Genomic DNA, 411522 nt, shown 5'->3' with positions numbered 1-411522 from the left:
TTAGTTCTACTTTATGTAGATGACGGACCTTTAACAGGGCCTCTGGAGTGCAAAATGTTCGAGACATATAAGACCCTTGAGTTACCTTTCAAGGGGATTTCTGATAAGAAGTCTACATAAAGAGGCCTCTTGAGAAAAATTTTAAAGAGAGAAATCCAGTATCTTGTTGCAAATAGCAGATTTTTATTAGACCTGTAATGTGGAGCCCTCATCGGCTGGTGGGTAGGCTCAGTAGTAACCTGGTGGAAAGGATTATAATCTACTCGGGTTTAAGTGTTATAATATGGATTTAATAGGTATATTGGCGAATTGACATCAGAAATACTCGGACATTTAATTGCTGTTCAGATGCAATTGATGATCGAGAATTCGATGTTTACTACGTTCAGGAATTCTATGAATGGATGTCGTGTGTTATGATGATGATCTTTGAGTTGTAAATGATTTGAAGATAATTGCCAACTTTGATGTGTAGACGTTGGGGATTCTGGTATTGCAATGAAGCTATTCACGTTGTAGACGATTGGAAGATAATCGGAAACTCTTGTGAATGGATATCGAGTGTCTTGGGAATTTCGACTATGATTTTCGGGTTATAGACGATTTGAATATAATTGGCAAATATGGTGAATGATCGTAGCAGATTACGCGTTGATCATGTTCGGCTTGCAGATGATTTCACTGATCGGGTTGTAGGCAATACCACTGTTCGGGTTATAAACTGGAACTCGGGGTAATAGTCGTATAGCAATACGATGTTCGGGTTAAAGATGAGGATAATAGGAAAAGCTGGTGAACGGGCTACGATGACGAGGTTGTGGACGATGCCGCTGGTCGGTCTATAATCGGGAACTCTAGTGAATGGATGTCGGGTATTGCGTTTTTCGAGTTACATATGATCTGAGGATAATCTGGAATACTGATGAGGGAACCGCGATGATGACGTTCAAGTTGTAAATGATTTCCCTATTCGAGTTGTAGATGAACAGGAACTCTGGTGAACAGCATTCGGCTCTCGATGATAATACCCAGATTGTAGTATATTTTGATGTTCAGGTTACAGATCATCTGTAACATTTCCTCAAAAATGCAAGTTTTCAATTCATTGAACGATGGACCCACATCCAATTTTTCTGTCCAAAACTATTTCAAGGTCCACATATTTAAATTCAAGAAACCAAAAGTGACGTCAAAAGCAAATTTCAGAATTTCAGCTCGATCCCAGTAACAATTTTTGTAATATTTAGTACGAATATCCAAAACAAGCCCCCCTGCCATCCTAGACAACAAAAACGACCAAAATTAGTATCAATTATATTACACAGTTCCAAAACACATATGCCAAAACCAAATACCATGAGAGATCTCAATATCAAATTTCGAGATTCCAGGTTTATACATTCACTCAATACCAAATGTAGTACTATTTAGTACCATTTAGTTCAGTTACAGTACGAACATTCAAAACCAGCTCATACTCTCCACCACCAACAGTGACATCCATATCAAATTTCAGATTTTCAGCTATATTCCTTTATCCACTACCAACATTTATTACTATTTAGTACTTTTCGTATAATTTTATCTTCATTCCCATCCAAATCCATTTTCAAAACCACCTCCATATTTTTAATCCTAGATTCCAACAGAGGCCGCAATATCAAATTTCAGGATTCCAGCCCAAATATCTTTACTCAATACCAAATTTAGTACCTTTCGTACAAATATAGAACACATTTCAAAACCAACGCCAAATTTCAAATTTAAGTATCAAATTTCAGAATTTTTTCTCTATCCCTTCACCTAAGGCGAATATAGTAGCATTCAGTACTTTTTGAACAATTATAGTACACATTGCCGAAACCACCTCCATATGTCCAGGCTACACTTAAACAGCGACCATAATACCAAATTTCAGATTTCAAACACTATTTTTTCACCCAATATCAAAGTGTACCAAATTTAGTACAATAAAATACTTTTTGTGCACTTAAAGTACACATTTTCAAAACCACCTCTTTATCAGAAATCGACCACCAACAGGAACCTCAATATACAATTTCAAAATTCCATCTTCAACCGTTCACTATTAACCAAACTGTTCCAAATTTAGTACCGTTTAGTACAGTTCCCACACTTAGTACGCATTTTCAAACCCACCTTTGTATATCAAATTAGATTTCCTCTATTAACTTTATTCTCATACCAAATTTTAAGTTTTTAGCTCTATCCGTTCAAATAATTCCGAATGGTACCATTTTAGAAGTTTAGTGCAATTTTATAACTTTTTCTTAACCTAAGGTTCTAATTTTCAAAAACCCTTCGGTACAGGGTTGCCCATATTCAACGGACCCATGTTTTTTTGGGCCCATTCCAATCGACGAGGCTTGTCCGCAGGCAACATTCTTTGCGTCAATTGAATTTTGTACGGGAACAAATGCAAATCAATGCGAATAATCCGTTGTGAAGTGGACCGAGCCATGCCCAACTGCTGAGAACGGCGTTTTTGGGATGTTCTTGGGGACCTCTCAACACTGGCTCGTACGGCAGCGATATTCTCGGCCAATCGCCTTGGTCGACTTTTATATGGCCTCTTCGGATTAGAAAGAGCCTTACCAGTCGAAAATTTTTCGTATATACGCTTAATGATGCTCTTAGAAGGCGCACTTCTCACATTTTTTAATGTTTTAAAAGCACGTTGAGTTTTCACAATTGACTTCTTCTGTTGAATGTACATTTCAACTATTTCAGAGCGCTCGCGTGGCGTGTATTGGTTCATGGTAAAAATATGCTTGGACTGACACTTCAAACGCGGTATGTCATTAAGCGATGTGACATCTCTGTCAAAAGTTATAGCGTAGCCAGATGGGTCCGTCGAACATGGGCAACCCTGTACATCTATCCTGCACTCCATTACGGACTCTCATTCCAAATTTTTGACTCATTCCGTTTGTGAAATGCAAAGTTTTCAATTTTTAGTACATTTTAGTTACATTCGTGCCGTTAGTACAAACTTCCAAAAACCAAGAATTTATCACACTCCTACGCACCAAGACAGATTCTCGAACAAATTTTCAAGATTCTAACTTCAGCCACTTTATCTGGGAGTTGATTTTCGATCAGCCAGTCAGTCAATTATTTCATATGTTGTAAATACCTTATGATGATCTCCTTAAAATTTTTTCTTAACATTATATTGTAAAAATTCTCAATGGGGAAATGATAAACTCCTGATTTGGTTACCCCCTCAAAATAATCTTAATTAAATTCAAGTTTATTGCTCTAGTAGTTTTCAAAAACGTAAGAACATAATTTTTTAAAAATCCATTAAAATTGTTAAGAAATTCCCGATTATACCCATGTGGGTCCTTGAAAAATATTCTTTAAAAAAAATCCATGACAAAACATTAACCGAAATTACCACCGAAAATCCAAATTTCTGTTCCAATATTTTTTTTTTTAATAAATTATTTTTCCAATTTAAAAATCCACGATTTTTACTCTATTAGTCCTCGAATAAAATCATACATAAAGTCCGATCATCCTTCAGAAAGGTTTATTAAGACTTCACGCTCATAGCACTTTTGGTCTTTGAGAAAATATTCATTGTTATGCCCAACTTTAGCTCTATTGATCTGTTTGAAAAATAAAAATTAAAATGAACATTCGATACACTGCTGGTATTTGAAAAAAATATCCCTTGAAAATCCAAGCTATTGGCTCTCTGGCCATGGAGAATATATTTTTTTAAAATCCACACTTAAAGCCCCACTCTGATAGTCTTTCAAAAACATTTTTTTTTTTTCATTTTTTATTGTTTCCAGTTGCATTTACATGTTTATTAAAATCTTAATTATTACAAGCGTTCATTAGTCTGCATGGGCGTCGTATCCTACCCCTCTGCTTACGCTTCATTACATTCTCTTCTGGTTATCTTTGTGTGTCTCAATATATGGTGATGATGGCCTCATGCACATCATCTTTCTTTGTTTTACATTTCACTGGATTGTTGTTGATTTGTTGTTGTTGTTTTTTTGTTTTCAATATATATTTTTTAATTATACCATAAAATGTTCATTCGGAGGCTCTTCTTAAAAACACTGATTGCACTTCATCGTAAGACTCTCAGTGATTTATTCATTCCCTTTTTATTCTGCTGCTGTTTTTTTTTTTTTTTTTTCTTTTTTGGAATCATCATCAAAGACTTGTTCAGAATTGTTGGTTGCCAGTGCATAAAGTTCAAAACGTTAGCGATGGACTGTCTCTATCTACCCATTGGACTTCTGGTTAGCGCTGACTTTGTCGGTTTTATCAGCTGATCACGATTTGATCTTTTAATTGTTGTTGACGTCCAACACTCTCCGCCCTGCCTGGCATATCACCACTGACACAAAAGTTAAGAACTTTTCATTGGATTTCTTCATTGTAAGTGTGGCTCAAGTGGTTCCCACTCATTCCCTGGAAGAAGAACAAGATAACAATTTCAACTTCGACTACGACCATGTTTATGTTTGAGAAGTCTGATTGCTGTTTTTGTTTTGGGGGTTTGGTCGTCTTCTTTATTTGCTTTACTTTTGATTCGGCTGTTATTTTCATTGATGAGTTTAAGTATTTTTTGTAGTTTTTTTTGTAGAACTTTTTTATTTTTATTAACTGAAACATTATTCCCATCTCTGATTGATGATAACTTTAACCGCAAAGAACTTTGCTGTCAAAAAAGGGGTCACAGATTTTTGATGAATTCCCCCTCCAAAAAAAAGAGGAGTAATAAAATTTCCACTTCAACTTTTACGGGGTTTCAAACAGTTAAACGGGGGGAAGGGACTGAAACGAAGAAATTTACTTTTATTTGTGCGTGGAGTTAATGAAGTCTTCTGTTTTTCAAATTTGTTCTTTCCCCCTTCCCCTCTTTTCACTTGGATTCTTGGTTTACTCGAATAACAATTGAACAATTAATGATTGTGTGAACTTTATGTGTTTTTGTTGTTTTACTGAAATTTGTTTTGAAGAAGTACACACAGTTGGATTTGAGAAATTTGAAAAAAAAAACAAGATTCCTGGAGGGGTTTGTTCTACGCCTGTCTGCCTTGATTTGGGTTACATGATAAGACAATAATTTCATTAAATTTTAATTGAATTAATTAAAACAATTGTGTGATTTGTAAGAAAGCCTAAGAGGAGAGGTAGTGCTAGAATCATGTGTGGAATTCTAGGAGGAGGAGGACGAGGAGGAGGAGAAGACAGTGGTTGGTGGAGTTCTTTGGAGATGTTCTTGTCTTAAAAACAAACAAATACAACAACTACGATTGGGCAAGGCGTATAAACCTCTCAGCACCAATAAATGGACGAAACGTTGCTTTCTGACCATATTTTAAAGAACTTTCAGCTCAATTTTGGTGAATTTTCATAACCATTACCGTGAACTTTTTATACCAATTTTTATGGCTCTGAAAGTAAAATCCGTCAAGGTCTAATTTTTAAGTATTTTCGTGAATTGTTCTTCAATTCAGGTTTTTCACTTTTATTATCCTCCACCATTCTTTGGAGGGTGTATTAGCTTTGTCATTCCGTTTGTAACTCCTCGAAATATTCATAAAATACCCTACATCACCGTAAAATTCTAAGACGATCTAGCGATGTCTGACTGTCTGTCTGTTGTAATCATGCTATTTTTCGGACGAATTAAGATAGAAGGCTAAAATTTTGTATATATGCATAGTCTACCAGTAGGCAGATTGAGTTCGTAAATCATGTCATGTCCGTTTATGTTTTCGTATATCCCCCATATACCGGTATCTCCACATACTCCGCATTTTCATGATTTTAGCGACATTATTTACCGGAATTATTTAAAATTTCGTATGGGAAAATCTTAATGGATACTACAGCCTAAGACAGAAAATTATCTGTACAGGTTCACGTCTTCGTAAAGTCCCCATATAACGGTACCTCCCTATATTCGGCATTTTGATGATTTTAGCGACATTATTAACCGGAATGGTTTAAAATTTGGTATTTGAAGTTCGTAATGGATACTACAGCCTATGACAGAAAATTGTCTGTGCAGGTCCACGTCTTCGTATAGCCCCTATACCTCCCAATATTCGGTATTTTGATGATTTTAGCGTCATTATTCGCCGGAATTGTTTCAAATTACGTATTTAGAGTTCGTAATGGGAACTACAGTCTGTGACGGAAAATTGTCTATACAGATCCAAGTCTTGCACCTCCCTATATTCGGTATTTTGAAGAGTTTAGGTACAATACCCAGCGAAATTGTTTTAGATGTCGTATTTGAAGTTCGTAATGGATGCTACAGCCTATGACAGAATATTGTCTATGACAGTCTAGCTCCGATATAACGGTACCTCCCCATATACAATATTTTGATGATTTTTAGCTTCATTATTCACCGTTTATTTCAAGTTTCGAATTTAAATATGGTAATGACTTACGACAAACAATGCCTATGTAGGTCCACGTCATTTAGACCCCAAAATAACGGCTATATTGGTTTTTTTAATTTTAACAGAATTTTTTAAGGATTTTATTTTTATTTATTTATTTATTTTATTTATTTATTTATTTTTTTTTTTTTTTTTTGAAAATTGCTAAATTCATTCTAAATGGTATTCAAAGATCGGCCCGGCCGAACTTACTGCTTTTTCTCTTGTTATTGAAATGTAAAAGACCCTCGAAGCCATTGGCATGGATTTTTACACCCTCGCCATATGACTGGTATGTATCATTTGATACGGCCAAAACGTTCCTCATCGATATAACCTAGGTCTCATTGCATCAAATCCGTTTCAGGACATTTGAAGTCGATTTGGCGATATCCGTCCGTCCGTCTGTCTGTCTGGCTGGTGCGCATGATAACTCTCGAAGGTAGTATCCGATTTGGTTCAAACTTGGTATATCGTAATATTATTGTCAAACCTAGATCGAGTTCGGGGATGTGCAATATCGGTCCAGTTCTTCGGCACCTCCCCCACAAAATGTCAGTATTTTCAAAGAAAAAATTTACTGAGAAAGGATAATCCAATTTTGATTCAACTTTGCAAATCCTAATATTTGCATCAGTGCTAGGTCAGGTGCGAAAATGGACAATATCGGTTTAATCCATCAAGCACCTCCCCCACAAAGGGTCAAATTTTTGAATAATTATAGCTCTTATAAAATGTTATGTAAAGGTCCCTTTATCTCCAAATTACACAGATCATAATATTTTTATTAACCCATGATCTGGTGTGAAAATGGAATATATCGGTCTACTCCTTGGTACCTCCCCCCACAAAGGTTCCAAATTTCAAATATCATTAAACTTATAAAACGCGAAATTAACATCCGATTCCATTCGGACATCAACGGACATTTCATTATTTCTATCAACATAATATCTTTTATAAAGATGCTAGAGATCGGATCATTCCTTCCGGTGCCTCCCCCACAAGGGGTCAACGTTTTAAATAACCAAAATGACCATAAAATCCGAAATAAACATCCGATTCTCTTTATACAGGGTGAAATAAAAAAATTGCAACAAAGTCAAACGCCATAATTTTTAATTTTTTTTTAAATTTTTTTGAATGAAAGCAAAAATATCGGAAATAGCATCAAATTTTTAAATAAGTTTAAAGTTGTTCGAATTGGGCACCTTTGGCAGATTTATGGCCTTCAAATGGCCAACAAAACCGTCATATCCTGCCCGAATGTTGCTCTGTGGTATTTTGGGCCATTCCCGGCGAAGCGCTTGCTTGAAGTGATCGACACTTCGGCATTTATTCTGATGTCACGGTCGATTAATACGAGTGGAGAGCGACCATTTGCTGTTATTGCGGCCCACACCATCTCCATGGCCTTCTGGCTTGAGTTCTGGTGGCCAACCGAATGTGAACATTTTCAGCTGACCTCTTTGGCAAGTAAACACTATAAGCAACTCTTTAGCTCTTTTGAGTATATTTTTTTCTGTTGCTGTATACGTTCGTGCACTTTTTGCAATTTCAATGGCTTCACCCCGAGCTCATTTTTCAATATTTGCCGAATGGAATATTGCAATATGTCAGCTCACGAGCCATTTTTCGGCCACTGCGGGACGCGGATTTCGATCAAGTCGCTTCTTTACTTTTCGAACCATTTCTGCTGATGTTGCTGTTTTGTTCCATCCACTTCCTTGACGTCGGGCTACGCTATCACGTATCACGGTAACGAGCGATGGTACAGGACAATAAAGATTTATTCACATTTAAATGCTGGAGTGCTCTAACGATAGCCACTTGTGGTTTTCCAGCCAAATATAAAGAAATCACACTATCACCCTTGAATTCCATCACGAACAACTTTTTTTCGAGAAAATTCTCACCAAAATGCTTTTGTACGCTTGTAAACAATATAATGAGCTATCACTGGAATAATTTTAACAGCTGTCGGACGAGTGGCTTGGAAATGACAGCAGTCTGAAGTTGGTTGCAGTTTTTTTATCATACCCTGTATTTTTGGAATATCAACAGAGCTATAATTGTAGATTTTTTTGGGATATTTTCTCCAGAAACAATAGAACTGCAATAGAATAGAGAGTAGAATAGAGCTTTCTTCCTACAAATATATTTTTTAAAAGTGTATTTTTAAGGGCTATCATTTCTCTTCTTTACCTCACTCTCAACACCCTTTTTTTTGAATAAAGTTGCCGACCACGATATTTTATTTTAAATTCTTCCAGAAAAATCTGTTGCTTTCAACATTAAATTATCGTTATTAATATTTTGTCTGCAGACTAACCTTCATCAATCTGATGTCTATGGGTAGGGATACATTATTATTTCTTCGTTTTTCAACAGAAAATAGACAGAAGGAGAGCCTTTGCTCAACTTAATTACGTGCATGTGAAAAGGGTTACAGTTCGGGTATCCCTTCAATTCTTTATTCGTTTCAATTTGAATCGGCATTCTTACCCTTCTACCTATTCAAAAATTCACACAATGTCGTATCCTTCTTTTTCACCAGAAAACTAAAAGAGAATCGTCAATGGCGTGGGTGGTAAAATTTTTGGAACTGCTTCCAAATTTCCCCTTTAATGACTTTAATGTTGCTTGGTATGGCTATGTGCCAGACATCCCCTCAATATCGGCATTGTTACAATTTTTGTGTTAGGTTCTCCACCATTTTTTGGATCGAGTTCCGTGATGTTCAATATCGGTCCACAATTTCTGATACCTCCCCCAAAAATGTCATAATTTTTAAAGAAAATAATTCACTACCCATAAAGAGCTGCCCAAGAGGTTCTCCACCAATTTTTTGCCTTAGCCACGCCAATGTCCATTACAATGTGTGTATGTATTTGTATTTGTCACAAAAAAATATATATTATGATGTTTTTCCAATTTTCCAAACAAAATCACATTATATGACTGAATGACTGCCTGCCAGCCTGCCTGGTTGACTGACTGACTGCCGGCATAGGGTTGCTGGCACTGGGAAAGTGTATTTGTGGTTAGTTAGGTTTGCATGCGGAGTAGAGTTGAGTAGTTTTGTTGATGCTGTGTTTCGTAACAAATTGACAATGTCATTGTCCCGTCTAAACCAAGTACCGGGTCATACCTACAAAGGATGATGATAATATCGACGTTAGTGATGATGATAGTAATGATGTTGGTGACAGCATCATCAATATTTGTTTGTGACAGACACAATACTGAAGGTTTCTGGTGGAAAAATGGCAGATAAAGTTTTCGAAATGACAGCAACTACTGGCTGTCAGTCAGCAGCACTATTTTCATCATCACTCGATTGGCATCGGCATCGCAATGCCATAATCATCATCGTAATAACCACCATGACCGTTGCTACCCCACTCTCTCTCTCTTCCACTCTCTTCTCCCTAGCTGACAGTCATAATCATAGTTCTCTTACATGTTGCCATTGACTGGAGGAGCGGTAGTTATTTCACCACTTTGCTGTGATGTTCATTTGGTGTCTATCTGACAATGGATTGGCTTGTTTTTTTGCAGAGTTCAAAAGGTGTGTATTTTTGTTAGTTGGTATTTATTGAAGGTAACATTTTTCGAAAAGTGTGAATGATGATATTTTTTGTTTGTTTCTTTGGAAAATGTCAATTGTTGCGGAATGTGTTTTCCTATGATTTTTTTCGGTTTGTGATGGAAGTTTGGGTTGGGGTTTTCTTGATTTGCAATTTGTGTTCCTTCAAGCAATATCAGAGAGGTTAACCTGTGAAAAAGTCTAATTAAAAACGATGACAAATTTGCTTTGAAGTGTGATATTGCAGACGAAGGAGAATTTAAATTTGAAAAGAAATATTTGGAAATTTTTTTCTAAAGACTTTTAATAATGATTTTTTAAAGAATATATTTTTAAGGCCCATCTGAGGTTTAATCGTAGATTTAAAAACACATTTTTTCAAGGACTTACATGGTCACGGATTTTGTAAAAAATATTTTTCAAGGAGGTCAATAAGCGCGATTTAAGCAAAATGAGGATTAAAAAGTGGATCTTCCAAAACCAACAGAGTTAAAATCGTACAAAAAATTGTCGTATGGACGACCAACAGGAATTTTCAAAAATATTTTTTAATAGACCAAAATGCCAAAATAGTTTTTCCTGTAGAAGACTAACAGGATTTTTAATGGATCAAACTGCCAATTTAAAAAAAAAAAACAGTAAAGAAAGTCTTAAAGTCGGGCGGGCCGACTTTATGATACCCTACACCACTTTGCTAATTAAGTAGAGCTCCACATAACAATTAAAGTTTTTATGGGAGAAATCAATCATACACGCTATGATTATAATTATAATTTAAAGTTCAAAGGACTAAATATGCCGAAGCATTTGTATCTTTTAAATTCGGAATTGTATTGTCCATTTGGTGCACAACTAATTTGAAATCGGATAAAGATATATATGGGAGCTATATCCAAATCTGAAACGATCTCGATAAAATTTGGCAAAGATATTTCTGAGCTATATTTGATATATTTCCCTGAATAACGTTGTTACGGAGTTGTGGGTAACAAATATAACAAATCGGATGAATAATATATATGGAAGCTATAGCTATATCTGAACCTATCTTCACCAAATTTGACATACTAGCTTCTAGACTCAATTCGGTGGTAAGCGCCAAATTCCATCCCATTTGGACAAATATTAGACGTTTGGTGCACAATAAAAAGTAAATCGGACGAAGTTATATATGGGAGCTATATCCAAATCTGAACCGATCTCGATAAAATTTAGCAAAGGTATTTCTGAGCTGTATTTGATATATTTCCCCAAATATTGTTGTTGCATAGTGAATATTACGGCGGCGGTGGACAAAAATAACAAATCGGATGAACAATATATATGGGAGTTATAGCTATATCTGAACCGATTTCGATCAAATTTGGCATACATATTTTGGGCCTAATTTGGGTGCATATGCAAAATTCCATACAAATCGGGCTGATATTACACGTTTGGTGCACAATAAAAGGCAAATCGGACGAAGATATATATGGGAGCTATTTCTAAATTTTGACCGATTATCTCCAATTTCAATAGGGTTCGTCCTTGGACCCAACAAAAAATCTTTGCAAAATTTCATCTGGATCGGGCAATAAATGCGATCTGTACTTTGTTTACAAAAATACATTGACAGACGGACATACGGACGGACAGACGGACGGACGGACATGCATAAATCGACTCGGAATGTGATTCTATGCAGACCATCAAAAGGAACTATGGGTCTATCTCGTTTCCTTCTGCCTGTTACAAACAAATGCACAAAGACAAAATACCCTGACCACCTGGTGTAGGGTATAAAAATACAAAAATTTCTCTAAGCACCAACATAGCTTAAAACTTGGAGTTAGACAAAAAAATATTTTTTAAGGACCAATATTTAATATTTTGGCTTAACTCTAGTTTAGTAAAAACTCTTCGATTTTTCGAATATATTTCCGGAAGTAGGTATTTTTACCCTTATTCCGGGAAACTATTTTTTTCTTAGGGGACGGTCCCGGGACCCCAGCTTTTTAACCCGAATGTTCAAGACCCGGATCCACATTCCCGATATAGACAATATTGGTATCGTTTGAAATACTTATCCAACAAGTTGTCGCATGATTGTGTTATTTATAAGCGATTCGAAGTTATAGTCAAATTATCGAATTTTTGGACCCCAATTTGTTATACAACCCCCAAGCAGCCCATTATGATGGCCAATGAAAGTGATGCCAAACTATAGCTGACACTCTTACCTTTCTAAAATGCTACACTTAGTGCTAATACCTTTTTCGGGTCCAGAGATATTCTCATCTGGGTGCTACGCGAACCCGGACTTTCGAGTCAAAAATCTGGGGCCCGTCTCCTAAGAAAAGAGTAGTTTCCCGGTGCCTTTGTAAAAACCCTACCTCTGGAAAAACATTTCGAAAAAAATCTAAGAGTTTTTACTTAACTACCAACAGACCAAAAACCGGAATTAATTGAACCAATCGTTGATTTTTAAAGAAAATGTATGAATCGCCTATTCTCCTCAGGTGGACTTCAGCGTGTTCACATGCCCACTTTTCTACTCTCTCATAGACTCGCTATTAGAGATTGATTGTTGTCCTTATCCATAGATTCCCTGTCCCCTCCTCAGCACATTTATGGCTTCACTCCCTCTCCAGCTCGTATACAAATAGACTGTCTCTACAACTTGTCTTTGAACATACTTCCTCTTCAAAATTATCTGTAGACCTGTTGTTCCCTTTCAGTGTGTGTATAGACTCACTCCCATCCGCTCGTCTGTAGAGTCTATCTAGAGCAGGGGTGCTCAAAACCGTGTTCTAGAACATGAAGAGAAAAAAGATATAATTTAAGAAAAAATTAAAATTCTGTTTTTCATTATATTTTACTGTTCTATTTAATTGTTTTTAAACACGAATGTTTGCCAAAATAGTTTATAAAGCAAATGGATAAAAAATATTTGTATAAATAATGACTTAACACTGTTTTTTTCTTGATTTAAATAAGCAAAGAGAAATTTGACTGAAAACAGATATCTCTTCTTGAGCACCCCTGATCTAGAGTATAGATATACTCGCTCTCTTTCGCTCTTCTATATATAGATTCGCTCTCTTTTGCTCTTCTATATATAGATTCGCTCTCTTTTGCCCTTCAATATATAGATTCGCTCTCTTTCGCTCTTCTATAGATAGACTCGCTCTCTTTCGCTCTTCTATAGATAGAATCGCTCTCTTTCGCTCTTCTATAGATAGACTCGCTTTCTTTCGCTCATCTATAGATAGACTCGCTTTCTTTATCTATTCTATAGATAGACTCCATCCCTTTAGCCCTCCCCCTTGAGATAATCTATAGATAAACTTCCTCCATTAAGATTGCATATAGATAGAATTCATCCCTTTCAGCTCGTCTATAGATAGACTCACTCCTTTCAGCTCGTCTATAGTTAGACTCCCTTGCTTTAGCTCGTCTATAGTTAGACTCCCTCCCTTTAGCTCGTCTATAGGTAGACTCCCTCTCTTTAGCTCGTCTATAGGTAGACTCCTTCCCTTCAGCTTGTATATATAGAGCGACTCGCTCCCTTCACCACGTCTATAGATAGACCCACTCCCTTCGGCTCGTCTTCAGATAGACTTACTCAGCTCGTCTCCTTCCCCACCGTCTCCCCCTACCTTATCTGCAGTTAGTTTCTCCTTTTACCTCACTTTCATATAGACTTCGTCTTCAGCTCTTCTATAAACAGACTCTATTTTCACCTTGTCTGCATACATGACTTTTATCATGTCCAAAACTAACCCTATCTTGGTTTAAGATCGAGTCCCACTTCAGGTATAGAGAAAGACTTTATATATACTTCATCTTTAGACTTGTATTTTAGTTCTCCTAGATATTGATTTTTATTCTGTTTGTCTGTATGTGAGCCCTTTTTCACTTCGTCTTTATGAAGTCGACCCCCTGATTTTTTTCAATTTGTCTGATAATAGATAATAGATGAACAGGTGCATCTACAATAAACTCCCTAAAATCCGTTTTTGGCTCCCCTATATACTTTTTCTTCAACTTATCTCCACTCTTGTCTGGCCCATTAAAGACCTTTGTACTCACCCTCAGGCTCCCTTTTGATGATTCTCGCATAAGCTCGCCAATACGTTACTTCTAGATTTATCCTGTATACTGTCTCTCATCACTTATATGTCTTTGATTCCCCATCATCCAACAATGGACCCGAAAACAAGTGTGGGTGCTGGTATTGTAATAATATTTTCTTGTTATGTTCCATGTACCCTTCGCCATACAAAAATCAAGTTAACTCTTCTTGCTCTGCGAGAATTACAACAGCTTCAGAAAGATGTCAATAAACACATGTTTGGCGATCGCCATCATTATTTTACACATTTTTAATGGGCTCCTTTCTACGCTGCAGCCAAATATGTATGCAGAGTAAGCCAGAAACAGAAAAAACCATAACAAAACAAAGAATACGGTATAGAGGCATCCATGTGTGAGTATGGGTTCAGGTGCACCTTACCAGCCAGTCACCTACTCCGCCGTGGATACATGACCATATTTGACTTTTGCTATGGTATTCTTCAGCTACATGCACCTACATACATACATTGCATATGGATATTGACTTTTGGGCCTATTCACTCGTATTCACTCGGCATAACGAAAAAACACTAACAACGAAGAAACATTAAAAAAATAAAAACAGTTAAAATATCCAACGACCAAACCTTCATTATGACCATAGTGTGTTTGTTGGTAGTGGTAGTATTTGCTTTTCAGAAGCTTCCACCATCTGAGCTAAAGGCGGCTTTACCATCCAAAGCAAGCTGCTGCTGCTGTTGCTGCATCCCTTGACGAGGCCATTTTCTCGTAAAGTTCAAGGTTTCTTTGGTCGCTTGTTCTGTTTGTTTTTGTTGTTGTTGCTTTTCGTCTTGTTTATATAGCTTAGCTGCAGCAACAACAACAACTCAGCATTGATGTCTTAATGGAACAGTGGAATTGAGGGGGGGGAAATCGTGGAAAACGGCAGTAAGGATGTAGTATTGATATTGGAACAGACGGGAAAGATTTCACCAGTTCTTTGAAAACGGACGATCTTTTTGAAGCCTTTTATAAACAGAAGATCTTTTGAAGGCCGACCGGGCTATAACCATTTATAAAAAAAATAATGTTCAAGGACCAGTAAATCTACAATCGTGGATGTTTAAAACATTTTTTTTTTTCAAGGACCATCAGACCTTTGGTTTTTTTAAATAATTGTTTTTGTTAAATGCCGAAATGGATAAAAAAAATAATTTGCAAGGACCAGTAGAGCTATAATCGTGGATTTTTAAAACATATATTTTAAGGACCCTCAGACCTTTCTGTTTTTTTTTTTTTTTTGTTAAATGCCAAAAAGACAATTTTTTCAAGGACAAAGAGATGTAAAATCCTGTTTATTAAAAATATTTTTTTAAGGACCAACAAGGCTATAAATTTGATTTTTTAAAATATGTTTTATGGGAGTACCAGGGCGTGCATTTTTCATAATATTTTTAGCAATAACGCAGCTATATAGTAGTGAATTTTTAGACATATTTTTTAAAGGACCAATTGTGGGTTAAAAAAAAATATATATTTTCAAGGACTATCACACCAATAATATTTTTACCAAGGAAAAAAAAAAACAAAGCTAAAATTGTGGATTTTCCAAAAAAATGCGGATTTAAAAAAAATATTTTTTTCTGAGGACCAATAATCGTGCTATATTTTATAGACAGATATTCTATAAAAATAAAAGTTTTTAGAGATCTTGTATAGAAATAAAACTTTTCGCAGGTATTTCATAACCTGATGACTATCAATAGGTTTTCTATTGACCAAAGATTATTTCGGGGTCTTGTATTTAGAATTGTTCCACAAATGAAAGCACCTTTAAGATATCTTAGAGAACGTCTAAAAAGTGGACAACTCTCGGAGATTTTCTACATATGAAAAAGATTTAGAGGTTCTTCGCCAAGGACGGATTTTTTACATTTACCTCAAAAAGGGCTTCTGTCTACAGAATGCCTTACAGTCTGTTTATAGAAAAAATACGTTTACGTGGACTTCATTAAAGATAATAGCTTTACATAAGGCCTTTGAGACATTTTCTATAGACAGAAGCATCTGTAGACTGGAAGCTACTTATGGATTTTTTAAAGACAGAGAGCATTTTAGAGCACTTTTACAGGTAACAGGCTTTTAAGAGGACTTATATGAACCTATAGGTTTCATATACTTAAAAGGGCTAATAGAGATTTTCTATACAGCGAAGGCCTGGTAGAGGACTTCTATATAGGAAAGGCCTTGTAAAAAATGTCCATATGGAAAATACCTGATTAGCCTTATAGAGGCCTTCTTCAAAGAAAATATCTTTTAGAGATCTTCTATAAAGAGAATGCCTCTTAGAAGTCTTCTATAGAGGAGAGGTTTCTTGTAGAAGACGTTTTCTATAGACAGAAGCCTCTGTAGACTAAAAGCTATAGACAGCAGATATTTATAGGCCTTTTATAGGTAACAGGCTTTTAAGAGGGCTTCTATGGACCTATAATTGATTTAATGCGAAAATAAGTTCTCTTAAAGACAGTAAGCCTCGTGGAAGTTTTCTGTTGACAGCGTTTTTCTTAGAGGTTTTCTATAGACCGAAGTTTTCATACAGATCTCTCTGGCTCTAATAGTTTTTCTAAAGACTAAATATACACAAGGCCTCGGAGAGGTTTAATGTAAAAAAGAGGCCTCATTGAGGCCTTCTTTAGGCAGAAGGTCTTGTAGAGGTCTGCTACACTTAAAATGGCTTATAAAGGTTTTTTTATACAGTGAATGCCTGGTCGACGTCTTCTATACAGAAAAGGCCCTGTAGAAATCTTCCACAGAGAAAACCTATTGACCCTTATAGAGGTCTTCTACAAAAAAAAAAATACATTTTAGAGATCTTCAACATAGGGAGGGCCTCGTAGAAGACTTCTATAGAAGAAAGGTGTATTATAGAAGCAGGACTCGTAGAGGTCTATAAATAAGAGACCTCTTGGAGGTATTTTATAGTCAGAAGTACTCGTAGATATCTTGTAGATCTCTTCTTTATATTTTCATCTTTTAGAGGTCTTCCATAGACAGAAGGTCTTATGGAAGTCTTCTATAGTTAGAAGTTCTCCTAGAGATGTCTTATACAGAGAAAGACTTGGAGAGGTTTCCCATATATAAAAGACTTCAAGCAGATATTCTATATAGAAAAGGCGTTGTAGAGATCTTCCATATAAAACAGGTCCTGTAGAGGTCTTACATAAATAAAAACCCCTGTAGTGTAAGTAGTCTTCGTTTTAGGAAATACCTATATACAGAAGGCCTTACACCTCTTCTGTAGACTAAAAGCCTTGGTGAAATCTTCAACAAAAGGAAGATCTCTTGGAGGTCTTCTGTGGGCATAAGACGTTGAGGTTTTCAATAGAAAGAAGAGCTTGGAGGTCTTTTACAGACTGAGGGCCTCGTAGAGATCTTCTTGTTTGGGCCTCCTACATACAGAAGACTTCGACTTCTTCTATAGACAAAAAGTGAGTGGGATCTTCGATGAAAGAAAGACTTCTGGAGGTCTTCTATGGCCATAGAAAGTTGATGTTTTCGATAGAAAGAAGATCTTGGAGGTCTCCTCAAGAGGGATGAAGTCTTTTTTGGCAGAGGCCAAGTTGAGGTCTTCTATAAAAAAAGTATCTTAGAGACCCTTTTTAGATGCAAGACCTCTTGGAGGCCTTATATAGACATGAGAGATTTTCTATGGACAGAAAGCCTTGTAAATGAGGATTTAGGGGGTTTCTGTGGACAGAAAACTTTTAAGAGCTCATTTATATACGGTCTATCGTTTATGTGTCTTTCATAGCAGAAAGTTTTAAAGAGTTCTTTCGTGGAGTTTTTGTGGGTTCTCTATTGACTGAAGACCTTTCATATGTTTTATGTGAAAAATTCTTTGGAGGACCTCTCTGAACAAAATATTTGTTAAACAAAAGATCCTTTACTGATCCTCTTCTACATCAAAAACACCCATCAAAGGTATTTTATAAATGGAAGGTATATGTAGGGTCAACAGTAGACAAAAGACTCCTAAGAGGTTTTCTATGAAGAGAAGAATCTGGAAGCGGTTTATTGTCTCAAGAGAGACAACCATTCTGTGGGACTTCTGCAAGTCTTCTACTGAATGAAGGCCTTGCATATGTCTTCTGTAAAAGAAACAGTGTGGAAGTCCTCCTTGGAAAAGTATCTGTTAGACAGAGCTTTTAATGGGTCTTTAGTTGACTTTTTGAAACCCTTCTGCTGAAAATACCTTTCAGATACCCTTTACTGATCCTCTATAAGATGTCTTCTACAACAAAAACACCTTCTTCCATAAAGAGAATAAGATCTTTTACAGGTTTTCTGCACACGGAATACCGTTTAAAAGTCTTTCACAAATAGAAGACCTTTTGAAGGCATACTAAAGACACGAAGCCCTCTATTTTTTTTTGTTTTTTGTTTTTTTTTTTTTTTTTTTTTTGTTTAAGGAAATATTTTTTCAGATCTTTTGTAAATAACGATGAGACCAAAAAACCTTAGAGGTATTTGTGTTGAAGACCTTTCCCCATGAAGTACTAATTGCACCTATGAGTACCACTGTACCCCGTCCAGCCTCTCGTTCTCAGCTTCATAAAAACTGCAGTTGAGTTGTTGCTCAAATTGGCAAACGTGGAACCCAGCCGATGTATGAGTGAAATTGTTGTAGATGGCCGTAGTGTAAATAACATCACACAACACATGTTGGATTGTGAACGGCAATGTTGTTTCTCCTCTAACATGACATTTACCCCCAGGAGAAGGGGAGAGGAAGGGCGATATACAAAATGTACTGGAAGTTTGGTTGGTGGCTATGTTTGTTTTCTTATTTGAATTTCACCTGCATTTTGAATTTTTATAAAGCTTTTTATTATCCCACCTTTGGGTTAGTTAAATGTTTTATGGGGTGATGGGGTCGGGGTTATGTGTGAGTGTGTGTGTGTTTTATTTTGCAAATATTAATGCAGCAACATTGTCACAAAAACCCAAATGTCTGATTGACTGACTGCCTGACTTCTGTTGCCTCATGGTAACAAATTGTTTTAGGTATTTGAACGGATGTTTGACCATGGTACAGTTTTGTAATTTGAAACTAGAGACAGCTCCAGAGAGAGAGAGAGAAAAGCAAAGAGAGTACCTCAACTAAAAAAATGATTGTTTGTAGGACCAAACGAGAAAAAAATGTGTAACATTTTAGTTTGTTTCCCCCGAAGCTCTTTTTTCAAATATGCCATTTTCACACACACACACCTTCATAAAGATGCATATGAAAAAAATCTTCATAAAATTTTCTTTTGCTTTCATCACAACAAACATGACTTAGCCCACTTTATTACTTGAGGGATTAGAAATGTATTTCCCAATAGAAGGTATTTGGCAAAAAGAAAATAGCTTTGAAAAAGAAAAATCCATTTCTTTGGAAGATTTGGAATTTATTAACATAGAAACTGTGTTGACAATTTCAAAGGACCATCTGTATGCCCTGGAGATACGAGAAATCAAAGGCATAAATAAAATAAGACTCATTTGAAAATCAAAATCACAAAAATATGAAATTTTTGTTTTTAATTAGTAAAATTGAGTATTACCAATGGGGGAAAGAGCCGAAGACAGGTTTTCATTTCTTCGAATGCAGGTCTACCTAAAGATCTTCTTTTCATAAAAGAAAATTAAATGCATTTTCTCTAATGAATACCTCTAGTATTTCTCTAACCATCAGCAATATGTATAAGGTTATAAATAAGTGAAAGACATCTAAATATATTTAATGTATGGAGGAAGTCAAAAAAATACACATGTACATATGTTCTGGAAATGCGTATTTTTAACAGAATTTAGGTAGGTCTATTAAACGTAAAATGCCATATATATTATTTTTCTCTAGATAGCAGCCCCTTGTAGGTTCTCGATAGATGCATTTAAAAGATTTGAAAAACTCCTTTAGATACTGAGTTTTTAAAGGTATTTCTTATATAACAGATTTCAGCTAGTCTGTAGATGGTCTTCTACCCATAAAATTTTAGAATACATTGACCTCTTTAGGGTTGCGTTAATCTAGAGGACTTTTAGAAGGTTTCTTCGTATAGAAGACTTATAAAACATCTTGAATCCATGGAAGACTTCTAGGCGGTCTGCTATTCATAGAATACCTATAAATTTATGTCTGTCCAGAGAAGACCTACAAAGGAGTTTTGTTGAAAAAATTCCACCATTACAAGACCTAGAACCGAATATATAATAGTAAAATATTTCTAAAATATCTTAAGTTCGTAGCAAACTAACAGAGGTCCTGCAATCCATAGAGGACTTGTAAGGAGATTTCTGCCCGAGGAAACCCTGAAGTTATCTGTTCAAAATACTTCTATAGATCCATTTATCCACAGAAGGCTTTTAAAAGATAATTTACTTTCCGCCTTGTAAAGAGGTTCGATCTAGAGAACACAATTAAAAATTCTCCCCTTAAAGAGCTTTTTAGGGGTATTATATTTACGGGAGATTTGTAAAGAGTCCAACTCCGTAGGGGACTTTTTATGTACTATCCCAAGAAGACCTAAAATAAGCCTTCCGAACGTAAAATTTTTGTAAATGTACAAAAATATTTCTAAAAAGTTTAATGAAGATTTGCAAACCCCATGAAAGCATACTTCTAGAGACTGTTTTATAAACAGAATTTCTTTAAAAAGTAATTTGGAGGACCTTTAAGCCAACTTATGTCCAGAGAAGACAAATTCGTCTGTATTTCTAAATAGTTAATTTTATGATTTTTTCCTTTTTGTATGGAAAATTTAATTTTTTTCCAGATGGGTCTACCTCTCGAAATGGTATCGGAAGGCATTTCTGCGAACGTTCCTGATATTCAAAAACTTCTACTTATTGGAAATCTTTAAACGGACTTCTATCCTTTTGAGGACTTGTAAAGGTGACAAAATATCTTTATAGGCCATTCTATCCAAGAAAGACCTGTACTTTCCCAAGAAGACCTATAAATGGCCTTCAAAACGTAGAAAGTCTGTAAATGACCAAAAAAAGAGCTGTTGACCTAATTGTTTTATATAGGTCCTCTTAGAGGACTTCTAATCAGCCTGTAGTAAGGCTTGTAATGAGAATTTTGGTCGTTTTTTTTTTTTCTAGAAATTGATGTGGTCGTTGAGGTTTGTAAAGGCCAACTAAAACTCAACTATTCATACAAAAACCAAAAAGGGCCTTCAATAATTTCAAGAACTGAATAGAACATCTCATTGAGGAACTGAAACGAAGACCTCGTTTAAGACCTAAAACTGATTCCATCCCATCCGATAGATTGAGGAACTGAATTTGGTACCTCGTTTAGGAACTGAAACGGATATCTCACGAAAGAAATTAAAACTAGCTCCATCCATAGAAAAATTTTATAAGTTTTACAGGTCGTGACCGGCCATTAACCTGAAGATTAATGTCCTAACCGGCCATTATTTTTATAATATTTCTTATATTTTAGATAATATTTCTGGCCGGTTATTATCTTCTAGATCGACAGATGACTTATGAAGACTGTAAAGGATCTTCAATTCATAGATGACTTTTAAAAGGTAAACTTTCCATAAAAGACCTGTAAAAGATGTTCTGACCATTAAAGTCCTGCTACAAAGGATATACTACCTATTGAAGAATTGCGTATGACCTCCTGTCTATTAAAGCCCAATAAAATGTCTTCTTCTCATAGAAGCCCAATAAATGTCCTTCAGGTCACTAAAGACCAACAAAGTGTCATATTTTTATACAAACCCCGAAATGGAACAAAGGCTTGAGGAACTGAAATAAAAATCTCATGGAACCCCGAAACTGGTTCCAAACCTTCAAGAGAAGATTTTTAAAGGCAATACTATCCGTCAAAGGCTTCTAGGATGTTTTAACTACAGAATACTTGTAAATGGTCTTCTGATCCCCTATTACCTTAAAGGATCTTCTATTCATAGAAGACTTCTAAAAGATCAACTTTCCGTAGAAGACCTGTAAAAGCTCTTTTTACCACAAAAGTCTTGCTATAAAGGACCTACAACCCATTGAAGATCAGTAAATGACTTCTTATACTTATACTCATTGAAGTGCTCAAAAATGGCATGTATTCATGAAAAACCCATACAGGTGCTAATATAAATTGAGGAACTGAATGGAAGACCTCATTGAGGAACTTAAATGAAAATCTCTTGGAAGATCTAAAACGGATACTATCCTATATATAGAAGATTTTGAAAGATTTTACTATCCATAGAAGTCTTTTAAATCATATTCTGATTATAGAAGGCCTGGCCGTCCGAACCCATATGACCTATAAAGGGTCATCTATTCTTTTTGTAGAAGACCTTTAAGATATCTTCTGGCTATTGAAGTCTTCCCATAAAAGATCCTGTATTCATGGAAGCTCGGTAAATGACCTTATACCCATTAAATCCAATGAGGGGTCTTCTATTCACACAAAAACCATAAAGGAATTTTTAATAATTAGCCTTCCATTAAAGACCTGTGACTGGTCCTCTATACAAAGGTTTCTTCCCCAAGAAGTGCAACCTTTTATAAATAAAGACCAATAAACGGTATTCTAATCATACAAAATACGTAAAGGGCATTCTATTAGTTTGCCTTCTGCTAAGGACCTCTATAAAAGCTCTTTTATTCATAGAAAACTTTTAGAGTTTTCTCTAAAAAAGGGATGTTCTGCTCATCCAAAACTCGTAAAGAACCCTCTTTGAAAGACCTGTAACTGCTCCTGTATCCGCGGATCTGTAAAGGTCTTCTATTCCAAAAAAAGGTATTTTGTACATAGAAGGGCTCTAATGCCTCTTCTGACCTGCAATTGTTTTACTGTTTATTGAAGACCTGCAAAGACTCTTCTGTAGGTTGTTCTGGTTGGCCAAATTTGAACCTCAAGAACCTCTTTTGGTTCCATAGTTTTAACCCATTTTCTTTGAAAAAGATCCCTTTGATGACTTGCTTCAGAATTTACCTTCCGATTGAAAGATTGCTATACCATATGACACTATGTACTTTGTAAAATGCTATCTATATTTATACTGAAGACTTTTAACCTTATTTTTATTCATAGAAGTCCCATGAAATATTTCAGGTACGTTGAAACCAATAGAAATTTCAAAGGCGTTCTGTATATATATGCTCGACAGGTAATCGTCAAACTGTGTCTTATCCGAAAAAGGGGGAGGGTTCTATTTTCTTAAGTCATCTGAAAGGCTTTCCCTCAGTCTATGCATTTTTCCTGCAAATGAACATCTATCATTATTTTATCTCTAAAAGTGCTTTTAAAATTTCAATCCATTTTTCCTCCTCTCGAAGAGTCTAAAACGTTCTGCTACAACGAATTTAAACGTGGATTAACTTTCGTTGATAATATTTGCGTTTTTATCTAGTTTTCACTTTCCTAAAATTCCCGGTAACCGGAGAGAAAACTTTCAATTTCACTTCAAATAGTGTATTAAAAATCTATCTATAAAGTTTATCTTGCACTCAAGCAGAAATATGGAAAATCATAAAAAAACTTTAAGTATAGAAGAAGAAGAAAATTAGAATGAAAACAAAGTTCAAAATGCAGATCAACATTCAGACATACACACATAAGCATGTATGAGCAAAGGTGAGTTGGAAGCATACATTTCATCATTACTCAGCGTCTAGAGGCCTGTTAAAATTTCTTTATTTTTTCGTCTTCTTCTTCTTCGTCGTCCTCTTGTTATTGTGGCCGTCAGGCCAAGTTAGCGGTCCACACCATTCATGGCCGCCAAATGTTAGACTCGGTTCATAACAACATAATTAAAACATTAATGAGTTTAGACCTCATAATTTCTAGTTAATTTATACAGACGGCTGGCTGGCTGGCATGTCACACTCACACACACACACCCATATGTGTTAGAGTCCGTGTGTGTGTGTGATATTTCCACACATCCATATAATAATTTTTGCCTTACTTAAGCGATTACAACACTTAAGCCAACTGTAAGTACAATTTAGTACCTGACGTGGGCAAACCAAGTAGGTAGGTTCGGTACCCGGACAGGTTAGCAGACTTTCAGCAGAGCTTCAGAGTCAGAAGACCACGGATAGTCTTGATATGAATTTGTGTTTTTCTTTTCAAACAAATGTGTAATAAATGTTGGCTATTCATGTGGCTCAATGGACGGAGGGCGGACGGACGGACGGAGGCGCGCAATGTGTCTGTTAACCTTAGTTAGCAAAAACTAAACCAAAAAAAAATCAGAAACAAAAACAAACGGGAAATTTCACTTTTATTAACTTTGTAATATTAGGGCAATTTTGGACTGTTTGTTGTTTTCTTCGTCTTCTGTTGCTTCTTCTGCCTTTTTTTGTAATTACAGACACGAAAATAGTGTATTTCAAAGTAAACACCAATAAACCTTGTTTAACAAAATTACAATAACAACATATCGTTTTGTTGCTGTTGTTGTTGTACCTGAAGTGTTGCTGTATTGTTTTGCTGATGTTGACAGCAGCTGGTGGTTTTGGGAAATTGATGACTTGACTTGTTGTGTATTTTATTTGCAACTAAATTAACATTAATTAGGTATATTTGCTTTTAAATAATTGTTATTAATAAATATTACATAAATTGTGGAAAATTGTATATACCAAAAATTGCAAAAAAAAAAATAAATAAATAAATAAATAAAATCCGTTAAAAATTCTGTAAAAAATCTTAAAAATAAAACCAGAAAGATGGACTTAAAGTCGGGCGGGGCCGACTTTATGATACCCTTCACCACTTTGTTTTTATGGGAGAATTCAATCATACACGCTATGATTATAATTAAACTGAGCTGTATTTGACATATTTCCTTGAATATCGCTGTTATGGAGTGTATATTACGGTTGTGGGTAACAAATATAACAAATCGGATGAACAATATATATGGAAGCTAAAGCTATATCTGAACCGATCTTCACCAAATTTGACACACTAGCTTCTAGACTCAATTCGGTCGTAAGTGCCAAATTTCATCCCATTTAGACAAATTTTAGAGGTTTGGTACACAATAAAAGGTAAATCGGACGAAGTTATATATGGGAGCTATATTAAAATCTGAACCGATCTCGATAAAATTTAGCAAAGGTGTTTCTGAACTGTAGTTGATATATTTCCCCAAATATTGTTGTTACAGAGTTCATATTACGGCTGCGGAGGACAAAAATATCAAATCGGATGAACAATATATATGGGAGCTATGGCTATATCTGAACCGATTTCGATCAAATTTGGCATACATATTTTCAGGCCTAATTTGGGTGTATATGCAAAATTCCATACAATTCGGGCTGATATTACACGTTTGGTGCACAATAAAATGCAAATCGGACGAAGATATATATGGGAGCTATATCTAATGTGGATGGACCTGCACAAACAATTTTCTGCCACAGGCTGTAGTATCCATTACGAACTTCAAATAGCAAATCTGAAACAACTCCGGTGAAAAATGTCTCTAAAATCATCAAAATACCGAATATCGAGAGGTACCGTTATATGGGGGCTATACGAAGACGTGGACCCGCACAGACTATTTTCTGTATTAGACTGTAGCATCCATTACGAACTTTAAATACCAAATTTGAAACAATTCCGGTGAATAATATCGCTAAAATCATCAAAATACCGAATATCGGGAGGTACCCTAATATGGGGGCTCTACGAAGACGTGGACAATTCTCTGTCTTAGGCTGTAGTATCTATTATGAACTTCAAATACCAAATTTGAAGCAATTCCGGTGAATAATGTCACTAAAATCATCAAAATACCGAATATCGGGGGGTACCGTTATATGGGGGCTATACCAAAACGTGGACCATTTTCAATACCAAAAATCCTGCAGACATAGCATACATTTGAGCAAAATTTTATCAATCTACTTCAATTCGTTCTGAAGCTAGGGTGATTTCCACAGACGGACGGACATCGCTAAATCGACATAGAATTTTATGCCGATCAAGAATATATATACTTTGTGGGGTCTAAAATGCATATTTCGAGGTTTTACAAATGGAATGACAAACTTAATATACCCTCCATACTATGGTGGTGGGTATTACAAGTAAGAAAGTAATTGTCAGATTCGATAGAGAAAAACCCATTGACAGGTTAAAGCCCTTAAAGAAAATGCAATAAAATTTAAAAAGAATTTATTTAAAAAGAATATCTCTAGGCATTTACAAGGGAGTCCTCGATCGGTTCGGAAGCTCATGAAAGCCTATTCACAAAAATTCCTCGATATTTGGCATTAATTAATATATAAATTATACTATCTGCTAAGTAATCTTTGAACAATTGTTCTTAAAAAATCAACAAACCCTATTCAAGAGATCCTTGAAAAAATCCTTAGAAACCGGCAATTCGGGAAGTAGCTGAAGAAATCATCTAAAATATCTAAAATTGTAGGAGGGAAAAATCTTAAAAATCCACGATCATTGATCAACGATTTTTCAAAAATATATTTTAAGGATTCCAAGATTTTTTGCCAGATGGTCCTTAAATGTATCTTGTCATAATGTCGTTCTCGAATAAAAAATTCTTGCAAAAGCTCTGAAATTGTTTGCCAGGAAGTCCACACTTATCTCCAATAACCCAAAAATTATTTGTCCTGTTTCCAGGAAGTCCTCGAAGAAATTGAAGTTTGCCTTTTCTTTCTAGAGAAAATCTAAAAAATAGCGCCTTTATATTATTCCCACGGATATTATCCGTACAGACTCCCATGGGGAGTATGAACGTTTGTTCTGGGGACTACTTACAAAAATGTTTAAGTGTAGAAAACTCAGGTTCGCGTTAGCCGGTGTGGGACATACCTAGAGGAGAAAGTCGAGCCAAAGACCCGCTACTTACTACAAGTTTAAAATTTAGATAACTTTGAATCGCGTTAGCTGGTGCCGGACATAACCAGAGCAGAAAATCTCAAAAAAGATTTAAATTTAGAAAACGTTGGTTCGCGATAGGCGGTAACATACCCAGAGGAGAAAATCTCCTTTTTTTCGCACATCCGTTTATGTTCGCATTCCTTTAAACCTAATTATTGTGGGGATTATGACCGATTTGCGCTGCAGGAAAACGTGGACGTAAATATTCAATGTTCTGCCACCGGAACGGGAATCCATTATGAACTACAAATTCCAATTTTTAGAAAAATGTGTCAGAATTCATGAAATACCGAATATTGGGAGGTACCGTTATATGAGGACTATACCAAACCGTGGACCTATACATACAATGTTTCGCCACCGGAACTGAAACCCTTTATTACCTACAAATGCCAATATTTAGACAAATCATTGGAAAACGTGAGAAAACCCATCTAAATACCGAATATCGGGAGGTACCGTTATATTGGGGGGCTATACAAAGACGTGGACCGATGTATCTCATTTTCAATACCAACCATCCTAGACACAATACAAATTGTTCTGCCAAATTGTGAAGGTCTACGTCAAATAATGCGGGCTGTATCGTGATTTCAATAGACAGACAGGCATACGGACATCGTTAAATCGATTTAGAATTTTATGCTGATTAGGTATATATATATATACTTTATGTGATCTATGACGAATATTTAGCGATGTTTAAAACTGAATGACAAAGTTTGTAAATCCTCCTTTTTCAAGGTGTAGAGTATAAAAAACCCTTAAAAATACTAAAGCCAGTAGTCGGGAGGTCCCGGAAGCAACTTTCTCAAAAAATTCACCAGTGTTGGCCAGGAAGTCCTTGAAAACGTTTTCATAAAAAAATCACAATTGTTGGTCAAATTCCTATATATCCTGCCAGTTTTTATTTTCAGGAATAATATATCAGATATTTTGTCAGATAGTCCATTTAATGGATTTTTATGATTTTTTTTTTTTTTTTTTGATGTCATCCTAGGTTTTTGTTGTCCTTTTTATGTCAAGGATGTACTGATTAATAGCCGTGAAGTATTTTAGATATTTTATTGATTTCCTGAAAATATTCGTCTTTAATGGACTTAAAGAAGTTAATCAAAAAAAAATTTGGAAAAAAAAAATTTTAGGAAGTCCAGATTAATTATTTTGGCTTTTTACAATTTTTCCAGGTCTAATAATATTCCTCTTTTCACTTTTATAAAAAATAAAGAAATTACATTTAGGCAGAAATTTTGTCATGCAAAGTTTAATTTAAGTTATGGATACACATTCCATTCCATTTCGTTTCCTTTCTCTTAATTTTTTAAACTTAATTTTTCAGGAATTAAAAATTTTGATAATGGTCATATAAAGCTTCACAGGAATAAATAAAGTTGGGTTGTTTGAACTTTGTTTGTTGATAGTATTCGCATTTATTTCTACCATTTGTATGGAATACCATATTGCAACAAAAAGGGGAAACAAATGGTAGAACTAGAATATGTTTACAAAGCGAGTGTTTATAAAATCGCTTCACTGAAACAACACAACAGATATTCGACTCTGCCTGCGTGTCTGCCCGTCTGCCAGTCTATTCAAACATAAATATTTATACATTTTTCGAAACAACAACAATAATTTCTGCAAAAGAACATAGAAATCGTTTTCAGCAAAAAACCAAAGTCCAAGCAATGCACACACACCTTGTACAAAACTATTGCCAATACAAACAAACAAACAATCAAACATCATTTGGGAATACTCAATGAGTTTATTAAAATCAAATGCAATTTATTGACCATCCATTTCGTAGAATTGTATTTTTCAATGAGTTTTTTTCATTTCTTTGTGAAATCTTCAATTAAATAAACTTATGGGGAAAAATTATGAACTCCGGGGAAATTTCAAAAAAAGTCTTCAATTGAATTTCCATGGAATGGCAATGATTAGAAATCGAGGAAATTTCAAAAAGAAGAAACCCCAATGTGCAATTTATTTGGGATTGACCAAGTAATGAAATTAAAGATGTTTAGAAATAATTTGCTTATGCTTGAAATGGTAGGTGTTTAATTCAGAAATGTATGAGTCAATTGCGGGAGGTCTACGAGACTTGCTGTGTGTGTATTTTCTGATTAAGGAATTGTATCAACCAATGCGAAAACAGAACAGAAATCATATGTAGGGAGAGATCTACAGACATAGGTATAGGGTCCGCCAAATATATATATATATATTTTTTTTTTGAAGACGACCATGGCCTCAAAATAAATGCCGAATATTATCCCGAAAATATTAAAGCCTAGGGCACGCAAACATTTAAGCCGCAAACCTTGTGCATTCCAATAGGACACAGCACCATCGCACTCAGCACGCGCCACTCTAGAAGGGTTTCAAAATGAGGTTCCTCGCTTCATTTCTCCGGATACCAATCCGTTGGATTATTGTGTCTGGAGTATTTTGGAAAGCAAGGTTGGCACTAAAAAATACCAAAGTGTCGATCACCTCATCAAACGCTTCGCTGGGAATTGGGCAACGTACCGCTGAGCAATATTCGGACAGTGTCTGACGATTTCATTGGCCGTTTGAAGGCCATAATTCGTGCCAAAGGTGAGCAATTCGAACAAATCTAAACTTATTCTAAAATTTGATGCTATTTCCGACGTTTTTATACCCTCCACCATACTCGGAATACTCATATCAGACCCAACAAAGTATATATATTCTTGATCAGCGTAAAATTCTAAGTCGATTTAGCGATGTCCGTCCGTCTGTCTGTCTGTCTGTCTGTCTGTTGTAATCACGCTATCTTTCGAATGAATTGAGATATATGGCTAAAATTTTGCACACATGTTTATTTTTCCAGTAGGCAGGTTAAATTCGTAAATGGGCCATATAGGTCCACGTTTTTATATAGCCCCCATATAACGGTACCTCCCGATATTCGGTATATTGATGATTTTAGCGACATTATTCACGGGAATTGTTTCAAATTTTGTATTTGAAGTTCAAAATGGATACTACACCCTAAGACAGAAAATTGTCTGTGCTGGTCCACGTCTTCATATAGCCCCCATATAACGGTACCTCCCTATATTCGGTATTTTGATGATTTTAGCGACATTATTCACCGAAATTGTTTCAAAATTGGTATTTGAAGTTCATTATGGGAACTACAGTCTATGACAGAAAATTGTCTGTGCGGGTCCAGGTCTTCGTATAGGCCCCATATATCAGTACCTCCCTATATTCGGTATTTTGACGATTTTAGGTACAATACCCACCGAAATTGTTTGAGATGTGATATTTGAACTTCGTAATGGATGCTACAGCCTGTGACAGAAAATTGTCTATGCTGGTCCAGGTCTTCGCACAGCTCCAATTTAACGGCACCTCCTTATATACGATATTTTGATGATTTTAGCTACATTATTCACCGTTTATTTCAAGTTTCCCATTTGAATATGGAAATGGCTTATGACAAACAATGCCTATGTATGTCCATTTTATTTTTTAAAAATTTCCAAATTCGTTGCAAATGGTGGAGGGTATTAAAAGTTCGGCCCGGCCGAACTTACTGCTTTTTAACTTGTTTCCTTTCATTCTATAAAATTTAAAAAAAAAATTAAAAATTATGGCGTTTGACTTTGTTGCAGTTTTTTATCTCACCCTGTACCCTTTCTAGTCATATGGCTGAGGGAACAAGGACCTTGATTATTTCTGCAAATGTTCTCATGATTTCACTGTACAATAGTCAAAAATTCGAAAATTACATTGAAATAAAAGCCAAAAATCCATTTCTGGGCAGTTTGTGTCGATCTAGAATCGTCACAGAGTTTTTCCATGGAATATGCGAAAAGTTGTTCCGATTCAGACCAAGTTGTAAAAATTTTGATATATCCAAGCGGAGGGTAAACCAATTGACTTAATTTTTCTCTGATTAACTTTTCCTTAATGTTAGCATTTTGTCCAAATCGAGGTCCGTTTTAAAAATTTTTTTTATTGGATGACTATTTCCTATTTCCAAAGACAAATTCACAATTCTTCTGATCATTATTTTTCTTTGACTCCTTTAATTTCTAAGAATTTTAATTAAAATTATTTTTGGTGTTCGGAATATCGTGAGAATGCATGACTATGGCTATAAAAGCTGCAGACACAAAGACAATATGTCCAGCTTGTCATACAAAAATGGCAAAACAAAGAAAGAATTTAATTTTAATAAAAGAAAATCGATGGAATGAAGATGGTAGGGCGAGGGAGGAGATCTGCGAGGAGGCAATGCATGCATATTCATATTCATGTGTGCCCAGATTCTGAGGAAAACAACAATTTTTACAACTTTTAATTGTGAAAGCAAATTGTTTGAAAACGTCGAGGGCAATGTTATGTCGATGAAATTCAGATGCAGGAAGACAGATGTAATTATCGTTTCTCGATTGCAGTTCTAGCCATTTTTGGTGATATTCATGTGACTCAGCTGTGGAGGTGAGCGAAATTAACAAAGAAATTGGAAATTACGACGTCTGACTAATAATTTGCGTGAAGAAGGAGGAGGAGGAGGAAAACATGGTCAGTGCTGATGATAATTATCAGGATTATATGCCGTTGTTGTCACACACCTTATTTGGGAAATGCACCCAAAATAAACCTGACCTTTCTTTGTTAGCGGCTTGTTATGTTGCGCCATGGAATAAATTACCGTTACGTGTGGAAAATATATATGTGTGAAGGATAATAAGGAAGTTCGCACAAATTTGCTGCTGATAAATTTACACGCAACAAGTTATTTACATCCCACAGACATGCAATTCACCAAAGCTTCTAAGATTTTTTGCCTTTTAAGAGCTGAGGAGATGATTAACGAAAAATTTAATTTTTTTTTTATAGGATTCACACTTTAATATTTTTTAATATGTTAAGTCTTGACTTAAAAGAGGACTTCAAAATAAATATTTCATAAAGGCCTATGAAGTGGCATTCTATCAATAGAGGGTCCTTTGAAAATGTCTTTTTATAGAAGACCATGTGAAAGGGTTTCGTTGAAAAATTCTCATACTCATACGAACATATTTTGAAATCCCTTTTATATGCAGAATAATTTTTGAAATTTCTTCTAACTCTAATATAGTTTTATCCAGCTTCTCTCGGAACGGAGAAACATTGTATATGAACTATGATGCCTCAAAATGATATTCTCCGATATTTTTATGACAGCCAAGGGACCATTTGTTTACATAGAAAATTGTTAACGGTTGCTTCTATCCTCCTAAGGCAATATTTATAAAATATGAAAACAGATTCTGTTGTTCTTATAAACAAACATAGGAAATTCTCCAAATCTGTTGGTATAGCTTGAGTCACAACAGCACGAGGGACACATATGCTATTTAAGGGATCACCGTCTTGCTGATGAAACAATGTATGATTGAAGGAAAATTCCAGATGATTTTCAGTTATGAAGAAGCAAATCAAAAGCCATAGAGGATGGCTATATTCATAAACAAGCAATGAATATTTAGAGCATATCTTGGACGTAAATTAAACAGGGAAAAGTGCAGTAAAAACAAGTTTGCCTGCAGGGTGCGGTGAGGGTGATTTTGTAACTATTATCTTTTTTAGCAGCACTGGTTTTAACCCACCTCAGGCGTTTCGTGTTTTGTTTCACTGTCAAACATCTTCAGTCTAGTCTCTAACTAAACCATGATTTAATTTCATTATCAAAATGCGTACTCTTTTAAGAGAGTACATCGAGTACTTCTTCCATTCAACGTCGAAGCTTATTTAAAACACGTAAGAAAGGTGTAAGTTGAATACCCTCCAATTTGGTACAAATTTGGCAATTTTCAAAAAAAAAAAAAATAAAATCCGTTAAAAATTCTGTTAAAATCATGGGGGTTATAAAACATATAACAGCACCTCCCGATATTCGGTATTTTAATGATTTTAGCGACATTATTCACCAGATTTTTTTCAAATTTGGTACTTGAAGTTCGTAATGGATATTACAGCCTAAGACAGAAAATTGTCTATGCAGGTCCACGTCTTCGCATAGCCCTCATATAAGGGTACCTCCCGATATTCGGTATTTTGATGACTTTCGCTCCGTTATTCACCGAAACTTAGAAACGCATTTGACTATTGTAATGGCTTATGACAAAAGTTACCTATGCAGGTCCATGTCGTTGTATTGACCCTAATACAAAACCTACTTTCGGTATTTCTAAGATTTTAACAGAATTTTTAACGGATTTTATGGTTTTTGAGAATTAGAACAGTGTTGGCTTGTTTGTTCGGGATACCATAGTATTTTGTTGTTGCAAAATAGTCAGGCTTAATCCCTTTATTGTTGTTTTTATAAAAATTCATTCCAAATAGTGGAGGGTATTCAAAGTTTGGCCCTGCCGAAATTTTTAATTGTTTTTTTTTTTTAATTTTTTGGATTAAAGCAAAAAATGTCGGAAAAAGTACCACATTTAAAAATAAGTTTAGATTTGTTCGAATTGGTCACCTTTGACAGGAATTATGGTCTTCAAACGGCCAAGCTGCCCGAATTTTGCTCTGAGGTATTTCGGCCAGACGAAACGCTTGCTTGACACAATAGTCCAAGGGATTGGTATCCGGAGATTTTGGTGGCCATTGTGCGCTGGAAATGAAGCGAGGAACCTCATTTTGTAACCATTCTCGGGTGGCGCGTGCTGAGTCCTGTTGGAATGTCCAAGGTCTGCGCCCAATATGTTTGCGTGTCCAAGACTTTAATACACCCTCCACAATATTTTCGCGATAATATTCAGCATTTCTTCTGATGCCATGGTCGACTAATACGAGCGGAGATCGACCATCGGCTGTTACCATAGCCGGCGCTTGACTTCTGGTGACCAACCGAAGGTGCACATTTTCAGCTGACCTCTTTGTTTGTTTACAAACTGCGGGACAACGAATCTTTTCTCATCGGAGAAAACCAAATTCGACAGTTCACCACTTTCGGCCAAACCAAGCAACTCTTTAGCTCTTTTGAGACTATTTTCTTTCTGTCGCGGTGTAAGTTCTTGCACTTTTTGAAATTGTAATGGCCTTACCCCGAGCTCAATTTTCAATATTTGCCGAATGTTATATTGCGATATGTTCAGCTCACGACACATTTTTCGGCCACTGCGACGCGTGTTTCGATCAAGTCGCTTCTTTACTTTTCGAATCATTTCTGCTGATGTTGCTGTTTTCTTCCCTCCACTTTCTTGGGGTTCCTCGCTTCATTTCCAGCGCACAATGGCCACCAAAATCTCTGGATGCCAATCGGTTGGACTATTGTGTCTGGAGTATTTTGAAAAGCAAGGTAGACACTAAAAAACTTCAAAGTGTCGATCACCTCAAGCAAGCGTTTCGCCGGGAATGGGCCAAAATTCCACAGAGCAACATTCGGTCAGCGTGTGACGGTTTTATTGGCCATTTGAAGGCCATAATTCGTGCCAAAGGGGACCAATTCGAACAAATCTAAACTTATTCCTAAATTTAATGCTATTTCCGATATTTTTTGGTTTCACTTAATAAAATTAAAAAAAAAAATGAAAAAATTATGGCGTTTGACTTTGTTGCAGTTTTTTTCTTTATCTCACCCTGTATGTTCCACCACAAAGACCCTTGATCGTTTATTTAGTTATTGCATGTGATAGGTTGCCTTCTATACTCATTGCATTACTGTGCGATTTTCTAACGAATCATCAAGAGTGAGGTAATTTTAAGAGATTTTCTATGGGTACATACCTTTAGAGATACCGACCATATGTCGTCTAGTCAGTCCTCCACAATGTTCTTCTAATGGTAAAAATCCCTAAAATCTATATTCACTATTAAAATCTATTAATACGTACATTTACTCACAAATCTTCTTCCATTTTTTGCAAATTAATTTTACATCTTTTACATTTCCGTTTTTTGATTTCCACCTTCACAAACCTCCCCCACAATGCAGCCCACACATGAACATATTTTCTCTTCGCGCTCATTGCAACAATTAATAAAATTTATGTAAATTCTTTTCTAGTTCGTTTTCATTGGCGTTGATTTCTTCCATTTTTTTTATTTTTATCAGCAACAATTGGCCAAAGCATGCAACTGTTTTTAATGTTCAAATCAAAAATTTCCTTGTTTTGTTAAATGGCGAGTTTAGTGTAGCGCGAAAAATTCAAAAAATAAAAAAAACCAAAACAAAAAAAAGAAACATGAAAAGTTAGAAACTCACGTGAAACTGAACATAAAGTGAGGTTTGCTGACGAGAGAGAGGCCGTAATAAAAAAACGGAATGGACAAAATAATAATGAAATAAAAAATCAACTTATTACACGCATATGGAACGGCTATGGAACAGCTATGAGGCGGTAACGTTGGGGGTTTCATTTTGAGTTGTTGTTTCTTTTTTGTTTTGGCGCGAAATCGTTCGGCGAAGCGTAACGGTCAATGACTTGGAAGGCAAAAAATGGAACTAAAGAGACGATATTTGATTCATCAGTGCGATTATAATATCAATTTAAATTGCCTGGACTTTTGAAGAGGAAAGACAAGCGTCTAAAATTAAGACGTCAACCACTTAATGGTCATTTTGTTCCTCTCCACACCTTTCCCCGCCTCTTTGTCTCTTGCTCTGGCTTGTCATCTAATTTAGTTGCACGTGAAATATTTTAATTTATTTAAAAAAAATGGTCATGTCACTTTGTCATGCCAAAACTGGGCTGTGCCAAATGTGTTGGCGTTCACGTGAAACAAAGGATAATCTATCCCCGGAGGTCAATGAGGAATTAAGTTAATAATTTTTAAAACGTTTATTTAATGTCTGTAGAATATTAACTTTGCATTGCAAATGAGTCATAGAATAGAGTAGGTGGAATTAATTACTAGATTCAACAGGTAAGGAGAAGTTTTTTTTCAGCGGAAACGACCTGAGGACGACATTAAGTGAATTAAGTGTGTTGTAGAATTTTTGATAGGAAGTGAGCACCGTGAGACTAAATTTATTTTTTTAATATTTACCGGAAAATGACCGCAGGTAGGAAAGTAGAACTAACAAGTAAAAAAGCAGTAAGTTCAGGCGGACTGAACTTTGAATACCCTTCACGAATTTGGAAATTTAAAAAACAAAATCGTTTAAAAATACTGAATTTAGCCATTATATTGGGGTCGATACGAAGACGTGATCATTACAATATTCAACTACGAAACTTGAAATAAAAATCCGGTGAATAATGTAGTTAACATCATGAAAATACTGAATATAGGGAGGTACCGTTATATCGGGGCTAACGAAGAACTGGACCTGCAAAGACTATTTTCCAGTACCTATAAGGGACTTCAAATACAAAATTTCAAACAATTTCGGTGAATAATGTCGCTAAAATCATTAAAAAATCGAATATTGGACGGTACCGTTATATGGTGGCTATACCAAGACCTGGACCTGCATACACAATTTTCTGTCACAGGCTGTAGTACCTATTAGGAACTTAAAAAAGGAAATTTCAAACAACTCCGGTGAATAATGTCGCTTAAATCATCAAAATACCGAATATAGAGAGGTACTGATATATGGGACTAATACGAAGAACTAGACTTTCACAGAACATTTTCTGTCATAGACTGTAGTTCCCATTACGAACTCTAAATACGAAATTTGAAACCACTTCGGTGAATGAATAATGTCGCTAAAACCATGAAAATACCGTATATTGGAAGGTAACGTTATATGAAGGTCATACGAAGACGTGGGCCTGCATACGCATTTTTTTGTCATAGGCTGTAGTTCCCATTACGAACTCTAATAACGAAATTTAAAACAACCCCGCTGAATAATGTCGCTAAAATCATCAAAATACCGAATATTGGAAGGTAGCGTTATATTAAGGCTATACAAAGACGTGGGGCTGCATACGCAATTTTTTGTCATAGGCTGTAGTACCCATTACGAATCCTAAATACGAAATTCGAAACAACTCCGGTGAATAATGTCGCTTAAATCATCAAAATACCGAATATTTGGAAGTAGATTTATATGAAGACTATATGAAGACGTGGGCCTGCATACCCAATTTTTGTCATAGGCTGTAGTACCCATTACGATTTCTAAATACTAAATGTGAAACAACTCCGGTGGATAATGTCCCTTAAATCGTCAAAATTTCGAATATCGGTGGGTACCGTTGTATGCGAGCTATGCGATATCGTGGACCCATATAGACATTTTTCTTCCAGGGGGTAAAGTGCTTAGAAAGAACTTATAGTATAGATTTTTATACAATTCATTGGAAAATGAGACTACAATCATCAAAATAGCGAATATCGGGACGTACCGAAATATGTGGGCTATACGATATCGTGGACCCATATAGCCCATCTTCGAAATTAACATGCCGGCAGACAGAATACTGATCTGTGCAAAATTGTAGCTTCCAATCATTCGTTTTGGCTCTAGCTTGATTACAATAGACGGACGGAAGGGCAGGGCTAAATCGTCTTAGAATTTTACGCTGATCAAGAATATATATATTTTTTAGGGTTTAAAATTATTATTTCGATGAGTAACAAACGGAATGACGAACTTAATATACCCTCCTTACTGTGTATGGTGGAGGGTATAAAGAGAGATTTTAAAATAGAGGACAAAAGTTCATTGATCTTCATCATTTTTTGAAATTTTCGAATATTCTATAAAATCGGTGCATATATTCATATTCGGAAATATTACTCATAACCACGAAAGGACTAATTTGGTGGGAAATTTTAATCTTTAATTTAATTCTCAAGCGTGTCACCAGAGGGGTCTTTTTGGAACGTTTGTCCTAACATTGCCTTATCCTCCCTTTAAACGGGGTTGTATAAATTCAAAGTATTCTACAAAATTATTTGTCATACCAAAAGTCTTAATTTTACCTAAACAACAAGATTTCATAAAAAACTGAAAGCAAATAAAATGCATAACTTATGTAACTCATACAGGACTTAAATACATAGGAGACTTATAGATTAGGTCTTGCAATACATATTCTATTGTCTAAATGATGTTTGCGTTCGTCAATAAAATTAGAGGTCTAATTTATGATTTAAAAAAAAAAAGGATTTTCCTTAAACCCTTTTTATGATATTTTATTTTACTTAGGTTATTTTTATCACAATTTTGTTTCTATAACATGGGCTACATTCCTTACAATAAACATTTTTTACATGCATATTAAATATTTGCACCCCTTTCATTTCTTTAATTTACACAATTTTAAAGCCCTTCACAAAACCCTTCAATTACCATAATGTTATACAAAAATCGTCAAACGCATTCCAAAAAACGCTACATTGGGCAACACTATTGTTCCCACTATCCACACTCATTCCCATTCACCTCATCGATCTGTCAAATAATTAGTTCATTCATTTCTTCATCCCGTTCGGTTGTGCATTTCAGTCATTCTACAAGAAAAATGTAAAATCATCACATAAAACTAAAGTTCTTTCAAAATATGCAGCTGCAAAGTGTTAAATAATGTGTGCTTAATTAAATTTATAAATAATAATTATAAGTTTTGCCGGAAAAAAACAACTAATTAATCAATTTTCTTATGCAAATTGCGTTGCATTGCAAAATAACGGAGTGTTGTGCATTGTTGTTGTCGTTTCATTTGTTTCGGTGCTTTGTTTTTGTGTCGCGACGACTTAACGTGTGTGTTCGTACGTGTGTGCAAAAGTGGCGTGTTGTTTGAACATGAGAGATGCACTCTCAGAGAAGCTGAGTGTGAGTTAAATAAATGCAGTATGAGAGTACGGGAGTGTGTAATTTTGTTGTTGGAGATATGAAGTGTTGAATAACGAGGCAATTTAGGCAAATTATTTACGCATTTGCAGTGGATTAAAGGTAAGAATGTTTCTTAAAAGAAAAACATTACAAAAAAACATTAAATTATTGAAACAAATGCAGGAATGTTAATTATCTGCAAAGAATTATTAATTTTACAACAACGCTAAATTATTATGAGTTTTAGTCACAATAACTTGTTGTTGTTTTCGTCGCAGTCTTATAATAACAACTTCCATTAGGGACATCTGGCAATTTAAGTAGAGGAAACAATTTATTCAAGAATTTGTATCTTCCATTTTCGTGCTCTTTGAAACAAATTGGGGGTTTATAAACTATAAATAAAAAATTACTTCTTGTTTGTAAGTCTCGGAAAATATTTAGGGTTAAAAATTGTGTTAAAAGTTTTTAATAGAATTGTGGAAACATTTTTCTTTAAAGGAAAAAAATTAAAAGTAGGCAATTTCACCAGTGTAAAATTGTAACATTAAGAGTTTTCCTGTCCCTTTCTATATTTTTATGCCTTACCGTTTGTAACTCATCGAAATAATAATTTTAGGCATAACAACGTAGAATTCGAAGACAATTTAGCTTTCTCCGTTGGTTCATCTGTTGTAGCCACACAGTCAAAAACGAAAAAAGATAAGAAACTGAAATTTTGCACAGATAAGTCTTTTGTCTGTAGGCAAGTTAAGTTCGAAGATGGGCTATATAGGTCCACGATATCGTATAGCCCCCATACATTATTCGGTATTTTGATGACTACAGCCAAATTTTCGAATGAAATTATCTGAAAATCCACACAAGGAGTTCTTTTTGAGTACATTACCCTTTGGAAGAGAATACTTTATATAGGTCCACGATATCGTATAGCCCCCATACAACGGTACCCCCCGATATTAGGTATTTTGATGATTTTAGCCACATTTTCAAATGAAATTGTCTGAAAATTAGCACAAGGAGTTCCTTCTGAGTACTTTACCCCCTGGAAGAGTATTGTCTATAGTATTTGTCAGGATATCGTATATCCCCCATACAACGATACCTCCCTATATTCGGTATTTTGATGATTTTTGCTAATTATACCCTACACCACAAGGTGGTCAGGGTATTATGTCTTTGTGCATTTGTTTGTAACAGGCAAAAGGAAACGAGATAGACCCATAGTTCCTTTTGATGATATGTATAGAATCACATTCTGAGTCGATTTATGCATGTCCGTCCGTCCGTCTGTCCATATATTTTTGTAAACAAAATACAGTTCGTATTTATTGCCCTATCCAGATGAAATTTTGCACAAATCATTTGTTTGGCCCAAGGACGAACCCTATTGAAATTGGAGATAATCGGTCGAAATGTAGATATAGCTCCCATATATATCTTCGTCCAATTTGCCTTTTATTGTGCACCAAACGTGTAATATCAGTCCGAATAGTATGGAATCAGATTGGCCTGAAAATAAGTATGCCAAATTTGATCGAAATCGGTTCAGATATAGCTATAGCTCCCATATATATTGTTCATCCGATTTGTTATTTTTGTCCTCCGCAATTTATTTGGGGAAATATATCAAATACAGCTCAGAAATTTTATCGAGATCGGTTCAGATTTGGATATAGGTCCCATATGTAACCTCAAATTTGGTGAAGACCGGTTCAGATATAGCTATAGCTCCCATATATACTGTTCATCCGATTTGTCATATTTTTTACCCACATCCGTAATATGCACTCCGTAACAACGATATTCAGGGAAATATATCAAATGCAGCTCAGAAATGTCTTTGCCAAATTTTATCGAGATCGGTTCGGATTCGGATATAGCTCCCATATATATTATTATCCGATTTCAAATTAATTGTGCACAAAATGGACAATACAAGTCCGAATTTAAAAGATACAAATGCTTCGGCATATTTAGTCTTTTAAACTTTAAATTATAATTATAATCATAGAGTGTATGATTAAATTCTTCCATAAAATCTTTTAATTGTTATGTGGAGCTCTACAAAATTAGCAAAGTGGTGTAGGGTATCATAAAGTCGGCCCCGCCCGACTTTAAGACTTTACTGGTTTTACTTGTTTTTTTCATATTTTGTTCATTGGGAGAAGAACCTCATTTCAGATTACATAAAATAAATAATCTTTGATCGAATTTGACACGTCCCCGGATAAACGGTGATGATCCTCCCATTTAGTTATATTTGCCTTTTTTGACGACCAGTAGGGACCATTTATAAGCCAATCAAACCTATTATCGTGGGATGTCAGGATCACCAATAGCCAGTCGGGACAATTTTCTCGGTTCAAGGAGGCAACGGCCATTCAGGCTTATTATCTCAAAGACAATGGACCTACAGATCTATCTTGAAGATAAATCTCAATCAGAAATATTATCAGGGTGATAAGGGGCCTTAAAATTTAATCATTGTTTTATGGGAAATAAAAATCAGTCAGTAACATGAACCAGTAGGGACTATTATTTCGAAGGTTGGAATCAATCAGACCTATTATCTTAGAAATAGGGGCCAGTCGCCAATTAAATTCCGATTTGTCGGGCCTTTTCCTAGAAGATAATGTCAGGACCAGTGGGGATCATTACTTTGATGTTAAGATCAGTGAAGCCTATTTTGATAGACATAAGGGCGAATTTTTATTCACACTTTTAAATTACTGAAATTGAAATGCTCGAGTCACCTTCAGGAGTGCTCCTGCTGGAATTCGATTAAAGTGAAAATCACTCTGGTTAGGTCTATATGTCAGAAATTGTAATATTTTCTTGCCTTGGTGGAATATTGGGCGGCGTTGGTAAGAAGATAATTTTAATTTATTGAAGGAAACCTCGGGGCTTCTAAAGACTATGGGTTTACAGAGAATATTTTTTTAAAGAAATTCTGTAGAATAATCATATTTTGAAGCACATTTGTCACCAACTAGATTTTTGACACAGATTTATTCCCCCTATAAAACGAGTGATTTTACTTCCAGTAGTGCTCCCGCTCGATTCGGAGTATATAGTAATACCTAGGTCTATTATATCGGAAATAGTAATATTTTCTTGCCTTGGTGAAATATTGGAATCAAAGTGGCGTCATTGTAAAGCGACGAATGGTGTTGTTCAGAGGTTGTTTAAAAAAAAAAATTCTGTAGAATAATCGTATTTTGAAGCCCATTTGTCACCAATTATAGTCCAATTCGATTTTTGACATAGATGTGACAAATCTATAAAAATCGGAAAATCTGAGGGTGTATATATTTTCCCTCAATTTTCGAAATTTTCCCTAAAAATCTATCAGCATTGATAATAATGGAGTATAACATCAGGAGCCATATGCAATTTTTCATAGCGATATTAATATCCAAATATTTTTATTATATATTTAAATCCAAAATTTTAAAATGACATTATTGCCAAACTTTTTACAGGACTAGCCTTTATGGGATTTCGTTGTCATTATCTTTCCAGAAACGATAACAAATCGTTTTGTCACAAAACTACACTCAACCAATTTTTCATAAAAAAATACATAACTCTATAGTTTTATGATATTTTGTAATAAAAGACCCCGTTCCTTAACAGTCATTGACTTGACAATGGCAGAAGTGCGGAAGCGCCAGTTTTTAACACCCAAATGTCCCTCAACTTGCAACGCAGGAGGAAGCGAAATAAACCGATAATTTTTTTCTTTACTTTTATGGAATGCGATTCATTTCACACCTCTAAATAATGTGGCGTTAACCGACCCACCCATCTGATGACAGATAAATAAAAATATAAGTAAATAAATATTTGTATGTTTACATTGCTATTTGTTTTGTTTCAACAATTGTTCCAAGTAATCTGAGACAAAATATAAAATGAACATAATGTCGTCTATGCTATGTTAGGCTTGTCTGTCTAGCAACGTTCCAATGTCAAAATAGTCACAGAATTTAATTAATTAAAATTTCACAACTAAAAAACAAATGGCAAACAACAGCAAAAACTAACCCCCCATAAACTTAACAATTAAACGGTCAGTGGTGGCAGTAGATGAGGAAAAGCAAATGTTTTTTTTTTCTTTGTTAGATTTTTGCTGTTATAACGGAAGTTTAAAAGTTTTATTTTTTTAATTTTGCAATAAAACAAATCATAGATGGATTGAAAAACGAATTTTTAAAATTTCTACAAAAAAGTATGATGTGTCCAATCATTTAGTTTCGAACAAAAATTCGCGTGCAAAATCTCATCGCAAATTGAAAAAAAAAAAAAAAACAAAAATTGTAACAGCCAACAAACCGTGTCAGCAATTGCTTTGTTCGTATGAAAAGCAATTAAATGTTCATATCTCCGAAAAGGAAAAATCAATAGATAAACTGAAACAGACTGGGAGAAAGAAATATGAAACTATTTCGATGTGGAATACATAGATCCATACATACCTCAAAAACAAAAAAATGAAATACTCAGCATGTGGTCTGCAATGAAGTGCACGGATGCAGTTAGCATAGCAACACGCTCGGTTCCCAAAACATGGAATTTCAATTAATTTAGGTGAATACGGTTGAACCCTTCAAAAATTTATGTGTTTTATTGAAATAACTGATTGCATAGAATGATATCGATGGCCACTAGTACGTGCCGGGATATATTTCACCTTTTAACCTCAACACACCTAAAATAGTCTGCTTAAAAAGAAACAAATAAATTTGTAATTTACTGAACAGTTTTAATTTAATTATTTAAAATTTTTTTAAGTCAAATAATAAAAGATAAGATCTTTCATCATCTTTTAAATAAAGGCAGGACCATTAAATCGCTACAGGATTGGATCACAGTTTAGGATATATAGTTCAGATTAGGGATACGTAGTCGACTTCCGATTTATAGATTTATCAACGTTTGGGTGTTTGAAAGTCTGAAAGTAGAAGTCAAGATTTGGTGAAATAGTATTCAATTTGGAGATCATTGGTTTTAGGATGGCATTCCATTCTCATACGTGCCTCCACCATAGTATGTAGGTTAAATTAAGTTTGTTATTCCGTTTGTAACATTTCGAAATACACATTTTAGACTCCAGATAGTATATATATATTCTTGATCGGCATAAAATTCTATGTCGATTTAGCGATGTCCGTCTGTCTGACCTTCTGTTCGTCTGTGGAAATCACTCTAACGAAACGAAATTAAGTAGGCTGATAACATTTTACTTAATTGTATATTATGTCTACCGGACTTTTGGTATTGAAAATGGGAAATTGTTTCAAATTTGGTATTTGAAGTTCGTAATGGATAGTACATCCTATGACAAAAAATTGCGTATGCAGATCCACGTCTTCGTATAGCCCCCCATATAATGGTACCTCCCGATATTCGGTACTTTGGTGATTTAAGCGACATAATACACCGGAAATGTTTCAAATTTGGTATTTGAAGTTCGTAATGGATACTACAGCCTAAGACTGAAAAATGTCTGTGCAGGTCCACGTCTTCTTATAGCCCCATATAACAGAACCTCCCCATATTCGGTACTTTGATGATTTTAGCAACATTATTCCCCGGAATTGATTCAAATTCGGTATTTGATGTTCGTAATGGATACTATAGCCTATGACCGAAAATTGTCTGTGCAAGTCCACGTCTTCGTATAGCCCCCATATTGCGTACCTCCCGATATTCCGTATTTCGATGTTTTTAGCGCATTATTCACCGAAATTGTTTCAAATTTAGCATTTGAAGTTCGTAATGGATACTACAGACCTATGACAGAAGATTGTCTGTGCAGGTCCACGTCTTCGTGTAGCTCCCATAGAACGGTACCTCTCGATATTCCGTATTTCGATGATTTTAGCGACATTATTCACCGGAATTGCTTCAAATTTGGTATTTGAAGTTCGTGATTGATACTACAGCCTATCAAAGAAGATTGTCTGTGTAGGTCCTCGTCTTCGTATAGCCCCCATACAACGTTACCTCCCGATATTCGGTATTTTGATGATTTTAGCGACATTATTCACCGGAATTGTTTCAAATTTGGTGTTTGATGTTCCTAATGGATTCTATTTTTTTTTTTTTTTTTTTAATTTGCCAAATTCGTTCCAAATGGTGGAGGGTATACAAAGTTCGACCCGGCCGAACCTACAAGTTTTTTACTTGTTTTTTTTTCTATGTCGAGCAATTGCCTTTATCATCTGTTTGTCTGAACTACACCTCAAAATACCCAAAATCGAGATGGATTTTTGTGGACTTTGTTGTCAATTAATTGCAAAACAAAAAGTAAAAATTAATTGCAAAAAAAAAAATCGAAATGTTTAAGAGTCGATTTTTTTTGTTTGACTACGCATTCCTTTTCCACACATGGTCGTCGTTTCGGATATAAAGTCCAGTAGGGACCACTTAGTCCGGTAATAAGGTTTGGTCATGCTTACTATTTCGGTATAAGGGTAATTCGGTTCCATTAACTGGGAAAATAGTTAAAACATAAACTCGCAGTCGTGGACCTATCAGGGCCATTATATCAACAGGGCTATTATCATGTAGACAAGGATCAGCACCCTTATCGTGGAGATGAGAGTCGGTCCGATAATTATATCTGAAATGAGGGAAAGTTAGGACCATAAGTCCATGAACCATTTTCTTTAATATAAAAGTCTTTTTTATGGATATAGAGATGAGAGAACAATAATCTTGTAGTCAGGACCATTCCTTCGGATATAAAAGCCGATTAGAGCCATTATTTCCAAATAAGAAGCCGTACATAATGGTCACAGAGGACTTCATCACGGATATACCAGAAATTCACAACCATATGGGCCAGTAAGGACCATTGGGACCAAAGCCACCCTCAAGGACAGAGGCCAGATAGTACCAATATCTCTGGAAGATAAGATTGAGTAAAGAAGGTCGTTCAGAACTATAATATCAGAAATTATATCAAGTTCGGTTCATTCCCTTGCTATGACGATGAAGATGACACTCTGTCAGGTCATTATCTCTGAAGTGAGGGAAAGTTAGGGCCAGATAAGTCAGTTAGGACCTCGAGGGACTTTTAGTACCATTATATCTGAAATAAAAGGCTTGTTGATGGAGAAAGACCGGAGAGAACCATTACATTACAAAAGGCCATTAGGACAATTGGATAGATTATTAACCCGTTCATAAGAGTCAGTCAGGACATTTGCACGGATATACTGGAAATTCGTGACCAGAAGGGTCAGCAAGGACCACTTAAAACCATAAGGACCATTATCCACGAAATTAAATCCACCATCGAGGATAAAAGACCATATAGTACTGTTATCTCTCGAAGATAAGGGAGAACAAAGAAGGTTGTTCAGGACTATGGGTCAGGTATGACCCCGCCAGGACCAAAATTTCAAAAAAAGTGGCAATCAGTGACATAATCTGGGAGATAAGGATCAAGGGAAGCCATTGTCTGGCTGTTATCTTTTAGGACCATTAGGACCATTATCTTGGAGAGAAAATCTAGTGAGAACCACATTTAAGGTAAGGGCGATTCAGATTCATTGTCTTTGAGATAAGGGTCAGTCAGGACTAAAATTTAAAAAAGGGGTGGGGGGCAATCAGTGACCTAAGAGTCAGTGCAAGCTGTTATCAGGTAGGACCGATATTACAGAAAGAAAATGTAGTGAAAACAAAATTTGAAGTAAGGGCGATCCAGATCTATTATTTTTGGGATAATGGTCAGTCATTCCCATTATCATTGAGGTGAGGAACAGTCAGCATAATTATCATGAAGAGAATGGTCAATCAATTCCATAATCTCAAAGATAAGGTTAGAAAGATCTGTAAGAATCATAAATTTCGGCCAGAGCCATTTTTCAGAAATAACAAGATATTTGGGCAAAATATTAAAAATTATATTATCTTGGAAAGGCCTGTCAAAATTAAAATTAGTCAGGGACATTATATTGGAGATAACGGACAGTAAGAGCCCTGGGTCAGCCCCTTAAACGGAGATACGTGTTCAAAAAATATATCGGATTAAGTTAAAAATGATTATTTTATTGGAATATAAGATAAGGTATTATATTCAAGAAAAGGTTCAACAGGAACCATTGTTTCAAACATTAGTTTGAAAGTACGTGCCAGCATAAGGTCTAGAAAAAGTCAAAAATTTGCCTCAAAGGTTAGTATGAATATATACTTCAAATAAGCGACAATCAAGATTATTATTCCGATGTTAAAGGCCAGCCATAATCGTGAAGCTTCATTAGAACCACTTAGTAATGAAACCATTCAAAAGCATTCTAAGGGCTAATGTAGTTCAGTATGCCAGATATTTCGTATATAATGATATGTCAGAGCCATAATCATGGAGATAAGGGCCGGTCAGAACCATAGAGGACCATTAAGGTTCGTTTGGACCACTACCTTGGTAATTTTATTATGTTGGACTTTTTCGATAAAGACCAGTCAGGATCTTGAAGCTTAATTCGGACCACTTAGTAATGAAAGCCATTCAAAGACATTGTAAGGGTTAATGAGGTGACCTGTCTCGGGCATTATCTTGGATATAAGTACCGGTCAGAACCATAGAGTTTATTCAGGACCATGAAGGTTCGGAAAAACCATTTCATTGGTAAAGAGCTATTATAAGGGTCCATATTGCTCATTATATTGGATATTTTGGGGATAACGAGCAATCAAAACTATTATCCCGGATATAGAGGTCAGACAGGATAATTCATTTCGAGATAAGGGCCAACTAGGACCATGAAGATTTGTTGGGAAAAATGTCATTCATGGTCATTATTCTGAGAAGCTGGCCCTCTTCTGTGGCCCATTATGCCAGGTTATCTTGTACGGTACAGATTCGTCTAGATTACTATCCCAGATTTTAAAGCCTATTCCGGGTCATTATCTTAAAGATATGACCTAACACTTATTTCAATTTCTTGCGAGGTAAAATATAGGGAAATATAATTTTTAACAAAAATGGGGGTCCTTAAAGCTGGACAATTCATTTAAGTTTTTTTATAATCTTGCCCAAGAGTTCAAATCCAAAAAAAGTGACAAAGTTATTGCAAATGGCCATAAATTTCCTTGATTTCCTTGTCTTAATGTGCCCACAAATTTTCATTATTTTACATTCCATTAAAAGTCAACAAACGGATGTCCTTGTAGGATTATCATTTCCATCTAGGATTTAGTAGCAAATGTGCCCTCTTTCCGTCATCTAGATTTGTTGGAAGATTGTCAAGTTATCTATTTTGGCTGACCAATGCCAAGTTGACAACGCAAAACATGATCCCACAACAGAAAAACAAAAATCTCCATTGCCCACCATCTCACCCACTTTCTCGGCCGCATTTAATTTGTGTAAGTGTGGTCCAACGACAATTTAGATTTAGAAACCAACATCTGTTCTCTATGAAAGATACTAATGTGACCACAAATACCTTGGAGGCATGTAGGGGGTGCAAAATAATAATGATGATGGAGGAGATGCTGAATCAAAGACACACACACAAACGGCTTTCGAATTACCCAAAAAATGTTACCTTAAGCACGTTTTCTTCACGTCGTTCTCATATATATTCTCATTCGCATGGACAGCCTTAAAATAATGAAATGAAAAGCGTCGCTGCAGATTGTCTGCAATAATTCGCCCCAGCAAACAAATCGATAAACAATTGTTGCTTGTTGTTGTAGTTGTTATTGTAGTTTTGTGAGTTGGCGAAGACTCTGTGAGAGCAAGAGAGATAGAATATGGTACCATCACCTTGGCGAAGATGTTGTGGCGACGCATCAGATGCCAAAGGCACGCACGTACGTACATGACGACCGGCCCCAATACCCAACTTCATGGATGTTATCCACGCCATGGATGGATGACTGAGTGCGATGGCTCTACAACCATAAACAACATTATTTCACTTGTCTAATTAGACCAACAAATTGTGACTGACACCAGGAACAATAACAGCAACAACAAAAATTTAAATAAGTACAGTGGCTCGAAAAAAAGATTCAAAAACAAATGTCTATAAAAGATTGAAAGGAGGTATATTGCCAGAGAAGACGGCTAGGAGATATTCTATTCGTAATAGAATGAAGGAAAATTGTTTATCCAGCGATGGGCCAGGACTATTGTTTTGGAGACAAGTATCAGGCCGAGCCTTTATCTCAGAAATAAATTTCAATCAGGGTTGTTATCTGAGCAATAAGGGTAGTCCATGCCATTATTTCGAGTGAAGGGCAATTCTTAACCGTTATTATAGCGGGAGATGGATGGAAATGAAGTAAGGATGATTATCTCGGAGATGAAAGCCAAGAAGGACCATGATCTTTGAGATGAGGGAATATCAGTATCATTAAGTTATGTCTGGAATATTTTCGGGCAGTTTAATATCAGTCCAGGTCATTATCTTTAAGCTGGCCGTTATCTTCAAAACAATGATATTGACTGAACAGGACCATTGAGTGAAAGTTAATTATCTGTCTGGAACGTTAAATCGGAGAAAAGGTCCTGCCCAAACTTTTTGTTGTAATGTCAAATCAGCACCGAAGAGGTAATACAGGACCATGTCAGGCGCTTAAGACTTTTATCCGAGATATGAAAGTTAATTATGACCATTAGCTTAGAGAGAAGACCGCTCAAGGTCATTATTTTAGAGAGAAGAGACAGAATTGTTATCTCGAGGACAAAGTCCAGTCAGCAGCGTTATTTCCGAGTAAAGGAAACCCTGTTTTTTTCTTTTCTTTAAATTAAGAGCCTGTCGGAAACATTGCCTTGGAGATAAGTGTCAGTCTGGAACGTTATCTCGTAAATCATGGCCAGTCTGGACTATTCTCGGATATAGTCAGTCGACTGAACCGTAATATTAGGTCTAAGGCATAGTCAAGCCGTGAGAGGTTGTTGGGATAGTGAAGGTCAGACAGGAACTTTGTCTCAGAAATTATGGTGGAGAGAGGGTCAGTGAAGTACTGTAAGTCTGTCAGTGTCATTAGCTCCAAGACAGAGGCCGGTAATGGTGCCGTCTTGCCCCTATATCCAAAATAATGACCTTGACTATCAATAATCTCCCACTACCTTTAACCTCCCACGGTCCAGTCTGACCCTTAAATCCGAAATAACCGTTATCTGAGAGAAAGAAGGTATTCAAAGGTATTCAGTAAGGTCCTTGAAAAAATAATCAAAATCAATTGCAATGTCTGTAAAATAAGTTCCGGCTCAAGCTGAAAAGAAACGCTAGCCAGATCCCTTCTAAGAGTCTTCCGGGTGTAAAAAGCATATATGGAGATCAGGACCTGTTGAATATATCTTTAAAATTATATTTTCCGTCCATATTTTTTAAACAGAACACCACAAAAGACTTAGAGGGAGTATTCTGTCAAGAGAAGACCTCCAGTCGGCTTCTGTCCATGAAATATAGACCAAAAGTCTTTTATCAAGAGCAGCCCAACGAAGACGGTTCATTTATTGAAGACTGTCTGTCAGAGAGGCGTTTCTGCCGAGATTAGATCGACATTTCTGTCCACAGAAGTCCAACAGGGGGTTTTCTATCTATGGAAGAAGGACTATAGTCCGGAAGTCTGTTATCAAGACCTGCCCATCAAAGACTGTTAATTTATTGAAGGTAGTCTGCCGGAGAGGGGTTTCTGGCGAGATTAGACCGACATTAGGCCTTGTAGTGAGGATCTTCTGTGCACAGAAGATTTTCTATGCATAGAAGAAGCACTGGAGGCCTTCTATCTACAGAACAGCAGGAAGAATTCTATTGTCAATAGAACAGCGACAAAATGTCATCTGTCAATGGAACAACAAAAAAGTGTCATATTTCAATAGAACATCAACAAGAAGTCTTATGTCAAAAGAATAGCGACAAGAGATCTTCTGTCAATAGAACAGCAATAGGAGGTTTTTAGTCCTTTGTAAAATCGGTTGAAGGTTCCCCTGCACAAAAATAGGGGGGGGGGGGGGGTATAGAATACTGTTTAGAGGCATTCTCTATATAGAAAACCTTGCCTGTGTAGAAAGCCACTGGAAGGGTAGTTCTGTATGGAGCAAAGTTTAGAGATATTATCTGTATAGAAAACCATTTATCAGCCTTCTCTACAGAACGCGATTTTGAGGTTTTCTCTGTTTAGAAGTCTTTTTCTTTGTGGAAACCCTTGTGGCGGTATGTAGAGGACCTCCAAAAGGGCAAAAGGGGAAGGAAGTTTAAAGAAATGTTTTTCTATGTAGGAGACAATTTGGCGGTTTTCAGTATAAAGAAGACTCTTTGAGGTTTTTTTCTACAACGAATATCGTTTGGAGATTTTATATGTGAGCAGTTTAAAGGTCTTCTTAATTTTGGGGTCTTCGCTTTATTTAACATGGTTTGGAAGTATTTATTACTTCAATTTTTACACGAATTTTGGCCACCGTGCAATGGAGGTTTTATCTGTTTATTTTCGCTTCTATCTGCCTACATAAGGAAAAAATATCTTCTCCAGTTTTTCGGTATTTTTTTTTAATAGTATAACACTGGCACAAAGGCATAGCCGAAAAGCATACAAACTCACACACACAGCCACACACATGGAGCAAGGAAAACATCGGCATGAAACTTAGTAAGCATATTTAGAGAGACACAACAACGAAAAAAAAGAAGTGCGACGGGAGCCTTTCGACATTTAACGAAAGCGGAAGAATTCCAAACACGCACACACACACACAAAGCGAGAGCAAAAAGGCCATTTGAGAAGTGCAAACATTCATGTATGGATGGCTGGCTGGCTGGGATAAAGGCCTGACTGACTGCTTGCCGACTGCTATTGAATTCACTTGCGAATGACTTTGGCCAAGTATTCCCCGACTGATGTTTATGTCGATATTTGGAACATGGTGTGTGTGCGTGCGGAGTCTGACAATACAAAAGAAAGACGAAACGTATAATGACAACATTCACTTTACATTGTAGCTTGATTTTGGAATACAAAGCGCTGCGAATGACTCATCATCTCCAGCCAAGCAGCCAGCATCCATTGGCATTGATGCGTTTGTTTATTGTTGCTTCCGTGGTGGGGTGCGAGACAAAAGTCTATGGTCTCATTGGAGGGGGGAAGAGGAGGGATTGCTTTGGGAAGTAGACACTTTTTTGGAAGGGGAAAGGGGAAGGATTGCTTAGGGAAGTAGACACATTTTTGAAGTTATTTTGTCTGCTTTACTTTTGTGTCTTCTCAGTTTTTTTTTGGCTTCTTCTATTCAAATATTTACCGAGTGTAAAGGGAGAGGTATGCCCCACCAGGAAAAATGCAGACATTTTTCTCCAAAAAAAAGCAAGAATATGATGGTACGTGACACTTAACAAGATGGGGTTTTTGAGGGGTGTGGGTTAGTTCAGTCAAGGGGCACAGGCCAAACGGAATTTAATATACATTTTATAAACTGATTTGCATGAGAAACCAGTTGCGGGCATATGGAAAATTGAGACATTTTTTTTGAAATGTACAAACATTAATATGGATATTGAAAAAAAAAAATGGATCAAAATCTATTTGACCAAAACGTGGAAAAGTGGTCTATAGTAGGACTCCCAAAGTTGATATATATATATATTGAATTCCCTATAAATAGAGAACTCTCCTTAGTTATCTTTAAGTCGAATACTGCACGTTATTCGTAAGAAAATTCGTCTAAAGAGAGGTCTTCTGAATTGTAGGACTTTTAATTAATTCTCAGTAGTCAGAAAACAATCGTCGGAAATCTCCTGTTGAAACAACATTTAACATTTGTCCCACATATTTCTTAATTGAAAAATATTTGAGCGGATCTATTAGCGTGGATTTTTAAGAATATTTATTCAGGGTCCGTTCTTTGTACAATCGGGATTTTTGAGAATAATTTGTAGGTCTCAGGATATCCTAAACAAGAATTTTTAAAGAATATTTTTTCAAATCATAGACAATCTCTAAACATGGATTTTTAAAGAATATCTCTTCAAATCATAGACAATCTCTAAACGTGGATTTTTAAAGAACATCTCTTCAAATCCGTGGATGTTTAAAGAACATCTCTTCAAATCGGATTATCTTCAAATTTTACACTTGTGTGAAGCTGATATATATCGACCAACCCCTTCTGGTACCTCTCTCCCATACACAATTTTCAATACTCTTTGAAATTGCGAAACAAGCAAGTAATTTTTTTAAAGACCGCTATATGAAAATATTTCTCTTTTTCGTACATCCCTATATTTTATCAGTATTATATAAAGCAGTCCCTTAATAAACGCAGATTGTTTAAAAATATTTTTTTCAAGCGTTGGCAGACTTATAATCTAGTATTTTGAAAGACTATTTTTCCAGGCATAAGGCCATCTACAGATGAGATTTTGTTAAATACTTTCGATTTTTTCAAAGCCTTTCCCATTTATAACCTCGGTTATTATGTACTTTTTTTTTTTTTTTTTTTGGGAATATTAATGAATAATTTTATATCAGAATTTTTTTTATCAATTTCTGAATCGTGAAGTTTTCAAAATATTTTTCAACGTCTGACGGAAATATAATAGTAAATTTTAATTAATACTTTAACTCGGGAGAGATTTTTTATTATTAAGAATTTTCAAATGATATTTTTGTATAACTTAATCGATTAATAACTGGGAATTATATTAAATTAAAACGCATATAATTTCGTCAATTTTTAGTTCTAGCCATTCTAAAACTTTGTGTTCATGTGGGTAAAATACTTCATGTATACTATCTGCGGATAGAAAACCTCCCCATCGCCCTTCAATCGCTTTAAACTCTCTCATCATTCCGGGATATATATTGGATGTAAAGGTATGCGTATAATTGTTTCAAGTATGTACATCAGTCATACGACCTCACGTACACATATTAAAAATAAGTATACGCACATGTGTTCACTTATAGGTTCTAATATAATTTTTGCGCTCCCTCTTCTGTGGAAGACCTCAATAAATCAAGAAAATATACTGTAAAATTATTATCTAAAATCGCACTTGGTATGGGAAAGCAATTTATTTTAAAGTCGTATTAGAGATATATATCATATCTCCATGATTTCACATTTAAAGTTTATCTCTCACGAGGTAGAGAGGTCAAGTAAAGTAAAAACCGAGAAATCCGAAATGTCTGTCCCCAAATGCCATTGCCATTTTGTGGTGGTCAATTTGTTTTTTTTATTACTTCCTTCCAATAAACAAAAAAAATTGCAGCAAACTGCACAAGAACTGCATTTTTGCTTCGAATTAATACTGTCTCAGGGTTAGAGTTCAAGGTAATAAATATTTGTGTTTGAATGTGTGTGTGTGCGTGAGTGTGCGAGAGTTTATTGGAGTAGGATATAGATGGATGTTTGAAAGAAAAAAATTTACAGCCTATATTGAGATGAAACTTCAAAAGAGTAGATAATCAAACAACAGCAAAAAAATGATTGCGGAACATTTTTCTTCTGGCCAAGTTAGAGCGGGAAAATACAATGGTCAGTATAGTACACAAAATTGGAGGCACTGCGCAGCATCTCTCTTTCGGCATACAAAATATGTCTCCGTATTTTATGTCATATTTCTCTCTATTTTTTTTTGAGAAAAGGATACATCTCACCATGTTTTCTCATTTGACAAAAATATAATCTCTATCCGTGTTTCTTCTCTTTCTCTCTGTCTCTCCTTCCCTCTCAGATTACAGCATCCTTTGCATGTTTCACTATTGTGCAATCGATTATATTACATTTATGTATATTTATTATAACATTTATCTACACCAACCACCATTGCGTATTTTATCTCTCATCTGTATGCGGCATATCCTTCGTATTTACCACACTATACAACGACGTCATGAAATTTACTTCATTAGTATATTCACGTTTAGAGAACGTGATGTCTTCACATCAATTTCTTCAGTTATTTTTTTAATTCCACCATAGTGACGTCAACTCCAGCAATCTGTTTTTAATCTGCAAATGATGTATGTCCATTGGCGGAATACTAGATGTGATTTAATACACTAAGAAATGGAACAAGAATATTATGATTATATAAATGAAGGTGAAGTGAATTCTTGTAGGAATAAGTGAAGTTCTATTTTAAATTAATTAATAAATGTTAAAAACTCTTCTGTTTTCGGACAATAACATTTCGGACTATATGGCGTATGATAATTGTCAATGATTATACGTCCCATATAAGCAAATGGTAATTCATTGATGACAATCGCTGCAAAAAAAAAACTCTATGTATTTATGAGTGTATCTCTTTAGGAATTTAGAAATTCAAAATTGAAAATTATTTTGGCCAAAAATAAATAAAAAAGGCTTATCTTCCGTATGTCTATGAAACATATATCTTCGTTCAGGCTTTGTTGGTTGGGCGATCTGAGGTATTATCCTAAAAATTTGAGAATGTATTTTCCACGGACCAACGAAAAACAATTTTATTTTTAAGTTTTTTTTTTTAAGATCCGCAACCATATATTTTAAATTATATTTGTAAATGTATAGTATCGAAGCTTTATAATACTAAAATATTACTATTTTTATTTCTTTGGTCCTTGAAAAAACTATTCTCAAATTTGGAAAATAATATTCATTACAAAATATTCTTACAAAAAATCGAGACTGCAGCTTCTTTGAACATATTCTTAAAAATTCAGTGTTTTAGTGCTGTTGGTCATTTAAATATATTCTTATCCATTCAAAATTTTTAGAGTTGTAAATTTTTAAAAAATAATAACAAAATCCATAATTACAGCCCAGTGCGACACATTATTTTTGAAAAAATGTTTGGGTCATTAGAATGTTAGAATACTACATTTGGAGGCGTCTTGGCCCTTAAATCTATTCTTAAAATGTCCAAGTTCAAAGATACATTTTTCCTTTAAAATTATCATTAAAATGTCCACATTTTAACATTCATTTCACTTAAAATTTATTCTCAAAAGAAATCAGCGCGAACGCTAATTTTTGGCTTAATGAGTGCTTAAAAAAGCTGGATCAGCCAGAAGCATTACAAAAGCTATCAATACATTCAAAGAAGTCAATGTTTTGTGGGGTTTATGAGCTGGTGAGATCATTGGACCGTAATTCTTCAAAATTGCAGCATGGGAAGAAAATTTTAAAGCATTTATTCCTGAGGTGCCGTCCGAAATGTTGGAAAGAAAATGCCAAAAGTGGACTAAGCAGATAAACCATTTAAGTGTTTTTTAAATTTTGCATGAAATAATCTTCAAATATTAAATTATGCGTTGTTTTTATACTCCCTGCCATATTTCTGGAGAGGATATACAGGGTGAGATAAAAAAAACTGCAAAAAAGTCAAAAGCCATAATTTTAATTTTTTTTTTAAATTTTATTGAATGAAAGCAAAAAATGTCGGAAATAGCATAATATTTTAGAATAAGTTTAGATTTGTTCGAATTGGTCACCTTTGGCACGAATTATGGCCTTCAAACGGCCAATGAAATGTAGTATCCATTACGAACTTCAAATAGCAAATTCGAAACAATTCTAAAATCATCAAAATACCGAATATCGGTAGGTACCGTTATATGGGGGCTATATGATAACGTGGACCTACTTGGCCCATTTACGAACTTAACCTGCCTACGGGCAAAATATACATGTGTGCAAAATTCGTTCGAAAGATAGCGTGATTACAACAGACAGACGGACTTGGCTAAATCGTCTTCGAATTTTACGCTGATCAAGAATATATATACTTTGTTGGGTCTGACATGAGTATTTCGGGGAGTTACAAACGGAATGACAAATGTAATATACCCTCCATAGTATGGTGGGGGGTATAAAATATAAGATCCTCTCTTTGAAATAAAGTCTTTAAAAATCTACAATCTACCATTGACTTTTGAGGAACTATTCTTAAAAATCCCAATGTAGTTCATAAAAACACATGCCTAAAAACCAAATATCTTGACATCAAAATAAACTGAGAAATCGAATACAGCTCTATTAGGCCTTTTAAAGTTCTTTAAGTTCCATTGGACCTATCAAAAATTCTTTAAAAGTCCACAATGGTAGCTTAGACAAAAACATTCTGGACCAAAAAAAAAAAAAAAATTAAAAAATAAAATTAAAAAAATTTGATTTTTTTGAGAAAATGTTCTTAAAAATTGTTTTTAAAAATTATCTTTAATTTCGAAATTATTAGAGTTGTAGCTTCGTTGGTGTTTGGAAAAATATTCTTAAAATTTCATTTGTCCTTGAAAATTGTTCTCCAAATGAAAAATTCTGCCTTCATATCCCAAAAGATTTTTAAGTGAGTATAAAGCTCCCATTTGCCACATCATACAAGCATGTGCCTCCCATCAGCCGCTGACTTCCATTGTATTATTAATCAGCCATTTACTATTTCTAAACTTGTGAACACATGTGCAGACAGACATCTTCCCAAGATGGAATGTGGGAAGTGCATATTTGCGCTACAAAAATGTTGTTCAAAAATCTAAATTGTTTTCCATGACAGAGAGAGAAAAAAATGACGTTGCACTGGCTGACAATAGAACTAATTTTTCATATGACAATGGTGATGAAGACAATGATTATCGCCGAGGAGATGAGATGAGATGCATGTGAATAAAAACGCTTTTGGATGGATGAGGGTGATGATGAGGGGCCTTCCAAGAATTGTTACATATTACAAATCAAATGGAAACGACGACTACGACGAAGAAGAAGATGATAAAGGCGAAGAAAAACGCTACATTTTTTATTAATGCTTGCTTAAGAGTCGAGCACTGCTAAGACAATTGTATGTTTGGGTTCTGGCTGACTCGCTGCCTGTTTGGCAGTCAGTCAGTCGTCACACTTAAACGCCGTAGACAGTTGAGACTCATGACACTTGGCACTCGCCACAGTAATAATAAAAGCGACAATGGCAAAAAAAAAGAAACATCAACCAACCAAAAAACATGCGGCAATGACAATCTCAAGCTCAGGCGTTATGGCAGCGGCGGCTGGCGGTGGCTGTGCTGATGGCTTGGTGTTGATATCGTTCAGCTCTCAGCTCTCTATGAATATTTTATACTTTAAATTGTATTTTTATGGTCTAGTATTTTGTTCGTGCTGTGCTGCAATGTTTTTTCTCTGTTTTGATATATCTGCTGGTTGCGGTTGAGCATCATTTTTCTTCTTGTGGTTGCTGGGCTTGTTTTTTGCGATGATTTTGTTTTTCTGTCATGAAGTAGCAGTTGATGATGCTGTTGATACTTCCAGTGATGCTGCTGCTGATGATGAGTGATTACAAAGTGTCAAATCAATTAAAATGAACGATCACACACACACGTCATGTCTGTACGTTAGGTCGATTCTAATGGAATGAAGATATGTTATGACGATATAGTTCAAGATATCAGACCATGACAGCTACCCCTTTCAGTAGCAAGAAAAGAGAGTTCACAAAAAAAAAAAAAAAAACACACACAAAACGAAAAAAATGAAAACAATTTTTATTTAAAAATAAATTTGTTGTGAATTACTTCCTACTTTGTTGCATTTGTGTATTTCTCGCTCTCAAATAGTTTTGATAATTATTTTAGTTGTTTTGTTTTTGCAGTTACTAACAACGCATGTTATTGTTTTGGATTTCCTCATAAAATTGCTTTGAAAACTAAAATACAAACAAATTAATATTGATTTCCTGATATGTCATATTTGGAAAAATGCAGGTAATCTTTGAGTATATACTGTTTCGAGTATTTTGTGGTTGAATGCTCACTTTGAATGGGGATATTCAAGGGATGTCTCATAGAAGTTCTATAGACAGAACATTTTGAATCGATCTTCTACTAGAAAAGAAAATATGTAGAAGTTTTCTTGGAGGACTTTGACTTCCGAAATCCTTGCAAAGGTAACAAATTAAGATTAAAATTAATCTATTGCATTAAAATTAAAAAAAAAATAGAAATATGCCTTTAGATCTGGACCAGAGGAGCCAACCCTTATAAAATTCTCGCTTTGCAAAACATGCCATTTTGGAATTATACATTTTTTATATCCTCCACCTTGGAAAGCAGGGTATATTAACTTGGTCATTCCCTTTGAACATCCCTAAATATTCGTCGTAGATCCCATAAAGTATATATATTCGTAATTAGCATAAAATTCTTAGTCGATTTAACGATATCCGCCTGACTGTCTGCCTCCTCAAAATCACGATATAGCCCACATTATTTGACGTAGAGCGTCAAAATTTCGCAGAACAATTCGTATTGTGTCTAGGATTGAAAATGAGATGCATCGTTCCACGTTTTGGTATAGCGCCCCATATAACGGTACCTCCCAACATTCGGTATTTTGATGATTTTTGCCACATTTTTTCGCGGATTTGTCTAAAAGTTGGTATATGTGGCTCATAATGGGTTCAAGCTCATATGGCGAAACATTGTATGTAGAGGTCCACGTTTTGGTATAGCCCCCATATAACGGTACCTCCCAATATTCGGTATTTTGATGATTTTTGCCACATTTTTCCATGGATTTCTCTAAAAATTGGTATTTATTTGTCATAATGGATTCTAGCTCCGGTGGCAAAACATTGTATGTAGAGGTCCGCGTTTTGGTATAGCCCCCATATAACGGTACATCCCAATATTCGGTATTTGGATGATTTTTGCCACATTTTTTAACGGATTTGTCCAAAAATTGTTATTTGTAGTTCGTATCGGTCCACGTTTTGGTATAACCCCCATATGACAGTACCTCCCGATATTCGGTATTTGGATGATTTTTGCCACATTTGATTACGGATTTGTCTGAAAATTGGTATTTGTAGGTCATATTGGGTTCTAGCTCCGGTGGCGAAACATTGCATATATAAGTCCACGTTTTGGTATAGCCCCCATATAACGGTACCTCCCGATATTCGGTATTTTGATGATTTTTACCACATTTTGTTATGGATTTGTCTAAAAATTGGTATTTGTTGGTCATAATGGGTTCTAGCTCCGGTGGCGAAACATTGTATCTATAAGTCCACGTTTTGGTATAGCCCCCTCCCAATGTTCGGTATTTTGACGATTTTTGCCATATTTTTTCGCGGATTTGTCTAAAAATTGGTATATGTGGCTCATAATGGGTTCTAGCTCATATGGCGAAACATTGTATGCAACGGAACCTCCCAACATTCCGTATTTTGATGATTTTTGAAATATAGTTTCACGTATTTGTCCAGAAATTGGTATTTATAGTTCGTAATAGGATCTAGCTCGTTTGGCGAAACATTGTATGTATCAGTCCACGTTTTGGTATAGCCCCCATATAACGGTACTTTCCGATATTTGATATTTTGATAAAAATTGGTATTTATAGTTCATAATGGGTTCAAGTCCGTAGGCAGAACATTTAATATTTAGTTCCACGTTTTCCTACAGTTCTCATAAGAAGATATACAACGATATTCGGTATTTCGATAATCCTAGTCACATTTACCCACATAATTGTTTCATATTCGGTATTTTAGAAGATTTGACAAATAACAATCCTTGAAGTATAAAATTGTCTTGTTTGTTTAATCGTCTGAATGAATTTTCTTTCCTCAGCCATATGGCTTAAGAGGGTATATATCATTTAATACGGCCAAAACCTGCCTCATCGAAATAACGGTTTTAGACCCTAGATCTCTTTGGACCACATGACATTTGGAATCGATCTAGCGCTGTCCGTCCATTCGAATTGGTCCAAACTTGGTACATCGTAATGATATTATCAAACTTAGATCGAGTTCGGAGATGGGTTCGGTTCACTCGTTCCAATATCTGTCCCCAAAAAAATGTGGAAATTTTCAAAAAAAAAAAAAAATGTTTACAACACAGAAAAAGAAAGGATAATCCAAATTTGCTCCAACTTGGCAAATCCTAATATTTGCATCATCGGTCCACATCATGAAGTACCTCCCACACAAAGGGTCAAAATTTTGGAATAAATATCTATATCTGTAAAAGAGGAAAATGTTTGTATGTTTGTTCGTTTATTAGTAATTTATGGACTCGAAAACCGCTGCACAGATTTTTCTGAGGTACCTTCCAAAAATTTAGATTTTATATGCATTTATCTATTGATCGATTACAGATAAAGTCTCTAAATTTGGAATACGTAACGGAATTTGAAACAAAAATAAATTTGTCAAATTATATTCAAATCGGTTCAGATTTAGATATAGCTTCCACATATGTTTTCGGTCGATTTTACATATTTAATGCGATATGTATGAACAATGAAATTCGGATATAGAGACGAAATTTGGTACAACAAAATTGTTAAATTATATTTAAATCGGTTGAGGTTTGGACGTAGCACCCATATATATTCTCAGCCGATTTCACATATTTGATGCACCAAACACGATATATATGTCCGATTCCACTGAAATTCGGAATGTGTGGCGGTATTTGATCATAAATAAATCGGTTCAGATTTGGATATAGCTCCCACAATTATTTTCGGCCGATTTCATATATTTGATGCACCAAACTCGGTACGTATTTTCGATTCCAATGAAATTCGACATGAGTGACTAAATTTGGTACAAAAATAAATTTGTCGGATTATATTCAAACCGGTTCAGATTTGGATGTAGTTCCCATATATATATTCCCGACCGATTTCACATATTTGATGCACCAAACACGGTGCAAAGAAATATGGAAGGTGTGATGTAATTTGGTGTAAAAAGCCCCAACATGCTTTTGATATCAATATTGATTCATAATATCAAAAATTTTTCAGAAAGTTAAAAAAAAAACTTAGGGGCTTTTCTAATGTTCCGAAAATTTACGACCTTAGAGAAATTACAGGTAAATGTAAAACTGAAGCGGTTTAAGACCGAAATCAGATTTTTAGGAATATTAACTTTTGTACTCAAAGTGAACACTTAAAAATGTCAGACTTAACACAGCATAATATTTGTATTGACTTAGGTGCGAAAGTAGAGAACTTTGGTCCACTTCTTGTAACTTCCCCACAAACGGTAAAAAACTTTAGAATTATCATAACTATTAAAAATGCGGAAAAAACCTCTGAACATTGCGCATATCTACCAACATTAGATCTCTAGTGAAGATGGAATATATCGGTGCTTCCTTACACCGCAACAGAAAGAAAATAGACTCACTGAACTGCCGAATTTGGTTATCTCAGTCCCCGATGAGAAAACATTCGTTGTCCAGCAGTTTGTATACAAACAAAATGATCGTGTTTACTTGCCAAAGGTCAGCTGAAAATGTGCACTTACGGTTGGCCACCAGAACTCAAGCGCCGTCCATGGTGATGGTGTGGACCGCCATAACAGTCGATGGTCGCTCTCCGCTCGTATTAATCGAGCGTGGTATCAGAATAAATGCCGAATAGAATGGTTACAAAATGAGGTTCCTCGCTTCATTTCCAGCGCACAATGGTCAACAAAATCTCCGGATACCAATCCAATAGTACAACTATTGTGTCTGGAGTATTTTGGAAAGCAAGGTTGGCACTAAAAAATACCATAGTGTCGATCACCTCATACAAGCGGTTCGCTGGGAATGGGTCAAATTACCGCAAAGCAATATTCGGGCAGCGTGTGACGGTTTCAAGGCCTTTTGAAGGCCATAATTCGTGTCAAGGGTGACCAACTCGAATAAATCTAAACTTATTCTAAAATTTGATGCTATTTGCGACATTCAATAAAATTAAAAAAAAGAAAAATTATGGCGTTTGACTATGTTGCAGTTTTTTATCTCTACTTTGCAGAAAAATAAATCGTAGTTTAGGCCTCAAATTATTTAAATTAAGGGCCTTGAGGAGTATTTTCGGTATATATGGTACAAAAATAATTCCATAGTGATTGATGTTTCGATTTTGTAAATTTATCGTTCGACCTTATGGATATTACGGGTAAAAGAGCCCAATGTAAACAAACTTAACATCACATCAATATCAATACATCTATCAATATCGGTCTATTCAATATATCGGTGCTTTCTTTGGAAGCAAAGTGACTATCCTATGCAGCTTGAACTAGATGTGGAAATGGTAAATATTGACCCACTCTTTATTTCTACCTTCCCCAAAAGTGGCCATAAATTTGTATCGTAATTCTCATAAAATGAGAAATTTTTTTTCAGTTTTTTTTTTTCAAACTTTTCACTGACGTATATTTTTTGGCCGCGTAGGTCCACTCTATTTTGTACCTTCCTCATAAAGCATTCACCTTGTTAATCTGAATTTTGAATAGCTTGAATTTTTATATCAAATTTTAGCTTTGGATAAGTCGCACACATTTCTTTGGCGATAGATAGTTTTAATATAAAATTGTCAAAAGAACCGCAATTAATTTTAAAAATAGTTTTACTGACAACCTGGTCAACAACTACAACTCTTTTCAAAAATGGTTAAGGAAATCCTGGACAAGGTTAGCAGATTTCTTAAATACGTTTATTTATTACCTACAAAATTTATTTTTAAAGGATTTTCTTGTAGAGAATTTTTTAACATTTATTTAAGGGTTCTTGAAAAATCGTATGGTTCCAATAATATATGTTTTAAGGAAATTTATAGCAAACATTTTTAAAAAAATTTAAGATTTCCTTACAAAAATTATTTGTATGATGATAGGAGGATTTTCTGGGCTTGTGGGCTTTTTTAGGAATAATCTTTCAAAAACATTCTGTGCATCCATTAACAGGAATCGAATGAAAGGATTGTGTTCACTGAGAGTAATAGGGATGATGGTTTTTCCACCCACCTGGTCTAGAACTCATTTACTATGCCTTTGTATATTCCTCACAGATTTTGGCCTCCAGAATATCGAAGAAAATGCATTCACCTACTTAAAAAAAAATATAGAGGTCTTTTCTACACATGCTACCTTTGCAAGTTCTTGTATAGATAGAATACCAAGGCTTTAAAGCCTTTTTTATTTTGTTAGAGAAATTCCAACTAATTTATGTGTCACGCATTTGCATCGATATTGCCAATGTGCCACCTGGTGTATGCAACAGTTCGTTTCTTTCCCCCAAAAGACTCCCGCTATCTCTCCATAAAATCTACTCAACTGAATTACTACAAACCATAAAGAGTCAATACAGAAGCACTTGTTTTTTCCTCAAACAACAAATTCATATTCATATCACGTATTCGTTGCTTCGTTGTTCAGGATACATCAATCCACCACAACGGCAGATGTATTGCCATGGAGAACACCGACCCACCCAAAGAACCATGCTGGCATTTGTGTCCTTGATGGAATAAATCATTTTAAAGACCTCAATGTAAAAAAAAAACGCATTCAACCTCTCCAACACTCACACTCGCTTCGCATCAACTGGCGAGCAATAACAATTTAATTCAAGGGACATTTTCATCACTCGCAATGTGTGGACGATATTTTCATCGTATGCCAATGCACTTTTTTTCTGCAAGAGCGTGGAGACAAAAAACACAACACAAACTTAAAAGCAAATGCCTCAAGGAAACCCAAACCACCCCCGGTGATATTACCAAGGGTGTTCGACACTGTCATTGGCAAAAGCCATACGACTTTGATGAAATATACATTTCAATTTAAGAGAAATGAAAGATGAAAAAAAAAACAGCAAATGAAAAATATCTTTTTGCCAAGATTATTGTAAATATTTAAAATAAAAGCTTATTTTATTTATGACCAAATGTAGCAGCAGCAACAACATCAGCACTTTAACAATGTACACAAAAATTGTTTTAAAAATACAAAACAAATAAATGTCAATAAATGATATATCTGCAGCGTATGCTTAAGTATTTCTGGGGCAAATTAAATCATTTTTATGTCAAGGGGATATAAATCAAAGTGTTTCTCGGTTTTTTCACAAAGAAGGATGCGGAGGTAATGAAGATGTAGTTTCCAGTCATAATCTGATGACGTATATACATTATCCACATCGCTTAAGTGTAGTAGTTAGGTTATTAAGGTGACGTAAATCCCTTAAACTCGTTATATAGGTGACGTAGATACAATATCCAGGTGTTTTAGATTGCAAGCACTTTATTTGCGGGGTGTATGTATTATTTATGTTATTCAGATGCGTAGATATTTTTTGTTCCTGGATGACATAAATTGGACGAATAATCCATGGTACTAACATTGTATAGATTTTTAATTGAAGGCATGTACAGGGTGAGATAAAAAAAAACTGCAACAAAGTCAAACGCCATAATTTTTAAATTTTTTATACCCTACACCACAAGGTGGTCAGGGTATCATGTCTTTGTGCATTTGTTTGTAACAGGCAAACGGAAACGAAATATACCCATAGTTCCTTTTGATGATCTGTATAGAATCACAATCTGAGTCGATTTATGCATGTCCGTTCGTCTGTCAATGTAAACAAAGCACAGTTCGCATTTATTGCCCGATCCAGATGAAATTTTGTACAAATCATTTGTTTGGCCCAAAGACGAACCCTATTGAAATTGGAGATAATTGGTAAGAATTAAGATATAGCTCCCATATATATCTTCGTCCTATTTGCCTTTTATTATGCACCAAACGTGTAATATCAGCCCGGATAGTATGGCATTTTGCATATACAACCAAATTAGGCCTGAAAATAAGAATGCCAGATTTGATCGAAATCGGTTCAGATATAGCTATAGCTCCCATATATATTGTTCATCCGATTTGTTATTTTTGTCCTCCGCAGCCGTAATATGCACTCTGTAACAGCAATATTTGGGGAAATATATCAAATACAAATCAGAAACCCCTTTGCTAAATTTTATCGAGATCGGTTCAGATTTGGATATAGCTCCCATATACCAAACATCTAATATTTATCCCAAATGGGATGGAATTTGACACATACGACCGAATTGAGTCTAGAAGCTAGTATGCCAAATTTGGTGAAGATCGGATCAGATATAGCTATAGCTCCCACATATATTGTTCATCCGATTTTTTATATTTGTTACCCACAGCCGTAATATGCACTCCGTAACAACGATATTCAGGGAAATGTATCAAATACAGCTCAGAAATATCTTTGCCAAATCTTATGGGTCGGTTCAGATTTGGATATACCTCCCATATATATCTTTATCTGATTTCAAATTAATTTTGTACCGAATGGGCAATATAGGTCAGAATTTAAAAGACACAAATGCTTCGGCATATTTAGTCCTTTGAACTTTAAATAATAATTAAAATCATAGCGTGTATGATTGAATTTTCCCATAAAAACTTTTAATTGTTATTTGGAGCTCTACCAAATTAGCAAAGTGCTGTAGGGTATCAAAAGTCGGCCCGCGCTGTTTTTTTTAATTTTATTGAATGAAAGCAAAAAATGTCGAAAATAGCATCAAATTTTAGAATAAGTTTAGATGTGTGCGAATTAGTCACCTTTGGCACGAATTATGGCGTTCAAACGGCCAATGAAACCGTCACACGCTGACCGAATGTTGCTCTACGGTATTTTGGCCCATTCCCGACGAAGTGCTTGCTTGAGGTGATCGACTTTGGTATTTTTTAGTGCCAAACTTTCCTTTCCAAAATACTCCAGACACAATAGCCCAACGGTTTGGTATCCGGAGCTTTTGTCAGAAATAGCATCAAATTTTAGAATAAGTTTAGATTTCTTAGAATTGGTCACCTTTGGCACGAATTATGGCGTTCAAACGGCCAATGAAACCGTCACACGCTGCCCGAATGTTGCTCTGCGGTATTTTGGCCCATTCCCGGCGAAGCGCTTGCTTGAGGTGCTCGACACTTTGGTATTTTTTAGTTCCAACCTCGCTTTCCAAAATACTCCCGACACAATAGTCCAACGGATTGGTATCAGAAGATTTTGGTGCCCATTGTGCGCTGGAAATGAAGCGAGGAACCTCATTTTGTAATAATTCTTGGGTGGCGCGTGCTCAATGCGATTGTGCTGAGCCCTTTTGGAATGTCCAAAGTCTGTGGCCAAAATGTTTGCTTGCCCAAGGCTTCGCTACACCCTCCCGAATATTTTCGCTGTAATATTCGGCATTTTTACTTATGCCACTGTCGATTAATACGAGCGAAGATCGGCCACACCATCACCATGACCGACGCTTCAGTTCTGGTGGCCAACCGAATGTGCACATTTTCAGCTGACCTCTTTGGCAAGTAAACACGGTCATTTTGTTTGTTTACAAACTGCTGGACAACGAATGTTCTAAATTCGGCAGTTCACCACTTTCGGCCAAGCGAAGCAGCTCTTTAGCTCTTTTGAGTCTATTTTCCTTCTGTTGCGGTGTAAGTTCTTGCACTTTTTGAAATTTCAATGGCTTTACCCCGAGCTCATTTTTCAATATTTGTCGAATGGAAAATATCGATATGTTCAGCTCACGAACCATTTTTCGGCCACTGCGATACGGGTTTCGATCAAGTCGCTTCTTTACCATTTTCGAACCATTTCTGCTGATGTTGCTGTTTTATTACGTCCACTACCTTGAAATCGGGCTACGCTACCAGTATCACGTTAACTAGAGATGGTCGAGACACAAAAAATTTATTAACATTTAAATGCTGGAGTGCTCTAACGATAACGATTGTGGGTTTCCAACCAAATATAAAGAAATCACACTACCATGAATTCCATGACGAACAACTTTTTTCTGGAAAATTCTCACCAAAATGCTATTGTACGCTTGTAAACAATATAATGAGCTATCACTGGAATAATTTTAACAGCTGTGGCAGAAATGGCATCAGTCTAAAATTGGTTGCAGTTTTTTCATCTCACCATGTAGATGCTCTGGATGATTTATCGATGCCTTTTAAGACGAAGATTCTTTATCCACGTAATTTAGATTTCGGAAATACGTTAACTACGTTATGTAGATGATATTGATACAATGTAAATGTTATTGTCACCTTATTTTGGCACAGTAGATACAGGAACATATATTCAAACATATTGTCCTCGTCATTAAGACGTTGTAGATACGTTTTCCACTTCATTCGAACATTATCCACCTTATGTAGTTGATGTAGATACATTATTCCCATCATTAAGATGACGTTGATACATTATCCACGTTATTTAGATGACGTAAATACATTGCACTCGTATTTAGATGACGTATATATATTTTTCACTTCATTTAGGTGACTTAGATACATTTTGCACGTTATTTAGATAACGTAGATACATTATTTACATCATTTAGATGACATAGATACATTATTTACGTCATTTAGATGACATAGATACATTATGCTCTTTCTTTAGATATCCAAGATACATTATCCATAAAGTAGATACATTATCCACATTATTAGGATGACATAGATACATTATCCAAGATATTTAGATAGCGAAGATACATATCCACATCTTACGATGACGTATTATCCACGATAATTAGACGTAGATACTTTATTCATATTATTTAGACCACGTAGATACATTATCCACATTACTTAGATGACGAAGATACAGTACCCATAAAGTAGATACATTATCCATATCATTGAGACAGCGTAGATACATTATCCACGCTATTTAGATACATTATTCACGTTATGTATGTGACGTAGATATGTTATCCACGTTATTTAGACGACGAAGATACATTATCTATAAAGTAGATACATTATTCACGTTATTTAGATGACGAAGATACAGTACCCGTAAAATAGATACATTACCCACATCATTGAGATGACAAAGATACATTATCCCTGCTATTTAGATGATTCAGATACATTAATAACGTTATTTAAATAACGTAAATACATTATCCACGTTATTTAGATTACGAAAATACTCTACCCATAAAGTAGATACATTATTCACGTTATTTAGATGACGTAGATATGTTATCCACATTATTTAGACGACGAAGATACATTATCTATTAAGTAGATACATTATCCATATCATTGAGCTGGCGTAGATAGATTATACCCGCTATTTAATTGATTTAGATACATTATTCACGTTATTTAGACGATGAAGATTCATTATCTATAAAGTAGATACATAAATAACGTTATTTAGATAACGTAGACACATCATTTACGTTACTTAGATGACGAAGATACAGTACGCATAAAGTAGATACATTACCCACATCATGGCGATGGCATAGATACATTATCTCCGCTATTTGAATGCTTTAGATACATTAATAACGTTATTTACATAACGTAGATACATTATCCACGTTATTTAGATTACGAAGATACACTACACATAAATTAGATACATTATCCATATCATTGAGATGTCGTAGATACATTGTACCGGCAATTTAGATGATTTAAATACATTATTCACGTTATTTAGACGACGTAGATACATTATCCACGTTATTTAGATGACGAAGATACATTATCCATAAAGTAGATACATTATCCACATCAGTGAGATGACAAAGATACATTATCCACGTTATTTAGATGACGAAGATACATTATCCATAAAGTAAATACATCATCCACATCATTGAGATGACAAAGATACATTATCCACGCCAGTAAGATAATTTAGATACATTAATAACATTATTTACATTTCGTAGATACATTATCCACGTTATTTAGATTACGTAGATATACTACACATAAAGTAGTTACACTATCCATATCATTGAGATGTCGTAGATACATTATACCGGCTATTTAGATGATTTAGATACATTATTCACGTTATTTAGATGACATAGATATATTATCCGCGTTATTTAGACGACGAAGATACATTATCTATAAAGTAGATGCATTATTCACGTTTTGTAGATGACGTAGATACATCATCCACGTTACTTAGATGACGAAGTTACAGTACCCATAAAATGGATACATTATCCATATCATTGAAATTGCGTAGATACTAATGTATCCCGCTATTTAGATGATTTAGATACACTGTTCACGTTATTTAGATGACGTAGATACATTATCCACGTTATTTAGACGACGAAGATACATTATCTATAAAGTAGATACATTATTCACGTTATTTAGATGACGTAGATACATTGTCCACGTTATTTAGACGAAGATACAGTACCCATAAAGAAGATACATTATCCACATCATTGAGATGACAAAGATACATTATCTCTGCTATTTAGATGATTCAGATACATTAATAACGTTATTTAAATAACGTAGATACGTTATCCACGTTATTTAGATTACGAAGATACACTACCCATAAAGTAGATACATTATCCATATCATTGAAATGGCGTAGATACATTATACCCGCTATTTAGATGATTTAGATACATTAGTAACGTTATTTAGATAACGTAGATACATTATCCACGTTATTTAGACGACGAAGATACAATACCAATAAAGTAGATACATTATCCATGTCATTATACCGGCTATTTAGATGATTTAGATACATTATTTAGATTACATAGATATGTTATCCATGTTATTTAGATGACGAAGATACATTATTCATAAAGTAGATGCATTATCCTAGTTATTTAGAATACTTAGATACAGTTTCCACGTTATTTAGATGATGTAGATACATTTTCCACACCATTGAGATGACGTAGATACATTATCCACGTTATTTAGATAACGTAGATACAATATTCATTCATTTCGATAGCGTAGATATATTATCTGCATGATTTCCACGATACAGATACATTTTCCACATTACTTAAATGTGGCCACCTTGTCGTCCAACCAACCTGACAATCCGGCTTACTACCTACCCAGCTAATGCCACCGGTCTGGATAATGTTCCAACAATTTCCATTGAACTTGATGTCGACAGAAGTGATCATGAATTGTCATCGTTTAAACCTCCCCAAATCACGAGCACACACACATACTCTCAGCCATTATAAATGACCATTACTGTTTATTGAATTTTTTTGGCTACGAAACAAACAAAGCCAACAGAGATGATCGTTCCCACATGATCGCCACCGGCCTGCGGATGCAATTTTAGCCAAAGTTTGTTCACAACAAACATAAACGCAATTGCATTTGTCATTGGCCAGAGTATCGGTGACTTGCTTGTTTACAATGATTTTAATGACGTAAATATTTACCCAGATCATTGCATCAGGAACACCAAGCACCACTCCCACATGGCAGTGGCCATTTATACATTTAATGGTCAAATGCTTACCGCCAACCAAAATGGTGCGATCATAAATTTAATAACCCTGCCGCCAAAAAAGTGGCTGATTACACATCACTTTTTTGTGGTGAGTGTATCATCTTTTGTTTTTGGCAGACACATTGTCGTCGTGGCCGTTGTGGTTGCCATATTTGGGTGAGCGTGTGTGATCGGGTGAGACGACTTCACTTCACTAAATTGTAACAATTAAACGGGAATATTTTGTGATTTTGAAGTTTTTATTGTTGTCGATGTATTTTTAATTAAATATTCAGTCAGTGCTCTCGAGTTCCCTGTTCGGGGGCCTTAATGTACAACACATGTGGCGGAAAGTTTTCAACTGAAGTGGGTGGCTTTTTTTCTCGGCCTCAAATGGCCAGGCAATGGAGATTTATGATCAAGCTGTCGGACATATATTTCCCAAGTGGGCACATCAATCAGCAGGAGACTGTATATTTTTTTTCGGAAATCACAATGAAATGAAATATGCATTTGTCATCATTTGTGGGTTTCCTCAGAATGGCCAGAATCAAGGAACTGATGGAGGAAATTTTTGCATTTAAAAGAAGAGCCGACAATGTAAATATGCTTTTTTCCCTTCTTGTCATAATAAATTATTTCAATATGCGTAAGCTAGAAAGAATATTAATTTTTGATGAGAATACAATATCCTGCTTGAAAGAGAGGCAAAATGGCATAGGGAATATGAAAAGTTTAGATCTGAGTCTCAAGATTAAACTCAAGGTCCAAACATGTCAGACGTATAAATACGATTTCGTCCGAATATCAGAATAAACGCCACATTTCGGATATGGACACGGTCTGACTTATGACGGAAAGAAATATGAAGTGGTAGTCTTTTTTCCGGCCGAAATATCAGATAAACAAGTTAAAAAGTATCAGTCGGTTTTGCCGACAGATATACACCCTCAGCCAGTGTTCGATTATTTAAATATATTTTGACTTTATGATTTTTCAAATTATTGAACCTCTATGGAATGGGTTCCGATGAAATGGGCCAATATTGCCAATAAATATTATGTAAATATTGCGACGTACCGGTTTGGAACCATATCGCCTACTTCCTTCACATTATATGAGATATCTGATAATATGTAGAAAATATAAAAATGAGCGTGAGGTACCAGATATAGTCGACCGAAGTATTCCAGTTTTATGCCTCATCTGATAGAGATTAAAATATTGGCATGGACAAACACACAAGAAAAGCGAACATTTATGTCCGATTTTATGCGAAACTATAATTTCCATATTCATCTCTCAATCAGAAAATATTTAAATATATTAATTTGTAAAGAATCGCTGACGTGTTTCGCAAGTTATGACAGATTAAAGTATCGAAAATTGTGACCCTTTTTTGATGAGGTACCAGAAGGGGCTTGCAGATACATATCATTTTAACAAAAGATATTTTGTTAGCAAAAATGTTTGTTTGTGTGAAATTTTAAGAGAGCGGGATGCTTATTTCGCCTTCTTTGAGGGTTGTGTTTTCCAAAATCTTGAACCCTATGTGGGTTTCGAGTTCTATGAGCTTCGTGTATATTCAAAATTTTGACCCTTTCTGGGGGCGGTAACAGAAGAAATGTCCCGGTCTCTACCATATTTATAACAGATCTTGCGTTGATGGAAATGTTGATGAGTCTGAATGGAATCGGATGTTTATTTTGCGTTTTATGAGCTTCATAGATATTCAAAATTTTGACCCTATGTAGGAGGTATCAGAAGGAGTCGACCGATATATCACATCTTCAAAGCATATCTTGTATTAAGTAGAAATAATGGAATGTGTGAAATACTAAGGGAATCTGCTGACTATTTCGGATTTTATAAACGTTTTGGTTATTCAAAATTTTGACCCTTTGTGGAGGAGGTACCAGAAAAATGGTTCGATCTCTACCATTTTATAATACATCTTGTGTTGATCGAAATATCTAGATGTGTCAAGTCTTAATTAAGTCGGATATACATTTGGCGTTTTATTGCCTTCATAGATATTCAAAATATTGACCCTTGTTGGGGGAGGTATCAGAAGAAGTTCTCTGATCTCTACCATCTTTATAACAGACCTTGTGTTGATCAAAATATTAAAATGTGCCTGAATGGAATAGGATGTTAATTTCGCGTTTTATGCGCTTCATGGGTATTCAAAAATTTGACCCTTTGATGTGGAGCTACCGTACGGAGTGCGCCGATATATACCATCTTCACATCAGACCTTGGGTTAATAAAAATATTGTGATGTGTAATTTGTAGATAGTCGGACATAACATTTTATAAGGGTTATATTATTTCAAAATGTTGACCCTTATTAGACCCAATAGGATTTGAGGCGGCTGCACCATCCTCATCTTAACTGAGCCAAAACTACTCGGGTTTGTCGGGCCAACTAACGCTCTGCATCTGCGATGGAAGGGGGATGGTCTCCTAGTACAGTATTCACTCTATATCCTTCCATGACTTCTGAGGCCGCTTTAGAGTGAATACTGTTCAGTCCTTTCTGATAGGCCTGTTGATCTAGGGGCTCTCTCTTATAACTCTGTACATATATCTCTTTCGATCATGAATGTTTTTCCTTACTTGCCTAGGCGAAGGTTGCCCATCACCCAAATGGTGATTCAAATGGCTCTGTCTGTAACACCCAAGTAGGTCTCCTAGTACAGTATTTATTCTATATCTTTCCATGACTTCTGAGACCGCTTAAAAGTGAATACTATTCAGTCGTTTTTGATAGGCCTTTTGATCTAGAGGCTCTCTCTTATACCTCTGTATCTCTCTCTCTCTCTAGATTATAAAGGTCTTTCCTTACTTGCCTAGGCGGAGGTTACCCATCCACCAAATGGTGATTCGAATGGCTCTGTCTGTAACACCGTCGTAACGGTAAGACCTTCGCCTCCTCATGTAGGTGGTCGATAGATGTCATGAGGAGGCACCCTGTTGCGCTAAAGGTGAGATTCTGGCAGAACTGATTTTTTCCCCTGCGTAGTTCTAACGTTGGCTGACCACTCCGGAGCCGCATAGTACCACAGACCGGCCTATCACGTTGTAAGAGAGGTCCACAAGGTTTCCTTTTCTGCTAACCAAGTGTTGCCCGCAAGAGGCTTGATAGTCGTCCTTGGAATAGTCGAGCAATTGTGTTTTCAAACTTTCTTTTGGATAGTCTCATTTATCTGCGACTTTCAGATGAATTTTGCAACTTGTCCTCAAACCCCCAATTCCCCTATTAATATTTACATTTTTAACTCCATAAGCCATTTAAAATATTTGTTTATTTTTTACTCACCCCATGTTTTATTTTTTCTGTTTCTGGTGTGAAATCATAATCTTTCGTAAACCATTTTTTCTTAAAACAAAAAAAATGAGTAACGAAAAAAATAAATAAACGGATATTAAGAAAACAAAAGAGGTTCATTGTTGTTGCTGTTGTTTTGTTGTTGTTTAAATTACCGAACGAAAAATTCATGCTAAAAGTCCGTACGGAACTTGAGATGCATTCGTGAGTATTCACGCGTAACACAAAAACAAAAAAAAAATCGCTAGAAATACACACCTCCCATACCCACCTCCCCCGGTACTGTACCTACGGCATTGTATTAAATATCTTTTAATTGTAAACATCTTCAAGCAATGCAATTATTATAAATAAATAATAAAAGAAAATATGAAACGAAAAAATAAAACAAAAACGTAATGCAATGTTACGCTAGATGAGTAACGTTTCGCCGACAGACACACTCGCACACACACACACACAGACAGAAAATCCAAAAATCATGGCTAAGTGAAAGTGTTAAAAAAAGATTGCCGACAACGACGACGAAGACGTTGTCTTTCATATTAACGGACAGTCTATTTATTATTAAACCGTGTAAAGCGTTGAATTTTCGTTGTTGTTGTTGCGTTGTCTTACAACAACACATCAGCAATTTCCTTTTAGCCATATTGACGATTAATTTTTTTCGAATGAATAGCTTAAGTTTCCCTTTTCAATGCAACAGCAATGAACGTTCGAACAAACGAACGTTAATGACCTGGACGACCAGGCCATCTGTTTACAAGCGATTTTTCCCTTTCCAGCAATCAGCGTCAATATCATCATCAACGTCGTCACCTAGACAATGTCAATATCCTTTGGCAATTTTCATGTTTTTCCTCACCCCATTCAAAATCAATGTCATTATCAATGCATAGCAGCCAGCAGAAGATGTGAAATGCACACATTTGTGAACTGTGAAATCTGGAAAAAGAATAATTTTATTTTTAAATGAAGAAGTTCAAGTTGGAACGTTGCGATTCGCATTTGAAGCTAAACAGAACGGATGGTGAAATTATGTGATTGGAACATTTTCTGGCGTATTCTCTGTCGACCAATTTTATATATTTAGAATAAAAGTTTGATTTGAAGAAACCCTAAAATTGACCGATGAATAGGCAGACGGATGCGCTGACAGGATGGCTATTTTATGCTAAGTCTTCTATTTATTTCCGGATAAATGTCTGAAAAAGCTGCAAAAAATTATGGCCAAAATCCTGAACCTGCCCAATTTTGAAAGTATGATGATGTTTTGAATTTCTAATGGAATTTCTGAATATAAAAGGAAGTCTGTTAGTTAAAAACTAGCGTTTTTGAAGCCATTAATGTTAATTTTTAGCAACTTTTATATGGTCCCAGAAGTTGACTGCCAACGTATATTTTTAAATTCATTTAATTGTTTATGATTCAAGGGGAATATTATATGCGTTCTTGGGACGAAATAGGGATAACTCTAAACATGGAGCCTCGAAGCGGTTTTTTTAGGGGAATTGTTTAAGAAGCGATTCAAGGTGGGCAATATATGTGCATTTTTACGTATTCCAATGACGGCTTCTAGAAGAATAATATCAGATATAGCAGATTTTTAACTAGGATTTTTAAGGGCTTAGGAGGACCCAAAACATGAATAGAACGACTTTTACTGTGATTCCCGGATAAGTATAAATATAGGATTCTAATTTTTAAGAGTTGACCGAAAATGTGTACTTGTGAAGGTTTTGAGATGAATCCTACCGTATAATACTAAAGGATCCAAGGATAACCATTAACACAGTTTTAGTGATGACCAAAGACAAATAGAAATTTTCAACGATAATAGAATTTTAAAGTGTTAGAGTTATTAGATTTTCCAAGAGATCTCAGGATGACAATTGAAGTGAATCTTGAGAAGGATCAAATGCAAATTTTTACATTTAAAGATTTCTAGTGGGATCTATGGATTATCTTAATAGTGGATTTTTCCAAAGCTAATCATTTTTAAAGTTTTTACGAAGATCAATTTTAAGGCGTTTTAAAAGAATGTAAGATTGAACATTAACGTGGATTTTTACAGGGCAGTCTTTGAATAGCTTGAGGTCCTCTATTTAGAAGACGTTCAGGTCCTCTATTTAGAAGACTTTCAGGTCCTCTTTTCAGAAGACCACTAGGTCTTCTATCGACAAGTATTTTACGTCTCCTAGATCTTAAGATTTTATATGGAGAAGATCTTTAGGTATTTTATGGAGTAGACTCTTAGGTCTTCTATAGAGATTTTTATGGAGATGAACTCAAGGTCTTATTTGGATTCAACGTCTTCTACGGAGAGTAGAAGACCTCAGATTTTTACAATTTTTCGATCTCACTTTTTTAATATTTTAGGATTCAAGGAGGAATATACATAATTGGTAAATTACCAACGTCGATTTTTAGGGGGATTTTTTAAGACCATAGTATTTCAAAGTTTTATATACCTTTTTAAATATTTATAAACCAACGAAGGTTTTAAGAAGGATCCATTTTATATGTGATGTTTAACTTGGATGTACTTGTAAAGATTTTGACATGGATCGTATATAACTATATCCGTGAAGGATTCAAGAATGATTTTAATACTGAAGGGCCTAAGGATGATGATGATAACGTAGTTTTGGGGAGGGCTCAAGGATGACCAAGGACGACTGGAAAGTTCCAAGTACTGTGGAATTTTTAAAAAGTACTTCAAAAATCTGAGAATGCTTAATGAGTTTTTGGAGGAACGAAAGATTAGCATGGATTTTTACAAAGATTTCCAAGGAATACCTGGACGACAATAAATGCGGATTTTTATGAGTACCAAATTCCAGTATAAATGTGATTTTTTATGAAGAATTTACAAATCTAGAGATGAACTCTAAGGTGGATTTCTCCCAAGATAATATTTTTTAGAGTTTTTACGAGGATCAAAGGATGGCCATAATCACGGATTTAAGGTGTTTTTGTAGAATCCAAGACTGAACATTAACATAGATTTTAACATGGATCTTTCCAAACTTCATTTTTAATTTTTGTGGGTTCCAAGGATGGGTATAAACGTGGACTTTGTAAAGAATTTTGGATGGCCATGGAGCTGGATTTTTAAAAAGCTTTAGGAGGATTTAGAAATATGGCCAAATCCACGGATTTTTGGAGAGTTTTAAAAGAATTTGTGTTTGTGTATCAAAATAGACGAGAAAGAGGTTTAAAGGATTATAGTAGGACCTAAACATGGATTTTTAACGGATTTGAAGTAGGATTTAAATTTGACTTTTTAAAGGATTTGAAGTTGAATCTAAACGTGGATTGTTAAATGATTTGAAGTAGTATCTAAGGACGACTATAAACGTGGATTTTCAAGGGATATAAAATATGATCTAAGGGCGACTATAAATGTTGATTTTTAAAATATTTAAAATAGCTTCTAAGGACGGCAAAAACATGGATTTTTAAAGAATCTAAGGACGTCAATATGCGTGGATTTTTAAAGGATATAAAGGAGAATCTAAGGACGATTATGGACGTGAATTTTTAAAGGAATTGAAATGGCTTCTGAGGTTTGTGGGCTCTTTAAGAATTGTATTCATTTTGAAGGATATAAAAGAGATTCGAAGGACGAAATAAAATGGGATATTTAAAGGGCTTAAAGTGGGACCTAAGAACTACTATAACTTGGATTTTTAAAAGACTTAAAGTAGGGTCTAAGGTTGACTATAACAATGGATTTTTTAACATTTAATGGAGGGACTATGAACGACGGCAAATGTTGAGATTTAAAGGATGTAAAGAAGGATTTGATGATGAAGATAAACGTGAGTTTTAAAAAAGTTTTAAAAGAATCCAAGAGTAACTATATATTTAATTTTTAGAAGAATCCTAATATTATAATAAGCCTTGGTTTTGTTAAAAGTTTTGAGAGAATCGGATTATAAATATGGCCTTATTTTGTAGAAGGATTCCAGAGTGGCTAAACCCGTGGTTTTTTCAAGAGAGAAAGATCCAAAGATATGTAAAAAATGGGATTTTTAGGAGTTTGAGAATTACTCAGTTTGTATGGCCCTAAACTTGAATTTCTGAAAAATATTAGGAGAATTGGTTTGGCCATAGACAACGATTTTTATAGAGGAAGGTCCAAGGATGAGTATTAACATCGAATATTTAAGTGTTAGTTTAGTATGATCCAAGATGTAGACATAGATGTGGATTTTATAGTGTTTAAGGAGGATCCAAGGACGTAGGACGTATAAACGTAGATGATTTTTAATGTTTTTAATACAAGGGTTAATATAAACGTGTATCTTCGAAAAATTCGAGGAGGATGCAATAATAAATATTAGCTTGGATTTTGTATACTGTAAGGACTATATAATTGTGGAATTTAATATATATTCTCAAATATACAAGGGGGTCCAAAACTATGCAAGAGCTATAAACAGGAGAATTTAAATGGATTGGATTACTCGATTTAGTGGCTTGGATTGGATTAGAAGGATCCGAAGATTACTAGAAATTATTAAAATTATTTTGTAGAATGCAAAGTCGACAAAGGTAGGGATGAGGAAGATGGAGATCAGTTTGTAAAACAGTTTGAGGTGGATCCAAGGGTGTCCAGTCACGTGCATTTTAGGTGGACCCAAAAGTGACTGTTAACGTTCATTTTTAGAGATTATTAGTAGGATAATTCAAAAAATGAACATTAACGGTGAACATAGCCTACATTTTTTTTGTGGATCCACTTGAATACTTATTCCACATAAGATTCGAAATTTATTTATATACCTCCATTTTTAATGTTTCAGCCACAATTTGGAAAGGAACAAAACATACAATAAATTTGGAATTCTCATTAGGTAAGACTTCTCTCTGCAAGAATTTTCACCCATTCTGATAGAAAAAATCGCCTGAGACCCATTAAAGGATATATCCTTGATTCGCATAGAAATCATTTCGAATTATAGAACCTCGTCTGTCTCTTGAAATCAAAATAGAGTGTACATTATTTTATGTAAAGCCTTGAACGTTGGCACACTAATTGATTTTGTGTTGTTAAATATTTGAAATGGACTTTACCGGTTCAGTATTAGATATAGACACCTAAATAACTGTACCCCTGAATATCGGTAATTCGAACAGAATCAACTGTAATTTTAAATATTTATAGGCTCAGTATATTCTACCACCCATATAACGAACGATACCCTTTGATTTTCGGAATTTCGAAGATTTCTGATCCAATATCACACAGAATAAGCAGCAATATGAAATTTTGGGTTCACAAACATCTTTTACAAACATGTTAAGACAGGTTTAAGTCTCCTTGTGATATAAAGTGTTGTAGAGATTTCTTTTAGTTTTTCATTTTTTTCGTTTTTATCTCCTATCTCTCTCTTAGACACAAGCATTAATAATAGTTTTAAGAATAAAGCTCATAAAATGCATTTTCTGCATTTTAGAAAAAATAATGCCTACCAACAATTTATAAATCTTTTTGTTTTTTTACTTATTTTATTTAATATATGTTTTTCTTTTCGTTTCAGATATGTTTTGTGTCGAACTTTAAAAGTAAGTGTTATAATTAAATTCTAGTGGCGTATTTTGAATTATATTTCAGAGGTGATATTCTAATCAATAAGGTTTCCTCGTTATAAGTTTTAATTTCTCGAACATTGAACTCAATTTGCTTTACAATAGCTTTGTTCCTTTTATGCGGAAATATCCACAACTTTTACATTTTTTTCAACCTTTAATTAGAAAATAGCTCCAGTAATATATTACGTTTTTAAACTTCCTTTTAGATTCTCCTTCCTTCCTTCTTTCCTTATTTAAGACATATTAGGACGAATAAGGACTAATAGCTCTGTTGTTGATTCTGAATCATTACCATCTAATTTAGCTTTGTAACATATTTTTGCTTTCTATAATATTTCGGTTAAGTAGTTCTCTCAGAGCGAATTTCACATTTCTCTCTTTTACTAGTTTTACTATAAAAAAGTAAAGGAACAAGGCTACTATTTTCAGTTTTTCCTTTCATTTGTGGAAGTCCGATATCCATGTGACCAGTTCCATGCTATTATGTCTTTCCATTTTTTGTTGACCAACAAATCACTTTTGGATTATTTCCTCACATCGTTAACAAAAAAAAAAAAAACATTCCAAACATTAAATTTATTGCAGAGCGATTGTTACTCAACTCGCTCGCAACGTCATCATCATCGTCAACAGCAGCAGCAGCAATGAATGCATTTTGAATTTTCAATTTGCATGTCTGCAGCGAATTTGCTGCTATTTGTTTTCCTAGTTTAGTTGTTGGGCCGACACTTTCATTGCATTTTGCAATTTATATTTTCAACGCGTTCGCGAAACTAGCTCAGAAGGAAATCGCAAGTGTGACCTTATAAACACGCTGGGGCTAATTTATGTGTGGACTTTGGGTAGTGCAAAAAGAAATGTTTAATAAATAAAAGCTATCAATAATATTTCCAGTTGGAAGGTTTAATATTAAATAAAAAAAATCGAAATTTGAAATTTCACCTTCAAAGGATGGTCATTCCGTTTGTAACATCCCTAAATATTCGCCATGGACCCCATCAAGTATATTTATTCATGATCAGCATAAAATTCTAAGTCGATTAAACGATGTCCGTCTATCTGTTGAATTCACGATGCAGCCCACATTATTTGGCGTAGAGCTTTAAAATTTGGCACATTAATTTTTATTGTGTATACGATGGTTGGTATTGAAAATGGGATATATCCACGTTTTGAGATAGCCTCCATATAATGTCATATAATGGTAGCTCCCGATATTCGGTATTTTAATGGTTTTAGCCACATTTTTGACACCAATTTGTGTTAAAAATGGTATTTGTAGTTCGTTGTGAGTTCTAGCTACTGTGGCGGAAAATTGTACATATAGGTCCAAGTTTTGGTGTAGCACCCATATAATATTCGGTATTTTGATGATTTTTGCCACATTTTCCCCCCGATATTCAGTATTTTTATGGTTTTAGCTAATTTTTTCACGGAGTTCTCCAAAAATTTTCAGCTGACCTCGTTTGTTTACAAACTGCAGGACAACAAATGTTTTCTCATCGGAGAAACCCAAATTCGCCAGTTCACCACTTTCAGCCAAGCGAATCAACTCTTTAGCTCTTTTGAGTCTATTTTCTTTCTGTTGCGGTGTAAGTTCTTCCACTTTTTGGAATTTCTATGGCTCATTTTTCAATATCTGGAGAATGGAATATTGCGATATTTTTAGCTCACGAGCCATTTTTCGGCCATTGCGGCGCGGGTTTCGATCAACTATTTCTGCTGATGTTGCTATTTTCTTCCGTCAACTTCCTTGACATCGGGCTACGCTTCCAGTACCACGGTAACGAGCGATGGTACGGGACACCAAAGATTTATTCACATTTAAATGTTGGAGTGCTCTAACGATAGCCACTTGTGGTTTTCAAGCCCTTTCCGTCTGTTGTAATCACGCTAGAGTCAAAACGAGTTAAGATAGGAAGCAAAATGTTTGCACAGATCTGTTTTTTGTCTGCATGCAGGTCAAGTTCGAAAATGGATCGGTCCACGATATCGTATAGCCCTAATATAACTATACCTCCCAATATTCGGTATTTTGATGATTTTAACCACATTTTTTTTAAAAAATTGTCTGAAATTCTTCACAAGGACTTCTCTGTGAATACTTTACCCCCTGAAAAGAATTTATTATATATGTCCACGATATCGCATAGCCCCTGTACAATGGTGCCCCGCGGTTTTCGGTATTTTGATGATTTTAGACACATTTTTCAATGGAATAGTCTGAAAATCCCCACAAGGAATTCTCGCTTTGTACTTTACTGCCTGAAAGAGAATTTTCTAGGTTTTCGTTTTAGTATAGCACCCATATAACGCTATCCCGAGAGATTCGGTATTTCCAGGATTTTCCGACATTATTCTCCATAATTGCGTCAAATTTCGTATTTCAAGTTCTTAATTTTTACAGCCTATGACAAAAAATTGTCTATGCATGTCCACGTCTTAGTATAGCTCCCATACAACTGTGCCCCCCTTTATTCCATATTTTAATTATATTAGCGACCTTATTCACCGGAATTGGCTCAAGTTTCGTATTTGAAGTTCGGAATCGTTACTACAGCCTATGACAAAAAATTACTCATCCAGCCTCACCTCTTCGTATAGCCCCCATATATGCAATATTTCAAGTTCCTTCCGAATGTTGAAGGATATAAAAAGTTCGGCCCGGCCGAACTTAGCTTCTTTTATTCGTGTTTATTTTTGAAGAAGAGGTTAAGGTTTTGTCCTGTCGGAAACAATAATTGCTATATCCAAGAATATTTCAGATGTAAAAGTTCCAGTAAAAGTTCCTGCATTTTCCAATCGCAAGCTGTGTACAATTTTCGCTTATTTATCCATTTTAGCATACCGCAACAATTTATTTGTTTTCTTTTTTCAAACACAATTTCAGATCTTGAAAATCTATTTTTTCCATTTTCTCTATTTGTTGCAAAACACTAGAAAATGTCATTGTCATTAACGGTCAATGCGGCCTATGCCGCGAAAACTGGTGTTGGCATTTAGCCGCTAGTCTAAACTAATCACAATTGAAATCTTTTCATATCCAAAGCGCCGAGCGGCGCTCCTTTTCACAATTTTGCCAACGCCACTATCTGTTATTTCCATTCATTTGCAATTCGCGTGCATCGGAGAGTGAGTGGATGGATGGATGTGGGTGGGTGAGGTTGTGTATGTGTCATTTTTATACAACTCTGGGGCATGGAAACTAGTTTGAGGAATTATTTCTGCGTCTGTGACCATTTCAAAAAAGCAAAAAAAAAAAAAAACCAAAAAAATTATCCAAATAATTAATCAAATCGAGTGTGACATACAAATGACTCTATAAATAATGCGAAATGCGAACTAAACAAAGAGCAGACTTATGCATTTCCTTAGTCTAAAGCATAAAGCTTTGCCAGCGTGATGGAGAAAAACCACTGCTGAACAAAAAAAGAAAAAGACAATAATCATGCGATGAAGAATTGCGTAGATAGCAATCATTTGCTGTCGTTTTATACTGAGTGGGTTTATAGACAGTTACGACGACTATGGAATAATTATAATCAATTACAATATAGCCGGTTGCCAGTCGTTGTCTCGTTGGACAAAGGGAAGTGTGTGTGTGTAACAGATGGGGTCATATTGTACGCACACATATGTATATGCATGGGTATTCGGGATAATGTAATTAATGCTTGTCCTTCCGCTTTTTAATGAGTAAGAGCGAATAATTTTTTTTCAGGCTGCATAGCATTTATGGGAGACAAAGAACCGATATAGTTAATTTTCAATAGTAATCATATGTTTTGAAGGCATATAACGAGGTCCAATATTCGGACCAAAATTGAATTTAATATTAGACAGGTAATGGAGAGGAATACGAAAAATTATTATATTTCTATACTCTACACCGTTATAAAGGCTGATGTTTTAGCAATTTTCTTTTTCGCAACACTGATGTAAACAGCTCAGGCACATTTCAGGTTTTGCTTCACTGTTAAGCATATTCAGTTCGGACTATAATTTAACCTTGAATCGTCTTACAAACGAATAACGCTTGGAAATCATTGAATTTTATTATCAATACCCATTCTCTGTAAGGAAAGTTCATAGCTCGCCACCTGTGTTCAGCGACAAATCTCATTTTTGACTCAATGGATAAATGAATAAGCAGAATTGTCCATTTTGGTGAAATTTTATGCAATTTAAATGCCTTAACTCGAAATAAAGCCGAGAAAAATTGATGATCTAAACACTGCAGCTTACCCAAGGAAATAAGAAAATAGACAAAATTTCACTTAAAATTTATTTAAGGCCGAACGTAGCTCTATGTATTGGTCTAGACCCCATATAACTGTACCACCACACATTCGGCATTCTGGTGATGTGTGTTACACTTTTATCGGAATTGTTGAAAATAGGGACTACAGGGAAAAATAAAAAAATTGCAACAAAGTCAAAGGACATAAATTTTAAATTTATTTGTAAATTTTATTGAATGAAAGCAAAAAAAGTCGGAAATAGCATCACATTTTAGAATAAGTTTACATTTGTTCAAATTCGTCACCTTTGGCACGAATTATCAGCTTCAAACAGCCAATAAAAACCGTCACACGCTGCCCGAATGTTGCTCTGCGGTATTTTGGCCCAAATCCCGGCGAAGCGCTTGTTTGAGGTGATCGACACTTTGGAATTTTTTAGTGCCAACCTTGCTTTCCAAACCACTCCAGACACAATAGTCCAACGGATTGGTATCCGGAGATTTTGGTGGCCATTGTGCGCTGGAAATGAAGCGGGGAACCTCATTTTTTAACCATTCTTTGGTGGCGCGTCCTGTTGGAATGTCCGAAGTCTGCGGCCAAAATGTTTGCGTGCCCGAGGCTGCTGGACAACGAATGTTTTCTCATCGGAGAAAAGCAAATTCGGCATTTCACCACTTTCGGTCAAGCGAAGCAACTCTTTAGCTCTTTTGATTTCGCAATAATTAACGCTTCTCTGGCATATAACTAGTTATGCATGTGTCATTTTTAGACCCTCAGCCATATGGCTAGAGTATTTATTATTATTATGAGTATTTGATACGGCCAAAATGTACCTCATCAAACAACGGTTTTTAGACCCTAGCTCCCTTTGGACCAAATCCGTTTCAGGACATTTGGAGTCAATCTAGCCATGTCCATCCGTACGTCCGTCTGTCTGGCTGGTGCATTCGATAACTCTCGAAGGGAGCATGTGATTTGATCCAATCTTGGTACATCGTAATTTTATTGTCAAACTTAGATCGAGTTCGGAGATGGACAATGTCGGTCAACCACTTCTGGTACCTCCCCCACAAAATGTCAACATTTTCAAAGAAAATATTTTACTGCACAAAATAAAGAAAGGATAATCTAATTTTGCTTAAACTTTTCAAATCCTAAGATTTGCATCAGTGCTAGGTCAGGTGCAAAAATGTACAATATTTGTCCATTCCATCAAGTACCTCCCCCACAAAGGGTCAACATTTTGAATAATTATAACTGTTATAAGGTGTTAAGTAAGAGTCCGATTGTTTTCAAATTTCACACATCCCAATATTTATATTAACCCAAAGTCTGGTGTTAAGATGGAACATATCGGTCCACTCCTTCTGGTACCTCCCCCAGAAATAGTAAAAATTTTCAGAAATATATAATTTTTGCACAGAAAGAGAAAGGATAATACGATTTTGCTCCAAGTTTGTAAATCCTAATATTTGCATCAGTGTTAGGTCTGGTGCGACAATGGACAATATTGGTCCACTCCATCAAGTACCTCCCACTCAAATGGTCAAAATTTTGAATAATAATAACTCTTATGAAATGTGATCTAAAAGTCCGATTGTCTTCTAATTACACACATCACAATATTTTTATTAATCCAAGGTCTGGCGTGAAGATGGAATATGTCGGCCCACTCCTTCTGGTACCTCCCCCACAAAGTGTCAACACTTTAAATATCAAAAACGATTATAAAATCCGTACTAAGCATCCGGTTCTCTTTATATTTCACACATTCCATTATTTTTTCTAACACAAGATCTGCTATAAAGATGGGATATATCAGACCAATCCTTCCGGTACCTCCCCAACAAGGGGTCAGAATTTAGAATAGTCAGGAAGTTCGTAAAATGAGAAATAATCATCTAATTCTTCAACTAACAAAAGATCTGCTGTAAAAACGGTATATATCGGTCCACTCATTCTGGTACCTCCACCACTAAGGGTCAAAATTTTAAATATCCATGAAACGCATAAGACGCCAAATTAACATTCGATTTCATTAAGACTTGGTACATCTCAATATTTCCATCAACACAAGATCTGTTATAAAGATGGTAGAGATCGGACCATTCCTTCTGGTACCTCCCTCACAAAAGGTTAAAGTTTGGAATTACCAAAATCATTATAAAATTCGAAATAAGCATTCGGTTCTCTTAATTTTTACACATCCCATTATTTCTACAAACACTAGATCTGCTGTGAAGATGAATATTTCCTCTGGTACTCCCACCACAAAGTGTCAAAACTTTGAATATCCCTGAAGCTCATAAAACGCGAAATTAACATCCGATTCCATTAAGACTTGTCACATCTCAATATTTCCATTAACACAGTATATGTTATAAAGATGGTATAAACCAGATGATTCCCTCTGGTACCTCCTTCACAAAGGGTCAAAATTTTGAATAATCAAAACGAAAATTTAAATGTATATATTAATTTTTTTATATTTTTTTATTTTATTTATTTATTTATTTTATTTATTTATTTATTTTATTTATTTATTTATTATTATTTTTTTTTTTTTTGAAAAATTTGGCCTTTTGTGGGCAGTTACCACAAGGAGTGGTCCGATACTGCCTATCTCTGAACTCGATCTAAGTTTGACAAAAATATTACGATGTACCAAGCTTGGACCAAATCGGATACGCCCTTCGAGAGTTATCGTGCACACAAGCCAGCCAGAAAGACGGAGGGAGGGGCGAACGGACGGACATCGCTAGATCGACTCCAAATGTCCAGAAAGGGATTTGGTCCAAAGAGACCAAGGTTAAATCGTTATTTCGATGAGACACGTTTTGACCGTACCAAATGATATATACCCTCTATAGCCATATGGCTGAGGGTATAAAAAGAATCTAAAGTTGTTAAATTGCACAATACCTGTATTGATTCTGGTCTCCGAAACGGAAATTGAATGATGCAGCAATTGCATTGTTTCTCTGGCTGTATGACATGTGGGGGCATGTTGTTGAAACCACATGTCCTTCGCACTCATTTCTTAAGTTCTAGGCAAGAAAAAACAGGTTATAATTTCACAGAACCGATTTCAGCATAGCGTTCTAGTTGGACACCCTTTGATTAGCTATATATACCCCCTTTGTAGCCTCCATATAACTGTACCACTCGATATTCGGCATTAAAATCCGCATTTTCTCAACGCAATTATTTAAAATTTAACATGTCGCTATCAAATGGTGAGCCCCCTAAAAATTCAGCCCGGCCGAACATACTTAATTCCTTATTTGTTAATTCTATTTTTATAATCTAGACTTCTTCTGGATTCTAAAATAAAATAAATGACCTTTAAATTTCAAAACAAAAAATGCTTGACTTTTTTCAAATTTGATGTTAATAACTCGAAATTTCAACAATTTATACTGCTTACACCAAATCAGTAATACCCCCTATTTAAGACCTCTATATCAATATCGTTTCAGCGTGACTCAAATTGATTTCCCAACCTATGACAATATTCAAAATTTCGAACTCAAGTCACCACTATCACTTTCATTCACAAGACTTTAACAAACAATAAAAGCAGTGTAAAGCCCAAAAATTGTTTATTTTGTTCTTTATCGCTTAAGTCCATAAGCAATGTAGCATTTCTTTCAATATTATCTACCGGGTAGCACCCCCAACCCCTCAAACAGCCAGCGGCATTGCCCATTGATCTGTGAGCTGTTAAGATTGCGATCGAAGACCTCCTTGACATGATTTTTCTGTGTCTTTCTCTTTCACAACAGACCTGCGGTGTTAATGACTGGCACATGAGTCATAAAGTTTTCCTCCCAGCAGACAATATTGAATGATTCTTCGAGCTATTTGTCAAATATTGACAATTTTGACAGCTATTTGTTTAATATACTCTTTCCGTCTCTGTCACTCTTGCACTATTGTTTACTTATTTTGGTTCTAATCTAAACAAAAATTTTCCAAGGTGTTTAGAAATACACAATTTGTTTATTTTTAAAAAATTTTGAAAATTAGTTTTTTTTTTCTTAATTTTTGTTAATGAACTCATAAACATAACGGAGTTTTTTTTTTTTTTTTGTTTTGTTCTTATCGTCAATTGATGGACTTTTGGTTCAATGAGTTTTGCATTTTTTGCCAAAAATTTTGTGTTTTTTTGGGTTAAGGCCATTGCTGAGCAAAGTTGAAAGAACCGCAATGAAGGCTGAATTGTGGAGGTGTGTGGAACAGCTATGTTATTGTCGCATGTTTTTCTTTTTTTGTTTCGAGAAGAATGAAAACACAGGTGGAAGAGCTGTGAGACATCTTTGGATTACTAGGAAAGACAACAGATGTAGATTTTGTTTTGTAGATATATGAGACATTCTAAAATCAGAATTCCATTATCCAGTGAATAAAAGTGTTATTGCAACCTATATAAGTAGTTTAAGAAACTCATTATTTGGTAATGGAAGTTTTTCCTGAGAAAGTAACTTTGTTTACAAAAAAGGGTAAGAACGGATGATTTTCTTAAAAGCTATAAGAAAGATTTTTTTGTGACTTATAGGGAAATTTTATGAAGAATATTTTTATATCCTCCAACATTCTATAGAGGGATTTTATTCGGTCTGTAACTCCTCGAAATACTCATATCAGACCCTACAAAGAATACATATTCTGGATCAGAGTAAAATTCTAAGACGATCTAGCGATGTCCCTCTGTCTGTGTACTGTAATCACACTATGTTAATTTTGCCAGTAAGCATGGTGGGTTCGTAAATGGGCCATATCGGTCTAAGTTTTCCTATAGCCCCTATATAACGATGTCTCCTAATATTCAGTATTTTTTATGATTTTAGTGACTATATAGACCGGAATTGTTTCAAATTTCGTATTGGAAGATAATAATGGGTACTACAATCTATGACAAAAAATTACTTTGAAGGTCCACGCCTTCGTATAGCCCATATATAACGGTTCCTCCCAATATTTTGATTATTTTAGAGTCATTATAGACCGTAATTGTTTCAAATTTCGTGATGGGTACTAAAGTCTATGCCAGAAAATTGTCTATACAGGTCAAGGCCTTCGTATAGGCCCCATATATCAGTACATCCCTATGTTCGGTATTTTGACGATTTTATGTACAATATTCACAGAAATTGTTTGAAATTTCGTATTTGAAGTTCTTAATAGGTACTACAGCCTGTGATAGAAAATTGTCCACACAGGCCCAGGTCTTCGTATAGCCCCGGTATAATGGTACCTCCCTATACCTTATATATTAAAGCTTCATTATTCACCGAATTGTTTTGGAGTTTCGTATTTGAATATTGTAATTGCCTATGACAAAAGTTGCCTATGCAGGTCCGCGTCTTCGTATAGACCCCAAAATAACCGCTATATTCGGTCTTTTTAAGAATTTATCAGAATTTTTAACATATTTTATTTTTTTTAAATTTCCAAATTCGTTGCAAATGGTGGAGGGTGTTTAATGTTGGGTCACGCCGAATCTCCTTCGTTTTTAATAATTATGGTATTAGAAACATTATAGATCGGAATTGTTTCAAATTTCGTAATGGGTACCACAACCTATGACAAAAAATTGTGTATAGCCACCATATAACCATACCCCCCAATATTCGGTATTCTGATGATATCAGCAACGTTATTCACAAGAATAGTTTAAATATTCGTATTTTAATTTCGTAATGGATATTTCAACCTATGACAGAAAAAAATTGCGTATGCAGGCCAACGTCTTCATATAGCCACCAAATAACGATACCTCGCGATATTCGGTATTCTGATGAATTAGTGACGTTATTCACCGGAATTTTTTAAAATTTCGTATTCGAATTTCATAATGGATACTTAAACATATAACGGAAAATTGTCTATGCTGGACCACGTCTTCATATACCCCATCTATAACCGTACCTCCCTTTTTCGTATTTCGATGGCGATATTATCGCCATTATTCAACGGAATTGCTAAATTTCGTATTTCAATGTACTATGACAAAAAATGGTGGAGAGTATAAAAAGTTCGGCCCGACCAAACTTATGTGCTTTTTTAGTTGTTTTTTTATACCACCAGTAATTTGGCTAGAGAGAGTATATATCATTTGATACTGCCAAAACGTGCCTCATCGAAATAACGGTTTCAGGACATTTGGAGTCGATCTAGCGATGTTAGTCCGTCTGTCTGTTTGCGCATGATAACTTTTGAAGAGAGTATCCGATTTAATCCAAACTTCTTACATCGTAATATTTTTGTCAAACTTAGACCTTCTGGTACCTCCCCACAAAAGATCGAAATTTTCAAAAAAAAAAATATTTTCTGCCCAGAAAATGGAGCGAAAATGGAAAATATCGGTCCTCTCCATCAAGTACCTCCCCCAAAAAGGGTTATCATTTTAAATAATTATAACTCTTATAAAATGTTATATAAGAGTCCGATTGTCTTCAAATTACACACAACCCAATATTTTTATCAACTAAAGATCTGGAGCCAAGATGGAATATATCGGTTCCCTCCTTTTGGTACCTCCCCCATAAAAGGTCGAAATTTTCAAAAAATATATTTTCTGTCCAGAAAAAGGAACAATAATCCGATTTTGCTCCAATTTGCAAATTTTTATATTTGCCTCAGTGCTAGGTCAGGTGCAAAAATTGACAATATCGGTCCACTCCATCAAGTACCTCCCACATAATTATAACACTTATAACATGTGATGTAAGAATCCGATTGTCTTCAAATTACACACATCACAATATTTTTATCAACTAAAGGTCTGGTATGAAGATGGAATATATTGATCCACTCCTTGTGGTACCTCCCCCAGCTTATAAAACGCGAAATCAACATCCGATTCCATTCAGCCACATCTCAATAGTGCCATCAACACAAGATCTGTTATAAAGGGTCAAACATATCCAAAACTATCATGAAATCCGAAATAAGCATACATTTCTCTTCATATCTCACACATCCTATGCTGTGGAGATGGGATGTATCGGGCCACACCTTTTTGTACCTCCTCCACAAGGGGTCCAGATTTTGAATATCCAAGAAACTTATAAAACGCGAAATTAATTTCCGATTCCATTCAGATTTGATACATCTCAATATTTCCCTCAACACAAGATCTGTTGTTTATGTAAGATTTAGAGTTCTGATATGTTTGAGGATCTTTCGTATAATCTTGTGACAAATATTTTTGTAGAATATTTGGACTTGTTACGATCCCGTTTGAGGGGAGTTTTTGGCCGATGCATAACGTCAGCAAATGTCATTTATCAAAAAAAAATGTTGACTTGCGTTATGATTATTTTAATGTTGACCCCGGATGAGCTTCGTATGAGAGTGCGATGAGTCACTGACTCGGCAGTCTGTACATTTTGCACCATTAAATATCTTTTTGAGCCAAAAAATATACAAATACAAAACCTGCTTTTTTCCGGATAAAAAATCCCCATATATAAGATCATTTCGAACATTACGAAATAAAATATAAACCCACCGCACATATCTGCCAACAAAATTGGCTGAAAATGTCTTAATTTGTATAAATTCATTTTGGGTGGAAGTATTTCCTTTGTTCATCATCAAAATACGTCTTTAATTGCAGACATGTAATCACCCAAATCAAATTGAGTTCCCATTTCTTGTTTGGCTTTTTTTTTTCTTCTTACACTCAATTTCAAAATTTCCGCTTGTCTTGATCTAACAAGACGAAGAAACCAAAAAAAAATCTAAGGAAATTGACAAACCCAAAAGTAAATACTGCCAACGCACATCATCCATCCATCCCAGCCGTGTGATCAGCCATTCAAGCATTCATCCATCCAAGCATGCTGGCATTCGTCTTAGACTAGGCGACACCTGCTGCACAAATTTGCGCGAAGTGCGATCGTTAAACGTTTGAAAAGTAACACCACCAGCTAGTCAGTCAGCCAGCCAGCCAACGAACAACTTAGCAGACATTTGCTTGCTAGCTGTTACAATTGGCAATTGGATCGACATTTGAGTTGTGAACACACCCCCCTTACGGATGTTTTTTTGCGAACATGTGGAGACTTTTTTAATGTGTTTTTCGTTGCTGTTGTATTTTTTGGTTTTTTGTTCGTTTTTTTTTTAATTTCTATAAAATCTCTATTAAAATGTCCACTTGGATTTGATTTGTTTTGATTCGAATCGTCGATGCGAATGCCAATGGTGTCAGTATTGTTTTCGGGGCAGTTGTCGATTGCCGTGGATGTTTTGCTGTTATTCAACTATTGTTGGAAGCGTTTGGGGAACCATTTGTTGTTGTTGTTTTGTTGCATTTCCTGTTGGCGTTGTATGCTGTTTTTGGCTTTTGTTTTTCGTTGCAATTTTACTGGCTGCTACAATGCGTTCACAGTGTTTGGCAGTTTATTTTTATATCCTCCACACATGGAGTGGAATACTGGGTATACTAGGCATCATATTTCGTTTGTAACATCAGTTACAAATATAGACGATCTTAGAAGACTTATATAAGACAGAAAAACTTAGAGATATCCTATATGCAGAGAAAAGCTTAGACATCTTCGTAGAAATATAAGCCCTTTGACGTTGTCTGGGCTTTTAGATAGCATTGAGTTATTATACAAAATATTTTTCCTATACCATTAGAAGACTTAATTGACCTTATGTATCTGTAGAGACTTTCTGCACTTCTATGTAACTTTGATGGGTATTGGATAGGTGGCCGAGCTTGTAGTACTATAAAAGGAACTTCTGTACATAGGAGACCCATAATATCGCCTGTAAATGGGCATATTTTGGAGTCCTTCTATAAGAAGAACTTTTAAGACCACGTAAAGTACAAAAGTGTACTATACGTTACGTTGGAACTTTCTATATGGTCTTATCTGAATTAAAGAAAATGGGTTTCAATAGTCGGTATAGGGTTTCCATGCCATAAGAATACGAAAATTACAAAAAAAAAAAAATATTGTGGACGCAGTGTTATGAATAGTACATAATTTAGTAATTTGTGGTGTCCTGTTGCTACTTTTTGCGTAAGAAGAATGAAGTTTAAATACTTAATTAAATAAAGACATAAGATTAAAATTAATTTTAAAATTTGTTCGGACTTCTTTGCCAAGAAGTCATTCAAATATATTTAAAAATCTACGTATTTACTGGCCGAAATTTGAAAAATTTATGAGAAATCTATTATTATTCGCCGGAAAAATAGAAAAAAAATCTTACGAAAAATTCGCTAAATAAATATAAAAAAACCAACAATTCTTGACCAGAAGGTTCTTAAAATTATTTTGGTCAGGAAGTCGTTGAATGCCATTTTCAAAAAAAAAAAATCACCATCTTTGTAAACTATTTTTAAAATCCATTGAATTTTTTTGAATTTCTAAAAAAATCCAATATTCTTGCTCAAAAATTCCTTGAAAATTATTTAAAAAAAAATCACGATACTTGGGGAGAAGTTTGTGATTGTCGCAGGGTTTTTTGTTGTTTCGAGAAGAATTAAAACGCAGGTGGAGGAGCTCTGAGAGATCTTTTGGATTACAAAGAAAGAAAACAGATGTAGATTTTGTAGATATATGAGACATTTAAAAATCAGATTTCCATTAACAACTTAAAGAAAATGTTATTGCACTCATTATTTGGTAATGAGAGTTTTCCTGAGAAAGAAACTTTGTATTAAAAAAAGAAAAAAAAATGGTAAAAACGCCAAGAATGGATAACTTTTTTAAAAGCTATAGGAAAGATTTCTTTTTTTTGTGACTTAAAGGGAGATTTTAGAAAGAATATTTTTATACCCTCGAACATTCTATACGCAGTGTTATGAATAGTACATAATTTGGTAATTTGTGGTTAGAATTTAATAAAATGGTGTCCTGTTGCTAATATTTGCGTAAGAAGAATGAAGATTCAATACTTAATTAAATATAGAAATAAAATGAAAATTAATTTAAAAATTTGTTCGAACTTCTTTGCCCAGAATTCCTTCAAATATATTTAAAAATCTACGGATTTACTGGCTGAAATTTGACAGATTTATAAAAAAATCTATTATTATTTGCCGGAAAAATAGAAAAAAATCTTACGAAAAATTCGCTATATAGATATTTAAAAAAACCAACAATTCTTGGCCAGAATGTTTTTAAATTTATTTTGGTCGGGAAGTCGTTGAATGCCAATTTCAAAACAAAATATAAGCATCTTTGAAAATTATTTTTAAAATCCATTGATTTTTTTTGAATTTCTAAAAAAAAATCCAATATTCTTGCCGAAAAATTCCTTAAAAATTATTTAAAAAAAAAAATCTACGATACTTGGGGAGAAGTTCTTAAAAGTTATTTTCCATCGACGATTCTTGGCCGGGAACTCTTTGAAAATTACTTTTAATCGACGATTTTGGCCGGGAACTCCTTGAAAATTATTTTTAAAAAATCCCCGATTCTTGGCCGGGAACTCCTTGAAAATTATTTTTAAAAAATCTACGATTCTTGGCTAGAAACCCCTTTGAAAATGTTTGTAAAAAACCACATCGAGAAAACAGATTTAATAAATTTACTGAAGTCCTTGGAAATTAATTTTAAAACAACCCAAGATTCTTAGCCGGGATGTCCTTGGAAATTATTTAAAAAAATACACGATTCTTGGACGAAAATTCCTTGAAAATTATTTTTAAAAAAAACCATCCTTTAAACTTATTTTTTTTAAATTCACTATTCCTGACCGGAAGTCCTTATTTTTTTTTTTTTTTTTTTTTTTTTTTTGAAAAACCCATGATTATACGAAGACGTGAACCTACATAGACAATTGTATGTCACAGGCTGTAGTACCTATTAGGAACTTCAAATACAAAATTTGAAACATTTCCGGTGAATAATGTCGCCAAAATCATCAAAATATCGAAAATAGGGAGGTACCGATATAGGAGGGCTATACGAAGATGTGGACCTGCATAGGCAATTTTCTGTTACAGGCTGCAGTACCTATTAGGAACTTCAAATACAAAATTTGAAACATTTCCGGTGAATAATGTCGCCAAAATCATTAAAATATCGAATATATGGAAGTATAGTTATATCGGGGCTATAACAAACGTGGACCTGCAAAGACAATTTTCTGTCATAGGCTGTAGTATCCCTACGAACTTCAAATTTCAAATCTGAAATACATTTCCGGTGAAAAGTGTGGAACAAATCTAAAAATACGGAATATCAGTCGGTACTATTATATGGGGGCTATACCAAAACGTGGACCCCCATCACCCTTTTTCAATACCAAAAGTCCTGCAACCAAAAACAGACACCTGAGCAGAGTGATTTCCACAGACAGACGTACGGATGTTTATATCTAAATCAGCATAGAATTTTAGAATATTTATACTTTTTGAGGTTTTACAAATCGAGTGACAAATTTAATATAGTCACTATACTATGGTGGAGGGTATAAAAATACATAATGTCCTGAAAAATATGTTATGAAACGATTTTTGCTCAATAAGTTCTTAAAACATATTTTTAAATAATTTACGATTATCAGAAAGTTCTTCCAAAATATTTATAAAAAGTTCCAGAAAGTCTTTTTCATTCCACTATTCTTAAAAATGTGTAACTGTTTTTGCCCTAAGATTCCTGAAAAAATCAACAACTCTAAGCCATGAAATCCTTAAATTTATTTTTTATACATCGATTCTTAGCTAGAAATCCTTGAAAATATATTAAAAAATTAATCATTCTTGGACGAATAGACGATGAACACCAAAAAGAATAAAATTTGATTTAATTGGTATTGCAAGCAGCTGATAGCATTAGTTATACGTCTAAATCTGGAATTTTAAAAAACAATTTATGGAAATTCTTAAAGGCATTCCATAAGGAGTTCCAAACAAGTCATATATTTTTGCAACTTCTAGGAGCATTTTAGAGAGATATTTTATAAGTAAAGAGGGACTGATAAAGGAGAGATTTTCGGTTAGTGATATATAGAACATAGAAAAACCAGAAGGCCTACCTCTCCCTTAGCTCTCCCTCTTTATATACAAAATATCTCTCTAAAACGATCCTTCTGTAGAAGACTTCTTTGAAGGGTTTTCTAATTACATATTGGGATATTTGTTGATAAAAATAATCATAGGGTGTAGGTAGAAAGTATTTAGTGTGACCTTCTATTATTTATTAACGGTTTTATAGATAGAATATATTGTGGGGTAGTTTTCTGGATTTGGGGAAAACAAGTCTATATATAGATTACCCCTTATTTTGGGAATACTTCCAAAGAAAGAAGGTAAATAGTGGGTCTTTTGTTGAATGCATATTTTTAGAAAAATCTATGAAAAATAACTGATATGAGATTTTTAAGGGGGTCCTTTTGGGATAAGTATATATACATTTGACAGATTTTTAATAGTTGGATAATATTTTGAGTGGTCTCCTCTAAATTGATTCAATATGACGATTATTCGTTATATTGTGTATTAAAGTCTGTTATTCATATTAAAGTCTGTTAGTGGAATTTCAAATCGACTAAGTCTAGTCGCATTTCTCCCGCTCATGTGTGTTTTTAGTATATTTCTGTTTATTGTTATTGTTGTTATCTATTGTCTTTGTTGCACAAATGTGCATTTAAAACTTATGTTTTCCGTTGTTGTTCATTTTTATATTTCGTAGCTTGTTTTTTGTTTTTGTTTTGAATTCCGCTTATTTTTTATTTTATTTTATTTTTTGCAAAATTTTCGCTTAACAATCTGCTATCTGATGATAGTCAGTCAGTTCGCCAGTCTGTCAGTCAATGCTATTATTGTTCATTATATCTATGGTGTTCTTCTAATTCGCTATGTTTTCTTGTCTGTCTTCCTCTTCTGTAAATCGTGATTTTGTGGACTTTTTGTTCTACAGATTTGTTGGCTGGCTGACTGACTGGCCGTTGGAGGTATTGTTTTTTCTCAACTGTTGTTGTTGTGACAATTTGTTGTTTGACGTATTGTTGACGCGTGCTTTTGTTGCAAATATCATCAGCGTCTTCCGTAAATACGCACGTTTTCAGGTAGTGTGTTCGAGCGTCGGGTGTCACATGTTATCGCATTGTTGTTCTGAATGTTGTTTTAATGGATTTTGGGTTTTTAGCGAATTTTTTGCGAGGCGGTGATAAGAAGCAACCGAAACGAAAATAAATAAATAAATACATTTTAACGGTAACTTTTCTGAGAAAATACGGAAATAGATATTGGATTCTAAAAATAATGTTTAACAATTTTTTAAGTCCCATAGCTAAAAAATATTTTTTTATAAAAGATTCTTTGGTAAGAATACTAAGAAAAAAAATCCTTAGCTACTGAGGATCGATTTTTTTCAATGGAAAAAATCCTGAACCACTGATCGATTTTTTTCCATAGAAAAAATCCTCAGCTATTAAGGATCGAATTTTTTCCATTGTAAAAAAATCCTCAGCTACTAAAAATCAATTTTTTTCTATAGAAAAAAATCCTCAGCTACTGAGGATCGATTTTTTTCTATAGAAAAAAATCCTCAGCTACTGAGGATCGATTTTTTTCTATAGAAAAAAATCCTCAGCTACTGAGGATCGATTTTTTTCTATAGAAAAAAATCCTCAGCTACTGAGGATCGATTTTTTTCTATAGAAAAAAATCCTCAGCTACTGAGGATCGTTTTTTTTCTATAGAAAAAAATCCTTAGCTTCTGAGGATCATTTTTTTATAGAAAAAAATCCGCAGCTACTGAGGATCGATACTTTTTTATTGAAAAAAATCCGCAGCTACTGAGGATCGATACTTTTTTATTGAAAAAAAATCCTCAGCGACTGAGGATCGATTTTTTTCTATAGAAAAAAATCCTCAGCTACTGAGGATCGATTTATTTCTATAGAAAAAAATCCTTAGCTTCTGAGGATCATTTTTTTATAGAACAAAATCCTCAGCTTCTGAGGATCGATTTTTTTCTATAGAAAAAATCCTTAGCTTCTGAGGATCATTTTTTATAGAAAAAAATCCGCAGCTACTGAGGATCGATACTTTTTTATTGAAAAAAATCCGCAGCTACTGAGGATCGATACTTTTTTATTGAAAAAAAATCCTCAGCGACTGTGGATTGATTTTTTTCTATAGTAAAAAGTCCTCCGATACTGTGGATTGATTTTTTTCTATTGAAAAAAATCCTCAACTACTGAGAACCGATTTTTTTCTATGGAAAAAATCCTCAGCTACTGAGGACCGATTTTTTTCTATGGAAAAAAAATCATCTGCTGAGGACCGATTTTTTTATGGAAAAAAAAAAATGGAAAATAAAATCCTCTGCTGCTGGGGACCGATTTTTTTTCTATGGAAAAAATCCTCAGCTACTGAGGACCGATTTGTTTCTTTAAAAACAGTCCTTAGCTATTGTGTACCGATTTTTTCCATAGAAAAAAGTCCACAGATACTGACGACCGTCGTTCTGAAATTCTACACAACTAGTTCTTTGAGGGTACTTTACTCTCCAGAAGAGAATTGTCTATATAGATCCACGATATCGTATAGCCCCCATATAACGGTACCTCCCGATTTTCGGTATTTTGATGATTTTAACCACATTTTCAATGGAATTGTCTGTAATTCTACACAAGGAGTTCTTCGTACCTACTTTAACCCCCAAAAAAGAATTGTCTATATCGGTCTACGATCTTGAATATATTCCACATAACTGTACCTCCTGATATTCGGTATTTTGATGATTTAGCCACATTTCTAAACTGAATTGTCTGAAAGGAGTTCTCTGGGAGTACTTTATTCTTTGAAAGAGAATTGCCTATATAGGGCCACCATATCATGTAGGCCCCATGCAATGGTACCCACCGATATTCGATGTTTTGATGATTTCAGCCACATTTTTCAATGACATTGTCAGAAAATCCACACAAGGAGTTCTCTCTGAGCACTTTAACCCCTGGAAAATAATTGTCTGTATAGGTCTATGTTTTGGTATAGCAATCATATAACGCTACCACGAGATATTCGGTATTTTTAGGATTTTTGCAACATTATTCACCGAAATCGAGTCTAATTTCGTATTTGAAATTCGTAATGGGTACTACAACCTTTGGCGGAAAATTGTCTATGCAAATCTACGTCTCAGTATTGACCCCATACAACAGTACCTCCCTTTATTCGGTATTTTGATGAATAATGATGATGATAACATTATTCACAAGATTTTTTCAAATTTCGTACTTGAAGTTCGAAATCGGTACTACAGCCTATGACAGAAAATTACTTTTCCAGCACCACGTCTTCGTATAGCCCCTGTATAAAGGTTTTTTAAGCGGTATTTTTCGACGGATTATTATTTTTTATTTATTTATTTATTTATTTATTTTTTTTTTTTTTTTTGAAATTTGTAAAGTTCCTTCCGAATAGTGGAGGGTTTAAAAAGTTCGGCCCGGTCAAAGTCAGCTGTTTTTTACTTGTTTCCTTTAGAATGCTGAGGATCGATTTTTTTTCTATAGAAAAAATCATCAGCTTTAAGAATGATCCGTCTGAAAACTCCCCTTAAATATTTCCTTCAATATTTCAATATGCATCTGGCATTTTCAACCCAAAGCTGACTGCATTCATTTCGGCTCTTTGTTCATCTGACCATTCATGGCCTTAAAAATGGCTGTGCATTTTTAATATTTTTTTAATGGTGAAAGTTGAAATTATTAAAGATATGTACAATGTGATTTGCATTACATATTGCTGCCATTGTCTTGGATTTCGAACAGCTATCACTGGCTGGCAAGCAGTAATAAAAAATGAAAAACAATTTCACTTAAGAATTATTCAATGCACTTGCATAACTTAAATACGGACCTTAGGAGAAAAGAAATTTCATTTTATTAAATTCTTATACTAACCCCAAACCCATACCACTCCCCAAGCCTCCCCCCAACCATTCAAGAATTTACAATGCAAATAATTACGCTTTTACTTGGTTCTGTTTTCAATAGTGGCAGCTAATCAACAATTCAGCTTTACAACAATATGTGGTCATTTATTTTTTTAGTGAGTATTTTATTTTATTTCTTTCATTTTTTCGTTTGGAGTTCTTCGACTTCTTTCAAAAAAAAAAAAAAAACACAAAATCCACTGTTGCACTTTATGACACGTAGCGTGGAGATACGTTGCTTTTTACATAACAATTCCAAAACCCATACAGCCAGTAGATGGAAAATATTCTATACTGCAGAACTATGAAAATATACATACCAACAACATGCCTACTCACGAACAGATAGACATGGCAGAAAACCATATGGGTTCAAGCATTACTAGCCACAAAATAGTGGATACCACTACCACTACCACCACCATCATCAACGGGCACCAGCAGCGTGTTTAAGTGACCAAACTGGTAGTAGCTGTCGCTGTGTATCCGCATATATGGCCATGGAATGTTTATTTTTAAATGGTCACATGCTTATTTTTGCTGTAATTCCAGAATGTAAAAATAGTTTTAGGGGGCAAGTCGTTGATTTTTTGGAACGAGGGTGGTATGGGAAACTAATTATCATAATTGATTTTAAAAATTAAAGTTATAAGAAAATTAAGTATTTTGGAGAAAATTGATTGCATCTGCTATTAAAGGGCGATTTTTTAAGAACTACAGGAAAACCATATACAATTTTGAGAAATGCATGAAATTTTTATATGAATTAATAGTCCTGTCCATATACAGGTTGTGATGAAAAAACTTCAACTAAGTTCAGACTGCTGTCATTTCTAAGCCACTCGTCCGACAGCCATTAAAATTATTCCAGTGACAGCTCATTCCATTGTTTACCTGCGTACAAAAGCATTTTGGTGAGAATTTTCCAGAAAAAAGTTCGTGATGGAATTCAAGCGTGATAGTGCACTTTCTTTACATTTGGCTGGAAAACCACAAGTGGTTTCGTTAGAGTACTTCAGCATTTAAATGTGAATAAATCTTTTGTGTCGCGTACCATCGCTCGTTACCGTGATACTGGTAGCGTAACCCGACGTCAAGGAAGTGGATGGAAGAAAACAGCAACATCAGCAGAAATGGTTCGAAAAGTAAAGAAGCGACTTGATCGAAACCTACGTCACAGTGGCCGAAAAATGGCTCGTGAGCTGAACATATCGCAATATTCCATTCGGCAAATATTGAAAAATGAGCTCGGTGTAAAGCCATGAAATTCCAAAAAGTGGAAGAATTTATACTGCTACAGAAAGAAAATAGAGTCAAAACAGCTAAAGAGTTGCTTCGCTTGGCCGAAAGTGGTGAACTGCCGAATTTGGTTTGAGAAAACATTCGTTGTCCAGCAGTTTGTAAAGAAACAAAATGATCGTGTTTACTTGCCAAAGAGGTCAGCTGAAAATGTGTACCTTCGGTTGGCCACCAGAACTCAAGCGCCGGCCATGGTGATGGTGTGGGCCGCCATAACAGCCGATGGTCGCTCACCGCTCCTATTAATCGATCGTGGCATCAGAATAAATGCTGAATATTATCGCGAAAATATTCTGATGGGTGTATTAAAGCCTTGGGCAAGCAAACATTTTGGCCGCAGACCTTGGACATTCCAACAGGGCTCAGCACCATCGCACTCAGCAAGCGCTTCGCCTGGAATGGGCCAAAATACCGCACAGCAACATTCGGGCAGGGTGTGACGGTTTCATTTGTCATTTGAAGGCCATATTTCGTGCCGAAGGTGACCAATTCGAACAAATCTAAATTTATTCAAAAATTTGATGCTATTTCCGACATTTTTTGCTTTCATTCAATACAATTTAAGAAAAAATGTACAGATTATGGCGTTTGATTTTGTTGCAGTTTTTTATCCAACCTGTATATACTTTGTGGGGTCTAAAATGTATTTTTCGAGGTGGTACAAATGGAATGACAAACTGAGTATATAGAGGGTATATGGTGGAGGGTATAATAACGTGGTATTTAAATTTTAAAAAAAAATGAGGGGTAGCTGGGTGGACAAGGACCATATTCAAATATAGCGAACCAAGCGACTTCTTTTCGAGTTCAGGAAGGACAAATAAAAAGAGAAAGAAAAAGGGGGGTAAACGGGAGGATAAATAAAGACATAATAAAAAAAATTAATTAATATTTTTGGAAAAAGGTGGAGCCATTGAACTATTCATTTAAAGGCCAATATGCAAATGAAATGTCTCGGAGACTGCTTTCCGAATACATGGTCCTTGTTTGCAAAATAAATTTCGGACTTTGGGATTTTTTTTTTTTTGAAAATGTATGGCTCAACTTATGTAAAATTACAGATAAAAGTTCTGTTGTACAAATTCAGTAAAATGGAGCACAAGTCTCCAACACGTCGAAAATCAGGAGATACTATAATTGGGAGGCTACATAATTTCATACCACTGGTGATGATAGCGATTACGAACTTTAAATACCAATTTTGAAACCATTTCATTGACAAAATTTGGCTAAAAGTATGAAAATACCTAAGTTTGGGAGGTTCCGTTAGAGAGGGGTGCTATTCGAAAATGTGAACCTGTATGGGCAACTATTGGCCAGAAACCTAATGACATCAACATTAAAAATAATTCTTTGAAAAACCTAACTAAAATCATCCAATCTCCGAAAATCGAGAGGTATTATGGCGTGGGGTCTATAGCTAAATTTTTCAGCCCCCTGAAAACATAAACTGCAAAAATATGTCCTTAAATCGGGCGGAATGGTTATACGGGGTCTATATCAAATCGGGGACCCAAATTGTCTATTTGCAATACCAAAAATTCTACTGACCTGAAATACATTTGAAAAAATTTTGTGAGCCTATTTCATCGCGTTCCAAAGATAGAGTGATTTCCACAGATGGGTAGGCAGATCAACGGACATGACAACGATAATTTAGGGCTGATTAAGAACTTACTTTGTGGTGTCTAAAATATTAATGTGTTTTGAGTAACTACAAACGAAATAACTAACTAAATATACCGTCGATGGTGTAGTGGAGGGTATAACAATAATACTGACCTTAACTCAAGGCTCATTTTTATAGATTCTAAATTCACAGCCTATTCTAAATTAACAGTGAAGGAAATATAGGGGTTATACAGGGTGAGATAAAAAAACTGCAACAAAGTCAAACGCTTTCATTTCTACATTTTTTATTGACTGAAAGCAAAAAATGTCGGAAATAGCATCAAATTTTAGAATAAATTTAGATTTGTTCATTGGTCAACTTTGGCACGAATTATGGCCTTCAAACGGCCAATGAAACCGTCACACGCTGCCCGAATGTTGCTCTGCGATATTTTGGCCCTTTCACGGCGAAGGGCTTTCTCAAAATCATTTCGATCGAAATTATATTAAGAGAAAAAATTTTGTCCCAGTTTTTTTACCATCCCTCCTTAACCAGGCCTCGTCGAAACTTAGCTCTTTGAGATCACGAGCCAATCGACTTAAGGTGTTGCTGCTAATGTTGGGCGACTACGACGACAACGACAATGGTTGAATTTTAGCACGTTTTTCGGTTAACATACAAAGCAGGTTTTAACCTTTCGGTCAGCAAAACAGCACATGGAAAGCCTCGTTTCTGGAGAATCGAAACGTTAAAAGGAAAATTGGAAAGAAATCAATACTTGCACTGACGACACTCGGCCATACTTGTTATTCGTTTTCCAATCGGAGGCCATCCGTTGGTAGGTAAATGACGATTTCATTACTCACATGACGATTATTATGAGGATGATGATGATGATGGGTCCTCTCTTAAACATTTTATTGGCATTGGGGAATACTTCGCACTATCACAACTTGGGGCTAATGGTAAATATCGTTAAGTGGTTTTAGTTTTTTTTCTGATTTTTCTTTTGTCGTCTACTGCTAAATCGGCTTAGGATTAAGCTCAGTCCAACCTAGGAACAAGGCAACAACCTGGCCGATAAGAAAGAACAAAGAACCCAATCGACATGTTTGGAAACAAAGTAGTAAACGAAACGAACCCAGAGAACACACCTATTTTGAGGTGATTGTAAAAATGCCGCCGCCAAAATGACACTGAACTCAACGTAGCCAGTTGACCGAACAATTGTTCCCCTGCCTGCCAGAAAAGGCAATAATCAACAATGGTCGTTGTTCGATAGTGAAATTCAACACGTGTTTGTTACATGCCACATGCTTGAGGTTTAAGCAAATGGAAATGCAACGAATCTAGGTGTGAAATTCTGGAATGCTTGCACTTCGACTAGGTATTTTAATTTTTTGAAGAAGTTGAGGTATCCGAATTTGATACTTTAGAAAAAATGGAAGAAGTGTTAGAAATGTTAAACAAAATTTGTTGTGAAAGATATTTTAAATATTTATTTTTTAACAAAATTAAGCAATTCTCTCATTTCTATTTACAAATTTATTTGATTTATTCAAACTTTTCTTTCTCGTTGTTTTCTTTTTTGACACCCACTCACAGGACCTCAAGTAGGAGTATTTCTTTTTTTCCTTTTCTGCGAACGACACGCACATTTGTCATTTCAATGAAGTGTTTAGGCGGGCGGTTGTGGTGGTGTGAGATTGTTTGTTAAACTTTGTCAATAATTAAATAATTGTAAGATCATAGCATATTTTTAGGCTGTTTTCGTAACTCATTAATTATAACAAAATTATGGTAATACTTACAGCATGGTTTAAGGAGGAAGTCATCGCATAAACGCAAATGTCAACAGTTGCCGTACCAGGGTCATTGCAATTTTGTTTAATAATTAATGTGAAATTAATATAATTTTGTTATTTGGAAATTTGTGTCAGGCTATCAGCGATTTTTGTTATCAACATTTACTCATATCCGAAAATAATTCTTAGCTAATTCAGCAGTAATTAAATTTTTTCATTGCTTTGTAAATATTAAAATGGATGTAATGATGTTGGTATGAATTCTCCTGTGGCTCTGCTTTATAATAATATGAAGTAATTCTTGGCTAGAAGTTTTGTCCGGGAGCCAAGTCCTCTTGCCCTATTAGAAAAGTGACATCAGACCACTTACACCCTGCAACGACTAAAAGGAGATGTGAGAAAATCTGATGGAGGTCTCAGTATCCGGGTTGCAGATTGAACCATTGACGTTTTGTGACCTCAGGCTAAACATTAATAGAGGCCTCTAACCATTTACAAAGGGTCTCCAAGATAAGCATCACAAACGGTCTCCAAGCAGATACCATTGGATTCGAATAATTAGAATAATAGTGTAGGATATTTTCTATAAAAAATAGGTCATATCTTTGATTTTTTTTTTTTTTTTGGTATAACATCTGCTTAAGCATAAATCTCGCGTTTTAACGTTTTAGTCATGATTTTGATTTGGATTCTCAGTAAGTAGAAAACCCTTCTTTTGCATGCAGGTCCATGTTACGGTGTAGTTTTTACATGGCGATATCCACTTATTATATATACTTTGGGAATCTTGGCCTCAATTTCAAGCCGATTTCGCTTCAAATTTGTATTTTGGTTGCTTAGAGGATAGAAAACCTTCCTAAGGAAGAATAAATGACCGTTTTTTTGCCATTTGAGCCCTTTTTATGGCATTTTCCATCACTTTGGCCAAAACTTCGAGCGATAGGTTCTCACATTCTTAAACGATATTGTCTTTAAGTGCTGAAAGAGACTGTGGCTTGTTGACATAAACCCGCGCCGTTGTACCGTCCTGTTAGAACCGCATGATTTCCAATCCCAACTCATCAATTTGCAGCAAAAAGAAGTCGTTGATCATTGCTTTGTAGCGGTCACCATTCACAGGCCCGCGACGTCTTCGAAGAAAAATGGTCCGATGGCTCTCCTAGGGAAAACAGCACACCATACAGTGACTTTGAGAAGGAGTGATAGCTCTTCGTGGGTTACACGCGGATTTTCAGTGCCCCAGAAGCGTAAATTTTATTTTACGTACCCGCTAAGATAGAAATTGGCCTCATCACAAATGATTATTTTTGATGTAAACTCATCTTCTTCTTGGTGGTGATTAAGGATAACTTAGCGTATGTTAGACGCGATTGGGGGTCAGCAGCTGATGCGCCATCTGGACTTTGTACGGAAACATCTTCAAATCTTGTATCAAACCTCGCTGTAAAGACCAACGTCGTCTGGTCGATGTCGACGGCGCTTCTATCACATTCTCGGCTACAGCAGCAATATTCTCTGCTGAACGCCTGGCAGCATCTTTTGTTGTGCCAGTCTTTTCACATTGGTTTACCGATAGGCGTTAGACGGCCAGGAATTCTGCGTCGAATTTCACGTTGTACCAAAGTCACCGACCGATAATTGGTCAAATAAATAGTCACCAATATTCCGCGTTCTGGATCAGTGTAGCATAACATTGTTTATTAACGTGTATTTCACGTGTGCTTATTACATAAATCTCAAAACGCATCTGATATTAGGGGTCAATCATAAAATTTATAGCATTTTGTCATAGGAGGATTACTTATGCGTCTCCTGTTTTATTTTTTGTTTAAACTCCATTCTAAACAGTGGTTATCCAAAGGCCCCTTTAAAATTCAATAGTCTTTCTATATTCCATCCAAGCGTAGAGCAAACTTTGGAAACTTTTTGAATATGCTTTCGTCTACTTAAAGTACCATAAACAATCGTGGCTTGAGAAAATAAATCTATTTTGCTACTTGATATACTAATGAAATTCCCCACATCTCATATAATGGACCGAAAATCGATGACTATTAATCGTCAAAGTATTTCCACGTAAAACCGAATACTAGGATTGTAGATTAAAATTCTAAGAGAGTTTCGGGTTATCAGGCAAAACTTTTTATATAGAGCTTTGAAAGTTTTATGAGCTTTGGATTGCTCTTAAAATCAATTGGGTAAAAAAATGGGTCATGTTAGTCCATTTTTTGGATAGTCCCTCTATAAGAGTAAGGCCCGATTTATTTTATATATTTTTTTAAGTTTTAGTCATATTTTCCATTTTATTTTGCCAAGTTTTATAATTTTTATAAAGGCCAAACATAAATAAAGATTTTTAAAAAAAACATTAACGTGGATTTTTTAAAAACCAAACATAAACTTGGATTTTTTAAAAATTTTTTTTAACCAAACATAAACGTGGATTTTTTAAAAATACATTTTTTAAAAATCAAACATAAACGTGGATTTTTTAATTTTTTTTTTTAAATCAAACATAAACGTGGATTTTTTTAAAAATATTTTTTTTTAAATCAAACATAAACGTGGATTTTTTTAAAAATATTTTTTTTAAATCAAACATAAACGTGGACTTTTAATTTTTTTTAAATCAAACATAAACGTGGACTTTTAATTTTTTTTAAATCAAACATAAACGTGGATTTTTTTAAAATTATTTTTTAAAAATCAAACATAAACGGGGATTTTCTTAAAAAATATTTTTTTTAAAATTTTTATTTTTTTTTTTTTTTAAATATTTTTTTAAAACCAAACATAAACGTGGATTTTTTAATTTTTTTTTTAAACCAAACATAAACGTGGATTTTTTAAAAATATTATTTTAAAACCAAACATAAACGTGGATTTTTTAAAAATATTTTTTTTAAATCAAATACAAAAGTGGATTTTTTAAAAATATATTTAATTAAATCCAAATATAAAAGTGAAGTTTTAAAAAATATTTTTTTTAAACCAATCATAAACGTGGATTTTTAAAAATATTTTTTTAAATCAATTACAAAAGTAGATTTTTTAAAAATACATTTAATTAAATCCAAATATAAAGGTGAATTTTTAAAAAATATTTTTTTAAACCAATCATAAACGTGGATTTTTAAAAATATTTTTTTTTAAATCAAATACAAAAGTGGATTTTTTAAAAATATATTTAATTAAATCCAAATATAAAAGTGAATTTTTAAAAAATATTTTTTAAACCAATCATAAAATTATTTTTATAAAAACCAAACATAAACGTGGATTTTTTAAAAATATTTTTTTAAAACCAAATAAAAAAGTGTATTTTTTAAAATTATTTTTATAAAAACCAAACATAAACATGGATTTTTTAAAAACCAAACATAAAAGTAGATTTTTGAAAATATTATTTTCCTGCACTAAATTTTATTTGCAACTAAAGCCTTTACTTTCAATTCATTTTTCACGCATAGTGGACAATGGTTCTTTACACAGAGTTGTCTTTCTTTTTTATTTATAAAATTTGTCAACATATGTCCATGTTTTGTTCCTTCCTTTATGTATCAATACCCCTTGATTTCATGTTCCCGAGTGTTTTTATCATATTTTCCAATATTGTTTGCTAAAAGTCGTGTATTTTGGTTACTTTGAGGATAGAAACCCTTCCAACAGAAGATATTTTTATAAGCTACTTTGCGATGCTAACTTTCAAAATGCCGATACATATGTCTTCCATTTTTAGCTTTACATTCATAATCTGATGTGTTATTAATTATCGCACAGTTTAATTTCACCTCCTACTTTTCAATATTTTTTATTGAGCCATAATATCCAAATTAATTTTTCGTTCTCTTCCTGCAAAAATTTTTCGTTGTGGGTCCAGTATTTTCTATAGTTCACATGTAACGATGTAAAAAAATTGTCAACCAAAACAATTTTAAATGTTCGCAAAGGCCATAATCATTTCGGAAGAATATTTGCAATATGGGTACACTCTCCTGATAACTCCTGATAACTCCTGATTTTCGGTATTTTTAAGTTTTGAAGATATCTTGCTACATAAAAATTGGTATTAATTTTGGGCGTTTTAAGGACTTAAAATATATTTTCAAGCCGAGGTACCTATCATCTTAACAGGCAATATTCAATGTTTCTTAAGAAGAGAAAATTCTTTTGGAAATGGTTTTCCTAATGAAGAGTTCTACACAATTCCATTAAGCTCTCACAGAAGTCCAATAAAGCCCTTTAAAACTCTCAATGCTTCAAATTTCGTTTTCTAGCAATAAATGTCAAAATATTTTACAATAAAGTCAGGTAACTCAAGGTAACAAGGTCCTCACAAAATAGTCTATTAACGCAATGTCCCAGTGATCGGTATTATAAAGATGCTAGCCAAATTTTGCAAATAAATTAGTCGCCATTTGGCATTTCATTGAAATTAGAGGACTACCCCCAAAAGTTTACAGAAATGCATTTCAAACCCATTTTGGGAAGAGGGGGGTTGACAACTATGAACAAATTAAATTTTCCTTGTAAAAAGCGCAAAATATCCAGAAAAGTTGCTATTTTGTACATTACTGTATTTAGCATTTTTACAGGTTCTGAGCCAAACCGATTCAGACATAATTTAATTTACCCATGAGCTATGACATTTATTAAATTTTTATTATTTTAGAATTTATTTCATCAATAGCAGATTCCATAGAGAATGTATATTATGATTTATAGGTATTTTGTAGAAAATGCCCTTTATATTTCTTCTTTTATAAGCCTTCCTTTATTCACTTTCATTTTGGAAAACATTATTTCAAGTTCTTTCAAATGCATTTTTTATCTGTTCAACATAACTGTAAATATGACTATGTTCATATTTTATTTATTTATTTTTTTTTTTAATTTTATATAATAATTTCTTATTTTGCTAATAAAAACGCATTTTTGGATAGTTTTCTTGTTATTTTCAAATGCAACGACTCTTTGGAGTTGAAATTAGTTTAAGCTGGCAATGCTTTTCTATAACAGCCAACATTTCAGCCTCTGTATTTATGTTCCACACTCTAACATGTTCATAACATTTTGTTTACACTACAGCACACATGAAATCAGGGGGTGTCGTCATCATGTGGTTGGTTTTTAGACCAGCAGATAGTCGAAGTGGATGTGTGTGTTTGAAGGTTTTTCATTTCTTTGACGTCCGTGTGAAACAATTTAATATGCAATTTATATTGTTTCTCACTTCTACTTTAAATACTACCAAACTATTGAATATTTAAAAATATTAAAAGAAATTTATTGTATAAGGAAATCGACAGTGTAAATGTTAAATGATATTTTATATCATTTCTTCTCTCAACTGGGCATAACATTTTAGTTATTTCGTTGGCAGAATATAAAAAAAGGATCAATCGATATTCAACATTTTTTTTTGTGACCTAAACTAAGGATGAATTTTCAAAATAATTTTGCATCAAACTAAGTTATATGAGCATATACGCTGTATTTTCAAAACGACTCTTATTGTATATTTACATTATACTTTAACTTCTCCTTTTTATACTCTTCACCATTCTACGGAGGATATATTAACTTTATCATATATTAGCTTGTTCACTTCTCGAAGTATTTATAATAGACCCTGCAAAGTATATATATATATTCTGGATCAGCGTAAAATTCTAAGACGTTCTAGTGATGTCCGTCTGCCTGTCTGTCTATCCGTCTGTCAGTCTGTCTGTCCGTCTATCTGTTATAACCACGCTATCTTTCGAACGAATTGAGATATAAGGCACATATGCATAGTTTACCTCTAGGCAGGTTTAAGTTCGTAAATGGGCCATGTCGGTCCACGTTTTCGTATAACCCACATAAAACGGTACCTCCCAATATTCGGTATTTTCATGATGTTAGCGACAGTATTCACCGGAAATGTTTCAAATTTCATATTTAAAGTTCGTAATGGGTATTGCAGCCTATGACAAACATTTTTGTATGCAGGTCCACGTCTTCGTATATCCCCCATAAAACGGTTGCTCCCGATATTCGATTTTTGATGATTTCAGTAAAATTATTCACTGGAATCGTTTCAAATTTCGTATTGGGAGAACTTAATGGTTACTACAACCTATAAAGAAGCAGGTCCACGCCTTCGTACAGCCTCTATACAACGGTACCTCCTGATATTCGGGATTTTTATGATTTTAGCGACATTATTCGCCGGACTTGTTTCAAATGTGATATTTGAAGTTCGTAATGCGCACTACAGCCGATGACAAAATATATCCATTAAACAGTTTTCATTTAAGTGGTAGTTTCTGGAGGTTTCTTGAAAATTTTCAAATTCCTTCCAAATGGTGGAGGATACTAGCTGTTTTTTTTTTTTTTTTTTTTTTTGGACTTATTTGAAGTATATGCCAATGAATCTGCAATATTAATTCACTAGGTTTGCTAAATTCCGTACTTTTCAAACGAATCGAATTCATTCCCACCCTCATACCCCTTTAATACAATATTTTCAATTATTTTATCTCATTTTCCACCTTGTCAAAATTATGTGATATTAACAAGAGACACCTAAACACGTCCACAACACCAGCTCACAAGACGACTTCAATGACATGGCTAATTCACTTTTACTTGGGCAATTTTGTGATGTGGTAGTAAACAAGTTTCAAAATCCCGCCAATTAGTTAATAGTGGAAAATCACACACACACACACTCACATATGTCTACACATCTTTCATTGATATTTTCAACATTTCGAATGGAAAATGTCACTTTGTTCCCAAACAATTTGTTATAGACCACAACAGCCAAATATTTGCACTCCATGTGTGCAGCTCTCGATCATGGGATTTTCAAGAAATTGTTTACCAACAAAACATAAATTGTCATTAAGCGATCAGCGATGAAAATCGATGACACTTTGGATTGAGTGTATGTGTCTTTTCGGACTAGAGCAGAGAGAGAGAGAGAGACACTTAACGTATTTTGAGAAAAATGTAAATAGTGTTGCCATTCTAAAAAGAAATTATGGTGATTTTTTCATAGTATCTTCTCCGTTAGTCCTCCGAGACTGAAAAATATAAAAATCTTTCCTCGTATCATCATTGAGTGCCGAAAATTCGTGGACTAATCGAATGAGACTAATACAAATTACAAAATTTGGTCGCAGATCCCCAAAAATTAGCAGCCTATAAAAGCTCAAACAGATGATAAATCCATAACCAGATTTTTTTTAATTATTTCGATTTGAAAAATAAGAATTGCAAGTTTTTAAAAAACAAGGTGGGAAATGTAGGCAATTTTTCTCGTATTGAAATGAGCTTAAAATAAAAAAGTATATATTTTTCTGATTTGTTAAAAAATATTTTTTTTTTTTCGACGCAAAGCAGGAGATTTAGAATAAACTTACATAAATCATGACTCTAAACTTTAACTGTATTTTTAATATTTATAAATTCCTGTCACTTACATAGGATTTAGAGTTTTGATGTGTAAGAAAGAACCCAAGAACAAGAATCGATTTTTAATTTTTTTTAGGACCCAAAGAACATAACTCTTTTATTGTTTTCAACTCTAAAAACAAGAATGGTCTAAGGATTTTTTTTTTGAAGAATTTTGAATTGTTAAGGACCTCATGAACAAGAAGCTTTATTATGTAGAGTTTGTTTTGAAGGGCCCTAAGAACAAAAACATCAAGTCCCTTGAAAAGCTTAAAGTCTCTTGATAGTTCTTGGGGTTCTTCTTTAAAAAACCCATGTTTCTTGTTCTTGGGGTCCTTGAAAAAAATTAAAAATCCACGTTTCTTGTTCCTGGAGTCCTTGAAAATAATTCACTATTCTTGTACTTGAGGTCCTTGAATTTTTTTTAAACTCTTTCAAAATTCCACGTTTCTTGTTGTTGAAAAAAATTCTTCAAGAAAATCCACGTTTCTTGTTTTTGGGGTCCTTGAAAAATTTCTTTAAAAAATTCCACGTTTCTTGTTCTAGGTGTCCTCGAAAACAATTCTTTAAAAAATCCACGTTTCTTGTTCTTGGGGTCCTTGCAAAAAAATCGTTAAAAAAATCCACGTTTCTTGTTTTTGAGGTCCTTGCAAAAATTCTTAAAAAAATCCACGTTTCTTGTTCTTGGGGTCATTGAAAATATTCTTTAAAAAAATCCACGTTTCTTGTTTTTGAGGTCCTTGCAAAAATTCTTTACAAATTCCACGTTTTTTGTTCTTGGAGTCCTTGACAAAAAATCTTTAAAAATTCACGTTTCTTATTTTTGGGGTCCTTGAAAGAATTCTTTAAAAAATCAACGATTTTTGTTCTTGGGATCCTTTAAAAAAATCTTTAAAAAATCCACGTTTCATATTCTTGGAGTCCTTGAAAACAATTTTTTTTTTTAAAAAAATCCACATTTCTTATTTTTATGGGGATCCTTGAAAAACAATTTTAAAAAAGTCCACTTTTCTTGTTCTTTGGGTCCTTGAAGAATTTCTTTAAACAATTCCACGTTTCATGTTCTTGGGGTCCTTGAAAAAATTCTTTTAAAAAAAATCCAAGTTTCTTGTTCTTGGGGTCCTTAAAAAAATTCTTTGAAAATCCACGATTCTTGTACTTGGGGTCTTGATTCGAATTGTCCAATTTGGACTAAAAATTGGTCATAAACATCAGAAATATCATCACTTGTGGTATCCACAGTGTTTTGGTGCCCCCTTGACCAAATGGAAACTGTCGTCTCTTTCATTTCTTAACAATTTTATCGGCCGTAACACGACAACATCTCACAAGTCATAGCTTCGGAGATGGCCAATGATTTTCAAACTGTTGTTGTAAATTGTAAATGACAGTGTCATCGATTAGAAATCAAGTAATTATCACAATATGGCACTTGTTACATTCAGTTCACTTCAGCATGGAGTTGGTTTCACATGCTCAACAAGTGGAGTGGAGCTAAGATGGTGGGCCATGTTGGCTAAGCTTGACTTGATGATAGCCAACTGACTGACCGGCCGGCCGGCTGGTTGGTTGGTTGGTCATCGAGACAAAAACAAAGGTGCCAATGCCGTCATCACTTTTTCCAATGGTCATGCTGAAGCTGGCGATGATGATGACCATGGCGTTACAATGCACACCAGGTATTAATACCTTTACTTTCCACATTCTGCTGTCCTGGGTCTCAATGCTCGCCATGTGTTTGCTGGCTTGGAAGTTGGTCAATTGCTTTTCGATTCTTTCTTCTTTCATTTCATGTCTATCGAATTTTTTGTTTTTGCTCCTCCGTTTGCTGCTTCATTGTTAGTAATTTATGGCCTTTTAAGAATCATTTTATATGAGCAAATGCGTTTAAGAATAATTGTCTGTCAGTGCTCTGGGCAACTCGTTTGACCACAAAACCACCAAATGTGGCAGCCGTGTTATTTTTTGAGCTTTTTTTTTCTTTTCTTCTCTTCTCTTTTTTCGACTTTGGATTTTATTTCCCCCCTAACCAAGCATTTGTGTTGTGGTGCTGGTGATTCATATGCTTTTGCGCATTCCTTCTAAGCTTGCTCCAAAAACTATTTCAAGTGTTAAATTGTCTTTGTGCAAAAAAAAAAAAAAAAAAAAAAAAAACATTGGTAGGTATATTCGTTGGTTGGGCCATTGTTAAGGCTTAGTCCCACTCATTTGTTGGAGCTTAGTTTTTTGTGTTTTGTAACCACTTTTCATGGTAATTTATGACACTTAAAAAAGGGGGAAATGGAATTGAAACGAAAAATTATTGGGTTAATCTCGGAGAGTGGTTCACATTTCACTATGAAATAATGTTATGTTCGAATAAATTCGAAAAAAAATTATTTCATAAAATAATTAAATTCCATAAAATAATTCATAAAATAATTAATTCCATAATTCTGGAATTCTGATGGTACTGGAATTTCTTATGAAAAAAAAAATTAAATATATTGGGTTAATTTTGCAGAGTGGCTCAGAGTGTTATGTTCGAATAAATTTGAAATAATCATGTTGAAAAATCCATAATCCTTTTTATCCTTGAAAATCTTTAAAAAAAATATTTTTGAGAATATGAAAATTTGAAAAAATTTAATCAACCTTTTCGTTTCGAGATTTAATTTTTATTTTTGTTTTGGAAAAAAATCCCTTTGTTTTGGGTAAGTATCAAAGGGAGGGGGTATTTTTGGGTGTGTTGGAATGAATTCGAAAAAAAAATTATTTCATAAAATCTACAATTCTGATGGTACTGGTAAAAAAAATTAAAATGTATTGGGTTAATTTTGCAGAGTTGCTCACATTTCGCCATGGTGTAATGATTTGTTCGAATAAATTTGAAATAATCATAATGGTGATCTGGTGATCCTTGAAAATCTTTTTTTAAAAAAATATTTTTGGAAATATGAAAATTTGAAAAAATAAATTAACCCTTTCGTTCCGAGATTTAATTTTTTTTTTTTTGAAAAAAATACCTTTTTTGTTTAAATATCAAAAAATATGGGTTTCACAAAATGGATCCCTACCATCGGAGGGAGTATTTTTAAAGGGGTATTTTTGGGTGGGATTGTTTTTAATCACAGATGGCTCTTACTACCTACAGAAACATTTGTTTAAAATATTACCCTATGTTTTTACTCTTCGAAAAATCGAACAGAGAAGCGGAATGGGTTAAATAATAATCTGAAAAAATCCAAGATTCTTGTCCTTAAAAAAATCATAGACTTTAGTCCTTGAAAAAAGTACTTAAAAATTTAAATTGAAAATGTACAGGGTTGCCCATATTCGACGGACCTTTGGGCCCATTCCAATCGACGAGGCTTGTCCGCAGGCAACATTCTTTGCGTTAATTGAATTTTGTACGGGAACAAATGCAAATCAATGCGAATAATCCGTTTTAAAGTGGACCGAGCCATGCCCAACTGCTGAGAACGGCGTTTTTGGGATGTTCTTGGGGACCTCTCAACACTGGCTCGTACGGCAGCGATATTCTCGGCCGATCGCCTTGGTCGACTTTTATATGGCCTCCTCGGATTAGAAAGAGCCTTACCAGTCGAAAATTTTTCATATAAACGCTTAATGGTGTTCTTTGAAGGCGCACTTCTCACATTTTTTAATGTTTTAAAAGCACGTTGAGTTTTCACAATAGACTTCTTCTGTTGAATGTAAATTTCAGAGCGCTCGCATGGCGTGTATTGGTTCATGGTAAAAACTGCTTGGACTGACGCTTCAAACGCGGTATATCATTAAGCGATGTGACATCTCTGTCAAAAGTTATGGCGTTACCAGATGGTTCCGTCGAATATGGTCAACCCTGTATTAGTCCTTACAAATATATTCTTAAAAATCAATGTTTTTGGACTAAAAAGCGTTTTTATTAAAAAATCATGGCACTGCCCTCAAAAAAAAAAAATCTTAACATCTGCTCTTGGAAAATCTAGTCCTTAAAAAATTTTATCCTTAAATACAGGGTGAGATAATAGAAACTGCAAAAAAAGTCAAACGCCATGATTTTTAATTTTTTTTTTAATTTTATTGAAAAAAAGCAAAAAGTGTCGGAAATAGTAACAAATTTTAGAATAAGTTTAGATTTGTTCAAATTGGTCACCTTTGGCACGAATTATGGCCTTCAAACGGCCAATGAAATCGTCATACGCTGTCCGAATGTTGTTCTGCGGTATTTTGGCCCATTCCCGGCGAAGCCCTTGCTTGAGGTGGTCGAAACTTTGGTATATTTTAGTGCCAACCTTACTTTCCAAAATACTCCAGACATAATAGTCCAACGGATTCGTATCCGGAAATTTTGGTGGAAATGTAACCATTCTTGGATGGCGCGTGCTAAGTGCGATGGTGCTGAGTCCTGTTGGAATGTCGAGGGTCTGCGACCAAAATGTTTTGCGTGCCCAAGGCTTTAATACACCCTCCAGAATATTTTGGCGATAATATTAGGCATTTATTCTGGTGCCACGGTCGATTAATACGGAGCGAAGAGCGACCATCGACTGTTATGGCGGCCCACACCATCACCATGGCCGGCGCTTAAGTTCTCATGGCCAACCGAAGGTGGACATTTTCATCTGCACCTGTCCGAGGCTTTAGTACACCCTCCAGAATATTTTCGCGATAATATTCGGCATTTATCTGATGCCACGGTCGATTAATACGAGCGGAGAGCGACCATCGGCTGTTATGGCGGTTCACACCTTCACCATGGCCGGCGCCTGAGTTCTGGTGGCCAAACGAAGGTGCACATTTTCAGCTTACCTCTTTGGCAAGTAAAAATGATCATTTTCTTTGTTTACAAACTGCTGGACAACGAATGTTGTCTCATCGGAGAAACCAAATTCGGCAGTTCACCACTTTCGTCCAAGCGAAGCAACTCTTTAGCTCTTTTGAGTCTATTTTCTCTCTTTTGCGGTGTAAGTTCTTGCACTTTTTGGAATTTCAATGGCATACTCAGAGCTTATTTTTCATTATTTTCCGAATGGTATATTGCGATTTCTTCAGCTCACAAGCCATTTTTCGGCCACTGCGACGCGGGTTTCGATCAAGACACTTTTTTGCTTTAGAACCATTTCTGTTGATGTTGCTGTCTTCTTCCGTCCATTTACTTGATGTCGGGCTACGCTACCAGTATCACGGTAAAGAGGGATGGTACGAGACACAAAAATGTATTCACATTTAAATGCTTGAGTGCTCTAACAATAGCCACTTGTGGGTTTCAAGCCAAAATATAAGTAAATCACATCATCACGCTTGAGTTCCATCACGAATAATTTTTTTTCTGGAAAATTCTCACCAAAATGCTTTTGTACGCTTGTAAAAAATATAATGAGCTGTTACTGGAATAATTTTAACAGCTGTCGGACAAGTGGCTTAGAAATGACAGCAGTCTCATGTTGGTTGCAGATTTTTTTCATCTCACCCTGTATATACCTTGTAGGGTCTATCATGGATATTTCGAGGAATTACAATCGGAATGACAAAGCTCATATACCCTCCATAGAATGGTGGAGGGTATAAAAAATAACATGATGTCACTGATGTTACTTCAAAAAATACTTTTTTTTATTGGATCCACAATCAAATCTCTGATTCATTTCCTATTTCTCCCATTTCGAATAACGCTAATCCTCAACTGTCTTCCAGCGAACAATCACTTCGTTAGGCTGTCAGTCAACAAAAATCTGAAGGTGGAGATAGTTATCTTCCAAAAATGTATATTAATAAACAGTCGATAATTAAGATTTCTATCATGAATAGGTACTTAAGGCTGCAATGAAGACTTGGCTGGCAATCATTTCAAATATTTTTATTTGTTCAACAACAACAACAGCAGCAGCAACAACAACAAACTACCGCCACAGACAAAAGTTACAGTAACTTGTTAATGTCACGATTCCATACAACAAATGCCGCATATTCGTCTAGTTGCTGTTGCATATTTGGCTGTTGTTTTGTCTCAACAAAAGAATATTGTCTCCCAGCCAAGTGGTGGTGGTGATGGTGGAGGTGAAGAACCCATCGCCGTTTGGGGCGCAGGCGCAACAACATACGAAGTGCATATTTGCAGTATTTTACGGTTGATTGATTGTAAACGTGTGTTGCCACAACAGTGGTGCAACCAACCAACCAACCGTCGAACCAAGACACTCCACGGAAAACAAGCAAATAATTCACCCAGTTGCCCATTGGGGAGGGATTGTTTTGGCTTTTCTTTTGACAGTTGAACGGTGCGGCAATGCGGGAGTTATGCTAATGTTAAGCCTCCCAATATTTGCATCCCAAACAGAAAAACTGAACCTTTTGTCACGTTTTCTTTGGGTGAGAAGTTGTCGGTGGCAGGCGTTGTTGCAGCTCAACAAGAAGAAGAAGAAGGTGGGTAACCACTGCCGCCACAAGTCCCGCACTCAATGTGTAACTAATGTAACAAATAAGCTGCAACGACCTGAACTCAAGTTCCATTCCAATAAACCAGCAAAAAACCAACTTCAGCGGTACCGCTCACCCGGTCGAACTATAATTTGAAAGATTGTCTGCAAATGGCACTGAAACGGTTGTCTATTTGAGCGTTCTCGTTGCCCACAAAAAATACCTGCTAATATTTCTTGTGTTTTTCTTGCTTTTTTTCTGCCGTTTGTCTACTTCAAGCTCGTTATTCATATTTTTGTTGATTTTTTGACTTGCAGCGATATTTACAACAGTTGTAATGTTTGTGGCAAGTAGAAGAGAAAAAATAGCAATAACAACACACTGCCACATTATTTGGATGTTTTTTGCAGCATCAGCTGCGCCAGGTAACTTGGTAGAAGAAAAAGTCTGAAACATCGAATGCGAAAGATAGTCAATGAGCGTCATATAAACATTATCATGACGACGAGAAGAGCGGAGACAATGTAGCGTAAATTACATGTTACTAGAGTGGCACAGTGATAGGAAGTAACAAGAAATTTTATTTAATTTTTTTTCTTTAATTTCGCAAAAAAAAAAAACTCCAGAAACGCCTATTGATTAATTGGATTTTTGAAAAAATATTTTTAAATATCCACGATTGGATATTTTTGAAAAATTATGTTACAAATCCAAGATTGGATTTTTTTGAAAAAATATTTTTATAATTTCACAATAGGATTTTTTTTTTTGAAAAAATCCACAATTGGATACTTTTGAATTTTTTTTTTTTAAATCCACGATTGGATATTTTTGAAATAAGGTATTTTAAAATCCACGATTGGATACTTTAGATAAAATGTATTTCAAAATCCACGATTGGATCTTTTTGAAGAAATATATTTCAAAATCCACGATTGGATATTTGTAAACAATATTTTTAAAAATCCACAATTGATTTTTTTTTGAAAGAATATTTTTAAAAATCCATCATTTGATATTTTTGAAAAAATATTTTTACAAATGATCGATTGGATATTTTTGAAAAAAAAATATTTAAAAAAAACCGCGATTGGATATTTTTAAAAATTACGATTGGACATTTTTGAAAGAATATTTTTAAAAATCCAACATTGGATATTTTTGAAATAATATTTTTAAAACTCCACGATTGGATATTTTTAAAACTCCACGATTGGATATTTTTAAAAATCCACGATTGGTTATTTTTAAGAATCCACGATTGGATATTTTTAAAACTCCACGATTGGATATTTTTAAAAATCCACGATTGGTTATTTTTAAGAATCCACGATTGGATATTTTTAAAAATCCACTATTGGATATTTTTAAAAATCCACGCTTGGATATTTTTAAGAATCCACGATTGGATATTTTTAAAAATCCACGATTGGGTATTTTTAAAAATACACGATTGGATATTTTTAAAAATTCACGATTGGATATTTTTAAAAATCCACGATTGGATATTTTTAAAAATCCACGATTGGATATTTTTAAAAATACTCTATTGGATATTTTTAAAAATCCACGATTGGAAAGAATATATTTTTAAAAATCCACGATTGGATATTTTTAAAAATTCACGAATGGATATTTTTAAAAATCCACGATTGGATATTTTTGAAAGGATATTTTTAAAAATCCACGATTGGATATTTTTGAAAGAATATTTGTAAAAATTCACTATTGGTTATCTTTGAAAGAATATTTTTAAAAACCCACGATTGGATATTTTTAAAAATTCACGATTGGATATTTTTGAAAGAATATTTTTAAAAATTCACGATTGGATATTTTTAAAAATCCACGATTGGATATTTTTGAAAGAATATTTTTAAATATCCACGATTGGATATTTTTATTATATTTTTTAAATATCCACGATTGGATATTTTTGAAAGAATATTTTTAAATATCCACGATTGGATTTTTTTGAAAGAATATTATTAAAAATCCGCGATTGGATATTTTTACAAAATTCACGATTGGATTTTTTAAAAAATCAACGATTGGATATTTTTAAAAATCCACGATTGGATATTTTTGGAAAGAATATTTTTAAAAATCCACGATTGGATTTTTTGAAAGAATACATTTTTAAAAATCCGCGATTTGAGTTTTTGAAAGAATATTCTGTAAAATCCATGATTTTTTGAAAAAAAAAAATTTAAAGTGGACGATAGAATTTTTTTGAAAAATATTTTTAAAAATCCACTATTGACATTTTTGAAAAAATATTTTTAAAAATCAACGATTGGATTTTTTTTTTTTTTGAAAAAGAATTAAACATCTACATTTGGATTTAAAAAAAAATTATTTGAAAATTTATGATTGGATTAAAAAAAAATTAAAAATTAGTGTTGGATTTTTTTGAAAAAAAAAAATCCACAATTGGAATTATTAGGAAAAACATATTTAAAAATTCATCATTGGCTTTTTTTGGGAAAAATATATTTTTTAAAAATCCACGATTTGTGGTCTTTGAAAAATATTTTTAAAAATTAGGCATTGGTGGTCCTTGAAAAAAAAATTAAGAATTGGTGATCCTTGAAAAAATGTTTTCTTTTAAATTGTGGATTTAAACTTTTTTCTTTTCCCATAAAAGAATATCGGAATATAGTTGGTATATTAAAATTAAATATTTTACTTTATGTGAATATCCATAGTTTGTCAAGAAGAGATCCATTGATCTTCTCTCAGAAGACACATTAGTCTTCTATTTGAAATCACATTCGTCTTTTTGAAAGGTGATCCATTAGACTTCTAAAATAACTTCTGGTAAACCCTAAGACTTTCCGTTGCATGACTCAGATGTCTTTTATGATAAAACACATTCTTCAACGAAGAACGCTGGCGTTCTATGGAAAACTCCTGGTCTTTTATGTACACTTTTTTAAGGCAGGGAATGTTTTGCGAACCTCCAGTTGTCGTGCATTCGTCCATTCCTACAAAACTTGCATTCATTTTCCCTGAGAAGACCTTTTTGTTATACTCTCCTTCAAAATATGGAGGCTATATTAAGTTTGTCATTCCATTCACCGGAATTATTTCAAATTTCGTATTTTCAGTTCTTCGGTATTATTATTTAAAGTTCTTAACAATCTATGACATAAAAATTGTCTATGCAGGTTCTTTGTATAGCCCCTAAATATCAGTACCTCCCTATATTCCGTAATTTGATGACTTTAGCTACATTATTCGTCGAAAAAGTTTAAATTTTCATATTTGAATATTGTATTGGCCTATGACAATAATTTTCTATGCTGGTTCAAGTCGTCGTACAGAACCCAATATAACGTTCACTTCTTACATTCGGTATTTTAAGATTTTAACTAATTTTATTTTTTTTTTTTAATTTCCAAATTGGTCTCAAATGGTGGAGGATATTAAAAGTTTCTCCCGGTCGAACTTATTGCATTTTACCTGTTTTTTATTATAATACCACGCAATCTTCTATTTGAAGATCCAATGATCTTATACGGCAACTCCCCTTCTATGTGAGGATCGGGTGGTCTTCCAAAAGAAACCTTTGGTCTTCTACGAAGAGATCATTTGGTCTGCTATTTTATTAGAAAACCTCCTCATCTTCTTCTCTTCGTTTCCATTACACTGTTCGAATAAATAACTCTTCGTGTAAGTACGGCCAGAGATGCAACGGCATTCCGTTTTGACTGCACCTTAATGATCTTGTTACTTAGCAGAGACTATTTTTTGCTGGCTTCTTTTATTGTCTCTTCCACTACCTTTCCGCACAGACAAAGCCAACAATCTCTTCTTTACACAAACTATGCTAACGAGCAGTAAAGTTTAACTACTGTACATGCCGACCAAAAAACAACAAAACCTCTTGTATTCACAGCGCAAAAAAAAAGAACTTAAGGAAAAAATAACAGACCTATTCTACAACAACGTGAGTATCTGTTATTAGCACTTCGGCCAAGATAGTTAATTCCAGCAGACAAACGATGAACCTTCCCCATTCAAATTTTGCACAGCTTCCATGTTGTAGCCCGCCAAAGACCGTTAAAAAATAAGTTTTCCTGCTGGATGGGGTTCCATGAGATTTTTCTTCGTCTGGGCTTCTAAGCCAAGAAATGTTGGCAGCGGATTTTTATTGGCCGCAAAAACAACAAATTGAACTAGGGCAATATTTTGTGTTGGTGTGAAGTTGTTTGTTTTTTTCTAGTTTTCGTGGTTTGTGGGCGTCTTTTTATTTGTCTGCCTTTCGGTTGACCTTTTCCATTGATCAATGGTTTTCTGTTTAGTTTTATGGGTAAATTTTCCTGATTTTTTTCCTTAGAAAAAAAAAAAAGAAAAACACTAAAAAAGCGACAACATTTTCCATTTAAGTTTTTCGTTTCTGTTGTTTTGTAGCTAGCTGCCTCTATTGATTGTTGGTTTGCGTGTCAAGTCATTATAGATTAAAATTAATTTCACAAAATCGCTTTCAAGCCCGAACCAATAACCATCGACCAGAAGAGATATCTTTTGAATTTTAGGAGGGAAATTGATTTTTCCACTCCAACGTTTTGGCAATAAAATTTAACGGTAAATTGAAATTTTGATTTTCTCGATTTTACAGGTCATAAATAATGTCGGGTGTTTGCCGAAATGTCGGGTAAGTGAATTAAAACATGATTTTTTTTGTTGGTGGCGGCAACATTTTTTAAAAATAGCATGAAAGTGTTAATTGATATAGCAAATAAATCCTGACAAGGTTTATAAAATTTCAATAATTTTGTGAATTATAATTTCGTCTTTAATAACACTTGATGGAGAATATTTCGAGATGATTGGATTTTGTTGATCTCTCTGTAAATGAAGTTTGATAAATAGTCGTCACGTCTTATAAGTGATCGATAATCAGAGTTGACGATGTAGATGGTCGGAATGATGTCCAGGTCTTCTAAGACGTGATGTAATCGGGGACTTGTGGATGGCCGTCTGACATTGCCTAGCAACGGAGATCAGAAACTACAATGTTTGGGTTTGGATTGATGTCGTCGTCCGGGATGTTGACGATTTGAAAGTAATCGGGAACTTTGTTGAGTGGTCGTCGGGGCTAACAAGTAGTAGATAATTAGAATGTTGGTGGCCGGGGTGCGATGGTGGTGGTCAGGGTGTTGATGTCTTAGGATGGATCGGGAACTCATGGTATAATCGTTCTGTTACATCAGTTCACTGTAGACATATTCAGGAGTAGATGTCTAGGTCATCTTGGATTGTTCGAGCTCGACATGGAAAATATTTCAGGTTTGATAACTCTATGTGATTAGGATTTACGATGTAGTTGGTGTTGATGTGCAAGTCTTCTGAGACGGATAGGGGACTCGTGGTATGATTGTTCGTGTACGACAGTTCACTGTAGAGATATTCGGGAGTAGATATTTTGGTCATCTTAGATTGTTCGGAATCAACAGCCCACGGAGAACTTGATGGAGAATATTTCGAGATGATTGGATTTTGTTGATCTCTCTGTAAATGAAGTTTGATAAATAGTCGTCACGTCTTATAAGTGATCGATAATCAGAGTTGACGATGTAGATGGTCGGAATGATGTCCAGGTCTTCTAAGACGTGATGTAATCGGGGACTTGTGGATGGCCGTCTGACATTGCCTAGCAACGGAGATCAGAAACTACAATGTTTGGGTTTGGATTGATGTCGTCGTCCGGGATGTTGACGATTTGAAAGTAATCGGGAACTTTGTTGAGTGGTCGTCGGGGCTAACAAGTAGTAGATAATTAGAATGTTGGTGGCCGGGGTGCGATGGTGGTGGTCAGGGTGTTGATGTCTTAGGATGGATCGGGAACTCATGGTATAATCGTTCTGTTACATCAGTTCACTGTAGACATATTCAGGAGTAGATGTCTAGGTCATCTTGGATTGTTCGAGCTCGACATGGAAAATATTTCAGGTTTGATAACTCTATGTGATTAGGATTTACGATGTAGTTGGTGTTGATGTGCAAGTCTTCTGAGACGGATAGGGGACTCGTGGTATGATTGTTCGTGTACGACAGTTCACTGTAGAGATATTCGGGAGTAGATATTTTGGTCATCTTAGATTGTTCGGAATCAACAGCCCACGGTAGATATGCTTGGGAGCAGATTTTCAGGCCTACTCAGATGAATCGAAATTTTTCACGTTCGACTGCTCACTGTGGGTTCGATTTACGATGTCGGTAGACGACCATTCGTCGGGGCTTTGAAGTGGTAGATAATGGGGTTTACGAAGTTGACAGGTGGTCGGGATGTTGATGTCCAGGTCTTCTAAGAGGATTAGGGGACCCGTGGTACAATTTTTCGGGTACGGCAGTTTACTGTAAAGACATTCGGGAGTAGACGTTGTGGTCGTCTTAAATTTTTTGGCATAGCAAGCTCACGGTATGTTCGATAGCAAATGTCCAGGCCTTCTTAGATGGATTGAAACTCTTTCAGGTTCGACAGTTCACCTTGAGAATACGATGTATGTGGTCAGGATGTTGATGTCCAGGTCTTTTCAGAGGGATCGGGGACTCGTAATTTAAACGTTCTGGTATGATGATGTCGAGGTAGTCTTAGTTTTTTCGGGATCGGCGGCTTTGTTCGGGAGCAGATGTCAAAATCTTCTTAGATGGATCGAGACTCTTTCAGGTTCCACAGCTCACTGTTAGTTAAATTTAGGTGGTAATTTTTAGGTGGTCGGGATGTTGATGTACAGGTCTTCTGAGACGGACCAGGGACTCGTGGTATAATTGTTCGTGTACGGCAGTTTACTGTAGAGATATTCGGGAGTAGATGTCTTAGTCATCTTAGATTGTTCGAAATCGGCATCTCACGGTAGATATGCACGAGAGCAGATAATCAGGCCTTCTTAGATGGATCGAAATATTTTTAGGTTCGACAGTTCACTGTGGCTAGGATTTACGATGGCGGTAGATGACCATTCATCGGGGCTGACAAGTGATTGATGATAATCATTAACGATGTACGTGTCCGGAAGTTGATGCCCAGGTCTTCTGAGGGACGGGCACAATCGTTCTGGTAAGTTTGATAAGCCGGTTTACTGTAGAGCTATTCTGTAGGTCGAATTGGATTTTTCGGGATCGGCAGCTCATGGTAAAAAACATAGGAGGTAGGTGGTCGGGATGTTGATGTCCAAGTTCTCTGAGAGGAGTCGGAGACTCGTGGCATAATCGTTCGGCTACGGCAATTCACTGTTGACATATTCGGGCTTAGATGTCCAGGTCGTCTTAGATTATTCGAATCGGGGACTCGTGGTATAATCGTTCGGGTACGACAAAATCACAGTAGAGATATTCGGAAGATGATGGGATCGAAAGTTCACGGTACATATGTATGTTAGGGACCAGATGTCCCGGCCTTCTTAGGTGGATCGAAACTCTTTCAGGTTCGAAAGCTAACTGTGGGTAAAATTTACGATGTAGGTGGTCGGGATATTGATGTACAAGTCTTCTGAGAGGAATCGGAGACTCGTGGTATAACCGTTCGTGTAGCGGCAGTAGAGATATTTAGGAGTAGAAGGTTGTCTAAGTGGATTTAGATAATTCGGAATCGACAACTCATGGTAGGCATGTTCGGAAGCAGATGTCCAGGCCTTCTAAGATAAATCGAAAATTGTTCGGGTTGGTTAGCTTACGAAAGGTATCTTAAGAAACAGATGTCTGGGCCTTCTTGGATAAACGCTATTCCCTTGGGTTCCACAGCTCACTATAGATTTGTTCGGGTTTAGCTGTTTAGGCGACTACAACGGCTAGTAATTGCTAAAGCTAAAGCTTTTGACTACCTCTAATTCACTACCAATGGTGGAGCTATGATATGGTACATCAATTCGAAGCTTCTGTGGAATAACGAGCCGTAGCTCTTGTCGGACAACGAGCTGAAACTCCTTCGGAACGACGAGTCGAAGCTCTCTCTGGGAAGCAAGCCAAAGACTACTGTGTAAATGAGTTGCCGGCCACTCAACTCAATCAGAGCCAGTTTAAAAGTGATCGGTGATTACGCTGCTGTTAGTCGGTGAAAAGAAATTGATTCAGAAATTCTCTAACTTCCCTTTGGCAAGCCTCCTGGGACGGTGTATCCCAAACTGAACACTATATGTGACAGGCATCACCAAGTCAACGAGAATTATTTGCCTTATGCGGTTAACGAAATATTGCCGAAAGCTAAGCTTTCAGTTCATTGCCAACATATTCTGAGGTGGTATGTTTATGCTTTGCTATCGACGTAATTTTTAGATGTTTTTGCTCGCCAGTTTGATGAGCTAGTTTAGTATTGGCGACTTATTAATTTCTAGGGTCTTCACAGCATAGCTTACACACAGCTTACAAGGTTCCAAACAAAATGTTAATATCTGCAACTGACATTTTCTCATTTATTTTGGTCGCATTGCATAGGGACTAACTTAAACCTGTCAATTAGAATTGTATTTTCTGGCGATAGTTTTTCGGGTATAGAAACAATTTTCAAAAAAAAAAAAAAAATTGCAAAAAAGTAGTGTATTCATGCGAGTTCTGGAAAGGAGCTATTGTCTACATGTTGAACTACTGATTAGCAACATGTTTCACATAACAGCTTTGCAACATATTGCTCAACATGTTTGTCCACCCAATCAAATTTTATGTTTTAATAATGTTGTAAATTACAAAAAAAAAGTTCTCCGCCTAGTGTAAAGCTTAATTAAACATTCTTTTACAGTTGTAATATATGTTTTTTTTTTCTCATGAAAACGAAACGAACTGCAAATTGTGGTCATAGGCACCAAGCAGTCTCATGTGTGAGTTGGTTAGTTGGCTGGCTGGCTGGCCATTCGTTGGGGAGAAGTTGTGGTTCAATTTGGTACCATTTCATATTTCTTGGTTTTGTATTCATCCATCGTTGACGACATTGTGTTGGTGTGGCCATTTGATTGTTGGACTCTCCAACCGTCTGTCCTCTGGTCATACTCTAACGAATTTTTATAGAAAAAAGAAAAATATCTCATGTATTATAAAGATTATGCAACGAAACCACTTTATGTTTATTAATGACAATTTGTTGGTGGTGTTGGAGTTTGGTTTTGTCTCGATTTTTGCTTTGGTGATACTTTTGCCTATATCTGTATCTGCATCTGCTTTGCGAAGGCAAAACTATAAGTGACCATAAGTCTATCTACAGCACTTCCATCTACTGTGTACAGCAGCGCCAATGCAATGCAATTCCAATGCGAATGTAAACCCAAGTGTGCCAAACAACGAGTGTTTTAATTAAATAAAATTAATATGGGTTGGATAATTTTTATTTGCCAGTTTCTTTATTATTATTTTTTTTTTTTTTTTTTTGTAATGCCATACCACTAATGAAGAAATATTCCTAACAATCACACTATGGCTAAGATCAACAAATTACATTCGAAATGAGGTTAAAATGTTTGCTTTGTATGCCATAGGTATAAGAACTTTGTTTTTTTTTTGTCTCATTTTAAATTCTAGAATCGATGCGGTTGACATTTGACAATTGTCAGTTTAATGGTGTTTGGATTTTGATTGTTGTTTATTATTATTATTACAGCCGAATGGACAAATATCAATGACAATTTTTAATGAAATGCATTAAATTAAAAATAATTATAATGACAAGTTGGAAAAAAATTAATGGATCATAACTTTTGTGTATAGCTTTGCTTATTTAGTTTTTTAATTGTTAAAATAGAAAAAGGAAAAAAATGTGGAATTCGCTTTGTAAGAACAACTTTAATGATAAATTACGGGGAGGGAGAACTAGCACAAATGTCAAAATTAGAAAATTTTTTGACTCCTAAAATATACAGGGTGAGATAAAAACAAGTTAAGAAGCAGCAGGCCGAACTTTGAATACCCTCCAATATTTGGAACGAATTTGGAAATTTTCAAAAAATAAAATCCTCAAAAAATTCTGTTAAAATTTTAAAAATACCGAATACAGCCGTTATAATGGGGTCTATACGACGTGGGCCTACATAGGCATTGTTTGTCATAAGCCATTACCATATTCAAATTCAAAACTTGAAATAAACGGTGAATAATGTAGCTAAAATCATAAAAATATCGTATATAGGGAGATACCCATATATCGGAGCTGTGCGAAGACCTGGACCAGCATAGACAATTTTCTGTCACAGGCTATAGCATCCATTACGAACGTCAAATACGACATCTCAAACTATTTCGGTGGGTATTGTACCTAAACTCGTCAAAATACCGAATATAGGGAGGTACTGATATTTGGGGCCTATACGAAGACCTGGACCAGCATAGACAATTTTCTGTCACAGACTGTAGTTCCCATTACGATCTCTAAATAGGTAATTTGAAACAATTCCGGTGAATAATGACGCTAAAATCATCAAAACACCGAATTTGGGGAGGTACCGTTATATGGGGGCTATACGAAGACGCGGACCTGCACAAAACAATTTTCTGTCATAGGCTGTAGTATCCATTACGAGTCTCAAATACCAAATTTGAAACAATTCCGATTGATAATGTCGCTAAAATCATCAAAATACCGAATATCGGGAGGTACCGTTATATGGGGGCTATATGAAAACGTGGACCTACATGGCCTATATACGAACTTAACCTGCATACTGAAAAAATAAACATGCATGCAAAATTTTAGCCTTCTATCTCAATTCGCTCGTGATTACAACAGACAGACAGACATCGCTAAATCCACTTAGAATTTTACGCTGATCAAGAATATATAGAATTTATTGGCTCTGACACGAGTATTTCGAGGAGTTACAAACGGAATGACAGAGTTAATATACCCTCCATAGTATGGTGGAGGGTATAAAAACTGCAACAAAATCAAACGACATAAGTTTTCCAATTGTTTTTTTTTAAATGTTATTGAATGAAATCAAAAATTGTCGGAAATAGCATCAACTTTTAGAACAAGTTTAGATTTGTTCGAATTTGTCACCTTCGGCACGAATTATGGTCTTCAAACGGCCAATGAAACCGTCACATCTGTCCGAATGTTGTTCTGCGGTATTTCTGGCCCATTCCCGGCGAAGCGCTTGCTTGAGGTGATCGACACTTTGGTATTTTTAGTGCCAACCTTGCTTTCCAAATACTCCAGACACATTAGTCCAACGGTTTTGTATCCGGAGATTTTGGTGGCCATTGTGCGCTGCAATTTAACCATTCTTGGGTGGCGCGTGCTAAGTGCGATGGTGCTGATTACTGTTGGAATGCCCTAGGTCTGCGGCCAATATGTTTGCGTGCCCAAGGCTTTAATACACCCTCCAGAATATTTTCGCGATAATATTCGGCGTTTATTATGATGCCACGGTTGAGAGCGGAGAGCGACCGTCGGCTTTTATGGCGGCCCACACCATCACCATGGCCGGCGCTTGAGTTATGGTGGCCAACCGAAAGGTGTCTATTTTCAGCTGACCTCTTTGGCCAGTTCACCACTTTCGGCCAAGCGAAGCAACTCTTTAGCTCTTTTGAGTCTGTTTTCTTTCTATTGCGGTGTAATTTCTTGCACTTTTTGGAATTTCAATGGCTTTACCCGAGCTCATTTTTCAATATTTTCCGAATGGAATATTTCAACTCACGAGCCATTTTCGGCCACTGCGACGCGGGCTTTGGTCAAGTCGCTTCTTTACTTTTTGAACCATTTCTGCTGATGTTGCTGTTTTCTTCCGTTTCTGGAAAATTCTCACCAAAATGCTTTTGTTCGCTTGTAAACAATATAATGAGCTGTCACCGGAATAGTTTTAACATTTGTCGGACGAGTGGCTTAGAAATTAAAGCAGTCTGTAGTTGGTAGCAGTTTTTTCATCTCACCCTTATACCGGACACTTGCATAAAATGCCAACTTTCAGTTATATTTTGTACGAATCTTTTGCAAAGTATCGAGTACAAATGGGATATTATACAGACGCTTCAAAGATCAACATTGTTGTACGGATACATGTTAAGTGACAATGTTGGTAAAAGTTGTAAACATGTGTATATAACATTGGATTTAGCAACAAGTTGACAAACATATATTCAAAACATGTATCTACAATTCCATTTGTTATTTTTTTATTTTCTGCATTTTTATTTACCCGCCTAAATTACTTCGTAAACATTTTGAATCAACACTTTTAGTAGAAACGGATTAATATAAAATTCGAATCCATTTCGAAAAAAATATTGTAACGTCCTACAAACATTAGATTTGCCATTGTTTCTCTGTACTAAAATTAGGTCCATAAGTTTTTTTTAAGGGTAATATATTTTTCTCCTGCAATGTGCAGTAAACACTAGTCAAATCAAAAAGCCATTCGAAACAAGCAAATATCGAACATGCAAATCTTAATTATTACAAAATATCGATTTGATTTCAACTTCACTATTTTTTTTTTTTTTTTTTGGATACGTGTTTAGCAACAATGTTTATGTATTGACACAGCGACATATGTTCCAAATTGTTTGCAAACATTGTTGCTAAACATGTGTTCAAGCATTACTGAATTTTATTTGTTGTCTTCGTTGGCAAAAAATAATCATTCAAAACAAATAATTATTTTCTGCTAATCAAAATGAATAATTGTTTGGCAAATAGTTTTTGAAATTTGAAATTACCCCTCTAAGTTACATTCTACAACAATCTACAAAATCTCTTTGGAGCCTAGAAAATTAAAAGCATCAGCATGTTTTGTTTACTGGATATCTAATTTTGACACTTGCCAAGTTAAACTTCGCGGTTAGTTGGTTGGCTGGCTGGATGGTGCCTTGATGAGCTTTGCCACAGCCGCTGAGCTAGCCAGCAAGCTGCTGATTGATTTCATTTTCAAATGGTAGTATGATGTTATTGTTGTTATGTTTTGCTGTTGCCTTTTCGTGTATGTCTTCCTACCTTTTAACAAATGATGTTCGAGGTTAGAAGTCATTATTTTGACCCCAATTGCTGTTTAATGTTTATGACTGCTTCTTCTGCTTCTTTGTCATACTGGACACATTAAGTCATAAACAGCAAACGGCAAGTACTAAGCGCCACCACAACACTCAGCCGGCAACAGCTGATGAACCTCTCTCTCTTTAGGCTGTGGGCCCGGTGTGGAAAATTTCTGCACATAATTAACATTTGAAATTAATGTATGCAAATGAAATTTAATGATTATTAAATTATTGTGCCTAAAACGACAATGAACATTACACCGGCATAAATGGAAATGTTAAGAGATGATGAGAACAAAAAAAAATAAAAATAAAAGACGGGGAAATTGCATTTGAGAAATAACTAATATTTAGCATAAAATATGAGATAAAAAACTGCAACAATGTCAAGCGTCATAATTTTTACATTTTTTTTTTTTAATTTATTGAATGAAAGCAAAAAATGTCGGAAATAGCATCAAATTTTAGAATATGTTTAGATTTGGTCGAATTGGTCACCTTTGGCACGAATTATGGCCTTCAAACGGCCAATGAAACCGTCACAAGCTGACCGAATGTTGCTCTGCGGCATTTTGGCCCATTCCCGGCGAAGCGCTTGATTGAGGTGATCGACACTTCGGTATTTTTTAGTGCCAACCTTGCTTTCCAAAATACTCCAGACACAATAGTCTAATGGATTGGTATGCGGAGATTTTGGTGGCCATTGTGCGCTGGAAATTAAGCGAGGAACCTCATTTTGTAACCATTCTTGGGTGGCGCGTGCTGAGTTCTGTTGGAGTGATCAAGGTCTGCGTCCAAAATGTTTGCGTGCCCAAGGCTTTAATACACCCTCCAGAATATTTTTGCGATAATATTCGGCATTTATCCTGATGCCACGGTCGATTAATACGGCGGTCCACACCATGGCCGGCGTTTGAGTTCTTGTGGCCAACCAAAGGTGCACATTTTCAGCTGACCTCTTTGGCAGATAAACACGATCATTTTGTTTGTTTACAAACTGCTGGACAAAGAATGTTTTCTCATCAGAGAAAACCAAATTCGGCAGTTCATCACTTTCGGCCAAGCGAAGCAACTCTTTAGCTCTTTTGAGTCTATTTACTTTCTGTTGCGGTGTAACTTCTTGGACTTTTTGAAATTTCAATGGCTTTATACCGAGCTTATTTTTCAATATTTGCCGAATGGAATATTGCGATATGACGAGCCATTTTTCGGCCACTGCAAAGCGGGTTTCGGTCAAGTCGCTTCTTTACTTTTCGAACCATTTCTGCTGATGTTGCTGTTTTCTTCCGTCCACTTCCTTGACGTCGGGCTACGCTATCAGTATCACGGTAACGAGCGATGGTACGAGACACAAAAGATTTATTCACATTTAAATGCTGGAGTGCTCTAAGGATAGCCACTTGAGGTTTTCCAGCCAAATATAAAGAAATCACACTATCACGCTTGAATTCCATCACGAATAACTTTCTTTGTGGAAAATTCTCACCAAAATGCTTTCGTACGCTTGTAACCAATGTAATGAGCTGTTACTGGAATAATTTTAACAGCTGTCGGACGAGTGGCTTAGAAATGACAGCAATTTGAAGTTTGTTGCAGTTTTTTTCATCTCACCATGTATATTTAATTGCTTGGGAGGGAAATGTATTTTTGGGCCCATGGAAAACTTCCCTCAGAATATAAGCAACGAATGTACTACAGGCCAAACTCTTACGACACGGCCATTATATGTCGAAATATATTTTTCGATTTTTTTTTAATGTTAGATATTATGATTTCGAATTAAGGGAACCCATATTTAAATTTCCTGCATGATTAGAGAGATTGAAGAAGTTTCGTATCCCCTATTCCCCCAACATTCTCAATACGAGATAAGATGTCCATCTTAATTTCTAATTAATTTTTATTTCATTTTGATTTTATTTTTTTTTTTCTGTTTGAGAATCTCAAAATCCATATTGCCTTCCAGTCATCAATTTCGCTGTTGTCTGTAAAATAAACGGAAAACTAATTTGACCTCATTTAAAATTGTTGGTTTTTTGTTACTTTTTTGGATGTGCAATTCTGGATTGGCAACATCATCAATGGAGTGAAGCAACCCAAAAAAACAACAACAAAAACACGCACACACACACACATTGGCAAAACAAAAACAAATTGGAATTGTCAATAAATTTTGGAATCTGAACAATAGACTTTTATAGCGTTTTCATTTTACTTGGAAAGACAACAATTTTCTTTTCGATTTTTTCCAATTCTTTTCTTTGGCCATAAAAGTCAAAGATCATTTTCATGGAGGCAGAGGGATAAGATGTAGTGAATATGAGGATGAAAAATTTTATTTCCTCAGCCATATGGCTAGAGAGGGTATATATCATTTGATACTGCCAAAACGTGCCTTATCGAAATTAGGTTTTAGACCCTAGGTTTATTTGCATCAAATCCATTTCAAGACATTTGGATTCGACCTAGCGATGTCCGTCTGTCTGGCTGGGGTGCACGATAATTCTCGAATGGAGTATCCGATTTGGTTCAATCGTAATTTTATTATCAAACCTTGATCGCATTCGGAGATGGGCCATATCGGTTCACTCCATCTGGCACCTCCCCACAAAAGGTCGAAAATTAAAAAAAAAAAATCAAAAAAAAAAATGTTTTCGTACACGGAGAGAGAAGAGATAACCCAATTTTGCTGCAACTTTAAAAATCCTAACATTGCCCTCAGTGCTAGGTCAGGTGCGAAAATGGACAATATCGGTCCACTCTCTCAAGAACCTCTCCCAAAAGGGTCAACATTTTTAATGAGTATAACTCTTATAAAGTTGTACACACTTCACAATATTTTTATTAATCCGAGGTCTGATGTGAAGATGGAATATATTGGTCCACTCATTTTGGTACCTTCCCCACAAAGGATCAAAATTTTGAATATCCATGGAGCTAACAAAAGACGAAATTAACATCCGATTTCCATTTTCATCAACACAAAATCTGTTATAAAGAGGGTATATATCGGGCCATTCCTTCTGGTACCTCCTCCACAAATCAATAACCAAAACCATTATAAAATCTGAAACAAGCATCCAGTTCTCTTAATATTTCACCCATCCCATTATTTCTACTAACACAAGATCTGCTGTGAAAATTGTATATATATCTGCGAACCCCTTCTGGTACCTGCCCCAAAAAGGATAAAAATTGTGAATATCCATGAAGCTAACAAAAGCCAGTACATCTCAATATTTCTATCTAAACAAGATCTGTTATAAATATAGTAGATATCGGACCATTCATTCTGGTACCTCCCCCACAAAAGGTCAAAGTTTTCAATAACCGAAACCATTACAAAATTCGAAATAAGCACCCGCTTCACTTCATATTTCACACATCGCATTATTTTTAGTAACACAAGATCTGCTGTGAAGATGGGATATATCTGCGAACCCCTTCTAGTACCTCCCTCACAAAGGATCAAAATTTTGAATATACTTGAAGCTCATAAAACGATAAATTAACCTCCGATTCCATTCAGGCCTGGTACATCTCAATATTTCTATCAACATAAGATCTGGCCAAGCATTTGAATAATCATTAACGAAGTAAAAATATATTTAAAAATCGAACATTGGATGGAGTTATAGATCTATCAAAAAAACCGACTAATTTTTTCTTAACTTGTTTAGCTTAATCTTCCTCAGGTAATTTTTAGATGGAAGTCCTTAAAATCGTCAATGGACTGAAAGACTCTAAGTATTCTCTGAAGAGAATCTCCCCAAAAAGACATCATTATACCCTCTATGGATAGAAGACCTTTTTCCGGTCTCGTATAGTAGAAAGACCTCTTCGGTATTCAAAACCTCCTTTAGGTCTTTATAGATCTGATTTTCTACAGGTCTTCTATGTATGAGAAACTTCTGCTTCTCCGAATAGACATTCATGTATGGAGAGAGCATGCCTGCTGCAGCCCTACTGAAGAAAGGATCCCTGCTGATACTATCCTAAAGATAGGAGGCCTAATGTAGTATTCTCAAAAAAATTATACCTTCTGCAGCTCTTTTTAAGATTAGAGATCTTCTGCAATACCTAAAAACAGGAAACCTTCTGCAGTCCTCCTAAAACAACAGGTATCCTAGCAACTCTACTGCAGCTCTCCTAAATATAGAAGACCGTCTAAAGCTCTCTAAGGATATGACGAATATTGGTATTTCCGAGCAGTAGTGAGCTCTCCTGGAGTTCTCCTAAAGATAGGACCCCTTCCACAGTCCCCATAAAACAGCTGGTATCCTAGCAACTCTACTGCAGCTCTCTTAAATATAGAAGGCCCTCTGAAGCTCTCTAAAGATATGACACCTATTGGTATTTCCGAAAGATATACGGCCTGCAGCAGTTCTCCTACAATATGAGGTCTAATTAGAGATCTTCTGGAGTTCTCCTAAAGATAGGAGACCTTCCACAGTCCTCCTAAAACAGCTGGTATCTTAGCAACTCTACTGCAGCTCTCCTAAATATAGAAGGCCTTCTGAAGCTCTCTAAAGGTATGACGCCAATTGATCTCTCCGAAAGATATACGGTCTGCAGCAGTTCTCCTTGAATGTGAGGCCTGATTAGAGATCTTCTGGAGTTCTCCTAAAGATAGGAGACCTTGTACAGTCCTCCTAAAACAGCAGGTATCCTAGCAACTCTACTACAGTTCTCCTAAATATAGAAGGCCTTTTGGAGCTCTCTAAAGATGTGACGCCTATTGGTCTCTCCGAAAGATATACGGCCTGCAGCAGTTCTCCTAGACATATGAGGCCTTCTGCAGCTTTTCTAAAAATTTGAGATCTCCTGCAGTTCTCATGAAGATAGGAGGCCTGCCAATTAACACCTTTAAGGAATCAAAAAAAAAAAAATATATATATATATATATAATAATAATAAAATAAACTTTAATAAAATACCTTCTGAACCCCTTCAGCACCTATTTTGGCATTTAACATTCATTTTCCTCTTACTAATGACCCTGATTAACTTGCCAACAATTGTCAATCATGATTGGGCGCCATTAGTTAACCAGTAGTTAAATACATGACGATACAAAAGGCTTCATATGTTAATCTTCTTTGGTTTGACAGACAGATTGATGGGTGTGCCGGTGTGTGTTTGTGTGTAATGGACACCAAAATCTCCAGATTGAAGAGCATAAGTAGCTGTTACAGCTTTACTTTACTGCCTTTGCTAACGAGACGGAAACATGCAAATTTTATAATTTCTGACATGAGAAACAAATTAAGATCGTCGTCGGGCAAAATATCGGCATACCACTTTGGCAGAGACGATCAGAAATCAATGGAATCGATCAAGTCGATACGACAAGTCGTTGTTGTACTAAATTTTCTGCTTACGCTCCATGTCGTAGCCAAGCAAAATGTTGGCTGCTGATGTTTGTCTAAGACAAACATTGATGGATATCTTATCTTCGAGATGCCTGGTTGCCTAGACAACCAGACACTCTCGACATTGGGATGAGTTCTACTGGGGCATAACAAATTGATCATGGGGTATCGCTAAGGCCCAGGCGGGATGTTGATTACCAATCAGTTGTTTCCCCCTTTTTTTTGAAGCAACCAAACATCAATCTATAATTTGTTGATGTTGAGTGTTTTTTTTTTTTTTTTTTTTTTTCGCTACACAGCCAAAACCAACAACACCAGGCCAAATCTAAATAGCCCAACGCCAAGTAAATAAATAAACATTTACTTTGCCGGTTTGGCGGTTTTTTTTTGCGCTTGATTCGAACATTTTCTGCCTGGGATGTTAAAATAATTTGCCATGCTCTTTGACTGTGTTTATTTGAGTATTGGTTTCTATTTCCTTTTGGGCTCAATCCAGACATGATTGGAGCACACTCACTCGCCTATTGCCTATCAACGGTCGAAAGAGGGCAATGAGATGGGGTCTTGTGGCGGCTGCCAAGAAGAGTCTAACAAAAAAACGATTGTTGGTTATTTTAATGATGATTATTGGCTATTGCAGCTGTTTGCCAATAGCCTTTCTGGACATGGGCAGGGACTTGGTTTTTCAAAGAAGAAAAACAGAAATCGGACCACCAGGAATGCCTTCAGGGTCCTAAATGACTATGTTTTTCCCAGACCACAACTACAAATCAGCAGCCAACAATTTCTGGCCATGATTGCAAGAAACGGAAAGGAGAGGAGAGAAAAACAAACTCTTTAATGAGACATGACTATTTATTGCTGTCTATGCTTTCAGCCCTGCTGATCATGAACTTAGCTTTGGTCCTTTTCAGCAGCGAAAATTATTTATTGGGTTTTGGCTGCATAAAAAGTTTATTTCACCATAATTATGTTATTGAACTTCACACAAAAAGCTTAAGGATATTTTATTTATCGTGAAAACAAGTTCTCCGCTATTCCACATTTTTTTTCTTAAAAAATATTGCACCTTTATATATAGCTTATCTTGAGATTAATACTGAAATTTGGTGTAGAATATTTCTTATTTTGATATTTTCCGCCTAAAACAAAATTTTATGCTAGTTTCGGGCGCCAACTCGAAAAAAGTCTGGGGAAATTTATCAAAAAATATAAAAATATTTTGTTTTTTTGGAAATTTGAGGTACGGAAATAGAGATTACATTTCTTTGGTGACTTATAGTAAAATTTGATGAAGAATATTTTTGTCTTTGACGCTAAAGCATCTTTCTTAAATGATGCTTTGTTCGTGATTTTTGAGCAAAGTCACACAAAGTACAAAGTACCCTTAAAATGGAAATACTTTTAATATATATGCATTGCTGGCGTTTTTCTTGACACGATGACTTGTAAAGGAAGTTCTTAGCCACGAAGGGTCAAAATTTAGAATAATCGCCTCTCTTATAAAACGTGTCGCATGGTCTTCAAATTTCACACATTCCAATTCTACACAAGATTTGGTATCAAGAACGGACCATTCCTTCTGAGTTACCAGCCAACCAACGGGTACTAATTTTTGAATAACTATGACGCTGATAAAATGAGCATCCGATCCTTTTCTACAAAAACAAGATCTTTAAAAAAGAGAACCACAAAAACCCCTTCTTTGACTCACCTGAAGATTAAATTTTTCAGCCAATATATTCCTAGCACTATTCCTAGCACGATATTGTATAGCCAAAATATTACGGTACCTATATTCGTTATTTTGATGATTTTTTTCCCAATTTTTTCAATAGATTTGTCTGAAAATCCATACCAGGAGTGTATATAAGTCTACGATATTGTGTAGCCCTCATATAACAGTATTCACCAGATTTTCGGTATTTTGATGATTTTAGTGTCATTTTAGAGCAGAACTGTTTCAAATTTCGTATTTATAGTTCGAAATTGGTATTACAGCCTATGACAAAAAATAATTTATGTAGGACCACGTCTTCGCATAGACCTCAAACAACAATTTTCCTTTGAGCGGTATTTTTCGTCGATTTTCTTTTAAAATGGTAGAGGGTGTTAAAATTTGGCCTTGAAAAATTTGAATTTTGTCGCACGGAGTTAAAGCGTTCTTATAAATATACAGGGTGATATTAAAAAAACTGCAACAAAGCCAAACGCCATAATTTTTACATTATTTTTTTAATTTTATTGAATGAAAGCAAAAAATGTCGGAAATATCCGGAGATTTTGATGGCCATTGTACGCTGGAAAGGAAGCGAGGAACCTAATTTTGTAATCATTCTTGGGTGGCGTGCGCTGAGTGCGATGGTGCTGAGTCCTGTTGGAATGTCAAAGGTCTGCGGGCGAAATGTTTGCGTATCCAAGGCTTTAATACACCCTTCAGAAAATTTTCGCGATAATATTCGGCATTTATTCTGATGCCACGGTCGATTAATACGAGCGGTGAGCGACCATCGGCTGTTATGGCGGCCTATACCATCACCATGGCCGGCGCTTGTGTTCTGGTGGCCAACCGAAGGTGAACATTTTCATCTGACCTCTTTGGCAAGTAAACACTATCATTTTGATTTCGGCCAATCGAAGCAGCTTCTTAGCTCTTTTGAGTCTATTTTCTTTCTGTTGCGGTATAAGTTCTTGCACTTTTTGGAATTTTAATGGTTCAGCTCGCGAGCCATTTTTCGGCAACTGCGACGCGGGTTTCGATCAAGTCGCTTAGAAGTCAGCTTAGATGTCACCCTGTATATTTATTTTCAAGGTACAAACGTGGACTTTTTCAGAGTATTCTACAGTCCAATATCACTCACTAGTCTAGAGGTTCCCTACGTAAAGACGACAATATATAGGCCTTCTACAAATTAAAGAACATTGATAAGTATCCCATAGTTTGAAGACCTTATGTATGCTTCCCATATAGATTTGAAGAATCTCTATAGGATTTCTTTGAACTAAGGAGTCTTGATGAATCTTCTATGGTCAGAAGAACTTTTAAAGGTCTTTCAGCTACATGCAAATGTAGATTTTTAAGAATATTGCTTTAGGCCTCACTTATGCTACAATTGTGGGGCATCTTAAGAATATTCTCTCAAGACCCACCAAGGTTACAAATTTGTTTCAGGATTAAGATTTTTTAAACCCAAAAATAGGAATTTTTAAGAAGGTGTTTTCAATACTTTAGAGTAGTACCTAAGCCAATGGCTCGCCTTTTATATAAGACCCTAAATTTTTAGAAAATATTTTTCCAAGCCCCACCTAGCGGCGTTTTAAAAATGATTTTTTAAGACCCACTAAAGTAACAACCGTTTACTGACAACATTCCAGAAGTACTAAAAAATAAGGTGTTATGTGGATCTTTCATAAACTGAGAGCTGCTATAGGCCTCCCAAAGACTGAAGCCCTTATATAGCTCTTCGATAAATGGAGGACTTTCAGCGAACCTTGTGCAGACATAATAACTTTTATAGGTCGATTAAATATAGAAATCCTTCTACAACCCTTCCATTTCCATTTCTTCAATCTGTATTCAAACTAAGAGTATACGTTACCTTGACCTGCCACACATTGAAGGCCATCTGTAACACTATCCACGGATTAAAGACCTTCTGTATTTCTTCTAGAAACTGAATACTTTCTGTTGATTTCATTTGAGATTGAACTAGTTATGAATATTTTTGAATCATCAAATATATATGATCTTCTATAGGCATCCCGCATCGAAAGGAACTTATATTAAACTTGAATAAAACTGAGATATTTTATGGATAGAACTTCTTTCTTGCACTAAAATAGGTCACAGTGGAATTGTAGTCTTTTGATAAAATATCCCAATTACTTCCAAACCGATAGTAGTCAATCTGAATATGAAAAAAAAAAATGAAAAGCCCGAATATTTGCTTGCAGATTGCTTCTAAGCCTTCTTCGAACAAAGGAAATTTAGCTTTATTCCAAAGAAGGACTACGCTCAAAATATTTTTAAAATTCTGTTTATCTGTAGAACTCCAGTTTTTGTCTTCGATATTTATAGATTCGTAGAATGAAATTTGTCTAAAGAAGAATTATTGAAAATCTTCTCTCTATAGACATCAAAAATATGTTACAACCATAAAACCAAAAATTGAATATCGCCAACATGACCACCATTCTCATTGTTCTGTTGCAACAATGTTTCCCGCCTGACATTCAACTCCAACCGATTACAACTGCCAACATCACCATGTCTGGCGCTTAATCAATCAATAATTTGATCAAGCAAAACCCCTCTCCTGCCTTCCCCTCTCATTAAAATACAAAAATTATATTTTCCCGTTTCTTTCTTTGGTTTGCGTAATTTTTCAATTTCCATAGAAAAACTAAGACACCAAGTCGGAAAATGCGTTGGTTGGTCGGACGGTCGGTGGGTCTCATGTTCAATATTCGGATGTGTTGAAAATTCATGAATGAAGTTTAAATATCATGTACCGGCTTCGTTGCAATCGTGGGGGGCAAGCTGGCAAGGTGAGCGGAAGGAAGTTGGCCATGCTTGCGGTTCATAAATACATATCGTGGATTTTGCAGTTTAGATGTTATATCAATTTTCATGGCAATGTAGGCGTTTGTCTTTTCCTTTACGCCAACTTGAAAACAAATCGCCATCATCGTTTTTTGCTGTTTTATTGTAGGATTTTCGTTATGTTATGAAGAAACCACCGCCAAACTTAAAAACCCACAGATTTTCCAAAGCAGTTTCTTCTGCTGCTGCTTCCGCTGCTCCTGTTTACCGGTATTGTGGAAATCAGCAGCAGGGTATCGACGATTTATTTATTGCATAATAAAACTTGAATGGTAGAACAATATTTTAATTTCGTTGGCAAAATTATGAATGATTCCACGAAACGGCAAGAATCCGTTAGTCAAGAGACATTCCAAAGGCGTTTTCGAAAAAAGCGGAGGGGGTATGACATTGTCTCCCGGGTAAATGACATTTGAAAATAATTAGGCTAACCTTGTGTTTGCCGTTGTGTGTGGGTGTTGTAAAATGCAGCTTGCCTGCCTTCCTTCCATTCATCATGTGCTTGCCTACCCATAACTTTCGCTTTTTCTCTCTCCATCTCTCGGCAAAACCAAAACCATTTAACTTTCTTTCCCCCAAAACCACATTAGTATTGAATTGAACCACAACGACGTATTTGATGTGTTTTGTTAATAAATCTTTATAATTAATTGTAATTCAATCCGAGTGTAATAAAGTATTGGATGTCGGAGAGGTGATAGGAACGAACCATGACTACTCTCTATGCATTGCCAGACTGCTGCTCCTCTTAGGAAACCACATATCTTGAGTATTGAAACTACAAATATAGGAGACCTTCACATGGCAGACAAACGCAACAAATAACAAGACAAAGAAAACAAATAATTAATGACACATGTCAATCGAAGTCAAATGGAGCGGAGAAAAAAAAACGAAGGGGGAGGGGTGGGAAGTCATTTGTTGTGCCACTAAATTTGCATGTCTCTTCGCTGGTGGATTTTTAATAAACAACATTGGAGTTGTATTTGTAGGATATCAATGGGGAATTTTTTAGATACAAAACAGTAATGGGCTTCCATGGATGGACACAAGCCCAGTGAAGCCTCCTATAGGCGAAATATCAAACAAACAAATGAACTTTCTATAGCGAGATAGCTTCTATAAAAACTCGATAGGGTATTTTATAGCTAGAGGAATGGACCATTTAAGTATCTACCTTGATCTATCTTTTATAGATAGAAATCCTTCGAGTTTTTTAATGGATAAGGTCCATTGGTCTCTGTTATGGATAGGAAACCATTGTCATATTCTATGAATCGAAAAGTCCTCAAAAAATAGAAGTTTGTCCATGAATAGCAGAAAGTAGTGGATGGCGGGATATTGAGGTCCCCTATAGTAATAAGGCTATATCTCCCTACTTTATATAGAAGACCATTGATATCTTCTATAACTACGATGTATTTAATGTATGGATCGCCATAGAGATAGTTTATCCTTCTATGGGTAGTCTTCTTTGAATCGATAGATAAAACGTCAGTTCTGCTCAAAAATATTTTGTAAAAAACTTGGGTATTCTTAAGAAAGTATACCATGAAAAACATAATTTTATTTTTCTATGGAAGTTCTTGAAAAAATATACTTCAAATCTATTAAATCTCTTAAAAATCAACATAATATTAGTATTATTTTTTCTCAAAAACAACAAAAAATAAGAATTTGTCCTAAAATCCAGAATGAACTACCAAAATATTTTGAAAACCTAAAAAAAATAAATATACAAGGTGCCAAATTTGTACTATACAGGGTGAGATGACAAAACTGCAACCATCTTCAGATTGCTGTCATTTCTAAGCCACTTGTCCGACAGGTTTTAAAATTATCCGAGTGACTTCTGATTATATTGTTTACAAGCGTACACAAGCATTTTGGTGAGAATTTTCCAGAAAAAAGTTATTCGTGATGGTATTCAAGCGTGATAGTGTCATTTCTTTATATTTGCCTGGAAACCACTAGTGGCTATCGTTAGAGCACTCCAGCATTTAAATGTGAAAAAATCTTTTGTGTCTCGTAACATCGCTAGTTAAAGGGATACTGGTAGCGTAGCCCAACGTCAAGGATGTGGACAGAAGAAAACAGCAACATCAGCAAAAATGGTTCGAAAAGTAAAGAAGCGATTTGATCGAAACCCGAAAAAGTGGCAGAAAAATGGCCCGTGAGTTGAACATATCACAATATTCTATTCGGCAAATATTGAAAAATGAGCTCGAGGTAAAGCCATTGAAATTCCAAAAAGTGCAAGAACTTACACTGCAACAGAAGGAAATTAGACTCAAATGAGCTAAAGGGTTGCTTCGCTTGGCCGAAAGTGGTGAACTGCCGAGTTTGACTTTCTCCGATGAGAAAACATTCATTGTCCAGCAGTTTTTAAACAAACAAAATTATCGTGTTTATTTGCCAAAGAGGTCAGCTGAAAATGTGCACCCTCGGTTGGCTACCAGAACTCAAGCGCCGGCCATGGTGACGGTGTGGGTCGCCATAACAGCCGATGATCGCTCTCCGCTCGTATTAATTCCACGGTCAATTAATACGAATAAATGCCGTATATTATAGCGAAATATTCTGGAGGAAGTATTGAAGCCTCGGGCACGCAAACATTATGACCGCAGACCTTGGACATTCCAACAGGATTCAGTACCATCGCACGCGCCACCCAAGAATGGTAACAAAATGAGGTTCCTCGCTTCATTTCTAGCGTACAACGGCCTGCAAAATCTCCGGATACCAATCCGTTGGACTATTGTGTCTGAAGTATTTTGGAAAGCAAGGTTGACACGAAAAAATACCAAAGTGTCGATCACCTCAAGCAAGCGCTTCGCCGGGAGTGGCCCAAATACCGCAGAGCAACATTCGGGCAGCGTGTGACGGTTTCATTGGTCGTTTGAAGGCGATAATTCATGTCAAAGGTGACCAATTCGAACAAATCTAAACTTTTTTTAAAATTTGATGCTATTTCCGACATTTTTGCTTGCAGTCAATAAAATTAAAAAAAAAAAATGTGAAAATTATGCCGTTCGACTTTGTTGCAGTGTTTTTATCTCACCCTGTATATACTTTGTGGAGTCCAAAATGTATATTTCGAGGTGTTACAAGCGGAATGACAAACTTATACACCACAAGATGGTCGGGGTATTATGTCTTTGTGCATTTGTTTGTAACAGGCAAAAGGAAACGAGATAGACCCATAGTTCCTTTTTATGATCTGCATAGTATCACATTCTGAGTCGATTTATACATGTTCGTCCGTCCGTCCGTCTTTCCATGTATTTTTGTGAACAAAATACAGTTCGCATTTATTACCCGATACAGATGAAATTTTGCACAAATCATTTGTTTGGCCCAGATCCCATATATATCTTCGTCCGATTTGCCTTTTATTGTGCACCAAACGTGTTATATCAGCCAGAATAGTGTGGAATTTTGCACATACAAACAAATTAGGCCTGAAAATAAGTATGCCAAATTTGATCGAAATCGGTTCAGAGATAGCTATAGTTCCAATATATATTGTTCATCCGATTTGTTATGTTTGTCCTTCGCAGCCGTAATATGCACTCTGTAACAACAATATTTGTGGAAATATATCAAATGCAGCTCAGAAATACATTTGAAATATGGCACTTACGACCGAATTGAGTCTAGAAGCTAGCATGTCAAATTTGGTGAAGATCGGTGCAGATCCACAGACGTAAATATGCACTTCGTAACAACGATATTCAGGGAAATATATGAAATACAGCTCAGAAATATCTTTGCCAAATTTTATCAGGATGGGTTCTGATTTGGATATAGCTCCCATATATATATCAAATAGGCAATACAAGTCCGAATCTAAAAGATACAAATGCTTTGGCATATTTAGTCTTTTGAACTTTAAATAATAATTATAATCATGGCGTGTATGATTGAATCATCCTATAAAAACTTTTAATTGTTATGTGGAGCTCTACTAAATTAGCAAAGTGGTGTAGAGTATCATAAAGTCGGCCCCGCCCGACTTTAAGACTTTCTTTACTGGTTTTTTTTTCTTAAATCCATGTTTAATTGTCTATAGGTTCTTGAAAAATATACATATCTACTCCAAAGTTAGTTTTCTGTTATATTAGACAAAATTCAGTGGTTTATTGGTCTTTAAAAAATACTCTTCAAAATTCCACCATTGGTGGTCTGTTAGTCTTTTAAAATATATTCTTACGAAATCTATGTTTATAAGTCGTCTGGTCTTTAAGAAGTATTTAAAAATCAATTATTGTAAATCTGCTGGCCTTTGAGAAAAGTCCCTAAAAAATCCAAGTTTTTTAGTCTCCTGGTCCTTAAAAAATATCCTTATAGAAATCCATTTTTATAAGGATCTTTAAAAATGTACTTAGAAATAACTTTGGTTTTGTTTTAAGTTGTCGGAAAAAATTATTTATTTTTACTAACACATTGCTCTCTATTGCTCTCTCTTAGATTTCATAAAAATGCGCTTTCCTTGAAAATTAAAAAAAAAATCTTCAATAAATATCGAAAAGCCCTTAAAAAAGCTTCCTAAACAGATCAAAATTTTAAAATTAAGTATTTCGATTTTAACCCTAATAATGTCTATTTAAAAACTTATTTAAACTTTTAAAAGCCATAGTCCTTTTTCCCTGGAATATTCTTTTTTGGCTGTCAAAACTCTCTAGTTATTTTATTTATAACCACATTATCAATGTGTCACAGCTACTTTGTTTCAAATGGCTTTTGAAAGGCTCTCAGACGCGTTCTAAGCTGCATGTCAGCTATCGAATAAAAACACAATAAGACATTAATTTGATGAATGACACATCAACTTATCGGAGTATTGATATCAGTTTTTGTTTTATTGGAACTATCAATTAACATAAAAATCAAATTAATTTCAAATACAGAATTGTGGAACAGTGGAACCCCTCACTCTCACACGTTTTGCGGCCCTAAATATATTTATGGATTTTTTTCTTTTTTGGTTTTTGGTCCGGAACATTTGAGGAAAACTTTACCTCTCTTGACCATGACATTTTTTTGAGAAAATTTCTTCTTCTTATTTTTAGAAGGCTATCGATTTGTGCTACACTGTATTTGTTTACCTCAATTCAAACAAAATTGCTAAGGAGATAACCGAGGTAATTCTCTGTGTCATTTCTGTCCGGGTGAATGTCAATAAAACAGATGCTGCATTAATTTCTTGTACAAATCTGACAGTTATAGTGACTGTAATCATGTGGCAATTAAGCCAAGCTATAAAACATGCAACGCAACTAACGCTGATGGCGAGAGCAAAACCAACAACAAAAAAAAAAGACGGCCCATAAATGATCTGCCACCGATCATGATGACGTTGTCAAATCATTGACGATTGTCGATGACGGAGGAGATTTGCTGAAACTGGAGCCACCGTCAGCCAGAGTTTTCTATACAACAACATCAAACCAACAAAAAACGTGAAAAAATGAAAACATGAATGAATGACAGAAAACATATGACGCGTATCAAATATTGTCGTCTTGTATGTCAATTTTTTGTTATCGGTGTTGTTGTCGGTGTTGTTATGGGCCTCATATGTTGATGACATTGTTTTTCCGTACGTTCGAATGTATGTATGTGTGTATGAGTGTGATTGTTTTTTGTCAGTGATATTTTTACAAGCAATAATCGAATGATGAATGTCAATCAGGAATGCTGAAGTTGTGTTAATAAATTAATGGACCGAACGGTTCAAATGCAACGGAACTAAGTGCACCAGTTTTTTGGTTTGTTTTACGTTTTTTTGTTGTTCAGCAAAACAATGAACGGCCGACCAACCGACCTTGTTTTCTGTCTAATGACCCAATTCCTAAACGGTTTCCAATAAACTTGCCTTTTTTGTTGGTCTAGGTTTTTCTTTTCAAAGTTTATTAACATATTGAAACACCAGCCCGCCAAACTACCGATCGGCTGACCGACCAACCAGCCAACATTTAAATGTTGTCTGTCTGGTCGAAATGTTTGCAAGAGACCACCCCAGTGCAATGGAAGTTATAGGCTGGCGGCCACATGTTTAACCCGGTTGCCAGGCTAATGCTGCATTTTTTGTACAAAGATTATTTTTTCCATAAATAATTGAATATAATTTAACCCGTTTTCCAAAGTCCATCTACCACTCGATGGCATCTAAACACAACAAAAACAAAAAAACGGCATCAATCTTCCAGCAGAGAAAAATGAAATTAAAAGACATTCATTGAAGGAGCTGACGTGGAGGTGAAGTCCATCAAAAGTTGTTTACATAGAGAGTTATGGCCTTTAGCTATTGGTCAATCATTTTGCAAAAGAAAAAAAATTAATCTGCACACAGCCAGGAAAAACAAACAAGACGAGAGTGAAATGAATGTTCGCAGAAAAACCTAAAACCAATATCTTGGCCTTCTACCGGTATTGATGTCTGTCCTTTTTTAAAATGAAACCTTATTGCTTGGCAATAAATCAACCAAACAGAAGGAGATGATTTGTGGTTATGAAGAGGAAGGAAGTTTAAAAATTGAGGAACATAAAATAAGGTAAAAAAAATCTGTAAATAAACTTCATAAAATTAACAACCATAGCTCTAATTAGTCGTGAACCCTGTTCAAATATCCAGCACCATAGACTCGAGGAGTCTTGGATTTTTTTTAAAGTTTTATAGTTCCTAAATTATTGGTCTATTGTCCCAGAAACATTTTTAAAAATCTTACAAACTAATTAAAAAATAAGTTTGAAATAAGATTCTTAAAAATATTAGGGATTGTAGTTTCGAAGTCCCCTCAGAAAAATTATTAAAAAGGGTGTTTACAACAACAGATGTATGGTCTATTGGTTGTTTTAGTCACAATTTTAAAACTGATTTCTTAAAAATTGGAAGTTTGCAGGAAACATTTATGCAGGAAACTTGTAGCCTTAGTTTTGGTATAGTTCCCATATTATTGAACCTTCAGATATTCGGTATTTGTGTCATTTCTTTCGCCAGAATGACTTTACCGAACTCCGAAAAAATTCTTAAAAAATCAAGTTTGTTCGGGGGACTTCTGGGAGTCCTTGAATCCACGATTTCTATTCTTGGGGATTCTTAAAAAAATTTATGTTTCTTGTTCATGGTGTCCTCGAAAAAAATCCTTAAAAAATCCACGTTTCTTGTTTTTTGGGGTCCTCAGAAAAATCTATAGAAAAAAAATCTAAAAAAAAAATTCTTGGGGTACTGGAAAAAATCTATAGAAAAAAAAATCGCAAAAAAAAAATTGTTGGGGTACCCGAAAAAAATCTTTAGGGTCCTTCAAAAAAATATTTAAAAAACAACATTTCCAGTTCTTGGCGTCCTTGAAAAAAATCTTTAAAAGTCCACGTTTCTTGTTCTTGGGGTCCTCGGAAAAATTTCTTTAAAAATACAAGTCTCTGTGTTTAGGGTATTTGAAAAAAATTCTTTGAAAACAAAAAAAATTAAAAATACAAGTTTAATCTTCTTGGCGTTCTTGAAAAAAAAAAATTTAAAAATCAGTTTCTATTGTTCTAGGGGTGCTTAAAAATTTCTTTAAAAATCCATGCCTATTGTTCTGAGGGTCCTTGAAAAATTCTATAAAAAATTGACTTTTCTTGTTTATGAGGTTTTTAAAATCTTAAAAAATCCGTGTCTATGGTTCTTGAAGTCCTTGAAAAATTCTAAAAAAAATTGACGTTTCGTGTTCATGAGGTCCTTGAAGAAATGATTTAATAAATCCACTTTTTTATTTATGAGGTCCTTGAAGAAATCATTTAAAAAAATCCACGTTTCTTGTTTATAAGATCCTTGAAAAAATTCTTTAAAAAATCCAGTTTTATTGGTCTTTTTAACCTCTTTTTAAAAATTTACCCTTATTAGTATTTTGATCCTTGAAAATTTTTTTAAAAAAATCCAGGTTTATTGGTCTTTTGATCCTATTTTTAAAAATTTACCCTCATTAGTCTTTTGATCCTTGAAATTTTTTTTTTTAAATCCACGTCTATTATCTATTTGATCCTTGAAAAAAATCTTTAAAAAATCACAGTTTATTAGTATTTTGATCTTTAATTCTTTAAAAAAAATTCAAGTTTATTAGTTTTTGATTCTTGAAAAAATCTTTAAAAAATCCACGTTCATTAGTCTTTTGGTCCTTGAAAAAAATCTTTAAAAAATTAAGGTTTATTAATCTGTTGATCCTTGAAAAAAAATCTTTAAAAAATAGAGCTTTATTAGCCTTTTGATCCTTGAAAAAAATTCTTTTAAAAAACCACGATTAATGGTGGTTTGATCCTTGAAAATATTCCTTAAAAAATCTCTGTTTATTGGTCCTTTGATCCTTGAAAAAATTCTTTAAAAAATTCACGTTTATTTCTCTGGGGGTCCTAGAAATTAATTTCACAAAAAATTCACCTTAATAATACCTTAAAATCCTCGTGTAAAGTTTCAAGTGTCCTTGGAAAAAAATTCGTAAAAAAATCTTCATTTATTTATATGAAGATCCTCCAATATTAATTCTTCAAAAAATCCATATTTAATCTTCTGGAAGACTTTAAAAAAAATCTATGAAAATCTCATTTTTTATTCTCGTGTGTCCTTGAAAAAAATCTTTTAATAATCCTTTGAAGATTCAATTTTATTCGTCATTGAAAAATCTTATAAAAATCCACACTTATGACTCTGATAGTCCTTGACCATAAAAACGTTAAATAATCTATTCTTATGACATTGATAGTCACTGAAAAAGTGGAGGTTAAAGCTATAATAGTCCATGCAATTCTTTCTGTCTGTCGTCATTTTTCTTCTCCTACCTTATTATACTACCCCCAGGTTTTCTTCGTAACTATCAAATCATCTTGTTGTTCTTTCATTTCGTTCACTTGCGTGGATCTCGTTGGATGCAAAATTCATCCGTAACAACAGTAGCTGCAACGTAAAATGCTTAGACACCGATGTTTGATTTGCTCCCTCACTCTCTCCTCCAACCCCTAAGATGCAGTAGAGATTTCGTCATCTAGTCTGCAAATGCGTCGTCGTCGTCGTCGCCGCTCGTCACCGACATGCAATCGATCATGGTCCCGTAAATGTGTTTTGGAGGCAATTATCATGTCCGTACACAGGTAGTTAAAATTCATAAATGCAAGCTTTTCATCAGTGGAAAAATTTATGAGAATTTTAAATGAAATCTACATCGCAGACAAACAAGACGACGATAATATTTTAATTTAAAAAAATTAAAAAAGGGGCGGAGAAACTAATGAAGTTTAGAGGAGTTGAAAGGAGAATGGGGGAGAGGAGGATGGATTGATGTCATTATTGAAGGTAAAACTATGGAAATAAATTGGAAAACTGAAATTTATGGTTGCCTACTTTTGTGTGGGAGGAAGCAGAATGAAGGGACCAATGCAAATCATCTTAATTAACAAATTTGTAACTTTAGAGCTTATTGCCGGTTTAACTTCCTTTATATACAGGGTGAGTTAAGAAAACTGCAAAAAAGTCAAATGCCATAATTTTTACATTTTTTTTTTAAATTTCATTGAATGAAAGCAAAATATGTCGACAATAGCATCAATTTTAGAATAAGTTTAGATTTGATCGAATTGGTCACCTTTGGCACGAATTATGGCCTTCAAACGGCCAATGAAACCGTCACACAGCTGACCGAATGTTGCTCTGCGGTACTTTGGCCCATTCCCGCCCAAGCGCTTCTTGAGGTGATCGACAACTTGGTATTTTTTAGTGCCGACCTTGCTTTCAAAAGTACTCCAGACGCAATAGTCCAATGGATTGGTATCTGGAGATTTTGGTGGCCATTGTACGCTGGAAATGAAGCGAGGAACCTCATTTTGCAACCATTCTTTGTTGGAGCGTGCTGAGTGCGGTGGTGCTGAATCCTGTTGGAATTTCCAAGGTCTGCGGCCAAAATGTTTGCGTATCCAATGCTCTAATACACCCTCCAGGATATTTTCGCTATAATATTCGACGTTTTTTCTGATGCTACGGTCGATTATTATTGCCAACATATCCTGTATAAATTGAAATATTTCATCGAATCTTGCATAACACTACAAAAACATGTAGCATAATATTCCTTTGGTTTTAATTTCGATCTAACATGATTTCAATTCCGGCAATCTCATTTGCGGCAAACACATATCTTATGTCGCAACAAGATTTGTTAATATTTTTTAATTAACTCAAATTTGTCCAATTAAAACTCCATTTACAACGGATGACAGTCAATGGACTTTCTCTGGACATAACTAATTTGCCGCCCACTTCATTTAGGGTGTGAGTTGGTTGCCTGGAGTAAATATCGGTGAGTGTGTGTGTTAGTTTGCCAAAAGGAAACTAAAACCCAAAATCAAAACATTTGAAATCTAAACCCGGCTTCGTAATTGCAACGAATTGAACAATTTACCATGAATGTGGGAGTGTGTGGACATGGAACATGTTCGGCACCATGTGAATGAAACAAAACCAGTCCAGTCCAACCGGCAACAAAAAAAAATGAAAAGAAAATATGTCATGTTTTGAAGCCAAACTGCCATAAACATTAACAACAATCTAAATTTGTATATTTGCAGTTCGCCGTTGCTATTTTTAATTTCTTCATTTTTTACGTCAAAGGAAGCCAACTCGAACATTGAATCAAATCAGTAATGAACAATTTGGAGCATTTCTTTTAATTGCTTTGTTGATTAAAAAAAACAAACAAACTACCTCAAATCGTTTAACTCAAAATGGAAATGTATCAGAAAATCATAAATTTCTGTTTTATTTGAAAAAAAAAAAAACGAAACTCCACATGGACGTGTTTGTTTTTATAATAAATTTGCTAATGGCTCTAGTTTTTTTCTTGTATGGCGAAAAAAAAACACAAAATATTGCAACGAAAATTGTGTAAATTTTATTTTATCCAACAGTGACTGCCTGCTGGTTTTCAAGTCTTAAATCGTTAGTCCGAAGAAAAAAAAAACAAACTCACTTTTTGTCAAACAATTATCGAAAACAATTTAGAGCGTAGATTTCTTTATGACACCGATGACATCGTAATCAAATGGTAAATTGAATTTATATGATGCAATAACAAAATTGTAAAATACAGTGGAACCAAACTTTTGCAAGCCAAATTTGATACTAATATACACAAAATAAAAAAAAATTAAAAATATGCTCAATTGCTATACCCTCAAGGTATAAATTAGATATTGTCGGCTTCCTTTCATAAAACACCAATCAAATCCACGTTTCTTCTTCTTAAAAAATCGATGCCTCTTTTTTAGGTTCCTTGAAAAAAAAATTTAAAAAGACCCACGTTCCTTCTTATGAATTCCCTAGAGAATCTATAAAAGTAGTAAAAAAATGCAAGTTTGTTAGTCTTTAAAATCTTAAAAAGATGGCTTTTGGTCCTTGAAAAAAGTTCTTTAAAAAATCAAGGACTATTGTTATATTGGTCCTTGCAAAAATTCTTTAAAAAGTCAATTTCTTCAAAAACAATCCTTAAAAAATCTACGTTCATTAGTTTTTTGGACTTTGAAAACATTTTTTAAAAAATCTCCTTTTTTAGTTTTTTAGCCATTTAAAAAATGTATTCCATATTTTTTTAAAAAACTCAGGTTTTATTGGTCTTTTGGTCCTTAAAAAAAGGTTTAAAAAATCGACTGTTATTGATAGTTGGATCTTTTAGGTCCTTCAGAAAAGTTCTTTAAAAAAAATCTTTAAAAAATCGACGTTTATTGATAATTTGATCTTTTAGGTCCTTGAAAAAAATCTTTAAAACACCCGTGTTTATTGTTTATGTTTAAGGTCCTTGAAAAAATTCTTTAAAAAAATCCACGTTTAATGATAGATTGAAAAAAAAATTAAAAAATCCGTGTTTATTGTTTATGTTCTTGGACCTTGAAAAAAGCTGTTCAAAAAATCCAAGTTTATTGATAGTCTGGTCCTTAAAAAAATTCTTAAAAAATCCATTTTTATTGATAGTTTAGTCCTAGAAAAAATTCTTTAAAAAAATCCATTTTTAGTCCTTGATTTTTTTTAAATCAATGTTTATTGATAGTTTGGTCCTTTAGGTCCTTCAAAAAAATTCTTTAAAAAAATCCGTGTTTATTGTTTATGTTTTAGGTCCTTGAAAAATGTTCTTCAAAAAAAAATCACGTTTATTGATAGTCTGGTCCTTTAGGTCCTTGGAAAAATTCTTTAAAAATCCATGTTTATTGATAGTTTGTTCCTTTAGATCCTTGAAAAAAGTTATTTATTGTTTATGTGTTAGGTAAGTTTATTGTTTATGTGTTAGGTGCTTGAAAAAAGTTCTTCAAAAAAATCCACGTTTATTGATAGCCTGGTCCTTTAGGTCCTTGAAAAAAAAAATTCTTAATAAAAAACTATGTTTATTGATAATCTGGTCCTTTGAGTCCTTCAAAAAAATTCTTTCTTTTATTTATATAATTTGGTCCTTTAGTCCTTGAATTTTTTTTAATTCTTGTTTATTCCTTTAGATCTTTGCAATAAGTTCTCTAAAAAATCCACGTGTATTGGCTTCCTGGTTCTTAAAAAAAGTCCTTTAAAAATCCATGTATATTGATAGTTTAATCTTTTAGGTCCTTGAAAAAGTTCTTTAAAAAATCCAAGTTTATTGAAAGTTTGGTCCTTTAGGTCTTTGAAAAAAATTCTTTAAAAAATCCATATTTATTGATAGTTTGTTCCTTTAGGTCCTTGAAAAAAAGTTCTTTCAAAAATGCACGTCCATTGATAGTTTGGCCCTTTAAAAAAAACTTTAAAAATTCAAAATGTATAGGCTTTTTGGTCCTTGAAAAAAAATCATTTAAAAATCCTTTGAAACCCACGTATCACATTAATGGGTTCCTTGAAAAATAGTCTTTAAAATTCCACGTTTAGCCCTGGAAAAAACTATTAGAAATTCATGTTTCACGTTCACGGGGTTCTTGAAAAATAGTATTTTAAAAATTCAGATTTTTTGGTCTTTTGGTCCTTGAAAAAATCCTTTAGAAATTAACATTTATTAATCTTTTAGTGCTTTACCAAAATTCTTAAAAAATCCACATTTATTGGCCCTTGAAAACAGTTCTTTAAAAAATCCCTGTCTATGGGTCTGCTTGTCCTAAAAAAATATCTTTTAAATATCCATACTTCTTGTACTTTTCATCCTGGAAAAAGTCTCTTTAAAAATCTTTTATTGGTCTTTTGGTCCTTGAAAAAATTTCTTAAAAAATCCTCGTTTCCTGTTCTTGGGATCCTTGAAAATGTCTTTAAAATTGGTATTTCTTGTTCTTGGGGTCTTTGAATTTTGTTTTTTAAGTCAAGGTTTATTGGTCTTTTGGTCCTTGAAAACAAAAATTCTTCAAAAATCCAAGATTCTTATTTTTAGGGTCCTTGAAAAAATTCAAAATTTCTTGTTCTTGGGGCACCTATTTTTTTGTTTTGCTTTTTTTAAACCATTTTTTTTCTAGAAAAACAATTTTAAAAAGTCCACGTTTCATGTTCGTGGAGTACTTGAAGAAAATTATAAAAAAAATCGGAATTTCTTATTTTTGGGGTCCTCGAAAAAAATCTTTAAAAAGTCCACGTTTCATGTTCACGGAGTCCTTGAAAAAATCATAAAAAATCGGAATTTCTGGTTCTTGGGGCCCTTGAAAAAATTCTTTAAAAAATCCACGTCAATTCGTCTTTTGGACATTGAAAACATTTCTTTAAAATACGAAGGCTAATTAATCTTGTGGCCCTTAAAAAAATTCTTTAAAGCTCCACTTTTCTAGTTCTTGGGGTCCTCGGAAAAAAATTCTTTAAAAAATCACAGTGTCTTCTTTTTGGAGCGGCTAAAAGTAAAAAAAAATCCCATTCTTAAAAAAACACATTTCTGTTTTAGGGATCCTTAAAAAAATTCTGTAAAAATCCTCGTCTCTTTTTAAGTCCCTGAAATAAATTTAAAACGTCAAAGTTTCTTGTTCTTACTAAAAAAATTATGTTTCTTTTACTTAAGGTCCTCGAAATTGTTTTTTTTTTTTTTTAATCCACGTTCATTCTATTGGGGTCTTTTAAAAAAAATCTTTCAAAATGTCACATTTATTCTTCTGGGTGTTTTTGAAAAAAAAATTTGAAAAGGAAAGTTGCTTCAAAGTACGAGATAGAAAACATCGGAAAAATGTTTGGATAAATACTTTAATAAATACACTTACCTTTTTCGAAATGCCAAATTAACACATGTTTCCCTTAATTTTGTAAAAATTTGTTTGATTTTTATTTAAAAAATATATATGTATAATAGTTTTTTTATAAAAATATTTTTGTATACCAAGAAATAAAAATAAATAAATAAAAAAATGGCTTTGATATTTGGGTTTTTTTCTTAAGAAATTTGAACTTAGTTGCTAATTATTTTCATGTTACATAAAAATATTTTTTTATTTTCAATTTTAAAATGTATATGAATTTATATACAAATGCTGGATGAGAGTTCTTATTTTTTGTATAATTCTTAAAAAATAGACGTTTAGTTTACAACACAGAAAACTACTGTACACTCATAATATATATAAAACACTTAATTAAATATTTTGTTTAAACAAGAGATTCTTATGTATATATAGTAAATTACATATTACATTTATAAATACATCGTTTGTTCGTTAAAATGGTGGTTGGCTACTTAAAAAAAAAACTATACACTGGGGTTATATAAATTAAGGCTCTTAATTAAGTTTTTGTTTTTTTTTTACTTTACATTCTCAAAATATTTTAAAATTACTGAAATTGAAGGCATTTTATCAGGACCAATATTTTAAACTACATATTGTGGGGGTTTCAGGTCATAGTATGGACAAAAAAAAATTGGCCTGTGTATGTGTTGACCAAAATAATAAAGAACATTTTTTTTTAAGGCTTTCCTTTTCACTGCAAATTTCAGATCATTAAGCTCGTCTCGAAAGAGAAAACAAACACATTTTTTTTTAAGTTTTGTAAAAAATAAATAAAAACTAAACTGTATTTATTTAAAGCCTCTACTACTTAAACTATTGCATTTCTAGGAAAGGGGGAAAGGCAAAAAAGAGATTTGTGTTTGTTTTTATTCATCTGTCTAACATAAAACTTAATTTAAAATACATTTACTTAATTATAATAAATAATGCAATCAAATGCAGACACTGGTTGTAATAAATATTTCTCTTTTTTTCGAAAACAAAATTCATGGAAAGTAAGAACAAACGTTTTCTTTTACCAAAGCTTTTTCTCTCTTTATGTGTGTGCGAGAGAGAGAGAAAAATCACTAGTAAAGCTATATCACAAAAGTTCCTTTCTCCAAAGTGGGTTAAGGAAAAAATGTTGGCTCTCGTTTCGATTTCTTGGAAAATTTTACATTTTTACAGCTTTTGTGATTTTGTGAAGCTTTCTTGGATTTAAGCGTATTTCTTTTGTTGTTGTTTCGCATATGTATTTGCATGATTGTTTTTTGTTTAATATTTTAAGTATATGGCAGTTGATTTTTGTTTTTAGTATGGCATCACATTTTATACGACCTTCATTCTCCACCCTCTTCTCCATCTTCTACTTCTCCTTATAATACTCTTTGGGCGTTAGGATTTTCGTTTTGTGAACTCAGCTTTCTAAATTCCCCGTTACCAGGCATTCACTGAGCAAAACATTGTGCAGGGCATCCATATCCACCCAATCTCGCCGTTCGTTTCGTATGGACACATTTCGTATGCAACCTTTAAAGTTTTCACGGGATAATAGGGAACCGCTGGAGGCCACGTCTGAAAGAAAAAGAGATATATCTTATATTTTAAAATATCCAAAAAATTGTTTTCCGTCTTCTCAAATCCTTCTAGTAGACTTAACGGGCAGACTATTTCTGCTAGTACATAATGACCCCTTACATCCTGGAACTATCGTATTTTTAAGAACCATCTACCAAATCTTCTTAAATACCAAAATTGAAACAAATTCGTGGATATTTGTGACTAGGTTTATCAAAATACCGAATATAGGTGAGTATCGTTATATGTGCGTTATAGAAAAACGTGGACCTGAATTTTCAATATTGTGTCGCCGGAGCTAGCCCATTATGAAGTATAAATACCAATTTGTAGACAAATCCATGGAAAAAATGTGGCAAAAATAATCAAAATACTGAATATCCGGAGCTAGAACCCATTACGGGCTTATATATACCATGTTCCGCCATCGCAAACTATAAATACCTATTTTTAAACAAAACTATGAAAAAATGTGGCAAAAACCACCAAAATAATGTCAACCATTCAAAACACAATACAAATTGTTCTGTCAAATTTCTACCGTTGTATAGAGATTATACGATATCGTGGACCTATATAGACACTTTTCTTTCAGGGTGTAAAGTACTTACAAACAAATCCTTGTGTGGATTTTAGACAATTCCATGAAAAAATCTGGCTAAAATCATCAAAATACCAAATATCGGGGGTACAAATACAGCCCATTTTCTATCTTGACCTGCCTGCAATCAAAATAGTGATCTTGCAAAATTTTAGCTCCTATTTTAATTCGTTTTGACTCTATCGTGATTAAAACAGACATACAGGGCTAAGGCTCCTTAGAATTTTACGCTGCTGAGAAATATACAGGGCGAGATGAAAAAATCGCAACCAACTTCAGCTGTTAAAATTATTCCAGTAGGACAGGTCATTATATTGTTTACAGGCGCACAAAAGCATTTTGGTGAGAATTTTCCAGAAAAAAGTTATTCGTGATGGAATTCAAGCGTGATAGTGTGATTCCGTTAAAATTGACCGCAAAACCACAAGTGACTATCGTTAGAGAACTCCAACATTTAAATGTGAATAAATCTTTTGTGTCTCGTACCATCGCTCGTTACCGTGATACTGGTAGCGTAGCCCGACGTCAAGGAAATGGACGGAAGGAAACAGCCACCTCAGCAGAAATGGTTCGAAAAGTAAGGAAGCGACTTGATCGAAGCCCGCGTCGCAGTGGCCGAAAATGCCCGAAAAATGGCTTGTGAGCTGAACATATCGCAATATTCCATTCGGAAAATATTGAAAAATGAGCTCGGGGTAAGGCCATTGAAATTCCAAAAAGTGCAAGAACTTACACCGCAACAGAAAGAAAAATCAAAAGAGCTAAAGAGTTGCTTCGCTTGGCCGAAAGTGGTGAACTGCCGAATTTGGTTTTCTCCAATGAGAAAACATTCGTTGTCCAGCAGTTTGTAAACAAACAAATGATCGATCGTGTTTACTTGCCAAAGAGGTCAGGTGAAAATGTGCACCCTTGCTTGGCCACCAGAACTCAAGCGCTGGCCATGGTGATGGTGTGGGCCGCCATAACAGCCGATGGTCTGTAGGGTGTAGTAAAGCATTGGTCACACAAACATTTTGGTCGCAGACCTTGGACAACAGGACTCAACACCATCGCTCTCAGCACGCGCCACCCAAAAATGGTTACAAAATGAGTTTCCTTGCTTCATTTCCAGCGCACAATGGCCACCAAAATCTCCGGATACCAGTCCGTTTGGCTATTGTGTCTGGAGTACTTTGGAAAGCAAGGTTGGCACTAAAAACACCAAAATGTCGATCACCTCAAGCAAGCGCTTCGCCGGAAATGGGCCAAAATACCTCAGAGCAACATTCGGGCAGCGTGTGACGGTTTCATTCGCCGTTTGAAGGCCATAATTCGTGCCAAAGTAGACCAATTCGAACAAATCTTAACTTATCTAAAATGTGATGCTATTTCCGACATTTTTTATGGCTTTTGACTTTGTTGCAGTTTTTTCTCTCATTCTGTAAGGGTACCTCCCTATATTCGGTGTTTTGATGATTTTAGCGACCTTATTTACCGGAATTTTTTTAAATGTTATATTTGATGTCCGTAATGGATACTACAGCCTAAGACAGACATTTTTTTGTGCAGGTCCCCGTCTTCTTGTAGCCCCCATATAACGGCATCTCCCGATATTCGATATTTTGATGATTTTAGCGACATTATTCACCGGAATGGTTTCAAACTTGGTATTTGAAATTTGTAATGAATAGTACAGCCTAAGACAGGAAATTGTATGTGCGGATCCACATTTTGGTATAGCCACCATACAACGGTGCCTTCCTATATTCGGTATTTTAATGATTTTAGCTACATTATTCCCCGAATGGCTTATGACAAAAGTTGCCTATGCAGGTCCACATCGTCGTATAGACCCTAATATAACGGCTACATTCGGTATTTTTAAAATCTCAATAGAATTTTTAAGTTTTTTTTTTCAATTGCCAAATTCGTTTCAAATGGTGGAGGTTATTAAAAGTTCGGCCCGGCAGAACTTACAGCTTTTTTACTTGTTTTATATATTCTCTATTAATTGTTTATTGATGTAACGTCTATACGTGCCGGACACAACACAGTGTTTACTTAGGTTGTTTATAAAGAAAATTTTGTCTTACCTGGTATTCCTCCTATATAGAGCGGTGATTTGGTCTGTACCTTGCCAACCGTTCTCTGTTGGGCAACAGCAATTGTGGCTGGCATTTGGTCGATTCTCAGGGCAATTTGTTCGTAGTCATATAAAGCAGAAATATTATGCCACTTGTTGTCACACAAGGCATATTTTGTGGGCAACAGCGATTCCACGCGGAAGGGATTGCCATCGCCCAGGTCACAAGAGAAAATAATCTAATTAAAAAAAAAGAAATGAAATAAAAACAAAGAAAAAGAAAATAATTCAAGAAATAAATAAAATAAATTTAAAAATGAATATAAAATTTAATATTATTTTTTTTTAGGTGCGTGGCCGAAATTTCTGATGTGGAACTTTTTATTTTATCATTGAGGTAAGTTTTTATTATTAATGTCTTAAAATTTAACCCTGACTAAACCATAATGAGAATTTAAATTACTTACATTTCCATTAAATAATTCCAAAGACAGAGCCGGAAAGCCGGTAGGTTCCGATATACTCAGCAGTATTCCAGACAGCTCAGAAGTTCTAAATTCCATTTCCAATTCCAAATATTTTCCGACATGGAAATTTCGTTCTGCAAAGAAGGTTATACAAAACATAAGTATTTCCTCAGTCCCTCACACAAATGGTCTCCATATACTTACTATACACCGCATATGCATCTCCGGGGAAGTACGAACCCCTTTCGACATGCGGGAAACACTGGCCGACATGTAAATGCTTGCCCGGCTTAGCCAAATCTTGTGTATTATTGGCAATGGCAAATTTACGCAAACAGCCCTTAAACGGTTCAATACGCATCAGTAATTCCGAGGGCATTTTCGGTGGATTCTCGGGCAAACCACCGACAAACATAACATTCGAGGCGGATATCTTTTTCGGTATTTTCATTTGTGCGGATGTTTTCTGATCGGTTTTTCCAATTTCCACGGACATGGTCACCTTACGATCGGTACACATCAATGTTACATGATGCCATTCGCCATCATTCAATTTGGCATGCAAGGGCAACTCTTCACGACGTCTACCTCTTACAATCAATAAAAGATGACCATCTTTCAATACGAGAGCGAGATAATGTTTTTGCTTATCTTTCATACCGGGTGCCATGAATATCAAACCATTCGGATAGAAGGAACGAAAATCGAATGAAATTTGGAAATTCTTTTGCCAGTAATAACGCATGGGGGTCTGTAGCTGGGCATAGCTGTAGGGTTCGTCGCCAAATTTAAAAGCATTCGGTTCGTAGGAATAGCTGCCAACCTAATGGATAGGAAAATAATAGAAAATAGTAATATTTGGAGATCGAGAAAGAAAGAAGAAAGCAGAAACAGCAACAACAAAAATCTAGGAGAACATTCAGAAACTACATTTCAGCAAAAAATGCCATCCCTCCCATAATAGCGTATTTATAGTTCGTCTAGCACAGAAATGTTGTGAAATGTAATAGTTTCTATAGAAAATATTTTGAAACGTAATATTTCTTCTAAAAAATCATAACAGACTATTTTCTATAAAAAAATGTGGAACATAATATTTTCTATAGAAAATCTTGTGGAACATAATATTTTCTATAGAAAATCTTGTGGAACATAATATTTTCTATAGAAAATCTTGTGGAACATGATTTTTTCTATAGAAAATCTTGCGGAACCTAATATTTTCTATAGAAAATTTTGTGGAACATAGTATTTTCTATAGAAAATCTTGTGGAACTCACTATTTTCTATAGAAAATTTTGTGGAACATGATATTTTCTATAGAAAATTTTTTGGAACACATTATTTTCTATAGAAAATCTTGTGGAACACATTATTTTCTATAGAAAATCTTGTGGAACACATTAGTTTCTATAGAAAATCTTGTGGAACACATTAGTTTCTATAGAAAATCTTGTGGAACACATTAGTTTCTATAGAAAATCTTGTGGAACACATTAGTTTCTATAGAAAATCTTGTGGAACACATTAGTTTCTATAGAAAATCTTGTGGAACACATTAGTTTCTATTGAAAATCTTGTGGAACACATTAGTTTCTATAGAAAATCTTGTGGAACACATTAGTTTCTATAGAAAATCTTGTGGAACACATTAGTTTCTATAGAAAATCTTGTGGAACACATTAGTTTCTATAGAAAATCTTGTGGAACACATTAGTTTCTATAGAAAATCTTGTGGAACACATTAGTTTCTATAGAAAATCTTGTGGAACACATTAGTTTCTATAGAAAATCTTGTGGAACACATTAGTTTCTATAGAAAATCTTGTGGAACACATTAGTTTCTATAGAAAATCTTGTGGAACATGATTTCTTCTATAGAAAATCTTGTGGAGCACATTATTTTCTATAGAAAATCTTGTGGAACACATTATTTTCTATAGAAAATCTTGTGGAACACATTATTTTCTATAGAAAATGTTGTGGAACACATTATTTTCTATAGAAAATCTTGTGGAACACATTATTTTTTATAGAAAATCTTGTGGAACATATTATTTTTTATAGAAAATCTTGTGGAACACATTATTTTCTATAGAAAATCTTGTGGAACACATTATTTTCTATAGAAAATCTTGTGGAACACATTATTTTCTATAGAAAATCTTGTGGAACACATTATTTTCTATAGAAAATCTTGTGGAACACATTATTTTCTATAGAAAATCTTGTGGAACACATTATTTTCTATAGAAAATCTTGTGGAACACATTATTTTCTATAGAAAATCTTGTGGAACCTAATATTTTCTATAGAAAATCTTGTGGAACCTAATATTTTCTATAGGAAATCTTGTGGTACCTAATATTTTCTATAGAAAATCTTGTGGAACCTAACATTTTCTATAGAAAATCTTGTGGAACATAATATTTTCTATAGAAAATCTTGTGGAACATAATATTTTCTATAGAAAATCTTGTGGAACATAATATTTTCTATAGAAAATCTTGTGGAACATAATATTTTCTATAGAAAATCTTGTGGAACATAATATTTTCTATAGAAAATCTTGTGAAACATAATATTTTCTATAGAAAATCTTGTGGAACACATTATTTTCTACAAAAAATCTTGTGGAACATAATATTTTCTATGGAAAATATTTTGGAATACAATATTTCCTATAGACAATTTTGTGGAACTTAATTTTTTCCATAGAAAATTTTGGGGAACTTGTGTTATTCTGTTGAGTATACGATTTGTTGTTCAAATAGTATTGTGGAATATGACATTTTCTACTATCTGTCCTCTAGAGAACTTCTTCTTAGTCTAGGTGATTTGGTTTGAGGTTTTCTGATTTTATTTTCCTTAAAGCTTTTTCACAGAAATTTTGAGGTTATGTGCATTTTGTTATTGTTATTTGTTATTAATGTGCCCAAGACCTTAATGGAGGGGGGTTACACTTTAGACCAACACTGATTTTTGTGTGATAGATAACACTTGCATAAAAGCTTTCCCAAAATCCAAAGTTGAAGGTTTTTTGTGTTAAGTACTTACTGTCACAAAGCTTTTGTGCTTTTTTCTGGTTATGATTGATTAAAAATGCCAAATATCGAGGGTTAATTTTGAAATAAAACCATGATGATTTTTATTTTGTTTTTGTTAAATATATAAAAGCTTTATTTTTAAATTAAACCAAAAAAGATGTAATGATGATTAGCAAATTAATAATTAATTAAAAATAAATTTAGCCAAATTCCAATGAATGAAATGAATGATGTGATCACTTAATGAATAGTGAGATTTTACAAAAACAAATTTAAAAATTATAAATATGAAAGCTTTTAGACGACATACTACACAAAAAGCAATGATGATTAAGAAGTGATGTGAGTTGTGTTGTGTTGATTGAAAAAAAAAACTTAAAAATAGTTTTAATATTTACAATTTGCAATGATGTGTGTTTTAATAACATTTTCTTAACTTTTTGTTTTTGTTTAACCAATACCAATGTTATGCCACCCCCCGGGAGGGGTGTAAAAGTCTTATGAGTAGTTATTATTGCCAAATGTTTATGTAAATTATCCTTAACAATTAGAGCTTAATTGGTATTACATTTAAATTATTATTATTTGGTTTTAGTCCTGAATGCGATGACCCTTTTCTATGGCGAGAATATATTCGAAAGGGTTAAAAAGTTTTTGATTTATGGCAATTAGTAGCATATTTCTGACTTTCAGCTTAAAGCTTAGAGCTTTATTTTATTCGAGCGCTTGCACGCGTTTGTGCGATTTTAGGCGAGTGTGGGTGGGGGTGTTTCTTATTTTAGATTTAAAAACATAACTTAACAACTAAAATCCTATAAAAAAGAAATTAAAAACAATTTAATAAATATTTACATGCAAAATTAGACCAATATTTAAAAAAGCTCTTTGATAGCTTAAGGCTTTCAAAATAATATAAAAATTAAAAATCAAGTCCCTTCCCCTTAGGTTTGTTTAAAATTAAAGTTTCTCACTTACCCTTTTGCATCCTTCGGGAGCTGCCGTAAAGCTTTTGCCGATCATGGGCTCAGTTTTCATTAGTATGTCACTCAAGCCATTGACACTACCCATGGCCGGGCCATTACGTCCGATTTGTACATTGACAAAGGATAGAGCTTGATTAAAGTTCACCGTTCGATTATTGAAGACAACATCTCGTATCGCTCCTTCCAGTTTATTAAATGTTGGCGCCAATGGTGTAAACTCATCATAGCTTGGTGCACCCCCAATATACAGACCACCAGCATCTCGAGGCATACTGACCATCGTTGGGGTGCCCATGAGATTTTTGCTCTCTTGTAATTCATCGTCGACCATTAGCTCAAGTTTGCGTCCGTTTTTCAACAAATTAACCACATGGAATTCGCCATCGTTGAGGGAAACATTCGACTTCAATTTCACCATACTTCGTCCCGAATTGACCCATACTTGGAGATGGCCATCAACAAGTGATATGGAATAGTTGCCTTTAATATCTTTGGCATCGTAGTCCTCCTCGACTTCGGGAGGATATGCGGAGAGCATGAGTAGGCAGTCATTTTGTAGGGTACGGAACACAAAGCCAGCATTGGCCCGTTTGCGCAGCGACTGGGCCGGAAGTTCAATATAGCCTTGACCCCTGAAACCGGCCCTGGGAGAGAAGATTGAGGGCAAGAAGAAAAAAATTAGAGAATAATAAAACAAATAAGAAGCAATCAAAGGGGTTCTTCGATAAAATTGTAATCCCAGGGTTACTACATCTCCCCAAAATGAACGTTTTTCAAAACCATTTTCGAAATTAAATACTGGACTAAAGTCCAATACTGGTCTCATAAAGTCATTTTTTATATTTAGGATTTTTTTCGTAGTTAACATTTATGGTGGCGGAGCCAGCAGAAGTGGTCTGATATAGTCTAGATTGTCTTGAATTTTATAGCAAAATTTCACTACGAGTTCTCAAAAATTTTAGGAACCAAGGTTCGAAATTAAAATGTTTTTAAAGATTTCTAGAAGAGGCCATGACTCCGAAAAAAATCCTCAGGTCTTCAAAATTTCCAAAAAAATATTTAAAAAACTCATACTCACTTCGTTATCATCTCCTTGCACGACGACTCGACACCGTAATGCGTTGAACCCTCCAACGGATCATAGGTCTCACCATTGACCTGGACATCCATCATGCAACCCAAGAAGGGGTTATCAGCTCCCGGAGCCTTGGAAGTAGCCGATGTGAAACCAGGTGGCACACCACCCAAATAATATACAGCCTTCGATAGATCTGGCAACATGTTGCTCTTAATGGGTACCGTTGGCGAGCCCGTTATTGGACGATCTGTATTAACACGTAAAATGCCATTTTCCGTACCACGTTTGGGCACAAATTCTCGGGCAGCCTCAATTTTGACCCATTTTCCAGTGTTGTATTTGTTGGTGGTATTTATTTCCAATTTCGATTCATCACCATAGTCAATGCGGAACATAATGCGACCACGACTCAAGGTAACTGATACCGAGCGGTTCTAAGGGATAAAGGGAAGAAATTGGGAAAAAGGAATTATAAAACAAAAATATTTGAAGGATAGTGTCCTTAAACTTACATTCTTATCATCCACCGCCAGGAAAAGCAAAGCATTCTCATCCAAAGTCTTAAAGGTCATTTGCAAGGCAAACAAATTCTTGCGATATGGCCGTGGTCGTGATTTCTTTACCTCCGCATAGCCTAGACCATTAAAGTGTCGGGCCACCGATGATGAACTGGATTCCTGGGCCCCAATCATGGCTCCACCACACTTGCCCTCACTGGAGGCGAAATTCCACAAACCCAAAGGACGATTGTCCACCTCCACATTATGTACCACCACATTTAGGCCAGGACTCAATTGTAAATCTTTGGTCCTCAACACCTTGGGATAGCCACCCAAATAAATACGATCTTCAGCCGTTTGGAAAAATCTCGTAAATTCCACATCAGTACTGCCGGTGACAGGAGTTTGGGGCACCAAGGACCCATAGTTATTCATGCGCCTCACCAGTAAACTTCCAATATTTAGAGTGCGATTTACCTCCACATGATACCAGGCATCATCGTATTGGGGATCCCTTGTCTGAATTTCCAAGGGGTGAGTAATAATTTCCGTGGTGCCACCCAAATTCCACAGAAGTCGTACATGGCGTTTAAACAGATCCAAGGCAATATAACGATCATCGGATCCTTGTATATAAAGCAGGGGTGAGTTGCCATTCCTGTTGGCCAGGGCAAAACTTATTTTGATGCTATTCGAGGTGGTTAGCCCATAGGAGGCCGGCAGATAAGATCTCAAACATTTTGGTCCCACTGATTGCAGTGAAATCCTAATACCCTCCGCCGCATGTTTGGCTTTGGTAATTTGATCGCGCAGCTCCTGCAGTTGTTTGGACATGGAATTATTCCAAATATCAAATTCTGTTTGTTCCTTGATGGCCTGTTCCTCCACATAGGTAAGGGAAATATTGGCCAAGCGTACATTGGTCTTCGTCAGCGAAATATTTTCCTCTGCCATACCCAATTTGATTTCCCAATCAGGTTCCAGAATTGCAAATTTTTCTCTTAGTTTTCGTATGTCATCGTGTACTTCTTGGGTCTTGTAGGTCAGTGATTTCATTTCATCACTGGTCTTTGAGGCCATGTCCATACTTTCAATGGCATTTTTCCGCGAGGTGGTATGTTGCATGGACGGAATTATGGTGGATATATTGTTGGTTTTGATGCCAGCCTCCATTATGTGTGATTTGATGGACTCGACCTTATTCTCGTGGAATTTTAATCGTTTCTCTAGAACTGGGTGGGGAAGGGGTAGAAGGGGTTAAAAAGGGGATTTTATTGATTGCATTTTTTTAAAGGCGTAAACTAGCCTAAGGGAACTTATGAGAGTTGCCAACTAATTGTTCAATCGTTAAAAATTATGCCGCTCAGATTTGTAGCTCTATTGTGGTTATATCATTCAGTGTAGGAACTTACCTTCTGTATCTTGAATTTTATTCATGGCCTGCTTCTTCAAGAGATTTGAATTGTGCAGCGATAAACGGGCCCTATCTATGACAGATAGTCCCATGCGAGGATATAACTTATGATGGGCAGCATATACACGTTCCCTGGCCTCTCTGGAGGCCAAATGGGCTGCTTCGATGGCATCGGAAATGTTTTTGTGGGCCGAACTATATTCGAAATGGAAATTAAATATAAAACATTTATTAATTTTGATGTCTGGAGATCTGGGCATATAAGTCAGGTCACTCAGTACACTTTTGAATAAAACATATAACTGATTTCAAATTTATTTTGAAATTAAGTCAAGGTACCAACTGATCGACCATTTTACAGGTCAACAATGAATTTGGAGCTCCCTATATTATCATTATTTTCTTTGAACTAACTTACCTTGCCAACATTGCAATCCTTGCCCCCTGCCGGGTCGGCTGAAATTGTCTGGCATATTCATTGGATCTTTCCAGCAGCCTGGCGGCATGTTTCTGAGCCTTGGGCAGCCAATGTTTTCTCACCTCACGATGCACCGCCTCATTATTATCCAACGTTGAATTCAACAAGGTCGACTGACGTGTTATTGTATCCACCTTTCCACTCAATTCCTCTAATTTCGCAACATTCAACTCCACAAGGACATCTGTCTGAGGTATTAAAATCTCCTTCAACGTCTCCTCTACCAATTTCTTTTGATCTCGTATCTGTTGATAATCTTCCAGAGTATAACTTTTCAAATTTCTTATATGCTCCAGAACATCTTCAATTTCATTTTGCATTTCCACCGTACGATCGGCATGCAGACGCATATCCGAGATGCGATAATTCGAATGATTTAAATCACGCCAAAACATTTCAATTTTACCCTTTTGATCGTAGGCCAAGTCGGAGGCATTGCCAAATTTATAGAAATAATGCCAGGCACAGGTGGCCGCGGAGCGTATCTCATTCAGCGAATCACGATGTTGAGTAATTGAGTCCAAATAAAATCTGGCCTGTTGCAGGGCAGAGGGTAAACTCAGGTGGTGGGCCCCTCTGCCATAGTTATCCAGGGTGGCAATGTTTTCCAGTATCCCTGATTTAATTGAATCCAAATCTAAATACAGCTGTGAGGCATCTTGTACCAAGACGGCCATGGCAAAGGTCCTTTTCTCGGCCGTTGCCAAGGCTTTGCGATTTTGGAATTTTTGATTTTCCGCATGGGAATCAAGTTTCAGCAGGGCATTATTGTCATAATTTACCAGCAGCTTGCGGGCCTCGTTGAAATCCGTATAATGGCGATTTTGTAGCTCAAATTGTTGTTCATATTCCTCCACCTTGACATAGGGTGGGGGTATACCCGTCAAATCCATGTTGTGAACACCTCTTCTCAGTTTATGGCCAATCAGTTCCACATAGTCCAGTAACAATAAGGTGCAGTTGTCACACACTAAGCGAGTATTTCAAATTTATTTTCCAATTCAAAAACAAAATTCCAACAAAAAAAACTTACATCGACAACCCTTCTCCTCCAAATGATGGCGTTCTGCCAGACATTTATCACACTTGAGTCCCGTCACCCCTGCCTGACAATAGCATTGACCTGTCAAGGAATCACAACCCTCCTGCCGTATGCCATAGGGATTACACTTGCAGGGCTTACACACCCCACCGAGGGAGGACAAAGGATTGCCATAGTAACCAGGACGACATTGATCACACAATTTGCCCATATAGCCGGGGCGACAAACACAATTGACCTCACCCTGCCACACAGAACAACCTTTGGCAAAGTTGCGGCTGGTTTCAGGGCAAGGGCAAGCCTGACAGCCATAGGCTGAATTCGGGTCACCATAAAAGCCCTCGGCGCACTGTTCACAATGGCGGCCGCCAGAGTTTTCACGACAATTCTAAAAGAACGGGAACAACATAAAGTCAGATCCTTTCCAGGGAAAATATCGCCTTTAACCCTCATCCTGTGTTCACGGGTCACAATTGCTCAACAAATTTGAATCGTTAAAATTTATAATTTTTTATTTGATATTTCGATTTCTATGTGTGGAACTATAATTTGATTTGAATTTTTAAGTAAAAGTGTCGGACGTATATCTAGGGTCCACCAAGTCCTATTTTAAATAAAAAATTCTATTGTCCTGTTTTCCTCGTGGGAACCTGGATAAATGCAATTTGGGGTAAATTTTTTTCAGTATAAGTTTTTGTAGAAATATTTTGAAATTCTAGCAATACTCTAAACGCCATATTCCGGAAACATGTCAGAATTTTTCGGAAGAAAAAAATTCTAAGAATACTTTAACGCAAAGAAGCCTTCTATGTTCCATAGATAACTTCTATTTTTGAAAAAATTGACACCCAATAAAAAATTCAAAACCCTTTTTCTTCGAATACAGGATGAGGGTTAAATTCTAAAAGCGTGAAACCCACCAAGCACTCTCCCGTTTCCCGATCACATTCATTGCTACGTCCATTGCAGTTACACGGGGCGGCACGTCCAATTAACTCCTCAATGTAAATTGTCTCGGTTTCGGTTATATTACGCCACCTATAAAATCCCTGGCCCGGATCCTGGCACGAAAGACCATCATAACGTTTGGGACATTTACATTTCTCCACACCCTTGGCAATCATGTTCGTGGAGCCATGGACATAAATTGCCGAATCCATGTGGACATTTTGTAAACTGGAATTTTTGAAAAAAAAAAAAATAATCGAATCCATCACCCTTATTTTCCAGCTACTTACATGACCTCGGTGAAATCCGCAAAGCACGAACCTCGTATAAAAATATGCCTTATATTCTGCAGGGCTGCCATCATTGTACTCCTATCCACGGCCTGGCCACTTTTGTGGAATTTCCAATAGGATTCATGCAAGGGCACGCGATACGTCTCATTTCTTGAATATTCAAATGTTTCGTATTCATAGAAATCCAAAATCATTTTTGTGTGGGCATGCAGCTGGACCAAGGGATAACGTGAAAGAGTCTTGCGATCCAACGGTGTCGAACCACCCTCAGTGAGTAGGGTGAAATATAAATTACCCCCATAACTGTTGATGCGATCACCATAAAAGTGTGGAGGCAATTGGAAGTACAAGGGATAATAGAGATGGGTATACGACCCAATTGTCACATTTCCCGTTGAGCGCGGTATCAAATTCAAACCATACATATTTTGTATTTCGGCATCTTCGCGATAGGATTTTGAGTCCGACATTTGTACTACCACAGTATATTCAAATTCCCGATTTGTCACATGCGAGGGCCGTATATAATTTACCGTTAAGTTACGTGATTCTGACATTCGCACATGACCCCAAGACCAATCGGTCTGTTCACATTCCGTGGCCCGGCCGAAACAATAACATCTGGTGCAACCCTCCGGATTCAGGGCTGACAAACCAAAAGTCGACTGCATACAGGTATCACACTTCAGACCCACCACCAAACTTTTGCACGGACACTGGCCATTGGCATCACAGGCTATCAGGCCATCACTGCGCACGAATGAGCCGTCCACATCACAATTACAACGCCGACACTCGGGGTAGCCAAAATAACCCACAGCGCACGAATCACATCTTCGTCCGGTGTAACCTTCACGACATTGACACTGACCCGTTATGGTATGGCAATACTGGCCAATTGAACCCACACGATCACATTCGCATTCACGACAACCCAGCCGAGGTTGCCAACCCCATGTACCGCTAACACATTGACTGCAACCCAAACCACGACTAAACGGTGGGCACACACAACGACCATTGATGGGATCACACACTTGACCCTCACCCGGACAGGGGGCACAACGTTGACATCCATCCGTGGAGAAGCCAAAGAATCCATCGGTACACTCATTACACCTTTGACCACCCACTCCAATTTTGCAATCACACTGTCCTGTCCAGGGATTACATTCATGACTCCTTGAGCCTGAGGGGTCACAGCGACAGTCGTGGCAGCCAACATTTTGGGTGAGATTCCAATGGCCAGCTTTACATTTGTCACAACGCCGTCCCGTCACATTCGGCAGGCACATACATTGGCCGGAACGTTTGTCACAGGTATTTCCAATCGAACCCACAGGACTGCACTGGCATTCTGAAAAGGGAAGAAATTAAAGGATATTATTTAAAATGAAGAAAGGATGAATATTCTAACGCAAGTTTGAAAGTACGGAATATTTATGGGAATTTTTGTGGAAATTGACTCTTTATAGGAAATTTCATTAAAATTGACTCCCTATAGGAAATTTCGTCGAAATTGACTCTCTATAGGAAATTTGACTCTCTGTAGGAAATTTCGTCGAAATTTTACTCTCTGTAGGAAATTTCGTCGAAATTGACTCTCTGCAGGAAATTTGACTCTCTGTAGGAAATTTCGTCGAAATTGACTCTCTATAAGAAATTTTGTCAAAATTGCCCTTCTATAGGAAATTTCGTCGAAATTGCCCTTCTGTAGGAAATTTCGTCGAAATTGACTCTCTATAGGAAATTTCGTCGAAATTGACTCTCTATAGGAAATTTCGTCGAAATTGACTCTCTATAGGAAATTTTGTCGAAATTGTCTCTCTATAGGAAATTTCGTCGAAATTGTCTCTATAGAAAATTTCGTCGATATTGACTCTCGATAGGAAATTTCGTCAAAATTGACTCTCTATAGGAAATTTGACTCTCTGTAGGAAATTTCGTCGAAATTGACTCTCTGTAGGAAATTTCGTCGAAATTGACTCTCTATAGGAAATTTTGTCGAAATTGACTCTCTATAGGAAAATTGACTCTCTGTAGCAAATTTCGTCGAAATTGACTCTCTATAAGAAATTTCGTCAAAATTGCCCTTCTATAGGAAATTTCGTCGAAATTGCCCTTCTGTAGGAAATTTCGTCGAAATTGACTCTCTATAGAAAATTTCGTCGAAATTGACTCTCTATAGGAAATTTCGTCGAAATTGACTCTCTATAGGAAATTTCGTCGAAATTGTCTCTCTATAGAAAATTTCGTCGAAATTGACTCTCTATAGGAAATTTCGTCGAAATTGACTCTCTATAGGAAATTTCGTCGAAATTGACTCTCTATAGGAAATTTCGTCGAAATTGACTCTCTATAGAAAATTTCGTCGAAATTGACTCTCTATAGGAAATTTCGCCGAAATTTACTCTCTATAGGAAATTTCGTCGAAATTTACTCTCTGTAGGAAATTTTGTCGAAATTGCCTTTCTGTAGGAAATTTCGTCGAAATTGACTCTCCTTAGGAAATTTCGTCGAAATTGACTCTCTTTAGGAAATTTCGTCGAAATTGACTCTCTATAGGAAATTTCGTCGAAATTGACTCTCTATAGGAAATTTCGTCGAAATTGACTCTCTATAGGAAATTTCGTCGAAATTGACTCCCTATAGGCAATTTCGTCGAAATTGACTCGCTATAGGAAATTTCGTCGAAATTGACTCGCTATAGGAAATTTCGTCGAAATTGACTCGCTATAGGAAATTTCGTCGAAATTGACTCGCTATAGGAAATTTCGTCGAAATTGACTCGCTATAGGAAATTTCGTCGAAATTGACTCGCTATAGGAAATTTCGTCGAAATTGACTCGCTATAGGAAATTTCGTCGAAATTGACTCGCTATAGGAAATTTCGTCGAAATTGACTCGCTATAGGAAATTTCGTCGAAATTGACTCGCTATAGGAATTAATTTAGGAAATTCGTCGAAATTGACTCGCTATAGGAAATTTCGTCGAAATTGACTCGCTATAGGAAATTTCGTCGAAATTGACTCGCTATAGGAAATTTCGTCGAAATTGACTCGCTATAGGAAATTTCGTCGAAATTGACTCGCTATAGGAAATTTCGTCGAAATTGATTAGCTATAGGAAATTTCGTCGAAATTGATTAGCTATAGGAAATTTCGTCGAAATTGACTCTCTATAGGCAGTTTCGTCGAAATTGACACCCTATAGGCAGTTTCGTCGAAATTGACTCTCTATAGGAAATTTCGTCGAAATCGACTCTCTATAGGAAATTTCGTCAAAATTGCGTTTCTATAGAAAATGTTTTCGAAATTTTAGGATGTTTAAGGATTTGGTCAATCATTCCACCCTCCCCGTTCCCCTCAACCCATATCTTCAGGCAAAAGCGAAAGTCGTATACGTTTGGTTATTTGAAATTTGATATTTCTTCTGAGAATTTTTACACGTTCTCCGGCATGTTTCGTTTGGCCAGACAATGGCATCATGAGCTGTTTTGTGTGTTAAAAACAAATCACGTTTTTGACTTTACAAAGTCAAAGGAGACAACGACCAGCAATATATCCTCGGAACGAACAAAAAATATGTGGTACAAAGAGTATCGCATGATTTAAGTTACCAGTACACGGTTCGTGGCATTAAAACGACAAAACGGTTTTCGGATGCCCACAATACAGCAACGAAAAGGAAAATCGGCACAAGAGTCTGGAGTAAATAAATTTGCAGTGATCAACTTAAATTAATTTGCATATGACAACATTTTTTTCTTTTTGTCAACAACAGAAAAGACACGACCAAAAACGAGACAGGCAACAGGTACCACATCACGAGCACCATAAAAAAAAAAAGACGGACTGGGTCATAACTCAATTGCAGCTCTCGCAAAACAGCTTCACTTTATAAAGTGGCTGGTAGGCAGGCAGACAGGCTGTTTTTTGGTGTTTTGAAATTATGAATGAAAATATTTTTTCCTTGCAAATGATGGTGGTACCACACCAGACATCAAACTTGCAAGACGATGACTTTGCCATAATGAAGCCGGCTCCCTGCTTGAAAGAGGATCATATTGCCTGTCTTCAAGATAAATTTGAGGTGGACAGGGGACAAGCACAAGAAATTGACCAAAAAAGTGTGGGCGCTCTCTATGATAATAACATGCAAAGCAGTTTCATTTGAAATTTCCAGTCTCGTGGTCAAACCGGCCATTAAATTGTAAATTCGAAATTCATTCAACATTTTGACTGCAGTATGTACGTTGCATTTACAAACAATCAAAAAATTTTCGAAATGAATTTTCACAGATATTATTATTTTCTACAATTTTTTTAAGATAATGTAGATCAAGGCCTAGAATTGGGAAATTTAAAAAAAAATATATGGGATAAGGATAAGAAACATATGAAAACTTAGAATTATGAAAAACATTTTCTAGACCAAGGCCTAAAAACTTACATATATAAGAACAATCCCATAGGCTAAGGTGTAAACGGGATTTTTTACAGATTTTGTAGACCAAGCCCGTCGTGAATACCTCAAGAAAATTTCAGGTCCGAAACCTTAACAACGTGGACAAAAAATCAGTAAAGAAGGTCTCAAAGTCGACTTTATAATTCCCATGGCCATTGTGCGCTGGAAATGAAGCGAGGAACCTCAGTTTGTAACCATTATTGGGTGGCGCGTGCTGAGTGCGATGGTGCTGAGTCCTATTGGAATATCCAAGGTCTGCAACCAAATGTTTGCGTGCCCAAGGCCTTAATACACCCTCCAGAATATTTTCGCGATAATATTGGGCATTTATTCTGATGCCACGGTCGATTAATACGAGCGGAGAGCGATTATCGGTTGTTATGGTGGCCCACACCACCACCATGGCCGCTGCTTGAGTTCTGGTGGCCAACTGAAGGTGCACATTTTCAGCTGACCTCTTCGGCAAGTAAACACAATCACTTAGTTTGTTTACAAACAGCTGGACAACAAAAGTTTTCTTATCGGAAAAAAAAAACCAAATTCGGCAGTTCACCACTTTCGGCCAAGCGAAGCAACTCTTTACCTCTTTTGAGTCTATTTTCATTCTGTTGCGGTGTAAGTTCTTGCACGTTTTGGAATTTCAATGGCTTTACCCCGAACTCATTTCTCCATATTTGCCGAATGAATACCATCTGACCACCTAGCGGTATAGGGTATATAAATCTAGAGCCAAGACCTAATGTAAGAAAATATTGCGGGCCAAGATAAACGTGCGTGGTCGTGAGTTTTTTAAGAATATTAGGTAGACCGTGATATAAAACCATGGATTTTGGTATCAAGTCCTAATAATTTTTAAGGAAAATTTCGTAAAGCAGGACCCAAAAAAGTAGATATTTAAAACGTAGTTGACCTAAAAAAAAAAAGTTTATAAGACCTAGAGTTCAAACTTGGAATTTTAAAGAAATTGTAATCTATGGAATATACAAAAGAAGGTATTTTAAAAATATCACAGGACTTGAAAATTTTATTTAAAAATACCTCAAAATTCAAAAAACTTGGATTTAAGAAAAATGAAAATAAACCGTAAACCTTTAGCCCAAAAATAATCTACTCTTCCAAATCGGGCTTAGTATGACGTAGATTGAAAAAAAGCTCGCCATTTATCGTAAATTTCGTAAAGATTTATAATCACTTAAATCATTCATCGAATCGGAAAATTTTCCCCAGGACATTTCAAGTACACCCATACACTTTTTAAAAACGAAATATCTCCAAAATCCCTTGAAGCATAAAATCCAATAAGTAATTCATTTTAACAAGCTAACACCAAAAGCAAAATCAGGCCATTGGTACTTTTACCACACAAGCCGACCGCAAGAAACTCCAACCAACCAAACGACCGACGACCACACACACACACGCTCACACACCAGGTCATCACACTCAAAAATTAGATATTTTGTCTAGCGGTTTTTTTTTTTGGCCACCACTAAGACCACAAACTAATAACTCTATGCATGGGGAGATTATGCGATTGGCATAGCGAAAATGAAAAACCAAAAAAAAAAAAAAAATTGAGAAGAAAACGGAAACTTAAAATCGGAAAAACTGTAAAAACTATGAAATGTAAATAAAAGATCAAATTTAAATAAAAACGAAATGTACCCAACACGATTTGCAATGGTTGTTGGTTGTGGGTCGGCGCAGAAAAAAAAGCAAAAAACAACGGCTTTAAGTTGGCGTAAAATGACGCCTACATTTGCCGCACGACGACATACAGCTAACAAGAAATTCATTCATAAAACCCCAAGCCAACAACAACAGCAATTGTATGCGCACAAGAGGCAACAGCGCTTCAGTAAATAAGCAATTATGGTTTTACGAAGGCTGATATGCTGCAGTTGTTATTGGAATTACTCTGCTGCCGTTTTAATTTGTTTTGTTTGGTTTTCCTTTTCCTTCATTTGATCTTTAGATTAGACGCTTAATGGATTTCTTCCTTGTCTTGGCAATGAACAACATCTTGAGAATGCTGTGCAGAATTCATTTAGCCTCTTGGCCAAATCTTGTTTAGATGCAGTGGTTTAACCTATATTTTTTTCGGTTTCCTCCTCCTCTTCTTTTTCTTCTTCTCCCGACACGTCTACAAATTTTCGTTGATTAAAAGCATTTAAGAAAGTTTAGTGAAAGAAGACAATTTTAATTATCCAACTTTGTATTTATTTACTCGCGTGCAAACAGCCATCAGTGGAGTGGAGCAGGGCAGAGCAGAGATGATCACCTCCAAACAACCAACATTTCTCGGTCTCGTTAGTTATTCCATTGGCATCGTTGAACAAAATTAATCTCCTGCTTTAACCTCACCCCCACCCCTTCTTGACTCTTTAAAATAAACTTTATATCGTTTTTTTTTTTTTTGTCTTGGCGAAGCACTGGGAGTCATATATCTCTCTCCATGGTAGTCGTCTTAAGTTTTCACATGGCATTTAGTTGTGGTGGTTCCGCACAAAAAAAGGCTTAAAATGTTCACTCATTGAAAGTCTTACCAGGCTGCTGGCTGGCTGCTGGTCGTATCAGAAATCTGTTATTTTTAAGCGCCATGTAACAATTTACTGTTATTTTTTTATTATTATCTCAAGTTAATAGGTTATTTTAATGGAATATTTGCAATGTCGAGAGCAAAAGTGGGATAAGTCCAATAAAGGAAGAAAAATAATTTGTAAGTTCTGATTTGAAAAAAGAAGAAATTTCGAATAATGAACTCTAAATATAGAAGAGATTAAATTAAGGTCTTAATTTCGACGAAATTTATTATACCCACAAAATGTTGACGAATTTTACTATAAACACAAGATTTGGACGTAATGTACTCCATATTTCGACAAAATTCACTATAGACACTAAATTTCGACGAAATTCACTAGAGACACTAAATTTCGACGAAATTCACTAGAGACACTGAATTTCGACGAAATTCATTATGGACACTGAACTTCGTCGAAATTCACTATAGACACTTTACAATAGTCTCGAAATTTACCATAGACACAAAATTTCGACGAGAATTTACTACAGACACTGACTTTCGACGAAATTTACCATAAATCATTTCTTTCTCAAGAGGATATAACCCTCCTGCAAAACAAAAATTAGTGTACATACAATATTCGTTATTGCGCCCACATTGTGGTGCCATCTCATATTCCTTATTTCGTTGGATTCAGCTACAATTTTGACATCAGCCCCTAATTGAGCTAACCAATAATTTTAGGTACTTTGATGGTCTCCACAACATTTTCCAGCCAAAGTGGCTGTGATTTTCAGTATCTTCCATATGAGAGTATCTCTCTGACGACATGGAGGCCAGGCTTTCTCCGAAATGAAAAATGTTCAACTTTTTTAACATTTCGAATGAAAAAGCTCCACCCCAAATTAATTTCGGTAGGTATTTTCAAGGACTTAGTCATAGTTTTGAACCTAGTGGGATACAATTTCGAATTTTAGATTCGCATTACTTAAAACATGTCTGAAAAAAATATTCAGTATTTGAGCATATACCGAGGTTTAGACGACCTTATAACCAAAAGATTTCACACAAGTCTTCTATAAATCGAAGTCCTTCAGAAGAGATTAACTATGACTGGAGGGCCATCTAAGGTAGAAAAACTATTATCTGCAGCTTTTTATGTGCATAGAAGAAAAATTGTATTCGAAAGAGCAACTAGACAGATATTTTATAGACGGAAGTCCTTCCACAGACCTTAAGGATAAAAGAGAAGAAATCCTTTATGGATGGAAAATGTTAAATCTAAAAAAATATATTTTTAGGGTCTGTATGGATAGAAGACCAATTTGATTTCCTGAAATTAAAACTCCTCATACAAATTTTAACTGAAGAGAAGAAATTCCTTATATTTGTAGGATCCCATAGAGATCTTTCCTAAATGAAGGACCTTTTGTAGCCTCTATAGATTAAAGAACTTTCATCGCTTTCCTACAAACAGAACTACTTAAAAAGAATTCTATAGGGATACCTTCAACATATCTATGGAAAACTTTCAAAAAGTCTTCTGTAGGTATTAAATTAATAAAATACCTTCTAAGTGTTCTCGGGTGGTCAATGAACTTATGAAAGCCATCCATTAGTAAAAGTCCCTTAAGTTGTAGCTTATGTATAAAACAAGACCTTTCGTGGGTCCCTACACATGCTCTTCTATGCCGTCTATGAACATATCGCTACCTCTACGAAAATAGTCATAGCATCATTTTATATTCATAGTAAAAATATTAACTTATCCCACTTCTACCCTCATCGCCCTATTTGTTTTAATTTAAAAACTGTTTCCTACATATGTGTAAATATACGGTTTCAGAAAAAAACTGATTGGATTGGACAGAAATTAAGATTAATGAAAGGATATCATAAAAATTAAAATCTGCAAACCATAAATTGAAAGACTTGTCACTTTTTAAAGATGATGGCTTGTTGATTAAAGAAATTGCTGCGATTAAGATTAAGCAAGAGTTGTGAGTGGAAATTCATTCAAGTCTTTTTTTATTGCGGAAAATGCATTTTTTTAATTATGGTGTCATGTTTATCAGTGATCATATAAAAAAATCAAATCGGCTAAGTCCCCTGATCCTTGAATGCAATCGGTATTACGAAAATTCCAAGCATTTCATTCTAGTTTTTCTTTTCCCCCACACCCCATGCCATTTCATTGCCAACAACTAAGTAATTTTCTAACAATTTTATGTCAAATAGCCTCCATTATCTTCTTAATATCCAGCAAAATACTTGACAATTCAATTGAAATGAAGTGGTTAAAGAAAAAAAATCGAAACGGGTACAGGCGAAAAGAAGAGACGATAAATTTCACCCATCCATTTGCTGACAATTTGAATATCTGTACATTTGTCTTCGCAGCCATTTCAGAGGCTATAATTTGCATTAATTTTCTCCACCAACAAGATCAGCAGCCAGACAGCCAACCAGCCCGCAAACTGGGAGCTCCAGCTTGTAATGACATCTAAACTCAACGAGCAGAATTAATGGTTTCCGTTTTGCAAAAATCAACAGCAACAACAAATAAAATCTCTTGGAAATCTCTTGGCAAACGGGAAAATCATCGACAAGATTAAGATATTATGGGAGAAGCCAGTTTTCGAAATCACATCTGCAACAAGATCTACCCCCTCTCCTCCCCCTCCACAACTGTACATAGGCTGTCTGGCGAACAATTAAAAAACATTTTGTTTAAAATCACACTTAAAGGAATTTATGTCGAAACAAATTTCGTAAATATTTATTTGCTGTAATTATGAGTGATTTGTGATTACAATCTGCCAAACTGCATTCAGGCCTTCCATCGGCCTCCTTCTCACTCTGTGTCACTCGGCCACACATCACAGTGATCAGGTTTCTCTTTGAGATTAATGTGATTTATTTTTGTATCTTTAATAAAAAATCATGATTTTTTTGGGGTTGTGGTTATTCTCTTTCAATCTCTTGACTTGTCCTCCTCTAATTTAGCCAAAGATTATAAACGTCATGATAAGCCGGCATATTTCAGTTAAATTTTCATATTTCATGGTATTTATTTTTTTGATTGCCCGATATTTTGCCGTTCGTATTTTTTTTTTTTGGCTCGGTCTTGGCAGCAAAAAGCTGAAAAAAAAAATGCTACAATGATGATGAAGACTGACAGTTTAATTAAAAGCAAAAATTGTTGAAACAGTTTTTTTTTTCCGCGGCCGGTTGGTCAAAAAGTAAATATTTTGAAAACTATACGAATTGATGTGACTTGTGCCAAGTCATGGCGGGATGCCACAAAGAGAGGTGATCATGCTTAGCTAATTAGTCATGGTATTGGGTATTATTAAAAATTAATAATTCTTTTTTGAAAAAAATGTGTTGCATAACGCTTTTAGAAGTGGCTTCAATAGAAGCAAATTAAGGCAAATCTAGCAAAGATTCAGCAGGTCTTTTAATTATTTTTTTAAAAATAATTTATCAAAAAATTATTTCGTCGAAATTTAATGTATATCGAAAGTCTTGTCGAAATTTAGTGTCTATAGTGAATTTCGTCGAAATTTGGTGTCAATAGGAAACATCGAAATTTTTTGTCTATTTTAAATTTTGTCGAAAATTCAGTCACTATCGTAAATTTCGTCGAAATTCAGTGTCTATCGTCGAAATTTCGTCGAAATTGACTCTCTATAGGAAATTTCGTCGAAATTGACCCTCCATAGAATATTTCGTCGGAATTCACTCTCCACATGAAAAAATCGTCGAATTTCACTCTCTATAGGAAATTTTGTTGAAATTCTATTCTATATATATAGCGAATTTCGTCGAAATTTATTGAGAATTTCGTCAAAATTTAGTGTCCATTGTAAATTTCGTCGAAATTTAGTGTCTCTAGTAAATTTCTTTGAAATTAAGTGTATATAGTAGATTTCTTCGAAATTTAATGTCTATAGTAAATTTTGTCGAAAATTAGCATATATATTAAAATTCGTCGAAATCTTAGCGTCTATAGTAAAATTCGTCGAAATCTTAGCGTCTATAGTAAATTTTGTCGAAATTTAGCATCTGTGGTAAATTTTGTTGAAATTTAGTGCCTCTAGTAAATATTGTAGAAATTTATCGTGTAAGGTAAATTTTTACGAAATTTAGCGTCATTAGTAAATTTCGTCGAAATTTAGTCAATCTAGTCGACGTTTGATATTTATAGTAAATCTCGTCGAATTTTAGTGTTATTTCGTCAATTTTAAATGTTTAAAGAAAATTTCATTGATGATTTTAGTGAATTTCTACGAAATCTGTTTCAATTAATATTTTGCCTCCTTTTATAATTTATATAGAAAAATTCATCCAAATTTATAATTTATAGTACATTTCCCCTTCCATGTTGATATTCTTGCCAATACATGGTTGTAGACCTATTTTTTTTTCTTTTTCTTCTCTGTAAATATTTCCTATTTCGGCATTCTCCCACAAAAACCCCAAAAAACACTTCGTTTCAATCGAGTACGATCATAAAACGGGAAGCGGCAGCAGGGTTACGAGTCATTAACCAAACAAAGTTATGGCGCTATTCATCACTTTGATCTGAAAATTTCTGTTTGCATTGGGCTAGGCCATAAAATATTCAAAATACGCCAAATTCAAATAAAACACACAATGTTTGCGGACAGATGATGATGATGATGGTGATTCACACGAAAAAAAAATGATAAGTGGGTAATTGGAACAGCCCAAAATTAGAAGTCACAAAAGAAGGAGGCGGCTTTTGGGGGTAATAAACATTTATGTCTTAGATAAATAGTGCGCAAAGAGCAAAGACCTATACTTGCCATTTTTGTTCACACATTTTGCCTACAATGCCTATTGACTGTATCAGAGACTCTGTTTTTTTTTACAAATGATTGATTTTAACCCATTTTTAAAAATACGCTATTAACACCTCATTTAACACGCAATGAGCGTGTCAAGAACCAAACTGAACTGACTTCGCCACTTGTTTGTCATTCACTCATTCATGCTTCCATGTGGCGAAGAGCATTTATTTTAACGCTTCGAATTGTTATGCATCGATAATTGAACAACAATAATTTGTATGTGTGAATGCAAATGCGAACGCGAAAATGATGTTTCTGGTCTTAATAGTTTCGACACGACAACATCAAGTGTTAAATAAATATTTACAGCGCAAATTGCCATAAATTTTTAAACAACGGCTACACGAAATTTTCGGATGGAGGAAAAATTTTGAAAAAAGGAAGGAGTGAAATAATGAATTTAATATAAATTGTCAATTTCAACGAAATTTAAAATAAATAGGCAATTTCGACGAAATTTCCTATAGAGCGGCACTTTTGACGAAATTTCCCACAGAGAGTCAATTTCGACGAAATTTCCTATAGAGAATTAATTTCGACGAAATTTCATATAGAGAATTAATTTCGACGAAATTTCCTATAGAGAGTCAATTTCGACGAAATTGCCTATAGAGAGTCAATTTCGACGAAATTCTCTAAAGAGAGTCAATTACGGAATTTCCCCATAAAGAGTCAATTTCGACGAAATTTCCATAGAGAGTCAATTTCGACGAAATTTCCATAGAGAGTGAATTTCGACGAAATTTCCTATAGAGAGTGAATTTCGACGAAATTTCCTATAGAGAGTGAATTTCGACGAAATTTCCTATAGAGAGTGAATTTCGACGAAATTTCCTATAGCGAGTCAATTTCGACGAAATTTCCTATAGCGAGTCAATTTCGACGAAATTTCCAATAGCTAGTCAATTTCGACGAAATTTCCTATAGGTGATCAATTTCGACGAATTTTCCTATAGGGAGTCATTTCCGACGAAATTTCCTATGGAGAGTCAATTTCGACGAAATTTCCTATGGAGAGTCAATTTCGACGAAATTTCCTATAGAGAGTCAATTTCGACGAAATTTCCTATAGAGAGTGAATTTCGACGAAATTTCCTATAGAGAGTGAATTTCGACGAAATTTCCTATAGCGAGTCAATTTCGTCGAAATTTCCTATAGAGAGTCAATTTCGACGAAATTTCTTAAAGAGAGGTAATTTCGACGAAATTTCCTATGGAGAGTCAATTTCGACGAAATTTCCTATAGAGAGTCAATTTCGACGAAATTTCCTATGGAGAGTCAATTTCGACGAAATTCCCTAAAGAGAGTCAATTTCGTCGAAATTTCCTATAGAGAGTCAATTTCGACGAAATTTCTTAAAGAGAGGTAATTTCGACAAAATTTCCCATAGGGAGTCAATTTCGACGAAATGGTCAATTCGACGAAAATTACTATAAAATGTACATTTCGACGATTTGCTTTATATAGTCAATTTCGACTTCACTTCGATATAATATACCATAAATTGTCTATTCCGATTGATTTTTGTAAGAAACGCTCCTTCGTTCGCACATAGGTAAAATTCCCCTACCTCCTCCCATGAAATTATCATGTCTTGCTATAATTACCCCAGTTCCATTTGTCAATAAAAATATTTCAAATATTCCGATCACTATCAGACAACTCAGAGAAGAAATCTTATCACAGACAAGCCGTTGAAAAAAAAAACTTTTTAAATTCTTTACATTTTCCCTTCCAACAAAAAACGTTTTACAATTAATTTCCATTAAATGAATTGAATAAGAGAGTGAGAGTGAGAGAGAAAAAACTAACCAGACCATAGCCAATCCATTCGTTATAATTGTTTTGAAGCTTGAGCCTTAGTCAGCAGCTGAGGGTGTTGAGTTTTAGATCATGATCAATACCAAGGAAAAACCTTCATCGGTCCGTCTTTTGTCGGGCCATAATATTTTTTAGCAATAATATTATGAGCGTTTATGTTGTATTTGATCAAGAAAAACATAAATTATTTATAACACCAAAAACAACTATGCCGCCAACGCTGCTGCTACACAACGACCATACAGCAACACGAAAACAATAGCAGTAGCAAATGACAGGCAATAGTTTGGATGGCTGGCTGGCTGACTGGCTATCCAGTCTCCAAGACGACACCGACCAGCCAGCCAGCCAGCCAGTAGCCAAGTGGTAGGCGGAGGCGGCACTCCAATGGGAAACTTGTTAAGAAGCCTGCACTGAAGTGGAAAACTGTAATGCTTGTCGTACAAGCAGCATTAAGGCTACCGTTTTCATTTTCAATTTTGCCGCACGCTTGCTCTTGTCGTACGGTCCTCCTCCTCCCTTTTGGAAATCACTTCTTTTTTTCGTAAGATTTAGTTGGAGTTTTTTATGGCTGGCTGACTATACCACAGTAACCTTAAAAGCCTTCTTGTCTGTTTGGCGAACACGCCTTCATAGCACTTCATTTAATATTGAAAATTTGTATGGAACGCGGAACAGAGTGCCACTGCTGGCAACATTGCTGGATGGAGGAGATAGCCAGGCTGACCATAAAAAATACCCATAAATTTGTCTTGGGTTAAATTGACCGACAGCCTTTGGTGATTATGGGGAGCATGTTTTGTTTTTTTTTTTTCTTTCGATTTTAAGTGTTATGTTTAGTTTCTTTTTGGAATTGGTTTTAAAATCGATAATGGTTAGATATTTAGGCTTAAGGAATTAGAATTGAGACTTCGAAGTTTCCTAAATTTTAAATAATTGCCAATTTTTAAAACGAACGTGACAAGACACACAGAGTCATTTCCCTAATTGCTTGTCGAGAAAATACTAATAGCATTACTTCAAATTCACACCCATTAATTTGACCGACTGCTCGGTGAACAAAGGCATTCAACGCTCAAAAGCCCATAAGGGATTTATGTAATAGGAGGAATTGACTTTTACAGGGTGAGATGAATAAACTGCAACCAATTTTCAAACTGCTGTAATTTCTTAGCCACTCGTCCGACAGCTGTTAGCATTATTTCAGTGACAGCTCATCATTTTGGTGAGAATTTTCCATAAAAAAAGTTATTCGGGATGGAATTCAAGTGTGATTTCTTTATATTTGGCTGAAAAAGCACAAGTGGCTATCGTTAGAGCTCTCCAGCATTTAAATGTGAATTAATCATTTGTCTCTCGTAGCATCGCTTGTTACCGTGATACTGGTAGCGTAGCCCGACATCAAGGAAGTGGACGGAAAAAAACATCAACATCAGCAGAAAAATGGCAGATGATCTGAATATATCGCAATATTCAATTCGGCAAATATTGAAAAATGAGTTCGGGGTAAGGCCATTGAAATTTCAAAAAGTGCAAGAACTTACACCACAACAGAAAGAAAATCGGCTCAAAAGAGCTAAAGAGTTGCTTCGCCTGGGCGAAAGTGTTGAAATACCGATTTTGGTTTTCTCCGATGAGAAAACATTCGTTGTCCAGCAGTTTGTAAACAAACAAAATGATCTTGTTTACTTGCCAAAGAGGTCAGCTGAAAATGTGTACCTTCAGTTGGCCATGGTGATGGTGTGGGCCGCCATAACAGCCGATGGGTGCTCTCCGCTCGTATTAATCGACCGTGGCATAAGAAAAAATGCCGAATATTATCGCGAAAACATTCTGGAGGGTGTATTAAAGCCTTGGGCACGCAAACATTTTGGCCGCAGACCTTGGACATTCCAACAGGACTCAGCACAAATATTTAAATCTGTAAGAGCCTTTAAAAAATTTGGGAATCTCTGAAAGTCTCTGAAGAAATCGCAGGCTGTTAGGACTTTGCCGTTTGAAGGCCATAATTCGTGTCAAAGGTGACCAATTCGAACAAATCTAATTTTTTACTAAAATTTGATGCTATTTCCGACATTTTTTTCTTTCATTAAATAAATCTAAAAAAATGAAGAAATTGTGGCGTTTGACTTTGTTGCAGTTTTTTATCTCACCCTGTAAACCCAACTTTGTGTGGTCCAAGTTAAACTTTTCAGCTATGCTAATTGATAAGGAGGTACACCCTTCACCCCACTTTAAGGCCTTTTGGGTACTAATGGTTGTATGTCTGCACTTGTTGGTGGTGAGTGCCATTCACTTTAACAAAGAACCCCCAAAGTAATGCTCTTTTGGAGGTTTTGGATTGGGGGGAGGGGTTCCACACATTACATCTACTGGTAACATTTGCGTATGGTAAAGTGATTTTTCCCCCCAGCTTTGAAAACAAGCGACATGACAATTCCATATGTTTGTTTGTCGGTAGTTTTGTTGTTCGCCGTTTTTTTTTCTTTTCCTAGACTGACAGTTAAAAGTTCAATAGACACCACAAATCGTTACATTATGACGCCACCGCCACAACGTCAGTCACAACGTGTCTCCATCGAACAAACAACTGACTGATTTAAAGTCTTGGGTTACCACCAAGAGCGGCCACGGCGTCGGCCATAATCAAGCTTTGCCATTATTGTTGTTATTATGGCCTGACGACTTATGGCGTTAAATGGAAAATCGTTAATTTAACGCTTAACAATTTCTTGGGTAATTTAATTTGTCCAAGAGCTCAGCCGACCAGCTTTTTTTGTTGTCTACGCTGCTGTGGTTGCCGGTGAGGGAGTGTTAAACTTGATAAGCCATATTTGTCCGCATTGCTTTGCGAGCATGTTGTGGCCCAACTGTAAATTCCAAATGTCAGTTTATTGCACTGCATTTCAGTTGTTGCATAATAATTATTGAGACACAAATAAGCTTCGCCTCACCACCACCACCACGATCACCTCCGGTGTAAACCAGTGCCCGACCAACCAAAAACGTTGTTCACAAAACAATTGATTGATTGAATAGATCGTTTTTGAATTATTTTTGGTATTTGTGGTAAGCATGAAAGAAGTGTGAAATGGCCACTTCAAAACACCGACTCCAGGGAGTTGGAGAATTTCAGCGTTATGTTGTTAAGAGCCGAATAAGGTTATGAAATTTAGCTTAAAGTAATCAAAATTGACTATTGGCTGGGCAAACTTTTTTTAAATGGAAAATATGTTCATTTATTATTGATTTCTAGTTCTAGGCACTTGATTGCATGAGGCGCCCGAAAATCAAAAAAAACAAAAAAATATGGTGGCAAAAATATCGTGGTAACAGCTGGAAATCCGGTAACAAAAACTTTTCCTAAAAGTATGCTACACTCTATGACAAGGTGGCGCAAAAGTGATACTCCTATCAGAAAATGCAATAAATTTTACGATTGACCCCTGATGTCAGTTCTGTTTTGACATTTTTGTAGTAAACACATGCGAAGTATACATTAATAAACAATGTTACGCTACACTGTCCCAGAACGCAGAATATTGGTAACTTTGGCACAAAGTGAATTTCTTCACAGATTTCCTGGTCGTCGCCTCGAAGAGACTGGCACAACAAAAGATGCCGCTAGGCGGGGCAGACCCCGGAGTATCCGTTCTGCAGAGAATATTGCTGGTGTAGCCGAGTATGTCATTGAAGCGCCGTTGACATCGACCAGACAACGTGTCACGCAAAATGGGTATCAGTCGACGGTCTTTACAGCGATTTTTGTACAAGATTTGAAGATGTTTCCGTACAAATGGTGCATCAGCTGTTAACTGCTGACCTCCAATCACGTCTAACATGATGATGTTTCATCAAAAATAATCATGAGTGATGAAGCCCATTTCCATCTTAGCAGGTATGTAAATAAGAAAAATTTACAGTTTTGGGGCACTGAAAATCCGCGTGTAACCCACGAAGAGTCATTACACCCGCTCAAAGTCACTGTATGGTGTACTGTTTTCGCTGGAGGAGTCATCGGACCTTTTTTCTTCGATGACGGCACGGGCCAAACGGTTACTGTGAACGATGAGCGCAAAAAGCAATGATAAACCACTTCTTTTTGTCGCAAACTTGTTGAGTTGGGATTGGAAAAAATGTGGTTGGATCGGGAATCATGCGGCACACACTGCTCCCCGAGCGGCTAATTTTTCGTTTTGGCGATTTGCACTGGCCAGCATGATCGCCTAATTTGACCGCTGCAGTCTTCTTTTGAATTCGAGAGTTTATGTCAACAAGCCTCTTTCAGCTCTTTAAGACAATATCCATGAAGAATGTGTAGACCTATTGCCGGAAGTTTTGGCTAAGTGATGGAAAATGCCATAAAAGGGCTCAAATGACAATAAACAAAGCTGCCAAAAAACGCACGTTGGCGACACAGGCTATTGGCGTATTATCTTTTCTCTCTCTTGAAGGTGAATTCTCAGTTACGCTCACTCACTCACTATCAATTTAGTTTTGCACATCTTTGACCTAGAATCAGCTGAAGACCTTCTATGCTTCCACAAAGGAGGTGAATGCCTTCTATGGATCCATAGAAGAGCAGAAGCTCTTCTATGGTTCCACAGAAGAACAGTATGACTTCTATGGTTCCATAGAAAAGCAGAAGGTCTTCTACGGCCCCACATCCGAAGTGACGGCTTTCAATGGCTGCATAGAAGAGCTGAAAGTCTTCTATGGCTGCATAGAAAAGCTGAAGGTATTTATGGCTCCATAGAAGAGCTGAAGGTCTACTAAGGCTCATAGCAGAACTGAAAGTCTACTATGGTCTACTATAAGAAGGAAATAGTGCTTAAAATCTAAAATTTGGTGCGGAAATTTACTGAAATTGTACGAAATGTACTAAATGGTACTCCATTTGGTATTGGGTGAAGGAATATAGATAAAATACTAAAATTTCATATTTACATTACTGATGGTATTTGTGTTTGAGATTTGGCGGTGGCTTGGAAATGCGTCCTAAATTTGTACTAAAAGTACTAAATGGAACTAAACTTTGAATTGGGTGAAAAGATAGGGTCTGGAATCCTCAAAGTTGATATTTAAGTTTCTGTTGGTATCTGGAATTTAAATGTGGAGGTGGTTTGGGAAATGTATACTATAATTGTACGAAAAGTTCTAAGTGGTACAAGATTGGTTATTGGGTGAAGAGTAGTAGCTGGAAAGCCAGAATTTGATATTGAGGTCTTGTTGGTGTCTGAGATTGAGATATGGAGGTGGTTGTGGAAATATGTGCTATAATTGTACGAAAAGTACTAATTGGTACTTATTGTTGGTTGTAGTTTAGATATGGACGTGGAATTGAAAATGCGTTCTAAATTTGTAAGAATAGTATTAAATGGTACTAAATTTGGTGTTGGGTGAAGGGACAGAGCTGGAATCCTGAAATTTAACATTGAGAATAGATGTGAAATCCTTAAAATTGATTGAGCTGGAATTTCGAAATTTGTTATTGAGGTTTTTCTTTGTATCTGGTGTTGAGATTTGAGGTTTTAGAACTGTGCAACAATCTACAATTTTTCGAAAACTACAAATTTTGGATCACTGTTGGTGTCTAGAATAGAGATGTGGGGGTTGTTTTGGATATGCGTACTAAATGGTACTAAATTTTTAAAAAAAACTGAATTTCTGAAATTTCCTATTGAGTTTGGTTTCTAGGGCATACATATGGAGACGTTGACATAGTTTTGGACAGGAAAATTGGATGTGGATCCATTGTGCAATTGTATCTGCTAATATCCTCTCGAAAAACTTCAAAATGAAAGATTTTGAAAACTTTTTGGCGTAAAAGCTAAACATTTTGACTTTTCGCTGACGAATTAGCTGGCACTTGCTAGTTTTGTTTATAAAATTTAATAACCTAGGGTTAACAACACTGGAAACACTTTTTCAATTTTTTCCATCTTTATGAAAAAGATGTTTATAGGCTTCCCGAAAAAGTTTTCAACACCAGTACAATATAGGGTCTATATTTTTGAAATACAAAAAATAAGCCACTTCAAATCTCATCTTGAAATGCCTGTCAAAATAAACTCTAATTATTTGCCAATTTTACCAACAAAACCTATTTCCTCAAGCCAATATAAATACAATTCTAATTTCTAAGGATGACAGTAAAAAATATCAACGTCTCTCTGCCCACATTTAAAAATTGATCACAAATATCTCCCACTTGCAAACAACTTTACATACATCAACTAACGATAAATATTCATATTGGATATGAACATAAAGAAGAAGCAGACACAGAAAAAAAAACAAGAGTAAATACAACGTAATACACAAAAAAACCAACAAAAATAATCATCAAAATAAGTTTCAGACTGAGTGCGGACATGAAAAACCTGTTAAACGCATGCCAAGTGGGACGATTACCAAATATTGAAGGCACAAAAAGATTGGCAGACAAACAGACTTCTTCTAGCAGCAGCAGCACACGTTGCGATTTTTTGCTCTCCAAATGGTACAGACATACGGGCGATTGCCAAGAATTAGACACACGCACACACACACATACGCAGACAGAGTCACTTAATAATAAATTCACAACCGGAAAATGCCTAGAGAGAAAAAATTAAATAAAATTGAAAAAAAATATTGGGTAAAAAAAGTTCCGAAAAAATATTGCCCACAAAAATAGTACTAAATTACCAAATGATTCGGAAAATAATCACATAACGGTCTACATAATATGGATGTAAATGCATTTTGATATTGGCTATAGGTTCCTTCTTATTTGAGAAAAATATGTAAATAAAACATAAATAGCCAATATTCAGAGGATTCTATTTGTGGGGCATAAAATGTCCTAGGATCATCAATAAATTATGTTTTGGTATTAAGTTAACAACTGTACAGGGTGAAAAGGATGAAATAACTGCAACCAAATTCGGACTGCTGTCATGTCTAAGCCACTCGTCCGACAGCTGTTAAAAATATTCCGGTGACAGCTCATTATATTGTTTACAAGCGTACAAAAGCATTTTGGTGAGAATTTTCCAGAAAAAAGGCATTCGTGATGGAATTCATTTTTTTTTATTTTTTTATTTGGCAGGAAAACCACAAGTGATTATCGTTAGAGCACTCCAGCATTTAAATGTGAATAAATCTTTTGTGTCTCGTACCATCGCTCGTTACTGATACTGGTATCGTAGCCCGATGTCAAGGAAGTGGACGGAAGAACAAAAACAGCAACATCAGCAGAAATGGTTCGAAAAGTAACGAAGCGACTTGATCGAAACCCGCGTCGCATTGACGGAAAAAAAGCTCGTGAGCTGAAGATATCGCAATATTTCATTCGGCAAATATTGAAAAATGAGCTCGGGGTAAAGCATTGAAATTCCAAAAAGTGCAAGATCTTATACCGCAACAGAAAGAAAGTAAACTTAAAAGAGCTAAAGAGTTGCTTCGCTTGGCCGAAAGTGGAGAACTGCCGAATTTGGTGTTCTCCGTCTCTGATGAGAAAACATTCGTTGTCTAGCAGTTTGTAAACAAACAAAATGATCGCGTTTACTAGCCAAAGAGGTCAGCTGAAAGTGTGCACCTTTGGTTGGCCACCAGAACTCAAGCGCCGGCCATGGTGATGGTGTGGGTCACCATAACAGCCAATGGTCGCTCTCCGCATTAATCGACCGTGGCATCAGAATAAATGCCGAATATTATCGCGAAGATATTCTGGAGGGTGCGCAAACATTTTGGCAGCAGACCTTGGACATTCCAACAGGACTTAGCACGCGCCACCCAAGAATGGTTACAAAATGGGGTTCATTTCCATCACACAATGGCCACCAAATTCTTCGGATACCAGTCCGTTGGACTATTGTGTCTGGAGTATTTTGGAAAGCATGGTTGGCACTAAAAAATACCAAAATGTTGATCACCTCAAGCAAGCGCTTCGCCAGGAATGGGCCAAGATACCGCAGAGAAACTTTCGGGGAGCGTGTGATGGTTTCATTGGCCGTTTGAAGGCCATAATTCGTGCCAAAGGTGACCAATTCGAACAAATCTAAACTTATTCTAAAATTTGATGCTATTTCCGACTTTTTGCTTTCATTCAATAAAATTTAAAAGAAAATGTAAAAAATTATTGCGTTTGACTCTGTTGAAGTTTTTATCTCACCCTGTATATCTATATTATTTTGTAAATAGCGCTTCTACATTATATAAATTCAAAATGACAAAAATTGGGGAAATCAAAGGACGAAACGTAAAAAATTCTTGAAATCGGAGTTGTCATTAATATAACACATTCTCTATATCAACGATTTTGGATGTTATCCAAAGATCTCCTTCAGATATCTTTTATCTTCTATCCTAAATATTGTGGAAATATACCTCAAATAATAGGGGTCCCTTTGTATATTGTCAAAAATTGAAAAGGCGGTTTTAACGATCTACAAAGTTTCAAGTTTAAAAAACACGGTCAAATTAAAAACTTTTTCTGTCTCGAATTGCCACCAATTTTTCTCCAACAATGAGTTTTTTTTCCAAATCTTTGAAAAAATGTCAAATCTATTTTTGTTTCAAGTATCTCTTGTTCTTCTTCCACCTAATCCTATCAATATCAAATTATAATAAAATCTCAATTAATTAACCATTGTAAATATAAAAAAAATGCCACATTTATTTTGGTAAGTGTCAAGTCTATTGCAATACAAGAAAATGGGGAATAGACAGAGCAGCAAGCCAAAAAATCTTTTTTTTTTTTTTTTTGTATTTGAAGCTTTGTGTAGCTCTGCTTGCACGATTGCAACATCACACCGCTAAGTAGCTAATTATGTCTGCCGCAGTCTGCAGTTTCATTCAGCCAAAGGGGTTAGCGCGCAGAGGTCACATCTTAAGACGATAACAAAATTGTTTTCATACAATAAACAAATAAATAATGTCGAAAAAAGCGGCTGGTAATGCACAATGATTTATGATATGAAGTTTGGAAATAAATAATTAATAGTTGAAAGAATTTATATTGTTAATAGCCTACCAGCATCTTAAAAATATAACTCAGCTACGCTGAATTGAAGTTTTATTTTGAAAAACCATTGATAATTGGGAATTTGTTAAAAAACAAAAAAAATGCTTTTCAATTTAATAAAAGATGCCTTAACTTGCAAACTAATAAAAACATTTTTTTTTTCTTTTTTCTTTATAGATACAAACTTCTACGCGATGTTTGCAGATATGAACTCTTTAAATTATCTATTTTCTCAATTAAAGAAAATGGGTTTCCAGACTTCCCCCTGAAAAATGTATGCGTCCAGAAACAAGGTATCCACCTTAATTTTGCGAAGCAAAGTGCGTCAATAGCCTTGGATAGTAACGGCACAAAAGGAAACTTCAAAAAATATGTAGATATCAGTTTTTTATAATTAATTTCGACCAACTCTTTTTTTGCCCACAATCACATTAATTTCAAATAAAAATTGTACTTTTATAGTGAAATAAAAAAAATAATAATAATAAAATTGTTTGTTCACAAAAATTTGTTATAATTTCATTGGTTTGAAATGGTAAGTATGAAACCATCCCCGATCCTTAAATAGATTAAAAAGGTTCCAAATTTGAAAGTTGAAGGAAATGCAAAGCATATCTTAGGGCGCAAAATATTAAATGAGCAAATTTTTTCCCTTTTACAACACTGGTTAAGACTTGATTACAGCGCCATCTATTGATGGGTATGATTCGGTTTTAGCAAATATTTCTTTTACTTTAATTTTTAAAAGCATAGAACTTTAGAGCCAATGATGCTATAAAGACCAGCTATATGCCTTTTAAAAGAGTAGACAATCTTTTTTCCAAATTTTATGTCAAATCTAACAAACTGATAGATTAAAGACGGCGGAGATACAAAATTAACCTTCAAATCCCAATATCACAGTTTCACATTCATATTTTTTGAAATGTTGCCATTTCAGAAGAAAGTCAAAGTTTTTCCCTTTTATATGACACTAATTTAATGAATATATCTCCAATGGTTAAAAAGTTATAGAAAAAAGAAAACACCTTTAATTTTTAGCGAACCACTTTCAAATCTAGTCGCTCAATAGATGGCGTTTGTGTCGGGCCACTTTCCAATTCTTAACCAGTGTTGTAAACCGACCAAAATTCAAGTGTTTTTTTTTTCTTTTTAACCATTGGAGGTATTTTAATTTATTGGAGATAATTTAACCATTGGAGATATTTTAATGAAATTGGTGTCGCAAGAAAGAGAAAATGTCGAACTTTCGTTTGAAATAAATAAATTGATAAATATGTGACTGTTTTTATGTTAATTTTACAAAGCCTATAACATGCGAATGATTAATGCTGTAAACCCAAAATTGGTGTCATTTGAAAGCTTTGATAATCTTCTTTCCAAACAACAAGCAAAATTTGTGAGAAAATTAAAGATTGAGCGCTGAACTTCCAAAATATTATTAAAATCCAAATATCACAATCACAAGGCCATATTTTTAGAGATGTCTCTATTTCAGAAGAAAGTCAAACATTTTCCCTTTAGTATGACACTAATTTCGTGAATATATCTCCAATGGTTAAAAAGTTATGGGAAAAAGAAAACACCTTTAATTTTTAATGAACCACTTTCAAATCTAGTCGCTGAATAGATGGCGTTAGTGTCGGGCCACTTTACAATTCTTAACCAGTGTTGTAAAACTAACAAAAAATAAGTATTTTTTATTTTTACCATAACTTTTTAACTATAGGATATATTTTAATGAAATTGGTGTCGCAAAAAAGAGAAAATGTATGACTTTCATTTGAAATAAAGAAATTGATAACAAATTAACAATGATACTGTGAAATCAGGAGCTAAATTATACATAACAGAACTTTTAAACCTACAAATGTATTAAAACCAAATCAAAGTGTACTGAAAGCCTAGACGATCCTTTTTAACATTTGAAGTCAATTTATAAAAAAAAAATAATTTTAAGCAGCAGGGTTAAAGAATGTCCTAAAAATACTGGTTTCACAGTCTCACAGCCACATTTTTAGCATTTTTTTTATTTCACCAGAAAGCTAGACATTTTCCCTTTCATGTGACACCGATTTCTTTAATACATATCCCATAGTTGCAAAGTTATGGTAAAAAGAAAAAAACACTTGAATTTTGGTCGTTTTACAACACTGGTTAAGAATTGGAAAGTGGCCCGACACTAACGTCATCTATTGTGCGACTAGATTCGAAAGTAGTTCGCTAAAAATTTAAATGTGTTTTCTTTTTTCAATAACCTTTCAACTATTGGAGATATATTCATGAAATAGGTGTCATATGAAAGGGAAAATGTTTGACTTTCTTCTGAAATAGAGACATCTCTAAAAATGTGGCTTTGTGATTGTGAATTTGGGATATTATTATTATATTGTAAGTTAAGGGTTTAATCTATCATTTTCTCACAACAGTTGCTTGTTTTTTGGAAAGCAGATTATTAAAGCTTTTGAATGGCACCAATTTGAAGTTGATAACACTATTCTTTTAAAAATTATAGGCTTTGAAAGAGCAACATAAAAATTGCACCTGCCTAGATCGAATCATGTCACTCAATAGATGGCGCTGTCGATAAGTCTTAACCAGTGTTGGAAAACGACATAAAATGAAATATTTTTCCGTTTTTTCATAACTTTGCAACTATTGGACATATTCTAAAGAAATCGGTGTCAAATGAAAGAGAACATATTTAACTTTCGAGAAAAGAGATTTGCTTAGAATGGGAAACTGAGACTTTGTAATCAGTCCTTTTGAGATTATTTTTGACTCTGCTGCTTGATATTTATTTTATTAAATAAAAAAACAATAAAATCTAAAAAATCTCCGATAGGTTTAAAGTTATGGTAAAAAGAAAAAAATGGTAATAGAAAAAAATAGTTGTAAAGTTATGGTTTAAAGAAATAACATTTAATTTTTGTCGTTTTACAACACTGATTAAGACTCGACGTCAGCGCCATCTATTGATCGACATGATTCGATCTAAGCAAATATTTTTTTCAAGTTAATGTTAAAGTCTATTATTTTCGAACGAATAATGCTATCAACACAAAATTAGTTTCATTCGAAAGCTTTAATAATCTTCTTTCCAAATAACAAGCAAAATTTGTGAAAAGTTTATAGATTAAGCGTCTAATATCAAAATTAGTATTAAAATCCCAATTTCACAATCACAAAGCCATATTTTTACAGATGTCTTTATTTCAGAAGAAAGTCAAACATTTTCCCTTTCATATGACACTAATTTCGTGAGTATATATCCAATAGTTAAAAAGTTATGGAAAAAAGAATTAACCTTTAATTTTTAGCGAACCACTTTCAAAGCTAGTCGCTCAATAGATGGCGTTAGTGTCGGGCCACTTTCCAATTCTTAACCAGTGTTGTAAAACGTCCAAAATTCAAGTGTTTTTTCTTTTTACCATAACTTTGCAACTATCGGGGATATTTTAATGAAATTAATGTCGCATGAAAGGGAAAATGTCGGACTTCCGTTTGAAAAAAAAGAAAATGATAAAAAATTAACGGTGAGGCTGTGAAATCAGGAGTTAAAGTATACATAACATAACTTTTAAACCTACAATTGTATTAAAACCAAATCGAAGTGTACTGAAAGCCTCGACGATCCTTTTTAAAATTTGTAGGCAATTTATAAAAAAAAAAATAATTTCAAGCAGCAGGGTTCAAGAATGTCCCTAAAATCCTGGTTTCACAATCAGACCGTCAAATTTTAATCAATTTCTTTATTTCACCAGAAAGCTAGACATTTTCCCTTTCATGCGACACCGATTTATTTAACATACCTCCGATAGTTCCAAAGTTATGGTAAAAAGAAAATACATTTGAATTTTTGCCGTTTTACAACACTGGTTAAGAATTTGAAAGTGGCCCGATACTAACGCCATCTATTGTGCGACTAGATTTGAAAGTCGTTTGCTAAAAAATGAAAGATGTTTTCTTTTTCTCATAACTTTTCAACTATTTGAGATATATTCATGAAATAAGTGTAATATGAAAGGGAAAATATTTAACTTTCTTCTGAAATAAAGACATCTACACAAATGTGGCTTTGTGATTGTGAAATCGGAATTTTCATATGAAATTTATAGTGACATTTTGTGTGGAATAGTTCATCTTTTGATACTTTCCGTTTTTAATGAAATTCTATGTTACTTTCATGCTTTATCTTGAAAAAAGGCTAGAGAAATTTTGACATATTTTTATGTTGCAAAAAAACAACATGCCTGTATATTTGATATATAATGGAAATTGATATATCATCTCCGGGGTGGCTTATAGTGAAATTTGATGAAGAATATTTTCGCCTTTGATGTCATCCTTCTAAAATGTTGGCTAATAGGAGAGTTTTTCATAAACTCACGGATTCTATAGGATCTATAGCAACATTTCATGACGAATAATTTTGTAGAACATTTTGATTTACAATAATCCTGTCTTAAGGGAAAAAAAGACCACTTAGATGTTTCGCTTGAGGTTTAAAAATTTTGACCTAGATAGTCCTCGTGCCAAAAAAATATACTAATGGTCTGCTGTACTACAATGACTAATTGTCCCTTTATGATATTGAAAAAATGGCAGATTCTAGGAATATTAGGAATATATATTCCACATATTAAAAAAATATATATATGGAAGAGGGGAGAGCTTGCCCCCTCTCATTTCTCTATTTTGCAATGTAAACCTTCGCGTCTTCTTGTTTATACCCTCAGCCATATGCCTAGAGAGGGCATTTAACAGTTCCAAAACGTGCCTCATCGAAATAACGGTTATAGAGTCTGGATCTCATTAGACAAAATCCGTTTCAAGACATTTGGAGTCGATCTAGGAATGTCCATCTGTCTGTCTGGCTGGTGCGCACGATAAGACTCGAAGGGATTTGGTCCAAACTTAGTACATCGTAATATTATGATCAATCTCAGATCGAGTTCGGAGATGGGCAACATCGGTCTACTTCTTTGCCCCACTAAGGGCAATATTTTGAATACCCATGAAGTTCATAGAAACGCGAAATTAATATCCGATTCCATTCAGACATGACACATCTCAATATTTCTATCAACACAAGATCTGTTATAAATCGGACCATTCCTTCTGGCACGTTCCCCACAAACGTTTTGAATAACCAAAACGATTATAAAAACCGAAATAAGCATCCGGTTCTCTTCATATTTCATACATCCCATTACTTCTACTAACATAAAATCTGCTGTGAAGGGATGGGATATATCGGTCCACTTCTTCTGCTACCTCTCCCACAAAGGGTCAAAATTTTGAATGTCTATGAAACTAGTACAACACGAAATTAACATCGATCCCTCTCAGACTTGGTACATCTCAGTATTTCCATCAACACAAGATCTGTTATAACGATGGTAGAGATCGGACCATTTCTTTAGTACCTCCCCCACAAAGGTTCAAAGTTTTAAATAACTATAACGATAATAAAGTTCGAAATAAGCATCCGGTTCTTTTCATGTTACACACATCACAATATATTTATTAACCCAAGGTTTGGTGTGAAGATGGGATATATCGGTCTGCTCCTTCTGGTACCTCACCCACAAAGGGTCGAAATTTGAATAATTATTACTCTAATAAAATGTGATGTAAGAGCCCGATTGTCTTAAAATTATACACATCATAATATTAACCCAAGGTCCGGTATGAGGATGGAATATATCGGCCCACTCCTTGTGGTACCACTCCAACAAAGGTCAAAATTTTGAATGTCCATGAAGCTCAAAAAAAAAAAGCGAAATTAACATCCGATCCCATTCAGACTTGGCACATCTAAATATTGCCATCAACACAAGACGATTTCTTCTGGTACCTCCCCCACATAGGGTTCAAGATTTTGAAAAACAAACTCTCAAAGAATGCGAAATAAGCATCCGACTCTCTTCAAATTTTACACACACAAATATTTTTGCTAACACAAGATCGGTTGTCTATATCTGGTACCTCACTGACATTTTCTAAAAATTATCACATGTTTCATATAAATTGAACGAAGTAGCCAATATTGTCCAAACCTGGCACGTCGCATTGTTTATATCATATTTATTTAGGTCCGATACGAAATGGATAATATTGGCCCAGAAGGTCAAAAATTTGAATAATCAGAACTTAAGTCAAAATATATTTAAGTAGTCGAATTTTGGCTGAGGGTAAACATCTATCGGCAGAACTTTTTTACTTGTTTAGTTCTACTTTCAAAATCTATTGGGGATTTCCTGTAATTATTCAAAAAAAATAATAATAATAATAATTTTGTTGTACAGTGTTATTTTTCGGAAAATAATATATAAAAAATATAAATTTGTTAACCCACAAAATCCCATTAACCTTACATGTCAAAAACTTCAATAATACCTAGGCCACAAAAGAAACCAAAAAAAAAACGTAGATATAAAATCAGCATATCATGAGTTGGCTGAATGGCAGTCATATCCAACCAAACATCCAGTCATACCAAACATTCATACGTTCATGTTTGATGTTGGTCAGGAAAAACCAGTTACTAACAACTGCATTTCATTGAGATTTGTCTGAAATGGAAAATCGTGATTTTATTTCCTTGGCCAGACAATGAGATTTGTAATCAAAAAAATAGCAACAACAGAGATATCCTTGGCTACCCAAACCCTTTTGCCGGGGCAACAACAAACAAAGACATAACATTTTTTTGTTTCCAGCCAGAGACAGTTAAGTCGTGTTTGTTTTGATTTTCCTTTATTGAGGCCAAAAACGAACGAAAAAATATTGAAACTGACATTTTCTAAGCCCACACAAATGACAAGAAATTAAAGTTCATTGCCGATTGCGAAGAAAAAACCAAATATCTAAAGGAATTTGCTTGCTTACCCCTTTGCCGATTGAGTCGTGGATCTGGTGTGGCCGTTATTACACGATGTGGCACTAGACGTACTCCTGGTGGACAGGGTATGGGCCCAATGTTACGATAGACCACTATATCGGTGACCACATGATTTTGATTTTGTATGGAGTGTTGTTGGGCCGGTGGGGCCGAGGGTGGATATTTAATTTCATGAATGTTGGTGGTATTCACACCGATATAGTGTTTGATGTTCGTGGTCGAGGTGGAGGTGGGATAAAATCTCGTACCATTGCTGCCATACAAAGACGTTGGCTGCTGTTGCGGATTCTGGAGATGATGATGCTGTTGATGATCTATGGTCGAGGTTACACTAATGGTCGACGAGGGTATTTGGACACTTTGTTGTTGATACTGATGCTGCCGCTGATAGGTGCGATTCGAATAGGAAAACTGCTGTTGCTTCTGATGCATATAGGGATTTAATTGATAGCTATGTGTTGCCGAACTGGAACTGAAACTGGTGGGCAGTGTGGGTTGCGCCGCTGGCAGGCGTGGTGAGGTGGATGAGGAGGACACCACCAATGGTCTTAGTGTGGCTAAATTTTTCTTTGGTATGATGTTTGTTGTATTTGTATGGCTAGCAGTTTGTACGGGTCTCTGGTATTTTCTTCGTTTGCCCTTCGTGTATCGGGTGGTCACGGGGGGTCGTGTGGCGGAGCCAGTTCGTTTTGTGGAATTGCTAAGCATATTGTGATGATTATGATGTTGTTGGTGTTGATGATGATGGTGGTGCTGCTGATTGGGTTTGCGTCTTAGCTTACGTTTCGATGCAACCAAATTATTGTTATTGTTATTATTAATGTTGCTGTTGTTGTTGTTGCTATTGCTGGCTGCATAATTTTGGCGTATTAAATGATTTTGTTGTTGATTATAACTATTATTTACACTAATACTACGTGTGGATTTTTGGGCTTTTGAAAAGCTGTTGTTATTGGTTTTAAGGTTGCTGCTGCTGCTATTCCCGTGTGGTGTTGTTGTTAAATTTGTTGTTACATTTGTTGTTGTTGTAATTGTATTGGCTTCAACACTTATTTTAATAACATTTAAATGATATAGAATATTCACTAAGCAGACTAGTATCACCAATATTTTCAACATTTTATTGTGATAGACGCCCCGCAGGGGTGGCAGTTTTCGTTTTCGTCGTTTTTGCAAATGCTTGGGAAACGTTTTTTCCGGCATTTTATTGTAGCTGTTGGTTTTGAAACACATTTGTTTGTTTTGTTCACACTTTGATGGGTTTTTTTGCTTTATTTTGGGATTTTGTTTTTTTTTTATTTAACTACATAATCTTTGTTTAAATAGTTCGCTTTTTTTAGAAAATATGAGGATCTCCCTTGCTTTTCTGTAATATCGGGAAATGAGGGGTGGGCTTAAAATCAAGTTTTCCACAGAATTTATAGTTCTGGAATAAGTTCGATTTTTTTTTGGAATTTATCTAAGATAGTGGGTAGTTTTTATTATGGAAGTAAGGTTCTCTCAATTTTCATATCGTCCTCCATGTTAAAAATTCAATTACACTGTACAACAAAAAATAATTCCTGGGAAAACATGGTGAAAACCCTCGCAATAACTAAAATCTGGGTGTATACCTCTATGTGAGCTGTGTGAAAAATAATAACTCAGTTGGAAAATACGTTTTAAAAGAAGAGGATAGAAAAGCTATATCAAAGAATTTAACACTAAGAAGAAACCAATCTAATCTATTTCCCTATCATAGATATTCGAAATATCGTAAAAACAAATTGAAATAGGGTAAGTGTACCAGTAGTCGGCACCTTTATGATTTTCGCGTTTTTAATCGCTCAGAATTCTGAATGGAAATTTTCAATTATTACAAAGTTAATTTATTCAGATTCGAAATTTTGTTTAGTTTTTGCAATAATAAATAAAGTTTTAATAACATTTTATTAAATTTCATAAATTTGTAGTTTTATTAAAACAATGCTTTTTTGCCAGTAGTCGGCACCACTTGCCAATTGTCGGTATGGCATGTTCCAACAGTCGGCATACCAATTTTGTTGTAAGCATAATTAATAATAATAATAAATTAATTCATTAAAATATAATATTTTTGTTTTGTTAAACTTATTCGACGTCTTTATTGTACTTTTCTTAAGAATATGGATTGTTGAGGACGTTCACAGACAAAAATGTAATTTTTATTAGAATAAATCATCTTTTCTTACCGAAATTGTACACAAAGATAGCTGACAATATGTTTGAAGTAAACAAAATACATTTAGTTATAATAGTTTCATTTATTTGGGCTTAAAAATAAAAAGTGCCGACTACTGGGACATGCCGAACTTAGGCACACTTACCCTATAAAGAAATTTTTAAATTCTGACCTCAAGTCACACGAAAAACCAGAAGAAAATACAATAACGCAAATTTCCAAACTTTGCCGGACTCATTGTTACCTGAGGGCTATACAAAAAATGGATCGATATGACCAATATTCTGTACCAATAATTTTGGATGTAGTTCAAATATCTCTAATCTAATCTACATAAAGGCCCTAACAACGTTTGGCCTAGAAAAACGATACCCTCTAGGGTTTTCTAGGGTTCTCTAGGAATTTTCCATTCCATTTTCTAGACTGGATGTCGGACAGTAAAATTTTAGGAATACTAGCAGCAAATTGGAAAAAAGTGCTAAATTGAAAAAAAGAAAGAAGGTGGATAATATTTTTTCATATTGAATATAGAAATTTCTTTTCTTCAGAAACTCACAATAAAATTTGATCTAGAATATCTCTTCGTTTGACACTTTCTCTAAATAAATTAGAAAAAAAGGTACAGAAAGACAGAAAGTTAGGAAAAAGTGAAATGTATTCAAAAATACATAAGTTTTTGTTAAAAAAAATTTTCGATTGTTTGAATATATTTTGACTTCTGTTATGATTATTGTTGACCCTCTATGGGGTAAAGGAATGGGCCAATATTGGCCATTTTGTTTCGGACCTAAATAAATATGATATAAATATTGCGAAGTGTCAGAGTTGGACTATATTGGTTACTTCTTTCACTTTATATGAGATATGTGATAATTTTTAGAAAATGTTAAAATGTGCTTGAGGTACCTGATATAGTCGACCGAAGTACTCCATTTTCATACTTCATCAAATATAGATAAAAATACAGGTATGGGCAAAATTACAAGAAAAAAGATCATTTGTATCCAATTTTATGTGAAATCATAAATTCCGATAAATTCTATATTCATCTCAAGTTTCTGGTTAAGAGAAATGTTAAGATACTGCAAATTGTAAAGAATCGCCGACTTGTTTTACAAGTTATGATAGATATAAGTATGGAAAATTGCGATCCTTTGTAGGTGCGGGAGAAAGGGTTGGTATATATCTATCATCTTCACAACAGATATTGCATTCGCAAAAATATTTGGATGTGTGAAGTTTGAAGAGAGTTGGATGCTTATTCCACTTTCTTTGATCTTTTTTTCAAAATCTTGAACCATATATGGGGTTAATACCAGAAGAAATGGTCCGATCTCTAACATATTTATAACAGATCATGTGTTGATGAAAATATTGAGATGTGCCAAGTCTGGATGAAATCGGATGTTAATTTTTGCATTTTATGAGCTTCATCGAAATTCAAAATTTTGACACTTTGTGTGGAGATACCAAAAGGAGTGGACAGATATATTCCATCTCAATAAAAATATTGTGATATTTTATAAGAGTTGTAATTATTGAAAATGTTGACCCTTTGTGGGGGATGCACTCGATGGAGAGGACCGATATTATCTATCCACCTGACCTAGAATTAATGATAACATTAAGATTTACAAAATTGGATCATCCTTTCTCCTTCCATGCAGTAAATTATTTTCTTTGAAAAATTCGACCTTTTGTGGGGGGGGGGGGGGGGAACCAGAAGAAGTGGACGGATATTATCCATCTCCGAACTCAATCTTAGTTAAATAATAATATTACGATGTACCAAGTTTGGACCAAATCGGATACTCCCTTCGAGAGTTATCGTGCATACCCATCCAGACAGACATCGGACATCGCAAGATCGATTTCAAATCTTCTGAAAGGGATTTTGTTCAAAGATACCTAGGGTCTAAAACCGTTATTGCTATGAGACATGTTTTGGCCGTATCTCCAGCTATATAGCTGTGGGTATAAAAATCGCCAAAAAGACCGCTTTGGCGACTCGCTACAAGGTTTGACCAAAATAATGTTATTATCTGCAAAATTGCCGATTACACTATGTACCTGAATTTACAGAGAAATCGAATCCGAAAATATTAAAAAATAGTGGAAACGTAAACATTCAGAACGCCGATGCACGTTAATTACATTATTTTCTTAAATATCAGGGCTACAATAAATTTTAGACCCAAATTATACAAAATCTTTGATCACAAAACTGAGGGTGGCTTTCAATGCAACATTTTAAAAATCCGATCAATGGCGTTGGATAAAAGCACCTACAACTATCACTTAAATGGTCCTAATTCGATATATGTTTTCAACATATATCTTTCTCTAGGGATCATTCAAACAACAGTGGCAAAAATAATCCTCGTGTTTTTATCTGCAAAACTGCCGAAGATACCCTATACCTAAAATTAGCAGATTCTCAGGAATTTGAATCCGAAAATTGAAAAAAAGTAAAGAGGAGAGAACTTGCCCCCTCTATTTAAACGTGTTTTTTATTTTTAGCTCTATTTCCATAATCTGCAGGATTTTTTCTGTAATTATTGAAATCATTTAATATTGTCGCACAGAGTTATGATCAAATCAAATGTACTCGAGATCCCTAAAATATTCGATATATGTATACGGTCGATGTGGTAACCCTCCCCCTGTCATGTTATTTTAAAATGAATTCATCCGCCAAAATTTGACTTTCGTAAAATTAAACATTTTAACTAATCATAACTATTTTGAATGGTTATATAAGCCCCTGATTCTACCCAATCTTCACACAAATAAAATATTTCTACCAAAATTAATTCTAAACTAAAATTAAGATTTGTCATTCCCCTCATTCCGGTGCCAAAATTTAAGAATTGTCTTCTAATAAAAATCATATACCTCGTCAGAAGCGTAGGTAGTATCCCATTTTCTGAAATACTATTTATTTCAACAATGTTTTTTTTATTCCAATTTTAATTTTTCATTGAAAAATCATTCACCCATGTGTTTTCCCTTTCACTGCTTTCAGCAGCAATTATTTATCTAAACCATTTCATAATAGCAAATTAATTAATTGTATTTCTAAAATATTTTGAAATATTCTAATTGGTCATTGGCTCAAGTGTTTTTCCCATGTAATCTCCAACTAAACTAATTGATTTCAATTTTGTGATGATATTTTGTTTATTTTATTAAGCGCCTTCCAGATGATCATATGACCGACTCCATTATTTGAAACAAAATATCCGTATTGAATTGGTGGTCATTGCTTTCCAGTGTTTATTTTATGGAACAAAACACATAAAACAACAATTAAATGCAATTAATTATTTATTTTGCTTTCAAATTAGTCGAATCGAACTGATGGACTGACCATCAAGCCCTATTGGAATTTCCTTTTTTTGAAAACAAACAAAAGAAATACTTTCAATATTATGAAATTTCGGTGGTCAAGTGTTTTGATCGATTACAAAATAATTGAAAATTTCCCAATATTAAGAACAAATGTTTAAATTAAATGACTTTTATATTTTCTAATACTTTTGTTTATATTGCGTATCTGAATTTTCTAATTTTATTTTCTATAAAATAAAGAAAAAATCACTTTGGAAATAATGTATTTTTAATAGCCCACCATCACCTTCGAAGTAGTGGCACAGTTTTGCTGGCCCAAAATCTCCAACTGTTTTCCTGCTCCGTTGGGTGTTAAGATGTAATTACACAGTAATTATTCGTTTGTTTAATGAAGGCCTTCAGAAGGCCTCTAAACAAATTGTAAATAATTATTTGCCCAATTTCAAGTCAAATAAAAAAAATAAATTAAAATCAAACATTAATTTCCTAAATTGCAAAATTTTTTGTTTCCATAAATGATTTATTTAAAAAAAAATGAATTAACGTTTGTTTTAAGCCTCAGGGGTTTTTTAAAAAACAAGTAACATATGAGTTGTACAAATGTAATTGATGGCTATTTCGAAAGTATTGACGGAATAGAGTTGATATTAGTCCTCTAATTTGCTATTTCGAAAGGGGTTTATAACCCCAAATTTATATTGGGCAATTATAATAGCCGAATTGCCAGTTTTTAGTTACGAGAGGTTATTCAGAATTCAGGATCTGAATTTTCCTTGCCTTTCTCACACACCAAACGACACCTGCAATTATATTGCTTAATGTAAATCAGGAATCCATATGTTTTCTTTAAAAAATTTTCTTCTGGAAATAACAGTTTTAACCCCTTACATACACTTGGATATTTAGGGTTAAAACGTCCTTAACCCATTCTTGCCCAGAAACCCACTTTTCATAGTATGAAGGTGCGGTAGTGATATACTGTGCCCAGTGGTACATTTCGACTTTTGTGTCTCGTACCATCACTCGGTACCGTTATACTGGTAGCGTAGCCCGACCTCAAGGAAGTGGACGGAAGATAACAGCAACATCAGCAGAAATGGTTCGAAAAGTAAAGAGGCGACTTGATCGAAACCCGGATCGCAGTGACCGAAAAATGGCTCGTGAGCTGAACATATCACAATATTCTATTCGGCAAATATTGAAAAATGAGCTCGGGGTAAAGCCATTAAAATTCCAAAAAGTGCAAGAACTTACACCGCAACAGAAAGAAAATAGATTCAAAAGAGCTAAACAGTTGCTTCGAAAGTGGTGAACTGCTGAATTTGGTTTTCTTCGATGAGAAAACATTCGTTGTCCAGCAGTTTGTAAACAAACAAAATGATCGTGATTACTTGTCAAAGAGGTCAGCTGAAAATATGCAACTTCGGTTGTACACCAGAACTCTAGCGCCGGCCATGCTGATGGTGTGGGCCGCCATAACAGGCGATGGTCGCCCTGCGCTTGTATTAATCGACCGTCGATTAGAATCAGAATAAATGCCGAATATTATCGCGAAAATATTCTGGAGTGTGTATAAAAGCCTTGGCCTCGCAAACATTTTGGCCGTAGACCTTGGAAATTCCAACAAGATTCAGCACCATCGCACTCAGCACGCGCCACCAAGAATGGTTACAAAATGAGGTTCCTCGCTTCATTTCCAGCGCACAATGGCCACCAAAATCTCCGGATACCAATCCGTTGGATTATTTTGCCTGGAGTATTTTGGAAAGCAAGGTTGGCACTAAAAAATACCAAAGTGTCGATCACCTCAAGCAAGCGCTTCGGCGGGAATGGGCCAAAATATCGCAGAGCAACATTCGGGCAGCGTGTGACGGTTTCATTTGCCGCTTGATGGCCATAATTCTATTTCCGACATATTTTGCTTTTGAGCTTTTTTTTTTTTTTCAAAAATCTTGAACCAAATGTGGGGGAGGTACCACAAGAAGTGGCCCGATATCTACCATATTTACTATAGATGTTGTGTTTATTAAAGTCTGAATTAAATCCGATGTTAATTTCGCGTCTGATGAGCTTAATGGATATTCAAAATTTTGACACTTTGTGGGGGAGGTACCAGAAGGAGTGGACCGATGTTGCCCATTTCACAGCAGATCTTGTGTTAACAGAATTAATGGTATGTGTGAAATATGAAGAGAACCAGATGCTTATTTCGAATTTAATGATCGTTTTGGTTACCTAATACTTTGACCCTTTGTAGAGAAGATACCAGAAGGAATGGTACGATCTCCACCATCTTTATAGCGAATCTTGTGTTAATAGAAATATTGAGCTGTGCTAAGTCTGAATGGAATCGAATGGATGTTAATTTCGCGTTACACCAGCTTCGTGGATATTCAAAAATTGATGGTTGAGGTACTTAGGGGAGTGGACCGATATATTCCATCTTCACACCTTGTTTAATAAAAAGTATTGTGATGTGTGTAATTTGAAGAGAATCGGATTCTTACATCGGATTTTAAAAGATTTCAAATTATGCTGCTGTGATTTGAGAAAATACACATACATAGAAATACTACAACGGTTTGACAATAAGTAAAAAAAGTTATCGGCAATAGTAGATTATGCTTGTTTTCGAACGAATTTTTATCCCACTCTATAACGAGCAAAGCAGGCTCTCCCTTATTTGAGCGAAGTGGCAAAAGTATAGTTTGTTAAGTTTTTTTCTACTCTTAAGAGTGTTTCCGCTCGACATCCAGGGAAGAGTGAGACTCGATATATTAAAATTTTTGGAAGTGAGAACAGAAAATTCCCGTGGATCCCAATGGTCACAAGCATAAAATGTTGTACAGGTCAATGATAATTTACCAATTAAAAGTATCCCCTATCCCCACATTTCACCCATACCCATTTTTTTAAATCGGTAGCAACATCTCTTTTGTTTTATGTTTCATAAAACATATGCATAATATATATTTTCTGGTATGTTTTAATTAAAAGTGACAATTCCACTTAATTAGTGACAGTGGTAATTTCTTATCAAATTTCAAAATCTTCATGGCAACTTCAGCTCAGCTTCACTTCATTTATTTCGTTCAACGAAATCATCAAAAAAACAGGCACATGTGAACATACATCAGCATCACGGCGTGTTAGCAGCTACCAAAAAAAAAAAACTACTATCACCCGACCAACCGACCAGAGGCATATCAGATTTCTGTCTCAAACCCGAAAAAATCTAAGAAAAAGTGGGCTTATATCGAAAACGAAAAAAACGCCTGTGCGCATGCGCGTCTTAACACACATTTCACATTGTGTTATCTGTCGAAGCAGGAGAAGCATAATTTGAAGCATTTTTTCGCCCCATCTATCTCTCGATGTCGCTGCTGCTGCTGCAGATCTTTGTCTTTTTAAGTGCGTTTGTGATATTTTTATTAATAATTCAAAAAGACACATTATTGTGGGTTTACCCAACATTGTCGTTGTGATAACTAACCACAGTCAGCCAGCCAGCCAGCCATCCATCGGGGACTAAGTAAGACATCTAAACAGGAAATAACATAAAATTCAGCAACATTTACAGGTCGGTTGGATGGATGGACAGACTTGATGGCTTGATGTGTGCTTGGACACCCTGTTGTTGTATCACTCTTTTTCGGTTGCCATCAAGATTTGTTTTCCATCATCATCATCACAACCATTCCCAGTTGAATGAAAGCTTTTGTTGCTTTTGTTGTTGTATTTTTACTTAGTCGGTTAGCTGCTAGTGAGGACCCCCTGTAGTTTGCCTACAATTAAGTTGTTACATGTTTTAATTAGTATTGTGTTTGTGTTTTGTTTTCTTTGAAACGAACCAAAAAAAAAAAATAAAAAATAAAAAATGTTTACTCAGCTTTTAATGTGAGCGAAGTGTAGAAGAGGTTTCGCTGAAGACGAAGCATTGCTTGTATCTTTTGCTGTTGTTGTTTTCTTTGCTTACACCATTTGAACATTAACCATGTTTTTTTTTGGTTTCTTTGTTTCATCTCACCATAATTCTTAAAAAAAAAAAAATTTTTGGAGAAAAAAATTCATATGAATTTTTTGCATGGCCGAATTTGTTACGCCGCCCGCTGCTAGCCTTACTTGGCTCATTTTTCAATCAAAAATTTGTTGTTTTTATTTTTACATGAAGCACGTAGTTTTTCGTAAAAATCCATGGTGTGTGGAAATTATGTGGAATTTAAAGTGAACGGGTGGTGTCAGAAACACTTTTGGTTAGCCAGCAATAGATTTTCAGAAATGACAGATTTTCTTGAACAAATATTTTAAAATTAATTTCAACGCCCTGAGCTTAGAATTATCCAAGTGACACAAATTATTAAAAATTTCATAATTTAACATGGGGGAATATCATGAAGAAGAAAGTGATTCTACGAAAAGCCATTTCATAAAAAAGTTACACTACCCATCAAAAAAATATCACCAACTGTCAATTTTAAAGAAAAAAAAAAAACGCTTAAGACAGGCTGAACAGGGCACCATGTAAAAGCTTAAGTTATGACATAATTGGCTAACCTCTTAGTCCGCAATATGGGAACAACATATATTTTTATACCCTCCACCATTCTTTGGAGGGTATATTAGCTTTGTCATTCCGTTTGTAACTCCTCGAAATATTCATACAAGACCCTACAGTATATAAAGGGTGAGATAAAAAAAACTGTAACCAACTTCAGACTGCTGTCATTTCTAAGCCATTCGTTCGACAGCTGTTAAAATTATTCCAGTGACAGCTCATTATATTCCTTACAAGCGTACAATAGGATTTTGGTGAGAATTTTTCAGAAAAAAAAAATTATTCGTGATGGTGTTCAAGCTTCATGGTACGATATCTTTATGTTTGGCTGGAAAACTACAAGTAGCTATCGTTAGAGCACTCCAGCATTTAAATGTGAATAAATCTTTTGTGTCTCGTACCATCGCTCATTGCCGTGATACTGGTAGCGCAGCCCGCGACGTCAAGGAAGTGGACGGAAGAAAACAGCATAATCAGCAGAAATGGTTTGAAAAGTAAAGAAGCGACTTGATCGAAATCCGCGTCGCATTGGCCGAAAAATGGCTCATGTGCTGAACATATCGCAATATTCCATTCGGCAAATCTTAAAAAATGAACTCGGGGTAAAGTCATTGAAATTCAAAAAAGTGAAAGAAGTTACACCGCAACAGAAAGAAAATAGACTCAAAAGAGCTAAAGAGTTGCTTCGCTTGGCCGAACTGTTGAATTTTGTTTTCTCCGATGAGAAAACATTCGTTGTCCAGCAGTTTGTAAACAAACAAAATGATCGTGCTTACTTGCCAAAGAGGTCAGCAGAAAAAGTGCACCTTCGGTTGGCCACTAGGACGCAAGCGCCGGTCATGATGATGGTGTGGGCTGCCATAACAGATGATGGTAGCTCTCCACTCGTATTAATCGACCGTGGCATTAGAATAAATGCCGAATATTATCGCGAATATTCTGGAGTGTGTATAAAAGCCTTGGGCACGCAAACATTTTGGCCGCAGACCTTGGACATTCCAACAGGACTTAGCACGCGCCACCCAAGAATGGTTACAAAATGAGGTTTCTCGCTTCATTTCCAGCGAACAATGGCCACCAAAATCTCCGGATACCAATCCGGAGTATTTCCAATGTGTCTGGAGTATTTTGGTAAGCAAGGTTGGCACTAAAAAATACCAAAGTATCGATCACCTCAAACAAGCGATTCGCCGGGAATGGGTCAAAATACCGCAGAGCAACATTCGGGCTGCGTGGGACGGTTTCATTGGCCGTTTGAAAGTCATAATTCGTGTCAAAGGTTACCAATTCGAACAAATCTAAACTTATTCTAAAATTGGATGCTATTTCCGAAATTTTTTGCTTTCATTCAATCAAATTTAACAAAAAATGTAAAAATTATGGCGTTTGACTTTGTTGCAGTTTTTTATCTCACCCTGTATATATTCAGCATAAAACTCTGTCGACTTAGCGATGTACGTTCGTCTGTCTGCCCGTCAGTGGAATTCATTCAAGCTTCCGAAAGAAATAATGTAAGTTGATAAAATCTTACCCAGATATATTTTGGGTTCGTAGAACTTTTAGTATTTAAAATGTGCAATATAGGTCCACGTTTTTTTGTATAGCTTCAATATAACTGTACCGGCATATTTGAAACGTTTTTTTCAAAATTTTAACACGAATGTGCTTTTAATTGACAGTTTGTGTCCCCAGTTTGTTGGAAACATCCTTACATAGAACTGTCCATACGAATAATAGTCCAACTTTTGGTATAGTTCCCATATCATTCTTCCCCCAGATATTCGATATTCTGATGATTTTAGCCACACATTTCAATTAAATTATTTTAATTTTGGAATTATTTAAAAGTTCGGTCTGAGTACTTCTTTTAATGCCAGAAAATTTCCTGTACAGATCCACTCTCATAAAACGATATTTCCTAATAATCCGTATTTTAAAGATTTTAGCTACATTTTCCAAAAGAACTATCTCTAACTTGGTATTTAAATTTCACAGTATTGACCACCTTCTCCAGAGAATTGACTCTAGAGGTCCACGTTTTCGTATATCTCTATATAACTGTAACACCTTATATTTGGATTTTTATAGCTTCATTCTTCAACGTTATTTTTTTTAATTTTTCAAAAAAAAGTTCGGCCCAATCAAACTTTACTACTATTTTCCTTGTTTTTTAATAAATCATGAAATTTACTCATTTCGAATACAAGGTGGTGGGAGGTGGAAGACCTCTAGTATCTTTAAAACGCATTCCTCAAACAGCCACAAAAATATCTTTGCTATGATTAACATTCAGCATTTTCATTTAAATTGTGGCTTTGGAAATTCGCCATAAAATATTTATAAAAGTAATTCTGAATAATTTTAAGAATTCTTGTAAATCATTCTCAATGTCGTGTTACCATTAACTGCACTTGACACCATAATTACTTGACATCGACTCAAACTAAAGTATTTGAATGGATTAACGACTAGAAGTGGATTGACAAGCGGATGAATGATTTGGAATAATAAATGGCGTTGATTTGCGATATTTTGGTTTCGAAATTATTGGGCTTGGGAAAATTGTTTCGAGACTACAGAAAAAATCTAACACAAATGGTATGTTCCGGAACTGCAATAATGTAAAAGTTTTTACTACGACAACCGATTTTCCATTGATTATATTGAAAAAAATTGCAAGTCTAGTATATTCTTGCAGGTTCTGGAAGAAAAAAAATGAGAACGGGTAGTGATGACCGAAATATTCGATGTTTCCGATAGTCGGTTTTTAAAACAACCGATATTATTACTACTATTGGTTAATTCAAAATATCATTGCAGTGTTGAGATGTTTGTATTGGATTAATGAATAAACATTTTGACGAAGATATTGCCAAATGTACAATTTTGAAAAAAAAAAAAAAAATAACGCACGGGGTTACCCTCTTCATTCGACCATGGTTTTGCCTTAGTCACGGATTTTTTTGTTCTTGAATATATATTTTTTTTTATCCGAACCATTAAAGTTCCACCAAAAAAACTTCAAAAAAAAAAACTTTGAAGAAATTTTAATTTTTTTAAATCCCATCATCCCAAATTCGCACATCCTTTTAATCGGATGCAAATTTGTATACCCCTACAAAATCCTACCAATTGGGAAATTGTGTGAGAAAAAAATCTTTCAGCAGAGCACACACCTCATTCCTTCACCTCCCCAATACCTCCTAATGTGGCAACATGCACCACATGTAGCAAGCAAAATTAAGCGAGTGCTGGCTGGCTGGCCTGTAACAACAGTAGCAACAACATCAATAAAATTACTTCTTAAATTATTGTCGTTGGCCTCAGACTGCAGCTGAAGAATATCAGACAACAGAAGTTGTATCATTTGTATTCGCAGGAACTCAACACTGTTCTTGAACGCCGGACTGCTCGGCTGCCTGCCATCCATCTGTTTATTATGCAAAGTTTGCAAAAAAAATCACAACAACAGCAACGAAAAAACTTCGATCTCCAAGTTATATAGAATGTAATTACTTTGTACAAAAGATAACCGAAAACACAGAAGAAGAATAAGAATAACAACAACAACGACAAGATGAAGAGAATGTTTAACATGATGTGTTGCTTGTAAATACCAGATTCAAAAGAGTTCGAAGCGAGTATTTGTTTTTATAAAAGAATTGTTGGTGATGGCTTGGCATGGTGAAAAATATGAACGGAGTAGAATGTTAAATGCTAAATTAAAAGTAATAGTAATTTCTCTTTGGATTTTTAATGCGGAATTAATTTCAAGGCAATTTAGATCTGGGACCAAACGGCGATCGAAATAATTTTTCATAAAAACGTTTCGGCTTGATTTAATAAAAAATTTTCATAGAATCGATCAAATACATATCGAATGCCAGAATAAGAAACCAGATATTGGCAGCTTTCCTCGATTTAGAGGCGGCTTTTAACAATATGACGCTGCAATCGATCCACAATACTCTCTATGCCTATATTACTTTCTATATCCTGCTTAAATGGATTAATAGAATGCTAAACAAGTAAAAAAGCTGTAAGTTCGGCCGGGCCGAACTTTTAATACCCTCCACCATTCGGTACGAATTTGACAATTTCCAAAAAAAAAAAAAAAAAAAAAAAAATTAAATAAAATAAAATAAAATCCGTTAAAAATTCTGTTAAAATCTTAAAAATACCGAATGCCTATACGACGACGTGGACCTGCATAGACAACTTTTGTCATAAGTTATTACAATATTTAAATGCGAAACTTGAAGAAAAATCTGTTTATAATGTAGCTAAAATCATCAAAACACCGAATATAGGGGGTACCGTTATATGGGGGCTATACGAAGACGTGGACCTGCACAGACAATTTTCTGACATGGGCTGAAGTATCCATTACGAACTTCACATGTGAAATTTTTAACAATCCCGGTAAATAATATCGCTAAAATCATCAAAATACCGAATATCGGGGGGTATGGGGGCTATACGAAGACGTGGACCTACATGGCCCATTTTCTGTTTTATGCTGCAGCATCTATTACGAACTTCAAATGCCAACTTTGAAACGATTCCGGTAAATAATGTCGCTATAATCATCAAAATACCGAATATCGGGGGGTATGGTATATGGGGGCTATACGAAGACGTTTACCTACATGGCCCATTTTCTGTTTTATGCTGCAGTATCTATTACGAACTTCAAATACCAAATTTGGAACGATTCCGTTAAATAATGTCGCTAAAATCATCAAAAATACCGAGAGGTACCGTTATATGGGGGCTATATGATAACTTGGGCCTATATGGCCCATTTACGAACTTAACGCCCACTGGCAAAAAAATGCATGTGTGCAAAATTTTAGCCTTCTATCTCAATTTGTTCGAAAGATAGCGTGATTACATAGTATGGTGGAGGGTATAAAAACAGCTGAATAATAAATTCGAGCTTGGGAGAAAGTTCCATTAGGAAAACAGTCAGCAGAGGGACACCGCAGGGAGGAGTTCTCTTAATTCTGCTTTGGTTACTGGTCGTTAACGAAATATGCAGCCGCATATGCTGATGACGTAGAGGTGCTGATAAGAGGTAGATCAGTATCAGATATCCATCCTCAAGATGGCATAACAGTGTTCCTGAATACTATAGATAATATAAAAATGAGGAAGAGGATCAAGATCCATAGGCAATTTGGCAGGTGAGAGATAACTCTAATGGTCTTCTAGATGCCATCGTCATTTACAAGCTTGCCAAAGCCATTCCCTGTCTAAGCATACCGCTCTGCTATTCTTCTTCTCTTTTTTTTCTCGCTACTATATATCTCCTATCCCCATTTTTATACCCTACATCACAATGTGGTAAGGGTATTATGTCTTCGGCCATTTGTTTGTACCATGGAGAAGAAAGCGAGATAGACCCATAGTTACCTTTGATAATCTTCATAGAATCGCGTTCTGAGTCAATTTATGCATCTTAGTCCGTCTGTCTGTCCATGTATTTTTGTGAACAAAATTCTGGTCGCATTAATTATCCGATTGAGATGACATTTTCGAGACAATATCTGTTTGGCCCAACGACGAACCCTGTTGATATTGGTGAGAATCAGTTCAAATTTAGTCATAGCTCTTATATATATATATATATTTCACTAATTTCGAGTTAGTTGTCCAAATGGGCAATTCCGATCGAACTCTGTCTAGAAGCAAGTACATCAAATTTGGAAAAAATTAGTTCAGATATAGCCATATTTATGTTTCAACCGATTTGGAGTTTCAAATCCCTCACATGTATAATATGCACTCCAGAATAATGCTATTTGGTACCAGGTGACTCATGCTTGGCTCAAAATTACCTTTGTAAAATTTTATCGAGATCGGATCAGATTAGGATATAGCTCCCATATATATCTTTATCCGATTTTTGTGCGCCAAATGGCTAATAACAGCCCAACTTGACTGAGTTTTGGCACTTCCTACCGAATTCAGCCTAAAATCAAGTGCTTCAAAATTTGGTGAAAATCGGTTCAGATATAGCTATAGCTCACATATATATTTTTCATCCGATTTGGTGTTAAGGTCCCTAACATGCGTAAGTGTTTAAAATGTTATCAAGATCGGTTCAGATTTGGTTATAGTTCCCATATATAAAGTTATCCGATTTCAGGTATTTTGTGCACCAAATGGCTAATATCAGCCCAAATTGACTTAATTTTGGCACTTCCTCCCAAATTCAGCAAAGGCTTCAAATTTTGGTAAAAAACGGTTCAGATATAGCTATAGCTCTCATATATATGTTTTATCCAATTTGTGTTAAAGTCCCGCACATGCGTAATATGCCCGTCCGGCTTTTGACCTTTGTTTACTGGTTTTCTAAAAAAATCTTGCTTTAACTAAATTTAAAATACGCAAAAAAAAATCAATTGAAATTGGTTCGAATGCGAGAATTTGGGCCATGTATTAGTGTGGAGCTTGAAATGTTGAGGCAAGCCTCCCGAAATAAAATTTTCCCAAGGTGTATTCCAAAGTATCTGGTATGAGTTCCACATAAAAATACTGACACATTTGTCATATTTCCTTCTGGCATTACTAACGTACCCTTTACACCTACGCTGTCCTGAGTGACTTATATCTCCCAAGTTATATCGCTTTTATGAATGCTTCATAATTATTGCTTTGGCTACTGGATGTAGCTGGCAGATTCGTTCCTTTTCTGTCTTCCAATCAAAAAGTGAATATCTTATTTGTTTTTCTTTTAATTAATTCTAAAAAGGTTTAACAACCATGACTCAGAATTTTGCAGAAATATATTAACCAACATTGTTGTCTTTTCATTCGCAGACCTTCAACATCTCGGCAATGATTTTCATATTTAGATAAACAAATTGGTTCTGAAAACCACTGATCCCATTTAAGCTACTTCATTAGAAATACATTTTTTTCTAAAACAATAACAAGAACAAAACCGAAAATAAAACTTCTCAGATTACATTTGACGAATTATTACACATAATGTTTTTTACGGAAATTTAAATTTGAATTCTAACACGTTCCATTTGATTGAGTTGTTGCTGTTGCTCTTCTTCTTTTTTCTAAGAAAAAAAAAACATGCTCTCATATTAAGGTGTGAGATAAATTTGTGGTTTGTAAAAAAATGTATTAAATCTTCTTTTTACCCCTGGTTGTTATTTTTCTGCAGTCAAAGATTTAGTAGTCCTGCTTGATATTTTTTCTATAGAAAAAAATCCGCAACCCTGCTTGATATTTTATCTATAGAAAAAAATTCCGCAACCCTGGTTGATATTTTTTCCTGAAGAAAAAATTCCGCAAACCTGGTTGTTATTTTTTCTATAAAAAAATTCTGCAACCCTGGCTGTTATTTTTTCTATAGAAAAAAATCCGCAAAGCTGGTTGATATTTCTTCCTATGGAACAATTCCGCAAACTTGGTTATTATTTTCTTCTATAGAAAAAAGTCCGCAAACCTGGTTGTTATTTTTTTTTTATAGAAAAAATTCCGCAAACCTGGTTGTTATTTTTTTCTATAGAAAAATATCCGCAACCCTGTTTAATATTTCTTCTATAGAAGAAAATCCGCAAACCTGGTTGATATTTCTTTCTATAGAAAAAATTCCGCAAGCTTGGTTGTTATATTTTCTATAGAAAAACTTCCGCAACCCTAGTTGATTTTTTTTTTCTATAAAAAAAAATCCGCAACCCTTTTTCTCTAAAAAACAATCCATCAAACCAGCTTCGTACGTTCCTCTACAAACAATGACTTGCGGATTACACTTACTCTCTTGAGTGATAATTAAAAAAAAAAAAGTCCGCAAACCTGGTTGTTATTTTTTTTTTATAGAAAAAATTCCGCAAACCTGGTTGTTATTTTTTTCTATAGAAAAATATCCGCAACCTTGTTTAATATTTTTTCTATAGAAGAAAATCCGCAAACCTGGTTGATATTTCTTTCTATAGAAAAAATTCCGCAAGCTTGGTTGTTATATTTTCTATAGAAAAAATTCCGCAACCCTAGTTGATTTTTTTTTTCTATAAAAAAAATCCGCAACCCTTTTTCTCTAAAAAACAATCCATCAAACCAGCTTCGTACGTTCCTCTACAAACAATGACTTGCGGATTACACTTACTCTCTTGAGTGATAATTAAAAAAAAGAAGCTTAGCTTCCTTGGAAAGTATTTTCTCTAAGGACACAGTTCACGTCCTTGTATGATATTTTTTTCTAATATAAAATAGTCACCACCTCTGGTGGGTAAAAGTCTCTTAGCTGTGACTCTGTTTTTCAAATTACCAGTCAATTCACGTTTATATTCGTTTTTTTTTTTTTTTTTTTTTCTTTGGGTTCATGAAATTTCATATTTTTTTGGTTGATTTGTTTATGAGCGACCACAAAATGTTCCACTTTTGTTAATGTTCGCTTCATCAAAATCCTCAGGCTGTTTCCGCCGTTTGGATAGCAGCTGTTTGGGTTTTTAAAATTATAAATGGGCAAGCTGTTTGCTGTTGTTGTATTTTTAGCCTAAAGGGTTTCTAACGTAAAAAGCAAAAAAATTAAGTCAAAACTTATTACATCACGTTTTTTACTATTCGCTTTTTTTCAGGTTTGCTGAAATGTTTGAAAAACTTGAAACCAATTTAAAGTTTCATTATTGTTATGATATTTTGTTTTCATTTTTAACTCATCATCCAGAAAACACAAATTAAGAAACAAAACAGTTCAGGGTCTCTTCGTATGTCTATCATTATGTTCTACATCCGTTTGTTAAAAACTCTGTCTGTCTTTCCCCGTTTGTCGGTTGTCAGTCAATATCGGTCGGCTGACACACACACACACTTTGAGACACACAAGTCACCTAAGGTCGGTTGGTCGCTCGGTTGGCTGGTCTCCTGCCTTTTTGTCTATTTGCCATATTTTATTAGTTTCACTTCAACTTTAAACGTTTTCCTGGAATTTGTTGTTGCTCTCTTTCATTATTATTTATTTTAAGAGTTTAACCGCAAATTAATTGTTTATGTGTGCGTGCGTACTTCTATGAACAACGAAGTATAGATTTTCAAAAAAAAAAAAAAAAAAAAAAAAAAATAAACATAATTTGTCTTTTCAAGAAGGGTGAGGGGGCTTGGTAAATATTGAAGAGATCTATTTTTTTAAGTGTCAAAATTATTGGTCAATTATTCAATGTACTTATTTTTTAAGGTCTTATATTAATTTTTAGCTGTTTTTAAATTTAAAATTTTTTAAAGAAAATTGTTGATGATGATCCAAAAATAATCATCTAAACACAAAAAACTCAAAAAAAACACTGGTCCGATTTTACGAAATATAAATCCAACAAAGAAAAAATTCTTAAAATATTTTCGTTGGTATTATTCAGAATGAGCAAATGTCGGCAAAATACGATATTATTGAATTGAATTAATAAACAGATCAACCATAATTTCTCTAAAAAATTAATTTACCCTCCCCCTTTATTTCGGTCAGACCCAGCAATCATCCCAAAATTTCATATTGTAAAATATTTATATAAAGCAAGTAAAAAAGCTGAAAGTTCTACCGGGCCGAACTTTGAATACCCTCCACAAACTGGAAAAAATTTGGCAATTAAAAAAAAAAAATAATAATAAAATCCGTTAACAATTCTGTTAATATCTTAAAAATATCGAATGTAACCGTTATATTAAGGTCTATACGATGACGTGGACCTGCATAGGCAAATTTTGCCATAAGCTATGCAAATGCGAAACATGAAAAAAAAATCTCTTTATATTGTAGCTAAAATAACAAAATACCAAATATAGGGAGGTACCATGGCGATTATACCAAAACGTGGACCTACAGAGACAATTTTCTGTCATAGCCTGTAGAATCCACTTCAAATACCAAATTTGAAACAATTCCGGTGAATAATGTCGCCAAAAACATCAAAATATCGAATCTCGGGAGGTACCTTTACGTGGGAGCTATATGAAGACGTGGAACTGCACAGAAAATTTTCTATCATAGGATATAGTATCCATTACGAACTTCAAATACCAAATTTGAAACAATTCCGGTGAATAATGTCGCAAAAATCATCAAAATACCGAATATCGGGAGGTACCATTATATGGAGCCAATACGAAGACGTGAACCTGCACAGACAATTTTCTGTCATAGGCTGCAGTGTCCGTTACGATCTTTAAATACCAAATTTGAAACAATTCCAGTTAATAATGTCGCTAAAATCATCAAAATACCGAATATCGGGAGGTACCATGGGTGTTATACCAAAACGTGGAACTGTACAGAAAATTTTCTGTCTTAGGCTGTAGTATCCATTACGAACTTCAAATACCAAATTTGAAAAAATTCCGGTGAATAATGTTGCCAAAAACATCAGAATACCGAATATGGGGAGGTACCGTTATATGGGGGCTATATGAAGACGTGGACCTGCACAGACAATTTTCTGTCATAGGCTGCAGTGTCCGTTACGAACTTTAAATTTAAAAAAATTCCGGTGAATAATGTTGCCAAAAACATCAAAATACCGAATATCGGGAGGTACCTTTACGTGGGGGCTTTACCAAAAGGTGGATCTACATAGTCCATTTTCAATACCGAAAGTTCTGCAGACATAATACACATTTGAGTAAAATTTTAGCAACCTACTTAATTTCGTACGGAAGCTAGAGTGATTTCCACAGACGGACGGACGTCGCTAAATCGAATCGTGGGGTCTAAAATGTATATTTCGAGGTGTTACAAACGAAAGGACAAACCTTATATACTCTGCATCCTATGGTGGAGGGTATAAGAATAACAAATATTTGGCAAAAAATTTTAAAAATAAAAATTTTATAGCCACGTTTAAAATGCTGTTTAATTCTGAAATTGGGGGTGGTGGAACCTTATCTCGATTTTTATTAACAACCAGAAAACATCGTGGGTATGTTGTAAACTGTGTAATTATCATATCACTGGGCTTATCACTCTTCTTTGTGACGCATATGGAAATAAATATTTGGATTTTTGTAAAAGAAATTTCGAAATTTTGAGGAATGCGTCTCTAGGTCAACGGTGTGAGAGTTAAGAAAAAATCACTCAAATTAAGAAAAATTAATTGCAAAAGAACACATAAACCCTCTTACTTTGTATTTAGCCAAGATAAAGACTTAATTAGAAAAAAACACCACACATGCCCACCTTGAAGTTAAACTTTGCTGCACCAAGTGCAGCTGCCACTCAGTGTTGCTTTTTTTTTTTGCTCCCAAAACCAAGTCCGCCTGACTCAATATCAGATATAAAATTCCCTGTTTTTTTGATTTAATTAAAAGGCGGTAATCCAATTAAATGTCTGGCAACCAGCTCCACAATCTCCTGACCCAATTAGTCTGTCAGTATAAAGTTGAAAAAAAAAGAAAAGACGCCAATGTGGCCACTTTTTCCAGAGAGAGAGAGAGAGAGAGAGAGAGATGGAGAGGGAGAAAAAGACAGCAGCTTGACCAAAGCTGCAAATTTGTAGCTCCCCCAAAATCAAAGCCATGAACTTGATTTAAAATTCATGATTATGGCGCCTTAGTTCGTGGCCGCCTTTCTTACTTTCAGTTTTGCGTTGGATTGGTGTGTTTGCTTTGGGGCTGGCTTCTTTTTTCTCCGTTTTTTTTTTTTTTTGCAATTTCATTTAGTTTTGGGCATCTCGTTGGTCGCTCTTTTTTGTTTCATCTCAAGTTGCCCCGAAATATTTCATAATAGCTCACTAAACAATTTGAAATCGATACAACAATTCATTTTGTTCATCCATGGCCTTTGATGGTAGCGCTCGGGTTTGGAGGTTCGGTTCTTAGGAAAACTATTGTCAACTCGTACATAAATCATGTTTTCTTGTTGTTGTTTCTGTTATTTATATTTTTGTAGGGGACAATTAATTGTTAGATTTTTTTTATTTTCTGATCTGTATTCGAGATAAACCATAAATCCAGAATTTCAAAGTTATTATTAATTTAAAGATGTGCGAATAAATAAAAATTGAAATTGAATAAATGAATTAATTTGTAAGTGTTGAAAAATATATGATGGGTTGGCAAATTTGGTTTTTAAATTACAGAATTACGCAAAATAACGTCATATTTATGATCGATGTATGTGGAGGGAGCTATATGGCGATTTCCATTCTAAAGAATGTGAATACGAAAGAAATACACCTAGTCCATGCGTATGTTTCTAATTTTGTATACTTTACTGTATATGGAAAAAATCATAATTTTATACTGTTCCAGAACTGCAAGAATATAAAAGTTGTTACTGCGTAGCCGATTCTCCTTTTTTGATATCGAGAAAATTGCAAAACTATTAGATTTCTGCAGGCTATGGAACAGATCAACAATAGGCGTTTTTCTTTCGTATTTATTTTCTTTTCATATGCAGGAGAAATTCGGCTTTGCGTTTTCAGTTTATTTTTTTTCGAAAGGATAGGCTAAACATTAAGGAAGTATAAATTTGCTTGATGACACATATGAGATAAAAAAAAACTGCAACCAACTTCAGACTGCTGTCATTTCTTAGCCACTCGTCTGACAGCTGTTAAAATTATTCCTGTGACAGCTCATTATATTGTTTACAAGCGTACAAAAGCATTTGGTGAGAATTTTCCAGAAAAAAATGTATTCGTGATGGATGCGTGATAGTATGATTTCTTTATATTTGGCTGGAAAACCACAAGTGGCTATGGTTAGAGCACTTCAGAATTTTAATGTGAATAAATCTTTTAATCTCGTGTCTCGTACCATCGCTCATTACCGTGATACTGGTAGCGGAGCCCGACGTCAAGGAAGTGGACGGAAGAAAACAGCAACATCAGCAGAAGTGGTTCGAAAAGTAAAGAAGCGACTTGATCGAAACCCGCGTCGCAGTGACCGAAAAATGGCTCGTGAGCTGAACATATCGCAATATTCCATTTGGCAAATATTGAAAATTGAGCTCGGGATAAAGCCATTGAAATTCCAAAAAAAAAAAGCAAGAACTTACACCGCAACATAAACAAAATAGACTCAAAAGAGCTAAAGAGTTGCTTCGCTTGGCCGAAAGTAGTGAACTGCCGAATTTTGTTTTCTCCGATGAGAAAACATTCGTTGTCCAGCAGTTTGTAAACAAACAAAATGATCGTGTTTACTTGCCAAAGAGGTCGGGTGAAAATGTGCACATTCGGTTGGCCACCAGAACTCAAGCGCCGGCCATGGTGATGGTGTGGGCCGCCATAACAGCCGATGGTCGCTCTCCGCTTGCATTAATCGACCGTGGCATCAGAATAAATCCCGAATATTATTGCGAAAATATTCTGGAGGGTGTATTAAAGCCTTGGGCACGCAAACATTTTAGCCGCAGACCTAGGACCTTCCAACAGGCGTCAGCATCATCACACTCCGCACGCGCCACCCAAGAATGGGTACAAAATGAGGTTTCTCGCTTGATTTCCAGCGCACAATGGCCACCAAAATCTCCGGATACCAATCCGTTGGACTATTGTGTCTGGAGTATTTTGGAAAGCAAGGTTGGCACTAAAAAATACCAAAGTGTCGATCACCTCAAGCAAGCGCCTCGGCGGGAATGGGCCAAAATACCTCAGAGCAACATTCGGGCAACGTGTGACACTTTCATTGACTGCTTGTAGGCCATAATTCGTACCAAAGGTGACCAATTCGAACAAATCAAAACCTAAAAATATATTAATGCAACTTCCGACATTTTTTGCTTTCATTCAATAAAATTAAAAAAAAAATAATTATGGCGTTTGACTTTGTTGCGGTTTTTTATTTCACCCTGTATATCATTTGATACGGCTAAAACGTGCCTCATTGAAATAACGGTTTTAGACCTCTCTCTTTGGACAAAATCCGTTTACGGACATTTGAAGTCGACTTTGCGATGTCGATCCGTCCGTCCGTTTGGCTGGTGCGCACGATAACTCTCGAAGGGAGTATGCGATTTGGTCCAAACTTGGTACACCGTAATATTGTTTTCAAACTTAGATCGAGTTCCAGGATGGGCAATATCGGTCCACTCCTTCTGATTCCTCTCACACATAAGATCGACTTTTTCAGAACAATATTTTACTGTACAGAAAGATAAATAATAATCCGATTTTGCCCCAACTTTGCTGGGAAGATGGGATATATCGGTCCACTCCATCAGGTACCACCCCAACAAAGGGTCAAAATTTTGAATAACTACAACTCTTACAAATTGTGATGTAAGAGTCCGATTGTCTTCAAATTACACACATCACAGTATTTTTATTAACCCAAGGTCTGGTGTGAAGATGGAATATATCGGTCCACTCCTTCTGGTACCTCCCCCACAAAGGGTCTAAATTTTGAATATTCATGAAGCTCATGAAACACGAAATAAACATCCGATTCCATTCAGACTTGGTACATCTCAATATTTCCATCAACAGTAGATTTGTTATAGAGATGGTAGAGATCGGACCATTTCTTCTGGTACCTCCCCCATGTAGGGTTAAAGATTGTGAAAAACGAAACGGTCAAAAAAGCAAAATAAGCATCCAACCCTCTTCAAATTTCACACATACAAACATTTTCGCTAACACAAGATCTGTTGAGAAGATGATATATATCTGCGAATCCTTTCTGGTACCTCACTCACAAAGGTTCACAATTTGCACATTTTTATCTGTCATAACTTGCGAAACAAGTCAGCGATTCTTTACAACTTGCTATATCTAAATATTTCTCTCATCCAGAAACCTGAGATGAATACCGAATTCATGAATTCGCATAACATTTGATATAAATGTTCGATGTTCTTGTAGTTTTGCCCATACCAATATTTTTATCTGTATTTTATGAAGTATGAGAATGGAATACTTCGCGCACATTTGAACATTTTCTAAAAATTATCACATATCTCATATAAGGTGAAGGAAGTAACCAATATAGTCCAAACCTGGCACGTCACAGTATTTATATCATATTTATTTATGTCCGATACGAAATGGACAATATTGGTCCATTCCTTCGGAACCTACTCCATAGAGGGTCAACAATTCTAATAATCATAACAGAAGTCAAAATATATTTAAATAATCGAAAATTGGCTGAGAGCATACATCTGTCGGCAAGACCGACTGATACTTTTTAAATTGATTTTTTTTCGAAATTTTGTAATATGATTCTTGAGGCGTTGAACAGAATTTTTCTTAATTCTTTGTTGGAACAAATTGTTGTTATGCTATCCCTCTAAATTATTATTTTTTATTCTAAAATTATTATTTTTTAGTCTTGAATTAATTTAATATCCTTTATTTTATTTCATTTTATATTCTTTCCAATTTTTCCAATATATTCTTGCTCAATTTTCCCCCCAATTTCCCAACTCACTTCACGTTTTTCGCATTTCAAACATAAAACTAATTCACATTTCAAAGAAATTCCAAACATAAAACTAAAACTCATGCACACACACACTCTCGCTTTATATTCAACATTGTTGAACGGCGAATAATTGCAAATCAGAAATCAATGCAACACCATTTCTTTATCTACAATTTTTTTCCTCTGCTAATCGTAGTTGGCTTCTATGATAATTTGCACTTTTCATTCAGCATTTTGATCATTGTCATCACACAGAGAGGTTGGTTTGTTGTTTGTTTGCTTGACGAACGTTGAACGTCGTCATTGTGTCTTTATTGTAGACATTATTGAGACTCTGAGAAGGCAAAAACGTCGAAGAAAAACAATGAAAATTGATCGCCTATCGACGCTGTTGTATTTTACAATGATTGAGGATGTCGCCAAGCCTTAGTCAGCCAGTCGGTAAGCTGAACCATGCCACACCACACTGAAATGTGCACACACACACAAATGCGTTTGCGCATGCGCCCCACAAAATTGCGTTTAAAACGCTTATATCTCACTTTTGCAGAAATCCAATGGCTTGGGTAATACAATCAAGCATTCATTGGTTTTTCACATTCTTGGGGCCTCAACGAAAGACAAAAAAAAATATGAAAGAAAAATACTGGGGCACGTTTTTCGATTTAGTTTTGAATGGAGAGGGGAGGGCTTCACTTTGTATTGCATTCACAACCCATAATCATTTATATCCATCCATGCCTCCATCCATCGATCGTTTATTTGTTTGTTCACCACTCGTGCAGTCGTTTAATTTGTTTGGTTTTCAAAGGATTTGGAGTTTTTGTTTATTGTGCAAAAATTTTGTTGAATGGAGACTACAAATTGAATTGGTTTTTTCGTTCTTGGGGTCCGGCACTTATTTGAATTTTATGGTTTTTAAATCACTTGAATGCGCGTTGGGATTCTTAATCCAAGCGCCACTGAGGGTTTCTTCTGGCCCAGTGCCATAATCAACCGTCCTGCGTATGTTGTTGTTGTTGTTGTTTGCAAGTCATCATCATTTGCTTTGTCACAAAGAAAAATTTGTTGTAACTTCTTTGGGAATTATTCCGATCATCCATCATTTGACATCAAGTTGAAATTTTATGGCAAAAAAAAATTAATTGGTTTTTGTAAGCAATGGCCAATTTAGACAAGACAGTTTGGTATGGGACACCGCAAAAATCAGGTTTATGATTTTTTATTTATTTTTATTACTAAAAATTAAAAAATAAACACTTTTTTATTCGTCCTTTTTACTCAACATAATTATTTTGAATTCATTTGCAATTTATATGTTTTTGATTGGCTTCATTAAAATTTTTGTCTTTATTTATTTTTATAATTAATAAAAAGGTTTATGTTTTTTATTTTTAAATTTGCATTTTTTTATTTTTTTAATTAGTTCATAAATGTTTAATTACTATTATTTTCAACACGTAGTTATTAAGAATTTTTTGTCACTTGTTTAATATATTTTTATTTAATAATTAATTATTTTTAAAAATTAAATAAATGCAATCAAAAATATTTTTTTTAATTAACAGGTAAGTGGGTATGATTTTAAGCATATGTATGTTTATTATTTTTTAATTTAATGTATGTAAAATTTTTTTATTAGTTATTCGTTATTTAATTCATTTTTGTAACCAAAAAAGTATTTTATAAATGTTTTTTTTTTTTTAATCCAAGTTAGACATTTTTTTAAATTCATAAAAATTTTATTATTATTTTCATTTAAAGCATGGGAGGAAAATTATAAATATTTTTTTTAATTTTATGCATTTTTTAAAAGTTTTTATTAATTATTTTATTTTAATATTTCAATGTAAAAAAGATGTTTTTTATTTATTATTACTAGTATTTCTTTGTTTATTATTATAATTCATAAAAATTGTGTTCTTTTTTTTCTAATCTTTTTATTATTTTTATTTATTTTATTTATTTTTTTTTATTTTTTGTAAGCATGTTAATACTATTTTTCTACTCTCAGCCTTAATGCTACAGAAGGTATATATAAGTAAAGATCATTAAATTTGTATAAAATATACAAATCCTAATATTTGTATTAGTGCTGTGTCAGGTGCGAAATTTGATAATATTATCCCCCTCGGATCGGACTACTTCTTCTGGTACCTGCCCTCAAAGGGGTCAAATTTTGAAAATGCCATGAAGCTCATTTAATGTGTAAAAAGTATGGATACACTCTTCAAATTTCGCACATCTTAATATTTATATCAAAACAAGACGAGATGTAAAGATATAATATATCGGCCCACAGTTCCCCGTACCTCCCCCACAAAGGGCCAACATTTTGAATAATTACATATTTCATAAAATACAAATAAATATCCGATTTTCTTCAAATTTCATACTTTCCAATTTTTAAGCTCCTACTGTACACCCCCCACAAAAGGGTCAAAATTTCGAATAATTACATCTCTCATAAAATACAAAATAAGTATCCGATTCTCTTAAAATTTTATAAATACTTATATTTATATTAGCGTTAGATCTGGTGTGAAGATGGAATATACCGGTCTACTCCTTTTGGTATGTCCCCCATAAGGAGGTCAAAATTTTGAATTACCAAAATGCTCATAAAATGCGAAATGAGCATTCGAATCCTTTCAAATTTGGCACAACTAAATATTTCAATCAACAGTAAATAAGGTGTGGAGATAGAATATATCAGCCCACTCCTTCTGGTACCTCCCCCACAAAGGGGTCAGCATTTTTAATTACCAAAATACTCATAAAATGCGAAATATGCATCCGATTCCTTTGACTCAATATACCTATCAAAACAAGATGAGGTGTGAAGATAGAATATATCGCCCACTCCTTCTGGTACTTCCCCACACAGGGATCAACATTATGAATAACCAAAAAGCTTATAAAATGCGGAATATGCATCCGATTCTTTCTAAACTTCAAACATTCCAATAGTTCCGCCAGCACATTATCTGGGGTAAAAATGGATTATACAGGTCTACTCATACTCTACTCAGATACCAATCCCCTACAAGGAGGTCAAAATTTTGAATTACCGAAATGCTCATAAAATTCGAAATGAGCATCCATTTCTTTTCAAATTTGGCACATCTCAATATTTCTATCAACACAAAATAAGGTGTTATTATAGAATATATCGCCCCACTCCTTCTGTTACATCACCCACACAGGGTTCTAAATTTTGAATAACCAAAAAGCTTATAAAATTCGAAATATGTATCTGATTCTTTCTAAACTTAGCACATTTTAATATTTTTACTGAGACAAAATCTGGTGTGAAGATTGTAGAAATCAATTCACTCCTTCGGTTGCCTGCCCCACAACGGGTCAAAAATTGGATATCTGACCACATTCAAACTCGGCACATCTCAATATTTTTATCAACACAAGATCTGGTGTAAAGATAGAATATATCGGCATATTTTTCTCGTACCTCAGCCACAAAGGGGTCAAAATTAAATAATCAAAAAACTTATAAAATGTCATATATGTTTCTAATTTTTTTTTGAACTTCACACATATTAATATTTACATAAAGACAAGATCTGGTGTGAAGATGGTAGAAATCAGTTCACTCCATCTGTTACCTCCCCCATAACGGGTTAAATTTTTTGAATATCTATAAAGCTCATAAAACCCGAAGTGGGTATCTGATCACTTTCAAACTGGGCACATCTAAATATTTTTATTAACACAAAATCTGGTGTAAAAACGAAATGATTCACTCCTACCGGTACCTCCAAAAACATCGTCTTAAATTTTTTTAATGACTATGAAGCTCATAATCATATATCGCAAAGTGGATATCTGATCAATTTTAAGACTCGGCACATCTCAATATTTAAAATTTTGATAAAAGAAAAGAATCATAAAATACGAAATATACATCTGAATCTTTCTAAACTTCACACATTCCTATATTTTTAAAATACAAGTTCTGGTGTAAAGCTGGTAGATATCGGTAAACCCGTTCTGGTACCTCCCTTTTTCAAAAATTATCACATATCTCTTATGAAATGATGTTGTTGCCACTTTTTATAATTTATATCAGACTCTTTCGGAACCATCCCCCATAAAGGGTCATCAGTTCGAATAAACATAACGTAAGTCCTAATATATTTAAATAAACGAAAATTGGCTGGGGGTTTATATCTGCTGATAAAGCCGACTGATACTTTTTAAATTGTTTTATATATTTTTTTATTATATATATTTTTATTATATCATTATATCCTTTTTTTTTCAAAACAGCCAGGCTTAATCCGCATGTTTTATATTTTATTTTCATATAAATTTTATTATTTTTTTTTAAAATATTCATTGACCATTTCAGCATTTGCTCATTTTTAATAGAAAATTATGTTTATGTTTTTTTTTTTTTTTTTAACTTGGGTTTTTTATTTAATCCTCTATTTCATACTTTATTTTTTATTTAATGTAAAAATATTAAAACTATATTTTTTTATTTTACAAATTTTTATATTTCTTTTATATATATATTTCTTTTTTATATATTTTTATTTATTTTTTAATTATTTTTATTTATTTATTTATTTTTTTTATTTTGGCCTTAGAATTTTTTCTAAAGAAGACTCTAAAGGCGTTTGTCACTCGTTATCCTTTCCTTTTAAATTTCCATTTCCTTTTAAATTTCCGTATATAACATTTGTTTTATTATTACCAATTAATTATTATTTTTTTCACTTCTTTATAAAAAATATATATTTTTTCTCTCTCAGTTTTTATTTCAAATAAATTTCTTTCATCCACACAAAATTCTTGTTTGCTTTTCTTGAATTTCCTTTTGAAAAAAAATGAGAGATAGAAATTCCCGTTTGTTTTTACACAGAAAACCGCAATCGATACAAAGAAAATCACCGCCGCCACCGTTCCAAAAACCGTTTCGAACCGTTCGCACGCGTTGTCTCGTTGCAACTGTTCGTTGTTGCCTAGGTTGTTTTACTACCAAATGTGGGAATAGCTAACTGTGTTTGGTGGGGCGGCCATGCTTCTTGGTTCGATGGAGCAAAAAGCAAGACAACTTTGCTGCATTGGCATTGCAAAGAAGTTTATTTTTAGGTTTGAAGCTCTTTTCTGTCTGTTGGCGGTGGTTGTGTGTGTGTGTTTTGGCTTCTCTCAGCTAGCTGCTGCTGGTGAAGATGATGATGAGCTCCATACTTCTTCCAATCAACTTCATGTCCATAACATACTCTATGTTAGATGAAGTGAACAGTGGATTCGGTGGCATTAATGAGAAGAGTTTGGGGATTCTTGTTAATGGAATCAGGAAGGAGGAAGCTTTTTTTACGAGTGGGTGGAAAATATCCAATATATCGAAATGGCAAAAATTGCTGCCGGCCTTATATCAAATTCCCTCGGAACTTTGACAAATTCCAATTTCTGTTTGAACCAAATTTTTAAAAGTTCTAATATTGGTAATTCCTGCAGATATTCTGATAGTTCTACACAATTTGGTGACTTTTAGCCCTTAAGCATATATATTCCTTTGTTACAAATGTAACACAAAACCAGTAAAGAAAGACTTAAAGTCGGGCGGGGCCGACTTTATGATACCCTACACCACTTTGCTAATTTAGTAGAGCTCCACATAACAATTAAAAGTTTTTATGGGAGAATTCTATCATTCACGCTATGATTATAATTATAATTTATTTTATAATTATAATTTATATATATAATTCAAAGGACTAAATATGCCGAAGCATTCGTATCTTTAAAATTCGGAATTGTATTGCCCATTTGGTGCACAATTAATTTGAAATCGGATAAAGATATATATGGGAGCTATATCCAAATCTGAACCGATCTCAATAAAATTCAGTAAATGTATTTCTGAGCTGTAATTGATATATTTCCCCAAATATTGTTGTTGCAGAGTGCATATTACGGCGGCGGTGGACAAAAATAACAAATTGGATGAACAATATATATGGGAGCTATAGCTATATCTGAACCGATTTCGATCAAATTTGTCATACATATTTTCAGGCCTAATTTTGTTGTATATGCAAAATTCCATACAATTCGGGCTGATATTGCACGTTTGGTGCACAATAAAAAGCAAATCGGACGAAGATATATATGGGAGCTATATCTAAATTTTGACCGATTATTTCCAATTTCAATAGGGTTCATCCTTGGGCCAAACAAATGATCTGTGCAAAATTTCATCTGGATCGGGCAATAAATGCGACCTGTACTTTGTTACAAAAATACATGGACAGACGGACATGCATAAATGGACACAGAATGTGATTCTATGCAGATCATCAAAAGGAACTATGGGTCTATCTCGTTTCCTTTTGCCTGTTACAAACAAATGCACAAAGACATAATACCCTGATCACCTTGTGGTGTAGGGTATAAAAATGGCGCCCAACGTAGGGCAATTCAATTTAACATCACCATATGTAAAATACCTAAAGAATCGGTGCCATATTCGTTTGATATTTTACATATTTCGATCTCCCAACGTTTAGAAGTCTTCACATATTCCATGGTAAAAGCTACAAAAAGTTTGGCCCGACTGATCTTCCATTTTTATCATTTTTAAAAATGCCCTAGATTTTCCTTATTTCCAAAAAAATCTCCATTAGACCCACTGTCGTGCCACTAAATGCAGAACTTGTTCTCCCTATAACATTTTGTATATTTACTCTTCTCTCTCAGATTTTTTTGCTCATTACCTCTTCTCTCCATTTTCGGTTTTGTTTACAAAAATACACTTCAAATTCCACATTATTTCTTCAATTGCTGGAATTCTCACTTGGGCGACTGGAGATCCAACCGTCAACTACTCTACTCTAGTTTTAAGTTTCCTCTATGGATTGGCGTTTCAATATTTTGTTGTTGTTTTTGCTGATGTTTTTTGCTTACACATACCGCCTATGTTGTGTTTATAGTTTTGTCTTATCAGTTTGAAAGCATTGACCAAGTAATGAAGTAAAAAAAAAATAAAATAAAAACTTTGTGTTTGAACTTTGCGCCTTGGTGTCGTTGCAACATGTTGCCATATAGTTTGATATGTAAATGACGGTTTGATTCATACAAGAGTTTTGATTGCGGCCTGGCGAGATAAAATGTTGCTGAGATTGGAGGTATAAGAAAACATGTTGCTAGAGATGAGATGGAATCTTTTGATGACAATCAAATTACAATCAGAGGGAACAATTCTGCTGAGGAACTTTCGAAAAACGCAGGGTTCCAAGCTCTGTAGCCAAAGGATGGGCTATTTTGCGAGAAACAATTAAATATTCTCGTAGAGACCGAAGAAGATAATAGACTGACTGTCGATAATCTCCTTCATATCCAAGGGCATGTCTTAATCGGCAATTTGTTGGTAGCCCGGATTAATCAATGAAATCTCGATGTTTTTCCCGAAACCTCCCTAAAAATCGTAAAATAACTTAAGAATAAATAAATTAAACTTTAGGGGATGCTACAAATGTAAGACCAAATGAGGAAGAGAGGAGAATTTTTGTACTCTTGACATTTTGGGAACTGAAAAAGTGTCAACTCAGGAGAAATAGGAGAGTGCGAGCTAAAATCATATATCGAAAGCTATTTGAAAATTCCGACCTAAAATCAATTGTTTAAACAGAAAGATGGCAAAAATGCGAATATAATGGATAACCTACTGAATTTAGTCGAAAACTGCGAACAAGATCTTATTTTCTTGCACCCAAAGCATAGCTTCGATTGGCTCATTTTTATTCGCAAATGGAAGTTTTCGAAGTACTCAGTCGATGACCTTTGCTAATAATTTACTCCCCATTCATTTGTTTTATGTGAACACGCTCTGGATAACTTCTGTTTGAAAGATAGGTGTGGGAGTCAAAAAAATCGAAACAGAGTAAGATTTTTCTCTGAGAGTGCAAACGAGTGGACAACTTTTTTTATTTAATTATTTCTTTAATTTTTTTTTTTTTTGGCTGAGTTGTCTCTGTTTGAATGAATTGCAGCTGTGTGCGGAGAAAAAGCCCATACATTCGTCTATAAGGTCTCGTTTCTTAATTCGTCTATAAGGAATGTCATACACTTCTATGGCTATCTATAAATACTTCCTTTTGGTCGTCTATCAGATATCTCTCTGTTCGTCTATAAAGGTAATCTTGTACTGATTTATAAACACATGATTCTGTTCATAAAAAAACTCTCTTGTAGTCGTCGGCTAATAATCCTTTCTGGACACATATAAAAATTCATCTGTGAATAATCGATTTGGAATACCTGATCCACTACTAAGAGTCAATTTTGGTTGTATATAAAGTTTGATTTTTGGTCATTAAATACAGACTCATCTTTTGATGCTTATAAGAACTTCCCTCAGGTCATTTAAAGACATTATTTGGTTTGTCTAAAAAGCTCTCACTCTCTCTCTCTCTCTCTCTCTCAGTTGAAATAAAGGTAGTAAAAACTGGTCGACTTCGAGCTTTTGTTATTCTCACTCGAAAATGAGCAAAGCATAAACGTTTTTATTCGAGTGGCACAAAGTCATAGATAGATCGATCGATTTATATTTTTAACTTCAAAAAAGAATTCGGCAAGGGCATAAACTGCTCAACTTCGAGAGTATTTTACTCCCACTTGAAAACGAACAGGGCATACCCACTCTTGTTTGGGTGACATTGAAAAATAGAGTATACTCGAAAAATAGAGTATACTTTCGAAAAATTCTAGAGGAGAGAAGAGTGTTTATAGCAGAGTACTAGACAAGAATATAAACTGCTCGCTTTCGAGCGCATTTTCCTACCACTCGAAAACGATTAAAACATACTTGCTCTTATGCGAGTGGCATAGAAAAATAGAGTATGCTCGGTTTATATTTTCTAATTTTAAGATCACGATTATTATTAAAACTCGATTGCACTCTCGCACTCGAATTCGGGTTTTAAGGACACTTTAGGGCCAAAAGTGAAAAATGGAAAGAAGATTCAAATATTCTAAAATCCAATGAATTCGCAATGTTTTAATTGAAGTGAAGTGAAGTGGGAAGAATGTTCAAATATTCGATAATCCAAAGGTTTTCAAATGTCTTAATTGACTTTGAAAAAGGAGTAAAGTCGATTTCTATTTTCTACTCACAGGAGGACTTCCACTCAATTTCGTGAAGAGTGTTAAACTGACTAAGGCTCTCTACTCGAATTTGGAAATTCTTATAGTGAAAAAAATGTTCAAATATTCGATAATTGTGAGGATTAGATCTGACATCACTTAAACGATTCGAATAGAACAATTTTAGAAGTGAGAGGAGTATTTATAGCGAAGAGTAAACTCGATTTTAATTTTCCACTCGCCGCAGGACTCCTACTTCATTGAGAACTGAAATGCTACCGACTGCAAAGAAAATTTCTTGTGAGTAAACTAGTGTAAAGTTCTGTTGGTTAGCTTTGCGCGTGGTGTGGTGAATTTCACATGGGCGGAGTGTTGGAGAGCGTTGGTGTAGAGTGTAAAACTGGCTCTCTCTCTCTCTCTCTGCTCGAATTAGAGCGAGGATTTGGAAATTTTAATCAATAGTGAAATATTCGACAATAGGGAGGATAGACCTGATATAACAATTTACTCCTTGCGGGGAATAGACTTGCCTGATGTTAATACCGATTCATATTGAAAATGTTCTGCAGTTATGGCTTATGTCTTCAGAGGACCTAAACGCCAATTTACAACTAATTTTTTTCGAAGATGGGTCTGCAACATGGGAAAAATCTAATTTTCTAATAACAGCGGATTTGGTTGGGAATTGTGGCTGAAATCTTCAAAATGCTAGGTGAAGACCCCAAAACTGTTGATAATCCAAAATCCAAATATGGGCTGAATCCAGTTTCGAATATTTTATGGTTTATCTAATTAGAAACTCCGGAGGAAATGAGTCTCAAATATTGTTATGAATCCTTACTTTTTACTGATTAATAAAAGTTTACCTCCTCTTTCTCCCCCTTTTAGTTTGGTTTTCATGGCCATGTTCGTATATCAATTTTTTTCGGCTTAAGACGCTGAGAAAAGCCTTTAATTCCTTTTCGTTATCATTTTGAAAATATCAGCTCTCACAGGCAACGAGAAAAAAAACAAAACATACAGCTGTCGTTTAACTGTCTTTTTCTTTTAACATTTTCAAATTGTTTGTTTGTTTGTTGTGCCTGCCAGCCTGCCTTTTTTTCCCAACTTGCCCTCGCTCTCATCAGCTACACTTCTCTGATGCTCCCCTTTTGAAACGGCGAAAAAAAAAAAAACAGAAAACAAAAAATCACAGCGCAAAATGTTGTAAAGGAAAACATTTCAAAGCCAAAGAACCAACCATAAATAAATATACACCATTGGCCGTCTTACAGAGCCATATAGCCGTAGAAGAAAACCCATACAACTGAGCTGGCAGTGAGCTTTAAACGAAAGTTTAACAGCGATTCCGTTATCAGAGATCTATCCGAACGAATGGCATTACAGACCATGCAGCCTCCGAGTCTAAGGTAAGGCCAGCCACATGGCTCTTGCCAATTGTTGGGAATGGAAAGCAATAGCCCATCTTTCGGCAAAATGCCATGGCCAGGGAGCAGCAGGAGAGGGGGAAAATCTTGCCAGCAAATAAAATTCATTCTTGAAAATCTTACCGGGAATACTGCATTTTCCATGGAAGTGTTTGGCCAAGAGATTAGAACAGGTTCTTTGCTAAGCCATGCCAGCCTGTAACGCACCCAACAACATGAAATTGAAAGATTTCCTTTTGAGCATGAGCCATGATGCATGGGAGCTCATAAGCCCACTTGCAAGTTCGTTCGTTCGTGTGTGTGTGTGTATGCATGAGTGTGTGCGTGCCCATATCTGTTTCGCTGCGATGAAAGTATCCGTGAATTGAAGATTTCAATGGCGTAAAAAAAATATGTTGTATATGATTATAGTGCAATAGGTCAACGATGCGTTGAATTTAGGAGATTGCAGCAGAAAAAGGTGGAAACACACACACACACTCAAAATCGCATCACAGATTCTGCGTCAATTCTCCTTGCTGGCAAGGCAACGATGATGTGCCCAAGTTCAATAAAGTGTGTAAAATTATAGAAATTTATTGTTGAACGGCAATAACTGCAAACCTAAAGAAAAGAAAACGAAAAAAACAGCCATCCATAACTTTTGCATTTCCCATAGACAGTTGGAGCCCGTTGCCTGCGTTGCCAATATAATTTGACAAGGCCTTTTTCTTTCTTATCTGATTTTGTGTGTTTGGAAAATTGCGTTTTCTTCCATCACTGCTTCGTTGTTGTTGTTGTTTTTGTTTTCGCTCGTGTAGCTGTATATCAATTTGGAGACTCAAAGCTGTTCGCAAGTTTGTCAAAAAGATATTCGAGTTGAGATAATCTGTTCATGTTTTTCTGGAGTGTGTGTGTGTGCACGTAAAGTTTTCGAAGGCGTTTTCGATTTTTCTTTTAGAATTTTTTATTTATTTCTTTTTTAATAAATTAATAGGATGTGTGGTTTCCTGTTTGCTTTGGCAGTAAGGTTTTGATAGATGTGGGGTGGATAAAGAAGAAGCATTTTTTTCCCTTGAATAACAAATTTTTGAGCTATTTCCATTGACCCGATTCCGCTTTCCCATAAAGTCCAACACCTTGAGAGTTGAATTAAAAAGTCTTTATATCATAGAAATGTCCACTAACATTACACAAAACCCCGAAACTCTCTAAAATAGGGTGGATTTAACGAAAACTGGGGTCAAAATTATTCAAATTATGCAATTTTAACAAGTGGTGAGTTTCGTAAGTAATTCACCACACCTTAATTTTTGCTAAAGGTGAGCCTCATTTTGAAAAATCATCTTGAAAAGCTCTAAAATATGATGTTTTAAGCAAAGTTCCATGCAAAATATTTAATTTATGCATTTTTACCAAGTGTTGAGTTCCTAAAGTTATTCACCACACCTTAATTTTTGCCGAAATGAATCTAATTTTAAAAACTTGGCTTGAAAATCTTTTAAATATGATGTTGTAAGGGAAATTTGCATGTTAAATATTCAATTTCCACATTTTCACCATGTGGTGAATTTCTAAAGTTATTCACCACACCTTGTTTTTTGCAGATTTTGAAACTAATTTATCAGTTGTACACAAAATACATAATCAATATGCCAACACAACACAAATTATAACAAATTTAGCAATTCTATTTGACTTAAAATTAAACAAATTCGCAATTTTTACTTCGCCAAAAACTTAACAAATATTTGCAATTGATAAGAAAAAAATGTGAAAATTGTTAAAACACATGTAAAATTTCTCGCATTCGTGCAGAGTCTGTTATGAGGAATTAAATTTTATGAATTGTCACTAAGTGGTGAGTTTCTAAAGATATTCACCACACCTTTGTTTTTGCAGAATCTGAACCTAATTTGTCTGTTTTATACCCAGAACATATTAATCAATCTATAGAAACACAATTTATTATACATTTTATGGAAAGAAGGAGATATTTTCAGGTTGGATTAGGTTGGATTTGGGGGCTATACCAATTAGTGGACCTGAACTGAACATTTTTCGGCAGGAGAGAATAGACCTTTCAAGAACACCAAATGTCAAGTTTCAGCTGTTTTGATTGAAAATTGTGGCAGAAACCTTAAAAATACCGAAAATAGAGAGGTACTGTTATATGGGAGCTATACCTAATGTGAACCAATATATTTTCATTTTCAATACCAATCAGCCTGCCAAAGCTCTAGACTAAACAACTATGTCGTGATTTCAACAGATAGACAGACGAACATCGCTAAATCGCCTTATAATTTAATTCTGATCAGGAATACAGGGTGAGATAAAAAACTGCAACGAAATCAAACGCCACAATTTTTACATTTTTTCTTTAAATTTAATTGAATGAAAGCAAAAAATGCCGGAAATATCATCAAATTTTCGAATAGGTTTCGATTTGTTCGAATTGGTAACCTTTGTAACTAATTATGGCCTTCAAATGACCAATGAAACCGTCACACGCTGCCTGAAAGTTGCCCGTGGGGTATTTTGGCACATTCCCGGCGAAGTGCTTGCTTGAGGTATTCGACACTTTGGTATTTTTTAATGCCAACTCTGCATTCCAAGATACTCCAGACACAAAAGTCCAACGGATTGGTATCTGGAAATTTTGGTGGCCATTTTGCGCTGGAAATGAAGCGAGAAACCTCATTTTGTAACCATTCTTGGGTGGCGCGTGCTGAGCGCGATGGTGCCGAGTCCTGTTGGAATGTCCAAGGTCTGCGGCCAAAATGTTTGCGTGCCCAAGGCTTTAATATACCCTTCAGGATATTTTCGCGAAAATATTCGACATATATGCTGATGCCAAAGGTCGATTAATACGAGCGGAGAACGACCATCGGCTGTTATGGCGGCCCACAACAACACCATGGTCGCCGCTTGAGTTCTGGTGTCCAACCGAAGCTGCACATTTTCAGCTAACCTCTTTGGCAAGTAAACACGATCATTTTGTTTGTTTACAAACTGCTGAACAACGAATGTTTTCTCATCGGAGAGAACCAAATTCGGCAGTTCACCACTTTCGGCCAAGCGAAGCAACTCTTTAGCTCTTTTGAGTCTGTTTCATTTCTGTTGCGCTGTAAGTTCTTGCACTTTTTGTAATTTCAATGACTTTAACCCGAACTTATTATTCAATATTTGCCGAATGAAATATTGCGATATGTTCAGCTTACGAATCATTTTTCAGCCACTGCGACGCGTGTTTCGATCAAGTCGTTTCTTTACTTTTCGAACCATTTTTGCTGACGTTGCTGTTTCTTCCGTCCACTTCCTTGAGGTCTGGCTACGCTACCAGTATCACGATGACGAGCGATTATACGAGACATAAAAGGTTTTTTCACATTTAAATGCTACGATAGCCACTTGTGATTTTTCAGCCAAATATAAAGAAATCACAATATCACGCTTCATTTCCATCACGAATAACTTATTTTCTGGAAAATTCTCACTAAAATGCTTTTCTACGCTTGAAAAAAATATAAGGAGCTGTCACTGGAATAAATTTTAACAGCTGTCGGACAAGTGGCTTAGAAATGACAGCAGTCTGAAGTTGGTTGCAGTTTGTTTTTATCTCACCCTGTATATGAATATTAATGGTTCCTTAAAGCCATGTTATGTAATGAAATATAAACATATAAATATCCAAATAAAAACTGGAAAGCAAAAACTGGAAAAATTCCTAAGTTTTTCAGATTTTACTTTGTAACCGTTTAAAACTCCTCAAAATACTTATGTCAGTCCAGTAGATATATTCTTGATCAGCGTGAAATTCTTAGTGGAATTAACGATTTAGAAAATAAATACTACAGCCTATGACAAAAAATCGCGTATGAAGGTCCACGTCTTCCCCATATATCGAAATCTCCCGATATGCGGTATTTTAATGTTTTCAACGGCATTATTAGCCGGAATTGTTTCAAATTTCGTATTTGAAGTTCGTAATGGGTACTACAGCCCATGACAACATAACAATACCTCTCGATATTCGATATTTCAATGACTTTAGCTGCATTACTACCGGAATCGTTTCAAATTTCGTATTTGAAGTTCGGAATCGGCACTACAGCCTTTGACAAAAAAAAATACTTATGAAGGAACATGTCTTCGTATAGCTCGCATATAAGGGGTTTCATTTGAGAGTTATTTTTCTACGAATATTTTTTTTTTTTTTTCAAGTTCCTTCCAAATGGTGGAGGGCATTAAAAGCTCAGCCAGGCCGGACATAGCTGATTTTTATACCCTACACCACAAGGTGGTCAGGGTATTATGTTTTTGTGCATTTGTTTGTAACAGGCAAAAGGAAACGAGATAGACCCATAGTTCCTTTTGGTGATCAGCATAGAATCACATTCTGAGTCGATTTATGCCTGTCCGCCCGTCCGTCTGTCCATGTATTTTTGTAAACAAAGTACAGGGCGCACTTATTGCCCGATCCAGATGAAATTTTGCACAGATCATTTGTTTGGCCCAAGGACGAATCCTATTGAAATTGGAGATAATCGGTCAAAATTTAGGTATAGCTCCCATATATGTCTTTGCCTTTTATTGTGCACCAAACGTGTAATATCAGCCCGAATTGTATGGAATTTGGCATATACACCCAAATGAAAATAAGTATGCCAAATTTGATTGAAATCGATTCAGATATAGCTATAGCTCCCATATATATTGTTCATCCGATTTATTATATTTGTCCTCGCAGCCGTAATATGCACTCTGCAACAACGATATTTGGGGGAATATATCAAATACAGCTTAGAAATACCTTTGCTAAATTTTATCGAGATCGGTTTAGATTTGGATATAGCTCCCATACATAACTTCGTCCGATTTACCTTTTATTGTGCACCAAACGTGTAATATCAGCCCGAATTGTATGGAATTTGGCATATACACCCAAATGAAAATAAGTATGCCAAATTTGATTGAAATCGATTCAGATATACCTATAGCTACCATATATATTGTTCATCCGATTTGTTGTATTTGTTATCCACAGCCGTAATATGCACTCCGTAACAACGACATTCAGGGTAACACATCAAATACAGCTCAGAAATATCTTTGCCAAATTTTATCGAGATCGGTTGAGATTTGGATATAGCTTCCATATATATTTTTATCTGATTTCAAATTAATTTTGCACCAAATGGGCAATACACGTCCGAATTTAAAAGATACAAATGCTTCGGCATATTTAGTCCTTTGAACTTTAAATTATAATTATAATCATGGCGTGTATGATTGAATTCTCCCATAAAACTTCTAATTGTTATGTGGAGCTCTATTAAATTAGCAGAGTGGTGTAGAGTATCATAAAGTCGGCCCCGCTCGACTTTTGGACTTTCTTTACTGGTTTTTTAAGTTGTGGAGGGTACTCAAAGTTCAGCCAGGCCGGACGTAGCTGATTTTTTACTTATTTATTTATTTATTTATTTTTTTTTTTTTTTGATTGACTCGAGAGGACCGAAAGCAATGCCATTTTCCATGGGACCCTATATTAACTGAAACTACTTCTCATGAATTTTAAGTTAAAATTTATTGATCCTTAAAGTAACACCAAACCATGCATTTCCAGCTACGGTATGATCTTTAGCTTCGAAAAAATCTTAGGAGGTAAAACAAACAAATCATATTTACAAGACTTTTTTTCACATTACCAGTCAAGAGAACAAGCAAAAGTAATTGTTAAATGGTGGAAGAAAAAGAGAAAGAAATGTAAATCTAGGCACTTGTAAAGATTGTAAAAAAGAAAGAAGCAAAAAAAAAACATCAAATGCAAAACATATTTTCAATAGGCTTGTTTGGCTGGCTTGCTGACTACTTGTAATGGTCTCTGAAAGAATAATGCTGACGTTTTGTTTTACAACTTCGTCTTCGGCAAGGCTCATTTTTGTTGTTGTTGTTGTCTGTGTGTTACTTATTCAAAGAAGACCTTTCTTTCTTTCTTTAATTTCATTCATGTTACATGTTCACTTTGAAGATTCACGTGACACTGTCACATTAACTGTTTGGAGTGAAGTGAATTGGCGACCGACCATAGGTAGTCCCACTGCCTGTAGTCAATGTCTTCTTCTTCTTCTGTTCTTCTTGCACTATTTCATTTCTTTAGTGTCTGTTGGTAATAAAACGCATTACTTTTACGCAATGCCTGGCTGGGCTACCCACCAACCTACCTGGCAGGAGATTTAGAATGTCTATTGGTTTTGGCTTTTTTTCTGGTTCTCCCTCCATTGTCTTCTATGCCATTTGTAATGAAGAAGGCGAAAAAAGAAGTAGCTGTTTTCCCAACAGCTACATAAATAACACACAAAGATGTCATTTCAGTTGGACGACTCTCAGCGGCCAAGGCGACTAATCATTGCTGGAGCTAAACTGGCGAACTACCCGCCGTTGCCTCCTAAGGTTGCTGGAGTGTGGGTAACTTTGTCTTTTGTCTGTTTTGCCTTGGACTCAGGTTACTTGCGAAAAGAGGTGCAGTTCTTCTTTTTATGTTTGATTTGAACATAAATGAGGATTTTTCTTATTATTACTGTTTTACAACAAAGACATTGATTGTTGTTGTTGTTGCTGTTGTTCTCTTTCGTCTTCTGATAATGCATCATTGCACTGCCTGGCATTGCCAGTTTGTTCGCTTAGCTCAAATGCCTTTGTATGAATGAAAGTAAGTCATTGCAATTGCCTTGGCTTGCATTTCATTACAAACATTGCATTGAAAATGTGTGTGTGTTTTTTTTTTTCAAAATCGTATTCAAAGTAGGAGTCAGAATGTTACTGTGTGACATTATGTTACTTGTTGTTGTAGTACAAGAAAAATCTGCAACTCAAGGAAATATTGTAATATTCATGTTTCTTGTTTCCTTCAATATGACGGAAGGTCTTGCGGATTTTAAGAAGAAGACACTCCTTTAATCTGTCATACATACCCTACAATGTGCACACTTAATAATCGGGTATCAGCCGAACTTAGAAGTTCGTTTCAATTGGTTTGAGTTGTATCAAATGTATTTATATGTTTTTGACGTGACTTTTTGGCATTGAATAATCTCCATTTTTATACCCTCCACCATATAGTATGGAGGGTATATTATGTTCGTCATTCCGGTCCACGATATCGTATAGTCCCATATTCGGTATTTTGAAGATTTTGGTCACATTTTCCAATAAATTTATCTTAAAAGCCACACAAGGAGTTCTTTCTGAGTATTCTACCCCCTGGAAGTGAATTGTCCCTATAGGTCCACGATATCGTATATTCATTTATTTGTATATTCATGATTTAAAAATTGAATTGTCTAAAAACCACACAAGGAGTTACTTCTGTATACTCTACCCCCTGGACAAGAATTGTCTATATAGGTCTAGGATATCATATAGGAAGGTACCTTTGACAAATTTTCAAGTTCCTTCAAAATGGTGGAGCAGGTTTTTATACTCTCCACCATGGTATGGAGGGTATATTAAGTTTGTCATTCCGTTTGTAACACATTTTAGACCCCTCAAAGTATAAATATTCTTGATCAGCAGAAAATTCTATGTCGATTTAGAGATGTCCGTTCGTCTGTCCGTCTGTGGAAATCTCTCTAGCTTCCGAAAGAGTTGGTAAGTAGATTGATAATATTTTACTCAAATGTATGCTATGTCTGCAGGACTTTTGGTATTGAAAATGGGTTATATAGGTCCACGTTTTGGTATAGCCCCCATATAACGGTACCTCCCGTTATTCAGTATTTTAATGATTTTAGCGACATTATTCACCGGAATTGTTTCAAATTTGGTATTTGAAGTTTGTAATGGATACTACAGGCTAAGACGGATTTTATTGTTTTTGAGAATTGCCAAATTCATTCCAAGTGGTGGAGGGTATTCAAAGTTCGGCCCGTACGAACTTACGCTTCCTCCACGGCCGAACTTTTAATATCCTCCACCAAATGGAAGGAACTTCAAAATTTTTAAAAATAATTTCGTAGAAAAATACCGCTATTGGGAGGCTATACTTAGACGAGACGTGCTTAGGTTATTTTTTCATAGGCTATAGTACCGATTTCGATCAAATATGAAATTTAAAACAATTCCGGAAAATAGTGTCGTTTATATCATAAAAATGCCTAATATTTGGAGGTATCGTTGTAGGGGGGCTATACGAAGACGTGGACTTGTACACGCAATTTCCTGTATTAGGTTGAAATATCCATTACGAACTTCAAATACGAAACTTAAAACATTTTTGATGAATAGTGTCGCTTATATCCTCAAAAAACCTAAAAACGGGAGATACCGTCATATGCGGGTTAAACTAAAACAGGACCTGCTTGGACAATTTTCTGTCTTCTAATACAAAATTTAAAACCATTCCGGCGAATAGTATCATCAAAATACCGAATATCGGGAGGTATCATTATATGGGGGCTATACGAAGACGTGGACCTGCATAGGCAATTTGCTGTCTTAGGTTGAAGTATTCATTACGAACTTCAAATACAAAATTTGAAAAAATTCCGGTGAATAGTGTCGTTTATATCATCAAAATACCGAATATCGGGAGGTATCGTTATATGGGGGTTGTCATAGGCTGTAGTACCAATTCCGAACTTCAAATACGAAATTTAAAACAATTCGTTTATATCATAAAAATACCGAATATCGAGAGGTATTGTTACATGGTGTCTTTACGAAGGCGTGGACCTGCATAGATAATTTTCTGTCTAAGAATTGAACTTCAAATACAAAATTAAAAACAATTCCTGTCAATGATGCCGCAAAAATCAAAAAAATGCCGAATATTGGGAGGTACCATGTATAGGGGTTATGCGAATACGTGGGTATGTAGACCCATTGTCATAGGTACTTCGAACTTCAAATGAAACGATTCTAGTAAATAATGTCGCTGAAAGCATCGAAACACCGAATATTTAGAGGTATCGTTATATGGGGGCTATACGAAAACATGGACCGACATGACCCATTTTCGATATTAACTTGCTTACTGGCAAATTACACATATGTTCGAAATTTTAGCCTTCTATCTCAATTCCTTCGAAATAATGCCGGAATTCAACAACAACAACGATCGATTACGCCAATCAAAAATATTTATACTTTCTTTATACACTCAAGAATTTCATAAAAATCTATACTTGAAAAAATCTACGATCTTGGAAAATGCCAACTATATCGGTTATATAATCATTCTGCTTATAAATCACAAGGAGCTAGAAAAAATCATTAAACATTCACAACAATTTTTTTTGGGTCTAGAGAACTCAATAATAATATGTTTCGGTCTTGAATTTCGATAAAACTGATTGCTGCTGCATCAAACTAATTTCGTTGGAAATTCTGTGGACTTGTTTCCCCATGAAGTATGGCAAATATTGGATTTGTTCGGTAGTTTTTTTAATTCTCCATTAAAACCTCATTTAGCTCATTCCTTAAATCGTTGCACACCACACTTCCTTGCTACAAAACAGCAAAAGGCAAATTATGTTCCTGAAAGGTGCAGCCAACAGGCTGGCTGGCAACAATCCTATAATGCGGAAATTATGAGCTACGGACTCATAGACACTTCATTATCAAGAAATGCAGGCAGGCAGACAAACAGACTCACACCAACAGACCTTTCAAAATAAACGTGACCAGCAATCCAATTCAAAAGAAGATATTACATCTTCAGGGCCCCGCCATGTTTACACACAAAACTAAAATTTTCAATTTTTTTCTAACACAACATTCAACACCAACATTTTGTTTGAATTTTATTGTCACCCAGCTGGTGTGTGAGTGTGTCCGCCTATTTGTCTGACTAATTAGCCAAAAAAAAATGTTTGGGATTGTATTGTCATGTTTGTCAAGTATTGGGTGAGGGAAAAATTAGCATAACCTGAGTTCGAAGTTTTGTTGTATCGAGTCGGCTATAGATATCATAATTGTAACGTTTAACGACACTACTCTGTTACAGCAGCTGCTCTACCAGTTCGGATCAAAAGTGCATTCCGCCCTTTGAAACAAAATAAATAAAAAAAAAAAATTCAAAAACAAATACCAAACAATCAACAAACCATAAAAATAGTTGTTATGCGTGAAATTGCTATACAATCAAGTCAATGGGAAAATTGTTTTTTTTTCTGTTTTGGGTTGTAATAAAATATGTTAATCAAAATATTTGAAATTGCATCAGAGAACAAAAAAAAAACAAGAGATTTTAGTGTTTAAGAGATTTCGGAACCGGCAGCGGAGTATAAAGAAAAGCTACCAGAAAATTACAAACAAATGCATTAGATTTCAGAGGTCATGAGAGAAGTTAAAAAATGCTTCTTTATCTTTACGGAGCCAAAGGGAAATACTTAGTATGCAACTCTGATAAAATTCCAAAAATCTAAATTTATTTCTTTGAACCCCAGTTAAGTTGTAAAAATTACGTTTTTTTTATTTTCTCGGACCCTGGGCAAATTCAAATGATACTGGTTGCAATTTTAGAAAGATTTTAACTAAATCTAAAAAGAAGTCTGTTTTTATGCTATATATGGGCCCGAGAACCTAAAGCAAAAAAATCCAAGTTTTAGAAAATAATGTTCATGATACCGGATTTTACATAAGAATCTACTTTTTTAATAAAAGGAGACCCAAATGGGGTTTTGAACTTCTCGATTTTTTAAAAACCTATAGATTGTTCTTACATCTGTACAGGGTGAGCTACAAAAAATGCAACAAAGTCAAACGCCATAATTTGTAATTCTTTTTTTTAAATTTTATTGAATGAAAGCAAAAATGTCGGAAATAGCATCAGAATTTTAAAATTATAGATTTGTTCGAATTGGTCAACTTTGGCGGGAATTATGGCCTTCAAACGGTCAATGAAACCGTATTTTGGTCCATTCCCGGCGAAGTGAAGGTGATCGACACTTTGTTATTTTTTAGTGCCAACCTTGCTTTCCAAAATACTCCAGACACAATAGTCCAACGAATTAGTATCTGGAGAATTTACTGGCCATTGTGCACTGGAAATGAAGCGAGGAACCTCATTTTGTAACAATTCTTGGGTGGCGCGGTCCAAGGTCTGCGGCCAACAAGTTTGCATGCATAAGACTTTTATACACCCTCCAGAATAATTTCACAGTAATATTCGGCATTTATTCTGATGCCGCGGTCGATTGATATGAGCGGAGAGCCACCACCGGCTGTTATGACGGCCCACACCATTACCATGGCCGGCGCTTGAGTTCTGGTGGCCAACCGAAGGTGCACATTTTCAGCTGACCTCTTTGGCGATCGTTTTGTTTGTTTACAAACTGCTGGACAACGAATGTTTTCTCATCGGAGAGAGAGAAAACCAAATTCGGCAGTTCACCACTTTCGGCCAAGCGAAGCAACTCTTTTTAGCTCTTTTGAGTCTATTTTCTTTTTGTTGCGGTGTAAGTTCTTGCCCTTTTTTGAATTTCAATGGCTTTACCCCGAGCTCATTTTTTAATATTTGCCGAATGGAATTTTGCGATATGTTCAGCTCATGAGCCATTTTTCGGCCACTGCGACGCGGGTTTCGATCAAGTCGCTTCTTTACTTTTCGAACCATTTCTGCTGATGTTACTGTTTTCTTCCGTCCACTTCCTTGACCTCGGCCTACGCTACCAGTATCATGGTAACGAGCGATGTTACGAGACACAAAAGATTTATCCGCATTTAAATGCTGGAGTGCTCTAACGATAGCTACTTGTGGTTTCCGGCCAAGTAAAAGAATTACTTTCGCTCGAATTCCATCACGAATTACTTTTTTTTTGTAAAATTTTCACCAAAATGATGTTATACGCTTGTAAACAATATAATGAGCTGCCACTGGAATAATTTTAACAGCTGTCGGACGAGTGGCTTAGAAATGACAGCAGTCTAAATTCGGTTGCAGTTTTTTCATCTCACCCTGTGATTCCAGCGTGGGACATAAACAACATGTTGCTCATCATTTCCGCAACAATGTTGCAAAAATATTTATTCAGGCTTCACTTCCAATTTTTTTTTCTAAAGATCTCCCAAATATCTAATTTGTATTCGGAATTTGTAATATTATAGCGATCAATTTTCAGCGGATTTTTTTTTTAATTTTGCGAGTTCGTTTCAAATAATGGACGGCATTAATTGTTCGGCCCGGCCGGTAAATTTTTGTATATTTCCTATAATTATAGTCTCTAAGCGTACCTGCTCTACACAAATTTCATCAAACCCTTTTCTTCAAAATGAAATTGAAAATCACATTTTTCAAAGGGGAAAAATAAGTTTTAAACATGTTGCTCATGAGCTCCGGAACAATGTTGCAAATAATTTGCATTAATTATACGACCCCCTATTCTCATAAATCTATCCAATTTTTTTCTTCTCTTAAAAGAAATACATATTTGTTTCATTTAAAGATGAAGAATATATTTTTGTTTGAATTTAACCCAAGTTTCCCGGAACATTTCTCCAAAACCATGAAATTGGAAAGCTCAATGTTAAACTATTAAGATTTATTTTTCCCTTTTTCACGTTAAAATGCCCTCGAGAGGAAACCCATAAAACCACAAGCATCTCAAACTGATGACCCATGGAAATGCATCACAGTGTAACAATCCTCCCCCCCCCCCATCCACATTACTTTACAACTAATTAGAAACAAAAGCTTAGCTTAGATTCATTTCGTGTGCTTGTGACCGGCCGCATGGGCCTCTCATTTCATGAATGACCCATGGAAGCGAAAAGAAAACAACAAAAGTGGAAAATCATTGCATGATACTGCCATAAAAGAAAGTGTTAAATTACTTTCCCCCCATTTCTTGGGTAAAATCATCATCATCAGCAGCAGCAGCAGCATCATCAATGAAGGTAAACATCAAGTGACCTGATTCAGAAAAATCAAATCAAAACAAAATTCATGGGAGAATAATGTTCCCGGGGCAAGGTATTCTTTTTTATTTACGGAGGTTATTAAATTCACTTTAGGAAATAATTTAAAATACCATATAAATGCCATAAAACGGTTTTAAAAATATATATATATATCTTTTTAGTGGAATTTAATTTGAAATTTGAGAAGTAGAAAAAAAAACTAAAAAATTTAACACCATAAAGTTTTGTTTTTTGTTTGCTTTTTAACCACTGACCTTAATACCAGATAGCATTTTTGGAGTAATGCTTGCAGCTTCATAAAACTTCAAATTGTAAGACCCCCTCGAAGCTTCGGCTTGTTCTCCAATGTTATACAAGTTTACAAAATTTCAAATATTTGGAAGAAATTTCAAATATGTACCCAAACATATGCATGTGTTATAAATCACATATACATTTTTCCTGAATATATGTATGTAATGTGTGAAGTAAATATAGGTGTAGCTGTTGGTGACAAACAATATTTTTCGAAATTTTCGGCGAAGTGCTTTTTACTTTATGCAAATTAAGAATAGCGTCTTTTGAAGGCAATTAGACTGATAATAATCAGGGGTTAAGCCTGTTAAAAGATGTTTCAGTCCTAAAGAAACCAAAAATACGCAATTTTTAGCAGAATCGATATAGGCTACTCCGATACATGTACATTCATTGAAAACCCCACAATAATTAAAATCAAGGGGTAACTTTATGTAAAGGCTGTACTGAATCGTAGTTGTACATTGTTATGCCCTTAGTCATATAGCTACAGAGGGTATATATCATTTGATAAGTCCAAAACGTGCCTAGTCGAAATAATAATTTTTGACCCTAGGTATCTTTGGACCAAATCCGTTTTAGAACATTCGAAGTCGATCTCGTCCGATGTCCGTCTGTCTGATTGGCTGGTGCGCACGATAAATCTCGAAGGGTGTATTCGATTTTGTCCAAACCTTGTACATCAGAATATTATTAGCAAAATTAGATCGAGTTAGTAGTTGGGTAATAACGGTCGACCCCTTCTGGTACATCCTCCACAAAAGATCGAAATTTTCAAAAATAAAAAAAAAAATATTGTACTGCACAAAAAGAGGAAGGATAATCCGACTTTGCAAATCCTAATATTTGCATCAACGCTAGGTCAGGTGCAAAAATCGACAACATCGGTCCAGTCCATCAACAACAAAAATTTGAATAATTATAACTGTTATATAACGCGATGTAAGTGTCCGATTTTCTTCAAATTCGACACATCAATATCGGTCCGAGCCTTCTGGTACCTCCCCTAGAAAGGGTCAAAATTTTGAATATCTATGAAGTTCATAAGATGCGAAATTAACATTCGATTCCATTCAGACTTGGCACAGCTCAATATTTCTATCAACACAAGATCTTTTATAATGATGGTAGAGGTCGGACCATTCCTTCTGGTACCTCCCCACAAAGGGTGAAAATTTTAAATAACCACAACGATCATAAAATTCGAAAAATGCATCAGGTTTACTTCAAATTTCACACATCCCATTATTTTTACTAACAGAAGATCTGCTGTGAAAATAGTACATATCTGCACACTCTTTCCTAGTACTTCCCCCCCCCCCAAATAAATTTTAAATATCCATAAGCTCAAAAAAAGCGAAATCCATTCTAGACTTGGTACATATTAATATTTTCATCAACTCAAGATCTGAAAAAAGATTTTGATTTTTCAAGATTTTGAAAAACAAAACGTAAAATTCTAAGACGTTCTAGCGATGTCCGTCTGTCTGTATGCCTGTCTGTTGTATTCACGCTATCTTTGGAACGAATTGAGATAGAAGGCTAAAATGTTGAATACATACATACTTTACCCTTAGACAGGTTAAGTTCGTAAATGGGTCATGTCGGTCCACGTTTTCATATAGCCACCATATAACGGTACCTCCCGATATTCGGTATTTTCATGATTTTAGCGACAGTATTTAAATTTAAAAAAATTTCTAATTTCATATTTAAAGTTCGTAATGGGTTCTACAGCCTATGATAAAAATGTATGTATGCAGGACCACGTTTTCGTTTAGCCCGAATAAAACGGTACCCCACAATATTCGGTATTTTCATGATTTTAGCGACACTTTTTACAGTAATTTCGTAAATAAAGTTCGTAATAGGTACAACAACCCAAGAGTCTTCTCACGTTTTAAGGTACACGTCTTTGTATAGCCCCTATAAAACGATATCTCCCTATATTCGGTATTTTGACGACACTTTTCGCTGGAATTTTTTTTAAATTGCGTATTTGAAGAAAATTACCTATGCAGGCCCATGTCTTCGTACAGCCCGCATATAACGGTACCTTCCGATATTCGGTATTTTGATGATTTGAGCGGCATTACTCACCGAATTTCGTATTCGTAAGTTCGCGATCGGTACTAAATCCTATAACAAAAAATTACTTATAAAAGACCACGTCTTCTTACAGCCCCCATGTAAGCCGGTTTCATTTGGAAGGTATTTTTCTACGATTTTTTTTTGTTTTTTTTTTTTTTTTTTTGAAAAATTTCAGGTTCTTTCAAAATGGAGGAGGGCATTAAAAGTTGAGCCCTGCCCAATGTAGCTGATTTTTGTGCTTATTTTATTTTTCATTCATTACTCACCGGAATTGTTTTAAATTTCGTATTCGTAATTAAAAAATTACTTATGGAAGACCACGTCTTCGTATGGCCTCCATGTAAGCGGGTTTCATTTGGGAGGTATTTTTCTACGATTTTTTTTTTGTTTTTTTTTTTTTTTTGAAAAATTTCAGGTTCTTTCAAAATGGAAGAGGGCATTAAAAGTTCAGCCCTGACCAGTGTAGCTGCTTTTTTGCTTATTTTATTTTTCATTCATTACTCACCGGAATTGTTTCCAGTTTCGTATTTGTAAGTTCGGAATCAGTACTACAGCTTATAACAAAAAAAAAATACTTATGAAAGACCACGTCTTCGTATAGCCTTCATATAAGGGGTTTCTTTGGGATCTTTTTTAATTTTTTTTTTTTTTTTTTTGAAAATGTTCAAGTTTCCTCAAAATGGTGGGGTGTATTAGAAGTGCAGGCCTGCCGAACCTAGCTGCATTTTTATTTGTTTTATTTTTCATTTAAAATAACTTTTGTTACAAGGTATCCAATTTAAATGCTTTTGAAAATATATATCACTCTTTTACCCAAAACGTGAGATATTTCAAGATATTAAATGTTGAGAATTTTTTGAAAGCATTTATTTGAAATTTTTCTTCCGATGAAAAAAAAAAATTGGTGTAAAAAGGTTACTTGACCAGAGGTCTCCAGATATCTGTAATAAATTACTATGACAGATCAAACATGCCTTGGAGAATTTATGTGCTTTACTAACTCAATATAGTGTTTTGCCGAATTATGTGAAACTTCAAATAAAACAGCTATAACTACTTGAGTTTTATAGTTAAGATATAAGATTCATAAAAACAAGTAAAAAAGCTGTAAGTTCGGCCCGGCCGAACCATTTAGGACGAATTTGACAATTCTCAAAAACAATAAAAATCCGTTAAAACTTATGTTAAAATCTTAAAAATACCGAATGTAGCTATTATATAAGGTCTATACGACGACATGAACCTGCGTAGGTAACATTTGTCATAAGCCATTACAATATTCAAATGCGAAACTTAAAAAAAAATCGGTTAAAATGTCAATAAAATCAAAATACCGAATATGGGGAGGTACCGTTATATGGGGGCTATACGAAGACGTGGACCTGCACAGACAATATTCTGTCTTAGGCTGTACTATCCATTACAAACTTAAAATACCAAATTTGAAACAATTCCGGTGAATAAATTCGCTAAAATCATCAAAACACCGAATATCGGGAGGTACCGTTATATGGGGGCTATACCAAAACGTGGACCTACAATCAGTACCAAAAGTCCTGCAGACATAACATGCATTTGAGCAAAATTTTATCAATCTATTTCAACTCGTTCGGAAGCTAGTATGATTTCCACAGACGGATAGGCGGACGGACATCGCTAAATTGACATAGAATTTTATGGTGATCAAAAATATATTCACTTTCTGGGGTCTGAAATGTGTATTCCGAGGTGTTACAAAAGGAATGACGAACTTAATATACCCTCCATATGGTGGAGGGTATAAAAATAGAAATTGCAAACCTTTTTCTTTTGTTTATTTTTTTAATTTATTTATTTTTTTTTTATTTGACGCTCTTTGAGCTTCTCCAATTAATAACCCTAGCTTTTTATGATAAAACTAAGCTTTTAAAATCCCAAATCATCGATCTTATTGTTTTTATTAATCAACAATGTAATCTACAACATATCGTTTTTATCAAGATTTATTACACAATGTTTGGCATGTGTAAGCGTTTTCCTTCTCCCACCGAATGCAACATCTTCATCAGCTCTTTAGGAAAAAAACAAAATAATAAAACATGAATCGCCAGATTATGATATGCATGTATGGCGGATAGATTGTTTTAAATGTTTATCTTTACAACAAAATGCATAACTACCAATCATCTGTTATTCATTAAAGCCATTATTGTTGCTACTATCAATGGCAGTGCATTCATAATCGTACGCTTCATGTAAACAGCAGTTGCTCATTTGTTTTTGGCGCCTACTTTGGATTCTCTGGATCTGCTTTTTTATTTTTTGTTTACTTGGGACATTTATCTACAACAATCAACATCATCATCGTCATCATGATTATCGTTGTTGCAACAATAAACTGATAATTAAATTTTGTTAACGCTTTGAGACAGATTACAAAACCTTTGCTTTCATTCATGTAGAGACCCTTGTTTTTGTTGATTTCTAGATTTCATTCAACAAACATGGATTTCTTAATGCTAAACACACACACACACATGTGAGCATTATTGTAGCATAATAATCAAATCGTCTATCTCTCGTTATGGCCCATCTTCCGAACTTGTAATGCGGAAAATTCTAATTATGATCATTGAAATGTTCTGTGAACAGAGAATTTGATGGAGACCCAAGTAGTTTGTAATTGGTCTCATTAAAATTATTAACACCACATTTATGACTGAGCTCCCCCTCTCCCTCACCCATATTTAGCATGTAGCCATTCATGTCGAACAAGTATTAAAATAGAGGGGTCCTAATCACAACAATAATTGCGGCGTCAAATCAAATTGTAATAATATTTAGTAATATTTGGTTTTTTTTTTAAGAAATTCATGCAAGTGTCAAGAATTTTAATTAATCGAGTCTCGTGTGGATTGAACATAGCCGAGGGCTTGTTAGCATAAATTATAATTGGGGAGGGAAGTGGGAATGTCAGTGGATGACAGTTTTACGACGTAATGCAATAATATTATTATTTTAGTAATTGATTTATTGTAATTATTGTAACACAACTTTTTGGGACCTGATTCGAATTTTTATGGAAAATTTGATGAGAATTATTAGTACAATGTAGGCGCATTAATTGGGAGACGCCAATGAAAATCCAGCAGATTATAAAAGTAGCGCTAAACATAATAGAACTGTAAAACTTAAAATAGCAATATTTTGCGTTACCTTAATAGAGGTGTCAAAAAAACCCTCTTTCACATTTTTTGAAATTAACCGATTAAGATTTCTTGGTATCTGAGGATTTCAGACATATAGTGTCTTCAGCAATATTACTGACAATAATACGAGGATTATTTTGTTAGAAGTTTTCCACCTTGGAAATTAGGGTATATTAACTTTGTCACTCCGTTTGTAACATGCATTTGTCTTAAAAATTGTATTTGTGGGTCATGATGGGTTCTAGCTCCCCTGGCGGAAAATAGTATACATATTTCAAGGTTTTTTGTATAGCCCCCATATAACAGTACCTTCCGATATTCGGTATTCCGATGATTTTCGACACATTTTTTTCACGAATTTGTCTAAAAATTGGTATTTGTAGTTAGAAATGGGTTCTAGCTCCGGTGGCCGAATTTTGTATGTATAGGTACACGTTTTCGTACAGCCCCCATACAACGATACCTCCCGATATTCGGTACTCCGATGATTTTTGCCACATTTTTTTCACGGATTTATCTAAAAATTTGTATCGGTGGGTCATAACGGTTTCTAGCTGCGGTGACGGAACATGGTATATATATGTCCACGTTTTAGTATAGCCCACATATAACGATACCTCCCGATATTCAGAATTTTCATGATTTTTGCAACATTTTTCTACGGATTTGTCTAAAAATTGATAGTTGTAGGACATAATGTGTTCCAGTTGCGGTGGCGGAACATTGTATGTATTTTTCCACGGATTTGTCTTAAAAATTGTATTTGTGGGACATGATGGGTTCTAGCTTCTGTGGCGGAAAATAGTATATATATATGTCCACGTTTTTTGTATAGCCCCCATATAACAGTACCATCCGATATTCGTCATTTTGATGATTTTTTCCACATTTTTATCTAGGCCCTGTTCTCCTATAGAGCACATACAACGGTACCCACCAATATTTGGTATTTTAATAATCCTAGTCACATTTACGCACGAAATGTTTTAAAATTTGGTATTTTAGAGATTTGATAGATGAAAATTCTTGAAGTATAAAATTGCCGTTCTGGTATGGTCACCATACAACGGCCTCACTCACTTTATGGTTTTTTGAAAAGTTTTACAGCATTATCCAAACGGTCTTACTGTTATTTTAGTTTTAGAGGTAGATATTTTTATCTAAAAATGTTTCATTTACCTAAAGTGGAGGGTATTAAAAGTTCGGCACGGACGAACTTAATGTCTTGTTTTAATTGTTCATGGTTCATTCATATTTTCCATTTAATTTTATTAAATTAATCTCTACTTGCACTAGCGTATATATATAGGATTCTCCTGATTTAATTTAATTCTGAGGGCTTAACTCAATCGGTTTCTGCTACAAATTATAGTTTGGGTAAAAAGCCTTCCCCAACGAATTGAGGCGAACGCAAAATCCAGATTATAGCTGTGTCAAAACCACTCTAGTTTGCCAAAACAGATTTCATCCTCCAGCCTACGATACATTCTCCAAGTGAAGGTCTCTCTCCTGTATTCTTCCATTATTTGTATGAGGCTCCTTTTTGTATCGTTGAATCTCACATTTTAGATCCTGAATCTTTTTTCTTATATGCCTGGCATTGAACCTCCTACGATTGACCCTTGCTACTACAGAGCGTACAGCAGTTTTCTATGAAACCATTCGCTATATTTTACTCCTACTGTTGAAAAAAGCACCATGAGCAATTGAGAAGAGATATTCACAAACAGATCGAAGTACTATATGTTAAAATATATTTTTCGATTTTCCAAAATATTTTATATATATTGAATTCCAGTTCCAACCCTAGCCTATACTAAACCATACCAGTCGCTGGCTATTAATGTCATTTGTACTTGTTAGTCTGAATGAACCTCACCCATTAATTACACAAATTCGCATTTCACAAAACAATTTTTTTGGTAAATGTCAATGATATCGATTTCGATACAAACGTAAACCGAAACAATTTTCAACTAATTTGGAGCTAAATAGAATTTGTCAGACCAGGCAAAGAGCGGCATGGCAGCCACACAGCCATAAAGTCTAATGAAACGAACATTGATTTCAAATCAAGGCTGGCTTTCGAAACAAACCGACAAAAATTCCATAATATTTATATACGTCACATGTGAATCGGCAAGCGAGACATAGTGTTGCAGGCAGACAGACGGACGGACGGACAGACCAAGAATTCGTTCACGTTGCTTTGGCTCACTTTGAGCAAAAAAAGCAGCAAAGCCCCGGTTACAACAAATTGCAAGAGGACTCTTTTGATGTTGTATTTGTTGGTTAAATGCACTTACGGCTTCTGCGACAGACAGCATTCCAATGTCCATAAAAATGTCAACAAGATTGTAGCGAACTCCGGCAGCGACTTGCAACTCTGAAGAATGCAACAAGTTACAGGCTGGCAGTCAGGCATACAGCTACAACACAGAATTCTCAAAAATATAGTTAGCAGCAATAACAGGCCCGAACAGCACAGAGTGAACGGTTAAATTGGAATGCCTTTTAGAAAGATCAGGGAGGGCGAGAATGGAGGGGTGTGTTGCAAAGAGAATATGAAAAATTATTTGTCCCAAAAAGGTGGGGGGTGTTGTCTCCCATTCCCATTCAGCTAAAAACATGTCATGCAACATTACTCCGGCACCAGGCTGTCTGTTCGCCATCAGTCACTCCACCAATTCAATTTTTTTTCGTCTTTTCCCCGTTCACACGGAGATTGTTGTTCTTTGCAACATGTTTTTTTATTTTGGCTACCATTTTTTCGATTTGTGACAACTGCAAATTAGGTGAACATAAATTTTCCACCAACAAAACCACGAAATTAAATTTTAAATATTATTTTTTTTCTCGTTCTCACAAGAAGTAGAATTTATGATTTTCCATTATATTATGGGTGGTTTGTTGCTTGAGTTGATCTCTTCGAACAGTAAAACTAATTTATTTTGTAAAAACATAAATAATTTTATGATTTCATAGTTTGAAAAGAGAAATATATTTCAAATCTCAGCCACTTATCTTGTCCGTGTAATGGTTTGAAATGGATAAGTCATAAACTTGGTAAGCGGCAGCAGCATAAAAAGTTAAAGAGATATATTTTTTCGGTTTATCAAAAGTCATAAAAAATTGGATTTTAAAAGTAAACTCAAAATGTAATTACGTGAAAAAAAGTGTGGCTTAGGTTTTAATGAACTAGACGGCATTTAGAGCTCTCCCAAAACAGATCTTAATGGGTTCAACTAAAAGCGCGATTTTAAAAATAAAAAAAAAATAAAAAATAAAACTTTTCAAAGCTATAATAAAAATTCTAATACCCTCTATCAGGAGGGTAAGAAACACTTCAAATAGCCCAACAGTACTGGGATTGATATTTGAAGGAAATATTTGTATAGAAGGCCGATAAGAGGTCGTTTATTCAAATATATCAGCTCCTAGAACGGCTTAGTAATCTTATAGAAGACTTTCTCAAAAGCTTTTGACTATAGAAGATAGTAAGAAAAGCTTTTGTTCATAAAAGAGCTTCAGAAAGTCTTTTGTTTATAGCAGAGCTTCAGCAGAGCCTTTGTTTCAGAAGGTCTTCTGTTTATGGAAGACCTATAGATACCTTATGTTCAAAGGAAATATTCAGAAGAACATCTGCCCATGGAAGATCTTTCGAAGAGTTCTTGTTCAAAGGAGAGCTTCAGAGCGGCTTCTTATCACGGAATAACTTCAGAAGGGTTCCAATTCATAGGATACCTCCAAAGAACTTATGTTAATAGATATTTTAGTCACAGAAGATCCTCAAAATATAAGGGCTTCTGCCCATATGCGGCGTTCAGAAGAGATTTTAACCATAGAAGTCCTTCAGAAGGACCTCTGGTAATAGCAGATGATCTGAAAAGCTTTTGCTTAAAGATCTTCAGAAGAACTTTACTCACAAATAAGATCTCCCAAAGAGCTGTTGTTCACAGAAGAGCTTCAGGATGGCTTCTGATCCCTCAAAACCTTCAAAAGGGCTTCTGTTTATAAAATACCATTAGAATAGCTTACGTTCAAAGAAAACTTCCAGAAGAATTTTTGTTCAAAGATTATTTCAGAAGGATTTTTATTCATAGGATACGTTCTGAAAATTTCTGCTTATATAAGAGCTTTAAAAGAGCTTTTATTTAAAAAGGTTTTAAGAAGGGTTTCTGATCATTAAAAACCTTCATAAGGCCTTATGTTTACACAAGACCTTCAGAAGAGCTTACTTTCATAGATGAACTACAGAAGCGGCATCTGTGCTTAAAAGATATCAGAAAAGCTTCCGTTTATAGAAGATCTCCAGAAAACCTTTTATTAAAAAAATCTTTAAAGAAGCTTTTGTTCAGAAGGACTTCTGATTGTGCAGAAGGGCTTCTATTCGTGGAAGGCCTACAGGAGGGCCATAGAAAACATTCAAAAGGGCTTATGTTCATTGACCTGCAGAGGGGCTCTTATAGCTGGAATACATACGAAATCCTCTGGTTTTGAAAGACCTCCTGCAGAAGACAGGTGAAAAAAATTTATAATTTTGAAATAGCTCTTGAATCACTTTTTAGAAGTGCTTTTATATAGCCCTTAAATAATTAGACCTTTGGATACCTTTACAAGTTCTTATTTTTCCTCTCTCTCTGTACAAAACTTTTTTTAACATTTTCTATAAATTTCTAGAAGGCCTTCATAAGATCCTCTATCTCCAATTAATGCTAAAAATGCAGCATCTATCCCATGGAGTGTTACAAACATACTTCACCACCTTTCCCCACTTTTTACCTTAATCTACCTGAACACTTGTTCCCATAAATCGATTACACTATATCAATTCTTTGGAAATTTTCCCTTCCCCCTCTCAATCTTTCTTCCCCTCCTCCTCTTCTTCCTTTCACCTGAAAATTTCTGTTTTCACCTATTTTCTCAGGTATTCATTCCAGTATCACATTTTTCAAAAATAGTTCATAGCTACTTTTTTCTAAACCATCTACCATCTGCCATACTTGTATACAGTGATCATTGTATCTCCCCTCAGATTCATGTATCTAATGCTCCAATGTATCTTCTTCAATGGCTCTGCCATAGAAGCTCTTTGCCATTGTATTGCATTTGTGTATTGTTATCCCCCCAACCCCAACACCGCGCCGTACTTGAGTAAAGTGATATGATTACCTATTCTTAGATGTTCGGGCAACAGCTGTAGTAGTGGTAGCAGCAATAGTGGCAGCAGCAGTAGTGGCAGCAACAACAACATCGCTCTTTTTTTTGGAACAACAAACAAAAGAAACTAAAAACATTGCCTTGAAGTACATGCAATGATATTCAAAAAGAGATATTTATTACACACATGGTGGATGCTGCAGCAAGATACCGAGATCACTATTCGTGTATGTAATGCAAACATATGTATGTGTGTGTGTTTCAAACATGGGTAGTGAAGCTTTTTCCAGTACCAAAACAAATACAATTGAATGTAATAAATAAAATATTGAGTTTTTTACCGTGAGAATGCTACAGCTCTATCATAGTTTTCAAATTTGAAATTTTCAAAAAAATTCGGAGATTGTAAAGGGCAGCCAAATCTCTGTTTTGAATTTTTCAAAATCGAAATGAATTTTAAATAGATTTTGCTCTGAATTTTGGTCCCTATAATTTTTATGCAAGGTTTCCCAAGCAAATGTTTGTTAACTCATTTTGCCATTTACCACAGCAAATGGTTTATGTAGTAGTAGCCCTGGGGACCTACATTTCTAAATGTGTTTATGGCGTTATGGGATTGAAAATTTCATATGAATAATAAGGTGATTGTATTTAAACCCACCTGAAAGTGAGGGAAATTAAATATGGGAATCCAGGAAAAATTTTGAAAATATCAAACTGAAAATTAAAGGTACTAGGAACTGAAAATTGATTGATTTGGCAATTCTCAAAAACAATAAAATCTTTTAAAAAGTCTTTGGACCTATACAGACAATTTTCTGTCTTAGGCTGTAGTATCCATTACGAACTTCAAATACCAAATTTGAAACAATTCCGGTAAATAATGTCGCTAAAATCAACAAAATACCGAATATCGGAGGTACCGTTATACGGAGGTACAGTTATATACGAAGACGTGAACCTGCACAGACTATTTTCTGTTTTAGGCTTTAGTATCCATTACGAACTTTAAACACCAAATTTAAAACAATTCCGGTGATTAATGTCGCTAAAATCATCAAAATACCGAATATCGGGAGGTACCGTTAAATAGGGGCTATACGAAGACGTGGACCTGCACAGACAATTTTCTGTCTTAGGCTATAGTATCCATTACGAACTTCAAATACCAAATTTGAAACAATTGCGGTGAATAATGTCGCTAAAATCGTCAATATACCGAAAATAGGGAGGTACCGTTTTTTGGGGGCTATACGAATACGTGGACCTGCTCTGAAAATTTTCTGCCTTAGGCTGTAGTATCCATTACGAAGTTTAAATACCAAATTTGAATTAATTCCGCTAAATAATGTCGCTAAAATCATTAGAATACCGACTATCGGGAGGTACCTTTATATGGGGGCTATACGAAGACGTGGACCTGCATTGACAATTTCCTGTCTTAGGCTGTAGTATCCATTATGAACTTCAAATACCAAATTTGAAACATTTCCGGTTAATAATGTTGCTAAAATTATCAAAATACCAAATATCGGGAGGTACCATTATATGGGGGCTATGAGAAGACGTGGACCTGCACAGACAATTTTCTGTCTTATGCTGTAGTATCCATTACGAGCTTCAAACACCAAGTTTGAAGTAATTCCGGTGAATAATGTCGCTAAAATCATCAAAATACCGAATATCGGTAGGTTCCGTTATATGGAGGCTATGAGAAGACGTGAACCTGTACAGACTATTTTCTCTCTTAGGCTGTAGTATCCATTACGAACTTCAAGTACCGAGTTTGAAGCAATTCCGTTGAATAATGTCGCTAAAATCATCAAAATACCGAAAATCGGGAGGCACCGTTATATGGGGGCTTTACCAAAACATGGACCGACATGGCCCATATTCAATACCAAAAGTCCTACAGACATAATATACATTTGAGTAAAATTTTATCAATCTACTTCAATTCGTTCGGAAGCTAGAGTGATTTTCACAGACGGACAGACGGACGGACATCGCTAAATCGACATAGAATTTTATGCTGATCAAGAATATGTATATACTTTGTAGGGTCTAAAATATATACGGAATGACAGACTTAATATACCCTCCATACTATGGTGGAGGGTATAAAAATTAATAATAAATATTTTAATTTGGACGAAAATATGCGTTTACAATAGCTCCATAACCTGCACGAATCTACAAGTTTTGCGATTTTTTTCAATATCATAAGGCGATAATCGGTTATCGTAGTAAAATCTTTTATATTTAAATTTTGTGAAACATTTGTTAGAGCTTCCTTCTATTTTGATCGACTCGTCGCCATAATAGCATACTAGGGTCTGAACTAGACTCCCTTGTGACCTTATGAAATAGGCCTTGCCAAGAATGATGTTTAATTTTTATTATTTTTTTTTTTTTTTTCATTTCAGAATTTTATTCCATATATTTTCTTTCTCTTTTGAAGCTACTAAAAATGAAAAAAAGTTTTGACATAAGTAAGGCATATTTGTTAAACTTCTATTGTTTTTTTGCTGCTTCTCCCTTCCATCACATCCCTCCAACTAGGTAATCGGATATATCCTAACATATCCACATATGTGTTAAAGCCATAATCATGTTTTTTTCACTCAAACATCGTAGCTTTTCTGTGGCAGCTAGAAATGTGAATTTTGTTTTTGTTGTTTTTTTTTTTTCACCTGGTTGTTGTCATTTAAGCTCATCTGCCACGGCAGCAGTGCAGCTAACTGCAGTAAGTCAGGCAGCAATGTTGCACTAGTTATTTATTTGACCATAAAAATGAGTTCATCTTGAGTTTTTTTGTTTAGTTTCAAAGCAAAGCAAAAAAAAAAAAAAAAAATAGCAAACTTTGGTTTTTTTCATGCTGGAGGCTAGTAGTCCAAGATTTACATGAACTTAGCTGAGCTGAGTTAGAGTTCTTTTTATGAAAATTTATTTTTTATTATAAAAAAATGTTTGGATTATGAAAAGAACGAACATCTTAAATAAGTCCTCAATTTTGTTTAAATTCTGAGGGTCTTGATTTTCCCAAGACATAGACATCGTAATATTTCTACTGAAATTAGTTGCATTTCGTTGGGTATATATATTACTTCCTTTAAATATCTCCCTCACAAACAGCAAAAATTGAAAAAATGAATTCCATATCAGAAGAAGGCACTATCAGAGTGTACTTAAATTTAAAATATTTTATTAACATTTAGACCAATGGTGTTTATTCCGCACTTTATAAGAGATATACGTATTGACAATTAAAGAAGGAACCACAAGGGGTGTGTTGATATCTATTATCTTCACACCAGATCTTGTTTTGGAAAGAATGTTGGGATGTGTGAAGTTTGAAGAGAATCGGATGCTTATTTTGCATTTTATGACAGTTATAATCTTTAGAAAATTCAACCCGTTGAGGGTGTGGGGGGGAGGTTACCAAAAGTGGTGGACCATACCTTTTATTGATCAAAATATTTGGATGCGTGAGATTTGGAGATTTGTGACCCGTAATGGGGGAGGTTCCAGAAAAAGTAGGTCCATAATGGAATATATCGATCCATATCTTGTGTTAATAAAAATCTTAAGATGTGTTTGAAGGTAATCAGATGTTCTTTTCATGTTCTATGAGAGTTAAAAATATTCAAAATTTTTACCCGCTACCATCTTCACTCCAGATCGAATGCTTATTTCGCATTTTATGAGCTTTTCAATTATTCAAAATTTTGACCCTTTATGGGTGAGGTACCAGAAGAAGTGGGTCGACATATTGCAACTTTACACCATATATTAGAAATATTGGTATTTCTGAAATTTGAAGAGAATCAGATGCTTATTTCGCATTTTATAAGCGTTTGGGTTATTCCAAATGTACATCTCTTTGTGAAGAAGGTACCAGAAGAAGTGGACCGATATATACCATCTTTACAAGAGATCTTGTGTTAGTAGAAATATTAGAATATTTGAAGTTTCGAATTAATCGAATGCATATTTCGCATTTTATAAGCGTATTTTGACCCCTTTGTGGGGGAGGTAATAGAAGGAGTGGTCCAATATATTTCATCTTTACACCTGATCTTGTTTGAAATGTTAAGATGTGACGAGGTTGAAAGTTGTAGATGCTTACTTCGCTTTTCATGGCCTTAAAAAAGTAATCGAATGCTCATTCAAAATATTGACCCTATGTGGGGGAAATTGTCCATATTCTTCAAAATCGTTCATTTCGAAGTTTACTGAGGAGGATATTAGTAAAACCATTGCACAATGGACCCACATCCAATATTTTTGTCCAAAATTATTTTAACGTCTCCATATGTAAATCCTAGCGACTAAGAGTGACCTCCATATCAAATTCAACTCTACCCCATTACCCAGTACCAAATTTTGTAACATTTACTTGCAAAATTTGCACAACATCGGCTGATTCTTACTCAGTCTATGAAGTAAAATATTTTTTTTGAAAATGTTGACTTTTTGTGGGGGGAAGTACCCGAAGGAGTGTACTGATGCTGTCCATCTTCGAAGTCGATATAAGTTTGATAGTAATATTATGATGTACCAAGTTTGGACCAGCCTGAAAGACAGACAGACGGATACCCCTAAATCGACTCCAAAGGTCCTGAAGGGCATTTGGACCTAGGGTCTAAAACCGTCATTCCTATGAGGCACGTTTTGGCCGTTTCAAATGATATATACCCCCTGCAGCCATATGGCTGAGGGTATAAAAAGGCTCTGAAGATTTCGTAGCACAATTGATTAAAAAAAAAAGTTAAAAGCAACTAAGTTCGGTAAGACCGAAATTTTAATACCCTCCACCACTTTGAAGGAAGGTTATATTATAGGCTGTAGTATCCATTACGAACTTCACTTACGAAATTTAAAACAAATTCCGGTACATAGTGTTGCTTATATCATCAAAATACCGAATATAGGGAGGTATCGTTAGAAGGGGACTATACGAAGACAAGGACCTGCATACGCGATTTTTTGTTGTAGGTTGTAGTACCCAGTACGAACTTGAAATACGAAGTTGAAAACAATTCTGATAAAAAATTGTCACTAACATCATCAAAATACCGAATATTGGGAGGTAACGTCATATGGGGGCAATGGGAAGGCGTGGACCTACATAGATACTTTTTGTCATACACATATACGAAGACGAGGACCTGGGCACGATAGGATAGTACCCATTACGAACTTCACTTACGAGCTTAACCTGCCTACTGGCAAAATACACATGTGTGCAAAATTTTAGCCTTGTATCTCAATTCTTTCGAAAGATAATGTGATTACAACAGACAGACAGGCGGACGTCGCAAAATCGACTTAGAATTTTACGCTGATCAAGAATATGTATATATACTTTGTTGGATCTGACATGAGCATTTCGAGGAGTTACAAACGGAATCGCAAATTTAATATACCCTCAACATTAAAATATTGTTTATGTTCAATAATTTCAAATGTTTATTTCGATATAATTATTGTTTTCGAAAATCAACTTCCTCAGATTTCAAAACATTTTTTACCGAACCAAAGAAACTCTATCTCTTTCCCTCTCTCTCTCAATATAAAACACAATAGACATACTGACCCATATAAAACGGCTCATAATAATGCCATCAAATTATTATTAAATAACCCAGAAAAAAATATCAAAATTTCCACCTCCCCTCTCTTCCAAACATGAAATTGACCACACATCAATCGAATATCACCGATCGATACAATACTGCCATTGAAAGAAAAAATGTTTAAGCGGAAAATAATTATGATTAAAATAAATTGCATTGCTGCCTTTTTACCAAAAAACCGTCAGAATTGGAGAAATGTAATGAGAAATAAGACGTCACAAGTCAAGCATTCTTGCCCGCTTGCAGCTCTTCAAAGAATGGAAACCACTTCAAATGTAAACATCAGAAAGATATACGTTTTGTTTTGAGGGGATTTTGAAATGATTATTTTTTCACTTTTTGTTATTTTGGGAGAGATTGTAAAGCTCCCAAAAAAAACAACAACAAAAAACAATCATCATTAACTGCTGCGATCGTCAATTATAGTGCAACAGGTCAATTACAGCCTGTCTGGCCTATTGAAAACGTTGCGTTTTATTCTTGGCGAGGCATAAAAACATTTCATTTATCTGTCCGTCCCGAAGTCCCATATGTCTTATGTATTTTTTTATTATGAAAATGAAAAGTGATCACTGATCATCTGCTTTTAATCTTCAGCCGATCACATGTTAATGCCACAAATGATGATTATGAAAATATTTCTTTATGGAGTAAGGGAATGTAAAATCGTTTTCAAAATTGAAATATAAAATACCGCCTATGGCATAATGACCAAACAATGCTGGAGGCTCAGTAAACAATTTATAGTTGATATTCCACAACGAGTTCTTAATTCATATAAATTCTACAACATTTTCAAAACATCTAAAATTTTCAAAATATAAAAAATATCTCTTTGAACTCACCCGTACAGCCATTGGACTCCTCTTTCAGGCCAAAATAACCTTCACTGCACTCATTGCATTTCAGGCCCTGCACACCTGGTTTACAGTAGCATTGACCATTTTCCGGATCACAGCTGTGCGCATCAATGCTGCCAAATTCATCGCAGCCGCAGGGGATGCATTGTTGGTCAAGCAGAGCATAACCTTCGTCGCATTCGTCACACTTTTGTCCAGCGTAGCGAGGTTTACACAAGCACTGACCATCAGTGCTATCGCAGACAGCACTGTCCGAACCCTCTTCGAAACAGGCGCAGGGTTCACAGCCCACCGAGGGGTCACCCCAGAAACCCATTTTACAGCGTTCGCAGTGCCAGCCCTCAGTGTTGCCCCTAGACGGGAAAATAAATTTTGAGAAAAAAATAGATTTTGAGACATTGAAATTTTGATAAAAAAATAAGGTAAATAAAAATTTTTAAAATCAATGCAGCGGAATTTATTTGAAATAAAAATTATTACTTACTCGCAAATAATACATTTTCCGGTAAAAACATCACAAGGGCCTCCATCGCAATCACAGGGACGACAAGAGTTTCCAATCTAAAAATGAAATATTCACAATTACATAAAAGTATTAAAATATGGTCTGCGTGTTCTGTTAATAAATTGATTTAAGATAAATCAACCAAAAAATGAACCTCTATGTACCTTCTTAAGACAGGAGACCTTCTACAGCTTCTCGGGACGGAAAAGCCTAAAATTCTATATATTTCATGCCATTATCAATTTTTTATGGATATATGACCACGTACCGGGCATATGCTAATAACAAATCTCCCTCAAGTCCTATATATGTAAAAGTCCTTCCAAAAATCGTCAATGGATTGAAGGTTTTCTAAATTTCTGCTGTGGAGAGACTTTATAGAAGTCTCCTCCTTATTAAAGACCGACTTCATTAGAGACTTTCTTTAAGCCAAAAACTGTCAAAAGGCTCGAGAAAGTAGCAGGCTTTATCCATAGAAGACCTTTTTCTCCCATAGGTCTTCACCTAATGGTGCCACATAAATAGCAGCACGTTTTTGGATTAAGACATTCTTCTGCGGACATTCTACAGAAATTCTTCCAATAGGATAGCTTCTAGACGTTTTCTTTATGGATTGCAAACCTTTTAGAAGTCTTTAATGTATTCAAGAAATTCCATAATTTTTCTGAGAATCGAACTTTTCTCTAAATGAAAAGCTATATTCGAACCTCTTACAAATAGAAGTTCATCTGTGAGCCTTCCATGGATTTTCCTAGGTTTTCTGTGAAGGAAACAACATTTAAAGTCTTCTAATGATTGAAAAGCAAGAATGGATAGTAAATCTGCCAGGATTCTTCTGTAAAGAGAAGTCCTCTTAAATTATTTTACAAATCTTATTTGTATAGAAGATTTCTTAAAGGTACAAAGGGGATTAAAGATGTTCAGAATTTTTTTACGAGCCTTCAGTCTTTAGAAGACCTGCTGACCTTCTAGGAATAGTAGACCTTCCATAAGTCTTCCAGAGAGAGAAAACCTTCTACAGTGTTGAAGACCTTATTTCAGACCTCTGTTCAAAGAAAAACTTCTACTAGACTTCCGTAAGAGAAGGACTATCTACAAGTCTTCCACATTTGGATGACTTGTATTGGTCTTCTCCTCATAGACTTGTCAACAGTACTTTTAGGATAGAAAATTTTCTGCAAATTACTTGTGTATCTTCTTAAGACAGAAGAATTTTTATAACTTCTCTGTACAGGAAAGCCTAAAATCCTTTTAGAAGTCTTTCATGGATTCAAGAAATTACATATTTGAACCTACTGCAAATAGAAGGTCCTCTGTAAGACTTCCGTGGTGGAAAGACTTTGTATAGGACTACTGTAGATAGACAATTTTTTTAGATTTTCTGTGGAGGGAATAACTTCTAAAGTCTTCTAATAATGGAAAATCAAGACTACTGTGAATAGCACTATGTACTGAAATTTTGTGGATAGAAAACCAGGCAGGATTCATCAATAAAGGTAATCCCTCCTAAGTTATTTTACAAATATTCTGCGTATAGAAGAGTTCTAAAAAGGTACAAAGGGGATAAAGGAGATTCCAGTCCTTATAAGCCTTGCTGACATTCTGTGAATAGTCTTCTATGGCTGGAAGACCTTCTATAGTGTGGAGGAGCTTATTTCAGTCCTCTGTCCACAGAATACTTTCTGAGGACCTTCAATAGGTGAAGGGCAAGTCTTCCCTGATAGAAGACTTGCTACCAGTATTGTTATACCCTCAGCCAGAGAGTATGTACTATTTGATACGGCTAAATCGTGTCTCATTGAAATAACTGTTTTAGACCTTAGGTCTCTTTTGAAAAAAAAAAAAAAAACGTTTCAGGGCATTGGGAATAAATCTAGTGGTGTCCTTTCGTCTGTCTGCTTGACTGGTGCGCACAATAACTCGCGAAGGGAGTATCCGGTACTTGGTACATCGTAATATTATTATCAAACTTAGATCGAGTTCGGAGATGGGAAATATCGGTCCACTCCTTCTGGCTCGTTCCACACAAAAGGTCAAACACTTCACAGAAAATATTTTACCGTATAGAACAAGAAAGAATCATCCAATTTGTGCAAAGGTTCCAGACCCAATATTTTTGACAGTTTTCGCTCAGGTGCGAAACAGGACAATATCGGCCTACTCCATCATGTACCTCCCTCACAAAGGGTCAACATTTTGAATAATCATAACTCTTATAAAATGTGAAATAAGCATACGATTCTCTTCAATTTTTACACGTTCCAATATTTCTATTAGAACAAGATCTGGTGTGAAGATGGTAGATATTAATCAACCATTTCTGGTACCTCCCCCACAAAGAGGTCAGTATTTTAAATAACCATGGATCTCATAAAACGCGAAAAGAGCGATCCGATTCATTTTCAACTTCACACATTTCAATATTTATACTAACACAAGATGTGGAATATATTAGTCCACTACTTCCGGCACATCCCCCAAAACGGGTCAAATTTTTGAATAATAAAAACGCTTATAAAATGTGATATAAGCATCGTATTCTCTTCAAATTGTACAAATCACAATATTTCGTACTAACACAATATTTTTTGTGAAGATGAAATATATCGACCCACTCCTTCTGGTACCTCCCCCACAACGGGTCAAAATTTTTGAATAATTTTAACTCTCATAAAATGCTAAATGAGCTTCAGGTCCTCTCTTTAAATTTTAACATCTCAACATTATAACATAACATAACAAGGTCTGGTATGAAGTTGAAATATATTGGAATGCTACTTCTGATTCCTCTCCCACAAAGGGGTCAAGATTTGAAATAACAAAAGGCTCATAAAATTCTAAAAGAGCATCCGATTCTCTTTAAATTTCACACATCTCTATATTTCTACTCTTACGCGATATGGTGTGAAGGTGATATACGTCGATCTACCACTTCTGGAACCTCCACCATAACTGTTCAAAATGTTCATCCATTAAGGCCCTCCTTCAATTTACGAACTTCAAACACCAAATTTGAAACAATTCCGGTGAATGATGTCGCTAAGATTATCCAAATACTCAATATCGGGAGGTACCGTCATATGGTGGCTTACGAAAACGTGGACTTGCATACAAAATTTTTTTCCATAGGTTGTCGTACCCATTAAGATTTTCCAATACAAAATTCGAAACGATTCCGGTGAATAATGCTGCTGTAATTATCAAAATACCGGCTATCGGGAGGTACCGTTATATGAGGACTATACGAAGACATTGGCCTGCATATAAAAATGTTTTTTCATAGCCTGTAGTACCCATTTCGAACTTCAAATACGAAATTTGAAATGATTCCGGTAAATAATGTCGCTAAGATCATGAAAATACAGAATATCGGGAGCTACCGTTGTATGGGGGCTACACGAAAACGTGGACGTGCACAGATAATCTCCTGTCATAGGCTGAAGCATCCATTAAGAACTTCAAACACCAAATTTGAAACAATTCCGGTGAATAATGTCGCTAAAATCATCAAAAATGCCGTATATCGGGAGCTACCGTTATACGGGGGCTAAATCAAGACGTGGAGCTGAACAGACAAATTTCTGTCTTAGGCTGTAGTATCCATTGCGAACTTCAAAAACCCACTTTTTCCGGTATTTAATGTCGCTTAAGTCACCAAAATGCCGAAAATAAGGAGTTATCATTATATGGGGCTATACCAAAACGAGGACCTACAGACATAACACACATTTGAGTAAAACTTGAACAACCTACTTAATTTCGTTCGGAAGCTAGGGTGATTTCCACAGATGAATAAACGGATAGACGGACGGACATCACAAAATGGACATATAATTTTATGCTGATCAAGAATATATATACCTTGTGGGGTCTAAAATGTATATTTCGAGGTGTTACGGAATGACAAACTTAATATACTCCCCATACTATAGTGGAGGGTCTAAAAAAATATAACGCATACTCTAAAAGTGAACCCCCTATTAATAAGCGTGACCATTTTTATAATAGGGACACTCTGTGAAAGGTGGTTCATTTTTTGTCAAAAAAAAAATGAATGGATTCAAAAATTGGATATCTTTCCCTTAGTTCAAATCTGAAAAAAAAATATTTCTTTAAAAAAGGCCTAAGATCTAATTCTGAAATTGAAATATATTTATATCCCATTAAAAATTAAAATTGTTTTTATTTCCAACTTACCTCTGTGGGGTTGCCATAATAACCATCGTCGCACATTTCACAATGGTCGCCAGTGTAGCCGGGCGGACATTGGGTACAAATGTATTCGGCATTTTCCACCACACCATAGACGGGGTTGATGTCCATAATCGAATAGGTTTTCAGTTGGCAACTGGGCGAAAAGTTGTTGCTAGCCACCAGCAGGGGGCAGGCACATGGTCGGCAATCGTTGGCTGTACCCTGCAATGGATTGCCATAGAAGCCGCGTTTACACCGTTCGCATCTGAAAGAAGAGGGTGAAAATATATGTGGATGGTAAGAAAATATGATAAATGGTAGAGTGGTGTGTGGTGAGAGAACTTAGCCAAGCACAGCACCATGGACATAGTGGTGGTGAATATTATGTGGAAAATGAGGGGAATATGTTTCCCCTTCGTTTCATTGAAGTTTGAAATTAAAAGATTGAATTTTTGGCTTAAGAAAAGCCTAAAAAATACATTTTTGAAAAATATTTTTGGGACTTGAACCTACCTCTCGCCATAGGTGTTATGCATACAATTGCCACAATTACCGCTCTGCAAATCACACGAATTCGAATGGCCATTGCAAGGACATGGTTTACAACGTCCCACTTGATGGTGATCACTGGAGTTTTCATAGGTGCGAATATAACCAAAATCACATGATTCACATGACAGACCCGTATAACCGGGCGGACAGGCGCACTGCTCCACCCTCGTTGTGGCCACGCCACCCAGCTCCGTGCCACCCGAAAACATTATAACTCGTTCCAAATTCGTTTCCACCTGGTCGGTGTGAAATGCTGCCCTTATTAGGATTGCTTCCAGGCTTGTCAATACCGACATAAAATGGGATCGGGTCACCTCGGTGCCATGATAATCAGTGCGACGCATTCTCGTTTTAATGTCCTGAACCTGGGCTGGGACATGATACCATTGATTTTCTTCCAAGGTGATATTTATCACCGCCGAGGAGCCTCGGGTAAATTCTTCATCGCCATAGGCAATTTTCATGCCATTTTTACCCAGTAATATAACATGGGGTCCCGCCGTGGGTTTGCCCGAAGTGTCACCACGTATCGTCACCCAATTGACATGAATCGAAAGACGCGAGCCATAACTTGTCAAACGATTGCCCAAATATCCTTGGGGTGCCAACCAATAAATGGCCTCCACATCGCTCAAATCAAACATGCTATAGCTCAAGGAATTCGTATCAGTATCCAATGTCGGTATGGCCATTTGTGACAACGTTATATCCGTTACCTTCCAATCGTTGAGGGTTTCAAAAGCCAACGTGGATAACTTGGCACTGGAACAGGTTGCCTGCAAACCGGAACACCAACATGGCGAACAGCCATCCACATTATCTCCGCTCAGATCATAGAAACCATCACGACATCTGGCACATGTCTCCCCCTCAACATTGTATTTACACATACATAGTCCCGAACATTCGGTATCTGCCACAGTGCCTCGAGAGTCGCATTCACATTTGCGACAATCCTCACCATAATAGCCCTGGGCACATTCCTCACAGTACCGGCCCTGGAAGCCTTCATTGCAGATACATTGGCCACCCTCCGCCTGGCACAAGCCCTGGGATCCCTTGGTCGAACATTCACAGGGCAAACAGGCATCAGTGCTGAGGGATCCCACAGGACGATAGAATCCCGGTAGACACTGCTCACATTCATTACCCGTGGTGTTATTCTGACAATCCTGACATATACCACGCCTCAGGAAAGGATCATAAAAACACGATTCAGCATGACTGTTACACTGGCATATTTCACATTCATTTGCCTCCCGAGTGGTGCCATTACGAAATGGTTTATCCTGATACAGAGGGCAGCACTGTGAACAATCCGGGCCACAGGTGTTGTGCACACACTCACATTGCAGCGTCGATTCCAAATTGGAAAATTCCATTTGACCCTTTGGCTTCTCTGCCAATTCTCGGGTCTTCTCGGCATGGCCGTGGCAATTGAGTCTTGCACTGACACGTATTTGTTTTAGGGAATAAAAGCTACGCTTTTCCAGCGAATTTGCATCCAGTTGCCAATACACGCTGTTATCTAAATTCGCCGTCGAATGCATGCCCTGCAGGCGAAAACGAATATAACGGGCCGTTATAAAATCCATGATATCTTGCGTCTGTTCCATTGCTCCGGGACGATTTTTCAACAGCGATACATGTAAATCGGCATTTTCCATTGGCAAGGCCTTGGAGAATTGTGTGGTGCAGATAACTTCGGTGTCATTCTTAAATAAATATTTTCCATTTTGCCCTGGCAAGTCGTAACGCTGGCGACAATCTGCATCGGAACGACCAAAATATTGCCATGGTTGAAAATTCACACCATCAAGGGATTTTTCGAGAATCCATGAAGCCGGCCGTGGGGAGTTGGCTGATGTCAGCATTACATAGAAGATTTGATAGATCTGAAATGGAGAAAAGAAAGAAAAAATTAATAAAAATTTTAAAATGGAACATAGTAAGCCCATGAAGCAAGAGAAGGTCAAAGAGAATTAGAGAGCAGAAATTCAAACTGTGAGAATAGAAACTTAATATAACTCAGCGCCATCTTTTAGTGAAAAAGACCTCCATTGTTTAACAAAAATCTCTCATAAAAAACGAGAATAAAAAAAAAGGAAAACTGCTTCAATATTCTTATTTACTCCAGAATTTGGTCAAATAAAACAAATAATCTTTACACCTTCATGCCTAGAGCTGATACAGCGACATCTGTTAGTGATTCTGTTTTTCTGTAAACAATGATTGAAACAAAATTCATGAAAAGTGGATCATTTAGTTATAGATTGTAAGATATAGAGGAATACTCAATGCATCAGATTATTGCCCCGACATATTATCCACTAAAGCAGTGAAGTTTTTAATCTCAGGACGCCATCTATAAATTATAAAAGTATTGATGGGACAAAAAGTGGAGCGTTTAATTATCAAAACATTAAAAATTTGGAATTTTTCAGCCCCTCAACATCTCATGATATAAATTTACAATTGGGTCTCCAAAACGGGAAATCAAGTAAATCCTACATTTTCGCTCCTAAAACTATGCAGCGCCATCTATAAGTGATGTCAGCGTGGTAACTATAAAGTTTCTCCATTCAAGTAAACCAATGCCTATAATCTTAGAACGCCATCTATAAGTGATAAAAGCATTGATTTAACTTCACTGTATGGAGAGAAAGTGAAGCATTTAATTAGCAAAACATTGAAAACTTGGAATTTCCACCCCTCAACATCTCAGGATATAACTCTACAATTTGCGTCTCCAAAACAGTCAGCGTGGTAACTATGAAGTTCCTCCATTCAAGTAAACCAATGCCTTCAATCAGAGGACACCATCTATAAGTGATAAAAGCATTGATTGGAGCTTCACTCAATGGAGAAAGAGAGGAGCATTTACTTAGCAAACCATTGAAAACATGGAATTTTTACTCCTCAAAATCTGTGAATATAACTCTGCAATTTGATTCTCTAAAACAGGGAAATGAAAAATTCCTTTGTCTTCGCTCCTAAACATATGCAGCGCCATCTATTTGTGATTAATGAGTTGTAATTATAAAGCAGTGATTTGAACTTCAACTAAAGAAGGAAAAGGGTGCTTTACCAAATAATTTTGCTCAGCAAATTCAATCCTCCTCTTCAGACATGCATATTTTAAAGTTATGGAACTTAGTGGGAAAACGTATTTCCAATCTATGATCTCCTATACAAAAGTTCTTCTTGGAAAGCTTACTTGTAAATTTCCCCAAATTTTGGCCTTAATGAAGTGAAGGCAACAACTCCAATGCCTTTAGCCCGCGAGGCGATTCAACGCCATCTAGAAGTGATGCCAAACTTTTGTTTTAAATGATTAGAACTCCTCCCAAATGGAGAAAAATTCGATCTTTAATTAACAAACTATTTAAAACATGGAATTACAAAAATCACTTTTCAACAACTCTAAAATTTGGCCTCCCTGTCTTCTTTTTTCCGCGTATGTCCGCCATTTTTCGGCGATATAGGAATAACATATTGTTCTAAAATTTTGTAATGCATTTCTGTTATGTCGCCTGCCATCTATTACCAGATTCAAAAATTAAAGCCCATATGCATTTTGTCCAGTCTTTATAGTGTTATGTCTTTGACAATGATTAGAATTTCATCGGAAGAAGTAAAAGTGGTAGTTGAATAACTAAACTATTAAAATCTTGGAATTGTCAAAACTTTCTCACAACATTTAGGATAGAATTCAAAAATCAAATAGAAACAAATGCGATTACAATACCTTAGATTTTGAATTTATACAGCGCCATCTTTTAGTGATAAAAAACTTATATGTTTATAAAACAATAATTTAACATTCAACACCAACATTTTGGTGGAATTTTGTGAGAAGGTATATGTACGATATCCACTTCAAGAATGTTCGGATAGAAATATGGACTAAATATCCAAACGATATCGACATCAATTCCCTGTTATTTTTTCTCGGACCTTGTCAGCGCCATCTATCGATGATGTATGCCCTTTGAAGATTTAAACTTGACCCAATGGATTAAAAGTAGGCATAATTTAATTATAAATCTTTCAGATTTCCGGCTGTTCTGACCGCCATCTTGTGATGTTATGGAATTTTCTATCCACTGCCTACTTTTCGAAGAGCCAGAAAAATCTCCTAAGAGAACAATTGGTTCCTCTTAAAGAGTTTTCTTCTAAATGACATTAAATAAGGTGCTTCTAGTTGGAAACCGAAAAATTACTGTGCCTTTAATTCTTGAGCTACTAAAACGCCATCTATTAGGGAAAACAAGTCTTTGCTTTGAAAGCTATGACTAAAACATCGCCGAATGGAGAAAAGGTGGACAATTTTAAAAACTTGGGCATGACCCTTCAGGAGTTTTCCTGAGAACTACTTTAAATATGGCGCTTTAAGTAGAAAGACTAACAATTCCTGAACCTTTTATTCTTAATCTAATACAACACCATCTTTAGTGAAAAAAGCATTTGTTTTGAAATTGTTAAGTGAAAATTCACCAAATGGAGAAAAATTGAAACATTTCACTTAGAAACTATTGAACTTGTCATTCTTAATCTAATACAACGCCATCTAATAGTGAAAAAACATTTATTTTGAAAATTTTAAGTGGAAATTCAATAAATGGAGAAAACCTGCAGAATTTCACTAATAGACATAACTCTAAAATATGGTTCTCCAAAGCTAAGAAATCAAACAATCTCAATCCTATCCATATTATTGATGAAACCCCTTTAATGAAAGAGATGCAGTTGGAACTTCAAATAATTGAGAAAGATTTTGATTAGATTTTTCTGCAACTTATATTCCGCCTCTTCGGACCACTATCTTCTAAAAGGACAGAAAGTTTTGATCCTTTTTTCTCCTTGTAGAACTTTCTTGTAAATTACTCTAAATTTGGTCTTTCAAAACTGGAAAACGAATAATCTCAGTGTTTGAATCAAAATTTTGCAAGCTAGATTGGCACTTCACGAAAGGCAGGAAACGTGAACCACTTAATTAGGAAAAGATCTAAAACTCCTCAATAACTCTTATATTTGGCTCTCTAAAGCAAAAAAAAAAAAACAATTCCTATGCTCTTCATTCTGAACATATACAGCGCCATCTTTAAGTGATGGAGGAGAAGTGGATCACTTAATTAGCAAACGATCTAAAACCTGAACTTATCAAAAAGCACTCCTCAATAACTTTAAAATCTGCATCTCCTGAGCAAAAAATGTTTATGCTCTTGATTCTGAACATATTCAGCGCCATCTTTAAGTGATTGTATCCCTATTTTTTAAAAAGAAAAAAATTAGTACAGACTTTTGAAAGTCAGAAAAGTGATTATAGTCCCTAATATTCTAGTCTTCAGTACGAGAAGAGTCCTTCTGATCTTCTAAGGATATTATTTTTGTCTTCTCTAAGAACACTTTTCTGAGTTTCAAGAGTCTTTGCTAATTATTTCTCTATAAACATAGGGCTGTCATCACTTAAAGATGGCGTTGAATATGTTCAGAATCAAGAGCATAAACATTTTTTGCTTGGGAGAGGCAGATTTTAAATTTATTGAGAAGTGGTTTTTGATAAGTCTATGTTTTAGATCGTTGGCTAATTAAGTGATCAACTTTTCCTGCCTTTCGTGAAGTGCCAAAAGTTTGTAATCAATAATAGATGGCGTTTTATAGGTTATATGATTCAAACACTGAGATTATTGGTTTTCCTGCTTTGAAAGACCAATTTTAGAGTAATTTACAAGAAAGCTCTACAAAGAGATGAAAAGATGAAAACTTTATGTCCTTTTAGAAGATGGTGGTCATCACTTAAAGATGGCGCTGTATAAGTTCAGAATCAGGAGCATAGGAATTGTTAGCTTTTTTTCGCTTTGGAGAGATAAATTTCTGAGTGAGGAGTGATTTTTGGTAAGTCCAATTTTTAGAAGGGTGGTGAATTTTTAATCAGTACTTTATATCCTTAGGTATATATGTCATCACTAAAAGATGGCGCTTTATGAGTTTGGTTAAAAATCCACGATTGAGCCTAAAATTGCATGATTGTGATTATTTTTTCTCCCTCTCTCACATCCATCATTAAAATGTTAATTTATTACTGTCAAACCGAACAACTGGTAGCAATTTAATATTTTGCAAAAATATTTTCACAAAAATGAAGCAAATTGTTATAAATTATTTGAAATGTCCGCTCAGTGCGGTTTCCACATTAATAAATCACCAAGGCCAATAGTGTTTGAAATTCAAAACAGAAAAAGAATTATTATTTCTTTTTTTTATAAAAAAAGGAACAACTTTAACAACATTGAGAATTTTTATGGACTCTATGCTGGTGGACAACTAACTGACTGTTGGACCGACTGGATACACATATGTATGCTAATATGGACAACTTTGTTCACTGCCTCTGAAATTCAAAACGTTTTACAAACATTTTATGGAAAAGCGAAAAAACGTAGCCTGCATGTGATTTGCATTTATTCGGAGTCAAAATTTGTTCGGTCGCTGTGGTGGCTAGCATGTGTGCGCCTTGTAAGCTGCATGGAAGAAAAAAAGCATTCCAAAAACCAAATTAATATTAATTAATTGACAACAAAATATTCCATTTTTGACCAGTTTTTCCATTTAAAAATTCTTTGAAATTTGCAAATTAAATTTCAGTTTTTGGACAATTCAAAATCATTAAAAGGCGCCACCTGTTATTAATTTATTATTGATTCTGTCTCCTGATTTGGAACGTCAGTTTTCAATTCCATAACCGTTATTATGTTTCACATTGGAGGTGTGATACATTTTCTTGATAGAATTTCGGCGTTTTCCATTTCAATAATGCTGTCATATTTCAATATTTCAACGAACCTCCCCTTGCCGCCAACTGAAAAAATGGAATTATTAATTCACTTGGCAGGGGTTTTGCTTTGATCTTTTTTTTTTCCTAATTCAATCGGCTTTTTGTTAGCAACTGTCATTGTCCGTTTTTTCTCGCTTTGAACATTCACGACTTGTCCATTTGCCACACCATATTTGACTTTTGATCTCTGGCTAATGATAATTCGGTGTTATGTTATTTGTATGGCGTCAGATTGTTTGCATTGGGTTAACAAATGAAAAAAAAGCAGGCGATAAGATTTTCCGGCACAGAAAATATGTGTAACCTCGAGAGGAAAATAAAACTAAATGGGGTATTTATAAGGTAACTTATTGAACGGAAGCCTATGGACGGTATTTAATACCACGAAGAGCTTGTAAACTCTTGTAAATCTTTGAAGACACTACAATAATTCGAAGTCAATAGAGTGCTATGACCAGAGGTCAACACTATATTGGCCAGGTCAAAAAAATATTACCGAGAAGTCAATAGAATATTGACCAGAGGTCAAAAGAATACTGAACAGAAACAATAAGGTATTGACCAGAGGTCAATAGGATATTGACCAGAGGTCAATAGGGTATTGACCAGAGGTCAATAAGGTATTGGGCAGAGGTCAATAGGATATTGACCAGAGGTCAATAGGATATTGACAAGGGGTCAATAGGATATTGACCAGGGGTCAATAGGATATTGACCAGGGGTCAATAGGATATTGACCAGGGGTCAATAGGATATTGACCAGGGGTCAATAGGATACTGACCAGAGTTAAAAAGGATAGTGACCAGAGGTCAATAGGATATTGACCAGAGATCAATAAGATATTGACCAGAGGTCAGTAGATCAATACAATATTGACCTGAGGTCAATAGAATATAGGCTAGTGGTCAATACGATATGGGCCAGAGGTCAGATGTCAAAAGGATATTGACCAGAGGTAAATACTATATTGACCAGAGGTCAATACCATACTAAATTGACCAGAGGACAATAGGGTGTTTACCAGAGGTCAATAGGGTGTTTACCAGAGGTCAATAGGGTATTGACCAGAGGTCAAAAGGGTGTTGACCAGAGTTCAATAGGATATTGACCCGAAGTCAATAGGATATTGACCCGAGGTCAATAGGATATTGACCCGAGGTCACTAGGATATTGACCCGAGGTCACTAGGATATTGACACGAGGTCAATATGATATTAACCGGGGGCAATACGATATTGTCTAGAGGTCAATACGATATTGGCCAGAGGTCAACGCAACAAGGGGTCAATAGGATATTGACAAGGGGTCAATAGGATATTGACAAGGGGTCAATGAGGTCAATACGATATTTACCAGAGGTCAATACGATATCGACTAGAGGTCAGTAGGATATTGACCAGAAGTCAATTAGCGTAAGTTCGTCTAAAAAAGACCTTCGGAAGACCTTCTATTGATGGAAGACCTGATATATGCCCTTTAACAGTCTTTGAAAGTTTAAAGGCCTTTAAAAGCTTTTTTATGCATGGAAGGGTTTTGGACAACTTCGGATGATCTTCTATATGTAGAAACCCATCTGTATATCTACTGTGAATAAAAGATCATCTGTAGATCTTCTGTGAAAAACCCTCCAGAAGTCTTCTACCTTTTTCTGCTCACCTTCGTTTATTTTATGTCAGCAATTGGTGCTGTCACTCATGCTTTTGCTTTGGTGTTTTGTCTACGAAAATCCCCTGTGATTGACTTTTCTGGAGGCTTTTGAAATTTACTACCAGCAATTAGTTCTGCCTCCCAAATTTTTTCACCCCCCCAATTATTTGAAACGGCATTCCAATTGTCTTGTCATTCATAATATTTATAGAGAATTTTTTCTTATTTTCATTCATGCATTGTTGGGACCGCCTTGCCGTCATAATAACCAAGTGTCAAAATGCTGATAACAACAATAACACATGGGGCAATGCTTCGCATGAATGACAACCACCTCAAATGGATTTTCAATGAAACCGGCGAACACAAATTCCACAACACTTTTGTTTGATAACAAAAGGGATAAAGAGAAAATAAAATTAGAAAAAATTCATGAGCCCCTCTCACCCTACTCCTTCTTAACTCATCTGATAAATTATGAACTGACGCCCTTGAGGAAGTTGTAAAGAATTTCCCCAAAAAGAAAATATTTTTATTTATTTTTAAACAGCAATTAAAGACAAAATATTAGGGTACCCAGGGAAGTGAGGGGGAGGAAGAGAACAGCATGAAGTGCTACTAATTTTAATGGATGATTTCAATTTGTTAAATAGACCTTAAAACTTGTGTGATCAGGGCAATGTTATTCTAAGAATTTAGACAGAGGAACAACAACAACATAATCCCATTTTTGTTGTTGTTCCATGTAAACCATAAACAATGACCATATGTTGTGGAATTATCTCTCAAATTGTTGCAGTGGAACAGCAGGGTAAAACAAATCTATTTTGTTGTCGTTTTTCGCTCCGTTTAACCGGCTGGCTGATAAGGTTCAATTCATTGATTCTCACAGAGCAATGAAGTTCTGAGAATTTTTGTTTTTATTTCGCAATTGCGGTTTCAGCTGTTCTAAGCTATGAGATAAGATTTAAATCGAAATATGTTGCACCACTGCTTCCGAGCTGGGCTGGAATGAAATTGTGCCACTAAGCAATTAAGACGTACTCAGAAATCCACCATCAAAAGTGTGGGAAAAAGTCGAAGAAATGAACTCCCAAACTCACTTTAATTGAATGATAAATGGGCCGGACTGTCCTCTATTTAACATTCTAATCTACTTGCAAGTTGCAACTGCCATGACCGCAATTATTTCACTTCCACCTTTCATAATCGCAAATCTTGAAATATGTCAACGAAATGTCCGATTTTGACAAGCCACACAAGTCGTTTTTCTTTTGTTGAACGAACTACCATCAAATGATCTGCTCGACTGCCTTGCTGTCAAGCCAATTAACGTAACAGCCTGAACGTGCAACAACTACAACAACAAAAACATGTTCGAGATCACCAGCAGCGTGCGTCGATGGCAACTTTCGATTCGCCAAACGATAACTTCACAAAAAACGGACAACTTCGCAAAACTGTCAATTTAATATTTATTGCGTAAACATACATTAGTTTACAACAAATTGTTGTTGTTGTTGTTGTTGCTTTTGCCATTGCTATTTCTATTATTATTATTTGTTTTGGAATAATACCCAGCCAATGGAGATCAGAGTGAGTGCTTGGCAAAGATTTGGAGTTGCGTTACAATGTTTTGCATTTTAAAAACGAGTGCACTTCAAGGAAATTTGGGTCAAATTCCGGATTGAGTTATAAAAAGGTTGGAGGTCGGCTAAATAATACCACGGCAATGATGGTTTATAGGGTGCAGATCGGTATCATGGTGACTAACTCGATATCCTTTAATTCGGTCCTTCTAAGTTTTCGGGCAATATCCTATTGGCCGCGGATCAACATCCTATTGACCTGAGGTCCTACTGACATCCGTCCAAAAACCCTGTTGATTTTTAGTCAATACCCTTTTGAACTTTGAATAATAACCTACTGACGTATGGTTAACATCATATTCAGCGCTGACCAAAATCCTGTAAAGCTTAAGCATGTTGACCTTTGGTCTATTTCTTCTGCTTAATTTCTATTGATTTCTGGTAAATGCTCTATTCGTTTTTGGTAAATTGGCTAACCCAAGCCAATTTTCTATTTACCTCAGGTTAATAACCTATCGATCTTTGGTCAATGTTCTACCGAAATTTGATCAATACCTATTTGATTTTTGGTAAATATGCTGTTGACTGTATTAACCTCTGACCTATTTCCAATTGACCTCTGGTCAATATTCTTTTAACCTCTGGTCAATATCCCATTAACCTTTGGCCAATATCCCATTGACCTCTGGCTAATATCCCATTGACCTCTGGTGAATACCCTATTGACTTCTGGTCAATACCCCATTGAACTCTGATCTATACTCTATTGACCTCTGCTCAATATCCTATTGACCCCTGGTCAATATCCTACTGGTCTCGGCTAAATATGCTATTGACCTCTGGTCAATATCCCATTTATTTCCGGTCATAACTCTATTGACCTCTAGACAATATTCTATTGACCTCTAAACAATATTCTATTAACCTCTGGTCAATACCCTATTGACCTCTGGTCACTACCCTATTGACCTCTGGTAAATACCCTATTGACCTCTGGTCAATACCCTATTGACCTCTGTCAATATTCTTTTAACCTCTGGTCAATATCCCATTAGCCTTTGGCCAATATCCCAATGACCTCTGGCTAATATCCCACTGACCTCTGGTGAATACCCTATTGACTTCTGGTCAATAGCCCATTGAACTCTGCTCTATACCCTATTGACCTCTGCTCAATATCCTATTGACCCCTGGTCAATATCCTACTGGTCTCGGCTAAATATGCTATTCACCTCTGGTCAAAATCCCATTTATTTCCGGTCAAAACTCTATTGAACTCTGGTCAATATTCTATTGAACTCTGGTCACTATTCTATTGAACTCTGGTCAATATTCTGTTGACCTCTGGTCAATATTCTATTGACATCCGGGTCAATATTCTACTGACCTCTGGTCAATATCCTATTGACGTCTAGTCAACATCCTTTGACCTCTAGTCAATATCCTATTGACGTCTGGTCAATATCCTATTGACGTCTGGTCAATATCCTATTGACCTCTGGTCAATATCCTGTTGACCTCTAGTCAATATCCTATTGACCTCAGGTCAATATCCTATCAACCCCAGGTCAATATCCTATTGACCTCAGGACAATATTCTATTGACATCCGGGTCAATATTCTACTGACCTCTGGTCAATATCCTATTGACCTCTAGTCAATATCCTTTGACCTCTAGTCAACATCCTATTGACGTCTGGTCAATATCCTATTGACCTCTGGTCAATATCCTGTTAACCTCTAGTCAATATCCTATTGACCTCAGGTCAATATCCTATTGACCCCAGGTCAATATCCTATTGACCTCAGGTCAATATCCTTTTGACCTCAGGTCCATATTCTATTGACCTCCGGTCAATATTCTATTGACCTCTGGTCAACAACCTATTGACCTCTGGTCAACAACCTATTGACCTCTGATCAACAACCTATTGACCTCTGGTCAACAACCTATTGACCTCTGGTCAACAACCTATTGACCTCTGGTCAACATCCTATTGACCTCTGGTCAATAACCTATTGACCTCTGGCCAATAACCCATTGACCTCTGGCCAATAACCTATTGACCTCTGGTCAATAACCTATTGACCTCTGGTCAATAACCTATTGACCTCTGGTCAATAAACTATTGACCTCTGGTCAATAACCTATTGACCTCTGGTCAATAACCTATTGACCTCTGGTCAATAACCTATTGACCTCTGGTCAATAACCTATTGACCTCTGGTCAATAACCTATTGACCTCTGGTCAATAACCTATTGACCTCTGGTCAATAACCTATTGACCTCTGGTCAATAACCTTTTGACCTCTGGTCGATACCCTACTGACCTCTTGTCAATACCTTATTGACCTTTGATCAATATCCTATTGACCTCTTGTCAATACCTTATTTACCTCTGGTCAACACCCTACTCACCTCTTGTCAATACCTTATTGACCTCTAGTCAATACCCTATTGACCTCTTGTCAATACCTTATAGACCTAGTCTAGTCAATACCCTATATTCACCAGAGGTTAATCTTATTGACCTCTGGTCAATACCCTTTTGACCTCTGGTCAGTATCCCATTGACCTCTGGTCAATAACCTATTGACCTCTGGTCAATACCCTATTAACCTCTGGTTAATATCCTATTGACCTCTTTTCAAAACCCTTTGGTCAATATCCTACTGACCTCTGCTCAATATCCTATTGACCTCTGCTCAATACCATAATGACCTCTGAACAACACTCTTTTGCCCTCTTGTCAATACCCTTTTGACCTTTGGTCAATACCCTAACGACCTCTGATCAATACTTTTTCGACCTCTTGTCAATACCCTTTTGACCTCTGTTTAATATTTTTTAAAACTTTTCTGATTGATTTCGAGCCAATTCAGTTTATTTTTCTTTCAAACATTATCTCTCAGTGTATTTTAGGCTCTCCATATCTCAATCTCTCACCCTGTCTCCCCCCTTACAATCATATTTCCCCTTCGCTTTCAATTCACCATATTTGGAGGTTATGTTCAAATGGTTTCTTTACGGGATAATTGAATCATTAAAATCAACCAAATTTGGTTCTCAAAACAAGAGAGGAACATAAGACAAAACGGCCAAGACAAAAAATCGATATCATGTGAATTAAGTAACTGTATTTTTGGATTTAGTTGGCTCGCCGGCAGCAGTGTCCCGCAGCTAATAATAGACAAAAATCAAACTTGTTATCTTGTAATGTCTTCGGTTGACATATGAATGTCTGTTGGTTGGTTGGTCGATTGTTTGGAACATTTCAATAAAAGGTAAATATCGATTATTGGCTCTAAAATTGCTGGGATCGAAATTTGCATAAATTTTTGTGGCTTGTTACCAAAACAAAAAAATCAACAAATGTCAGACAATATGAAATGTGGTGGTTCCCACAAAGAACTCCCGCACAGTTGTAGAAATATGACAGGGTTGCCATTTCAGTGACATTTTGTGATTTATGTATGTGTGTGTTCCCTTCATGCATAAATCTTTGCAGAACTTAGTTCCACTGCTCGAATGGTGGTGGCCAATTCTGCTGCCATCAAATGCCATAAAGAAACACATTTTTCTGAATGACTCATTTCCTTAATAAACACCAGGCTACAGATGATGACTTTGTTTTTAACGATCTGTTTATGCCAGGCCTCTCTGCTGCTCTGCAGTTTTGTTGCTGTTATTGTTGAAACCACTTGACATTCTCTTGACATGTTGCACATGTCAGAATTCAGCAACAGTTGCTTCATGAATCAGGGTTGCTTTGGAGTGAAAAATGCTCTGGTTTCGTTATTCCGTTTCGGTCCGGCACAAGTTGTTCTGACACTTTATTGAGAATGCTGTCAAATCTTTGTCATTTGCAACAGTCCACTTTGTTTTCGATGACTTTTGTATGTTTTCAATTATTGTCGTTGTTTTAACACCATTTTGGCATGGCGGTTGGATATTTTGGAATTTTATGGTGTTTGTCGAAATACCTAGTGTGTTTTGGAATTTCCTGGCAACAGAGTTTAAATGGCATTGGAAACGAGAGGGGAAGTATTGGTGGCATTGCCGACAGATATCTACACCTTTTTCGATTTAGCCATACCACGGATAACATGGAAGCGATAGACATCCTGCAATTATCAGAAATAATATCTTCGGGCCGGCATGATCTTAGATATACAGGGCGAGATGAAAAAAACTGCAACCAACGTCAGACTGTTGTCATTTCTAAGCCACTCGTCCGAAAGCAGTTAAAATTATGCCAGTGACAGCTGATCGTATTGTTTACAAGCGTACAAAAGCATTTTGATGAGAATTTTCCAGAAAAAAATTATTCGCGATGGAATTCCGGCGTGATAGTGTGATTTCTTTATATTTGACTGGAAGACCGCAAGTGGCGACTCCAGCATTTAAATGAGATTAAATCTTTTGTGTCTCGTACCATTGCTCGTTACCGTGGTACAGGTAGCGTAGCCCGACGTCAAGGAAGTGGACGGAAGTGGAAAATGGTTCGAAAAGTAAAGAAGCGACTTGATCGAAATCCGCGTCGAAGTGGCCAAAAAATGGCTCGTGACCTGAACGTATCACAATATTCCATTCGTCAAATATTGAAAAATGAGCTCGGGGTAAAGCCATTTAAATTCCAAGGAGTTCAAGAACTTACACCGCAACCGAAACAAAATAGACTCAAAAGAGCTAAAGAGTTGCCTCGCTTGGCCGAAAGTGGTGAACTGCCGAATTTGGTTTTCTCCGTCTCCGAGGAGAAAACATTCGTTGTCCAGCAGTTTGTAAACAAACAAAAAGATCGCGTTTACTTCCCAAGGAGGTCAGCTGAAAATGTGCACCTTCTGCTGGCCACCAGAACTCAAGCGCCGGCCATGGTGATGTTGTGGGCCGCCATAACAGCCGATGGTCGCTCTTCGCCCGTATTAATCGACCGTCGCATCAGAATAATAGTCTGGGGTGTGTATTAAAGCCTTGAGCACGCAAACATTTTTGCCGCAGACCTTGGACATTCCAACAGGACTCAGCACCAACAGGACTCAGTGCGATACTCAGCACGCGCCACCAAAGATTGGATAAAAAATTAAGTTCCTCGCTTCATTTCCAGCGCACAATGACTGCTAAAATCCCCGGATACCAATCCGTCGGACTATTGTGTGTGGAGTATTTTGGATAGCAAGGTTGGCACTAAAAAATACCGAAGTGTCGATCACTTCAAGCAAGTGCTTCGCCGGGTATGGGCCAAAATACCGCAGGGCAACATTCGGGCAGCGTGTGACGGTTCCATTGGTCGTTTGAAGGTTATAATTCGTGCCAAAGGTGACCTATTTGAACTAATCTAAACTTATTCTAAAATTTGATGCCATTTCCGACATTTTTTGCTTTCATTCAATAAAATTTAGAAAAAATGTAAAAATTATGGCGTTTGAAAAGTCCCTCAGGGAGATTATCTCTTTAAAATATTAAAATCGGACATTATAGCATGTTTCCATTAGAAACCGAACAACGTTGTTCGCTCTCAGAATTATGTACACGAATTAACCCGTTCATACGGCACGATTCGTAATTCATAGTAAAATAATTTCTTTTTTCAAAAATTTTGTTTGTTGATTTTAATGGGAATTTATACGAAAATACATGAAATTCTCACTAATATGAATAGAAGAAATGATTGTTTTTCTCCCAAAGATTTATTATATCATTAATTTTATAATTTTCATTCACGTTTTCAACTTGTAGTGCAAATGTTGACATTTTGAACATATTTTTGTATTTTTCTATTTTTAAATTTTGCTGGAGAGACACTTGTCAAACATTTTTTCTGCCGATACAAAGTTTTTGAAAATATTGCCTCTTTTGTTTGCAGTTTTCTGTGGAAATTTCAACTTGTGGATAAAATGCGTACCTCGAATGAGAGAGAAAACAAAATGTACTTTCATTTGAATGTACATACGCCATTCAACATTGCAGTTTTCATTCATAATTTTCACTCTTCCCAAAAATTTTTAAAATTTCATTAAATTTTTCTATTTTTAATTTTTAAATGTCATAATTTATTTTTTCGATAAATGCTCTCATTTGTTAGGGATGGGACATATTTTTTCGTTGTTCTGAGAGTAATTTGATTTGAACAACGTACAAATATGAGTGTTCGCTCAGGAAATTTTGTGTGAAGAATAATGTAGTTTTTTCATAGTTAAGGGTCAAACAACGAATAGAGAGCGAATCAAGTTCAGTGGAAACGCCACATTAAACCATCTTCGGCGCCCATCTTCTCTTCAAATCACATTTTCCAAATATCTCTTTAAACCTCCCCGGACCATAACAAATTAGTTAATTAAATATTGTCACTGGACGCATTCAAATGTAAACACTCGTCGCTTTGGATAAACCATTTCAATGGAGGCCGGAATAAATGCGTAGTTTGGGACAAAAAGCTGTTGGTCTAGGCATTCGCCTGTCAACATGTTAGCTCAAGTGTCAAAAAGAAAGACAAAAGCAACAACAACAACAGCAATGCCAAACAAAATGACAACACTATGGGCAACAGCACCAACAACAACAATATCCGAACAACGCCATCATCTGTTTTTTTCACACCATCATCACCCAAAGCCAGCAAAACAAAAAACAACGGCCTCAGCTACGAACTGCTGCTGAAGGCACCACGATTCAACTGCAAAAAAAAACTGCAACCAGAAAAACATACAACAATAACAAAAAAAAAACATGTGTTCAGCTGCAAGCACATGTTTTGACAAAGCCATAACACCACAAAATAGCGCGCAGCGTTTACATTCCGTTTTGTCGGTTGCGTTGTTTTGTTTTTCCTCCATATTATTCTACCGGCCGGCCGGCATTTTGCTGTTATTTATTGTTTATTTTTTCTAGCATTTTTTTTGTTCGCCACCATTCGAAGATATCGCTCGCTGCGTAGCATTTAATGCATAGCTAGGCTAAATTGTTGTTGTTGGTGGTGGGCAGCCGTCAGTCGTCACTGGCAGCAGCCACAACATCACCGCCAAGTCTATTTTTGGGCGAAATTGTCGACAAGGAAATCGTGAAGATAATTTCCGTTGAATGCGGCAAAGACAAAATTTATACCGGCGAGTTGGCATCACTGACGGGCGTTTTGACGGCGGACGACAGCATGGCATAGCAGGGCATTGTGTGGGCCACAAGACGTTTATGGTCGGCCAAAGATGGGAAAAATGTTGCTTGTGATGGCAAATTGTTTGGGGGGTTTTATGGGTTTTACTTTGGAATGCTGGCTGAAAATCGGTCAAGAGGATCTTCTGATAAAAGAGTCAGAAGATCAGGAGATCTTCTATGCGAAAATATACTGGTCCCATATGCCAAGACCTTCCCGTCTTCTATGAGAAGACCTTCCGGTCTTCTATGAGAAGACCTTCCCGTCTTCTATGAGAAGACCTTCCCGTCTTCTATGAGAAGACCTTCCCGTCTTCTACGAGAAGACCTTCCCGTCTTCTACGAGAAGACCTTCCCGTCTTCTACGAGAAGACCTTCCCGTCTTCTACGAGAAGACCTTCCCGTCTTCTACTAGAAGACCTTCCCGTATTCTACGAGAAGACCTTCCCGTCTTCTACGAGAAGACCTTCCCGTCTTCTACGAGAAGACCTTCCCGTCTTCTACGAGAAGACCTTCCCGTCTTCTACGAGAAGACCTTCCCGTTTTCTACGAGAATACCTTCCCGTCTTCTACGAGAAGACCTTCCCGTCTTTTACGAGAAGACCTTCCCGTCTTCTACGAGAAGACCTTCCCGTCTTCTACGAGAAACCCTTCCCGTCTTCTACGAGAAGACCTTCCCTTCTTCTATGAGAAGACCTTCCCGTCTTCTATGAGAAGACCTTCCCATCTTCTATGAGATAACCTTCCCGTCTTCTATGAGAAGACCTTCCCGTCTTCTATGAGAAGACCTTCCCGTCTTCTATGAGAAGACCTTCCCATCTTCTATGAGAAGACCTTCCCGTCTTCTATGAGAAGATCTTCCCGTCTTCTATGAGAAGACCTTCCCGTCTTCTATGAGAAGACCTTCCCGTCTTCTATGAGAGGACCTTCCCGTCTTCTATGCGAAGACCTTGCCATCTTCTATGAGATAACCTTCCCGTCTTCTATGAGAAGACCTTCGGGTCTTCTATGAGAAGACCTTCCCGTCTTCTATGAGAAGACCTTCTGGTCTTCTATGAGAAGACCTTCCCGTCTTCTATGAGAAGACCTTCCCGTCTTCTATGAGAAGACCTTTAGCTCTTCTATGAGAAGACCTTTAGCTCTTCTATGAGAAGACCTACGGCTCTTCTATGAGAAGACCTTTAGCTCTTCTATGAGAAGACCTACGGCTCTTCTATGAGAAGACCTTCAGCTCTTCTATGAGAAGACCTTCAGCTCTTCTATGAGAAGACCTTCAGCTCTTCTATGAGAAGACCTTCAGCTCTTCTATGAGAAGACCTTCAGCTCTTCTATGGAAGAAGACCTTTAGCTCTTCTATGGAAGAAGACCTTTAGCTCTTCTATGAGAAGACCTACGGCTCTTCTATGAGAAGACCTACGGCTCTTCTATGAGAAGACCTTTAGCTCTTCTATGAGAAGACTTTTAGCTCTTCTATGAGAAGACCTTTAGCTCTTCTATGAGAAGACCTTTAGCTCTTCTATGGAAGAAGACCTTTAGCTCTTCTATGAGAAGACCTTTAGCTCTTCTATGAGAAGACCTTTAGCTCTTCTATGAGAAACCTTTTGGCTCTTCTATGAGAAGACCTTTTGGCTCTTCTATGAGAAGACCTTCTGGCTCTTCTATGAGAAGATCTTCTGGCTCTTCTATGAGAAGACATTCGGGTCTTCTAATGAGAAGACCTTTAGCTCTTCTAGGAGAAGACCTTCAGCTCTTCTATGAGAAGACCTTTAGCTCTTCTATGAGAAGACCTTCAGCTCCTTTGTGAGAAGACCTTTAGCTCTTCTATGAGAAGACCTTTAGCTCTTCTATGAGAAGACCTTTAGCTCTTCTATAAAGGCCTTTAGCTCTTCTATGAGAAGATCTTCTGGCTCTTCTATGAGAAGACCTTTTGGCTCTTCTATGAGAATACCTTCTGGCTCTTCTATGAGAAGACCTTCTGGCTCTTCTATGAGAAGACCTTCTGGGTTTTCTATGAGAAGACCTTCTGGCTCTTCTATGAGAAGACCTTCTGGCTCTTCTATGAGAAGACCTTCTGGCTTTTCTATGAGAAGACCTTCTGGCTCTTCTATGAGAAGACCTTCTGGCTCTTATATGAGGAGACCTACTAGTCTTCTATGAGGAGACCTTCAGCTCTTCTATGAGAAGACCTTCGGATCTTCTATGAGAAGACCTTTAGCTCTTCTATGAGAAGACCTTTAGCTCTTCTATGAGAAGACCTTTAGCTATGAGAAGAACTCTTCTAATGTAAATGGCTCTTCGGCTCTTCTAATGAGAAGTGCCCTTCAGCTCTTCTAGGAGTATGCCTTCTGCTCTCTTAAGAGAAGTCCTCCTGGCCTTTTATGAGAAGATCCCTAACTCCTCTCTTTGCCTTAGCCAAGAAGACCAATTTGTAATTTTATAGAACGTCAAAAGTGAACTTCATTTATTTTTTCTGCAACAACAAAAATATTTGTATTTCCCTGACACAAGATTTATTTGTTTCTTTTCTGTGGCAGGCCAATCACAGGCCCGTCACATTTGTTTATAATAAATGGAATACTTGAGTAAATTAACATGCCAGGTATCCTTTCCACCCCCTGGATAGCAAAGAGATGCCATAGATCTCACTCAAGTGATGGCAGTCATATGGATTGGCTTCCAATACCGTTCAATGCAATTGAATGTTAAGGCAATTTCTCCAACACATCGAGATAACGATTTTCCTGATTTTCACAAATTAAGAAAATGAAAACTGAAAATTTTCTGAGAAAATTCGCTCTTTACACACCAGATCCCATTGCGTTTTTTTCGTCTGCCTTAATCCACTTGAAGTTGTTGAATATTTATGAATGTTGTGTTTTTGGTGTTGGCGTTGTTGTTGATGTTATGATTATAATTGTTGATATTGTTTCGGCTGTTGTTGTTGTTGATATTGCTGATTGCAATATGACATATAACACATTCCGATTTCAACAGTTTATTAAAGTTTTTTGTTATGGAACGAGTTTTTCCGCGTGTGTCTCTCCTTGATTTTCATGCTGTTTTGGAGTTCAACGATGAAAATTTGTAGCAACAACTCAAGGTGGGTGGTTGCCATGAATGTTGTTTGGGATTTGTTCATGACTTTGAAAAAATCGAAGAGAAATAAGAAAACATGGCAGATTGGCCAAATGTTAGATGCAATTAAATGAAATTGAAAAGATTATGGCTTCCTTGTCTAGCTAATCCAAAGTGGCGCCCAAATGAAAATTTCTGCGCATTATTGTTGAAAAGGAAGTCTATGAAAAATATTTGCATCGAATCAAAACGTATTTTTAATTACGAATAACTTGTTTTCCCCACATCTCACGAACCACATAAACCTAACCTCACTTCTTAATTGATTCTAATGCAAATTACATGTTTCGCACAATAATTTTGTTCATAAAAAAAAAACAATTTAATAATCACTTTGAACAATTAATAAATTTTAAATGGTGGCAATTAATGTCACCACCACTACATGTCCATGCTGCCAAGTCACAGACCAACCAACCAGCTCAGAGATCTATGGAGTTTAGTGTTCAAGCATTTAACATAAGACCCCTCAAGGTGGTGTTGGTCGCGGTGCTGCTAAATCCCCCCATTGATTTGTTGTGAATTTTAATGATGTGGCCAATCTTATCACAAATTGTCACAACATCAAATTGAATTTCATGTAAATTTTTTTCAGATGTATTTTTTGTTGTTATTGCTCTCTTTTTTTCCGCTGATATCGTAATTGGCCGACTGGCTTAATCCGGCCTAACTTCTGTTTTGGCGCACAGCATGAATACATTTTGATGTTTGAATTTGAATTTGGATTGAATTGAATGTTGTCGTTCGTTGCATTTGGCGAAATGCGGCTGTCAATTTGAATATTTCAAATCGCTTGTTTTGCTGGATTAGCATGTGGCTTTTTCGCGTGTACAATTGACAGACGTGAGGACGGACAAATCAATATCAAAAAAGTGAAAAGGTACAGCGATCGCTAAAAACATTTTCTAAGGGGGAATTTAAAAAAAAAAAAAAATTAAAAAGTCCAAAGAAACGTAATTTTTTTAAAGAATATTTTTTCAAGGACCAAAAATCCAAGAAACGCGGATTTTCGTAAGAAATATTTTTTCAATGACCAAAAGTCCAAGAAATGTAAATTTTTTAAAGAATATTTTTTCAAGGACCAAAAGTCCAGGAAACGTGGATTTTTTAAAGAATATTTTTTCAAGGACCAAAAGTCCAGGAAACGTGGATTTTTTAAAGAATATTTTTTCAAGGACCAAAAGTCCAGGAAACGTGGATTTTTAAAAGAATATTTTTTCAAGGACCAAAAGTCCAGGAAACGTGGATTTTTTAAAGAATATTTTTTCAAGGACCAAAAATCCAGGAAACGTGGATTTTTTAAAGAATATTTTTTCAAGGACCAAAAGTCCAGGAAACTTGGATTTTTTAAAGAATATTTTTTCAAGGACCAAAAATCCAGGAAACGTGGATTTTTTAAAGAATATTTTTTCAAGGACCAAAAGTCCAGGAAACTTGGATTTTTTAAAGAATATTTTTTCAAGGACCAAAAAAATATTTTAAAATTTTAAAGAATATTTTTTCCAGGACCAAAAGTCCAGGAAACTTGGATTTTTTAAAGAATATTTTTTCAAGGACCAAAAAAATATTTTAAAATTTTAAAGAATATTTTTTCAAGGACCAAAAATCCAGGAAACGTGGATTTTTTAAAGAATATTTTTTCAAGGACCAAAAATCCAGGAAACGTGGATTTTTTAAAGAATATTTTTTCAAGGACCAAAAATCCAGGAAACGTGGATTTTTTAAAGAATATTTTTTCAAGGACCAAAAATCCAGGAAACGTGGATTTTTTAAAGAATATTTTTTCAAGGACCAAAAATCCAGGAAGCGTGGATTTTTTAAAGAATATTTTTCAAAAATCCAGGAAACGTGGATTTTTTAAAGAATATTTTTTCAAGTACCAAAAAAATATTTTAAAATTTTAAAGAATATTTTCTCAAAGACCAAAAGTCCAGGAAACGTGGATTTTTTAAAGAATATTTTTTCAAGGACCAAAAGTCCAGGAAACGTGGATTTTTTAAAGAATATTTTTTCAAGGACCAAAAATCCAGGAAACGTGGATTTTTTAAAGAATATTTTTTCAAGGACCAAAAGTCCAGGAAACGTAGATTTTTTAAAGAATATTTTTTCAAGGACCAAAAGTCCAGGAAACGTGGATTTTTTAAAGAATATTTTTTCAAGGATCAAAAATCCAAGAAACGTGGATTTTTGTAAAGAATTTTTTTTTTCATGGACCAAAACTCCAAGAAACTTGGATTTATTAAAGAATATTTCTGCAATAACCAAGAAAACAATAATCTAGGATTTTAAAGAGTATTTTTTAAGGATCAGATAAATAATCGAATATTTTTATGAATAACCAACCGACAAAGGATCGAAAAATTTAAAGATAAATTTTTTAAGGACCAACAGACCAATAATCACGGACCTTTAAAGAATATTCCTGCAGGGACCAACAGACCAATATTCCCGGATTTTGAAGACTATTTGTCTAGGGCCATCAGGCCAATAATCGAAAATTTTGAAACATAATTTTTCAAGGACCAACAGACCAATAACCGTGGATTTAAAGGACATTTTTTCATGGATCAAAATAGAAAAGAGGATTTTTTTTAAGATATTTTATATTTTTCCAAGGATATTTTAATATTTTTCGAGGTTAATTTTCGGATGATTTATTTGTTTAAATCCTAAAATTTCCAAAAATCCTTCAATTCAACTCACCTGCTTCAAATCCATTGTGATCGTAACATATTCATAATGCCGGCCGTACTGCAAGGTGGGCGATTGCCACCACTGGTCATGCATATTATTGTGGGAAATTACCGATTCGATGGGACGATGTTTGGTCACATCAGATGAATGGGCATTACAAATACCACACTGGGTGGCCCACTTCTTGTGGGGATAGGCATCGACCAGTTTACAATATTCCTCACGGCCACTCTGGCCACAGGTGGCATTGACGGTAATCGATGCCCTGGTGGCCACATTAAACAGCTGGGGAAACAAACCACCAACATTGGGCGCCGTTTGGGAATCACTGTCTCTGTTCAGGAGACGTAGAGCTAAAACGAAAAAAGAAAATAAATAAAATTAATTTGCAAATATAATTCTCTTTTCTTTTCGCTCCCTCTCTTTGGGAGGGGGAACTGGAAACCTGTAACAATTTTTTTACAATTTAATCTAATGAAAATTACCGTCAACATAATTTACATAAATTTCTGGTTAATGGCCAAGCCTATCTGTCTTCTCATTTCGTTTGGTGGGTCTTTACTTCTGGCCTCTTCTATTAGTTAAAAATAATGTTATAAATTAGTTTAACTAAGCCACTAACTGTCAAATGTGACAGCTTGCATGCTAATAATTTTAATTGCACCGCATGCTAGTCGTCAATCTTGATTTTGTCATTTGCGGGAGATTTTCCGATGGGAGGGAGAGAGAGGCAAAAGGATGCAAATGGATTGGACAGGTACCCTCCACAGTACTATTAAAAGGAAAAACAAGTTTTTGGAATACATCTTTTCCTCGAGGTGAGTGGGGGAGAGCTTGTCTACAGGGGGGAGAGCTTATCTACGGGAGGAGATATTATCTCCTCCCAAAGAGAACAATAAAATCTTCTACGATGATACCTCCAGTTGTTTTAGGAGAAGACCTGTTGCTCTTCTGTGAGAAGACTTCCTGCTCTTCTGGGAAAATAATTTCAGCTCTTCACAGAAGAGAACCTCAGCTCTTATGCGAGAAAGCCTTTGGGTCTTCTATGGGAAGACTTAAATCTCTTTGGGGAGAGATTCTACGGCCCTTATAGAAGAAGACTTACGAATCTTCTACTGAAAAATCCTTCAGTCCGTTTAAAAGAAGACATCCAGCTACTCTAAGATCAGATTTTCAAGTATTCCTGGAGAATACCTTTAGCTCTTCTGGGAGAAATCATTTAGCTTTCTGGGAGAAGACCTTAAGATTTTCTGGTAGAAAAATTCAGTTCTTTTGAGAAAGACCTCCAGCTCTTCTTCGAAAAGACCTCCAGCTCTTCTTCAAAAAGACCTCTTCTTCGAAAATGCCTCCAGTTCTTCTTCGAAAAGACCTCCAGTTCTTCTTCGAAAAGACCTCCAGCTCTTCTGCAAGAAGACCGGGGCTCTTCTGTGAGAAGACCTTCAGCTCTTCTGTGAGAAGACCTTCAGCTCTTCTGTGAGAAGACCTTCAGCTCTTCTGTGAGAAGACCTTCAGCTCTTCTGGGAGAAGACTTTCAGCTCTTCTGGGAGAAGACCTTCAGCTCTTCTGGGAGAGAAGACCTTCAGCTCTTCTGGGAGAAGACCTTCAGCTCTTCTGGGAGAAGACCATCAGCTCTTCTGGGAGAAGACCTTCAGCTCTTCTGGGAGAAGACCTTCAGCTCTTCTGGGAGAAGACCTTCAGCTCTTCTGGGAGAGAAGAACTTCAGCTCTTCTGGGAGAAGACCTTCAGCTCTTCTGGGAGAGAAGACCTTCAGCTCTTCTGGGAGAGAAGACCTTCAGCTCTTCTGGGAGAAGACCTTCAGCTCTTCTGGGAGAGAAGACCTTCAGTTCTTCTGGGAGAGAAGACCTTCAGCTCTTCTGGGAGAGAAGACCTTCAGCTCTTCTGGGAGAGAAGACCTTCAGCTCTTCTGGGAGAGAAGACCTTCAGCTCTTCTGGGAGAAGAACTTCGGCTCTTCTGTAAGAAGACATTCCGCTCTTCTGTGAGAAGACCTTAAGCTCTTGTGGGAGAAGACCTTCAGCTCTTCTATGAGAAGACCTTCGGCTCTTCTGTGAGAAAACCACCGGTTCTTCTTTGAGAAGACCTTCAGCTCTTCTATGAGAAGACCTTCAGCTCTTCTATGAGAAGACCTTCAGCTCTTCTATGAGAAGACCTTCAGCTCTTCTACGAGAAGACCTTCAGGTCTTCTATGAGAAGACCTTCAGGTCTTCTATGAGAAGACCTTCAGGTCTTCTATGAGAAGACCTTCAGGTCTTCTATGAGAAGACCTTCAGGTCTTCTATGAGAAGACCTTCAGGTCTTCTATGAGAAGACCTTCAGGTCTTCTATGAGAAGACCTTCAGGTCTTCTATGAGAAGACCTTCAGCTCTTCTACGAGAAGACCTTCTGGTCTTCTATGAGAAGACCTTCTAGTCTTCTATGAAAAGACCGTCTAGTCTTCTATAAGAGGACCTTCTGGTCTTCTATGATAAGACATTCTGCTCTTCTCGGAGAAGACCCAGAGCTTTTCTGTGAGAAGATCTTCGGATATTCTATGAAAAGACCTTCTGGTCTTCTTTGAGAACACCTTCTAGTCATCTATGAAAAAACCTACTGGGCTTCTATGAAAAGACCTACTGGTTTTCTATTAGAAGATATGTTGGTCTTCTATTAGAGGAACTTCTGGTCTTCTATGAGAAGTCCTCCTGAATATCTGTCTCCTATGATCGAATTTGAGGCTTTGTATTGGTTTGAGTTACGCACCCAATGACAAACCTAATATACTCTATATTTATAACAACCTACCTTTTTCCTGTTCCTACTTTACTGGACCATATTGCATGACCATACTGACCAAGTAGCACACAGAAAGAAAGACAGATGGACGTACAAATTGTCCATAGCCTTAGCCAGATACCATCGAACATGTTAATGCATTAATGCCGAACTAACAGGTCCACTTATTTGTTTCTCATCCACCTTTGCCTGGCTTTGCCTGGCTATCATTAAGCTTATCCAGAGCTATGTTTAGGCTATCGCCACCAATGGCTTCTAGAAATTGTAAAGCATTCGTACAACAACATTCTGTCGTTTGATCAATTCCAAATATAAATCAACAACAACAAAAAAATTCAAACTCAAAACGAAGTGAAAACTGTTTTGTGGGCCAGTAGTGGAGTTTGCATGTCTAACTAGTCGACTGACGACTTGGCTAAAGGTGGCTTGTATTTTTTCCGTCTATCAAATAACATCGAATTTTATCTTTGGTTGTAAGTGATATATTAGCGATAAGACTTGGGAAATAACATAAACATGAATTCACGATAAGCTCATAAACGAATGAATAATGTTGCGTTTTGTTGTTGTTGGGGGGTTTTTGTTGGCCAAATATTGTTGTCCAATTTTTTGTTGCGTTTTTTGTTTTGGCCACAGAAAAAATAGCTTAAGATTGTCAAAAATCCGTTTTTAAGAAATCCAATTTATCATTATGTTTTCTGGCCAACTACTGCGTGAATGTTAGAGGGAGGCCATTTCGGCAACATGACTTGGCTGGCTACCAGTCCATGTTGTTGTGAAATTAGGCGGAACATGTGAGAGAAAAATTGCCGGCCATTTTGCGGAATTAATGCTGGCCATTATGATGTGTTAATTGGAATATAAGGGGGGATAAAAATGCTTTAAGATATATTGAAGGGGGACTCTACCCGATTTCGTTCAAATTTGGCACATTTTAATACTAGAGTCAGCCTGTGGTCAGTTTTAACCCTTCGCTGCTGTACATCCTCCACAAAAGCTCCAAATTTTGAATAATTATAATTCTAAAACCAGTAAGGAAAAGTCAAAAGTCGGCTGGGGCCGACTATATGATATCCTACACCACTATGTGTGTTTAGGGACGAAAAAGTTTATTTTGGAAATAAAGAAAAATTTGATGAAGATATATATCGAAGCTTTATACAAATCTGAACCGACCTCGAAAAAATTGGCAGAGGTATTTTCGAGTTGTATCTGATGCCCGATATCAAATATCTTTGTTGTGGAGTGCATATTAGACATATATCGGAGCTATAGCTATATCTGAACCGATTTTTTCCAAATTTTATACACTTGCTTTTACGCTGAATTCGGTCAGATGTGCCAAAATTCAGTTGATTTGGGCTTATATTAGCCATTTGGTACACAAAAACCCCGAAATCGAATGAAGATATATATGGGTGTTATATCGAATTTGGGCAACCAACCAGGTCGTCTATGATAAGACATTCAGGTGTTTTAGGCGAAGTCCTTAAGGTCTTCGAATTGAAGACCTTCTTGTCTTTTAGGAAAACACCTTTTGATCTTTTGGAGAAGATTTGTAAGGCTTCTATAAGAAAGTCTTCATCTCTATTAGGGGTAGACCTTCAGCTCTTCCACGAGAAGACCTTTTTTGGTTTTGTATTAGAAAACCTTCGTTACAATTCAAGATCTGAACCGATCTTGACAAAATGTTAAACACTTATTTCTGAGCTGTATCTGATATCTGGTACCAAAGATTATTGTTGTGGAGTGCATATTACGGACTTTAACACCAAATCGGATGAAACATATTTATATGCGAGCTATTGCCATATCTGAAACGATTTTCACCAAAATTTGAAGCACATGCTTTAGGGTTGAATTCCGTAGGAATTGCCAAAATTCAGTCCATTTGGGCTGATATTAGCCATTTGGAGCACAATAAACCTGATTTCGGATAAAGTTATATATGGGAGCTTCATCCTAATCTGATCCGACGTCGATAAAATTTTATAGAGGTATTTTTGAGCTGCATAAGTCATCTGGTTTCAAATATCTTTCTTGTGGAGTGCATATATTACGGATGTGAGGGACTTAAAACCCCAAATCGGATGAAACGTATATATGGGAGCTGTAGCTATATCTGAACCGATTTTCTCTAAATTTAAAGTACTTTCTTCTAGACTGAATTCGGCCGGATGTGCCAAAATTCAGGTAATTTGGACTGATATTGGCGATTTGGTGCACAATTAACCTAAAATCGGATAAAACACACAGGTTGAGATGGAAAAACTGCAACCAACTTCAGACTGCTGTCATTTCCAAACCACTCGTCCGACAGCTGTTAAAATTATTCCAGTGACAGCTCATTATATGGTTTACAAGCGTACAAATGCATTTTTGTGCGAATTTTCCAGAAAAAAGTTATTCGTGATGGAATTCAAGCGTTCTTTAAATTTATCTGGAAAACCACGAGTGGCTTTCGGTAGAGCACTCCAGCATTTAAATGTGAATAAATCTTTTGTGTCTCGAAACATCGCTCGTTACCGTGTTACTGGTAGCGTAGCCCGGCGTCGAGGAAGTGGACGGAAGAATACAGGAATATCAGCAGAAATGGTTCGAAAAACAAAGAAGCGACTTGATCGAAACGGCTCATGAGCTGAACATGTCGCAATATTCCATTCGGCAAATATTAAAAACCGAGCTCGAGGTAAAGCCATTGAAATTCCATAAAGTGCAAGAACTTACACCTCATCAGACAGAAATAGTCTCAAAAGAGCTAAAGAGTTGCCTCACTTAGCCGAAAGTGGTGAACTGCCGAATTTGGTTTTCTCCGTCTCCGATGAGAAAACATTCGTTGTCCCACAGTTTGTAAAAAAAGAAAATGATCATGTTTACTTGCCAAAGAGGTCAGCTGAAAATGTGCACCTTCGGTTGGCCACCAGAACTCAAGCGCCGGCCATGATGATGGTGTTGGCCGCCATAACATCCGATTGTCGCTCTCCGCTCGTAATAATCGACCATGGCATCAGAATAAATGCCGAATATTATTGGGAAAATATTCTGGAGGGTGTATTAAAGCCTTGAGCACGTAAGCATTTTGGCCGCATACCTTGGACATTCCAACAGTACTCAGCATCATCGCACTTAGGACGCGCCACCCAAGAATGGTTACAAAATGAGGTTCCTCGCTTCATTTCCAGCGCACAATGACCACCAAAATCTCCGGATACCAATCCGTTGGACTATTGCGTCTGAAGTATTTTGGAAAGCAAGGTTGGCACTAAAAAATACCAAAGTGTAGATCACCTCAAGTAAGAGCTTCGCTGGGAATGGGCCAAAATACCGCAGAGCAACATTCGGGCAGCGTGTAATGGTTTCGTTGGCCATTTGAAGGCCATAATTCGTGCCAAAGGTGACCAATTCGAACAAGTCTAAACTTATTCTAAAATTTGATGTTATTTCCGACATTTTTTGCTTTCATTCAATAAAATTTAAAAAAAAAGTAAAAAATTATGGCTTTTGATTTTGTTGCAGTTTTTTTTTATCTCACCCTGTACTTGCTTCTGGACTGAATTTGGTCGGATGTACAAAAATTCAGGTTATGTTGACTGACATTAGAGCACAAACTACCTGAAATCGGTGGAATATATATATGGGAGCTATAGCCAAATCTGAACCGATCTTGATAAAATTTGGCAGAGGTATTTCCGTGCTCTATAAGATATTTGGTACCAACTATCTTTATTATCGAATGCATATTAAGAATGTGAGTGACCTAAATACCAAATTGGATGAAACTTATATATGGGAGATATAGCTATATCTGAACCGATTTTCACCAAATTTGAAGTGAATTCGGTTAAATGTGCCAAAATTCTGGTCATTTGGATTTTGGTGTACAATTAACCCGAAATCGGTTGAATATATATATGGGAGCTATATCTAAATTTGAATCGATTCTCACCATTTTCAATAGGGTTCGTCCTTGGGCCAAACAAATATTGTTTGCAAAATTTCATTTGCATTTGTTCACAAAAATACATGGACAGACGAACGGTCGGACTGAAATCCAAAATCGACTCAGAAAGTGATTATATGAAGATCCTCAAAAGTAACTATGGGTCTATCTCGCTTCCTTCTCCATGTTACAAACAAATGCACAAAGACATAATACCCTTACCACTGTGTGGTTTAGGGTATAAAAATCCAAAATATTAGACAATTTTTATTTTTAGGGCCTCCTGCTCTTCAATAAGGAGACTTCCTGCTCTTCTATGAGAGGAACTTAAGCTCTTCAAGAAAAGTATCTTAGCGACCTTTTGGTTTTCTAGGTGAAGTTCTTCTAGGCTTCAAGGCGAAGTCTTTCTGGTCTTTAGTAAGACGCAATGCAATATTTTCCCCTTTATTATATCAAGTGTGGATATGGGTCTTAGCGACACACACCCAGTGAATATTCCGCCCAGAAATGGTTACAATTTTAAAATTTTACTTTACTTTTTTTTTTTACGTTTTTCTCTTGTTTTTTACTCCTTTACGTAACATGCTCTGGAAACGAATCTATTATCCATTCAAAACGTTTTAAATTTCGAATCGATTATTTTTCAAAAAATCTTTTTTGTTGGATTTTTTGAATTTGAAATTTGATACATTGAATGAACACAGGCCCTGTCCATGAGGCTGGGGTCATATCCATTTATGCTATATATTGATGTAAACATAACCTACCACACTTCATTGGTGACCATACATGTACGTAGAGCTTGTTCGAGACAACATATTGTTAAGCGCCAGCACAAGCTATAGGAGGGTAGCAATATTCGAATTTCATCAGTCAGTTGTATGGCTGACTATAGACCACACACACACAACAACACGGCAATCATTCAAGCCATTCAATTTGTAAATCTCAAAAAATGTTACCAGACATTTTTTCACTGGTTGGGGTTAAAACCCAACCTCCAAAATATACATATGGTTGTGTGTCCAAAACAAACGCCCACAATTGCCACTAACAAAAAAATTTGTTGTTGTATCCAATTTAGAATTCCATAAAATTGTTATTTATCATTTCGTTCTCTTTGGCTTGGGTTAGCCAACTTTCCACTCTTTTGTCCAAATCCCAAGTCTCTATTCTTATATCTCTCCTCCTCCTCTGTCAAGCCGTTTGTGTTAATTTGTCATAATATGCCTCCAACATTTATGTCATTTGTTGGAAAATGCCTCTGTCCGCCTGATGACTGTCGTCTCTATGGTCCAATGCTGCCGCATTTTGTCTGTAGGACGCTAAATAAGCCTAAATGGCCAGTGAGTCATCAGATTAGCATTAGAATGGAATGGAAGAGAAGAGAATAACTTCAGAAAAAAAAAAAACAAACCAACTTCAAATAGATTTTCTTTAGAGAGAGAGAGAGATTTTAGAGATTTATGGAGGATATCAGCGACTTTTATTGAATTTAATTATGTGTTTATGTCTCCAGTCAACATCAATTCAATGGCGGGTAGGGTGTGAAAATGTAAAGAACAACTATTTAAGAATTCCGCTTTGCTAAGACATTAGCATTGATATATGAAAAACAAATATCCTGACATGACCACAACAAAAATCCGAGAAAAATTCTTTATCATAAATGTGTGAAAACCGAAATGATTTTCATAATGGTCATTAGTTCGTGGTTTGGTCATAAAAACGAGGGATATCTTAACTGTAAATTGAACAAAAAAAAAAAAAAAATAAAAATTACGAAAGAATTATGTTTAATGAGTTAAGACACATTTAAAGAAGAGATTTTTTATTGGTATATTCCGGTTGCTATAGGTAGAAGCAGAGCTCAGATTCGCTAGATTGCACTCGCTAGTAAAAGTACTCCAAATACAAAAAAAGGCTTGAAAAAACCTAAAAGAGTATTCAGAACGAGTAAATTCTACTCGATATCTAGCTTAATTTACTCTCTCTCAAAAACGAGCAAAGAAAAATCGCTCTTCTTCGAGTGGCATAAAGTACACTCGATATCTTCTTTTAACTTACACACTCTACTCAAATTCGAGTTAGCATTTGGCCAGATTAAAGATCTTTAGATCTAGGCCAGAAGACCTTTGAAACGTAGCCTGTAGATAGAAGCATTTCTCTAAGATTTCTTTAGATAAATGCCCTTTGAAATCTAATTGAGAATCCTCTAAAGACCATATTTAAATAGAAGACCTTCCAGACATGAAATTTGGGTCTTGTATGACCTTAACATAATTCTTACAGGTTTTTACATATCATATATTGTTTGGAGACCTTTTACAACAATTCGATAAACAGAAGCAGAGCTCAGAGGAGTTCGATTTAACTCGCGAGTGAAAAATACTTGTGAGATGAAGTACTCACGGATTTTCCACGAAGTTTACTTTTCCCTCTGTTGTTTTATGTAGAGGCACTCACAAAAAATTAACAAAATTTACTCTAGAAGTGAAATCGAGTAAAAAAAATTATTTGGTTGGCGCCGGCCTGCTTCACTCGTAGACCTTTGGTCCCTTGAGTTTCTCCTCGGGAAAAAATATATATTTGGTGGTGGTAGGAGAGAGATAGAAAACAGAGAATTAAGGGTCTGGAAAAAATATGTCATCGGCATATGCGACTGTCTTCATACACAATTTTTTGAAACTCTCAAGTATATCACCAGAAGCCATAACCGGGGTGAAGGAATTCCTCCCTGCCGTGTCCTTCTGCTGACAGTTTTCCTAATGAATCTATCTCCCAAACTCGATTTAATAATCTTGCTTTTAAGCATTCTATAAATCCATTTAATCAGGATAGAGGAAAAACCAGAGGGTTCATGGATTTTTTAAAATTTCTAACATTTCATGGCATAAATTTATTAAAATTCCAAATAAATGGACCTTATTAGATTTAGAAATGGATTTAGGAATTTTTCGAATTTTCTGAAAATTTTCAAAATTAAAGTCAGTTTACCTTCTGAATTAAATTTGGCTCTCAATCACTCTCTCTTTCTTGTTCTCTCACTCTTTATTAACTCTTTTCGAACTCGAGAAAAATTCGTATGGTTTGCGTCTTTACTAGTTAAATTTAAATGGCATAGGCGATTCTTCTATTTATACCTTCTACCATACATAGTATGGAGGGTATATTAAGTTTGCAACTCATCGAAATAATACTTTAGACATAACAAAGTATATATATTCCTGATCAGCGTAAAATTGTAAGACGATCCGTCCGTCCGTGATTACGGTAGAGTCAAAACCAATAAGGATAGTACGCTAAAATTTTGCTCAGATCAGTCTTTTGTCTGCAGGCAGGTAAAGTTCAAAGATGGATATATCGGTCCACGATATCGTATGGACATTCGGTGTTTTGATGATTGTAGCCAATTTTTTTAGTGAAATTGTCTGAAAATCAACAAAAGCAGTTCCTTCTGAGTACTTCACCCCCGGGAAGCTTATTGTCTATATAGGTCCCTATATTCTGTATTTTGATGATTTTAGCTACATCCATGGAAATCCATACTAGAAGTTCTTTCTAAGCTCTTTACCCCTTGGAAGATGATTGTCTATATAAGTCCACGATATCGCATATCTCCCATACCACAGTACCCCCGATATTCGATATTTTAGGGACATTATTCAACGGAGTTGTTTCAAATTTCGTATTTAGAAGTCGCAATGGTCCAGGTCTTCGTTTAGGCCCCATATATCAGTATATGAAAAAAGTATCGCATATGACAAAAATAGTGTATGCAGGACCACAGGCCCACAATATTCGGTATTTTGATGATTTTAGCAACATTATTCACCTGAGTTGTTTCAAATTTCGTATTTAGAGTTCGTAATGGGAAAAATTGTCTATGCAGGCCCAGGTCCTCGTATAGGCCTCATATATCAGTACCTCCCTATATTTGGTATTTTGACGATTTTAGGTACAGTATTTTTCGAAATTGTTTGTAATTCGTATTTGAAGTTCCAAATGGGTACAACGGCCAGTGACAGAAAATTGTCTATGCCTATACCAGATCTTCGTATAGCCCGATTTTTTTGATGATTTTACCAACATTATTCACGAGATTTTTTTCAAGTTTCGTATTTGAATATTGTCTGCAGACCCCAATATAATGGCTATATTCGGTATTTTTGAGATTTTAACAGAAATTTTAACGGATGTTATTTTTTTGAACATTTTCAAATTCGTTCTAAATGTTGGAGGGTACTCAAAGCTTGGCCCGTCCGAACTTGCTGCTTTTTTTACTTGTTTTATATAAAAATTGGAAGAATCGCCTATTGGAAAAAAATTATTTACCTAAAAAATAAATGTTTTGAATCCCAATTTCTCAAAATATCATTTATGAGTAATAAAAAGCGATGACAATATCCAATTAAAAAATCTTTGGATAATAATTTAATAATATTTTCTTTCGACGTCTTTGTTGACAAGTTTGTTGTTATTATTTACGATTTTTTGTTTTTGCTGTTTTGATAAAATTTTATGTCAATGGTTTTGTTGTTTATTATATTTTCGCAACTATTGGAGCAGAAGTGGTAGTAAAGCTGATTTTTAACTGGCAAACAAACAGAAAAACATATTTGAAAAAATCGTGATATTTATCGCCTTTTTTAACAAAATTTTAGTTTTTCGTTGGTTTACATTTTTGTTTGGCAAAGGAGTATGTTTTTTAGTAGCCAAACTCTTGGCAGGCAGTCAAGCGTATAAACTCGAGCTTACGCTGTCTTTTTTTTTTGTGGTGGTCTTAAGAGATTATCGCCTAACAAAATCTAACATTAATGTCTGCTGCTGCTGCCGTGGCGTTTTCTTCCAGACGGCAGCAACTGATCTTTAAGTTTTGATAGGCTCTTGTAGATTTTAGATGGCAGATAATTGCTGCTGTTAAACCTGCCTATAAACATGACTGGATGCCTGGCAGCCAGGCCTGACTGGCTGTTCATCCAGCTTTGCCAACCTGGGAAGCCTGGCTGGCTTAGCCTGGCCTGGCCTAGCCTAGCCTTGTGGTTAACACTAATTAAGTTGTGATAAAATTTTGTTGATTGTCATTAGATTTTACATGACAGCCAATGACTTGATGTCATTAAATAAAGATTTTGTGTAAATTTCACAAAGTCGTTGAAAAAGAAGAAAAGTTTTCTTTACAGCTTTATGGGTCACATAAAAATGTTGTCGAGGAGACTTCTTCTTTTAATTTTTTTGGAATTTCTTTTTTTTATTTACATTGTTGTTTGTTTTGGGATGAAGTGTTGTTGATGATGTTGAACTCCAATTATTGTTGTTTTTTGTGTTTTTTTATGCTGCTGAGATTTTTACAACCTTTTCATTGGGGGGAGATTTATAGCTTCATAGTCGGTGGGTGGTTTTGGGCGTGAGGAAGGCAAGGGCAAATGCTTTAATAGCAATTGAGATTTGTGTTATTTGGTTAGCTTCCCAAAATATTTTTGGTTAATGTATGTTTATCAATCGCATTCTTTGAACAATTTCCGAAATTCTTAAAACAAAAAGAATTAGAAATCGATTTATTGAATCGATTATGGATTTATGTGTTTTTTTCCGAAACACGAGTAAAAGAAATTGGACTTTACAGGAAGGCATATGTAATACCACACCCTGTACATCGTGGAGTCAATAAAACTGCTTAAAAATTTTCTGAAAATTCAATTCGTATCCGACCTAAGTCTGATATAAGGAAGAAGGATTCGTACTATATTGTCCATATCTGAACCCGTTCTAAGTTTGAAAATAATATTACGATGTACCAGGTTTGGACCAAATCGGATACTACCTTCGAAATTTATCTTGCGCACCAGCCACACAGACGAACGGACATCGCTCCAAATATCCTTTAAAAGACCTAGGGTCTGAAACCGTAGTTTCGACTAGACAAGTTTTGACCGTATCAAATTAGATGTACCCTCTTAAGCCATATTGCCCACGTGTCTACTATTTTTATTCATTAAATTCCAATATTATGTTCTCTATGCAATATAAATCATCCGGTATAATTTTGAATATTAAACTGGGTTTTTGTGATGCTCTACCTCACAGTAAATGCCATTTACAAAGCATCCTGAAAAGGATTCTCTCTTTTCATTTCTTTTTTTCTATTAAAAAATTCTCACCATGCCACGATAGTTTTGATCGCATTGGTCATCTGAAGTCACTTAATTCCCCATCATTTATATTCTTCTCATTGTTATCCTCGGCTGTCATGGTGATCTTGAGGTGTTGCAAGTTTAATATGGGGTTAAGTGGCTATTGTTGTGAGTGGAGGAGCCATGACAGCAACGTCAATGGCCAGTCAGCAAGGCCTCATCCTCGTCATCACCAACAGCTATCAACAGTTTTAATATTTTTTTCAGTCGGACAAACGAAGTGGAAATTAATCAGCCAAGCGAACACTAAAACCAAAGAAGTGATGAAAATTAACTTCAAAAAATAAAGAAAAAAGACTAGACAGTTGCGAAAATTTTTGCAACATTTTGTTGCCGTTGATTAATGGCTAAGTGATGGCAAACAACCGTTGTTGGCAGCCAGAAACACTTTTTGGACTTCCATGGTTGGTGGCCACAGAAACCAAGCAAAAGAACCCAAAAAAAGAAACAACTCATCACCATAATAATGAAATGATCCTTTTCATAAAACAGAGAAGAGAGAGGGAGGAAATAGAAGTCCCGACGAAGATCATGGTATTTTCGTCTTCGTTGTTGTTGTTGCTTTTTTCCTTGGGTATCATTTGACAGTTTGCCAAATTATGCCAACACTAAAAGAACAGCAGCAGCTAAACATTTGCAAGATGATGACAACACCCACCGACAGACAGGCAGACCTGATGCCTCAGCGACCATGGCCAATGTGGTAAGAGGCCCAAAGCCGTCGGCTGGCCGGACAGACAGACTTGAAAGCGTTATTAATACTTTGAATAAACAAAAATTATACCACAATTTCTGTGTGCGTGTGGAGTTTTTGGTTTCATCTCCTCCTGGTTTGAGGTTTGCTCGCTTCCTTTCACACAAAGAAGTCAATGCAGCAGCAGCATCAGTTTTGATACTCTAGGTCTGTGGCGAAAAAACAACGACACTAAAATGGAGTGGCATGCTGCAGTCGAAGAGTTCATGTTTCTTGTGGCACATAAAAGACACCAACTACAACTCAATTAGTCGCGGTTTTAAATGTTCTCCGCTTCTTGTGGTCTGCTTTGAATTTTGGAGTGGAGTGCAATCACACACACACATACAGCCACACACCCAACCTGAAACTAAACGAGACATTCTTTTTTTTTTTTGTTTTTGAAGAAAACAAGCCTTTTCCAGATTATTTGCTCTCCGGGTTAATTTAATATTGGCTTTTAAGGAAGCACTTCAGACAGACAGTATGGTGATGATACCATGATTTGGGGCAAAACGATGTCGACCTTTTGCTGAGATTCATTTGAAGTTCGTTTTTTTTTTTTTTTTTTGCTTTTCAGCAAATTTATGTTATAATCTTCAATTCTTATCAGACATTTAGCGGACATAATTGGCTCCAAAATTTCATTACTTTGCGAATTCAATTAGGTAGTGGAGCCAACGGCGGATGATGGCAAAACAATATATATATTTTTTCAATAATATTTTCTTCAGATAAATATAATGTAGCTACAATATTTTTTTAGATATGAAAGCCTGTAAATTTGTTTACCGAAATTTTTAGAGGTAGGTAGGATTTAGGGAACTTTGCAGATAAAATTGGTTACATAACACAAATAGATATATTAGATGCCAGCAAAACCCTCAAGAGGTCTTCTATAGGTAGGAGTCTTTTCACTAGTGCGCGTTTTGGATAATTTTCCATTGGCGAAGATAATTTCCTCTCAGAAATCTTCTCATAGGATAACTTTCTATGGCCATCTGATGACTTAAACAGTCATTTGTAATGAATGTTCTTCTAGAGAAAAATTCTGGAACATTGTTTATAAAGAGAAGATCTTATGTATTGGTATATATGGAAGACCTGCTGAAGTCTTCTGTCTATAGAACCATTTACTTTTTTCTCTCGAGAACCCCTAAACATAATACACGCTTTTTTGAAAGAACGAACACTAACTGCAAGTCCTATGGAGATATAATATTTTCTATAGATTTTGTATGTACAGAAGTCCTCTCGGACCTCTAATAACTTTCTAAGGACCTTCTTCTAATAGTGTATATTTTCAGGATTATTCTGGGTTGAAAATCCCGTGAGGACTCCGTGAAAAATAGGGCCTGTCTCAAGACTTTTGAGTAGAAGTCATGCCATAGATCCTATATAAATAGAAAATATTTCCTACAGAACTTCTACGTACAGAAGGACTTTAAAAACTCTAAAGAACTTCACAGAGATCCTGTAGATAGCGAACCTCTCGATCACTTTTATAGATATATAGAAAAAAAGACTATAAGACTATAGGCCATCCATAGGCATAAGCCAGCCGCAGGATTTTCTCGAGGCCTTGTATAGATTTCATAACTTCCAGAATGAAGGTTTTTTTTAGTAGAAAATGGTATTTTTTTTTAAATATATTACTTATAGTTCTCCCAGGCTGGAAGTCTTTTATAGGAATCAAACATCTGTAGACGTAAAGCCAGCCATAGCAGTTTCTTTAGGGTTTTTATAAATTTCAGACCTTCTACATAGATTGAGACATTCTTTGGGCCCTATATTGGTATCATACACATTGGAGGACTTTTAAGAACTAGGAATATTCAGACGTGCTCTTTTGACAAATGACCCGATAAAGGTCTAGTAGAGGTAGAAATCCTTAAAGAGAATAGTCTTCCACACAATATTTTTTTCAATAGAATAGGTAATTGCCGTCATTCTAGAAGTTCTTGAAAGATAGATATTTTTGTAAGGTTCTTAAATAAATTCTAGTAATTTTTATATATAATAATTTCTAGAGGTAGGATTATACTGATGGAAAATCTACTATCGTTCCCTTATAGATAAATCTCTTCCATTTTTCTGCAATGGTTCAAGGAAATTCCATTTATCTGCCGTATATTGTAGATTTCTTGAAGCTCTTCCATATACAGAGAGGATTTTCTATTGTACTCCTAGGCTGAAGGTCTTCTAAAGGTTTTAAATATCTATGAATATTATAAAGATAGAATATACCTCGTAGGATTTCTATATGATAGCGATTTTCCAGACATCCTCTTTTGGTACGACATTTTCATAAAGATTTTATTCTTAGATGACAATTTAGAGGTCAAATATTGGAAAAAAAGTTCATACGGAAAAGTTTTCTAGACCTCTGTTTTGAAAGGAAGATCTGCGAGAAGGACTTTTATGTTTTTGGGGATTGTTATGTTTTTTTTTTATATTGAATAATTTCAATGGTCCTCTGTAGCTGTTAGATCCTCCCCAGATCTTTTGTTGATGGAAGAGTTACTATAGTTCTTATCCATTTAGAATTTCTTCAACATGTCTTCAATATTCAAAAGAAAATCTACAGATCTACTATACATTGCAGATCCACTATACAGGTCTTTTCAATATCTGGAAAATCTTCCAATATTAAAAAGGCATCGCATTGCCCCAGCAAACTTGTTAATTACCATATTTGCTCAGTATTGAATCACAAATTTTCAAAATTGTCTTGTTTTCTTCGCCCACAAGCCGTGGTGGACATATCCCAAAGTGGCAAACAATTTTTGTACATTTCGTTGTTTTTCTTCTTTTATCGAGAAGCACGCATATGTTTTCTACCATAATTGGAGATATAACGCAATACAATACCAAAAAACAGCAAAACTGAATACATTTTACAATGCAATCAAACAGTCGAAAAAAATATTATTTTAAATGTCACCAAAGACGGTCAGCAGCGCTGGGTTTGATGGACAGTGGTTTGAAGGAGAGGAAAATTCAATTTTTAAAAATGAAAATTAATTAATTTTAGGAACATTAAAATATTTAGGAGACTACTACCTGTAGGGAAGGGATTATTACGAGAAAAAAAAATGAAATGTAAAACATATAATTCTAACACTTTCAGGCGATTTTTTATTAGGTAGACCAACAGCCATGGTAGAATTAAGTGATAACCTCACTCCAAATAGGCATATTCAGTTCGGAATTTTCCGCAATTTACATTGCCAACTAAGCTACTTAGGAAACACTTACACAACATACATTATCACAATAAGATGTTGCCGATGCATGATTTTGAAAAATTTTACCATGGAAGAAACCTTTGTGTCAGGAAATCTCACCATATATTTGCTAGAATTGATTTTTGTTGGTTTTTATTTTTAATTTTTTTTATTATTTAAAAACCACAATTCCCCAATAATAACTGCGCTTGGGTCACCCAAACACCCTCCTTCAAAACCAAAGTAAAAAAATCAATTCAAACAGTGACTCAAAACTCTTGTGTTCCCTCTTTTTGTGGATGGAATCATTAAATATTGAATACGAATGTTGGATATTTTTTATTCAAACCGAATTTTGCCGGTTGTCTGTGGTGCTGTGATGGCGTGAATTATTCAACGGCCATCAACCATTGATCTCCGCCAAAAAATAATTCGCATGGCGGATCATCGACCATCGACGGCACTGCCATAGAAGTTTTTCCAAAAATGTTTTTTTTTCGCCAGCACTTTGGTGGCGTTAAATATGGTAATAACTTTGATTTTGTTTGTCTAGCAACAATACCAAAAAAACGAGGAGAACTCTTGCCTCATATAGTTTTTTGAGGTTGGTTTGGGTTTTGTTTGCTTTTTTGGCAAGTTTTCTTTGATTAGCATCTTGATTATTGTGGGTGCCACAGACACGATTTTGATATTCTATTATGCGTGTCCATTGCAAACTGTCAGTATAATGTTACACAATTTATAAATGTTGGTATTTAGTTGTAATAAAATTAAAAATATATAGGAGACGAGGAAATCTTCTAATATAGGAGACCCGGAATTGTTTTATATAGGAAATTAGAAGGTGAGATCATACGAAGGAGCGAAAGGGGTTTTTTTATATTCAAAACCAGATAATTTTGAAGACCAACAAATATTTAACTCTCTAAGAGACCAGGAAAATTTCCTACCACGATTTCCCTACCACAGCTGAAGATCTCCCAGAATAACTTAAGGTTTTCTCCCAGCTGAAAAGCTCACTCTAGAAGAGCTAAAGGTCTTTTTTCATAGAAGAACTAAAGGTCTTCTCCTGCTAGAACAGCTAAAGGTCTGCTCCCAGAAGATTTCTCCCGGAAGAGCTGAAGGTCTTTTTCTAAGAGAGCTTAAGGTCTTCTCCCATAGAAGAGCTGAAGGGTTTCACCTCTTAGAGTTGAAGGTCTTATCCTCTTCGAAGAGTTGAAGGTCTTCTCCTCTTCGAAGAGCTGAAGGTCTTCTCCTCTTCGAAGAGCTGAAGGTCTTCTCCTCTTCGAAGAGCTTAAGGTCTTCTCCTCTTCGAAGAGCTTAAGGTCTTCTCCTCTTAGAAGAGCTGAAGGTCTTCTCCTAGTAGATTAGCTTAAGGTCTTCTCCCATAGAAGAGCTATAGGTCTTCTCCCAGAAGAGCTGTAGGTCTTCTCCCAGAGGAGCAGTAGGTCTTCTCCCAGAGGAGCTTTAGGTCTTCTCCCAGAAGAGCTATAGGTCTTCTCCCAGAAGAGCCATAGGTCTTCTCCCAGAAGAGCTATAGGTCTTCTCCCAGAAGAGCTGTAGGTCTTCTCCCAGAAGAGCTATAGGTCTTCTCCCAGAAGAGGTGTAGGTCTTCTCCCAGAGGAGCTATAGGTCTTCTCCCAGAAGAGCTGTAGGTCTTCTCCCAGAAGAGCTGTAGGTCTTCTCCCAGAAGAGCTGTAGGTCTTCTCCCAGAGGAGCTATAGGTCTTCTCCCAGAGGTGCTATAGGTCTTCTCCCAGAAGAGCTATAGGTCTTCTCCCAGAAGAGCTGAAGGTCTTCTCTCATAGAAGAGCTGAAGGTCTTCTCTCATAGAAGAGCTGAAGGTCTTCTCTCATAGAAGAGCTGAAGATCTTCTCCATGAAGAGCTTAAGGTCTTCTCCTCCTAGAAGAGCTGAAGGTCTTCCCTCATTAGAAGAGCTGAAGGTGTTCTCTCATAGAAGAGCTGAAGGTGTTCTCTCATAGAAGAGCTTAAGGTCTTCTCCTCATAGAAGAGCTGAAGGTCTTCTCCTCATAGAAGAGCTGAAGGTCTTCTCCTCATAGAAGAGCTGAAGGTCTTCTCCTCATAGAAGAGCTGAAGGTCTTCTCCTCATAGAAGAGCTGAAGGTCTTCTCTCATTAGAAGAGCTGAAGGTCTTCTCCTCATAGAAGAGCTGAAGGTCTTCTCTCATTAGAAGAGCTGAAAGTCTCCCTCATTAGAAGAGCTGACAGTCTTCTCTCATTAGAAGAGCTGAAAGACTTCTCTCATTAGAAGAGCTGAAAGTCTTCTCTCATTAGAAGAGCTGAAGGTCTTCTCCCAGAAGAGCTGAAGTTCTTCTCCCAGAAGAGCTTAAGGTCTTCTCCCAGAAGAGCTTAAGGTCTTCTCCCAGAAGAGCTGAAGGTCTTCTCCCAGAGCAGCTTAAGGTCTTCTCCCAGAGCAGCTTAAGGTCTTCTCCCAGAAGAGCTGAAGGTCTTCTCCCAGAGCAGCTTAAGGTCTTCTCCCAGAGCAGCTTAAGGTCTTCTCCCAGAGCAGCTTAAGGTCTTCTCCCAGAGCAGCTTAAGGTCTTCTCCCAGAGGAGCTGAAGGTCTTCTCCCAGAAGAGCTGAAGGTCTTCTCCCAGAAGAGCTGAAGGTCTTTTCCCAGAGCAGCTTAAGGTCTTCTCCCAGGAGAGCTGAAGGTCTTCTCCCAGAGCAGCTTAAGGTCTTCTCCCAGAAGAGCTGAAGGTCTTCTCTCATAGAAGAGTTGAGAAAGTATTCCCTCATAGAAAAGTTGAGAAGATAATTTCCCAGAAGATCTTTATTCCTTTTAGTTCAAATTTCCAAAAAGTGTGCAGGACCTCAAAGACCATTTTCTTGATTGGAAAAATTGCATATTTTGATGAAATTAAAGCTTGGAGAAACGTCTCACACTTTCCCTTGGTAATTTTCTCACCGAAAAAAATTTCTCTCCATTCATCCCACCAAGATTGAGATCTTCCCACTTTTCTTCGGGCAATTTGTTGTGCCTCGACTCCACCCATTTTGCATTTAAATACGTTTTGTACTCCATTTATTGTAGTACTGCAATGACTGCTCCCTTTTTGTTATTTGCCATACATTATTGGTTGGCTGGCTGACTCTGTTCAGACGGTGTCGTTGAGATTGCACTTTTTTGATATCATAATTTATGTGAACTCCAAGTTTGGTCTTTAGTTTTTTGGGGGGCTCTGGTATCTCATAAATCGTGATAATTATCATTTCAGAAAACAAAACAAAGTTGTTGGTGTTGTATAATTCCTTGGGTTTTTTTTTAGGAGCGTACAAAAATATTGTTGCCACCAGCCAGCCAGCCAGCCAGCGAGCCAAGTAGTGGAACCTTAATGGAGCACAACAAGAACCGCTAAATTTGCCGCCTATACGGAATTCAGAATGGCACCAAAAACGTAGACAGAGGCAGAAAAACGTGATCAAACTTTGACACTTCTTATTAAATTATTGGTAGCAATCATAAAAACCAAGTTTTTGGGTTAAATTGTATGTTTATGATAAAAAATATTTTCATTGTTTAAGCGATGAACTAATGAATTTTCTTGTTGTTCCTTTGAAATCTGAACAGTTTTGAAAAATAGTAACAATAAAAATTACTTTTTTTTAATTTATATTTTGACCTAGGATGACATTTAATAATTTAAAGACATACGAACTACAATTGTAAAGCATTTCTGCCCTGTACGGGTCCCAGCCTTCCCTACAGATCCTAATAAGCCTTACCCCCAATTCACCTTCATTTAGCCTTCAGTACCTTGAATATCCATTTGAATAAATTTAAAAATTTCATTCTCACATTTTAATCCTCACATATCCCCTTGTTTCTTCTCTCAAGTGACTGACAACCTGACTGCATGTCTGTCAACATATGTGTGTGCATGTAAATAACAAAAAAATACACTTGTCATTTAATTTTAAATCTATCAATGGGTCCTCTGTCTCCAGACTTTGTTGTCTGCAAAAAATTCTTTCATTACCTCCCCCCTTGCTCTCTGTCTGCTCTTCAGACGTCTTAACGCTTTGTATTTAAAAACAAAACTTGTATTTTTTTTTCAAAGGAACAAAACACTTTGCTGCCTTGTGTGATGGTCATGTCGTCTTTGCCGTTTTCTGCGAATCACAAATCCGGACCTGACATTTTGTCTAGGATATGATATATTTATAGGACATACTTCATCACATGAGTCATGAGTAAATTAAAGAAAATGCTTTGTTAGGGAACCTCCAAAGACTGGAAATAAAATACTAATCGTATGTGGTGCTTTCCACGGAAAATTGTTGCTTTACACAGCACTTTGTTAGAAAATGTCGAAGATGAGCAGAAGGCTTTTTTACACAGGTGGGCACTCTCCGGTAAAGTACAAAATATTTAGTATAATTTACGAGAGTCTAAAAATTCATCCCATGACAACCACCACACAAACCTCTTTGATTTAGCGAACCAAAATATTTTTTATATTAACCCGAAATTCATACGATGCTCTACAAGAACTGTAAATGTGACATATTGATGTCCATGCTATGTCATCTTGAATTGAGCAGCATAACATTGCATGGCAGCACCCAAAATGTTTAATGTCTCGCCATGTCATGTCAAAAATAATAAGGTTACCATCAAACAGCGACTTTTACTGAGCTTTCGCAGAAAAAGATTCCTATATTTTTTTATGCCATTTTATGCCATGCAAATATAACGCATCTCTTTATAAATTTGGTGCTAACATTTCAAATGCATCCTTGTATGTTTTTAATCTTGCTTATTTGCGTGCATGACATCCAACCAATTGTTTGATGTCTCGCCATGTCATTTAAGTATTACTTTGTTACTAAATATCGAAAATAAATAAAACGGTTTTAATAGGTAAGTAGAAGATATTAATGATATTTAGCAAAAACCTACAAAACTACAGCCTCCTTGAATTAGCGCACCAAAATATTTTCTGAATTATCTTGTCTTTATTGAAACCCAGAAAGTCATACTATGTTGAATAAGGACTGCAAATATGACATATTCCTTGCCAAAATTGAGCAGCATAACATTACATGGCAGCACCCTAAATGTTCAATGTCATGCCACGTTATGACAAGAATGACATTAAGTTTACAATCAAAGATTATAATTTAGCAACTTCGAATGTATTATCATAATAACAGATTTTCTAAGTACTTTTATGCCATAAAGACAAATCGTGCTAATTTTTGTTAAAATATCTCTTTATATATTTGGAACTATAATATTGCTTATGCATTCTGGTGCTTTTTTAATATTGACTATTTGAGCTATGGAGCAATAATACTTTCCCTGCTGTTTCAAACAGTATGCTTGACATTCAAACAATTCTTCGATATCTAGCCATGTCATGTCGTCAGTGGGGCACAAGAATACGTTCAAATAAACAATGTGTGGACAATAACGTTTTTTTTTAACATTTTACTTAACATACAAGCTTGAAGGAATTACCTGTTCTTGTGTAACAATAATGTTATAAAGAACATCATGGAAATGTGATAAAAAACACCAATGTATAATATTATTTAAAATATCCCACAATAAATAAAATTAAAACTTACATCGCTATTAGACTGCGTGTCTTTTTTACTTCATTGATATTAGACGATAGACATTTAATTGAATAAAACAGCATAGCATTGTATGACATTCAACCAATTGTTCTATGTCATGCCGACGGTATGAATGTTGTATGGTGTGACACCAAACAGTTGTTTTGCCATGCTAAATAAAGCATGTGACATCCAAACAAATGTCTAGCTGTATCATGCCATGTATTCATAGAAATCATACTCAAAATCATGCATACATGTTCGAATGACACATAAGCATGATTCATGGCATGAACCCCTTCCATTATGTAGAATTTCTCTCATCGTTGACACCATGTCCGTCAAACGCTAAGTGTCTAAAACTGTTCATACAATTTGTCTTGGGTTACGCTAATTGTCATCCGACAACTATGTTGAACTCAATTCACGTCTGCCATTGTTTAAGGTTTTATCGTAGCTTAAAGGGAGCACCATGTCCATTATGTTAAGATCAAACCTTAATCAATGACAGGCATAGATTAAATGCGAACTTGTGTCGGATACCAATTAGGGGTTACACAAGACGAATGGAGTGAATTGTTTCAGACACATATTGTTAGACAATGTCTCAACTGTCAATAATGTATCTTTCAATTAATACGTGCCATTACTTTAACCTCAAACATAGCATGACCGACATGAACATTTGCACGCTGTTCTCCACAAAGACAGGTCATGCAAAATAATGGGTTTTAATAAGAATTCTTAATCAACTTCAATTCAGAGAAGTGCAGATAAATATTTGGTAGTTTATGTAACTTTCTATATAAAAACCGTTATTGTTGTCACTTTATTTTTGGCCAAATGTAATTAATTGCTCTTGCAGTTTGAGTTGGCGCGACATGGTGCGGCATCAGACAATTGACAGCCTGCCATGTCCTGTTATGCTATTTGGTTCGTAAAAGGACATAAAAAAAAGACTATGACTCCTAGAATTAATAGAAAATTTTGACTCCTACGAAGAGACGGCTAATATTCTCAAGTATCACAATCAAATGCGATCAATTGGTCTTTGGCATGACATGACAATACATCAAACAATTGGCAGAATATCATGTCCTCTTATGCTGCTTGGTTCAAAAGGGCATAACAAGAGGACTTTGACTCCTAAGAAGCGTCCTCGTTTATTATTATACATAAGGGAAGACATCTTATTTAAAAAGAAGACAAGATCCTCGTATGGAATGCAAAATATCGTATATTAAGTAAGATTTTTATGAAAGTGGCGTGACAGAGGTTTTTTCATGGCAAGTTTTTTAAGAAAACCAATTATTGTAGAAGATGAGGAAATTGAATCCATCAAACGATATATAAAGTTTTCATTGTTCTTGGAGATTTTTAGAATAAATTGAAAGACGTACTTATGAAATATCTTTGGAAGTTTTTTTTTAAGATATGTTCAAATTCTTGTTTTAGAAGGTTTCCAGGACCTGCAAAAATTTTCTCTACTAGACTTGAAAAGAATCAATTTTATAAAGTGGAAAAGGAAAGCCTTTTTGTAAAAGAAGTTTAGAAAAAAAATGGTAGAGAAATTTAAAAGAAATTAAAATCCCACAGATTCGTTGATTTGTTCGAACTTTTGATTTTATGTAAGTTCTATGGAAGTTTTTTTAAAGAAACTACTACTAAGAACGACAGATATGTTTATATGATTTTTATATGGATAACCAGATGAAGGGGCTTCCATAGAAGGTCCGCACATACACAATACTTTTGCTCATGATCTTTCTATACAAGGCTTAAAATCATTCACTTGGAAGGCCCTTAAAGGAAACCTTCCTTGAAACACGTGGGGATTGAAGTGGTTGATGAATTAGCTCGAAGCGAGTCAATTGATGTACCGATTGAGGCTGTTATACCACCATGATGTCAGCTGCTTCAAAAATCTTTCTTCGAATAAGAGGATGACACATAGAAACCGGTTGCAGGGTATCTAAGGCCATCTGGCCGGTAATCTCGAGGAGAAGAACAAGCTACCTTCGATCGCTTAGTAGGTCTGATCTAAGAAGCGTGGTAGACATACAACTGGTCACTGCAGTCTCAGATATCTGATCTCAAAATGAAATATTAGTGTTCCTGACAACTGTAGACCATTTGAAGACTATGTGAAGATAAATAAGGGAAAGAGACGATTGAACATCTGATGCTGATGTCCAATGTTTCCAACAAGAGACGTAAGCTATTTGACAGGTGGAAGATATAAACTCTTCTCAGACATAGATCCTATCATAATTTAAAATTTGGGAAAGGCTTTCCCTGGCTAGGCAGACCACCCTAACTACACTTCTCTCTATATTTATTTTCTTCTCCTTTTCGCTTCTATATCTCTCACATCCCCAAAGTTTTTATTACTTCCACACAATGGATTAAATCAAATCTAACCAAGGCCCTTGAATAGTATTAAACGATTTAAATTTTTTCGGACATCCATCAGAGTATATGACTATTTTCTAAAATGATTTTTATTCCTCGTAATTTCTTGGGAAACCATAAGCTGCTCAAAAACCGAAGAATATTCCATTTTAGAAAAGTACCAAATGTGAAAAAGCAATTACATCGCTATGCTGCTATGAAAAACGCTAAAAATATATCAAATTTCCACGAAAATATAAAAATTAAAAAAAACCAGCGAATTCACACCCTCACAAACACGTGTTGAACATGTTGCCGCCGCTGGCCGACCAGCCACTCAATCGGCAGAAATGCCAGCTAGCAAACCAAACATTTTCCGGCGGCTACTGCAAATTTTATTTCTGGCCAATTTGAATGTTCAACATGTCCATAGCTAGAGGTCTGAGCACGCTTTATCGCTGTTATTTCAATGCACAATTAAATGGGAAATAAATTTGGTTGCCAATAGAGGCGAACAGGGAAAGGGAAATTTAGCATTACTAAGGGGATTTTGGTGTGTCTTGGGCCTAAAGAGCTGAAAATAAGGGGAAAATTATAAATCGGCAGATATTGGAAAAATTAACTCCACCCACTGACAATAAAAGAGTGGCTACCGCGGTATTTCGTAATGGAACTTGGAGGGCTATTTGTTTAATTGTCGACTGATTGACAAGCATTAAAGAGGAAAATCGATTGTTTATCTGAGGAGGGAACTATCAAATAATTTTTATTATATGTACAGGTTGAGATAAAAAACCTGCAACCAAATTCAGACTGCTGCCAATTCTAAGCCACTCGTCCGACAGCTGTTAAAATTATTCCAGTGACAGTTCATTATATTGTTTACAAGCGTACAAAAACATTTTGGTGAGAATTTTCCAGAAAAAAAACTTATTCGTAATTGAATTTAAGCGTGATGGTGTGATTTCTTTATATTTGGCTGGAAAACCACAAGTGGCTAGCGTTAGAGCACTCCAGCATTTAAATGTGAATACATCTTCTGTGTCTCATACCATCGCACGTTACCGTGATACTGCTAGCCCGTAGCCCGACTTCAAGCAAGTGGACGGAAGAAAACAGCAACATCAGCAGAAATGGTTCGAAAAGTAAAAAAGCGACTTCATCGAAACCCGCGTCGCAGTGGCCGAAAAATGGCTTGTGAGCTGAACATATCGCAATATTCCATTCGGCAAATATTAACAAATGAGCTCGGGGTAAAGCCACCGAAATTCCAAAAAGTGCAAGAACTTACACCGCAACGGAAAGAAAATAGATTTAAAAGAGCTAAAGAGTTGGTTCGCCTGGCTAAAAGTGGTGTTCCGCCGAATTTGGTTTTCTCCGCTCTCCGATGAGAAGACATTCGTTGTCCAGCAGTTTGTAAACATACAAAATGTTTACTTGCCAAAGAGGTCAACTGAAGATGTGCACCTTCGGTTGGCCACTGGAACTCAAGCGCCGGCCATGGCGATGGTGTGGGCTGTCATAACCGCCGATGGTCGCTTTCTGCATGTATTAATCGATCATGGCATCATAATAAATGACGAATATTATCGCCAAAAAAATTCTGGAGGGTGTATTAACGCCTTGGGTACGCAAACATTTTGGCCGCAGACGTTGGACATTCGCGCCACCCAAGAATTGTTACAAAATGGGGTTCCTCGCTTCATTTCCAGCGCACAATGGCCACCAAAATCTCCGGATACCAATCCGTTGGACTACTGTGTTTGGAGTATTTTGAAAAGCAAGGTTGGCACTAAAAAATACCCAAGTGTCGATCACCTCAAGCAAGCGATCCGCGGGAATGGGCCAAAATACCGTAGCGCAACATTCGGGCAGCGTGTGTCGGTTTCATTGGCCGTTTGAAGGCCATAATTCGTGAAAAAGGTGACCAATTCGAAACAAATCTAAACTTATTCTAAAATTTTATGATATTTCCGACATTTTTTTCTTTCATTTAATAAAATTTTAAGAAAAAAAATGTAAAAATTATGGCGTTTGATTTTGGTGCAATTTTTTTTCTCTCACCCTGTATATAAGAACTCTTATGGCTGCGAGTAGGTTAAGTAAAGATTTGTTTAAGTAGTACTTAAGTTAAATTTTTCCCGAAGATTTTGAATAAACCCGAACCGAACTGTTGGATTCAACTCCCATTTTTACCCAATTTTTTTATTGGAATTATCAAATGTTAGGAATTTTAAAACCGAATAATTGATATGAACGAAGAAATATTCTTTTAAAACTACAGACAAAAATTCTAATAATATTTCCTTCAATTCTTCCAATGCCATTTCAAAAATCTCTACAAATCCATTTCATTAGAGACTTCGAACTACTCATTCATGCCATCATCATCAGCCTCATTATTTTTGCCACCATGAGGAGTGACATCATTTCATTCACATCGAAGTTTATTTCTCTCTCCCTCTCTCTGACTGTGAAGGATTTAATGTTCAACACCAAAAATACAACATTAAAGTGTCATTTATTAACTCCCCAACACCAAAATAAAAAATCCGTCTAATTAATGGATGTCTGGCAACTAAAGCATGTCCATTTTAAAAGCAATTCAAAACAAACAAAAAACGGCGAAGAAATATAGGCACATGACTAAGAAATTGTGCAATAAATAAATTGCCATTCAAATGGCACAAAAGACTTGGGGTTTAGTGAGTTTGGAGGAACTTGAGTTACAATTTATAAGGAATCAAAAAAATTACTTAACAAAATTAAATTAACAAAAAAATTAATTAAATTGAGGTCAGACATTAATATTGTGATCAATATTCATTTCTTGAAAAAGGTAGGTCGGATGATCCTTATAAAAATATTCATACATAACCAAGACCACTAGCATTAATATCTTCAAATTAGTTTTTCATAAAATCCACTATTATAGATCTGTTCGGTCTTCGAAAAAATTCCTACAAAGTTAACCTTTTAGACCCCGAAAAAATATTTCCAAAGTATCGACGATAACTGGTTTCCGAACAAATAATCCTTAAAATTCACTATAATTGGTCTGCTGGCCCTTCAAAAAAATATATATCATTAAAATCCACATTTATGAATGTTTCTTGAAAGATTTTTCTTTAAAAAGGGATCATTGGTCTATTGGTTCCCGAAAAAAACAAATATTTTAAAAATTCCTTCTACATAAATTAGTGTGTGAATGTTATTAAAAAAATATTGAAGAAACTATTTTATTGACCAAAAAGTCCTTAAAAAACTATTGATTTTAAAGTCCTTGAAAAATATTTAAAAAAATGTGACAATTGAACTTTTGGTCCTTAAATAAATATTCATGAAAATTCCAGATTTGTTTGTCTGATTATCCCAAAAAAAGCTTTTTTTAAAATCCACATTTGTTAGTCTGATGGTGCCTAAAGAAAAAAACCAGGAAGATTTTTTAAAGATTTTTTTCAAGGACCTCTGAAGGTCCTTACCAATTTTTAATGATTGCGTTCAAGGAGCTTTGGATACTTCCAGATTTTTAAGACTTGTTTTCTAAATCTTAAAAGGCTTATAATTTGTCAAGGAGTTTTTGGAAAACCTCCATCAACTTCTAGGATTTTCCTAGATGTTTTTACTTCTTTCCTGGACCCTATAGAGGTTTGAAAGAAATTCTTGCAATTTTTTAGGGACCATTTATGACTTTAGACAATTTGAAGGCATTTTCCAGATCCATTTCCATTACAGATTTTTTAAAGATTTTTTTTTCAGGGATTTTCAACGAAGTCTTTTCAGATACCTGGAGGCTTTTAAATTCTTAAGCAATCGGAAATTAAAAAACTCGTGTAAGAACCTTCGGATTCTTTCAGATTTTTTGAAAGAATTAATTTAAAAAAATGAGAAGAGTTTCAAACTTTTTTAAGATTTTTCATTCAGAGACTTTAAGATTCTTTCAGATTTTAAATTTTTTTATTTACCTTTTTTTTTAATTTTCGTCAAGCCCCTTTAAGGTATTCCAAAGAAGGACATTCAGAATCTACCCAATTTGAAAGAAATTTCCCAAGACCTTAAGAGATTCCATAACTTCTATGATTTTTAAAAGTATTTTTTCCAAAAACCATTAGAGACTTCTTTATATAAAACAATCTGGGCCTTTACAGGTTTTGAGATTTCATAGATTTTTTTTTTTAAGAAAGCAAGTCCAAATTATTTTTAAGGACAATTTTCAAAGATCTTCTAAGTCGTCCAGACCTTTAAAGGTTTTTTTCTAAGATCCTTAGGCTTCTATGTTTTTTAAAGCAGTTCATTGGGGACTCCTATATGGTTTCAGATTTTTTTGGAATATCAGGTGTTTATGGAAGCATCAACATTTTGAAAGATTTTTTAAGAAACTTCTGCGGTTTCCAGATTTTTAAGAATTATTTAAGAACCCTCTGAGGCTTCCAAATATTTAAGGGGTTCTTCAAAGACCATTACTTGCTTCCAAATGTTTAAAGACATTTTGCAATGAACTTTAAAAGTTTTTCCAAGATCTGTAGGCTTCCAAACCTCCAAGAACTGGAGGCTTCCAGAACTTTCGACGTTTTTTTAAGGACTTTCGGAGACTTCCATTTTTTTTTAAATCTTTTTGCAATGACTTTCAAATGCTTTAAAATTGTTAGGGGATTTTTTTAGGAAAATATTCGGGGACACCATTAAAGGCTTCCCGATTGTTTATGGATTTTTTGAATTATTTTCAAGGACTTTCAGAGGCTTCCATTTTTTTAAACTTTTTGGAAGGACTTTCAAAGGCTTTCAAATTCTTATGATTTTTTCTTAATTTTTGCAAACAATTTTGAAGGCTTCCCGATAGGACGGCTTTTGAAGGCTTTATATTGTAGGACGTGAATAACAGCGAAGGAAACAGATGAGTCAGAGTTATGGGTTAAATACCTGAGATGTTAAATCCCTAGGTTTTTTCTTTATTTATCCCTTGGGGAGTCTTGGCTCTTAGATTCTTTGTGATTTAACCCCTTGAGGTGTCTAAAGCCTTGGTTTATACGCTATTTAAATTCTAGGTGAGTTAAAGCTCGCGGGTTTTCTTGGTGGTAGACACTACAAGGAGGTTTCTAAGACCTTTGGTCATTTTCAATTCTACCCTTTGATGTGTCTAAAACCCTTAAGTTTTTTGTGATTCGACCCCGTTATTTAAGCCGATGTTTTTTCCGTTATTTAAATCCTTGAGGTATGAAGACCTCAGTTTGTTATTAACCCCCTTAGAAGATAAAGACCTTAGGATTCTTCGTAGTTTAACCCCTTGGGATTTCTAAAGCCAGATCAATGGCCACGAGAACTTATCTTTCCGTATGAGTAATGGAACTATGACTCTTTCGGCGACCGCAGACGTATAACAAGCTCCAGGCCAAGAACAGGTTCGGTCACCGCTGAAATCGAGCATCTTCTCTATGCCAACCCCAACTAATTAAAAAATAATCTATAATTATTTGCTTAAACACCAGATGATTCGCGTTTTTCTCTCTCGGCCATTTTATAAATTTCAGTGACAGGTTCTAAGCCCCGCGAGAATGCCTCACAAGACGAAGGAAGCTTAGAGGCTTCCAATTTTTTTAAAGGCCTTCAGGATTCCAGAATTTTAAGGTTTTTCCTACGACTGGGTTTTTAAAGGACACTCAGGATCCAGAATTTCAAGATGGACTTTCAGACATTGTTTTTGAATTTATAGAAGATTTCCAGAAAATTCCAATTTTTTTAAAATTTTTCTAAGACCTTCAGAAGTTCCCAATTTTTTAGAAATATTTCAAAAAAATGCGTTTGTTTGCAGATTTCTTAGAATTTTTTGTATAACTTCCACATTTATTAATTCAATTCTTCGAAGACCTTCGAGAACTTTAAGGCTTCCATTGCATTTAAGATTTTTAAGGACCTAAGAGTCGTCCAGATTATAAAATAATTTTTTCATTGACCTCAAAATAATTTTTTAAACTTAAAAAACGTTTATTTGTGGGTTTGCGACAAAACACACGACAAAAAAAACTCTTTAAAATCCCTAAAAAATATTTTTTAACTAATCCATATAAATGGTCCTTAAAAATATTCTTAAAGTCCTTGGAAATTATTCTTCATCAAAAATATTTATTTAAAAAAATGTTTAAATAAGACTCCCTGTTTGATGATCATAAAATAAATATTCTTTAAAAAATCAGTTTTAATTGTCTTGGAAGAAATATTCTTCAAAAATTAATGAATTTATATCAGATGTTGTTTGAAGACCTTCTATCAACAGAACACCTTTTTGTAAAAGGAAAAAGTTCACAATTTTAATGAACTTTTCAAAACCAACTGTCAGATATGTTTTTGCAGATATTTTCATCAGCGTGTTGACAGCAACGCTCAAGCGTCAAAACACCTGCATACCGGTTTGTGATGAGTGTGCCCCTGTCACTGGTTCTTCATTCTCCAGACAAACGATTTTGAATGAGTCTTCAATATTTCGTTTTTTTTTTTAGATTTCAGATTTATTCTTCTCCCCAAAAAACCAGCCAAAAACAGCTGCTTCAAACAGTGGATATTTTTTTGTTTTTTCTTTAAACTCCAAGCTTAAGGAGATATCATCGTTTGGCAGCAGAGCCACAAATCTTCAATTTACATAAATAACGTGGTATTTGTGTGCTGTTGTGTTTTTGTTCAATTTTTACAAAAGGCTTTGCTGTCCATTGAACAAAACAAAAATGCATTCAAAATCTATCTAATTTGTCACAACACAATTTTCATTCAAAGAATCCAATAAAGAGGGAGATAGAAAAAACTTAATCAATTTTGGATACTTGTAAGCTTGTTGTTGGAAGATGTCATCCCATGTTGTTGGGGAGGTATAATAAATTAGAAATACATCAAAACGTGACTAATAAAAAAATTTGAATACGATTTTCAAATTAATTTTTATCCACACACATTTAGCTACTACTACTAACACAGCAGCAGTTTTAGACTTAAACTTGATTTCAAAACTTTTTCCAATTTTTTTTAATTTTCCAAATGTTTGTAAGTTTTTTTCTCATCATCATGGATTCCACCTCAACAAGGGCTCCTCCAAATACAATGACCCTGTCGTCTACCCGCCACACACATTCATTCTCTAACCCATCATCATCATCGAATTCTTGAAATTCTCTCCTCTAAAACAAACATTTTTCAGACGAGACAAGACCCGCCAACCAGACTATTCTTCACTCACAACGTTAGTAGTCACTCAAACGGCCAGACAGACAGACGGACATAGGGCCGAACAGATGAATGTTTTTGTTTTGATGCTTTCAATCGATTTGTTTGTTGTGTGAAGCGAATGATGGGCGGTGAAGAAATCATTAAAATAATGTTCCCTGTTGTTGTTTTAGTTTTGAAGAAATGTTTTGTTTTGTTTTGTTTTCAGAAATCTGCATAAGAATGCAACAGGGTTAGGGAACGAGGGTGGTGAAGCAATTGAGGTAAACTTTGAAAGTTAAGGAAAAACTTAAAATATATCGGGAGAAATCGTCTACAACCCAAGCATCATCATCGATTTTCGGAGGTGGATAACAAGTGCAGAGAGATAAAACATTGGTTCCTCTTCTTGGAATTGTTTTAAATTCCTCCATAGAATGTAAAAAAATAATTCCAATAAACTTAATAGGGATCAGGGATTTTTACAAAAACAAAAATCGAGGAAAGGTTTCCAGATTCGTTTAAATTTTTTCTGCTTCTGGTTTAATAAGAACTTTTCTAAAAACCATTAAAAGGCTTCTATTGGTTTTCAAGGATTTTTTTTTATATTTTTAATGACCATCTTACGTTTCTAGAATCCTGCAATACCCTTTAGACTCCTCTGGATTTCAAAAAATCAAAGGCCTTTAAGAGTTTCCAGCTTTTTTAAATTTTTTTCAAGGACCTTCTCAGTTGCCTCCAGATTTTTTAAAGAATTTTTTCAAATGTTTGCGATTTTCGGAGGTGGATAACAAGTGGAGAGAGATAAAACGTTGGTTCCTCTTCTATTGAGCGTACGATCTCGTCACTTGGGTAAACAAAGATTTTTGTCATAGAAGTTATTTTTTAAAATAACCATCCACTAATAACCAAACGTTGTTTTTAAAAAAACAACAACAATGGGATTAAGCCTGACTATTTTGCAACAACAAAATATTACAGTATCCCGGAGATTTTTCCAACGACCTTTGGAGGCTTCCATATTTTTTGTAAGCTACTTAAGAACCATCCGATCTTTAGAGGTTTCTAGAATTTTTGAAAGCATTTTTTATAGACCTTCAAAGACTGATGATCGAATTATTTCTCGATCTTTCAGTTTCCAGTTTTTTATAGGATTTCCAAAGGCTTTTATATTTTTGGGACGTTTTGGAGAGCATTTGCTCGAAATTTAGGGACTTCCAGTTTTTCAAGAATTGTTTCAAGCTTTTACTTATTTTTTTTTTTTGGTCCTAGAGGGGTTTATGAAATTTTTTCAAGAAAGAACAGATTTTTTAAAAATTCTCCCGAGGATTTTCAAAGCCTTCCAGATTTTTTTATTTTTTTTTTTTTTTTCAACTACCTCCAGTCATTCTGGTTTTTTAAGATTTTTTAAGAACATTTTCCCAGGCTTCCAGAATTTTTGGTAATTTTTCCAAGAACCATTGGAGGCTTCCAGGTTTCTTAAAAGTTTGTTAGGGCCTTCGAAAGCTTACAGATTTTTCACGATTTTTTTCATCGACCTTCAGAGACTTGTAGATTTTTAAGATGGTTTTAACGACCTTCAAAGAAGTCCCACTTTCAGAATTCTTTTGTGGAACCTAGAGGGGTTACACCTCTTTCGAGAATTTTCTAAAAGACCTTCGGAAGTTAAATTTAAAGGATTTTTAGGTACTTTTAGAAACTTCCAGATTTAAAAAAGCTAATTCATTCTGATTTTCATGGATGTGTTCCGGAGCTATAAGAGGATTTCAGATGTTAAAATAATTTTTCTGGGATTTTCAGAGGTTTTCTGGGATCTTCAGAGAATTTTTCCAAGGAAACTCACAGCCTTCAAGATTTTTTTAACTCATTTCAGCTACTTGCCATTCTAACTTTTAACGACTTTTTTGCTTCCAGACTTTCAAAGAACGTTTCCATGGACCTCTAAAGGCTTCTTGATATTTTTAGGAAAGTTTTCAGATGTCTCCACAGTCTTTTTTATTTTTCTTTTAGTTTTTTTTGGAATATGTCTAATTGGATGCTCTTTTGAAAAATTTTCATGAGACTAAGAGACTTTTCTGCAGACATTCGGAGACTTCAGAATATTTTTCTGAGATAACAAATGGCCCAATTTTTTTAAAAAGTTGTTTTTAGATATTTCCAGGGTAAATCAGATTTTATTTTTAAATCAGATTAATTCTTTAAAAACCTGTAGATTATTTAAGATTTTTTCTGGGACTTTCAGAGGCTTCCAAGGCTTCTAATAAAATCCGGGACAATTTCTTATGACCCTTAAAGGCTGTTAGATTAGTTTTAAAAAAGTTTAAGGACCTATACCCCCCCGTGCAGAGTTTTACGAATTGATTCGGGATCCTTCCTTTTTTTAAGAATTGGCCAATGAGGTTCTTAAAATTTTTAGAATTTTACTATGACCTTAAAAATATTTTTGTGCAAATTGTTAACAAACCTCAAACCTATACAAATTTCTAAAATTTGTTCAGCCGCCTTCGGAGGATTTCAGAATTTTAAAACATTTTCGACATCCCGTAGTTTTTAGATTAAAAAAAAAATAGAAGAGCGTCCAAGCACCCAAAAGGAAAAAAAATCTAGAAATTTTCGAATAAACATCGAGTGCTTCCAGAATTTTAAGATTTTTTAAGCCCTCCAGAGTCTTCTAGATTTTTTACTGAGTAATTTCCTTAAAAGACTTTTACCTTTTTGTGATCTTTGGCGTGGATTTTTAATTTTTTTTAGTTTTATTTCAATTTATCAAATACCTTCAATTCCCATACCACCCTTCGTAACTAATTTGTTTATATTTATTTTTATTTATGTTAAATATTTTATGGAGCATAATCAAAACAGATATCTTAATTGATGTGAGTGTATCTTTAATGTGTTAAGGTTGTGGCTCTACACTAACCTCAAACATTAGATATGACTCAATAAAAAAAACAAAAGAAATAACAAAAAAAATGTTCGGCAAAATTAAAAAGAAGTTTGAAAAAACATTTCATTACACAAACATGATCAGATGTTTTAAGGAAGCTTTCTTTTTGAAAAAAAAAAAATGCAGAACTTTCATTGATTTCAAACATAAATTTACAAAATTCAATAGAAAATATTTCGAGGAAAGGCTAAGTTGCATCATCAACCGGCAGCCTCCATCCAATATCGAAATCATGTTTCTTTGTTCGGTCATAATGCCATGAATTTCTTCATTGGCTTGGTGTTTTCTCACGATAACAAAAATCCTAAAATGTTAAACATTGGACACTGAAACCCTATTAACACCAAACCAAATATGGGCTTTTGTCTCAAACCTCGCATTTACATATGTATAAACATATGTACTTATTTCCATATTACACGTAACAAATTTGTAGCAAATTCCATTCAAATCCCATTTGTACATTTTAATTCAATACGGCAGAGCCAAAGACCTCCCTCTCTGGAGTTGAAAACTATTTTTCTCATAGTCTTTAACATTTGTTTTTCTTTTTTCTTCTTCTTTGTTTGTTTATATAACGCCATAACTGTCAATGTCAGAAAATCTTGTAAGCTGTCATCATTGAATTTTTCCTCCATTTTCCCTGTCCAGTATTTTCTTATGGAAAACCAAACAAAAATGTGGCATCTTGGCATTGTAATTTCCTCAGCAAGAGAGAGGAAAATATTCTCAAGAATGCAGGTCAAGCTCTGCCAAAGCACACACATTGCAATCAAAATCTGAAATGTGTGGAAGAATGATTTGAATCTGCCATCTGAGATTGACAGTTGTTGGAATTCTTTAACAAGGAGAAGACATTTTAATGGACCAACTGAGGATAAAGAAATTCCATAAATAAACAAGGAAGTCTCAAATCGACAGGTCTTTAAAAGATTTAATTTTCTTAAAAGGTCTGAAATCACGGAGACAGGGACAAATAAACAAATTTGGGAAATGAAGGAAAATATGGAAATAATTGGTGAAAAATATACATTTTGAGACACATGGGATCCTATAACAACATATTTTTTATGGAAATAAAAACTCATTTTTTAAAGAACAAATTATGTTAGCATTGGCTAAGGGTATACATCTGTGGGCAAAGCCTACAAAAGCATATTTACAAGTCCCTATAGGTCTTTGAAAATATCTGGAAGTCTGTGATAGCTTTTAAAAATGTTTTAAAAATTGAAAACTCTAAAGACCTTTGAACAATATTCTTAAAGAAGCACTCTTCTAAAGATTAATAAATTTGTATATTTCAAAATAAAAAATTGAGCTTGAGCCTTCCATAAATGCATAAAAATCCTAAATATTAATCCTGTAAAAGCCATTGAAGAATGTTCTTAAAAGAGAACTATTCTGAAGGTCAAGTCCTTTTTTAATAATACTGTTTAATAGCAAGAAGGTCGTTGAAATAAAATCTGGAAGCTTTACAAGAGCCTTATCAAAACTCTAGAAAACCTGAAAAGATCAAATAGCCCTTGGAAAATTTTCTAAAAAATTAAGAAACCTCTGAATGTGACTTGAAATGTTCTTAAAAAATCTTGAACCATTTACATGTGTTTGAAAAAAATCTCTAAGAGTCAGGATGACTCTGGAGGTAGCTGAAAAAATGTGAAAATTTGGTGGGCTGTGAAGGTTCTTAGGAAAATTCTAAAAAAAACTGTAAGCCTCTAAAGATCCCGGAAAAATTCTTTGAACATCTGAAAGTCCCTTGAGGTTCCTGAACACATCCATAAAAATCTAACTATTTTTTTAATTTGGAAGCTTCTGACTCGGCTTGATTTTTTTTAATATGAAAGTTGCCGAAGATTTTTCAGAAAATTCCCGAAAAAAGTCTAAAGCTCGCTAGGTCCAAGAAAAAAGTCTTAAAATACCTGAAAGCCTTTAAAGGTCCTTGAAAAAATCTGTTAAACATCTGGAAGGCCTGAAAATATTCAAAATTGCCCCCAAAAACCTTCAAAAACATCTTCATAAATAAACCTTAACATCCAGATAAAAATCGACCAAAGTCTAGAAAAAGGACTCCTTCAAATCTCTGAAGGTTTTGCCGGCGGGTGTATACCCTCGTTCGTTTATTTTATATATATTTTTGTTTGACTCTTTATGGGGATGGTTCTGAAGGAAATTTGTGGTCCCTTAGGACCTTTTTTTCTAAAGAAAAACATTTTTGGTCCCTTAAGACCATTTTTGTCTATAGAAAAAAATTCGTGGTCCCTTAGGACCTTTTTTTTCTATAGAAAAAAATGTGTGGTCCCTTAGGACCTTTTTTTTCTATAGAAAAAAATTCGTGGTCCCTTGGGACCTACTTTTTTCTATAGAAAAAAATTCGTGGTCCCTTGGGACCTACTTTTTTCTATAGAAAAAAATTCGTGGTCCCTTGGGACCTACTTTTTTCTATAGAAAAAAATTCGTGGTCCCTTGGGACCTACTTTTTTCTATAGAAAAAAATTCGTGGTCCCTTGGGACCTACTTTTTTCTATAGAAAAAAATTTGTGGTCCCTTAGGACCATTAATTCTATAGGAAAAAAATTGTGGACCCTTAGGACCTTTTTTTCTATCAGACTCATGTTAAAGATTAAAATATTCACTTATTTCTTAACATTATTTCCATTGGTTCATATTGTATTATAAAAAGAAAGAAAGAAGAAAAAGCTGATATCGTCTCGAATAGGTCAGTGTGCTTTGTGGCATGTAAATGAAAGTTTCGTATCATATTTAACCCATTTACTTTCTTTTTTATCTTTGCGACCCATAATTAAAAAATGTATGCATTTTATTCAAGTACTTGTGATAATGGTTCAACCCCATTTCTTTATTTCTTTAAAATGAGTTCTACCCCAATTTCGAATTTAAGATTGAAATGATAGGTCACGTATTATTTTTTCTTCTTTCTACCACAGAAAAGATTAGAGTTATAACAAATAATGTAGAGGGTTGACGGTAGTGCAGAGACCCATAATAGAAGGAGCCGTACTTAATTTCATTTGGGTGTTATTAATAGATAATTAAAAATATTCCATAGTCTAGTCTCCGATTTGCCGTGAAGATATAATTCCTAATGTTTCAACTACTTCTTTTGAAGTAATTTCTTCGCCTTATCATTTTCTCTGCAACTTTTCTCTGATAGGAGAATTTTTTAAATTCTATAAATTTCCCAATGCATTTGCTGGAAATTTTTCGGAAAAAATTAAAATCATATTTCCCATAATCTTTTGTACAATTTATGACCCCTTCCGCCTACCGTTTATATCTTAACGAGTGCGTTTAAGCCCAGCTTGACATTGTTTACCACCCAGAGTTCAATGATTTCGAACGATTGGAACGATTGCTCCGAAGGGAAAACCTGAAATCAAACTACCAAACTCATCTCCCTGATGGACAAGCTTGTCCACCACTTGACAGTGGCCGTCGTTCTCGTTTATGACTTGTTCGAACAACAGGTAGAACGATCGAACCTCTGTTTGACATTATTGACATGAACGCGACGGACAGACGGAAGAGCGAGTGAGTGAGTAATTGCTGGAATTCTTAGCGTCTATTTATATCTTGTTAATGCTTATCAATCTCTCTGTAATAAAGAAAAACCCGACCATGCCGACCGTGTGCATTTGTAATACCCTCACAGGAGGATCATGACTGGCGTTACCACGACAACACTTTCCGCAGCAGATGGTGGCAATGACTCGGCCCTTTACAGTGATAATCATAAGTGGTGTTATGAACGTTCTTCTGGAAAAGAGTTTTGTCTTCTGTTTTTTTGTTTTAGTTGTGGATTTTTTTATTTGTTTGTTGTTTTTTCTTCAATTTTGTTTTGTTGTTTATTTGTTTTCCCCCACTTTTTGTGGACTTCTTTAAATATTGATTGAAATTTTCATAATTTTATCGATATAAATTCTTTTTAGGTATTATTGACACGAGAAAAAAGACAATCATCGGAATTGATAAAATGTGTTAAGTATTTGTAAGAATTAAAAAAAACGATAAACTTCCGCTATAAGATTGTATCAGAAGATAATAATGAGAATTTTGGAAAAATATTATCAATGAAGAAAGGCTGTGGTAATGATAACAAGGCCCTTTGGAAATATAAATGTTTTTTCTAACAAATAGGCCCCGAGGAACTATAAATGTTTTCTATGGATAAAATGGGTAACGAAAGAAAAAAATGTATGTTTTGACGGAATGCCAATTTCAACTACAGAGAAAAGCCTCCTATTTTTTTTTTTTCGAAAAATAACAGATTCCCAGAAAATAGCAGATTTTTTGACAGACTCTTAGAGATTTTTCTTCATGGGGTTTTGAAGGACTTTCCAAATTTTTAAGAAATTTGTCAAAGATCTTTAGAGGTTCCCTGAAATTTTTAAGAGCATTATAAAAGACCTTTATAGACTTTCAGATTATTTTATTTTTTTACGTCTATTAGATGCTTCACGAGTTTCTAGTATTTTTTTCAAGGACCTGCAGAGTGTTAGAATTCTTAATATACCCTCAGCCATATGGCCACAGAAGGGTATATATAATTTGATAAGGTCAAAACATGCCTCAAAACGAAATAACGGTGTTAAATCCTAGGTTTCTTTCGACTAAATCCGTTTTAGAACATTTGGAGCCGATGTATGTCTGACTGACCTATGCGTATGATAACTCTCGAAGGAGCTATCAGATTATCTCCACACTTGCAACATATAGATATTATTATTAAACTTATATCGAGTTCGGAGATGGGCAACATCGGACCACTCCTTCTGGTACCTCCCGCACAAAAAGTCAAAATTTTCAATAAAAAAAATCACCTCATAATAACGAAAGATCGGGTGCGAATATGGTGGACCACTTCTTCTGGTACCTCCCACACAAAAGGTCAAAATTTTGAATAATTATAACTCCCATAAAATACGAAATAAGTATCCGATTCTCTTCAAACTCCATACATCACGATAGTACTACCAACACAACATCTGGTGTGAATCGGCCCACTCTATATGGTATCTGCTCCATAAAGCGGTCAAAATTTTGAATAATTTTATCTCTCATAAAACACGAACTTAGCAACCGCTCTTCTTCAAATTTCACACCTCCCAATTTTTCTACTAGCATAAGATCTGGTGTAACGACGAGATATATCATTTCACTTCTTCTGGTACCTCCCACACAACGGGCCACCATTTTGTATAATTTTAACTCTTATAAAACACGAAATAAGCATCCGATTCTCTTCAAATTCCATACATCCCAAAAGTTCTTTCAACACAATTTCTGGAGTGAAGAAGGAATATTAGGCACTCTCTTTCTGGTACTTGTTCCACAAAAGGGGTCAAAATTTTGAATAGCCCAAATAGTCAGAAAATGCGAAATAAGCATACGATTCATTTCAAATTCGGCACGTTCCAATATTTCTATGAACACATGATCTCCTTTGCAGATGGAATATATAGGCCCACTCCTTCCGGTAACTCCCCCGCAAACGGTCAAAATTTAGAATAGACATGAAGCTAATACAACACAAAATGAGCATCCGATTTCCTTCAAAATCGGCACATCCCAATATTTGGTCCAACATAAGATCTACTGTGAAGATGGTCTATGTTGGCCCACTCTACCTGGTGCTGCTCCCTCATAAAATGCAAAAAATGCATTAGATTCTACTGTAATTTCACACTTTCCAATATTTTTGCTAACAGAAGATCTGGTGTAAATGTGAAATATCTCGGGCCACTTTTTCTGTTACCACCCCCACAAAGAGGTCAACACCTTGAATAGCCAAAATACTCATAAAATTGGGAAAAAGCTTTCCAATTCTTTTTAAATTTCACATATTCCAATTTATCTACTAAAACAAGATCTGGTGGGAAGATGACTGATATCGGTCGATCACCTCTGGTACCTCCCCCACTAAAGGTTTAAAATTTTGAATAACCAAAACGCTCATAAATTACGAACGAAACATTGAATTCTTCCCAAATTTCACACATCCCAATATTTCTTCCAAGACAAGATCTGGTGCGAAGATGACTGATATCGGTTAACCTTTTCTGGAACCTCTCAAACATAGCGTCACAATTTTTTTCTCTCATATCCCAAGAGAGATTTTTTTTTTTTTTTTTTTTGAATCTAGTACATCTAAATATTTCACTCAACCAAAGATCTGAGGTCCGCCGCAGCCACCCATTGTCTGAAGATATAAATCTCCCAACAAAACTTACTGATACTTTTTAATTTTTTGTCACACAAGAAAATCCGCCCTGACGAACTAAATGAAAACTTTCATCAAAATTGCAATTTCCTCTGCCCATAAAAAAATTAAGAAAATAACAGTTAACAAAACTTACTTACATTCCGGACAAGTTTACACATGTAATAAAACACTTAACAATCTTGGCTCTTGTTAATTGGCGTTTGACACCGAGATGAAAAGATAGAATATCTCTCGAATACCTGTGGGGACTATTAAAACAACCTGTGCTGCTCAAGTGTAGATTCTTCATTGTGTCTTCTCCTTGTCATGGAGTTATAAATGTGGACTGTGGCGAGGAAAATCTCCAGCATTACTTTCAAATCAAAAGAGATAGGAAAAATGAGAAAACCTGAAATCTGTAAAGATCTGTCATCACTGATAAGAATTTCGATAGATTTCTGGCTTCTTTCCGACTGCTGTTGGCTGGCAACTTTTTTTGAAAACTAATTTTCAATTTATGGACAATTTTTATGTTGTTGCTGATGATGAGGTGGTTGTGAGGATTATAAAATGAAAAATTAATTTCTTGTAAGAGATATAAATTACGTGTGTAGTGATATTTGTATTGAGCCTGAATTGTATTTTGTGTATCGACTTTGAAAATTCCATGAAAATTGGAATTTTTCCGACGTTAATTCAGATAATTTTAGGGAAATAAAAAAATCATTGGTTAAGCCTGGAGTATTCTCCTATTAGCTTAACTTCATATTCTCTATAGTACGACTCAAAGTTCGGTGTCGCAACCCGTTGGCATTATCCGTATCTCCTCGGAATAATTCCTCTAATTAAGCATGATGCATTATTGTTAGATTTTTGGAATTTTTCCCAACATAATCTTAAATTTCCCCAGCCATTTGTGACCTCTTCAGGGTTTCGAATAAGATATTTTGCTTCCAATCAGAATCAAGTTAATTTTTTAAGCCCCCATTCGAATCGACAAATTTTCTTAATGAGTTTACGATTAGAAACAAATGTCTTATCTATGAAGTTCTTAGCTGTCCAGAGTAGCTGAACCTTTAAAACGAAATAAAACTTAATTGGATGAGGGATGACCGGTTTGTTCGGGTGCCCCGAAACCTTGTTAAAACTTTCATTTTCAACTACCTAAAGCATGAATTTTGTTTTGTTTGTCAAGTTGCTATCAGATAATTTTTTATGGTCTAACACCCCAAGAGAAAACAAGGGAACTCCATTTCAAACTTTTGTTTCAGAACCGAGTGCCAGCCATCGGAAACAAATCACAAGTTGACCGCTTTTCTTTTATCTAAATGATCCCATTTGCGGCAGCGGCTTTACTGAGCTGAGGTTTAAGCTTGTCTCAAGCTCCCCAACATGTAATGTGGTTTATTAACACGCACACACACACTCACAGAGAGAGAAAACAAAAGAAGTCTTCTTTTGTAATTTATCAGGGTTAGAGTTCCGACGAATGCTTGCATTGTTCACTGCAGCTGGATAGAGCACGGGGAAGTGGAGGGTCTACAACATTGCATCACATTTCACTGTGACATAAATTGAAGGAGAGTTGGTGTTGTTTCCCTTTAACGCTTTTGTTTTTTGTCAGACTTGGCAGCAAATAAAAGTAAAAATTCTCCAGAGCATCATTTATGATCATTTGTAGGGGTTTTGTTATCGTCGTTGTTGGTTTTTGTTCATGCTTCAGATATTCAAGGAATTTTTCCAACATCAACCAGACATGTTTTGTTTCCTGGGAAAATTCACTTTTTTCTCAATGCTCTGATGAGTTTTCTCAAGACATTTGCAGGGCAAAATAATTGGTCCATGAAGACTGGAAACAAAATATCGGTCTACTGGAGGGCCAAGTTTTTTCTATAGAAAAAAATTCGCAGACCTGAAGGGTCAAGTTTTTTCTATAGAAAAAAATTCGCAGACCTGAAGGGTCAAGTTTTTTCTATAGAAAAAAATTCGCAGACCTGAAGGGTCAAGTTTTTTCTATAGAAAAAAATTCGCAGACCTGAAGGGTCAAGTTTTTTCTATAGAAAAAAATTCGCAGACCTGAAGGGTCAAGTTTTTTCTATAGAAAAAAATTCGCAGACCTGAAGGGTCAAGTTTTTTCTATAGAAAAAAATTCGCAGACCTGAAGGGTCAAGTTTTTTCTATAGAAAAAAATTCGCAGACCTGAAGGGTCAAGTTTTTTCTATAGAAAAAAATTCGCAGACCTGAAGGGTCAAGTTTTTTCTATAGAAAAAAATTCGCAGACCTGAAGGGTCAAGTTTTTTCTATAGAAAAAAATTCGCAGACCTGAAGGGTCGAGTTTTTTCTATAGAAAAAAATTCGCAGACCTGAAGGGTCAAGTTTTTTCTATAGAAAAAAATTCGCAGACCTGAAGGGTCAAGTTTTTTCTATAGAAAAAAATTCGCAGACCTGGAGGGTCAAGTTTTTTCTATAGAAAAAAATTCGCAGACCTGGAGGGTCAAGTTTTTTCTATAGAAAAAAAATCGCAGACCTGGAGGGTCAAGTTTTTTCTATAGAAAAAAATTCGCAGACCTGCAGGGCCAAGTTTTTTCTATAGAAAAAAATTCGCAGACCTGCAGGGCCAAGTTTTTTCTATAGAAAAAAATTCGCAGACCTGCAGGGCCAAGTTTTTCTATAGAAAAAAATTCGCAGACCTGCAGGGCCAAGTTTTTTCTATAGAAAAAAATTCGCAGACCTGGAGGGCCAAGTTTTTTCTATAGAAAAAAATTCGCAGACCTGGAGGGCCAAGTTTTTTCCATAGAAAAAAATTCGCAGGCCTGCAGGGCCAAGTTTTTTCCATAGAAAAAAATTCGCAGGCCTGCAGGGCCAAGTTTTTCTATAGAAAAAAAATCGCAGTTTTTCTATAGAAAAAAAATCGCAGTTTTTCTATAGAAAAAAATTTGTTTGAGATCAATATTAATTTTAATCGTGTTTTCTTTTTCTTCTTTGCCTTCCAAATTCCAAATAAGACATCACATTATATTTCCTCTTCTCGCACTCTCTCACCAGATTTCACACGATGTGAATATCCCCACATCGCTTAACAATGAACCTCACAATTTCTGTAGATGACAATCAACAAATTTATATGGCACTTAACAGCCTTTAAGGATCCTTTGTTTTCGTTGCAAACGAAAAAAAGGAAAAGAAAACAAGAACATGGAAACACTTATCACATATTTTTCCACAAAAACTCGTAAAACGACTCATTTATAATTGTCCATTTTTAAGGCACAACTTTAGGGAGTTTGTAACCAAAGACCGTTGTTATGCTCGAAATACATTTTCCAGAGAAATCCAAAGCAACAACAGCAATTGATGCCAAAAGAGAAAAGGAAGATCGGTAAAGGTATTTCCAAACTACCAGCAGAAATAAAGGAGTTACATGAAATAAAGAAAACATGTGTTTTCAGAGGCTAGTGTGACCAAACAAAACAATGGGGCGGTTACTTTGAAATATTGAGAAGTTAACAACTTCGAGGGAAAGCAATTGAAAGGAAATAACGTTACTTACGTTTTATTATTTTTGGAAGTACCAGAAAAAAAGAAAAAAACTAAGGTCCATGGAGGACACGCGCTAATGACAACATGTGTTTATGGGAGAAGATTCAAGTAGTAGCGAAGTTGCTGGACTGGTAGAGTAATTCCAATGTAAAGGAAATTACAAATGTCTTAATTAAAGAGAAAATCTGAGGAGGATAACATTACTTACTAGATATAAGGAATTTTTTCTCTTCCTTGAGCTTGCTAGCAACATCTATGAGTATAATTATCTCCACACTCTCAATTAAACCCATTGAAAATCAATTAAAAAGCAACTAGAATGGGGGAACATAAAAATGCGACTCTCTTCCCCGTCCTGATCTATTAAAACAGAACTGAAGTTTTAATTGGGACCGGGAATCGACGTTCATAGACTTTATAAATCGGCCAACTGTGTCTCAGATTTTTCCTGTAATGACCAACAATTTTAACCCATATCCTTGCATTGCTCCTCAGAAGGATGACATTAACTTCTATAAAGCAGACCTCCGAAAAAGTTGCTTGAATTCGAGTAAAGAATAAAACTCCTTCGAATCAACATCAATACCGGTTTGCTGTCACACACACATACGGAATTAATATTTTTTCCCACTCAATTTCGTTCATAGAGCAAATTCTTACTCTATTTCGAGGGATTTAGTTCCCACTCCAATTTTTCAGAGAGGTGTGACTTGAGAGCGTTCTCATACAAAATAAGAGAGTAAAGAGGAAACTCCATATAAAACTTCAACTTTTCGAGTAATTCCGATCGCGAGCAAATTTCACTCCCCAGTGAAAACGAGCAAAGCTGTGCTATGCTAAAAATAGATAATTGAAACAAACCTCCAGGAGAAAGTTTTAAAGCTTTACAGCGCCATCTATATTTCTAAAGCATTTGATTTTTTAGATATTTTTTTATTTATGCTAATATTTGAAGCCAATATATGATCTTCAAAAATGGTATTTTAATATCTACCAACTTAAGTACATTCTGAAGTTTGGTAGCGCCGAAAAATTGAATTGAAATGCCTAATTTCAATATTATTGAAGATTTACTTTTTTACTTTTACATGTTGCGCGACAACACTGGCTATTGATAATACTGATAATTATGAGTCTTGATGGCGCCATCTACATCTCAAAAGAGTATCAGGACTTTATATGTTGCATGGTATTGCCATCGTTTGATCTCAACTCATATTGCTTGTCTAATTAAAGTAAATATAGGAGCGTAAAATTATGTTTTACTACTGGCCTCTTTGGGTAACTTTAAAAGTCAAATAGCGCCATCTATATCTTGCAATCATTGAGTTGATATTTCATAGATAGGATGCTATTGAAGGCAGGGAAAAGCTTCGAATTTACTAGATATTCTATATCGGTAATTAAATTGAAGCCAATGCAGGATCTATAAGAAGTTGTTTACTATTGGCCAATTTGAGAAATTTCGAAAGTTTAACGTCATATATGTCTCGAAAAAGACAAGGTTGTATTCTTACGTTTGGCCTGTCATCACTGGCTATTGAAAGGATAACACTTTTATGTCATCTCAAATTAACCAATGGAAGGAAATTCCGTTGTGAACCAAAAATTGGGAGGTACAGCTCTGACCCCATAAAATCTAAAATTCGGTGGATTTTTTAGAAACGTAGACACATGTATAATATTTTTTAAATTAAACCTAATAGACCTTGCGTATGGTATTGGATTTCTATGATTGCACTATGCACTCTCAGATTGACCAATAAATTTACAAAAATTCCTTGATACCACAATATTTTATAAGCGAAACCTCAAGAGCGCCATTTATACCTTGAAAAATAGAGTTAAAACTCTCAAGATAAAATATAATGGAAGACAAGGGAATTTAAAGAGCATGCCAATACGTAGATGCTAAAATATATACTTTCCATAGAATGGCGGATGGTACAAAAATCTATACTGTTTTTCACACTGCAGCAAATATAGGACCTACAAAGTGGGCTGTGCTCTATGAGTCATTTCTTAAGCTTTCCAGCGCCATCTATAATTCAAAATACTCTTAAAATGAGAAGAAGTTCTCGAATAGTATTACTTAGAATCAAATCATTCTGGTTTGCTAAATTATGCTTAGAATATCTAAAACATTGACTCATTTTAGATTTTTAATTTTTTTTAATTTCTTTATTAACAAATATTAAAATTAAAGTATAGATGGCGTTAAATGTCAATTGAGATTTTTAAAATCACATATTATTTATAACATAACTTCGACTGTACGACGTAAAGGAGAACATCTTATACAGTATTTTTTGCTTACCTGTACAATCAAAAATTGCACGACATCTTGTGCAGCAATGCCCAAAATGCAGGTAGCTTCATTGCATTTATCTGCACAATGAAGCAGGTATCTTTAATTTTACTTACGTTCACAAAAAGTGCAGTTATCTTTAATTTTCTATTCGTGCACAACAAAGCAGCAGCAGCATAACCATCTTTTAGTGTGGGAGAGGAAGCGAGAATATGTTTTTAATGCATGCTCTTTTCTTGTGTTGTTATTGTTTTTGCGAATACAAAAACAAAAACGAAGTGGTAGTTTTTAGTGTCTTTTTTGAGTTTGCAAAAATTTTTCTTGTGCAGATAAATACAACTTTTGTAACCAAATTAAAAAAAATTTCCAAATTTTCGAGGCAGGAATGTCCAATGTGCAGCTATCGATTGGGCACTTAAATACAATTCAAATAAAGGGATTCAGAAAAAAATGGCATAAAAAAAGTTTTTTGGTCTGCAAAGGCCAATGCGCAGCTAATGTTGATGCAGGTAAATAGAAACCACTGTACTACTCATCACTCTTCAAGACCTGGCTACTAGGAAATGACAATCTTCAGATCAAAGCTGAAAATAGGAAACACAATATATTAACATTGTAGCATAGATGGCGTTCTGTGAACTTCTGCTCCTAATTATCCAACTTTACTAGCTCTGCATTTGCTTATAACAATAAAACAGGCTTTACCAGAAAAAAAATTAAATTAAAACTTTTTCATTATGAAAAACTCTTTTATCTCAAATTAGAAAAATGAAGACTTTAAATTACAATAATAAAATTTAAATATAGGTGGCGTTAAATATAATACACGGAAGAACTGCGGGGAACACCTCCATAAATCGCTCATTATAAGTTCATGAAATTCTGTTTTCTTATAATTTACGAGCAAGATAACTGCCCCATTTAGGTTCAATTGAAGAAATGCTGATTAATTGTTGCTTTACCGTAATGGAAATAAGTATATGAATGGTATTCTATAATATAAATCGACCACAATTATCGCAAACGGAAAAGTCGAACAAGACTTTTCCATCATGAAATATTCTTCAGTTTAAAGTAGAAAAAAGGGAATGTAAACGAATAACTGCATATAAAGTGAATACCTTATTTCGACTCAAATTTTAGTCTCCTATTTTTACAAACAAAGATTCACGACCTAGATTATTTGTGTTAGATCAAAATTAAGAAATTAAGTTATAAAATATAGAAAACATACAAAAAAAAATTACAATTGAAGTATAGATAGCGCTAAGTGCAACATTAAACTTATTTCCTAACATAGCTTATTTCGCTTCAAAATTTTAGTATAATCTTGTGGTTGCACGACCTAGGTAAGCTAGAAAACTTGCCTAGGTCTCATTCTAAAAATACTGGGTACTTTTTAGCCCCATCAAAGTTTATCAACTCTTTTCATTTCGATATGCATGGTATGGCACCTTTCCATAAACGACATGAACCAGACTCCGCGTAAATGAAAAAGAAAAGCAAAACTTTCTCATCATGAAAAGTTCTTTCAACTCAATGTAGAAAATATAAAAAAATTAGTAGCCAACTACAACAAACATTTACACACATGGGAGCTTGAAGTATTGGAGAAAAAAACTCACTATTGTTAGACAAACCAATAATGGACAGCCACAAAGACCGACGTATAGCTGTAGTCCAACAATGTGTGGCTTCTCCCTGTCTGCAAAGAAATGTTTCAACAAAAGCCAACAACACATCATTGATCTTTTGCCTTGCAATGTTGTTGATGATGATCTTTCCAACAGCGGCAGCAGCAATTCATGGGCCACAACTCAGGAATTAAGACCAAAAACCGATAGACAGCAACAGTGAGCTTTAGATTTACTGCTTGTCGTTTGAAGTTTTTCTATTTTTTGTTTGCGCTCAACATTGAAAACTGATCTATTGTAACCATATATGGGGGATGAATATGTCTTGAAATGCATTCAAACTGGACAATCAGCCAGGCAGCCACATCAGCCCGGCAATATTTCCAACCACTCAGCTGAAAATCTTTGGGATTTTTCTTCAGGTTTTCTTCTTCTTCGTCGTCTTCTTTTCCTAAGCAGGAAACAGTTTTTCCAGCTCCATATTTGACCAAAATGCAATAAAACTCAAACATATTGAGGGAAATTTTTTGCGCAATCTTTAGTGAAATAAAATGTATTTGCAGGAAAAACGGCCGTTATGACCATAAAAAGAAAAACTGAAAATAATCGTGTTTGGCTTTCTAAAGAATTGAGTGTGAGTTGCCACAACTCCAAAATGGGGGGAGGGGTATGAAAATTGAGGAAAATATTCTTTGTCCCAATATCGAAATTTGATGCTTCGAATGCATAGCAAGTTCCTGTCTTTTCCGTAAATCTAATTGTAAAAGGGGAAAATTGCGCTGCAGTTTTCATTCTCTATCCAAATTTCAAATTTGGTCCTTCGAGGTATTATTATGTGCATAGTGAGATATGGCAAATTGCAATGCATTTCACCTCGAAGGACCAAATTTGAAATTTGGGCAGAGAATAAAAACTGCAGCGCAATTTCCCTCGAAGGGCCAGAACACATGAAACAGAGTTTTTGATCCTTCGGTGAAGTTTAAGATTCGGATTGGTGAAGTTATAAGTTTTTGGAGCGGTTTTTAAATATCTTATTTTGAATCTATAACCAGAAAATGATTGGATAATCAAAGTGAAAAAAAAACTGGCATGATTCACAGCGAGAGAAATTATATCTATCACAGCTCAGGCAGCAAGGAGTGCGCTGAGACTACGGATAGCGGAAGGGTGACACCATCAATGGGGCTTGCCTAAATCATATTTGATTCTCCGATTAAACTCAACCCAGGATTCTCGACATCTCTGTATTTTCAGAAGATAGACTTTTCTAAAGAACCTTGGGACCCTTGCACACGATCGTTGATTTATATGTTAGTCATTTTCATTTTCTCTTTCCTTAAGAATTATTTTGTTTTCTGTTCCAAAGAGATTTTTGAATCGCTAATTTTGAAAACTTTTAAATTTGGTCCTTCGATTTCTCAGAAACTAAAGAATTCTTTATTGCTTATAGAATCGCGATTTCATTTGGTCTTTCCCATTACACCATTAAAAGTTATATGCCCAGTTCCTCCTTTTCACTATCAATGGTAATGAACCTCAATCAAATTTGGTTCTTCAACCTCAACAAAAAATTCCGCACAATCTGACCTAACCTATCAAGCGAGGTTCTGGATTTCCCTATTTTAGGATGTTACAGTGGTAGCTTCGGACCCTTAGACTTGGTCCTTCGCTTACATTTCTAGCCTACAAAACTTCCAGGTTTCTATGAATTGTAGTTTTCTGTTTCAAAGAAACTTTGGTTCGCTGGTTTTGAAAACCTTTAAATTTGGTCCTTCGAGCTCTCAGAAATTAAATAATTTCTTATGGTTTCTAGTGTTTATTAATTTGATTTAGAGATTCCATTAGGTCTCTCGAATCCTTTTATCACAAGTTTTTCAAACGTTCCACCTTTCAATAATCAACGGTATTCGTCTCAATCAAATTTGGTCCTTCGACACCAATATAGAATTCCATACAATCTGACCTAGCTTACCAAAAAAACCCCGTAGCTTTCGTTCTCCCTATATTAAGAAGTAACGCTGTTCTAAAGAAGTTACGAAGCCTTGCTTATATTTCTAGTTTACAAAGTTGTCCAGTTTCTCTTCTCTTAGGAATTGCTGTTTGGTTTCTTTGTCAAAGAAACTTTGGTTCGCTGGTTTTCAAAATCCTCAAATTTTGTCCTTGGAGCTCTCAGAAACTCAAAAATTTCTTATAGCTTCAAGTATTTATAAATTTGGCTCGGCGATTTAATTTGGTCTTTCGAATTCAATTATTACAAGTTTTTTAAACGCCCCAACTTTCAATAATCAACGGTATTCATATTAATCAAATTTGGTCCTTCGACCCCCATACAGAATTCCATACAATCTGACCTAACTTACCAAACAAACCCCAGAGCTTTCGTTCTCCCTATTTTAAGAAGTTATCCCGTTTTAAAGGAGCTACAAAGCCTTATACTTGGTCCTTCGTTTATATTTATTTTCTACAGAATTGTAAGGTTTCTGTTCTCTTAGTAATTGTGGTTTGCTCTTCCCAGGAAGCTTTGGTTCACTGGCTATGAAAACTTTAAAATTTGGTCCTTCGAGCTCTCAAAAACTAAAGAATTTCCTATAGCTTCTAGTATTTATTAATGTTACTCGACGATTTCATTTTGTCTTTCGGATTCCATTATCTGAAGTTGTAGCAACAGTTTTCCCCCCAATATCATGAACCTCTATCAAAGATGGTCCTTCGACCGCAATTCTAGCTTTCTACAATCTGCCTTACTTTTCGAATTAACCCTGGGGTTTTTGGATTGTCTATTCGGAAGAACTAGAACTTATATTCCATAGGTATTTGGGGTTTGCTGTACCAAAGTAATTTCGGTTCGCTGTTTTAGATGACCTTTAAATTTGGTCCTTCGAGCTCCCAAACATTAAAGAATTTCCTATTTATTGTAGTGTTTATTGAGTTGGCTCAGCGTTTTCATTTAGTCTCTCGGACTCCATTATCGGAAGTTATATTCACGGTTTTCCTCTTTTCATAACCAAAGGTATGAACATGAAACAATCTGACCTTACTTATCAAACTAACCCTGGGGTTCTGGTTCTCTCCATTTTAGAAAGTTACGCTGTTGCCAAGAAGCTTCGGACAATTCGTTTTCATTCCATTCTTTCTTAAATTTCTAGTCTACCGAACTTTCAAGCTGTCATCCCCAGAAATTGCGATTTGCTGTTTCGGTCACATTGTAATGACAGGTTTTCGACATAGACTAGAGTAGCTCGCTGGGTCGAATAGTTCATTCCGAAATGCATTTAATTTGATACAGAAAGAGAAAGATAGTTGTTTTCGTTTGATAATACACTTTATTGTTGAGATTCGCTCTTTTCGATAACTTTTAAATTTGGTCCTTCGAGCTCTAAGAAATTGAAGAATTTCTTATAGCTCATAAGTGGATTCGGCGATCTCATTCGGGCTCCATTATCTAAAGTGGTATCAACCCTTTCCTCTAATTCACAATCAATAGTATGAACTTCAATCAAAAATGGTCCTTTGATCGCAATTCCAGTTCTTTACAACCTAACCTCACTTTTTGAACAAAGGTGGGGTTATAATTCTGCTTATTTTAGGGAGTTGTACCGTTTGCTTGAATTTCGTGTCTACCGAACTTTCAGTTTGCTCATCCCCAGGAATTGCTGTTTTTTGCGCCAAAGAAAATTTGTTTCGCTGTTTTCGATTAATCTTTGAATTTGGTCCTTCGAGCTTTAGAAAATTAAAAATTTCCTATAATTACTGGTGTTTATGAAGTTAACTTAGCGGTTTTCATTTGGTCTTTCTCTATCAACAATGAAATTTGGTCCTTCGACCGGTATGCAACATGTCTTGCATTCTACCCCGAACTTATCAATCTAACCCCCTCTCAATTGCTCTAGCATTTATTTTATGACTTAAAACGGAAACTTACCGTTGCGTTGTAACTTTTGACGTTGACCGTTGTTCGAGGTAACACCTGAACTGCCTGGTCCGCCAGAGCCTCCTCCATTGCCACCATGTAGGCGACCATTACGCTGCTTACGTTGATTCTGGCGATTACGTTTACGTTCATGATGTCTTGGTGCTGTCGATGAAGTTTGCAATAAATCCATTTCACCACCGAACGCATCAATCGACGACGCCGCCGCCGCTTCGCCCGTGTGCTCTGCATCCAAATCGAGATTGCTTTCGATCAGGAGACCACTTTTGGTTTTGCGACTTGTTGTTGGTTGTGAGGGAGCATGTTGATTGGTTTCTTGATGCCGTTGATGGTGGTGGCGGTGATGATGATAATGATTCTGGGATGATAGGAATTGTTCCTGTTTTGAATGTTCCTCTGCTTCTTGTTCCAAACGTGTGAAAGTTGAAATTTTGGCGCCCGACCACATGGCTGATGACGATGATGCATTCATTTCAAAATCTTGATAATTTGTGCCATTCGCCGAGCGTAATCTTGACACATGCTGTGTTGAGAGCAAATCGTCCGCATGATGTTTCAGACGATGATGCATTAAATCTTTGGTATAAATCGCTGATGTTTGGCAGAGTAGTGTTAGGGCAAGACATGGTAGGAACAATCTTAGATTGAAGGCGGCAAATCGGGGCCTGCTCATTATTGTGGTCGGCGTTGCTAATCTATTTAATGGCATTTTGAGTCTATGTGGTTTTGGGGGATGCATGGAAATATCTTCAATATTTTAAGGAGTTTTGAGTCAACACATTATGTTAGGATTAGAGCAATGCACTTTTTGAGGTTATATTTAAATCTGAGAAAAGAAAAAAGGAGAATAGAGTAATTAGTTTAAAATTAAATTAGAGAAGTAATAAAAATATTAATTAACTTTAATTAAATCTTCGGATAATACTGATTTGTGATATTAAAAGGAAGATCGTTCATTTATCGTTTAAATTAAATATTTGGTCCTTCGACCTCAATCTATGGAATTACGTTATTCATTTCTAACTTAATTCGTGTACAAAAATCAAAAATGCGATGGAAACGATCAGGAAATGCTAACAAGGTTTGGGGAAGACACAGTCTGGAAAAAAATCAACAAACATGAACCAGATACAATTAAGTTCCGATCGAGACAGAAGGCGCTGAAATCGCAGGCAACGTATATATTGTTCAACGTTTAAAAGCAACAACAATATATATACAATACAACAACAATATAATATATACAACAACAATATATTCGGAATAGGTCGAGCAGTTTTTCTAAAACTGTAGTGTTTTATACTTTCTCTATTTTACATTCGGTTTTTTGACAGCCCTGCGTACATAGTGGATGTGATGTCTCCATTGGGGGACATAGCGTAACAGTACAACACTTTCTCCTAGATGACTGGGGAGAATACGTAAGTGATGAAACATCCAACCTTTTTTCTAAAGGTATATCTCACAAAATTGAGATTTGACCTGCTACGAGCTATACCATCTATACACGGACATCGACATAGTCAGACGTATCGAGCTGCAGCGACTACGGTGGCTAGGCCATGTAGTGCGAATGGATGAGGATGCCCCAGCTCATAAGGCATATAAGAGCGAGCCTACTGATGGTTCACGCAGAAGGGGAAGACCAAGCATTAGATGGAAAGATTAAGTCGACGACAATATATCGGAACATGGTCTTTCAAAAATTGGAAAAACTGCGCACAAGACTGATGCGCCTGGAAATCTTTTTGGAACAAATGTTCTGTCTCGAGCCACCTAAGTAAGTAATACTAACATAGGTTAAATGGCTTAAACCAAACTATACTACAGGGTGAGATGAAAAACTGCAACCAATTTCAGACTGCTGTCTTTTCTAAGCCCTCGTCCGACAGCTGTTAAAATTACTCCAGTGATAGCTCATTATATTGTTTACAAGCGTACATATGCATTTTGGTGAGAATTTTCCAGAAAAAAGTTATTCGTGATGGAATTCAAGCGAGATAGTGTGATTTCTTTATATTTGGCTGGATAACCACAAGTGGCTATCGTCAGAACACTCCAGCATTTAAAGGTGAATAAATCTTTTGTGTCTCGTACCATCGCTCGTTACCGTGATACTGGTAGCGTAGCCCGACGTCAAGAAAGTGGACGGAAGAAAACAGCAACATCAGCTGAAATGGTTCGAAAAGCAAAGAAGCGACTTGATCGAAACCCGCGTCGCAGTGGCCGAAAAATGGCTCGTGAGCTGAACATATCGCAATATTCCATTCGGCAAATATTGAAAAAATGAGCTCGGGGTAAAGCCATTGAAATTCCAAAAAGTTCAAGAACTTACACCACAACAGAGAGAAAATAGACTTAAAACAGCTAAGAAGTGGCTTCGCTTGTCCGAAAGTTGTGAACTGCCGAATTTGGTTTTCTCCAAAGAGAAGACATTCGTTGTCCAACAGTTTGCAAACAAACAAAATGATCGTGTTTACTTGCCAAAGAGGTCTGCTGAAAATGAGCACCTTCGGTTGGCCACCAGAACTCAAGCGCCGGCCATGCCAATGGTGTGGGCCGCCATAACAGCCGATGGCCGCTCTCCGCTCGTATTAATCGACCGTGGCATCAGAATAAATTCCGAATATTATCGTGAAAATATTCTGGAGGGTGTATTAAAGCCTTGGTTACGCAAACATTTTGGCCGCAGACCTTGGACATTCCATCAGGACACAGCACCATCACACTCAGCACGCGCAACCCAAGAATGGTTACAAAATGGGGTTCCTCGCTTCCCCCAAAATATCCGGATACCAATCCGTTGGACTATTGTGTCTGGTGTATTTTAGAAAGCAACGTTGGCACTAAAAATACCAAAGTGTCGATCACCTCAAGCAAGCGTTTCGCCGGGAATAGGCCAAAATACCGCAGAGCAACTTTCGGGCAGCGTGTGACGGTTTCATTGGCCGTTTGAAGGCCATAATTGACTATACCAAACAATAGATAGATATTAGAAACTTTAGACAGGAATCGTTTGTATCCTCTAATATCCTGACAGTGCAATTTGCAGCGGATTTGATTGGAAAATTCATTTGAAATCTTCAAAATACTTGAATTCGTGAGGTTCTTTTAGGTATCAAATTATAGCTGATTCTGGTAAAAACTGTGACTGAAAACGTGAAGTTAAGGGCGGCAAAAATGATTTTTTAAAGCTCTACCATGGAAAAACTTGACATTTGGCCTAATTATGCTAATTAAAATCTGCAAAATTTTGAGGTTCTGTATATGGGGCCTAAATGTACGCGATGTTTATACCCTTCACCACAAGGTGGTCAGGGTATTATGTCTGTGTGCATTTGTTCATAACAGGAAAAAGAAACGAAATAGACCCATAGTTCCTTTTGATGATCTGCATAGAATCACATTCTGAGTCGTTTTATGCATGTCCGTCTAGAGTCTAGAAGTTAGAATGTCAAATTTGATGAAGATCGGTTCAGATATAGCTGTAGCTCCCATATATATTGTTCATCCGATTTGTTATTTTTTTTAATTATTATTTGTTATTTGAAGTTTTACTCAATATGCAAAGGGGTGTAGGATATCAAAAAGTCTTGTTCGACTTTTAGACTTTCTTTAAAATATTAAGAACCCCAAATTCGAAATTGAGGAGCCAGGAACTTTTAACCGGATAATTTATAATTCATTATATAAATACATTATAAATTAATATAATACATTACAATCTAAAGTGTTACTCTCTGAAATTACTACCTTATCAAAATGTAAACTTTGAAAAAAAAATTGCTCAATAATAAAAACCTTAAATCTTGGGGCCAAAACCTCCAAAATCCTGAAAATCAGAAGCTAATATTATATAATTGTTATATATAGTGTACCTAAACTGATTTCTTTTCCGAGGGGTAAGCTTATGGGGGCTATATCAAAAGGTGGGGTCATACATTGTATACCCTTAATTTTATGGGGGAAGGTTATGCCATTCCAAACTTCTTACAATTAATGTTACGACCTGGAAAAATATATATATTTCTTTCTCTCTCCCAACTTTTCGTTCCATGCCTTCAAGAAAAAACTAGATTTTGTCCAACGTCCTATTTTTGATATTTACTTCGATGCCCGAAGCCGATATATGAGCCAAATGATGAAACGGTCTTTTTTTGCTTTTGGGAGGGACAATAGAAAATTAAACATCTAAGGGCGCAGAATCAAATATCTACTACGAAAGTCGATTTTGGGACTAGAGCTACAAACAAGAGACGATATCAGCTTTATCAATATCAGGAACGAATTGGTAGATTAATATAAGGTCGAATTATGTGTCCTGAATTTTTTAGCTTGAAGTCCATGACTTTACAAATTGTTGTGTCTTTCCCTAATTTGGTGAATATTTCCGCTCCTAACTGATTTTGAATTTTTCCCTAACATTTCCTTTCCGACAAAAAACCATGAAATCCGCAAAATGTTTTCTTAAACGCTTGTCATTTTTTTAAATCAAAACTTCCGTTTTAATAATGCATCGCAAATACTTTGATTTATTACGACGACTATGGATGGCAGAGGATGATGAGGTTCTTACATTTGAAGATTCCAAGAATCCAACAGTGAGCGGGAGATGGGTAGTAGTATTTTTTTTAATGAATTTCCGGTAATGGCAACCGGGCAGACGACAATCCTCAGTTTTGCATAAATTCTGTTGCAAGATGCTCTCTTTTTTGTTGCATGCAATTTGGCACTGCTGGTGCTGCTGCCGGTGCACTTGTTGTTGTTATTGCTCCTCCTTTAATGATTTACAACGAAACACGCACTTTTTTATGACTTCGTTGAATTTGGCGGAACAGACGCAAAGGAGGGGAATGGGATATTTTATTTTGCACTGCCAGACATTTGCCGCACAAGCGACACGTGCAATTGCATAAAGACTGCAGCAAATAATCACCAGACAAGAAAATCGCAAAATCTGTGGAAATTGAAATTCTTTTCTTTTTTCTATTTTAAAATGGTTTTCTTCTTCTGCGACGCGAAACACTTAACACGCGACAAACACACGCTCACGATTTGATTGCAAAGGGCGCGTTTAAATAGGCGCGTACTGATTTCACTTCACTTCTTCACAGTTTCGCGAAAAATTTGGCACAACGACAGTGGCTATTTTGGGCACATCCTCTTTGACGCCGCATTAAACAACAAAACAAAAAAAAGAAAACACTCACTTCGTCAGAAACACTAAAATTTTTTCTTCTCCTTCTAAAATTAGATATCTTCCTTTGGCACTCTTCTTTATCTTTGATTTCTATTTTTTTCCTTTAAATTTGCATTTTCCTTGCTATTTTTTCACTTCACTTTTATTTCTTAATTTCAAGATTAAATTTTTTCTTTCTTTTCGAACACAACTTTTGCTTTTATTTGAAATTTTTGCTCAGCAGCTTCTTCTCCTTTACTTTTTTTTGCTGTTGTTGTTTAGAGAGCACTTCCGTTCGCTTCTTTTCTTTTGAATGAAACACAAATAAAAAAGAGACCGTTGTTTAAGGTTCGTATCGTTTTCGTTATTTTCCGTATCCACAACCGTTCGTTACGCGCCTCCTCGTTTAACTAAATTTATGCGACAACATCATTTGTGTGTTCGGCCTGTTGCGCCTTCCATGGATGTGTGGTGAGTTGGGAGGTATGTGAGTGTGTGGGTATGTGTGTGCTTGTTGCCAGTGCAATGCAATTCAACCAACGAAAATGCACTCTGATCATAATATGAAGAGAGACAAAGAGAGTGAGAGAATATTAAATGCAACATTGAGAGAAATGTGTGGATTGTGTTTTCATAGAGCACAAGGTGGTGAAATTGAGTTGTAAATAAAGGAATTAATAATAAAACGATTATTGAAGGGATTAAGAGGATCATTAAAGGACTTCAAGGACTATATTGGTGTATTATACCTTCAAAGAATTACTTGGTTGTCTACAGATAATAAATAAAACGATATTGAATAATTTTCCTGATACATAAAATGTATTTCAATAAAAGATCAGAAAGCCTTGTTGGACCAAAGGAATCATATAAGGCTAAGTTCTGATGGGGCTCTTATAAAATACCCTCCTACCTAAATTTAAAAGGAGAAATTAAGTTTGTCCTGTAAAAGGCAAGAAGATTTTACTGCCGCGAAACACCGTCAACAGATCTTCTTTTCCCAAAAAAACTAAAAGATCTCCTAAAAGTGATCTTAAAAAACCAGAAGGTTCTGCTAAAAATATTAGAACGGTCAAGATCATCCTATAAGAGGCTAAAACATTTTTCCAAATACGATCAATAGGTTTTCCTAAATAACCAAATGGTCTTCTTATAGAAGATATACGACCTCTTATTAGAATACAAAAAGTCTTTCTGGTTTTCCCAAATAACCAAATGGTCTTCTCATAGAAGATAGACGACCTCTCATAGAAGACAAAAAATCTTTCTGTAGAAACCCAGAAGATCAACCCATAAACGAACAGAAGGTCTTTCGGGCGAAGATCACCATAGAGAAGAAAAAAGAGGCACTAGAAGAGCTGAATGTCTTTTTGAAAAGATCAGAAGGTTCTTCTTGAGAATATGAGAAGCTTCTTTTGAGTGGAACAGAATGTCTTCTTTGAGAATAGTAACAGGTTGCCTTTGAAAGGATTAAAAGGTCGCATTTGAAAAGGGAGAAGTTCTTCCTTCAGATGATAAAAAGCTCCTTTATGAGAGGAGCAGAATGTCTTTATTGAAAAGAGCAGAAGGTCGCCCTGGATAGGGTAAAAAGTTTTTTTATAGAAGACCAGGAGATCTTCTTTGAAAGAAGACTAGAGGATCTTCTTCTATGGAAGGACAGGATGCTTTTTTTGATAAGAACAGTGCGACTTTTTTTGTAGTCAGGAGGTATTTTTATAAAAGACCATCAATGATCGGAATGGCGTCTTTCATAGAAGACATGGAGTTCCACTTTCATAGAAGATCAGGAGGCCTTCTTCCTCAGCAGACCAGAAGGTCTTCTTCCTCAAAAAGAACAGAAGTCATTTTCCTCAAGAAGACAAAGGACCAGGTGCTCTTATTCCTTAAGAAATGGTCATGTTCCTAAAAAGGACCAGGAGGTCTATAAAAGACTAGAAGCAAACCAGGAGGACTTTTCCATTGAAAATCAGTAGTTCTTCACCTAATAGATGGGGTGTCTTCTTTTATATAATACCAGAAGTCTTTTTCTGTAGAAGATTAAGAGCTCTTCTCGTGATAAAAGACCAGGAAAAGACCTGGAGGTCTTTTTCCATACATAATGAGGAGGTCTTATTCCATAGGAAACCTGGAGGCCTTCTTCTAAGGAAGAACCGGAAGCCTTCGAAGAAAGACCATGAGGTTTTCTTCTATGGAAGACCAGCAGGGTTTCGGAATTTGGTTTTCTCCGATAAGAAAACATTCGTTGTGTAGCAGTTTGTAAACAAAATGATCGAGTTTGCTTGCAAAATAGGTCAGCTGAAAATGTGCATCTTCGTTTGGCCACCAGAACTCAAGCGCCGGCCATGGTGATGATATGGGCCGCTATAACAGCCGATGGTCGCTCTCCTCTCGTATTAATCGACCGTGGCATCAGAATATATGCCGAATATTATCGCGAAAATATTCTGGAGCCTTGGACACGCAAACATTTTGGCCGCAGACTTTGGACATTCCAATAGGACTCATCACCATCGCGCTTAGACGCGCCACCCAAGAATTGTTACAGAATGAGGTTCCTCGCTTCATTTGCAGCGCAAAATGTCTAAAGAAGACCAGGAGGAAACTTGGAGGTCTTCTACCATAAAAGATGAGGTTGTCTTCTTCCACAGAAGACCAGGAAGTCTTCTTCCATAGAAGACCTCGTGGTCTAAAAAACCTGGAGGTCTTCTACCATAGAATACCTGGAGGTTTTCTACAATAGACGACCTGATGGTCCCCTATCATAGAAGTCCAGGTGGTGCTCTATCATAGAAGACCAGGTGGTCTTCTACCATAAAAGACCTGGAGGTCTTTTCCCATAGAAGACCTGGAGGTCTTTTCCCATAGAAGACCTGGAGGTATTCTTTCATAGAAGACCTGGTGGTCTTCTTCCATAGAAGAGAAGGTGGTCTTCTTCCATAGAAGAGCAGGTGGTCTTCTTCCATAGAAAGCCTGGAGGTCTTCCTCCATAGAAGACCCGAAGGTATTCTTCCATAGAAGACAACGAGATTTTTCCATAGAAGACCTCGAGGTTCTTTCATAGAAGACAACGAGGTCTTCTTCTATAGAAGACCAGCTGGTCTTCTACCACAAAAGAATAGGATGTCAAAGAAGACCAGGAGGTCTTATTCCAAAGAAGGCCAGGAGGTTTTCTTTCAAAAAAGACCACGACGTCTTCTGCTATACAAGACCAGAAGGTCTTAATCGCATGGAGGACCAGGAGGTTTCCTCATATTAAAGAAAGTCGAAGGGTCATTTCGAATCGTAGAAGGCTATGAGGTCTTCTTTACGAGGAAGAACTCTGCTCTTTTAGAAGACGTTCTGGTTTTCTATAGAATACCTCCTGATTTCCTATCGAAAAAGACCTCCTCTTCTTCATACGAAGAAGACCTTTTTCTGTTCCAGTCTCCTAGTCTTTACTATGTCCTTGATGGTCTTCTATGAGAAGAAGTTTCCATTCTCTCTGTGAAAATACCTTTTTGGTTCTCTCTATTTCAATTTGCATTCCACATTGTTTACTTTGAGTTATTGTGAGAGCGTAAACAATATTCACCACTCTCAGCGACATATGATTAAATAACACCTCGCTGAGAGCAGGTACCAACAACTCTTCCACACACACACACCAATTTACACCTCAAGCAAGGTATTTCCCAAGGATTATTAAGGAGATCAACGTTTATGACCTGCAACTGTCAAGTGCCAACTAAAAAAGGAGGGTCGTGTTAATGTTTATTGTGTTTAACAAATACAGATCTACAATCTGGCCTAAAGCAGTTAGCCACAATTGTTGAGAGGCATTATTGCGTGTGTGCGTGTTTATTTGGGGTATTATTTAATGTTGATCCTAAGTGGTGTAATTTTAGATCCATCCTCCTTTCTTGTGGGATTTTTTTTCTTATTTCAAAGAAAACCAAAAAATTGTTGCAGGTTTATGGTCACGTGTGTTTTTGTGGATTATAAATTCTGTATGGAGAGTGTGAGACCATGAAAAAGGGGCTTAAGGGTGACAGCGTCACTTTGTGTCCTTTGTTGATTGATCTTATCATTTAGCGCCACCCAGTCTCTATTTGTTACAATTTAGAGTGTGATTTATAAGATAAGTACGTGAGCGTGTTCCCATTGGGATCATGGGTGGTCTTATTGAGAATTTTCGTAATTTTTGGACTTGAACTTATTTCCAATTTCCTAGGAAATATTTTTTCTCTGAGAAAACTAAAGTGACAAGTTCCATCACCCATTACTGTCAACACATTGTTTCGAAAGGATCATAACCAATCCGAATGTAATCATCTTCATTATCCCCATTCCTTTTCGCCTCAGTGCCTGACATTTTGTTCTCTGACCGCGCCAAGCTAATCGCATGTTTGTGTCTCAGTATCAAATTCTGAACACATGTTTTGGTGCAGCGGTTCTTTTCAAGTCCACACCTCATCAAAATTTCAAACCAAAATGAGAATGGACAGGCATTACATTTTAAGTGGCGGCAGCACATTATGCATCGAATGGCGACTATGATACTGGATGGTCTGAGTGACTGACTGGCGGATGGACTGATCCATGACAGAGTTTAGATAGCAATGAACACTTTGCATTCTCTTCTGCTTCTCAGTCAACAAACAAATGATTAATCTGCATCCTTCTGATCACTCTCCGCATGTTTTATCGCCTTCAATTCATCAACACCATAAGAGACAGAGCTGCACACACTCACACACACCCTCAAACACATTTCATATTCCACAGCCATAAAGGCTCAATTTCAAGTGTCTAAGCTTGGCTACTTTTCGTGTTTTTAAGACGATTTTCTTGGCGATTACCAGCTGATGGTTTCAAATTACCCACATATCTTGCCTAGCCTGCCGCCAGCCAACCACTTTGACACTCTTAAAAGCATCAGCTAATGGAGTAAGTCAAAAATCTGTGGAAAAATTAACCAAAAGATAGGCATGAAATGTTGGGTGTTTTGTTGGTTAATGACACCTTTTAAATTTTGAAAGCGTGTGTGTGTGTGGTGGACAGAAATAGGAAACAGGTGATGAGAAAAAGAGTATGCAAATGTGTATTCTGCAATAAACAGACCTGAAAAGCTTAAGACTTCTTCTCATAGAAGTGCTTGAGAGCTGGAGGCCCTCTCATAAAAAAGCATAGAGTCTTTTCATGGAAAACCTGAAAGGTCTGCTCTCATAGAAGAGCTGAGGGTCTTCTCTCATAGAAGAGCTGAAGGTCTTCTCATAGAAGAGTAGAAGGTCTTCTCTCATAGAAGAGCTGAAGGTCTTCTCTGATAGAAGAGCTGAAGGTATTCTCTCATAGAAGAGCAGAAGGTCTTCTCCTAGAAGCGCTTAAGGTCTTCTCCTAGAAGAGCTGAAGGTCTTCTTCAAATAGGAGACCCGAATGTATCTACTCATGGAAGTCGTTGAGGTCTTCTCATAGAAAACGTGGAGGTTCTCTCAAAGAAGACGAGGAGGTCTTCTCGTAGAAGTCGTGGAGAAAGACGATTAGGTCTTCTCATAGAAGACGTTGAGGCCATCTCGTAAAAGACGATAAGATATTCTCATAGAAAACGTGGAGGTCTTCTCATAGAAGACGTGTAGGTCTTCTCCTAGAAGACGTGGGTATCTCAGAGAAGACGTGTAGGTCTTCTCATAAACGACGTGGAGGTCTTCTCGTAGAAGACATGGAGGTCTTCTCGTAGAAGACATGGAGGTCTTCTCATAGAAGACGAGGAGGTTTTCTCATAGAAGATGTGGAGGTATTCTCATTAGCAGACGTGGAAGTCTTCTTGTAGAAGACGTGGATGTCTTCTCAGAGAAGACGTGGAAGTCTTCTCAGAGAAGACGTGGATGTTTTCTCGAAGAAAACGTGGAGGTCTTTTCGTAGAAGACGTGGAAATCTTCTCATAGAAGACGTGGAGGTCTTCTCAGAGAAGACGTGAAGGTCTTCTCAGAGAAGACGTGGAAATCTTCTCATAGAAGACGTGGAGGTCTTCTCATAGAAGACGTGGAGGTCTTCTTATAGAAGACGTCGAGGTCTTCTCATAGAAGACGTCGAGGTCTTATCGCAGAAGTCGTTGAGGTCTTCTCATAGAAGACGTGGAGGTCTTCTCATAGAAGACGTGGAGGTCTTCTCATAGCAGACGTGGAGGTCTTCTCATAGAAGACGTCGAGGTCTTATCGCAGAAGTCGTTGAGGTCTTCTCATAGAAGACGTGGAGGTCTTCTCATAGAAGACGTGGAGGTCTTCTCATAGCAGACGTGGAGGTCTTCTCATAGAAGACGTGGAGGTCTTCTTATAGAAGACGTCGAGGTCTTCTCATAGAAGACGTCGAGGTCTTATCGCAGAAGTCGTTGAGGTCTTCTCATAGAAGAGGTGGAGGTCTTCTCATAGAAGACGTGGAGGTCTTCTCATAGCAGACGTGGAGGTCTTCTCATAGAAGACGTGGAGGTCTTCCCGTAGAAGACGTGGAGGTCTTCCCGTAGAAGACGTGGAGGTCTTCTCGTAGGAGACGCGGAGGTCTTCTTGTAGAAGACGCGGAGGTCTTCTCGTAGAAGACGCGGAGGTCTTCTCGTAGAAGACGTGGAGGTCTTCTCATAGATGACGTCGAGGTCTTATCGCAGAAGTCGTTGAGGTCTTCTCATAGAAGACGTGGAGGTCTTCTCATAGACGACGTGGAGGTCTTCTTGTAGAAGACGCGGAGGTCTTCTCGTAGAAGACGCGGAGGTCTTCTCGTAGAAGACGTGGAGGTCTTCTCATAGAAGACGTCGAGGTCTTCTCGTAGAAGACGTCGAGGTCTTCTCGTAGAAGACGTGGAGGTCTTCTCATAGAAGACGTGGAGGTCTTCTCATAGAAGACGTGGAGGTCTTCTCATAGAAGACGTGGAGGTCTTCTCATAGAAGACGTGGAGGTCTTCTCGTAGAAGACGTGGAGGTCTTCTCGTAGAAGACGTGGAGGTCTTCTCATAGAAGACGTGGAGGTCTTCTCATAGAAGACGTGGAGGTCTTCTCATAGAAGACGTGGAGGTCTTCCCATAGAAGACGTGGAGGTTTTCCCATAGAAGACGTGGAGGTCTTCCCATAGAAGACGTGCAGGTCTTCCCATAGAAGACGTGGAGGTCTTCCCATAGAAGACGTGGAGGTCTTCCCATAGAAGACGTGGAGGTCTTCCCATAGAAGACGTGGAGGTCTTCCCATAGAAGACGTGGAGGTCTCCCCATAGAAGACTTTTAGGTCTTCTCAGAGAAGACTTGGAAGGTCTTCTCATAGAAGACGGTGAGGTCTTCTCATAGAAGACGGTGAGGTCTTCTCATAGAAGACGTGGAGGTCTACCCATAGAAGACGTGGAGGTCTTCGCGTAGAAGACGTGGAGTTCTTCTCGTAGAACACGTGGAGGTCTTCTCATAGAAGACGTGGAGTTCTTCTCGTAGAACACGTGGAGGTCTTCTCATAGAAAACGTGGAGCTCTTCTCATAGAAAACGTGTAGCTCTTCTCATAGAAGACGTGGGGATCTTCGCGTAGAAGACGTGTAAGTCTTCTCAGAGAAGGCGTGAAGGTCTTCTCATAGAAGACGTGGAGGTCTTCTCATAGAAGACGTGGAGGTCTTCTCAGAGAAGACGTGGAGGTCTTCTCATAGAAGACGTGGAGGTCTTCTCAGAGAAGACGTGGAGGTCTTCTCAGAGAAGACGTGGAGGTCTTCTCAGAGAAGATTGAAGGAGGTGTCTTCGTACAAAATTTAAGAAGATTGAAGAATGTTTTCTTATGAAGAAGAACTGACCAAGGTCTCCCAGAAGTGTAGTACATCTTCTTCTAGAAGACCTTGCATTGATATGACGATTTTCCCTCTGCTTTTCCTCTTTAGTGAGTGGCCTCTGATATGAAACGACCTTTTGCTTCTCCTTAAAGATAATACCATTAGCCAAAGTCCTTCTTCTTTTCTCCTAAAAAAACCTTTCCCAATTTCCCATGCAATTAAATTGTATCTAACGCTATGTAATTACAGTATTCCGATACTTAGTCCCAGGGGAATTGGATAGAAAAAATTCCAATCAAATGGAGGAAAACCACCAATCGCGTGACATTTATGAGTCAACTTCCCACAAAACATAACAGCCGCTAAGAGGAAAGAGAAAAAAACGTTGTGCAATGTCAAGCTCTTTGATTGGCCACCACACTCCAGACACAACGTCATACCTCGCCATGGTTGTAACTACTGGCCAAAGGCGCCGTCAAACAAATCGCTTCGCTACGAAATGAACCCGTTTGGTGGTTGGCTGAGGATTGTCAACGCATAATCCATCATCCATGAGATGTCATCATCATAGATTTCATCAACTATTTTTGTTTTTTATTTTTACTATCGTGTGAGAGTTTGAACTCTGGATTTTACACCCAACTGGACGCCTCCATCGTCAAGAAATCTAACCAAAAAAAAAAAAAAAACCCTGGCCAGACAAATATGTAATGAGATCTAAATCAATTTTAGAAGAAAAACTCAAATTCTTTTGGCCTGGCCGAGGAATGCTGGCAAAGTTGATTTACTTGATCACAAAGTGTGTTGGTCTTTCTCTCGCTGGCCAAGAACAATTCTGGTGCCGTTGAGAACGAGATGGTGGGATGGTGTTCGCTTGGTAGTGCTGGCGATGGAGATGGCGTTGGAGTCCGCTGTTAGAAGAATTCAAACCTTAATTGGACATAATTTAAATTCCGATCGTGAGTTTGTTTAGTTGTTTAAACATTGTTTTTTCTTTCTTTTCTTTATTTTCATTCCTTCCTTTCTCATCAGCTCAGCTTCATTCTTTACTTATTTCCAGTTAATGGTTTTGTTGGTCTTGCAGGCCTTGCTTTTGCAGTAGTTTTTTGTTTTTTGTGTTTCTCTTCTTAGCAGTCCAAATGATGATTGTTAGACAAAACATTAGTTGAAGGCGTTTTCTTTCTTTGGCCTGTCCATAGGCCATTGTGGCATTTTCCTCTTGGGTCGCCGGAAAAATTCTATTTTAAATTGTCATCGGCATTAGTTAACAGTTTTTTATGGCTGGGAGGCAGGGAGCACAAAGAAAAATATAACTCAAAGAAAAATATTGAAGAACTTCCTGAAAGGAATTAACAACTAATATGACCTTTTATAAGATCTATTGTTCTGCAAGAGGAAAAAATCTACTCTTCGATGAGAAAAATCTAATCTGGTCTCCCATAGAAAAAAAAACTTCACACTTCTATAAGAGAAGGACCCACTCGACTTCTATAACTAAAATATCTCCTCTTTTAGCCTCCTAGGAAAATATCTTCTGGACGTCTTTGAAAAGATTAACCACAGCGACTCTACATGAAGTCTTTTAAGGACTTTACAGGACTTTTAAGGACGGAAAACACTCTGGACTTCTATTAAAGGTATTGTTAAAGGTAAAAACCATAGGCTTAGACTTCCACAAAAAACTCGCCCACATATCTTTGAGGATATGCTTTTAGATTTAAGTGAGCATAATGCCTCCTGAATTTAAATATTGAGTACAGCTTAATTTTTTTTTTGGTATTAGCAGATGTCCTTCTGTTCTCTTCCATGAGATGACCTAAAAGTATTCTTCGAGACGAAATGTCCTATGGCTCTTCTATCATAAGGCCTATGGGAATTCTTTTAGGAAGACCTATGGGGCTCTTTAAGGTTGTTCTCTAGGCCTTCTATCAGGAGAAAAATAGTGTTTTTTATGAGAATACCAGAGTTTCCTCTAAGAGTCTTCAGTGAGTAGATTTTGAAGATTCTGAGAGAAAACCTAAAAGTCTTGGATTAGAATTCCTAGCGGTCTTCCATGAAAACTCCTTCCTCGAGACTTCTAACAGAACAACTATGGACCTTTAATCAGAGGACTTATGAGTTTCTCACGATATTTTTAAGAAATCTCTCAAAGTCCTTCAAGCGGATTTTAATGCAAATTTTTCAAAGATCCTTGAAGGCCTAACCCGTTATATCCTTGAATTTATATCGAAGGTCGTAAAAGTATGTATTAAAAAAAAGTTCTTAAGTCTGTAACGGACTCTTTTTTGGAATTTTTTAAAAAATGTTCCAAGTCTTTAAAAGTGAATTTCCTGAAGGATACCTTTAAAGACCATCTAAAGCTTTAAACGTAGATTTTCTAGAAATGGGGTTTAAATTCCTCCAATGACTCAAATATGGATTTTTTAAATTTTCCAAGGACCTTCAAGACCTTGAATTATTTTTTTTGTTAAGAATATCCTCAAAGTTCCTCCAAATTCTTAAACGTAGATTTTGAAAAATATTTTTTAAAGTTCTTCAAATCCTTAAACGTGGATTCCTTAGAACATATTCAGAGGTCCTTAAACTTTGATTTCAACAAATATTCTTTAGAGGTCCTTCAAATTCTTAATATACATATTTTTAGGGATATTTTACAAAGGTCCTTCTGAGGGTAAATTTTGTCCATAGGTCTGTCAAGTACTCAAACGTGTGTTTTTAAGTATATTTTACAAAGGTCCATTAATACCGTATGGTAGAATTTTTAAGGGTTATTTTAGGTTTTAAGGAGATTTTTTTCAAAGGTCCCCAAGGACATAAATGCGTTTTTAAATAGTATAATAAAAGGTTCCTTAAGTCATTAAACATGGAGTTTGAAAAATATTTTTCGAATGTAAATGTTTAAATATGCTTTGTAAAGGATCTTCCGAGCCATAAACGTAAGTTTTTTCAAGGCTAGGCAAGAACCTACAAGTTTTTAGACATGGATTTTTTAAAGGTTCTTCTCGACCATCAACGTAGTTTTTTAAGAACATGTTTCATAAGTCTTTGAAGGCCTTAAGCGTGCATTCATAAGCAATTATTCGAAAGTCCTTCAGGCTTTAACAGTGCATTTTTAATATTACCCTATGAGTACTAAGCGTGCATTTTTAAGATTTCCTTAAACGGTTCTTCAAGTTCTTTAACCTAGATATTAAGGATATTTTCCTAAACTCCTTCGAATTAGTTAACGTTGGTTTTTTAAACCTTTCAAAGCCTTAAACCTTCAAATGAAGGCCCTTGGTTTATAAGGACATTTATCAATTATCCTCCAGAGGACTGGTACGTTCATCATTGAACGTAGATTTTTAAAAGCCTCAAACCTTCAAAAGGAGGTCTTAATTTTTAGAGCCATTTCTCAATAGTCCTCCAGAGGTCTGATACGTTCATCTTTTATACTACTTTCCAAAGAAGCGGCATAACATGTGAAGCTTTTGGAGAATATTTTGTAAAAGACCTGCAAAGCCTAATACTTGGGATTTTAGGACTGTTTTTCAAAGGACCTGCAGAGGTCCTGCAAGGCCTGATATGTGGATTCTTAAGAAATATTTGGAAGGGCCGTGCAAGGACCTGCAAGGATTTATATCTGGATTTTAAAATAATATTTTTTACAAGACTATCAAATGACCAGCGAGGCCTTATACGTAGAATTTTTAAGAATATTTTTCAATGGACTTTTGAAGGACCTATTTTTAAAAAATATTTTTCAAATGACGTGCAAAGGTCCTGCAAGACCAGATACGTGAACTTTTAAAGGTACAAGGCCTTATAATTTGATTTCTAAATAATATATTTCAAAGGACCTGCAATGCCTTATACTTGGATTTTTAAAGAGTATTTTATGAAGTCCTTAAAGTTCTTCAACTTGGATTTTTAAAGAACATTTTTTGAAGTCTTGCAATTCCTTAAACTTGGAATTAAAAACAAATATTTTGAGTTTTTTTAATATTTGTTGAACGATTTTAAGAATATTTGTTAAGGTTCTAGAAGTCTTTATTGTTAACCTTTAGAGAATATTTTCAAAAGGTCCTCTAGGATTTTTTAAGAAAAATTGTCAAAGGTCCTACAAATCCTTCAACGAAAATTTCTGAAGAATATTTCTAAAGGTCCTTCCTTAAATGTAGATTTTTTTAAAATAGTATCAATAGTCCTGCAAAACTTTGTGCTTGGATTTCTATGAATACTTTTCTAAAGTCCTTAAAGTTCTCCAACTTAAATTTTAGGGAGAAATTGTCAAAGGCCCTTCTTCTCATTTAACTTGAAGTCTTTTAAAGTCTTAAATATAGACTTTTTAAAAATATTTTTTCAGAGGCGCTCCAAGCCCTTAAACGTGAGTTTTAAGTATATTTTTAAAGGTCTTTAAAGTTGTAGGCTTAAAAGAATATTTTTTTTAAATGTTAACTTCAAAGTGAAATTTCTTTACAAAATGTTGCTAAAAATACTTCAAACCACAGAATGTGGATTTTTAATAACAGTTTCCAAGGGTCGTTAAAGGTCTCAAACGTGGTATATTTAAAGATTTGCCAATGTTATTGAAAGATTTAAAGGTAAGCTATTTGGGGACATTTTTCGAAGATCCTGCAGATTATTTAAGTTGGATTTTGCCATAAAAAACTTCATAGCTGAAAAAGTGGATTTTTAAGAAAAAAATTAAAGGGTCTATAAAGTCCATAAACGTGGATTCTTGAAGAGTAATTTTTAAAGGTCCTTAAATGCATCAAAAATATCCTTTGAGGACATGCTCATTATTTTAAAGATTATGTTTAAGAATTATATATAAGAATTTATATTATATTTCAAAACTCACTTGAGTCCTTATAGAAAAACAATGGACCGGTTATTAGAACTAAAATGACCTTTGAAAGGGGGGTCTTATGGAGATTAGCTGTGTGTCCAGTCAAGGGGGTAATATCAGACGACATATGGGTCTGCCTCTGGAGTAGGGTTATTTTTCTTCTTTATGGAAAATACTTATTATTTTTTCATGAAAATACCTCTTCGTCTTCTCTGAGAAACCCGCATAGTCTATTTTCTTATTATTTTTCCTCGAGTGTTTTTCTAATGCCTTCTTTTTCTTCTTCTTCTTCGACTTGGCAAATTCTCAGCTACGGCCATACAATTTCTAATTATTTCAACAAACACACCGGATAGCGGACAAAACATTTCCTTATTTGTTGCCAAACAATGTCACATTACAGCCATTCGGCCAAGGCATTTACATACCAGACAATGTTAATTGCCAGCAAAAACAACAAATAGCACAACAACAAATGGGCAACAACAATAGATTTGTTTCATCCGATAATTATGAAATAATCATAAGAGAATAGCTGCAGAAAAAAGGCAACCCAAATAAAACTCCTTTTTTCAACACACAGAAAGGGAAACCAAGAGGGAGAGCGAGGGCGTCCGGGATGTTGATCAGGATTCCACGAAACCAGGATTCTTTTGTGTTTAGAATTTTTTGGGGGATATAAATTAATGAGTTGAATCATTCAGTTGTTTGGGGGGATCTCATCTCAAATTTCTTTGAAATTTAATAGCTGGAAGCCGAGATCCCTCGAAGGATGTGTGTGGGGCCAGGCCGCAAACGGAAATTGAGGCATCCTTTTGGAATACAGACATGTTTGTTTTGAAATGTCAATCATGAATTGTGAGGGTTTTGAGAATTCATTGCAGAAGATTTCATTCATCAACTGAAAAGGATCTTTACGAAGAGAGCAGTTTGTCTTGCGGTTTGCCACACTCTTTGGGTTCGAGCTCCAGCTTAAGTAGACAAAAATCCGTAGCTTTGTAAAATAATGTGGGACTTTATTGTACTTCTGCTTGTGGTTGTTTTTATTCACAAATCGTTTAGAATCGAAAATTGTTTGATATTCGCCGTAAAAAAAATATAGCCTAGGATTTTTCTAAATTTTGCTGTAGCCTTGTGTGGGACTTAGCTCATTTTTTTCTGCACGATTTTATTTTCGGTACGTTTTATTTTTATACATTCTGACTTTTAACCATGTTACAATCCTACCTACCTAATCACTAATCATGTTTCCATATCCCACAAGCCGCTCCGATCTAGCATTCTTTGGTAGACCAATTCATTAAAAGGATTCAATTAAGTCCAACTCAGAAATGAAGTGATAAAGTCGTAATTAAAATTGGTTCATTTCTTGTATGTGTGTGTGTGTAACAACAAATAACAAGCTTTGCTACAACAACAACATCAAAACATAAAAATCTGCAATTCCAATTCTTGCTCTAGGGCCCAGCATCCATGGCAATGCCTAGATCCAGCGGCAGTACAGGCCTTAATGGTCTCATAAACATTCTTATTTACCATTTCGTTGCATCCTCGCCTCTTCGCCTGTAGACAACATCGAAAACAATGTAAACATAATTTGCGTTGGCGTTCCATGCCGACAAGGTACGCATGGCTATTTTGTGTTGGAAGCCACTGCATCCAGAGCGAGATGCAGGCGCTACCATTGATCGTTTTTGAAGATGAGATTCAGTAGCACATCGAAACAACATTCCTAGGTAAATGTTTTGTTCTACTTAATGGAATGAAGTTGGGCAAGAACAAATGAAGCAGATGGGATGGTACAGTAGGGTGGAGTGAGAAAAAACATTTAAAATTCACATTAGACACCGAGAAATGCTTTAAAGCATTTTATTAAAAAATTCAGGTTTAAGGTCCATGATAAAGGCCCTGCAGGATCTCCAAAATTAATTCATGCAAAACCAGCTTTTACAGCCACGTAGGAACTCTGAGAAATATGCTTAATGCTTCAGCATGGATTTGAAGGCCTCGAAGGTCATTGCAAAAGCATTTATGAAAAATTCAGTTTAAGAGACCTAATCGACCTTTAAGAAATATTCCTAAAAAATCCACGTAAAAGGTATAGAGGGGCCTTTAATAATTTCTCTTAGAGCAACCACGTATAATGTTCCGAAAAGCCCTAAAAGATATTTATAAAAAAATCTTAGGCACGTCTCCGTGTACATCGGGAAAGAAATAGAAATAAATAAAGAAATTAAGAAATATTCATAAAAGATCTACTTTAAATGCCCAGAAGGACTCGAAAATCTTTGCAAACGCATTTTTATAAAATCTACTTCATAGACCTAAAGGACCCTCAAAAATATATATAAAAAGGAATCTTAGGTAAATTCTTTTAAATAATCCTCATGTGTAGCTCTGAATGACTTTGAAATAATATTTTTATTAACAATCAAAGTCTAAAACTCGGAAGGACTTTCAAAAAAAAATTAAGTAAAATTCAAGTCTTCCTAAAAAATCAGGTTTAAGGACATGCAGGACCATCGAGAAAATATCCTTAATAATACAGGTTTAAGACCTTAAAAACCTATATGTTATGCAGCCAAATTAAAAGAATATAAGAACCTTTGAAAATTTTGCCTAAGAATCCAGGTTCAAGGCCCCAAGAGTCTTTGCAAAAATATTTCAAAAAGTTCACCTAAAAAAATATTCATAAAAAAGAACCATTAAATATCCAGGAAAATAGTCCTGAAGGACCAAGAGTCCAAGAATTTTCGATTTTTTAAGAATACTTTTTATATACTAAAATACCAAAAAACGTGGTTTTTAAGGATATTTTTCAAGGACCAAAAGCCAAAGAAACGTGGATTTTTTAAGAATAGTCTTTTCAAGGACCAAAAGTCCAAGATAAATGGATTTTTAAAGGAAAATTTTCAAAGAGCAAAAGTCCTTGAAATGTGATTTTTTTAAGATATTCTTCAAAGACCAAAATCCAAGAAATTTGGATTATTAAAGAATATTTTTTCGAGGGTCAAAGTCCAAGAAACGTGGATTTTTAAAGGAAAATTTTCAAAGAGCAAAAGTCCTTGAAATGTGATTTTTTTAGGATATTCTTCAAAGACCAAAATCCAAGAAATTTGGATTATTAAAGAATATTTTTTCGAGGGTCAAAAGTCCATGAAACGTGGATTTTTAAAAGAATATTTTTTCGAGGGTCAAAGTCCAAGAAACGTGGATTTTTGAAAGAATATTTTTTCGAGGGTCAAAAGTCAAAGAAACGTGGATTTTTAAAAGAATATATTTTCGATGACCAAAAGTCTAAGAAATGTCAGTTTTTTAAAGAATATTTTTTCGATGACCAAAAGCTAAGAAATGTCAGTTTTTTTAAAGAATATTTTTTCGAGGGTCAAAAGTCCAAGAAACGTGGATTTTTAAAAGAGTATTTTTTCAAGGACCAAAAGTCCAAGAAACGTGGATTTTTAAAGGATATTTTTGAAGGACCAAAAGTCCAAGAAACGTGGATTTTTAAAGGATATTTTTGAAGGACCAAAAGTCCAAGAAACGTGGATTTTTAAAGGATATTTTTGAAGGACCAAAAGTCCAAGAAACGTGGATTTTTAAAGGATATTTTTGAAGGACCAAAAGTCCAAGAAACGTGGATTTTTAAAGGATATTTTTGAAGGACCAAAATTCCAAAAAAAAATAGATATTTAATGAAATATTATTATTAAGAAACGTGGATTTTTTAAAAGTCCTGGAAACTAGGATTTTTTAAAGAATATTTTTTTAAGGATCAAAAGTCCAAGAAACTTGTATTTTTTAAGAATACTTTTTCTAGGACCAAAAATCCGTGAAACGTGTTTTAAAATAATATGTTAAAAATCAAAGGTCCTGAACTGTAGGACCTTTCAGAATTTTTTCTTAACCATCCACCATAAAGGCCTTGAAGGCCCCTTAAACAGCGTTTATAAAAATCTCGTTAAAGGTCCAGAAAACTCTTATATTTCTAACAAATCCCGCAGGATCTTCAAGATTACTTTTTTTAATCCGTGTGAATCTTTGTGGCTCTGATGGTTCTTTAAATAATATTCCTAAAAATCCAAGTCCCGTTGAAAAATATTCTTAAAAAATTCACGTATGCGGGACCCGCAAACGGTTCTTTTCCAAAAATTCACGTTTCTCGCTCAGAAGGTACTTTGGAATATATTCTCAAAAAAATCCAAGCTTGTGACTCTGCAGGTCCTTTGAAAAATATTCTTAAATATCCAGGAAAATCCACGCATGAGGTCTTGCAGGATCTTCGCAGGTCATTTCAAATACTCTTAAAAATACACGTTTGAAGGTCTATTGAAAAATATTCTTAGAAACCCACATTTGTGGATCTGCAGGTCCCCTGAAAATTTTTCTTAAAAAATTCACTTTTGAGGTCCTTTAAATATATTCTTAAAAAATTCGCATATACTAGCTTTTTGAAGGTCATTCTCGAAAAATTCACGTTTCTGGCTTTGAAGTTTTTTTTGAAAAATATACTAAAAAAATCGACGTTTGTGGCTTGGAAGGCCCTTTGAAAAATATTCTTGACTTAATACGCGTTTAAGGACATGCAGTATCTATACAAGTCCTTTGAAAATTATTCTTTGCAAGTTCTTCGAAGAATGTTCTTCAAAAATTCACGTTTGTGGCTCTGAAGGTCCTTTTAAAACTTTTTAAAACATCCATGTTTATGACTCTGAAAATCCTTTGGAAAATACTCGTTAAAAATCCTTGTTTGTAACGCTAAAGGTCATTTGAAAAATATTCCTAAAAAGTCAAATATAAGGCCTTCATGGACTTTTGAAGATCCCTTTAAAAATATTCTTAAAAAAATCACGTTTATGGCTTTGAAGGTCCTTGGAAATTCACGTTTAAGTCACTGAAGCTCCTTTGAAAAATATTCTAAAAAGCCACTTTATTTTTAATATATTTACCAGATCTTGAAGGATCTTTGAAAAAATCGTTAAAACTCAACGTTTACGGCTTTGAGAGACCAATGAAAAATATTTTTCAAAAATGGAATTTACTCTCACAACATTTATGAATGAAGACTTAAAGGACCTTTAATTGATATTGTCAAAATTTAAAATTCATAGGCTTACATGAATTTTGAAAATATTCTAAGGGTGAAAATACATAAAGCGCATATTCGGCTGGCTTATGTCATCGGCTGGCTTCTTCGTACATGAACAAAGGAGTTTTAGGTTGACTTAGTTCGATTTTGGCCTTAGGCTCCTTTGTTCTTTTCCGAAGAAGCCAGCCGATGATTTAAGTCTGTCAGAAAAGCCCTTTATGTGTCTGCACCTTAAAAAAAATCCTTGTTAAAGACTTTCGTAAGGTATTTTCAAAAAATCCACGTTTGAAGCCTTGAAGAAGCTTAAAAATCAAATTGAAATCCTACCATGTTACGCCCTTGAAGGTCTTTTGAAAACAAAATTTAAAAATTAAGAATGATTAAAAAACATTCTTAAAAACCAAAAAATCCTTGAAGAACATCTCCAAAAAATTGTTAAAGAATCCTTAAAGGACACTTTTAAAATTCGTATTTAGATGCCTGGAGTCGTTTAAAAACAATTCCTATTTTTTTGGCGTTGAAGGATCGTTAAAAAGTTTTCTTTAAAAATCCTCGTTCTTGGCCTTGAAGGACCTTTGAAAAATACTGGAGAACCATTAAAAATTATTCAGAAAAAATCATATTTTAAAACCTTGAGACCCCTTTGGGAGCTATTCAAAAAAATCACATTCAGATCCGTAAAGGACCCTTGGAATGATATTCTTAGAAACTAGCATTCATATCCTTGAAGGATAGTAGAAAATATTATTTGAAGGGCCACGCACAATTTTTTTAAAAAATCCACATTTGTGGTCTTGAAGAACCTTAACATTTTGTTTTTAAATATCTATCGCTGATGAACTTTTAAAATTCTCCTAAAAAATTCTAAAATATTCTTTTCAAATTCTAAAAACTTCGATCCATTCCAATCTGTCTCTCCCTCTCCAAAAAAGTCCGTATCCATAACTGCTTAATACGGTAGCCAACTCTTGGGGCATTGTTGCTCCAAAGGAGTTGTTTGTTCATTTGCGGTCTGTTTGGCTGCCTAGTTGGCGTTTTTTGTTTTGCATCAAACATTTATTGCACGCACTTTTCGAGTGGTGTTTTACATGGAAACATGTCTGGCGGTGGCAACAATAATAGGTGGTGCAGTCATCACTTAAGGAACCTCGTGACGATGGTGATGTGGATGGTAACCAAAAACAACACCGAAATCTAAACATTGCCTAACCATTATGGGCAAATGGATGAAGGCTCTACTTTAGTGTGCACCGCTCCAAAAACCAGAAACAAAAAAGAACCCAGGCCTGGTGCAAAAAAATTTGTCCACTACCTTGGCTGTGATCCAAGTTAAGTGACTGGTCATTACGTGAGGCTTGCTTAGCCATGGCTTAACGTATTTTCGTTTGTTGTTGTTGTTCTTGGCCATTCTCCTTTTAATAATCAAAATACATCGACTTTTTTCATTTTGTCCTCCTCCCTTGTTTTTGGTTTATTGGTAGTCGCATTGCGTAAAGGAAGAAATCCAAATACGCTTAAGGGCCTCATAAATTATTCAGAGCGACAGGGAGTTTATGCCAAAAGTTTCTAGGGCGGGGGAGACGGGGAACAATGCAACAATTGAATGCCGAAACAAATGCATTGTTGCAGAGGAGGAAAGCCATGTCTGGGATTTTCAAAACCAAAGCATGACAAGCGTGGCATGTTTGTTGTGGGAAACGCTAGACTAGAGACCTAGCTAGCTAGACATGTTGTAGGCAAAGGAAAACACCAACAAAAAAATACGACAATACGGAGAGGTACTTTTAATGAAGACAGTTTAGTTGGTGGTCCGCGGTGTGGATGGCTGAAGAAAATATTTGCTGCTATCAGGAATATTATTAAACAATCCTGGACTTTTGGTCCTTGAAAAATATTCTTTAAAAAATCCACGTTTCTCCGACTTTTGGTCAACAAGGACCCACGTTTCTTGGACTTTTGGTCCTTGAAAAAATATTCTTTAAAAAATCCACGTTTCTCCGACTTTTGGTCAACAAGGACCCACGTTTCTTGGACTTTTGGTCCTTGAAAAAATATTCTTTAAAAAATCCACGTTTCTCCGACTTTTGGTCAACAAGGACCCACGTTTCTTGGACTTTTGGTCCTTGAAAAAATATTCTTTAAAAAATCCACGTTTCTCCGACTTTTGGTCAACAAGGACCCACGTTTCTTGGACTTTTGGTCCTTGAAAAAATATTCTTTAAAAAATCCACGTTTCTCCGACTTTTGGTCAACAAGGACCCACGCTTCTTGGACTTTTGGTCCTTGAAAAAATATTCTTTAAAAAATCCACGTTTCTCCGACTTTTGGTCAACAAGGACCCACGTTTCTTGGACTTTTGGTCCTTGAAAAAATATTCTTTAAAAAATCCACGTTTCTCCGACTTTTGGTCAACAAGGACCCATGTTTCTTGGACTTTTGGTCCTTGAAAAAATATTCTTTAAAAAATCCACGTTTCTTGGACTTTTGGTCCTTGAAAAAATATTCTTTAAAAAATCCACGTTTCTTGGACTTTTGGTCCTTGAAAAAATATTCTTTAAAAAATCCACGTTTCTTGGACTTTTGGTCCTTGAAAAAATATTCTTTAAAAAATCAACGTTTCTTGGACTTTTGGTCCTTGAAAAAATATTCTTTAAAAAATCCACGTTTCTTGGACTTTTGGTCCTTGAAAAAATATTCTTTAAAAAATCCACGTTTCTTGGACTTTTGGTCCTTGAAAAAATATTCTTTAAAAAATCCACGTTTCTTGGACTTTTGGTCCTTGAAAAAATATTCTTTAAAAAATCCACGTTTCTTGGACTTTTGGTCCTTGAAAAAATATTCTTTAAAAAATCCACGTTTCTTGGACTTTTGGTCCTTGAAAAAATATTCTTTAAAAAATCCACGTTTCTTGGACTTTTGGTCCTTGAAAAAATATTCTTTAAAAAATCCACGTTTCTTGGACTTTTGGTCCTTGAAAAAATATTCTTTAAAAAATCCACGTTTCTTGGACTTTTGGTCCTTGAAAAAATATTCTTTAAAAAATCCACGTTTCTTGGACTTTTGGTCCTTGAAAAAATATTCTTTAAAAAATCCACGTTTCTTGGACTTTTGGTCCTTGAAAAAATATTCTTTAAAAAATCCACGTTTCTTGGACTTTTGGTCCTTGAAAAAATATTCTTTAAAAAATCCACGTTTCTTGGACTTTTGGTCCTTGAAAAAATATTCTTTAAAAAATCCACGTTTCTTGGACTTTTGGTCCTTGAAAAAATATTCTTTAAAAATCCACGTTTCTTGGACTTTTGGTCCTTGAAAAAATATTCTTTAAAAAATCCACGTTTCTTGGACTTTTGGTCCTTGAAAAAATATTCTTTAAAAAATCCACGTTTCTTGGACTTTTGGTCCTTGAAAAAATATTCTTTAAAAAATCCACGTTTCTTGGACTTTTGGTCCTTGAAAAAATATTCTTTAAAAAATCCACGTTTCTTGGACTTTTGGTCCTTGAAAAAATATTCTTTAAAAAATCCACGTTTCTTGGACTTTTGGTCCTTGAAAAAATATTCTTTAAAAAATCCACGTTTCTTGGACTTTTGGTCCTTGAAAAAATATTCTTTAAAAAATCCACGTTTCTCCGACTTTTGGTCAACAAGGACCCACGTTTCTTGGACTTTTGGTCCTTGAAAAAATATTCTTTAAAAAATCCACGTTTCTCCGACTTTTGGTCAACAAGGACCCACGTTTCTTGGACTTTTGGTCCTTGAAAAAATATTCTTTAAAAAATCCACGTTTCTCCGACTTTTGGTCAACAAGGACCCATGTTTCTTGGACTTTTGGTCCTTGAAAAAATATTCTTTAAAAAATCCACGTTTCTTGGACTTTTGGTCCTTGAAAAAATATTCTTTAAAAAATCCACGTTTCTTGGACTTTTGGTCCTTGAAAAAATATTCTTTAAAAAATCCACGTTTCTTGGACTTTTGGTCCTTGAAAAAATATTCTTTAAAAAATCCACGTTTCTTGGACTTTTGGTCCTTGAAAAAATATTCTTTAAAAAATCCACGTTTCTTGGACTTTTGGTCCTTGAAAAAATATTCTTTAAAAAATCCACGTTTCTTGGACTTTTGGTCCTTGAAAAAATATTCTTTAAAAAATCCACGTTTCTTGGACTTTTGGTCCTTGAAAAAATATTCTTTAAAAAATCCACGTTTCTTGGACTTTTGGTCCTTGAAAAAATATTCTTTAAAAAATCCACGTTTCTTGGACTTTTGGTCCTTGAAAAAATATTCTTTAAAAAATCCACGTTTCTTGGACTTTTGGTCCTTGAAAAAATATTCTTTAAAAAATCCACGTTTCTTGGACTTTTGGTCCTTGAAAAAATATTCTTTAAAAAATCCACGTTTCTTGGACTTTTGGTCCTTGAAAAAATATTCTTTAAAAAATCCACGTTTCTTGGACTTTTGGTCCTTGAAAAAATATTCTTTAAAAAATCCACGTTTCTTGGACTTTTGGTCCTTGAAAAAATATTCTTTAAAAAATCCACGTTTCTTGGACTTTTGGTCCTTGAAAAAATATTCTTTAAAAAATCCACGTTTCTTGGACTTTTGGTCCTTGAAAAAATATTCTTTAAAAAATCCACGTTTCTTGGACTTTTGGTCCTTGAAAAAATATTCTTTAAAAAATCCACGTTTCTTGGACTTTTGGTCCTTGAAAAAATATTCTTTAAAAAATCCACGTTTCTTGGACTTTTGGTCCTTGAAAAAATATTCTTTAAAAAATCCACGTTTCTTGGACTTTTGGTCCTTGAAAAAATATTCTTTAAAAAATCCACGTTTCTTGGACTTTTGGTCCTTGAAAAAATATTCTTTAAAAAATCCACGTTTCTTGGACTTTTGGTCCTTGAAAAAATATTCTTTAAAAAATCCACGTTTCTTGGACTTTTGGTCCTTGAAAAAATATTCTTTAAAAAATCCACGTTTCTTGGACTTTTGGTCCTTGAAAAAATATTCTTTAAAAAATCCACGTTTCTTGGACTTTTGGTCCTTGAAAAAATATTCTTTAAAAATCCACGTTTCTTGGACTTTTGGTCCTTGAAAAAATATTCTTTAAAAAATCCACGTTTCTTGGACTTTTGGTCCTTGAAAAAATATTCTTTAAAAAATCCACGTTTCTTGGACTTTTGGTCCTTGAAAAAATATTCTTTAAAAAATCCACGTTTCTTGGACTTTTGGTCCTTGAAAAAATATTCTTTAAAAAATCCACGTTTCTTGGACTTTTGGTCCTTGAAAAAATATTCTTTAAAAAATCCACGTTTCTTGGACTTTTGGTCCTTGAAAAAATATTCTTTAAAAAATCCACGTTTCTTGGACTTTTGGTCCTTGAAAAAATATTCTTTAAAAAATCCACGTTTCTTGGACTTTTGGTCCTTGAAAAAATATTCTTTAAAAAATCCACGTTTCTTGGACTTTTGGTCCTTGAAAAAATATTCTTTAAAAAATCCACGTTTCTTGGACTTTTGGTCCTTGAAAAAATATTCTTTAAAAGATCCACGTTTCTTGGACTTTTGGTCCTTGAAAAAATATTCTTTAAAAAATCCACGTTTCTTGGACTTTTGGTCCTTGAAAAAATATTCTTTAAAAAATCCACGTTTCTTGGACTTTTGGTCCTTGAAAAAATATTCTTTAAAAAATCCACGTTTCTTGGACTTTTGGTCCTTGAAAAAATATTCTTTAAAAAATCCACGTTTCTTGGACTTTGGTCCTTGGAAAAATATTCTTTAAAAAATCCACGTTTCTTGGACTTTTGGTCCTTGAAAAAATATTCTTTAAAAAATCCACGTTTCTTGGACTTTTGGTCCTTGAAAAAATATTCTTTAAAAAATCCACGTTTCTTGGACTTTTGGTCCTTGAAAAAATATTCTTTAAAAAATCCACGTTTCTTGGACTTTTGGTCCTTGAAAAAATATTCTTTAAAAAATCCACGTTTCTTGGACTTTTGGTCCTTGAAAAAATATTCTTTAAAAAATCCACGTTTCTTGGACTTTTGGCCCTTGAAAAAATATTCTTTAAAAAATCCACGTTTCTTGGACTTTTGGCCCTTGAAAAAATATTCTTTAAAAAATCCACGTTTCTTGGAATTTTGGTCCTTGAAAAAATATTCTTTAAAAAATCCACGTTTCTCCGACTTTTGGTCAACAAGGACCCACGTTTCTTGGACTTTTGGTCCTTAAAAAAATATTCTTTAAAAAATCCACGTTCCTTGGACTTTTTGTCCTTGAAAAAATATTCTTTAAAAAATCCAGGTTTCTTTGGTGCTTGAAAAATATTCTTAAAAACCCAGAGGTCGTGAACTTTTAGTCCTTAAAAAATATTCTTTAAAAATCTACGTTTCTTGAAGTTTTGGACCTTGAACAAATATTATTTAAAAAATCCAAAATTCTTAGACTTTTGGTCCTTAAAAAAATTATTCTTTAAAAAATCGACGTTAAAAATATGTCATCCTGGGAAGAGTTGGTTTGTCCTTGAGCCCACTGTAACTCCTTCCAAGAACTAAATCGCTCCTTGTCAGTCCTTCCATGTAATGACCTCAAATAGCTCCCTTGTTCTCTATATTAACTTTTCATAACACTCTTGATTAATGCGACATCATTAGTCGGAGGCTATTTCTGGATCTCAACCAAAACCAGTTGCAATTCCATTTAACTCCACTGAATGGACGGAACTTTCTGCGTGTCTGAACAACATAAATTAACTTATTGAAGAATCCTGGTGGCTAAAATCGAGAAATCAAAAGTTAATTTCCATTTGTCCCCTCTGGCTGGCTAGCAAAACACCACGAACAAAAACAACGACAACGTCCTTTGTACAATTACGACACGTTACAATGATTAAGTGGATGAGCTCGCCCGACCCCAACGGAACAAGTATGTGGCCCGGAGATACCAATGCGTCCTCTGAAAGTAGCATCACTTAATCATATTTTAAATGGCTCAAAAAAAAAGTAACAATTTGCAGCAGTCACAACCGTGACAAACCTCAGTAAATGTTGGTTGCATTAACCCCCCTCTCGCTTTCCCTCCCCCTCCCTCATGTTCCATTAAAACCATTTCAATTTGCCGTTGCAATTTTGCAACAGAAGAAGCGCCAAAATATGCTGTCGATTTTGTTTGTGTCATTCGGCGGTGTGTCAATTTGGTGAGCCGACGTGCCAGCCAGTCAGACGTCTGATTTGGTTGGACCCTCTTTTCGCTACGCTGGCGCATTGCGTTACGAAGGTTACGTTGACTGACCTACTAAACGAATTTAAATTACCAACAATTTGTTGTGGCAAGTCACGCAACGTTGAATCCCCCAACGAAGTGGTGATCGACAGACAAAATTTTTTTTGTTGCGGGTCAGAGAGGCACCACATTCCCGCGGCCGCTTATTGGCCGACAGACCGACAGACACATGTCCGATTCATCGTTAATGATCTGAACAAATAAAAACAATATCAACAATAAAATCCAATTTCAAAATAATTTGACGTTTCCAAGCTTTTTTTTTCGATTTTGTTGTTATTTTTGGAAATCCGAAAAAATTAAAGGTGTGTTTTTTAGCGAATTATTTTTTGATGATCAATGGCTTTCAAAAGATCAAAATATGTCTGTGATTTGTGTCCGTTTAATTAAAATTAGGGAGGTGGAGTGAAAATTCTCAGAACCATAAAAAATTAACAAAAAAATTCCTAAAAACCTACAGAAATAAAAAAATCATATCTTTGGTTCGTCAATTCTTGAAACCTCTTTCTTTATTGCCCTACAAATTTTCGCCTAAAAATCCTTGAATGTTCTTACAATAGTCCAAGATTCTCACTATGTTAGTCCTTAAAGTCCTTTTTAAAAAAAGTCCAAGATTGTTGATCTGAAGATCCTTGAAAAAACGTTCTTTAATACCCTCTATATTATTGGCCTGCAAATCCTTGCGAAAAAAAGCTTAAATTTTTTGGTTTGCGTATCCTTGAAAAAAAAGTTCTTTAAAATAGTTTTTATTAAAAAAAAGATAATTGGTCTGGTAGTTCTTACAAAAAGCTTGAATTAACTCATTTTTGGGTCAGTTAGACCTTAAAATCTAATTTTTAAAATCAAATTTTTGAGTCCGAACGTTTTTTGAAAAATATACTTACAGAATCCACGATTATGTCTCTAAAAGTCCTTTGAAAAATATTTTTGTTCTGTAGGTCCTTCGAACCATTTAGCAGTATCATTCGGTTTAGCTGGCAGGTGTGAGATGAAAAAACTGCAACCAACTTCAGACTGCTGTCATTTCTAAGCCACTTGTCCGACAACTGTTAAAATTATTCCAGTAACAGCTCATTATATTGTTTACAAGCGTACAAATGCATTTTGGTGAGAATTTTCCAGAAAAAAGTTATTCGTGATGGAATTCAAGCGTGATAGTGTGATTTCTTTATATTTGGTTGGAAAGCCACAAGTGGCTATCTTTAGGGCATTCCAGCATTTAGATGTGAATACATTTTTTGTGTCTCGTACTATCGCTCGTTACCGTGATACTGGTAACGTAGCCCGACGTCAAGGAAGTGGACGGAAAAAACAGCAACATCAGCAGAAATGTTTCGAAAGGTTAAAGAACCGACTTGATCGTAAACCGCATCGCAGAGGCCGAAAAATGGCTCGTGAGCTGAACATATCGCAATATTCCATTCGGCAAATATTGAAAAATGAGCTCGGGGTAAAGCCAATGAAATTCCAAAAAGTGCAAGAAGTTACAGCGTAACAGAGAGAAAAAGGATTCAAAAGAGCTAAAGAGTTGCTTCGCTTGGCCGAAAGTAGTGAACTCCCGAATTTGATTTTCTCTTTCTTTGAATGAGAAAACATTCGTTGTCCAGTTTGTAAACAAACAAAATAATCGTATTTACTTGCCGAAGAGGTCAGCTGAAAATGTGCACCTTCGCTTGGCCATCAGAACTCAAGCGCCGGCCATGGTGATGGTGTGGGCCGCCATAACAACGGATGGTCTCTATCCGCTCGTATTAATCGACCGTGGCATCAGAATAAATGCCGAATATTATCGCGAAAATATTCTGGAGGGTGTATTGAAGCCTTGGGCATTCAAACATTTTGGGCGCAGACCTTGGACATTCCCACAGGACTCAGAACGCGTCACCCACGAATGGTTACAAAATGAGGCTCCTCGCTTTATTTCCAGCGCACAATGGCCACCAACATCTCCGGATACCAATCCGTTGGATTATTGTGTCTGGAGTATTTTGGAAAGCAAGGTTGGCACTAAAAAATACCAAAGTGTCGATCACCTCAAGCAAGCGCTTCGCCGGGAATGGGCCAAAATACCGAAGAGCAACGTGTGGCGGTTTCATTGGCCGTTTGAAGGCCAAAATTCGATTCGAACAAATCTAAACTTATTCTAAAATTTGATGCTATTTCTGACATTTTTTGCTTTTATTCAATAAAATTAAAAAAAAAATGTAAAAATTATGGCGTTTGACTTTGTTGCGGATAGTGAGGTCTCTATTAGTATCTGGGATTGGGATATAGAAGTTGTTTTTAAAATGTGTACTACTATTGTACGAAAAGTGCTAAATGGTACTAAACTTAGTATTGGGTGAAGGTATAATACAGGAAATCTGAAATTTGGTACGGATATATTTTTTGATGTCTGTGTTTAAAATTTGAAGTCGGAAATGTGTACTGTATTTGTACAAATAGTGCTAAACGGTACTAATTTCGGTATTGAGTGAAGGGATAAGGCTGGAATCCTCAAATCTGATATCGAGGTCTCTGTTGGAATCAGAAATTAAGATAAGGAGGTGGAATTGGAAAAATGTACTATAATTGTACGAAAAGTACTAAATGTTAACAAATTTCGTATTGAGTGAATATATCGAGCTGTAATCCGGAAAGTTGGTATTGGGGTCTCTGTTAGTATACTCAGGCAAATAAAAATACGAGGAATATTTTGGTCGAACATTCTCAAGCGAGTCAACAAAGGGGAATTTTTGATATTTTTTTTTAAATTTGGTAAAAAAAGTCCTTTTAAAAGTGATCGTAGCTAGTGAAAATATTCTACGCAATTATTTGTCATAAAATTCTAGAAAAAAATCCTAGAAGACGTCAAGAGTCTAGAAGAAGGGTAAAGGTGAGAATACAAAAACGTTTTTTTTGTCTGGCTTAAGCCAAGTCAACCTAAAACTCTTCTTATTCTCTACGAAGAAGCCAGTCGATGACTTAAGCCGGTGAAAAAAGGTTTTTATGTACTCTGACCTTAAGAACCTCAATGAATTATATATTAAAACCACATTTTATGGCTAAAGCCGTACTTGGTGTGAGTTTGTGCAAAAATATTCAACAAAGCATCATTTTAGAAGGATGACGTCAGAGACAAAAATATTCTTCATTAAATTTTACTGTTAGTCACCAAAGAAAAGAAATCTCTATTTGCATTGCTTATCAAAAAGTATTTGCTTTAATTTTGGAAAAAAAAATTAATATTCCCAATTTTTTCCTTGGACTATGTTCAACTAGACGCCAGAAAGTAACATAAAATCTCGTTTTAGGCCGAAGGTCTTAAAAGAAGAAATATTCTATATAAAATTTCACTAAAAAACTCAGATTTAACTACACATCTAGGTACAATAGGTTTTATGCCAATTACATTCAAAATTTATGAAATTAAGAGAAAAAATTATGCCTTTGCTTTTTTAATGTCAATTTAATATTGGAGTCTAAATCGAGTCCAAATCTCCCTCTATTTTTCATGTTTCGGTGGAAGTGTTAAAGGAAGAATTATTCCAGATCAAATTTCAATGTAAGACTCTGAACAAAAGAAAATTGTATACTTAATATGTACCATAAAAATAGCATACATTTTTGTTAATAATAAACCTTGTGTATTTCTGAAAAAATTGGCAATTCGGCTTCAGATAAAATCACTTATTATAATATTCCCTAAAAAATCAATAAAGAGCACATAACATAACATCAAACAACATACCCACAAGTCAACACAAGTCACTGATTTTTAAAAGAACATTTTTTAAGTTGCTTTGCAGCCACAACTTTGGATTTTTCAAGGATATTTCTCATATTTCCTTCGGGGCATAAACGTAAATTTTTAATTTTATTATTCGTGGCTCTAAAAGTCATTAAAGAATATTCTTTAAAAATCTACGTTAATAGCTCCGAAGGTCCTATGAAAAATATCCTTAAAAAATCAATTATTTAGCTCCAAAGGACCTTAAAAAATATATATTTTTTTAAATCGCATTTCAAGCTCCAGAGGACCTAAAATTATTTTTTATTCAAATATAAGGGGACCCAAAAAAACATATTTTCCTTTTCTTTTATTTGTCAAATACCGCCTCCCATAGTTTTCAATTCTGAATATCACTTCAACTCGAAATATCTCTGGAATGTTTTAATGAAATACTTTTTAAAGCAATATCCTCCCAATATTAGAATGTAGCTGTCAGCACCATCAGCTTCAAGAAGAAAAAATCGTAACAAAAATGTCATTGCAAACCGGTAGGCGCATGTGGGATTTTTTTTCTCAAATATGTCTTTTAAAACGTAAAAGTTTGTCTGTATGTCTCCCCGTCCATCCATCCATTCGTCCATCCATCTATCTATGCTGTCCATCTATGTCCATAGGCTCTCTGGACATAGACTCTGGCTAAAAATCGCAGCGTGTCATGTCCGTAACAATTAATACCATGGGCTTTGCTTGAATTTCCACTTAAAAACGTTGGTTGGTTTTTCTATGGAGACTTTGTTGTTGGTGTTTTTGTTGGTGTTTTTGTTGTTGTTTTTGTTGTTGTTTTTGTTTTGTCTATGTGTGCGTTTGTGTTGTTTTATGTAATTTGTGTAATGATGACCAATTATGGAGGCGCAAATGAAAATGTTGTCTTTTTGTGTGCGCCCGATTCCATTCCCCGCCGACTTGGCTTTCAAAGAAGATTCGCAAATCTTTGGTGAATGAACCCAACCAAACGCCGGCCAACCAACCAACCAACCGACTCTGCTCTACCACTTCGTGAGCTTTGCTCGAAATTGACATTCTTCTTCCACATATCGCAATTACAAGTGATAATTGTTGGTAACAGATACCCCATTTGGAGGCTAAGTCTGGCCGCACCATATTTGGAAAAGAAGACAATATTTAAATTTCGCATTTAGCAGCTCCAAAAGTGGCTAATGGTTAGTTAGATAGCTGGTGGGTTGGTTGGTTGGTTGGGGAGATAGAATAAGTTCGTTTGGCAAATTGAATTCTTAACTAATGGTCATTACGCATGCGCAATAGATAAGGGTGGCGTTTTTTGGGGGAACACATTACCTAAAAAGGATGTGATGGAAAATAAGAGATTTTTAATTTTTAGAAGCGGGACAGAGTAGAAGAATAGAAATTCAAACAACTTCCTTCAAAAAGTCGTACTGGCATTCTATTATAACTGAGGTAAGCTCAGCTGTAACCATGATCTCCATAAGGACCCACCAAATTTTATGAAATTAGAAGAGTGATTTCTCCCTTTCCTGGGGGTATAAATTAGTCGTTTAATTGATTAATATACTGAATTACAATCTACTCGTGTTGAAAAACGATAAGATGAATATGAAATATAGGATGGCGAATGGACTTCGGAGATGGTTGGGAATTCGAAGTAGAGTTGTTCAGTTGGTGATATGGAATTCGAGGAATTCAGGAGGGTGAACGACTCGTGGACAATCCGGAAGTATGATGTAGCGATGTTGGGTTTGGGATTGGAGTTCGGGTGGTTGATGTGAAGTCTGATTCAGCAACGATTCGTAATCGGGAACTAGTGGGTAACCGTCGGATGTTTACAAGTGTGGAAGATCAGGAATTATAATGTTTGATTTCTGGTGACACTGGCATTCGGGACGTTAGTGATTTGAAGGAAATTGAAAACTTGTGGTCGTCGGTTGTCGACGGGTTGAGCGTAATCAGGAATAACGTTGTTGGTGTTGATGTGCTCCGGAGACGGGTTGGGAACTCGTGGTAGAATCGTTCGGGGACAGTAATTCACCCTAGAGATATTCGGGAGATGATATCAGCGTCATCTTAGGTTGTTAGAGTTCAGCAGTTTGCGATGTGTTCAGGAGCACAAACCTTCTGAGATGTGTCGGAACTCGTTCTAGTTCGGCAACTTACTATAAGTTCGGGAGCAGCTCACTGTGAGTAATTTCGGGATGTCTAAATCTTTTGATAGGATCGGGGCTAGTTTGGGTTCACTAAAGGTATGTCAAGGTCTTCGCAGAGGGATCAGAGCTAGTTCGGTTTCGTCAGCTCACTGCGGGTATGTTCGGGTTTAGCTGTTTGGGTCGTCATTAGAAGAAAATCAATAAAAACATACACGTTTGTGGGTCTGACGATTCTTTAAAAAATCCAGGTTTCCTGGACTTTTGGACCTTGGATTTTGGTCCTTGGAGAAATATTCTTGAAAAGACTGTAGGACTTTTGGTCCTTGAAAAAACATTCTTTAAAAAATCCACGTTTCTTGGGCTTTTGGTCCTTGAAAAAACATTCTTTAAAAAATCCACGTTTCTTGGGCTTTTGGTCCTTGAAAAAATATTCTTTAAAAAATCCACTTTTCTTTGGTCCTTAAAAAAATATTATTTAAAAAAAATCCACGTTGCTTTGGTCCTTGAAAAAATGTTCTTTAAAAAATCCACGTTTCTTGAAATGTTGGTCCTTGAAAAAATATTCTTTAAAAAATCCAAATTTCTTGAAATGTTGGTCCTTGAAAAAATATTCTTTAAAAAATCCACGTTTATTTGGTCCTTGAAAAAATATTCTTTAAAAAATTCACGTTTCTTTGGTCCTTGAGAAAATATTCCGTAAAAAATCCACGTTTCTTTGGTCCTTGAAAAAATATTCTTTAAAAAATCCACGTTTCTTTGGTCCTTGAAAAAATATTCTTTAAAAAATCCTCGTTTCTTGGACTTTATATCCCTGAAATATATTCTTTAAAAAATCCCCGCTTTTTGGAATTTTGGTCCTTGAAAAAATATTCTTTAAAAATCCTCGTTTCTTGGACTTTTGGTGCTTCAACAAAAATTCTCTAAAAAAAGATAATCTCTAAAACATCCACGTTTCTTGGAATTTTGGTCCTTGAAAAAATATTCTCTGAAACAGATAATCTCTAAAAAATCAACGTTTCTTGGACTTTAGGTCCTTGAAAAAATATTCTTTAAAAAATCCTCGTTTCTTGGACTTTATATCCCTGAAATAATATTCTTTGAAAAAATATTCTTTAAAAATCCTCGTTTCTTGGACTTTTGGTGCTTCAACAAATATTCTCTAAAAAAAGATAATCTCCCAAAAATCCACGTCTCTGACTTTTCGTCCTTGAAAAAATATTCTCGAAAAAAGATAATCTCTAAAACATCCACGTTTCTTGGACTATTGGTCCTTGAAAAAATATTCTCTAAAACAGATAATCTAAAAAATCCATGTTTCTTGGACTTTTGGTCCTTGAAAAAATATTCTTTAAAAAACCCTCGTTTCTTGGATTTTTGGTCCATGAAAAATATTCTTTAAAAAAATAATCGCTTCTTGGACATTTGGTCCTTGAATAAATATTCTTTAAAAAATCCTCGTTTTTTGGACTTCAACAAATATATTTTTTAAAAAATCCTCGTTTCTTGGAGTTTTGATAATTGAAAAATATTCTTTTAAAAACTCCTCGTTTCTTGGATTTTGGTCCTTGAAAAAATATTCTCTAAAAATCCACGTCTCTCCGACTTTTGGTCCTTGAAAAAATATTCTTTAAAAAATCCACGTTTCTTGGACTTTTGGTAATTGAAAAAATATTCTTTAAAAAATCCACGTTTCTTGGACTTTTGGTAATTGAAAAAATATTCTTTAAAAAATCCACGTTTCTTGGCCTTTTGGTCCTTGAAAATATTCTTTAAAAAATCCACGTTTTTTAGACTATTGGTCCTTGAAAAAATATTCTTTTAGAAATCCACGTTTATTGGACTTTTGATCCTTGAAAAATAATCTTTTTTGCTAACCCTTGTTAAAATTTGTATTACTTTTCACTTATTTCTTCATTAATTTCGAGCACCCCACCCAACTCAACCACCACTCTCCAGCATTTAAATTCCATGCCCCGGTTGGCCACTCGTTCCAAAAGGGAGGCAGAAATCACCATTTAAGGTGCTCATTAGTTTTGCCATCATTACAATTTCATAAGAAACTTTTACCACAATTGCTTTGGCCAAGTTGAAAAAAAAAAGAAAAAGGGTCTGGTGGGCACAACACTGGACTTGTTTCCTACTTCCAGTTGTGACCAAATATGTTTGCCCTGAGCGAGTGTGAGTGTTGGTGATTGTGTCTCTGTGTGTTGGTGAATGCTCACCAAACAAAAATTTCAAAACCAAAAATGGTTATAAAATCTCATCAATTTTGCCATTTTCGTATGCGACTTGCTATCTGTCTGTCCATGGATCTCCGATCCATGGCAGGCAAACGGTTCCATGGGTCCACCATGTCATAGAATGAATAACTGTGGCAGTTACGTTGTCTGCTGTCGCTGTTATGTTTATTATTACAGCAGCAACAACACATCGATGGCCAAGTATCTTCACCAATCGTTGCAAGCTGAGTCGAGCGTCCAAGGCATCTCAAAGGTTTCATATAAACGCCTACACCCTCATATTGCTTCCATATTGTCCGGAAAAGAAAGTGAAGACATAAAGCCTGCATACCTCTTCGATTTTGGCGTTTTCCTTTAACGATCAATCAATGATGTTACCGTTCGGTGTCAGCCACAATTGTAACAGCTTCACAAAAGGATTTTTTTTTTGGTGGGGAACAATGAAAATATGTATTTTTAATGAGGGTACAGTAAATTCGAAAGGGTACAGTGGTTAACGGGCAATTGTAATATCGAAAAGGCAGTCATAAAATTACAGTGGGCAACACAAAAAATAATTACAGGAAATATCCATTAGCTTATGAAAGTATAGCTTAGAAAAGTCTATATAAGTTTACATCGCAAAGTAACACCAAGAGAACAAGCAAATTCCCCCCTCTTCAACATATTTGGAAATTTTGCAGATTAAGTTTCCTTGGAATTCTTACGTTTAAGGTATATTGCGTCTTCGCAATATTATAGATAACAATACGAGCATTATTTTGGTGGATAATGTTTACCCTCAAACGAGTCAACAAAGGGCTCATTTTGGTCCATTTTTCAAAATATGGTTAAAAACTTCCTATAACGGGATCGTAGCAAGTCAAAATATTCTACCAAATTATTTGTCATAAAATTCTACTATACGTCCTAGAAGACGTCGAGAGTCATAGTCTTGCCTAAGAACAGGAATTCATAATCAAACACATTTTAGGGTTAAAACCATACTTTTTGTAAATTTTTGCAAAAATCTCCAATAAAGCATCGTTTTAGAAGGATGACGTAAAAGACAAAAATGTTCTCCATCAAGTTTCACTATGGGTCACCAAAGAAAAGAAATTTCTATATCCATTATATAACTGGAAAATATTTGGATCAATGTTGCCAAAAAATAAAATATGTCCTAATTTTTTTGATAAATTTTTCCTTGGTCTTTTTTTCGAGTTAGAGCCTAACAGTAAAGTAAAATTTCGTTTCAGCCGGTAAATGTCAAAAGAAGAAATATTCTACACAAAATTTCACTATAAATCTCAGAATAACCTATATAACTAGGTGGAATAGTTTTTGATGAAAATTGCATTCGTCAAAATCACCCTTTATACTTAACTTTTTGGAGAAAGTGTCAGAAATATTCTAGATCAAATTTCATTATGGGTCTGGGAACAAAATATAGCTGTATACCTTATATACCACACAAAAATACAGGGTGAGATAAAACAAGTTAAAAAGCAGTAAGTTCGGCCGGGCCGAACTGTGAATACCCTCCACCATTTGGAAAGAATTTGAAAATTTTCAAAAAATAAAATCCTTAAAAAATTCTGTTAAAATTTTAAAAATACCGAATATAGCCGTTATATTGGGGTCTATACGACGTGGACATTCTTCTTAGACATTCTACTTAGACATTCTTTGTCATAAGCCATTACCATATTTAAATTCGAAACTTGAAATAAATGGTGAATAATGTAGCTAAAATCATCAAAATAACGTATATAGGGAGGTACCGTTATATCGGAGCTGTGCGAAGACCTGGACCAGCATTGACAATTTTCTATCACAGGCTGTAGGATCCATTACGAACTTCAAATACGACATGTCAAACAATTTCGGTGGGTTTTGGACCTAAACTCGTCAAAATACCGAATATAGGGAGGTACTGATATATGGGGGCTATACGAAGAACTGGACCTGGATAGACAATTTTCTGTCACAGACTGTAGTTCCCATTACGAACTTCAAATACCAAATTCCGATGAATAATGTCGCTAAAATCATCAAAATACCGAATATAGGGAGGTACCGTTATATGGGGGCTATACGAAGACGTGGACCTGCACAGATAATTTTCTGTCTTAGGCTGTAGTATCCATTTCGAACTTGAAATACCAAACTTAAAACAATTCCTGTGAATAATGTCGCTAAACAAAACGTGGACCTACATGGCACATTTACTAACCTGCCTTTGGCATGAATTATGGCCCTCAAACGGCCAATGAATCCGTCACATGCTGCCCGAATGTTGCTCTGTGGTATTTTGGCCCATTCTCGGCGAAGCGCTTTCTGAAGATGATCGGCGCCTTGGGTATTTTTTAGTGCCTACCTTGCATTCCAAAATACTCCAGACACAATAGTCCAACGGATTGGTATCCGGAGATTTTGGTGGCCATTGTGCGCTGGAAATGAAGTGAGGAACCTAATTTTGTAACCATTCTTGAGTGGATGCTGAGTCCTGTTGGAATGTCCATGGTCTGCGGCCAAAATGTTTGCGTGCCCAAGGCTTTAATACACCTTCCAGAATATTTTCACGTTCATATTCAACATTTATTCTAATGCCACGATCGATTAATACGAGCGAAAAGTGACGATCAGCTGTTACGGCGGTCCACACCATCACCATGGCCGGCGCTTGAGTTCTGGTGGCCAACCGAAGGTGTACATTTTCAGCTGACCTCTTTGGCAAGTAAGCACGATCATTTTGTTTGTTTACAAACTCATCGGAGAAGACCAAATTCGGCAATTCACCACTTCCCGCCAAGCGCAGCAACTCTTTAGCTCTTTTGTGTCTATTTTCGTTCTGTTGTGGTGTAAGTTCTTGCACTTTTTGGAATTTCAATGGCTTTACCCCGAGCTCATTTTTCAATATTTTGCTGAATGGAATATTGCGATATTTTTAGCTCACGAGCCATTTTTCGGTCACTGCGATTCGGTTTGCGATCAAGACGCTTCTTACCTTTCGAACCATTTCTGCTGATGTTGCTGTTTTCTTCCGTCCATTTTCTTGACGTCGGACTACGCTACCAGTATCACGGTAACGAGCGATGGTACGAGGCACAAAAGATTTATTCACATTTAAATGCTGGAGTGCTCTAACGATAGCCACTTGTGGGCTTCCAGCCAAATATAAAGAAGTCACACTATCACGCTTGAATTCCATCACGAATAAATTTTTTTCTCGGAAAATTCTCACCAAAATGCTTTTGTACGCTTGCGAACAATATAATGAGCTGTCACTGGAATAATTTTAACAGCTGTCGGACGAGTCGCTTAGAAATGCCAGCAGTCTGAAGTTGGTTGCAGTTTTTTCATCTAACCTTGTATGGGAGCTATATCCAAATCTGAACCGATCTTTATAAAATTTAGCAGAGGCATTTCTATGCTGTATCTGATAGTTGTCACCAAATATCGTTCTTCGCTTGGCCGAAAGTGGAGATCTGCCAAATTTGGTTTTTTCCGATGAGAAAACATTCGTTGTCCAACAGTTTGTAAACAAACAAAATGATCGTGTTTACTGGTAAAAAGGGCAGCTTAGGTTGGCCACCAGAACTCAAGCGCCGGCCAAGGTGATGGTGTGGGCCGCCATAACAGCCGATGGTCGCTCTCCGCTCGTATTAATCGACCGTAGCATCAGAACAAATGCCGAATATTATCACGATAATATTCTGGAGGGACTTTGAACATTCCAACAGGACTCACCACCAGCGCACTCAGCACGCGCCACCCAAGAATGGTTACTGAATGTGGTTCCTCGCTTCGTATCCAGCGCACAATGGCCACCAAAATCTACGGATACCAATCCCGTGGACTATTGTGTCTGGTGTGTATTGAAAAGCAAGATTGGGACTAAAAAATATCAAATTGTCGATCACCTCACCATTTTTCGAACAATAAAACTGAAATCGAATGAAGACATACATATATGGGAGCTATATCTAAATCTGAACTGATATCGATAAAATTTGACAAAGGTATTTCTGAGCTGTTGTTGATATATTTCGTTCGAATATCGTTCTTACGAACTGCATATTACGGCTGTGGAGGAGAAATTTAAGAAATCGGATGAAGAATAAATATATATGACAGCTATGGCAATATCTGAACCGATTTTTACGAAACTTGACACACACGTTTCTAGGCTCAACTTGGTTATATGTGCCGAATTCCAACCTAATTTAGCTTATATAGCACATTTGGTGCACAATATAAGGCAAATCAGGCGAAAATATATATGTGGGAGCTATATCTAAATTCTGTCCGATTATCTCCAATTTCAATAGGGTTCGTCCTTGGACCAAACAAATGTCTAATGCAAAGTTTCATCTTCATCGGACAATAAATACGACGAGTACTTTGTTGTTAACAAAAATACATGGAAAGAGGGACAGACGGACGGACGGCCATGCATAAATCGCCTCAGAATATGATTCCATGCAGATCATAAAAAGCAACTATGGTCTTCCATAATGCAGGGTATAAAAATACAACAACGGGGTCACAAAAACTAAAAAAGTAGAATCTCTTCAATTTTGAACGATTTTCGCTCCCTCTCTAAAACGAGTAAAATATGCTCACTCCAATTCGAGCGGCATTCCCAGGAGCTCTCCAGCTCAAATTTGAGAGAGTTTCACTCCTTGCCTATGGAAAACTGTTTTTTTTTTTTTTTTGAATCCCAAAAAAATCCAGTCCCTTTTCGCATTTTCTTCTCACCCCACCAATCATTTCGGCCTCAACAAATAAATTTCTTAATTTGCAATCCCACAACAACAATAAAAACAACAAAATTTCGAACAAGGCGAAAGTTTACATCGTGAGTGTGATAACTGCCAAGGTTTCTCTGTCTCACGTCTGGCGACCTTTTGCACCGATTTTAACCTTTCGCGTTAAAGAGAAACATTTAACACCTATTAATGGGCGCTTGCCTTGACGGAAAACCTGGCTGCAATGATGGCCCGGCACCATGTATCTGTTTAAGTGTCATTAGTTCCGTGTTTAACATGCCGTAAAAATGCAAGTTATGCAGATCCTCACAGCTCAGAGGCCCACCCCTCCCCTCTCTCGCTACCTTCTCACTCTCTGCTGAAGAAGTAAAAAAGAAAATAAACTGCTCGGAAACTGGTTCGAGGGATATTTGCTACTAATGACCTTAAGCTATTTACACGATAAACTCGTTGTTGTTGCTGTTGTACAATCTTTGGAAGACACAAATGCTGGCAGCTAAAACTAAAGCAACCGTCCGAATGGACGGACGCACCTATGTTGCAGCCATGAAAAATGTTGTAATGCAACACGTTTAAAAGCAAACCAATCTCCCCTCCATTCACTGAAACTCATTGACACCCGATTCTCCACAGGGGCAGTCAGGCAGTAGATTACTTTGGCTGGCTGACTGTCCAAAATGGATGGATGAATGTTTGACGCAACTGGCCGGGATTGAATGGGCTTAAGCATTTGACTGGCGGCATTTTAGAAATGAGACTGTTTTCGTTGTGGTTCATTTGAGTGACCAATAATTTGTTATGATCATTTGTTGTAGACTTTGTTGTTGTTGTTGGCAATTCGAAACGGAGGATCATTTTACAAATCGCCTATTTACGAGATGTAATTATAAAGGAATTAACGTGGGTTCTAATCAGCCATAAAAAGAAGGTTAAGATTTTGAAATGGGTTTTTAACTGGAAGTTTGATATGGCCTGGAGCAAGGTAATACTTTTCCAATGGGGGTTTCCCTTGATGCAGAAATCAGTTATTGAAAGAAGTTAATAAAAAAGGTTAAGATTTCGAAATGGATTTTTAACTGGAAGTTTGATAAGGCCGGGGGCAAGGTGATACTTTTCCTATGGGGTTTTTTATTGATACAGAAATCAGTTATTGAATTTTATTTAAAAAAAGGCAAGAGTCAATGTCAGGTGTAGATTTATCCAATATATTTTTTTAAAGGTCTATGTCAATCTTAAATTTATTTAAAATATTTTTCAAGGATATACAAAATCAATTTTCTCAGTAATTACGAGAAAATTAGAGCAAATTATGGAAGTGCAGGGTGAGATGAAAAAATTACAACCAACTTCAAACTTCTGTCATTTCTAAGCCACTCGTCCGACAGCTGTTAAAATTATTCCAGTGACAGTTCATAATGTTGTTTACAAGCGTACAAAAGCATTTTGGTGAGAATTTTCCAGAAAAAAAATTATTCGTGATGGAATTCAAGCGTGATAGTGTGATTTCTTTATATTTGGCTGGAAAACCACGAGTGGCTATCGTTAGAGCACTCCAGCATTTAAATGTGAATAAATCTCGTTACCGTGATACTGCTAGGGTAGCCCAACGTCAAGGAAGTGGACGAAAGAAAACAGCAACATCAGCAGCAGAAATGGTTCGAAAAGTAAAGAAACGACTTGATCGAAACCCGTGTCGCAGTGGCCGAAGAATGGCTCGTGAGCTGAAGAAATCGCAATATTCCATTCGGCAGAAATTGAAAATTGAGCTCGGAGTAAAGCTATTGAAATTGCAAAAAGTGCAAGAACTTACACCGCAACAGAAAGAATATAGACTCAAAGGAGCTAAAGAGTTGCTTCGCTTGGCCGAAAGTGGCGAACAGCCGAATTTGGTTTTCTCCTCTGAGAAAACATTCGTTGCCAAAGAGGTCGGCTGAAAATGTGCACCTTCGGTTGGCCACCAGAACTCAAGCACAGGCCATTGTGATGGCGTGGGCCGCCATAACAGCCGATGGTCGCTCTCCGCTCATATTAATCGAGCGTGGCATCAGAATATATTCCGAATATTTTTGCGAAAATATTCTGGAGGGTGTATTAAAGCCTTGGTTATGGAAACATTTTGGCCGCAGACCTTGGACATTCCAACGGGACTCATCACCATCGCACTCAGCACGCCCCCCGCAAGAATAATTACAAAATGAGGTTCCTCGCTTCAATTTCAGCGCACAATGGCCACCAAAATCTCCGGATACCAATCCGTTGGACTATTGTGTCTGAAGTATTTTGGAAAGCATGATTGGCACTAAAAAATACCAAAGTATCGATCACCTCAAGCAAGCGCTTCGCCGGTAATGGGCCAAAATACCGCAGAGCAACAATCGGGCAGCGTGTGACGGTTTCATTGGCCGTTTGAAGGCCATAATTCGTTCCAAAGGTGACCAATTCAAACCAATGTAAACTTATTCTAAAATTTGATGCTATTTCCGATATTTTTTGCTTTCATTGACTAAAATTAAAAAAGAGAATGCAAAACTTATGTTGTGGACCGATATTGTCCATTTTTGCACCTGACCTAGCACTGATGCAGACATTAAGATTTGCAAAGTTGACGTAAAATCGGACTATCTGTTCTCTTTCTGTGCAGACTTCGACCTTTAGCCATACGGCTGAATGTATAAAAACACATTTTAGGGTACTTTTTGAGAATTTATGAAAAATTATCCAAGAGAACACCAGTTTAGAAGGATGCCTTCAAAGACAGAAATATTCTTCATCAAATTATGAAAGTAAGAAAGAATTCTAGATCAAACGGAAACATACCTAAAAACCCCGAAATGTCAATATTTAAGGAGTTATGGCCATTTTAAAGTATGCTATTTTTCCTCCTTAACAAACTAATGACATATGTTTTGTCATTACCTAAAAACCCCGAAATGTCAATATTTAAGGAGTTATGGCCATTTTAAAGTATGCTATTTTTCCTCCTTAACAAACTAATGACATATGTTTTGTCATTACCTAAAAACCCCGAAATGTCAATATTTAAGGAGTTATGGCCATTTTAAAGTATGCTATTTTTCCTCTTTCAAAAACTAATGACAAAACATAGCTAAAAACACCGAAATGTCAATATTTAAGGAGTTATGGCCATTTTAAAGTATGCTATTTTTCCTCTTTCAAAAACTAATGACAAAACATAGCTAAAAACACCGAAATGTCAATATTTAAGGAGTTATGGCCATTTTAAAGTATGCTATTTTCCTCCTTAAAAAACTAATGACAAAACATAGCTAAAAACCCCGAAATGTCAATATTTAAGGAGTTATGGCCATTTTAAAGTATGATATTTTTCCTCCTTAAAAAACTAATGACAAAACATAGCTAAAAACCCCGAAATGTCAATATTTAAGGAGTTATGGCCATTTTAAAGTATGCAATTTTTCCTCCTTAAAAAACTAATGACAAAACATAGCTAAAAACACCGAAATGTCAATATTTAAGGAGTTATGGCCATTTTAAAGTATGCTATTTTTCCTCTTTCAAAAACTAATGACAAAACATAGCTAAAAACACCGAAATGTCAATATTTAAGGAGTTATGGCCATTTTAAAGTATGCTATTTTTCCTCCTTAAAAAACTAATGACAAAACATAGCTAAAAACCCCGAAATGTCAATATTTAAGGAGTTATGGCCATTTTAAAGTATGATATTTTTCCTCCTTAAAAAACTAATGACAAAACATAGCTAAAAACCCCGAAATGTCAATATTTAAGGAGTTATGGCCATTTTAAAGTATGCAATTTTTCCTCCTTAAAAAACTAATGACAAAACATAGCTAAAAACACCGAAATGTCAATATTTAAGGAGTTATGGCCATTTTAAAGTATGCAATTTTTCCTCCTTAAAAAACCAAAGACAAAACATAGCTAAAAACCCCGAAATGTCAATATTTAAGGAGTTATGGCCATTTTAAAGTATGATATTTTTCCTCCTTAAAAAACTAATGACAAAACATAGCTAAAAACCCCGAAATGTCAATATTTAAGGAGTTATGGCCATTTTAAAGTATGCTATTTTTCCTCTTTCAAAAACTAATGACAAAACATAGCTAAAAACCAGGAAATATCAATATTTAAGGAGTTATGGCCATTTTAAAGTATGCTATTTTTCCTCCTTAAAAAACTAACGACAAAACATAGCTAAAAACACCGAAATGTCAATATTTAAGGAGTTATGGCCATTTTAAAGTATGCTATTTTTCCTCCTTAAAAAACTAAAGACAAAACATAGCTAAAAACCCCGAAATGTCAATATTTAAGGAGTTATGGCCATTTTAAAGTATGCTATTTTTCCTCCTTAAAAAACTAACGACAAAACATAGCTAAAAACACCGAAATGTCAATATTTAAGGAGTTATGACCATTTTAAAGTATGCTATTTTTCCTCCTTAAAAAACTAAAGACAAAACATAGCTAAAAACCCCGAAATGTCAATATTTAAGGAGTTATGGCCATTTTAAAGTATGCTATTTTTCCTCCTTAAAAAACTAACGACAAAACATAGCTAAAAACACCGAAATGTCAATATTTAAGGAGTTATGGCCATTTTAAAGTATGCTATTTTTCCTCCTTAAAAAACTAAAGACAAAACATAGCTAAAAACCCCGAAATGTCAATATTTAAGGAGTTATGGCCATTTTAAAGTATGCTATTTTTCCTCCTTAAAAAAACTAACGACAAAACATAGCTAAAAACACCGAAATGTCAATATTTAAGGAGTTATGGCCATTTTAAAGTATGCTATTTTTCCTCCTTAAAAAACTAAAGACAAAACATAGCTAAAAACCCCGAAATGTCAATATTTAAGGAGTTATGGCCATTTTAAAGTATGCTATTTTTCCTCCTTAAAAACTAATGACAAAACATAGCTAAAAACCCCGAAATGTCAATATTTAAGGAGTTATGGCCATTTTAAAGTATGCTATTTTTCCTCTTTCAAAAACTAATCACAAAACATAGCTAAAAACCCCGAAATGTCAATATTTAAGGAGTTATGGCCATTTTAAAGTATGCTATTTTTCCTCTTTCAAAAACTAATCACAAAACATAGCTAAAAACCCCGAAATGTCAATATTTAAGGAGTTATGGCCATTTTAAAGTATGCTATTTTTCCTCCTTAAAAAACTAACGACAAAACATAGCTAAAAACACCGAAATGTCAATATTTAAGGAGTTATGGCCATTTTAAAGTATGCTATTTTTCCTCCTTAAAAAACTAATGACAAAACATAGCTAAAAACCCCGAAATGTCAATATTTAAGGAGTTATGGCCATTTTAAAGTATGCTATTTTTCCTCCTTAAAAACTAATGACAAAACATAGCTAAAAACCCCGAAATGTCAATATTTAAGGAGTTATGGCCATTTTAAAGTATGCTATTTTTCCTCTTTCAAAAACTAATCACAAAACATAGCTAAAAACCCCGAAATGTCAATATTTAAGGAGTTATGGCCATTTTAAAGTATGCTATTTTTCCTCTTTCAAAAACTAATCACAAAACATAGCTAAAAACCCCGAAATGTCAATATTTAAGGAGTTATGGCCATTTTAAAGTATGCTATTTTTCCTCCTTAAAAAACTAAAGACAAAACATAGCTAAAAACCCCGAAATGTCAATATTTAAGGAGTTATGGCCATTTTAAAGTATGCTATTTTTCCTCCTTAAAAAACTAACGACAAAACATAGCTAAAAACACCGAAATGTCAATATTTAAGGAGTTATGGCCATTTTAAAGTATGCTATTTTTCCTCCTTAAAAAACTAACGACAAAACATAGCTAAAAACACCGAAATGTCAATATTTAAGGAGTTATGGCCATTTTAAAGTATGCTCTTTTTTCCTCCTTAAAAAACTAATGACAAAACATAAAACCCCGAAATGTCAATATTTAAGGAGTTATGGCCATTTAAAAGTATGCTATTTTTCCTCTTTCAAAAACTAATCACAAAACATAGCTAAAAACCCCGAAATGTCAATATTTAAGGAGTTATGGCCATTTTAAAGTATGCTATTTTTCCTCTTTCAAAAACTGATTGCCGAAGAAATTATATACCTAAAATGTACGGATTCCGACAATTATAAATCTAAAAATTTCCAAAATTGTTGAATAGAGGGGAAATAACCTCCTCCATTTAGGTTACTGTGCGATGTTAACTTTCAAAACACTGAAACACATGTCTTCTGTTTTTTGCTCTACTTTCATCTACATTTTCCCCGTAGCTATTTTTTGTATTGCACAGTGCAATAACAATTATTTCGAATTGTTTCCAATAATTAAAGAAAGGTATGACCTTTGATTTGACCTTACCTGGGTAAATGTAAACATGTAACCTTTCACATACTTAAAATTCCAAACCATAACTCTTTAAACGGCAACAAGAAGCCAAAAAATGAGCCTCAACGATCAAATAAGTCCCTTACGTGGAAAAACCACTCCTTACCTCACAAAAGCCATGGACTACGACAACATCAAAGAAAAACATTTAGAATTTGGGAAATTTTGGGATTTTTGTTGTTTTTTTTTTTCACCTTCAAGGCAAACAAACAATGAGGCAATATTGGAACATTGAACTAACAACAAACATATTCCCTTTTTGTATGCCTCACCCCTTTTCCAATGAGTTCTATGACCGGTGTGCGTGTGAAAAAAAGACACTTGTTTGGAATCTACCTTTCAACACCCAAAGGCATGACTATTAGTCTTTGTGTCATTTCTCTTTTGTTCTTGTGGCCACTGGCCATCAATAGGCCTGGCTAGACCACCCTGAGCGGGCGACAATGCTCTGACCGGTGCATTCATCAAACATGATGGAGAGACGCACACAGTCCTCTGTATCAAGGTTGTTGAAGATTTTCTTGTTTTCTGGTTTCCTTTTTTTGAGGTTTATTTACTCTTCTCATCGAAAACTTGTTTGCCGGTTTTTCACATCTTTCGCTTGTGGTCAGCGGAAAATTTAATGAAATTCAATTCAACCCCCCAGTGGGCACTATAAACAAGACTTCTTCTTCCAGTCTTAAAAGAATTCTTTGGAATTGAAGATGCAAATGAAGGGGGGGCTCATAAATTTCATAAATTTGAATAATTTCTTGTTCATCATTTATAATAATTGTTTATGGTTTTCAAATTTCCCCCTTTTAGATGCGACAATATGACTTAATTGCTTTGGAAGATGGTGATGAAAGCCACAAAGGGTTTGTGGTCAATAAAATCACTACGGAGCTGAGGACAATAGATGATTTGTAATGGAATTTATGTTAATGGATGTGACCTAAACGTCCTTTAAGAAAAATGTATTTTTCAAAACACCATACACGAAGTAGAAAAATTGAAACATCGCTGAAAAGCCTATCAAAAAACACCTTGTGGGACTTCTATGGATATATCTTTCAGGATTTTTTTAATATGACTATTCGTTTAAAGACTTCATAGATTTTGTCAAAATATAATTGCTGATCGAACAGTGTTGGCATGTTTGTTCGGGATACCATAGTATTTTGTTGTTGCAAAATGGTCAGGCTTGATCCCATTATTGTTGTTTTTATAAAAACAACGTTTGTTTATTATTGGAGAACGATGTTAATGTTTACCAGGGGGTAAGGCAGGGAATACCTAGGTTTCGGAAAGAGCCACCAATTCTTATCAGTTCCCTTGTTTTTTGTATCTGATCTTCTGCAAATAAACCAGAAGTCCCAAAAGACATAAAGTGACTAAATGTTATCTAAACGCCAGGAATTCATAAATTAAAAAAGAAAATACATTTTAGGGTTAGAGCCGTACTCACATGTAAGTTTCTGGGAAAATCTCCAACAAAGCATCATTTTAGAAGGATGATGTCAAAGGAAAAATATTCTTCAGTTAATTTTGACTACAAGTCACAAACGGAAAGAAATATTTATTTCCATTCTATAAGAAAATATTTGCATCATTGTTCCAAAAAAAAAAAAAAATATTTCCTTCCATTTTTAATCAATTTTTTTCTCGGCCTTTTTTGAGTTGACGCCTGAAAATAACATAAAATTTCATTTAAGGCGAAGGGAACCAAAAAGAAGAAATATTCTACACAAAATTGCGCTGCAAATCTCGGACTAAACTATGTATCTGGGTATAATAGTTAGCCTGTCTAAGCTTTCGAAAATTCAAACTCGATTTGATAGGACTTGGTTTGAAGATCAAAACCCCAAAGGAAGTTCAGGTTCTTAGACCAAACATTCAGGCCTTTATATAGTTTTGACCCTATAGTTTCAGATATATTTCGCAAAATTTAATATAAATTTTAGAAAATCTACACAGAGCTTGGGATTACGTCAAGAATCATTGGTTAAAAAAAGTCGACCATGTCGATCCACTTTTTCGTGTAGACATATGTAAGGATAAGCCACCGAATATAGTTCAGGTGGTTCTTGAAAAATGTCTATAAAAACGATCATAGTTGTGGTAGTCCATGAAAACTATCTTCAAAATCCATGATTATGACTCTGGTGATACTTGGAAAATGTATTTTAAAAATTCACCATTAAAAATCCGGTGGTCCTTGGAATGATGTCTTTAAAAATCCACGAGAATAGTCTTTAAAAATCCACGAGTATGGACCTGGAGGTCCATGGAAAGATTTATTTATTTATATGACTACTCAATTCCTAGAGCAGATGGTCTTTGGAAAGATGTCGTATGGCTCTGATTGTCCTTTGAAATGTGTCTTAAAAATCCAGGAATATGAGTCAAGTCCTTGAAAAAAAGAAAAAAAACACAATGCCTTGAAAATCCACGATCGCGACATCCCAAGTCCTTGAAAGGAAGTCTTTAAAAATCCACGATATTGTCTCTGACAGTCCTTAGAAATATGTCCTAAAAAATCCACGAATATGAATCCTCAAAGCCCCGAGCACATGTCTTTAAAAATTCACGATAACGTCTCTGGTGGTCCTTGGACGAATATACTCCCCGAGTCCTTTAAAAATCCAAGTTTATGGCTCTGGAAGTCCTTGTTTTTATAAATCCACGCTTATGTCTGTGGCGGTCCTTGGAAATATGTCTTTATAAATCCACGGTTATGTCTATGGCGGTCCTTGAAAGATGTCTTTAAACATCCACGAAATGGCTATGGTGATCCTTGAGCAGATGTTTTAAAAAATCCACGAATATAACTCCTTAAATTCTTGAAAAGATGTCTCAAAAAATACACAAATAAATCACTCCTCAAGGTGTTAGAAGCATGACTTAAAAATCCACACTTATGGCTCTGGGGGTCCTTAAAAAGATATCTTAACAATACACGAATATGACACCCCAAGTCCTTAAAAGGGTGTCTGTAAAAAGCCACGTTTATGGCTCTGATTGTCCATGGAAAGATGTCTTAAAAAAACACACGAATATGACTCCTCAAGTCCAAGAGCAGATGGCTTAAAAATCCACAATAATGCCTCTGATGGTCTTTGAAAAAAATGTCCTTAAAAATCCACTTTATGACTCTGGTTGTCCTTGAAAGATGTCTTTAAAAATCCATGATGAGTTATATCATCCAATCCATGAAATAATTTCTTTATAAACCCACGCTTATGGCTATGGTTGTCCTTGGACAGATGTCTTTTAAAAGGCACGAACAAAACTGCTCAAGTCGTTGAGTAAATGTCTTAAAAATCCACGTCTATGACTCCTAAGGTCCTTGGAAATATGTCTTTACAAATTAACGAAATGGCTATGGCGATCCTTGACCTGATGTCTTTAAAAAATCCACGAAAATAACTCCTCAAGTTCTTGAAAAGATGTCCTCATGGCTGTTGTCGTTCTTGGAAAGATGTCCCAAAAATCCACAAATAGGACTCCTCAAGTATTTGAACAGATGCCTTTAAAATCCAGGATAATGGCTCTGATGGTCTTTGGAAAAGATGTCTTATGACTCTGGTTGTCCTTGGAAAGATTTATTTGAAAATCCAAGAAGATAACTTCTCCAGTCCTTGAAAATTTGTCTTTATAAATCCATGGAAAGATGACTTTTACAAACCACGAACTAAACTCCTCAAGTCGTTGAGCAGATGTCTTAAAATTCCACGATTGTGACTCCTAAAGTCCTTGGAAATATGTCTTTGAAATTCCACGAAAATGGCTATGGTTATCCTTGAGAGGATATCATAAAAAATCCACAAATATAACTCCTCAAGCTCTTGAAAAGATGTTTAAAATATCCACAAATACGACTCCTCAAGTCCTGGAAAAATTATATTTAAAAACCACGATAATGGTTCTGGTGATGATTGGACAGATTGCTTAAAAAATCCACGAATATGACTCTTCAAAGCCCTGAGCAGATGTCTTTAAAAATTCACGATCTCCGGTGGTCCTTCGACGATTATGACTCCTCAAATCCTTAAGCAAATGTCTTTAAAAATCTACGAGAATGGCTCTTTAAAAATCTAGGAGAATGGTTCCTTGGAATGATTTCTTTAAGAAATCCACGATAACGGCTCTGGTGGTCTTTGAAAATATGTCTTAAAAAATCCACTCCATTCCTTGAAAATATATCTTTAAACCCTGAATATAACTCCCGCAGTCTTTGAAATAATTTCTTTATAAATCCACGCTTATTTCTAAGGTGGTCTTTAAAAAGATGTCTTTAAAAATCCACGAAATGGCTATGGTGACCCCTGAGCAGATGTTATAAAAAATCCACGAAAATGCCTATGGTGATCCTTAAAAAGATGTCTTAAAGAATCCCCGAATATATCTCCTCAAGTTCTTGAAAATATGTCCTTATGGCTCTTGTCGTCCTTGGAAAGATGTCTCAAAAAATCCAAAAATATGACTCCTCAAGTCCTTGAGCAGATGTCTTCAAAATCCACGATAATGACTCTGGTGGTCCTTGGAAAGATGTCCTAACAATCCACGAACATGGCTTCTCAAGTCCTTCAAAAGTTGTCTTTACAAATCGGCGATAATATATCTGGTGGTCCTTGGAAAGATGCCCTAACAATCCACGAACATGTCTTCTCAAGTCCTCTAAAAATTCACGACATTGGCCCTGATGGTCCTTGAAAATTTGTCTTAAAAAATCCACGAATATAACTCCTCAAGTCCTTGAAAAGTTGTCTTAAACATCCACGCTTATGACTCTGGTGGTTCTTGGAAAGATGTCTGTAAAATCCATGAATATAACTCTTCAAATCTTTGAGCTGATGTCTTTACGAATCCAGGAGTGATGATCTGGCGGTCCTTGAAGATATGTGTTAAAAATCCACAAATATATCACTCCTCAAGTCCTTGAAAAAATCTATCAAAAATCCACGCTTCTGGTTCTGGTGGTTCTTGGAAAGATGTCTGTAAAATCCAAGAAAATAACTCCTTAGGTCCTGGAGCAGATGTCTTTAAAAATCCAGGTCCATGAAGATATGTGTTAAAAAATCCACAAATATAACTCCACAAGCCATTGAAAATATGTTTTAAATATCCAGGATGATGGCTCGACTGATCCTTGAAAGATAATAGTATTCGATCCTTGAAAAATGTCGCAAAAAATCCGAAATTAATGTTCTGAAAGTCCTTAAAAAATTATCTCTAAAAATCCAAGATTTTAGCTGTGGCGGTCCTTGAAATATATTTTTAAGAGTCTACGAATACGGCGGTCGTTGAAAAGATTTCAGTAAAAAATTCACGAAAAATGTCCTAAAACCCACGATTATAGTCCTGGTGGGCCTTTGCGTGATTGTAGATCTGGTGTTCCCTGAAAAATATCTAAAATGTCCTCAATTCTGAAAATCAATGAAAATCTTAAATAAACGATGGAAATCCTGAAAAAAACACAACCCAAGTTATGGTTTTATCCGCTCTTGACTCGGAAAAACTTGTCGTTTGATTTTTTTTTTTTTTGAAAATGTTCTCAAAATTTCCTGTTTGATATTGTATCACCTCACTACGGGTATCCCACATATGACAAGGGGTTGTGGTCATTATATCTCATATGCTATACGATATGACTACCATAAAAGCAACCAATAAATTAACTTCCAGAACACTTCTTTCTGCTTTGATGGCCTATCACATTTCCCACACAGACTTCAATAAATCTTTGCAAATTTATTGCCACAACATTTTAATGTCATCCCATCGTATGTCAAATTACAATCATCATTTATCATTTCTTGGAGAGCACCCCCTTACCCCACTCATAAAGTTCAAGCGAAGTTCTCTGGTAACATTTTAATTAAATATTTTTTTCCATAAGTGTATCACAACTTGTCTGGCCACGATACATGCTTATTACCCTTCCCCATCCCCTCTGCAGATTTCCATAAAATGCTCAATGAAAATGTCACTCATAATATGATGGAAAGGGAGGGCGGGAAGGGCAATGTAATATATGACGGATTGTTGCCTAGGCCAATAGCAAACCATATGTAAAGTACTTACTGAAACAAGTCCGCCGGTCATTGAAGAAAAAAATATCCAAGGCCCAAAGAACAAACAGTAGCATCCAGGAACTGAGAAACATCTTCGAGTCGCCGCAATCACATGAAGCAGCCCAAAGGCCTGACCACGTAATAAACAAATTAAATGTCTTCATAAATATTGACATAATTAAAAACCCTCCAAACGACATCAGAGAGACTTTTCTAAAAAAAATGCCTTTTTAATTTATGGAAAAATCATTCACTGGATAGATTCTGTCGAAGATCGTGGCCACCAAAAGAACTTTCTTTCATGGCTATGCCAAGGAGAGGACAATTAATATTTTTTATGACAGAAAAAATATGTGAACTTCTGCTGGCTATTTTTATGAATATGTGAAATGATGAATACACTCAGAAAAATTAAAAAGTAATACTTACCGGTTGGAGTGCATACGAATGTACTAATGTCTCATATTAGTGGACCTACAAAAAAAATAGAGAAATATTAAGTTGTGAATACTGACATATTATTAATACAAATAAATGTCCACTACTTCATAAGTAAATATACCACATCGCTATGAAGACGATAATTAACGGATTGTATAATAAAAAAAGCAAATTTTACAAAATTTAGATTTGAGTTCCATATGAACATATTAAGAAATTTCTATACAGGGTGAGATAAAAAAACTGCAAGTCAAACCTCATCATTTTTACATTTTTTTTTAAATTAAATTAAATTTAAATTAAAGCAAAAAGTGTCGGAAATAGCATCAAATTTTAGAATAAGTTTAGATTTGTTCAAATTGGTCACCTAAGGCACGAATTATGGCCTTCAAACGGCCAATGAAAACGTCACACGCTGCCCGAATGTTGCTCTGCGGTATTTTGGCCCATTCCCAGCGAAGCGCTTGCTTGAGGTGATCGACACTTTGGTTATTTTTTAGTGCCAATCTTGCTTCCAAAATACTCCAGACACAATAGTCCAACGGATTGGTATCCGGAGATTTTGGTGGCCATTGTGTGCTGGAAATGAAGCGAGGAAACTCATTTTGAAATCTTGGTTGGCGCGTGCTGAGTCCTGTTGGAATGTCTAAAGTCTGTGGCCAAAATGTTTTTCGTGCCCAAGGCTTTAATACACCCTCCAGAATATTTTCGCGATAATATTCTGCATTTATTCTGATACCACAGTCGAATAAAACGAGCGGAAAGTGACCATCGGCTGTTATGGCGGCCCACACCATCACCATGGCCGGCGCTTGAGTTCTGCTGGCCAACCGAAGGTGCACATTTTCAGCTGACCTCTTTGGCAAGTAAACAGGATCATTTTGTTTGTTTACAAACTGCTGGACAACGAATGTTTTCTCATCGGAGACGGAGAAAGCCAAATTCGGCAGTTCCCCACTTTCGGCCAAGCGAGGCAACTGTTTAGCTCTTTTGAGTCTGTTTTCTTTCTGTTGCGGTGTAAGTTCTCGCACTTTTTGGAATTTCAATGGCTTTACCCCGAGCTCATTTTTCAATATTTGCCGAAAGGAATATTGCGATATGTTCAGCTCACGAGCCGAGCCATTTTTCTGGCCACTGCGAAGCGGGTTTCGATCAAGTCGCTTCTTCACTTTTCGAACCATTTCCGCTGATGTTGCTGTTTTATTCCGTCCTCTTCCTTCACGTCGGGCTACGGGCTACCAGTATCACGGTAACGAGCGATGGTACGAGACACAAAAGATTTGTTCACATTTAAATGCTGGAATGCTCTAACGATAACCACTTGTGGTTTTCCAGCAGAATATAAAAAAATCACACTATCATACTTGAATTTCATCACGAATAACTTTTTTTCCGGAAAATTCTCACCAAAATGCTTTTGTACGCTTGTAAACAATATAATGAGCTTTTACTGGAATAATTTTAACAGCTGTCGGACGAGTGGCTTAGAAATGACAGCAGTCTGAAGTTGGTTGCAGTTTTTGCATCTCACCCTGTATATATCATACATAATTTTAAAGACATGGCTGATATGATATATCAACAATCCCGTTCATCTCTCGTACCACCCTGAACGTTTTTGTACTTTCGAAGTACCAATCTCCCAAACTTCGGACTTATCCAACTGCACCACAGAATGTATGGCTTGTCACCATATTATAGTAGTCTTAAAGTCTTCAAAAAGTCCCGCCGTGTGTACCCCCCGTCAAAATTTCAATTTCGCTCAGTAACAATCTTTTGGCATTTCGTTCCGTTGAGTACTTTTTGTACCCATAACGCACGAGTTTGCAAAAATCCCCCCTGATTTAACCCGTCTATGTGGAGGAACATCATCATACTGAATTTTTAAAATTCAAAACAATGGAATGTCATACTGTAAGTTTTAGTACTTTTAGTACCACTGAAGTCAAGTTTTGCAGATTCAAGCGATATTTTAGTCCTATTATAACTTTTTATACCCTTAAAGTACGAATTTAAAAAAAAATCGTTCTTTAATTCATCGATCTGTGTTGAGGATGACCTTCATACAAAATTTTCTAACTTAAACAGTTTACTAGCCATTCATAACTATAGTGTACTATTTTGTACCTTTTGGTACTTTCCGTATCCTTACGTTATGAATTTCCAAAAAACCCTGCTTTGTAACACTCCTTCATACCAACAGTGATTTTAATGTCCAATTTCAGCATTGTGACTTCAACCGTTTTGCCTGAGCGTTGAAAAGCCAGTCAGTCGAACAAAGATCTGATAGCTATATTTGGGGTACCTTCGCGATACCGATTTGGACAGGGGAGGCTTGTGGACTGTGCCCTCAAAAAATCAAAAACTTAAAAAAAATAAGGAAAATGTTATATTTTTTCGATCATTGTTGGTGTTGAAGGGAACAAATAGTTATTTTTGGAAATTCGTACTATACGTGTACGAAAAGTACCAAATGGAACTAAATATTGTCCCTCATATTGAGTACTCGATTTTGGGTTAGAATTTTGAAACTTGGTCTTAGAATTGCTTTTAGATATTTCGTCATGAACATTTTTGCAAAATATTTATCCTCTCCTCGAATGTGAACTCTCTGCTAACTAAGAAGCAGGAACCTGAGAGTACCAATTTTTGTGAGTGTATATAAGTGACCAAGTAAACACTTGTTGGTGTGTGTAACCTTACTTTTGCATACGAGTACATTATTGCATGGGATTTTAATTTATTTGCAATAGGAAGTAAGCTGTTAATCATATTGTGAGACTCATGCATTGGTGGATATATTAGGGTGTTTCGTTAACAATATTATTATGGAAACAGACCTCCAAGGCGGATATTATTTTCAATATTCGATGGGAATTTGCATTGGAACCATCGACGTTGCCAGATTGGAGCCCAGGACCCCTGTCCGAAATAGAGACCAGTAAAGAAAGTCTTAAAGTCGGGCGGGCCGACTTTATGATACCCTACATCACTTTACTAATTAAGTAGAGCTCCACATAACAATTAAAAGTTTTTATGGGAGAATTCAATCATACACGCTATGATTATAATTATAATTTAAAGTTCAAAGGATTAAATATGCATAATTAATTTGAAATCGGATAAAGATATATATGGGAGCCATATATTCAAATCTGAACCGATCTCTATAAAATTTGGCAAAGATATTTCTGAGCTGTATTTGATATATTTCCCTGAATATCGTTGTTATGGAGTGCATATTACGGTTGTGGGTAACAAATATAACAAATCGGATGAATAATCTACATGGAAGTTATAGCTATATCTGAACCGATCTTCACCAAATTTGACATACTAGCTTCTAGGCTCAATTCGATCGTAAGTGCCAAATTCCATCCCATTTAGACAAATATTAGACGTTTGGTGCACAATAATAGGTAAATCGGACGAAGTTATATATGGGAGCTATATCCAAATCTGAACCGATCTCGATAAAATTTGGCAAATGTATTTCTGAGCTGTATTTGATATATTTCCCCAAATATTGTTGTTGCAGAGTGAATATTACGGCTGCGGAGGACAAAAATAACAAATCGGATGAACAATATATATGGGAGCTATAGCTATATCTGAACCGATTTCGATCAAATTTGGCATACATAATTTGGGTGTATACGCAAAATTCCATACAATTCGGGCTGATGTTATACGTTTGGCGCACAATAAAAGGCTAATCGGACGAAGATATATATGGGAGCTATATCTAAATTTTGACCGATTATCTCCAATTTCAATAGGGTTCGTCCTTGGGCCAAACAAATGATCTGTGCAAAATTTCATCTGGATCGGGTAATAAATGCGACCTGTACTTTGTTTACAAAAATACATGGACAGACGGACGGACGGACGGACATGCATAAATCGACTCAGAATGTGATTCTATGCAGATCATCAAAAGGAACTATGGGTTCGTCTCGTTTCCTTGTGCCTGTTACAAACAAATGCACAAAGACATAATACCCTGACCACCTTGTGGTGTAGGGTATAAAAATTTTAATATTTTTTTAGAAAATTTCGCTTGAAAATTTCATTGTTTGTCGGTTGAACCCCCAACATTCTTTCGAAATAAATTTCGGGCTACGTCGGTGATTCTGGGTAAAAAAACAATGATTGCAAGTTTTTTCTATTAAAAACCAATATTTTTTGGATTCATGACAGAAGAATGGCTGCAGGTTATCAAAAAAATGTGAAAACCATTTGCATTCTTTTAAAAAGATTTAAATCTTTTGTAAGGAAAGTAGTATTCAACAGGTTTACCAAATCAAAGATTTCCGATTTTGGGAAAAAGAGGCATTACTAAAAATACCCACCAATGGCTCCCAATTACTTCTAGAATAGTTAAGATTTTTCAAAATATTTGTTTTGTTACTGTTGAAGATTCGGTCAGTTGCTTGCATATTTCGGCATTTTTTTAACTACACTCCATGAACTTGATCATTTCCCAAACGGAGCACCCCAATACCCTTCCATATTTAAATAAAAATTTCAAACACAAAAAATCTTGAAGATATTTGATAGACATTTGCTTGATTGCAAGTTAATATGTTCTCCTTCTCCCCCGATTCCATCACCATAATTTTCATCATCTTAATTTTCTTGTTTTGATTTGAAATTATAGGTTTTCCTGGACAACCAACCCAGCCGTCATCCTTTGCATGCTGTTGTTCACCATTGCCAGCATCATCGTGGATGGCAATGGAAATGCAAAAACTAACATGATATTGAATGACCGATGAATGACTTGACTCGTCGACGGCCAGACGTCTTAATGTAAATACAACACAAAAACACAGAACGGCAATAACTCCAAAGTCTCCAAGAAATTGTGAAGTTTAATTATCGTGACCCGAAGAAAGGAAAAAATGGTTTTATGAGGCAGCAGCCTGGCATTAGATATTGCAGGTCATAAAAAATTTAAATGGCAAAGCAGGGGGGAAATTTTTTGAATGAGCGAATGGAAAAGCCAGTGAATTATAAAGGCATTAAATGTATGCGAAGTGAATGGTAGATTGAATATAAGAAAGTCTTCAAAAATATCAGGGAATCGGTCATATAAGAATTAAATAAGAGGAAGGCTTACCGGTCTTTTTTTGGCCTAGACAGGTGTTCTCTGATACGAAAAGGAACCACTAAATTAATAATTTTTCAGATATCAAAAAAAATATTGACCGTTCCAAATAAGTATTCCATGAGAAGATCCTCTGGTCTTTCAGGAGAAGATCCTCTGGTCTTCTACGAGAAGACCCTCCGGTCATCTGTGAGAAATCCTCTGGTCTTATGGTCGTCTAAAAGACGACCTCCTGGCCTACAAGAAGACGACATTATGGTCTTCTATTAGAACACTGTCTGGCCTTCTAGGAGACAATCTTCTGATGTTCTATGAGAAGATATTCTGGCCTTCTAGAGGAAAAACTTCTGGTCATCTATGAGACGCACTTCTAGGCGAACACCCACTGGTCTTCTATGAGAAGACCCTCCGGTATTTTATGAGAGGACCCTCTGGCCTTCTATGAGAAGAATCTCTGGTCTTTTATGAGTATTCCCTCTGATCTAATCTTCAAAGAGAAGACCCTGTGGTCCTCTATGAGAAGACCTTCTCGTCTTCTATGAGAAGACCTTCTTGTCTTCTACGAGAAGACCCTCTGGTCTTCTATGAGAAGGTCCTCTGGTCTTCTATGAGAAGGTCCTCTGGTCTTCTATGAGAAGGTCCTCTGGTCTTCTATGAGAAGGTCCTCTGGTCTTCTATGAGAAGGTCCTCTGGTCTTCTATGAGAAGACCCTCTGGTCTTCTATGAAAAGACCTTCTGGTCTTCTATGAGAAGACCCTCTGGTCTTCTATGAGAAGACCCTCTGGTCTTCTATGAGAAGACCCTCTGGTCTTCTATGAGAAGACCCTCTGGTCTTCTATGAGAAGACCCTCTGGTCTTCTATGAGAAGACCCTCTGGTCATCTATGAGAAGACCCTCTGGTCTTCTATGAGAAGACCCTCTGGTCTTCTGTGAGAAGACCCTCTGGTCCTCTATGAGAAGACCCTCTGGTCTTCTATGAGAAGACCTTCTCGTCTTCTATGAGAAGACCTTCTCGTTTTCTATGCGAAGACCTTCTCGTCTTCTATGAGAAGCCTTCTCGTCTTCTATGAGAAGACCTTCTCGTCTTCTATGAGAAGACCTTTTTGTCTTCTACGAGAAAACCCTCTGGTTTTCTAAGAGACGACCTTTTAGTCTTCTGGTCTTCTAGGAGACCAAGTTCTGGTACTCTGGAGAACGAACTTCTCGTCTTTAAAGGCACGAACTTTTAATTTGCTTGGAGACGTCTGTCTGGTCTTCTAGGAGACGACCATCTGCTATCCAACGGAACCTTCTGGACTTTTAGGAGACGACCTCCTTGTCTTCTAAAGGACAACTTTCTGGTGTTCTAGGGGACGACCTTATGTTTTTCTCGGAGATGAACTTCTAATTTTCTACTTACTTTTTGATCTTCGTGGATATGACCTTCAGACCTTCTAGGAGACGGCCTTCAGGTCCTTTGGAATTCGCCCTTCTGGTACTTTCGGAGACGACCTTCTGTTGTTCTAGGAGGTGGTCTTTCAGAAGAACTCTTTGTGGTCTTCTTTGGGAAGACTTATGGGTCTCCTCCTCCACAGAGAAGTTGAAGATCTCCTTCTTCTCTTCCACGAAGTATATGAAGGTTCTTCTCTTCTCCTCCATAGAGTAACTGAAAGTCGCCTTCGTCTCCATCATAGAGTAACTTATGGTCACCTTCTTCTCGTACTGAAGGTCGACTTCTCCTTCGTAGAGAAGCTGATGATCGCCGTCTTCTCCATAGAAGGGATGCTGAAGAACGCTTTAATCTCCTCCATGGATGGAGGAGCTGAAGATTACTTCTTCTTCTCCATGGATAGAGGAGCTGAAGGTCCTCTTCTTCTCCTCCACCGAGGAACTGTTTTCTTTTCCGCCATGTAGGTGTCATTTGTATGGAAGAAACAAAGGAGAAAAATATGTTCATATCCTCTATAAGGGTGAAGATGGTTTCCATCAAATGACCTTGCTCGTCTATGACCCACTGTTTTCTATCGGACATCCTTCTCCTCTTTTATAAACAAAACTCCTATTCCTTTACGGTTTCCCATAAAAAATCCTATTTTTCCAACAAAATTTTTGTCTCACGAATTTTGTTTGTTTTTCTCATTTTCCCACAGCAGTTTACCCGCCGAATCAACCGAACGAGTTTAACCAACAATCTCCAACAAACCAACCAAGATTTTCCAGTGAGCGCCTAAACCGTGAATTAGCCATTTTTATAATCGGCCAAAGTCATCTACATTAACACCAATCGACAGCTACTTTTAATGATATCCCCCCTCCACTACCGGCCAACAGCCGCTAATCAAAATATTTACAAAATGTGTTAAGCTCAAAATTAATAACTGTAAAGAAAGTCGCAATCAGAGGCGGCGAGTAATCACGATGATCCAAGTGGCCATCATCGGCTGTGAATATGAAAATAATCCGTTTCGGGTTTGAACGCCTTAATATCAGCAGTTTAGCAGTCATTTGAAATCGCTAATCGGTGACATGAACCAGCCAGCGCACAAAATAACATGATTTTGAAAATCATTCATCGTGGAGATGTCTGTCCTGTAGCAGCAGATGGAGTTTAACGTGTTTCAGGCAGAGATGGGAGAGTGGAATTGAATGTAAGGATATTATTTTTAATATGGCGCCCAATCTGAATGTGGGTTAGAAAGACGTTTAGTGTTTTAAAAAGCTACTTGTTTCAAAGTAAGGTTAGTAACTCCCATCCCTGTTATCGCCGATCTAACATCCCAGATTGTCTAATGGCCCGCTTAAAGTAACAAACGTTTGGTGAATGCAAATATGAGAACCTGTTCATTGTTGCACTCTTTTTTTTTTCTTCTTTTTTCCTTCTGGCCTGTCTTTTCCTACTTCTTCTTCTGGCTTCCAAGTTTTCCTTATTAGATAAAATATTTGATTTTATTAATTTTTTACAAGCTTCTATTATGTAATTGATATTGACAGACACTTTCCAAGAGCGGCGCAAAATCAAGCTCACCTGGAATCCATGAAACCATAAAATTGCATTGAGGCAACACCCATCTATTCGAAAGAATTATGGCGCAACAAAAAATAAAATCCTTGTGGCACCCAAGAGCAACAACAGCAACACTAAATTGTTTTGTGGCACACCACCTAGCCGTCCGTGTGCGCATACTCGCACGTCTCTCTCTAGCGTTCGCTGGGTGCTCGCATTCAGATTGAATGGGTTGTCAATTATTTTCATGACACTTTTTTCCTCCCAACATCAGCCTTGATTTGATGGTGGTGATTCTTTAACTTGCCCCCGTCCAAGAAGCCCATCTGTCTGTCTGTCTGTCTACCAGTATTTGTGGAATTGTCCATTGTGTCCACCAGCCAGTGTCATTGTGTGGCAATTGACATTTATACGAAAGCGCATGCCTCGCATATTTAAGTGGATTAAATGCAGAAGAGAAGATTTTCAATGTGAGGAAACTGATTAGTCTTCTGTGAGAGCAGTTCCATGGAAAGAATTTCAAGTCTTCTAAAAGAAGGCAAAAAAGTCGGGTATTGGAAGACGAGAAGATATTCCCATAAAAGACCACAAGGTGTTCTTCTTCCCAGAGAAGACCAGAAGGTCTCTTAGAAGACGAGATATTCTTCTCAATGATGGCCAGAAGTTCTACTTC

The 411522-nt window shown here is 35.5% G+C and overlaps 1 protein-coding gene and 1 long non-coding RNA gene across 2 annotated transcripts; one reads left to right on the top strand and one right to left on the bottom strand.

The window, feature by feature from the left end:
• Positions 1–38449: 38449 nt before the first annotated feature.
• Positions 38450–193299, top strand: LOC109613530 (uncharacterized). The gene is made up of 5 exons (XR_002195043.2): positions 38450–38909; positions 79758–79782; positions 123150–123185; positions 160259–160306; positions 193041–193299. It is a non-coding gene; the product is annotated as an uncharacterized LOC109613530 (long non-coding RNA).
• LOC101892460 (laminin subunit alpha-1) lies at positions 156443–352436 on the bottom strand. The gene is made up of 19 exons (XM_020038479.2): positions 351428–352436; positions 346843–347677; positions 294234–294577; positions 271134–273067; positions 270624–270885; positions 266406–266482; positions 265907–266274; positions 170157–171516; positions 169839–170094; positions 168910–169306; positions 167817–168846; positions 167397–167593; positions 165997–167216; positions 165485–165918; positions 164399–165050; positions 160581–161199; positions 160377–160510; positions 159920–160148; positions 156443–157243 (listed from the first exon to the last, which is right to left on the bottom strand). Exons 2-19 carry the CDS (start codon positions 347588–347590, stop codon positions 157086–157088), a joined length of 10419 nt encoding a protein of 3472 aa, XP_019894038.2. The 5' UTR covers positions 347591–347677; positions 351428–352436; the 3' UTR covers positions 156443–157085.
• Between the last annotated feature and the right edge of the window lie 59086 nt (positions 352437–411522).

The sequence above is a fragment of the Musca domestica genome, unplaced genomic scaffold, assembly GCF_030504385.1.
Source record: "Musca domestica strain aabys unplaced genomic scaffold, Musca_domestica.polishedcontigs.V.1.1 32, whole genome shotgun sequence".
Taxonomy (NCBI): domain Eukaryota; kingdom Metazoa; phylum Arthropoda; class Insecta; order Diptera; family Muscidae; genus Musca; species Musca domestica.
Note: the sequence above shows the minus strand (reverse complement) of the source record. Positions and strands in the feature narration are given on the sequence as shown.

Excerpts from the sequence above, each read along its gene's own strand:
- LOC101892460 (XM_020038479.2), bottom strand. The coding sequence starts at position 347,590 with ATGCATCCCCCAAAACCACATAGACTCAAAATGCCATTAAATAGATTA. Across the intron at positions 270,886-271,133 it reads CATAACACCTATGGCGAGAG|ATGCGAACGGTGTAAACGCG; the intron begins GTAGGTTCAAGT and ends CTCTTCTTTCAG. Across the intron at positions 167,594-167,816 it reads AGGATTGCAATGTTGGCAAG|TTCGGCCCACAAAAACATTT; the intron begins GTAAGTTAGTTC and ends TTTCGAATATAG.